This window comes from Odocoileus virginianus, chromosome 15 (genome assembly GCF_023699985.2).
Source record: "Odocoileus virginianus isolate 20LAN1187 ecotype Illinois chromosome 15, Ovbor_1.2, whole genome shotgun sequence".
NCBI lineage: Eukaryota > Metazoa > Chordata > Mammalia > Artiodactyla > Cervidae > Odocoileus > Odocoileus virginianus.
The window spans coordinates 42,753,126-43,329,841 of record NC_069688.1 but is presented as its reverse complement, the minus strand read 5'-3'; the positions used below and the strand labels follow the sequence as shown (position 1 = coordinate 43,329,841).

Sequence of the window (576,716 nt, the reverse complement as noted above, 5' to 3'; positions counted from 1 at the left end):
CAAGTCCTTTTTAGTTATCTATTTTATATATAGTAGTGTGGATGTGTTAATCCCAATCTCCTAATTTATCACTTCCCTCCACATTTCCCCTTTGATAACCATAAATTTGATTTTGAGATCTGTGAGTCTGTTTCTGTTTGGTAAATAAATTCATTTGTATAATTTTTAAATTAGATTCTATAACTTATTAAATCTACTATTATTTTAATTTTTGAGAATCTACTTCCTGTGTACTGATGTTCAGTTCAGTTCAGCTCAGCCATGTCCAACTCTTTGCAACCCCAAGAATTGCAGCACACCAGGCCTCCCTGTCCATCACCAACTCCAGGAGTTCACTCAAACTCATGCCCATCGTGTACTGATGTAGCAACTTTATTTTTTCTTCTATTTTCTCTCATTTACCTTTCAATGCTATAATGATCTTTACCCATGGGAATAGTTTTGAACTATTCTGTATATCAAAGCATTTATATTTATACAAATATATTATTTATACTCAGTGTATTCTACCACTGAAATAAACTCATAATTATAAATTTCTGTTTGGTATGTTACCAAATTTCATTTAAAAATTAAAATTAATGTACAATGTGATCCTAACAAAATTAAACAATGGAGTCCCTCCCATTTGCAAACAAGTCTTATTGTTTCATATAGCATTTTCAGTGTGAGTCTCTAGGTTTTCTACCTGCTATATTCCCAAATCACTGTTGGATTGACAATCCTCAGGACAAAATATAAAATATGGTATCCATTTCTAACATGAAAGTGAATTTCTAGTTTATTTAAATTTTTTTATGTCATTCCTTGAGATTAAGTACAGCTGAGATGATACATGATCATAGCTGGGAGTTGCAGCTTCAGATCTTTCTGTTTGTTGATGCTTGTGGAAGGTGAGATGCAAATTACTAATGCTGTTGAAATTCAGGTACATTGCATTTCTGCTCTTTGTCTGACTGGGCCACCTAGCTACTGGAGGCAAATTTTGTTTTATTTAAGTCTTTGCACATTGATCTTTACAAATCTAGAAGATTCTAAAGTAGGTGCATGCTAAAATAGGTTATATTTGTCCCTGTTCTTGCTTTAAGCATATAAAATCTTATATTCTTAACACTTGAAATTCAAATATAAAGTCAAACATCACCTCAAGACATAGACCAATTAAACCTATTTAAAAGTATCTTTGAATAAATAAAATTATTCTCAGAGGAAAAATATATACAAAGAACTCATACAACTCAATGACAAAGAAGCAAACATTCTGACTTAAAGATGGACAGACAATGAGAATAAGTATTATTCCAAAGAATATATACACATGGCCAACAGTTACATGAAAAGATGCTCAACATCACTATCCCAAACAAAAAAAAAATGGAACCAGAGCCAGGATGATATATCACCTCACATCTGTTGCAGTGGCTATCATCAAGAAGCCAATAGATTACAAGTGTTGACAAGGATGTGGAGAAAAGCTGTGTACTCTTGGTAGGAATGTTAAATGATTCAGCCATTATGGAAAACAGTACAGTGGTTTCTCATAAAGTTAACAATAGGGCTACCATTTAATACAGCAATCCCTCTCCGGGTATACATCAAAGAAATAAAAACAGGATATGGAAAGATGCCTGCACTTCCACGTGTACTGCAGTATTCACAATGACCAAGATATGGAAACCACCTAAGTGTCCATCCATGGATAAATAGATAAAAAAGATAATGAAATATTATTCAGGCATGAGAAAGAAAGAGATCCTGCCATTTGTGCCAACACTGAAGGAACCTGAGGGCATTAGCTAAGTGAGATAAATCAGACAGAGAAAGATTCTTCTTATATCTGGAATCCAAAAAAGTATGAACTGAAACAGAGTAGAATGTGGTTACCAGAGGTTAGGGCATGAGGGAATTGGGAGATGTTGGTTATAGGTTACAAAATTTTAGTTAGAAGATAAATCAGTTCTGAAGACCCAAATGCACATGGCAACAATTATAGACAACAGTACTATATTATTCACTTGAAAATTGCTAAGAGACTAGATATTCAATGATCCCACCAAAGAAGTATGATAATTATGTGTGATTAGCTAATGCTTGGCGGTAATCATATTGTAATATATAAATGTATCAAATTAACATGTGATAGGAAAGCCTTCTTAAGTGTTCAATGCAAAGAAGTAGGCGAAAACAATAGAATGGGAAGGACTAGAGATACTTTCAAGAAAATTGGAGACACTAAGGGAACAGTTCATACAAAGAGTGGCACAATAAAGGACAGGAATGGCAAGGACCTAACAGAAGCAGAAGAGATTAAGAATATGTAGCAATAATATGCAGAACTGTATAAAAAAGGTCTTAATGACCCAGATAACCATGATGGTGTGGTCACTCATCTAGAGCCAGACATCCTGGAACATGAAGTCAAGTGGGCTTTAGGAAGCATTACCGTGAACAAAGCTAGTGGAGGTGATGGAATCCCAGCTGAGCTATTTCAAATTCTAAAAGATGATGCTGCTAAAATGCTGCACTCAATGCTTCAACAAATTTGGAAAACTCAACAGTGGCCACAGGGCTGGAAAAGGTCAGTTTTTATTCCAATCCTAAAGAAAGACAATGCCAAAGAATGTTCAAACTACCACACAATTGCACTCTTCACAACAAGGTAGTACTCAAAATCATTCAAGCTAGGCAGAGAACTTCCAGATATATATGCTCAATTTAGAAAAGGCAGAGGAACCAGAGATCAATTGCCAAGATCTGCTGGATCATAGAAAAAGCAAGGGATTTCCAAAAAATCATCTGCTTCATTGACTCCACTAGAGCCTTTGACTGTGTAGATCACAACAAACTGTGGAAAATTCAAGAGCTGGGAATACCAGACCACCTTACCTGCCTCCTGAGAAATCTATATGCAGGACAAGCAGCAACATTTAGAACCGGACATGGAACAACAGACTCGTTCAAAATTGGGAAAGAAGTATGACAAGGCAAGATGTCATCACCCTGCTTATTTAACATCTATGCAGAGTACATCATGCAAAATGCCTGGCTGGATGAAGCACAAGCTGGAATCAAGACTGCCAGGAGAAATATCAACAACCTCATATATGCAGATGATACCACTCTAATGGCAGAAAGTGAAGGGCAACTAAAGAGCTTGATGAGGATGAAAGAGGAGAGTGAAACAGCTGGCCTCAGACTCAATATTAAAAAACCTAAGATCACGGTTTCTGTTCCCATAACTTCATGGCAAATAGATGGGGAAAAAGTGGAAACCATGACAGATTTTATTTTCTTGGGCAGCTCCAAAATCACTGCAGGCAGTGACTGCAGCCACAAAATTAAAATATGCTTGCTCCTTGGAAGGAAAGCTATGAAAATCCTAGACAGCATATTAAAAAGCAGAGACACCACTTTGCCGACAAAGGTCTGTATAGGCAAAGCTATGGTTTTTTCCCATAGTTATGTATGGATGTGAGAGTTGGACCATAAAGAAGGCTGTGTGCCAAAGAATTGATGCTTTTGATCTGTGGTGTTGGAGAAGACTCTTGAGAGTTCCTTGGACTGCAAGGAGATCAAACCAGTCCATCCTAAAGGAAATCAGTCCTGAGTATTCATTGGAAGGATTGATGCTGAAGCTCCAACACTGGCCACCTGATGTGAAGAGCTGACTCATTGAAAAGACCCTGGTGTTGGGAAAGATTGAGGGCAGGAGGATAAGCGGGAGACAGAGGATGAGATGGTTGGATGGTATCATCGACTCAATAGACATGGGTTTGAGCAAATGCCAGGAGATAATGAAAGACAGGGAAGCCCAGTGTGCTGCAGTTCATGGGGTCACAGAGTCTGACATGACTTAGTGACAGAACAAGAATACCTTACACAATGTTATATGTCAGTTATAACTCAGTAATATGAAAAAAGAGCCTATAGCATTGGGATAAACTGAAAAAGATGTAACTTGGGAGTTACAAAGTCATGAAGTTTTGATTTGTATTCCTTTGTTTTTAAGTGAGGTATTTAATGTTTGGAGGCTAAATATTTTGAGGCTAAATTAAATGCACTAAAATGTTTGGAGGCTAAATGGAAAGATCCAGTGGAAAGAGCGAGCTAAAGTTGGAGGAGAGAGAAGGTAACTTATAAAGTTATAACTGAGTATAAACACAGTCAAGGTCATATATGTAACAGATTTTGACAGAGAAGGGATACTTTTTTTGTGAGTGAAGGTAGGAATTTTGAGAAGAAAGCTCAGAAAGTTCAGTCATGAGTGACTTTTTAGATGTCTATGCTCTTAAATTTTCTCATTAAAACAAATGCTGGCTAGTTGCAGGAAAAAGGATATAAACCCAAGTTCATCTTTAATCTCTTCGAATAGGATTCTTACCAGATTTGGCTCAATTCTGAAGGCTTGGTCCCAAACTGATTAGGAATTTGAATCCTCTACAATGTTTTAAAGAACAGAATACTTTGTTTAAAGAATAAAATAGAATAAAAACAACTGATTTATAAAGATAGGTAGATGTAGTTGCTCTGATGGAACTGTATTTCTGGTCATCTGGTATATGACAGATGGTATCTGGTATGTTGACAATTTGATTAATCTGAATAGAACCTACATTAATATGTTGTTCAGTCAATTATCTTAACATTTTCTTTTTTGTTGTGGAATGCGGGCATACTTTATCTTTCATTAAATCTCCTTTTACTTAGAAATTTGGTATTATTTGGTAATACTGCCTTCAAAAATCCAAACAGTGACATATTTATCAATTTAATCTTAAACTTAGTTTAATAACATTCTCTTTAATCAGTTTGAAAAGCACTATTTTTTTTTTCATTTCTTTTATGTAATTTCAAGACAGTTTAAGCCTGACTATAGTGTTGTGGCTCTGTGGAATAGCCCAGAAAGTGTAGAATGAATCTTCAAAATATTCTGGAAAGTCATTAACAGTTACTGAGAACTACAGGATTCGTTTGATAATTATTTGATCATTTACTACTCAAACTATCTAATTGTAGGGCTCTGGCACTCCTACATTCACTGCCAAGGGAATCTGAGACCATGTTAGTTTCATGACCATTACACTTTGGTGGGAGTGCTGTTTTCATATCTGTTTTATGCCTTCAAGTTGCTGACTCCTCCCTGTCAGCAAACTGTAGCTTTAAATGTATTACCATTTTTACAGAATGTGTTTGAATTTTAGGAATGACTGGGGAATGGTTTTCCAAATTTTGTTTACTGTCTTCAGTAGAAAATATTTCTATAGGCAGTTTCAAAACTTTTACAATAGATTACCTAAGCAAATTCGAATATCTATTGTTAATTTATAACTTGAGTATTAATGAAACTGTAACTTCAGTTTTGCTTAAAATGAAAAGGAAAGCATAAAATTATGATAGAAAGCTACCAAATATTTAGTATGAGGAGAAACCTTAGAATTTATTTAATTAAACCTGCTTTTTTTTTAGATGCTTGTCTTAATTACTTTTATTTTTGAATGTTTTAATTTTTTAAATTTAATCTTATATTCTGTATTAGAATATGGTTGATTTACAATGCTGTGTTAGTTTCAGGTGTACATCAAAGGAATTCAGTTATGCACATGCATTCTTTTCCAGATTCTTTTCCCATACAGATTACTACAGACTACTTAGAGTTCCCTGTGCTATACAGTAGATCCTTGTTGATAATCAGGGCATGGCAACCCACTCCAGTATTCTTGCCTGGAAAATCCCATGGAGCGAGGAGCCTGGCGGGCTACAGTCCATGGAGTTGCAAAGAGTCAGACATGACTGAAGCGACTTAGCATGCATGCATGCAGTATACTTCCCAGGTGGCACTATGGTAAAGAACCTGCCTGCCAATTCAGAAGACATAAGAGATATGAGTTTGATTCCTGGATCTTGAAGATCTTTTGGAGGAAAGCATGATGACCCACTCCTGTATTCTTGCCTGGAGAATTCCATGGACAGAGAAGCCTGGCAGGCTATGGTCCATAGCGTTGCAAAGAGTCCAACACAACTAAAGTGACTTAGCATGCACTCATATGTATGTTATCAGGAGAAAAGATGCATGCATCTCAGTGTTCATTGCAATATTATTTTCAATAGCCAAGACATGGAAGCAACCTACATGCCAACTGACAGGAATGGATAAAGAAGATATAGTACATATATACAATGGAAAATTACTCAGCCGTAAAAAGAATGCGGTGATGCCATTTGCAGCAACATGTATGGACCTAGATAATATCATACTAAGTGAAGTAAGTCAGAGAAAGACAAATATATGATATCATATATGTGTAATCCAAAAAAGAGATACAAATGAATTTATTCACAAAAGAGAGAAAGACTGTATTCAGTGGCTCTACTCTTAGACATAAAAGTGCCATCTCCTCTTGAATGTCTAAGTTTATATGCTTAACTGCCTATTTGGTTCAGTTTGCAGGTTTAAAACTCAAGAGACATTGACATACCAATGATATTTAAGCTGTGGGACCGGGGAGATTTTGTAAGGAGACTGGCCCTATAGGGGAGAGTGGTATTGACGACAGAGCTCTAGGGTACGTTCAATTAAAGGTCCTGTAGAGGAAAAGGAATCCAAAAAATTGATGATGAGAGAGTCAGGGAAGAGCAAATGAGAAGTGTGGCATGGGGCTTAGTAAAAACGGCATTTTATGAAGATAGAAGCAGCAAATGTGGTCAAATGCTGCTAAGAATGCCACTGCTGCTGCTAAGTCATTTCAGTCGTATCCGACTCTGTGCGACCCCGTAGACGGCAGCCCACCAGGCTCCCCCATCCCTGGGATTCTCCAGGCAAGAACACTGGAGCGGGTTGCCATTTCCTTCTTAAGTGCATGAAAGTGAAAAGTGAAAGTGAAGTTGCTCAGTCATGTCCGACTCTTAGCGACCCCATGGACTGCAGCCTACCAGGCTCCTCCGTCCATGGGATTTTCCAGGCAAGAGTACTGGAGTGGGGTGCCATTGCCTTCTCTGTTAAGAATGCTAGTTTTTGCAAAAGTTGGTGTCTGGTAACATTAACCAGTTTTATAGAAGCAATGGGGTAATATATCAGGCTGTTTTTATTTACAACAGTGAATCTAAATTAGTATAACATAGTTTCAAAGCTTAGCCGCTACATGGATAAGATGATAGTTCTTGGTGTAAAGTAATGCTTACTTGGGCAGTGGGGCACAATAACTCATTAAGTGCTGGTGCTTTATCTTACATCTTTTCTTAATCTTTTGGCCTAGAAAAGTTTTACACAGAGGAGTACTATACAGCTCATAAAAGAAGAAAACTTATCTCTAAGTTCTTTTTAACTAACCCTTCATAAGCCTGTATTGAGGCCCTTTAAAAATATCTGTATCTTAGACTTGCAGACACAGTGGGGGAAGGAGAGGGTGGGACAGATTGAGTGAGTAGCATTGAAACATACATATTGCCACATGTAAAATAGAAACACTTGCTATATAACACAGGGAGCTCAGCTTGGTGCTCTGTGACAACTGAGAGGGGTGGGATGAGTCGGAGGTGGTAGGAGGTTCAAGAGAGAGGGAACACATGTATATTTATGGCTAATTCATGTTGCTACATGGCAGGGACTAACACAACATTGTAAAACAATTATCCTCTAATTAAAAATAAAAATATCTGTATCTTGTGAAAAGACCAAAATAAACATGGAATAGTGAGAAAAATAAAGAGAAAACTCTACAGTGGGAAACATTTTGTCAAGAACAAAAAGACTAAGAGAATTTGGTGTAATTTTCTTCAAGCTCATCTGCCTTTTGTGCTTTTAAGAAGAACCTCTCTTTCCTGCATCGCAGGCAGATTCTTTACCATCTGAGTCACCAAGGAAGCCCAGACATATCCCAAGGTCACTCATTTTTGGTATTATTTTTTCATTGCTCCCTTCTCATCTTTTGTGTTTCTGTGTTTTCTTGTCTTGTTCCTTCCCTCTCAGTCAATATCTTTTTCTTACTGTATTACTTTTCTTCCCCTCTCTAACCCCTATTTCCTTTAACTCAACATTAATCAGTAGTGAAGGTGAATTTAGAGTTTGGTGGATAATGGTAGAAGCCTGAATTAAATGTCTCCACATTTTCTTCTCAAAAAATAAGAAAATAGTAACACAAATTGAATCACACATGATCCATGTCTTCAGAATTGCTAGGAGAAAGAATTCTATGAAATTCAAATTTTCTTTACTAGAGAAATACACACCAACTTACAAAAAATGCTGCTGTGTGTTGAGAGTTTTGTATAACACAGGGGTGAAATTCCTCAACAAAATATCAGCAAATTCAACAGTACATTAGAAGAATTATACATGCTAGCAAAGTAGTGCTCAAAATTCTCCAAGTCAGCCTTCAAAAGTATATGAACTGTGAACTTCCAGATGTACAAGCTGGATTTAGAAAAGGCAGAGGAACCAGAGATCAAATTGCCAACATCCTCTGGATCATTGAAAAAGCAAGAGTTCCAGAAAAACATCTACTTCTGCTTTATTGACTATGCCAAAGCTTCTGACTATGTGGATCACAATAAACTGTGGAAAATTCTTAAAGAGATGGGAATTCCAGGCCACATGACCTGCCTCTTGAGAAATCTGCATGCAGGTCAGGAAGCAACAGTTAGAACTGGACATGGAAAAACAGACTGTTTCCAAATAGGGAAAGAGTACGTCAAGGCTATATATTGCCACACTGCTTATTTAACTTATATGCAGAGTACATCATGCGAAATGCCAGGATGGATGAAGCACAAGCTGGAATCGTGATTGCCGGGGGAAATATCAATAACCTCAGATATGCAGATGATACCACCCTTATGGCAGAAAGTGAGGAAGAACTAAAGAGCCTCTTGATGAAAGTGAAAGAGGAGAGTGAAAAAGTTGGCTTAAGCTCAACATTCAGAAAACTAATATCATGGCACCTTCCCATCACTTTATGGCAAATAAATGGGCAAACAGTGACAGACTTTATTTTTCTGGGCTCCAAAATCACTGCAGATATTGACTACAGCCATGAAATTAAAAAACGCTTGCTCCTTGGAAGAAAAGTTATGACCAACCTAGAGAGCATATTAAAAAGCAGAGACATTACTTTACCAACAAAGTTTCATCTAGTCAAAGCTATGGTTTTTCTGGTGGTCATGTATGGATCTGAAAGTTGGACTATAAAGAAAGCTGAGTGCAGAAGAATTGATGCTTTTGAACTGTGGTGTTGGAGAAGACTCTTGAGAGTCCCTTGGACTGAAGGAGATCCAACCAGTCCATCCTAAAGGAGATCAGTCCTGAATATTCATTGGAAGGACTGATGCTGAAGCCGAAACTCCAATACTTTGGCCACCTAATGCTAAGAGCTGACTCATTGGAGAAGACCCTGATGCTGGGAAAGATTGAAGGCAGGAGGAGAAGGGAACGACAGAGGATGAGATGGTTGGATGGCATCACCGACTCAATGGACATGAGTTTGAGTAAACTCTAGAAGTTGGTGATGGACAGGGAGGCCTGGCGTGCTGCAGTTCATGGGGTGCCAAAGAGTCAGACATGACTGAGCGACTGAACTGAACACCATGATTAAGTGGGATTTATTCCAAGGATTCAAGGATGATTCAACATGCATAAAATCAATGTGATACTCCATTAACAAAATAAAAGACAAAAATCATGTGATCATCAACAGATATAGAAAAAGCATGTAACAAAATTCAACCACCATCTGTAATAAAAACTCAACAAAAACTAGGCAAACAGGAAAACTTTCTCAACATAATAAAGGCAATATAGGACAAGCCCACAGCTACCATTATATTCAATGGTAAAAAGCTTAAAGCTTTTTCTCTAGGATCAGGAAAAGGCAACTTTTATTCAATATAGAGTTAGAAGTCATAGCCAACCCAATTAAGCAAGGAAGAAAAGATATCTGTATCAGAAGAATGAATTAAAATTATCCAGTTACAGTTGAAAGGATATATGGAAAATCCCAAAGAGTGCACCAAAACTGCCAGATAAATAAACTCAGTAGATTTGCAATATAAAGTCAATAAACCAAAATTAGTTGAATTTTCATACATTAACAATCTCTAAGAGAAATTCAGAAAAAAAAATTCTATTTCCAATTGCATTAAAAAGATTAAAATATCTGGGAATGAATTTAACCAAGAAGGTAGAAGTCCTGTACACTGAAAATCATTAAGATATTTTGATGAAAGAGGTGGAAGGTGACATAAACAAATAAGAAGGTAGTCCATGTTCATAAACTAGAAATATTTGATAATGTGTGTGTGCTTAGTCACTCAGTCGTGTCTGACTCTCTGCGACTCCATGGACTGTAGCCCGCCAGGCTCCTCTGTCCATGGGGATTCTCCAGGCAAGAATACTGGGGTGGGTTGCCATGCCCTCCTCCAGGGGACCTTCCCAGCCCAGCGACTGAACCCAGGTCTCCCACATTGCAGTCAGATTCTTTACCATCTGAGCCACCAGGAATGCCCATCTTTGATAATAATATTGTGAAAATGTCCACACTATCCAAAACAATCTACAGATTCGATGCAATCTCCATCAAAATTTCATGGCATTTTACACAGAAACAGAACAATCCTAAAATTTATATATAATCATGAAAAATCTCAAATAGCCAAACAATCTTAAGAAAGCAGGTCAAAGCTGAAGACAACCTACAGAATGAGAGAAAGTACTTGCAAACCACGTATCAAATGCAGAGTTAATATTCAAAGTATGTAAAGAATTCATACAAATCAATAAAAATAACAAGAAAAACAAAAAATTTGAATTAAAAATGGGCAGAGGGACTGAAAAGACATTTTTCCAAAGAAGATATCCAGGTGACCAACAAGTACGTGAAAAGATGCTCAACATCACTAGTTACCACAGCAATGAAATATCAAAACAATAATGAGATATAACCTCACACCTGTTAGGACTGCTATCACCAAAATTACCTGATATAAAAAGTGTTAGTGAGGGTATGGAGAAAATGGAACCCTTGTGCATTGTTGGTAGGAAGGTAAATCAGTTCAACCACTGTGGAAAACAGAATTGAGTTTCTTCATGAAATAGAACTACCATATGATCTGTGCTTCCCTGTGGCTCCAAGGTAAAAGAATCCATCTGCAGTGAAGGAGATGCAGGTTCGACCTGATCCCTGGGGAGGGCATGGGTAACCCACTCCAGTATTCTTGCCTGAAAAATTCCATGGACAAAAGAGCCTGGTAGGCTATGATCCATGGGGTGGCAATGAAGCAGACACGACTGAAGTCACTGAGCACCATATGATCCACTTTTGGGAATATATCCAACAGAAATAAACAGTATACTGAAGAAACAGCTTTACTCCCATATTTATTGCAGCATTATTCACAATTGCTGTGATTTAAGACCATTCACAAAATTGGAATCTGGATTACAGATTAAGTAAGAGTACTGTATCAGTATTAACCGCCATAATTAAATTCAGAAAATTTATCTAAGAATATTCTTGTTTATAGGAAACTCACACTGAAGCATTAATGGTTAAGATGGCCTTATATATGCAGCATGCTTTCAAGTGGTTCAGAAAATATAGATAAAAGTGTGTGTGTGTGTAGATACTGAGACAGAATAATCAAAATGTTAGGTCAGGAATTTAACATTAACCAGTAGTACAAGCTGGTGAGTCTGGGTATAGGGTTTCCTTTCATTATTCTTCAAAATTTTAATTTTTCAATTATTTCAACATTTAAAAAGTTCTAAAGGGAGTAGTGTTTCAATGAACTGTTTTACACTCTTTGCTCTTATTCTTTCAATTAGACTTTTTTAAAACAATTTCTTTCTCTCTGCCACCCATGGCTCGATTGCATTTTACTGTGACAACTATAAGAATACTAATTGTCTCATGAGTCATTGGATCATAGCAAAAATCACATTCCCTCTACAGTCCCAGTAAAATACATTTAATTTCATGCAATCTTGCTGTGATTCTAAGAATTTTGATGTAACCAAAACAAAGGAGTATCACGTGGGTATACAGCCAAGTAACTAATGTAATCCTTTATAATACAGGGTATAACTATTTTTACTATTTAACATATGTAAATATGAACAGCAATCAACTTCTCATATAGCTTAATGAAATGCAGGTTAGTTCAGATATAGTGATGTGTAGCACAACTTCAGAATTCAAATAAGTTCAGTTGTAAGAAGTCAAAAGAAGTAAGAGAAAAGAAAAAAAAGGTACTGATTCCAGAGATGGAAAATTCTCAGTAGCTTTCATGTCTTACCTAGGGGTATGTTCACACTGCCCAGTTATATGTATTTCATATTAATATGGACTTATACTTATGTAGACCTACACATATACTTGAAGTAAAAGTCACTTAGTCGTGTCCAACTCTTTGCAACCCCATGGAGTATGCAGTCCATGGAATTCTCCAGGCCAGAATACTGGTGTGAGTAGCTGTTCCCTTCTCCAGGGGATTTTCCCAACCCAGGGATCGAACCCAGGTCTCCCGCATTGCAGACAGATTCTTTACCAGCTGAGCTACCAGGGAAGCTCATATGCAAATACTTACATACACTTATATGGGCTTCCCTGGTGGCTGAGACAGTGAAGAGTCTGCTTGCAGTGCGGGAGACCCAGGTTCATTCCCTGGGTTGGGAAGATTCCCCAGAGAAGGGAATGGCTACTTACCCCAGTATTCTTGCCTAGAGAATTCCATGGAAAAGGAATTCAGTCCCTGGGATCCCAAAGAGTTGGACAAGACTGAGTGACTCACACACACACACACACACAGACACATACATACTTGAATAGAGCTTTGTAAGTTACTAAGTGTATTTAAATACATTGGGCCATTTGAATTTTGAATTTTAAATTAAATGAGTCAAAAATCTTCACTCATTTTACAGGTTAGGAAACCAAGACATAAGTGATGGAGCACTTCGCTTAATGGCTATTAAGTTACAGGAATAGATAGCGATTGAACTCCATTCTTATTTTAAGGTTACTTCCATCTTAAGGTGGAGTCACCTTAAGATCTTTTGTCTATATCCATGACAACAGGAATGAACAAAGAATTTAGAATGTTTTTCAACAATTCAAGTCAAAAACAAAAGGGCCTTAACTGTTAGTAAACATGTAACAAAACAGTTATGCAGAGTACTTGGCATATTCTGATGAAATGCAATTCAATTTACATAGAGATAGCAGACTATGAGAACCCTTTTCATGTTTCTGTGATATCTAATATTATTCTAGTAATTGCATCTATTTAGAGTTGAAGAATTGAAGCATAGTTTAACTTACTCAAAATATAGAAACAAGCCAGGCATCTTTACATGAGCAGCATGGTAAAGAATATTCTTGATTGAAGATTTTGATTGAACCAATCACCTGCATTTGCTCTTTGGGGAGGTACATTTGGAGTGATGGATACTTGGACCACTCAACTGATTGCACTGCTGGATAAAGTGCTGTAGATTTCCTGTGGGTTTTGGAGCTTAAATAGTGAACTTTTCTCCGACCCTTAAAGTACAGACCCCTGCCTTCATCCAATAACATTAGTATATATTTATCTTGTGAAAGGACAATGTACCCTCTAAGCAGTTTCAGATTCCTTCATCTTTAAGTATATATACTTTTTGAGAAGATAAACAAATATAAAAGAAGCAAATTTAGCTGCATGAGAGACTGACAATACTTAAACTTCTTATATTTCCATTGAAATGATGTTAAGGATTAATTCATGGATGCAAATACCAAGTTGAACCTGGTATTCGTTCAAACCCAGTAAAGTGAAGTGGTTATGAGCATGGGATTTAGAAGCAGATTTCTGGATTTGAATCTTTGTCCAATGCTGGGTACCAGGGGCAAGCTAATTAACCTCTCTGAAACTCAGCTTCCTCATCTATAGATTGAGGGTAACGATAAAATCAGTGTCATAAGGTTGTTTTGAAGATTGCATGTGCCCATGTACATGAGAAAACTGATCTATAAAAACGGCGCTCAGCATATTGTGTGCGCTCAGTGGCTCAGTCGTGTCTGACCCTTTGTGACCCCATGGACTATAGCCCGCCAGGGTCCTCTGTCCATGGAATTTTCCAGGCTCGAATACTGAAGTGTGCTGCTATTTCCTACTCCAGGGGATCATCCTGACCCAGGGGTCAAACTGGTGTCATCTGTGTGTCCTGCACTGGCAGGCAGATTCTTTACCAGTATGCCACCTGGAAACCTGAGAAACCCTACTCAGCATATTATGAACAATCAACAAATTACTGTCTCCTAAGAAGAGCCACTGTAGAAAATCCAAATCAATGCTTTTTACATCTTAAATCCTCACGGATTAAGCAAACACTCAAAACTGAGACAAGCCTTTTTGGGGCATGTATGTACACTTCTGATTCCAAGGGCATTCATGTACTCCTACATGCATGTTCAGAACCTGGGCCATCACAAGTAGAGACAGGGCATCAAAGAGAGCCATGAAGAGCACAAAGCTGAAAGCCACAACTCCGACCTGAGTCAAACTGTAGGAATGTCCAAATAGAGGGAATGGAGGCCTAGAACCCAGGCTAACCTCTGCTTGAACAAGGGATGAAAAAGGTATCATTGAAGGCAACTGGCTGGCAAGGCATTGCCTTCCTGCGTTCTAGGCCTCTGTTTTGCAGGACTGATTTATTCCTTTCACTTGATGGACCCCAAGATTCTTGAAGGCAGTACTTATCATCATTCTTTTATTTTTAAAATATCCCAGTGCTTGGTATGTTACCAGATGCTTAATAATTAGGGTAAGCATATGACCCAGTTTACCTTGGGAAAGCCTGATTTATACATTTAATTCCCACATAATTATTAACAGCATTTCCATTTCACTCTCCAAAGTTAACACAGCTTGGATAATCAATTACACATCTTTCCTATTAATAGCAGTAGCTGAATGAACAAATTTTCCCTATCCATATATCTCTGTATTCTACATCTAATTTATGCTCCCTGTCTTTTTAGTATTTTCCTCTACAAATAAGTAAGTGAAGGAAGTATTATATTCTGTTAGGTATAGGCCTTTTGTATTTTTTTTTAAATTTTCCTTTTTATTAAATTGAGACAAAGCAGTGGAAAGTTGCATAATATGTTATTTAATAGAAAACAACATACCTTTAAATATATTTAATCTTCATGAAAGTTAACATAACTATAAAAGAAAAAGCCATTTCAGAGAAAGTATAGGAGAGGCAATTTTCAACTGACTCTAGTAAAGGCATCTACTATCAAAGTAAAAGTGAAAGTCGTTCAATCTTGTCCAACTGTTTGCAACCCCACAGACTATACAATCCATGGAATTCTTCAGGCCAGAATACTAGAGTCAGTAGCCTTTCCATTCTCCAGGGGATCTTCCCAACCCAAGGATTGAACCCAGGTCTCCCACATTGCAGGTAGATTCTTTACCAGCTGAGCCACAAGGGAAGCCCTCCACTAAAAATTAGGCAAAAAATAGTCTGCTTCCTTGATCATATCGCTACATATTTGAGTCATCTGGGGGTAGCTACTGTTTCAGATTATTTTATTAATACAACACTTGAATAATGTACTATTACAACCACCAAATAGATTCAAATATAATAGGAGGCTTCCAAACTTTGTTTTAAAAAGGTCTGTAATAATTCAAATTAGCTCCAAATTGGAAATGTTCACAATCTCATGGAAGGAACTCAGAAACACTGTAAGAATTCTATTTGCTGATACACTCAAACATTACTGCCATCAATCCTATTTCTGTTTTCTCATCCATTCATCTTGCAAGATATAATTTAGCTCAATTCTGCAGGTATTTTATCCTCTTTCACATAATTTATCTCAATTGAATTCCAACCAACCAGAATATCACCTTCCTTTGCTGCAATGACACATTCAATTGCTAGTAACTAAAGGCATTTTTTGGACTGTTTATAACTCTTGGAAGTTTCTGCTAATGCAAGAAAAGTTAGAACCCATTTTAAGGGCTTATTGTTACTATTTATCAGAAAAATCATAAAAACAACAGTGTTAGTAAAGATGTGGCTTCTCCCTCCCCACCAGCTCCCTCTCTATCCTTTAGCTTGGCTCATTCTGTATGGTGCTTCTTATCACATTTATATTATTTAATTGCAAACAAAAATTATATTAGTTTCAGTGGGATTAAGACCAAAAATATTAGTCTGAATTAGTCTTCACCTTCTCTTTATCTTTTTCCTCCAAAAATGTCAAGGGCAGCTCCATTGTTTATCTAATTTGTGGGTAAGTTATGAGGTTGAATGTAATAAATTTTACACTCTAAATTCTTAAATTAGCATAACTACACAAGTATGGTTTCTAAACATCCATATATTTTAGCCATACTAAGTACTCACTGGATAACTGCTAACATTTCAATGGACAAGAAATGTTTTTACATGGCAAGTCCAATTTAAATTTCAAAAAAATCACTGAGGATAAAATTTGGTAGAAATATTTGTATTAATATTTAAAACATATGTTTGCTACATCTTAAAATGGTGTTGGGCTCATCTGCTTTAAATTCCTATTTTAAAATCCTTGGCATCATGGATGTCTGGAAAGTCTGTATGTTTAAACCATCTATTTTCTCATTATTTCTTTATCCTACCAAGTTTAAAAGATAATATGTCACACCACTGCCTTTATAAACTATTCTTGACCACATATTTTGGATGCACTCTTAGAACATATTATACTAGAAGCTGGAAACTGGTGACTGATTTTCACTATAGATATAGAATAACATAATTTAGAGAAACTGATTTACCAGTAGCTGATTACCTCCATGTTGGAAAGGTTTTACTTCATGATATTTTTTAGTAAATCTTTTTTGAAGACAAAACAGCAGCCAATAACTACTTTAAAAGCCTGACCTGCTACAAAAGAGGAATAATGTCCCTGGTATATTTGATTGATCATGCAAATTATGATGAACCTAGTGGATTTAGTTGGCCCAAGTGGTGCTTTAATGTTAACATTCTAAAGTAATCATTTGATTATTCACCCTTTTATTTCTGTTCTTAATTTGATACTGCTTTGCCTGATTGAAAATTTTCTAGTCTAACAGTAGATTCTGCAGATGAGTGATTAGGTTGCTACCCTCATAAGCATAACTAGTGACCAGAGAAATTTTATTGAAAATATCTTAGACCAGCAGAAGTTATTGTCTGAGTTCCAATCTGTTGACCCAACATTATAATATGTGACTATGCATGTGAGCATCTCTGTGGGGAGTGGGTTTTGAACTTTTTTATAACCCTCAACAAAGCTCAAGACCCCAAAATGCTTGAGAACAAGTACACCACACTTCATCACAGAGGCACCCTCCATTCAACTGCATGTGTGCCTCCACCATCTGCCCAAGGCTTCTTTGATTCACCATATATGTATGGAACATCTACAATATGTCAGACCATTGGAGAAAATAATGATTAAGTACAGACTCAGTACTTTTGTAGCTTAGAGACTCTTAAAGGGGACAGAACAGAAATTATTTCAAAATGTGATAAAACCTGTGACTGACGATAGAGGTTATCTTCAAAATCCTGAGGAACTATTCAAATAAGACCAGAGTTGATCATGTGGAAGAGTGGAGGTTTCACAGAGAATACAGCATTGACCTGTATTTGGATAGGTAAAAATGAAGACAAGAAGATTCTGAGCTTCGGGAACAGGAGAGGAAAATGGTAGAAGAATAGATGTGTGAAAAATTTGAGGAACAGCAAAAGTGACTAGAGTGTAGTATAAGAGCCTGTAGTAGATGATTAGGCCAGAAGTAGGAAAGGACTCAGTGTAAAGAGGTTTACATGACAGATTAAGTAACTCATTAAGGAAGATAATAGTTCTCAATATGGCAGTTCATGCATCCTTTCTAGTGACCCTGGAAGAAGTCTAAATACTATCATCAATATTTCAAAAATTCTGTGAAGACAGATATTTGCACAAGATGAAAATAGTTTTGTGCTGAGATTTTATTTCAAAGGCACTGTTAATGAATGTATTTAGGGAATCAAAATGTTTCAAAACATAGGGTTCATGAAAGCAAAGAGTAAAGATATCTTTGGCAAAGTCTAAGAAATGTTGCTACTGAATCATTGAAGTTGATGGATTCTAGATTTAAGGATTTGTGTACACTTGGATGTGGAGATCAAGGGACAGTAGATGAATGAAATCAAACCCATCTTCCTATCCTAATCATAGATATAGATATTCTCCTCTAAACAGATATTCCATTCATTTAGGGAATAAAAGAGGTATTCAACAAACAACATCTATAATTCACTCCTGGTGATTAGGGCTGAGTATATCAATTTAGTGCAATATTGTTATTCTTGTTGTTTAGTCACTAAGCTCTTACGGATTCTTTTGCGACCCCATGGGCTGTAGACTACCAGGCTCCCCTGTCCATGAGATTTCTAGGCAAGAATACTGGAGTGGGTTGCCATTTCCTTTACTGGGAGAGTGTAAAACAAAAAAGGAATCCTTGATGGACACAAATATTTATGGGCTAAATGGACATGATAGCTATAAATACAATATGTGATCCTTAATAGATCCTAAAGTGAGCAGGGTGGGGAGCTACAGAAGACATCATTAGGCAATAGGGTAAATTGAAATACAGATTATGTATTATATAATTGTTGTTGTTTAGTTGCTAAGTCATGTACAACTCTTTTGCGACCCCATGAGCTGTAGCCTGCTAGGCTCCTTTGCCTATGTGAGTTTCCCAGGCAAGAATACTGGAGTGGGTTGCTATTTCCTTCTCCAGGGGACTCTTCCCAACCCAGGCACAAACTCACATCTCCTGTACTGACAGGCAGATTCTTTACTACTGAGTACCCAGGGAAGCCCATATAATAAAATTACACAGTGTTAAATTTCCCAAGAGTAATTATTCTTGGGAAATACAGGTAAGTGTATGGAGGCAGGGTGTGGAAAGAGTTAAATTAGAAAACTGTGAATTATTAATAATTGGTGAATCTAAATGAAAGGTATGCCAGTAGTGATTACTGTGTGCTATTCCTGCAACTTTTCTGCAAGTTTAGTGTTCAAAATCAAAAGGGAACAAAAAGGTAGATATAGAAAAAAAATTAACTGGTAAAAGAGAAAAATTGACATGGAAATCAAGAAAGACAAGCATCGGATTAGAGTATTGGTATGAAGTTAGCCACCATTAGCTTCAACTTTTGGAAGAACATTTGTCTCTGAAAGAAAGAAGAAAGGAATAGTTTAAAGGGAAGGGACCATTTGTAAGATACTATCTGAAGACTGATATGTGATAAGTTAGTAAAGGAAGGAGATTTGGAAAGGAGATCAGTTATATTATTTTAGTTACTAAGCCCAGGAATTCATGCTTAAAAGCAAATATATACTTTGAGGGAGGACTGTACAAAAACTGTCTCTAAGAACTATTTTAACCAAAATGCATTTGATCCTTATGATTACACAGTGGAGCTGACAAATAGATTCAAGGGATTAGGTCTCATAGACAGAGTGCTTGAAAAACTATGGATGGAGGTGTGTAACATTGTACACAGGAGGTGGTGACCAAAACCATTTCCAAGAAAAAGAAATGCAAGGAGGAAAAGTGGTTGAGGAGGTCTTACAAATAGCTGAGAAAAGAGAAGTGAAAGGCAAAGGAGAAAGGGAAAGACATACCTAACTGAATGCAGAGTTCCAGAGAATAGCAAGGAGAGATAACAAAGCCTTCCTAAATGAACAATGAAATAGAGGAAAACAATACAATGGAAAACACTAGAGATACCGTCAAGAAAATTACAGATACCAAGGGAATGTTTCATGCAAAGATGTGCACAATAAAGGACAAAAACAGCAAGGACCTAACAGAAGTAAAAGATATTAAGAAGAAGTGGCAAGAATATACAGAAGAACTGTACAAAAAGGTCTTAATGACCAAGATAACCATGATGGTGTGGTCACTCACCTAGAGCCAGACATCCTGGAGTGTAAAGTCAAGTAGGCTTTAGGAAGCTTTACTATGAACAAAGCTAGTGGAGATGATGGAATTCCAGCTGAGCTATTTCAAAACCTAAAAGATGATGCTATGAAAGTGCTGCATTCAATATGCCAGCAAATTTACAAAATTCATAAGGGCCACAGGACTGGAAAAGGTTAGTTTTCATTTCAATCCCAAAGATAGTCAAAGCCAAAGAATGTTTATACTACCTTAAAACTGCACTCATTTCACATGTTAGCAAGGTAATGCTCAAAATCCTTCAAGCTAGACTTCAAGAGTACATGAACTGATAATGTCCAGATGTTCAAGTTGGATTTAGAAAAGGCAGAGAAACCAGAGATCAAATTGCCAGCATCTGCTGGATGATAGAAAAAGCAAGGCAATTCCAAAAAAGTCTACTTCTGCTTCATCGATTCCACTAAAGCCTTTGATTGTGTGGATTACAACAAACTGTGAGAAATTCTTCAAAAGTTGGGAATACCAGACCACCTTACCTGTCTCCAGAGAAACCTGTATTCTAGACATGAAGCAACAGTTAGAACAGGACATGGAACAATATACTGGTGCAAGAGCGGGAAAGGAGTACATCGAGGCTATATATTGTCACCTTGCTTGTTTAACATCTATGCAGAGTACATCATGCAAAATGCCTGGTTGGATGAAGCACAATCTGGAATCAAGACTGCCAGGAGAAATATCAACAACCTCATATATGCAGAAGATGCCCCTCTAATGGCAGAAAGTGAAGAACAAAAAAGCCTCTTGAGGGTGAAAGAGGGCAGTGAAAAACTGGTTTAAATCTCAACATACAAAAAACTAAGATCATGGCATCTGGTCCCATCACTTCATGGCAAACAGATGGGGAAAAAGTGGAAACAGTGACAGATTTTCTTTTCTTGGGCCCCAAAATCACTACAGATGGTGACTGCAGCCATGAAATTAAGACATTTGCTCCATGGAAGAAAAGCTATGACAAACCTAGACAGTGTACTAAAAAACAGAGATCACTTTGCCAACAAAGGCCAGTAGAGTCAAAGCTATGATTTTTCCAGTAGTCACACATGGATGTGAGAGTTGTGCAATAAAAAAGGCTGAGTGCCAAAGTATTGATGCTTTCAACATGTGGTGCTGGAGAAGACTCTTGAGAGTCCCTTGGAAAGCAAGGAGATCAAACAAGTCAATCTTAATGGAAACCAACCCTGTATATTCATTGGAAGGACTGATGCTGACGCTCCAATACTTTGGCCACCTGATGCATGGCCTACTTACTGGAAAAGACCTTGGTGCTGGAGAAGATTGAGGGCAAGAGGATAAGGGGGCAACAGAGGATGAGATGGTTAGATGGCATCACCAATTCAATGCACAAGAGTTTTTGCAAACTCTGGGAGACAGTGAAGGACAGGGAAGTCTGGCATGCTGCAGTTCATGGGGTCACACAGAGTCAGATATGACTTAGTGACTGAACAACAACAAATAGACCTTATATCTCAATGTAATAGGTTTATAAGTTGCCCTGCCCCCTTCTTTCCTAACTTCAAACATTTTGCAAAATAGATTTTCTATTCATTCATACCCATTTATTTGGGAAATTGTTTTGCCTCTGTATTACCGATTATAACTGATAAGACATGTTGGTGCCACGTCTTGAGGGAGGAGGGAATGAGAGAAATCCACAGATCCTGGCAAATGCCACATCTTGGAATACTGTAGAAAACTTCCCTGTTTCTCCTTCCTTCTCCTACTCCAGAAAACAAAGAGCCACCACTTCCAAAGTCCAACTGGCCTCTCCTCACTCCCACTCTTGTTTATCAAGGGTTCTTTCAAAGAAACACATCTTTAAAAATGAAGCCCTTGTTGTGAAAGCATCATACCATGTCTAAAAAAAAAAAAAAAACACACCACTTGAGAATTCATTCTTCCTACTGAACATGAGTATTCCCAAGAATTCACAGAAAACAAGAGGCTTAGACTAAAACCTTGGCATGATTCTTGGCCAAACCAAATAAAACCAGGAGATGATGTCCAAGTCCAGCAGTTCTGGTAAGGAATGATGAGTTACTTCCTGAGGATACAGCACCTCAGAGTTCTGTTCTTTTATAAGAGACCTAACTCTGATTATAGAAAAGCTTAATTGAAACATGAATAAAAGAACAATCTTTATGTGATCATAGGTAAATATTTTTTCAATGGGAAACAGATTCTAATGGAGTGATACTTTCCATAAATTCAGCAGAAATACATCAAGAGACAACAAATAATTACCAATGAAAAATCAGGGTCAAACACTGTCTGCTGGTTGAACAAACACACATGTTTCAATTTCTTGTATGAAAATAGGCTTTTTCAGTTTCTCGTATGAAGGCTTTTTCAATTTTTGTATGAAAATACTCATGTAAGAATAGTTTCAATTTCTTATATAAACTTCTATACCTGCTCAATTAGGCCTTATTTCAGGCTTTCAGAGATAGTCAGTGATAGGCATTGAGTGGTACAGAATCTGCCTGCAATGCAAGAGACACGTGTTCAATCCCTGATCTGCGAAGATCCCCTGGAGAAGGAAATGTCAACCCATTCCAGTATTCTTACCTAGAAAATTCCATCGACAGAAGAGCCTGATGGGTTACAGTCCATGGGGTCACAAGATGTCAGACATGACTTAGCAACTAAACAACCTCAAAGCACTGAGTGAAATGATAAATCAGCCATAGCTGATGGATGGACCAGAGGAAATAGAATGTCAAAGAAATGGTGGGGTGGGGCAGGGTGAGAGAGTGATGATTTAGAAGCCCTACCCTAGAGAGACCCAGGAGACTACAGTTGTATCCATTTGACAATGCATAACTGACCCAAAAGTGAGTATTTGGTTTAATTAGGTTTCTCACAGTTCAAATGAAACTTACTAAATGTTTGAACAAATACACTGAAAAAACTAATGTAAGTGAGGCAATCATCTTCGAAAACAGCCTTGAGGTACCTCAAAAGATTAAACAGAATCACCATATGATTCAGCAACTTTAATACTTTTAGTTATATACCTAAGAGAAATGAAAATATATGGCCACACAAAAATTGGTACACAGACATTTGTAGCAGCATTTTTCTTAGTAGTCAAAATGTGGAAACAACCCAAATGTTCATCTGGTGAGCAGATAAAATATGGTATATATTATACAGTGAAATTAAAAGGAACCAATTATTGATACACGCTACAATATGGATGAACCTTGAAAACATTATGCCAAGTGAAAGAAGCTTGTCACAAAATGTCACATATTTCATGACTCCATTTACATGAAATATCCAGAAGAGGCAAATCTCTAGAGAGATACTAGTGGTTGTCTAGAACTAGAGAGATAGGACTGGAGGGTGACAGCTAATGGGAATGGGTTTTTTGGGGGGGGATAATGAAAATGTTCTAAAATTAATTGTGATGAAGGTTGTACCAACTCGGAATTACTGGAAAATCATTGAGTTGTACATCTTAAATGAGTGAGTTGTGTAATAGGTAAATTATCTCTTAATAAAACTGTTACCAGGAAAAAAAAAATCCACCTAATTTAGCTAACAGAGGCAAAATAAAATAAAAACAAGAATCATTTCCCTTTTGTCTTCTTTCCTATTATACTGGTGGCTCTTTGTGAGGATGCAGGCATCAGATCCATTTTTTTAAACCAAGTTGATCTCACAGCAGTGGATCTTGGAAAAATAAAAGTTTAGGTGTGTAGCATACAGCATCTATGGTTGGGGAACAGCAAGAAATAAAACAGAAAATATAGGACTTGCAACAAGGTAACCTGCAGTCGAGACTTGACCTTGCCATTAATTATCTGGTTGACCTTGAAAAGGTAAACTAAACTCTGTTAGCCTGTTTTACTGATTTGTACAATTTAATTGCATAACAATGAGAAGAACCTTACATAACTGTAGATCAAAAAAATAGTTTCATTCATTCACTAATCACTATATTAGAGGTTATAACTAGGGACTTGCAGACCGTCAGGGAGGCTGATAGAAGTTAGCTCTGGATCAACTGTGAGCAGATGGGAAAGCACTTGATCCTGATGAAAAATTTAAGGAATGAACCTCTCAGGAAAGGTAGTGCCTTGGCTGATTCATGAACACGGAGGATTTAGGCAAGCAAGAAGGTACAGTGGTGGAGCTGAGGTTTGAAGTAGGAGAAGCTAGACAAATGCTCAGAAGTGCATATAAGCAGTATGTTCAAGGAACTGCATGTAGTCAGACATGATGGACAGTGGTTCTCAAACAATGATGCCCAGACCTTTAACATCAACATCACATAGAAACTTGCTATGGATGCAAATCTCAGTTCACACCACAGACCTGTTGAATCAGAAGATGATTCTTGCGATGGAGCCCAGCAATTTGTGTTTTAATAAGGTGGTTGCGATCCTGGTTAGACTTGAGAGCCACTGAACTAGAGCCTTGGGTTCTAGTAGCAAGAGATGTGTTTGCCTACCCTCGCTGCATATTTGCACAGTTTACAAAGGCAGTTTTAAAGGTCAATTTATAAGCTGTATAAGTTACTTTAGGCTATTTATTAGGAAATACAGAAAAAGCTAAAGAAAAATGTAATCTCATTATCTAGACATACATATTGTTAGTATTTGGTGAATTACATAAATAGAGTTTTTTTTGCAACATTGGGTCGTAATGTACTTTTTTTGTATTCCATTTTTGTTAACTTAATATTTTATGAGTATTTCTCCATGGATTTTGAATTCTATCAGTCCTAAAAAACTCATGGAAAATATTTTTAATGACTGCAAAGTATTTCATCGTGTGAGTAGACCATAATTTAATTTACTACTTATTATTGTTGAAGATTTAGATTGTTTCAATAACTTTTATAAATAATACAATGATGAAAAAAATTTTCCATAAGTATTTTTTCTGCACTTTTACTTCCTATGGTAGATTTTTAGAAGTAGAGTTCTATGCTGAGTACCTGTTCTTTATATCTCTCCCTCTTCTGTTAACAGGCCCACCTTCTCTGGCTACCAGATTGTCAAGTGTCCTTGATTAGGCCAATTATGATGTCCCATACCTCTAACCACACAGACCATTCAGATATGTGACAGGTGGGACCAATCAGCTTAACGACTATTTTCCAGGGAAACCATTCCCCTCCCCTTCTGAAGAGTAGAAAGAAACCAAGTCAGCTACAGAAAGCAATGACATTAATTTGTAGAGAGCAGAGATGAGAGTCTAAGAGCATCCAAATTCTCAATGGGTTTTCTAATTTACTTACTCTTCCAAAACAAAACCACTTAAAAAGTCTAGTTCAAGCCAGATATATTAGTCCTGAGTGATACATAGGGCCTTGAAGGGTCTGAGTACAATTGCATTAAAGCTCTTCCTAAGTTAGAACACTGACCAACTTTATAGTATCTAGCCTTCCTATTTGGAAGCATTTGATGTTTCTCCAATTATTTGGATTTTCTTTTATAATTTGCAGTAAAATTTTGTAACTTCCTTCATTTAGAAGCAACAATTCCTTATAAAGTATATTCTTACACATGTTATTTTGGGTCGCCTTTATAATGAGTTTCTCTCCTGTATAGATTTCTAGAGTTGCTGTAACTAATTACCACAAACTTAAAACAATACAAATTTATCATCTTACTGTTTTGGAGGTCAGAGTCCAAAAGGCATCTCAATGGGCTGAAATTGGCTGTCAGCGGGGATGTCTTCCCTCAAGAGGCCTCTTGTCTTTCCAGCTCCCTCAGTTAGAGCTATTTCTTGGCTACTGGTCCCCTTCAACATCCAAAGCCAGGAATGGCTGTTGAGTCCTCCTCAGGGCATCTTCCCTCTGCTTCTGAGTCTTCTGCTGCCTTCTCCCTTATTTAAAAGTTCGTGTGTTTAATTGGGCCCACCTGGAAATCTCCTTACTTTAAGGTCAGCTGATTAGCAGCCTTATTCCATCTGCAACCTTAATTCTCCCTTGCCACTTAACTTAGCATATTCATAGGTTCTGAAGCCTGGGATGTAGATCTCTTTGGGGGGTTATTACTGTACCTACTGTAGCCTTCATATACATTTCAATTTGCTACAGTTTTTATACACATATGTATGTTTGTATGTGTGTGTATTATATATAATACATATGTAATTTTTCTGCTTTCACAGCAAAACTCCCCATGCAATTGCGTCTCTGTATTTTCTCTTGAATGTATTGCAATTATGGTTTCATTTTCACTATTCTTTGAAAATTTATTCAAGGTTATCAATTACTTACATTCTGCCAAACCCAGGGGTTTATTCATTGTTCTCATCAGGGGGCACTTACTGACATTTATAAAGCCTCCATGTCTTGGCACAATGAAAGCTTGTCTTTTTTGCTCCTAACACAGTGAAATGAAAGTTTTAATATGGGATAACTGGGATCCACACTGTCATTATATGACCCAAATCATTTCCAAATAATAACTGCATCCTCCCCCAGAGCCCCCAGAGTCCTCCCGAGTCCTCTGTATACAGCTGGCAGATGAGGGAAAGAGGTAAGAAAAAGGTGCAGAGTTTCCTTTTTTAAAGGAGCTAGCACAAGAACAGTATACATGATGTTCATGATGTTCATAAAACTTCCACACCCTGTTTGGCATAATTCAGTCTCCTTGCGCCATCTCACTGCCAGACATAGTGGAAACTGGATCTAGCTGTGCCGTCAGGAGGAAAGACAGATGGGGATTAGGGAACACGTGGCATTGTGTCTGATGCTCACCTGTCCTGCACATTTGGCGCAATTGGTAACAGCCTTCCTGGGCCTTCACTGGGCTTCCCTTGTGGCTCAGCTGGTGAAGAATCCACCTGCAACATGGGAGACCAGGCTTTGATCCTGGGCTGGGAAGACCCCCTGGAGAGCGGAACGGCTACCCACTCCATTGGCCTTCGTTGTTTCCCTGAGACCAACTCAGATAGTGTCTGGAAACTTAAGCCAGTTTCAAAACCAATATAATTTGCACCAAATTTAGGGCATGTGAGATGATTTAATTCTGTACTTATTTTTCTCTCCCCAAACCTTTCCTTCTCCTATTTTCCATTTATCTTTAGTAGTGTTCTGGTCTTCCTTACTACTGACTATTTTTTTTACTCTTCCCCCAACTGTGGCAATATTGTATCATTTCCTACACAACCTTTAGAATCCATGTTCCATTGTGAACATGGATTACCCTCACCCTCACACTTTTTATTTCCTCAAATAATTTCCTCTTTTTTTTGATAAAAGAACTTAAATACGGACATTTCTCTGCGAACCTCTCTAGTGGACAATAAACATTTCCCTTAGTTCACATAAAAATGCTGGAAGAGGAAGTTGGCATTTTTAAATAAGAATTCTGCTTGTTTTTTCAAGCTCGATCCTTGGTACTTTTATTCTAAGCTTTGGCCATGTAGACTTTATACTTACCACTACCATTAATAAGAATAACAGTGAAAGACAAATAGTATTTGTTTATATATTTGCCAAGCATTAGAATAAAGATTTACATATATTCATTTAATCTGCAAAAGAACAATTTCTTCTCCCCTTAATTTTGAAGAAAAAGCTCTCTTCCTTTAACATGTCAAGTTTCATCCTGTTCAACTTCACAATTATCTGAAGGTCTTTGCTAATTATTATTTTTTAAACTTTTGTTCAATATTTGATCTGTCACAATCCCTTTTCACAATGATAATAACCACCATGTCTCACACGCCAATTAAGGGCCAAATTTTGAGTGCCTTATGAGAACTGTCATATGTAATACTCCAAGACATGGTACTTTTTACCTACATTTTACAGAGCAGAAAAAAGGCACAGAAATATTTAAGAAGTTGTATTAAGGTCACATAGTTTCACAGGCGGAAGGGAAAGATCCCTAACAGAGACCCAGCCGACAGGTGAACTCCAGCCCCTGTGGTCGTTATTACATTTTTCCAGTTGATGGTGCCTTTCTCATCTGGCACTCGACTCTCCCATATACACCTACTGTTCTACCTAGATTTGTGTTCCTCTTTACAGCATGCATCCTGTCCGTAGCTAATCTTTGTGCTGGATTTCTTTTATCTACTTTATAAAATGATAATACATTAAAAATAGAAACAAGGTGGGGATTTTTGTATGTATTATTTTAAAAATAATCATGCCCACGTATTTTCTTGTTTTAATTCTGCATTTATAGAATTTTGATGGTAAAATTAGAATCAGGTTTATGTGCAATCTAGAGAAATGGTATAGATGGTCCTATTTGCAAAGCAGAAATAAAGACACAGATATAGAGAACAAATGTATGGATACCGGGGCGGGGGTGGTAAGGGAAGGTGGGAGGAATTGGGAGATTGGGGTCGACATATATACACTCTTGATATTATATATAAAATAGATAACTAATGAGAATGTACTCGTAGCACAGAGAACTCTACCTAATTCTCTGTGGTCACCTGTGGGAGGAAAGTCCAAAAGGGAGAGGATATGAGTATATGTACAGCTGATTCATTTTGCTGTATGGTAGAAACTAACACATTGTAAAGCAACTATACTCCAATAAAAATTAATGAAAAAAAGAATTCGGGTTTGATTTTCATGAGGTCATCAATTAGCTACTTTTCAAACACCACACTTTTATGCATTTAGTAAAATTTTTCTAAATAAGATAAATTTAGGCATGTGAGAATGAGGCATGTGAGATACAAATCACAGCAGTTCAGTTCTATAGATGTTTACAACAGGAAGAAATGAGGGTAATTTTTGAAAAAGATTTTAAATTCAAAGTTCAACATTAATAATGGTGTGATAAATAAAAACATGATAAAAACCAACACACCAATGTCCATATCTGGACAAGGTTACTAATCCATGAACTTCTTGAATGGGTTCAAGGAGGCAATGATCACAAAAATTGTTCCATCATCTCTTGACTAAACAAACTGTTAATAGTCACCTCTGTAGTCATGAGATTATACACAAGTCATGGTGAAACAAGTAGAATAAAATAGACTTTGAGGTAACCTGATCCAGAAAATCTCCTGGCTTTTCTCTAAATCCATGTTCAATAAATTCTGGTAACTTTAATTTAGTCAATTCATGTGCCAAGATGAAAACCAATAAAGATATCTTTTCCAGTATCATTTTGGAGAAAAAGTCTTCATGTTTATTGATAGTAGAAGAAAATTCAAAAGATTGAGGTTATGTTGAAATTTTCATTAATGAAATATTCTAAAAATGTTTGTTAGGCTTTAGTTATAAGGAAAGTAGATTACATTCTTATTTGAATACCAATGTTGACCTTAACCCAATGACACTTGTCAACTTTGAAAGTGAAGAGTGTAAAACTGCCTGGATTTCCATGGTGATTTAACTTCGCTGACCCTTTTCATCAGTTCTTATTTTTGAGGATTTGTGGTTCAAAGAAAAGTCTACAGGTTAGCCCATTACAAAGTAGCATATGCTCAAATCTGTGTGAACTGCACCAAACATTAATCTAGCTTTACTGGATCTCTTTTGTTTCCTAAAGAATCTGCAGCTACTTAGCAAATGTTTCCTAAAGTCTGATTTGATTCTTCTCCTAGTTTCCCTGATGTATTATCTACATATCTATAAACTACTTGAATCTTTTCAACAAAAGCTGTTAAGAATACATACAAAATCAAGGGTAGAAAGAGACAGTTACGTAAATAAACATAATCTCAACTTTAGTCCTGCTCCCTGTTAATAAATCAAAAGTTTGCTCTTCCTTTTTTCAAAATATTTTAAAAATCAAGTCAATGTGTTGGTCACCAGACTGTGTTACTGTAACAATATCATCCAAAGCATATAAATGATTCTATGATTTCTATTCTACTCTTCCTACCTCTAGATGTTTTCTGTCTGCATAAGTTTATATTAGGTCACATAACATTCATTCGGTTTTTAAAATGTACATTTTAAAAATCTAACTTTCATTTACACAAGTTGAAAAAGTATCATGAGATCTTAAGTTTTATTCCTTGTAACATTTAAGTCTGTCCTGTGGACCAGAAAAGCAGCAGTGTAATGAAGATATTTCCTAGCATCAGTCATGAAGGTTTGGAATTAGAAGGGAGGTGGGTCATTTGTGCAGCATTCTTCCCTTGAGTCTGATGCTGGTTAATTTAAGGCTTAGAGCTAATGGGTCTTATCACCTCCTATGACACAGAATTGGCCAGAGGCCCAGACCAAGAATGTTTAATTGGATGAATGATTATTGATTCTGAAGACAATATAAATCAAAGGATTTAAAGAATGGGGCTGTTAATGTTCATCACGACTGGCATCTTTGGTAAATTTACTAATTCCCATCTTCCCAGCACTGGCAGACCATGTTAATCTTGGGGAGGGTTTCAAGGCAAGAAAAGGTTCAGACTGATATGATCATCAAGCTGCGCAGCTCAAACTCCAAACAAGGTCGATGTAACATTATCCAGGAGCCACCAGATGTCGTACATACATTGTTCTTATTTGATTCCTCCAAATATATGTAGTAAGCACCAGAAAGAAAAAGTTTCTGCAGTTGTTAAAAGGTTAAGAGGATTCTATCCAGAGCAGTATTGAGTGCACTGATAAAATTTGCTTCCTTTACGTCTGTACATACAGTTTATTAAAAAAAACTTCTGCCTCATTCATGGGAAGCATTTTAAGTTAACATGAAACAGAATAATCATTTTTATGGTGATTCCATTTTCCTGAACACATTTAAAATAGCTTTTCTTTCAAGCTAAGGAAAGGGTTAATCAGTGAGTTGTGTCCCACTCTTTGCGATCCCATGGACTGTAGCCTGCCAGGCTCCTCTGTCCATGGGATTCTCCAGGCAAGAGGATTGGAGTGGTTTGCCAGTTCCTTTTTCAGGGGATCTTCCCAACCCAGGTGTTAACTCAGGTCTCCTGCATGGCAGGCAGATTTCTTACCATCTGAGCCACCAGGGAAGCCCTCAAGCTGACTCCTTACTTATTTTTCATTCATTCAACATACAGCTCCTCATTGAGTGTTTCCTATACGATCACTGAGTGTTTCCTATATAATTATCATCAGGGCTTCTCTGGTAGCTCAAGCGGTAAAGAATCTGCCTGCCATGCAGGAGACCTGGGCTCGAGCCCTGGGTTGGGAAGATCCCCTGGAGGATGGCATGGCAACCCACTCCAGTATTCTTGCCTGGAGAATCCTCATGGACAGACATGTCAGGCGGGCTACAGTCCATGGGGTTGCAAAGAGTCGGACATGACTGAGTGACTAAGTACAGCACATATCTCAGCATCAACATGTAATCATCACTAGCTAAGTGCTGGGGATACAGAGCTAAATAAGACTTCTTTTGTCCTCAAGGATCAGGCAGTCCATCAGGAGGCAAATGAATGGAACACAGCTACTGTGGGGTCTCAGGTGAGGGTGTCTAAAAGCAGGTGCTGATATGGGAGTTTGGGGTGCAAGATGTTTATTATTTGTGATGAACACCTGTGAAAGAATGGGGGGTGGAAACAGGCTTGGGCAGGGGAAAAAGTCAAACTGATGCCCATCTGCCAAAATGTTGACCAACATGGCAGAACATTCTGGAGCAAGTATTAACCACCCATCAGAGCTGTTCCATGCCAGGCTAGGTCTTTAAATCTCTTACTCTGCTCAGTGGCTGGATATAGGGGTGCCCTAGAAAGGGCATGAGAGAAGGTCTTTTCTATCAGCTGAAGACTTTCTGATGGCCACCATCCTTGTAAGCTGGGAAGCAAGTTCTTTCTTCAGGGAAATATAAGTGATACCTCCCTGTGTTGACCACACATGGGATGCTCTGGGTCTTTGGAGGAAAGTTAGTTGGGTGTTAGGGGCTAGTTCATAGAGGTTTAAATGAGGCCATGATGAATCTTAAAAAAAATAATGATAATAACACCTAAGATTTATTGAGCAGTTACTATATGTCAGGTATAATATTAAATTTTCTACAAGGATTGTCTCATTTAAAATTTATCCCACACCTGAGAGATGGATATGTAACTATCAAAAAGTATAGCAGATAAACGATTAAGTAATGTTCCCAAGTTGGATTCACAGTTGAATTCAATTCCTTAATTCAATTCAGTTTGATTCAATACAATTCAATTCAATTCAAGGCTATATGACTTTAAGATCCATTGAGTATAAGCATATACACCAAGGAGTGTGGGCTGGGCTGTTACGTTGGGAAAATAGTGCATAAAGAGGTGAACGACCTATCAAAGTTCCAAATCTAGAATGCGAATTGAATAAGTATTTGTTGAACAAGGTAGGAAAGGAGGGAGGGTGAAAGAGAGGGAGGAAGCAAGGAAAGGAGAAAGTAGACAAGTGTATTTAAAGAACTGTTAAAAGATGGATATGATCAGATAACTGAATCCCAAGTGCTGTTAAGAATCTCCCAAATTTTCCTAAAAGGAATTGAATGAGTATTAGGAATGTTGTCATTTGTGTTCTCTGTATGGGAAGGCACTTCTTCTGAGATTACTTCCTCTGATTCTCCATTTTTAAAGCTATACATGTGATTTCTCAAGGGCATATCAGAAGTACTCTGTGTTGGGATTACTTACAGATGTCTTTACACCTTTCCTGTGACCTTAGGGACCCCATGATTCTTGTCTCAGAAAGATGTTCAGACTGCCTACTGAATTTCACTTCTCAGAATCTGATGTTCATGCTGTTTTGATTTTCAGTTCAGTGTCTTTTCCCAGCTCTCTCCCTTTCTACACATTTTTTATTCAGCCCATCTCATCTACCATCCAGGGGAACTTGTGTCTCTTCCTCAGCTAAAAAGCTTCATGGAAATGTGTTCACACAAGACACAATCCTGATTTCAGTAATATTGGAGAGTTGTATTCTTGGTCATCCAGTCTACCCTAATCATGTAATGTTGTTAAGGATTATTAAAACTACCATGTATGCTACTTATGATAACTGATACTATTATGACACTTTACCTTTTAACCTTATATAAGGGATTCAAAATCTTGTCGATTAACATCTTCTACTTTCTGGCTGTATTTTAACTTATGTGCCTCTATTTTAAAGCCAGTGTGTTATAGTTTCTGCAGTTGAGGACAACACCATGTACAAAAAGAGCCTCATATCTAAGATCCTATAATGAAAAAGAGTAAGAGAAGAGGTGAGTGACAATGTATTTGCTTCTAACATGAGTTTGGAAGAGATAACATGTCAGAAAATCAGTTGCAATGGTGCTGGCAGTAAGCCTCTGGAGCTCAAACAATCAGCAGTGTTTTAAACTTCCAACAGAAGTTCATTTTTTAAAAACATGTAAGAATCTTTATAAAAAGAGAAGCTGAGATCTCTATGAAAAGCTTATACCCCAGGTCCAATCTAGGCCCTGCAGATATCTGATTTTCTGTTGAGTACTGGTGAGCAGAATTGACCCCAGTGTGATGTCCAAGGCCAGAGCAGAAGTTTTACCTGAAATGATACAGAAAGTAGGACCAGAGCAGTGAGAACTGGGAGAAGCATGGGCTTAGTATCAAATCCAAGGCTAAATAAGGGATAGTAAACAAGAAATAGAGGTGATCAAGTACATATTTGAACATCCTGCTGACCAGGACAGGGAAACAGGATGAGAGATTCAGACAACAAAGACTTAATAAAGGCACAGGTTGGGAAAACTTCTTAACTAGTTCAGGGAAGGGTAAGGTTAACTCTTTCCCTGATGGCTCAGATGATAAGGAATCTGCCTGTAATACAGAATCCCTGGGATGGGAAGATCCCCTAAAGAAGGGAATGGCTACCCACTCTGGTCCTCTTGCCTGGAGAATTCCAAGAACAGAGGGGTCTGGTGGACTACAGTCCACTGGGTCACAAAGAATCAGACATGACAAACTAACATTTTCACTTTTCACTTTAGCTTAGCTACATTGAGGTTTGATAGTGGCTATGGGGGTAGTTGTCTTAACATAGGGAGCAGAGAAAGAGGGAGGTGTATGATCTCAGAAGGCACATTCTACTTTATTTTCTGTTTGTTTCTGATCTACTAATATATATAAATGTTTTTCAAAGTACCTTCACTTGACTAGAGGACACAATTCTACTTGGAACCCTAACATAAAAAAGAAATAAAAGCAGAGCTATAGTGGTTGAAAGGGGGTGGTAATTGGAACCAAGACTTCCTTTTCTCCTGAGGGTCCCCTGAGAAGAAACTTTTAGCAGTTTCTACAGGTTAAATAGTATTTAAGAAGAGAAATAAGATTAAATTAAAGAATGTTTTTATAGATATTTTGCATGTACTATTAATATAATGGGGCTTCACAGTGCTAGGGGTAAAGAACCTGCCTGCCAATATGCAGGTTAGACACAGGTTCCATCTCTGGGTCAGGAAAATCCCCTGGAGTAGGAAATGGCAACCTACACCAATATTCTTGCCTGGAAAATCCCAAGGACAGAATCCCATGGACAAGAAGAGCCTAGTGGGCTACAGTCCATAGGGTCACACAGAGTTAGATATGACTGAAGCAACTTAGCAAATTAATATAATGTATAGTTATTTTAATATTTAATATTTAAAATGGAATTTAATCCATTAAATGTAATTGTTGTTATCATTAGGTCACTTATGGCACAATATATACATTGAGAGTAACTCTAAATCCAGACTTCCTGGGATTTTGTTCCAATTTCACCACATGCCTGATATGAATTCCTTGTTCTTACTGTGCCTCAGTTTTCTCATTGAAAAATTGTATCTACTTCATAGGTTCTATAATGAGGATTAAATGAATTAATACATATAAAATACTTAGAATACTTTCTGGCATATAATGTATGTTATATATTTTCTACTATTTTTATCATTATTATTATTTTCTGTACCTTGCATTGGCAAGCAGATTGCAAACTTCCTGGAGTCAGAGGCACTTTTATGTCTGAGTGACTAATGTTTTGTATATAATAGATATTGAAGAAAGTAATTAATTAATTAACCACCTATTAACTGGGCACCTGCTATGATACCAAGGCATTCTTAGGGTGAGGGCATAAATATGAGTAAAAAATGGCTCCCGAGAAACTTACACTCTAATGACCCTAAGTAAAATACAGTTAACTAATGTAATTTAATTTGATGTAAATTAATGTATAAAAAAGGGCGTCCATGGTGGCTCAGTCGGTAAAGAGTCTGCCTGCAATGCAGGAGACCCGGGTTTGATTCCTGGGTCAGGAAGATCCCCTGGAGAAGGAGATGGCAATCCACTCCAGTATCTTTGCCTGGAGAATCCCATGGACAGAGGAGCCTGGCAGGCTACAGTCCATGGGGTCGCAAGAGTCGGACACGACTGAGCAACTAAACCACTAAACTACAATGTGTAAAAAGGAGCTCTAGTAGAGGTATGCAAACAAAGTTTTACAAATGCTTTGGGAAAACGGGTACTTTGTTTAAATTTTTTCCATTGGTAACAGTACCCTGAATTTTGACTTGAATTTTGAAGAATGCATTAGAGTTTTCTAGGTCTAAAAGTGTAAAGACTTTTGCCCAATAGCATGAATGAAAGTAAAGGCACAGGTGCAAAAAAGCAGCATGGTATTGAGAAATAGCAAGTTCTTCAGGCTCTGAAAGGGTGACAAATTATTACTTGCATAGATGTAAAGGTAAGTAGGACCTTGAACATAGAAACGCAGTATGCCATCCTAAGATTTAGGACTAACTCCTGTAGGGATTGAGTAACTATGCAAGCTTCTCTGCATAAAACTTTGTGGATCCTGATGATTTCTATTCTGGATTGAACAACTTCGTCAAGTTCCCTTTGGGGCTTTTGGATCTTTATACATAGATCTTTTACTAAATGAAAAGTAAAAATGAAGAACTTTGCTTTTTGGTGGCTCCAACTAAGTGTCATTAAAGGTCACTACAAATAGCTGAGAGACTGTGTGTTTTGATTATTCAATCTTCCAGGTTTAATTTTGAAATCCAGTTTTTCTGAAGAGAAATTAGATGTTTTTTATAAATATATATATAGTAAAATGTCAGGAACATAATCGTGGGAAGTTTTCACTTGGACAGAAACCACAAGTTCATAGTCTACTGTAATTTTGTAGGAAGAAGAACAAGAGCTAAACTTGGCTGTAACACATTCTTTCTCTACATTTAGAAGAATAAGGACCATCAAAGTGCATGGGGTGGCTTGTGAGATTTTGTTGATTTAGCTGAATTTCAGTCTATCCTTTTGTACTTTGTTTATCTTTAAAACTGATTTATATTTTTACTGCTTTATTAGATATTTTATGCACTTAGGTTTATTTTTTAACATTTACCTTTGAGCAAAAATTCAATAGATAATTGTTATATAAGTGAATAATACCAACTAATAAAGTTCATGGCAAATAATAAAAATTGCTGAATTCATATAGAAGTGGAAAATCTCAGCAAATCTCCATGCTTTAATTTCTATAAGTGAAAAATAAAATATTCCATCTTAAGCTCACCACCAAATGCCTTCCCCTTCCTTCTTACTGCTTTCAATGCTAATGGCCTCCCAATTCCTAGATTTTAATAATGGATCCTGGTGGCTCAGATGGTAAAGCATCTGTCTGCAATGCTGGAGACCTGAGTTCGATCCCTGGGTCAGGAAGATCCCCTGGAGAAGGAAATGGCAACCCACTCCAGTACTCTTGCCTGGGAAAATCCCATGGAAAGAGGAGCCTGGTAGGCTATAGTCCATGGGGTGGCAAAGAGTTGGACACGACTGAGTGACTTTACCTACTTCTCAAAGTTGACCTCTAACAGGTGACATGTCTTTTTTCTTGGAGGAAAGGAAGAGGGAAAGCAAAGCAAATGAAAACTTCTGCTTGCTCTGTGCAAGCACTAACATTCTCCAAATAAGAATATTACCATATGTTGAAAAGCACATGGTTTTCAGAACTGGATCTGGGTTCAAAACTGGGCTCTGATCCTTGTGTGACCGAGCTTGTGACCTAGGTCAATTTACTTTTTCCTATTTTTAACTTTTTTATTGAAGGTTAATTGCTTTACAATGTTATGTTGGTTCTGCCATACAAAATCTGAGTCAATCATATATATATGTATATCCTCCTCCCCTTCCTCTTGAGTCTGCCTCCCCACTCCCATTCCACTCCTCCAGGTCATCACAGAGTGCCAGCCTAGGTACTCTGTGCTATATAGCAGCTTCAATTTACTTTTCCAATAATAAAATGAGGAATAATTACACATACATCATAGAGTTGTTTTGAAGATTAAAGAGAAGGCAGGCGTGGTGACACATAGTGAGCGTCATCTGTTGTAAACAGAAGTCATCCAATACACCCCCCTGGGTACCCATGCTGCTGCCAAATTATGCCTTATGGCTTCTGGAAGCCTCTGTCTTTCTAGAGATCTATACCATAAAACTTTCCTAAAATAGTTACTGAAAACAAGAGTGCAATGAATTCTTTATGATTGCTTACATTGAGCAGTATGGGAGACCTTTCCAGTATAAGAAGCACTCTTTCCCATAGCTGTGTGGTTGAGATAACCCTAGTCACTCCATTCATCTATCAGAGGGGTGGTTCTGGTGGTCATAAACCCCAATCAAAATATTTCTTGCAAGATATTTCTAGCCAAAGAGATTGGTTAAGAAATGGGCATGGGATCTCAGTTACAATTCTTCCCTAACTTTTCACCATAAATAATAGTGAAACTATTTGTTTCCACTGGGCTCAATAAATTGACAGGATATGAGTCAGGGGTTGTCTTCAGCTAACTCAAGTACCACAAAAAGAACTGCCTGAAGAAGGGAAAAAAGAGAGAGAGAATCTTATAGCATCAGCTGAATTCCTGAATACAAATATTCTAGAAGCCATTTTTCTCTCGAGATTTCTTCACTATATTCTTACACTCTTTGAGATGGGTTTCTGTTTTTTGCCATACAAAGAATTCTGAAAATATACAGTTTGGATTCTAGAAGAAGTTACTTTGATATATCAAAAATATCAATCAGCCATTTTACACATTAATAATTTTCTAAGGACAATTTTATATTGGAAATATATATATATATATACATAAATATATAAATACTGAGTATTTCCCCATTTTTAGGTCCTTAGTATTAATAGCTGGACTAAAATTTGTAGAATGGGATCAGACTTCCTTGCATTCAGGTCAGCATATTAATATTGAAGTTAGGTGACTAATTCTCATATTCAAATACACCTCAGAAGCAGAAGAGGCCACTTGGGTTAAGAATCCCAAGAAAGTCAACACTATCACCAAAACCAAAACCACAGACATGCTGAGAATATCCAAAGGTGTTAATCAGGGCAAGTGCTTGACTAAGCTGCTGGATACAAGCCCCTGACAGCGTCCCTAGAATCTCTGCAGTATCAGCAGTGTGGTTCTCTACACATCACCACTCTCCAGTGACAAGGGATTTAGTACAATTGAGATGAGAGAAAAAGTAAAATTAACAACAAAAAAGTAATAGAGAAAAATGACTGCTTACAGTAATATAGAAGACTAAAAATTTGTTCGTGACTAAGAAAGTCACGAAACACAGGAACTCAATCTTTTTTGGAAACTAACCAGAACCTACAGCATGTTAGTAAATCATTCTGTGTTCATTTATTCCTCTCTTCAACAGATAACAAGTTCCCATTAAAAGCTTGCTACTCACAGAATCAAGCTTCTATGTTACTCATAGAATCAATCAGTGGGGATATACCACTGTACAAATGCAGATAAAAACTACAATGAGACATCACTTCACACCAGTCAGAATCACCATCATTAAAAAAGTCAGAATCACCATCATTAAAAAGGTCTACAAATAACAAATGCTGGAGAGGGTGTGGAACCCTCCTATGTTGTTGGTGGGAATGTAAATTGGTCCCACCATTATGGAGAACAGTATGAAGATTCCTCTAAAAACTAAAAATAGAGTTGTCATATGATCCAGCAATTCCACTCCTGAGCATATATTGGGACAAAGCTGTAATTTAAAAAGATATATGCACCCCTATGTTCATAGCAACACTACTCACAATAGCCAAGACACGGCAACAACCTAAATGTTCATTACTGATGGACAGATAAAGAAGATGTGGTACAGATATACAATGGAATACTACTCCACCATAAAAAAAAAGAATGAAATAATGTCATTTGCAGCAATGTGGATGGATCTAGAGGTTTTGATAATAAGCGAAGTAAGTCAGAAAGAGAAAAACAAATACTATATAATAACACTTTTAAGTAGAATCTAAAATATGACAAAAAATGAACTTACCTATGAGACAGAAACAGATTCAGAGACTTTGATAACAAATTTGTGGTTGCCAAGAGAGACAGGAGGGATGGGGGAGGGGCAGATTGGGAGTTGGGATTAGCATATGCAAACTCTCAATATATAGAAGTTCCAACTGTATTGCACAGGGAACTATATCCAATATCCTGGAATAAACTATAATGGAAAAGAAAAAAACAGTAATCAGCTAATACCGAGAAGCAATGCAAATAAGGTATGTGATAAATTTTCTTAGATATTTTTGTTCCTTAGAGTGCCACCCCCTTCTTTCTGCAAATTGTGTTTTAATTGATAGTGAATCTTCCAGGGCTGTCAGTATCCCCACTTACTCAGTAGGAGACAGAATACGTTCCACTCCCACACGTGGTAGACCCACTCTACGTCTACGCTCACAGGTCATGGAGATTCCTCCCTATATGCAAAAGCGGTGGCAAGAAATTGCCACATGCATATGGTACATATCTCCTCTGCTCACACACGCTCCATTGTCCTGTTAGAATTCACTTACAAAATATACTTTCAAATTCTCAAAGATTGAGAATTTCAAGGCAGTAATAGCAGAGCATGAAATGAAGCATGGGATGACCTCACAGGTTGCACACCCATAAGCCTAGACCTATCTATATCTTACATTTCATTAAGCCTCTCTCTTTCAAAATTCAAGATGAAACTGCCAGGATTCTCACATGGAGAAGGAGACTCACTGTATTTCCCAGTTTTCTGCTACTTCACTATGTTCTCTCCCTCTTTCATTTTTGCTTGCCTCACTCTTGGGTTTGCCATGAAAACTTTCAAATCTTTTCAGTCTTTCCTTAAATTGTAGAGTGCTATCCCCATTCCCACATCCCACCCCACCAGAACCCGAGCATCAGTGGAGAATGGACTTTTGTATCCATATCACTCATCAAATGTATCTGCCATTAGGTTTCCCCATTAACTTAATTAACTACCTAAGAGAATTTGCTGTCATTTGTCAAGTTTTCTTCAGCCTATTACCTCATTACCTCTATGCAAACATAGTTTTACTCTTTTAAACATTTTTGAAAATGTGATACAACTTAAAATCAATATCCACCTGTAACAGTGTTTCAGGTATGTTAAAAGGTGAGGGTGGGGGAATGTGTAAAATACAACCGGCTAACTATTTGCAAACATTTGGTGGCCTTTAAAGAACTAATTAAAAGAGAACACATGGCGTTTACCGCATGCTCCTGAGGAGTAGTTTATACATAGCTTTATGACAATACTTATCATTCAGAATTACAAGCATTTATACCATATGTGCTTTGTCTGCTCTACGGCTTGCACTCTGAGGACGCAGACTGTGTCATATGCAGGTGGACACCCCATCACCACCTGCGGGGCCAATTTTGGGCAACTAAGAGAAGGTATCCAGCACTTATATCCTGAAAGAATGAAGGACTATTCCTTATTCCTGGGGTTACAATTTTAATTGAGCTTTCAAAAATGCATTTTAATGTTTACAAGGCATTTTTCATAGACCGCTCCAAAATGTTTGCTTGATTTATGTGGGAAACCACATTTAGGAATCTAAATGGTTTAAGAATACATGGGCCCAGTATCTTAAGCAGTTTATGCCTTGTTTGTACACACACCTCTAATCCCTCGAATCTCTGAGCACCATTTTTTCCAGCATCAATATTAGACAAAAGATCGATGGCTCCAGAGTGAAATTGCTCCCCCAGGCCTACCCTCTGCCTTTTTCTGGACACTGTTCAGTGCACTGTGTCCCCATCTGCAGCAATGTTTTCTCCTAACTTTCAAGGTCCTTGCCAGGGCACCAGTAGACTAAAGCTAAGTTGACACAGAAGAAGCCTCTATCATTCTACCACGCCCACCCTCTTGTATTTATTTTTTGGAATTTTAAGAACCCTTGAATCAGGAGCAGATTTGAAGATCATCTAGCCTGATTCTTTCTTAATGCAAGAATCCAGTGTATATCACCCCTGACAAGTTTATAAAAATTAGTCTTTGAGTTCCAGGCTCTGAATCAAGATTTGAAAGTGTATGCCCTGGAGTAGGAAAGAATGTGTTTCTGTTTTATACTCAGAACGCTTCTTCAGGGGTGGCATTTCTCAGTCATCACTAGAAGCTACGTGCCTTTTGATTTCATAGGGCCTCAGCTTTCAGAATGCATTATATTTTAAATCATAGTTTTCTTTTAAGAATTCAGAGAATTTTTTTTTAAAATTATTTGACCCAAAGTGGCAATAGTTATAGTTCTGACTACAACTATGAATTTCTTTTATAAATGTGCACCTATACCTAAGATCAGGGTATGTGAAATGCAAATCCCCATTCGCTTATTATTTAACAAATATTATTTCACCTGCAAATAAAGTGAGGCTCTATTAGGTACTAGATGCTTTTCCTAGGCCCTGGAAATAAAATGATGGTCTCAGAGCTATGGCTTCTGCCTTCTACCTTTTGAAGGTAGAAAAGTAACTAAATAATCTTGATGGACTTGTAGGTGTTTTCTGATGTGAGGAGAGCTGTAGGAGAATATGTTAGGAATGCCTACCTGGTTAGTTTTCCTGCACAATGAATATTTCTACTGATACCTGGATAAGTAGGAATTATCACGATGAAGAGAACAAAGAACACATATTTGATGGCCCAATAACCAGAGATATCATGGTAAATAAATTAAAGGAACTAAAAAAAAAAAAAAATCAATATGGCTGGGGTATGAATAAAAGAGGGTCATCCAGTGAGACTGGAGAGATAAGCATGGGCCAGACTGTGGAGGGTTTTGTCAGTTCAGTGATGGGTTTGCCACTAAGAGCACAGGGAAATGGGAGCTACTGAAGTTTTTAAGTAAGGAGACGACAGATGATTGTCTGTGTAAGACGTCACAGGAGGCAGTGGTGGGCTTGAGCCAGCTCACACTGACCCAAGAATGCCAGTTGTTAAATGTTCAGGAATTTTGTTAACTGGTTGTTAAATTGTGGGTGGTTTGATATAGAACGTGGTGGAAAAATTTACATGTTGGAAACTGGCGAACACCACAAGTGAGGGTTTTGAGTTTTGTTGTTGTTTTGGAAAGCTGGTTTACCAGCACTCCACCGTATAGACGTAAGCTTGACTAGAGACAAGGAGGAGAATGATGGCCTGAACCAGGGTGGTAGCAATAGGAATGGAAATACGCAGTTAACTCTGAGAGATATTTAGGCATAATCTGTCCTTGTAGAAGTAGATACAAAGATAAAAGAAAGGCATAGCAGGCACCAGGGTCATTTCCAATGTGTCAGTGGACCTCTAAATTGACATCCTTTAAGTAGCTCCAGTTTGAAAGCAAAGGTCAAACTCTTTGGACATTCCATTCTTCATCCAGTCATACCATTTGTTTCTTAAGAAAACGTGTATTTAAAAATATTTCATAGGTTATTCTGAACTAATTAATAACACTGTACTTCAATTTTGACCATACTATCAGTAAAATAAAGCAAAACCTCTTTCTCTCCAGAGGCTTGTTTCGCTCATCTGGCATTTATTGCTGATGTTCTCCAAGCCCTCTCAAGACAACAGGAATGCCAAATGTGGAAGGCAACTTGGACATGAATCTCTAAGTCCTTATGTGATGTTGCAAAGATGACTTTTCTCCAGTGTAATGGTGAAGCAGATGTTACAATTCTGTGAAAGTTTTATTTGTAATTTTATGAGATTAGCCCACCAAAAAAAAATCCACATGGTATCTTCTTTTGGTTTTCAGCAAGAATTACAAATATTATGGAGAGGTAAGAAGTAGAATTATTTATTTTGGCCAATTCAGTTGCTAGGCAGACTCATTATTTATGTCCTGTCTTGAAAGTAGCACATTTTAAATGTGGATCAGAATACTTTTTTTTTTTCCCCTTGTGTCAGATTACAGGGTTGAATCGCTTCACCCAAAGTTACCATTTCTGTTACTGAAAAGCCATATCTTGTCAGTTTTACGCTCCAAAGATGATTCTGTTTAGATAGAGAAAAGTGTCAGGAATGAAGCTTTCTGACAGCAGGGTGAAACTCTCTCACATTGAAAGAATTCTCTCACCAGAAGTGTTTGTAATCTCCCTGCGATTTTCCCTTCCTCCTAAAACCTGTTTGAAGATAAAGCGGAGTGTAACCTGTGCCCTGTCAACTTCCTGCCGAGTGTTAACTCAGAAACCTCCAGGTCACAGAGTACATCATGTAACAAGTTCCTGGTGCTCAGGAATGAGTTCCAGATCACTTTCCTTAGGACTGATCGTCTATCTCCGAGGCCACTGCAACTTCTGAAATCTTCAGAAGGAGATATCTAGCTTCATGATTAAAGAATCTTGAAACAAGGTACAGTGTGATTCCTTGTCAGCAAATTCACCTCACCTCCCCTAGACTAGGAAGATATGAAGTAGCTTATGAAAATGCAATAGATGTTTTAAAAAATAGAGTATGAGAACACTCTTGATATCCAGGGTGTGTTGTTACTGTAGCTATCTATGGTCATTATTTTTAAAATATAAAAATACTACTTTTTTTCTTAAAAATTTTACTTTTAAGATATAAGGATAAGTCCAAATCATTACATAGTTTTTTTTTAGTTCAATTAAAAAAATCCTCTCATTGCACATTACATGTGGATATTGGGGCTGTAGTGACGAACACAACAGATAAATTTCTTGCATTCTAGGAATAAATAATTGATTGAATGAATACATGACAGAAGGCAGGAGGTTGAATCAATTTTTTACTGGAGATTCCTTCCAGCTTTTAAAAGCTATTTTAAAATAATTTTGGCCTCAGTAAGAGTTGCAAAGATGGTCCATAGATTTCCTCATTCCCTTAAGGTTAACATCTTACATTTTGCTGGTAAGATGACCAAACTAGGATATTAACATTGTACAATACTAGTTACCAATCTGTAGATTTTACTTGCATTTCCCCATTTCCCCCAATGACTTTTTGCTGCTCTGTGTCTAAGCCAGGATATCGCGCTGCAGGCAGTTGTCACATCTCCTGAGTCTCCTCCCATCTGTGACAGTCCCTCTGTCTTGCCTTCTGTTTCATGACCTTTTGAACTTTCATGACCTTTCAACACTTGTGAACCGTTTTGGTCACAAGTCTTGTAATGTATCCCTAAGTTTGGGTTTGTCTGTGTTTTCTCATGACTAGACTATGCTTGTGGATTTTGGAGAAGAAAACACAGAGATGTGTTCTCATGATCTGAGAAGGTACATGTTATCAGTGTTTTATTATGACTGACAACCTACAAGAATTTGCTACTGTAAAGTTACTAAATTTCCCTTTCCAAACTCTATTCTTCAGAATTCAACACTAAGTCCAAACCACACTTAAGGGAAGTGGGGATTAATTTCCACCTCCTAGAGAGGAGTATCAAAGAATTTGTGGAAAGAATTTGTTAAAATTCAAAGAATAATAAAAAAAAATACAAAGAATTTGTTAAAACGATGGAACAACTATGTTGAAGGAGGTAATTTGAGGCTATGCAGATTTCCTGTTTCTCTTTAATTTAGCCTTGATCCCTGAATCTTGCCTGCAAAAGTTATTACTGTAGACTTCTTCTTGTGATCTAGGAGTGACCTCCTGCTTCACTCATTCATTCAACATTTATTAACTAGAGTTCTTCAGCTCTCCAGTTCATTTGTTTTTTGTTTGGTCATTTATTTGTATCAGGGTGAACTCATGAATATGTACTTTATTCTTTGGGTTAGAAAACAATCTTACTGTTATTTATTTTGTTGTTCAAATTGTGTAAGCCTTAGCTAGTTCATTTTTGGTTGAACATTCCACTGTTTGCACCTGAGGGTTGGCATGGTTAATTTTTTCTCTGTACAGCACAGTGGAATTTCCTTCTGTAAAAGGCAATTCTATATGAAATATGTGAGCTTTATAAAGAAAACTGAAGCTAAGAAATTATTCTCACTGAATTTGAGAATGATTCATATGTACATTTACAAAAATTAACTGCATTTTGTTGATGGGAAGCAATAACACTAGCATGGAAAAATAATGAAAACATACATCATTTGGGGTTTGTTAATGTACTAGTAAGAATAACCATGCATTTCTTTAAGTGAAATACCATACCATGAAGACAAGTGTCAATCCTTGAAAGTTTTCTCTGAGCCTGCTAAAATGTCACATGAGAAAACCTAGCTAATCATTACTTACTGAACTTTATCTCATCTGAAGTTCATTTTGGTATGGGGAAAATTAGAAATGCGCGTTTGTTGAATAAATAAAGACATAATTCCTCCACTGAAGAATTGTGATGTTCATCAGTGAAATAAAATGAAAAACTTTGAAGCAATTAAATCAGAGCAAAACATTACATATGGGCTTCACAGATAGCTCAGTAGTAAAGAATCTGCCAGACAAATGCAGATTCAGGAGACATGGGTTCAATCCCTTGGTGGGGAGGATCCCTTGGAGGAGGAAATAGCATCTCACTCCAGTATTCTTACCTGGAAAATCCCATGGATAGAGGAGCCTGGCAGGCTTCAGTCTATGGGGTTGCAAAGAGTCAGACACGACTGAGCGACTGAGAATGCATACACAAATTACTTATACATAAATTTACATTTTATGGAATAGATGGTAAGGGATGCTTCTAATTAGAGACTCTGCTTTTTGTTGTTGTGATAATTAAGCTTTAGAGGTTTAAATTGTGGTCTATGTTAAAAACTGAAATGGTTATGAGATTAGGCTGATTAATCTATTACAAGAAGGCAGACAATATGTTGAATGTTATAATCATTTTTTCTTATTAAATGGCACCCTAATTTAAAATGATAACGATAACCCTATATGCAAAACAGAAAAAGAGACTCAGATGTATAGAACAGACTTGTGGACTCTGGGAGAAGGCGAGGGTGGGATGTTTCAAAAGAACAGCATTGAAACATGTATATTATCTAGGGTGAAACAGATAACCAGCTCAGGTTGGGTACATGAGACAAGTGCTCGGGCCTGGTGCACTGGGAAGACCCAGAGGGATTGGGTGGAGAGGGAGGTGGGAGGGGGGACTGGGATGGGGAATACATGTAAATCCATGGCTAATTCATTTCAATGTATAACAAAAACTACTGTAATGATGTAAAGTAATTAGCCTCCAACTAATAAAAAAAAAAAAATTGCTGTGAATTAGATTCCTAGCTTCAATCTAATCTAATCTAATATATTGCATTTAAAGGATCTCTGAATGACTTTGTAATATAAGAATATTGTTGGTAAATACTCAGTCAAGATCAAAGTGTTTCAAAGGAATATTGTTAAGATTCTTCAGTGTATTTCCTTACTCTAAAATGACCTTATGCATCACAGTGTAGAATGGACTATTATTATTCCATAGGGACCTTCTCCAGTGTCCAAATTCAGTGTCCAAATCCACTTCAGTATACAAATACAAAGCCTCATGAAGATGTGTGTGCTAATAGATACTGGGCTTACTCATAACTCACTCATCCACTCTGCATAGCCAGCATACATCCTTTGTAATAAAAGGTTCAGGGTCAGCTAAGATACACAGACATAGACGCCATGTACCTGTGGGGTCACTCAGAAATACTTAACATGACAAATTTAAATGGGAGAATTCCAAGTATGTAATGTTCCTTTAGGCAATATTTAGAATATTTTTCAATATAAAATTTAATTTTGTTATCAGATCGCCAGTCTTTTTTGGTCTTTAGGTTTTGGTATCCTGAAATCCAGTGGTCAGGATTCTGTATCTTTAGGAGCATTTGACCTTGAATGCAGGATTACAAGCCCTTCTTCAGCATGAGAGTAAGATGTCTGTTGAGGCGTAGGACTTCAGCAGAAACAGCTTTTAAAAACAAAGGTTCAGGCAGCTGTCTCTGCATCCATGGGTATGTATGATGGAATCAAGCTTGTGGAGAAATAGAAAGAATGTATGGGAGTTTCCCTACTAGGGCCTTTGAGAATGTACTTCCCCCATATCTAGCAGTATATATTACAGTGTAATATAATGTGGTATAATAAATTTAATTTTATCAACTGTAATGTCTGGGCCAATAATTATTGTATTTTAGAATAGAGCATCATAAAGATAAGCATCAGGATTGCAGAAACCGTAGGTAGGATTAGAAAAACATGACAGGAGGAAACTGATTTCTAGGAGTCATTATTGGAAGGGACTAGAAATCACTTACATGAAATTATATCTTGGTTTTATCATTACAGGTGAGTGGTTTTCCTCTTGTTGTTATATACAGATTTAATCTCCCTCACACTCCTTAGTCAAAGGTAATACTTAGAGTGGGTTGGTGGATTATTTCACTGTTCCTTATCTCCTCAGCTAACTGACAATACTACTTTTTATACACATATGTACACACACACACACACCACCCCATATATATACACACACACACACACCACCCCATACACACACACACACACACACACACACACACACACACACATACATAAGTATATATATATAAACACATTTGTTGTTTAGTTGCTAAGTCATGTCCAACTATTTTGCAACCCCATGGACTGTAGCCAGCCAGGCTCCCCATCCATGGGATTCTCCAGGCAAGAATACTGGAGTGGGTTGCCATTTCCTTCTCCAGGTGATCTTCCTAGCCCAGGGATCAAACCCACATCTCCTGCATTACAGGCAGATTCTTTACCACTGAGCCACCAGGGAAGTTCCATAAATACACATACATTTATATAAATTCTTAAGTTTAGTTATTAGACTATAATTATAATCATCATCATCATGTTATTATTACTGGCTATGATTATCCAGAACAGTAATGGGTGAGAAAATAAATGAAAGGATTTTTTTTTAACTCCCAGGCTTATATATTAGATGACAGACCTTTTAGAGAAGAGAAATTAGAAAATGCTACTTACTTCTTAACTTTTAAAATCCCTTTAAACTCCATTTTAATATAAGAAATATCTTCTGGCTTTGGTGGTCATAAAAAGATCCTCTCAAAATAGAAAAATCAAGACAAATATAAACAGATAATTCTACCACCATCAACAATGAGAGAATTACTATTAACAGTTCTTTTTTCTTTATTGCAAATGCTGGTTTGGGAGGTCTGGCTTCTCAGAAGTCTGCTTATCTAATGAAGTAGCTCTACATAAATTGAGACTTAACATTACCCAGAAATTTGGCTAAGATTCATCACTGACACACATCTTATTACTCTTAGATGAAATTTTAAGGAAGCAGACATTCGCCTGTTTCTGATCATGTAGCCTCAACTCTGTGTAGTCACATTTAGAAAAGTTTAAATTACAAATCTTATTTAGAATGTGAGCGCCACTCTGATAAGAAGCTCATAAATAAAAGCATGAAATACATTTAAAGATTACAAGCCTTACAAAGTAGATTCAGGAACATATCTTTACAGTGTGAGTTACATATGGGAAGTTTCTCTTGATAATAAGAATTATTACTATATTTGAAAATCAATATTATTTCTCTTGTAGTGAAATAAATGGGAACCCACAATTTAACATTGCAAGTCAAACAACCCACTTATTATTCCATCCCCCAAATTCTGCTGCAAAATTATTTAGTTGGCATTTTAGAAGTTTAAAAATAGGATCATATTTTACAAAGTTAAGTATCTGTGACAATGGAAAAATAAGAATAACATGTTCATTAAGTTTTACTTTTAAAGACTGATGATATTATATTTTTCATCAAATTTAATATTGCTACATGACATTTAATTCTAGTGTCCTCCCTCCAAAAAGATCAATTAAGAAAAAGTACCTCTTTCAAGGAAAGGCTTAAAAATAGTTTTCAGTTTGTAATTAGTTCATCATTAGCATAATGCATTATTGCATTGTGTGTTAATGAAATATTCAATTAACATATGTGAAAATTAATTAAAAATAAAACACAGACTAAAACTGCTTATGTTAACTTCATACCCTTAAGAATGGACCATGTGTCTTTACCAAAGTGAATGCTTCTCTGAAACATTTCATGGGTTCTTTAAGCCTTTTGTTAACTGCCTGCTATTACCACTACAACATGTATGTATATATATATATATATATATATATATGATCACCAGCTTTCTAATTTCTCTCACCTTCCTTCAGTTTTCTTTTCCTTCTGTGGTATCTTGCACAGTTAGTCCAGACTAATTTCAATTTTATTCCCATCATGGCATTGTCTTACTCACAGATCTTCAATGGTCCCTCCTCTACTTTATTTTTCTTAATGAATAGTGTACAAACTATTATTAGCTCTTAAAAGCTTTACATATCCAAATGCAACATGATTTTTGAAATTAAATCTTACATTACTCTTCTTTTACATTTTTCTTCAGCTAGTGTGTCTTGTTTGCTGTCTAGTAAAGGAGAAGTACTTATTGCTGATTCTACAACTTTTTTCTCAATCACACTTTTATTAGAATTTATGTCCTCTTCTCAGTCTGCATTACCTTTAAGTACAGTTACCTTTCCAATAACCTTTGCTTCTGGATCCCATTCAACTCCCACCTTGTTTCTGATCATTTCAAACTCCACTAACCTCTCCTCTCAAGCACTTATCATATTATATCCATCTCTTACACTTAATTTCATGATTACTTTTTGGCATATACTATGTCTTTTTTTATGTGCTATAGTAGCTCTTGGGCTATCATTTAACAAATATTTCAGAGTCCAGTAGGATGGAGAATGTGTATTTTAACCTTTGGAATAGTATGCATAAAAGCAGTGTTGATTTTAGAATAGGTGATCCTAAGATTTGAATCTTAACACCACTATTACTAGCTGTGCCAGGGCTATTTATAACTCCTTTCAGTCTCAGTTCGCCCATCTCTAAGCATGAATGAGCCAACTCCTTTATAGGATTGTAGTGATGGTAGTCATACTCAGGTAAGGCACTTGGTGCTCAATAAATGTTCTTCCCCCACCTTGTACCATGTACAATAGCATTGCTCAGTAATTATTTATCAAAAGCATGGAAGAGGCATTCACATGTCTGTTTGACCCTCCCTTTAATTAGTAATTTAAGGGTGTATTAAAAGCCAAGTACAGGAAGAGGTTTGAGAGCTACATGGCCCTCTGTGGAAAATTCTTTGTGGATGGTATCCCTGAAGCATTTTACCAGCATCAGCTACATTCTAGGCTCAGTTTTATTCAGTAGGATTAGGTTGCTGCTGCTGCTGAGTTGCTTCAGTCGTCTCCGACTCCGTACGACCCCATAGACGGCAGCCCACCAGGCTCCTCTGCCCATAGGATTAGGTTACCAAACACAAAATCTTGGAACAAGCCAGTCATCAGGATGCTAACAAAGCTGCCCCAAAGTCAGCTCCATTGAGGTAGTCACGTGCAGGAGACAGATGACAGTGTGAATGTGGCCCAAGAGCTCCTCTAATTTAGTGTACATGAGGTTGACTAGGCAGCAAAGTCAGAGCAATGTCATGTTATCATACCGGGAAAAAACTTCAGAGCACAGTAAGAGAGAGATTTGGAAGGTATGAGCAATGAAGATGGAAGAATTCATATTCAGCTACTTAGACTTAGCTAGTCCTAAGCAATGGGAAGGAGCCCAAATCACATTATATTGTTAACAACAACAAAAGCTGCATGTGATAATAATAATTGTTAATACAGAATGTTATATAGAAAATTGGAGGACTTGTATTGATCTTTAAAATCACACTTATATATGTAAAAGTACTATAATAAATGTATCATGTTCAGGAAAGTGTCTGTGGTGAGGGTGTATAATCTAAAGAACATTTAAATTATTCATTTGTCATAACACTCATGTAAATACATTTGAACTTAATTCTTAATTTGTTCAGCAAAGATTAAAAGGATGTGAGGGCACAGCATGGATACATACATAAATAACACTGAAAAATCTGGTTTGGCCACAGGGATTTCATATCAGAATATAATCCACCACTTGAAAAAAAAGGAGAAGGATGTGAATTTCCAGGGTGCTTCTGTCAAAATGTCATTTCTCTTTACTTTAAAAAATGTTAAATTGTTCCTAATATGTTTTCAAAATATTTATGTACCAGGAGTGACTACTCTTTAGAATGCTTGGGAAATACTTTAGAAGACATTAATCATTACTGTTGATTGAAATCATTACATTATTATTGGTAAATAATGTACCTCATTTATATAAATCTGTAATTCTTTTAAAGGATTGAAAAAACAAGAATACCTTTTTGCTTTCAGAGATTTTGATGATGTGAAATGCATAGTGTTCAAAATTCTGAGTACATTTTTGTCATTTTTTTGAAACCCACATTCCTTCTTTGGTACCTAAGAATATTCAGCAGGGTGCACAGGATCAGACAAGTGATTCCTGCTCTACAAGTCAAGCAAGGATAAACTATATAAACATTTGTTTCTCTTTTTCTTTAGTAAGTTTAAATAATGATTTTCAGACTTCACTTTAGAATCAAAAGCCCGTGGTAAATCAGCTAAATGGCTTGGCCAACTCCCTGAGCAAGAATCAGTTAAATCAGTTTTATGTAGTGCTGAAAACACAACTGATTGAAAAGTGAGTGGTTCTTATTTTCAACTAGCTGTCTGGACCTCACGGGAGATGCAGGCTTAGAGAAGTCCCTGGGAGCCTCTTCTTGACTTCTCACCATTTGCTATTGCAGTGGGACTGCAGGGGAGAGGCTGAGGCTCAATCACACTGACCCATAAAGCAGAGGCAACAACATTTGCACATTTTATATCCTCCTTACTCTGCCCCTATCTACTGTTATAACTCGACCAGGGTAGAGAGATGATCCACCAGTTCTCAGGAAGAACTCACACGGATACGTGTGTTTTGCTTTTTGTTTTATCTGCAACTACAACTTACTGCAATTACTTAGAGGACATAATTTACAATGTCAATCCAGTTGTCTTAAACTGTATCATAGTGAGTGGAAAGTGGACAGGAAGAAGGAAAGGTCAAACCTTCTGTTTAGACAAGACTTGGCCTAAAGAAATTTGTGGGACAGGAAGTTCTATTTAAATTGACTGGGGATCACTCTAGATTGAGGTTTATTGTCATCACTGTGCTACTTCAATTGCTTCTCATTTTGTCTTAAGAAAAAATAGTACTCTATAATGAGCCCTGAGACCTTTGATTACACACATGAACTAATAAATTCCAAAATAAAGAAATGTCTTTAACTATGGGGGTCTATAAACCCGGATCACAGTGAAAGAGATGGCAAGCCTCCCCAGAGGCCCCAGTCACACATGGGAAAGCAATGGGTCCTTAAATTTTATTTTTCTGAAAATGTTTTCTTATCCTAAAATAGATATATGTATATTTATATAGCTACTCATAGAGTATAAGTGTATATTTATACACATATATATATACTTCATTAGAGAACATGAGGTCAATTTCTGTTTGTTCCCTTAAGATACTTAAATACACTCTGTTCATTTCATTAAAGTTAAACCTTAATTACTCAACCCTCCTGTTCTTGAGTTGGATCATGGTTCCTGTATCTTTAAACCCTTCAGAAAAGCCAGGAATCAGGATTGAAGAAGCCAAAGACTTTAGTGAAGGTTAGAGAAATGCTTAAGAGCTGAGTGAAAGATGTAAGTTGTGCTAAGAGCTTAGCATACTATCCAGAAGAAAGGCTCAGCATGTGGCCAGAGCCAAACCTCACTGGTGCTAAGTCAAAGATGTTTAGAAAACACATTTTAAAAGCAAAAGAAAGCAGCTGTTCCAGCAATGTGTGTTGCGTGGCAGCATCGGTGGATGGCAGATGATGCAATGGTGATTAGTAGAAGTTATGTAGGTTGAATAAAACTGAGAAAAGTAACATCAGTGAACAAATCTATAGGCAAATGCCCTAACTTCTCTGAGTCCCAATTTCTTCATTAGTACTAGGAAAATTAGTAATTGGGATAATAAAAATATCTACATCACAGGATTATTACATCAAAAGATATTCATATAACAAAAGAAAACTTGAGTAAACTGAGTTCTTCCTGTTAGCTCTATAACAAACAGTTTTCAAAAATCAGCATCTCTCCTGATATTCCATCCCTGTCCACCTACCTATGGTTTATGTTGACGGTATTACCTTATTGATACATTGGATTGTGTGTTATGTACAGTGACAGACTTTATGTTTTTGGACTCCAAAATCACTGTGGGCAGTGACCACAGCCACGAAATTAAAAGATGCTTGCTTCTTGGAAGAAAAGCTATGACAAACTTGTTATTCAGTTGTCAATCATGTCCAACTCTTTGTGACCTCATGGACTGCAGCACACTAGCTTCCCTGTCCTTCATCATCTCCCGGGCTTGTTCAAACTCATGCCCACTGAGTCAGTGATGTCATCCAACCATCTCAACCTCTGTTGTCCCCTTCTCTTCCTGCCTTCAATCTTTCCCAGCATCAGGGTCTTTTCCAATGAGTTGGCTCTTTGTATCAGGTGGCCAAACTATTGGAGTTTCAGCTTCAGCATCAGTCCTTCCAATGACTATTCAGGACTGATTTCCTTTAGGAATAACTGGTTGGATCTCCTTGCAGTCCAAGGGACTCTCAAGAGTCTTCTCCAATACCACAGTTCAAAAGCATCAATTCTTCGGCACTCAGCTTTCTTTATAGTCCAACTCTCACATCCATACATAGCTATTGGAAAAACCATAGCTTTGACTAGATGGACCTTTGTTGGCAAAGTAATGTCTCTGCTTTTTAATACGCTGTCTAGGTTTGTCATAACTTTTCTTCCAAGGAGCAAGCGTCTTTTAATTTCATAGCTGCAGGCACCATCTACAGTGATTTTGGAGCCCAAGAAAATAAAGTCCGTCATTGTTTCCACTGTTTCCCCATATATTTGCCGTGAAGTGATAGGATTGGATGTCATGATCTTTGGTTTTTGAATGCTGAGTTTTAGACTTAGACATCATATTAAACAGCAGAGACATCACTTTGCCAACAAAGGTCCATATAATCAAAGCTATTGTTTTTCCAGTAGTCATATACAAGTGAGAGAGTTGGACTGTAAAGAAGGCTGAGAGCCAAAGAATTGATGCTTTAGAATTGTGGCACTGGAGAAGACTCTTGAGAGTCTCTTGGACAGCAAGCAGATCAAACCAGTTGATTCTAAAGGAAATCAACCCTGAATATTCATTGGAAGGACTGATGCTGAAGCTCCAATCTTCAGCCTCCTGATATGAAGAGCCAACTCATTAGAAAAGACTCTGATGCTGGGAAGGATTGAGGTTAGGAGGAGAGGGGGACAACCGAGGATGAGATGGTTGGATAGAATCACTGACTTCACTGATTCCGTGGATATGAGTTTGACAAACTCCAGGAGATTGCAAAGGACAGGGAAGCCTGGAGGGCTACAGTTCATGGAGTTGCAGAGTCAGATGCAACTTAGTGACTGAGCAGCAAATAGTGTTAAGGATGCATTAGTGGCCATGGAAGCTAAGATTTTTAAGAATGATAAACTCTCAGTGGAGAAGTGTAGTGAAGTTTAATATAACATATTAACTACTTGGACCAGATACTGACTCAATTTGGAAATAATAGATATAGATGTTCCAAGACAGCATTAGCCTTGTCTATGTGATTCCAAGTTCAGCAGATAAGCTGTGAGGAACTTTCAGAGGGAAGAGTTCTGTGGATGGTGGGACTTCCACAAGTCTCTTTTGATTGTTTAAGGATTTATTGAAGCAATAAAAATAAGTATAATAAAATAAGTAAAAATTGGGCAAATCCTCTTTCTTAATTTAGGTAGTGTATTATTAAATTCTCAAAGGTTACAAAAAGGAAAAGATACCTGCAAGGAAACAAAAGAATGCTTTTATTTTTGAAATCCTGTAAATAATGTATTTATGAAAATTAAGTTCAATTTAAATATAAACAGATTAGTTTTTAAAAATCTTGAAAATAAAAAAATAAAATAAAAAAATAAAAATCTTGAAAAGCCTGTGTGAGAATGACAGAAGAAATTAAGACATTCAAGAAGATGGTGAAAAACTCAGAAGAGCAATGGTTTTTAAGAGATTTGGTCGTTGACCACATTTTGCATTAAACTGCTTCTAAGCAAAGGGGCTTTAGATAAAGTAGATTGAAGTAAATAAATCTAGATCTACTTGATCCAAAAAAAGAGTTGTCATTTCACAGAGATTTTCTGGGTTTGTCAGATCTGCGATCTGCTTCAAACCTCAATCGCTGAATGACTGAATTATGAATGTAGCATGATGAAGTAAAAGAAATGATCCTCTAAGAACACTCATTACCATATCTGGGATGAGCTTCTTGTAAGATAGTTGGTACTTGAGTCTTTTTAAAAGATCCAAGTTTCTACTGGGATTTATCATTTATGTTCATTAATGGAGCATAAATGCTGGGGAAATGGAACTTGAAACATATGGAGTTTTGCTGAAACCACAGAAACTTCAAATATATTAGTCTAGACAGTCTAAGGGCTTCCCAGGTGGCCCTGGGGGTAAAAGAATCTGCCTGCAGGAGATGCAAGAATATGGGTTTGATCCCTGGTTGGGAAGATCTCCTGGACTAGGAAATGATGAACCACTCCAGTATTCTTGCTAGAAAATTCCATGGATAGAGGAGCCTGGCTATAGTCCATGGGGCTGCAGAGGGGACATGACTGAGTGACTGAGCGCAGGGAGTCTGATGTTCCAAGAGGGTAGACACAGGTGCTAATAAATGACCAGGACAAGCTATGTTCTGGAACTCTACTGCCTGGGTAGAAACTTGCTTAGGATTAGCTTAAAACTGATGATAACTGAGCTGTATGTAAATTGAGAATTTCGGCAAGAAAGTCTTAACAATATACTAGAATGTCATCCACATATATTACAGACTAACTTTGATCTTTCCCAAGGTAGGAATTAATAGAGTAAACCCTTCACTGGTTAATGGGACACAACATTACAATGACATGCAGGCATCAGGAAGTTTTAATTGGCTTAGGTGTTTGCTCAGAGGAGTTTGTAGGTACCCTAGAAAGCCAGCTTTTTGTAGACACATGAATCTGTAATACAGGGAACCCAAACTGTATTTTTAACTACAGTGAATTCAAAGAAGACCTATTGTCCCAGAGACGCCTGGGTTTCTTGTTGTTCCTGACAAAAGGCCAATTGCAAAATAACAGTTGTAGTGTGAGACCTGATATTTAACTTCCTAATTGGAAAAGCCTCCTTGGTATGTCACATACTTGGGAACATCTAAAGTATAGGATAGAGGAGATTTGCAATCTCAGAAATGGTCAGAAATGACTGCTTCAGAAATATTATCTCAGAAAGCACACAAGTCCTGGTAGCCCTTGCTTTGCATGGCATTGTGCTAAGTGACCCCCCTGCATTCCAAAACAGTCTCCTTCTTCTACATGGTTTCAGCAAACAGTACTCACATGTATGAGTTTCCATTAACACAATATCAGGCAAAGTGGTAACTACTGGTAGTTACCCCAGGACTTAGTCACAGGTGGGTGACAATATAATTTGTTATTCAAACTGGGATGGATTTGAAAGTGAAAGTGGGCTCTATTAATTATCACATTGTGACAACAGGCATAATTCAGCACTGTCCCAAGCAAAATATATGGCCACTGTGTTCTTAGGTTTCTAACCAGGTGAGACCAAGGATGAATGGGAAAGAATTGGTAGACACCAGTGGTACCAAGAGCTCTGTCCAGACACAAGGCATGGTCTTGAGTGGATTATGGAGAGTGTTAGCCTATTAAGTTGTCAATTCCTTAACTTATATCATGTTGTGGCTCCAAAGGCAGGTCTTGACTGTTCTGTATTGAATCGGTAGCCCAATGCTGCTAGCACTGGCAAGAGTTTCAGGGTTAACAGTAGTCAAGCTTGACTACCTTCCCCAGTACTGTAGGATGTGGTATTCAGCAAAGGCAAGTGGTGATGCAAAATGGATTTGCCTTTCTAGGTACATGGTACTAATCAACCAGTATACTTGGTATATACAAACAATCAATAAATATGCAGAAAATGAAACACAAGATGCTGTCATAAAACTTCCTTGACAAATGGTCATCTAGATTCTGCTAGAGCTTGAATACACATTATCTGTGACAGAAAATAAACTTCATAAGGAATAAATTTCATTGTTAGACAACTTTAGTTGTTTAGTATACTTTCTTAGATGATGTTGATCTGAAACTTGTCTTTCTATATTTACTGTCCTTTTCTGTCTTCTGAATTAATAAAGAACACGTTTCTTTCATTTCTCAGTACTCTCATTTTACCCCTTGAACCCTTATTTTACTCCAGGGGGAAAAAATCCCATTGCTCCCACCATTTATCATATGATTTGTTCTAGCTACTTAGAAGAAAAGTATATTAGAAATATCTTGGAAAGACACATGAAATTCTCTTGCTTTGTGTCAGAATTAACAGATAAGTCACACTATTTGCTTTCTCTATGATATAGAGCATTAACATCTTGATTCATGAGCTGAACTTATTACTGATGATAAATTTTAGTGCCCTGTTCTGTTAGCTATTATCTTTGCTTTTTCCCATTTATCACTTTTTAATCTACTTTGTGAACAGTCAGATCTGTCACTAGAATTTCAAGAAACTATTAAATAAAACTGTTTTCTAAGAAAATATACTGTCTCCGTTATTGTAGAGTCATTTTGCTTAAAAAAGATTTACAATATTCCTACACCATCCTCCTGTCCCTAACCACTGCTGCTTCGGTGTTGTTAAGCTAAGCTTCAGTGGATATATTAATTCTTTTAAATCAGTCATTATTTCCATAGATTTTTTTTAAAAAAATTACATCCTAAATGTGCAAACTTGGCATATATGTTGCCAAGTTTCCAGCAGGGAAATAAAGCTGCTTAAATCTGGATAACTTTTTAAAAAGTGGTGTGTGTAAACCACAAACTTCTCACATGATGAGAAGGAAGCTCATAAAGAACTTAGGTTTGCTAGGCAATAGTAGAACTCGTTTATAAAGGGCCTCAAGGGCTAAGATGTATTTTTGTGGATTTTATCTTCTGTGGTTTGGTTTTAAAAAAACTGTGAAGGTTTTTAAAGAAAGAAAACTCAGAGTGCCATCTACACTATGAAGATGTTTTCTAGAATAGATTCTTGATGTTTGAAAGGCAAAACTGATGTGACAAAATGAAGGGAGGACTACCAGTCCAGTGGTCTGGATTGCCTTAGGACGGCTCCCTGTGGCTGTCTGAATGAGCCATTCTGGGTCATTTCTGCTCTTTACAGTTTATTTTCTTATTCCAGGTCTGAACCAACAAATTTTCATTAAGCATTGTCTAGGTGTTCACAGCAGGACTCTTAGCTCAGCATTTCAGAAAGAAAAAGAATGTGAAGTGGTTCAGTTGTGTCCGACTCTGCGACCCCATGGACTGTAGCCTACCAGGCTCCTCAGACCATGGAATTTTCCAGGCTGGAGTACTGGAGTGGGTTGCCATTTCCTTCAGAAGCAGAGTGTAAAGGAACAACTGTTTTTAGATTTAGGTGATTTGAGAGTTGGATGTAAGTTGTGAACTTGAATCAAATCAGGAAAATGTATTATTCCAGAGGCTGGATTTTTTGAGTATTCTCAAGAAATACTCATCGCATGATATTTCATCATTAACTCTGGATGTTTCTCCCCAAATACCTTAACTATAAATCTATCCATTTTTAAATTACTCTGTTTTTTTAAGATACACATATTTAGCTCTAAGACAGTAAAGAACTTGAATTTGCCCCTAGGTCAGCAGTTGAACTCTAATTGCTGACATTAGGTGAATACCAATCGGCTAAATCACAGTGGCTCCACAATGTTTTAAGGAACCATGTCTGCACAGTATATGGCCTCGAGTGCAAAACAGAAGGCTGCTTAAACAAACAGTAGTGTGCACGTGCAAATTCCTTTATGGGCTGAGAGCTGCTTATTTTGTACAGATAATTACCAGGCCGCATTCCCACTAAATATATTCTGCTGCCTTAAACTGGGGGCTTAATTGTGAAAATTGATCCTTTGAAGACATGAAACTCTTTGAAGGTTTCTTTCCTGACTGCAAAATTTTATGGGTTCTGTCTATAAATTGAGTTGTGCAGGATGACTGGGCTGATGGATTCTATAGATTGAGGTCCAGCGGTGTCACATTACCATTTTCTATCAGAATACCCTCTCTGGCACAAAGACCCATGGGCTGTAGGTGGATGGTGACCTTAACTCTCAAGCAAGTCAGGTCTCTGCTACTGGACCTTCTCCCCATTTGGACAGTTCCTTATTGTCATCAATTGGAAAACGTGTTTCTATCAGGATAAAACATATGGAGATGAAGGCACTACTTAACACTGCGTGCTGTGTGCCAAGTCGCTTCAGTTGTGACCTGTGACCCCATGGACTGTAGCCTGCCAGGCTCTTCTGTCCATGGGATTCTCCAGGCAAGAATACTGGAGTGAGTTGCCATGCCCTCCTCCAGGGGATCTTCCTAATCCAGGGATCGAACCCATGTCCCTTACATCTACCTGCATTGGCAGGTGGGTTCTTTACCACTAGCAGTACTTAACACTAATGAATGATTGTTACCTATGTGAAATGCTCTGAGGACTGGGGAAGAAATGGCGTTACCAAGTCCAAGGCAGATACTTTCTCTGTATATCATTTCTGAGGGAGAAAATGACTGCCAAGATTAATATTAGGTTGCCAGATCTTTCCACAGTCCCAGATTAAAATTTACTTGACATGTAGGTGCCGAGAGCATCTACATCGGCAGGCATACTTTGCAAAGTTATCTTTCAGAATCTAGGTTCAGAGATTCACCGGAGATTTTCTATGTGTGTTTTTATTTATTTCCTTCTCTGTTCTGCTGATTTTGTCCTGCAGAATCAACATGTGATCCTGAAAATGACAGTGCTAACCTGGCTGGGAAAATTTTTTAAAAAATAACAACAAAAAAAACCCCAGCATGTGACTGTGACCAGCAGGCAAGGTAGGCGTGAATACTTGTGGTTTGCACTCTAAATCCAGGCTGTTGCTAGGAGCTACTCTGTAACTTGGCCTCAAACATTTCCACCAAGAGAACCTTCCTCGTTGCCACATACCAAGCCATTCAATCTGCTGTGGTTTGGCCTGGAAGCCCACATCTGTGCCATGTTGTGAAGGTAGGTCACACTGTGGTTTTAAAAGACTGCTTTTAATACATTTTGCCTGTGAATTGATGCAACTCTCCTGAAGGGAAATTCAGCATTATCCATTAGAGGACTTAAAAATGTCTGCACTTCATGACTCAGCAATTTAGCTTCCTGGAAATTATCAGAAGAAAAAAAAAAACAGTGTGTTAAGATTTGTGCTATAGTTCTTCAAAGTGTTAGGTATAATTTAAAAAACGTAAAGTACCACGCTAAAAAATGAAAGACTGTTCATATAACTTCCACAGTATAGTTGTACATCAACTATATCTTAATAAAAACAAATAAATAAGCAAAAATAAAATATATTTCATAGATGAGAATGGTATACAGCCATTAAAAACTAGTATGATTTGGAAATGGATATCTGGAGATGTTTATAATTGTTTAAAAATGGAAAGAATAGTTTTGGAAAGTATGACCACTTTGAAACTACTTTTTGTAAAAAATAAAGGAGATAACTATATAATAACGAGCACTGTCATATTACATAATGTACATGTGATGTTATAAGTTATTATCATCACATATTATCATCATTAACTCCAGATGTTTTGTATTTTATTTTTTGCACTCTTTGGTATTTTCAAAAAACTAATAATCACCTTGTAATAATAGTACTCCCAAGTGGCACTAGTGGTAAAGAACCTGCCTGTCAATTCAGGAGCTGCAGATGCGGGCTCAATCCCCAGGTCAGGAAGATCCCCTGGAGGAGGGCATAGCAACCCTCTCCAGAATTTCTGCCTGGAGAATCCCATGGACAGAGGGGCCTGGTGGGCTATAGTCCACAGGGTTGCAGAGTCTGACATAACCGAGGTGACTTAGGGAGGCATGAATAGTATTATAATTAAGTAAACAATAGCTCTTCTATTTTCATGCCCTCATACAGAATTACCAAGGGCAGCAGTGTTTTATGGAAAAATCTTAGAAGCAGACAAGCAATGAGTGGGTCTTCAGTTAGAAAAAAAACCCTTTATTACAGAAGCTGTCTAGTTAATATGCGCTCATATCTTGTATTCTGCCTTCCTGGGTGCAACGAAAATGCCTACAGTTTCATTCTGAGCTCATTGTCCATTCCTTTCCAAGCATTACTGAATGGCAACACAAAATGCCCACCTCTCCTTCCTGCTGCAGAGCTGGAAATAAACGCGTCCTTGTCTGTACAGCATAGCTAATGCTCAATCAGTGAAGGGGTGTCCTTTTATGAAGCTGTTTCTGTCACACTGGAAGTTGAGGAAGGATTAAAGAAATATTAAATTGGTCGAAAAGAGACTGATGTGTGTGGAGACTGGTTTGACTTTCAGGTTTCTGGTTTGACCTGGTTATAGGAACAGAGATGGATAAGGAAAAAAATACACTGGAATCTAAACACAGCATGAAGAAATTAGCAATGTCACTCGCCAATAAATGTTGCAGGGCTGTAATTGCTATAGTTTGGACACTGAAACAGTTTAATTGAGAGGGCTTTCCTGTAAAAATTTTGCAGAAAACCCCAAAGGGAATCTTTGATCATGGCTTCTTGCCGCTTCCATTGGACTGCAGGTGTCTTCAGACACTATACTCCCAGTACCACTGACCTGCAACACCACAGCCCATCACACAGCAGGGTGTAGGAATATAGAGACGGATCAGGCACTGCTGTTCACCTGTGGCAGCTCTTGATGTAGGAAGTAAGAAACAAATATTACCCTGCAATATACTTAGCGTAATAATTGACATATGTACTCCATACTGCCAACTCAGAAGAAGGAATAATTACTCCATGGACCTTGAAGTTCTGTTTAGGTTTCAAAACCAGGGTGATGCTTGATTTGGATCTTAAAGATTGAGTAGGCATGAAAATTATGAGTTCTTACAAATTTTGAGTACTACAAATTATGAGTGGTGACATGTGGCAATGTAGTCCCATCATTTAGGGTTTTCTTAGGCCAACACAAAGGTCAAATTTGGTTCAGTCAACTGAACCACTGGAAAATGTCATTTTGAATTTTACAAATATAGCCCTCACCCCACAAGCCATCTAAGAAATACCAAAAATTTCATAGCTGTGAGAAATGAGGCAAGTCTTTAACATCAAAGACACAAGACCCACACAGGCGGCAGATTCTGATTGTGAAGCATAAACTTCAGAACAAGAACTGATAAATGTTGTAGAAATGAACTTTCAATAATTTCACCAATTTATCACAAGGCTCAGTTTAGTGTTTCCCAAACTTATTTTCTCCATCACTCCCTTGGCAAAAAGCCTCAGACTTTCCCCCTTAATTCCTTCTTCTCCTCACAAAATTTCAATTTGTTTGTGTACAGTTACAGATCATTGTGACATCTGAGATTATTTCACTTTACAGCAGTCAATTTTTGCCCCACTGGGGTTCATATTGCTCCCCTTTACTATGTGTGGTTTTAGATGAAAATGTTAGTCTCAAATTTTGTCTCCTAGATTGTTTTTGGCCCAAATTATTTTTTTAAGATTTTTTTTTTTAACATGGACCATTTTTAAGTCTTTACTGAATGTGTTACAACATTGTTTCTATTTTATGTTTTGGTTCTCTGGCTGCAAGGCTTGGGCATCTCAGCTCCCCCACTAAGTATGGAACTAACACCCCACCCCACACTGGAAGACAAAGTCCCAATCACTGGACTACCAGGAAAGTCCTCAAACCAAATTCTTTTAAAAAGGGGTCTGTATTTTGTTTTGTTGTCTACATGCCTCAAGCATATAAATCAAAAGACACACATTGACTACTATAAAGTCCTTTAATGTGACCCCAAATAGCCATTCAAAGTGAGAAATCTTGTTCAGATTCTTTATGAAATGACTCTCAATGTTTAAAATGTAGTTCTCCAATGAAGATTGGAGATCTCATTTCTCAGATTTTCTAGCAATACCTCATTTTTGTTGTCACAGTATCATGAGTAATAATTTTAAAGAACAGACATAGATCAAAAATCCTTCAAGTGGACAGTCCTCCTTTTTTTGGCCATAATTTGCCATGGCTAACCTCAACTATACAAAATCACAGCATTAAGCAGTTAGAGCAATTTCAAAGAACACACACATACTCGCAAACTAAAAAAGAGGCATAATTTTGTTTGGCAAACACAGACTGTGGCCAAAATTGTTCTGTAAAGTATAATGCTTCAAAAAATAGTATACCCACAACTATGCATCATGGGAGCTCTTAAGAAAGAAAATAGAGATTGGCTGGGGGAGGGGAGAACCTCTACAAGAAGATAAAAGGGACAGCTTCCAGGTTTGGCAAAGTTAAAGTGGAAGACATTTGGAAAGGAAATGCACTGAGGACTTCAAGTAAATGGGGAGATAACCCCTCTTCCCTGGACATATTTAGGATCTGATGAGCAAAGGGCTTTAGATCCTTTCCCAGGATAACCAGCATGCACATGAGAGGCTTCAACAAAATGCAGATGGAGCCCAAGAACCCCCAAAGATGAATGTCCTGGGGACTAAAGCAAGAACATCAGAAAAGCAAGGAGGACACCCGACAAAGATGTCCTCAGATTCCACCGTCATAGCTTAACTCACATGCACCAGAATTTTACAGCTGCAGGCGGAAGATTTTGCCAGTTTTGTACACCATCACTGAAATGGCACATCATTTAATGACATATCATTAAAATTATTAATTAAAAATATATGAATAAAATAATTTAGATGTGTTGCCCAGGAGCGACAGAAATTGGGATGAAGGGCTGAGGAGGGATGGATCTGTCATCTTGTCCATGAGAGTGTTTACCAGAAAAAAAATCAGGTTGCAATATCCAGAGTTGGGGTCTTCAAGCAAAATGTGCCTCAGTGCTCTCCCCTCCCCTTGGCGTCCTCTGTCATCAGCAGATCCCTCTGCCATCCCCACTAGGTCTACCCTTCAGCCCTCAGGCACCTGCCCTCTTGACTCCTGGATGAAAGAAACGTTACCATCTGAGACCCACTGACATGCCTGATCTATAAACTTTCTGTTGGTCTAGGGCTTAAGGTTTGCAAAGTGCTGTCCTAAATGCATGGTGGATGTGCACAAATAAAAGGCTCCATGAAAAAATAATGTTGAGAAACTAGGATGAATACATTTAAACATATTTGTTATTACTGTTGTTTAGTCGCTCAGTCGCATCTGACTCTTTTGAGACCCATGAACTGTGGCCTGCCAGGCTCCTCTGTCCATGGGACTTCCCAGGCAAGAAGTCTGCAGTGGGTTGACATTTCCCTCTCCAGGGGATCTTCCTGATCCAGGGATCAAACGTGTATCTCCTGCATTGGCAGGTGAATTCTTTACTGGTGAGCCACTAGGGAAGTCCTTAAACATCTTTATCAATATGCTAACAAGTACTTGATTCTTCGAGAGAAGCATATGGTATAGTTTCCTAACACTGGGAGATAATTTGAGAAATGCTAAAATGCAGCATTGTATTTTACCTTCACACTGACTAATAGAAGCTGTTATTTGTTAATATTCGTTTAAAGTTAGGGGTAGAAATAACTTTTGGTAAGCAAAAAACCAACACCAAAACAAACAAAAAAACCCAAAACAACAAAACGCCCTCAGTAGTCACTTGGGCTCTAAATGAGTATTCAATTTATTAAGTCTGACAAATTTGAAAAACTAGGCTATCTTTAAGTTTTTCAATTCAACCTATAGTTCTTGATCTTCTCTCTGTACATCTATGATTAATACCATGAGAATAAGGTCAATTTCACCTGTAGCAAAATACCAATAAATTAATTAAATTTGAAGCAACTAAAATCACCTTAAACCATCAACTATATTTAAAATTTAGTTAAACTCCTCTAAATGTCTTTTCTGTGTTTATAAATTTAATCATTTGATTTTCTTAAGTGACTCAACTATATGACAGGGTACACTTATGAGCTTAACTTTCAAAAACTTTCTAAACCCTTACAGCCAATATTTATATAGTGCTTACTCTATGCCAGATAATATTCTAAGTTTTTCATTTATTTAATTCTCAAATCAATCCCATGAGGTAGCTATCTTAATTTTTAATTGTCTAATTAAAAACTATTTTAATTTCTGTTTTACAGGTTGAGGAAACTGAAGTACTGAAATCTTGAATAACTTGCTGGAAGTCACACTGATAATAAGTGACAAAGCACTCATTAGTTTAATATAATAAGCTTAACAGTAAAATAAATCAAATTATCTTAGTCATGCCAATACTCCTGACTAACTTAAATTCTCTAGCAACTTTCACTTAAAAATGACAAAACTGATATGTCAGATTCTCTCCAACATACAAATACCTTAAATAGCAAACAGATTATTTGGAATTTAAAGTCATCTTTTAAAATTAAGTTTGATTTTTATTTCTAAGTGTTCTTAGAATTTATAAGACCCAAATGAAGAAGAGATTACCATCTCAGTCAATTCACAAATAACCTTAAACAGATTATTTGGAATTTAAAGTCATCTTTTAATACTGTTTGATTTTTTGTCTAAGTGTTCGTAGAGTTTATAAGATCTAAATGAAGAAGAGATTACCATCTCAGTCAATTCACAAACTCAGGATAACAATATATTTACTTCTCAGTCAGAAACCAGAATGAGAACATGGGGCTAGGGAGCAAAAAGCTTCCAGATGACCCTACAAGCATCACAGTCAGAATGTCAGGTCATTTATTTTAGTACTGCCCATGGAGCATTGCGTTCAACTGAAATTGCAACCTACTTCTGAAATTATAACCTACTCTACTGGTGGGTGAGTGCATGTGTGTGTGTCTCTAAGGAATGCTTGGTTGGATTTACATGCTTTTTTTTTTTTAACCATCTCATTGATTTCATTGATTTTCATGTGTTTCCTTTCAGTAACAACTCTACAGTCCTCCTTCTCATCAGCAGTTTGCAGATAAGGAAGCTGAGGAGCTGAGAATTAGTTTGCCCAGGGTCCAGCAGGGGATAAACAGTAGAGCTGAGATTCTAAGCCCAGGTCTTCTACATCCAATCCAGTTGTTGTTGTTGTTCAGTTGCTAAATTGTGTAGAGTGCTAAGTCGACCCTTTGCCACCCCATGGACTGCAGCAGAACAGGCTTCCCTGTCTTCACTGTCTCCTGGAGTTTGCTCAGGTTCATGTCTGCTGAGTCAGTGATGCTCTCTGATCATCTTATCCTCTGCTGCTGCCTTCTCCTTTTGCCTTCAATATTTCCCAGAATCAGGATTTCAATTCAGAGACTTGCTCAGAATTGGTTCATAGTCCACCTGTTGTGCTTGTTCAGGCTGAACTTGGAGCCTGCTGTGCAATAGTTCTGTACCTCATGTTGAAAATATATTCCCCAACTTCTTTCTTCTGGCTGTGCCTTTGAAAATATTCACAGTTACTATTAGGTCATTCATTATGTCATCAGCCAGTCACAATATTTACTGGGCTGCTGTCAAACACTGGGCACTGCTTTTGGCACTTACAATGTTGTGAGACCAAAGTATTAATTTATATTGAGAGAAGGGTTATGCTGTTTTTAAACAGAGCTATCACTACTATACTTGACAGGGTATTTCCCCCCCCCTCCCAAAGTAACAGGAATCCTGCTTAAATTGAGAACAAATGGACTTATCTGTATAAGGGAAAACTCTATGAGCAGGAAGCCAAACATTCAGGCATGGCTGGATCAGAAGCCTAAAGGATGTTACAAAGTCTACTTCCCTTGCTCTTACAATCTGTTTCCACACATTCTCTGTCTCCATGTCTCAATTTGCTACATTTTGAGTTCTGGCCTGATTTTTTCCTGCTGCTGACTTCTACTTAGCAAATGAAAGTGACTACAGATCTCATGTGCCTTTCCCTTTCATCTTGTGATTTTAAAAGAAGCAAGAGCATCTCTTCTAAACGTTCTTGGAGAAGAAATCTTGGAAAGGACATTAGTTGACCCATCTCTTTAAGCCATGTGCCCAATGCTGAATCAGGGGTTTGGAGAGTCTTGGGCCACATGCCCTAGAGTAGAACCATGCCTGCCTAAGCCACTTGGAATGGTAAAGGCAGGATAATGGGCAGAAAGCCTCTCGGACCACATATGTATTCTTATATCTCTGTCTCCCTCCATCCCTCACTTCTTTCCTTCCTTTAATAGTTATTGTTATCTATCATAATAATATAATTATAATACTGTTATCTATTAATATATATTATATAATATATATTAACTATATTTAATATGTAATTAAGACTAAGCTTCAGAAAAAGGAATATGAGAAAACTGTATATTGTCACTCTGTTTATTTACCTTATAGGCAGAGCATACTATGCAAAATATCAGGCTAGACGAGTTACAAGCTGGAATCAAGATTGCTGGGAGAAATACCAGCAACCTCAGATATGCAGATGATACCACTCTAGTGGAAGAAAATGAAGAGGAACTAAAGAGTCTCTTGATGAGGGTAAAAGAGGAAAGTGAAAAAGCCAGCTTAAAACTCAATATTTTAAAAAGTAAGATCATGGCATCCAGCCCTATCACTTCATGGTAAATAGAAGGGGAAAAGGTGGAAGCAGTGACAGATTTCTTCTTCTTGGGCTCTAAAATCACTGTGGATGGCGTCTGCAGCCTTGAAATTAGAAGATGGTTGCTTCTTGGAAGGAAAGCTATGACAAACCTAGACAGTGTATTAAAAAGAAAGACATCACTTTGCCGACAAAGGTCCATATAGTCAAAGCTATGGTTTTTCCGGTAGTCATGTACAGATGGGAGAGTTGGATGATAAAGAAGACAGAGCACTGAAGAATTGATGCTTTTGAACTGTGGTGTTGAAGAAGACTCTTGGGAGTCCCCTGAACAGCAAGGAGATCAAACCAGTCCATCCTAAAGGAAAGAAACCCTGAATATTCATAGGACAGATGGATGCTGAAGCTGAAGCTCCAACACTTTGGCCACCTGATGCGAAGAGCTGACTCATTGGAAAAGACCCTGATGCTGAGAAAAATTGAAGGCAGAAGGATATGAGGGTGACAGAGGATGAGATGGTTGGATGGCATCACCAATTCAATGGACATGAATTTGGGTAAACTCCAAGAGATGGTGAGGGACAGGGAAGCCTGGCATGCTGCAGTCCATGAGGTCACAAAGAGTCGGACGTGACCTGGTGACTGAATAACAAAAACAAAAGCTTCAGAGATGCAAAGTTCTATATATTTTCTTCCTGACTCTATTTGTATTAAGTAGCATAATATATTACTATTATATATTACCTTTATATATTACTATATTACATAATATATTACTATTGTAATCATATAGTTATAATAGATATCATTAATATAATATTATTTACATATAATAATAGATGACTATATTATATAAAATAATTATATGTATATATGTTATGTCTAAATATAACATTTATATTATATTATATTACATGGGAAGGGGGGGAGGAAATGGCAACCCACTCCAGTATTCTTGCCTGGCAAATCCTAGGGATGGAGGAACCTGGTGGGCTGCCATCTCTGGGGTCGCACAGAGTTGGACACGACTGAAGCTGCTTAGTATCAGCAGCAGCAGCAGCACAAGAGAAGGGAGTCTGTGAAGACTCTTGAGGTGAGCAGGGCCATGGTGATTTAGATCATGTAAGAGGCTAGTCTGACTGTGTTGTTCTGAGCATGGAAGAGCAGAGACAAGAGCATGAGCTGGGACTTGGCAGGAGGACATCAGGGGCCAGATCACGCAGGATCTTGAGAAGTCAGGAGGAGCCTCTGTGGCTTTATAGAGACAGTGCCCTACTAGTATTGAGGTTGTGTAATCCAAAGGAATGAAATTAATGGCAGGAATTTCTGGCCATTAGAAATGTGGAATGGGAAGACAACAAGATGTCAGGTTATTTAAGGGCCCCTGGGTCTTCAGCATTCCACAAATCACTCTGTGTAGCTGGCATCTGGCAGGGAAATAGTCATTGCTTAGGTAGGGGTTCTGCCCTCAGTCTTTCTCAGCCTAGAGCACATTCAGTTCAGTTGGTAAAGACGTGTGACTTGGGTTGATATATTTTAAAACTCTTCTGAAGCAGAGTCTGCACTGCTTTTCAATTTTGAAAAAAATGAAAATGCCCAGAACTATCTTTATTGCACCACTTTATCTTCTATCCTCTGCCAAGATAACATCTGTTCATCCTTGGATATAAGCTCGCCCATCACTTCTTTTGAAAGCCTTCCCTGATATCTTGTCTGGATCAAGATCCATCTGCCACATACTCTTTACCATAGTTCTCTTGCAGAACACTTAGAATTACTAAACACATACTTGCGTAATGCTAGATGAGGTTATAATAATAACTCATCACATGAGATTGTAAATTTTATGTGTGCAATAACTATATCCCCCAGTGCTGAGCACATAATAGGTGATCAATAACTATCTGTGACTAAGTGAATAATCTTAACTTTTCTGGTGCATATTTATTTTTTCAGATTTACATTTTAAATCTGGTGACATTCTATGATTGTGGTTGGTCTGCAGTTGAAGACTTTCTCAAAATGGGCTCTCAACAGTATTTGCTGAAAGGAATTAAATAAAGAAAATAAATCAAGGCTGTTTTTAGAATGCCTGAACCATGTAACTTTTTACATATAATTTGATTAAGAGATCAAAAGCACAGAAGAAATATCCGAGTAATCTCCTTTTGAATTCCGCTCTTTGTAGAGTCACACATTCATGACCTTTGTTCCTGTCTCTGAATCCCTCTGTCAGAAAAATGCCTGCTGCTTCAACCCTGGAGGGGGATGAGACATGGGGAAGAAGGGACAGTACCTCTGGGCCAAGTAATAACCTCCTCTCTTCCAGCAAATGCCGTAATATGTTATGGCTCAGCTTTCGTCTGGAAAAATCTTCTTAGACATTTTTATTTACTAACTGTTCAATATTTAAATGATTCTTAATGGAAGAGAATTGAGCGTGAGCGCGCACACACACACGTTTCCCATTTGCTAAAGATGTCTCTCATGTTTAGCTCCTGTGCCTAACCATAACTCTCACAATTTTACATTATCCTTTAACTTTCAGTTTCCTCCTGAATAAACAGGCCCAGACCTCCAGCAGTAGCTGGTTAGGACTGCACTGTGGCTACTAGGAGATGAGATTTCAGTGATGCTAAAATATTCATGGCATTTGGACTCATAATGGTTGTACTATTCTAGAAGGGGACTCTTGAAGATGAGTTGACATAGCTCCATCAGCAAACATCCCACCGGATGTTTTCTTAAGCATTCTGAACAAAGTTCAACTGCCCTTTGAGAAAGAAAGCACATTTCTTTCTCATTTATAATTTTTGGAAAGATACCAACCCCCAAATTCTGAGAGTTCATTAGAGGAAAAACTGCCCAAATATAACAATACTTGTTTATCCTTTAATCCATAGAACCACATAACTTATTTTTTAAGTATCTCGGCAATTAATTACTACCATTTCTTGAGGAAGGCAGGAAATACTAGCCACATTTTATAGCTATTATAACACAAACAGGAAGGATTTACTCTTCTGAGATTAACAGCCTTCCTGGAAGAAGGTTAGCTTCTTGGAGAATGTGTTAATAATTTCAGATCATGGTTAATTTTAGCCCTGTACATGAACAGCAGAATTCAAACTGACCAAGATAGACTCTTATGTTTGCAAATACAGGTTGTCTTGTGAGGTTTGCTTAAAAAGATGAAGGACCTAGTGATTAAGAAAACTTGGAATAGTTATGTGGAAAATATTTATACTTCCCTGAATTACACTTACACATTTATCTTACTTTTCTTTAGGCCACTGCAGCTTATAGTGTACTGCAAATCGCAAACAAAGTCATAGTTTTCAAAGTCCCTTTCCAGCAGTATCAATGAAACCTGAGTAGTCTAAAATATTTTATTCCAGTTGAAGCAGTTTTTGCTTTTTCCCATGCATGCAGGAGTAGCTAAAGGGTTCATCGTTTTCAATTCCGTGGTAATCATCCGTGTTTGTTCTAAATGTTCAGTGATTAGATTCCCTCCCAGCACTTCCAATCTTTGGCAACCACGGATGTTTTCTCCGTTTCCCTAGTTTTGCCTTTCCCAGAATGTCATGTATTTGGTATCATAAAATATGCAAGCTCTTCAAACTGACTTCTTTCACTTAGTAATATGGGTTTAAGGTTCTTCCATGTCTTTTCATGGCTTGATAATTCATTTCTTTTTAATGCTGAATAGTTTTCTATTTTCAGGATATACCACAGTTTATTCATTTACCTCCTAAGGGACATAAACATCTCTGTGTGGGCTCAGTGTATAGAAGGTGAGGTGGCGGGGGTGGGGGGAACTTTTGTGGGTACGTAAGTTTTCAACTCCTTTGGGGTTAATACCAAGGACGGTGATTACTGGATCATATGATAAATATGTGTTTAGTTTTGTAAAGAAACTGTCAAACTCTCTTCCAGTGTGGCTACACCATTTTACATTCCCATCAGCAATGGATAAGAACTCCTGTCACTCCATATGCTCGCTAGCAATCGGTGTTGTCAGGGTTCTGGATTTCGGTCATTCTAATAGGTATTAATTTATATTCACGATTCATTCTCATTGATGTGAGGTTTATTTTTTTTTCCCTTGTCTGTGTAATGTTTTATTGCTGGGTTGCCACTTTAAAAGATGTTTCATCTCTTGATAGACTTGGGTTGTCAATGGTATGTTTTATAATCTGATGGTTCTCTCATGAACATTCATGTTCCGTGTAATTCTCTGTACATAAGTACAAGTGTTTCCCTAGGGTATACGTGTTAGGAGTGAAATAGCTGTTGCAAAGTTACTTTAATATTACTAGGTGAGGCTCAGTTATCTTCCAAAGTTGACCCTATATACATTCACCTATAATGAATGAAAATTCCTTTTGGTGTGTAGTCCTATCAACCCTTAATCTGACATTTATGATTTTTGCAAGTTAGTTTAATGTTATATCATTATTAGAAAACTTGAGTATTCTTTACATTTTTATTGGTCATTTATATTTCCAGTGAAATGTCTCTTCATGTCCTTGCCTTTGTTTTTTTTTTCTTATAAACTTGAAGAAGTAGTTTACAATTTACATGCTTTGCATTTTCTTAAGAAATTCTTCTCAACTGTAAGTTCATAAAATCTCTCCTATATATTTTTCTAAAACTTTTGTCTTTGACATTTAAGTCCTGAATGCACTTGGAATTGTTTTCGTGTATATTTTGAGGTAGAGATCCATTTCCCTTTCTCCCCACATGGATATTTTATTTTCAGTACCATTACTAAGTAGGACTCCCTTCTTTCCCCATTTGTGTGCAATACACCTCTGCCCTGCTTCTATTTCCATGAATTTTGTGTTATTCCCAAGCCCTGTATTTATTTCTTTTTTTTTTTTCATTTATTTTTATTAGTTGGAGGCTAATTACTTTACAACATTGCAGTGGTTTTTGTCATACATTGACATGAATCAGCCATGGATTTACATGTATTCCCCATCCTGATCCCCCCTCCCACCTCCCTCTCTACCCGATCCCTCTGGGTCTTCCCAGTGCACCAGGCCCGAGCACTTGTCTCATGCATCCAACCTGAGCTGGTGATCTGTTTCACTATGGATAATATACATGTTTCGATGCTGTTCTCTCAAAACATCCCACCCTCGCCTTCTCCCACAGAGTCCAAAAGTCTGTTCTGTACATCTGTGTCTCTTTTTCTGTTTTGCATATAGGGTTATCATTACCATCTTTCTAAATTCCATATATATGTGTTAGTATGCTGTAATGTTCTTTATCTGTATTTGATTTCATTAGAAAATTTGTCTATGAGCAGAGCTTCTGCTATCACAGTCTTATTTAATATAACTCTAATTTTTCTGATATCTAGTAAGTCATTTTCCTCTGGCTAACTCTTCAGGAATGGCTTAGCTCTTCTTGGTCCTTTACCTTTCATATAAATTAAACATTTACCAAGAAATCCTATTGAATTTTAATTTGGTCTTATATTAATTTATAGATTAACTTAAATAGAATTGAAATCGATGTCTTTAAGCTTATATTCTATGATCATGCTATATCTTTCCATTATATAGACATTCCTTGAAATATTATTTTAACAGTTTGATAAGTTTCTCCAAAGTAGTTGTGTACATAGTTTACTAGATTTATTCTTAGATGCTTTATATTTTCAGCTGCTATTAGAAATTATTTTTTAAATTTCTTGCCTAACATTTTCTTTCCAATATATAGAAACACAATGGACTCATGTGTGTATCAATTATCAACCTTGTTAAAATCTCCAGTGAATTCTAATAATAGTTTGTCCACTTATAATTTTGGGGATTATTTTGTGTATAATCACAGAATCTGTAAAAATATTATTTATTCCTTTTTGAAATTATACATTTGCTTTTTATATTTTTGTGTAGTCCAAGAGATCATCTCTCTCTGTCAATATAAAGACATGCTTTTGAGATTTGTTTGGTAGTAATGTGAACCAAAATATTAAGTCTATGAAATGGTATTTGGGAGAAAAGTTTAAACGACTGAAAAAAATTGTTGTGGTGTTGTAGGACTCCTCAGATTCTATTTATTATTTATGACAATCTGGTACTTTTAAAATCCAGAAATTTATTTCAGATAAATTTTCAATATTTTTACTCAAAGTTGTTTGTAATTTTATCTTTTATGTCTTTGTATTATCGCTAATCATAATACCTTTATTATCATGAAGTAATAAGTAGTTTTGAGTATTTAAAAATATTCAGTAGTATTATTTAACAAATAAGTACAGATTTTTTAAAGGTTTTTTTCTTGTTTTTAAGTTCTAAAACTGGATAAATAAATGTCTGAATATAAAGATGTTTGAAACTTTTTGAGATGCTATATAGGCTTATGTATGATGAATTTATATATATATGTGTGTGGGTGGGTATATATATACATATATACATGCACATACTTCATTCTGGCAAAGAATATATATTTGCAATGATGGGGTATAATGTTCTACATATGTCCATAAGATCAATCTTGTTAATTGAGTTATTTGTATAAAGTGTTATTCACCCAGTTGTGTCCGACTCTTTGTGACCCCATGGGCTGTAGCCCACCTTGTCCATGGGATTCTCCAGCAAGAATATTGGAGTGGGTTGCCATTCCCTTCTCCAGGGATTATTTGTATAGTCTTATTGATATTGATTATCTGCTTGTATATCAATATTTAGAGAAGCATTAAAATGTTCAATATTCACAGTTGATTTGCCAATTTCTTATGTAGCTATATTTTCTCTTCATATTTTGAAAGTGTCATCATAAATCCATTAAAGTTTAAAATCTCTATATAATCCTTAGAAATTAAAGATTTATAATTATGTGATGAGCCTCTTTACCACTAATATTGTTTTTTGCTCTAAAATGCATTTTCTGTATTATTTTGTTGTTGTTATTCAGTGGCTAAGTCGTGTCCAACACTGCGTCCCCAGTAACTGCAGCAGGTCAGGCTCCCCTGTCCTTCACTATCTCCCTGAGGTTGCTCAAATTCATGTCTACTGAGTCAGTGATGGTCTAACCATTTCATCCTCTGCCTCCCCCATTCTCCTGTTGCCTTCAAGTTTTCCCAGCATCAGGGTCTTTTCCAGTGAGTCTGCTTTTTGCATCAGGTGGCCGAAGTATTGGCGCTTCAACATCACTCCTTCCAATGAGTATTCAGGGTTGATTTCCTTTAGGATTGACTGGTTTGATCTCTTTGCAGTCCAAGGGACTCTCAAGAGTCCTCTCCAGCACCACAATTCAGAAGCATCAGTTCTTTGGCACTCAGCCTTCTTTATGGTCCAGCTCTCACATCTGTAGATGACTTCTGGAAAAACCATAGCTTTGTTGGCAAAATGATGTCTCTGCTTTTTAACATGCTGTCTAGGTTTGCCATAGTTTTCCTTCCAAAGAGCAAGTGCCTTTTACTTTCATAGCTTCAGTCACCATCCACAGTGATTTTGTAACTCAAGAAAATAAAATCTGTCACTGCTTCCACTTTTTTCTCTTCTATTTGTCATGAAGTGACAGGACCAGATGCCATCATCTTCGTTTTTTTGAATGTTGAGTTTCAAGCTACTCCATTTCTTCTAAGGTATTCTTGTCCACTGTGGTAGTTATAATGGTCACCTGAATTAAATTAAATTAAATTCACCCATTCCTGTCCATTTTAGTTCCCTGATTCCTAAGATGTTGATGTTCAATCTTGCCATCTCCTGCTTGACCACAGCCAATTTACCTTGATTCACGGAACTAAAAGTCTAAGTCTTATGCAGTATTGTTTTTTATAGCACTGGACTTTACTTTTACCACCAGACACATTCATAACTGAGCATCATTTCTGCTTTGGCAGGGTGCTTCTTTCTTTCTGAAGCTACTAGTAATTGCTCTCTGCTGTTCCCCAGTAGCTGTATTGAACACCTTCCAATCTGGAGGGCTCATTTTCTGGTGTCATATCTTTTTGCCTTCTCATACTATTCATGGGGTTCTCGCAGCAACAATACTGCAGAGGTTTGTCATTTGCTCCTCCGGTGGACCACGTGTTGTCAGAACTCTTCACTATGACCCGTCCATCTTGCATGGCCCTGCGTGACATGGCTCATAGCTTCATTGAGTGACACTAACCGCTTTGTCACAAGTATGATCCATGAAGGGGTTCTGTGTTACTAATATAACTAGACTTGCTTTGATTTATATCTACATAGCATATGTTTCCAGAGAAGGCAATGGCACCCCACTGCAGTACTCTTGCCTGGAAAATCCCATGGACGGAGGAGCCTGGTAGGCTGCAGTCCATGGGGTCGCTAAGAGTCGGACACGACTGAGCGACTTCACTTTCACTTTTCACTTTCATGTGCTGGAGAAGGAAATGGCAGCTCACTCCAGTGCTCTTGCCTGGAGAATCCCAGGGACGGGGGAGCCTGGTGGGCTGCCATCTATGGGGTCGCACAGAGTCGGACACGACTGAAGTGACTTAGCAGCAGCAGCAGCATATGTTTCATCATTCTTAAATGTAAACTTTTGTTTTCCTATAAATAATATAAAGTTAGATTTCATTATTCAGTCTAACAATCTTTGATTTTCAAGAAGAAATCATTTTATTTACATATAGACCAAATCCAAGTCTCCCACATTGCAGGCAGATTCTTTACCATCTGAGCCACCAGCTAAGTCTGAAGAATACTACAGTGTATATTTGGATTAACCGCTACCATCTTATTTTCTATTTTCTATTTGCCGACTCTATTTTTTTCTCTCTTGCCATTTTAATTGATTGATATTTTCTTCTTCTACCGTTTAATATCTTCTCTGATAGTTTGGTGGAGAAGGAAATGGCAACCCCCTCCAGTATTCTTGCCTGGAGAATTCCATGGACAGAGGAGCTTGGTGGGCTAAGTTCATAGGATTGCAAAGAGTGGGACGCAACTAAAGCAACTGAGCATCTGATAGTTTGGGAGACAAAAACTATTTTTCTATAATTTTATAAAGATTATAGTTTTAATATAAATTATTTTAAAAGTTTTAACACTGCATTTAAAAATACTAGAGTAACCTATTAAATTGTAAAGCTAAATAAATGCTTTTATTCTTCTGAAAACTATAAGTATCTTAAAGTGGCTTAACTCCAGTCATCCAGTCAAGATAGTGATAATGCTTCATTCAATTCAATCTTGAATTTTTATTCCCACAATGATTCATTATTAAAATTTGATACATGTCTATTAAATTATATTTTTTCATATACTTACATTTTCGTAGCTCACTATTCATCTCATATCTCAGATCTTTGTCTTTAAGGACGTCTTTTAGAAGTTAAAAATCATTATTTGTATAATAATCTCTGTTTTCATTTATCTGAAGTTGCCTTTATTTTGACCTTTTTCTTAAAAGATGGTTCTATTGGCTATAGTAACTGGTTTATATTCTAAATTTCATTACTTCTTTTTCCCAGCACTTTGACTGTATTATTTCACATTCTATAACTTTTATAATTTGAATCATGGCCCCAGTTCTATGGACCATTTTAATCTCAAACCAAGGCAGAATTACAATTTGATGACATACATTTTTGTGACATACATTTTTTCCCTTCCTCTAGTCCTACCAACAAACTTCATAGAAATCCAGCTTCTCCTTCAAAGTCTCCATGCTGTTCCTGGGAACTCCCTGGGGATGTCTCATGTGGGCCCACAAGCAAGTCACTTTTCTGATCATCTTGTTCTTCAGTCCTAAGTCGTGTGACGCTTTGCGACCCCATGGAATGCAGCATGCCAGGCTTCCCTGTGCTTCACTGTCTTGCTGATCCTGCTCACAGTGCTAATTGTCTCACTGTATCTCACTGTGTGCACTGTTCTCTGAACTTATGGTAGGCAAGCCAGGAGCTAAGAGGCTGGAAGAAAATGCAAGGAGCGGTAGGAAGTGCAGACGCATTTATCCTCTACTGGAGCAGCAGCCAGTAGCAACAGGCATAACAGAGCATAACCACACACAACGCCTCAGGGCTTTTCCAGCTGAGGCTTATAAAGATACTTACAGACCAAAAGTAGCCCCCTAGCCAAACAAGTACCTCATGATGTGCGTGCGCAGTGCTGTGGATGATCTCAGCTGTTACATAACCATCCAAAGTCATCGTTTACCGAACATGGGGAGAGGGTGTGAGGGTGTGGTGTGAGGGAGCCTGACTGGCGACATCTTGTTAATTTCCCCATGTTCACCATCTCCCAGAGTTTACTCAAACTCATTTCCATTGAGTCGGTGATGCCATCCAACCATCTCATCCTCTGTTGCCCCCTTTTCCTCCTGCCCTCAATCTTTCCCAGCATCAGGGTCTTTTCCAATGAGTTGGCTCTGTATCAGGTGGCCAGGGTATTAGAACTTCAGCTTCAGCATCATTCCTTCAAAGGAATTTTCAGGGTTGGTTTCCTTTAGGAGTCATTGCTTTGATCTTCTGGCTGTTCAAGGGACTCTCAAGAGTCTTCTCCTGCCCCACAATTTGAAAGCATCAATTCTTCAGTGCTCAGAGTTCTTTATGGTTCAACTCTCACATCTGTACATGACTACTGGAAAAACCATAGCTTTGACTATTCATACCTTTGTCACCAAAGTGATTTTTAATACTCTGTCTAGGTTTGTCAGAGTTTTCCTTCCAAGGATCTAGAGTCCTACAACTTCATGGCTGCAGTCACTGTCCACAGTGATTTTGGAGTCCAGGGAAATAAAATCTGCCACTGTTTCCATTTTCCCCCATCTATTTGCATGAAGTGATGGGACCAGATGCCATGATCTTATTTTTTTGAATGTTAAATTTTAAGCCAGCTTTTTCGCTATCCTCTATCACCCTCATCAAAAGACTCTTTAGTTCTTCTTTGTTTTCTGCCATTAGGGTGGTGTCATCTGCCTATCGTATAGCAGGTTCCAGTCTTTGCCAGGTTCTCTGCTTCCTCTAGGCCTCACGTGCCTATAAACCTTCATGAGAGGATGGACTTTTGCTGGGTGTCCTCCCACATGGTTCTGATATTTATGCCATGTCAGGGTTCCATCATCTCCAGGGTCCTGATGGTGTTATTCTTGTGCCAATGACAGGCTGTGTCACATGGAGAGCAAGGGGCAGAGGGCAGGGAGGTGAATGGAGGATGAACTTTACCTGGAGGGCTTTTATGGGAGAACTCCACATATGGCAGATGCAGAGTAAATGACACTGTGCTCTTTGCAGAGAGACCTGCCTCTTGGGTGACTGATGTGTTGTTAACGAGATAATCTCCTGTCTTTTTCTTATTTAGAATGAGCTCTTCCCCATGTACCTCTTTCTTCCATCAGACAAATAGCCTCCTGGTGGACCCATCCCATAAGCTTCCCTAGGTAGCCAAGTATACCTGAATGCCAGACTGAAGAGTGGGTATAAATGAAAGCTGTAGCCCTCCCAACAGCATAAACTGGATGTTTTATAAGCATAGTTATACCTTAATTTTTACCATAACATTGTATCTATTCTTTACTGCATCTCTCTTAATTTGCCTTACATTTAAATACAAAAATTTTTATTTTTAGAAATTTTATTCTTCTAAAATTTCTGTGTTGAGGCATTTGCCATTTATTTAGCTGGTTTCAATCTTTATTTCCGTACTTTAAATATAATTAAGCACCTTTTCCATTTGTTGGAGGTTTCTTCTACATTTAAAAAATTATTTTTCTTATTTTCTTAATTTCCTGTTTTCTATTTGTATTTTTTAGCTGATTGTGTTTCAGGTCTTGAAAGTTGAATTTCTTGATGTATGTTTTTTCTTTCTTTTTTTTTTTTAATCTGCTTTCTTCATTTGAGAATGTTTTCTGCTTTATTTGTATTTCTTATCCTTTTTCCAATGTTGCTAAGACTTAATGTGGTGATTTACTCCTTGGCCTTTTTGATATGTTTTGAAATTAACTGAATAAAGATTTTGCAGAAGAAATTTAGTCTGTCTTATTTTAGATAAATACTTTTTTTCACTTTTTACTTAAGCATAATGTGAAGCTTTCCCTGGAGAAGGAAATGGCAACCCACTCCAGTATTCTTACTTGGAGAATCCCATGGATAGAGAAGTCTAGTGGGCTACAGTCCATGGGGTCGCAAAGGATCAGACATGACTGAGCACACAGCACAATGTGAAGCTTTATAAATATTATTTACTGTGTTCTGCATTCTCAAATGAACACCAGGACCATGTTCATTGTATTGTAATTAAAGCCTCCAAAAATGATATTCAACTCATCTCAAGACATGTTGGCTACCACTAGTGAGAACATCACTGACCCTAGAGAAAAGCAAAGAAGTGGAATTTCTTATATGTATATATATACACATGTGTGTATATGTATGTGTGAATGCATACATATACATAAACTTGGCTTGAACTTGGAGAAATAGAAATGTTTTATTCTTTGTTCTCACTTTAATATCAGAGTCCCTGTTTTCAATTATCACATTTATCATAGGAATTCAAAGCACTATCAGAACAAATATGAAATATGAATAAACTCTGTCTGTGGAATTAGCACTCTTAAAGGCAATGATGTGTGTATAGAATCCTTTTTTGTTTTAATTCTGCCATGCATTGATGTTCTTATATGTACCTGGAATTCTATGTATACCTTTCTATATGTATGTTTGATATTGTGTAAAGTGATTTAGAATTTGTTTTAAACACATGCATATTCTACAAGCAACAATTTAATATATTTATTCCTGAGTGTGCCAGGTTGCATGAGGTGTTTGTTTTTAACTTTTGTAAAAACCTCCTTACTCTGCCCTTACCACTGGATAAGAGGGACAGTACAATCATCAGTGAAAATGCATTACTGCTGGCTCGTCAATAAGAAGCAAGTCATCTACAGGAATGTGCTATACAATCCCTGTCACAAAGCAGTGTTCCCAGCAGTGTCTCACCTGGCAGCCAGTCTGGAGGACTTTTTCCACCCATTTCTGCCAACTGTGCTCTCCAGGGCAGTCTTTCCCTCTCCAGCTTCTATGGAGCCTGTTACGTTTTTTCTGTATATCCCAAACTTAAAATTGTTACTATTTTGCCATAGCTTTTTAATTTTTTAATTGGAGGATAATTGCTTTACAATGTTATGTCAGTTTCTGCCATACAGCAAAGTGAAAGTTACATGTATGCATACATCTCCTCCCTCGTGAGCCTCGCATCCCCCTCTGCATGCCAAGTCATCTCAGAGCAGAGCTGAGCTTCCTGTGCTACAAGGCAGCTTCCTGCTAGCTATCTACTTTACATGTGGTGGTGATACATGTCTCAGTTCATCCTACCCCCCACCCTGTGTCCACACGTGTTCCCTACTTCTGTGTCTCTATTCCTGCACTGTAAATAGGTTCATCTGTACCCTTTTCCTAGATCCATATATATGCGTTAATATACTATATCTGTTTGTTCTCTTTCTGACTTACTTCACTCTGTATGACAGACTCCAAGTCCATCCATATCACTATAAATACCCAATTTCATTCCTTTTTATGGCTGAGTAATATTCCATTGTACTTATGTATCACATCTTCTTTACTCATCTGTTGATAGACATTTAGGTTGCTTCCATGTCCTGGCTATTGTAAATAGTGCTGCAATGGACACTGGAATACATGTGTCTTTTTAAATTATGGTTTTCTCAGGGTGCATGCCCAGGGGTGGGATTACTTGGTCATATGGTAGTTCTATGAAAACAAAAATAAACAAATTGGAACTAATTAAACTTAAAAGCTTTTGTGTAGCAAATGAAACCATAAAAAAGATGAAAAGACAACCCTCAGAATGGGAGAAAACATTTGCAAAAGAAGCAATGGACAAATGGTTAATCTCCAAATTATACAAGCAGCTCATGCAGCTCAGTATCAGAGAAACCCCAAACAACCAATCAAAAAATGGGAGGAAGACCTAAATAGACATACAGATGGCCAGCTAACACGTGAGATGTTCAACATCACTAATTATTAGAGAAATGCAAATCAAAACAACAGTGAGGTATCACCTTATACAAGTTAGAATGGGCATGATGAAAAAGTCTACAAATAACAAGTGCTGGAGAGGATGTGGAGAAAAGGGAATCTTCCTGCATGGCTGGTAGAAATGTAAATTGATACAGTCACTATGGAGAACAGTATGGAAGTTCCCTAAAAAACTAAAAAATGGAGCCTGTTACTCCTGAGGTTCTTGTCTCTCCACTGCTCACCACTGCCTTCTAGGTCCACCTTCACACACCAGCGCCCCCCTCTTCCTACAGCCTACCCCTTCTCTTTCTCTTTTGGGGATACCTGCCATGCAGTCCCAATTATTTTTCTTTTCTTCTGGATGAAACAAGAAAGGCTTCAAATCCAGGGAGGTTTGGGGAAGTTGAGAGAATACAATTAGAAAAATTTGTACTGGTGTGATCTCATTGTCCTTATCTCTACAAAGTCTTGGCCTAGTCAAGGACTATCTCTTACAGGATACCTATGCACTATTTTATCAAAGAGGCCCTCTTTCTCCTATCTTGCTCTCAGGTGCAGTAAAAAGGGGCTCACTTTTGTCATCCATGCTTTCTAAGTGCATGTTCCAGAAGGGTGATGGGTATGTTTTGTGTTCCAGTGTGGGGGCGGGAGGGAGAGAAAACCTCCTACATCTTACAGCTGTTGAAAATGGACTTGAACATATTGAAAAAGCCATCACAGATGGTTCTGGGCAAAACATAATTAGAAAACTGTAACATTTCTTGGTAAATCTTGGTTTGAAATCCATTGGCTTACAGTGAAATAGATCTAGATGGTCAGAGAGGAGTGTTGGGTTCAGCCCATGACATTTTCCCAACCCTTCTTAAAGCAAGTTATGCATGTGTGTGGTTAGTGAGGAGCTTGTGGCTTTCGAAAGAAATCTACACTAGGGGCAAGATTCCAGCTGGTTGAGCAAATAATAGTTCACTTCACACCTGCTTAGTGTAATGGACATTTTCAATGCTTTCTTCGCCCCTGCCCTGGAGTTAGGAACCTGGGCTTGAAGATTGGATTGTTGACGTGTGTGGTCATTTGAATTATTCCTGGACTTGTCTCATCTGGTTTTGGCAGAATGCAGTTATAAATCAAGCTCAAAATTCTGTAGGGAAAGCAATGCAAGTGCCAGCTTTCAATGTTCTTTGGAGATTTTTTTTCAAAAAGACATTTATATGGAATTTTCTGTACTGGTAAAATATACATTTCAAATGTAAATAAGGACATTGCTAAAGTCATCGCCATTTATTGGGATTTAAAATTATTTTCATATGAACTTTAGAACATGCCCTGGGGTAGTATTTAATCCTCCTGACCATGTATTTGACTGTCATTATCTAACTTAAAGGATGACTAAAATAAAAACTACAATATAATTCAATGCACAATGATTAAGTATTTTCTTTAAGGGAGTACACACTAATTCTTTACAGTCTAGTATCATACAGATGATTTTTAAGATGTGTGTGTGCGCGTTCAGTTGCTCAGTCATGTCTTTGTGACACCATAGACCGTAGCCCCCCAGGCTCTTCTGTCCATGGGCTTTTTCAGGCAAGAAAACTGGAGTGGGTTTCAATTTCCTAGTCTAGCAGATCTTTCCAATCCAGGGATCAAACCCAAGTCTCTTATGTCTCCTGCACTGGCAGGTGCCTGGGAAGCCCATCTTCCACCATGAAAAACAGAATAGAAAAAGTAACATATGCGTGCCATACACTGCTCCATAAAATGATCAGGGTAATGTCCTCAAATATCCTTGTTGCTCGGCCTCATTTGAACTTCTGATGTTTAGAATTGTCCAGTGCTCATAAAATTATATGTTTAGGGTTTTAGCCTTGAGTATTTAAAGGATAAATGACCTAAACAATGTAAAAAGTGTTTTCTTAAAATGTGAGCTATAGAATAAGAGTATCCAGGAATTTCATTCATGTTAATCACTCAAGAAAAGTTCAGTTTTTAAATAAATTTGGGAAATTCTGGATTAAGCAAATTTAAACAGGATTCATTATTGAAATTCTGTGTAGTGTGTTACGATGTCACATGCCTCTAGATAGAAATCAGGCAATAAATATTTATCCAGTCCCTACTGTGTGCCAGGAACAGCACCATATTTTGCTCAAACAGACGTCAACAAATCAGATATGGTTTCTGTCCTCACAGGGTTTTTGAAATAATAGGAAGGGAGAGATTAAACAATGATGTAAATATTTAGATTGCATAAACATTTAAATTGTATGGTGCTGTAAAGGGAAAGAATAAAATGCTATAAGAATGAACAAGAGGTACCAATTTAACTGGAGGACGGATTTAGGGAAGAACTCTGGTAAGAAGTGAGAAAAGAAGTAGGAATTAGCCAGATAAAGAGGGGCATTCCATGTAGAAAATGAAGTGAAAGTGTTAGTTGCTCAATTGTGTCTGACTCTTTGCAACCCCATGAACTGCAGCCTGCTAGACTCCTCTGTTCGTGGGATTCTCCAGGTGAGAATACTGGAGTGGGCAGCCATTCTCTTCACAGGATCTCCCTAACCCAGGGATAGAACCCCGTCTCCTGCATTGCAGGCAGGTTCTTCACCATTTGAGCCACCAGGGAAGCCCCAATTCCATGCAGAGTGAACAGCAAAGAGAAAGCCTCGAGGTAGGAGACAGTTTGCTTAATGGGCGGAAGAAAAGAGCAGTGGGACTAGGGTACAGCTGACAAGAGACCACGAAGGAGAATAAATAGTGAAATGTAAATTCATGCAGAATCTGAGAAGCTATATACAAGATTTTTAAGTGCAATGGGTTTTAACAAGGGCACTGGTGTTAAAATATCATTTTCCTGAACTAAAATAAAGTATTACATTTAGCATTCCACAACGGTATTTGACCATGGAAACATTTTGCTGAGAAATTTCCTGGGAGCAGTATCTTTAGAAAACATACTATTTATTCTAACCAAGGATTGTGTCCTCAGATTGTAAGTGACAGAAAAGAGCAAAAGAGACTCTACCAGTTCAAATTCATTTATCAGTATCAGAAACACTCAGAAGGATGGCGGCCAACATGGAGGAGGGTTCAAATGTTATTAGACTCAAGTTTCTCTTCATCTATCAGTCCTTCCTGTCCTTGTTTTAGTTTTATTCTGAGGCTCATTTGTATGTCCCCAGAAGCTCTGGAATTTTCCTACCGCAGGGGCAAGGTGAATGAATCATCTCCTCACATGCTCCCAGACTGCATGTCAGTAGGAAAGAGAAACCTCTTTCACAGCATTTGCAGGAAAGTTACATTGCCTCATGTTACCTCTCACTGAGGTGCCCATCTGGAATCCAATCACCAAAGTAACCGAAGTAACAGGCTATATCACAGGCTATATCGATGGGTTTAGGCCTAGCTTACCTGTAGCCTTGATTATTTGGATTCACAAACATAAATCTAAGGGGAATACTACAAGAAGGAGTAAGACTGGAGAGGCAGAGAGCAAAACTACAGTGTGGGTTTTTTGTTTTCTTTTTTTAGTGTTTTAAATTATGTGAATAAGTTTGAAGTAATCATGTTGTAGACCTTGTGAAAAGTGTATAACAGGGAGAGGCAATAAAGTTTCTAAAAACAGACACAATGTGCTTTTGTTGCTTCTGGGTGGTTACAGAAAGTGGAAAAATTGCGGAACAATGAAGTAGGACACTTCTGCTGTTACTACCACTGATAATTCACCTCCATCCTTGACTTTGCTTTCTTTGTCTTGACTTTTGTCTTTTCCATCTGCATGGAAACTAGCCTACCTAGTGAGTGAATCCAGAGAAGGCAATGGCACCCCACTCCAGTCCTCTTGCCTGGAGAATCCCATGGACGGAGGAGCCTGGTGGGCTGCAGGTCCATGAGGTCGCTAAGAGTCGGACACGACTGAGCGACTTCACTTTCACTTTTCCCTTTCATGCATTGGAGAAGGAAATGGCAACCCACTCCAGTGTTCTTGCCTGGAGAATCCCAGGGACGGGGGAGCCTGGTGGGCTGCCGTCTATGGGGTCGCACAGAGTCAGACACGACTGAAGTGACTTAGCAGCAGCAGCAGCAGCAGTGAGTGAATCAATAAATAAATGGTGTCATGTGCTTCACTGAAATTGTCATCAGCCCTTCCAACACACATGCGCACACACACACAAATATGTATGCACATGCATGTATGTGTGTATATATAATTTACATGCCTTTATAAAAACATAAAATTTCAGGATTATAAAAGATGATTTTACCATTAGAGTTTTTAATCAAAATGTTCTCTAGAGTTCTTTTAAGATAGTAATAGATACTGGAATTTATAAGAGGCAGTAAGTCAAACTCCTGAGCATGTACACACAAATACGTATGCACATGCATGTATGTGTGTATATATAATTTACATGCCTTTATAAAAACATAAAATTTCAGGATTATAAAAGATGATTTTACCATTAGAGTTTTTAATCAAAATGTTCTCTAGAGTTCTTTTAAGATAGTAATAGATACTGGAATTTATAAGAGGCAGTAAGTCAAACTCCTGAGCATGTACAATCAAGTTTAGAAGTATAAGAGTGAAAAAAAAAATGCTCTTCTATGAGAAGATTATATGTTCTGAGTGATCAAAATAGATAAACTATGGAGCCTGCATAAAAATCACAGGTCAAGGAAAAGCTATGACCCTTACAGCATCAACTAGCAACATATTTTTAGTCTTAAAGAGGGTACTTAACACTTCTGGTCATTTATACTTTGTTCCTCATTTTATGACTGTCGTCTAAAAATAGTTGGGGCCATACCAAGGCAGGAATTGTTAGGGAGGAATTTGTGGATGAAATGAGACTTTGGGGAATTCTTTTCAAGGAGGCTGTTGGAAGTGCATTGCAGAGAGTCCTAATAGGATGTCAAACAGACGGGGAAATAGTTTGGCAAATGTAATTTTACCATTTCCACCTCAAAAGCAAGTAAATTTGCTTCAAATCCCAAGAATGGTCCTATAGCAAATTTCTTAAAGATTTCCAGCTTTATAGACAATCAAGGCTAGATGATATTTTCTAATTTCATTCTGGATATATGTGTCCCTCTAAATTCCTCTCTCACCCTAGAGAAATAACAGAATTAGATTTGCTTTTAGAAGTGAAGAGAAAGGCAAGTATATACTTTCTCTTCTTTCTTCTCTTTGGGTTCTTCTGAATTAGGTACATAGGTACAGAAGTTTTAAAGGCAGTGGGTTTAAGCATAAATATTATATAAATGTATTGTTTTGCTTAGTGATCATTGAGTACTAGAACACTTAGTTTATAACTTATACCCACAGTTTCCTTTTGTCATCTTACTGGTTGATGTATTCTTACGAAAATCCAAATTTACATGAGCCTATTCCTGTAACATAAAATTTACAAATGTTTATTCTTAAATAGCTGTATCTTTAGATTTTATAAGAAAAGGGATTAGTAAACAACTAATTGTCATGTGTCTCTGTGAAGTAAAGAGGGCATCATTGGAAATGTTTTTAGAGTTATTAATATAACTACTAAAATTATTTCCTGAATAATATAAAATCCCATGCATAATGTTCTAGATGCTTTTAAATATTACACAGGTTTATTCTTTGTTTTAAAATACAGATTCTTATACTCTGTATAAGAATACTAATATTTGTATATGTTTAGTTAACTAAATTTTGCAAAGATAATGCACTAGAATAAACACATTAAAAAATCTCTTATGCATGTTTTATTATAAATTACTGAATAATGTACTTCAAAAGTTAGTAAGCCAATTAAGGTAAAATGCTGACTATAAGAAACAGCGTAACTGACAGAGGAAAGTGGCAACATGTAATCCCAGTATGGGTTGTAAATCTACAGATAAGAACAGACTGGAGGTAGCAGGTTCCAGGAGCAGTCCAGAAAAACAAAGAGAGTAAGTTCATAAATAAAAAATAATTTAGACAATAACCTTATTATACCAGACTAATGGTTATCAACCATGACTGTCTATCATTTTAGCATAGTCTAGGGAGCTGTAAAATTACACCGGTGGCTGAGGCATCACTACAGAGTTTTGGATTTCATGAGTCTGAGTGTGTAAGTGGTAGATGTGGGAGGTTTTGAAGGGGAGAGTATACTTCAAAGGCAGAGGACTGAGTTCATCATACTACTCATTTCATGACCTTTATTGTCCTTGGCCTTTGCCTGATCAAATTCCTGATTCTTTGATTTCCTTTGATCCCTATGCCACACTTCATTTCTTCTCCTACCATAGGAAACCATTTTGATTTCTTATACAGTGTCTGTATCTGTATGTATAACTATATACATATGTGTGTATCTGTATAACAATGTAAAATGGTTTACATCTGTTGAATTGTGGAAAGGCCATGAGTCATATATCTCCACCCCTACTTTTTCTCCTTGGAATTCCATGTTACAAGGTTATTCTATTTTGTTCTGTGTCCATTTCTGTGGAATGAACAATGGACATGAAGCAACAATGGATAGTTATTTCTCATGATTCAAGGACTGTGCTGTCGGTCGTACATGGTCTTATTTATGTCTTTGCAGTCAGCTGTGAAGTCTTTTAAGGATTCGGACAACTGGAATAGTTTGGACTCTCTCTCTTTGTGGTCTTTTATCTGGGCTTTTTTACATCGTGTTTTCTCATGGTTCCCAGGGAGTAAAGCAGAAGTTTCAACAATTCTTTTAAGACTTCATCTAGGAAGTAGAACAATATCATTTATTTTATATTCCTTTGATTAAAACAACACAAAGTCCAGCCCAGATTCAAGAGGCAGGGAAACAGACTTTGCTTTTTAGTGGGAGAGGTAACTAAATCACATTGTAAAGGTCAAGGAAAAGAGAAACATACTTCATTGGGACTATCACTGTAACCATCAGCCTTACATGTAAAACACACACACAAACACAAAATCAAGGAAAATAAGAAAATGTAAAAAAAAAAGTGTCATGGCAGACCACTACGAGGCACTGAACAATATTTACATAATCATAATAATTTAAATACTATTTATCAATCTGAGTAAAGAAAGGATGATAACTCTAAGGCTAGATGCTCATCTAGCATCATAAAATATTAACAGATAATTTGTAAAATCAATAAATTTTGGAAAAGTAGCATAGTATTTTATTTTTAAAAATTGGAGTAAATACTTAAGGAAATAACTTGAAAAATTAAAAATTGAGCCTTTGAGGAATGGTTTTTTGATTGAAAAAGTCAGGAATTTCTATCTATTTTGTGTGTGTGTTATAGGTATTTTGTCAATTTTTTTAAGTGTGCACTTTAATTTTTTAAAGAGTTATTATCGAGTAATGGGCTTCCCTGATAGCTCAGTTGGTAAAGAATCCACCTGCAATGCAGAAGACCCTGGTTTGATTCCTGGGTTTGGAAGATCCACTGGAGAAGGGAAAGTCTACCTGCTCCAGTATTCTTGGGCTTCCCTTGTGGCTCAGCTGGTAAAGAATCTGCCTGCAGTATGGGAGACCTGGGTTCAATCCCTGGGTTGGGAAGATCCCCTGGAGGAGAGAAAGGCTACTCATTCCAGTATTCTGACCTGGAGAATTCCATGGACTGTATAGTCCATGGGGTCACAAAGAGTTGGAAACGGCTGAGCAACTTTCACTTTCACTAAACCTACCGTAAAAGACACCAGCATGTCAAAATTTTAGTGATGCCATATATTATAATACATAAGATATTATTAAACTGACATTAACATTTTGTTAAGGAGGATTTTTTTTTCATCATGAATCTAGCTGTTTAGAAACATGGCATTTGTTTAAGCTTTATTGAGGTATGATGAACAAATAAGAATTGTGTTAACTTAAGGTTACGACATGATGTTTTGATATACGTATGTTTTGATACATGTATGCTTTGTGAAATTATCAACACAATCAAGCTAATTAATATAGGCCTCACCTCACCTAGTTATCATTTTCTTTCTTTTTCCACCTCTTCCCTTTCTTCTATTTCTCTCTCTCTCCCTCTTTCTTTCACATGTAAAATCTCTTTCTAGAAAGCACCAAGTTTACAATACAGTATTGTTAACTATAGTTACTATGTGGTATCTTATATTAAAAAAAAAAAACCATGGTTTATTTAGTATCACATTTTGCATTGAACATATATCTGAGAATTTTAATCTACCACATTATATTTTTATTTTCTTTTATTAGATTCCACACATAAGTGAGACTACGTAATGCTTGTCTTTCTCCATCTGATTTATTTCACTTATAATAAGCCCCCAAGTTCCACCTCTGTCGTTGCAAGTACCATGTTATTTTTTAAAACAAACACAACAAACAAGGAAGTGACTATGAAAAAATTTGACTGATATGATGGCTAAACTATATTAAAGTAAAACTCAAGAATTCCTATTTTCTTTTTCTCAAATTTATATAATAATCTGAGGAGCCTCAAAAACACAGGCTGTGAGCTAGAACATTCAGTTCAGTTCAGTTCAGTTGCTCAGTCATGTCCAATTCCTTGTGACCCCATGAACTACAGCACGCCAGGCCTCCCTGTCCATTGCCAACTCCTGGAATTTACTCAAATTCATGTCCATTGAGTCGGTGATGCCACCCAAACATCTTATCCTCTGTCGTTCCCTTCTCTTCTGCTTTCAATCTTTCCCAGCATCAGGGTCTTTCCTAATGAGTCTATTTTTCGCATCGAGTGGCCAAAGTATTGGAGTTTCAGCTTCAGCATCATTCCTTCCAATGAATATTCAGGACTGATTTCCTTTAGGATGGACTGGTTGGATCTCCTTGCAGTCCAAGGGACTCTCAAGAGTCTTCTCCAACACCACAGTTCACAAGCATCAATTTTTTGGTGCTCAGCTTTCTTTATAGTCCAACTCTCAGATCCATACATGATTACTGGAAAAGCCATAGCTTTGACTAGACAGACATTTGTTGACAAAGTAATGTCTCTGCTTTTTAATATGCTGAATAGGTTGGTCATAACTTTTCTTCCAAGGAGTAAGCGTCTTTTAATTTCATGGCTGCAGTCACCATCTGCAGTGAGTTTGGGGCCCAAAAAAATAAAGTCATGAAGCGATGGGACTAGATGCCATGATCTTTGTTTTTTGAATGTTGAGTTTTAAGCCAACTTTTTTCACTCTCCTCTTTCACTTTCATCAAGAGGCTGTTTAGTTCTTTACTTTCTGCCATGGGCGGGGGGGTTCATCTGTATATCTGAGGTTATTGATATTTCTCCTGGCAATCCTGATTCCAGCTTGTGCTTTATCCAGCCCAGCATTTCTCCTGATGTACTCTGCATGTAAGTTAAATAAGCAGGGTGACAATATACAGCCTTTATGTACTCCTTTCCCTATTTGGAACCAGTCTGTTGTTCCATGTCCAGTTCTAACTGTTGCTTCCTGACCTGCATACAGATTTCTCAGGAGGCAGGTAAGGTGGTCTGGTATTCCCATCTCTTGAAGAATTTTCCAGAGTTTATTGTGATCCACACAGTCAAAGGCTTTGGCATAGTCAATAAAGCAGGTGTTTTTCTGGAACTCTCTCGCTTTATCAATGATCCAGTAGATGTTGGCGATTTGATCTCTGGTTCCTCTTCCTTTTCTAAATCCAGCTAGAACATCTGGAAGTTCATGGTTTACATACTGTTGAAGTCTGGCTTGGAGAATTTTGAGCATCACTTTGCTAGTGTGTGAGATGAGTGCAATTGTGCGGTTGTTTGAGCATTCTTTGGCATTGCCTTTCTTAGGGATTGGAATGAAAATTGACCTTTTCCAGGCCTGTGGCCACTGCTGAGTCTTCCAAATTTGCTGGCATATTAAGTGCAACACTTTCACAGCATCATTTTTTAGGATTTGAAATAGCTCAACTGGAATTCCATCACCTCCACTAGCTTTGTTCGTAGAGATGCTTCCTAAGACCCACTTGATTTCACATTCCAGGATGTCTGGCTCTAGGTGAGTGATCACACCATTGTGATTATCTGGATTGTGAAGATCTTTTCTGTATAGCTCTTCTGTGTATTCTTGCCACCTCTTCTTAATATCTTCTGCTTCTGTTAGGTCCATACTATTTCTGTCCTTTATTGTGCCCATCTTTGCATGAAATATTCCCTTGGTATCTCTAATTTTCTTGAAGAGATCTCTAGTCTTTCCCATTGTATTGTTATCCTCTATTTCTTTGCATTGATCACTGAGGAAAGCTTTCTTATCTCCCCTTGCTATTCTTTATCCATTCAAATGGGTATATCTTTCCTTTTCTCCATTGCTAGAACATTACTTTTAGCTAATCTTCCTTAGCCTTATCACATGGATAAAACAGAAAAAATATGTCCTTTTTCAGTTTACTTCCCCTACCTTTTAAGATTTTCCATGCCAGGTTCTATCCAGTTCTCACAATTTCTGTGAGCTCCCACTGTCCCAGCCTCAGCTTTGTGTTCTATCTCTAGAGGCCATGATGTTATTAATTCTTCCTTCACTCATTAAACTATCTTCTTTACACACAGGACATGCACATGGAGTTATCTACCTATGATCCAGTTCCCTGAGTTCTATAGCTAGCCGTCTTGGTGCCAAATCAAGGAAACTCAGCAAAGATAAAACAGTAAGCTCTTCTTTCATAATTTTCCCTGCTCCCCAGTCTCCAAATGCACTGAATCATCTATCACCAAAAGCACAAAAATCTGTAAATGTTGTTATTATTTCCAAGTGCTGATGTTTTTCTTCTCCAACATCTGTGCATTCATTGCTTCCTCTCCACCTTCATTAATTAAGTTGTGCTAAATACCATATTGATTACTGTAGTTTACTTTTTAAAAAATTCAAAATTTGGTACCAACCCATTATTATTTATTCTTAGTGTTTTCTCTGCATTTTAGAAAACATGCAATTCTCCACTTTGGGGTTTTGCATTGTTTCCAGTTACACTTTTCAATGAGGTCCATTTTTCTAAAAGTAGGATGGATACAGCAGAGAATGATGATATTAGACATAGATTTATAAAATAAGTTTTTACACAGAATTGGTCAGGATCTTCCCACTGCAAGTGACAGATAAAAGTAATGGAAACTGTCTTAAGCTAAAAAATAAATAAAAATTTATGCATGGTTATTCAAAACCTTAACCAATATCAGTTGAACTCCAGCTTACTCCATCCATCTTTCAGTTTTGCTTCTTTCCGTGTTGGCTTAAGTCTCAACTTTCTTGGTGGTTGCACCAACTTCACTTTATAATTTATCTTCTCAACATTCTATCCAATAATTCTAACAAATGTCTTAAAGTGGAGTCTCATAGCCTCTGATTGGGACACATTGCTTTTTCCTGAATTTATCCCCATAACTAGGTGACTTCAATGACCTAATTGGACATATCTTGGTTACATGACACCTCTTATATCTAAGGGTAGAGACATCGTCTTATAGAACCACATGGACTAGAGTGGAGAAGGGGTGACTTAAAAGATGACAGTACTATTTGGAGAACATAAAACCAGTATATGTAAACTTAAAATGAGAGGAAGAAAATCACATAGATATTATATCAATAGGGAGTATATATGAAAATATAAATAAATAATCATGAAGCTTAGTACATCATGACATAGTCTTGGAAATACTTGACATGGCAGTAATTATAGAGTAATCCTTATTATTGTTTTTTTTAAAGACATAATATTTAAGCTTATTTGGAGAGTCACCAAAAAGTATATGAAAGAATTTTCCAACAGGCCCTCTCTAACAAGGGTTCAATTTTTTTTTCAAGAACCAGAGATCTTTTTCCCTCTAGATACTGGGGAAAAGAGGTAGATTACCTCAAAGGCATAGGCATATTCATAACACGTCTCAGGATGATGTCCAAAAGCTTCATTATTATACATTTTTTTTCTGTACTTACTTTTAAATATCTTTTAAAAGTCTCGTTAATGGAATACTTAGCTTCTTAACATATGTACTAATAACAAGGAACATATGAAAGGAAAACGGATAACAAAGATGAGTATCACAGTCTTTAACTTAAATCCCTTTCAGGTCTACTTTGTTGCCCCTACAGAAAAAGCAAGTAAAATTCACAATCCTGTGCAGAAGCTGCTTTTTCTGAAGTTGGGTGTAATCCACAAAGTTATAATTAGAGTAGGTTGAGAACAGTGCTCCAGACCCAGAAACAATTTCATCTTGTGGAGAAAGTAATTGAACTGTGAATAACGACTGGTTACCAAGAAATACCCAACACAATTTAGGAAAAAGACTAATCTACAAATCAGAGATCTTGCTTCTGGCCCTGATTTATTAATTTTCTGTGTGATATTGGGCTTCCCTAGTGGTTCAGTGTTAAAGGTTGACAATGCAGGACACATGGGTTTGATCCCTGGGTTGGGAAGGTCTCCTGGAGGAGGAAATGACAACCTACTCCATTATTCCTGCCTGGAGTATCCCATGGACAGAGGAGCCTGGTGGGCTACAGTCCATGGGTTCAGAAAAAGTCGGACAAGACTGAAAAACTAAACATTGGCTAAAGACGTCACCATTCTGGGCTTAAGGTTTCTCATCCTTAAAATGTGTGTGCATGTGTGCATGTGATTTCTGTTTTCTAAGTTCCCAAGTACTGAGCTTCTATAATCCAGTGGGATGGGGAGACATAAACACATACGGATCAGGAAAGCACTTTTGTGAGCCTGTACAATTAAAACACAGCAATTGCAGTGCTGCTAAAATAAATACTGCAGAAGGGTTCTAGGCATGGGTGTAGAAGAACATCAAAACACTGGCAGCCAGGATCATCAAGAAATGACTAATGGAGGGGACAGTGCCCTGAGCTCACCTCCTCCCACAGACACATCAAAATTACAATTATTTATACAACAAATTTTATTGATGATTAAAGACCCGAAGACTAGCAGAAAACATCTGCTACATCTTAAGGTATAGACAAGGAGCCACAACAAGATGGCTATGAGGAGAAGGAGACACAGTATAGTCAAGACCCATTTCCCTAGGTAGGTGACCTACAAATGGGAGGATAATTACACCTGCCGAGTTTCTCCTCAAGGAGCAAGGGATCTGAGCCCCACCCTGGGATCCCCAGTGCAGGACACTTGTACCAGGAAGACACACCCCAAAAATGTGTGACTTTGAAGACCAGCAGGACTCAATATCAGGAGAGCTAGAGGGCTCTGGGAAATAAAGTCTCCACTCTTACAGGGTGCGCACAAAATGTCACACATTCCAGGACCCAGGGAAGAAGCAGTGATTTGAAAAAAGCCTGGGTCAGAGCCATCTGCTGATCTTGGAGAACCTCCTAGAGAGGCAGGAGACCACTGGAGCTCATCCTGGGAACATATTAATAGCCACTGGCAGCAGACATTCTGGTGAGCTCATTCCACCATGAGGACACTGGTGCTGCTGAGTGCCACTTTGAATCCTCCTTCTAGCTTATTGGTCCAACGGACCAGGCTCAACCCACAAGTAGTTTGGCTGCCTTAAGACCGTCTGAGCCCTCTGAATTGAACAATGAATTGGCAAAATTGCTTGATACAAAATTAATATAAGATATATTTCATTCTTTTATTCTAAAAACAATCAGAAAGAGAAACTAAGAAAACAATTCTATTTACAAATACATCAAAAATTTAAAAATATCTAGGAGTTAATGTAACTAAGGAGGTAAAACATCTGTACTTGGAGAACTGTAAGACAATGATGAAAGAAACTGAGGATGACACAAACAGATTGAAAAATACACTGCGTTAATGGATTGAAAGAATAGATATTGTTAAAATAACCAAACTGTTCAAGGTAATCTACAAATTCAAAGCAATTTCTATCAAAATGCCAATTCTATTTTTTATAGAACTAGAACAAATAATTCTAAATTTTGTATGGAAACACAGAAGACCCTGAATTGCCAAAACGATCTTGAGAAAGAAGATCAAAGCTGAAATGACCACACTCTCAGATTTCAAACTATCCTGCAAAGCTACATTAGGGGAAACAGTATGGTACTGGTACAAAAACACAGATCAATGGAACAGAATACAGAGCACCCCCCAGAAATGAATCCACACTTATGTGGGCAATTAATCTACAATAAAGGAGGCAACAGTATAGAATGGGGAAAAGACACCCTCTTCAATAAATGGTGCTGGGAAAACTGGACAGCTATATGCAAAAGAATTGAACTGGATTACTCTCTCACAACATGCAAAAAATTAATTAAAAATAAAGATTTAAATGTAAGACTAAGGAAACTTCTAGAAGGAAACATAGGCAATAAGCTCTTTAGCCCTGGTCTTAGTAAACTATTTTTTGCAATATATATTCTCAGGCAAAGGAAACAAAAGCAAAAATAAATAAATGGGACTACAAAAAACTAAAAAGCTTTTGCAGTGTGAATTAAGCTATCAACATGAGAAAACACCACCTACTGGTTGGAAGAAGTTATTTGCAAGTGATATATCTGATAAAGTGTTAGTATCAAAAATACACAAAGAACTCATAAAACTCAAAAACACCAAATAACTTGATTAAAAATAGGCAGAGGATCTGAATAGACGTTTTCTCATAGAAGACATACAGACAACCAACAGAAGCCTGAAAAGATGCTCAGCGACACTGATCATCAGGGAAATGCAAATTTAAAACCATAATGAGAAGCCTCACATATCAGAATCCACCATATCAAAAAGATAAGAAATAACAAGGGTTGGAGAGGAGGTGGGTAAAGGGGACCAAAGTGCAGTGTTATTGGGAATGTAAATTGATGTAGCTGCTATGGAAAGCAATATGGATATTTTTCAAAAATTAAAAATAAAACTACCATATGACCCAGCAATTCCACTCTGGGCATTTAAACAAAGAAAACGGAAACAATAATTAGAAAAGATTTATGCATCCCTATGTTCATGGCACCATTATTTACACTAGCTAAGATACAGAAACGATCTAAGTGTCCATCAATAGATGCACAGAAAAAGAAGATGTGATATATGGGGGCTTCCCTGGTGGCTCAGACAGTAAAGAATCTGCCTGCAATTGGGAGACGTGGGTTTGACCCCTGAGTTGGGAAGATTCTGGGCTTCCCAGGTGGCGCTAGGGGTAAAGAACCCACTTGCCAATGCAGGGGACATAAGAGACGCGGGTTCGATCCCTGGGTGGGAAAGATCGTCTGAAGAAGGGAATGGCAACCCACTCCAGTGTTCTTGCCTGGGAAATCCCAAGGACAGAGGAGCCTGGCAGGCTACAGTTCATAGGGTTGCAAAGAGCTGGACATGACTGAAGTGGCTTAGCACACACACATATACAAACAATGGGATATAGCCACACAAAAAAAGAAAAAGGAATCTTGCTATTTGCAACATGGATGGACCTACAGGGTATTAGGCTAAGTGAAATAAGTCAGGCAGAGAAAGCCAAATATTATATCAGCACATTTATACTTGGAATGTAAAAAATGAAACAAATGAACAAACAAAACAGAAATAAGTTTTAGATGGAAAAATCAAGCAAGTGGTTGCCAGAGGAGTGGGGGATGTGGGTATAAAACATAAGTGACAAAGATACAAACTTACAATCACCAAATATATGAAACATGGGTATGAAGTATAGTGTGAGGAATGTAGTCAATAATTATGTAATATCTTTGTATGGTGACAGCTAGTAACTAGACTTAAAGGTGATCATTTTGAAACATATAGAAATGTCAGATCACTATGTTGTATGACAGGAACTAAGATAGGTTGTAGGTCAGTTATACTTTAAAATCAGAAACTACTAGAAAAAGATTAGATGTGTAAGGGTCATGGCTTCTACCACATGGTCAAGATAACAGAAGAAATGAGAAAGAAGGATCAAGTGAATATTCAGAAATGTGAGAAGCTGTGAGACAGAGAAATTCCTGCTGGTTGTGAAATTCCTCTTCTATTCTTCCTGAGATCCCCAGCAACATTCTTGCCTTGGGGTTCTATGAGATTCCCCAGTGTTATCTTAAATAATTATTAATTCATTATTTATTTCCTAAAGTTAATTTGAATTCATTCTTTTTACCAGCTGGTGGTAGCTGGAGTCAAATATGTATTTGATCATAAGCTAAGCTTTTAATATTTATTATAACTATTGGAGTTTTTGTTGATGAATTATTAAATACTCAGTATTAAACTGAGTATTTAGATTATTTCCTTTAGGGCCCCCATATTTTATGAAGTGGACAATATTTTCCCCTTTCTACAGGTGAATAAACTGACTGATTTGGGTTTTTTGGGTTTTTTTAATGATTTTTTTATTGTGGTAAAAATCACATATTGTAAAACACACTATTTAACCATATTTAACTGTACAGTTCAGTGGCACTAAATGTATTCACATTGTTGGCAACTCTCACCATTAATCCATCTCCTGAATTTTTCACCTTCATAAATTGAAACTCAGCCCCTGTTAAACAGTAACTCCCCATTTCCCCTCCCCACACACCTATCCCCCAGCCCCTGAAATCTGCAAATGTACTTTCTGACTCTATGAATTTGACTATTCTAGGTATCTTGTATAAGTGAAATCAAATGGTATTTGCACCTAATGTATATTGTAATGCATTTTTAAGGTTAACTTAATATATATCCTACAGATTGCATCTTCTTCCTGCCCCTTCATGCTATACAGTAGGTTTTCATTAGTTACCTATTTTATAAATAGTAGTATATGCTAATATATATAACCCCAATCTCCCAGTTTATCCCACCCCACAAAGAAGATGTGGTACATATATACAATGGAATATTACTCAGCTATAAAGAGGAGAGAAATTGTGCCATTTGCAGAGATGTGGATGGATCTAGAGACTGTCATTCAGAGTGAAGTAGGTTAGAAGGAGCAAAACAAATGTGTATTAACACATATATGTGGAATCTAGAAAAATAGTACAGATGAACCTACTTGCAAAAGCAGAAACAGAGACACAGACATAGAGACTGATGTTTGCTTTTGTTACTCATCCTGAATTTAGACAACTATTTAGTGGTGAGGCTACTTTCTAATAGACTTCTCTTAGCTCGATTCTAACTCTACTCTGCTTAATCTCAGGTCCATGCTTTTAGTCACATAAGATTCGGTAAGATGATTTGCCAGAGGTAAATCTGAGATAGAGAACGTGTACAAAATACTGATTTTCCAAACACTTTTCAATTTTCTATAAAATCAGTTTAGTTTGGGGTTAAGAATGGAGATAAGAGGAGAGTATTTAGGGGAGCGTTTATCAAAATGTAGTTTGTTAGGTCAGATCTCTGTAATTCCAAACATTGAAGACTCATGGAGTGGCAAAGGAAAGGAAATTATGTAAGGGCTAGTCATTAAGATGTGAAGTCTGTGCATCATTTGGCTGGTATTTACCAGTGCCAGGGGTCAAAAGCTTCCACTTCAAGCATTAGTGGATTCTCCCTCAGTGAATTTCCCCCAAGCTACAGGGCTGTATAACTCTTCTTAAGTCTAGCAGGGTTGCTTTCACAAGTAGTTTTAATCACAAACATTCAGTTGGCCACAAATACATTCCTGTACAATTCCTTCATGGGTGCCTTCTTAAGAGTGAGCTGAACTGTTAACTTACTTTTAAACAAAACAGAATAGTTGAAATGTCTGACTGCTTCCTATCAGTATTAAAAAAATATGAATTTATACAACAGCTGCAGCTTGTTCGTAGGATTGTTTTACCCAAAGAAGGACAAAACAAAAAGTAACAAGGGAACACTAATGTTCTCAATGGAAAGAAATGAATATACCCACAGCTTTTTAATATTGCTTAACAGAAAAATGGCTTTGAGGATTAGATGAGTAACATCCTATTATGATTCATCTTATTTCCAGATGATTAGCTGTGCTGGGCCACAGTGATTATAAAATAACTAAAGAAAAGGGAACAGTAGGATTCAGAGTACACTACAAAAATTCAACACCAGTAACTACAAAACTGTTGATAAAACTCTGTAAAATGACATAGCTGCTTTAGAAAGAATGGCAAAAATATCCCTTTGAGGTTTTTCCTCATTGACAGTCCTATAATCTCTCACCATGAGTGAACGAATTGGTATATTTTCAACTGACCAAAGTTACATAACAACATTAAATAGATATTAAATATTTTATGAGTACTCGTAACCCACCACTGCCACTTAACAACTCATCCAAGCATGCATGATGCAGTAGCAGTGAGGGGGGGGGCCACTAGCTGGATCTCTTAGTGCTAATATCTTGGCTGAACCACAGATTTTACGGTCAATCCTTGTCTTTAAAATCAGAACTGGGCGTTCTCAGCCTGCCAGAGATAATCAGTTTCTTAGTAACCAACTTGTTCATCACATCATTCAATTAAATGGCACAGAGGATGAGAGAGAAGAGACAGGAGCTGGCTGTCATGTGTGAATCTTACCAGTTCTCCCACTTGGCCATATGGCTTAACCACTATGTAACTCAGTTATAACTAGTCAAATGCAGATAATATTAATTCTAACCTCACAGGATTGTTATGAGAATTAAAAATGTTAGTCATTAGAAAACCTTTAGGACAGCTCTTGACACGGTAGTAAGCACTTTGTAATGGCGGAATACAAAAATGAAAGTCATTGGTTTGTTCCAGCAGTACTTATTATGTGCCTTCCAAAGCTTGGACATGAGTTGCTTAAGATTGACAAAGCACCTGCCCTCATGGAACATACATCCTGGTTGGATAAGGGAGACAATGAAAAAGTAACAAATAGACAAGAATGTGGCTGCCAACATGGTGCTAGAGGTCAAGAATTCACCTGTCAATGCAGGAGACAAGAGAGGCGGGTCAATCCCTGGGTCAGGAAGATTCCCTGGGGAAGGGAATAGAAACCCACTCCAGTACTCCTGCCTGGAAAATTCCATGGACAGAGGAAGCTGGTGGGCTATAGTACATGGGGTTGCAGAGTTGGACATGACTGAGTGGCTCACACACGGCAGATACTGAAAATTTCTGTGAAGAAAATAAACATTTAAATAAATGATGAAATGAGATTTGAGGTGGGGAGATGAGGAGCAGGCACTGGTCAGAAAAGCTCTCTTTAATATTTAATATTTTACAAGAAGGTTCGTCATGTAAGGCCCAGAGAGAAGTGTCAGAGGATGAGGGGGCACAAACTGTGTCAGAATGTGGGGTCAGTCTCATTGGAACAATATGGCAAGAATGGAGACAGGACTTTTCCAAAGGAAAATTTAAGTCCTCCTAGCTGAACAAGAAGTGATGGATTCTGGGCAGGTAAGCCCAAAAGATTTCTATCAGATATTTGAAGGGTTTTAACCGAGTAAATTATATACTCTTGGTTACATATATTAGGTACAATATTTTTGATCCATAATTTGACCATCAAAGAGGAGAGTGAAAAAGTTGGCTTAAAGTTCAACATTCAGAAAACTAAGATCATGGCATGTGGTCCCATCATTTCATGTCAAATAGATGGGGAAACAGTGGAAACAGTGGCTGACTTTATTTTGGGGGGCTCCAAAACCACTGCACATGGTGACTGCAGCCATGAAATTAAAAGATGCTTACTCCTTGGAAGGAAAGTTATGACATAGACAGCATATTAAAAAGCAGAGACATTACTTTGTCAACAAAGGTCTGTCTAGTCAAGGCTATGGCTTTTTGAGTAGTCATGTATGGATGTGAGAGTTGGACTATAAAGAAAGCTGAGCACCGAAGAATTGATGCTTGTGAACCATGGTGTTGGAGAAGACTCTTGAGAGTCCCTTGGACTGCAAGGAGATCCAACCAGTCTATCCTAAAGGAGATCAGTCCTGGGTGTTCATTAGAAGGACTGATGTTGAAGCTGAAACTCTAAAACTTTGGCCACCTGATGCGAAGAACTGACTCATTTGAAAAGACCCTGATGCTGGGAAAGATTGAAGGCAGGATGAGAAGGGGACGGCAGAGGATGAGATGGTTGGATGGCATCACCTACTCAATGGACATGGGTTTGGACCTACTCAATGGACATGGGTTTGGGTGGACTCCAGGAGTTGGTGATGAACAGTGCTGCGGTTCATTGAGTCGCAAAGAGTCGGACATGCCTGAGCGACTGAACTGAACTGAAAAATACAATTTTTTCTTATTTTTCTATAATTTAAAATGGATTCTCTTTGAGCAGCCATTCTCCTTGATCTCAAAAAATGTAATCTCAAAGCCAAGTAAATTCAATCAAATTAGCAATTTTCCTATTCACCTCATTCATCTCTTTTTGGCTGAAATGACCTGCATGCAAGTGGGTTTATCTCACATCCTATCTTTATGAGGTTGTATTAAGAGAACCACCAGAATTGTGGTCCAAGGTCCTCATGTCTCCACTCTGACATCCACTGATATGCATTTCATTTCCATCCTTCTTTGTGTCTTGGGATCCATCTCCACTCGTATCTGTGGAGAAGGCACATTCCCATCTGACAAGCAGGCCCTGGTCCACACACTGTATCCTCTTGAATGCGACCAAAATTGATCCTCTTTGGGGGAACTTCTGCATCCTTCTGAGGACCAGAGAAACTTTCTGACTCTCTCCAAACCATCAGACATTGAGGAGGGAGGGCACACCAGCCCCTCTGTCCTGTGTCTACTCCTCTGTGAGTCACTTTGTGTGTGAAGATCACAAGAAGGTGTCTTGCCTCCCTAGGCTCACTCAGAGGCTGGGCACCTAAAATTTACTCTCTGATCCTGCTACATCTCTTTTGGAATGGGGACCATCTAGAGAAGATGACCTGAGGCAGTCCTTCAGAAACTATCCAACCCCAGTCCCTATTGCCCTCTTCTCAGGCTCTGCTTCTCCTGCCTCAGCCTGAGTTCTGAGAAACAATTTTAGGGTAGAAAAACTGGCTCATCTGTTATATGCATCCTTTTCAACTCTATTGGTTACATATAACAATTTTAATTTTGGTAAGCGAAAGCCAGGCTTTGGGAACTCAAAAATCCTTTATTATATCCTACAGCTTTTGCTTAATATTTAAATCTCTCTCTCTTTTTTTTTTTTTTGAGAATTTACTTTTTTTTTCCCTCTTCAGTGTGACTTCCCTTTTCCAAAGCAGTGAGTCCCATCCATATTAGCTGATGTCTGAACTCTCCTCTTTTGATAAAATTGCTATGTGTCAGTCTTTGTGGGAGAGTGAGGGATGTATGTATATGAACATGGTTAGTTTTTCTAAATCTTGTTTTCCAGGTGACCATTCTCACTTGTGGATATCTTTTTCTAAGGCAGAGCTTCCGAGAGCTCTTCCAATGAATAGTTGTAAAATTCAGTTTTTGATAGTCAGCAACAAAAGTATACTCTATTTTTTAATCAAAAGGTGTCTACTTGGTTCACATCAGATTTCACAGATGGAATGGCATACAGCATGAATTTAGGAGGCTTGTCACCTCTACAATTAATATAACAAACCTTGTCAATCCTAAAAGAAATCAGTCCTGAATATTGATTGGAAAGAACTGATGCTGAAGCTGAAGCTCCAATATTTTGGTCACCTGATACGAAAAACTGACCCATTGGAAAAGACCCTGATGCTGGGAAAGATTGAAGGCAGAAGGAAAAGGGGACAAGAGAGGATGAGATGGTTGGATGGTATCACCAATTCAATAGACATGAGTTTGAACAAGCTCTGGGAATTAGTGATGGACAGGGAAGCCTGGCGTCCAAGGGGTCGCAAAGAGTCGGACACGAGTGAGCGACTTAAGTGACTGTCACCTCTACAGTGTAAGAGAAAAACCTCTGACCATGACTCAGATCCTTGCATCATTTACTCAGGTCCAGGTAGAGAGTGTCTCACTGGCCAAGATTACATTCTACCCACTGCATGCAACGGGCCACAAAGAGGGGTTATCCAGGCCCAATCACTCTGTAATAGGAAACAGAAGCTACTTCCCACCAAGACTTCACACAGTGGGAAAAGGACAACTCCCTGAACAGAAATCAAGATGGGATTAGGAAGGTGAAGAACTCCTGGACAGACAAAATGACTAGGTCTACTGCCACCATTCTATGATTCCGTATTTTATATAAAGTATTGAGATGGCCTGGAGATATCACTAATATGCTGGTGGGGAGTATTACTGTGATTTCTTTCTAAAGATTAACAATTGAAAAAATCCTTTACCAAGAAAGAACTTTTTAGACAGTTTAGACAATTCCTCCTATGCAAGGCTTTAGTTGTGTTATATCACTTACATGGGGAAAGAGAGCACACCATGAATATTCAGTTCCTCTGTGGACCGAGACAGATCATTCCTTTCTATTAAGAAATAGAAAATAATGAAATGTTAGAGCTAACATATGGAACCCAGTTTGGAAAAGAGTCAGGGAATATAATAGGGTAAAAGAAGGGGAATGAGAGGAAGCTGGGAGAAGAAGCAGGAAACAAAAGGCAGGAAAAGAAAGTATCATTTTAATGATACTCCAGGAACAGCTTTACATGGAAGACAACAAATGAATCAGTATCATGAACTGAAGGAACCTCTCTCCCATCCTCCTTTCATGTCTCCTTCCCTCCTCTTCTCTGTCTCTCTCTCCTCCTTTCTCTTCAATTTTATTTTGACACAATATCTATTTCCTGGTATCTGCTAGTAGGCAAAAGATTTCTGAGTTAACATCTGCAGTATTAACTCTACTCCTCACCCAAACAATCACCACAAAATGACAATTCAACAAAAACCTAAAATACAACACAGAGATTTGTAGGATTTCTTTCTCTTTTTCTTAAAACTTCTAGAATCACCTTTAATATGTTCATTGCAGCCAGAATGTAACTATTTCTCATACAAAGCTGACTTACAACTTTGGCTTTTTGTCATGGTAAAGTGGTAAATAATCATAACATGATTTGAAAATGTATAGTTTTGTCTAAATCTAAACTGCAGTTCCATGTAAGCTTGCCCACAAATGTGTTTCCACTAAATCAGGACAGCCTACACCCAATGGTGAGAAACACGTAGAACTCCATTTCCCGGGCTTTAACGATTTCTTCAACGGAGGAGTCCTTTAGATCTTAGTTGGATGTAGATCAAAAAATTCATTCACCCAGATCAACAAAATCATTTACTCACTTGGCTGTAACTATCAGATAGGTGTGTCATTGGACTGGCTGCAAGATTTCATAAGCATTCAAGTTGTATGGCTTTTTGTGATTCAAGTTGTGTGGCTTTCATGAGAATAAAAATAATCACCACTATTATCTTTAATAATTATTGAATACAGTCTATCTTTCAGGAACTATGCTCAGCACTTTAAATGGAGTGTTTCAGTCAATCCTAATGACCCCTGTATGAGGTTATACATTGCTATGTGTTGAGATATGTATTGTGATTATTATTACTATTCCCATTTTACAGGTGTTATAGTTGTTTAGTCATTAAATCATTTCTGACTCTGTAGCCTGCTAGGCTCCTATGTCCATGGGATTTCCCAGGCAAGAATACTGGAGGGGGTTGCTATTTCCTTCTCCAGAGGATATTCTCGACCCGGGGATCAAACCTGTGTCTCCTGCATTGGCAAGCAGATTCTTTACCACCAAGTCACCAAGAAACCCTTTACACAGGTCTTATGAACAGCTGATACATAGTGAGCCAAGCTTTAAATCAAGATATGCTTATTCAAGAGCCCATGAGGCATTGCATCCTGAAAGTTATGGGCTGGAGCATTTGGGCAAGGGTTGCTTTATCAAATTTGGCTTTGTAACAGTAACTTAAACTTATGAGACTGATGATAGCTCTCCAATATGCCTTGAGTGGATTTTCTGGAAGAAGGGCTTTTGCTAAGCTCACCAAGACACTCAGTGTATCATTCGGTTTTACTTTCTTCACAGCACTTCTCCAACTTCAATGGGAGTTGAAGGGAGAAAAGATTTCGCCCATTTTTTTTTTTAACTGCTGTTTCAGGAGCATCTTAAAAGACTGACCCATGGAACACGCTCAATGAATATTCTTTGAATGTTGAAGTTGCATATTGAATTTCAGTCATAAAAATAAATTCTACATCAGATACCCATATGAAATGAAAATCAGACCATGGTCCCGTGGATAATGTAGTCTGTTTTCCCAGTTCTTTCCTTTTCACATTCATCTGTATGTGTGTGGGCATTTGTATATATGTGTCTGTGTGCATATTCGTGTATGGGGGAACATTCAGAGTATTTTCTCCAGCCTTAGTAGCATGGAGTCTGAAAATGTACCATCGACAAATATTTAAAGCCCCAATTGCCTTTGAAAATTATTTGAAAGGACAACATATGAAAGTGATTAAAAATATGAGCTTAATCTGGTGGCTGAAGTTAGATTAGGAACCCTATAAATTCTAAATTACTTACTATATTCCTTTTACATTTCTCATGCAAATATTAGCATTTTCTTTCCCTTGATTACAATGTTAAGATATTTTGTTTCATTTTCTATATTTTCCTGATTAGATCTTCCATTTGAATGTTAAATAGAAGCAGTAATAGTTAGAATCCTCCTTCTGTTCTTGATTGTAAAGTGAATGCTTCAAAATAAATTACAACAGGTGTATATTCTTGTTAGACTTCCATTAGTAATTGTGCCAGTTATCAACTTACTTCCTCTGGCTCCAAGTATATACTTTATTGCCTGCTCTTTGAAAATGCAGATGGGCCCTTTAAATATTTTTCCTCTGACAGCTGGCATGACATTAAACTTGGGCTTCCCAGGTGGCTCAGTGGTAAAGAATCTGCCTGCCAATGCAGGAGATGCAAGAAATGTGGGTTCGATCCCCTGGAAGATCCCCTGGAGTACAAAATGACAACTCACTCCAGTATTCTTGCCTGGAAAACCCCATGGGTAGAAAAACCTGACAGGCTACAGTCCATGGGGTCACAGAGTCAGAAACAACTGAGCATGCATGACAATTAAACTCAGGCAGTAGAGGGCGGCAGGGGGACACTGCAAAAGGAAAGGGTTCTCCTCCCTGGCTGCGGTGTGCTCCCTGGGCACGCTCCTGCAGCTCACAGACATTCCAGGGCCGATCTCCTAGCGCACAGGCAGCTCTTGCAGCATCTGGCTCTGGAAGCACCACAGCTTCTCCAAGGCCAGGCTCCCACGGAATAGGCAACTTCTCCAACATCAGACTCCTGTGGTAAATACAGCTTCCCTGACATCCAGCTCCTACAGCACTAGGCTCCTGCAGTGAACAGAGATTTGTGGCAACTAGAGGCTAGCAGCTTTCCCCAGCATCCCCTTGCACTGTTTCATTGCATAGTTGCTCCAACAAGATACTTTGCCATGGATGACTTTCCCCAAAATCCTAGAGTGGATTTTTGGGCAATTTCCAGAGGGTAGATTTTCTAGCAAATTCTACTAGTATGCCACTAGAGGAACTTCTCTGCCCTCCTTCTCCCTAAAGGAAATCAGGGTGCTAGGAGAAGAGGAAGGGTCCTCCTTGGGCATTGTATCTAAGCTCTAGGGGTAGTGCTGCCTCTTTATTTTTGCCATGTTCTTTAGCATTCTCTTTACTTTTCACTAACCAATCCCTCACTTATTCTAATCACTTGTTACAGTTAAAAATTCTTTAAGCTTTTCCTGTTCACATTGCTGTGTTGTTTCTGTCTCCTGGTTGGACCCTGACTGATTTGCCAGGTTAAGTATATTTTCTTCTATACTTATTTTATTAAATTTTTTTATTATAAACATTCTGAATGGGAACTGAATGTAATTTAAGGCCTTTTTCTGCACTAATTGAGATAATGTCTCTCTTTTAAAAAATTTGTTAATGTCACGATATATATTAATTTTTCAAAAATACAAAATCATCCTTTCACTCCTGGGATAAATCCAATGTGGTAATGATTTCTAATGCCCTATTATTTCTGATTTTCCAGTATTTTCTTAGGACTTTTCTGTGTATGCGTAATACACAGAAGGTTGGGTTACAATTCTCCTTTCTTGTTTGTCCTTACCTGGTATTAGTTTCAACTTTATGCAAACCTTATGAAACATCTCAGAAAGAGACCACATCTATCATCTCAACTACTTTTCTTTCTGGCCTTCTTTTCTTTGTCTTTGAGCAGCTACTATAGAACTTCTTTTCATTCTCTGTTTTTGACTTAGATCTCCGTCGTCTTTAATTTGGGTATTAACAAAGGCTTCCTCCCTTATCCAAATTGCTTCCTCCCTTATCCATGTAGCTAGCCAAGTTATCAGTCTCAAATAGTGCCCTGTTTTCTTGCAGAATAATATTCTTGAAAACTTATCAAAGGCAAATACATGCATGCCATGAAAGGATATAAGAAAAGCTCTCTTTCTGGAAGACTAAAAATTGATCCCAAACTCCTAATTGCAGTTCACATTTTAGACATAGACTTTAAAAATGTAGAACTAATATGTCATACATGTTTTTTGACTTTGTTCTCTTCTCTTCTAATTATTCATGTAGTCAACAGGTTTAGGTCCAATGAGTTAGCTTAATGATTCCCATCTTTATATCAAATTTATTAAGTTCATGGGTTCTTTGCTTGCTATCACTAACGTCAGCACTTTGGGAGAGTGGTAATTATGTTTGCAAAACAATAAGAGTAAAATGCAATGAAACATACTATTTGAAAAAAATTTCTACGTTAAGAAATTGTAAATTGTAAAGTAAGTCCTACCACCAAAAAGGTGATTTAAAGAAGGTATATTTAGACCCTATAATCTAATAGGATGTATATATAAAATAAACCATGTATATTTAGATCCTAAAAGGCAATTTTAGGGTTTTCCATGGTTGAAAGTGGGCATTGTTTGAAAATATTAAAATGGTCATGGCCTCTTTTACAAAAAACTTTGTTTCCTCTTTCCCCTAAAATTCAATCTGAACTTTTGAGCACATCACTCAGTATCATCTGCAATCCCTGCTGACTTTTCAAGCTAGAGATCTCTCTTCTCTCAGCCCCACCTCTCTGTGGGCCGCAAATGTGCTTGGCTTGCGAGCTGGTTTCTATGACTTGCTGTCAGGCTGGCTTTACCATCTCATCCCTCCTTTTTAAACATTCTAATTTTTTTAAGTCTTTGGAAACACTAACTCCAACATGAGCCCTCTTCCTTCTTTAAGCATCTCCAGAACAAATTAATTTTCCTCCTATATTCCTATAATACTTTATTTCTTGAAATTGTATCTTCTAATTAACTGGAGATAACTGTACCAGTTTGAGGTACAGTATAAATCACATCTCCTTTTACTATTCCAATTAAGTAGCTTGAGTTATCATTTAACTTCTTCCAGTAATTTCTTCACATTCCCAGAGTCTACACTGTGGAACAATTCTGAGAACAATAAAAGTTCTAATAACTGTTGGCACTTATGTAGTACATTACATTGTGCATTTTGTGTACATCGATGCATTTGGTTATGACAACCACCATATAAGTAGACCTTACGACAATACCTACTTAATACAGCATGATACTGAGGCAGAGAAAGGTTAAGAAACTTGCTCAAGATCACACAGTTGGCCTCTGTGGCCTGAATCCATCCCTCTGAGTCTTATGGAGAAAGATCCTGCAGGCAATAAGTGAAGAAACTGGTTTTGTGACTCTGAAGACCAGGATGGCACAAGCGGTTTTGAGGACTCAGGTCAAATGATACAGAGTAAGGGCAAAACTCTCTTCTCACTTCTGAGTGAATTGTATCCTGGCTTCGGTGCAGTGGGGATTCAGGGGAAAACAGTGGCCCAGATGCCTTGGAGGATTCTGTCTGAGAATGTTGAGAAAGCCAACATTCTCAGCACAGTGCTGGCCTTCCTGTGAGGGCAGAAACAGCACAGACAGGGGGAAGGATACTGGTTCAGAGGATACTGATGAGGAGAGAATTGGGGGGTTAGATATTGTTGCAGAGATATCCATGGAAATGTCAAGAAGTAACCAGGTGAGACTGGGATAAACTAAATCCTCCCATTACCAGGGACTGGGTGGGAGATGAAATCTACATTGTCACGATTAATGAGACGCCACAGTGCTTATGGTTCTGTGAAATCTAGAACCACTTTAAATACACATATAATCTTATCTATTATCACAATTAGCATTCAAGATATATGTTGTTATTTACACTTTATGTGTTTAAAAAACTGAAACTCAGATAAACAAATAACTTACTGAAGATCAGGACTCTTGTAAATAGAAGCCTGGGGATTCAAACCTAGCGATTGCTGCCTCCAAGGTTCACATTCTCTTCACTGCATACAATGTCTTCCCGTAACAATGAAAAAAGAAAAAACAGACTGTTGTGTCTTCTATTTGACACACACAAGAGAAGCATTCCTTTCTGAGTACTTGGCATTTCTCATGACCTAGAAATTAGAATTCATTGATATTTTCATAAAATGAAGTCCCCAGTGAAGAGTTTTGTCCTCACCCAAGTTAGATAAACCTCGGAATGCTGCTACAATCTGATGAGTCTCAATGTGGTTTTCTTTAGAAAATGTGAGTGCAGATGTAGCTATCACTTTTAATGTGTGGATAAGTGCATATGGAGACCACAGCCCTCACTCTCACCTCATATGGCAGACACATGGGGTAGGACCCTCCATTTCCCACAGTACGCAGTCCGGCCTCGTACAAGTATTTTTTTCATGTTTACAATAAAACGTGTTTCCCAAGACATGATATCCCTCAAAAATCTGCACGTTATCTTTTTAAAAAAATATTTTCCTTTATTTATTTTAATTAGAGGGTGATTGCTTTACAATGTATTGGTGTCTGCTGTATTCTTACGGCTGCTGAATCAGCCATAAGAATACACATATCCCTTCCTTCTTGAGCGTCCCTCCCATCCCCCCATCCCATCCCTCTAGGCCCTCACAGATCACCAGGCTGGGCTCCCTGTGTTATATGTCAAATTCCCACTAGCTACCTATTTTATACATGGTAGTGCATATATGTCAAGGCTGCTCTCTCAATTTATCCCACCCTCCCTTTCTCCAAGGTGTCCACAAGTCTGTTCTCTACATGCACATTATCTTTTTAAGAGAAAATTTAAGAAATTCTCTGAACCTCTTCCTTTACTAAAAAGAAAAGAAAATGAAATTTTGTCTCAAAAGCAGGAAGGAGAAAGGGTGTTATACTATCATCAATTGCAATAGAACCCAATCAGGGGAATCTGCATCAAATTAGGTTCAGTTCCTGTTGGTTCTGATGAGACTGTATATCTGATTTTTGTCATAGCAAATGTGATTATGATACCATAACTCAGAAGCAACTTCATTTCAAAGACAAGGGAAGGCCATTGCTTACTGCCAAAGTTAAAGCTTCACTGAGAGCCTTAGTTCGTTTGTTTGCTGATCACATGTGGCTTGGGAAAGCACATGTGACTCGTGAGGACACCTGGCTGAGCATGTGAGTGTTCCCCCATGGGCTACTTCATCGGTACCTGCTCCGTTTCCCTCTCAGCCTATCTGAATGGATTGGGTCAAGTTGGTGAAGTGATGCCATCCTTCCTTCCTTGTGCCTAATTTTCTGACAAGCTAAAAATCAGCAACATTTCAGAAAATACAGTGTCCTTGGTTAAGGACTTAAATTCCCATGCTACACAAATAGGATTTTTTTCTGGAATGCACAAATGTAACAGGTTTATGTTTATATAAGCATGTATTTTTTAAAGTTGCATGTAGAAGGAGAGGAGAGAAAAAAAATTATGTCTGGGAGTTAGTCCTTTACAATTATGTAGAAGTTCCCAAACTAACTGCCTGAAGGAAAATCAAGAATACATTTTGCCAAGAATGTGTCCCTCTAGTATTAAATATTTTAAAATTCCCCCCAAATTCTGTGTGTTTCAGAAAAATGAATCCATTCTTCTCTAACATCTTTAATTTGCTGGTGTTCATGATTGTCTACAATTTCAATTTGAGTCAAAGTGTGAAATGGGACATCAGCTCCAAAAAAAAAAAAAAAGACACTTTGAATTTTGTATCCAGTTAGAAGCTAAAAAGGCTTTTTTTGAATATTTGAGGTTTTTCTTCGTTTAACAATCATGAATAAACTACTGTTCTTGCACAATGCAGATGATTAAATGATAAAACTTGGCAGTAAATTCAATAATGAAATAACAATAAAAACTCATGAGGGTTGTACTGATGCTATTTTCGAGGTATTCCATTGAAATGATTATTGCTTCTGAACAAACAGTTTCTCACTGCTTTTGAGGCTGGTGTGTGACTGACTGCTGAAAATTTAGCAGATTTTCCTGATGGCTCAGAGAGTAAAGAATCTTCCTGCAATGCAGGAGTAGTGGGTTCAATCCCTGGAGAAGGAAATGGCAACCCACTCCAGCATTCTCGCCTGGAGAATCCCATGGACAGAGGAGCCTGGCAGGCTACAGTCCACGGGGTCGCAGAGTCGGACACAGCTGAGGGACTAAGAGTGACTAATGTTTTAGAGTATCTTAAGAGGGAAACTCTGTTGAAACAAATCTCCAAGGTCAGCAGTAGAATCTGAAAACCTTGCAAAAAAGCCTGCTCTGTCCTCTTAGCTAGGAATGAGATACATCACTCTTCTCCCACCACACCAGGCTCCCCCATCTCCAGATGGTCATACTCTTTATGTGTTTCTAAATTCAGTTCAAATACCGCCTTCTCCAGAAACTTCCCCCATTCCTTTAAAGTCAGTTCTCTTATTTAAATGCCCTACCTGTGTCTTTTTTTGAGGCAGATTTGTTCCTTTTTAGTTACATTCATTTGAATCCCTGCCTTATTTCCCCTACTTGATTCCAAAAGTTCTTACACATCAGGTTCATTATCTGGTTCATCTTTGATTCCTTCAGAGAGCTGAAGTAGTGCTGGAAGCCAGCCAGGCATAATTGTAAAGACAGCTTACATTTATTGAGAGTTCATTATGCCAATCAGTCTGAAAGGTGTTATTTAATTCTTTAAAAAATCATGCAAGGTATGTACTTTTATTGTTTCTATTTTTATGTGTGAAATCAGAGACTTCAAGAGAATGAATAATGAGTAAATGTTCAAACACAGGATTCAGACTCAGACTGTGTGACTTCAGAGATGGTGTTCTTAGGAGAAAAAAAAAAGACACTAAATTAGAAAAAAATGAATTTACCAAGAAATTTTCAGAATCAATGTAAAACAAAGAACAGATTAAAATTATGTGTTCCAACCTTCCACTACAAGAGGAGTCAACTAATCTAATTCCCATCTTTCATGTGCTAACCCTCTCTAAACCATTATAAAAACAGCAGTACACAGTTTCCATCCAAAGAGAGTTTTCTGGTCAAATTTTTTCTAACCTGGCAGAGCCAGGATTTAAATCCAGGAATATCAGAGTCCAAAGCCGTGTGCTATCTGCCGCAACACTAGGGCCGTCTAATCTGTTGAAAGTTTACCCTCAGCTTCTGTTACGATCCTTAGAGCTCGTTTCCACCGTGTTCCTTGGCTGCCCTCTTGACAGGTCACAGAACCTCTCTCTTTACAGCCTGGCTCATATATTCTTAGGCTTCTAATTTCTCCCTAGTTTCCTGTTTCCAAGGTCAAACAAGCCACTTTTTTCATTCTTTCCTGAAGGTCAGATTTGTCAGCCTTGCAACAATTTTGTGCCTCCTCTCTGTCCCCTCATCAAGTTAAGCACACATGATATTAATACTAAATGACTGCTTTGAATTATTCAATTGTTGCTCTAATTGTCATGTGCATTTTTCTCAAAACAATAATTGCAAGATTGCACAGGCTGATTCGGTAACTCTGCTGTCTTGTGCATGAATATAAAATAAACACAAGGGAGTAGATGAGAGGACGGGAAAGTCACTGCCAGCTGGAACTTGAGAAAAGAATGATGTTCTGTAACCTCAGGAGCCACTGAGCACAATTGAACCTTGTCTACTTTTGGCAATATATGAAGGCGACATGAAATACTGTGGCTTCCCGCCCCTGCCCTCTATGCTTTGGGGGTATATGGAACTGATCTAGTGCTTAATGGTAAGCAGCCTAGTAAACCTGGTTGCATGGTACTTCCAGCTAGAATGTGGCTTAGAACAATTTTTGGCATTTTCTTTTTATTGAGATTCGTAATGATACATCAAACCCCGGTTCTTTTCTATATTTTGGTATTTCTGTGTTTACTCTATGGAAGTAACTAATATGATTATTTTTTGTGTACACAGGGCATACAGACTTTATGACATTATCATGTAGAGCTGTAGTGCAGATCTGGCTGCTATTGCTAAGTCGTTTCAGCCATGTCCAACTCTTTGCGACCCCATGGACTATAGCCCACCTGGTTCCTCTGTCCATAGGCTTCTCCAGATAAGAATACTGGAGTGGGCTGCCATTTCTTTCACTTTTTAAAAAAATGAACCTCTGTCAAAATACAGGGCAGTAGAGAAGAATTTCAGTGTTGTCCTGTGCACACGGTAACATACAATGCCATTTCTCCCAATCCTGTTAAGGCTTCTCCCTTTAACTTAAATTTCCCTTACAGCGAAAGCCTATGAAAGCAAGAACTGAGCAACTATACAATGCAAGTCTTACTCATTGTCATAACTACTATTTCTATTATGGCTATTATTTAAGATTTTTCTGATGTGTACCATTTTTTTTAAGTCTTTGCTGAATTTGTTACATACAGCATTGCTTCTATTTTATGTTTTGTTCTTTTGGCCAAGAGGCATGTGGGATCTTAGGTCTGCAACCAAGGATCTAACCTGCACCCCCCTGTCCCGGAAGGTGAAGTCCTAACCACTGGACCACCAGGGAAGTCCCTAGTTATTATTTTTTATTGTTATTATTAGGCAGAGAAATAGTCATCACCAGCACTGTCTTATCACAATGCTTGGGGACTTGAAATTTTGTTTATTACAATGATGAGCTTCCATAACAAGTCTCACCTGATTATGTACTCAAGCCCATCTTGAATAGGTGCTTACTATTTTATCCGTGCATAATTTAAATATGTTCCTGCATTTTTTCTTTTGGTTTTGATTCTAACCTGCTCTTTTAAGATTATGTATGTTTCAGCTCCAGTGTTGCCTACACTGGAACATTTCTTCTCAAACTTCAAACTTCAAGGTGCATACAGATCTCCTGGGGATCTCATTAGTAGCCCCATTTTTAGTAGAGCTGGGTGGGCTGGAGAGCCTAGTTCTAGCAAGCTCTCCGGTGTTGCTAATGCTCCTGGTTCTGTGAACAATTTGGAGGAGGGCTTGACAATCCACTCGAGTATTCTTGCCTAGAGAAGGACAAAGGAGCCTGGAGGGCTATGGTTCGTGGGGATGCAAAGAGTTGGACATGACTGAGCGACTCAGGACATAGCAGTGAACAACACTTTAGAAAACAGCTTTATGTATAATATGTTCTCAACTGAAGCAACGTAAGTGGTACACTGGATTCTTTTCTCTTCCTAAATGTAAAACTAATCAGTCAGTTTTCAACAAATATTATTGAGGTCCACAATGTGCCAGGTAGCAACTATTCTTCATTTTAATACATAGCCACCTCATTTGCATTGCTACTACCACCCAAGTTTATGTGACTACTCTCTTCTGAATTTTTGCAAGAGCTGCTGAATGCATTGCTCTACATACATCCTTTCTCCCTTCTTCAATTCTTTTTTTTTAAATAGAAAATACACAGATTTTTAAAAATGCATTTCTGATCATAGCATTCCAATGTACAAACACATCAAAAGCTTTTCATTGACTTCTAAGATAAAAGTCCCAAATTTTTAACAATCAGCAAGATCCTGCTTACATTAGTACCTTCACCTGCTGTCACTCTCCTGATTATTGATGTTCCAGCCCATTTGCCTCTCTTTTAGTTATTAAATTTGCTAAGCTTCTTCCTATCCAACATCTTTGGCACATGCTTTTGCTTTGCCTGAAATTCTCTTCTTCTTTATCTAATGCTATTCATACTTCAAACTCAGATTAAATATTACTCATTAGAGAACCCTCATTTGACATTCTGGATGAAGTCATGACATCGTGTTACAATTTCTTTTAGTGCCATTAATTTCTTTTAGGGGGCACCTTCATAGGCATAGTTCCATAATTAAATATGCAAATTAGCCTGCTTCCTCTAATAATGAACTGCAGGAGGGTGTGGATTTTGTCTTCTCTTGACTTTTATAAACCTAGTCCTTAGCATACTTCTTGGCATATAGCAGATGTCAACAGATACTTAATAAATGAATGATAAAAAGAAAAAGAAGTAGATTGTATCATTCTGGTCCATTTGTACCTCTCTGTTAAAAACAGATACAGTTTGCCAGTTTTCAAAGAACCAGTCTATAACAAAATACACATCATCAGAATGCAATCCAGTCTCTTAGATGTATTCATAAAGTGTTTCAGTGTCTTCCAGGGCTGCCATGTCACTTCTGTAATTTCCATTTTATTCTAAATTTCATGAGATGACTAACAGAAAACTTAAATTACTTGCATATGAAAAAAGACCCAGCTGTTTATGTATTTGAGAAGTGTTTAATATACTGCCACATACAACCTCCCACTACTTCCTAAATTGTTTCTGATGACCCACAGTCTTTATGTATAGTGAATTATTATACATGCTTAAGTGAAAATGTTAGTTACTCAGTCATGTCTGAGTCTTTCTGACCCCATGGACTGTAGCCCACCAGGCTCCTGTCCATGGAATTCTACAGACAAGAACATTGGAGTGAGTTGCCATTCCCTTCTCCAGGAGATCTTCCCGAGCCAAGGATCAACCCCAAGTCTCCTGTATTGCAGGCATATTCTTTACATTCTGAGCCACCAGGGAAGCCCATATGTGTTTCACCCTTTATCAAAGGGGAAGATGCATCTCTGGGAGTTACATCCCAGAAAATCTTTGTAATTGCACTATTTGGGTATTCTAAAAAGCTGCAGCCTCATCTTTTTCTGATTGACAAATCTCATTTGTAAAAATACATGTTGAATCTATTTCTTGAAATTCTGCCACCACCTTGGAGCACAGGGGAAGAGAATAGAAGGGTTCTTGCTAATTACCCTTAAGCCCTGTATGCCCTGAGATATTCAGGACCACAGATACACTAGTTCTAGGAGACCTCTAGGATCTCCTCAGAAAGCATTATTTTAGACATATTTTTCAAGGTCTGGAAAGTCATCCTCAACTTCCTGAAATCAGCAGAAAAGCAAAAACAATTTTGGAAAATCCCACTATCCGTCTTCTGCATAGAAAATAGGAAGATAATTCAAATTGGTGAACTGAGGTCATATAGTGTGTGGCTTGCTTCACATGTCTTCTGAAGGCCTCTATTCCCGTTCAGCCCAAGAAGATCTCAAGCAATAACCTCAGCCCTCCCCGGGCTGACACATTCTGAAACTCCACAGTGATGATTCAGCGTTATTTTAAGCCCCACATGAAGCAGGGGAGTATGATCCTCCTCAGGTCCACGGTGGGCTCCAGGCCAGCCGCAGCTGTCAGCTCGGCGGGTTTCAGCAAGCTGCTGGATGCAGACTGACATGGAGCCCTTGGCCCGCGCAAGCGAGAGCCCTGTACTTATGGGAAAATGCTTAAGTTGCCTACTCTCTTCTTGCGGCTGTTGTTTTACAGTTCAAGTTCCACTTAATAGACATCAGGAAAAAGCTGCTCTGTCTGCAGTGGCAGTGGAAACATCCTTTCTCCCTTGTACTTTGTGTTAACACAGCTCGGCTGAAGGTCACTGAACTCCTCAATCAACCGACAGGGTGGTGGGGGGTGTTCTGTAACAGAGGGGATCTGAGTACACAGCACCACGGGGGTATCCTCAGCTACATTTTGGCCCTGGCGCTCACTCTTACTCACTTTCTCACATAGACATCTCTAATCTTATCCCATTCCCAAAGGCTTAATAATATGGATACAGTAAGCATTCTTTTTCTTTTTTTACTTTTTTCTTCCTTCTAAGCTCGTTTTAGTTTTTGTTCACCATTTTCATTGATCATTTAGCATCCTTAAGATGTTTAAGCTTTAATCTTCGAGCTGAATTTCCTAATTTGTAAACAGGGTAGATGGTTATGGTAACCAGTCTATGAGTGAATAGAGAGGCTCCTACCGAATATTTGAAGACTTTTGCTTTTGTGGTGTTTGGAATGTGCCCCTCTGATTTTTGCTTTCTTCCTAAGGTCAAGTTCCATAATTACATTCTCAAAGAATCCCAGGATATGCCAGTAGGCACGTTTACCTTGCCACTTAGGTTTGGGGGAAAATAAAGAATTTTAAAATGACCCACAGGAAATATACAAGCTCTCCTCCTAACTCTCCTCTCTCCTTCACTGTGTCCATGTGCTTCTCAATTCCTTTCATCTCTCCATTTCAGCACTTGGAATGTCTCCCCTCTGTTATTTCCAGTCCATACTTCCACCCACAGGGCCAAGCACTTATCTCTACATCAAGACTTATTTACCAGGCATTAGGTCAGGCAGGACAATACAAATTTCTCAGCAAATTCAGCTAAGCTCATCATACTTGGAAACAGACTTAAAGCAACCTCTAAATGCTAACTCCTTTTAGTTTTTCATTCCCATGATTCTTCTCTACATGGATAACTACTGGGTTAGTGCTTTGTATAATATTCCACATCTGTTAGTATTTGACTTTTTTTTTTAAATTCTTAATATGCTTTCATCACTCTCCCTGGTTACATGTTAAAATGTGATCATTTGATTCCTAAAGCCCTTCTTCTATTTCATTTTTGTCAGAGGATTACCATCAATCTGTAACCTCCTAATATTTTGGTAATAGTTTTAGAAACTTAAAATACAAATAGACTCTTTGCATTATTTTCCAACATATTATTTTTTTCAATTCTACTTTAAATGAGCAGTTTAATTGACCCCCTTAGGCTCTTTGAATTACAGGTTGAGCCAAAGGTGAAATGACATCTTATTATTGCATTATTGTATTTCAGAACATGTGAGTAACTCTGTGGAGAACTAGAAGTTACATATATAGGCCCCAGATGGCAGAATATCACATGGTCTATGTCTTAGTATGAGAAACAGCTTAAGCAAGTAAACTATTCCCAGACATTTATTACATAGCCCAGGTCTGGAATAATTGTGCTTCTGGCAAGAGACAAAGGTGGGAAAATGGACATTTAAGTAGAATGAACATTAAAGGAATTATTGCATTCTTTTCTGAACATAATCACCTGTAACTGGAAAAGTAATAGTTCCACATGTCATATTCTTTGTTGATCTGTTAGATATTTGCACTTGTTTAACCCAAGTGTAGGTGTAGAATATTGCCAATAGACTTTCTTGAGAACTCAGTAAATCCAAGTAGCTATTGTTAGTAGAGCAGAATCTAGAGTACATAAGAAGCTAATATTTCCAAAAATGTAAATAACATGCTTTTGTTAAAATATCTAAAAATATGCCCTAACTCTATTACTTATACAGTTTCAAAAAACATTGATATATATTTTGTGCACTCAGGGCAAATTGTGGAACAGTTATTTTTGATCACTTTGTGCACATACTTCTGAAGGTGTATGACAAAGCTCTTTTTCACAGCATTTCTTAACACCAGAGTCAGTTGAGCTGGCATCTCAATATCTCACTGACATTATTTCGTCATTAATAAATGTGTCATTTTTCTTATTGAAATTACCTAGGTTATTTAGATATACTTTTATGGCCAGGAATGAAGATTATATAGTATGAGAGCCTTTTGATTAATAAAGCATCTTTTAAAAAAAATTCAGAAATTAGTAAATGGATCAAGGTATGTTCCAGCAAATAACTGATTTCCGCTGATACCACCAGCTGTTTCCTTTAGCATAAAAACACAGTTACCTAGAAGAAACAGCTACTCAGACTTTCAAAGAGAAAATCACAAATGAATAACTCCAGGCATGAATCTTAGCTCTCCTGGCTTTGATAAGGCAATGTATTATAATGGGAAAGAAATATTTATCCTATGTTTCCTGTATTAATTTTATCAAAGATATCCAAATAGCTTGTGAAGGAGTTTTTTGTATATAGAATAATTTAAGCTAATCAATTCAAGAAACAGAATTTAGAAAATCACCTAAGATATTCTTGAAAAAAAGTAGAACTCAGGCCAAAGTGTCAAGATTTATATCCCATTAATACTTTTAAAACTATGCTGTATGACAGAATTTCAAACATTATAACAAAGTCTCCCCTGCCCACTCCCCCCTTTTTTTTCAGAATAGAAATTCAGACCCAGAAAATTAAAGTGATTTGGTCTAGGTTATGCAGGAAACCCAGTGACTTTATTCATACTGGAATCACAAGCTAAGTCTGTCCTTTTATGATAACAAACGGGTTATTTTGTTACTCTTTCTATGACATTACAAGGAGAACATTCCTTCAGATTCCACTGGGTGACAAGGGCAATGGATGATAAAATGGCTGCTATTTTATTGTTTCTGGGAGAAGGAGCCCCAAACTGAAACAGAGTGAGTGGAGACTCAGGCCTTTCTCCCCAGACCTTTTTAGAGTGGGGTTTACAGAAGTTCTATGTTTTCAGTGTGTGCAGAGGTCAGCATCATGACTGCCCTGACAGTTCAAGCAAAAACTTTGGTTCTTCATAATTAGTGGGTCTGCGGAAAAAAGAGAGTCTTCCCAGGCTTTTCCATAACTTGCCATGGCTTACTGCTGGGAGAGCAGGAAAAGTATGAGGAAAACAAACAGAAACAGGCCTTCTCTGTGCGCAGGCTCTTGGCCTGCCAAATCAGCCGGCTGGACGCAGAGGCAATTTCCTTAGTGTTTGCGGCCTTAAGCTGACTTCTGCATAGGGAAGTTGGGCAATATTTATTGTTGAATGGGGCCCTGGGAGATTATTCTTGGAAGGGACAGCCTCTGTGAACCTTTGTGTGTTGATTGAAAATCTCTTGTAGCCAGGGTTTCACAAACTAGATGTGACTGCCTCCTTCTAACACAAAAATGACTGGAAAACAGAAAAAATCTCTAAGTTTGGAAGCCCAGTCCTAGAGACGTAGTTTTTTCTTACTCAAGGTGATTTATGTCTCTGGAGCGCTGAGTTAGGGAAGTGCGGAAATAGGGTTGTGCTTTAAAATACTGTGAGCTACTTTCTAGGATATTGTGAACCACTGAAATCTAAAAACACCTATTTACTAACTTCTAATTTATAAGTTTTTTTGTTTGTTTTTGAGCTTCTTTGACTTACAGAGTCACGGTCAGGTACTAGGAGAGATGTAAAGGGAAAAAAACATGATCTTTGACATTAAGGTGCCCATTCTATTTACCATCTTTCAAACACACACACACACACACACACACACAACAAAACTTCCAAAAGCAGTAAGAATAAGCCACATGCTATCAATAGTTACTCTTTCCCTAAGTTAGTATCTGAGCATATGGAGAAAGGGGTGCCAAGCACATAGCCTTAAGTTAATGGGAAGGGCCGGGTCCTCAGGCTCCACGCTGTCTGTCTCGCAGGCTCTCGGACAATGCCTCTCACCCAGCTGGTCTGCTGGCCCTCTTGTCGTTTGCAGCTGAAGTGTGCAGCAGGCCAGATTCGTGAGCGGGTCTTTGCCAGCATGGTCAGGGCTCAGCAGGCCTCCCTGGCAAACGAGCCTGCTGTTGGCTCCCGCTTGGGGAGAGGCCTCGCAGGGTCTAACGCAGTCAGCCTTGAGCCTTGCAGGCTGCTCAGTAACCCCTGCGACCAGACCAGTGTGACAAGCCCCCTGCTACAGTCTCAGTGGCTTCACAGCCCTGAGTGCCCCACAGAGTTCGCCTCCGAGGCCTCCCTCTGCCTGGCCACCTAGCCTTGCCAAATTGCCGTGGCCACCTGCCAGCATGGTGATGTTTCCAAGGCGGCATCTTCCTAGAGCGCTCAGTGTAGAGTGGGCAGAGCCCTTCCCTGCCTTCACTCTTGCCCTCACCTCTCCGAAAAGTTCTCCCCTCTTCACTGTGGAGAGGGCCTCAGAAGACGCCTATCCGTCGCCCTCTCTCACTGTTCTCTTCTCCTTTCCATATATTTCCTAGGCCTGAGGAGGCTGGACCTGGCTTTTATTTCCCCCAGATCACGTCTCCTCTTCGCAGTCACTTGACACAGAGGGAGCAGACCCTCCACAGCACAGTGAGTCCCTTGAGCGTATTTTCATAACCTAAAAGGACAGCAAAGGCTCCCTGGAACCTGAAAATTCTAGTCTCAGAACAATAGTCTATCTGTTTGGATTTCAGAGGCCGAGTATTAACTTGTTATTTTTCTTTACAGCATCCAAATATCCCATGAGGCTAACGGATGCTTTGGGGAAACAGGGGCGAATATATTGTATTCAGAAAGGCAAAAGGAAGAGCACATTGATGATATTTAATGCTTATCGTGTGGGCTTGTCTTACCACCAGAATGCCAAAGGACTTGTGCCCTAATCCTCATGTGAGAAGCCTTACAAAAATGAGTGAATAAAACTCAGTTTATTTGTCAGAGTAATCTCCTTGAAACAATGAGACCAGTAACTTTCAACAACTTCTTGCAATGATGAGAAATAGTGCCAGAAGGTTCTACAGTGAGAGAAGCCACGCTTAGGGAGCAGCTGGTGGAGCCCTCAAGGCCTAAGAAATTAACGACCTGAAGACCAATACTACAGGCTGGCACGGGCTTCCCCTGGTGCCCACCGGCCTCTGGCCACCCTGAGCAGGAGCGAGGGTGAGCGAGTACACAGGAGAACTGCTGCTTCAGGGTTCATCAGCCAGAAGGAGGAAACAAGCAGGAAGAAATTAGAGTGGGCTGAGAGTCCTCACCCATGGCCCACATGTAAGATCGTGTGCGTGGGAGTGATGCCACTCTTTTGGAGGAGTTGAGAGGATCCTACATTCCCTAAACACCAGTGGTAGGCTGGAGAACTTGAGGGAAGACAGTTTGGAACATCTTACCTTTCTTCTTCCCCTTTCTTTCTGTTGGTACCTGGGAAAAGTAATAGAAACATGTTAGATCACAGTGGAAATGACTATATCCATGGAATTGTTGTTTAAAGTATCTGAATTTCTCATTTTTCATTGCTGATTTAGTCTCATTCTTTAAGAATTTAAATGTGGCGGTTCTGTTATTTTTTTTTTTAATTTGTAAGCATCAAATCATTCATAGGTCAGTTGGTTCTAAAGCCCATCTAGTTTCAGATGGAAATGAATGCTTCTCCTTCAGAGCTACTATCCCAGTGATGGTAAAATAAAGTATCTTTCTGTTCCCTCAGCCAAGAAATCCCTTTCCTCCTACTCTTTAGACATTTAATGCCTACTGATGCTATTTCCCCACTTCTCAGCTCCAAGTCCCATACTTAAGTCAGATCCCATTATACTGTCTCATTGCATCCTCTTCTTTTCTTATTTAGTGCTTATCTTGATTTGTAATTATATACTTATTTGTGTTATTATTTTTAAATGTCTGAAACAAAAATTCATTCTTCAGTGAGCCAAGGAGGAGAGGGATAAAGAGACTCTTGTCCCAGAGGGCAAGTGGTGCCAGGAACCTGAGAAGTACACAAAGGAAGTGACCCCCATTTCCGAGCAGTTTTGTTTTGGGGGTTCAGACCACATGGGAACCAGCGCCTTCCTTCCCTGACTTGCTGAGAGCCCACATTCATGACCTTCCCACCCAACTCCCAAACGGCTTGTCATCAATTTCTTTCGCTCTCTCTGAAGCATCTTTTGCCTGAGCCCCACCCCCAGAGAACACATTGGTAGGACAACTCTAGCTGGCTGAGAAGGGACAGATTATGGAGGGGTCCTGGAAGGGTGTTATAAACCACCGAAAAGCTAAAGCATTGAAAATGGGCTTCTGGAAGTCCATGTTGGACCACTAGATTCTCTAAATATGTGATTGTGGTAATCTAAAGCAATAATAGAAAAATGAGAGTCGGTGAGCTTAAAAATGTGCCCAGGGTCCCTGGCAGATTTGGAACTGAATGTTGGCCAACCTGAATCCAAGGTACGTGAGCTTCTCTGTTACATCCAGTTACCTGGTGCTCACAGCTCAGTATCAAGATTGATCTAATACAACTGTATTGCTAATAGTGCCTTCTGGAACTATACTGAACCCCTTGATTGATTTATTTTTTTAACGACCAAGAGCCCCTATTTCAGTGATTTTCAGCATTTCATGTTTTTATTTGTTCCAAAACACTTGTAAAATAAGAAGATTTCCTATCAGCGGCAGTGGTTTATTGCAATAGAGTGGAGGGGCGTATATAATTGTTCAATTTGATAATGGCTAGTCCTTACTCTATGCAAGTTCTGACATGGATTGCCAAGGGAGACATACCCCTTCTATTTCTGAGAATCCTTTTAAAGCCCTTTAACTTCAGAAGCAGAGTCACGTGCGCTTTACTGTAGCTTTGTGAGTCTTCCCATTTCTCTGGGCTCTCTGGGCTTCCCAGGAGGCGCCAGTGGTAAAGAACCTACCTGTCAATGCAGGAGACATAAAGAGATATGAGTTTAATCCTTGGGTTGGGAAGATTCCTTGGAGAAGGGCATAGCAACCCACTCTAATATTCTTGCCTGGAGAATCCTATGGACAGAGGACCCTGGCAGGCTATAGTCCATAGGGTTGCAAAGAGTCAGACACGACTGAAGTGACTTAGCATGTGTGCATGCAGTCTCTCTAGAGGCAGGGCCCTTTCAGGTATCAGAGATTTACTCCTGAATACATGTCCCCTGGTACACACTACTTCCCGATTCTGACTTTGTTTTTCTTCCTCAGCTTCTGTGTGTTGCTTGCTGCTTGTTTCTGTTCACCGCCAACCTGTGTTCAGCCAGACCTTTCTTAACCCCAACACCACGCTTTTCTCACTAACTGGAATGTTTGCCAGCTGTTTACCATGAATCTTTGGCACATCTGTGTAGATCGCCTTCTCTTTGTTTATCCTCAAATAAGCCCCCCCCCCCCCCCCAAGGACATCTTTGTGGTCTGTCTGGTCGCCGGGTCTCCATCATTCTAACCCCACCATCCCTCGTCTGGACCTCCCCACCACAGATAGTCACACAATTACCCCTTGTTCTTTATTGCTAGCTTGAACCTTCTTTTAATAGCTTCATCATGGATGAATGAGCTTTTAAAAAGAGAAATGTGTCTTTCTTACATACATTTTTATATGAATTCTTGTTTTATAGTCCCTGAATGGATTGATTTGTTCAGGAAAACACAATAGAGCACAGATGTTTGGGCCAAGTGTGCTGGCTAAAAGGTATCCTCTATAGGATGATGCATATGAGTGTTCACAACAAAAGATGGACATGTTTTCCCTTTAGAGGGTCTTGTTTCTTCTCTGTCTTGTCAAAAGTTGGATTTATAGACTAAACTGGTAGAATAGTTATTTTAAAATATCACTAGCAAAATGAATGATAAATGTATATTAAAAGCTTATGAAATCACTTTCATAAAAAAACATTAGACCCTTTAAAGGTTGAGATTATCAAACATTCTCCACTAGGTTGGTTCATATGAACCTGCTGGTTCATATTCTTGTTCAGAAGAAATTGCTAATTTCTTTTCCCCTTTGAGCAATCAGACTGGCTCTGGCAAGGATGTGTTGGCAGACTGTGGCAGGTTGTACAGCTGCTGGTTGAGACCTTTGACAAAAACATATCTGTGGAATTCACTGAAGGAAAAAACACTGTATTTATTGTAAGTTTGCTTTTGAAGAATTTCTGTTTCCCCTGGTACCTGTGGCCATAGCAATTACCTAAACTAAAATTGGTAATTGACTTTCTTTTCTGCATCTGAAATGGATAAAGGCTAACAGTGTGCTTTCTAGAGATTTTAACATTAGGAAAGCTAACTGTGTGCTTCTAGGGACTTTAACATTAGTTATTATGGCTTTTATTTTTAATCTTCCAGTGTTTTTGCTTATGAACAGAAGACCCACACATGACATGATAATAACAGGTAGAGCATTTTCAATCAGTAATAACAATTATTCATGTTTTTGTAGGAAGAGGCTTTGAATATCTGAAGCTTTGGACTATCATTTCCCCAATAATTACTGATCTATATCTGAATATATATAATAGATACATATCTCTCCATATCTCCATATAGATATGGCTTCAAATTTCAGTAAACTGATGAGGTCAAATACATTCACAGCACAGTTGACTGTGCTATTTCAGAGAAGTTCAGGATAAGGTCACATCTGAAAAGGGAGCCCTCTCTCCATTCTGGAATGCCAGTTTGAAATTTTCATATTTAAGACATCCCCTGCCCCTGCCAATAAAATATAGGTTATATGATTCTAAAGTTTTCAGTTAGAAAGTTTTGCTTTCATGGCAGAGGAAAACTGCAAGTTATTATAGTCCATGATGTGTATTTAGGGAGAATGGGGGGAAAACACATCATTTCAACTTATTTCTGTACTCAATTAATATGATTATATATTATTTCATGCCACAGGAGCAAAACTATTCTCTCATAGAAGTTTATTCTTCTCCCAAATGAACTGGACTGTTAGTTATTTGGATCAATATTTTCTATTACTACCACAACTAGCCAGGTTGTTTTAGGGAAGAATAAAGTCATGTTTGTCACTAGTAATGATAAGAAACAGGTAACTTGCAGAGTAGGTGCCTGATAGTTTTAATTGGGGAGGGGGATGGTAGTAGTCATTGGTGGTTATCTGTCTATATTGCTGTCCTAGAACATAGTCATTAGAACACCTAGGTTCTGTACACCTAGGTTAGAACATCTAACATCTGTTAGAACAGACAGATGACCACTAGAGAGACTAACTCAATATGACTGCCCTCTTGAAGGAAAGAAATGGAGACACATAAGGCAGGCATATGTCTAGATGAGGATTTTATCTAATGAAGACTTAAGAATTAATATCCTTAACTGGTAATAAAGTATGTGTTGTAGAAGCGCTATGGAGGTATCTTCTTACTAAGGAATATTCAGGAGATTCAGTTCAGTTGTTCAGTCATGCCCAACTCTTTGCAACCCCACGGACTGCAGCACACCAGGCTTCTCTGTCTATCACCATCTCCCAGAGCCTGCTCAAACTCAAGTCCATCGAGTCAGTGATGCCATACAACCATCTCATCTTCTGTCATGCCCTTTTCCTGCTGCCTTCAATCTTGCCCAGCATCAGGGTCTTTTCCAGTGAGTCAGTTCTTTTCATCAAGTGGCCAAAGTATCAGAGCTTAAGCTTCAGCATCAGTCCTTCCAATGACTATTCAGGACTGATTTCCTTTAGGATGGACTGGTTTGATCTCCTTGCTGTCCAAGGGACTCTCAAGAGCCTTCTCCAACACCACAGTTCAAAAGCATCAATTCTTGAGTGCTCAGCTTTCTTTATGGTCCAACTCTCACATCCATACATGACTAGTAGAAAAACCATAGCTCTGACTAGATGGACCTTTGTTGGCAAAGTAATGTTTCTGCTTTTTAATATGCTTTCTAGGTTGGTCACAGCTTTGCTTCCAAGGAGCAAGCAACTTTTAATTTCATGATGTAGTCACCTTCTGCAGTGATTTTGAAGCCTAAGAAAATAAGGTCTGTCACTGTTTCCATTGTTTCCCCATCTATTTGCCATGAAGTAATGGGACAGATGCCATGATCTTTGTTTTTTGAATGTTGAGTTTGAAGCCAACTTTTTCACTCTCCTCATTCACTTTCATCAAGAGGCTCTTTAGTTCTTTTTCACTTTCTGCCATAGGGTGGTGTCATCCACATATCTGAGGTTATTGATATTTCTCCCAGCAATCTTGGTTCCAGTTTTTGCTTCATCTAGCCTGGCATTTCGTATGATGTACTCTCCTTATAAGTTAAATAAACAGGGCAACAATATGCAACCTTCACATACTCCTTTCCCTATTTGGAACCAGTCTGTTGTTTCATGTCTAGTTCTAACTGTTGCTTCTTGACCTGCATATAGATTTCTCAGGAGGCAAGTAGGTTGGTCTGGTATTTCCATCTCTTAAAGAATTTTCCATAGTTTGTTGTGATCCATTTAGTCAAGGGTTTTAGCACAGTCAATGAAATAGAAGTAGATGTTTTTCTGGAATTCTCTTGCTTTTCCTAAGATACAACAGATATTGGCAGTTTGATCTCTGGTTCCTACGCCTTTTCTAAATCCAGCTTGAACATTTGGAAATTCTCAGTTTACGTACTATTAAAGCTTAGCTTGGAGAATTTTGAAATTAGAGAATTTCAGATTGGTTTATCATAAACTTACTCAATATGAACTGAGGTGTTGTCATTCAAACAGGTAAATGAGAGAATTAAAATTGAGAAATATGCTTCTGCTCACATTACCTTGCTAGTGTCTCCCAGCTAACCTGTCGACTAAGTTGAAAGATGTCCCTCCTAGATGAAGGAAGACTAAAGTCTATAATATAGAATAACATAGCTCCTAAAGTGTCTGAGTTAAAAAAAAAAAATGCGGAGAGAGTTGACCTGCCCAGTCCACTGGAATTGGAATCTTGAGCATAGCTCCTTGATAGGGAGTTTACCAGAAAAAAGTAGTTTGGTGAGGTGTTCCAGTATGCCAGATCCTTAAGAAGGCATTCCTCACAGAGGAGGCAATGCTCTTGCAACCACTGTGAGGATAGTCACTCCCCAGGAAGTCCCCCATGAACCAAAGGTGACTGACAGTAGTTTTCAGAATTTTGATCTCTAGGATAACTGCTTCTGAGCCTCTTTTTTCTCATCTCGAAAAATTAAGTAGATGATTTCCTTAATAAACTGGACTACATACAGATTGCTAAGATAATAAAAAATGTATTCAACCAAAATAAAACAGTGAAAAGCAAGTTAAGCAAAAGTACTTGTAGCAAATATCAAACACTCTTATCTATATTAGTTTATGTAAAAGGCTCATAAAAATAGTAAGAAAAGCTTCAAGAGTCTCAACTTATGAATAAGTAATTTATATTGAGAGAATGGAAACACTTTCAACATCAGTAACAACATAATTCAAGTGAAAATGATCATATAATTCTATTTCTGGTGAAACAATGAAAGGGATATTCTAGCCCTCAGCACAGAAAAAAAATTTAATAAAAAAATGAATTTCTAGAAATCAAGTTGCTAATTCTTACCAAGAAAATTTAAATATTCATTTCCTTTGGCCTAGTAATTTCACTTCTAGAAATAGATCTTTAAAAAGACACAGCAATAAAGGTAGAAAGAATTCTGCACAATCACATTCATTAAAACCTGACAGATTTGTGATCATCTTGGCTCCATCCCTGACTAGTTTTATGGCATTGAGGATTATATCTTTCTGAGTGAATCTCATTCTTACTATCTGTGAAACATGGGATGGTGGTGAGAGCCTCTATCTCATGCAAGTCTGAGTGTCAAGATGGTATATATAAAATACTGAGCAGTTGTGTGCTCAAGAAATGAAAAAATTATATTACTAATACATCTTTAGAATATTAAAATATTAAGTAATATATAAAATTATCTTAGAAAATTAAGTTAATAAAACATATAAAACTGCCCAGAGAGTCACCTCTCTGAGTGCAAACTGCCAAAAATGTGAGCCATGCTGAGGTGGATTAAGGCCCCAATTCCACCCCTGGCGTAGAGCTCTGTAGACCTGCTTCCCAGCAAAATAACCATAACTGATAAAAATTATTTTTAAAAAAGCAGTCATTTAAAATCTCTGCAAATTTTCCTAGGGACATACGGTTAATCAAAAACACACCCCATGGACTATAGGCTGCCAGTCTCCTCTGTTCATGGGATTCTCCAGGCTAGAATACTGGAGCAGGTTGCCATTCCCTTCTCCAGGGGATCTTCCTGACCCAGGGATCAAACCCACATCTCCCACATTGTGGGCAGATTCTTTACCATCTGAGCCATCAGGGAAGCCCCCCTCCCCCCAACACACATGCACACAAACATTTACTCAAGAGTATCTCTTAAATAACAGTGAGAGCATGACCTGCACCCTCCCCCCTCTCCCCCAGTTCAATGTGATAGAAGCTCTAACTCTGAGTCAATATAACCAAGAACACAAGATGCCTGCTTCCCTTCTTCCCATAACAACAAGCCCAGGGGCAGAGGTGGACATGTTGGGGTTACCATACCCAGAACCATTAAAATATATACTCTAAAATGGCCAGTTTTCAGCAAAAACTATGAAACATGCAAAGAAAGAGGAAAGCATTTCTCATACATAGGGAAAAATAATAGAAGGCAATGTGAGAAGACCTACATGCCAGACTTAACAGAAAAAAAATTATGAAACAGCTACTATAAACATGTTCAAGAACTAAGGGGAATCATGATTAGAGAACTAAAGAAAACAATATGACAATATCTCACAAGACAGAAAATATAAAGAGATTAAAAATTCTTTGAAGAATCAATGGAAATTTTACAGCTGAAATGTATACTATTATAATAGCTGAAGTGAAAAATTCATGAGGGGCTCATAATAAATCTGAACTGGCAAAAAAAGAACTAGTAAGCTTGATGATAAATAGATAGAGATTATGTAATCTGAAGAGAGAAAAAAATGATAAAGGAAAAATCAACAGAACCTCAGAGAAATGTAGGACATCACTAAACTTACCACCATGCATGTAGCAGGTGCATCAAAAGGAGAGGAAAAAAGAAAGTTTTTTTTTTAAATAAAATTATCCAATTTGATGGAAAAAATGTTATCTAGACATTTAAGAATTCTCAATAAGGTAAACAGAAAGAGATCCACCCAGAGACGCATCATAGATAAAACAGTAAAACCCAAAGAGGAGAAAATCTTGAAAGCTAAGATAAAAGGAACTCATCACAAACAAGAGAGCAATAATATTAACAAATGACTTATCATTAAAAATAATGGAGGCCAGAAGAAGTAGGATGACATTAAAATTGTTAAAAAAATAAAGAGCCTGTAAGAATCTTACATCCAGAAAAACTATCTATAAAATGTGAGGGCAAAGTAAAGACATTTCAAGACAAACAAAACCTAGAAAAGTTATTGCTAACAGATCTGTCTTGCAAGAAATACTAAAGGAAGTAGTTCAAGCTAAAAGTAAGTGATGCCAGACAGCAAGTAATTTAATCCACCTGAAAAAAGAAAAACAGTTCCAATAAAGGTGATTATGTAGATAGCTAAAAAATACAGTAAAACTTATGTATTGTCTCTCCTTCTTTTAACTAATCTAAAAAGCAATCACATTAAAAAAATGTATATAGTTATGTCATTGTTCTATAATGATGGAGATGTAATATATTTGACAATAAGAGCATACAGAAAATGGGTTGGAACAAAGCTATATTATAGTAAGGAAACACTGTAATAAAAAAACAACAGGGTATAACTGGAATCCATAGAAAGAAATGCAGAAATCAAGAAATATTAAGAAAATTACTGTGTCAAACTATATGAATATATACTAGCTCTTCTTCTCTCAGTTTCCTTCTTTAGAGTACAGAAAATATCATTAGGTAATAAATATAAAAATATATTGCTGAATTGCAACATACATAGATGTAAGATGCATGGGAATTATAGCACAAAAAGGAGAAGGGGGAAAGCTTTATATAGGAGTTATAAATTCTATATCTAATTTAAATAAAGTTAACATAAATCTGAAGTAGATCTTGATAAGTTTAGATGTATATGATAAATCCTAAAAAAAACCACTGAGATATAACTAAAAATTAGTGAAAATATCAGTAAAGGAATTAAATATGAATAAATGTTTGGTATTTGGACTAGGCAAAGCCATCTTAGATATAACACCAGAACTGTATGCAACACAAGAAAAAATAAATTGGACTTCATCAAAAGTTAAATGTTTTGTTTTTTGAGTACAATCATTATATGAAAAGACAACCCATATGGTGCAAAAAATATTGCACTGGGAGATAATTTGTATTTAGAATACATAAAGAACTCTTTCAACTAAATAATAAATGGCAACCCAATCAAAAATGGGCAAAGAAATTCATAGACATTTCTCCAAAGAAGAAATGTGAATAACCAATAAGCACATAAAAGGATGTTCAACATCATTCATCATCAGGAAAATGTAGGATACAGTACAGTCAAAATCTCAGTGAGACAGTAGTTCATACCCATTAGGATAGATTTAATTAAGTGAAAGTGAAAGTCACTCAGTCATGTCCAACTCTTTGCGACCCCATGGAGAATCCATGGAATTCTCCAGGCTAGAATACTGGAATGGGTAGCCTTACCCTTCTCCAGGGAATCTTCCCAACCCAGGGATCGAACCCAGGTCTCCTGTATTGCGGGCAGGTATCAGCTAAGCCACAAGGGAAGCCCCATAGATTTAATTAAAAAGTCACAAAATAACATATGGTGATGAGGATGTGGAGAAATGAGAATACTCATCCATTGCCTGTGGGCATGTAAGATGATGGAAAATCATCTGTGGTTGTTCTTCAAAAGATTAAACATAGAATTACCATGTGCATGCTAAGTTGCTTCAGCTGTGTCTGACTCTGTGAGGCCCTATAGACTGTAGCCTGCTAGGCTACTCTGTCCATGGGATTCTCCAGGCAAGAATACAGGAGTGGGCTTCCATGCCCTCCTCCAGGATATCTTCCCAACCCAGAGACTGAACCCATGTCTCTTCTGTCTCCTACATTGGCAGGCAGGTTCTTTACCACTAGCACCACTACCCAGCAATTCCACTCCTAGAGAAAAGCTTAAGAGAAATGAAAATATATGTCCTCACAAGTCAGTTCAGTCACTCAGTCGTGTCCAACTCTTTGTAACCCCATGGACTGCAGCACGACAGGCCTCCCTGTCCATTGCCAACTCCTGGAGTTTACTCAAACTCATGTCCATCGAGTCGGCGATGCCATCCAACCATCTCATCCTCTGTCATCCCCTTCTCTTCCTGCCTTCAATCTTTCCCAGCATTTTTCAAATGAGTCAATTCTTTGCATCAGGTGGCCAAAGTATTGGAGTTTCAGCTTCAGCATCAGTCCTTCCAATGAATATTCAGGACTGATTTCCTTCAGGATGGACTGGTTGGATCTCCTTGCAGTCCAAGGGACTCTCAAGAGTCTTCTCCAACACCACAGTTCAAAAGCAACACCATAGTTCAAAAGTCCTCACAAAAACTTCATATTCATAACAGCTCCCAAAGTAGAAACAGCTCAAATAATCCATCTAGTAAATGATAAACAAAATGTGATCTGTGTGCTTTAGTTGTGTCTGACTCTTTGCCACCCTATGGACTGTAGCCTGTCAGGCTCACCTGTCCATGGGATTTTCTAGGCAAGGATATTGTCATGGGTTACCATGCCCTTCTCCAGGGCATCTTCCTGACTCAGGGATCAATCCTGCCATCTCTTATGTCTCCTGCATTGGCAAGCAAGTTCTTTACCACTAGCACCACCTAGAAAACCCTTATGATGTGTATCTATATATGTCTAATATATATGATTCCATTTACATGAAATGTCTCAAATAGGCAAATCTATTGAGACAGAAATTAGATTAACAGTTCCTGGGGTGGTAAAGTTGGGGTAAAGTGGAGAGTGACTGATAAAGACAATTTATAACAAAATGTGCACAAATGCACAAGCATACAATATAACTTTATCTACAGCAATAGGCTAGCTTATTGTGTGTGTTGTGTGTTAGTCACTCAGTTGTGTCTGACTCTTTGCGACCCCATAGACTATAGCCTGCCAGGCTGCTCTGTCCATGGGATTCTCCAGGCAAGAATACTGGAGTGGGTTGCCATTTCCTTCTCCAGGGGACCTTCCCAACCCAGGGATTGAATCCGGGTCTCCTGCATTGCAGGCAGATGCTTTATCATCTAAGCTACTAAGGAAGCCCATTCTAGTTTATAACATTGCTTTAATGTTAAATATCATGATCCTGTAAGAATATTAAATAGAGAAAAATAAAGATCTTTATAATGATAAAAGACATTAATCAGATAGAATGTATGAAGAGACTGTAAGGATGAGGAAGAAGTGGCAAAATTTGGAGGACTATCCTTTGGGAGAAGATAAAACTTGATGGAAGAGGTAACTGGTTAAATAGCAGCTCTCTCATGAATAAACATGTTTTGTTTTAAAAGGGCTCTTTTTTCTTAAGTAGCTGCTATATTGTCAGGGAGTTTTCAAGGAGTTTTACATATATTATCTTTAGTTCTCACACAATAGGTTTTACAAATGAGAGTACTAGAGCTTTTCAAAGAGGTAATTTTCACATAACAGGTATATGGTGGAGTTAAAGACTAAAATTCAGGAATGCTTACCATATGGTTCTATGTTATTATAAAAATGTGTGAACCACAAAACAAATTTTATTAAAACATTTTGCATATTATTTGATTCAAAATGAAGAGGAGAGAATTGAAATTTGTGGTCAAAATCATTAATTTGTGAATAGATTTAAAAGTTCTGAAGGAAAATTCCTGAGACTTCTTAAATATTGAAAGTGAAAGTCACTGAGTCATGTCCAACTCTTTGCAACTCCATGAACTATACAGTCCATGGAATTCTCTAAGCCAGAATACTGGAGTGGGTAGCTTTTCCCTTCTCCAGGGGATCTTCCCAACCCAGGGATTGAATCCAGGTCTCCCGCATGCAGGTGAATTCTTTACCAGCTGAGCCACAAGGGAAACCCAAGAATACTGGAGTGGGTAGCCTATCCCTTCGCCAGTGTATTTTCCCAACCCAGGAATCGAACCAGGGTCTCCTGCATTGCAGGCAGATTCTTTACCAACTGAGCTATCAGGGAAGCCCTCTTAAATATTAAACCTTTAAAAAAAAGCACCTCAGATCACATTAGCAAGTAATTTTTTTTTTAGTCCTTTTTGGATAGGTATCATTAAAGACTTATTTCTCATTTAATTCTTTAAAATTGATTGGATGAGGTCAGTCAATGGAGAATCTTAGTCATATTTATGAAAAATCTTAAGATATTTTTTTCTCTCTCTGGTTGCAAAATGTATCATTCCCTGGTGGCTCAGATGATAAAGAATCTGCCTACAATGGAGGAGACCTGGGTTTGATCCCTGGGTCAGAAAGATCCTCTGGAGAAGGAAATGGCAATCCACTCCAGTATTCCTGCCTGGAGAATTCCATGGACAGAGGAGGCTGAGAGCTATAGTCCATGGGGTCGCAAAGAGTCAGACATGACTAGAGCCATTAACACTACATAAGTATCTTCTCAGCTCAATATAGTGCAGCAATATCCCTCATGTAAATAATGTCTTAAACAATATATACTCAAACACTGCATTCACCCTATGCTTTGGATTAGATATTAAAAGAAGAAAAAGACTAGGCTTAAGAGGATTTTTAAATTATCTAAAGGTTTGCAGTTATTTGTTATCTGTTCATGTTATTATACAGAAAAATGACTGTTTCTCCCTGATGGAGAGATAAACCAGCAATCGGATTTTGACAAGAAGATTTGCATGATGCCAATTAGGACTTAGGTCACGAAGAGTAATAAACATATTGGTTATAATCTCCTGTTTGTGTGAGCCTCTTAGAACATGGAGTCTCTGATGAGATCATATGTTTCATTACACAAGCATCTGGTCCTAGAATACCTAAGTTTGATTCAGATAGGCTGATTCAGACTGGACTATGCTGATTAGAGGGGAGAAAAAGGGTGGGCTCCAATCAGAGTAGTCAAAGCTTAGACCAGAACTTTACCTTTAGGGATTGATTTATTTAATATGTTGCAAATTTACAGAGTTTGATTCATTCACCCCAGAGGAACCTCAAACAATTTCCAGATAAGCAAAATGTCCAACATGTCTTTGAGAATAGACATGTACATTATATGATAGCTGTTTATGTCTTTTAATAGAAGAGGGGGGGATCTTTTTGCTTTCCAGTTTGGCAAAGATATATTCTCTTTGGCCAGCAGAGTAGAGATACTGTGGATTAAGATGAAAAGTACAAAGAGCGAAAGGTAGATCATAGGAAGCAATCACAGAGTGATGAGAAGACAGAGCAGGAAATGCTGATTTAGATAAATGAGGCATATTAAAGGTTAAAATGTCATTTATGAAGATCCTTACCCCAAAAGAATTTATCTTAAACTCTAAAATAGATCGACATAAAAGCAAAGGTTTTTGAAAAATACACAGTCACACAAGTACAGTCTAAAACCTCTTATTTAAAAAAAATATTATGTAAGAAGGACGTTAATTAAAAGCTCTCCCCACACCCACGCCAAAATAAATGCTACAGAGAATAATAATGCTGGAGAAAGACATCCCTGAGTTTCAGCCTCCTTATCTATAAAATATCACAGTAAAAATACTTGCTAGTTTGAACTTGTGGCCTCTGAGATTCTTTCCAAATTATTTTTATGATTCTAGGTAAGATAAACTCATTGTAAGTTCAAGGTGTGACATTTAGCAGAAGGATATGAATTTTAATAAGGAATGAAGAGGCTTCGACGGGATGAGCCTCTAAGGATGAACAATTGTGCAGTCTGACAGGTTTGTGAGGACACATACATATGTGTTGGGAGGGAGAGATTTCCCCTAGCCCTTAAATCACACTACCATTACCAAAGCAAATTCTCACAAGGAATTCTCAACCTTAGCTGTGTATAAGAATCTGGGGAGCTTTAAAAAATCCTGAAGTCCAGGTCATGTCACAGGCCAATTAAATCAGGATCTCTGGGGGTGGGACCTACACATCAATGTTTTTAAAGCTCCTGGGGGGATTCCTTGTGAGCGGTGATGGGTACCACTGCCTCCTGCTTTCATGTCGCAGGTTCTAGTTCAGCCTTGTTCCCCATTCACGTCCATTCTCCCTTCTTAACCACTTGTTTTCTAGACTTTGGCTTCCAGCAAAAGACACAAGTTAATAAACAACAGCTTCAAATAGACTATGTAACCACTCTAACAATTGCATAAAGTCAAATTCTTATAATAAACTATATCTATACCTATATTCCTAGAGGTCAGCTTTTCTGATTGGAACCTTGACCCATTTGTGGGCTACGTCTGGGTAAACAGAATCAACAGGCATTGCTATCTTGGCCACGACTTCCCTTTGTCTAGTGGTAGGGAAATCCAAGATCTGACAACACCAGATCTTCACTGACCTTTTAACAACAACCTGCTAAGTCAGAGTAGGGACTGCCCCTCTCCATTTTCCATTGTGTCTGTCCCTGCCCGTTACCGCTGTGCAGTGCCCTATTCTATACGTTTACCTTCCCCGCTGTCTACTCAAATACAACCAACAAGAATCAGCTTTTCCAGTCACCTTTTTCTGATACCCTTTTTAACTATTTCTCTTATTTTTGTCATGCCTCTAATTTTTATGCCATCTCTTCACATATGTCTGTGTTATTACTACTGTTCTCATTTGTGCCACTTCCTATTCTTTGTTAAAAATCTTAATTCTTGAATTTAGAATGCAACAATTCTTATATCTCTTCCTATCTATATGAGACAAAGTTAGGAATGTAATAGAGGCTCACTGAATAACTGTTGAAACTAATAGACTTTTATTGAAGGTCCATTGTTTATTTATTATTATACCTACTATGTTATAATGGGGCTGGCAATTTGCCAGCTTTAAAGAGCGCCATGGTATTAACCCAGAGAGACTTCTGCCTGTCTGCTTTTAGGACACATTAACATCTACAGACTTGGCTAATAAATTTTTGAATTAGTTGTATAAAGATGACAACTATATGTACACTCTGCAAAATGTTATAGCCTTAGTATTTTGAAAAGGAAAAAAAAATTATACCTAATCACTTAATCATAGAAAATAATTTTCTTCAAACACTTTATTTTAGCTTTCTATTTTTAGAGCAACATTAATAATCTGTTTTCAAAAAAAGCATATTATGATAGTATGTTATATGACATATTTCATTTAGCCTTATTTTGAAGTCTGAAGTGTTTTTAAAAGCTGCAGCTGCAAGTAAGAGGAGTGTGCAAAACTCACAAACTTGACACTTAAAAATCAAAACTTTAGAGGTACAAAATTTCTCAATTCAATAAAACTTATGTACAGTTAGATCTTTATTCCATATGTAAAATTTTATAGTCTGCTCAATTTTAACTTAAAAGAATAAGAATTTTGCAATAAAACCTAATTTTTAAGGCCCACATAACATTTTATCCCATCAATGTAGCCAGTTTACTTAATCAATCTCTTATTGTACAACATTTGAGTATAATTAATGGTTTACTCCTACACTGTTCATGGGAAGGTAAACTGGTATAGCCACTGTAGAGAACAGTATGGACGTTACTTAAAAAACTAAAAATATAGAGCTATGATACGATCTAGCAATCATACTCCTAGACATATATCTGGAGAAAATCATAATTCAGAAAGATACATGCACCTCAATATTCATTGCTGCATTATTTACAATAGCCAGGACATGGATACATCTTAAATATCCATTGACAGAGGAATGGAGAAAGAAGATATGGCATTTACATATATACAATGGGATATTTGATTAAGTCGCTCAGTAAAGTCTGACCCTTTGTGACCCCATGAATCACAGCATGCCAGCCCTCCCTGTCCATCACAAACTCCCGGAGTTTACTCAAACTCATGCCCATTGAGTTGGTGATGCCATCCAGCCATCTCATCCTCTGTCGTCCCCTTCTCCTCCTGCCCCCAATCCCTCCCAGCAGCAGGGTCTTTTCCAATGAGTCAACTCTTTTGCATGAGGTGGCCAAAGCTTCAGCATCAGTCCTTCCAATGAACACCCAGCAATTATCTCCTTCAGGATGGACTGGTTGGATCTCCTTGCAGTCCAAGGGACTCTCAAGAGTCTTCTCCAACACCATACTTCAAAAGCATCAATTTTTTGGCACTCAGCTTTCTTCACAGTCCAACTCTCACATCCATACATGACCACTGGAAAAACCATAGCCTTGACCAGATGGACTTTGTTGGCAAAGTACTGTCTCTGTTTTTTAATATGCTATCTAGGTTGGTCATAACTTTCCTTCCAAGGAGTAAGCATCTTTTAATTTCCTGGCCACAGTCACCATCCACAGTGATTTTGGAGCCCCCCCCCAAAAAAGACTGGCACCGTTTCCACTGTCTCCCTATCTGTTTCCCATGAGGTGATGGGACCAGATGCCATGATCTTAGTTTTCTGAATGTTGAGCTTTAAGCCAACTTTTCACTCTCCTCTTTCACTTTCATCAAGAGGCTTTTTAGTTCCTCTTCACTTTCTGTCCTAAGGGTGGTGTCACTTGCATATCTGAGGTTATTGATATTTCTCCCGGTTCTAAATTCCAGCTTATGATTCTTCCAGCCCAGCATTTCTCATGACATACTCTGCATATAAGTTAAATAAGCAGGGTGACAATATACAGCCTTGACGTACTACTTTTCCTATTTGGAACAAGTCTGTTGTTCCATGTCCAGTTCTAACTGTTGCTTCCTCACCTGCACACAGGTTTCTCAAGAGGCATGTCAGGTGGTCTGGTATTCCCATCTCCTTCAGAATTTTCCACAGTTTATTGTGATCCACACAGTCAAAGGCTTTGGCGTAGTCAATAAAGCAGAAGTAGATGTTTTTCTGGAACTCTCTTGCTTTTTTGATGATCCAGCGGATATTGGCAATTTGATCTCTGGTTCCTCTGCCTTTTCTAAAACCAGCTTAAACATCTGGAAGTTCTCGGTTCACGTATTGCTGAAGCCTGGCTTGGAGAATCCTGAGCATTACTTAACTAGCGTGTGAGATGAGTGCAATTGTGCGGTAGTTTGAGCATTCTTTGGGATTGCCTTTCTTAGGGATTGGAATGAAAATGGACCTTTTCCCGTCCTGTGGCCACTGCTGAGTTTTCCAAATTTGCTGGCATATTGAGTGCAGCACTTTCACAGCATCATCTTCCAGGATTTGAATTACTCAGCCGTAAAAAAATGAATGAAATAACGCCATTGCAACAACATGAATGGACATAGAGATTGTCATATTGAGTGAAGTAAGTCAGAGAAAGACAAATATCATATGATGTTGCTAATATGTGGAATCTAAAAAATGGTAAAGTGAACTTATTTGTGAAAACATAAATTGAGTCACAGTTGTAGAAAACACGCAGGGGGAAAGGAGGGGGAGGAAAAAATTGGGAGATTGGGGTTGACGTACACACTACTATACATAAAATAGATAACTAATAAGGACCTACTGTATAGCACAGGGAACTCTATAATACTCTGTGGTCATGTGTATGAGAAAAGAACCTAAAAAAGAGTGGATATATGTATAACTGAATCAGTTTGCTATACAGCAGAGGCTAATACAAAATTGTAAATCAGCTATACTCCAAAAATAATTTTTTTTAAATAAAAAAGATAAAACAAGTTATGTTTCAGCAATATCTGTTCATCAATCTTTTTGACCATGATTTTAATAATAACCTTAGGATAACAATTTTAAGGCAAAAAAAAATTAATTAAAAAAAATTTTAAGGCAAAGTCACTTAAAACATATGTGCATTTAAAAATGTCTCATACATATTTCCTGCTTTTTCTTAGAAAGATATATATAATTTCTTAGAAATTATATTTTCATCAATAACTTATTCTTTTTATTTTGCCAAGGTGTTAAGCCCAATTATATAAAATTGTTTTAACTTATATTTCCTCTAACCTACAGTTCCAAAGACAATACAAATTTTTATATCTCAAGATAACTTGTGGTTTGATAGGCAGAAGGATGCATTTTTTTCATCAAACTTTTAGTTTACAGAATTCTTTTATGTGCAATAAATAAATAGTGATAGAAAACACTGATTTCACAAAAGAGGGAGAAAGAAGCATAATCTTGAAATGAGAGTAATAAAAGCCAAGGAAGTAGGAAAAATAGCAAAACAATCATTCTTTCCCCATCCCAAAATCAGTGGTGGACAGTGAAGAGAGAGATTTAATCCAGTGGGGATTAAGTTGCTCTGGATATCAAACAGACTATGTGAACACTTTGACTGGGACTCTGCAAGTATTAGATGTTATAATTAACAGGGCATCAAGCCAAGCATTATACATCCAAGACTGATAAAGGAATAGAAATTGGAGAAGTGTCAATAGATAATTTCACAACTTAGTTGAACTCAAAATGAGATCCCTGAAGATAAAGACAATAATTAACATAACCATATTATGACAAATTACTGTCTGGCAAATTACTCAGAATTACACACCAGTCTGTTTGAACCTTATTGGGAGAGAAACTGCACAAGCCTTTTGAGGAGTCCAATAGAGCTCTACTTAGCAAGCCCACGGTTTGAGGCAACGGAGCCCCTTATTCTTATTATTTTGGCTCATTGGAATTTTTTGAGGCTACTATTATAGCAAAAGTGTGAAGTCATTTTCAGAAAAAAGGAATCATATAGCATGTCCTATTTTTGCTTTGTTTTTGCAGGTCTGGAGCTGGGATACTGCCTACTGAAAGGAGACTTCATTTGTAATCATATACAAACTGAATAATCTGGATCCTTCTGAAGTGGTTTGTATGAGGAAATGCTTTTGAAATTTCCAAAATTCTTGTTTAAGAAAAATCTTCTATCAAAGGGGACTGTCCTTCTATAAAGTCTTGAGAACATGGCAGTTTTGAGATGAGTGGATTAGCGTAGCAAATGTGTGAGGTTGCTGGTAGGCAGTCTCAACCTACCAGCTCCCCCAATGTCTCTGGGGACCGCTAAGAAGCAGCACAGCCTGGAGGCTTGATTATTGCCCAAAGTTCAAAGAAGGGGAAAGAAAACACAAGAGGGGAGGATCTAAATGACAGAAGAGAGATAATGTATAACCAATATGTCACACAGGAAGGCTTTGAAGGACATGCCCTTCCACCCTCTCTTCACTCTCATTTTGAGTCTTTCTTATACTGTATCTAAGGTCCCCTGAACCCACAAAACTGGGCAGAAATTTTCTGAGCCCATTATTTGCTTGACAATTCTTTTCTCACATGTGAGGAAATAGAGAACAATCTATCATTTCCTGCTTTAGACACAGCTGGGGGGAAAAAAGAAGCCCAACACAGGCAATTAGCTTTCAAATATACTTTCCAAGGGCATGGGGTAAAGAATTTGCCTGCCAATGCAGAAGATGCAGGTTCAATCTCTGGGCTGGGAAGGTCCCCTGGAGAAGGAAATGGCAACCCACTCCAGTACTCTTGCCTGGAAAATCCCATGGACAGAGGAGCCTGGTTGGCTACAATCCATAGGGTCACAAAGTGTCAGACATGACTAAGCACATATGTTTCAACAGAATAAATATTATGTAAGATTTTTTTTTAAATGTCAGCAATCAATAATCTGCCTGAGACAGTGGTCACACCCTACTGTTCCATGGGTTTCGGCTTGGCCAATCTAGCAACTCTCTAGTAAACAAAGAAAACGAAACAAAAAGACAAAACCTCTTTAAATATTTGAGTCCCTATCCTTATTCTGAAAGCTATTTGGATTGCTTTTAGTATAGACTTTCTGCCCTAGTTTAGAATAATTTCCTGTAATCCAGACGTAGTGGCTGTAAAACTGAATAACCACAGAACATTTACAAGTCCCTTGAATGACCCATCCTGCCTGGAAAAAGGTTTCCTTCCTTTGGCAGCACCTCTGAAGCCACGATCTGAGCATCCTTGGACAGAACATGCTGTCCTGGCTTAATGGGCACAGGGTGAACAAGACTCTCAGTTGCACCTGCATATCCAGATGGTACCCATAGTTTGTATTTATTTTCAGAAACCAAGGACAGTGTTACTCCATTTTATTGAACCACAGCCCTAGTTGTGGGAAATCATGGAGATCAAATATATTGGCCTAAAACAAGCTTTGGCAAACCTCTGGAAAGAACATGTCTTTTCTGTCCTACTTGAGTAGACACATTTCCTCGCTTCAAGTGGGCTCACATACCACAATTCCTTGTGGTAGCTTCCTTTAATAACCAATACCTTTTTCTGGGTATACCTGGCACTGAGTTCCTAGGGTAGATTAAACACTTTAAAGTGGATAAAAGAAAGAAATTACAGTCACTGTGCTCAACTGAGTCTGATGCTACCAAGCACCTTTTGTGATTGTTAAGAGGTGATGCAGAAGGCGAGAAATGGGAGGGCTTCTCAGGATTGCTTTCGCTCCCCATTAAATTAATCATGAAAGACTTCAGGGTCAATTCAAAAGCAGAAAAGCATACTTTAGTCAGTAGAAAAGTTTCTACAATTAGGCAAAGCAAGTAACTGTGCATGTTTAATTACCAGAAATTTTCTTCACCCTGTCAGCATGGAGAATTGGTTTTCCTAACTTGGTACTTTCACATGACATCTCTTTCTATACTGTCTCTTAACTAAACATGTTCTCATAAGATTGCCACAACTTTCTTATGCTACTAATGAGTAATAAGCAATTTAAAGGTGAGTACAAGTTGTCATCAGACCTACAACTGTGCTTAGTAAATGGTAAACTTTCACTGAAAATCTGTTGCTATCTCACTGGTATGTTTTTGGGATATCAAGTGACTCATCCTTCTCTGGTATACATTAGATTTTTCTATCTTTAATACCAGTCATGCCACTTGATTTCCTAAGAATAAAATTTCATTTCTCTAGACTTGGAAGATTCTCAATATTTAACCATGTCTAATTGAAAATGCAAATACAAAGAAGGGGAGTAAACCCAAGGTCTCCTTTTCTGGCAATGTGTTCCTGCTCTCCCAAGGTATTTCTCTTCTTCAGGTCCTTGCTTCCTAGTATCTTCTTTATTATCTGAAGAGGCATGCAGAAGATAATTAGGATATTTTGTTTTCCCTTGCATGGAGATTAAAATACCCGCCAATTTGTTTTAGTGTATTAAGGCAAAGAATTTGCTCTAGCTCTTCTTGAAATTTTTGATTTGCATCTCTGACGCATCTGTGGGTTAAAAACCGAATTCTATTTGTTTTTTGAAAGTCCAGGATAATTTCATATTTGCATAATTAGGTTAAACAGTGAGTCGCTGAGCCTTTCTCTGAAAGCCTTCACCATTTGAACTACCATGGTGTTCCTTTTTGGTATGTAGGGGAAAGAACATTAATTTTTATAAAACCCCAAAAGACAAAAGATCAGTCAAAGCAGTTCTGGTCTATATCCTCCTATTATGCATAGGAATTCAGTGTTAGAAAGAAGGAAAAAATTTCACAATTTTGAAAAATGTATACTCCAACTGCCTTAATCCACAAGGGAAATGTCAGGATTGCAATACAGGAGGAGACCTGTTTCTAATTCACATCCTTGTCTGCGGATTTGATGCCTTTTAAAGTTCGGAGAAATTCATCCCCTTTCTCCCAGCTTCACTGTGAAGTCTTTGAGTGTTCTCCACTCCTCTCTGGCTCTTTCAAGAATAATTAGCACCCTCATCAATTTCCCTGCCGCTGCTCATTTGACAAAAGAGTGCCATTTGAGTGAAATGTTTGTATTCTCTGCTGAGCAGAATCTGGGGGCAGTTTCTAATTCTATAGGTTTCACAGCAGTGATGCTCCCAAGAGAGTCGTAAGTGAATTTGTGGTAACACAAGCAGCTTTTGACAACCAGCAGTGTTTGAATTGGCCTTTCATTTCCGTGATTAACAGGTGTGGTGCCGAAGCCTTTGGCTTCAGCTTCACTTACTTCAACAGCCGGCTTCTGCTTTGCTACCAGCTCTAAGAAACAATAGTATCAGACTTACAAAAGAGTAACTAGCCTTCCACACATTTAGATTATTTCAGAAGTGATTTAGGTAGAAAAATCTAACCCATAGCACTAAATAGGCACAATTTCCCAGCTTCTTACTTTCATAACCTAATAAATAGAATAACTTATTTTAAACTAGGTGTCTTAACTAAACAATCTCTTTTAATATCAGCACTACATAAAAATTATGACCATTAATCAATAAGACCAATCCCGAATCATTAGCGTGAGGATGAGTCATCTTCCTGAATTTCTTCCTTTTTTCTCCACGTGCCTGCATTTGGGCAATATACTTCCAGAAAGTTTCCTCTTGCAAATGATGATCGGAAAGGAGAGCGGGAAGATGTAAACATAATAATTCATGTTACTGTTTGTTTCCAAGTAGCCTAAAAGTTGGTTTGAAGGGTTAACCAAAAAAATAAATAAATAAAATAAATAGAGTTTTTGAAGAGGTAGGATAATGCTATTGAAAGGTTTTCCCAAATTGCACTGATGTCCCTTCACTCATCTGGATTATCTACTGTACACTGGGCATTGCAGCTGGCTCTGGGTGAAATGCCAGGAAAAAAACCACATTGTTTTTGCCTCTTTGAAAATGAGAGGCAGGCCAGTGACACATGAAATAAAGAGTAATACAAATAGCTAAAAGGGTCAGGAAACTGAAAATAAAGGGATTGGCCCCCTGGAGCGGAGATTGTCAGGAAAGTTACAGCACCAAAGGCAGAGGGCACGGAGACAAGAAGAATCCAGTGTGTGCACCAAACGGTGAGGCTGAGTCAGCCGCACAAACCAAGGAGGACGTCACTCAAGTGGTTGTGGAACCGGTTACACTTAGGCTCAGGATAATGGCATTTGTAGCGAGAGAAACTCTAGTCTCTTAACGAGAGAACTGAGGCAGAGAAAGCTTTTGTGTATTTCCTTATTGCAATCTGGATTAGACTGGATGTTCAGCATCAGCTAAAGCTCACTTTTGAAAGAACAGTTGGAAGCAAGCAATCAAACACTGATAATAATATGAACAATCAAGGAAGTGCTCCAAATCAACTAACTTGTGATTGGTTATTCTGCAATATGTACTTGCTCAGTCGGTGTCCAACTCTTTGCAACCCCATGGATTGTAGCCTGACAGGCTCCTCTGTCCATGGAATTTTCCAGGCAAGAATACTGGAGTGGGTTGCCATTTCCTACTCCAGGAGTCTTTCTAGTTATTCTAGGACTGATATTAATCAAAATAGTAGATTGAATCTAATGAATTCACTTGTGCTAAGTCGCTTCTGTCATGTCTGACTCTTTGCGACCCCCATGGACTGTAGCCCGCCAGGCTCCTCTGTCCATGGGATTTTCCAGGCAAGGATCCTGGAGTGTCCTTTTGCCATCTCCTTCTCCAGGGGATCTTCTTGACCCAGGGACTGAACCCACATCTCTTATGTCTCCTGCATTGGCAGGTGGATTCTTTACTGCTGCTGCTGCTGCTAAGTCGCTTCAATCATGTCCAACTCTGCGTGACCCCATAGATGGCAGCCCACCAGGCTCCTCCGTCCCTGGGATTCCGCAGGCAAGAACACTGGAGTGGGTTGCCATCTCCTTTACTACTGGCACCACCATATTAATCAAAATAGTAGATTAAAACTAATGAATTCACTTGAGCTCCAACTAACTTCAAATGTTACTGAGTCACTGTAGCCATCCACATCTCCAAATGATTCACCTTAAATAATTATAAGGCAAAACTATTACCTGAGATGTGATCAAATCCAGACACCTAAGACAGGAAACCTACAGATCCAAGGTTATTGACATATTCCATTCCTTATCATGACACTTAAAATCCTGAAGAAATAAGGACTTCTTATTCACAAGTTTACGGAATTCGCTGGAGCCAAGGGTGACCTTGTAATCCCGGCAGCCAGTCTTCAGAGAGTTCTCACCCACAATATAACTGTTTGAAAGCAGACTTGTCATTATAAGATCTGGACTTAAAGTTGAAATTTATGATCAGCACAATATTCATGATATGCACTGCAGTGTGACTTAAAGCTTTGATATAGCTTGACATTCACTGGAGGATATTTTTTTAAAGGCAAAACTTGGCTTTAGTTTTAGTCATTGGTGCTTTGTTATCTAAAACAGAAGAAAGCATTTATCAATGCATGAATCAAGGTTTCGGGGATCTCAGAATGTAAAATTACTTAAGGGGGCTCAGGGGAGTCATCCCAAACTGTCTACCTAAAATGACTTCAATGTTATTTTTATTTTTTACTGTGAATACTAAAGTTATCTGATTACAGCGACTTTGCCTTACACTTACTCAGGAACAGATTCATGACCCTGCTTTCAAGCTGAATTTAAATCTTAGAGAGATTTCAAAGTATAAATAAAGCATCATAATCAATACCACCCTTTTACAAGACTCTGGGAAATAAATTAGAAATTCCATTCTTCTAAAATGAAACATAAATTAATGATATTTTCAAAACACAGTTTAAATGATGTATTCTGGCTGCATCTTCAGGGTTGTTTCCTAAACTCAGAAATTAAACTGTACTGTATTTTATTGAGAACACTGCATACTTTGGAATCAGTAGGAACACACGCTACAGCTTTTTATGTATCATGTTCACATTAATTTATTCATTCTACAAATATTTATTTAGCACTTATTATGCATCAAAGATCATGAGAGATGCCAGGACACAAAAGGAAATGGGAAGGAAAACTGTTTTTGTCACAATTCATTTTCTTATTATCTCAAGATAGTCTAACATTTTAGACTGTTCAGTCCATGATTCTTTTTTACCCCCACATAATTTAAAGACAATTTCAGTCAGAATCTAAATAAAGACTTCAGCTAAATATAGGGGTGGTTAATCTAGGTTGATTATTAATAACAAGTTGGGAATAATTAACATGCTTCCCAACCATTTTAAGATTGGTGTTTCAAGTGTTGTTCAGTCACTCAGTCATTTCCCACTTTTTGCAGCTCCATAGACTGCAGCACGCCAGGCCTCCCTGTCCATCACCATCCCCCAGAGCTTACTCAAATTCATGTCCGAGTCAGTGATGCCATCTCGTCCTCTGTCATCTCCTCCTACTCCTGCCATCAATCTTTCTCAGCATCATGGTCTTTTCTAATGAGACAGGTCTCATCAGGTGGACAAAGTATTGGAGTTTCAGCTTCAGCATCAGCCCTTCCAATGAATACTCAGGGTTTATTTCCTTTAGGATGGACTGATTTGATCTCCTTGCAGTCCAAGGGACTCTCAAGAGTCTTCTCCAACACCACAGTTCAAAAGCATCAATTCTTTGGTGCTCAACTTTCTTTATAGTCCAATTCTCACATCCATACATGACTACTAGAAAAAACCATAGCTTTGACTAGATGGACCTTTGTTGGCAAAGCAGTGTCTCTGCTTTCTAATATGCTGTCTAGGTTGGTCATAACTTTTCTTCCAAGTAGCAAGCATCTTTTAATTTCATGTCTCCAGTCACCATCTGCAGTGATTTTGGAGCCCCCCAGAATAAAGCCTGTCACTGTTTCCATTGTTTCCCTGTCTATCCGCCATGAAGTGATGGGACAAGATACCATGATCTTAGTTTTCTGAATGTTGAGTTTCAAGCCAACTTTTTCACTCTCCTCTTTCACTTTCATCAAGAAGCTCTTTAGTTCTTTACTTTCTGCCATAAGTGTCATAGCATAGTTTGGAGCAAGCAGGCTACTATGTTCAATTCTTGATCTTTTTTGAAGAAATGATTGCACCAGATTTCAGGATGTCATTAAAGAAAGTGTAGAGGTAATTAAAGAGAATAAAAGGACTGAAGGGAAGCCAGTTTCTATCTTGATTGCAGGAGTCAGGCGGAGGAAGACAGAGAGTGCAAATAAGGAGACATGTGGCATCTTTGAAGACATTCATTTTTTAAGAGCTTGTAATTTTCTGTAGAGAAATGGTGTGTGTCTCTACATGTTAATCATGTTAGAATCTTTGACAACCACATTAGTATGAACTTAAAAATCAGTATAAATTAAGTGGACAAAAGAAAGGGGAGGTGTTATTGCAGTTCCTCCATGTGATTAGGAAAGTATGGATTTCTTCTTTTTTAGTAAGTGTGGACATGTTGTAAATACTATGGACAAAATACAGAAGATGAAAATGAACCAAGAGAAATATTTATGATGATCCTTGCTTTGGCTGCCTGTGAAAATTGCAAAAGTGTGATTGTCTTACTGCCAATGAAGACAAATAAGATAGAAGCACAGCCTAGGGGGCTAAAGCAAGTATTATGTTTGTCTCTATGATGATAGGTTTGCAGACTGTGAAATATGTGGGCAAAAACATCTGAAAGCTTGTAAGTATAGGTCTGGACAGGAGGAGTAGGAAGGTTGGCTTAGAAAGGTAGATCTGGGAATGATCTGTGAGATGCTGCTGTTGTATCTGGAAGCCTGCAAGAGTCTGCCAAGGAGAGGGGGTTCTGGGGGCCATGTCACCCAGGAGTCAAGCCAAGTTGGAGGTGGTCCAGGACATGGGGATAGGAAGGCTGGGGTAAGACTGCAGAGGACACATTTCTGGAGCTTCAAGATTCAGTGTCTATACTAATCCTGCCCCTTCTTATGGCTAGACCCTTGCATTTTAGAGACTAGCAAGTAAACAACAGCAGCAGCTAAACCAAAAACAAAGAGAAGACAGATGCATGTAAGGATAGAGATATGCCCACAGAAAATGAAAATATTACCACAGACCGGTGTGAATGGCAATACACCAGATACATTTAGTTACTTTAATTTATAAAAGTTTTTTGCTCACAGGTTTTTTAATTCAAGAAATACATACATAATACCTTATATGCCTAGGCTTTGTGCTATAAGCTGAAGATATAAAGGGGTCAAAACCCTCTTCCTGCCTTCAAGGTGCTGCCAGACTAGTGGGGTAAATTGAAGTCATTGAAAAACCACAAAGACACATGTGTAACTTCAAACTGTGACAGATGCCAAAAAAGAAAGAAAGGAAAGATGGAGGATGCTATGAGAACATTGAACAGATCTAGTTTGTGGGGGAGCATAGCCCAGGAGACAGTGTGGGTGGGGGAGGAACAGATACCAGGCAGAGGGGACATCAGATGTCTTGCTGGGAAGGAGGAACTTAGAGCATAAGAAATACTGAGATAAAGGTGGTGTAGCTGAAGCCCAGTGAACAAGCTGCTCTATTTTTCATCTTAGATAATTTGATACAATATCTACTGTGCCACTTATAACTTATGTTTGATTCAAATTTTAAGTGCACTTGCTCTGATATCAAAGATTGGTATCATGGATCAGCACTTCAGAACGGGATTTCCCTATCCTTGGCAGAGCACCTCAACCTATTTCCTGGTTAGCACAGGAGATGACTTTGAAGAGCCGGCAGTCTGACTGAGAAACTAAAATTGATGAAGCAGCATTAAGCAGGGACCAGAAATAGGCACAGTAAAGGACTAAATGGTGAATTACATGTCAATTGCGGCTACAGGATTTCATAATGGAAAATACAGGGAGGACTCAAGGAGGAGTCCTCTGAGCTGGGCTTTGAAGGATGGGTAGGATTTGTCTTGAAAGGCAAGGAGAAAAGCTTTACTTGTATGAGAAATGACATGAAGATTAGACTAAAAATGGCATCTGTGAGGTCTGGTAAGATAACCAGGCTCTCACAAATAAATGGGGTACATTCCACAGTTGTGGGAGCTAATACTCTAGATCAAGGGGAACTTGAAAACATGGGGCGAGGAGCTCCTATGCTAAGCTGGGCCCTGGTGAATTGCCTCTACAATTTGAAGGGTGAGGTCTAATAGAGGCGGCTAACCTTCCTGACTTAGAGGACCACGGGAGCCCAGAAGAGGTGGAGGGGGACGGGTGTCCCTTCTCACACAACAGCTGATGAGGGGCCAGCTGTGCCCAAACTCCATCCACTCCAGTGGGGATATTCCACCGCACCAGCAGCCAACAGCCTGTCCCAGCACTGACCACCAGCCTGCAGCTCTTCCTCTCCCTGCAAGGCTATTAGCTGTGATTCTAATACTCAGCCTGATCTATCTTAAGCGGTCTGCTTAAGACACAGCAGTTGTCTAGTTCAAGTACACTTTAAATGAAAGCTAGAAACAGCTCTTACCTCAGAATTCAGCACATGATAAGTGGCAATAAATAGACGGTATGGCCTCTTTTTTTCCCAGCAACCAGCACACCCTAATTTCTCTATCCCAACTTAGATTTTCTTTCTACAATTTAAATGCTATCATGCTTTATTTTTCTAAACTGCTTCTGGCTTTTGAACACCCACAGCAGATGGTCGCAGGGTCATCTGAGCCGCAGCACTGGCCTCACCTGGGAGCCTGTTAAACACGCAGGTTCTCCTGGTGTCCGCCTGCTCCCCCCACCCCCCCACCCCCAAGCAGCCTTGCTTAACCAGAAACCCTGCAAGGGAGAGGGGGGAGGGCCCTGCGTGCTGTGATGTAAAGAGCCATCCAGGTGATTCTCCAGCGTGCTAAAGGGGAGAATGACTCACCTACGGTATGCAACTACGGCTCCTTAGAATATCTTACGAGGTTCTTTACAGTTTGCTCCTAATGCACTTCCCCAGTCGTGTTCAGCCTTTGCTCTGGCCCACAGCCCAAGCCCCACACTGAGGATTATAGACGATGCACAATTTTCAGAGCCCCCTGACCGCACCAAACCCTGTAAGGCACCTGTTCTTTTGTACGGTCATTCCTAGGATCTTGGGTGATGGCGCTGCACTCATTTTGGCAAACTCCATCTTTTCTTTCGAGTCCACCCTCAATATTCCTCAGCGGAGCCCAGCACTCACTCCCTTCTTGGTCCTGAAGCCCTTTGCTCCTGCTGATATAACAATTGTCACAAGGAACTGAAGGTTCTGTTTCTGTGTCTGTCTAGGCTCAGGACAGAAATCTTGTTGCATTCAATGATGAATACTCACCCACATCAGACAGTCATCAGAAGTTAGACTCCAATCCCAGCTCTGCTGACCAGCTGGTACCCTGGGGCACAAGGCTTGGCTCTGACTCCTGCATCCCTATTTCTGCATCTGTAAGACAAAGGGGCAAATTCAATAACTCCCTGGGCCTTCAAACTAGGACTCCACGTTTCTAAGATGCAGCCTGGTGATTCTTAGGCAGTCTGAAGTTTGAGAACCACTGTTTATAGCATCCTTACCTATATAAAATTAAAATGCCTCCAGCTACATCGTATTTAGGAAAATGTCATCTTTAGTTCTTGCCACTTCAAATAACTCAGACTCCTATATTGCTGCCTACTAAGCAAACCATAATAAGGAAGCCAAATTGCTTCTTGGCCTTTTGGCTAAGAACAAGCGTAATAAGGGGTTTCCCTGGTGGCTCAGACAGTAAAGAATAGGCCTGCAATGCCAGAGACCGGAGTTTGATCCCTGGGTCAGGAAGATCCTCTGGAGAAGGGAATGGCAATCCCAAAGACAGAGGAGCCTGGTGACCTGCAGTCCATGTGGTCACAAAGAGTCAGACATGACCGAGTGACTAACCACACAAGCATAATAAGGAGTTTTGTATCTACCATCAGCTGCACTAACTTAAGGAACTTTCTCCTAAATTCACAAGTCTGTGGAGGTCCGGCAGAGAATTACCAGTGACTTGGAGAAGCAGCTGAAGTAAGGTCTGGGAAGGAAGTGAGAAATTTTAAAAAATATATTAATATATACTACAGTCCATAGAATAGCAAAGAATCGGACACGACTGAAGTAAATTAGCAGGCACGCATGTTGGACACATTTGTTTGACCAAACAAACTTAAAAAAAATTTCAACAATTCAGTAATCACATATTCAAATAATCAAATCAGTTCCTAATTAAAGATAAAATGCCATAGCCTCTCCTGCCCCAATTTCTCAGGAGCTGGTTGTTGTAGTTTTTATAAAGTGGTAAGATTCCAGGAATGTGCCTATCTGAATATTCTTTTTCTTATCAGTAGTGGCTGATTCAGGGGCAAAGACAGGCCACCCACAGGACCTCGAAGCCACAGTTTGCTACCAGCAATGATTTGGTTAACCTTTGATTAAACATAGGAATTTAAAGCATGAAAAGGTCTGGAACCCAACACAACCTTTTGACACGATGCTGTCTGTCATTAATGATAATCCACCATTAGATGTTCAGCTTTGAAAATGGAATTAGATGACTCCAGTTTGCAGCCCTAACCCTGCAGTACTGTAAACTGAACCCTGCTGGGTTTGGAGACTTCCTGATTTACTGCTTCGCCTTTTAACTGTTTTCAGGCAAATGGGAGTTGGGGGCAGAGTAAAAGAGACCAGGGATCAAGTGAGTACAAACAAGGCGTCTCAACGACCATCAAGGGAAGCGACTTTTGGCTTCAATAAGTCACCAGGTCAAAAGAGCTTTATTCCCAAGTTGATTTAATCTTCCCTCTTTTCTTTCTTTCTTTTAAACTAGGTGTAAGAATTTCCTTGCTGGGACATCATGCAAGAAATATTTGGTATCCTTTTTCACTTCCTTTTAAAAACAACAGCAATAATGTTCGAGTTCCCTGGGGTCCCTCCTAAGTCTCAAAGATTTTTTTCCTTTTTAGCCACAGTGCATGTTTGTGTCTGAAGGTTCCACATCTCATTTTACACGTAGTGTGATGTTCAGAACAGGGTTCAATATATGTCTAAACAGCTTGTAGAATGAACAAATGACCCAATCTGCCTTCTAGTTCCAGGACTGTGGTTTGCACATAAAAGCAAGTTTTAGACAACAATAATATTACAGGCAGTTTACCCAGACCTCTTCCTGTTAACTCTTGACTTGTTATTCTCAGGTTCACTTTTCTGGCTCTTGATATCCCTGGCCAGCCCTCTCGAATCCCACGTGGTAGATTTGGCTAATTGGAGGTTAGCATCTCTCTCAGCTGTAGCTGGTGAAACAGGGATTTCTATGACAAGGCTCCTTCTTCAGTCTCTATCCTGAGAAACCCTCAGGAAGACTGCTCACCTTTGCTGCCCCCTGAGAGGAGAGATTTGGACATCATTTTTCATCTGTCTAAGTGTGAAGGACTAGAATAAATTGTATTTTCTCTGGGTCTCAGTTGCAGGGATGGTTTGACATAATTTAGTCATTTTATTCTCTTCACTGTAATGACATTGTTTTCACTGCCATACAAAAGCTTGTCAAACTGTGGTAACATCCACAAAATTTGTTTCAAATAAAGGGATGTGACGCAACCACTAAGGCCACGACATCAGCTTTACTTTGGGAATCTGGAGGCTATTTCACATTAAATTAGCCAATCACTGTATGGGGAAATTTTATTTAACACATGTGGCACTTGAGCTTCGCAGGTGGTACTCATGGTGAAGAACCTGCCTGCCAACTGCAGGAGACACAAGAGACTTGGGTTAGATCCCTATGGTGGGGAGGTCCCCTGGAGGAGGCCATAGTAACCCACTCCAGTATTCTTGCCTGGAGGATCCCATGGACAGAGGATAGTCTGTCCCCAGGGACAGGAGCCTGGAGGGTCATAGTCTATAGGGTCGCAAAGAGTAGGACATGACTAAAGCAACTTAGTGCACATAGAACTTACCATAAAATGGCACTGCTTTATGTGCTTTGTAAGTTTTAATTTATCTACTTTCCAAAATGTAAGAGGTAGATACTATTATTAGCTCTATTTCAAAATGAGGAAAATGAGACACAGAGAATTAAGTAACTTACCCAAGATCACTTTAGTAATGAATGGTAGAGTTCAGATTAAATCCAGAGAATTCCAGCTATAAGGTCTGTGCTCATAACCACTTCACTTGACTCCATCTGGTATTTCTCAAAAAAACCTTAAGCTAAAAGCAAATGATAATTTAATGATGGCAAGCAATAGAATAACTGATTTTATTAATAATAATAGATTAGTAATAAGATAAATAGAAGATAATTTCTCCTATTATTTGATAGTATGATCTATGTTCTGGTATATATTATACCATACCCAGTTTAGGTATTCTTTTAAAAATGAGATTATATTTTTTTACTATGATACATAGGTACTATAATATTAGTGTTTGTTTCTTTTTTATTGTGACATATATTTATATATGTAATAAAGTTTGCCATTTTATGTGTACGATTCAGTGGCATTATTTTCACAGTGTGTGAAACCATCATCAAGATTCCAAAATTATTCATTACCTTAAGCAGATACTCTCTACCCATTAAGCAATAATTCCCTATTATTCCTTGCTGCAACCACTAATCTTTCTGTCTCTATGAATGTGCCTATTCTAAATATTCTTATAAGCAGAATTATATAATGTTTATTCTTTTGTGTTTGGCTTATTTCTCTTAGCATATTTTCAGAGTTCATCCATATTGTAGTAGGTTTTAGAACTTTATTCCTTTTTATAAGTGAATAATATTCCACTGTACATATATATCACATTTTGTCTCTCCATTTATCTGCTGATAGAGCCTTAGGCTATTTCCTCTTTTCAACTGTTGTGAATAATGCATGAATAAACATTGACATACACGCTTCTGCTGGAGTTCTGTTTTTTCATCTTTTGTAATTGCAAGATGGAATGGTGCTTCTCTAGTTTGAGCTTTTTGAGGGATGGCCAACAGTTTTCAATAGCAACTGTACTATTTTACATCTCCAACAATAATGTACATGGGTTCTAATTTCTCCATATTTCAGGAACACTTGTTACTTTCTGGATTTTGTTTGATAATAGTCATCCTAGTGAGTATGAAATGATACCTCACTGTGGTTTTGATTTGCACTGCGCTAATGACTAATGTTCAGATCTTTTGGTCATTTACATAGCTTCTTTCAAGAAAAGTCTATTCAAGTCCTCTCTATATCTTTTCAGTTGGGATATTTATCTCTCTATTGTTGAGTTGTATGAGTTTTTTTCTTTAATACATATTCTGTGTATTAAACCTTTGTTAGACTTTAGATTTTCAATTATTTTTTCCATTGTGCGGGTTGTCTTTTTACTCTTTTGATATGATGTACAAAAGCCTTTTTTAAAATTTTAATGAAGTCAAATATATCTAATTTTTGTTGTTGTTGTTGCCTGTGCTTTCAACATTATTTTTAAGGAACAACTGCCAAATTAGAAGTTGTGAAGATTTGCCATGTTTTCACCTAAAAGTTTAACAGTTTTAACTCTTAAATTTAGGTTTTAACCCATTTTGAGGTAGTTTTTCTATCTAATGTAAAGTAAGGGTCTAACTTCATTTTTCTTAAATGTGTTTTTCCAGTTTTCCCAGCACTACTTGTTGAAGAGACTATTCCTTCCCCCCTTGAATGGTTTTGGCAAGTTTTGGGGACAATCATTTGACCAAATGTGCAGGAGTTTGTTTCCGGAGCCCTCTGTTATATTCCCTTGGCTTATATGTTTTATCCTTATGCCAGTTTCACACTTTTTTTTAAAATTACTGTAAAGAGCTAATATTTATATAACTATATTCCAATCAGCCACTGTAAGATCAGAAGTTAAGCAGTTTTGTATGTAGGTAGATTATTTGTGTCCCATAAAACACTGAATTCAGCTGTTGTTCAATCTGTTCAGACTGTTGTTCCGTCATGTCCAGCTCTTTGAGACCCCATGGACTGGAGCATGCAGCCTTCCCTGTCCTTCACCATTTCCCAGAGTTTGTTCAAATCTAATTCAGTTAGCTAGATCTAATTACTCTAAACATGTCATTCCATTCTTAGAGAATTGTGGCTCACTGATAGTCTTCTCATCCTGGGAGGACTGGAAACTTCAGGGGTCATGTGCCTAATTCTGGCCAATAGGCCCTGAGTAGACATGACATGTGTCACTTCTAGGTCAAAGAGGAGAGAGTGGCTTGGGTGCGAGATCTCCAGGGCTCTCCCGCTGCTTTGACAACCACGGATGCGGTGGGCTCCGGTGGTATCTGCACAGATGGAGCCCAGCCTGTATCCTTGAGGGACGGTGGGGCACAGACCTCACCCTGCTCACCTTCATCCCAGCCTGGAAAGACTAGGTGCATGTGTAACAAATGACCCTTTGTTGTGGTAAACCACAGGGATGTGGGTCACAGTGTTAAAATAGCACGTGTTCTCAAGATGTGATGCCTAGACCAAGAGCATCAGCTTCAGCAAAGAATTTATTAGAAATGCAAATTCTAGGGCCCTACCATCACTTCATGGGAAATAGATGGGGAGACACTGGCAACAGTGTCAGACTTTATTTTTGGGGGCTCCAAAATCACTGCAGATGGTGATTCCAGCCACGAAATTAAAAGATGCTTATTCCTTGGAAGGAAAGTTATGACCAACCTAGATAGCATATTAGAAAGCAGAGACATTACTTTACCAACAAAGGTCCATCTAGTCAAGGTTGTGGTTTTTCCAGTAGTCATGTATGGATGTGAGAGTTGGACTGTGAAGAAAGTTGAGCACCGAAAAATTGATGCTTTTGAACTGTGGTGCTGGAGAAGACTCTTGAGAGTCCCTTGGACTGCAAGGAGATCCAACGAGTCCATCCTGAAGGAGATCAGTCCTGGGTGTTCATTGGAAGGACTGATGCTGAAGCTGAAACTCCAATACTTTGGCCACCTCATGCGAAGAGTTGACTCATCAGAAAAGACCTTGACTCTGGGAAGGATTGGGGGCAGGAGGAAAAGGGGACGATAGAGGATGAGATGGCTGGATGGCATCACTGACTCGATGGACATGGGTTTGGGTAGACCCTGGGAGTTGGTGATGGACAGGGAGGCCTGGTGTGCTATGATTCATGGGGTCGCAGAGTTGGACAGGACTGAGCGACTGAACTGAACTGAACTGAAAGCTGGAACACTGCTGCAGAAGACTTAGCCTATCCTAACACTTGGTAATGTTTTGTTTTTTAAAATTGTTTAATAATTAAGTACAATCTGTGTGTAGAAATTGGAAAAAGTAAAACTAACTGCATTTTCATAGTGAGCTTCTTTACTGTTCCTATTATTACCATGTGAGTTTGGGGCAAATTGAGTTTAGCTGTAGTGGCAATGGCACCCCACTCCAGTACTCTTGCCTGGAAAATCCCATGGACGGAGAAGCCTGATAGGCTGCAGTCCATGGGGTCCCTACGAGTCAGACACGACTGAGCGCCTTCACTTTCACTTTTCACTTTCACACATTGGAGAAGGAAATGGCAACCCACTCCAGTGTTCTTACCTTGAGAATCCCAGGGACGGGGGAGCCTGGTGGGCTGCTGTCTATGGGGTTGCACAGAGTCGGACACGACTGAAGCGACTTAGCAGCAGCAGCAGGGTACATGAAGTGGAGTAATGGAGAAAAAGGTTGAGAATGAACAGTTGTGTCATTATCAAGCATGACATGTGTACAATTAATGCTCAGTAAATGAGGATTATCTTCCTCTGTCCTTCAGCTGCTTAGTTCTTCCTGACTGGACTAATGCAGAAGCCCCCTAACTCTCTTCTGTTCAGTTTTTATCTGTTCTAGTGCTCTTACACTGTGCTACCAGTTTGCATTAGCCTTTCAGAAGTTCAATTTTGATTACATCATTTTTAGCAGCTTTAATGGTGACGGAATTCACCTTGGGGAGCTTGGCATTAAGGGAGGGCTTCCATCACTACTAAATGATAAGAATGGCTCACTGTGCCTAAACTCTTTGCACAAAGGCTGTGTTTTGTGCTGAGCTTCTGCTTTCCTTTTGGGATTCTGGAATTTCTACACAAGCTAGGCAGAGTGCCTAGCCTCCAATAAAAACCAGTCTTTAATGAACTGCCCTGCTAGACAGCTTTCAAATGTGTTGCCACAACGTGGGCCTGGAGGACTGATGCTTCCTGTGTGATCCACCAGGAAAGACCCGTGGAAGCCTGGACCTGGGTTCCTCTGCGCCACACCTCGTTCACCTTTGCTGCTTCTTGATTTTGTCACCTTTCCGAGCAATAAATTACAGCCCTGAGTATAACTGTATGCCGAGTCCTCTGATTTGCCCTAGTGAATTGCAAGGCTGAAGGTAGTCTTCAGGATCCTCAATATAACCTCCAACTCCTAGCTCCCACTAATGGCCAACTGATTGCTCTGCTTTTTTGGACAATGCCCTGGGGCACAGATTGCTTCACTGCTCAATCCAATTAATGTCCAACCCTCTGTAGGTGTAGGGGGGTTGCCAGACTTGGAGACTAACTTCATCCTAGCAGGGCTCCTTTTAGCTCTCTTTCCCTGTTGCTGTTTCCCTCTCAGAATTGCTCACTGCCACCAGCATCATGGAGCTATCCGTTTTTTCTCAGCTTCTCAGGACCAAGGTCACCAGTGTTTCCGACACTTTCAGGCATAAACCTCCCCATGTGTGCACGGGCACTCAGTCACATCTGACTCTTTGCAGCCCCATGCACTGTAGCCAGCCAAGCTCCTCTGTCCATGGGATTTTCCAGTCAAGAATACTGCAGTGAATTGCCATTTCCTTCTCCAGGGGATCTCCCAAGTCAGGGATCAAACCCACGTCCCTTGCGTCTCCTGCATTGGCAGGCGGGTTCTTTACCTCTGCATCACCTGGGACGTCCAAACTTCCCCATGCTCTGTTTCAGATGAAATCTGGTTCCTTAGGGAAACAGAGAACTTCAGAGTTCTCCGATCTTATGGTCTGACTGGCTGCCCAACTCAAGGGCCGAGCTTAGATCATACGGCAGTGAAGCTGGGGCCAGGGACCCAGGCCTGCTTCTCCTGCAGAGATATTCTACTATTCAGCAGGGAGTACTAGGTGGGGAAGTGGCCCCTGTTCTTGCAGGTTGCCCCTTCTGGCACGGAGCCTCCTCCCTATGAGTGAACTGATGAAGAGTCAGTTAAGGCCTTGTCTTCTTGGCCCGACATATCTGGGGTTAGGGGCCCTGCCCTAAGAGTGGGGGTTGGGAAGGGGAGGCAAGCACCAGTCCGTTTAGTTTGGAAGGACCTTTGCAACACAGGATGTGGTAATGAGACAGGGCAGCAGCCCCTTCTGGGGTGAAATTGTCACCCTCAACTAGGAGTTGGGGGAAGCGGGAGCCCCATCTCTTGGCCACCCTTGACTAGAGCAGAGCTTCTCTTACACTGATCAAGGGGAAGGGTGAGAGAAGATTGTAACTAAGATGTCACAGGCGCTCACTGTTCTTACAAAGAGTTAGTACTACATTTCCTTGAATATTTCCCTATTTAAAATTTCCAGAGATGAGTGGTTGTTTTCTAAAATTATCATTTATAATTTTCATCAGTCAATCAGTTTCTTTACTGGGCAAAGAGCTCCCTGGGCTCCTCACACCACTATTCTGGAAGTTCTACTTCTGATTGTATCATTATTATACTCAAAATTGTCAAAGACTCACTATTTCCTACTAAAATAAAATCTATGTTCCTTGGCTTGATTTTCAGCGTTCTGTATAATTTGGCTCCATATTTTATCACTGTGTGACAGAATAAGTCTGATGTTCCTTGAACATATCTTGTGTTGTTCACTCTGTCAAAATTTTCATTTCCGTTCATATCATAACACATATTTATGTCCTTCATTACATCAATATAAATAGCCCTTTTTGTGTTCCTGGCTAATTTTCCAGCTCACAGTTGTCTCTCTCTGTAAACTGTTAGTATCTAAAGATATAAATCACATTCTCTTTTTCTAATTTTGTACAAGTATTAATAGATGTTGTCATTCACTGCAATTAGCACACTGCCTGGCACACAGCAGACACTCTTGAAATATTTCTTGCTTTGTGAACAAATGTTTGAATGAGAATAAGTCAGAGCAGCATGTCAAAAGGAAGGTCTTTACCATTTACGGAGGACTTTCTCACGCATGCTTCCCAGTTGCTTGTCCCAGCAAAGATTTTGGTCAAGGTTGTCTTTGTTACTCCTATGAAGAAATTGGAGCTTTTAAGTTTAAGATTGCTACATCAGATCATAAGGATACTGAGTAGCCATTGAAGATCTGAATTCAGAGCCTGTGTTCTGTTAAAAAACACTCTTTCTAGAGTCAAAAGGATCAAGAAAAGTAAATGCCTTCTCCTACTGAGGCTTGCTCATTTTTCAATTAGAAAGGGATAAGGGCAATTAAAAATAAGGACAAAATAGATAAAGAAATTCCTTTCTGAATTTTTTGCTCAGATTATCTAAAATGTAAACTCAAGGCTTTGGTAATGAATGTTGGTTATATAATATATAATAACAAAGTCAGTCTATTCTTCACAAAAATGCTCTGTGCTAACCTAACCACATGGTTGTTCTATTACAGTAACTATGTTGTTTTGAAAAATAACTCATTCCACTGGAGATGAAAGATAAGTGGCTGCAGTATGTGGAGCAAAAAGGAGAACTTTTGTTGTATGTATGAGCAAAGCTATACAAAGAGCGGGTGAGAGTTGACTGAAGAAAAGGATTTGGGAAGGAATTAACTTCTGGGTGAGGGGATGGCTATTTAGAAATATCCCACTCCTTTCTTTTAGTCACTTAGTCACCTGTGTACTCATTCATCCAGGGTTACTTTAGCCTCAGAAAATCCCTGTTTAATTGATACTCAGTAGATTTTGTTCACAACCACACTGGCCTAGTATCTGATTCCTTGACTTAGACACCTAGTTATCAAGAGAGGGGTTTTTTAGTAGGTGTTGGGTTAAGAGTTAAAAAGTAACTCTGTATCCAGCCTCTTGAAGAGGAAGAACCGATATCACAACACTGTATGTATCCAGTATCTTGGACCCTGAACACTGAGCATCATTTTGCCTATCTTTAAAATGGGTGTTTTATTTCTATTTATGTGCTGCCTTGAAGACTAAAAAAATATGTGGCCATGTCTAGGAGAATGCTTGGCATATGACATGTGCTCATTAGGTTCTACTTGCCTACCTTGCCTTTCCATCACTGCCGCTCTCTAGACATGGTCCCAGATCCTCTGATTGACTTTATCAAAGTGGATAAACATATATACAAAAGAGTGTTGATGAGACAATACATTAAGGGGGCTTGAATTTCCCCATCATTCACTTATTTTAACTGAGCCTTTATAGTGGTGGTGCAGAGTGAGTGAAAAGAGAAGGATATTGTGGAAATGTAATTTGCTTAGGATACCACACAAATAATAGATGATTTACTCTGTGTGCTTACCAGTTTGAAAAGCATTTTCATGGACATAATCGCACTTGACTCACCCCAAGCATGATGATGTAGATGGGCTTATCTTCCTTTTTACAAACAGAGAGATGATGGCACCCCAAACATATTAGAACAGAAACATTAAATGGGTGCCCATGTTTTCCATGGAGAGCAAAGAAGTGATCATGTTACCTTGAAGAAAGAAAGTAGGGCTTCCCTGGTGGCTCAGTGATAAAGAGTCCACCTGCAATGCAGGGGACACAGGTTCAGTCCCTGGGTTGGGAAGGTCCCCTGGAGAGGGAAATGAGAACCCACTTCAGCATTGTTACCTGCGAAATCCCATGGTTAGAGAAACCTGGTGGGCTATGGTCCACGGGGTTGGGAGAGTCTGACAACTTAGTTACTAAACAACAACAACAGGAGGAAGAAAGATGGCAACAGACAGGTAATTTTAGATTAGGAATGAAGTGTCATATTTTGCTTAGGGGTGAAGAACAAAATTTATTTTGGGACTGTACTTGCAATTATGTAACTTCTCATTTCTGGTATCAGAAACTTTTTTGAAAGAATTTTCATCCTTTTTCTTGTTCCTATAGAATTTCTGATGCATGCATGTGACATTTTAGAGTAAAAGCATAGAAACTTTCACTTGCATGTTCCTCCAGCAAAAAGCTCTTATTGGATAACAATGAATTTGGAACAGTATAAAAGAATTGTGTTTATCGACCATTTCCTTACTTTTTGTTCATTTGTAATAAATGGGTTGAAGAGTATAATCGATGTGTTGAATGGCATTATTATTTGCCAGTATATTTTTACTCATTTTCTTTTAACTTTAAGACTCTGAATATTTCTGACTTCCTGATGCATTATTTTTAAATCCTAAAGACTTTCATTTCTTCTCTATAATTTTATGGGAATAATATTTATGTGGTTTGTTTCCAATTAAAATAAGTTATTGTTGTTCGATTACTAAGTCAGGTCCAACTCTTTGAGACCTCATGCGCTGTAGCCTGCCAGGCTCCTCTGTCCATGGGGATTTTCCAGGCAAGAATACTGGAGTGAGTTTCCACTTCCTTCTCCAGGGGATCTTCCTGGACCAGGGATCGAACCTGAGTCTCCCACATTGGCAAGGCAGATTCTTTACCATTTACCTACCAGGAAAACCCTAAAATAACAGTCCTGTAATAGTAAATATTTATAGTAACCAGTTCACCCCTATAAATATGAAAATATCTCAATAAAAATACCAATGAACCAAAATAGGTAAGTTTAAGAAAAAAAATGAAAGTAACTTAAGCAAATCTGAGTTTGGGAGAAATAAAATGAAATAATGTGAATATTTTTAGCCTATGTCTTCTATACTAATACTGAATTATTTGGACAAATTATTTTATTCACCTTGTATGTTATTATTATTAATATCATCATTTAATTAATGTAAACAACAGGATTTTAGAATTCTTGGCTAAAGACAAATGAAATTTAACATGAATCTAAGAGAGTTTTACTCCTTCCTGGAAATATATATTAAATTTTATTCTAGGGTCACTTTACAGAAAATTAAACCTTGATTTATTTTTAGTCTGATTTTCACTACAAGTTTGAAACTTCTTTTTAAAAAATTGTTATCTCTGATAACATTACCCAGAACACTTGCTGAAGATAAACACAGTGGAATCAACACAGTAATGTGATATTTCCTCCTGGAATACTAAGCTTATCCCTCCTGGGACAGGAAACCCATAATCAACTGGCAGGGTTGTGAAGGTCTTTCTTACACACTAGATTGATCTGATAATCCATACCATGTTTGGACATATTTTATGTATTACAACTTATATTCTTTTGCTTCTATGGCAACTGATGGCTTTGTAGACTTTTGAAGCACTGGGGAAAGAAACATATTGGCAGGATGCTTAGTTTCATTTTTCCACAAGATAGAAAAAGCAAGATATTCAACAACTAGCTGTGATGATGTGACGAGAGATTATTTAATTATTCTTGACATGCTCCTATATAGCCAAGAAGTAATCTTAACTTTGTTAAAGGCTGGCATGGATTTAAAAACAAACTCAAATACAAAAATTTATTTTTTTATTTTAATGAAATAATAGATTTTTCAGTACAACAACATGCACTGTAGCATATGTACCATTTTTGTAACACAAATGAAACTCTGCAATTTTGAGTGTTCCAACTGAATTTTAGTTTTGAGTCACTGTGTTTAATGACACAAAGTTGATTAGATTTTTTAAAATCTCAAGTTTCTTAAATGTATTTCTACATGAGAAAATTTAAATAAATATTTGCAGTTTTTTATCAAAAGCTTTTAGTTTTCTTGATTACTTCTATTGAGATAGGTCAGGGGTTAGTAAACCATAGACTATGAGCCAAATCTAGCCCAGTGATACGTTTGTACAACTTGCGATCTAAGAATTATATATATACATATATATGGTTGAAAAACATTTTTTAAAGAACAACATTAAAATAACGGTTCATAAGATATGAAAATTATCTGAAATTTAAAATTTAAAGTGTTTATTAATAAAGTTTTATTGAAACATAGCTGTGATCATTCATTTACGTACAGTCTATGGCTGCTTTTGCACAATAATAGGAGATAGAGTAGTTGGGTAGAAAAGGAAATGGCAACCCATTCCAGTATTCTTACCTGGAGAATTCTGTGGACCGAAGAGCCTGGTGGGCTGCTGTCCATAGGGTCACACAGAGTCGGACATGACTGAAGAGACTTAGCATTCATGCATGCATTGGAGAAGGAAATGTCAACCCACCCCAGTGTTCTTGCCTGGAGAATCCCAGGGACAGAGGAGCCTGTGGGCTGTTGTCTATGGGGTCACATGGAGCCGGACATGACTGAAGTGACAGCAGCAGCAGCAGAGTAGCTGGCACAGAGATCCTGTGGCCCACAGAGCTGAAAATATTCATTATCTGACCCTTTACAGAAAAAGTTTCTGACCTCTAAAAAGCCAGTTACCTCTAAATCCTAGATAGCTACTAAAACGCACACATAGACACACCCCCACCACACACACACACTCAATGCATCTGTGTGTGTGTCCTGTGAAAATGTTTCTATTCCAAATATTTTGATTCACAGGAACTATCATTTTACATTTTGAATATATCTTTCCAAGCTTAAAACTTATTAGGAAAACAATTTCCTATAATTACCATCAAGACTATGGCAGCAAAAAGAAACAAACAAACAAAAAAACTAAAGACAACCTATTGTGCAAATATAAATGTCATGGGTTAAGTGTACTTAAGTCCTGGAGTCACAAACTGATTGTATTGATAAGTGACGCATCCATATTCTACTTCCTTATTTCCCACCACTGGACTGGAACATCAGCATTATCATTTTTAAGACATTTGTTGTTAGATGGTTAACACTATTGTTCAGAACGGTATGTTGGACCATTACTGAAAAATTATGGAATCCAGAGTTAACTTAATTTTAATAATTTGTATTATCATGACTAGAAATCCAATTATATGTTACTTGACAGTCTGATGCTTAATTAACATAATATTTCTATGATATGATTAGAAACATCTAACAATTTACACGCTGACCTGTATTTTCCAAAGAAAGGGCTCAATTGAAAATAGCTTTCAAATTGTGTAGAGTTCTGGGGAGGGGATGCCTTGTAGGAAAGATACTTGGAAGAAACCAAAGGGTTTAGGCTTCTTGACGTTTGCCCCTTCCAGCTAAGCAGATTTGTCTTCTGATTGCAGATCCTTCATGAAGATTTTTAATGTTCTACTTTTGCTAAATGCAGTGGTTTTACACTGTGTTGACTTAAGCTAATTAGAGCTACATTTCCAGAAACCCCTTCCCTACATGATTTCAAGTTAGCATTGGTCACAAGGGAAGCTCGCATTACAGTTGGTGGTCAAGTGGAGAGGTGTCACTGTGCTCTGAAGCTCAGTATAGGGCTAGCTCATACCCACTGCCAATGATCTGCCAGATCCCTTAGTTTGCATGAGATAGCACGTGGCCCCCTGGCTCCTTCAGCTTCTCCATGCCCTCAGCCTGTCACAAAGCAACTCTCAGATGGTGCAGGGCGCTAGCTTCTTCTGCAGGTTGCCCATATCATCTCGGTTGGAAGCTGTGAGGAGCAGAGGTAAATTTCAGTTTGACCTCATGGCTTCCTATTGTCCTTGAGAGTTTCAGTATGTGCATGCTCTCTCTGCTTCATGTTTAGGATTTCTTCCCTAAAAGACTGATTCTGCTGACCTACAGCAACTTCAGACCCACTCCCAGACACAGATGTTTTTGCAGATCACATACATGTCTTTGCAGATCACAACTTTGTATACAGTGTAATACCAAAAATAAGTTCCTTATTGCTAATGCAGGAGATATAAGAGATGAAGGTTTGATATCTGGGTTGGGATGATCCTCTGGAAGAGGACATGGCAACCCACTCCAGTACACTTGCCTGGAGAATCCTATGGACAGAGGAGCCTGGTGGGCCACAGTCCATGGGGTCGCAAAGAGGCAGATAGGACTTAAGGCGACTCAGCATGCAGTCAGGCAAGTCCCTTATTCCACATCACTTCAAGAAGTCTACCTCTCTAATGGAATCATAACAGGTATGCTAAAAAGTATTTGAAAGTTATTCATCATCCATACATATTGTTTCATAAATAAGGAAATTACAATTCATAGACAGCAGTAGTCATCGTGATCATAGGAGGACTAGTAGTAAACATTTACCCAGGGCTTACTCAGGAAATCCTTTAACATGTAAAGACACCGAATCCTCATTCTAACCCAATAAGTTAGTGCTATCGTTCCCCCTATTTCAAGGCAAGTAAAATTGAAGCAGAGAGAATGTAAGTTTAAGGTTCGAAGTCATAGCTGTTTAAATGGTGAAATTAGAATTTGAATCAAAGCTTTACAAATCAAAGTAAATCAAAGTTTGATTCACCCCAAGTTCTTAATCATTGCTTATCTTTGATGGCAGAGATAATGTAGAGATGAACTGAAGAAAAAAAAAATTGCTTTCCAGGTCTCTATTTTCCAAGGCAATTGCTTAAACAATTCACAAAAAATTATCGAGTATCTACTAGAGGGTCTGTCCTAGACAAGCAAGACATACATGATTCCTGCCTTCATGGAACCAGCATATATTTTGCTATATTTGCATTTGTGAAATGAGAACTGTGCTCCTGTTTGAAGCAATATCTATCATTCTCACTCTCTCCCTCTATGTAGCTATATTTCATTGCATTCAGAATATAAATATATCAGTGGTGATTTGAAGAAAATCATAGGCATTTAGTACAAATCTAGGAAATAATAAAAACTTTATAGTTTTTAAAATATTTAAAATAGATTTGTATTTTTAAAAATGTAACACCTCACATGAAAATTATGATGCACATAATTGGGAAGACATTTATATAGGTCATTTTCTAATTTGAAAGTGAATAGACAGGTCAAATATGCACTGTGGCTGGCCATATATTATCATCAATAAGCCGCAATAGTAAAAACCCTTTAGATACTTGCACCTTTTAGAGAACCCTTTAGTGATCACTCTGAAGATTCTTGATAACATGTGTAATTGACTAGAAACTAGAATCAATATTAACCTTGGGTATAGTGTGAAACTTCTGTTATCCAAGAGTTGTCTCTCCAGCCAGCTCAAGCTTCTATAACAAGTTCTAGTCTTCAAGTAGCCTTCTAAAATGAGCCTTTCTGTGCTTAGGAAGAAGATGCCTTAAAAGGCAATGAAAATCTTTAGGGCCTGTCATTCGTCAGGTTGTTATGCAGAAAGGATCTTTTTGCTGGCTGGGGGTGTCAGTAAATGTCATTCCTTCATGCATTAATTGGAAGCTTTGCGAGAGAAGTGACAAGAGATGAATGAGACAAGAAGAAAAGAGATTCAGACAAGGTAAGAGAGCAATAAAATGAGATTCCATACAGAGGTAAGTGCAATTAGAAGTGACAAAAGGAGGAGTGAGTAGCAAACTGTGGGGGAGGGGAATGAATACTTGTGCTCGATTAGCCCTTAAATGCATAGACATCAGTGAGGCTTAATTCTGGGTGTGTGGTTTGATGAAGCAACCTCCTTTCCCTCTGCTTTCTCTTTCCATTTGTGTAGCATTGAGTCCTCCCTGTGCTCCCTGACTGACTCTTCCTCTTGCCAGATAGGATGTCTTACATGTGGAATTTTCAAAAAGGACTGCTTCCCTGTAATGTTGTCCTTTCTGCTCCCTTTTCTCTCTGCGAATATCTTGGCTACTGAGAGCTTGTGCTCAGGAATGGAATGAGTTTAGAGGAAAAGATTCTGCCTCTGTTGTAGGGGAGTTCTGAAGTTGTCCAGCACTGCCTATGACTGGGGGTAATCTAGTAGTCTAGTTCTGTAGTTCTGAGGCCCAGCGTTGGGAAGTTGACCCCTCCTAGCCCGGTCACCTTAATGTCAGAGTGTCCTGGAACTCAGATGGAAGTGCAGTCTGTTCTCTTGCTACCAGGTCATGGGATGTGCAGACATACTGAGAAGTGGGAGATGTGTCTTATCTAGGTCATTTGTTCCAGTGTATCTCGCAGGAGGCAGCGGCGGCCCAGTCTGTGATACACCCACTGCCTGACGGCACACACTCCTCCCCCAGGCGTCCCATCGGACTGCAGTGCTGCGGAGTGACGGTGGCATTACCATGTTCATAGAAGGGGCTGCCCGTTCCTCTGTCTAACCCCCATAATGCCCATGACAAGTAAGGCATACAGAGAAACTTGGAGAGCTCTCTTCTGGCTTTAGGGAAATATGCTCATTTTCCTTTGGGTTCATCTTTCCATGACTTTTACCATTTACAGTGATGAGATTACAAGGACTAAGTTTGGATCTGAGACAAAGGTTCTACCAACTCTGCTTGGGTAAGCCTCAAGCAAGAGTGTCCAACGGAAACCATATGTTTCTTACAACAGCCAGCCTGGTACGTGGCAATAAAGACCAAAGAAGGACTCAGGGCTAAGGCTTCTCAAGTAACAAAGAGTATTTTTTTGACTAGAGTGTCAAGTGGTATCCCTCTTAGAACCCGTGATGGGAAAGGCATCTGGTCAAGGATGGGGCACTTTTCTAGTCTAGCCCCATTTCCTTCTTTGTCTCAGAGATAGTTCTGATAAAACTGCTGCCTTTTTCTCACAAATAAATTAGCAGAAGCCCTGACTCAGTGTGTCTAAGGAAAGAGACTGTAGTCAAAATTGCATTAATTTATAGAATTCTGCTAAACCTTTTTTTTGGGGGGGGGGTAATACACAACATTCTCAACTTCTAAAATATCACCATATAGATTAACACTATTGCTTTTCTCGTTGGAACCCTTCATTTTTTGGCCTCATTTACATACTTGCAAAACGTTTTTCAGTCTTCATCCACTTGATTATTTAGATTGTCACCTTGAAATTTTCTGCAAAATGTTGGATTGTGCCAGTTAAGCTCAGATATGTGTTGTGTTTGTTTCCTTGGATCTGTAGCCCACTGTGGCTTTAATGCCCTATACTTTTTGTCTTCTCTTTGCTGGATGTGCTCCATAATGTGGGAGATAGTTATATTCTTCTCCTTAGATGGGAAGGGTTTCTCATTTCTTTACTAGGGTTACTGTTGAAAACCAGACCCCATGTTGTTTAGCACCATGCATAGATTTTGGTGTGGCACCACTGCAGTCAGGTCAGGGGCACTTCTGCTAAGCAACTTCATACCTAGTATCATGTGGGATTTGGGATTTGGGCTTTGGGGGTTATCTATACAACACTACTGTGATTGTTGAAGGCATTAGAAACAATAGGATAAGGCAAAGTATGGTTCACAGTGTATCTATGAGCATACTGGTTGTTCTATAGATAATATTTTCTATAACATGCTATTTTCTTAAGTGCACTCTAGGGAGCATGAATTTTGGATAATGGTTCAATGAGAAGAGCATTTTGATACTGGGAAATGCTGCATATGATAACCACCTCATGGAAAATCACAACTCTACTAGCATATTAAAGGCAAGCCTGGGGTGCTGCAGACCCTGCCAGGGCAAAGAGTCGGGCACAACTGAGTGACTGAACAACAACAAAACATTAAAACAAGGAATTTTGCAATAAATCAACTTTTAATTTTTTTTGGAACAGACTTTTCTTTGTTGTCATCAAATCATTTTTTCATGTGGAAGATGATACTGAATGAAAAGCAAAATGCAGAACCACATTATTGGTTGTGCTCACAGGAAGAAAGAAAGTGGACATTTGTTTATATCCAAAGATGGGAAGGGTCAATGAGGCAGTATAATATAGATTCATGCCCCTTGTTTAGTATCAGGGTTAAGAAGGGGCAGTTATTGAAAGTCTTTGTAAGTCTTGAGTGGAAAAAAACATGATTACATACCTTATTGAGTGATGTGTTAAAACTGTGCTTTGAGGATCCTTCCCAGCCTCTCTGATGAGTGTGGTGGACATTGCTGGGTTTCTTCAATAACTGTTTCTCCTCTTCTGCCAGGCACATGGGAGACTGTCCATCTCAGTCCTTTTACTTTTTGGCTGGGCAATGTGATGAGTACTGGCCAGTGAAATGTGGGCAGAAGTGACACATTTTACTTCCTGGAAAAGGAGAATAGAATGAAGACTCTATGAAATCACTCTGTCCTCATTACTAAGTCCATACGCTTCTGAAAGTAATGAGATGGGGGAGTCTCCTTTAAATTGTATCCTTGAGTGACTGTGGGGAGCTTCATCTACCACCCTTGTTTCCCCCATCCCACTACTCCCACTTACCTATCTTAGACATACAGCACAAGCAAGAAACTCTTGTTGACCAAAGTGATTGAGAATTAGAGATTACTTGTTACTGCAGCATAAGTAAGCCTCCTCTGAGTGTACGTGTGTGTGTGAGTGTTTGGGTGCTATGGGTGGATGCTAGCTCCGGCCTCCATGCTCAAGGTTTCTCCTCTTCAAACCTCCTACCTTCCCTACTACAGTCAGAGATGCTATAATTTGTTTACCAGTTTGGACTTCTAAAATAGATTTTCTCAAATAATTCCATGGTTAAAATTATTGGGAGTTATTGTTAAATATTTCTTTTCTTTTTTTATTCCAACTCAATAAACTTTTTGGCAGCAGTGGAAACAGAAATAGAACTCAAATTCTTGTTGTGTTATATATTATTTTATCTCCTTTTGTTGCACTATAAAGTCAGAAGTTAGTAATTTTTCAAAAAAAAAAAAAATACAGAACAATAGAATGAAAATAGGCTAACCACCCAAAGACAAGCACTCTTTATCTTCTCATGTGTTTATGATCTTTTGAATTAATAATAATGGTAATAATCATTTGTATTTATGGAGTCCTTCCAGATGCAGATACACAGCAGTTAAAGGCAAGGCTTTTGGAGTCTGCCTGATAAGTATCCATATGCCTCCTGTTATCAGCTATGTGACCTTGTTCAACCCTCTGTGCATCAGATTACTCATCTTTAAAACAAGGGTTTTACTATGGTTTCATAAGATTGAATAAATTTTAAAGTATGTGTAAAATATTAACACTTGGAAGAATGCCTGTATTATTGTAAACACAATAAATGTTAGCAATTTTACTTTTCATTTTTTTCCCAGTTAATTCTCATGTCAAGCCTACACAACGGGTATTACTAGCCTTCTTTTATAGATAATGTAAAGAAGGATTAGGGAAGTTAGTGATTTCCCACAGTCACACAGCCAACAGGCAGCCAAGGCTTATTCTAGAACTTGTTCTCTTAATTACCATAATATAAAAATATGCAACTTTTGTGCAACATTTTGTGCAACACACAAATGACAGGTATTTCTGTTTCTGATTTTCTTCACTCTTATAAACAATATCTTCCATGAAGTGAGTGTTACTGTGAATTAAATATCATTTATAAATTTTTTGTGTTTTTATAATTATTCCTTAGGCTGGTTACCTGTAATTAAGGGAGGGGAGTGAGGATGAGAGAAACAAGTGAGGGAGATTATGAAATACAAACTTCCAGTTACAAAACAAATGTCTGTTATCATGGTGATCATTCTGAAATGTATAGCAATATTGAATCACTATGTTGTGCACCTGGAACTAACATAGTGCTGTAGGTCAACTGTACTTCAACAAACAAACAAACTCATAGAAAAAAAGATCAGATTTGTTGTTACCAGAGGAGGAAGGGTGGGAAGTGGGGGAGATAGATGATGGTGGGCAAAAGGTACAAACTTACAGTTATAAAATAAATAAGCACTAGGGATATAATAAATGAGCACTGGGGATATAAAGCAACAGTTAGAACTAGAAACGGAACAATGGACTGGTTCCAAATTAGGAAAGGAATACGTCAAGGCTGTATATTGTCATCCTGCTTATTTAACTTATATGCAGAGTACATCATGCAAAATGCCGGGCTGAATGAAGCACAAGCTGGAATCAAGATTGCCAGGAGAAATATCAACAACCTCAGATATGCAGATGACACTACCCTTATGGCAGAAAATGAAGAAGAACTAAAGAGCCTCTTGATGAAAATGAAAGAGGAGAGTGAAAAAGCTGGTTTAAAACTCAACATTCAAAAAGCAAAGATCATGGCATCTATTTCATGGCAAATAGATGGGGAAACAGCAGAAACAGTGAGAGGCTTTATTTTTTTGGGCCCCAAAATCACTGCAGATGGTGACTTCAGCCATGAAATTAAAAGATGCTTGCTCCTTGGAAGAAAAGCTATGACCAACCTAGACAGCATATTAAAAAGCAGAGGCATTACTGACAAAGGTCCGCCTAGTCAAAGCTATGGTTTTTCCAGTAGTCACATATGGATGTGAGAGTAGGACTACAAAGAAAGCTGAACACTAAAGAATTGATGTCTTTGAATTGTGGTGTTGGAGAAGACTCTTGAGAGTCCCTTAGACTCCAAGGAGATCCAACCAGTCCATCCTAAAGGAAATCAGTCTTAAATATTCACTGGAAGGACTGATGCTGAAGCTGAGGCTCCAATACTTCAGCCACATGATGTGAACATCTGACTCACTGGAAAAGACCCTGATGCTGTGAAAGACTGATGTAGGAGGAGAAAGGGACGACAGAGGACGAGATGGTTGGATGGCATCTCTGACTCAATGGACATGAGTTTGAGCAAGCTCTGGGAGTTGGTGATGGACAGGGAAGCTTGGTGTGCTGCAGTCCATGGGGTCGCAAAGAGTTTGACACGACTGAGCAACTGAACTGAGGGATATAACGTACAGCATGATAAGTGTAACTAACACTGTGGTATGTTGAAAAGAAAGTGAAAGTGAAAGCCACTCAGTTGAGCTCTAGTCTTTGTGGCCCAATGGACTTATACAGTCCATGGAATTCTCTAGGCCAGAATACTGGAGTGGGTAGCCATTCCCTTCTCCAGGAGATCTTCCCAACCCAGGGATCAAATCCAGATCTCCCGCATTGCAGGTGGATTCTTTACCATCTAGGCTGTATGTTATATGTGAAAATTAGAGTAAATCTCAAGTGTTCTCATTACAATGAAACATTTTTTTCTTTTTCTTTTATTTTTTATCTGTGAGATGATGAATGCTCACTAAATTGATTGTGGTAACCATTTTCCTATGCATGTAAGTCAAATGATTATGTTGTACCTTTTAAAATTATACAGTGTGTATGTCGATGATCTATTAACAAAACTGAAGAAAAGAGGAAAAAAAAAACTATTGTATTTTTAGTTTTTTGACTCCTACCCCTAAGATGCTAAGATTGTTTTACCAAACCAACCATTGTAAATAAGGATGTGCTATCAGAGAAAAATATTTGCTATTAAGATTTAAAATGAGAGTTGGTGTGGTTAATCACATAGAGTAAAAAAAAAGATATTTTAATTTGCAGAGCTTCCATATTCATTCTCTAACAAATAACATTTTATTTAATAATATATTTTATATAATAAGGTGCCTAAATTGATGTATTATATGGCCCCAAGCCATTCTTTATTGGAGAAGGAAATGGCAATCCACTCCAGTATTCTTACCTGGAGGATCCCAGGGATGGGGGAGCCTGGTGGGCTGCCGTCTATGGGGTCGCATAGAGTCAGACACGACTGAAGCGACTTAGCAGCAGCATCAGAAGCCATTCTTTAATTTGAAACAGAAATTTAAAGTTTCCGCATAGCTTTATCCTCTGCCATCTTTTCTCCTCACTGCACATTCACTCCTGGGGACAGCATCCTTACCTGAGACTCATTTATCATTGCTATCCTGCCCGTAACCAAAGGTACATATCTCTAATTTTCCAACCCAGATCTTTCTTCTAAGTGCCATCCCAGACATCCACACATCCTCTGAAAAGTACCATCTGGTTATTCCTTGTGTAGTTTGAACACACATCGTCCAATGCCTCATTCATCTTCTTTACCTTCAGACTAGTTCCTCTTATTTTGTTCTGTATGTGGTGACTGGGTGATTAAAAAAAAAAAAAATCTATCAGATTACCCAAATTTGAAATGAGTTTCTTTTCTTGGTTTTTCTCTTTCCCTCACACTTCAAGGCACATGAGTCCTGAGCCCCAGATATCTCTAAAATCCACTTCTTTTCCCTTGTACTCTGCATGCTTCACCCCTCCACTGGAATCAATAAACTCCGGCCTCTCTGCCTCCTATCCAGTTCCCTTTTAATTCAACTTTCACACCACCTCCCAAATGACAGAGGATGACCCTCCTATCATACCACACTCCCATTAAAAACTTCCTATTGAAAAATTCTCTACTTGGCTTATATGACAAGACTTAATTTTCATCTGGAAATCTGATGGGGTGCCTGCCTCTGGCATCGCTTCTGCCATGTCTGTACCGCTTTTCCCTGCTCCCATATGCACTTTGCTGGAGCAACAGTTCTGAAGTCTGACTCTGCATTAGAATCACCTTGGGAGTTTTTAACAAAGACCATGCCAAGACCTCATGCCCAGACCTAAGAGGGTGAGTGAAGCCTAAACACTGGTATTTTAAAAAAGAAACCATCAAGAGATTCTAATGTCCTCCCAGAATGAGACCCACCAAATGAAACTATTGGAATTCCCTCAATTTCTTGTTCCTGTTTTACCTTTCTGCCAGGGGTGATCATGTTCATCATTTTAATCTTGGAAACCTCTATTCATCTTTTAAGTACTCAGTCAAAGTTACTTGAGGGGAGAGAGAGCTGGAGCGAATCTGGCATTCCCTCCAGCACATCGGTCATGTCCCTTCCACATTTTCTTTTAGGAACACCTGACATACACCTGACATTTTATCAACCTATAAAGTGCTATGCAAATACAAGTTCATGCCAGCCACTTGTGACAGACTACTGCCCCTAAGGGAGCAGTTATTCCAAATATGCCAAGTTATGCCCCCAGGCAGTTCTTCAAAATCCACTGGTTCAAAGTGCTACAACCTCAGCAAAATCTTTTCTGTCCCTTGGGTAAGGTGGAGTGTCCCTTCCGCAGGTGTACATGGCATCTTGCATTTTGGCAGCTCTTTGATAACTTTTGTTGCCAAGGTGTTTACTTTTCTATTATCACTGGATGCAACAGAATTCTAAGGTTGGCTGCAGCAGAAGCATCTTAGCCATCTTTGTTTCTCTACAGTCTGGCATAGCATCTGGCTATATAATAGCGATTCAATATGTGTTTATCCAATGAATATCTTTTGTTAATCAACCCAGCTGCTCCCATTGACTTCTACAAGCTCTGAAGCTCTCAAAGGGACTTGGGACTTAGGTAGGTGAGGATTCAGTCATAAGGAAGTGACTCTCTGCCCTCTTGAATCTTGGCTTACCTATCAAGTTCACCTTAGGGTTGTATTGCATTTTTATGATCAACCTTTATTCTGTGTATCTGGAAAAAATCCTTTCCATGTGTTTGGGTTTAAGTGAAATAGTTTCAACCTTGAAAACATTGATTCCTGCTTCTGGAGTATGGACAGTATACTTCCTCCATTCTTTCTGCAGTTCAGGAGTTTGTGATATATAACAAGTTCAGGATGTGCATTCCTCCAGTTTCTTTTACATCTAAATAAATCAAATTAATGAAAAGCCATTATTTACTCTGTTTTTAATAAGCTTTATAGTCTTTAAACTGGGATAGGCAGAGAAGTCCAATTTATTTCTGCTTTTCTTAAAGGAAATTTGTGATCTTTAATCTTAATTAGCTTGTAGGAGTATGTTTCTTTATTCTATAATTTCAACATGACTGAAAATGTCTGTTGGTTGACAACACTTATATTTGACCCTGTGCACTCTGATAAGGCCCTGGTAAGCAGCAATCTTCCTCTGGGGTTGGGGGTTAATAAAAATAAACTAATAGTACTACTAGCAATACAAAGATTGTCTACTATGGACCAGACAGTGAGCTAAGTGCATGTAATGCATTATCTTATTTAATGCTTATTACTGAAGTTCAAGGTAGTGAAGTTATTTTTCAGTGTTACATCTCTTCTAAGCCATGGGGCTGGCATTGCATTATTGAGCTGAACACAAAGCTGAGTTCCCTGAAACCCTGCTAGATCTATGACGAATGCCTAGAAGCACAGTCCTGCACCTCTCACATCTAGGAAAATAAACTGCGGGATACACCCAATAGGTAGCTCCTGAGAAACCTCATGCCCCTCCCCCATCCCATGCAGCAACCATGAGTTACCCAGTGCAAGAAGGTATCTGAGCTTTCTATGCACATATATCTTGAACCAAGATATTTTCTTGTGTTTTTGTATTGATTATTTACAAAGCATGTGATACAACAAGAATGAGAGATTGTTTAAAACATGATAGGAGTCACTGTACCTAGTAAGCTTGACCTTTGTGTCTCTGCATTCTGGGAAGGGTCATCTTTCAGCTAAGAAACACAGATCGAGGGTTTGTGATTGCTAACCAAGGACTGTATTTCTTGAAAGCTGGTCCCTTAAAAACAGGACATACACTTTCGAGACAACTTTGAAAGGAAATTTTAGACTCAGAGCTGGTTGCTCTATAATAGATCACATTTTTTGTTTTTTAAAAAATGTTAATTAACTTGCAATTAGTTATAATAGGCTCAATTGGTACTGTCTTAATTCCACATAGATCATATATGCCTATTCTGTCATTTCTATGTCAGTTTCTATTTTAGGGTATTCAAGAAATATCATTATTTATTGCATTTTTAAGACAAATTAAGCTTATTTCTGCATGCTAGTGATTCTGCAAAATAAGGAATCTCTCTTTGGCGGTCACTTATTTGGTGGTATTTACTTCCTTTAGCATGTAAAATGTCATATATTGTGTTAACACTAGGAAAGTTATATGTGATTAGTGATTTTTTGATGATGGGTTTGGGGAGCAGAATGGAAACACTCTATATGGACCCATAGCATAGGCTCTATTTTAATTAAAAGTGGACTCATTCTCCCAATGGAAATCATTTTATAGCACTCTGTATAAAAGGAGATGAAATTGTTTTTCATTTATCAAAAAGTTTTCCCCCAAGACAGCTTGATTTCTGTATAGAGTGTAATACTTATTCTTTTGCTTAAATTTCATGCTATCAAAGAAACTGAACCACATTCCTCAAGGATGACTAATTGTTTGATAAAGATGTTAGTGAAGGATATTTCTCTCCAATTCCTTTCCCTCTCTCCTTCCCTCTCTCTCTCTCTCTCTCTCTTTTTTTTCTGCTCTAGTTTCTGAAATTCTCATTGAGTGCAAACAGTCCTCTATGAATCCTCTGTGAATGTATGTGAGCTCAATGTGTACCTAAAATCAGGTTTACTGTCTCTCATTCCAAGCTTACAAGTTGAAAGAAAATTTAAATTCAGTCCATACCAACAACAATAAGAGCAACAACAAGAAGTGATTGTATTTCGGCAATACAGTATCCTTTATCTGTGTTATTAAACCACTTCAAGTCATTCGGAGTCTTGTGGTACACCCTCCCTCTAAAATTAAACACACATGAAAGACACCTGGTTCTACATTTTGAAGAGAAATGCAAACCAGATGGATTCTGTGGTCCTAGACTCATGCTGAAATGGGAAGTTGACTTTCGCAAATAACATCTACAAATACACACTTAAAAGGCAGCTCTTGCTGGTCAGATGTTAGGGCCCTTGGGGTTTGGGCCTGTCCTGAGAAGCTGTCCTATAGAGAATTTGGCCTCTGTGTATTGGAAGATAAGAAAATAGAGCTTCTGTTGAGATCTGGTATCTACAATCCCAAAGCTAGTTTTTCTCCTAATTTTGAGGCAGTATCATTGTTTTAGTATACTAGGTCAAGTCACAAAGTGGAAGGGAAATTTTTTTTTTCAAATTAGTGATATGGTCTGTATGTTATAAATCACAATATTTTATTTTTGAGGGCCTACATTGTGCTAAACCCTGAGTATGTGATAGTAAACAACCAGATTTGTACTTATACTCATGCAGCTTAGTCTTGTGAAACTATTTTGTTCACTGCTTAAAAACAAACATACATAATTAGTTGAGAAGAAAAGTGACACATAACAAGAGCTAACTGTGTATTGGAACTGAGCTGGGATTTTCCCCTCTTATTTAAACTTCCCAATAGCCCTGAAAGGCAGTTACCATGATCTACGTGTTAGAGACAGGAAGACTGACGCTCCAAAGAGGTGAAGTAACTTGCTTAAGGTCACACAGCCACAGCTAGTTAATTAGTATAGAGCAGAGTGAGCACTTGGATCCAGGGCTTATTCCACAGAATGGCGGCTCTCCTATGTTTAGTGCCATCTCTGATTCATAGAATTTTGATTCAGCAGTTCAAAGTGCCCTTCCCTCAGCTCCACTAAAGGATCTGAAGAAATAATGTAACATAGAACACAAAATACCTGAATGAAAATATGGAAATCTACACTCCCAAAATTGGCACTGGCCATTAGAGCTTTGATAGTTTTTTTCTTTGACTCTGGTCATAGGACTGAAGAATGTACCTCATTTAAAACTAAAAAAGCCATACTGGAGTGGGTAGCGGGCTATTCCCTCCTGCAGGGGACATTCCAAAAGGATCCAACCCAGGTCTCCCACATTGCAGGCAGATTCTTTACCATCTGAGCCACTAGGGAAGCCCATATAAATAAGAGAGACTCTTTTTTTCTTTTAAGCTTAGGAAAGAGGTCAATATTTTAACAATTAAATGTTGATAGTTTTGGTTATTTGGTGGTATAGGCAGGAAGAAGTCTTTGTTGGTTAAGATGGGATTTTATGAATGTTGGTTCCCAATTCATTTCTATTTTTCACTCCAGAGAATCAACCTCAGGGGATACACAAATCTTTCCAGGTTAACTAATGTAAAACAAAGTTTATTTTCTTCCCACATACTTCCTGAATTCTCTGTATAGCCTACTTGCAGAGAGTGTTCTGGCATTTCTTCTGAACATCTGCACAGATAGGAATCTCACTACTCTTTGGAAGAGTTCATTAGAACATCTTCTGTTTGGTTCTAACAATCAGGCCATCTTTTTTCTCAAAATACGACAATCCACATGTAGTTCCCATGTACAGATTCAGATATCCCATACAGTCTTCTATGTGGTTGCCACTCAAACTGACACTACTTAAAAATAATTATCACGATCTCTGTTTCTTCTGTTAAATATTCCCAATTTCTTAAACTGCTCCTAGAATAACAAAACCTTGAGTTTCTTTAAACAATGATAGTACCAGAGCTAAGCTTGACATTCCCAATGTGATTTTATGCAAATAGTGCACATTCTAAACCCTTTCTCTTTATTCTAATACAGTTCCTATCTTTTTTTATCAATAAGGTCTAAGTTCATATTAGCTTATTTTGGAAGTCACTTCTTAATTTTGACTAAAAGTGAGTTTACGCTCAACTTAAAATCCTGTGCTTTTAAACCTATGCTGTGTTTCAGCATTATTTTCAATGTTGTTCTCTGGATGTTTACTGTCAGTCTAACTTTATTTCCATAATATATTAGCCACTTTTTCTCCCTACTTACTTCTAAATGTTCTTTATTTGGTGTCCTGTAGTTTTATTGGATGAGCCCTAGTTGTAGATTTGTTGTCTTTCCTGAATCTAACCATTTATACCTTGTGCTGGTTCTATAACCTTCTCAGCCATTTTATTTTCGATTTGTATCTCCTATATTCTCTGAATTTTCTTTTTCTGATTCTTGAATATGATATGTTTTTTGATTATTTCATTGTACCCTCTATATCTCATTTCTTCTATTTTATATTTGTGTTGCATTTTTACTATGTTATTCATATCTATATTTGTTTGGAGATTTTTTAGTGAAATTTAAATTTAGATATTTATTGGGATTTTCTAGTAGATCACCTATATTTTTTACCCTTTGATCTAGTAAGTCCACTTTTGAAAATTTATGTCAATGTACAAAGGTTGGTGTATGTTTTAGCATTACATATAAATATACTGACTTTCAATTTACAGGAAATTAAAAAGGCATTACTTAGTAGACTGTTATGCAATTGTTAACAAGAATTAGTGTGTGAATCTATACATATACATACATATATGTATATCTACATATTATACTTATATTCACATAAAAAATGTCCAAAAGAATTGAGCAAGAAGCACTGAAGAGTGATTATATTTAAGTGAGTAGGAGTCCAGAAGGATGGGAAAGAATCCTGTAAGTTTTACTTTACAGCCTTATGTCCTGCTTGATATTTTAAATGTCTTTACAGTGACTATGCCCTTCTATGGGCTTCCCCGGTGACTCAGTGGTAGAGAATTGGTCTGAAGTGCAGGAGACACAGGACACTTGGGTTTGATCCTGGGTCAGGAAGATCCCCTGGAGAAGGGAATGGCAACCCACTCCAGTATTCTTACCTGGAGTTTATCAGAAGGGATTGATTTTTTTCCAGTTAACTACCCTGTGAAGTAATAAAAAATTTTTTATCTGGTTATATATTTGACCCAATGCATATAAACAAAATTATCTTTTGTTTCTTCTAAACTGATAAGTGTGTAAAACTTAATTATACCCACTGAGCTTAAACACTTTGCATGATTTATTTTTTAACCCTTGATATAAACCTAAATTAGAGGAATTAATAGTTTGTTCCATTTTGCAGGTGAGAAACTGAGGTTTAAAAAGATTAACTATCAGGCCCAAGGTCACTCAGTTAATAAGTAGGAAAATCTGTTATTAAAATGGAATCTAGATCCGTGCTGGAACCGAAGCTCAGGACCATTATACAAAATAGCTTTTTGGGACTCTCACCTTTCCCATGTTAGACACATGTGATACAGACTAGTTTGGAAACTTTATACTACGAAAAGCTTCCCTGGTGGCTCAGGTGGTAAAGAATCCGCCTGCAACGTGGGAGACCTGGGTTCGATCCCTGGGTTGGGGAGATCTCCTGGAGGAGGGCATGGCAGCACACTCCAGTAGTCTTGCCTGGAGAATCCCATGGACAGAGGAGCCTGGCGGGCTACAGTCGATAGGGTCGCAAAGAGTCGGAGACAACTGAGCGACTAAGCACACACACATACTAAGGAAGAAGTCAAGTTTGCAATTCAATCCTGATCTACTGATACAGGACAATTTTTTAAAAAGGTAAGTGCTTGGAAAATAGTGGCCCACAGTAGAAATCATGAGAGTGTTACAGGTCAACAGTTACTGAGGAGAATTTCAGAGACGCTTGTATGAGGTCTGGTTCTAATTAGTAGTTCATTGTGAAGAATACTAAACACAGACGGTCATTCAAGATTAAACGAAAAGAAGAAAAGGCTGTTTTATCCAATGGAAACCTTTTAAAGATTGTCCTGAATAAATTGTTGCATACCTAACAATTTTCTCCTGGTGTTTATTACAGGATGTTGCCAAAGTTTGCCTATTTGGTGCACAGCCAAAAGTTTTGCAATTTCCCTCTGATCTGAAAACATTCTTGTCAGATTTTCTTTTGAGTCATCAACTTTTCCAGACATCACACAGTTGAGTCAATTAAAATAAAGTTAATTGGTATTTTTGTCCTTTGTCAAATTAAATCATTCCATATGGGAGAGTTTGTAGATTGCTGGAGATGTCTTTTGGGAAGGTGAGAGTTCAGAGGTGAAGGCCAAGGAATTGCTTTACTCCTTTGAAAAAAAAAAAAAGTGATCTCTTTCAAAAAATAAGAAATGTCATTTTAAAATAATCTAGGTGCTAACCTTCAGAAAAATAATTTCTTGAGTTTTGTAAGATTTTAGTTAAGTGTGTCCACAGAGGAATGTTAAGTAAAACTGAACATCATAAAGAAATTATCCTGAGAGATTGTTCTCTTTCAGAAATATTCAATCTTATTATTTCTTATTCATGTTCTTTAACTCTTAAACCACATATTTGAAAGTTGAGCTATTTTGTGGTGAATTTATCTGAATTTTGGTTAAAAATGTTCACATGTTCATATAACCTTTTGACCTTTCTTATAAGCACTTGTGGGTGGGTCTCTGCATTTCTTTAGGTAGTTCAGGGACCAGAAATTGTTATATGTTCACTATGTTCTTTCTTTTAATCAAAATATGAGGCTACATTGGTAATTGTTATTTTAACCACTTAAATAATAAAAGCTACCATTTAAGCATATTTCCCATGTTTAGGGTATGAGAATGTGAAAAAAGTTTCTATATATTTTCCCCTTAACCCTTATAGTCTTAGGAATAGGAATGCATGTGTGCTTAGTCATGTCTGATTCTTTGTGACCCCATGGACTGACTGTAGTGTGCCAGGCTCCCCTGTCTGTGGGATTATCCTGGCAAGAATACTGGAGTGGGTTTCCATCTCCTCCTTCAGGCATCTTTCTGACCCAGGGATTGAACCTGTGGCTCCTGCATTGTCAGGCAAATTCTTTACCACTGAGCCACTTGGGAAGCCCATCACAGTCTCATTCCCTTGTGGAAACTGAGGTTCAGACAGGTTGGATAATTTGCTCAGCAACACACAACTTTAAGTGGGAGGGATTCAACCTATTCTCTGTATGTGAAAATGTTGTCTTCCAGAGTTTGCTTATCCTGAATATAGTTTTTATTAATAGTATAAGCACATAAATGATCACAAGATTATATTTATTAGTAATGGGAATTGATTAGGTGGCTCAGATGGTAAAGACTCCACCTGCAATGCAGGAGATCTGTGCTTGATCCCTGGGTCAGAAAAATTCCCTGGAGAAGGGAATGGCTACCCACTTCAGCATTCAGTCCATGGGGTTTCAGAGAGTCAGACATGACTGAGTGACTAACACTTTCACTTGGACAAATAGAGACATGGCCAAATTATGACCTGAGTGAAAAGGAAAGAAGCATGTAGGATGGGACCTTTTAAACAAATAATTGTGTCCATCTTGGTGGCAAATAAGTAGTATATCTGGCGGCATTAGGAAATGTACAACAGGATATACGCAGCAGGGAATGTGCAATAGGAAATGCACAACAAGAAATGTACAACAAGAAATGTGCCAAAAAGAAGGCAGCAGTGACTGAGAGAACAGTGAGGAGCCAGCCCGGAATCAGGAAACATTCATCTCTTGCCAGAATTCTGTTCCAGTAGTTAATTTGATTGTGATAATCTTTTAGGAAATTTTAGTACCAGCTTTTTGGTTTTTTTTCCAAGAGAAAAGTATACACCATTGCTACTAAATCTTCTACTATCAGAAGAAATTTACTATCATTGGGAACATTTTATATATTGAAAGTTTTCCTTTCCAGAACTCATCTTTTCTGATTATTTTTATTCATTGTCATCCTAAAATTTTCCACAGTAAAGTCATCTATGAAAAAATGTATTTCTGGAATAATACTTAGGATAATATTTGGCATATGCTCAGTGCCATGGTGACATCACTGATAAGAAAGGGATGTGGGGCATTAGAGATACAGCTGTAGCTCTCATTATCACAAAGCAAAAGAAAAAACTGAGATAATTTTTAAGCACGAAATCAGATCACACTGCTTGCTACTCAAAACCCTCCACTGCTTCCTACAGCACCTGGAACAAAACCCGATTTCTCAAAATAGACTATGAAGACCTACAGGACACAGTTGCTGCCAACCTCTGCAACCCCGTTGACCACTCCCAGACCCATTTCCCTCCACACTGACCTTCTCTCTCCCAAGCACACCCAAGCACATGCCTGCCTCTGCAGCTTTTCATTTGCTGTTTGCTCATCTAGACCACTCTGTCCCCAGAGGTTTTGCCTAGCTCAGTTCTTCACATTAAAGTCCCCTTCAAGTTCTCTTCTCATTATCATCTGACCACTTTCCCTGAAAAGGCCCCACCATCCCTTGCATGTTCATGCTCACATCCTACCCCGCTTTATTTTCTTAATAGCATCTGTCATTATCTGAGATTATATCAGTGAATCATTTTTGCATCACTTAAGTCTCCCTGAGAAAAAATATAACCTCAGCGATGCAGAGAATATGTTAATTGTGTTCCCAGTCTCGCGCTATATGTACATAATATCTGTTAATAAACAGACAAACACAAAACAAATGTTGCAGGAGGTGACTTCTAACTCCCACTGCTCTCTCGCAGTAGTTCTCTAATGTCTCCTTGTTTTAAAATTAGGCAAAAGACAAAGAGAAAGCTTTGCCTCTTATCAACTGAATGCTTGTCTTCCAAGTCACTACTTCCTCTCTGAGTTTTGGACAAGAGAATGTCTTCCACCTCCAGGGGAAACACTGGCCCCTGTTATTCACTGTTTATCTTCCATGACAACTTCCTAAAACTATTTTCCTATTTTGTTACTGGGATCTCCCAGCCTCAACTCCCCTACTACACCCTGGGCTGGCCTTTGCAGTTGTTCTGCCTTGTTTATGGTGAGATTTCCAAATATAGTTTTGGGCAATCTGCTCTTTGCCCCAGCTCCACCAAAATGTTAAGATGAAGGCTCCTTTTGTTAAACCACAGATCAAAATTCCCTCAAACAGGCTCCACATACCTACCCAGATATATACTTAGCCTCCTCGTAACTCTCGTGTAACTAATTCTGTTTTGGAACGTACATCTACTTGGTGCTGGTTTCCTGACAATCTCGTCTTTCTAGACCTGGTCTTCAATGCTCCTGACATGTTTGTTAGTTACAGATCCTGCTCAGTGATGCCCATTGCCCTCCAGTTTTGCTTTCTGGGAACCAATCCCTCATTCCTATTCACTGTTTTAGGAAAGGGAACTAAGAATTTCCAAGCAAATAGAATCTGGGAAACTTGCCTTAAGCATGCCAAAGACATGGTGAACAACCATGTCTAGGATAGAAATGGTGAACAACCTTTGTTAGGATCCTCAAGATGTTGCAATCAGCAGTCAGGGTGTGACAGAATCAGCAATGAGACCTTAAAATCTTAAAAAATAAAAATACTTGAATTAGTTCAGTTATTAATGTTCCATTCAATTATCTATCAGAGTGACTAGCATGATATTGGGGGTCTGACTCTGTGATGTCCCATTCCTTATGTGTTCATTCCTTGTAATAAAGTGGTTACTTTATTTCTTGCTATCCATGGTGCCACTGCAGCATTTTCCACATGGTAGGTGCTCCATAAATATGGGCTGGTTGGACTGAAATACAAAGGATCATAAGAGACTACTACCACATACCTCAACATAATAAAAGCTATATATGACAAACCCACAGCAAGCATCACCCTCAATGGTGAAAAATTGAAAGCATTTCCCCTGAAATCAAGAACAAGACAAGGGTGCCCACTCTCACCACTACTATTCAACATAGTTTTGGAAGTTTTGGCCACAGCAATCAGGGCAGAAAAAGAAGTAAAAGGAATCCAGATAGGAAAAGAAGAAGTGAAACTCTCACTGTTTGCAGATGACACGATCCTATACATAGAAAACCCTAAAGACTCTACCAGAAAATTACTAGAGCTAATCAACAAATATAGTAAAGTTGCAGGATATAAAGTTAACACACAGAAATCCCTTGCATTCCTATACACTAACAATGAGAAAACAGAAAGAGAAATTAAGGAAACAATACCATTCACCATTGCAACAAAAAGAATAAAATACTTAGGAGTATATCTACCTAAAGAAACAAAAGACCTATACATAGAAAACTATAAAACACTGATGAAAGAAATCAAAGAGGACACAAACAGATAGAGAAACATACCGTGTTCATGGATTGGAAGAATCAATATTGTCAAAATGGCTATTCTACCCAAGGCAATCTATAGATTCAATGCAATCCCTATCAAGCTACCAACAGTATTTTTCACAGAACTAGAACAAATAATTTCACAATTTGTATGGAAATACAAAAAACCTCGAATAGCCAAAGTAATCTTGAGAAAGAAGAATGGAACTGGAGGAATCAACTTGCCTGACTTCAGACTCTACTACAAAGCCACAGTCATCAAGACAGTATGGTACTGGCATAAAGACAGAAATATAGATCAATGGAACAGAATAGAAAGGCCAGAGTTAAATCCATGAACCTATGGACACCTTATCTTTGACAAAGGAGGCAAGGATATACAATGGAAAAAAGACAACCTCTTTAACAAGTGGTGCTGGGAAGACTGGTCAACCACTTGTAAAAGAATGAAACTAGAACACTTTCTAACACCATACACAAAAATAAACTCAAAATGGATTAAAGATCTAAATGTAAGACCAGAAACTATAAAACTCCTAGAGGAGAACATAGGCAAAACCCTCTCCGACATAAATCACAGCAGGATCCTCTATGACCCACCTCCATGAATATGGGAAATAAAAGCAGAAATAAACAAATGGGACCTAATGAAACTTAAAAGCTTTTGCACAACAATGGAAACTATAAGTAAGGTGAAAAGACAGCCCTCAGATTGGGAGAAAATAATAGCAAATGAAGCAACAGACAAAGGATTAATCTCAAAAATATACAAGCAACACCTGAAGCTCAATTCCAGAAAAATAAATGACCCAATCAAAAAATGGGCCAAAGAACTAAACAGACATTTCTCCAAAGAAGACATACAGATGGCTAACGAACACATGAAAAGATGCTCAACATCACTCATTATCAGAGAAATGCAAATCAAAACCACAATGAGGTACCATTATACACCAGTCAGGATGACTGCTATCCAAAAGTCTACAAGCAATAAATGCTGGAGAGGGTGTGGAGAAAAGGGAACCCTCTTACACTGTTGGTGGGAATGCAAACTAGTACAGCCACTCTGGAGAACAGTGTGGAGATATCTTAAAAAGCTGGAAATAGAACTGCCATATGACCCAGCAATCCCACTTCTGGGCATACACACCGAGGAAACCAGATCTGAAAGAGACACATGCACCCCAATGTTCATCACAGCACTGTTTATAATAGCCAGGACATGGAAGCAACCTAGATGCCCATCAGCAGACAAATGGATGAGGAAGCTGTGGTACATGTACACCATGGAATATTACTCAGCCATTAAAAAGAATTCATTTGAATCAGTTCTAATGAGATGGATAAAACTGGAGCCCATTGTACAGAGTGAAGTAAGCCAGAAAGATAAAGAACATTACAGCATACTAATACATATATATGGAATTTGGAAAGATGGTAGTGATAACCCTATATGCAAAACAGAAAAAGAGACACAGATGTACAGAACAGACTTTTGGACTCTGTGGGAGAAGGCGAGGGTGGGATGTTTTGAGAGAACAGCATGTATATTATTTATAGTGAAACAGATCACCAGCCCAGGGGAGATGCACGAGACAAGTGCTTGGGCCTGGTGCACTGGGAAGACCCAGAGGAATCGGGTGGAGAGGGAGGTGGGAAGGGGGATCGGGATGGGGAATACATGTAACTCCATGGCTGATTCATGTCAATGTATGACAAAACCCACTGCAATGTTGTGAAGTAATTAGCCTCCAACTAATAAAAATAAATGGAAAAAAAAGAAAAAAAATGGGCTGGTTAGGATGTGGTATTTCAAGTGTCGTAACTTAAGAGTTATGGTCTCCTTATGATTGTAACTGTGAACGACAAATGTAGCTAAAACTGGATCTCTACACTGAATTAATTCCATTCAGCCTCTAGTTTAAGTCACACAGCAAATCCTTAAGGCAGAAACGATCTTTTTATTTAAGGCCAATAAAGAGTGGTTAGTAATGGAGAAGCCTTAAATTTCAGGTATGTTTTTAGAGATTAAATCTAATAATATTATTAAGTGGAAGCAAAAGAATGTTATTTGTTTGGTGGTAGTCTTTAAATATCTAAGAGAAGCACACATATTATGCCTCAGTAATGGTTTTGTGGTTTGACTCTTGCTTCCTTAAATATAGGAAATGACACTGAGAACAGTACAATATATGTATATATATATATATTTAACCTTTTAAATTAGCAGATATTTGTAACATTCTAAATCGGATTTCAGGTACTTAGGGACACATTTTTAAGAACTATGATAAAACGAAATGAGTGTTACTTTTAAACACTGATACATGTATAATCAGTGTCATTCAAAAGTGACTGAAATAAACCTTAGACAGTAAGCTAAGTGAACCAGGCAAAATTTTCTCTTCTGAAAGAGTAAGACTATATATAACTTAATCAATATCAGATATTTCAGTTCTTTTTAGCTCCATAAGCAGCTATTTAGCATGGGCCAAATGCTGAACTTGGATCTAGCTTTACAAATACAATTATAACTTTAGTCTCTAAATGAAGAGTTTGGGGTTTCCCACGTGGCTCAGCAGGTGAACAATCCACCTGCAATGCAAGAGACACAGGTTCAATCACTGGGTGGGGAAGATCCCCTGAAGGAGGGCATGGCAACCCACTCCAGTATTCTTGCCTGGAGAATCCCAAGGACAAAGGAGTCTGACATAGTGTCAGAAAGAGTCGGACACGACTGAAGTGACTGAGCATGCATACACACATAGGAAGAGTTTACAAGAGAGAAGAGGGATTTCAAAGTGGGTTCCCTATACCAGAGGCTTGTAGAACAGAACTTTGATCACAGGGAGAAATACTAAAATGTCTGCTTCTGTTTTGATTTTAAATATTGTTTTAATAATAAAAAATGAATCAGTAAAATACTAAGTCTAAAGATTTTCAGTGGAAAGAATTAAGACTTACTCATTATACACATGGCTCCTCCGTTCAGTTCAGTCGCTCAGTCGTGTCTGACTCTTTGCGACTCCATGAATCGCAGCACGCCAGGCCTCCCTGTCCATCACTAACTCCTGGAGTTTACTCAAACTCATGCCCATGGAGTCGGTGATGCCATCCAGCCATCTCATCCTCTGTCGTCCCCTTCTCCTCCTGCCCCCAATCCCTCCGAGGATAAGGGTCTTTTCCAATGAGTCAACTCTTCTCATGAGGTGGCCAAAGTATTGGAGTTTCAGCTTCAGCATCAGTCCTTCCAATGAACACCCAGGACTGATCTCCTTTAGGATGGACTGGTTGGATCTCCTTGCAGTCCAAGGGACTCTCAAGAGTCTTCTCTAACACCTGGTGACTCTCATATTTAGTATGAGGAATTTGGAGGAAAATATTCAGAATGTCAAAATAAATATCTATACATTTGCATGGGCTTCCCAGGTGGCTCAATGGTAAAGAACCTGCCAGCCAATGCAGGAGATGCAGGTTTGATCCCTGGGTTGGGAAGATCCCCTGGAAAAGGAAATGACAATCCACTCCAATATTTTTGCTTGGAAAATCCCATGGACAGAGGGACCCGATAAGCTACATAGTCCAAGGGGTTGCAAAAGATTTGGATGTGTCTCAGTGACCAAACAACAATAAACCTTTGTACAACATAGACAATAGTAAGAAACACAATTAGACTTTACACAATTTTAGTAATTAAAATAATCAATGTTTAAAAGATGTTTTGAGGTTTGTTGCTTGATGATGAAAAACAGAAAGCCAGATATTTTTGGGGATATGTTTATTCTTGTCACAACAAAAAGCTAAAGGAATACACAGAAAATAATATAAAAATATAGTTATCTATTTAAATGCATGCCTTTGGCATAAAATCACTGAAAAATGCCCAAGTTGATACAGATGAATGGACATGAGTTAGAAAGAAGACACCCACCTAGGGATTTGGCAATGCAGATGGAGGAAGGCCCAAATGTTACTAACATGTCTCAGCTGATGGCATTTTCTCAATTTGACTTCAATATGAATTACATAAAGAACTATTTATTTTTTTTATAAACCACCAAAGGAAAAATGTAGCAGAGATGACGCATTCTCAGCAAAAAATCATTTTCTTAATAAAAACAATGTTTTCTGGAAATAACTGTGAATTGTAACCACTGAGGAAGCAGCTGCTTTTCACTGAAATTCTGCAAAGGGATTCCAGGGGTACATTGGAGAGAACATTTTTTCCTGATTTCTTCATAGGTAGGTAAGCTATTTAGACAAAGGAGTACATAAATACAGAAATTCTCAGAGTGCATAAACTCTTAAAGAATATCTTCTATATAAAAACAAGGCATCTAAGATGCAGCAGGCTCTTTAAAATACTTTGTATTGAGATAGGCAGTAGTCATAAAAATCTTCTGTGTAAATATGTTACAACTGGAAATGCAAACTACTTTAAAGGAAATTGTAAGTGTTGGCTTTAAAGTTAATCTACACACTTCATTTTATTGAAGTATAATTTATTTATAATATTATTTATTGCTTTCAAGTGTAGGAAATAGGGATTTAATATTTTTATAGATTATACTCAATTTAAAGTTATTATAAATTATTGGCTGTATTCCCTGTGCTATAAAATGTATCTTTGTAGCTTATTTTCTACATGGTAGTGTGTACCTTTTACTCCTTTACTCTATCTCATCCCACTATCATTCCCTCTCCCCATGGGTAACCACTAGTTTGTTCTTTACATCAGTGAGTCCATTTTTATTTTGTTATATTCATTCTTATGTTTTCTTTTTTAGATTCCACATATAAATGATAACACACTGTATTTGTCTTTCTATGTCTGACTTTATTTCTCTAAGCATAATACTCTTCAGGTCCATCCACCTTATTACAAATGGCAAAATTTTTAATATTTTTTATGGCTGAGTAATATTCCATTATATATAATATATATACTGTCCCATTATGTACATAATATATATAAATTAATATTATATTCATGTATGTTATATGTATATATATATATCCATTTGGCTATTGATGACACTTAAGTTGCTTTCATATCTTGGCTATTGTAAATAAAGGCTGCTATGAACATGGACTGTATGTGTCTTTTCAAATGTGTTTCATTTTATTCAGATATATACCCAGGAGAATTGCTGGATCATATAGTAGTTCTACTCTTAATTTCCTAAGGAATCTCCATAGTGTTTTCCATAGTGGCTGCATCAATTTATTGGGTTGGCCAAAAGGAGCTCATTCAGTTTTTTTTTTTTTTAATAGTAAGATGGTTCTAGTAGTGCATATTTGTTTTTAACTTCACTCAAAGCAATTTTTTTTTATTCAAAGCAATTTTCTTAGACTGTATTATGAGAGTTATCATATCAGTGTGCATTTAAAGAAACATCTGAGTTGGTGAATTTTTTTTAATATTGAAGATGGAAGAAAAAAATCTTCAGCATAATATGCTTTATTATTTCAAGAAAGGTAAAAATCCAACTGAAAGGCACAAAAAATGTTGTGCAGTGTATGGAGACGGTGCTGTAACTGATTGAATGTGTCAAAAGTGGTTTTTGAAGTTTCATGCTGAAGATTTCTCTCTGGACAATGCTCCACAGTTGAGTAGACCAGCTGAAACTGATAGTGATCAAATCCAGACTTTAATTGAGAACAATCAATGTTATACCATGTGGGAGATAGCACACATACTCAAAATATCCAAATCAAGCATTGAAAAACATTTGCGCCAGCTTGGTTATGTTAGTCACTTTGATGTTTGGGTTCCACATAAGCTAAGTGAAGAAAACTTTCTTGACTGTATTTCCACATGTGATTTTCTACTTAAACATAATGAAAACGTTCCATTTTTAAAACAAATTGTGGCAGGTGATGAAAAATGAATACTGTACAATAATGTGGAAAGAAGAGATTGTGGGGCAAGTGAAAGAGCCACCACCAACCACACCAAAGGCCTGGCTTCATCCAAAGATGGTGATACTGTGTACATAGTGAGATTGGAAGGGAGTCCTCCATTGTGAACTCCTTCCAGAAAACCAAATGATTGATTTCAACAAATACTGCTCCCAATTAGATCAACTGAAAGCAGCACTCCACAAAAAGTGTCCAGAAGCAGTCAACAGAAAATGTACAATCTTCAATCAGGATAGTACAAGACTCAGTGTTTCTTTGATGACTGGGCAAAAACTGCTACAGATTGACTAGGAAGTTCTGATGCATCCGCCACATTCATCAGCCATTGCATCTTCAGATTTTCATTTAGTTTGGTCTTTACAAAATTCTCATAGTGGAAAAAGCTTCATTTCCACAGAAGACTGTAAAAGATACCTGGAACAGTTTTTTGCTCAAAAATATAACAGGTTTTGGGAAGATGGAATTAAGAAGTCGCCTGAAAAATGGCAGAAGATAGTGAAACAAGACTGTGAATATATTATTCAATAAAGTTCTCAGTGAAAATGAAAAATGTGTCTTTTATTTTTACTTAAACACTGATGGAAATTTTTGGTCAATCCAATACATTCCCACCAACAGTGGACTAGGGCTCCCTTTTCTCCATACCCTCAACAATATTTATTATTTGTGGTATTTTTGATGATAGCCATTCTGACAGGTATGATATGATATCTCACTGTGGTTTTTATTTGCATTTCTCTGATGATTAGTGATGTTGAGCATCTTTTCATGTGTCTGTTGGCCATCTGTATGTCTTCTGTGGAAAAATGTTAGTATCCTCTGCCCATTTTTTAATTTCTGTAAACTGATAGTTACATGTAGAGTTTTATAGGATTCAGGTTTGGTTTTGGGCAAGAATGCTTCATAAACAATGTGGGATTCAAATAGGAGTTATATGGTGTTTAGTTCATTATTTTTATTAATGTCAATAGCCATTGCTTAGATCCACTAGCTCATAAGGGAACATAAAATAATGGCATTGTGATTCTGTCATTCTAGAAAAACAAATATTCCCATCAACTCTGAGGTATTATTTGTCCAGAATAGGCAGAAAAAACACTATTCTTTCCCTTCATTTATCACTTTTCAACATCATGATTTCACTTCCTAGTATTGCCTGCAATATCATATACATAATGCATATGTATAATGTATATGATATATCAGATGCATAATATGAGACATAATATACAAAGGCATGGGAAGGAAAGGACCAGATCAATAGAATACTCTTAAAGTTCAATAAAACTGGAATACAGAGTGTAAAAAAGGGAGAGAAAATGGTGACATTCTTTCATCAAATATTTATTTTGATGTACCACATTCTACAAGGTTGAATTTTGTGCTAAATTTAAAGCATACAACAGTTAATTACCAGTCAAATTAACAGAGTCTTTCTCTTGGGGAACTCATGATCTAGTAAGAAAGAAAGGCCATCACTAACAAGGAACTCTAATACTTTGTATTAGGTGCTCCTGTAGATTTTAAGATGGTATGGACTCACAGGCATGGGGATGTAGTAATGTGATCAAGGAAGATATAGCAGTGTTTGAGCAAAATCTTAAAGAGTATTTTCAGAGATATTCAATAGCCCTGGATACAGGGTAGAAAACAGAAGGCATTCCTGACAGTGGGACCCAAATGCACAAAGATACAGAACTTGGGTCGGGAAGACTGTTGCATTTGAGGATTGTGATTTACAACAGTCAGGCTCCAATATATTGTGGGCCCAGCTTCCAACCCTTTAGCATTCCAGGGCTGATGAAGAAGACTTCTCTCAGAACAATGGGTGCCTCAGGGGTCACTGACGTGGAATATGACTGGAGATGTGGTCTCCATGACCTTGCCTCTCCATTACACTCTAGAACCTCCACACTGTGCTGGAATAGGGAAGCCCCAAGTAACTGAAGGGATTTCCTTGCTGATTTGATGGGGAGTTAAAATTAAGCTGATTAAACCATATACTGTATTATATAATTATATTATCACAGTATAAATTATTGTGGTATTTCTTGCTTGTCTGAGCTTGTGAAATTGAGATTTATACTCACAACAGTACTTAAATACCTCATTGATTCTGACAATGATACTGCAAGGAAAAAAAAAATGCAAGCAAAGATTGTTATAAATATCCATGTTTAAAATCTGAGGAAATAATATCAGAGAGGGTAAGAGAATTTCCTAGGGTAAATATCAGTGCTAGGCTGTTGGCGTACATCATCTGACAAACATTCACCTGAGATGTTTATCTGTGGGCTTCCCAGGTGGTGCTAGTGGTAAAGAACACACCTGCCAATTCAGGAGATGTAAGGGATATGGGTTGGATCCCTGGGTTGGGAAGATCCCCTGGAGAAGGGCATAGCAACCACTTTAGCATTCTTCCCTGGAGAATCCCATGGACAGAGGCCTAGCTGGCTATAATCCATAGGGTCACAAAGAGTCAGACACGGTTGAAATGACTTAGCATACATGCATGAGATGTTTATCTGCAGAGATACATCCTCTGTTGAAGACTGTTTCTTGAAACATTAACTACATACGTATATACATGACAACGTCTTCTTGAATATGCACCATTTCCAAAGCATAGATCTATTTCCTGATAAGCAGAGTATTATTATATACTTTATTTCTCATCTATGTTTTTGTTGATGTTGTTGTTGTTGTTGTTGCTAGGATGTATCTGACTCTGTGACCCCATGGATTGTAGCCTGCCAGGCTCCTCTGTCCACAGGATGTTCTGGGCAAGAATGCTGGAGTGGGTTGCCATTTTCTTCTCCTCTCCAAGGGTTCTTCCCACTTCAGGGATCGAATCTGCATCTCCTACACTGGTGGGCAGATTATTTACCATTGAGCCACCCAGTAAGCCCCTTCTCATCTATGGGAGGTAGAAGTCTTTGCTGGCCTCCAAGATTCTTTACCTCATATTGTACTTGCCCAGTATAATCTCCAGGACTGTGAAGGTAATGGATTTCACTCCTGGCTCTAATGTGTAGACCCCAATTTACTGGGTTCATATGGGTCAAGCCCATACAACCAAACTGTGGTGTTAGAGAAGACTCTTAAGAGTCACTTGGACTGCAAGGAGATCAAACCAGTCAATCCAAAAGGAAATCAACCCCAAATATTCATTGGAAGGACTGATGCTGTAGTTGAAACTCCAATACTTTGGCCACCTGATGCCAAGAGCCAGCTCATTGGAAAAGACTCTTACGCTGGGAAGACCCTTATGCTCTTATTGAGGGCAGGAGGAGAAGGGGCAACAGAGGATGAGATGATTGCATGGCACCACTGACTCAATGGACATGAGTTTGAGCAAACTCTGGGAGATAGTGAAGGACAGGGAAGCCTGGTGTGCTGCAGTCTATAGGGCTGCAAAGAGTTGGACACGACTGAGTGAGTGGACAACAACAACAACAACACACACAGTCTTCCCCGAGAGTGGCCGAGAGCCAGGCATGGCCACCAGCTCGCCTCCAGCAGGAAGGAGGCTCCAGTTCTACACCCTCAAGAGCTTCCTTCTGCCAACAGAGTGCGTAGATGGAACCTAAGCTCCAGATGAGTGTGCAGCTTGCTGAGGCCTTGATCGCGACCTTGTGAGACACTCAGCAGAAAGCTCAGTGCAATACTACAAAAGGACCTGACAGTTTGAAATAAATATTTTGGTAAAATGTTTCTTGTAGAAAATAAATAAGGTTTTCATGTTGGAAAACAATGAAACATATTGAAATGTTTTAAGCCAAATATGTTTCTCACTGAAATAATAATACAGAAAATGAGATTGTATTTAATCAGTTTTATAAACATGGGAGACTGAGTTATAAGGTTTATAGCACTAACAATGCTCTGGGTCTATATAATCAGGGAGGAATGAAGTTGGAGCAGTAGAAAGGTAGCAGGGAAAGGAAACTGGGGCAGGGAGAGGCATGCCGATAGAGAAGAGGTGAAGAACAGTATAAAAGGGAGAAGTAGGCCATTGGCTTGGTTCTCAGTGAGTGTAACCAGTACATGTAGGATGCATTTAACTCAGGGACCGCCCTAAAGAAGTCTGATGATTTCCTTAATCTGGAATAGTCCACGTTACTGTGGCAGAAACATCTTCTCATGAGGAAACCCGTATGGCTTAACTGCTCAAAACCACATCACTCCAGGTTCACCTCCCCCTTGGAGACTTCCCAGTCTCCAGGGCCACCCCTAAAAGCGCCTTGGGGATGGTCACTTCTAACTTTTCTACTCTAGCACAGAGTGGGCACAAATCCTTCTCTCAAGTATCCATGGTATGTTTTATTCTAGTCTGGCATATTTAGCAAAACTTTATAAAGGGAAGTACAGTGGTAACAGATACAATACAACTTATAACTGGTTATTTAGGTGAATGCTTTCAGAGGCCACCAGCTCCATCTGTCCTTATAAAGGCTCCTCTGTGACTGTTCTCACTCTCAACTGGTCTTTATATTATTGAAGGCATCTCTGTTTCTCAGTAATTAACCATGCACCTGATACACATAGACTTCTCTTGATTTGGGTTCTGCCCGAAGTAGAGCATGAGAAAAAGATTTGAGGGCAAGTGATTCATCTGAGAGGTGATTCCAGGGACATGGGGAAAGGATTGGAGATAAGACATGTAGGAAAATAAGACAACAAAATAGTGTGCTATCAAGTTAGTTGCCAGTGTGAGCAATGGGAACTCATTTCTGCTGAGGGATATGGGAAACAATGTAGAATTCATCTCAGAGTTGCCTTGATCAAGGGGAAAAGAAGGGCTATAGACATTTGTCATCTGTTAAAAATTGTTTACTGAGATATTCAGCACTTCTAGGTCACCTTGTGTGGGAGCTGGGCACACTCTCCTGGTCAGAAAAACCAAACCCAAACCAAAACAAGTGAACAAACAAAAAACCCAAAGGCAACCTAAAAAACCCTGTAACTCTTGATAGAGAATTGCAGGTTGCAAGATTTCTCAGGTAACAGCCTTTCCTATGGAGGCAAAGTGCCACAGGGCACCAATAATGTTAGACTTCTCAGTTTTGAGGTCCAGAGACTGTCACTGAACACACTTTTACTGATCTCTGTCTGCATACCAGGCACCCTTTCAAAGTGGCTCATCCTCACTCTTAATCTACAAACTCACAAAAACAATAATATTGTAAGCTGATAGTCCAGAAGATACTATTGTTGTTGAGTCACTAAGTTGTGTCTGACTCTTTTGCAACTCCATGGACTGTAGCCTGCCAGGCTCCTCTGTCCCAGGAATTTCCCAGGCAAGAATACTAATGTGAAAGTGTTAGCTGCTCAGTCATATCTGACTCTTTGTGAACCCATGGACTAGCCCACCAGGCTCCTCTATCCACGGAATTCTCCAGGCAAGAACACTGGAGTGGGTAGCCATTCCTTTCTCCAGGTGTCTATCTGACCCAGGGATTGAACCCAGGTCTCCTGCACTGAAGCCAGATTCTTTATTGTCTGAACCACCAGGGACACCTACAATACTAGAGACGGTTGCCATTTCCTTCTCCAGGGGATTTTCCCAACCCAGTGTTTAAATCTGTCTCTTGCACATTGTCAGGAGGATTCTTTACTGCTGAGCCATTACAGCAGAGGCTTTTGTGGGTTTTTGGTACAATGATGGAAATTCCCACATCTCCTTTTCCCTGTTCCATTGCCCCCAGAAATGATGTCATCTGTGCTTTGGCTGTCCCCTCCTTGGCTGGGATTCAGATCAGTGTTGTCGCTCTCTGAGTACTAGACTCATTGTGCTTCTTACTAGTTTGGACATAGGCAGCTCAAATATTGTCAGATGTTTTTGATATGCTAGGATCCAGGGCTTGTTTCTTGTTGTTCCTTATACTCTAAACAAAATATCTCTAATTCAAAGAGAAATGTAACCCACATGATTCTCATTAGTATACAAATAATCTGATGTTCTTTGATGTTTGGAAAAATTGTCTTTGTAATCTTTTTGTTGAAAGCAGAAAGGCATTTTTCTTACAGTATAACCTCTCAAGAAAAAAAAAAATATAGATCATTTTGAATTCCTGCAGTTTTCATTCACGTGTCATGGGTCTATCCATTCCTCTACCTACTCACTCCCAGTTAACCCAATTTACTTACCATCTAAGCTGTCTTCACATTATACTGGTTCCTGGAAACACAATGTAAAATGAGACACGGAATAAGAACTCTGGTTATAATCTGGAACAGAAAAAATGTAAATCATCTGACACTTAATTGAGATTCAAGAATGTTCTAGACACAATGTTAGGTTCTGGTAATGACAACAAAAACTAATTAAATTTGATCCCTGACCCCAAATGCTCATTATCTGGACACAGAACAAGTATATTCATAGCTGACTGGAGCACAAGTCAAACTGAAAATTCTTTAACATAAGTAGAAATAAAATGCCATGGGAACACAGAAGAAGGGTGAGAAATTTAGTCTAGGGGAATTTGGGTGGGCTTTAAAGAGGAGACAGTGAGCTTTAGGTAAGGTTTTTTATTTCATTATTTTCACACATATGAAATCACTGGGAAAATTAGATTAGTCTGTTCACACTCATGATTTCCAATCTCAATCAAATCTTTAAAAAGTGAAAGCATTAGTTGTTCAATCATATCGGACTTTTGTGACACCATGTACTGTAGCCCGCCAGGCTCCTCTGCCCATGGGATTCTCCAGGCATGAATACTGGAGTGGGTTGCCGTTTCCCTTCTCCAGGGGATCTTCCCAACCCAGGGATCGAACCCAGCTCTCCTGCATTGCAGGAGCTGCCATTTGAGCCAGCAGAAGTACTTGATAAAGGTGTGACTCCTTTTGATGTTTCTTACTTCACCCATTACGTTAAGTGGTCATGTTGAACCTATTTTCAAACACTGTTTAATTGAACAGCCCACACTCTTACAAATATGTTTCCTTCCTTCCACTTCCTCTATGAAACAGAGACCATTAATTGGCTGTGCCTCCTACAGCATTTCATTCTATCCTTGTCTCTTCAGAGAGACATTTCTCCTCCTATTAAAAGTGAACCTCCTCCCCCTCCCAACACTCCGTCCATGCTCTCAGCCACCTCAGAACACTTGTTCCATCTAAGGAACTTTCTGTCCTCCTTTCAGACTCAGTTCCTTGAAAGGCTCATCTTCCCTAGTCTGCGAGTACATTCACACACTTGTCATCCTAAAAAAGAATCCTAAAAGCCACTCCTGTCCCTTTAGTTCCCTCCCTAGCTCCTTTCATTTTCAGCCTTCTTTTTGAAAGTCTAATATAAACCAATGGCTTTTTCAGGTGGCTCAGTGGTAAAGAATCAGTCTGCCAAGCAGGAGACCTTGGTTCAATCCCCGGGTTGAGAAGATCACCTGGAGAAGGGAATGGCAACCCACTCTAGTACTCTTGCCTGGGAAATCCCATGGACAGAGGAGTTGGGAGGCCTAAAGTCAACGGGGTCGCAAATGAGTCAGACACGACTTAGTGACCCAATGACAACAACAACAATCTAAACCAAACTTCTCAAACTTTTAATGTCCATGATGAGTCACTTGACTATCTTATTAAAATGAAGATTCTAATTCAGTAGTGGGATGGGGTCTGAGATTCTGCATTTCTAAAAAGCTTCTAACATATAACACTAGCCTAGAAGTAATTCTATTGTAAATAGGAAGAGTCTGAACTCTAATTATCCTCTTGTCCTTTCCTTTCATTTATTCATAACCCTTTTGCTGCCTGGTGTCTTACCCCTACACCTCTAATTCTGGCCTAACAAAAATCACCAGTGGCCCCCTGTATGCCAAGTTCAGTGGGCACTTTTTAATCATAATGCCCCCACCATCTATGGTGAGTTAGGCATCTTCACTTATTGATGCAATCTACTCACCTGACTTCTATAACTCCATTCCCTCACGATGATTTTTCTCTAGTTTATCCAGTTGTAATTTCTCCTTTTTGAATTCTTGTTGTTTATCTGCTCCTTAAAATTTCTTGATCAAGTGTTTAAGTGAGATCTATTTCACTACATATGCTTTTGAAATAATCTTGTCTAATAATTTTAATTTCTGCCTAAATAATCTAGAGTCTAATATCATCCACACTGGTCCTGTTTGAGCTCAGACTCATTATATTCCTTTGCCAAGCTTAAATCACTAGCATCTCTAATTTAACATGTAAAATTGAACTCATTATCCACTCCCCTAAACCTGTGTTCCTTATTTTGGATATTTGCACCATCTTCTCTCTAATTAGCCAAGACAAAAATCTGGAATGACCTTGACCCTTCCCACCTTCCATCTAATCATGGAATTATTTGAATTTTTTCCCTTAAATACTCTCAAAATTTAGCTTATTCAGTCCATTCATGTTATGCTGCAGTATATATCAGGTCCTCATTCTAACAGATTGTATCATTTGTCCTCAATGATCCAAACTTTTCCAGTTTTACCTCCTTCCAACGCATTCACTAATTGTAGCAAGTATAGTCCTTCTAAAGTGTACAAAGAACAAAGCTCAGACACCATCTTATATAAAATGTATTGTGTAAATTGAGGGAGGCCTGTGTGTTTCCTTAAATTTTAAAAACACGTACATATAAATTTACTATTGAGTAGTAGTTACTCACTTGTTTTCTTTGTACATTATTATTATTATTATACTCTATACAGAACATAACTTTCAGCACATTATCCCAGTATTCTTGTTGCAGTTTAAACAAACATTAATTTTATTAATACAAACTTCCTTGTATTGCTCATTAATGTAACTTGCCTTATTTTTCTCACTGATTGTAAATTTCCTTATGCTTTAATCACCTGTACCCTTAATACCTTCTTAATGCTTCATTTGGATGCTAGGTAGCTGCTCACTGTATTTGTTAAAAATATTTTACATTCTGCTCATTAAGCCTATAAAATGATTTCCTAAAGGGAGTGCTATGTAATTATAATCCAAAAACTCATTATGAATATTTTTGTTATACCTTTCTCCTAATGGAAATATTCAAGTTAATTTAGAGCCTTAATAATTTTCTTCTCTAAACTTTTTTTTTCATTTATTTTTATTAGTTGGAGGCTAATTACTTTACAATATTGTAGTGGTTTTTGTCATACATTGACATGAATCAGCCATGGATTTACATGTATTCCCCATCCCGATGCCCCCTCCCACCTCCCTCTCCACCCGATCCCTTTGGGTCTTCCCAGTGCACCAGCCCCCAGTACTTGTCTCATGCATCCCCCCTGACCCTAGATAATATACATGTTTTGATGCTGTTCTCTTGAAACATCCCACCCTCACCTTCTCCCACAGGGTCCAAAAGTCTGCTCTGTACATCTGTATCTCTTTTTCTGCTTTGCATATAGGGTTATCGTTACCATCTTTCTAAATTCCATATATATGTGTTAGTATACTGTATTGGTCTTTATCTTTCTGGCTTACTTCACTCTGTATAATGGGCTCCAGTTTCATCCATCTCATTAGAACTGATTCAAATGAATTCTTTTTAATGGCTGAGTAATATTCCATGGTGTATATATCACTGTTTTGATGTTTAGATACTGTATTAAAGTGCTCACATATTCTTATTTTCTTTTAAGTCCATTTTTAACTTACAATGTTTTAGCACCTTTTTACTGTCAATTCTGATTCCTTATAGCATACGTAGGAAACATACATTTATTTTCAAGTTTAACTTATATAAGAGGAACTTAGGTAAGGTAGTCCTAGTTTTGTGGCAAAAATAGCTGATAATGGTACCCACCTTTATGCCCTTTTCCCTTTTCTCCAAACTCAGATATTCAAAATGCCTCCTATTATTCCACACCAAGTTCCCAGAATTTATTGTCAATTGTCATATAATAATTCAGCATTTAACAATTGACAGGACATCCTAAAGCAGAGAAAGTAAAAAAAAAACAAATGGGACCTAATTAAACCTAAACGTTTAAGTTAATTAAACTTGCTTGCACTGCATAGCAAACCATCAACAAAACAAAAAGACAACCTACTAAATGGGAGAAAATATTTGCAAATGATTTGACCCATGAGGGGTTAATATCCAACATATATAAACAGCTTGTACAACTCAACATCAAAAAACAAATGAGCGTCCCAGTCAAAAAAGGCAGAACTGAATAGACATTCTTCCAATCAGGAAAGGCAAATGACCAACAGGCACATGAAAAAATGATCAGCACTGCTAACCATCAGGGAAACGCAAACCAAAACCACAATGAGGTATCACCTCACACCTGTCAGAATGGCTGTCATCAAAATGAACACACGTAATAAATGTTGGCCAGGATGTGGAGAAAAGAGAACCCTTCTACACTCGGTGGGAATGTAAATTGGTACAGTGGAGACTTCTCGGAAAACTACAATTACAACTACCACCTGGCCTAGAAATTCTGCCCCTGGGTATATATTCAAAAAGAAAAAAAAACCCACTAATTTGAAAAGATACACCCCAATGTTCATAGCATTATTTATAATTGTCAAGGTATGGAGACAGCCTAAGTGTCCATCAACAGATGAATGGATAAAGAAGATGGGCCATATGTGTGTGTGTATATATATATATACACACACACATACACCACAGAGTGTTGTTGTTGTTTAATTGCTAAGTCATGTCTGACTCTTAGTTGCTAAGTCACATTTGACCCCATGGATTGTAGGACACCAGGCTCCTCTGTCCATGGGATTTCCCAGGCAAGAATACTGGAGTGGGTTGCCATTTCCTTCTCTAGGGCATCTTCCCAAACCTAGGGATTGAACCCACATCTACTGCATTGGCAGGTAGATTGTTTACCACTTAGCCACCTGGGAAGCCCATACAGTGGAATACTACTCAGCTGGAAAAAAGAAGGAAATTTTGCCATTTGCAACAACATGGATAGACATAGGGCAATATGCTAAGTAGAGTAAGTCAGAGAAAGACAAATACTGTATGCTATCACTTACATGTAGAATCTAAAAAATACAGCAAATTAGTGAATAACATAAAAAAGAAGCAGACTCATAGATACAGAGAAAAAACTACTGGTTACCACTGTGGAGAGGAAAAGAGGGAGGGGCAATATAGAAGTAGGGTTAAAAAAAAAGGTTGTTATGGGATTGTATTAAATCATGTGTGTAAAACTTTTGCAAATATAGAACACTATAGAATTTAAAGAATCTAGTCAATTAAAAAAACACAAGAAATTAAAAAAAAAAATATTGACAGGACATAACAATCACAGTAGAGATGTGGGACTCAGACCCATTGTTTTGATCTAACATTCTAATGGAGCTAAGCTTTCTTATCATATCCAAGACTGAAAGATTTTCAAAGACTGAGACTTTCATTCATTTGGTAATTTTTTTCATAGAACCCATACTTCCATATATCTCTAATTTTAAAACTTGTAAAATATTTAAAATGAGGAGTTGCACAAATGTGTTACTTTCAATTTTATTTAAATCAAATAAAGCTGCCATTGATGTGCATAAATTGGCATAGAAACTACATGAGTTTAATTCATATAAAAATTGAAAGACAAAATCCTATTACCTAATTGTCTTATCCTGAATAATTAAATGCAAAGGATATACATGTTAAAATGGTGACAGTGCACATAATGGAGTCATAAAACATTTTATACTGCTTTATTATAAATAATTGGAAATATTTCATTTTTTAAACCCAGATAACAAAACAGTAAATATCATGCTTTTCCCCATTATTTCCTTTTATTTTTTGTATTATAAGTTGGAAAATAGTATTACTTTTCAAAAGAATGGTAAGTAAAAAATCTTTAGGAACACAAAAAACAAAACACTCACTTTCATTCACTTAAATGAAAACATCAAGGAGGTTTTCAGAGGAAGCAGCTAACCAGTGTTATGAAAGAGTCGACAAGAATAGAAAAACTGTGGAATACCTGCAAACAATTTTAAGGCAGAGCAGGTTTGAATATACATGTAAAAGTATAAACATTTGATGGTAAACTTTGAAAAAGTAATTTCTGAAAAATGTGAGTAGCTTTATTCTCTCAAATGGAGGAAACCCACAAAGGCACAAGGGATCAAGTCACCAGGCCTAAAACTGGTCTCAGTGCCCAATAAAAACTTTTTCTTTTTTTAAGAAAGGAAACTCAAAGTGGATTTCAATTTTCTTATATCAGAGTATACCTTATGTTTTGATAAAAACTGTTCACACTTGTAATCTTGAGCACTTAGAGGCAGAAAGCACTTCTTGACAAAATACTATAGTAACTTCAAATTGCCACAAATATCTGTGTCCAAAACTGACTTAAAATCAGTTAAGCCATAGAAATATTTTCATTGTGATTTACAGTAACTAGTAATTAGAATTTTCTTAGTCAAGTGACTATGATTAAGTTTCTCTTTTGTTCATGTGTTTTCTTTAACATATAATACAAAGTTTGCCAAAATTTTTCCTGTAATGGTAATGTATTAAAATCAGAAATTGCCTAAGAAAACAGAGCCCAAGATAGAAAAATATGAAGATATAGTACATTTCATAAAGTGGTATAGTAGTTTTTTTGAAAATGTGCTTATTTGCATCAATTGAGGGCAATGTTGCATATTCCAGATTAAACAGCTATTAGGTTTACTGTAGATATAAACATGCTATGTACAATTTTTCATAGACTTCAAAGTGTATCTTTTATAGAAACTGGAACAGAGTGAATCTGGAAAGCAAGTTTCAATTAATTAGTAAAAATTAAATTAGCATGAAATAACAGGGTGAAGAATTGAAGATAATTATTTTAAAAATAATAAAGTTACACTTAAGTGGACACATGCAAGAAGATACTGTAAAATGACCTGTTCCAGTTTACTTGGTTTTATTTCAACTTATTACACTCTAAAATACTGCTTTCATGTATAATATCAAAGGAAATATTAAATGCATGTATATTATTTTAAGGGCTTGATGATATATTTCACATTCTTTAAACTTTACTCAGGCTATAAATATATTTATATATCAGTCAGTTTTTAAAATGAATGAAAACTGTAGCACGGGGGAAGGATAAATTTTCATCTCATATGTCCAATAGTTGATTATGTCCATTTTTTCTGAAAACTGTATCAAAAAGTCAAAGAATAACGGAGTGTGTTTCTACTTCACACTGCTATTCTTCATGCACTACAGTCTTTATAGTTTACCAAAATGGAATTTACATTTGAAGATGGGTTAACTGACATCAACTAGCAAGTATGATTTAGGAATTAGAATTCTGAAATTCATTTCACTAACTCAGAGGGCAAGGCTGTTCCTCCTGAACTTTTATTTAAATTGTGCAACAGTACAAACTTATTAGGTTTGCATAGAAATAACACCATTTCACTGGTGTAATACATCTTTTCCAAAGGTTTATGGCAAGCCAGTTTTTATTCTTCATGTATACTCTTTTTGTTCTTGTTGTTCGTTTTCTTCTTCTCTCTCTCTTTTTTCTTTTTCTTTTTTTGGTTTTACATGAAATAAACCATATTTATCATCTGGCTACCATAGTTCCAAAATAAGATCCAGTAGTAGTTTGAAGCACAGTGAGCTTAACAGTTTCTTCCCTTTTAAAAGCTTGACAGTGAATGGCAGTCTATAGTCAAGCCATATGAACACAATCATCCCAAGTAGAGACTCTGTGAACTCAAAAGGTTCTAAATTCATAGTCAAGGACCTGGGTGACTTCACATAACTGCTACTTGTTGCCAGAAGGGAGACCATACTGTTTGCTTCGGAAGTTTTCAAGCAGTTTCTCATCTGGTGGCTTCTCCAGATTTCTTGGTGGCTTTTAAAATTGCTCTGGACTGACATTATGCCTTCAAAAGTCCAAAGGTCGAATCATCATAGTTGTGGAACGTAAGGAGTAACTGGGCCCTTTGAAATAATGCCATTTTATTCCATTCAGTTTTCCATGGTTCTGTCCCGCTGTATAAAACATTCCATTTAGATTGGATGGGCCACAGGCATCAAACCACCAGCCTGAAAAATTAGTTAATAATGAAAGAGAAGGAGAAGAAACAATTACATAAGTAAATTGAACATTTGGAAATTCATGCCACTTACTGAGGGGAAACATTCATACTTATGATTATTTGCAAATCAGAGGTATTCAAAAAATATCTTCCTGGTAGTGAAATTGTTTTAAATAGCATCCCAAAGACAGTGTACAATCAGAAAGAGGAATGCTCTCATGAAAATCAGGTTTCAGTGCCACTCCATTGGGACTCATTTCCCAATGTAATGATGGGAAGCATTTAGGTTTCAAGATACGATCTAGTCGGGCTTGGATTTGTACAAAGGGTAAGTAAAACGAAATCCTTCAGAGGCATTCCACCTGAAACCTGTTATTGGAAATAGAACAATTAATTATTAGCAATGAAGCTCAGAAGTTTGGACAGCTAACATCCAAACAGAAAGAAATGTCCTCCATGTAGTTCATAGTTTTGCCTACTGGCCCTTAGCTGCTTCTGAAATTAACTGGATACCAGAAAATGACTATGAATTTGGATGGCTATAACTTCTCTGCAGTTTATAGCAATATGGGAAGCATTCATTGAGAGTAACCACATAGTTCCTATATAGCAGCATGTTTTCCTGTGATTGTCAAAGTTCTTTCTAAACTTAGTAAAAAGAAAAATGATGAGTAACATATAGATCCTGTGCTCACAAAGCTCTCTGCAAGGATAACTCAGTATTTTATTTTTTAAATGAGTTAAGTTCTTAGCTTTTGGATAGAACATAGTACTTTTCCCCCTCTCTCCTGAAGTAATACTACTAAAATCTTTAGGGAGAGATTTATGCCAGAGACATTCTGGCATATTTGTATTTGGATACAGTTGACCTCCCTTTGATTACAGAGTTATACCTAAGGGACTAATAGCTAAAGAAAGAGAAAGCTATACAGCCGATGTTTAACTGTAACATGAGCATCATCTTGCAGAAACTTTAGAAAAAGTTAAATGGAGAAAAACTAGTTCTCATTTTTCAATTTTGGAGGGTGAATACAGCTGGGCTGTGTTTATAAAGTCATACTAGAGGCCTAACAAGCTATATTAATCACTAACTCATACTAGGAAAAAGTAAGGTATGTCAATGAATTTGGAAAGACACTGTATTTAATGTTTTAGCAACTGTATGCAAACAACATAGACGTTAATGTAGTCAAAACACGGGGGGACAAGAAAGTTCTTATTTGGCAAGCAAGGAGGAAACTGTAAAATTCCACCTTTTTCTTCTTAAGATTAATTCCTTTAAAATTTTTTGGTAAGTACAGCTAGTAAAAATATGCTATTTATATTAAAAAAAAAAGGCGTTCTAATATTAGGGAATTTATTTACCCATAATACTCTTAAAGGACAAAATGAAAGTCAAGTTGATTGCTTCAGTATTTTAACTTTCTCCTCCTTTTCTAGGACCTTCTTGAAGCATTCTTCCATCATGTTAATGAGCCTTTCATAGTCTTTCAAACATCCACCATGGTCTCTAAAGCAAGCACAGTTATTCTATTGTTGAGGACTACTACAAATCATAGAAGGATCCTCCAAGTTACACTAAGATACTCAGGGTAGAAGTGTGTGGATTTGTTTGGTTTACAGAAAGTCTTAAGAGTTCTGGAAGAGTGTGGGAAGGCAGACGTCTGTTGGAACACAGCCTGGAATGAAGGGCACAGACTGAAGAATATATTCATTGGGAAACTACAGTGAACTTCGGAAAGAGACAAGAAAGTAGGGGCACATGAGGGAATAGGATAAACTGATCTTATGTATCTTTCCTAACAAGTAAAGTGGGGAAATGTTCTGAGTAAGAAGAAAGGCATTTTGGAGACACTGAAAGGAGACCAGTATGAATAGGTCAAAGTCAACAAAAGCAACAGTAGCCTGAATCTGAGAGGATCTGAAGATCAAATCACATAGTCTTTTCTTCATTATCCCTGGTTGCTCAGTGGTAAAGAATCGGCCTGCAATGCAGGAGACGTGGGTTTGATGCCTGGTTAGGGAAGATCCTCTGGAGAAGGAAATGGCGATCTACTCCAGTATTCTTGCCTAGGAAATCCCCTGGACAGAGGAGTCTGGCAGGCTACAGTCCATGGGGTTGCAAAAGAGTCAGACATGACTTAGCAATTAAACAACAGCAACAACAAATGAAAAGGCATGGTTTATATTCCATATTTTTAGTGCCACACCTAACAGAGTTGGCTTAGCAGATGACTCGCAAGGGCCTACAGACTTATTGACAGATTGTTTCTTCTTTTAAAGCCTCTATAGTCTGAATTAGTCTAGTTTATTTTTTTAAAAAAGCTATATTTGATAGATACCTGTATATATAACATCCGAGTTTATTGCATTCATTTTTTCTTTCTTTATTCATTCAATTTGTAATCCTCATGAAGTGTTGTCATACAACACTCAACAAGACAGAGAACTCTTATGGAGCTTACTCCTAATGTGACAAACAGGCAAAAAAAAAGTAGCAAATAAAATACCTACAAATCATTAGGAAATGATGATTGGAAAAGGAAGAAGAAGAGGATGAGGGGAGGAGGTAACAGAGAAGAGGAGGGGAGAGTTAGAATCAGGGTGCAATGAAGGAGAATAATAGGAGCCCTATTTGCCTTTTCATGTTCATGGAAGAAGTTGATATTTAATGAAACTTGACAGATGAGAAGACTGCAATGTGAAGATGGGGAAAGACTCTACTAAGCAAAGCACAGCACATGCCAATGCCATGAAGCTGAAAGAGAGTTTGGTGTTTAGGGACTAAAAGAACATCAGTGTAGTTGGTATACAGTGGCCAAGGGAAAGACTTGTAGGAAATGAAGGTGGAAAAATGGCAATCTTGGTGGAAATTCAAACAATGTGGAAACTCTTATAGTTTATCCAGTCTACTTGTCTATCAGGTGCACAAGTGGAACATTCTCTAGGAATGGGAACCAATATTTTACCAGGGGAACCAGATCTGCCAGGTTAAATGTTTAATTAAATATTATTTAGAGCCCTTGTTCTATAACTGTGGTCTACCAAAGCCACCCTGAGCACATGTGGCAGTATGATGAAGGGGAGGAAATTGAATTTAGAATCAGTCCAACAAATACTAACCAATGGACAGACATAGGGGTCAGAGTTGAGTAAAACAAAATTCCTGACTTCAAGGAGTATACAATTTTGTGTAGGAGAGAAACAAACTGTTAAATGACAAGACAGCTATTTAACAGAGATGAAGAAAATCTTGGGAACAGAGGCAGAATGTCCTGTTAGTGGATCTGTAAGGTTCACTCATCACTTGATCTGGATCCTGAAGGACGGGAGGGAGTTCACAGGATAGAAAGAGATTATCTAAAGACAGTACGTACTCTGGCAGAGCAGAAGAGAGTGCCTGCCAGCAGCTTGGCTTGGCTAAAATGCCAGTGGGTAAGGGGTTGGAGAACACAGGGCTGGCAAAATAAGCAGGAGCAAGAACATGGAGGTTTTTATTATATGTTTAAAAATGCTCTGGTGGGCAATGGGGAACCTAGAGCACCAGACCAGAAATTAGAAGATCCTGACTTTGATGCTGACTTCACCAGTTAATAGCTAAGGGACCTTAGGCAATAGTATATGTATCAATTGATATTTACTGAACAGTTAATATGTATTGGGACTCTGCTAAAATATTTATATGCATTTTCTCAGTTTATCCCACACACAACCCTATGTGGTGTGGCAAGTACTAAAATGAAGACTCTGATGCTCAGACAATTTAAGGAACTTTTCCAATGTCACACAGTCACTTACGTCCTCATTCCTAAGATGTGGATCATAGATATCTAATCAACCATTTTCACAGCACAGGGTGCAGAGATCATATAAGATGGCACACTATTAAAGCTTCTAAAAGCCTACCTAAATGTTCTTGTGTAAGTTATCTAGGAAGCAGGCAGCAACTTTAGAGCAGGAATAAAAAGAATCAGATCTTATGGGATCATCACAATCATTTAATAATGAAGACCAAGTCAACAGTGCCACCATATTTACTTATTTGCTTGGTAGGGTTAATTAGAGAAATATGAAAATAATTTGGATTCAAATGAGTACAGTTCAGTGTTCGTGTTGTAAAGACATGGCACTTAAGTACCTAATATGGGTTTTATGGGCTTACCTAGGGTTTAGGAGGTAAAGAATCTGCATGCAATGGAGAGGCAGACATAGAGGAGAGACGTGTGGACACAGTGGGGGAAGGAGAATTTAGAGAATAGTTTGGAAACATATACAGTACCATATGTAAAATAGATAGCAAATGGGAATTTGCTCTGTGACAAAGGGAGCTCAACCCAGTGCTCTGGGACCACCTAGAGGGGTGGGGTGAGATGGAGCGGGAGACGGAAGCCGGGTTCAGGAGGGAGGGGACATTTGTATACCCAGGCTGATTCATGTTGTTGTATGGCAGAAACCAACACAGTACTGTAAGGCAATTATCCTCAAATTAAAGAAAAAAGAGATGGCAGAAAATAAAATGGAAGGGCAATTATTACTCGTGACAATTTCAGTTGTAGTGTCCTTTATAAAATACTCTGAACTTCAAGTTAGCAAAAATAGTTATCTCTATGCAAGTATTTTCTGTTTTTTCTGACAAGGAACAACAAGGAATTTCTTTGTATCAAGTATTTAAGTTTGTCCACTTTCTACCTCTCTTTGAAAAAATTAAGCATGACCCAGTCATTAAACATAAATCCTGAAAAGAAGTGGCTTTAAAGCATATTCATAGAAAACAGGCAAAAAGTACAGCAGGCTCCTGGTTACTTCTGGTTAATCTCCTTTGGCATTCATAGATAACCATATGTACTCAAAGGGTCCTCAGAAACAATGTAAGTTTGCATAACTTGAAGGTATCCTTGTGAACATATAAAGGAGTATGCCTGGGTTTGCAGTTCTCCAATTAGATATCAAATAGCTGAATTAACTATCTTCTAAAATTCTGGGGCAATATCAACTTTGTACTTTGTTCTATAAGTGCCTGGGGAAAATAGATGAGCTATATGTTAAAGAAGTTAATTAGAAGAGGCACTTTAAGCTTTAAAGAACTTAGCAATGAAAGCAAAGGATGGAAGGCAGCGGCAGTTTCCATCTGCTGTTGGGACAACTGATAAAATGTCTTAAATGTTTTAAGATTGGCAATTGCTGAGATGAACTTTGCCAAGCATTTTTCTTCATAACCTGTAACCTTATGTATATTTTAATAAGAAATCTGAGAAGCATGTTTCTAATTCATTTACACTTAACTCATTAAAATTTAGTTTTGGAATAACTATCTTGGGCTTCTCAGGCCTTGAAAAATCATTTGAGTCTTTTATCTTTGAAGCAGAAAATTCACATTTTATCACCAATACATGAAACTTTGCCCAGAAAACAGGAACTTGATTCTAAACTTTGTACTCAGGAAGTTCAAATTTATTTGAAAGTCAGGAAACCTAACTCTCAAATTCTTCTGATCCTAAACAAAATGTCTCTCAACACTTCTTTTCTAAGGTAAAAAGTACAGCAAAATAAAAAGATCTATCTGTGGTTATGGATTTCTTTCTAATCAGCAACATGCAAAAGAACTGGCGAAGAGAATAAGAATCTTCCTCTTTTATCACTAACTAAGGATGAGGTTGAAATAAACTGACTGATGCCATAGTTATCATCGGGATCATCATGAGAATCACTCACTGATTTCATGGGTACAAATCCGGCTCCTACCCAGAACTAGCCTCAAGGAGCAGCTGCAAGCTCTTGTGTGCTGAGCCGAAGGATCCTTCCAGAACTCTGCATTCCTTCTGTCATTTCATCCCATACCCCCTTCAAGTCAAGGACTTGGCTTTTTTCCCCTTTCTCTTCTTTTTGTTCCATAGATAGAAAGTTGTTTATCCTGGCTGGTAATCTTGAATTCATTTTAATCCTTTAGGTATTCTCTTACTGCTTCTTTCCTCCCTTGGACTTCATTTTACTTTTAACCACAGTTAAGTGAGGAAATCCTCATGAAAATGGGCCACAAACAGTAAAACAGAACTAAATTCTTGTCTTTGAGCACTGTTTCTTTTAAGAATGGCAGTAGAAGGAGTGGATAAGGTAATGGCTTCTCTGGCGGTCATATTCAAATCCTCTGACATTAATTCTGCGACCTTAAGCAACTTAGCTAAGTCTTCCATATCTTAGGTCTCACCAAAGATCTCTATGTAGAATGGTCTGTGGAAGTGTCCTTTTCAACTATTAAGTATGTCATTTATGATAATGCAGAAATGACTGTTATACACTAAGAGTGCAATGGATATTTATTATATTACTTATTATTATAGTAAAATATAAACAAAATTGTTTGGCTATTATCATCAACTATTAAGCTTTGGTGGCAGCCTTGTGTCATAGGCCTATCAGTTCTTATTCACTTTTTTCCAAATTGATCTTTTAAGAGACATTTTCTGATATTATTTGTTCTTTTTCCAATAAATATAAACTTCCTCCCAGAGAACAGAAATATAATCCTAAATTCTGCACTTAGAATGTTCAAATTTATTCAGAAGTTATAAACCTAACACTCAAAAGTCTTCCAATACGGAATTTAGTCTTCTGGGGCTAGGTTATTCTTAAAATTTGGCTCTAGTCTTTAATATTCATCCTTTTGTTCCATGTGTGTGCATGCAAATTAATATACACATGTGAAAGTGAAAGTGTTGGTTGCTCAGTAGACTGCGACCCCATGGACTATAGCCTGCCAGGCTCCTCTGTCCATGGAATTCTCCAGGCAAGAATACTGGAGTAAATAGCCATCAGGGAAGAATACTGTAGTAAGTAGCCATTCTCTTCTTCAAAAGATCTTCCTGACCCAGGGACTGAACCTGGGTTTCCTGCACTGTAGGCAGATCTTTACCATTTGAGCCACCAGGAAAGACATATACATAGTTTGGCATTTTAAATCTAAGTTCATGAAAAAGTCACATTCATATTCACATTGATTTATTTTTGTCTTTTCACAAAGATCATTTGTGATTTCACAATGTCCTTTCAGAGTCTGATAGCCTACTCATGCATTTAACCAAAATTTATTAAGCATAGCCTGTGAGACAAGCACTACACTAGGCCCTGAAGACACAATGGTGGAGAGCACGATGCTCCTGCCTTCAAGAAATGTACCTTTTTTGTAGAACAGCCTTGTGTACTAAATAAGAAATTGCTTTGAAATAGAGTAATGCAATGTAGATATCTGTGGCCAATCTTAAATTATCCATATGGATCTTTTCTCTCAACATGTTTGCCTAAAACCTAGAGAATGCCAGTTATCTGACAATGGTTAGCACATCCTTCCTGGGTTATCAAAACCCTAAGATGATTACATTTTCCCAAAGATCTTGTCACTTTAACAGTTAGAGAGCCTGTTAATTTCTTCCATTTTGTCTTCTTCAAGGTTATATAGCAGGCAAGGCAAGCATTTATCAACTCTCTATAGCTAGCATCTGGTAAGTTCGAGGGTGTACTAAGAATTTATGTGTATGACTTTATCCCATCTTTTAGAATTGAACTGAGAATATCCTTTGTTAGCTTTAGCAAAGTCTTGTCTGTCGACTGACATAGTTTATGCGTGGGAAACAGATTGGAGTTTCTACCACAACAGATTCTTTCTGCAGAGGGTTAGGTCACATTTTTACATAGCTTTTATATTAGATACCAAATAAGAAAATTGTGTTGAAAGAAAAGGTAAGAAAAAGAATGTAAAACAATACCATATTTTGTTAGGGGTCATTTTCTTTACTTTTGGTCAGCAACCTTTAGTAATTATAGTTTCTAGCAGAATTTTAGAAAAATATATTTTGAAGAATACTGATTTGGTACCAAAGCCCATGTTTTATTTGCATGTAAAAATCTAATGAGAAAAGGTTTTCATTTTCATAATTTGAGTCATAGTTTTTTGCATATTTATGTTTAATACAATAAATCCATATAAACAAAAGCATGTGGTGACTGATATTACATTTTCATTTTGTAAATATTACATAACAGGAAAAACATTAAGTTCATAATGAAACTGATTCTTTCCTTGGGCTCATGAGGGTACAAGAAGGGCTCTCCTATGAGACTAAGAAAATATTTCCTATAATCACCTCTTAAATTTATCCCTCCCACTACTGAAATATATACATTTGTTGTAATATACTATATAAACGGGGAACTTAAGGAGAAAACTTACACATTTTCCTAAGGTCAGTGAATCACAGAGCATAGATATTTCTGGTTTATAATAAATGCACACTAACAAATCATCTCTAGTGATTAATTAAGAGGTCAGTTTCATAGAAAATGTGTGTGGAAATTTTAATTTAGAAATATACGGTATGGTCCCATAACAACAGTGTAATAAAACATAAAAATTACTCAGTTTTTAAATTGGACCGAAGAATTTCTGGTAAGGTAGAAATAAGTACATATATGTCTGGAAAAGGAGGTATAAAACACTGTGGCATCTATTTCTACTGATGCAAATATGCTTTTTTAGTCAGCTATACTTCTTTTCCACTAACAATGAACTACAGCCAAACTGAAAAATAATATTACTTGTTTTTCTCTACTGCAGCCACTAAGAGTACACAGAACCAGAAGGAAACGTAGGAGACAGTCTTATGTAGACTGGCAACTATAGGAACGTGCATATGTAAACTCTCTCATATAACTACCTTTATATTTTCTTGAAGGTGTCCATAACTAGACATCCACAATCTTTTCTGGCAACTCATTCCAGCCTTTGATTCCTGGACACTCCATCAAAAGTCACTTCCTCCTTCCTCCAATAACTATCACGTGCTATATTTTGTCCCCAGAACTTGCTATAATGTGAAATCGTGTATTTATTGTTTACTTTTTGTTGATGGTCTTCTTCAAAAAATACAAGCTCTATTCTGTCTTGCTCACTTTTCTAATTGTAGTTGACTCTTAACAGTTACTCATTAAAATTACGTTAAGTAAATAGAGGGAAGTTAAGATGTTAGGAAGAAGGAAGAACAAAATGTTCTACTTTCTGTCTAGCTGAAATACCTTCTATTTTTAATTAAGCCTATCTCTTGTTTTTCAGTCGTTGATAGATAGGGTAACAACAATATCACCTCCTCCAACAAAAATCCCTCCATGTACTTGAAGAAAACTATTTAGGACGGTTAAGCAGGCAATAAATCTGACTTTATCCTTAACTTCTTTTAGAGTAAACAATGGAAAATATATAAACAAACAAGATAAAACAAAGCTTTAACTGATGATGGCAGAGAACTAAGTATTATTAGTTTCAAGAAGTATGAAATCTATCTGCTTAGGGGATGATTTTAAATATGTAAGAAGTCAAAATACAAATTTTTTAAAAGGAGAGGAAAAATCATTAGATGGAGAAAATGGTTCTAAGGTGAACCATGACAGAGAATATAGAGTGGTGGTGGTGTGGGGGTAGCTAAGTAGAACATAAGTTTCAGATAATACTCAAGTTACCTGGACTGTCACTGACATTCACCCTTATGTACCCCAGTTCTTAGCTATCTAAATTCCACATATTTGTTTTGCAGAATGCATCACTTTGCAAGACCTGGATTCTTTTAAAAGGATATTTGATAGGGTAGTGGTGTTTATTACAAAAACATATTTACTTAGACTATTCCAGCCCAAGCAATAAGTAGAAATTTCTTCTCCTCAATATATGTGTTTATTGACGGGTAAGAAGTAGGTCCAAGAGTGATTATGGATGAAAGAACATGATAAAGTTCAATCATCTGAAGCAGAAATAAAATCACAATCCTGACCAATGTAGTTTTCTCATCATTAACCAAGAGATGCATTCTCCTCTTTGCTTTGCTCTATATTTTCATTATTATGACAGTAATATGAACATATTGGAATACTATTCTAAGTAAACATTTGAACGATTTTACTGTTGGTCTTTCATGTGTTGTATTTATTTGATAAAAAAAAATCTGTAAAAACAGACATGGAGAAAATGAAGTGCACTTCTATATTAAAGTGGGCAAAAAAAGTACAATCAAAATCCATCTGTCCTTGTATAAAGTTGCTGATAATTTCACTTATAGGATCACAGAGGTAAAAAAAAAGGGGGGGTATTTTCTTTTAGGAAAAAAAAAAAAGTTCAAAACCTAACCTGTGGGTAACATTTTCAAAATACTCTAAATTTGTAACAGCTAAAATTGCATATAAAAGGCTTTTGAATGTGCTGTCAAAATGGCATTTTTAAAGCTTAAGGAGGAGGATATGGCAGAGGCAGAATCATAACAAGATGGCTTTGGTAATGCTAAGGCCAGTCTCATGTTGAAAAGATGCTACTATAAGTGGAGTGGATGGGAATCCAAATGGGATGTGATTTGGCAGTGGTAGTAATGAAAGGCCTGGGTATGGTGATGAAATTGGAAAGATTTTTCTAAAATGTTCCCTCTATACACTTTCATGCTTTGTTAACTAATGAGAAAAAATTAATTTCATTGGTTTCAAAATCTGAAAGTGACTTCAAGGGTTCCAAGATGGTTATTCATTCATTCAGGCAACACATATTTTATTGAGTTCCTATGTGCCACAATCTACCGAGCTAGATGTTAAGGATAAAATGATGAACATTTAATAACTTTTGTTTTCCTTATGTACAAAATGTACATTCGAGTTTCTCTCTCTGTGTCTCTCATAGAGTTGGTTTGGGATTCAAGGAAGATAGTACAACACATATGTAACAGGTAATAATATATAATAATATTGATAGTAGTACTATATTTGGAGAAGTAAAATGTTAGATTTAGAGAGGTTTTTTTCTACTAACATGAGTTTGTCATAGGATAACAAACAGAAGATAAGAATAGTTAAAGGCAGGAGTGATTACTCTTCCATTAAGAGAGGGAAACAACACTAAAACTGTGAGGAGAGACACTGGGAAAAAGCTTCCTTTACAGTTTCGCTTGGTGCCAACTCCTTTTATGCCAGAGCCTGGAACAATTTTGAGCAACATCATTTGCCATAAGGTTTTAATTCAGTGTTTCTTAGACTTCACTCAGTCATTTATCAACTTCACTAGCAGTTTTTGCCAGGGCCATTTATAACTTTTATTAATATTTAATGAATATTTTTCTTGAGATCAATGAATTGTTAAATATCAAATATTGTGAATCCTTTTTAAAAGGCAAAGTTTACATCATTCCTTTAAAGAGGAAATCAGCACCACTTTCTATAATAAAAGGGAGACATAAAACCCAGTAAAATTAAAACAAAAACATTTTAATTAATTTGAGGTAGATGCTATTGCCTTACCAGGGTCTTGAGACCGAGGCTGAAGAGTTTGCTCCTTCTTTGCTAAGAAGAGTAATTATTAAGTGCTGAAAAAGTATAGATAAGCTAGTACTAAACTGAGAATTTCTCTTTGACACACAAGGCGAGAAAAAATATTTAAATAGTGAAAGAGGATAAACTCTCTTACTCAGTGATATATATTATTTAGTGGTATCTCCTATGCCAGCTAAATTGGGCTCCAAAATTACTGCAGATTGTGACTGCAGCCATGAAATTAAAAGATGCTTGCTCCTTGGAAGAAAACTTATGACTAACCTAGACGCCACATTAAAAAGCAGAGACATTATCTTGCCAACAAAGGTCCATTTACTCAAGGCTATGGTTTTTCCAGTAGTCATGTATGGATGTGAGAGTTGGATTATAAAGAAAGCTGAGTGCTGAAGAATTGATGCTTTTGAACTGTGGCATTGGAGAAGACTCTTGAGAGTCCCTTGGACAGCAAGGAGGTCCAACCAGCCCATCCTAAAGGAGATCAGTCCTGAATATTCATTGGAAGGACTGATGCTAAAGCTGAAACTCCAGTACTTTGGCCACCTGATGCAAAGAACTGACTCATTGGAAAAAACCCCGATGCTGGGAAAGATTGAAGGCTGTTCATTCCACCACAGGGATCATTATGAGTATTTAGAAAGTAGGATAAGGGGGATTTTAAGAGGTTTAAGAATTTATTCAGAACCAAGCTTAGCACACCCCCACCATACATACTGGGGGAGGAGGGAAACTTCTAAATATGCTAGCAATGTCTTGCACAAGAACATGTGGTAAATTAGTGGGCAGAGCAAAATGATCTCTAGGGACTTGCTCTTAAGTTTCCTGACCAGAAGATCATAGTCTTTTCTCACAGATAAGAAACCTCAAGCCTCAAACCAATGAAACATAACTTAGAGAATGGCCCCATAGGACTTACCTCCTGTTAGCATGAGGGCACATTTGCACATGCAGTTGTCATTATCAGCATCTTTAGTGCTGAAATCAGCACCGTGCAAGATCAGGCTGCTCTGTTTTCCTGCTGTCCCAGTGTGACCCTTCAAATACAACCTGAAGTTAAAAAAAAAAAAAAAAAAAAAGATAAGTCATTCAATAGAACCCAGAAGACTGGTTTGTTGAATGCTTGGCTTTTTCATCATGTTCTCCCTTCTCTGAACTCAGCCCTCCAACAAACTGTTTTATAAGACCAAAGCTCTCTGAACAAAAGAGAGAGAAGGGGGTAGGAGGAAAAAAGAAGGAAGGGAGGGAAGCAAGACTCCACTTTACAGACAAGTAAAATTCTCTACCTGTGGGTAGAGAAGTCAAGTGGGCCTTAGGAAGCACCACTATGAACAAAACTAGAGGAGGCAATGGAATTCCAGTTGAGCTATTTCAAACCCTGAAAGATGATGCTGTTAAAGTGCTGCACTCAACATGTCACCAAGTCTGGAAAACTCAGCAGTGGCCGCAGGACTGGAAAAGGTCAGTTTTCATTCCAATCCCAAAGAAAGGCAATGCCAAAGAATGTTCAAACTACCACACAATCGAACTCATCTCGCATGCTAGCAAAGTAATACTCAAAATTTTCCAAGCCAGGATTCAATAGTACATGAACTGTGAACTTCTGGATGGTCAACCTGGATTTAGAAAAGGCAGAGGAACTAGAGATCAATTTGCCAACATCTGTTGGATCTTTGAAAAAGCAAGAGAGTTCCAGAAAAACATTTACTTCTGCCTATTGACTACATGAAAGCCTTTGACTATGTGAATCACCACAAACTGTGGAAAATTCTAAAAGAGATGGGAATACCAGACTCTCTTATCTGCCTCCTGAGAAATCTGTATGTGGATCAAGAAGCAACAGTTAGAACTAGACATGGAACAACGGACAGTTTCCAAATTGGGAAAGGAGTATGTCAAAGCTGCATATTGTCACCCAGCTTATTTAACTTATATGCAGAGTACATTATGTGAAATGCCAGGCTGGATGAAACACAAGCTGGAATCAAGATTTCTGGGAGAAATATGAATAAACTCAGACACGCAGATAACACCACCCTTATGGCAGAAGCAAAGAAGAACTAAAGAGACTCTTGATGAAAGTAAAAGAGCAGAGTGGAAAAGTTGGCTTAAAGTTCAACATTCAGAAAACTAAGATCATGGCACCCAGTCCCATCACTTCATGGCAAATAGATGGGGAAAAAATGGAAACAGTGACAGACTTTATTGTTTTGGGCTCCAAAATCAGATGGTGACTACAGCCATGAAATTAAAAGACACTTGCTCTTTGGAAGAAAAGCTATGACCAACCTAGACAGCATATTAAAAAGCAGAGACATTACTTTGCCAGCAAAGGTCCATCTAGTCAAAGCTATGGCTTTTCTAGTAGTCATGTATGGATGTGAGAGTTGGATTATAAAGAAAGCTGAGTGCTGAAGAATTGATGCTTTTGAACAGTGGTATTGGAGAAGACTCTTGAGAGTCCCTTGGATAGCAAGGAGATCCAACTTGTCTATCCTAAAGGAAATCAGTCCTGGATATTCATTTGAAGGACTGATGCTAAAGCTGAAACTCTAATACCTTGGCCACCTGATGCAAAGTACTGATTCATTGTAAAAGACCCTGATGCTGGGAAAGATTGAAGGCAGGAGGAAAAGGGGACAACAGAGGATGAGATGGTTGGAGGGCATCACCAACTCGATGGACATGAGTTTGAGCAAGCTCCAGGAGTTAGTGATGGACAGGGAAGCCTGGCTTGCTGCAGTCCATGGGGTCAGAAAAAGTTGGACATGACTGAGCAACTGAACTGAACTGAAAATTCTCTACAGCTTGCGTGCTTGATGTTTGTTTTACCATTTATACTCAAACTTCTATGGTTCTGATAATGCAAGATCTACCAAAGGAAAATGGGTTTATTTTTATTACTGTAAGTATTACTCTCCAAACAAAATATATAGAGTGTTGCTATAGCTTATATCATTTTGTTAATATTGAATATTGATGATGTGCTAAAGGGTACTTACTCTGTGACAAGCACTCTGCTAAATGCTTTCCTGGTGTTATTTAATTTTTATAGTAAATCTGTGATTCAGGTATCAACATCCCAATTTTTCATTCTAAGCTCAAAGAGGCTTTTGGCAATTGTTGACTGTAAATCCAAGTTCTTATTAATCATTATGTATCCACTAAACAAATATTTGTTGAGCACATACTATGTATCAATAATTGCTCTTAGCATTTAAGATATATCAGCAAATAAATGGAATGTCACCATGTCCTGAGGGACCTACATTCTGGTGGTATACCTAAAATTAATTTCAAAACCCCAACTGTTTAACCTCAAATGGCATTCTTCAAAACCCTGCTTTACTCTCTAGGAACATTTCTCATATAAAATTTACATTAACCTAGATCATGGGCTCTCCAACAGTTGCCCATACATCAAATCATCTGGTCATCCGTGAAAAAGACCTACTCACTAGACTAAGGAATGTATGATTTAAACTTACACCTCAGATTACTCTTGCACACTGTCCAAGGAGAACATTTTGAAGAATATTTTTCTAGAATTCAAAAACTAGTGAGCAAAACACAATAGTTGCCTAACGTAGTTCCCTCACATCTGCTCATTTCCTATGGACCCAACCTGCTGCTTTCATATCCATCTGGGTACTTTGAACTAATGCAAACTTGCTCAGCTCCTTCACTGGCTCCTCACAACTCAAAATAGTTAAGGTTGTCAGTAGCCTCTGTTTGATATTCAAAGTCTTCTCTGATTGAGACCTTCCCCTCTCTCTAACTCTACCTAACATCCCTCTGTTCTCGTTCATCAAAGTCATCTAGCAATACTCTCTTCAATTCCATGTGTTACCACTTTTGTGCCTAAGTGTCGTTTATGACTCTTCTCCATCCACAGTACAGATAATGGGTGATTAAACCTCTGTATGAATGAGACGCTACTAGGTTGAGTTCAGTTCCGAACAAAATTTTACATTATTAAACAGATAATAAATATCAGTTAATAATTTGAAGATACATATGTAAATATATTTTCCATATAAATATGATGTGTTTGCACCTAAGGACATGTACTGTCCCGTTATTATTTTGTATGGGTGATATATTTTTAGCAAAAAACAGTACTGCTGTATGACTGTACCAAAATAGTTTACAAATACATTCTGCAGAGACTTTTCAGCAAGAGTGAAACATACAACTAAACCCTCCTCAAGTTTCAGTTGCTTCAATAATTAATAGAACTTGTAGCTAACAGAATATTGAAGGAAGCATCTAATGTTGAATTATCACATAAAAGCTTACATTTTAAAACTCTAGAGACAGTCAAGCTAAAAGTCACTCATAACACAAAACTGTAGAATTTCCAACTGGGAATTTGCATTTTACATTGTAGGCAGCCCATGTGGAGGTGAGTTTCACAAGGGGAAAGCAAGGTGAGAGGTTACCAAGGGGAGTCCTAGGAACATGTTACCTGAGTGAATTCACCAGACCTTCAAGATATGGTCTGAAGTTTTAAATTGATCGCTTTCTTAGCCTCTCAGAGGCAGACACACAACTTGAAAAACAGAGAGACTTATGTCAGGTCTCCATTTACAGTCAAAATAGGGGGCCCAGTCTCATGTTCTCCTTAGAGGGAGTTTCACACAGAAAGCCAAATTATAATCAGAAAGTTACTTGGTTGGTGAACACAGAATCGGAGTCTGGGGAGAAGGATGAATGACTTCAAAATTAAGTAGCTATGATTCTGCTGGCCTGAAATCTCCCTCTCCACTGGGAGTGGGTAAATTTAGCCCACAGGCACTCTTGGATGAGCGATGCTAATTCCCACTCTGATTCTTGGATTCTCTATAATTTGTGATGACTTTCCTTCTTATTGGTTTAAGGTAAGTCAATACCATTTTCCCTGCAGTAGCTTTAAGCTCACTAATGGGGATAGACTTTCCAGGACACAATGATTTTCTACATTGTATTTTGTGGCTAAGTGAGCACAAAGGTTAAGTTGATAGTAACTGAGTGACTGGATGCACTGGACATAATTTATACTTTTATGTGTGCCTGTACTAAGTTGTTTCAGTTCAGTTGAGTTCAGTCGCTCAGTCCTGTCCAACTCTTTGTGACCCCATGAACCGCAGCACGCCAGGACTCCCTGTCCATCACCAACTCCCGGAGTCCACCCAAACCCATGTCCATTGAGTTGGTGATGCCATCCAACCATCTCACCCTCTGTCGTCCCCTTCTCCTCCTGCCCTCAATCTTTCCGAGCATTAGGGTCTTTTCAAATGAGTCAGCTCTTCACATCAGGTGGCCAAATTATTGGAGTTTCAGCTTCAGCATCAGTCCTTCCAATGAACACCCAGGACTGATCTCCTTTAGGATGGACTGGTTGGATCTCCTTGTGGTCCAAGGGACTCTCAAGAGTCTTCACCAACACCACAGTTCAAAAGCATCAATTCTTTGGAGCTCAGCTTTCTTTATAGTCCAACTCTCACATCCATACATGACTACTGGAAAAACCATAGCCTTGACTAGATGGACCTTTGTTGGCAAAGTAATGTCTCTGCTTTTTAATATTGCTTTTAAGTTGCTTCAATAGCGTCCAACCCTTTGTGACCACATGGACTGTAGCCCACAAGGCTCCTCTCTCCATGAGATTCTCCAGGTGAGAATACGAGAGTGGGTTGCCATGTCCTTCTCCAGGGGATCTTCCAGACCAAGGGATCGAACCCGTGTCTCTTAGATCTCCTGCATTGGCAGGTGGATTCTTTATCACTAGCACCACTTGGGAAGCCCTAATACTTTTATATGAAGGTTGTAATTTAAGCCTCATCATTTGCAAGGGTTTCTTTGTGTTACCAAGGCAATGGGAATGCATAATTCGAAATTTGGGAAGTAGAAAAAAGCAAAGAGAATTACTCTTAACATTAACCATAAGTGTATGGTTTACATACACTTAGTCTTTTCTTTGTTTTTTTCCTCTCCAAATAGAAAATATAATTTATATCTAATGAAGGAGACACAGGTTCCATCTCCAGGTTTGGAAGATTTCCCGGAGGATGGTATGGCAACCCACTCAAGTATTCTTGCCTGGAGAATCCCATTCTCAGAGGTGCCTGGCAGGCTACAGTCCACAGAGTTGCAAAATGTTGGACAGGACTGAAGTGAATGAGCACGCATGCATACATGTAATACCTGATTATATTCTATAAGCATTTTTGAACAATGGGAGTAAAGTTTCTGCCCACAGGCTCATCTCAGCTACACTCCAAAAGTAATCACTTATGTCAGTTTTGTACCCTTTAAATTTTCTTTTCATGAAAACACAAATGAAAAGAATGTTTTTTTACAACACATTTTTCATATATGATTTTATGACTATGTTTCCATACCACCACATACTCTTCTTCAACATCATTTGGAAGCTATCCTATGAGTATATCATCAATTGTCACAAGTTTAAGAGTGTCTTTATATATCTCTAAACATATATGCAAGTATAAATGTTAAGGTTAGAATAAATTGTAGAATAAATGTCTACAATGTTGTTTTGTTATGACTTGCACCAGCATGGAGCTCATCAACAATGGATGTTAGGATCTGTGGGTAAAAGGAGACATTTTTCTAGATCCACTTAATCAAGACTTGAAGGTCAGTCTTACAGTCCTGTTAGCTCTTCTTTGTATTACTGATAAAAATCTTACAACTGGTCTCAATGTCTTGAGCCCTTATCCTTTCCCTTCTCCTTAAAATCATTCTCCATATGGCTCATGAAAAACATGCCTCTCATTGTAATTCTTCTTCCCTGGTTAAAATTCCTCAGTTGTTCTTCCAACACATGAAAGATACAGTCCAAGTCTCTCATTGTGGTTTATAAGGACGTTGAAGATCTAGCCCTCCTCTACTTTCTCTAACACCAACCCCACACCTCCCATCTCTTATTTCATGCACACATACATAATGCTCCAGGCTTACCAAACACTCTGTCCTCTCTTCCTGGAAGGCCTAGAATTTCTAGCTGCTGAACCCCTACTCATCTTTGAAGATTTATTTCAAGTATAATCTCAAAGAACATCAGATGGATACCTATATGATGAAACTTAACTGTGTTATATTTTAGTTGCCTTTTCTTAACTTGTCTTCTCTCATAATAAATTGTAAGCTCCTTGAGGCATAAGATGTGTCTGATGTGTCTTACACAACTGAATCACCAGAATCTAGAATAAATAGCATCTGATATTGAAGGAAATCTCAATATTTACTGAATAAAGAAATTATGAATGTGAACTAATGATTTGTATAATTAATTCTCAGTAGGCTGAAGGTAGCAAGTAAAATCAAATCCAAATAAAAACAGTTCTAATAACTAAAATATGCCTGGCCCATATTTTCAGAAAGACAGCTTTTGCGTCTTATTTAGCCACATACTCAAAATCCCATTTCCTTGTCAACCAACTGAATAATTTAAAAATACACACACACATACACTTCTCTTGATCTTTCCAATTCTGTTTTTGTTCTCATTTTCTCAGAGACTCCAGGATATGAAAACATGTCTGATATATTATGCAGGTAGAATAAAGGAAGAGAACTTATGTCTCAAGTCTCATTAGTTCTTATATGTTACTGAACAACTCATTTGTATTGTGTGCATAGCCAACTGATATCAGAGAACATTCAAAATATAAAAATGCTTATGGTAAATTCTTTAGCTAAAATTATTTGAAACACAAAAAGCCAAATAAGGTGCAAAATATTTTCTTAAGGGCCTGCCCAGTCTAGGGACCTTGAAAACAAGAAGCAGAAGCACAGGAAGTCCCAAGATGGTGCAACGCAAATCCTGGGACATCCATGGCTGCGACGATTTAAAGGAGAAGTGAGGGGCTGGCAACAGAGGGGTGGATAGTCAAAAAGTAGGAGCTTCCAGTTCAAAATAACAAATCTTGGGGATGAAATGTATGGCATGGTGATTATAGTTAATAATACTGTATTGTATATAAGCAAGTTGCTAGGAGACTATATCCTAAAAGTTTTCATCTCAAGAGAACAAAATTTAACTATGTATGGTGATGGGTGTTAACTAGGCTTATTGTGGTGATTATTTTGCAATATATACATATAGGCATACAATAAATCATTTTCCTTACATCTGAAACCCAATATAATGTTATATGCCAATTATCTCTCAGTAAAACATAATAGAAGAGACCAATATTTTTAGGAATGGTGGATTTTTCACCATGCAAGTCTGAGCAGAACTTGTAATTTAGATACAGGAGTATTCATCCCCTCTATGTTTATATCCTTAATGTGTTGCAGGGGGCTGCTTATATGCTTCTAAGCAAGAGTTGTTTTCTTGCACTGGGAAATAGAGATGGTATTTCTTAAAAATAATTTTTTCAACACTCTTTTAAGCTATTTACAAATGAGGACAAGTGTGCTTCTGCAGAATCCCACAAGGATTCTAGGAGTAACGGCATAATCAAGGATAGGTTTCTTCAGAGTAAAGGGGCTCATTCGTTCTTAGCGGCTGTTTAGCTAGCACAGAATAGCAATTATTAACCCAAAGCTAACAATCATAGTTGGTTATTTGATAGGGCCAGACTAAGTGCTGGCCATTCACTAATGCCAAGTATTTTTTCTAGCTAGATAAGAAAACTTATTTGAATTGAGCCTCAAACAGAATATTTATGTGGTTCTTTTTATTAGGGGTTCTGGTTAATTTCTAAAAGCTTTATGTATAATTAACTATCCATGACTTTCTCTATTCTGCTAATGGAATGTCACTTTACAAAAGAAAAGTCAATATACAGAAGGGCCAAAGTCAGCCTTGCCTCTGACTCTGCTGAAAAGGACTTAAAGTGTGAGCCACTGGAGAGAATGCTTCCCCCAAAATAACACTATGAGAATCTTGGACATTTATTTCTTGTGTTCAGCCAGTGTAGATGTGGCTTACATGAAGGATGATGTGTTAGGAGATAAAAAGCAAATGTTATTTCAGAGCAAAGAATTTGGCTTAGGAACTGAAATATGAAGGATGCTAAAACAACAACAATCAACAAAAAATAACAATAGCACAAAACCCCCAAAGAACACCATTAGTTGGGACCAAAAAGGCAGCCACAAAATAAAATCATGGCGTTTATCCTTTGAAACACACTTTCCCTAACTAAGAAAAAAAATATAAGTACCAATTGGTCAGTGACTGTAAAGAATGTCAGTATTTTTATTTTTTCAATTAGCATATGAAGGGAAAATGAAACATTCATACTGATATAAGTCATGATTTTCTAGTCATTCTTGATGAAAATATAGTTATACTTTTTCTTTTACTTACAGAAGTTTCAATAACTAGAAAGACTAAATCATATTTCCTAATGAATGTAGGACAACAGTGTGTTCTATTATGGAGAAGTAGGTTTCAAAATACACAGCTGTATCATATAAGTGATTCTATAATTTTCTTTTTTTTCAAAATAAGCAGCCCAATACCATGCATCCAGTTTCTCACTAATTTTGTCTACTTAAGGGACTGTTATACCTCTCATGTTTTTACATCTTCACTGTACTGGGGGTGGGACGAGGGGAGGGTCTCTTTCATTATCCAAGGCAGTGGGAGTTGTATGTATGACAAATTGAAGTTTGGCCTCAGCTCCTTTAAACAGTAGACAGACTCTTAGATATCTGAACTTTAAGGTCTTACGTACTGACAAGCTGAGCAGATTTTTATTTTGGCTCTGAGTTCTCTCCCTGCCACCATATGGAACTAGTTTGTCTTTTTCATAATCACTTGAAGAAAATGCAAAATAACCCCCACAGTTCTCTTTCAGAGCCTGGTAGCAATGACTCAATTTGACAGAGTTTCCCAACACTGTTATGTCTTCTGGTTGCTGCTCCAGGGCTGTCTCTGCTTTAACCACCCTCCTTTCCCTGCCCCCCACCCTACTGAAAGGGCTGGGCACCAGCAAAGAGTGATACCAGAACATGTCTTTTAGCACTGAGTTTAAATGATATAGGTACGTCTTTTGCTGAAAGTAAAGAAAATATTTCTCTTGTCAATCTATATAGAGAGAAACCAGTGTTTGCCTTAGTGTAGACTTCTAGCAAGATTAGGCATTTATTTGATGTCATGAAGAAGTCATAGAGAGGTATACAATGATAAGTATTGTATGAAAGAAGGTAAGGGGAAAAAATCAAAAGATGCTAAAGTGTTAAAAAAGTTTAGTGGACAAAATTAGCTTTGGAAGCTATGGAGGACATGGACTTTGCAGGAGGGATGAGGAGGATATTTTTAATAAAAGGGGTATGAAATTCATAGCATAATTAAATTGAAGTAATTTAAGATCAAAAAAGGTAAGATATAAAGGGGACTCATCAGTCCTTTGAATGTGTTGGGAATGTCAAGTAAAAAGGCAGGCAATGAACTTATTTAGATACTAAGCACTTAAGATAGAGTTTTATTCCTTTTTTTCATTTCTATTGGTACTTGATGCTGAAAATTACTTGTTTTGTTTTCATAAAATGGTCTTTTTAAGTATAGAGTTCTACAGTGGGAATTACTAAGGCTGGAAGTCTTGAGATAAAAACAAGAATATAAATTTTATCTTAGCACAAAGAAGACTTGAGCTCTATATTAGCCATTCCTAATATAGTAAAATTATCTCTAGTTAATCAATGTTTTCTATTTCTTTTCAAAATAGCATCCTCAAGATAAACATTTTATTCTCTTTAAATAAAGAGATTGTGCAGGATTGTGCAAGCACATCTGGGGCTTATAAATGACCAGAACTTTACTGAACTGATTCTTTGCTCCCAAGTCTAAAATCAAGCATCTTTCAAGACAAAGTATTACGCGGGAAGCCTTTTCTCTTCTTTCTCCTATAAGTTGCCATCGCACAGATAAGTTGCTTCTCCTGTGGCATATCTCATTTTGCCTATTGTAGTATCTCTCTTTATGTATGTGTCTTTTCTTCCTCATCAGACTGTTAAACATTTGATGAGAAGTCTTCCTGTCTTAGCCATCTTTGTAAACTTTATATATATTTACATGATAGGTATTAACAAATATTTATTGAGTCAATATGAATTAAGAATTCAAACTGTTAAGATTTACTTATCACAAGAGATTGTTTATATGTAGTAATATTTTAACTCCAATAATACAATTATGCTTTACAATTCAAATGCCATGGGTTTTTTTTTTTCCTAATTTGAAATTTGTCCAATATTAATGATCTAATGGTCTGCTCAAATATTATTGGGACAATGTTTTAAAAAGGATAGAATTAGTTTGTGGCTGCCACCAGAAATTTGAAGAAACAGCTCATGGAATAAACTATTAAAGGAAATACAAGAAATGAGAACATCAAGTCGGACCAAAGGATCTATAGCTATACATGAGTTCCATTCTGTTGCAAAATTCCCTCTGGAACAAAGATATTCATTTTAAAGATGTGTTTCAAAAACTTCATCTTCTTTGTTAGAGGACAGAGGTCTTTCCAACGCTGAATCCTAGGACTGCAATCTCTGTTGGAGCAGGCAGTATGTGTCATTATGTGCAGCACTATTTTTCCCATGCTAGAGACATATTATGTTACTCTACTGTCCATAGGTGAATGGATTATGTACTTATTTGCAACAGCCTGTAAATGAATATGTGAGAAGATAGGAAAATACATGAAGTAAAGTTGGTGCACCTATGAAAAAAAGAGTGAACATAAGCCTATGACAGAGAGTTGTATGACAATGATCTACGATCATAGTTACAAATGTGTAAGTAGAAGGAAAAATTCATATGAAGTTTCAAAAGAAAAGAGAATGTGGGTAGGAAGATTAAAAGATCTAATAACATATGGTTGGCAAATTAAAAATTAAGGACAAAACAGAGACTGAGAGATACTTAAAGATACAAAGATCAAAAAGATACAGGTGGTTGGGTACAGAATAAGTATGAATGAAGAAAATAATTGAAATAAAGTCGTTAACTAAAATTTTTCCTTCTTTCATCTCCCCACTGCCCACAAAAAATGAACATATAAAACGTTAGCTTCTGATGAGTAGGACTGTTATGTACATTTGCACATGAGTGTCTATAGACCTCAAGAGATAACAAAATAGGGTTGGGAGCTTTATTGTCTGGGTATGCAGTGCAGTGCTTATCCTTTCTTGATCCTCAGTTGCCTCCTCTATAAAATGACTCTATTATTATTAAATATTAAATTTATTATTATTAAATATTAAAAATTATTAAATAGTAGTGTCCTTCTAATACTGTTGTGACAAATAGATGAAGTAATGCATATAAAGGGGCTTCCCCAGTGGCAAAGTGGAAAAGAATCTGCCTGCTAATGCAGGAGATACAAGAGATGCAGGTTTGATCCCTGGGTTGGACAGATTCCCTGGAGAAGGAAATGGCAACCCACTCTGGTAATCTTGCTTATAAAATTCCATGAACAAAGGAGCCTGGCAGGCTATAGTCCATGGGGTTGTGAAGAGTCAGATGCAACTGGGAAACTGAGCTCAATATATATAACTCAATATATTTAAAAGTCTTGAAAAGATTGTTGCATGTGGAGTACTTATCAATATTAATAAAAAATTAAACAAAGAAATCAAACTTCCCTAACCAATAATTATAAACAACAGAGAAGCACAGTAAACATTAGTAAACAAAAAAAGTCTAAATTAAACAAGCACAATGTATATGACACTGATACATATGCATAAGCATACTGAGAGTGACAAAAATAGTGAGATAGACATGTGGCTAAATAAGACACATATGCAGGCAATAAGTTGGAGAACTAAAAGATGAGAAAAGACCAGTTTTCTCAAATTAATAGGCCCCATTTCCTTTGAAAGTTTTTCTCATTTTTATATAGAGCAAGCAGAATACTAAGCACAAAGAACAAGAAACCAGAGTCGCTTTGATGACCACCTAAGTTAAGGTCTACGTTATTTTGAACCCAGAGGCCTGAATAATAATCCTTTAATTCAAAGGTCCGTCCAGTCAAGGCTATGGTTTTTCCAGTAGTCATGTATGGATGTGAGAGTTGGACTATAAAGAAAGCTGAGCGCCGAAGAATTGATGCTTTTGAACTGTGGTGTTGGAGAAGACTCTAGAGTGTCCCTTGGACTGCAAGGAGATTCAACCAGTCCATCCTAAAGGAGAATCAGTCCTGGGTGTTCACTGGAAGGATTGATGTTGAAGCTGAAACTCCAATGCTTTGGCCACCTGATACAAAAAGCTGACTCATTTGAAAAGACCCTGATGCTGGGAAAGATTGAAGCAGGAGGAGAAGTGAACGACAGAGAATGAGATGGTTGGATGGCATCACCGACTCAATGGACATGAGTTTTGGTGAACTCCAGGAGTTGGTGATGGACAGGGAGGCCTGGCGTGCTGCAGTTAGTGGGGTTGCAAAGAGTCGGACACGACTGAGCGACTGAACTGAACTGAATTCAAATGTCTATGCTTTAGTAAATTAAAATTATAATATTTTGAGAATCCTATGTTTTTCTTGCAAGTGTGCTTTATTGGCTGAATCCAGTATATACATTTTTTCCTTTCTTTACTTATAATTGATACTTGGAAAAATCCCTGAAAATATCACCCATTCCAACCTATACTTTAATTCTCATTTCTACTTTCTGAAGTTTCCTTCATGACACTGTCTTTTTTAAATTGGCATTATCTGTTTTCAAATGGAACGGTATCATTGGTAAATCACCAGAATTTGTGTCGAGTATTAGTACAGTTCAGTTTATTCACTCAGTCGTGTCCGACTATTTGCAACCCCATGGTGTATTGTAATGGCATTAGTGTATTACTCTAACCATTAATCAAGAAGGAGTATCTTATCTTATCTGCTTCTTAAGCCTCAGATGTCCTGATGCAGATGTGTAATTCAATACATATCTTTAACATGTTCAGTGGAAGATGTGCAAGTGTGAAAAATGCCTGAGATAGCACAGGTCATGGGAATCTGTGCTGTGATTAAGAAATATTTCCAGAATTACAGGAAACTTCAGTCCCAGATAATGAGAAACTTCAGAAAGCCATTTTCATTTATTCTCTCTGATTGTTAAATATGGTATTAGTTTTCAATACATATATTTAAACTGTACACTCATTTTTCATCTAAGTTTTGACAATATATATATATATTTTTTCATTTATTTTTATTAGTTGGAGGCTAATTACTTTACAATATTGTAGTGGTTTTTGTCATACATTGACATGAATCAGCCATTGATTTACATGTATTCCCCATCCCAATCCCCACTCCCACCTCCCTCTCTACCCTATCCCTCTGGGTCTTCCCAGTACACCAGGCCCGAGCACTTGTCTCATGCATCCCCCCTGGGCTGGCGATCTGTTTCACCCTAGATAATATACATGTTTCGATGCTGTTCTCTCAAAACATCCCACCCTCACCTTCTCCCACAGAGTCCAAAAGTCTTCTGTACATCTGTGTCTCTTTTTCTGTTTTGCATATAGGGTTATAATTACCATCTTTCTAAATTCCATATATATGTGTTAGTATACTGTAATGGTCTTTATCTTTCTGGCTTACTTCACTCTGTATAATGGGCTCCAGTTTCATCCATCTCATTAGAACTGGTTCAAATGAATTCTTTTTAATGGCTGAGTAATATTCCATGGTCTACATGTACCACAGCTTCCTTACCCATTCTTCTGCTAATAGCCAGGACATGGAAAATATATATTTTTAATGTCCCTTTCTTGACTTCAGTTCAGTTCAGTCGTTCAGTCGTGTCTGACTCTTTGCAACCCCATGGACTACAGCACTCCGGGCTTTGCTGTCCATCACCAAATCCAGAGCTTGCTCAAACTCATGTCTATCGAGTTGGTGATGTCATCCAACCATCTCATCCTCTGTCATCCCATTCTCCTCCTGTCTTCTATCTTTCCAGCATCAGGGTCATTTCCAATGAGTCAGTTCTTCGCATCACGTGGCCAAAGTACTGGAGCTTCAGCTTCAACATCAGTTCTTACAATGAATACCCAGGACTGATTCTCCTTTAGGATGGACTGGTTGAATCTCCTTGCTGTCCAAGGGACTGTCAATAGTTTTCTCCAACACCACAGTTCAAAAGCATCAGTTCTTTGGCCCTCAGCTTTCTTTATAGTCCAACTCTCATATCCATACATGACTATTGGAAAAATCACAGCTTTGACTAGATGGGCCTTTGTTGGCAAACTAATGTCTCTGCTTTTTAATATGCTGTCTAGGTGGGTCATAACTTTTCTTCCAAGGAGCAAGCATCTTTTAATTTCATGGCTGCAGTTGCCATCTGCAGTTATTTTGGAACCCAAGAAGATAAAGTCTGTCACTGTTTCCATTGTTTCTCCATCTATTTGCCATGAAGTGAAGGGACCGGATGCCATGATCTTAGTTTTCTGAATGTTGAGCTTTAAGTCAACTTTTTTTACTCTCCTCTTTCACTTTCATCAAGAGGCTCTTTAGTTCCTCTCACTTTCTGCCATAAAGATGGTGTCATCTGCATATCTGAGGTTATTGATATTTCTCCCGGCAATCTTGATTCCAGCTTGTGCTTCATCCAGCCCCACATTTCTCATGATGTACTCTGCATAGAAGTTAAATAAGCAGGGTGACAATACACAGCCTGTCATACTCCTTTCCCAATTTGGAACCAGTCCATTGTTCCATGTTCGGTTCTAACTGTTGCTTCTTGACCAGCATACAGATTTCTCAAGAAGCAGGTAAGGTGGTCTGGCATTACCATCATTTTAAGAATTTTCCACAGTTTGTTGTGATCCACAAGATCAAAGGCTTTAGCATAGTCAGTGAAGCAGAATTAGATGTTCTTCTGGAATTTTCTTGCTTTTTCTATAGTGCAATGGATATTGGCAATTTGATGTCTGGTTCCTCTGCCTTTTCTAAATCCAGCTTGAACATCTGAAAGTTCTTGGTTCATGTATTGTTGAAGCCTCGCTGGAGAATTCTGGACTTACAAATGTTAATATAATGTAGAACTTTGATTAAAATGAGTCGATCAATTTTTCTCAGTTAGATGATTGCATTTGTTGAAAATTCATAATAAATTCTTTCTCCATTAAAAAAAAAATGGTAAACTCACACTCCGTTATCTCTGAGTGCTTTTGCACAGTGCTGAAAGAGTACACTCTATTCTGTACATGTACAAAACTGTATTTTCCTGGAAGCTGTAACAATGAAATCACATTTCTCATAGTTCAGAAATACATACTATAGCGATCCTCTGTTTTTAGTTCTAAAGAAAAATAATGTTCTTCTAATATTCCTCCCTTTTCTAAGGATACATTAAAAAAATGAGTGCCAAGTGAATTACATGGCACTGAGACCCCTGTAAAGAACATAAACAGTCCCTTAAACTTACTTCAATTTGGCATCATGTGTGGCTGACAGAGTTAGTTCTGAGTGAGTGGCTCACTGACCAGACCTCTTCTGGTGCCTAGAAGACCAGGCCAACAGCCATCTCAGAGAGTTTATAGTATTGCTTTTTTACCAAATATTAAGCCAGGAACTTGTAAAACTTATGATTGAAACTGATCTTTTTTTTTTTTTTTTAGTATAAACAAGTTCAAGGGAGGTAGTTTTGTTCTCATTTTTATTTCTGTCTTAAAAGCAGCAAGACACTTTCTTTTCAGCATTCCCTAGGGGGATACAGAGGAGAAGGAAAGGGTGAGTATAATGCTGAAAACCACTGAGAGACACTGTCTGAGGATTTTTGCAAAGAGAAAATATGTTCTCTTGTACTTGGACAATGTGTTGCTATAAGTTCTGCAAATAAGGCTTCAGCATATATAAGTAGACTGTTCTGTTGATCAACATCATCAGTATAATTATTTCTCTCCACAATCAATGTAATATAGAGTCCATTTCTTTATCATGTAATGTGGCCTTGATTTTCTGTAGCACAGCAAACCTCAACATATAAGATACTCGCTTTTGTCTAACTAAGGCAGGCTCTCTCCCACCTCTGGGTCTTTGCCCATATTGCTCCTTCTGGCTACAATCTCAGGACCTCACTCTTTCTGCCACCATCCTCCATACAAGCTTTGTGGACACTCGTTCTTCACAAATAACCAAAAATTTCCTCTAGGAAGTTTTCCTGGTCCCCTTCAATCTCCTCCAATATACCCCATCCATCCTCAACCTCAGCCAAGTTGACCTCTTTTCTTTATTGCCCAACTTAGCTTAATTCCAAGGGTTCTCACTATTAAGCTGAATCAGACATAAATGCAAGCAAAATCTGTGCTTGTTCATTTATTCTGGGGAGAAGATGCATAGCTCCAGCAAAAATTTTAAAAGATCTATAATTCCTTGATCAAAAGCCAAAACAGTACAAAACAAAGAAACCAAATGGGCATGTTAAAATATACTGCAGCTGAAACTTTTAAGTCAATTAACCCATACTTTCTTCCATCTCTTCATCTATTAATTCCACAAGACCAGCAGGGATGATGTTTCTTTTCAGTGTCATTAAAATATTGATTCTGCCAGCATCACCTGGGTATACTTGGTAGGCTTGAGATATGTTAAGTTCTATCCCAAGATCAGAATCTCTGGATGTGAGATTCAGAAATCTACACTTCAGATGAACATCTTAGTTGACTATATGCATACTCAAATTTTGCTAATAAATGAGTAGTACCAGTACCAAGAAACAATAGCAACATGGTAAATGTTTGGGGTGACCAGCTGACTGAATAAATGAATGAATGCAGATTCTGATTTCAAAAGAATTGTAACAACTATTAAGAGAGTAATTTTAGTGAACTTATGGAAATTAAAGCAAAACCATATTTACTTAAGAGAAAAAACAAAATAATTATGAATATTGGATCACTAAGTATATTATAATTATTTAACAAGCCAAGAAAATATTGACTTAATATCTCTAATTGTCAGCATATGCTTTAGGTTAGGAGACATTAAAGAAGCATATCATATTCAAATGTAATTCTTCTCCTAAGAAAGAATACTAGGTATATTTTAAAAATCAGATTATAAATAGGTACAAACTGTTCATTTGCTCTTTAATACATCCATTATTTTTAAGGCACAGTTAATTAAATTAATTATTTTATAATATTGTGACACTATTGTTTGTATAATGACTTCTGATCTTCAGATCTGGAAAATTCTCTCTAGAATTGATCATAAGCACACATGAGGAGAATGAAGTGTTTTTCACTTGCAGTCTAAAAATGAATAAGACTAAAATTATTCTTTCTCCAGGTGTTTAGTTGAGTTTCTGGGGCAAGTAATAAAACAGCACTTTTGATTCTTTAGGGCTTCCCTGGTGGCTCAGAGGGTAAAGCGTCTGCCCGCAATATGGGAAACCTCGGTTCGATCCCTGGGTCGGGAAGATCCCCTGGAGAAGGAAATGGCAACCCACTCCAGAATTCTTGCCTGGAGAATCCCATGGATGGAGGAGCCTGGAAGGCTACAGTTCATGGGGTTGCAACGAGTCAGACATGACTGAGCGACTTCACTTTCTTTTTCTTTCTTTCTTTTGATTCTTTCAATAGAGAATGAGCAGAATAGTTTAAGCATTTGTATGTTAGTATCAAAAGAGACATATCTAAGCATTCTGCAAATATTTGGCATGAAGTAAATGCTCAAGTAAAGAGCTTCCCTGCTGGCTCAGATGGTAAAGAATGTTCAGGAGACCTGGGTTGGGAATATCCCCTGGAGAAGGGAATGGCTACCCACTCCAGTATTCTTGCCTGGAGAATTCCATGGACAGAGGAGCCTGGTGGGCTACAGTCCACCGGGTAGCAAGAGTTGGACACAACTGAGCCACTAACACTTTCACTTTGGGCTTCCCCTGTGGCTCAGTGGGAAAAGAATCTGCCGGCAATGAAGGAGACACAGCGCAAGCCATGAATTCGATCCCTGGGCTGGGAAGATCCCCCAGAAAAGGGATGGCTAAGCATTCCACTAACACTGCAGTATTCTTGCCTGGAAAATCCCATGGACAGAGGAGCCTGGGGAGCCCATTCTCTGGGGCTGCATAGTTGGACACGACTTAAAAACTAAACACACACAAATGTTCAATTAATATTAGTTAGAGTTAATTGTTGTGATTATACTATCAGCACAGAATTTATAGTTGAACATTTAATCTTCATATATACTTGTTTAGTTGCTAAGTTGCGTCCGACTCTTTTGAGACCCCATGGACTATATCCCCCCCAGGCTCCTCTGTCCATGGGAATTACAAGGAAAGGATACTGGAGTTAAGTTGCTATTTCCTTCTCCAGAAGATCTTCCCACCAGGGAGCAAACCCAGGTCTCCTGCACTGGCAGGTGGATTATTTACCACTGAACCATCAGGGAAGCTTCATGGGTAACTACTTATGGTTGAAATGAGTAAAGGTTCTCAAAAATAAATGAATCATCTACAGAGAAAAAGCACTATATTAGTTACAGGGTAGTCAATATTTTATATTGTCATTTTCATCAGTTAAAAGTTTTTTACTAAAAAAATAACGAAATCTCATACTTTCTGATAAGTTCACAGTTATTTACCTGTGATTTCTTAAAAAAAAAAATCCATTTACTCACCTAGTGCAGCTATCAAAATTGTAGGCAGAGTACTTGGTCCTTGTAACCCACAAACTACTTATTTATGACAGCAATAAAGCATCCTTTTCCAGGATTAATTGGCCGAGGGGATAAGATATGCCTTACATTTATTTCACTAACATTTTATTTCATTTGCTTGGCATCATGCAAAATATAAATTCTTGCATAACTTTTGGAGTTATAAAAAAATAATAAACAGAAAGCCTGCAGTTGAATAGATCAAAGAAATGAATCTCATCCAAGTAACAATCCAAGAAATTAAAAAATACTACTTTATTAAAAACCTTACATGGAAACTGTCATATGTTGCCATTCTTTACCATAAACCTCTGGATATTGACTTGATCTCTGAATTTCTAGTAACTGGTTCAATAATGGCCATATATTAATCAGCTGTGTTTGCTGAATTCACAAACGATATCTTTGTTGATATGTCTCTCATATACTTATTAGAAAGTGCTTCCTTTCCAGACATATGCCAAGCATTGTAGAGAGGTCCCTGCCCTCCTAGAAATGGCAGTCTAATAAGAGGGAATAGTCCATTACAACCCGGCGGGATAAGAACTCTGACAAAGGTATGCACAGGGCACAGGGACAGCACACGGAAGCGGCTCATTACCCAACCTAAAAAACAGAGCTCTACCGTCTGAGCCAAGACTTACAGGATAAAGAAAATCAAGTCAGGAAAGAGGTTAAGCTCTTGAAGGACAAACGTTAAGTTGCTTGTATTTGCCTCACCCACCATGTTTTGCACACTGCTGTTGCTCATATTTATTGAACAGGGTAATAAAAATATTGAGTGAAAAAACAATTGATTGAATATGAGAAAAGATCATGAAAACAGGCTGCACTTGGGGGCTAAGTCCTAAGTCTCTCACATATCACTAGTTGTCTGGCTCTCCTCTTTGTTCTTAGCATCGTACGCCATCATTACCTTCTTATACTCTATAAAGTACAATACCTTACTACTTGCAGTTCGCCTAATAAGACATACTGGGTCTCACAAGTTTTCACATATGCTATTCACTCTTCTACCTTCAACTTGACCTATTTCTCCAGCTAAATCTAATTTGCCATTTTAATATCAACTTAGGTCACCCCTTGGAGGCCTCCTCAGTCCCCTAAAATTGGTTAGGTTCCCCTATTAATGCCATATTTGTCTTTATCCCTGAACTCACTATGTTCATGGCACTGTAAGTGCCTGTTTGTCTGTCTGCTATCTACCCCTAGCCCCACTGTACATGAGTATAGACATGTGTGAACACACACATACATGACTGTACTGAAATATCTCTGGAATTCATACCCTAGGACAGCAAATAATAGAAAATAACAAATGTTTTCTTCATTGAAGATAGAACCTCCATCATTTCAGTGGTGGCCGATATTTAGGAGGACCCCAGCAGTGGGATCATAGGACATTTCCACAGATTACTTCCTGGAGACAGCATTAGCTGGTTCTAATAATCTTTGCCAATCTACACATTTCCAGGACAGTAGTTCTCTGAGCCCCAGCATTACTCACTCTGGAGCAGGAATCCTGGGCATTCTTAGACCTAGCAGTACCAGGGTGTTTGTCGTCTTGAAAAAACCTAAGACTCTGGAGATTGACATTAATCTGCATTAAAGTCAAGAGATTTCTTGACCTTTATAAGACCTGAAGAAGGCACAGAGTGACTTTATAAGATCATGTCTTTTTCTTCTTGAAATACTTCATCTCAGTTTAAGGATTATAAAATACAAATTTTGTTAAATAAAACAATTCCTTCTCTGTTTTAGAAAGCATAACCACAACAAATATCATAGTCTAAATAAAAGTAATACAACTCCCAAGTTGGAGAAATTATTTGAAAACACAAATAAAACTACTTAAAGCCTTAGGTTTTATATATAGGTTAAAAATTTAAAAGGCTAGAATCTGCCAAGAGATTTCCTATGTGTTTACTTTCTACCTTGATCAGTCCAGAACTATTGTAAGAAATAAATTTCCCCTTACTATTTCAACACATATGCTACTGGTTCTATCTAGGACCATGCAGCCCAGAGGATCAGAGAAATCAAAAACATTTCACTAAGAATTGAAACAAGTTTTGAAATATCTATAAAAAATGCAGGACTTAAATTTACGTGGGAGACTCAGGGGAATTCTTTTCAATCCACACTAATTTGTTTTGTCCTTGAAATACATACATGGTTTGGGAATACTTCAATGACTAAAAAAAGGGATTTTGGAATTGGAAAGATTTCATCCTTTTTATCCCTCCTTTTTACTCCTTTTCTTCTCATTTTACTTCTGAGTACCTGAAAATTGGGAAAGTAAGGTAACTTGGTCCAAGGTCACTCAGAAAAGTAACTATAGATCCAAGTCTAGAGTTCATGTCTTTTGATTCCCAATGCAATGTTTTACCCAATACATAAAACTGCTTCCCAATAAAGATCTTTACCAAAATAAACTTTGTGCCAAAAGATGCTTAATGGCCAAATTATTTTCAATTATTATGTTTTTTTTGGTAAATTTGTTTAAACATCTTATTCATCTCCTCCATGTGGAATCTCTTTCAGAGCAAGGCTCTACCATAGCCATTGACAGTTATACCCTGAAAGCATCACTCATCCCCAACAAATAATAGGGGAATGATAAAATGAGAAGAATATTCCCAAACTATAAATATAAAGTATATTTATAAATATAATGGCAAGATTACAATTGTAATAGAAAATGTAAATTAAATAGTTAAACATTATCATTCAGATTTCATGAATACAAACTTTCTATTGGCTTAAAGAAGAGCTATCTTTAAGCCTGTCATTATACTATCTGTGATTGAGAATTTATTGAGTTAATATAAAAAGATCAAAGGAATAAACTCCAGAGAACAAACTGCAACCAAGAATGGAAATTAACATGCAAAGTCACTTGACAAAATCATATGCAAAATTTATCTCCAGTTGGTAAATCACTATTTTTCCAGGTATACTAACATAGTACAGTGTACTACAAATGTCCGAGGCACTAGAAGGGGAAGACCAAAGGGATATTGTAGTAATAAAGTCCCCACGACCACTTCAACCAACACAAATCAGCTTTATGTGACATATCTTGTGAGAACTTTCTTTATAACTATACATTCTGTTGCCAAGAAAGCCCACAAAACTTAAAGTGATTAAAGTCGGCCCAACCAGTAATGGTACAAAATGATTTTTTGTGTCTTTGAATATGATAAAATGGGAACTACACAGTATCATTTATCTAGCATTCTTGTCTAAAAGATGTAACTTGAATCTCATCAGAAAGAAATAATCAGATAAATTAATAAAGAGACATTTCTGAGGAAAACTGACCAGGATTTTTTTTTTAATACTAATGATGAGTGTGTGATAGACTACCAATCATTAAAAGACATTCTGGGGACAGTGGTGGTGGAGAGTTGAATTTTAATAGAGGAATATACTAAATTTTTAATTGAATAAATAATAAACATCCTGAATATTATAAAAATTGAATTAAACAATAAAACATATCTTTCATAGTTGTATCACACTTAAGCTTGCCCAATACAAAAATATGCTTACAAACTCTTTCTGATTGGATTCATAGAACAAAATGGTGAGAACTCAGAAGAGAGGACGTTATTCCCACCTAACGATGAAAAAACTGAGATATAAAAGTATTACGTGATTTGTCCAAGTTTTCTAGATTATGCTACTGTCAACTTGGTTAATCTGAGAACTATGTTTCTTAGAATCTCCTTCTTTATACTGTTTCAAGTTAGAGTTGGCCCAGAGAGGACTTTGCATGAGACTTGGTGGAAGTAAAGCGTGGTCCGGCTCTCAGATGAGCATTAGACACGGCAATGCTCAGGGTCAGAGGTGCCCAGCAACTCAGCTTGTCCTCTTTCCACTCTGAATCCGGCTTGCCTCCCCCCATGCTAGGAATGTGTCCAGACTCACCACTAGATGCTTGACTGCACAGCCCCAGGTGACATCCTTACAGCTCTCTGAGATCTCTTCTACTGTGGTCCACTTTGGATGTGCCTGATTTCCCGAATTTCCCTGCTGGCTCCAGCTTCTCCACCACCACACTGGGGTTCAAGTATATATGTTACTGACCCTTCCTCTGATTATTCAGCTCCATCTTCCAGACCTTCACTTCTCTAACTCATTTCATATTTGTATAAGGTGTAATATGTATAAACAAATCCCTATTCCCATAATACTCACCAAGCTTTTGTTTCCCTGACTGAATACTGACTGATAGAACCAAGTTGGCTTTATGGATATTGAAGCCAGATTTCACTATTTAAGTTTCCACCTCTTCTGTTCTGGGCTTCCCTTGTGGCTCAGCTGGTAAAGAATCTGCCTTCAATGCAGGAGACCCGGCTTTGATCCCTGGGTTGGGAAGATCCCCTGGAGAAGGGAAAGGCTACCCACTCCAGTATTCTGGCCTGGAGAATTCCATGAACTGTATTGTCCATGGGGTCACAAAGAATCGGACACGACTCCAGAGCTCTTTCTGGTAGACCATAGTATATCCCTAAACCCACAATTAAACTTTTATTTCTTTTCAGCATTCAATGTGGTAGTGGCTATGTATTTTCTTTTTTAACTCTAAATATCTGTTGTTGTTGTTCAGTCTCCCAGCCATGTCTGACTGTTTGTGACCCCATGGACTGCAGCAGCCCAGGTTTCCCTCTCCTTCACCATCTCCTGGAGCTTGCTCAAACTCATGTGCATTGAGTTGGTGATACCATCCAACCATCTTGTCCTCTGTCGTCCTCCCCTTCTCCTCCTGCCTCAACCTTTCCCAACATCAGGGTCTTTTCCAATAAGTTGGCTCTTCTTATCAGGTGGCCAAAGTATTGGAGCTTCAACCTCAGCATGGGTTCCTCCATTGAATATTCATACCAGCAAAAATCAGCAAAGTTTTAATGAGAAGAAAAAGGTTATTGTAAGCCCTAAGCTGATAAAAAATCCTACTGAAGTATTTTTTTAGTGAGATCAAAATGTAACCATTTATCAAAGAATTAAAGGGGAGAAAAAGTAAAAAATAAATGCACACATAAAGTTGATTTTATTTGAGTGAATAAGTTCTGAGCTGCAAGGAGCTTTATAAATAATTTATAGGATGGAAAATTGAGCAATGAGATAATGTGTCCACAACATTCAGATTACTGAAGACAGAAATGGGGTTAGAAAAAACATATTTTATCTCTTAGAATATGTTATTTGAGTGTATTTAATTCCATAAATTAACTGATGCATTTCTCTTTATTAAGGGATGGCCATATGGTGGTTAGTTATAAGATCAAAGCTCAAATTGTGACTTTTATTAGTACCTGTGACCTTGTGTGAAGTATCATACTTCAATTTCTTATGTAAAACAAGGTGTCTGGTGCATAATACATTATGCATGTGAACATTATACATTATGAATATAAATTATATTCAGCAAATAACAACTATTAATTGTCAGCAATAATTTGGCTGGCTTAGGTATACATCTTCAATATTGATAAAAATGGTTTCTATAGGCTAGAAACTTAGAAATTAGTGGGAAAGATCATAGACATGGTTATATGGTTATCTTAACATGTGTATGATCTTTCCCACTAATTTCTAAGTTTCTAGCCTATAGAAACCATTTTTTAAAAATGTGCATTGTTTGTTATTTAGTTGTTAAGTTGTGTCCAGGTCTTTTGCAATGCCATGAACTGGAGCCCTTCAGGCTCCTTTGTTCATGGAATTTTCCAGGCAAGAATACTAGAGTGGGTAGCCATTTCCCTCTCTAGGGATCTTCTAAACCCAAGAATCGAACCCACATCTCCTGTACTGGCAGGTTGGCAGTCAGATTTGTGGATATTTACAGACTGTTATGAAACTTTGTTTGGGACCACAAAGCATCCAAATTGACCTGAGAATGAGGGTGATGGTGCATTTCTCTGGGAAACCAGTGTAGGGAGATTTATAGGAATGATTTTAGGACTGATTCCTGCAGCACACTGAAGAAAGCAGTACTAAGCAGAAGGAGAAGTTGGGCTCACATGCAGTCACAGTGACCATTTCAGCTAATTTCAAGTGAAAGCCCTGGATAGTACCTCAGAACTGTCCTGAATTGGGGCAAGTAGTGTTTAATACATTCCTGTACTGACTCACTGGATGCACTCTGTCTGTAGGAAGGAGCAGTGACCTTGAATGATATGACTTTCTTCAGCCACACACAGGCATACTCAGGGGACCTTGCCTACAAGCTGTTAGGGTGCAACATTCCCAGCAGGTGGGAGAAGGAGTGCTTCTGAGGGGAGCCACAGGTGAGCACATCACAGATTACACTATAGCGGGTGTCATGGAAGACGTCCTGGAATAAAGGAAAGTCTTAAAGGTTTAGAAGATGCACCCAAAGTTGGATTCATGTAAGGATATAGAATATAGGGTAAGGATATAGAATTACTTTTAATCAGTATGTGTCTAGAGCATGAGGAAGATCTATTTAAAATTCTTTTTTGGTTTATACAGTGTGGCCACAACTATTACAAGAATTTTCAAAATTAAATTTCTACTAAGATAAATATTTTTAAAAAGAAAACTGAAGAACAGGCATGGATGGTTAAGAGAAAGCGCAAGTAGTTTCTGGACCATATTCACAATGAGGGGGTATCTGGTTGTGCAGGGCAGCATGGTAATAATAGCTGAATAAGTAGCTAGGATCAAGTCATGACGAGTTTTAGGTGGTAGATTTCACCTGTAGATATCTGAACACTGTTGAAATATGTGAAGGATGGCAGAGACCAAGTTAGATTATCTTTCAGAAAAAATCTTAATAGCTTGGAAAATATATTTGAGAGAATCAAGACTGGAGGCAGGAAGGCTTTATAATAGTCTGGGTGTTAGATGACAAGACCTGCATAATACTACCTCTCCAGAGGAAGTATTTAATAAGTATTTAATAATTTCATGTTGATTGTGTGTTATTTCACATGATGTGTCTATCACAACACTCTCACATTATTGTTTTTTCTTATTTATATTCTCCTGGGCTCTATAGATTTTATTTTCTATCTGAGATTGAATTTTCCTTGGAGGATAAAAGAAAAATACATGTATTACATGTACATTTGTAAGCTCATCAATCTATTCACAACATTTACTTTTAATCTAGAGTAAATGTCTAGAGTATGAGAAAGATATTTAACCTTTTTTTTTTTTTTGGTTTATACAGTGTGACCACAACTATTATAAGAATTTTCCAAATACAATTACTATTAAAATAGTTTAAAAAAGAAAACTAAAAAATTTCTGAATTTAATTTCAAAGAGGAAAAAATATAGAAAATGCAAAAATAGAAAATGAAAACCTATCATGAATTTCATAGTTTTGATTTTAGTTGAAATTTAGTTGAATTTGAGCAGGTCAATTTTCCAAAGCCTCATCCAAGTCTCTTCATCTTTGTATGTATCTAATAGTACCTGGCTCAAAAGTCATTGTAAGGATTAAATGATTATAGTACTAAAAATAATTTAATAAATTGTAAAATACTTATATATAAGTGCATTAATTCCTTTAAGAATTTATCACAGCGAGGCATCCTAATTCAGAGAGAAGATGCATCCTAATTCAGAGAGAAGGTGCACAGAAGATGCACCGTAAGCAAAGCTGGACATCTGGAGTCCCGACTTGAGGCCACCCATGGTGTTACTGGACTTGGAGAATCAGTGCGGGGCATGAGTGAGGAGATAGGTGGACAGGTTCTCTTTTCAAGCTTCTGTTTGATTTTCTTTAAAAGAGTGAATAATAACGCCAGTTTATAGTGTGCTTATTTCAACTAAGCTTTCACCAGAACAGGCACTATGTTTTAATGAACTTTAATTTCTCAATTGATGCCAATGTGAATCTTAATATTTAACTGCATAAGAAGGTGATGATTACAGATCTGTTTTCTGCTCGGTCTTGGCAGGAAAGAGGGCCAGAGCCACCAGCTTTATTACAGTAGCATTACAGAGTGGAAATTACACGGAACCAGCAGGAGTCAAACATCCCATGTTTAAGTCTTGCTCCTTCCTTGGGCAAAAATACTGTAGATTTCTGAACCTCAGCTTTGTTTTCTTTAAAACCAAAGGTTTGGAATTAAATGATTAAGTTCCTTCTGGATCTGTAATTCTGATTCTCAAGGTTCACAATTCTCTCAAGGGACAAAAATGGAGATTTCAGAGTGTATGCCTCACTTTAACTTTCTGATCACAGATCTGCATCATTTGGGTCAAAATCAGAATTACAAAGATGCTCAAGGACCGAGAAACGCTCAGTGAAGGCAGTGGGCCTGGGAGAGGAGAAAGCATGCCTTCCTCAAGCAGACACCAGAATGACAATCATACTACACACCCTGAAGCCTACTGCAGAGGCCTCCAACACCCCTAAACCTGTACCCTTAATACCACCCCACACTCATAAGCATGCTCACACACACACACACACACACACACACACACACACACACACTGAGAGACGTTTTGGAAAAGAACCAAAGCAAATTCTTCAGGAGCCTAGAAAAAGACTAGACTAATTATTTGCTAGTCCTATTGTCAGTCTGTCTGACATTAGCCAAGTTTCATATAGTTTCAAGTTTCAACTCAAAACATTTACACAAGAGTATCCCTGATGTTTTACAGTGGTTTTTCTTGTTATAAAACTCTCAAAATATTGACCTCTTTGGAAACATTTCTTCTCACACTCCATTGGATTTTATAAATGTCTTTTCTTTTGTTTCTTAAGTTGCCATATGCACACCCTCAGTCCCCACCATGAGACTATCAACTCCTTGGATCAATTTCACATCTTCTGTTGTAGTGATATCATCACTGTTTGTTAAGAAAATGATTATTACGTCTCCAAGGATTAATCCCATACATAATCTATTAAAATAAAATGAGATGCATTTATAAAAGAGTTATAGATTTAAACTCCTGAAGGATGGTATGTCTCAGAAATATAAACAAGCAGCAGAAACAGTTGAACTATGAGGAGATGGCCACACAGGTTGGAATACAAGCATCAGGCCTTGGTTGCTGTCACTGCATTTTGCTTGAAGCAGTGTGCCAACTCTTTTATGTATACACTCATGTTTCCAAGACCAGGGTAGAATAGCCACAATATCAAGAGTTTAAAATCACTGCAACTCTAATTTACTATTTATCTAATTTACAGAACTGAGTCACACATAATTATTAAGGACCTGCTATGTGCCAAGTATTGCCTTTATGGGTAGTGATATAAAAGTAACTGAAATATACTTCCTGGTCTCAAGGAAGGCCAACCAGTTATTTAGTGACCTAAATTGTAACAAGATAAACTGTGAGGTCTGGGAGACTAGTGCTCTCATCACTGACTGCAAATTTTCCAGTGCCTAGTAGAGTTCCTAGAAGATAGAAGCAATGCAGTGTTTGTGAAATAAATTTATTGCCCTGCATTACTTGCTTAGCCATTTTTTTTCTAGTGTACAAGCTGTTCCTTGAAAAAAAAAATCTGAGATATTAACAATTAAGGATATAGTCTATCTTTATATCTGTAATGATATAAAAAAACACAACATGTTGTGTATATTGATGTTATTAATTGGAGTTACTTTTGTCTTTCACATTTTGACCAAAAAATTCTAAATTATGCCTCACCTTATTTTTCATGTAAATCACTCAAACATAAAATTTTACCCCTCTTTTGTCACCTTCAAGATAATGTAAAAAATAATTTAAGAAAGGTAAATAAAGAAAGTTCAAGGAAAAAATCTGGTAGAAAATAGTATTTATTTCAAGCCCCTGAGTTTGAGTCAATTCTCTGTCATCAGTTTTATATGAATGAATTCACTGTACCTTCATAACAATGATAGCAATAATGAAAATAAAAATAATAATATCAGACTTGAATTAATTCCCTATCTCTAGAATTTGAGCCAACATCAAAATAATCGGCCTGTGAAAACTGAAATTTGAAGTTTTGAACAAGACTTTACAGGGCTTTTTGTATCTCTCTGTCATAGGCCAAAACAGACTGATTTTCATTTTGAAGGATCATTTCTTTATTTTCCACACTTTTCTATTAAAATTCTTAAATGACTAGGCATGAGGCAGTTGAACACCACACCCAAGAAGGATTTACCTGTAGTTCTGCTTCTCATTTCCTATGTGGAATCTGTCGTATTGTGAATAGGCTCGGTTTCCTTCCCAGTCCAATAACTCAATTCTTAGAGTGTACTGCCTCTGACTGGTTATGGCAAAAATAAACTCATTCCCCAACCAATATTCACCAGAGGGATTTCCAAAACCCTGCAAAAGAAGACAGAGATGCAGCTGTTAATTCACAGAGAAGATCTTTTCAAGTTTAATATTATATTCTAAACAATAATAAAACATTCTTTAAAAGATGGTTCTTTCATATTTTTATACATTTTCTTCAGTTACTCACTCAGTATTTTTCTGCTATGTTCCTCTCCAAGGTTCATTAGAGTAATTCTTAATACAGTAAAAATATGATATTCAAATCTGTGTAGATGAGATTTTTTGAATTAAATGAATCTGGTTAATAGGTTTAACCAGTAAATACTTCTCAATCACAACCTGCTTTTGAAAATAGTTCTTACATATGAGTTAATGGAATATTTTCAACATAGTTTAAACATTTTTCAATGAGTATCATCAGAAGTTATTTATCAATACTATTACTGTTTTATGTTATTTTATTCACAGTCAAATTATGTTAGATAGTAACAAACAGATTACTAGACCCTTAACTTCTATAGCTCTTAACATTTTCATTTTTAAGTAATAATAAGCAAATTTGTAAATCCAGGACTTCAGTCACTTAAATACATCACACCCATAGATTAGGATTTGGAGGTAGAAGGGTGACACTTAAGAGCTAGTGAGGGAATCTAGCTGGAGGCTCCAAACCTGAATCTCAACAAGGTTCCACTGTTCTCTTAAGGCAATCCCAGTCATTGCTTCTAAGTGTTCAAAACAGTTTTGCTTCTGGGATAAAAGTAGTAGTACATAAAAGAAAGCTAACTTTTAATGCTGGTTATGTTAATGATAGGAAAATTAAAAACCCTAGGAGTTTACTGGTGCTCTAGATTTTGGGTATTTACAACTGCCTCAGAAAGTATGCCTTGGTAAAACTTGAAGTTCAGTATAATTCCTGATCTACATGTTTTACCGACCAGACTATGAGCTCCTTGAGGACAGAAGTTGTGTTGTATTTGTGAATCCTCAAAGACTAGTAGAATGCTGGCATACACTGGGCACTCCATAAACTTTACTGAAGTTCAAAGAAAATGGAAGAAAGGCAGGAAGGAAGAAAACAAAAGATTATAGTAGTCTGCAGTTGAATTCAGAAAAATAACCTTTAAACTTAATTCTTGTAGGTAATTTGGTTGAATCTCAAGGGTGTTTCTTAAAGTGACCAACTGAATCATAATCGCTGGAGCACTAGTTGAAAACAAATATTCCTGGCTGGCTCCAACCTGAATCAAAGTATATGAGACCAGTCCATCAATCTGAATCTGAAGAAACTTTGCATTTATCTTGTGCACTTTGATACTTGGAAAACTTGGAGGTGCCTAGTAATCACATGATATACTTTGATGTTGCAGAAAGAAACATTCTGGTTCACCTAGGTATTCACTAATAAAGGGTCTTATTCTATCTGTATGAATAATAACGAGGGAAGTACTGAAAAATCACAGCAATTCTTTTTTTAAATTATTTCTTTTAAATGGAGGCTAATTACTTTACAATACTGTGGTGGTTTTTGGCATACATGGACATGAATCAGCCAAGGGTGTACATGTGTCCCACCATCCTGAACCCTCCTCCCATCTCCCTCCCCACACCATCCCCCTGAGCTGTCCCAGAGCATCAGCTTTGGGCGCCCTATTTCATGCAGCAATTCTTATTTCCTCAATACAGAGGGCAGAATTTGAAAAATATTTCTTTCTTTTAAAATTTAATGTATATCAACATTACAGAACGACAACTATAGTAGAAATGTTCTTGAATGATTTCTCCTTTAACCAGCTCACATGAAGCAGTATTTTCCGTTTCTTCTTTAAAATATATTAATACCCAGAGTACACTAAAAGTATTAAATACAGTTGTGCACTCCCATCTGCCAACTGAGTCACTTACCAAAGACCAATTGTGTTTGGTCTCACACTCATTTATGCCAGTTCTCTTATGGCAATGATGAGATTTATAACGCCATGTAAATAAGTTAAATATTAGTCAGGAAAGAGGAATTTTGTTTTGTTTTTGGTAAAAACTAATTTAGATGTTTAGATTTGCTTCTATGAAAGCAAATCACTAAAAATTCTTTTGAACTATAAGTTGTTGCAACAATCTTAAAAGACTGAGGAAAATAATAAAACTTTAGAGGACTTTTAACATACATTGCTTTTCATATGTCTTACTTGCTCTAGTTAAAACAAAAACAAAAACAGAAGCTAAATATTTGATGCATTTGATTATGGGAAAGTTTTATGAAAGAATCTTTAATTCAGAATTCTAAGCTTTGAGCCTCGATTTTAAAAATGTGGGCAAATGAATGTATTTTCAATGAAATGTATTAGCATATACATATGTATGTATACTTTTAACTTAGTTGCATATATGTATCTCAATTTAAATTAGTTTTTGATTAACTAAACACATTTTGTCCAAATTGCAGTGGGTACATGCATCCCCTAAGATCATCTCCCTGTAGCCCAGAGTACCGATGTAGGATCTATTGAAGTCCATACTCTAGGGTCTCCTTTCTTCTCTGTTCTTAAGATGCTCAAGTCACAGGTTGCAAGAGTTCCACAGTGGCAGGAAATCTTAATTTAAAATGTGCTAAGAATTTTACACATTCTCAGGGCAACTGGTGCTATATACCATGGAGAAGAGTGAAGCTTACCTTCTCCAATGAGTAAGCAAAGCAGAAAGTTACAGGGGACTGAAAATTAGCACATTCTCAGTTGCAGAAGCCACTGGGAAGAAAAAGAAGGTGCTGGGATTCTCCTTGTATTTCCTTTCAGCTCAGACATGCCAAAACTCTATATACACCCTCTTTTGTGTGGTCAGTTAGAAGAGATTCAGTAATTATACTAAATGTGAATAAGGAAGGTGGGGATGATGAAGTGTGAAGTTTTAGGTCAAATACTTCCATGCTGTTGAAACAATTGCAAGGATATAAAAGCTCTCCAGCCTTCCTAGGGAAAAGCACACTGATCCGAAAAGGAAGAACATTTGTGTAATTCCTCCATGAGCCTCCGTTCCCAGCTTGGCATGCAAGCTTGTACCCCCTCTAAGTGGAGGCTAATAACCATTCCTAAACAGTTTGCTCTTTGTGACTGAAGATAGAGGAAGAAACAACTGAAGAGAAAGCACTGAAATTTGCTTTGATAAAACAAAATTTTATTTATCCACTTTTCCAGAAAACTTTCTAAATATATGCTCTATTGGCTGCAAGGAATCAATGTGTTAGGAATCAATCTAACACAATCAATCAATCTCTCTGTTAGAGAGAGAATGTAGGAGGAAACCTTCTAATAGCTAAGTGAAATGATGCAGAAATAACCATTTCATCATAAAGATGAAAAAATTCAAGAAAGAAGGGAAAATGGGTTCCTAATTTACTAAACTGTCTATTGGATAGTCTATTAGGCCACCATGAATCCCATGAATCTGACACCTAGTCACAAAGACAGCTTTGATTAAACAACTTCTACTCCCTACCTCTGGCTCCAATTGGAAGTCTTGCTCAGCCATAATTGCTCTTACTTTTGAGTCTTAGTTTCTTTATATGCAAAATAAGGATTTAAAATATTTCCATATATAATGTTGTGAGAAAGAAATGAGATAATATACTCAAAACATTTATCTCAGTGTTGATGCATGAGGAGTACTTAACAAAAATCTAGTTTCTATTATAATTAGAGGATATATCACAATATATAGTAGTTTTCTGATTATCTGTCTCTGTCCCAAGAGACTATAAGCTATAGAGCGTTAGGCAGGTTCTTTTGCACTCTGTATGAGAAATCCTAGGTCTTGTCTTAGCCTGAAATTTATTTTATTTTATTTTTTAGCCTGAAGTTTAATAAGGAGATATTGAATCAATGCTTTAAATGGTTTTCAGATGCTAGGAGCTAATGTATTCTTAAGATAAGTTGAGTATTGGTTTATGCAAATGAGTACTTTCATTTTAACCCAAGAAGTTAATTATTAAATAAGAAGTTTAAACCAACTGGTTGCAACAGGGGCTAAGCTATGACACAAACAATAGTTTCCGTCTACAGATTATCCTCTTACACTTGTTTCTGCTTTCCTATTGCTAAAGAGAGGTTGCCTTTTTTAACTCTACCTTGGTTCTGTTTTTTTTTAATTCCTTTCTCACTATATCTCATAAGTTTTAGGATCTAAAAAAGAAATTTTTGAGATCTTAAACCCATGCTAATAACTTTATAGTTCTGACACTTGCTTTCAACTGGCAGTGCATATCAGAAACAGCTGTGGAGCTTTTTCAAACTATAGATGACTTGGTTGGTTCCCATATGGAGGTTCTGACTTAGTATGTCTGGGGTGGTCTTAGAGATCTATACATTTGAAAGCTCCTCAGGTAAGTATGCTGTGCACCAAAGGTGGAGAACCATAGGATTATAATGTAGAATAGCTATTCTGAATGCAAATGAGAAATAATAAATTCACCAGATCAAATTCTCTAATAGGTACATGGGAAAAAAAAGGCAGGCATAAAACTAAACTTCATCTTCATATTGAAGGTATTAGGAGTTAAGGGTTGATTGTATATTATGGGAGTGTCCTTGAAAAAAATTCATATTTTTTCTGGAAATAGAGAGATGAACAATGCACAAACAAGCAAAGAAATAATTTACATATTATTGTATACCTAACAGCTTACCACAGGTTTTATATTTTACTCCAAATAGCTTGCAACAGTCATAAAAATGAAAGTAAAGTCTTATACAAAATTCAGTGTTGACACTGAAAAAGCAGTAAGTCCTTTGAACAAGCAATAGTAATAAAAACAGAACTTGTTCTTTTTTATAAATAAAATCCAAGGGTGCTATACCATACCCTGCCAATCATAATCACATAATTAAAAAAATCACATATCATGATTCTGATATCATAATTCAGATAGATTGTTTATCAATTTTATTTCTCCTTTAGCTCTTTAATAAAAGGCAAAAGACCCTGAAATTTAGCTTAAACTAATGCTGACTTAAAATTGGCCTTAGAAACTACATTTTGCTTTTTAAAAAAAAGCACACAGAGAATGGACTAATATTCATTAGTTTTTGCCAAAATTTGCAAAAATGTTCAGTTTTGATTCGTATTTTTCCAAGTTAATAAAATAATTGTCTCTGATACTTTGTTTTGTCTGATAATATTCATAGGAAGTCTTGACTTTTTATGGCTTAAACACAATTGAAACCAGACACAGTCTATGTACCCTGTAGGTTTCATCTCTTTTCATAAAATGATCAAAGAAAACAGATAAGAAGTCAGGGTTACTGAGTTGTGGCTTTCCAAAGGTGCTTAATATACAATTCAATTGTGCATCTATCTCCTCTAACTACTGAGATAGCCCAAAAAAGATCAAAAGATGAATATTTCAGCATTTTAAATTTCTGATATATATTTTTCTCCTTTTAATGTGAATATGATAAAATGAAGTTGAAAATGTGCTCTTAATTCCTTTCCAGAAACAAAGAACTCCCAGAAGGTATAGTGCTTAGAATGAAATATTTGTGTAAATAGGAAGCACTGTTTATGGAGCTAAATGTTTTCAATACAAAGACAGGTTGTCTCCAGGGCATTAGTCACTACCTTCTATAAAGTTAGGCCACTGGGGTACTGTTTGTTGGAACCCTAGCTTGATTGGGCTGTATATGCAAAAGTACTGCTGATAAGTGTTATTGCCATAGGCTGCTAAATGGTATTCTCAAGGCTTGAAGGAGTTAATGTTGTTCCCTAAGTGCCTCATTAAAAAAGCCCACTCCAGACTTCCCCCTTGGCAAACATCTTTACAAATCCATAAACCAGATTTTGCTGAATCTCCTCATAAGGAAGTTTTAAGCGAAAACAAAGCTTAGGTAAAAGATTTTGTAGTCTTAAAGCCAACGTTAAGAATCAAATAAACTGCAAGTCTTCCATGGTGAGAGAGGTTTAAAAATAATAATTATATATTTGTATTTCATGTGTTGATAATTTTAACATATTGTTCTGGAGACCTTATGAAGCAAGAGAAAGCCCACAGGTATCAACCAGTATAAAGGGAAGGAGAGAGGAAAGGCAGAAAGGAAGGAGGGGTGAAATTTTAGCTCTACACTCAGTGCTTGAGAAAGAAGTGAATCATCTTATTGTATATAATAGAACAGTGAAGATTAAGGAGTAAGTTCTTTTTCCCAAAGGATGTACATCCAGTGGCCAGTTCTGATTCAGGGAACAGAAATGGCTGTGACTGATAAGAATTGGCATAAGGAGTCTATGCCCATTCTTCATGGAGTCATGTTGCTTTGTCTGCAGCTGAAAGATAAGCTCTGGAGGAAACAACCAAAACACTATACCACGTGATTTGGTGATAGTGAACCAAATTATAACATATGATAAATTCTTTTTAATTTATTTATTTTTAATTTATTTATTTTAATTGGAGACTAATTGCTTTACAATATTGTAATGGTTTGTGCCATACATTGACATGAATAAGCCATGGGTGTACATGTGTCCCCCATCCTGAACCCCCCTCCCACCTCCCTCCCCATCCCATCCCTCTGGGTCATCCCAGCGCACCAACCCTGAGCACCTTGTCTCATGCATTGAACCTGGACTGGTGATCTGTTTCACATTTGATAATATACATGTTTCAATGCTCTTCTCTCAAATCATCCCACCCTTGCCATCTCCCACAGAGTCCCAAAGACTGTTCTACACATCTGTGTCTCTTTTGCTGTCTCAAATATAGTGTTATCATTACCATCTTTCTAAATTCCATATATATGCATTAATATACTATATTGGTGTTTTTCTTTCTGACTTACTTCACTCTGTATAATAGGCTCCAGTTTCATCCACCTCATTAGAATTGATTCAAAAGTATCCTTTTTAATGGCTAAGTAATATTCCATTGTGTATATGTACCACAGCTTTTTTTTTAAATTAAAACAAAACAAAAAAAGTCATCAGACTCATTTTTGCCAAAACGTTTCAAAATTTTAGAGTTTATCTCACTTCTGACTGTGTAGAATTGACACTAAGCTGATAAATTGTTCTAGTTTGAATAAAAGATAGTCTTTCTATCTCCCCTGAAGAAGGGAGAGGAGAAAACTTCACAAAAGCTATGATTAAAGAATAATTCAGCCCCATTCCAACAATGAAAAAACCTGCTTAAATGTATACATTTGACAAATGCTTATAAGACATTAATCAATGACATTCTTCGTAGGTCAATCTTTCTTACTTAATATACCTAGTTTGCCACGGCAACAGATGATTACAGCTTGTACGTCACCATTTTGGAAAGTCACTGTGATGACAACTTTATGTTAAATTTTATTTTATCGTTAGTAATAATAATAATGTATTTCAGACTTGCTAGAATCTATAGCTATAGTCTAATTCTCAGATAACTTCTTCAAAACTTATTTTAGTAGTGAAAATAATCATGACTTAAGATGATCTTCAAAATAATATTTTTGCCAGAGTTAAGAAAACATTTGCAGTGTTTGATGTTTTAATCTCAGATAATAATAATACCTATAGTTTACAGACAATTCAATGTGCCAAGTGCTTTACTTATAGCTAATCTTCACAATATCCCTGGCAAGGCAAATGAGGTACTATTAGCAATGTCCCCTCCTAAAAAGTGAGAAAGTTAAGGTATGGGTTAAATGATTTGCTAAAAATCACTCCACTCTTAAGTGGCAGAGTGATGACTAGAACTGTGCACCTGCAGACAGGAAGTCATCTCCAGGGTGACTCCAGAGCTAAGAACATTCAATCTACAGAACCAAAGGATTGAACTGTTGCCTCTGGAGGACTTTACAAAACAAGAAATCTTTTAATAAATAAAACCTGGGTTCTGCAGCTTGTATGGACTGATTCAAGACTAGCCAATCAGTCTGTAAGTATGACATTTCCCTAGTCCTTTAAATTTCACCCTGATCTCTGGATTGTGGAGATTTGAGAGCCTTGCCTCCTGTCTCCTTTCCAGTTGACCTCAAAATAAAAGCTCTTTCTTTTCTCAAAAGTCTGTGCCATAGTATTGGCTTCTTGGGCACTGAGCCCTTGATCGGTAACATCATCTTTATTCTAAATTCTCACAGTTAGTCTTGTATATTTTTGGTCTAGGTTGAAAGACTTCACATTTATCTTTGTAGAACTCTATCTTGTTGGCTTTAGCCTACCTTTCTATCTTGAGTTTATGGATTATTGAAGATATCAAGATTCCAACTTTGTGTAACTCCAAACTTATTAACTTACTTTCAGAGTTATACCTGACAAAAAAATACTGTAGATAAAGAGACACCAGTAGACACTTTCCTTCATTTCTTAAAACCCTTTGTCTACTGATGTTTGGTCAATTACTAACCTACTAATGGGTAAACAGCAATGTTGATGAGCAAACCACAGTTTTTATACATTTTCAACATGAATATCAAGGCAGAACTTAGGTTAGTAAAATATTTCTCTTTATCTCTTTCTTTACCTTCTGAGAGGAGAATTTGTCAAAAATTTGTCAAGACAAGAATTACCTGGAACATTTATCTGTAAAAGATGAGATTAGTCTGCAAAAGGAAATCCTCTTCCATTACTATTTCTTGATAATTTGTCAGCAGATTTTACAGTTAATATTGTAGGCACTATGTGATTATTCAGAGAAGGCAATGGCACCCCAGTCCTGTACTCTTGCCTGGAGAATCCCATGGATGGAGGAGCCTGGTGGGCTGCGGTCCATGGGGTTGCTAAGAGTCGGATATGACTGAGCGACTTCACTTTCACTTTTCACTTTCATGCATTGGAGAAGGAAATGGCAACCCACTCCAGTGTTCTTGCCTGGAGAATCCCAGGGACGGGGAAGCCTGGTGGGCTGCCGTCTATGGGGTCACACAGAGTCAGACATGACTGAAGTCACTTAGCATGTGATTATTGGATTATGGATTATTTCAACCATTTACTGTATCTCATCTTGGAAAAACTGATCTCCCAACGTGCTCAGTTTCCTCTTAAAATGGGGACAGTATTAACTAATACATTTGATATAAAAATTAGATAAGAATTTATGTATGAGACTTGTTCATAAAAATACTGAAAGGGTAGCTATGATGATGGTGATGATGGTAATGATGATATCTACTGTTATTCTGGAGACCTCAATCACATCTCACAGTTCATACCCTTGTTTACTTGTCTTACTTTGAATCTGGACTGGCCCTGTCATCAACTTTAACTAAAAGAATACGGTAGAAGTGACATGCCATTTCTGGGTTTAATAAATCTTAAAAGACCTGGAAGCTTCTATTTTTGTGCTTGAAGGATGTCAACTGCCACGCAATAAATCTGATGACCCTGGATCACTATACTGGGGGAAGCCACCCTAGCCACATGGAGGAGTTTTCAGTCCATAGCCAGCAACAGCTTGCCAGCCACTTGAGTAAAGTCATTGATGGTGCCCACCAGTTCTGCTCCACAGCCCACAGCTCTATACACTTCTCTTGTCCTGGCTCACGTATCCCAGACTGGGTCCAAATTCTAGCTTCCTCCACCCTCACTCAATCAGGAACAAATTCAGACAATATATAATAGTTTGCTAAATGATTTCAGTAATATATTTTTCTTTCTAATGTACACATGAAAATCATTTATTGAAAAAGATTTATGCGTGCTTTGTGTTTAATGAGAATAATGTCAGGAATGTGCCATTTTATTTTTAAAATGTATCATTCAATTTTTTAAAAGACATCTAAAAATACAAGGGCTTATCACACAGTGTAGTGAAGAAAATCTCACTATAAAATGTCAAAAACTATGTAAATTCTTCCAACTTACCATTTTATATTCTTTCCAACCTCTTTGGAAATCTAGACTTCCATCTTCACGATGCTGTATTACAGTCCAACCTCCCCCATTGAGATCCATATTGCAAAATACCTGACAAAGAAAAATAAAGCCAAGTGAAAATTATGTCTAATGTAAAGAAACAGGTATCAGATATGTTTCAAAACAGAAATAGGATGGATAGCCTTTAGAAAAAAATGATAAAAATTGCCATGTTGAAATATTAATTTAGACATTATATTGGCTATTTCTTCCTATATCCAAGTTGTTTCTGATTAAATTCCATCAAATGTGCATAAATTACTTGTAAAGTTTGGAATCAGTCAGCTGAAAACTGTCTCTCTCAGTCACAGACTATAAAAATTATTTTTAAAAATTTGTCTGTTAAGGCAAATAGGCAATAGGCACGGTGTATAATCAATTTTTAAAAATGCTACTAAAGTTTCCAAAATTACATACCATTTTAGTGCTAAAACATAAGATTTGAAATTTTTATCTTTAATTTATTAAATTACAATATACCAATAATAAAGGTTTTGGAAAAATAGTATTTAAAAAATCATATATATTTAGCTATTACACATTTCATTGCATATTTACTCCTATACACTTATATACTACAATAATTATTCTTGACGGTTCAGTAAAACATTAGAGGCGAAATTTGGTCCCCAGCATATGGAGAACACATTATTTGCTTGAATTTTCATCATGAACAATATGAGGAGAACATGACATACTATATTCCTTCTGACTGTGAGAAGCTTTTCTTTTGCATGTGGAAAAGTTATCCAAATCTTTCAAAGACTTAAGCTTATTTCAATTATTCTAAATATAATGGTATTTATTTAGAAATGGATTCATTTCCCCCAGAGCCCACCAAGGAGAGAAACATATCTGTAATAGGATTATCTTTAGAGAGCAATCACTGTAATTGATGAAGCATGAATGTGGCAGCTTGATTATTGAAGGGCTTAGCAATGGGGAGCATCATTCCCCTGGCAATCATTCCTACTAATGCAGTTTGGAAGCTGGCTCAAGGTGTAGATATGAGGCAACAGCAGCAGGCAGACTGTGTGGGCATAGAGCCTGATTAAAGGAAAAAACCTCAAGTGTTTTCCCTGAGGCATTAAATTTTGAGCACACATGGCGAAAGGGTATGAAAACATTGGCAAGAACTGTCATTCAAAGGGCAAATTGTCCTTGTATTTCCTCGGAGTAACGGGAGCTCTGAGACACATACTTAACTGTAAGCTATGGAAGCAGGCAGAATGCTCTCCTGTGGACTCTTCCCCTAACTCGACAACAGCCGCCCATCAGTATACACTCGTCATCACGAGGCTCTGACTCCCCTCCAAGATTACAAATGTGAAATTCCCCTTCCTACCTTAAAGTTCTTCCTCTACTAACTCCTTAGCTTCTATGCACCTGCCCTTTGTCCTCAGCATGACCTCTATCTAGTCTTTTGTCTTCCTTAATTCTAATTCAATTTTTCCACCCCATAAGCATTTTGGGGCACTGATACAACTGGTGATATTTTGATGAACAAAATATGGATCATAGCATCAAAACACCTAAAAGTTTAAATAGTGATTGTGCCCATAGAAATAAGGAGAAGTAAGAATTCACAATTTTCAACACCAGTGTCCTGAAGAAAAATAGAGTCAGCAAACTAAATGAGAAATTTAAGGAATAGAGCTAACGTGAGAAAAGACATGACCATGGTTTTTGGAAAACTAATGTTTAGGAGAGCACAGCCATCCAAAAGGGGGAGTTCATTGATTAGAGATGATACAATTATAGGCAGATCAAGAATGAATAAGGATAAGAGAATGAGGGACTAAGAAAGGAATAGTCATAACAATAGAATGCCTTTTAAGTGCTAAATAATTTAAACACTTTACTGCATTTTCCAATTTATCTCACAACAGCCCTACAATGTAGGTGTGATTATTATGTCCATTCTGCAAATGAAAAACCTTAAACTTCAAGTGTTTCAAGAACTTATCAATGGTTATTATTAATAAAACAAGTACTGAATTTAGGATTTGAATCTCTTGTTCAAAATTATACTGGCGGTAATCTTCTTAAAAGTAGCAGTTGATAGCATAAAGACAGATTTCTAAAGAAGTTAAAAAAAAAATAGTGGAAACATAATGGGGAGGGGTGATGGCCCAAGAATGGGCTTTGATGGAGAAAAATACAGACATCAATAATCTTTAGGTAGGCAGGAAGTTCATTTTATTTGCTACTGTCCCTAGATTCTAGAGCAGTGCCTAGCTTATAGTAGGCACTAAAAAAATATTTGTTGAATACCTAGAGATGCAGTAAGGAAAGATAAAACAGGAAAACTTGATTAATGTAATGCAATGAAAGTTGGGGATGGATTTCAAGTTGGGGAGTGATCAACTTAGTCAAATATTCCAGAGAAGTCAAGATAAATAAAGATTAAGAAAATACACATTTAAATTTAAAATGAAGGAGCCATTAGTGACCTTGAAGAGAGAGTCTGCAGGATTCCTATAAGAATAAAATCCAGATGGCTCATTTTACAGAGGACATTGTTGGTGATTCGACACAGCGGCCGAAGTGGAACTCTACTGGTAAAACAGATAAGAGTAAGTGAAAATGTCAAGGAGATATTTTCTTAGAGGAAACTAATGTCACTTGTATTTTAATTAAATTTTACCCTGTCTTAACTGGCTAATTTAGATTTTTTTCCCCAGATTTTGATTTCCTAATGGATACTGATCCCCTGAAAGTTTGCCAAAATGTGCTTGCAAACCTATGCAGTCCATTTACACACTCAGGGAAAGGAATAACCACAACTATAAATATACTGTGTAGAGAAAACTGTTCTTTACAGTTTTTTTTTTTTTTTTTGGTTACTATTGCCTATGTTAATAAAATTCTATGCACTTAAAAAGTTTTGAAAAAGGTGATTTTTTAAAAAATCACTCGCTAATTTTAGAAAAGACAACTTTCCTTTTAAACAAAGGTATCCAGTAACTTGCAAATGTTAAGATGTGCTGGGAGCAATTCTGAGTAAAGACCCAAAGAAAGTTAACCCAGAGGAGAGAGAAGTTACCCAGGCTGATTACTGCCTTGGAAGCTAAAGTGCAGGGAAGTTAAAAAGTTAGATTTACACTCCACAATTCTTGCTGGGACTCAGTAATAACAGCAAAGGTAACAGCTGCTTTTTGGTGAATATGGACACAATAGAAGGGAATGATATATTGGTTAGGGGCATGGACTTGGGAGCTACATTACCTGTGTTCAAGTCCTATCTCAGCCCTAACTACGTTGTAGATCTTTTGCAAGGATTAAATTAATTAATGCATATAGTTTTCAGAACAGTGTTTGGCATATAACAAGCTTTGTCATTAATCTCTTAGATGTATTTTACATATGTGATGTGTATCTATATTTTGCATATATACTTTATGTATATAATATCTCATATATCATAACAGATTACTATTATACATTTCATACAATTTATTATTTATTATGATAATATAAAACATATAAAGCCAAAATACATAGAAATTCAATAAACTGTCCTTATGATTACAATTACCAGATTCTTGTTAATAATACTGGCATCAATTTCTAAGAATGCTTTCTATTGTATACATAGATATCTATGTAATATATATACCTATATGTATATGTTCATATATACATATGAAGTTGGGCTTCTCAGGTGGTTCAGTGGTAAAGAATGCCAATGCAGGAGCTGCAGGGTTTGATCCCTGGGTTGGAAAAATCCCCTGGAGGAGGAAATGGCAACCCATTCCAGTATTCTTGTCTAGGTAATCCCACGGACAGAGGAGCCTGGTGGGTTACAGTCCATGGGGTCACAGAGTCAGACACGACTGAGCTACCAACCTCATATGAAGTTGGATTAGTGCTAGCAATCTGCCACACACAAAAGACCATGATTTTTAGTCAGAAGAAAAACAAAAAGCCTATGCTTATGAGATGAAAGAAGTTCAAAAAGATAGGTGGTTGGTTTTGAAAGAATTGAGACATGAAAAGACTTGAAAAGTTCCTTTGCCAATATAGTGTGGTCTGTGCTATCCGGCGGCATCCTTCCTGTAGACGCAGGCACCCTGCTACATTTACTATGACTGCTGCATTTATTGATCATATGACTTGGGCTTAACTCTATCCAAGAACAGATTGAACTGGCTCCTATCCCAGGCAAGGTCAAAGCTTTCAAGCATTAAAAATTTTTTAACATAATAATGATTTAAACCCAAACAAAAAGGGGAAATTTGATTCACATAATTTTTATGCTTTTATGCTGCATATAAGTTGGAATGATTAACCTTGTGAGTGTTAATTATTTTTCCATAAACTTAAATAAAAAAGGCTCAACACATTTGTTACAGTCTTTTTCCAAGAATTAGGGAAATTATAAATTCAGAAAAAAATTTTTAAATATTTTATAGTAATTAGAGCTATTATTTAATGGTTTGTTTTATTGTATGAAACTAAGCAGATTACAGTGCATTTGGTTTTAGAAACTTATGAAATCAAAGGAAAAATCCTGCTTCCTACTACCATGTACTGAAGGAAACTCAGAGTGGAAAATATCCACAAGCCATTAATAGTGAAAAAAAGTAAAAAATAAATACATAAATGATCTAATTCTCATTTTCTATCTGCTTGAAAATTTTAATAGTCCTAGAAAACTGCCTTTGGCTTCCACGTCACATTTGAAAAGATAATACTTTTCTAACTTTTGCAGACATTCTTTCTTGGCAGGGAATGATTTCAGTCAAAACAACTATATGACAACTGTGTATACTTGCAAATTTCACTCTGCCTAAAATTAATAATTCATACTAATAGTTTTTGTTAATTGCCTAAATAGGTCAATTTAATTGATTAATCCATATATTGTACATAGCTAGACATTTTGTTTTGTTTTTACATAGACTTGCCTTGAGTTTCTTATCCTTGCTAGAATTTCTGGAAGTATTAAAATGAGCAAAATTTTTGCTAAGCATATCACTATTAGCACCAAACTTTATAGCCACAAAGCAAAATATATGTGGAAGGGTGCTGGTCCTAAGGATGCCTTTTCCAAGCACATTTATAGAACTTTTTTTACAGAACTGAGAGGATACCAGTGATCTATAAAAAAATAAGAGAAGGCAATGAGATTACAGGGTGGGAGGAAGGAGGGTGGCTTACAATCAGACCTGACAATGAACTCTTAGCTGTGTCACTCAAATAGGTTCCTATAAAAAATTATGAATGGTGTAGCTTCAGTCATTACTAATATAAATAATTATCTCACTTAGCTCCTTATTAGGATGGTATAGTCTAGAGTTGATTTCTTTGTTACAAAACCTGTATTCAGTATTTGCTATGTGATTTGGACAAGTTATTTTTCTAAAATAAGGATAATGAAAGCACCTATATATATCATAGAGTTATTGAAAGGGATAAACAAGTGACTATATGTAACTAAAGTGCTCAAAATAGAAACTGACAAATTGTAAATGCACAGTACATTTGAACTGTTATATTAATCAGTTACTGAATAACATTTGGAAGTTCACACAATGTTTGTTCTTACTAATTCTAAGGTATGTGACTATAACAAGGGATGTAAAACAAAATTTGCTACCTACTAGTAAGTGCAGGTATATCATCCTAAAATGTCCATCTCCATAACAGAACATTCTTACTACTTGAGAAAGGATCATAATCTCAAAAGGGAAAGAATAAAACAAGGGAACGAACACTTAAGTCAAGAAGTCCAAAGTCTTTCCTTCCTTATGGTCAGTTATCTCTCCCTCTCACCACGCTCTGCTGCTATATCCAATTAAACTAAACCTAATGACAGTACAAATGACATGTGAATTTCTCCTTCTTCCTCTGAAGAAATATAAGTGACATTTCTATAGTGATAAAATTTGCTCTTACATGCCTGTATGGATATTATCACTAATCTGTCTGGACTACTATTTTTCTCTAGGCCCAAATCTAACAAGTCTAATCCAGCATATATTTAGCATTTGTGGCTTCAGTATATTAGATTTTTTTTTAAATTTAAGAACAATACTGAAGCTCTCTAATATGCAAAATTCATCATTTTGCAGAGGCATAAATTTAAATCATGCTGTTTCTGAAACCCAACATAGAAGTCACTGAACTAGTAAACTGGATCCTCTAACCCACTCTTTTACGTAAATCTTAAAAAAGGCAAATTCATTTAGGTTTATAAATTGTTATTCAAGTTTATAACTTCCCTAGTGGCTCAGTTGGTAAAGAATCTGCCTACAGTGCGGGAGACCCAGGTTCAATCCCTGGGTAGGGAAGATCCTCTAGAAAAAGAAATGGCAACCCACTTCAGTATTCTTGCCTGGAGAATTCCACGGACAGAAGAGCCTGGTGGGCTACAGTCCAAGGGATTGCAAAGAGATGGACATGACTGAGCAACTAACTTTCACTTTCATTCAAGTTTATGAGTTAAGATAAGATACTTTTCTTCCACCCTAACAGTAGCAGCGGTTCTGCAAATAGTCTGAGAATTATTTGTTTCTCAAAACATTCTGAACTAGAATAGAGTTATGATTATTGCATAACTTAAATTTAATGGAATGATCAAACTTTACTTGTAATGCCCTAAGGACCATGTGTTAGTGTTGATGGACTGAAAAAAAATTCTTAAAGTGTGAAAGTTAATCTAAAAACTTTAAAAAACATTTTATTTTTATATTCATACATAATAATTATTAAGAGTCTAAAAGGAGGGTCACTTAACATTTTTAGTTAACTTTATAGTCACTATGTCACGGGGAAGTGATAATCGTTTAGGGGTTTCTATCAGGTCTTGGGAAGAACTACAGGCAAATCGCATGAAGCATTTACGTTAGCGCGGGTTCTCTCCTCCAGGGCAGTCGCTGACACACTTCACTCGCTCTCTGTGTGATGTGTCAGTGTGGGCATGGATGGCATGCCTGTGCACATGTCTGAACTGAATTTAAGTCTGATTTTAAGATATCAGCAAGCGGAATAGGAAGGTTTCATGTCATATGATCCAAAGGATTCAAAAGGCTGCTTTTTATAATAAATTACTGTTTCCTCGCTTCCCTGGTGGTTCAGGTGGTAAAGAATCCGCCTGAAATGCAGGAGACTCGGGTTCGATCCCTGGGTCAGGAAGATCCCCCGGAAAAGAAAATGGCAATCCACTGCAGCATGCTTGCCTGGAGAATTCCATGGACAGAGGAACCTGGCAGGCTACAGTCTATGGGATCGCAGAGGTGGACACAACTGAGCAACTAACCCTTTCACTTTACTCCTAAACTTGCTATAATACCTTCACAGTTTTTGTTTTTTTTAAAGACATGGTACACCTGATTCAGTGAAATTTCTCACAGAAGCTCAGAAAGAAATACAGTGAAGTCAAACTTCTCTGGTAGGTAACCCAGGAAGCAATGTACGTAACTGTCTGCCACCTCTTTTACCCGCTGTACTGTCTTTATTTCTGCTCGCTTTGACAGCACAGTATAGGTTTTTTGTTTTTGTTTTTTTTCAGAAAAAAATTTTTGTCCCAGCAGAGGGAAAAACTATTGAGCTAACTTAACCCACTAATCCTCATTGGAATCAGCTGGGCTGGTAGAGTCCAGACTTTGCCTCTTGACAACTGTGTGACAACTGGCAAGCCAAGATGTATTTCCCTCACCTATCAAAGAGAATGAACAGTCGGAATGACTAAGTTAGGCTTACTTACTATATACTACACAGAAGTGTTGACATTATCATCAGCAGGTCATCTATTCATTCATTCATTTCAGTGCATATTTACTGAGGACTACTATGCTCCAGAAACTATTCTGGGTCCCGGGAAGTAAAAGATAAAAGTAAAATCCTCCCCTTGTAGAACTCTGATAGTGAGCAAGTCATGCAAAGTTGTTTGAGGGAATCAGGGAAAACCTCTGAGAGTGTGTGCATAGTAGCTAGAAAAAAAGGGAACACAGAACTGGTAATTTAGGTGAGGTTGCTGCTGCTAAATCACTTCAGTCGTGTCAGACTCTGTGAGACCCCATAGACGGCAGCCCACCAGACTACCCCATCCCAGGCAAGAATACTGGAGTGGGTTGCCATTTTCTTCTCCAATGCATGAAAGTGAAAAGTGAAAGTGAAGTCGCTCAGTCATGTCCAACTCTTAGCGATCTCATGGACTGCAGCCTACCAGGCTCCTCTGTCCATGGGATTTTCCAGGCAAGAGTACTGGAGTAGGGTGCCATTGCCTTCTCCGTTAGGTGGGGCAATGAGAGGAAAAAGACTGTTCCATCCTTTGAGGATAAAGCACTGCAAGGATAGGTGGTCCTCTCGGGGTCTTGAGCATCTGGTTAAAGCTTTTGACATGTTGAAGAACAGAGTTCTCCTCAAGACTCTCCATAAACCCTGCTGCAGTCTCTATCATTGCACTTCTACAGTACATTACAATTTCTGTGTATTAGTCTGTTTTCACCACTACATTGGGAACTGTTTTATGTTATGTCTCTAGTCATTTACTGACAAATAAATGACATATACTTATGTATTGAATGAAGGAATGGATGAACGATTTAATGAAGAAATAGGAAGAAAGAGTATATATAGAAGAGATATAACAGCAAGAAGACAGTGTTTTCTTACTTCAAAGTATACTTTGGATCCTGTTCAATACACTGATAAAAAATATCCTCCAACAAAGTCCTTTAGGTAAATATGTAAAGCAAGCCCTTTCAGGATTATGAGTTAAGATAGAGTATTGTTCTCTACCTAATAAGAGCAGAGGTTCTGGAAATATGTCCCTAGCTCTCTCTCCACAGTATTTGAACATAGATGATGTGTACCATCTGTGTCCTTGGGACTTTGGAAGGTGGTTCCTAAGTTATTCCCATGAGCTTGAAGTATGTGCCTTCAACATGTAATCTGTACAAGGCAAGCATTTATGAACAAATGGGATATCCTAGGAATGAGCAGAGGGTAAATGGAAAACTGCGTGTGAAATAGGGATAGGACACATGAGGGTTGGAGGCGGTCTGTACAACCGGGTTTTCATCTTTTATGGACCTGGGAAACAGAGTATCTTTGGGAGGAAAGGGCTTAGGCATATATATTTTCGGTTTAACAAGCTCACAAATCAATCTGATTATTCAGCAATTCAACTAGGATCTGCTTTACATCTCATAAACAAACACTTCTGGTTTTACCTTTTTGGGTTCTGGCATATTATTAATATAAATAGTGTAGATTCCACTTTTATTAAAACCAGCTTGATATACATCTGCACAGTCTCTAAATGGCTTTTCTTCCTCTTTTTTTCCTCCCTTTAGTAAAACTGCAAAAAAAAAAAAGATCACAATATGTGAATATCAGTACCATTAGTTCCCAAATGGACTTCAAGTATAGCCAAGCAAGTCTTCATTTCCTCCAAACAAATGTCAATGTTGCATTTATTGAAAAATCAATCATAGGAACAATGTTAGATTCTGAAGTGACAAAATTACAAAACTAAAAGAAAAACATGATTAATTTATGACAGTATTTTTTCATATTTTGGCTTAATTTCTTAAATCTTGTCTTTCTCTATCACTTTCATAACATCAACTCAATAGACAAATAATCTGATCATAAAATACTAACAATTGGTAACAATAATGTCAATGTTTCTGCAGTATTTCTAAAACCTTCTTAGCTACATTTTACAGGAGAGTTTGAAAAATGCTACCATTTTTGGAGCAGGAAGAGTTGAAGATAAATTCAAATATAAAGATACAATATAAAGGCTTAATATGCAAAAGGAAGGATTTGCTATTTTTCTGGGGATTTGAAGTTTTTCTAGAAATTTTTAGTTTTAGAAAACTCTCAAAATAAAAATTAGAAGTCTCTGATCCAATTCATGTATCTAGAGTGAAAGGGAAGTGATCTTTGATTTTTATTTAATGGCCTGAAGTTAAGCTATCAGGTAGATGACATAAAAATAGAAGAACAAAAATCAGTAAGATTTGAAATTAAGTTATATAGGTGGAATTGCTAAATAGGGGCTAGAAGTCTAATAGAAAAAGAAATTTAATTAGAGATTACTGGGAGGAACTTTATTTTATTCATTGATCTTCATCCATTATTAAGTTCTTATTAATGAGATCAAAATACAAAGATGATTCATTTAATAATTCTTACCTAAAAATACATGCAACATATATATAAATTATGTCTCTAGTTGTTTAATCATTATCTGCTTTAAATCACTCTGAGTCACAATGATATTTTAAAATAATAACATCAAAGGTAAACTATGAATCAATGCTTTTAAATTGATTTTAAATGTTCTAACAATCTAAAATACTAACCTGAGTTCAATTTGACACACAATGTTACTACTTTGTATGTAATTAAAAGTGAACAGTCTAATCTTTATAGAAAGAATGACTATCTCGATATAAATTTTTCAAATTTTCAAAAATAACTATGGTTCAAGTAAATGAAATATCCATGTCAGATATGTTGCCATAACAAAAATACAGAATTATAACATTTAATAGCATTATAGTTCTCTACATAGCTCACGTTTACACTAATGATTTTGCTTACTTATACTAAAACGTACCTTTAAATATCATCATCACAATTGCAATATCAACACAAAATAAGTAATCAGAGGACTAACAGTCCACATGCTAGTAAAGAAGCATTGCACAGAATGCATGCAGATAGCAATTAAAAATCAGTATTTATGTACTCGAAAGCCATCTTTAATGTCATTGGGCATGTCAATGGATTAAATAAAGGTCTTTTTTCAAAACATCAGTGCATTTCACTTGTGCTTTACTTACTTTAAGCTAACTGGACTATTATTTTTCTAAAATAAACTTTCCTAAATTGTAAATGCTTGTTCTTCTGTTGAAAAGTTAAAAATAACCAAACCAGATGCAAAAAAAAAAAGGGATGTAAAGAAATATTAACTAAAATTTATAATCCCGTGAGAGGATGCACAACACAGGAAGATGTGGTCAAGAGGAATTTAATGGTAAACCCATTTTTCTTTTTTGGGTTAGAGATGGAGAAAATCTTTTCTCTAAAGAAAGAGAAAATTCTTCCTTGTGAAATGTACCACTTCCTGCCCTCCCTTATTTAGTTATATAAGGCAAATACACTCCTTTCCCACTTCTATGCCACTTCCCTTCCCTTTTCTTTACCTCTTCAGGATGATGCAGGTGAAGGTTGTTGTATGGGAAGAGGGAAGTTATTTCACACACATTTTCAATAACAAGGAAAAAAGAAAAACTTAGATATTGTCATATTTTCTGGAAACTAATTTATAAAATGATGTTCAAGCTCTGAATGTAAGTCTTATAACTAGAAAGATGGTTTGAGAAGTCTACCATAAACACAAGTAGTACCTTGAAAAAAGTACAAAGATTTGAGATACACTTTTCAAGAAATGTAATAGAAAAAAAGCCTATTTGAAATGACCAAGGTTTTGATTCAGTAGCATAGAGAACACAGCTGAAGTTAGAAGGCATGCATTTGAATGGCATTAAATAGCTTCACTTTAGTGTCTGCACTCTAGAAGTGGGGGTGAGAACTTGAATAAACATCCTCCCTTGGGTCAGGATTTACCCGTACAAGGGACTACTGGATGAAAGGATGGTGGAAGGAAGGCACTAGCAATTCCACCTGAACCGTTCCTTCATGTCTCACTCTCAGACTGAAGATAGGAAGAAAGAAAAAGGAGATGAGGAGGAGGCAGACAGTAACGGTTGGGTACAATACTATGGACATGTTGTAGTTATGGCACCATATCTGATAGAGATATTTCATTTTCTTGAAATAAAGTCTGGTGTTTTTGAAAAATCAAAACATGTTATTTCTAGAAAGATTAGACTACTTATTTTTACTTACTTACTTATTAGTAACAGAATCCTTGAAATTTTGATCCAGACTACACTTAGAATACTACAGCATTTAAAAACAATTTAAAAGTTTCATTCAGAGCTTACCTTTACATCTGTATAATATTCTATGGTCTGATGACCCCTTCTATAGGAGTAGATCAGTGTTTTGCTTTCCTTTTAATGTATAAAGTGGGGTACTTATGAGGCAAGTATGTGAATTATATAACAGAGTGACTGAATTATAGTAAGTACCAAGAAATGGTAGTGTTATGGTAATAATATCATTGATGGCAACACTATGTTATTTTCTTTTTTATGGAAAAGACAGGCTGTGGAAGACTAGCCAATCTACCACACATGTGGGTGAAGGCTATTGTGTGGGAAGAGGGAAGCTGTTTCACACATATTTTCAATAACACAGAAAAAAAGGAAAAGTTGAGTATGATGGATGTTCAGTGGAGTGGTGGTTGCTACTGTCTTCCATTCTCAAATCCAAATACTGCAGCTGACTAAACGCAGGGAATTTATATTTGACTGGTTACATTTAGGACTATATCGAGTTGGCCCCTCCCTGTCAGAGTTGGGTAACTGGATTATTTCATTGATTGACTACATCAGGTTCTATCACTACTAAGTCAAAGAAACCAGTAATCTAATCTTGCTGTATGTGCACAATCACTCAGTCATGTCTGACTCTTTGCAACCACATGGACTGTAGCCCACTAGGCTCCTCTGTCCATGTGGATTCTCCAGGCAAGAATCCTGGAGTGATTGCCATGCCCTCCTCCAGGGGATCTTCCCAGCCCAAGGACTGAACCCAGGTCTCCTGCATTGCAGGCAGATTCTTTACGGTCTAAGCCACCAGGGAAGCCCAATCTTGCTGTACAATGTAAGCTTTATCTATTAAGAATTAAAAATTATTTCAGATGAAATGATATATGATATGTATACCAATATGCTGCTTGTAGAGACTTTAGTATTATAAATCCATTTTTCATGACTATTTTCTTTGTTAAACATTGGAGAATACAAAATTTAGTGTTATTATTAGATACTGTAAAACTAGAGTAGTAAGCATTTTAAAACATAGAAAGACCATAACAAAGATGAATTAACTGAACAGGATAAATGATCAGAAACAAAGATAAATTTTTGTAGAAGGTCTTGAGATTCAATAGGATGGAAGATAATGCCTGGAGGAATATAAGATAAATGGCAAGAGACAAACATGAAAAACCTGATGGAAGAAGATAAAAGAAGCATCACCTGGACAGAGAAGGGAGGGGTGATCTGGACATATGATATGGTGTTATAGTTTCTGAAAATGCAGTTTAACTTGTTGTAATAATACACTGGTTTAAAGCGTAAATTTTTTAAAAATGATCTATATCTCTAAAAGTTCCTTCTTTGACCACATACTCTTGTATTTCTTCTCCATTCTTTAATTCTTAATGAGTTTGTCTTTCTTTTCAGAGTCTAGATCCCCAGCGTTACTATCTGCCTCCTCCTAATCTCCTTTTTCTTTCTTCTTATCTTTATTCTGAGAGTGAGACATGAAGGAACGGTTCAGGTGGAATTGCTAGTGCCTTCCTTCCACCATCCTTTCATCCAGTAGTCCCTTGTATGGGTAAATCCTGACCTAAGGGAGGATGTTTATTCAAGTTCTCACCCCTACTTCTAGAGTGCAGACACTAAAGTGAAGCTATTTAATACCATTCAAATGATGCTTTCTAACCTCAGCTGTGTTCTCTATGCTGCTAAGCCAAAAACCTTGGTTATTTCTAACAGACTTTTCTTCTATTACATTTCTTGAAAAGTGTATTTCAAATCTTTGTACTTTTTTCAAGACTAAATCTTACTTCTGTCTTCTCTCACTATTTATATGTGACCTTTTCTTAATGCTTTGCTATGAAGATCAAAGGCATTTGAAATAAGTCTCCTTTGCCTATCTTTCCCCTTGCCTTTTTTGTTGACCTCTCTAAGTCCCTTTTCTATTTCTCTACTTGTCCATTCTCCTTCCTCTTCATTGGCCTCTGTTCCTCTCTTCACCTACCAATAGATGTTCCCCCCAACATTCTATTCTTGGATCTCTGTTCCTTTTTAATTTGCTCTTTTTGCAAACTATCTTCTGTGGCTTCAAACTTTTACACAGATTTGTAAGATACAAGCATTTCTGACACCGTGTGTTTGCTGCCCTCATGACTTCCAGATTCACATTTCTACTGTTGAGCAGTTCCTGATACTACTCCAACTTCATTTGTTTAATGTTACCTAATATTTTCTTCAAAACCGATGTTCTCTTCTTCTCTTATTGATCCCACTATATTCCCTCTGTTGTCATCATTAAAAATTAGTAAAAGCCTAAACATAAAATGGGCTTCCCAAGTGGCTCAGTGGTAAAGAATCTGCCTGCCAGTTCAGTAGACACATGTTTGATCCCTGGGTATTTGTGCCTGGGAAATCCCAGGCCTGGCAAGCTACAGTTAATGGTATTGCAAAAGACTAGGACATGACTTAGCAACTAAACAACAAATACAAGACAAGTAGACTGAAGTTTTTAAACTGGTTTCTCAAATAAAAAGACTGCTTCTTACTCCTTCTTAGTTTAACCCATCGTATATTGACAATTTCAGTAAATACTGATTAATCTGCTATTTGCATGACTTTTTCTAGACAATGGAGATACATAGACATAACAAAACCACAATCTGCCCTTAATGTGATCATTGTCTAATGAGAGGAAGGCCCATTTGTAGGTCTTCCATGATATCTCAAAATAGCTATAACCATGGTAGTATCCTCCACGATAGGGAAAACCCAACTCAAGCTTGCTTAAGTAAAAAGATAATTTACTGAATCATGTAACTGAACAATCTAGGATAGAGCTTTAGGGAAAGCATGATCCGGTTTCAGTGTGATCAAGAATTGGTTTCCTTATCTTTTTCTTGACTCACTTGTTGTTGGCTCTCTACCTGGTTACAAGATGGCTAGAAACAGTTTCTCAGTCTAATGTTACCAGTTTAAATATAATACCAAACGCAGATAATGCAGACAATTACTGTTTTGCAGGTAAGCATCAAGTGCATTGACAGTAGGCGCAGAGACTACATGCTATTTCTGACAAGTAGACTTGGGGAACGCTGTTCAGAAGAGGTAACATCTGAATGAATAAAACATGTAAAAAAGCTATCTGAACTAAAATTTAAGAGCTTTACCCATACCAATATCAGTAAATAAATCTAGAAAAGCCTTACAAAGGAATCATTATTCACTCCTTATCTATACAACCAAATCTCTGTGATCTAACAGAGACACAAGCAGGTGCATGTCTGTCTTTCACCAGTCAATATTGAGTCAATAAGCAATATGAGACACTGACTCTAGCAGCTGTTAACTTTATCTGGTCCTTCCCTTTCATTTGCTCAATCAATTTCAATCCAGATGGCATGTCTGCCACCAGGCCAATTTCAAGGAAGAACTGTGAAAGCTAAGGCAGAGGGTCACTTCAATTCAGATGAACCCTCAAGAGAAAACTTCCTGGAATGTGGAACTGGTAATTCTGAATCTCAAAAAACCTAGCAGAGAACACAGAAGACAATTAGCCTTGCTACCAGAGACAATATAAAAAACAGGAGTCCTTGATCCTACTTATTTTCTAAGTTGTTATAAAGGGATCAATTCTTCAATATTTCTTTAAAAATCTTACATGTGGCTAGTTATTCATATTTCTCCAGTATTTAGAAAACATCAGAATGTATGTAGATCACATTATTGGTTTAAGGATATTCCTTGTGGTACATTTTTGGCTATTGGCATTAAAGAGATGGTAGTACTAGGAACTTACTTTAGCCTGTGATTTTCAACATAACAGGTCATTGAAGGTAACTGAACATACAATGAGCAAAACTGCATCTTTGGCAAGGTGCAAACAAGCAAGACTGATGAGATTCTTTACTCCTCAGGTGTGGGGGCATTTTGTGGAAAAGCCATCTGGCCATCTGAAGAAATTCCCTGATATCCTAATTAATTTGAAAGGACTTTTAGAAGTGGGAGAAGGCAATACTTTAAATTTAAAGGGTATAGAAAATTTTTAAAGGTTTGTAGGCAATATTCAATATTTCAATATTTTGTGGGTTAAAAAAAATATTTTGTGGGTGGGTGAGGATGACTTCCCAACGATTTCATAAATATACATCACATATGTATAGCTATATAAACACATAAGATTGTTAAGGTTATAAATTAAAAACTTCAAAATTGGTATCTTATTTCATAAAAGATATATGCATATGAACCTAATATTTGTGGGTTGATATCAGCATGATTGTTTTCAAGCTACAAAAATGCAATTACCTATGGTTAGTCTAATACATATATAATATAAATTGCTATGTCACAAAATAACAAGCATATATTTATAAATACTTTGAAGTCTTCAGTTAAGTAGCTAAAGGCTTCCTTTTAGAGAATCTACTACTCCTTTTACTCACAGTCTGTCTGTTAACTGTGGTATATGGGAACATTTGAATATTTTTTACTTGCTGCATTATACTTTTAATTAAATTTTGTAAAAACACTGTTTTTACTCTCACTTCTTTATATGTAAATATTTTGTAGATGGATAAAATCTTAACTATCATCTTGGTGGAACTTTAATAATTGCGATCAAAGCAATCAGCTTTAATTGAATACTATGTGCTCAACTCTGAATTTCTTGCACTAAGTATGCTTTACATGTTTCATTTCACACTCATAAACATCTTATGAGATGGATTTATTAACATGTCATTTTGTTTGTTTATTTGTTTGTTTTTCCAATTTTTTTAAATTAGTTGGAGGCTAATTACTTTACAACATTGCAGTGGGTTTTGTCATACATTGACATGAATCAGCCATGGATTTACATGTATTCCCCATCCCGGTCCCCCCTCCCACCTCCCTCTCCACCCGATCCCTCTGGGTCTTCCCAGTGCACCAGGCCCGAGCACTTGTCTCATGCATCCAACCTGGGCTGGTGATCTGTTTCACCCTAGATAATATACATGTTTCAATGCTGTTCTCTTGAAACATCCCACCCTCACCTTCTCCCACAGAGTCCACAAGTCTGTTCTATACATCTGTGTCTCTTTTTCTGTTTTGCATATAGGGTTATCGTTACCATCTTTCTAAATTCCATATATATGTGTTAGTATATGTAATGGTCTTTATCTTTCTGGCTTACTTCACTCTGTATAATGGGCTCCAGTTTCATCCATCTCATTAGAACTGATTCAAATGAATTCTTTTTAATGGCTGAGTAATATTCCATGGTGTATATGTACCACAGCTTCCTCATCCATTCATCTGCTGATGGGCATCTAGGTTGCTTCCATGTCCTGGCTATTATAAACAGTGCTGCGATGAACATTGGGGTGCACGTATCTCTATCAGATCTGGTTTCCTCGGTGTGTATGCCCAGAAGTGGGATTGCTGGGTCATATGGCAGTTCTATTTCCAGCTTTTTAAGAAATCTCCACACTGTTTTCCATAGTGGCTGTACTAATTTGCATTCCCACCAACAGTGTAAGAGGGTTCCCTTTTCTCCACACCCTCTCCAGCATTTATTGCTTGTAAAACATGTCATTTTATATATGAGAAAACTGAGGTTTTGAGATGCTAACTTCACCAAAACTACTAAGTAGTAGAAGTCTTCAACTGTAAAACCAAAAATCTTAACTACTTCTTACTGACTTCTAAAGTAATCTCAGACTCAGATAGAACTCTAACACATCATTTGTCACAGGGTGCTCTCCCAGCAGTACTTAACTTCAAGGGTCCCACCTAGGGTCTTAGGTGGGTTATGAATAAGCACATGCCTTAATTATGAATGGGTACAAGTTTGTCTCATGGAAGCAGGAAATATGAAAAGAATGACAGGATGCAGAAATGACAAGAAAGAAGATGAAGATATGTTAAGATAAAGAAAGAAGAGAGGTATAGGTAGCAGAATTTTCCGTGAGATGGGAGCTCTCAGCAGAAATGTGAAGCAGTGATGGCCCTCAACTTCAAAAGCAGTGGGTTAGGAAGTAAGAGGTCCCTGAGTAGTCACACTGAACTTAATAATGTCCATACCCTAAAAGTCATGCTGATCAGGATTTTTTCCCATTCGTTTAATATATTATAAAGCCTAATTACTTGATCCTCCAGCCTACAGACCATTTGCTAGAAGCTACAAGTTTAGAGGAAGGCTGGTTGGGAAGGCTGAGAATGGGCATGTGTGTATTTTTGTGCTCATCTTGAATTAGCCCAAGGAACAATGAGAAAATTGATAATTCAAAGCTCTTTTTGTTCTTATGAGGAAACAATATCAGTTTTTTAAAGTAGGCAAAAATAAGAAATGATAATAGTTTAGGCAGTATATAATATAAGGGATAAATTATATACATTTAAAAAGGCATCATAGTAAAATGGTGCAAATTAATTCATGCTGATGATAATTAACTAAATTATTAGTTAATTATTTAATATTATTTAATATTTAATTTTATTTAATATTCTTACAGGAAAAACAGAGGATGAAAATATTGCACAAAATTTGCCATCATAATATGTTAAAATTTTCTTAAATTTTACTACGTAAAAAGACACATTATTTAAGAATATATTGCTGCTGCTGCTAAATCGCTTCAGTCGTGTCCAACTCTGTGCGACCCCATAGACAGCAGCCCACCAGGCTCCTCTGTCCCTGTGGTTCTCCAGGCAAGAATACTGGAGTGGGTTGCAGGTCCTTCTCCAATGCATGAATGCATGCTAAGTCACTTCAGTCGTATCCGACTCTGTGTGACCCCATGGACAGCAGCCCACCAGGCTCCTCTGTCCACGGGATTCTCTAGGCAAGAATACTGGAGTGGGTTGCCATTTTCTTCTCCATTTAAGAATATATTACTCATTACCTATAATTGTAGGTAAATATATACATTTTAATAATATTGAGACATGCATAATGTACAGAAAAGATTAAATCCATGTGGACATGCATAGTATCCTATGTCATGGGTAGATTGGTAATTTTATGATGTTTTTTCAGTATAGAATAATGAAATGTGAAGTAATTCTATATAATACTATTTTAATTTGATTAGTGTGTTTAAATAAATTTTTGAACACTCTGCTAATATGAGGTGACTCAATGTATATCCAATGCATATTACACTTAGAGCAACTAAGAATAAAAAAATTACTAAAAGTTGAAAATGGATTTACACACAATCTTTGTTTAATCAAATGAGCATTCACTTTTTATAAAATTCATTCCTGTGTTTTCCCTGTAGGCACCCTGATGGGCAGTTACGAGTGCTACATGATCCTTGTTATTTGTTCAGAAGGTCATTTCATTAACAAATATATCTCAGGTGTTTCATGTGTGTTAATTTCCCATGTAATGTTTTCAGTCTGGCTGGAATATACTGATTTTGAACAAAACATTCCTCACGCATGTGGGAAGACTTAAAAGGGTATTTTCTGTGCTCTGAGTAGACAAATAATCAATTTCAGCAAAAGTCATTAGAAATGGACTGAGAGTCCTTGGGCGATGCTATAAACATGGAGAGTAGTTGCCACATGCTTATGAAAATTGACAACAACAACAAACTCCAAAGCCTGTCACTTTGAAGTTTTAAATAAACAAAGGCTGACACCATAGTTGTGTCACTTTGACTCTTGTGGTGAGATACACTTGAACACTACTTTACCAGCCATGATATACATGGGTTTATGCTCTGACTTTGGTTTCCTCAGTCATTACAAGTGACACACCACCAAGAGAAGATGTGGAACAATTGACAGGAGTCATAAACGCACGACTTCGGTGTGTGGTGTTTTCATGGTGAGCAACCTGGCAGCAGCACTGGAACTAGAACTTGGTCGTACTTATTCTCCTCCTTCTAGACCAACATGCCTTGCCCTTTTGACGGCATTTGTCATAGCTGCTCCAAGACACTGGTGAGGAGTCCACCTCAATCTAAGTCCTGGTTCTAGGGACATGGGCTGGATTTATTATGGTTGAGATTTGGTTTACTTGTCCACTTTTCAGTGTGTATGTGAGGCCAAAGCAACTGGCGAAAACTGTCTTTAGGATAAAATCTCCATTTAAAATTAAATCCACAGTTCAGATTCATTGTTTTAAAGGAACTCACATTGGTTATGAAAACAGAAGATTCACACCTAAAAATAATTATGAGTACTTAAAAAGGCACGATAAAATTAGAAGAGGTTTAACTTAAATGGTATTAAATTTACTGATTTATCATAAATGCATGAAAAATGTTCTGATTTATTTATCTATTCTCAGTAGGTCACATAGTATGATTGGTAGTGTGATTCCTTGCCAGAGACAGTCCCACTTAGAATGTGAATACTCAAGCCAGAAGTAGGTTAAGATTGCAATGTACTTAGAAGCAGTCATATTGTTGGTATTCTTTGAAAGAAAGTGAAAGTGAAAGTCGCTCAGTTGTGTCTGACTCTTTGCGACCCCGTGGACTATAGGGAATTCTCCAGGACAGAATACTGGAGTGGGTAGCCTTTCCCTTCTCCAGGGGATCTTCCCAACCCAGGGGTCAAACCCAGGTCTCCCACATTGCAGGCGGATTCTTTACCAGCTGAGCCTCAAGGGAAGCCCAAAGGGTATTCTTTAGTTGAAAATAACTGATGAGCTCCCATAGGAAGCTGAAAATGTTTCATGCAAAGATGGGCACAATAAACAACAGAAATGGTATGGATCTAACAGAGGTAGAAGATATTAAGAAGAGATGGCAAAAATACCCAAGAAGATGGCAAGAAGAACTATACAAAAGAGATCTCAATGACCCAGATAACCACCATAGTGTGAACACTCATCTAGAGTCAGACAGCCTTGAATGTGAAGTCAAACGGGTCTTAGAAAGCATCGCTATGAACAAAGCTAGTAGAGGTGATGGAATTCCAGCTGAGCTATTTCAAATCCTAATAGATGATGCTGTGAAAGTGCTGCACTCAACATGCCAGCAAATTTGGAAAACTCAGCAGTGGCCACAGGACTGGAAAGGTCAGTTTTCACTTCAATCCCAAAGAAAGGCAATGCTAAAGAATGTTCAAACTATCACACAATTGCATTCATTTCACAAGCAGCAAAGTAATGCTTAAAATTCTCCAAGCTATGCTTCAATAGTTTGTGAACCGAGAACCTCCAGATGTTCATGCTAGACTTAGAGAAGGCAGAGGAACCAGAACTCAAATTGAAAACATATGTTAGATCTTAGAAAAAGCAAGAGAATTTCCAGAAAAACATCTGTTTCATTGACTAAGCTAAAGCCTTTGACAGTGTGGATCATAATAAACTGTGAAAAATTATTAAAGAGATGAAAATACCATACTACCTGACTTGCCTCTTGAGAAATCTGTATGCAGGTCAAGAAGCAACAGTTAGAACTGGACATGGAACAACTGACTGGTTCCAAATTGGGAAAAGAGTATGTCAAGGCTGTATATTGCCACTCTCCTTATTTAACTTATATGCAGAGTACATCATGTGAAACACCAGGCTGGTTGAAGAACAAGTCAGAATCAAGATTGCCAGGAGAAATACCAATAATCTCAGATATGCAGATGACATCACCCTACAGCAGAAAGTGAAGAGGAACTACAGAGGATCTTGATGAAAGTGAAAGAAGAGAGTGGAAAAGTTGGCTTAAAACTCAACATTCAGAAAACTAAGATCATGGCATCCAGTCCCATCACTTCATGGGAAATAGATGGTGAAACAATGAAACAGTGAGAGACTTAGTATTTGGGGGCTCCAAAATCACTGCAGATGGCAACTGCAGCCATGAAATTAAAAGATGCTTGCTCCTTGGAAGAAACCTAGATGCTTTATTATAAAGCAGAGACATTACTTTGCCAACAAAGGTCCGTCTAGTCAAACCTATGTTTTTTCCAGTAGCCATGTATGTATGTGAGAGTTGGACCATAGAGAAGGCCGAGGACCAAAGAATCGATACTTTCTAACTGTGGTGTTGGAGAAGACTCTTGAGAGTCCCTTGGACTGCAAGGAGATCCAATCAGGCAATCCTAAAGGAAATCAGTCCTGAATATTCATTGGAAGGGCTGATGCTGAAGCTGAAGTTCCAGTACTTTGGCCACCTGATACAAAGAGCAGACTCATTAGAAAAAAACCCTGATCCTGGGAGATTGGAGGCAAGAAGCGAAGGGGATGACAGAGGATGAGACAGTTGGATGGCATTACCGACTCAGTGCACATGGGTTTGAGTAGGCTCTGAGAGATGGTGAAGGACAGGGAAGCTGGGCATGCCACAGCCCATGGCGTCACAGAGTCAGACACGACTGAGTGACTGAACAACAACAACAACATTAAAGACTCTTTGCATTTGACTTTTAGAAAAATCTTCTGCTAAAAAAATCAATATTTTGTTTATAGATAGTTAAACCTAACTGTTTAATTGCAACATTTTTCAGGGTTTATTTTGTCCCCCTTAAAGCTTAAGTGGCTTTCCAGGTGGCGCTAGTGGTAAAGAACCTGCCTACCAATTCAGGAGATGTAGGAACCGCCAAGGGTTTGATCCCTGGGTTGGAAAGATCCCCGGGAGTAGGGAACAGGAACACACTCCAGTATTCTTGCCTGGACCATCCCATGGACAGAGGAGACTGACAGACTATAGTCCAAGTTTTGAAAAGAGACAGACATGACTGAAGTGACTCAGCACCTAAACAAAGTATATGAGATTTTTTGACAAAGGTTTCACTCTATGGTTGCTGTGATGCATGAATACTGAATGATGTTAACAGAATATTTTTCCTTACTTTCTGAGTTATTATAGGTGCTATTTGGCTTAGTATAAAGTATCACAGCTTATTTGTAACTGGTATCCACTGACCCATTTTGTCCCTGGACTTGAGGGAAAAAACTTGAATTTGACACGAGTATGGATGAATCCAGGAAATGATTTAGTTAAAATTCTATTAAAAATATTTTGTGCTTCTTTGTTTTAGCCAACCAGGCCATTAAAGCACAAGAGAAGAAGGAATGGAGTTTGTTCATAGCAATGTTAGAACATCAAGGCAACACTTCTTTCATGGCCTTTCACCCTTGTAACTTCCAGGCCCAGCTGGAGTTGAGGGATACCCCTTTGCACTTGAGAGTTTGTTTTCTGAAACTGAAACTCTAATTCCAAAAGAGAATTAACCACAAAATTTCAAATTTCCCCCAAAAGATGTGATTTAGTAATAGTTCATGGGAGAGGTCAAGGACTGTATTATTTCTTATTCTGTTATCATTATTTTGGCTATCTTCTATTCACACAATTTTTTTAACAGAAATTATGACTTTTCAAAAGGCTGATAACATGCTCCACCAAAAAGGAGAAACATACCATTTCCAAAAATAAATAGTCACTTTCCCCTTAAGCCATTAGGTTTTGTGAAAGGAAGTGCTAGAAGTGTGGTTCATTTTAAGGAAATTGTAAATGTTTGACATGTAATTTTCTGTCAAGATAAAGCATTCCCCTCGTTAAATGGAAACAAGTGCTCACTGTAGTGTTCAGCAGATGACTTCCTGTATTTTTCTTTCTCTTTCTACCTAATGTTAAATTGTGCATTACAAGTAGTTAACGAGAAACCAAATAGTTTACTAAGTCAATAAAAATGATATTTTCTATTTTTATCAATGTTTATATGAGTGACATTCAAAAAGTTTTAATTTCCTCCCATCGCTTGTGATGTTTTTAAGAGTCATTCTTAACTCAAGGGACTTGCAGGAGTTCAAGCTGTCTCATCCCTTGACTGAATGATTTACTTCACAAACTCAATAGACACTGCACGGGAGGTAAATTCCTTTCAGATGGTAGAATTATTCTGAGAACAGAGCCAACCAAATGTCCCCTCAGCACTGCAAAGGAAGCAAATGCCTCATTTCCCCTTTTCAGAAGACCAGAAGCCTGAAAATAATGATCAAACGTTCCGTACCATTGCAATCAGCCCCTGGGAAAGACACATTAAACCAAATAATTGAGATCACTTAAAAATTTGTAGTATCAGTCATTATCTCTTTCAGATGATATGAAAGAAACTTTTAAAATGAACTCCAAGAGAAACTTCTAATGATTTGAAATTTTTATACTTCATATTAAAGAGCTAAGCATATAAATATGCTCCTGTCTCTTGGTATTTATTTTTAAGTTTCTTTTTATTCCTCTCTAGCCTGTGTGCCTATCGACCTGAAGCTGCGATCCACCCTTTCACATTCAACACTTCGGATGGGGCTGGACAACATTTTGAGGCTTCCCTCATGGCTCAGTGGTAAAGAGTCTGCCTGCAATGCAGGAGCCGCAGGAGATGTGGGTTCTATCCCCAGGTGGGGAAGATCCCCTGGAGGAGGAAATGGCAGACCACTGCAATAAGCATTCTCACCCGGAGAATCCCATGGACAGAGGAACCTGGCGAGCTACAGTCCACAGGGTCACTAAGAGTGGGACCTGACTGAAGCGACAGCATGAGCATGAGACAACATTTTCTGCTTTTACTTCATCTTACTCATTTTAGTCTTCAGTCTGTGCGATTGAGCTCTACAGTTCATTCAAACTCTCCCTACGGAAGGTGACATCCCAGTTCCAAAGTTCACTTCAGTCTGTTTTTTGTTTGAACTTTCTGCTTTTTTGTCACTAAAATAGACCCTACATAACAGTCTTTTCTCTCTGCTTACAACCACTATTTTGGTCTCCTTCTAATCTGTCCCTTAGAGAACTCCCAATTTTCTGTATTTGATTTACATTCTTATTATTTTAAAAGGAGTTCTAATATATTATGTAATTTCTGTATTTTATGGATTTCTGTAATTTACTCTGTAAATCCTCTGAAATTGCACACAGATTTGTGCCAAAGTATTTGCACTAAGTAAAGGTAGGCTAGTTTTTTTTTAATCAGATTCTTGAATGGATTTATAATCCCCAAATTGTTTTGTCACTGCTTTATACACACGTTCAATGATTCCATTGAACAGCATGGCTTTACCAACTGTCTCCTCTGAGGACACACCAATCTATATGGTCATCAGGATTTTACTACTGAACTCCAGATTCATACCCCTACCTTCAATAGTCACTTCAGTCCATATGCTCAAACTAAATCTTGCCTTCTAAGCCTGTTTCTTTTCTCATGTTGTTGATTTGAAGAAATATCGTCAAAATTAGTCAACACAGAATTTCTAATATATTTGAGTTTACTTCTAAATAAGTGGTTATCTCTTGTTGATTCTAACTCTTTGTTCACAAAATTTCCCTCTAGTTGCCTTTCCATTTTCCCTGGTTTGATCCTGACCTCATTATTTCTCTCCTAGAAGATCCTTTCAAGAACCTGATGAAAACCATCAATATACCTTTTCTCTCAATCATAGTATAGTGGATAATGTTCTGAATCAAGAACTAGACTGTGGGTTCAAATCTCAGCCTTCTCACTTGCTAGCAGTGTAATATTTAAAAATTATTTACCTTTATATGCTTAATTTCATCAGATAAGGCTAATAAGAGCACTTAGTTTACAGAGTTGTTGTCAGAATTAAATGAATTAATATATGCAAGGGGCTAAGAAGATTGGCTCATACTCTCTAAGTATTTGTTAATATTTTAATAAATGGCAAAACATCCATCTGGTCCCTCCATTTCCAGACTTGTCAACTTAACAATGTGTTGTTCCTATACTGTGACTTGGGGTGATTTTTCTAAAATGATAATATCATTATTATTCTTATATACTGACAATGACTTCTTATTGTTTTCAAAGGAAAAAAAAAACCACACAGCTTCTTTGATCTCCTTCTGTTTATCTTTCTAACTTCATCTTTCATTGTTCTCCTGCCTTCAATTCTGAGAAATAGGTTGTGCATTTAGGTGTACACCCACCACCCATTTTGATGACTCCTGGTAAATATACATATTGTTTATGCTCTCTGGATACCCTCTGTTTTCTTCAATTTGAAGACTTAGTCACTGTCTCCTCATTAGAACCATCCTGCCTATGTTTTAATCCTGGATCGACACAATAACAGTATGAGGGAACTACTGATAGTTTGTGGAATTTATAAAATGGGGCTAACCACAGTAGTTCCCTCACACTGTTATTGTGAGGACTAAGTTAATACACATAAAGCTTAATCAATGCCTAAATCATAATAAGGATTCAACAAAAGCCTTAAGAAGACTCTACAGATGCTGGATTCTGCCCTCATTCCTCTGTCTCTATCATGATTCTAGTATTCTTCCCATGAGTTTCACTAGTCCCCTGGCACCCTGGCCTCATGTCTAGCAGATATTTATGAAATATAACTGTCTGTTTACCTATCTCTTTCCCCACCAAATTCTAGTTTTCTTGAAGCCACAGACAGTATATTTTCTCTCTCCCTAGTGGTCTGAACAGTACCTGGCATGTTACAGGAACTCAGCAAATATTTGTTAAATAAAAATAGATGGATATCTTTATCCTCAGAAGAGAATTTGAAGCAAAAGAGTTGCTGTATAACTATTTAATGAATGAATGACAAGTTTATAAATCATATCTTGGTATCACAGGAGTACATTCTAAACTGATTTGGACAGTAAGAAAATCAGTCAGTGTAATTTTACGATGGAGCCTAAATACTATTTTCTGTATTTTTTCTTTCTTATTTTTTATGATTTGTTAATAATTAGATTCTTGGTCACATAATATCATGTTTGTCTGGTGTGTTCAAGGTACATGATGATATTTCAATCATCTCTGAACAGAGGTGACTGCTGGATGTTGATAGTCACAGTACCTGATTATCCTCCCCCAAAGAATTCTAAACGTTGCTTCCATGCTATTATCAATGTAAACTATTTAATTCCCAGAATAACTTGAATTGCCAAAAACCTGAAGCAATCAACTAAGCTTTGACACTATGATAACATTGAGAGCAATATTTATTTCTTCAGTGGTAATGTTTCTAAGAATAAATGCAACCAAGTGTTTGCAGACAAAGATTAAACAAAAATAAATGTGTTACTCAGAAATCTTACAAAATAGACACAATTCAGTTTGCAATGACTATTTGCCTAAGATACTACTATTGCCTGTTAAGACAACAAGAGAAAGGTTTGCTGAACGATTTTAGATGAGTTTAAGTGTTTTAGTAAAAAAAATGAAAGTAAAAAAAAATACTACATACATTTGATGCTATGAGTTTTATACAAACCTCTCTTAATTCTTACTCACTAGGAATTGAATATCATGATTCCATTTTAGTGATTTGGAAACTGAAGTTAAAAAGAAGGGACTTGGATGACTGTTAACAGTCAGACACACTAGAGCGCTGTATTCAGACATTTTCTGTGAAAGAAATTTACTTATAACTAGCACTTAATAAATTTTCATTTAGTTGAATTTTTCACTTGGAAGAAAAGGAAGGAACTAATGTTTAATGAATCAAATATGTCACATACTTTTATCTTAAAATGAAGTATCTAATTTAATGCTCTATTATTGTGAAGTAGATATAATTATCCTACACAGGAAATGATTAGCATGCTCAGTCCTATCTGACTCTTTGTCACCCGATTACTGTAGCCCACTAGACCCTCTGTTATGGGATTTTCCTGGCAAGAATACTGAAGTGTGCTGCCATTTCCTCCTCCAGGGGATATTCCCTACCTGGGGATCGAACCTGTGTCTCCTGCTTCTCCTGCATTGCAGATGAATTCTTTACCACTGTGCCACTAGGGAAACCCCTAAATAATTAAACAGCTTCATAAAGATTAAATTTGTTGCCAATGACAGGAAAAAACTCAGTAGAAATTTTTTCTTTTGCTTTGTAGTACTATATTCAGGCTGTATCCATAAATGACTGACTTAGTCAAGTTAGAGTGAGAAGACCCTTAGGTCAATTAAAATTTTTGGCTTTTTGGATTATGACACAGATTTTTTGAAACTCAGAAGACTACTCTTTGCACATTTTTTTTTGAAATACACATTTTAGAAAAGTGGTGCATTTATTGTAATGAATGGATTTAAGCTTATTTACATATATTTATTTTTAAAGATAGAATATTTGTGTATAATCTTTGATAAATAACAAATTTACTTGATAAATGAATTTCTGGTCTTAAGAAGGAAAATATTTTACTCATATGTTTTAAAATTAGAATGAAATAAGTTTGTTTCAGTAACCGATATTTAATCTAGTGGACTTCCCTGGTGGTTCAGATGGTAAGGTATCCACCTGCAATGCAGGAGACATTGGTTTGATCCCTGGGGTAGGAAGATCCCCTGGAGGATGGTATGGCAACCCCCTCCAATGTCCAGAGAATCCCATGGACAGAGGAGCCTGGCGGGCTACAGCCCATGGAGTTGTAAAGAGTCGGACACGACTAAAGCAATTTAGCACACATGCATTTAATCTACTATTATGCAAAGTTATTTATTTAAAGTTTTAAATTCACTGTAACTAAATGCTATGGTGCCAGTGAAAATGAAGTAAAATCTTTGTAGAAAACTTAGAGACACATTCCATTTTTGTGTCTCATGAATTCTTAAATCACCAAATATTTAGTAAAATACTTAACTGTGGGACTAGAGAAGAAAAAAAAAATAACAGGAAGCAAATAAAATCTATGGTTATGAGAGCATGGGCTTCCCTGATAGCTCAGCTGGTAAAGAATCCACCTGCAATGCAGGAAACCCTGGTTTGATTCCTGGGTCAGGAAGATCCCCTGGAGAAGCGATAGGCTACCCACTCCAGTATTCTTGTGCTTCCCTGTTGCTCAGCTGGTAAAGAGTCTGCCTGCAATGCAGGAGACCTGGGTTCGATCCCTGGGTTGGGAAGATACCCTGGAGAAGGGAAAGGCTACCCACTCCAGTATTCTGGCCTGGAGAATTCCATGGACTATACAGTCCATGGGATCACAAAGAGTCAGACACAACCGAGTGACTTTCACTATTTGGGCTTCCCTTGTGGCTCAGCTGGTAAAGAATATGCCCGCAATGATCCCTGGGTTGACAAGATCCCCTGGAGAAGGGAAAGGCTACCCATTCCAGTATTCTGGCCTAGAGAATTCCATAGACAGTCCAGGGGGTTGCAAAGAGTCAAACACGATTGAGCGACTTTCACACACTATAAGAGCATAGAATCCATCGGATAATAGCTCAATATGCTTACATTGTGTGTGTGTGTGAAAGTCGGATTACAAAATATAGTTAAATAGGCTTTGTTTTACAATTTAATCATTAAAAATAAAATAAATGTCTACAGGTATGAAGTATTAGACAATTTCTGTCTCCCTTTGTAGTGTCACTTAGTTGTGTCCGACTTTGAAATCTCACAATCTGTAACCCACCAGACTCCTCTGTCCATGGGATTTCCCAGGCAAGAATATTGGAGTGGGTTACCACTTAATTCTCCAGTTATTTTTTGGATATGCTCTATAATAGAATAGGCATAGTTACTTTTCTCATATGCTGAGTGATGCTGTGGGTAGCATCTATCAGGAGTGCCATTGTAATTGTTCAATAAATTACATTTCTTGAACAGATGTTTGATTCCTGATGTTGCACCCAAAGACCAAAGCGAGCCAGGAATTTTAATTTTGAAGTCACCCTCCTGCCTGCGAAAGTTTAAAGACATATTTATTGGACAAGTACTTAGAAAAGAAGTGAAACTATGATAAGTAGGCAGACATATGAGCTTTGTGGGAATCACCAGGGCTTGATATTTCTAACATCATAAAAAAAAAAAGAACTACTCAACTCCATGTGCATTACGTTTCAGGGTGATAAGAAAAATATGTTTTCAATTTTTCCCCTAATGTATTCAGTTCAATATGAGAATAGCTATGTCTCATATTAATACTTAATTTCTAAATACTCATGAGCTCTATTAAAATTCTCTGGCAAAATTCTATCATGTTTTCCTTCCAGTGGACTCTAACTCAAGGTTTTGGCAGGCTCTGACTGATTAGCAGGTTTTTTCCTTCTCAATCACATTTCTGAGCACACACAAATGGAGCCCTGGGAACTCACTGTTTAAAAAATATTCTTCACAAAGTATATTAAGGACTTGTTTAGACTATCTAAAGGAGATAGAACTGAAGGTAATGGAGTGTAATAGAGAAATGCTAAATGTCTTTAAAACAAGATCACTTAAAATGGAGTTATCCTCTGTATTCATATCTATACATGAGACTATGGAACTGAGCTATTTTTAATATAGCTCAAGTCCACTGTTAAAGGAGCTTCCAATTATGTACGTTGCATATGAGCACTGAATCATTACATGAAAGGTCACATAAACTACAGCTTAATGACAACCATGACCTTCAGATGCAAGTGGTGTTTTCTTTCATTCTTCACCATTTACACGTCCATGTTCACTCACAGAAAGGCCAATTAGTGAGCAGAACTATAGAAGCTCCAAACTTTGAAGAGTTCTCCTGAGGCTCAGGTGAGGTTCTGCTTGAAGTGAACAAGTATACACAGAAGCATTTATTCAATAATTGATGGGTGGGAAGGTGGACAGATGGATGGATGTCTTCTAAAGAGACACAGGCCTACAATATTTCCAGTGACTAAATGGCTCCAGATATTCCGGTGGGTATTAAAATTTTGTACTTTCACTATCATGAAGACAGCCCAGAATAAGTTTGTTCATATGCCCTGGTTAGGTCTTCTCCATACAGGACCACATAAATCATCCTAAAACAGACTTTTAATAACAAATATTTCTTCTTCTTCATAATAGTTATTAGGAACTTCTGTACCTCTTTCCCTCTGCAGGTAACTCTTCCCTCTCCTCCACTGCAAAAGAAATAGTTTTAAAATGGGAATGCTCCTGAAACTCTTCTAAGTAATCTGAACTAATCTTTAATAGTGTCTAAATTCTGTCCTGTATAGTTCAGTGTCTAACACTACAGTGCTAAATATTTATCCATGAGAACATAATAGATTTTATTTAAAGTCAAAAAGGCCAATAAAAAATGAGAAATTAGAAAGATATGGTGAATTCAAGAATTCAAGCTTATGAAAAATTTCTCTGAAGTTAAGAACGTGGGAAAATTGTCAGTGCAAACTTCATTAAATGCTTCTAAGAATAAAGTTCTTTTGCTGCTTCTATACTAGCCATCAATGCAACTTAGAAAGTTATATTGGATATTTACTTGCTCTATATTAAACAAAATATTTACTATAGCCAAAGTAAGGAAGAATTCTCACTACCTTCTTTAGTGCAGAGGTGGACAAGGTTATGCACTGTGTCCATCAGCTCCAGCTGCTGCTTCTGAAGCACACTGTTATTGGTGGTGGCTCTGTTCAATTGCTTCTCCAGTTCCTGGATTATATATGTTTGACGAGTAACCAAGCCTTGAAGATTCTCTTTCTCTTCCTTTAAGGTGTCCAATTCTTCCTTGTGCTTTCCCTCCATTTCAAAGATTTTGTGTTCTAATAAACTATGAAGAAGTGAAGATAAGATTTAGTTTTAAAATGCCATAACAAACATGATTCAACTAGTTCCTGAGTTTATTTACTATAAGAAATTTCAGTTAGGTATTTCACCATGGAAATATTTATTAAGTGATTGACTCAGAAAAAGTATATACATATAAATGCATTTACACATAAATATATATTTAATAGGAGTGACATTATATAGCATTTGAAATGAAGAATTATTAGATCAGTTATTGTTAGAGTGATGTTTGTTTCCTAAATGTAATTTATTTCTTGGGATGTATCTTATATCCAGGGTAGCTAACTTGGACCCTGCCTGGAGAAATTATAGCATAATTTTCATTAAAGAAATGGATCTAATAAGAAATAGAAGGAGTAGTTCAGAAAAAACTTTGAACAAACTATAGAAACTATTTTTTATTTACTTTGGTTCATTCATTTGGGATTTTCAAAACATTAACAGGGATTACATTTCACGAGGAATAGCATATTGATGCAGAAACCAGAGGACCAGAAACTAAGCTATGTAAAGTCACAGTGAATTACATTTCTTGGGATTTTTGATACCCGGTCCTGTATTGTAACCACTAGCTTACTTTATCTTTCAGTCAAAGCTTCAAGATAAGGGCTAAAAGCATAACAAATTTCCAAATCACTGAATAATTGGTTCCAAAAAGGAAGATAATGTTGCTGATGGGATGGTCTTACAAAAGGACTTGGGAAGCTTTGCTTGGAGTGATGCAGTCCTCAACCAAGAACGTTCCTTCTTTCAGAACTCTTCACAGGATACTCCCTTTGCATATTGCACATTAAAAATAATAGAAAATGCAGAAGCACTGTTGGATGCTAGCAACTGACTGGAAATAAGAAGCACTTACATTTTATAGAGTGTATAAGGTACTAGTATTCCTCAGAGAAGAGCCTCATTCACTTTTCTCAGTTTCATTCACAGAAGGTTCAACCAGTCCTTCGTTTACAAGGTGTTATTCAAATGTAACATACCAGACTGGGTATTTAATTTACCTTGGAGAAATGTAGCACTGAATCATTCCTATACGTTTTCAAAAAGGGGACACTAGGGAGTGTTCTAAACTTAATACTTAAGTCATAAAATAGAGATTGTTTGAAGAGCCAAATTTTCCAACTCCCTGTAGTAAGGGATGAGCTGGAATATTTGACTGTCCATAACACAGATTAAGAAGTGTGGAGAGACCTGCACATGGTAATTCCAGATCTTTGCTGACAAACTTATCCTTCAAGAAAATGTGGAACATGAAAGGAAAGCTGAGCATTGAACTAAGCCTGAAAAACACTGCAATGCTCCTTACTAATTTACAACACCTTTGGTAGCATGCCCCGAAAACTTCACATTGAGACCCATTGACACAGCTCTGTGACTTTTGCAAGCTAAGAAGATCCACTTGTCTATTTTGAGTTGCTTTACATTCTGTAGGACCGTGAAAGGATCTCTGTCCTGACCAGCCATTAAGCAGACTCAGTTGAATAGACCTTGGGTATAATGATTTGGGAAAATGTGAAGGTCATTTTTATTTATTAAAGCATTTAGGTATGATTTGTTGCATTTTAGTCTTTTCTTCTGTGTCAGTAACTTGCTGCTGGAAAAGTTAGTAGCTAAAAAGCAAACAAAATCAAATAATACCAAATACCTTTTTTATTGGTTAAAATGTTTATCCCATCCACTGCTAAGTGATTTGTATGCTTGCTATGCATGTCAGAGGAGGTTTTCTCTGTGACTGGTAATTTTTGGCCTTTTGATCTGAGAATTAACCACAATAGATGCCTTAGCTCATTCTCACTTTACTTTTTAATTATTTTTGTTTCTCTTCCTAGGGTAATGATCAGATGTTAAATGCCTATAAAATCAACTCCATGAACTTATGCAAAATTTTTGTTCAAATTCACAAGAGTTACAGTATACTACCAAGAAACCTTAACTGTAATGAAAAGAGCAACATTTGGAAGTATAGTCATGAAATACTAGATAAAAATTCTGAATTATCATTTTGTCCCTGAAATAAGATGATCACTGGCTTTTAAGTTTTCTTAATTAGTAGGTAACATTCTGATTTGGACAATACTATGCTATAGTTGCAAAGAGTTGACTCATTGGAAAAGACCCTGATGCTGGGAGAGATTGGGGGCAGGAGGAGAAGGGGACGACAGAGGATGAGATGGCTGGATGGCGTCACCGACTCGATGGACATGAGTTTGAGTAAGCTCTGGGAGTTGGTGATGGTCAGGAAGGCCTGGCGTGCTGCAATTAATGGGGTCGCAGAGAGTCAGACATGACTGAGCAACTGAACTGAACTGAACTGAACTGATGTTATAGTTATAATTTGCGTTTATTAATTGCTGAGTGCCAATGTAAAATATAAAATGACACTATTCCCACTATAACCATTTATTTTCAGAGAGAAATGGAGGAAAAAAACTCAAATGAAAGAAAAAAGCAGCTACAAGAAACTTCTGTTTCCGACATAATACATTTTTTGCATCCATGTTTTCCCACTTTCTACTTTTGAAGCGTTCTTTTTTCCAGAAGACATATACTAAAAGGTGGCTATTAACTGAAATGTCAAGATGTCAGTAAAGGAGTTTTTGTTCTATTTTGATTTTCAGAATGTTTTGGAAGGAGCTGAGAATGGAAAGTTGATCAAAGAAATCCCAGTGCCAAAGGAAAAAATTCTGAACTCTGGCTTGTGTAAGAAAAAGTCTGTACTTCCCAAGTAAGGAGTACACACTTAGCATGTTGGAACAAAATGTTAATTTTCATAATTCACCAAACAATCTTAATGCACCATGTCTACCAGGTATTAAAAGACATCAACATAGCCTATCATTTTAAAATACAAATTCATGTAAAGTAAAGAAGGGATGCTCAGGGAAGAAATTTGCTTTGCATCACAGACATCTCACAGGATTGAGAATGAAATATGTGCATTAAAAATCATGTGCATAAAAACTATAAGCAAATTTGGAACACGTCACATTGTTTCACAAATGGCATGTCTTAGCACCTAACTATCTCTTCAAGTCATTTTCTTATCTCATTTCTTCACTTGGATTCTCTTTAATAGCTTTTATTCTATAGTATTTCTCTATTAACTTTATCTACTAAAGATACCCTTTACATTAATGACAATTTTTAGACTTCTTCAGGCAAAATTGTTATCTTTTTGATACCATTCATCCCCTCCCTTCCACCTCTTCATATTTGGCTTCCAAAAATACCATCTTCTTTTCTTCAATAATTCTCATCCATTAGTTATTATCTACTTGGGAAGTTAGCCCTTCCTCACTATTTCCAAACTGGCTTGAATCCAAAACTTTTCTGCCAGAAAATATTCATATACTATCTCTACTTACTAATTATATTGTTGTAATACACCATTTTTGTTGTAGAGCATTAAAATATCCCATATCTTTTTATTCTTAAAGTGAAATAGTGATACAGAGTGAGAAGATGTTACAAGGCCCAGTTTTAGGTAAAACTCTATAAATACCTTGTGTAAAATTGTGCAAACACTGTATCAGAACCAAAATAAAAAGCCAACTCTTCTAACTGGTCAGACTAGAAAGCTGCCCATGACAACCCACTGTTATGAAAACTAGCTTTAGAGTCCCATCTCTTTGATTTAGTATAACATAATCTCTATCTACTTCCACATACTTACATTATAACAGTCAAGAATTAAGGCATCAACTTAATATCCCTTTACTATTTGCTGCTCTCTATCTGGTTATTTTTGGGAGCTTGTCTTTCACAATATTTCAACCCATTCATCTTTTCCATGTATATTAAAAAGAATACATTTGAATCAGTTCTAATGAGATGGATGAAACTGGAGCCCACTATACAGAGTGAAATAAGCCAAAAAGATAAATATCAATACAGTATACTAATGCATATATATGGAATTTAAAAAGATGGTAACGATAACCCTATATGCAGGACAGAAAAAGAGACACAGAAAAAAGTCTGTATAGAACAGACTTTTGGACTCTGTGGGAGAAGGAGAGGGTGGGATGATCTGAGAGAAGAGCATTGAAACATGTATGTTATCAAGTATGAAACAGATCACCAGCCCAGGTTGGATGCATGAGACAAGTGTTCAGGGCTGGTGCACTGGGAAGACCCAAAGGGATGGGATGGGGAGGGAGGTGGGAGGGGGGATCCGGATGGGGAACACATGTAAATCCATGGCTCATTCTTGTCAATGTATGGCAAAAACCACTACAATATTGTAAAGTAATTAGCGTCCAACTAATAAAAATAAATGGAAAAAAAAAGCTATGTATAAAAACAAAATTTCTTTGCCAAGCGAGCCATTAAAAAAATCTTCAGTGAGATTTTCTTTCTGCCTTAAACCCCCTGCCATTAAATTTAATTTTCTTACTCAATATATTGATTACATCCCATTTTGTCATGAGGTCTTTTATTGGTCCTCTTACATTTTCCCTATCTGGTTAAGTTGGGAGAGGCCAACTCAGTTGGGCACGGACACTTTTATATATAAAAGTTGATCTGAAGAACATGATAGTTTCACTGTCCTAAATTCAATAGGCAAAGTAGTCATATTTTCCCAGATGATGGCCTTTAGCAACAAATTTAGTTTAGGTTTAAATGCATAATTTGAAACCTGGATGTTAATTCCAAAGTCCAGTGCACTGTTTTTTAGAGTACATGCAGTATATTTTTATCCAGCTCTGTTCAGTTGCTCAGTTGTGTCTAACTCTTTGCAACCCCATGGGCTGCAGCAAGCAGCAAGGCAGTCTTTCCTGTCCATCACCAACTCCCGGAGCTTGCTCAAACTCATGTCCATCAAGTCTATGATGCCATCCAATGATTTCATTCTCTGTTGTCCCCTTCTCCTCCTGCCTTCAATCTTTCCCAGCATCAGGGTCTTTTCCAATGAGTCAGTTCTTAGCATCAGGTGGCCAAAGTATTAGAGCTTCAGCTTCAGCATCAGTCTTTCCAATGAATATTTAGGACTGATTTCCTTTAGGACTGATGGGTTGGATCTCCTTGTAGTCCAAGGGACTCTCAAGAGTCTTCTCTAAAATCACAGTTCAAAAGCATCAATTCTTCAGCACTCAGTTTTCTTTATAGTCCAACTCTCACATCCACGTATGATTACTGGAAAAACCATAGCTTTGACTAGAGGGACCTTTGTTGGCAAAGTTATGTCTGCTTTTTAATATGCTATCTAAGTTGGTCATAACTTTTCTTCCAAGGAGCAAGTGTCTTTTAATTTCATGGCTGCAGTCACCATCTGCAGTGATTTTGGGGCCCCAAAAAATAGTCTGTCACTGTTTCCATTGTTTCCCCATCTATTTGCCATGAAGTGATGGGACCAGATGCCATGATCTTAGTTTTCTGAATGTTGAGTTTTAAGCCAACTTTTTCACTCTCCTTTTTCACTTTTATCAAGAGGCTCTTTAGTTCTTCTTTGCTTTCTGCCATAAGGGTGGTGTAATCTGCATATCTGAGGTTATTCATATTTCTTCCGGCAGTCATGATTCTGGCTTGTGCTTCATCCAGCCCGGCATTTCTCATGATGTACTCTGCATATAAGTTAAATAAGCAGGGTGACAATATACAGCCTTGACATACTCCTTTCCCTATTTGGAACCAGTCTGTTATTCCATGTCTAGTTGTAACTGTTGCTTCCTGACCTGCACACATATTTCTCAAGAGGCAGGTAAGGTGGTGTGGTATTCCCATCTCTTGAAGAATTTTCCAGAGTTTGTTGTGATCCACACAGTGAAAGTCTTTGACGTACTCAATAAAACAGAAGTAGATGTTTTTCTGGAACTCTCTTGCTTTTTCAATGATCCAGCGACTATTGGCAATTTGATCTCTGGCTCCTCTGCCTTTTCTAAATCCAGCTTGAACATCTGGAAGTTCATGGTTCATGTACTTCTGAAGCCTGCTTGAAGAACTTTGAGCATTACTTTGCTAGTGTGTGAGATGAGTCCATTTATGCGGTAGTTTGAACATTCTTTGGCATTGCCTTTCTTTGGGATTGGGATGAAAACTGACCTTTTCCAGTCCTGTGGCCACTGCTGACAATATTTTTATTTTTATTAGGCATTCTATAGTTAAGAGCTCTATGTCAAGTTTTGGGGAAGTCTAAATTAAATAAATAGTTTATTATGATGCATCCCTTAGAATTGGTATTCCATGGAACTACAATGTATGGAAAGTGAGAGCTGCTCAGTCGTGTCCAACTCTTTGCGACCCCATAGACTATATAGTCCATAGAATTCTCCAGGCCAGAATACTGGAGTGGGTAGCCTTTCCCTTCTCCAGGGGATCTTCCCAACCCAGGGACTGAATCCAGGACTTCTGCATTGCAGGTAGACTCTTTACCAGTTGAGCCACAAGGAAAACTGTGTGCTTATATCTATTCAAATTGAACTTGAAATTCAAAGACTTTCCTCATAGGATTTTTAGTACTTCCTGTTTCTCTCCTTTCTAGAAACACTTTGAGAAGAGACATACAAAAAATTTTGGCATTCAAGTTCTAGTTTGAGGCAGAGGTACACTTCAATGAAGAATAAAATAAACTAAATACTCTAGATCTTTAACTTCAGTAAAAGGTTCTAATTGAGTGTGTACAAAGCCCTATTTGACATTTTTGGTTGACTTTTCCTCCTAATTTTCACAGTCTGCCTCCTCCAACATATCTCATGGAAAACATTGGCATTTCAAATCATTGAACATATCTTGAAACTTTCACAGAAAAAGTTTGCCCTTTCAAACTGTTTCCTACAATAGAGTTCTTAACACAGCAGCAACTGAATTCACAGTATTGACAGTTACTTAAGTTCTGTGTGTAAATATAGCCCTCAAACAAGGAGGTAGATGTCAGTAATAAAGAAACCTTCTCAGTTTCATCTGCCTGAATCTCCTCAGAGTTGTTTCAATTTTTAAATCATTTTTAATCTGTATGTTGCTTACATGTGTTGCAAATATGGTTTTTAAAGAATGGTCTTTCCACCCCCATATTCAAACAAGGGCATACTAAGTTCAGGTTAAATTTATATTGAATTTTCTAACTTGAATGTAGTAAATTGTTTCTTAAAATACAAAGTTAAATATTTATGTAATTCAAATGTGGAACAGAAGCACAGAACACAGGGAAACATCAGCAAATAACCTTTTTAAAGTTTGAGACAGATAAGAATAAGCTAAATATTCAGTGGAAGCCAGAAGCTGAGAAGAAAAAAAAATACATATACAACCTCATAACACTAAAAGTTCTTCCTAAAAAATAGGTTGAAAAATAAACAAATTAGAGAAAATATTTGTGATATATACTACAAAATTTTAATATCCATTAAGGAACTTACATAAGGAGTTAATGATATTAAAGGCACAATCCAATAAAAAATGAGAAACATACATGAATAGTCTAGTCCCAGAAGAAGAATCCAAATGGTCAATAACCAGGAAAGATGTACAATATAAGCTCTTAGGTAAACAAGGTTAATAAAATGGATAGCAAAGTTTGAGGAAATTAGAAAGCCCATGAATACTTGGGGAGAATGTAAAATTTGCTGATAATTATCAATATCTTTGAATATGTAAAATAATACATAAAGTTCTACTGAGTTGTAAATTTTAGTGCCTAGCAATGAATGAGATATTGATATAGTTAAATATATATCCATGATAAATTATTATACAGTAGAAATAAACTCAGCATTTTTAAAATAGTTACAATCTATACACATATGCATATTTGATATAAATATATACTTGTGCATATGTGTAATTTCATATGGGTGTGTATCTCTGTAAGCACACAGATAAATACGTACTCTCTATCTACATGTGTATATTTTAATATATTCATTAAAAAGTCTGGAAGAATAGGTACCAAACTGCAAATCTGTTAATGATAATTCACTGCAGGGGATGGGGGAATATGGAATTAGGGACTTTGAACCTCAATTTATACACTGCTGTACAATTTAACACTTAGATCAGTTAGGCTTGTGTTGATTTTTTTTATTAATCAGGAAAATGCAAACAGTCATGAGTCTAGAATGATTTGAGGAGATACTGCCTAGAGATGAAAAAATTGGGCTGAATTAGTGAACCTCAGAATGTGGACTGATAATCTTGGCTGCCATGCAGTGGGCTTTTAGGGATGCAGAACAGTGGTATAAAAGCCATCTGTATTTTGTTTATGTTAAGAACAATGAAAATGTTTACAATATTTAAGGTAAACTATGTGATCTGTGTTTTCCATTAAAATATTTGTAAGTTGTGTGCGTATGTTTGTGTGCACATAGACAAATGACATTTGTTGGGATATTTGCCAGTTCACTTGCCAGTTCATTAGTCAACATTCAAAAAGCATTTAAAACTATATATACTATATGTAGAGAACTGTGCTTGGGAGCATGAGCACAGAAATAAATAAAGCACAGTTTCTATGTTCCAGAAGGTCACAGTCCAGTGGTTCAGAGATAGATACACACACACACACACACACACACACACACACACACACCAATGTGATGGGATAAGTGAAGTAACAGGAGGAAAAATCAAGGTAGATTGTAATCCCATAAGTTGTAATAAGCAAATATATTTGGCAGAATCAGAAAAAAAAGTTTCTTGGAAGGGGTAATATCTACATTGAGTTTTGAAGGGACAGAAGTGTGTGAGCTCTATAGGGCATTCCGGACAAAAGAAAGTGAGTCAGTCGAGTCCAACTCTTTGCGACCCCATGCACTATACAGTCTATGGAATTCTCCAGGCCAGAATACTGGAGTGGGTAGCCTTTCCCTTCTCCAGGGGATCTTCCCAACCCAGGGATCGAACACGGTTCTCTCTCACTGCATACAGACTCTACCAGCTGAGCATCAGGGAAGCCCAACAAGGCAAGCATTAATCATGTCTGAACAAACATCAAGTCTTCAATGTGATACTAATAACTAGTGTGATTAAACACTTTGTGTTTCAAGCACTATATTCAGTGTTTTATAAGCAATAACTCAATCCTCATATCAACTCCATGCACTATTATCATCACCCCTGTGTTACAAATGAGAACAACCAAAGCACAGAAGGTTCATACAACTTGCTCAAAATCACACAAATAATAAGTGGCTGAGTAGGATACAGCAGAATCAAGGCCAACCCAGGCAGTCTGACCTCAGAGCTCCTGCTCTTAGTTATTAGACCACACTTCTAAAACATAAGAAGACTTCTGAAGTAAGGCTATAAAATTAGGATATTAATGATCATGGACCATGTTTCATACTAAAGTACTTGAGAAGTACTTGAGAACTTTCCTCAGTCCATTTCAGAGAATCAGACTAGGGTTGGGCATATGCTATCTAGAGATTTAAAGGTTGAGCTGAACTAGTACATGTGGAGATCTAAAAAAAAAAAAGGGAAAAATAATGTGACTTGAATTTTAGAAAGAAGACTTTGGCAGACTTTTGGATGACAGGTTTGAAAAGTTTAAGGCATTAAGCCATGCAAAGAGGTCATTGCAATGGCTGAGACAAAAATTAATGGGATTTTGGCCTAAAAAACAGAGTGAGAGTAAATAGAAAGAAGATGACCAATTGGAAAAATATTTAGGAGATGGAATTGACAGTATCAACAGTGACTGATGAGTTGTGATTTTACTTCTGTATTTTATAAAGAACTTATCAGATGGAGAATAACTTTAATTAGAAACACTGATTTAACTTTTCATTTATTTAGACATTAAGTATTAAAAATCAATACTTCACTATTCAATTACAGTAATCTGTTAGAAAGTTATAATTTAGTATCATGAAATTAGGCAGATTTCAATCACTTAAAATTAACTCAATAACTTTCCATAAGCTCTATCTAGAAGACAGATGAAGCTTGTCAAATAGGTTCAGTGACTTCCCAAGGTAAAATAGTTATACTGTCTACTCTATTATTCCTATTCTTCAAATTCGTATTTTCTTATGCTAAGAGGATAACTTGACAACCACATCAATTAATCTTGAGGCTGCATCACATTGGGAACACATTTTTATAATAATTAAAACAGAGAATTATCATGGACTTGAACCCTACTTTTGCCATATATCAGCTGTTTGGTCACAGGCAAGTTACCTGACCTCTTGGAACATTCAATGCAGTTCAGTTCAGTCGCTCAGTCGTGTCCGACTCTTTGCAATCCCAGCAAAGAACCGCAGCACGCCAGGCCTCCCTGTCCATCACCAACTCCCAGAGTCCACCCAAACCCACGTCCATTGAGTCGGTGATGCCATCCAACCATCTCATCCTCTGTCATCCCCTTCTCCTTCTGCCCTCAATCTTTCCCAGCATCAGGGTATTTTCAAATGAGTCAGCTCTTGCATCAGGTGGCCAAAGTATTGGAGTTTCAGATTCAGCATCAGTCCTTCCACTGAACACCAAGGCCTGATCTCCTTTAGGATGGACTGGTTGGATCTCCTTGCAGTCCAAGGGACTCTCAAGAGTCTTCTCCAATACCACAGTTCAAAAGCATCAGTTCTTTGGTGCTTAGCTTTCTTTATAGTCCAACTCACTTAATATAAAATAAAAATGATGATAAACACTTTGGAGGATTAGTTGGAGTATTAGCAGTAGTGTATGTAAAGCACCTAGCTCATATGTTCACCTGCCTGATATTAGATAGGTAGGCAGTAAATAATTTTTCTGAAACTGTCAGAATGACCACCACTTGAATAGTTTTACTTTACTCTAAATAGTCTTATTGAAGAGTTCCCTTCATTCTGCATATTTGATACAAGTTTGAACAAGAAAGCTCAAGTGTTCCATCTTCATACACATGCAGTACATAGCTGATTTCTCTTTCTGTGTACCCAGATAAGGCAAAAGAATTTCTTCTAAATTTTTTTTTCTTTTTTCTTGGCTATGTTCCAACCTTGGAAACAACTGGGGCTATGTCAGAGATCAATAAGTGCCTTAAAATCTGGTCAGCTGACCAAATCTTTACCCTAGAAGATACAGTTACCTATTTGATTCAGCTGAAGGAATTTCCATTATGACATCTTTCCCAGTCTAACTCTTTTTATTTTTTGAGCAGAAGTGGCAGGAAACATACTGGAGGAATCCAATAAAAAAAAAGTTGACAATTATATCTTTCAGTTTGTCAATACCAACCTTGTGTTTGTGGTAAATATTAATGCTTCCCATTTCTTGAGTTCTTGGTTGTTTAATTTCAATTATATGAGCCAGCTACTGATCTCTTACTTCTAAGTGCTATCTCCTTGAGGTAAGGAACAAAACCAAGTATTGAGATTAGGACAGCATCTGATCAAAAAAAAAAAAAAATCTAAAAATTGCAAACTGGAAGCTTCCTGGAGTCACCCCCCACTAGACTGTTAGGTAAGCAAACACTAGAGCAAGTGTTGTTAATCCTATTCCTGCTTTGTGCCTTTCACCATTTAGGAGATAAAGAAGTGAATCTAATGAGGCCAACATTCTATTTTAGATCCTACAAGTGATGCAGTCAGTTTGTCAGGATGCAGATCAGCAGGACCTTTCAGCATGACTGTGCAGTATAATCCTGTCTATAAAATATTCCTCCATGTTCTGCCAAAGAAGTGGTGGGCTTTCTGAAGGGCTCAGTTACTTGGCAGCTGAAGCCCCATCATACTCAAAACTAGCAAGTCACACACCCAGACACAACTTCTGACATTGCTTGGGGAGGAAGCAAAGCTTAATTTAGATAATCCCCTTTGCAAAGTGTATTAGCTGATCCAAACCAGACCTAGCCAACTAATGGCATGTTGTTCTTAACATTTCAGAGATGCTTCAATGTAGAAATTGCTTCTTGTTGCATTTGGAAGATTAAGATTCATTTAAGGAATAGGAGGAATGATCAATAAACTATTTTAAAATACATAAACAGCTTTGTGCTTGACCTTGACCTTTGATCCACTTAAATGGTGTTGGAGGGGCACGTTTCTTTGTTGTTCTAGAAAGAGCTTGGCAGAGTTTCTCCAATTCCATTTCACATACAAAAATAAACAATAACAATAAACATAATAGGGAAAGTATGCTATGTATCACAAATACGTACTTCTGGCTTGTATAAAGAAAAACACTTTTTTTCAAAGTGGTTTGTGGAAGAATATACTTGGTTTAAGAATAGATGTCCCACCAACACACCACTGCACACATGATTCCATCAACAGAAGACACAGATAATTATAGAGATATGGAAATGCTAGAAGATTCAGCACTTTGATAGAAAAATACCCTCAGGAGCCACATGTGCAGCAATGTCACACTTGAGGGTCAATGCATGTAAATTTTTTACAATGTGCACAGAAATGAATTTAAAGTTAAAACCTAAATACTTGAAAACATTTTGAAATGCTTGTATTGCTAGAAAATGGAACTGCTATAATCTTGAAAAAAGAAGAAAAAAAAAAGAGAGAAAGTATGACTCTGAGCAGGAGGGAGGGGAAGAGGAGAGGGAGACAAGGAGAGACGGGAAGAGTTGCGTGCAAGTAACACTTAAGAGAAGCATTTGTTTTTGTAGTTAAGGGTGAGCCCTTTCAGGCTCCCCATTTCTTTAAGGTATCCTGACAGCTACAGTGCTACATACAAAGAGATAACATACATATCAGCAGGTGGAGAATTGAATAATGTAAATTCATGTTGATGACTTTCTTTTTAAACCAAGAAACCATATGTGGTAACACTTAATGAGAGATGAGTCAAAACCACTCTAGGTTACATCCATAAAATGAAATAATATGTTGTTTTTAAGAAGTATACTAGAGGGATCTTTACTGATTTAAAAAGTTATCTATCTCCAAAGAAGGAAGGCTGCAAAACAATGTGTACAGCATGGCACAACTTTTTGAGAAAATATATTTATGCTTTTATAACAGCGACATATGAAGCTCTCTCAATGTGATGGGGTCATGGTTTTTAATTTCCTTCTGAAATTTCTCATTTTCTACAGTTAATGTGTGTTATTTGTAGAATTCTAAAAGCAACCTAAAATAAGGCAAAATTGTCATTATTTTACTTCTTCATTCAAAGACAAATCTTTCACAATAGCATCTTGAAACATGATTATAAATGGGGTGTCCTTTCAGTAACAAATTTAAAGCATGGTGGGACCCTAAATTAAGAGATAGTTGCAGTAAAGTATACCTGTCACATGTAGGTCTCTAGTTACTGCGAATCTGCAGTGAGATTTTGGTACTTTTAAACAGGATTTTCAATTCCAGAACATTTTGTCATGCAACTAGTTCAGAGTCAAGTCCTATCAAATTAATTTATAGTTACACAGTTTACCGCATAACACAGTACAAAGATAAATAAATGTAGAACTTAGAAATACAAATCACAGAAAAAGAAGTGACCCCATTCAGACTCTATACCAAAGTCAGGTTTATCTTCTTCATGTAAAAGCTTAATTATAATCATTGCCATTTATGTCTACACTTGGCATAAATTTGGGAATTCCTTCCAAGTTGCAGACAGTATTGTAAGAACGTGCCATAGTGGAAAGAACAGGACTAGGAACAAAGAACGTGGATTACATTCCCAGTTGTGCCACCAGCAAGCTGTGTGATCTTGGATAAATCATTCACTTCCACTGAGTCTGTTTCCTCATCTATAAGGTGAAGAGGGGAACTAGCAGTTCATTGTAGGTGTCTTTTTGGTTTGGAATATGGTGGAAACTCCTGTTCCACCAAGACAATGGTATTGAACTAAATATCATTGAAACACAATGATATTTAAATCAAATAATGCATAAGAACTGAAACTTCTTCAAGCTGTCCAAATATTCAGAAGAAAATAGAGCTAATATAAACTATATTTGTTCTACAGAGGTCAGCATTTTGATGAATTGTCCATCATGAATGTTAGCAATATCAAAATAATGAGTTTATAAATCATCCTGGTTGTAAGATCTATAAGACCCATTTCACTTACCTGAGATGATTCACTGTTTATAAAATATATCTATCAGTTCAGTCAATTCAGTAGCTTAGTTGTGTCCGACTCTTTGCGATCTCATGGACTGCAGCATGCTAGGCTTCCCTGTCCATCACCAACTCCCGGAGCCTACTCAAACTCATGTGCATCACGTCAGTGATGCCATCCAATCATCTCATCCTCTGTCATCCACTTCTCCTCCTGCCTTCAATCTTTCCCAGCATCAGGGTCTTTCCCAATGACTTAGTTCTTGGCATCAGGTGGCCAAAGTATTGGAGCTTCAGCTTCAGCATCAGTTCTTCCAATGAATATTCAGGACTGATCTCCTTTAGGATGGACTGGTTGGATCTCCTTGCAGTCCAAAGAAATCTCAAGAGTCTTCTCTAACACCACAGTTCAAAAGCATCAATTCTCTGGCACTCAGCTTTCTTTAAAGTCCAACTCTCACATCCATACATGACTACTGGAAAAATCAGAGCTTTGACTAGATGGACCTCTGTTGGCAAAGTACTGTCTCTGCTTTTTAAAATGCTGTCTGCAGTTGCTAAGTCACTTCAGTTGTGTCCCACTCTGTGCAACCCCATAGACGGCAGACCACCAGGCTCCTCCGTTCCTGGGCCTCTCCAGTCAAGAACAATGGAGTGGGTTGCCATTTCCTTCTCCAATTCATGAAAGTGAAAAGTGAAAGTGAAGTCGCTCAGTTGTGTCCGATTCTTTGCGACCCCATGGACTGCAGCCTACCAGGCTTCTCCATCAATTGGATTTTCCAGGCAAGAGTACTGGAGTCGGATGCCATTGCCTTCTCCAATATACTGTCTAAGTTTGTCATAAGTTGTCTTACAAAGAGCAAGTGTCTTTTAATTTCATGGCTGCAGTCACCATCTGTAGTGATTTCGGAGCCCCAAAAAATAATCTGTCACTGTTTCCATTGTTTCCCCATCTAGTTGCCATGAAGTGATGGGACCAGATGCCATGATCTTAGTTTTCTGAATGTTGAGTTTCAAGTCAACCTTTTCACTCTCCTCTTTCACTTTCATCAAGAGACTCTTTAGTTCTTCTTTGCTTCTGCCATAAGAGTGGTATCATCTGCATATCTGAAGTTATTGATATTTTCTCCAGCAATCTTGATTCCAGCTTGTGCTTCATCCAGCCTGGCACTTTGCATGATGTACTCTGCATATAAGTTAAATAAGCAGGGTGACAATATACAGCATTGACGTACTGCTTTCCCTATTTGGAACCAGTCTGTTTTTCCATGTCCAGTTATAACTGTTGCTTCCTGACTTGTATACAGGTTTCTCAAGAGGCAGGTCAGGTGGTCTGGTATGCCCATCTCTTTCAGAATTTTCCAGTTTATTGTGATCCATACAGTCAAAGGCTTTGGCATAGTCAATAAAGCAGAAGTATATATTTTTCTAGAACTCTCTTGCTTTATTGATAATCCAACAGATGCTGGCAATTTGATCTCTGGTTCCTCTGCCTTTTCTAAATCCAGCTTGAACATCTGGAAGTTCACGGTTCATGTACTGGTGAAGCCTGGCTTGGAGAATTTTGAGCATTACTTTGCTATCATGTGAGATAAGTGCATTTTTGCAGTAGTTTGAGCATTCTTTGGCATTGCTTTCTTTGGGGTTGGGATGAAAACTGAACTTTTTCAGTCCTGTGGCCACTGCTGAGTTTTCCAAATTTGCTGGCAGCACTTTCATAGCATCATCTTTTAGGATTTGAAATAGCTCAACTGGAATTCCATCACCTCCACTAGCTTTGTTCGTAGTGATGCTTCCAAAGGCCCACTTGACTTCGCATTCCAGGATGTCTGGCTCTAGGTGAGTGATCACACCATCATGATTATCTCGGTCATGAAGATCTTTTTTGCATAGTTTTTCTGCATATTCTTGCCACCTCTTCTTAATATCTTCTGCTTCTGTTAGGTCTACACCATTTCTGTCTTTTATTGTGCTCATCTTTGCATGAAATATCCCCTTGGTATCTCTCATTTTCTGGAAGAGAGTCTTTCCCATTGTATTGTTTTCCTCTATTTCTTTGCATTGATCACTGAGGAAGGCTTTCTTATGTCTCCTTGCTATTCTTTGGAACTCTGCATTCAAATGGGTATATCTTTCCTTTTCCCCTTTACCTTTAGCTTCTCTTCTTTTCTCAACTATTTGTAAAGCCTCCTCAGACAACCATTTTGCCTTTTTGCATTTCTTTTTCTTGGGGATGGTCTTGATTACTTCCTCCCGTACGATGTCACAAACCTCCGTCCAAAGCTCTTCAGGCACTGTATCAGATCTAATCCTTTGAATCAATTTGTCTCTAGAGCTAACCAAAGAAGTTTACTATGTTCAGAGTTAATGACTTTAAATGGGGTGTGGGGGGACAGCTTTTGAACCAGCTTGATAGGGAAAATATTTTCTGAAAAGAAAATGTGTTTCTTTCTAGTGCAATAACTCTAAATTCAACCATCTTGTAGGTCTGTAAATGGTTGAGGGCAGATAAAGTGATAATTCAGTTTAGAGTTTCAGAGGCTCTATTTTCTTCACTATCACTATAGATTTAGGTTCTACTGAAACTTAATATTTTGTTACCAAATTTGGTCATAGAATTAATTTTTGTGGATATAGTAAGATCTGAACAACAGACTATTAGATAAATTAGTGTTGAAAGTTATAAAAAACAAACATTTCAAGAGTGTAAGCAATAGTATTAATCTTATTGTTGCCATATTTGCTATGTCCACCTTAGACTCTCATTTCTTTTTATATTAAAAATTAATTTGCTTCTGTATTTTTCTTTCAAATTGCTTCCATCTTTTTTTTTAATGAATTGACAGAAGGTGGAGGATATAAGTACATATGTACATATTTTTGCAATACAACAACCCTCACCTGTTTTTCTCATGAATCTTTAAGATTTCATTTGTCTGTTGAAGAAGTTGTTTCTCTAGCTTGTATGTTGATAATGAATTCTCCAGCAGTTGTATTTCAAGTCGAGAAGTTTGATTTAGCACCTTAAGATAAAAGATAAAAACATTTAAATCTTCACAGAGTCAAAATAATTATTTTTTGTTTTTTATTTAGCTGTGTTTTCTTTTAAAATAATATTTCTCTAGGATAATAAAATGGTCTACATCCTACTAAAAAATGCTTTACATGTCTCAAACTTTATATTTGTTCAAGATTGAACTATAGTTGAATGAGAAAACTGAGTTGTTAAATCCATTTTCATATTTAAATTTTCATGTCCTCAATCCCTACATGACTTAGCAACTAAAATACCACCACCACAATCCCTAGGATAGCCCACTGTGCTAGCTGCCTTATATGTGTGTGTATATATATCTCCAATATTTATAAGTACAAGATAATTGTTAGTACAAGGTCTTAGATACTGTATATAACTAAGAATAACTAATAGGCATGTAAAACATATCTTCCTTGTCCCATCACCTAGCAAAAACTGATTAGAAATGTACAAAAAACTCATGATACAGTTTAGGCAGATTCATGAGCACAATTTACTGAACACCTATCATGTTAGTTCATGTCAGTCCTTCTAGATACCATCATTTCATAGATATGGGTACCCAGTGAATTAGTAAGAGGAATTATTATCAGTTTATAAATGAAGAAACTGAGATTCAAAGAGAAGCCAGAATCCACACAGAAACCAAGGGAAGAACTGGGTTTCAAACCCAGATACTGTGACTAATTCTAATGCTGTACACAGAAAACCAAGAGGGAGAAACAAACCATCTCAGGTCTGCATCTGAGGAAATGGAGTAATCAGGAACCCAGACTGCACTGAAGACAGACTGTTAGTTATTTTTCAACTGTATACACGGGGTTCTCCAGAAACTCTAAATGTTCACCTCATCTTGAATCACAAAGACGCATGCTGCTAGTCAGGCTTTAATACAACATGCCTCTGAGCCAAGAATGCAAACCTACCCATACTCTAAGCAAACAACATACATTCCTGTTCTAGAAGATGCCTTCAAGCTGTGCCAGTGCCCTGGTCCTGTCCCTTTCTCCTCCTTCTTTAACAGAGGTAAAAAGGACAAGGAAGAAAGTACAATTAGTTTTAAAACTCCTTATGTTGTTTGAGAACTTTTATAACCACTGTACCTTTTTTAGAACACTTGTTGAAAAGGACCTGGGAAAACTTCTGGAGGGTCAATATCAATCTAAAGGGTCCTCCTCTAAAAATGACACCAGTAAAACTTTCCTCTTTTTCTGTAGCAGGTTTAAACCTGTAATTATATAAGACTCACAAAGAAAAAGCCTTTTCAGAATATCCTGACATGATCAGGGCTGGGGCTTGGGCTAATGGAGAGATTGTAGGTGAAGAGGATGTATTGGCAGGGAAGCAGAATAGGGACTAGGGTGAAATGAGAGAGGCAACTGCCTCAGTGTAAGATTTAAGGATGAGCCAAAACTCAATAATCAAGTAATATTTGAATGCAACACTTTGAAAGATAAAAATTAACGTAAAAAAATATCCACATGGAACAGAATATCATTTTTAAACTAAAGATAGGATATGCCCCTACAAATGTATGATTCAGTCTTGCATAACTTGATCTCATTGCTTTCACCCCAGTCCCAGCCCTGCTGAAGGGGTTAGAGAAGAGAACACTAAGATGGGGCATTTGAACTTTAAAAAAGTTTTAAGTAACTATAATTCATTTATGCAATTATCATATTGATTACAGATCTGAAAGCTAGTCTAAAAATTACTACTACTAATTGAAATTCATATTTTTGTTTAAAAAAGTATTTCCCATCCTAAATTGTTTAATCTGAGGGAAAACAGGAGCAAGAGAACCTATGCTTTGAAGACTGAGCTAAAAGCAGCCCAGAGGAAAAAATTGTAGAGAATATAAAGATTAGGGACACACAAGATATAATTTTCAACTATTAAACATATCTTTAGGTGAGTTTTCTGTTTGTTTATTAACAAGAATAACAATTTAGGTAATATTTAACTAGGGGAAGAAACAGCTATATTTTTTGGTGAGATTTAGAACAGTGCTTGGCATAGAGAAGATGCTCAATATTTATTGAACAAATGCATTCATTGTCTCATTGAATCAAGCATATCATATGCCCTTAAAATCTATTTTCTCCTTTATTCTCTGTAGTCTCTGATCATACTTCCTGATATTCTCAAATACCAAAATTTTCACTTTACAGAGGACAGAAATTGGTCTTCAGGTCTGAGAAGAACATGAAAAAACATGGAGAACAAAATGGAACCATCAAAGATTGAAAATTAAGTTGCCTATATCTATGTCTGGAGACACTATAGCCCCTAATTTTTCTCTACGTTGTCCTACCTCCAGTCCCTGTGCTACACAGTAACCACAGTGCTCTTCTAAAAAACATAAATCATATGTCATGTCCTCTGTTAAATATGCTATGACTTCCCTTTAAAATTAGAACAAATTCCAAAGCTCTCAGCCTAACTTTCAAGGTCCTATGTGATCAGAACCCTGACTATTTCTCAAATTTCACTTCCTTTCCACTCTCTCCCTGCTCACTATGCCCCAATCACACTGGCCTTCTTACTGCTACCCCAACATGCCAAATTAATCTCCACCTCAGGGTCTTTGCAGTTTCCCCATCCATTCCCAGATGCATGGATGATTTATTCTTATAACTCAAGTCTTGTCTAAGGAGGCCCATCCTGGCCAGTCTCTGTAAAGGAGCTCCCTTATCATCTTCCATCAGGTGGCCCTGTTTTACTTTTGAAATGAAATCATCCTGTCAGTTCACTCATATACTATCATTTTGCCCTGTGAAGATGTCAGCTGCACAAAGGGAGGACTAGTTAACCTGAGGCCCTTGAAACTTCCAGAGCCCAGCATGAGGCTAGAATCCTGGACATTCAGAGCTACTTGTTAGATGCTAACCAAAGGATAGTGAGTCAGTTTTCAAGTTGGGTAATGCTCAGAGACAGAATAACAGGCCAGGTGAGCATCAAGCTGGACTTCCGTGATAACAGTCCCAATCTAAAGCCGTGTCTGAATGTGGGAGAAACAGAGGGACAAATCTCAAATGTCCAGGCTAAGCCTTAGGTCATATCAAGCCAATTTTAAATACAAAAGGCAATCACTTTTCTTCTCTCTCCATCACTGTAATTCAAGAGCTGCTGTACTTCAACTCTCTCCCTTGATGCATTAAAATAAGCCTGAAGTTCAAAAGCAGGCAACTGAAGAGAATTGTACAGGAAACTATGATAAATTGACCACTTTCTTTCCATGTGTCTATGGAACTTGCTGCTTAGCAATAATCTAAGTGTTCCATTAAAATGACAAAAGACATTTCCTTCTTTAGCCTAAACATATTCCAAAAGCACATATCAGAAAGAAAGAAAGAAAAAGAGAAAGGAGGGGGAGAAAAAGGGTAACGAAAGGAAAGGAGAGGAGAGGAAAGGAAAGGAAAGGGGAAAGTGAAGAAAGAGTATGTAACACAAGCCCCCAAGAAACACTTGCAAAGCATAAAGTTTTCACAATGTACCATAGAGTAAGGAAGATATGGACTTCCTAGGTGGCTCAGTGGTGAAGAATCCACCTGCAGTGCAGGAGAAATGAGTTCAATTCTTGGGTCGGGAAGACCCCCTGAGGAAGGAAATGGTAACCCACTCCAGTATTTCTGCCTGGTAAATCCCATGAACAGAGACGCCTGGTGGGCTACAGTCCATGGGGTCACAAAGAGTTAGATATGACTTAGCGACTAAAACAACAAGAAAAAATGATCTAGGACTTGGAACTGAGAATTTATGGACTATAAAATTTCAGTTCTTTCTTTAAAAAATAAGCAAAATTTTAACAATAAAAAGTACTATTTTCTTAAAGAAAGTGAGCTAGATAATTTCATCCAGCTTCCCTTTAATACTTAAGTGCCTCTAACCTTTCTTAAAAGGAAAATATTCCACAAAAGAAAATTCCTTTGACTGGCATATTAACTTTAAAATCTGTCTTGCTGTAGGTTTCTGTTTAACTACGTTTTTCAAATTAAAAAAAAAAAAATAGAACACAAGGTATGATGCCTCAGCAATTAGACTTTTACAGAAGAATGAAGGCTAATGTAAGCACATGAAAGGAGAGTTAGAAGTTAGTTAGATATTCACCATTTTACAAAACCAAGGAAATAATTTATGTGGTCAGTGATGGGCAGTGTGACAATGTATCAATCTACATTTGTTAATTTCCAAGGGGAAAATGGACAATTAGAAAGGAGAGCTATAGGGTCTTTTACCCCAACCAAATTAAAATTAGTGTTACCGAGAGGGTGGCAAGCTGGCATTTATGTCTCCTGATGAGATGAAATAAGCAGTGACTAGTAATTCTACAAAGCACATGCACCACCATGTCCAACTTAACCCAATTAAGCCTGTAGACTTAACTTTCAGTTAAAAAAAATACAGGGGATGGAAAAGTAAATTAAAAACACATCATAAAGAAATATTCAGACAAATTAAGAATATGAGACACTATACAGAACAACTGACCAAGTCTCTTTAAAATCTCAAGAAAAACAAAAAGTTAAACAGAAAGACAAATAGTGTATGTTATCACTTATACGAAGAATATAAAAAAACAAACTAGTGAATATAACAAAAAAGAAACAGGCTCACAGTTATAGAGAACAATTTAGTGGTTACCAGTGGGGAGAAGGAAGTGAGGAAGGGTCAAGACAGAGGTAGGGGACTATGGGGTACACACTATTATGTATAAAATAAATGGATCTTCCCTGGTGGTGCAGCGGTAAAGAGTGCCTGCAATGCAGGAGATGCAGCTTCAATCCCTGGGTCAGGAAGAGCCCCTGGAGAAGAGCAGGACAACCCACTCCAGTATTCTTAGCGGAGAATCCCATGGATAGAGCCTGGTGGACTACAGTCCATAGGGTCACAAAGAGTCACACAATGACTGAAGCGACTGAGTGTGTATGCATACATAAAATAAATGTTACAATGATATATTGTACAACACAGGGAATATAGTTGATAATTTATAACTTCAAATGAAGTATAATTTTTAAAAATTGTGAATCATTATGCTGTACACCTGAAACTTATATACTACTGTAAATCAACTATACTTCAATGTAAAAAAAAATGTAAAATTGCTCCAAATTAAAAGGGACTATTAAGTCTTAAAAAATAAAATGCCAGTAAAATTTCTGTTAAAAAGTTGAGGAAATCTGTGAAATTAGATAATCTTAGAGAATTATTATTAATAATATATCAATAACCTCAGATATGTAGATGACACCACCCCTATGGCAGAAATCAAAGAGGAACTAAAGAGACTCTTGATGAGGGTGAAAAAGGAAAGTGAAAAAGTTGGCTTAAAACTAAACATTCAAAAAATTAAGATCACGGCATCTGGTCCCATCATTTCATGGCAAACAGATGAGGAAACAATGGAAACAGAGACAGACTTTATTTTCTTGGGCTCCAAAATCACTGAGGATGTGACTACAGCCATGAAATTAAAACTAGTTTGCTCCTTGGATGAAAAGCTAGACCAACCTAGACAGCACATTAAAAAGCAGAGACACTACTTTGCCAACAAAGATCCATATAGTCAAAGCAATGGTTTTTTCAGTAGTCATGTATGGATATGAGAGTTGGACAAGAAAGAAGGTTGAGTAGTGAAGAATTGATGCTTTTGAACTGTGGTGTTGGAGAAGACTCTTGAGAGTCCCTTGGACTGCAAGATCAAACAAGTCAATCCTAAAGAAAATCAATGCTGAATATGCATTTGAAGGATTGATGGTAGAGCTGAAGCTCCACTACTTTGGCCACCTGATACAAAGAGCCGATACATTGGAAAAGACCCTGATGCTGTGAACAATAGAAAGCAGGAGGAGAAGGGGACAACAGAGGACAAGATGTTTGAATGGCATCACCGACTCAATGGACATGAGTTTGAGCAAGTTCTGGGAGTCGGTGATGGACAGCAAAACCTGGCATACTGCAGTCCATGGGGTCACAGAGTCAGACATGACTGAGCGGCTGAATAACAACGTGACTATTACTAGTGAATTTAATCATTCAACATGAATTTAATGACAGCCTGTTGTGTAAGTACTATTTTAAATCCTAAGAATAGAGTAGTGACCAAGACAGACAAAATCCATGCTCTATGAGTTGGAATCTTGGTGCAGGAGTTAATCAGCTATTGCTGTAGAAAGCCAGATAGTAAATATCTTAGTCTTAGCAGGCCCTGGTGCAACTACTCAGTTCTGCTCTCTTATTGAGGAAGAGAAGCTATGACAAACCTAGACAGCATATTCAAAAGCAGAGACATTACTTTGCCAACAAAGGTCCATCTAGTCTAAACTATGGTTTTCCAATAGTCATGTATGGATGTGAGAGCTGAACTATAAAGAAAGCTGAACACTGAAGAATGGATGCTTTTGAAGTGTGGTGTTGAAGACTCTTCAGAGTCCCTTGGACTGCAAGGAGATCCAACCAGTCCATCCTAAAAGAAATCAGTCCTGAATATTCATTGGAAGGACTGATTCTGAAGCTGAAGCTCCAATAGTTTAGCCACCTGATGCAAAAAGCTAACTCATAAGACCCTGAGGCTGGGAAAGATTGAAGGCAGGAGGAGAAGGGGACGACAGAGGATGAGATGGTTGGATGGCATCACTGACTCAATGGACGTGGGCTTGACCAAGCTCTGGGAGATGGTGATGAACAGGGAAGTCTGGTGTGCTGCAGTCCATGGGGTTACAGAATCGGATAGGACTGAATGACTGGACAACAACACTGAGAAACCACCCATATGCAACATATAAAACTTTATTTTACAAAAATAAAATGGCATTTCAAATTTGACTGAGCCCTCTTCTAATGGGTTATCAAACCCTTTTCCAGACCTTGTGAGAAAATTATTTATCAGGGTATTTTCCTTGGATGACTCATTAGCAAATTTATTTTACTGCCGTTTCAATTCAGTCAAAAAGTTAAATATTTACTCAGCTATCCTCTCATCAAGGTAAAGAGATAGTGGTTCAACTTTGAGAGCTGACCTTTCTGTTCTTTCAAACTTAATTTTGCTTAGACATACAAGCTTGTTGTTTAAATTGTTCCTTAACTACTTTAAGTTTACAATTGTATGAGTCAAGTCCAAATAACAGGTGTGATCATTTGTGACCTCTAAGGAGCAGATAGCAGACTGCAGGAAATTAATTAGGGGAAATGCCTGTGAGAGAAAATTGGGGAAAAGCCAGAGCTGACTAGGGTCACCTTCTGACTGGGATGTAGATCTAACCACAATGGCGAGGGAAAAGAGTAAGGCTAACTGGACGTCTTAGTATGCAGGGAATTGTACTAAAGTTTGGCAAGGCTGATGATGGACAGCCCTTAGTCAAGTCATGTGTTAGTGACTTGACAGCTACCAGGAGGGGGTCTAAACATCACTGCCACAGTACGACCTTGGCTGGAAGGGGCCACTGAGAATTATGGTCTCTGTACTAACACAATGATGGGTTTCAGAGCCCAGTAGCTGGGGCCATTGATCTATTACACCTCTCCACTAGTAGGAGATTGAAAAGATGCTTTTTATGACTGTGAGGGGTAGCTCCATAGCTAATTAATGGAAAGTCAAGAAAGAAATGGTTTAGCAAATTTTTGTCACATTAACCCAAGCTCACTGAGTATAAAGACTGCTTTACTTATTGCTGTATTCTATTTGGTACCTATTAAAATATCTTGCATCAGGAGGTATTCAAAATATATCTTTAAAATTTTTATAAATTACATTTCTGAAACTATGGCTCTATATAAATGACTGGAAGTTGGAGGAGAATTACACTCAGTCTCTACAGAACTTCTTTATATTAATAGTTACACAGCCAGAAAGTGACAAGGGCAGCAGTGGGTTACATGAGATGATGTGCAGGCACAAGGTAAAAACCACCAATAGCTACAGCAGCAGCTTCATCATTTATTGAAAATGTTCTGTTGCCACTATTAGGTCCACATTAATCTGCTTTATCTGAAGTTCATTTTGTCCTCTGCTAGAACCCAAGTTGCATCTGTAGCCTCTGAAAAAGAAAGGAATCACAAGACAGAGAGAGTATAGGCAGAAATGTAAATTTGGTAAAGCATGTAGACTCTGATGCAAGACTGTCTTGGGTTCAAATCTTCCCTCTAGTATTCATAAGTTTTTTCACCTGGAGCCAATTGCTTTACCTCTCTGAGTTTCAGCTTCCACATCTTTAACAAGGGATGGTAATAATACCTACCCCAATAATTTTTTTTAACTATTAAAAACTAATACAGATTGATTATATTCTTTGCAGACAAAGATGGAGAAGTTCTACATAGTTAGCAAAAACAAGACCAGGAGCTGACTGTGGCACAGACCATGAACTCCTTATTGCCAAATTCAGAATTAAATTGAAGAAGGTAGGGAAAACCATTAGATCATTCAGGTATTACCTGAATCAAATCCCTTACTTTATACAGTGGAAGTGGCAATTAGATTCAAGGGATTAGATCTGATAGACAGAGTGCCTGAAGACCTATGGACAGAGGTTCGTGATATTGTACATGAAGGATCAAGACCACCCCCAACGAAAAGAAATGCAAAAAAGCAAAATGGTTGTCCAAGGAGGCCTTACAAATAGCTGTGAATAGAAGAGAAGCAAAAGGCAAAGGAGAAAAGGAAAGATACACTAATTTGAATAAAGAGTTCCAAAGAAGAGCAAGGAGACATAAGAAAGCCTTCCTCAGTGATCAATGCAAAGAAATAGAGGAAAACAATACAATGGGAAAGACGAGAGATCTCTTCAAGAAAATTAGAGATACCAAGGGAACATTTCATGTAAAGATGGGCTCAATAAAGGACAGAAATGGTATGGACCTAACAGAAGCAGAAGATATTAAGAAGAGGTGGCAAGAATACACAGAAAAACTATGCAAAAAAGATCTTCATGACCGAGATAATCATGATGGTGTGATCACTCACCTAGAGCCAGACATCCTGGAATGTGAAGTCAAGTGGGCCTTCGGAAGCATCACTACGAACAAAGCTAGTGGAGGTGATGGAATTCCAGTTGAGCTATTTCAAATCCTAAAAGATGATGCTGTGAAAATGCTGCACTCAATATGCCAACAAATTTGGAAAACTCAGCAGTGGCCACAGGACTGAAAAAGGTCAGTTTTCATCCCAATCCCAAAGAAAGGCAATGCCAAAGAATGGTCAACCTACTGCAAAATTGCACTTATCTCACACGATAGCAAAGTAATACTCAAAATTCTCCAAGCCAGGCTTCAACAGCACGTGAACCGTGAACTTCCAGATGTTCAAGCAGGATTTAGAAAAGGCAGAGAAACCAGAGATCAAATCACCAACATCTATTGGATTATTGAAAAAGCAAGTGAGTTGCAGAAAAACATCTATTTTTGCTTTATTGACTATGCCAAAACCTTCAACTGTGTGAACCACAAGAAACTCTGGAAAATTCTTAGAGAGATAGGAAGACATGGCTCTTGAGAAATCTATATGCAGGTCAGGAAGCAACAGTTAGAAGTAGACATGGAACAACATAGATTTCAACTAGGGAAAGGAGTATGTCAAGGCTTTATACTGTCACCCTGCTTATTTAACTTGTATGCAGAGTACATCATGAGAAACTCTGAGCTGGATGAAGCACAAGTTGGAATCAAGATTGCCGGGAGAAATATCAATAACTTCAGAAATGCAGATGACACCACCCTTACGGCAGAAAGTGAAGAACTAAAGAGCCTCTTGATGAAAGTGAAAGAGGGGAGTGAAAAAGTTGGCTTAAAACTCAATGTTCAGAAAACGAAATTCATGGCATCTGGTCCCATCACTTCATGGCAAATAGAAACAGTAAGAGTCTTTTTTCTCTGGGCTCCAAAATCACTGCAGACGGTGACTGCAGCCATGAAATTCAAAGACACTTACTCCTTGGAAGGAAAGTTACAACCAACCTAGACAGCATATTAAAAAGCAGAGACATTACTTTGCCAACAAAGGTCCATCTAGTCAAGGCTATGGTTTTTCCAGGGGTCATGTATGGATATGAGATTTGGACTATAAAGAAATCTGAGCACTGAAGAATTGATACTTTTGAACCGTGGTGTTGGAGAAGACTCTTGAGAGTCTCTTGGACTGCAAGGAGATCCAACCAGTCCATCCTAAAGGAGATCAGTCCTGGGTATTCTTTGGAAGGATTGATGCTGAAGCTGAAACTCCAGTACTTTGGCCACCTGATGTGAAGAACTGACTCACTGGAAAATGAGATTAAGGAATAATTTAGGACTTACTTTGTAAACCTGGCCTTGCATTTCCTGATGCTGGGAAAGATTGAGGGCAGGAGGAGAAGGGGACGACAGAGGATGAGATGGTTGAATAGCATCACTGACTCAATGGACATGTGCTTGGGTGGACTCCAGGAGTTGGTGATGGATAGGGAGTCCTGGCGTGCTGCAGTTCATGGGGTCGCAAAGAGTCGGTCATGACCAAGCAACTGAACTGAGCTACACTGAAAATTGATTTAAAAAGAGGTAAGCGCAGATTGTTAGATGTGAATTTTAATATATTTTTTAATCTACTAGTGTACATTGATTCAAAATTGTTGGCCTGAGGAAGAAGTCAGAAATAGATGCACACTACAGGAAGAGGCATGAATAATATCTGAAATTAATCCCTTCACACTGCATGCTAGGAAAGAGGAACTAGAAAGAGGAGATATTGGTATGAACTGGTAACAGAGTAAAGAAAATACTGCAAGCTAAACTAAGGAGGAAGGGACAGGCCCAGCACTGGTTCCTGGTCTCACCACCATGACCAGTAGGGTTATGTTATAGCACTCATTCTCTCTCTTTTCTGATTATGATGCTTTTTGAGCACAAGAATACTTTTAAATGCCACTGCAATAAATCCAAGATTTTGCCTACTTTTATTAAGTTCAAGTCTAGAAGGTTGTGGAAGACTAAAAAGCAGTAAGTTACTTATCTTTATAACAACATCATGTGAAAGCTAAGGCATTAAAATACACTGCAAAACTAATGGCATGAGTTCCTAAAATAACTGAAGACCTGAAATGAGTTTAGGAATAGCAAGACTTACCAAAGTGAAACAAAGCAGACTGAATAAGGGAGGAAAAACCTGGGAGCACACCTGGATAGCACTAAAGGTTTATAAATGCTTATGACAAAAGAATAGAGTGTACAGAGATTAAGGAATAATTTAGGACTCACTTTGTAAACTTGGCCTTGCATTAGAAGTTTAATAATTAGGTTTTAGGACTTCTCTGATAGCTCAGCTGGTAAAGAATCCACCTGCAATACAGGAGACCCCGGTTCAATTCCTGGGTCAGGAAGATCCTCTGGAGAAGGGATAGGCTCCCCACTCCAGTATTCTTGGGATTCCCTTGTGGCTCAGCTGGTAAAGAATCCACCTGCAATGTGGGAGACCTGGGTTCAATCCCTGGGTTGGGAAGATCCCCTGGAGATGGGAAAGGCTACCCACTCCAGTATTCTGGCCTACAGAATTCCATGGATTGTATAGTCCGTGGGGTTGCAAAGAGTCAGACACGACTGAGCAACTTTTACTTTCAATTAGGTTTAAGTAGAACATGTATGGTGCTTCTCAGGTGGTGCTAGTGGTAAAGAACCCACCTGCCAATGCAGGTATTATTACTGAGCAAGGAGGCCAGAGAAGGAAAGAAATGTATATGTCTCAGTTGGAATATCAAACTCAATTCACTAGCTGTATCAACAGAGGATGAGATGGTTGGGTGGCATAATTGATACAATGGACTTGAGTTTTAGAAAACTCCAGGAGATAGTGAAGGACAGGAAATCCAGGCTTGCTGCAGTCCACGGGGTCACAGAGTTGGACACAACTTAGCTACTGAACAACAACAAGCTGTATCAATGTGAGAAAACCACTCAAGCTTTCTCTTCTAAATAGTCTTCATGAGTATCATTTGTCCAAGAGAAAGTGGTTTGTATAATATAAAATGCCCTGTCCAAATAAATTATTATTGCTATTTATCTTTAAATATCAACATTTGACCTGTGATGCCATTAACACAAATGACATAAAACAGAAACAAGGCCGCATATTGGAGGACAGGGAAGCCTGTCATGCTGCCGTCCACGGGGTTGCAAAGAGTTAGACACGACTTAGCAGCTGAATAACACAAAGATGACATATTATTTTTGAATTTATATTGTTAAAAGTTAAACATTAGAGGCCATTAGACTGAGATGACTCTAATGCCTTGGTAACCTACATAAGCAAACCCAAATCTAAGCCAGAGTCAATGGGCTTAAATCCATGAAAATGAAACTTAAGAACAACCAATCACAAACAGCCAACTAGGCTTTCCTAAATAAGGCAAATGCCTAAGCTATGGCCAATCAAATAATTTCCTTGCTTCTCTTCTACATTTTCCATATTAGAACCTTTCCCTTTGCTCCTGTAGTAGAGCTACTTTTGGGCTGCACAATTTAAATCAATGTTTGCTTAAGTAAACTCTTGAAAAGTTTAATGAGCCTCAGTTTATCTTTTCACAATATAGTTCACCTTCAATTCCAGAAATCAGCTTCATTGAGACAGAATCATCCTCTGGATTTCAGGATGGTAACTGGAATAACCATTTCCATGTTTAAAGGGGACACAGAGGTTATCTTCCAGTCATCAAAAATAATATTTTCATTGAACTGTACTGGTAGACTTGTGGCAGTGATAGTTAAAAGACATTTTACTGACTTGAACATAAGTATGTCATTGTCCACAGTAGGGTAATATATAATATATAATACATATACATATGTGTACATATGGGCCTTCCCAGGTGGTACACTGGTAAAAGAATCCAGCTGCCAATGCAGGAGATTCATGAGATGTGGGTTCGATCCCTGGGTCAGGAAGGTCTCCTGGAGGAGGAAATGGCAACCTGCCTGGAATATTCCATGGGCAGAGGAGCCTGGCAGGCTACAGTCCATGGGATTGCAAAGAGTCGGACACCACTGAACAACTGAGCACATACACATATGTGAGCACACCTATGAAGACAGAGTTTTAATTTACTTTTCATTATAAAATCATGCTGACAATAAAATCTACACATTCCAGACCAGTTCATTTGGGGTCTTCCTTCCTATCCGCTGACTGCACAAAACCTCTGCAGGTGCCACTATGGTAGAGTCCTACCAGAGACAAAACAGCGTAGGTCAAAACGTACATCAAAGGCACTGATTTGACACAAGCGCTTATTCTGTTTGACATAGGTCGTATCGCAGTTGGTAGTTGCAATGAATTTATTTGAAATTTAAATGCTGATTAAGTGCTTTGCCAGTCCTGTTTTTGCAAACTTACAAAGCTAAATATATCAACTCTCATGAAATCAAGAGAAGCATGCCTAGCATGTCAGGCAGTCACTGTTGTTATTAAACCAATAAACAAAAATGTATATGTTTCCCCAATCTCAGTGCTGAAATGTGCTCTGTGTTTATGGAGTAAGCTAAAGGAAAAAAAAGAAATCTTTCCAGTTGAGAGTTTGTCATCTCTGGGTCTGCGACGTACCTGGGTCTCAACATCTGTCAGCTTTCTGGTCTGCTCTGCGGTCTGAGAGAGGAGGCTGGTCCCTATCTCGAGCATGGTGGCCGTATGGTTCTGAACTGCATTCTGCTGTATCTGAGCCATCTCCGACTTCATATTTTCCACAATGTAATTCTCAATCTGCAAGAGATGAAGGGCAAGGCATACTACATTATAAGCAAAGCCTTTCGGTTGGAGCATGTAATATTTACAATGACAAAACAAGATACAGCTGGCAAATCAGCCATCTGGCAGGAATCCTCTGCAGCTCTGAGAGGCTGTGGAAATGGGACAGAGCACACAGGAGTTGCTAACAAACTCCTAATATACTGATGCACATATCTAATCAACACAATCAACATGGAAATTCATACTTGGCTAGCAAAGGTGTAAGAGTCACACATGGATGAACTCACTGTTCTTTTCATTTTATAGGTGAGGAAACAGAATTAAAGAAGGTCAATGATGAGCCTAAGGTCATCCAGCAAAAACTCAACAGAGTTACCACAATAATTTAAATCTACATCTTGGTTCTCTGGTCTTTTCATTATTATCATGATGACCACTCAACATTGAGAATAATTCTTCCTCCTCTGTAATGAAAAATAAAAGATAATGCTGGGTTAGAGAAATAGGACAACTAGTAGGAGGGGGACAGTTTTCCAAAACACAAGGCTTTTAAAGGAATATTAAAGTATAGGCAAGAGCATATGAAATGAGTGGCAGAGCCTCAGAGCTTCTGTGTTCTTTCACACACACACACACACACACACACACACACAAACTCACTGAAAGTATGGTCCATAAAGCAGAATGTGCCGTTCCTGCCTTGGGCAACATTTAGTCCTTTATGGTGCCATCTTAGAAAATACTACAGTTGTAAAATAAATAGTACCATAGAGTCCAAGAAGAATTACTAAGTGACGTAATATAAGGGAGCCCGTTTGGCACCTGGGAGAATAAGGCTGAGCATATGCACTGCTTGAAAAATACAGAGAGAAGCCTGCACTTCCCTCTTAGTGCACTTAATTCTCCCCCAGCACTGTGTGGTGACTACATTTTATTACCCAATTACACATACAGGGAAAAAGTGCATCCGAGAGAAGTCAGGTCCAAGGCCACACACCGCAAAATCAGTCAGACTTGGAATTGAGTACTGAAGTCCTTAACTCTCATACCAACACTGTTAACCACTGGATAGCTCTGCCAAGTCCTGCTTCACAAGCTGGGTTCCAAATCATTAACAGCTACGTGATTTTTACTGATTTGGTGAACCAAAATACATCCCCTATTTTATAATCTATAGTAACACTATTGTCATGTAATAAATATAGCCTAAAACTAAATTCTTCTTTGTAAACTTTGGCAGTTCACTTTCTAACAACATCTCTTATTTCTATTTCTCAAATGTGAGTCTGCCCCAAGCTAAAGAAAGTGAAAGGTCAGAATCAAACTCGTGTTATTAGTAATAAGTTCTGACCTTGTTTGTGGTCAGTATAAGGTAACTCCTCTTCATCCTTTATTCCCAAATTAGAAGTAGGAGGAAACAAATTTTTTTTTAATAAAACAAATACAAAATAGATTAGGATACATATCTGGAAATTATCTTAACAAAATTTATGTCTCTGGGCTAAATTCATTCTTGGCTTTATTCCAATTGAACTAACATATTTAAACAACAATGGAAGAGTAGGAGAACAGAGGGTAGGTTGGAGTATCAGACATCTATTGTTTTGGATTCTGCTCATATGTTCCTTTTTTTCCTAGTAACACCCCTTAACTTTCTTTTGGAAAAGTTTCTTTTCCTCCTTCAGAACAAATGCTTTGAGTAGAGTAGTCCTACCCTAGCTTCAGGGGTAGGTATACGTTTGAGCTCGACAAACCACAATATTCTGCTCTTGCTTGGAGAGAATGAATGGTTCAAGAATGAAAAGATACCATAAGCAAAGCCATTAAGTCTCAGTTACACAATTCTGCCCAACATTTACAAAAGAACTTCTTTTTCCTCTGTGGTAAGTTGGTAACATATATGCTTGACAGTTGATGTCCCATTTTGCCATCACAAAACCAGTGCCAGCCTAAGTATGAGGCTAAGTCAGAAAGACAGGTAGGTATGGAGACAGATAGCCAGGTAATACAGATAGAAGGGTACTTTTAGAGTACCTCAATCTTGTCATGTTTTTAGCCAGATTCATCCTTGGACATGAAGTTGTAAACTGTGTGATGTTCCTTGAGCAGCCCACTTTTTTTTTTCTTTTGCTTCAATCACATTAAGTTTCTAACAACGAATGCTTAGCAAAGGAAGCCTCAAGCACGTATTAGCAGTATGCTTCATGCTTATCCAGAAATATGGAGCAGTATATAAATGTGTATATTCTCAAAAAAAAGCAGATAAATCTCCATCATGGAGATGATATCTGGCATTTATAGCTGATATTAAGCCATTGTCTACTATGCTGCAGGCACTGAGCTAAGTGCTTTTCCTTTTATGATACCACTTAAACCTTATAAAGATTATATATGGTAGGTATTGTTATAGCCATTTTATAGGTGAGACTACTAAGGCTTAGAAAATCCATAGCTTGCTCAAGAACAAATAAGAATTCAACCCCCAGTGCTAAAATCCATGTTTTTAACCTTTATTCTAGTCATCTTAGTAAAGTAAGTAGTAAGTAAAGTCGCTCAGTCGTGTCCGACTCTTTGCGACCCCATGGACTATAGCCTACCAGGCTCCTCTGTCCATGGGATTTTCCAGGCAAGAGTACTGGAGTGGGTTGCCATTTCCTTCTCTAGAGGATCTTCCTGACCCAGGGACTCTTAAGCACTACTTAATTACTCTATGAGTTTCCCAGCTGGCTCCAAGAATCCTCCTGCAATGCAGGAGACACAGGAGATGTGGATTCCATCCCTGGGTCAGGAAGATCCCCTGGAGAAGGAAATGGCAGTGCACTCCAGTATTATTGCCTGGGAAATACCACGGACAGAGGGGCCTGGCAGCCTATGGTCCATGGATAGGGTTGCAAAGAGATGGACTCGACCTAGGGACTAAAGAACAACTAGCCTTTTACCTTGTTCACAAAATGGCAATTTCCTTGAGTAAAAGTGATTTAGACCATCAAAATTATTTTATGCCACGCTTACCAAGAAATTTCAACTAAAAACTTGTTTTCCCTATGTAGATTTCTTTCCTGAGAGGAAATTCACTAACCAGTGAGCTCCAGTATAGATCTGCTGATACAATTACATTAACGTCTTATGTGGTTGGATAGTGGGAGTCAGTTCCCAGAGTCTGACTTATTCTGGGTGTAGTAATAATCATGTGCCCCGATCTCCACAGAGGAGGACTCCCTCTAACATAGAGTGACTACATCAAGGTTTAGCTGCTTTGTGGTTTATCAGTATTAGATACTATCCATTCACCTATTCTGCCTTACTGTGCCTTTAACTGTAAAAATCAACACCAGCAAATCAAGTATCTGCCTTGTGCCAGTATTCATCACAAAGAGCCTCCCACTTCTATTGCTGACCCTGTTGTAGAAATAAAGCAGGTCTCCAACCTATCCTAAAATTCTTCTTTGGGTTGCCATGATGAGTAACGATTTTTTACAATCTAATGCTAGCTAATTATTTTTTAATCAAATGGGGCTGCTCTCTCTAACTGCTTTTTAATGTAAAAGGTAATGGCACACTTAAGTAGCAAAAACCAGACGTAGTTGATTTAAAGGCTGAGGAGAGAGGCAGAAGTCAAATATACAATGTGTGATTAATAAGGAGGACAACTTCCATCTTATCTCTAAACATTCCTCTGTAGATGTATATTTGTGAAATCCATCTTCGAGTGCTACATTAGCCAGGTTCTGAAAATATATGCAGCAAATTTGATTGTCTTCATGTATTCTGTACTGGTTTCAAAATATATTTACAGAACATGATGGCTACTTCAAGGTTCCATGTTTTATAAACACCTAAGATGTGCATCTTAAGTGTAGAATTTGGTGGCCACAAGAGCTAATGGATTATAAAGTAGGAGACTCCCAATCTGACTCATAAAATTATTTGACTACAATGCCACATTCAGTGTCTGACTCCAGAGCTTTTATAAAGTATGGGCCAAAAAGCTAGTAAGAGGATATAGGATGTGATTCAAAACGACACAATAAACAATCAGTGATGATTTTTAAGCAAGGCCTTAATGTTACATTTGTAAAGTGATTTTGTGTTTACAAAGAACTTTCATACACTGTCTGACCTGATTCTTACACCAACCTTAAAAGGAAAGTATTGACTCCATTTTATGATTTAAAAATCTGAGGCTCAGAGATCTTAGGTGTCTTGTTAGAAATGAAAGAATGGACTCAAATCTACCTTCTGCTGTTTCACTAACATCAGAATTGTGGGAACTGTTCTTCTGTGGACTGGTTGACTGGTTGACTGGTTGATTGACTGATTTCATTTTTAGCCAGCTCATTGAGAATTCACTTACTTTTTTCTTTGATAAAAATATGCAACATTAGAGAGTGATTACTTCATTCTGATTTACTATATTAAGGGGCAAGGTAATCTGAGATGAAGTGACAGATCTCAGGCCAGGTAGTTGGCAAGTTTACTTTGCCAGCACTTTTAATACAATGGGTCATTAAAAATACTCTCATCAGCACCTACCTTTTTTGTCTTAGTATGCAGTTTTTAATAATGTTTTCTTCCACTGATTTTATTTCTTACAAACTACTGTTTAATATAACAAAAGTAATAACAACAATGACAACACACTAAGCCTCTACTAAAGCTAAGTATGTGTGAGGTTTTACAAATATATAGCTCATTGACTACTTATAACAATCCAGCCACTCTATTATTTTTCTCATTTCACTGATAAGGAAACAGACTCTGGAAGTTAGGCAAATTGTCTATGATCACATAGTAAGTTGGGATAGAACGGTGATGTTGCTTTGAAAGAAGCTAGATGGACTCCCTCAGGATGTGCTCCTTCTAAAGAATGATCACCCATCAAGGACAAGCACGCTATAATGAATGTCACAGACAAATTCTGGTAACAATATTCATGCAGGGAATAAAAAAATGAAGGCTACAGAATGAACGAGGTGCAACGGTTCAAGGATAGATAATTTTTCATTTTTTTATTTAATCATTTTCATAGTGATTGATGCCTGTAAATTGACACCTGTAATATCCTGTGAAATGTTATAGGTGGTGAGAAAGAAAATATAGAGTCCAGTGTAGCATTCTTAAGTAGAGAAAAAATATTTTTAAGAAGTGAAGATTATCAGACATTTGTAGTTCATTCATAAATTGCATGCCCAAGTCTTTTGCCCAGTGACTAGCAGAGAATTAATGCTGTAATTTTCTACCACAAAAGAGAGTTTGGGGAGAGATTTTTTTACTGGGCTTTCAAAACTCTTGCCACTTCATGTTCATAAGAACCACAATCTGTGTGAGATTATGACATGTCTTGCATATGAAATGCATTCTCTATCATTTTACTTCAAGAGATCACTTCAAGGAACCTCTTAAACAAGAGCATATCCTAAAGCACAAAGAATAGAATTTCCCCATATAATTCTTAGGAAAATAACATTTTAAGCCCTATAAAAATTGACAAAGGCATTGTTCACTTAAAATATGTTGTAGATTAAATGGACTCTCATTGAATGTTGGTGCATATGGTATTACTCAGTTATGGCAAAACAACCATGAAATAAAGTAAAAGGGCAAATATGGGAAAGTAATAAAAAGGTAAAGCAATGCAAAAAGATGCCTTAAATGTTGATACCTTTATCTAATATTGTTGTTTCATAAATCAGTGGCAATACTGAACATGCAACCAAATCTTGGTTTATGGTTTTATAAAAAAAGATGGCTGAGGCAAAATATATTATTTTCAAGAATTTCTATTATTAGAATTTCCAGTATACTGCTTCTATTACAAAATGGAGAAGCATTATTGTCTTTATAGACAATAGATCCATCAAACTGACATTTGAAATAGTTTCTGTAGTGATATGCATGACATGAATCTCATTTCTTATTTCGGTATCTGAAAAAATAGTATTCACAGAAGAAAGAAAACCATTAGAATAAGTGAGCTGGAAGAGACATTAAATATTATGAGCTCCAAGAACCTCGTTTTATCGATGTGGTGACTGAGGTTCAGAGAGGTTATAGAAAGCAAGGTGAAACAACTAATTGATGTCAGATGCTGGGCTGTGGCCACTTGGTGTGTGGGAAACTCAGCCTTGTATCAGCAGGCTGAGCCAACGGCAATGGCTGCTGGTGCCGTTGGCTCACCCCACATTTCTTTTCTAGCCTCTGGCTTCTTCCTACTTGCTTTACTTCTAGTGGCTCCTAATTTGAGGCTACCCCATCACAATACTAATTCATGCTTATCAGTTTGGGGGGCGGGGGTTAACTTTGTTTTCTGGACTCTACTCTCGCTTTCCAGCACTAATGCCCACTAGCTGTTCCTTAGCCCAGGAGTCTCAGCATCTCCCTGACTTTTATTCTCCCTACGCATCACCCTTCAAATGGAAAAACACTGACACTAGACCCTTTATTAGTTCAGGCTTATTAATCCTGCACCAGTTCATGTTAGTCCTAGCAATATGTGTTGAGTGTATCCTATGCACTAAGCCTGGTGCCAGATGTTACCAGTACAAACAGTTGAATCTTCCCAGAAATAGATGCTTATAGTTTGGTCATTTCAATAGATTAGGTGAATATTCTGATGGAGTTTACTTCCAACTGTATTTGTTCCTGTAAATATTCTTTTTTTTTTTTTTTTAAGAAGAAGCTCTCAGCTACTGTAATTAATAATGTTCAAGGGACATTTGTTACATCTCTCCAACAGAGTAATGGCAAGACCCCTATTGAGACATATGGAGAAGCTAAGCTTCAAGGATACCCCAGAAAAATCCCATAAGAATACATTTTTCAGTTATTTTTCTTAGTTATGACTCTTAAGACCACATTTTTATAGATGCTGAAAGTTGCCATTTCACATAATTGGGTCTGTACCCAGGAAAATCATTCTCTCGTCACATAAACAAATGAGATGTTTCCTGTACCAAAACACATTTCACTAGCCTGGAACATTTCTTTTGCATCCCACCTTTTCATATGTAGAAAAAGTCAGTCATGAAACTTTAAAAATGTTTATAAACAGCTGCTTAACTTTTCTCTTTACATTTTTAAAAGGGAGATGAAATGTGAAAAATACACTCAACTAGGAGTTGTGTTATCTGGGTTTTAATTCAAGGTACTATTGATTTACTTTGTGAACTTGGACAAGTCACTTAAGCAAACTGGGTTTCAGAGATTCATCTAGAAAGGAAGGGCTGGTTTAAATTATTTTTAATGTCATTTGAAGCTCTCCAATTACTTGATTTAAAACATCCTTTACAAAGTATAGGAGTCTGCAATATTTTAATTTTTATTTATTACAGAAAAATCAAACTATGGATGTATATATCTATGTCTATAAAATATATAATATACATCCTTAATGGCAGTTTTGAAACAATGATATAGGAACAGAACAGAAAAGCCCTGACTCAAATCCCTGTTTTGAGGTAAACAGGCAGAATCTCTTATTCCCTTAATCCCCAGGAACCATTCTGTCCAAAATATATTCCCTGTTTTCCTCCCAACACAACCAAGCTATCTCCCTATGTTACTTACGTCACTGAATGACATCACCACTACTTTCCCATTCATCCAAGCCATGGAAGTTATCTTTGACTATTCCTATCTTCATTTTCTACATTCATTCAGCATCAGACTGCTTTGCTTCTGATTCCTGAGGGGTGCTTAGGTCCATTTCTCTCTCTCTTTCCCTCTCTCCCTACTATATCTCTTTATCCTCATTGGTACTGACTTAGGTCAGATTCTTGCCATTTTTCTTCCAGATTTGTTAATGACCCCATAACTGATTTTCTGACTATAGGCTTGCTTCCTTCAATCCATCATCCAGTCTTAATAAAAAGGATAGACTGATCTAAAACACAAATTTGGCTTTGCCACACCACTTCTTAAACTCTTTCATAGCTTCTACCATCTGCACATAAAGTCACAACTCCTTAATCAGCACTGAAGAATACTTATGATCTGGACTTGGCTTCCTTCTCCCTACATGTACCTTATGCTCCAGGTATACCAAATTATTTGTCTTTTTCTAAACATTATTTTATTTTGCTTCCATGCCTTGGCATATAGTTTACTGTAACTAGAATGTTTCTTTTCTATCTCTTTCTCCCGTTTCCTGGGCGAAGTCCTGATTTTCAGTATCGGTTCAAATATTATCTCCTCAAGGAAACTTTTCATGAATCTCCTCTCCTGGGTACTTAGCGAGTATCCTGAGACTCCTTTTTTCAAAACAGCATTGCCCACAGCCCAGTACATCATTAGCTCCTTGACGGAAGCACTATCTTGTTGAGCTTGGTATCCCTTAGTGGCTGGCACAGAGTGAGTCCTCAATAAAATATAGATAAATAAATGAATGAATGAATGAACATCTAATGAAAATACTAACAGCTTCCAGTTGTGAACTTAGTTACTTGTTCCTGACAGTATGAAACATCACAGTACCAATTCTTAGTAAAGTCTTTTTGTTTATCAATGGGACCAATGTAAATGATGCAAAAGTAAAAAGGTCTGAAGATGATATTCTCACTCGCTGAATCATATAATCCTACCTTATTTTCTTGTTATCTTCTCTACTTTTCTCAATCGTCTATTATAGGTAATTATTTAAATTAGGTAAAATACAGTAAACACATTGAAAATGAACCATGTGTTAATCACTGGGCTATACAATCAAAGCAAAAGAACAACTAAACCCTGACTCTGATGACCAAGGCTGTTTATACTGCAAGTGTGTTACAAGTGCTGGCATGAAGGTACAAATATCCTGCCTGCCTGTTGGGGTAGGATGAAGGAAGGAATGCCTTTTCTAAAAGGGAGTCAAGAACATCTTCCCAGAGGCAATCCCATATGAATATGGCAGGAGGGCACACATTTCTTATGTTTGCCTTAATTCACAAAAATATGACTTGGAAAACCTGGAGGATGGGAGGATAAAGAAGGAAGCCAGGAAGACTATGACAGTATGAAAACCGCTTGTTCGGGTAAGGTGACTTTCCTGACTATCTCTTGGAATGTGCTGTTCAGGAAATCAAGAGATAAATCAGTTAGAAGCATGGACATGCCACAAAGGCCACACACACAGGGCAAGGGCATGCTATCAGATTTTTAAAATGAGATTCATTAGAAGACTCAGGAAGATAATTTCTTCGCCCTTAACTAAATTTCCAAACATACTGAGCATAAAATTCACCCTTTTTAATAAAACATAAAAGTGTATCTCATGTATGTGTGTGTGTGTGTGTGTGTGTGTGTATTTGCTTGCACATATATGCTCTCACACACATTTATTTTTATTCTCTCAACCTACATGTTGTCAGGTTTTACATTCAAACTCTGTGGTTCCGTTCATTTCATTGTAGTTTGTTTCATTAAAAATCCATTTAAAATAACTAATGGATCACTTTCCTTTAGATGAGGTATGTTTCATGTCAGATTTAATCAGTATAGATAATGCTTATTAAACAGTCACGGACAGCTTCAGTATTCTGCCCAACAACTGAGAAACCTTTCTCCCAAATTCTGAATTTATACTTAGATGACAGAAAAAAGGGAAGAACCACAAAGCAACTTTGTATACATGGTTTTATATCAGTAAAAGTGATGGTTTTTCATTAAAGAACATATTGTTTCAAACAGAAAACTGCAAACAAGTTCCTTTAAGTTAATGCTTTTTAGTTTCTCATCTGGAATGAAATTTAACCCCCTGCAAGTTCAGTTGGTAAAGAATCTGCCTTCAGTGCTGGAGACCCAGGTTCAATCCCTAGATCAGGAAGATCCCCTGGGACAGAAATAGCAAACCACTCCAGTATCCTTGCCTAGAAAATCACATGGACAGAGGAGCCTGGTGGGCTGCAGTCCATGGGATGCAAAGAGTCAGGCATGACTGAGTGCCTAACACTTTCAACAAGCTACATCAATGCATCTGGTTCACTTAAAAAAAAGAAAGCTTTGACATCTGAACTAAAGACCACCCCAACAGACGGTAGGTTGTGGGGAGCTGATAGGGTAAAAGAGACTCTCCATGGAATAATTCTAAGAAACATCTTCTGCAAACTACATTTTTCCTTCTATGACAAATGGCTGTGATGCAAACAAGTAGCTTATGATGTTCGTTTTCTAAAGGAAACCTTCTGTGTTATATGAAAACATGGCAAGACAGATCATGCAATCTAAATCCTTAGCAGATGATAAAAGATACACAGTAACAAAAATGGAAAAGCCTTAATAATTAAGGAATTTATAGATTTTAAGAAATGCCACTAGTAGGTAGAAAAATGCCATCATTTTACTCTGGTATTTCATACAAAATTGCAAGGTATTAGCACATAAAATCTAACCTTATTCCAATAAAAACCCCTCTCAATAAAATCCCTCTGTTCAACACTCTGATGTTTTAGGCTATTACTTTCCCATATGTGCTGTTTCTTATTTCAAAATACAGTTGCTCTATCTGCTTTTCTTATTTTCTATAAATCTCATAAGTTTATAATTGCCTTTTAAAATTAACTTTTATCTGTTTAATTGTGGCAAAATTAATGGTAAGAGCATGTGTGCATGTATATATGTATGTATTTCTCCTATATATGGAATTCCTCAATGGAATGTACAATAAGTTTGCACAGGCATAAAACTGTCAAAGTCATTGTATAATACACATTCCAAAGCATTCCATGTGAGGTCTACCTAATTTTTCCTGAATAATATTTGTTGAGTAGTTTTTATTTAAACTATTTTTGGTCCATGTACTAGAAAGATTAGTAGGCTGGAAATAGTCATTCAAAGCATAAGAAAGGGATAATGATTGCTGACATCTTATAAATGAAATAAAATCCCCATTTTTCCTCACTTTGATCAAAGGATGACAGACACTGGACATTGTTTCTTCTTTCACAAAGACCATTCTGGTGCCCTAGTGATGCTTGTTACATCTCAAGTGTTATTGGAAGCGAGCCCAAATTACCATTACAATGAGTTAGTCTCAGAATTAACCTCTTAACACAAGAGAGAAGGACACTGAGCATGAGTAACTGTTTAAAATACCTGCTCCCATTACCGCAGGCAGTGCCAGAGGAATTCTGTGAACGTTTGTTTTAAACACTCACTAATCTAGTTTTGGGAGCTACAGATCACCTCAAAATGTTCCTTTTGATTTCATTCCACCCCCAACAAGCAATGACCACTCAAAATTGTTTTTCACTAGCTGAAAGAAGGCTGCTCTAACTTGCTGCTGCTGCTGCTGCTGCTGCTGCGTCGCTTCAGCCGTTAGAAAGATTCAATCTTGGAAACAAACTTAAAAATATTTTAAAAATCATGACATATTATTAATAAACACAATAAAGATACCATTAAAACCTAGCAGATGTCATATTTTGACACATTTGCTTTGAATTTTTTTCAGTAAGAAATAAAATGTTATCTAGAAAAAACACTCCCTCCAAACACCAAAATTAACCATTATCCTGAAGCTGATATGAATTTATACTACATAGATATATAACAAAATAATAAGTTATACTGTCAACTATAATTTCTAGACTTACAAAAACATTACCTTATTGTGAAAGTGAAAGTGAAGTCGTGTCCGACTCTTTGCGACCCCATGTGCTGCAGTCTACCAGGCTTCTCTGTCCATGGGATTTTTCAGGCAAGAATACTGGAGTGGGTTGCCATTTCCTTCTCTAAGAGATTTTCCTGACCCAGGGATTGAACCCACGTCTCCTGCATTATAGGCAGACGCTTTACCGTCTGAGCCACCAGGGAAGTCCCTCATTGTATGGCTTCTTAAATTCTTATTTTTTAATCAACATTATGTTTTTGAGACTTAGCCATATTAGTAGCGTACTTTTTATTATGCATTGTAAGACTGAGTTAGATTTAGTAATTTCAACTGCTAATAAAACAGTCTTCTGCTGCTGCTGCTGCTAAGTCGCTTCACTCGTGTCGGACTCTTTGACCCCACAGACGGAAGCCCACCAGGCTCCCCCGTGCCTGGGATTCTCCAGGCAAGAACACTGGAGTGGGTTGCCATTTCCTTCTCCAATGCGGGAAAGTGAAGTCGCTCAGTTGTGCCCGACTCGTAGCTACCCCATGGACCACAGCCCACTAGGTTCCTCCGTCCATGGGATTTTCCAGGCAAGAGTACTGGAATGGGTTGCCATTGCCTTCTCAGAAAACAGTCTTATATCTCAAGGCTTATCTTACCCAGAAAAGAGGAGTTCAAACACTAATCAGATCCATTACCCTGAGATCTAGCTCTGTCACAATAAAGAACAAAGTGTTTCTCAGCATCTCACAAAGCCCCTAGGATTTCTTCTTTAAGGAGCAGAAAGAAAGCTGCATGATGAATCTTCTCCTATTTATAGACTGTATCTCAAGGATCCATACCAATAATTTTTATCTTTGGCAAATTGTTATTTCCCAGAGAGGGCAATTATGGGATTGAGGAAAAGGGAGAAAAGGAAACAAGTTACCAAAACTAAAAATTCACTCTATAGTCCTACTCAAGCATAAATTACTACATTAAGATATTAAAATAACCACGGCATAAATTATAATGACAGTTCTCCCAACTTCTTAGGGAGCTTTTCACTGAATGGACTGTGTAGTCTAGATTTTAAAGAATAAAGTGATGAAAAAGTACCAGCTCTCCATGGCAGAGCCATCCTTTATTGAGCATTTCCTATGTCAATGGGGCTTCCCTGGTGGCTCAGCTGGTAAAGAATCTGCCTGCAATGCGGGAGACCTGGGTGCAATCCCTGGGTTGGGAAGATCCCCTGGAGAAGGGAAAGGCCACCCACTCCAGTATCTGGCCTGGAGAATTCCATGGACTGTATAGCCCATAGGGCTGCAAAGGGTCGAACACAACTGAGTGACTTTCACTTCACTGCGAGTCAGTGAGCTTTAATTATTCCTCACAGGAGTCCTTTTGAATAGGTATTGTTACCATCTTATATTGGTGAAATGGTAAAACTGAGAAATTAAGGGATGTGATCAGGGTCAAAGAGCCCAAATGCTGGAAGTAGCAGTCTGTCTGATACTTGTTCATTTTCTTTCCACTTCAGTTAGCCTCAGGTCCTTGGTTAGTGCAAGGATCACAAACATGCCATTTGCTGCCCAAATTCATTCAGGTAAAGTGTTCTTGGCTAGCATTTTATTCTTTAAGTATAGTTTCAAGACCTTTCTCCAGAACTCATAATCTCCAATTAACCCACCTCTCTTTGACTTTAAGTTACTAAGGGAAGCTGTCCTGACCCTAAAGCCATTAGAGCTGCCACTCGTGTGGGGGGATGGGGAAAATAAGAGTACTTAACAATCATCACCCTCCAATGGTAAAACACAGCAACTCTTCATTCACTGTTCTCCCTTTTTAAATAACATGAAAAATCCCCTTCACCACTATCATGCTGAGGAATACCGAAAGAATGATTGGGCTGATAGGCAGTAGGCCTCGCTAAACCCACCTAAACTTTGAAGGCTTTCTAAACTGAACATGAAGTAGTAATTTTATATGATTAGGTGACTCTTTCCTCAGCTCCATGATGATATGCTTTTTATTGCCTCATTAATTATCCTTACTGAAAAGTATTAGCATTTTCTTTCATTTACTCAACCAAAAGAGAGATATCAACTTCCTATAGCATATGGATTAGTATCATGCCTATTCTCGTGTTCATTATACCATTACCCCTTCAAAACAACACAAATGCCAAGTGAAATATTTATTCTAATGTTTACATACTCATTGAAAGCTTATTATCATAGAATATACTCTAATATTGTGATTTAAAATAAGCTTACCAAGAAATTTTCATCAAAACTCTTCAAACAAGCCTCTTTTTAGGTTGTTTTTGAGGTTATTAAAACTGGTTGAACTATATATAAATTAAAATTGCTGAACTAAATTTTTGCTCAAAAATTTTCAGTTGCTAAAACTAAAGGTATATTTACAACTAAATACGCTTACTGTATCTTGCAGATGTATATATTTGTAGAATAATGAATTAGAATATACATACTATATAGTAGTAGACTAATTGTTTCCCTTTAAAAATGTTATGTCTTATCAAGTAGGTGTAAGATTATAGATAGTAGATTATATATCAACAAAGACATAAAGAACACACACAGATGTGGGTGTGTAATTATGTATGTTTACATAATATATATGTATGTATAGACTCTATTATGTGAGACAAACCCAGTTAGGTAAACATCTCTTGAGTAACTTTTATATGTTTTCTGTTAAGAAGTCTTGTATCATGAATATAAGATGCAAAATATATAGTTCTTGACTAGTCCCTGTCTGGTGATAAAGACAGTATATAAGCAGACATCATTATAATGTGGTAAGGATTAGAATATAAATTGCCTATACAGGATTGTGAAATATATACCCCATGTTTATGAAATCCATTACAGTTTTATTCCATATACTCATACAGAAGAAATAGTTTGGTAGTCTTCTCAGTTAGTACAACGTGACTGAGCACAAATATAATTTGCAAAATGCACATGTTTAATCAGACTCTCTTCTGTTCTGATGTGAATTCCTACCCAGGATTGATTGCTGTAAGCATTCACAGTTTTATCATGCCTTTTTTATATTAAAATTATATCAACATCATTATTTCCAGGAAACCATGAAACTCCAAAATTACATATCCTAGGATGTCACTGAGGTCTTTTACATTCTTGACTTCTTAAAGCCAAGCATTTTCATGCCACAGCATGAGATATGCTACATTAAAAATTTAAGGAGTTTGCCAGAAAATCATCATCATAGCAGGAGATCATACATTTGTTTTCTCACAATATTTTCATCTGTAAAAATTGAGAATCAAAAAAATAGACTAACTTCCAGCAAAGAAACAGTGAGTTAGAGCTCATAGCAGAAACAGAATTCTTGCTGTGCCTTTTCTAAATCCAGAGTCCATAGTCTATACTAATACACATCACACATGATGTCTATTAGCCCAGATTTAAGAATCTCTCCTATCAAAAGTTAAGATTCATTATGGCCTATCTGACTTCTTCCAAAGAGGAAGAAAGCTCTTGGTAAACCTGCATAAGCAGGTGGAACCTTATGGTGGGGTGCTGGGCAATCTTTATGATGTTACGGGCTTACCTAGTGGCTTAGAGGGTAAAGCGTCTGTCTGAAGTGCAGGAGACATGGGTTCGATACCTGGATCGGGAAGATCGCCTGGAGAAGGGAAAGGCAACCCACTCTGGTACCCTTGCTTGGAAAATCCCATGGACGGAGAAGCCTGGTAGGCTACAGTCCATAGGGTCTCAAAGAGTTGGACATGACTGAGCGACTTCACTTTCACTTTCACGGAGAGCTCCCAGGATGTATCATCAGGAGATCTGGGTGATTTTTTTTTCACTTATCAGCCATATGAACTGTATAGCCTTTTACTCCTCTGAGATAAATATTTCTCATCAGGAAAAGCATCCTGTTAATTATACCTGTCCTAAGTATCTCATAAGTTTGTTGTCATGATCAATGAAATAAGTATGTGAAAACACGTGGTCAGCTCTAAGATGCTATACAAATGACAGATACTTTGGTCGAGAGTCAAGTTAGGAGAAGCAGTTTGAAAATCTATTAGAAGTTAAAATTCTCCTATATATATATATATGTATCAATGAGAAGATAATTGATGGTTCAAACTAGCCATTGCATTACTTCCCTTACTGAATTCAGATTTATAGCCACCAGTATGTGAGAAGAAGCAGTGTATGAGATAAAAGAGCAAGTTTTGGATTCTGATAGCTTTATACTTGTAATAGATTAACTGTGTAAGGTTAAGCAAACTGCCTTCCCTCTCTGTGCCTCAGCTTCTGCATCTAGAAAATAGGAATAGTAATGTACCTACAACATAGTATTGTTCAAGGATTAAAAAGCAAATATTATGAAAAGACCTACATTGAAAAATAAAATAATAAGTTTCTAATGGAAAGGAATGGGTTTGAACTTTCTCAGCAGATATGGACGCAAGAGATGGTAAAAAGTGAAAATGAAAGTGTTAGTTGCTCAGTTGTGTCCAACTCTTTGTGACCCCATGAACTATAGCCTGCAGGCTCCTCTGTCCACGGGATTTCCCAACCAAGAATACTGGAATGGGTAGCCATTCCCTATTCCAGGTAATCTTCCCAACCCAGGGATCAAACCTGGATCTTCTGCATTGCAGGGAGATTCTTTACCATCTGAGCCACCAGGGAAACCTGACTAAGAGATGGTATGGTAGAGTTAAAAAGAAAAAAGTAATGAGGAATTTGTCCTTAGAGACATACTGAGGACATAACATTGTTAGTTACAATGCTAACACTGAGCATTGTAACTATGAAGAAGCTGCTTCACTATTCTGAGCCTTGATTTCCTCAACTATACACAAAATGTCCATCAAAACAGTTTCATAAAGCTAAAGTAAAAATATTTTGTAAACCACAGACATACAAAGATAAAAGATTCATTACAGCATGTTGTCAAACCCTGATACTACTGCTTGCCTAATGCTAAAGGGTTTTGCAAATCTTCATTCTTAAAGAATTGTAAGTATCTTTCCTATTTACACTGTCTCAGAAATCCATGTACTGTGGGGTGGCCAAGATGTCTGGGAACAGATAATAATATTTTATTGTATTTTAATGTAATGTCAGAAAGTCATTTATTACATATATTCAGTAATTCTTCCAGACGTTATGGCCACAGGGTGTAAAGAAACCTCTTGTACAACATGTGCTAGTTGTTTCAAACCTTCAGAGGAAACTTTCTCCTTGAGCAATTTTAACCCCAAAATATCTACAATTATGATTTTGATGATGATTAGGCTCTGAATTGCTAGACCAGCAAGGAATAAAGTGTAAGACTGCAGTGAATAAAGTTCCCAGATGTCTTTCATAAAAATACTGGGGCCAGGGAGGAGAGGGTGGAATTGGGGGAAGGTTATAAAAGAGAAAAAAAAAGTCTTTCTCTTTAAAATTTTAAACAGTATAGCTAGTTCAACTAGCTGAACATCTGACTTAAAAGCAGATAAAGCATAAAATTATTCACATTATAAAAGTATTCATCACTTTACTTAGGGATCTGAAAGCAACAGTATTTCAATTGTTCAGGTTTTGTTTTGTTTTCAGATAAATTGACTGATAAATTGAAGATGAAGCACTACAAGCCACCAATGATAACTATTAATAAAAATTTAAGGCAAAGAAAATATATGAAAACAATATAAACAACATTTACTTGCATGGTTCACTACTGGACATTTGGCAAACTTGAGAATGTAAGGCCTCAAGTGTAGTTTCTTCCATGAAAAGCATGCTTCCTTTGAGGCAGATTAATGTTTAGAATTTCATAAACCTTGGGGGCTTAGCACGTCTTTATTTAACCATATGACTAAAAAAGTCCCTGTGGAAACTTGCTACATAAAAGATTCCAAACAAGTAAGGCTTTTGAGATTTCTGAGCTTCCTGTGACACCTATCATTAATGCATCTACAATGACCATGCTATTGGGTACAGAGAAATGAGTCACATACTGGTCTGGGGCACATTCTATAATACAGGAAGATCATGGTTCTGTGTGTACTGGAACTTCATCTTTAGATGCAATTCTAAAGAAGAGGCTCTCCAGCAAAGAGGTATTAAATAGTCCAATTTCCAAAATATTCAGAGAGATGAACTCACTAGAACAGAATAAGGTTGATTATACTCAAAAGATGCAGAGAGGGCAATGGAACCCCACTCCAGTACTCTTGCCTGGAAAAATCCCATGGACGGAGGAGCCTGGTGGGCTGCAGTCCATGGGGGTGCTAAGAGTCGGACATGACTGAGCGACTTCACTTTCACTTTTCACTTTCATGCATTGGAGAAGGAAATGGCAACCCACTCCAGCGTTGTTGCCTGGAGAATCCCAGGGACGGGGGAGCCTGGTGGGCTGCTGTCTATGGGGTCACACAGAAACGGACATAACTGAAGCGACTTAGCAGCAGCATTCTCAAAAGAAAACACAAATGTAACAAAGTATGGCTAAAGTAGTGGCTTTCTCATTTTTTGAGTGTTGTTGTTCAGCCGCAAAGTTATGTTCAACTCTTTGCAACACCATAGACTGCAGCACTCCAGGCTTCCCTGTCCTTCACTATCTTCTGGAGTTTGCTCAAATTCATGTCCTTTGAGTCAGTGATGCCATCCAACCACCTCATCCTCTGCTGCCCTCATCTCCTCCTGCCCTCATTCTTTCCCAGCATCAGGGTCTTTTCCAATGAGTTTGTGCTTCTCATCAGGTGGCCAGAGTATGGGAGCCTCAGCTTCAGCATCAGTCCTTCCAGTGAATATTCGGGGTTGATTTCCTTTAGGATTGACTGGTTTGAATTCTTTGCTGTCTCAAGAGTCTTCTCTAGCACCACAATTCAAAAGCATCAATTATTTGGCATGCAGCCTTCCTTATGGTCTCAGCCCTCACATCCATTCAGGACTACTGGAAAAACCATTGTTTTGACTATACGGATCTCTGTCGGCAGAGTGATGTCTCTGCTTTGTTTGTCTAGGTTCATCATAGCTCTTCTCCCAAGGACCCATAGTAAAAGGTATCGTTTTAATCAGGATGAGGAATAAATATCACACACACAAACATACAGACACACACAAGCTTGCATGTGGACACAAATAAGAAACAAGTTTAATGAAACAATATTTACTTCAGTGACACAGAGAAGAATTATAACTCAGGTTTCTGATCCTCTGAGATTTTGATATTTTCTGTATTGTTCAATTTTATTTCATTTTTCCAAAAAGAGATGACTGAACCAACTATTTTAGTTTCACAACCTATTAATGGTCATGATGTTCAAAAAAAGACTGGACTGGAAACTGATGTTCATGGCTACTATTTATCAGGCCCTCACTATGCGAGAGGAAATGTGCTGAATAGTTTGTTCACATCATAGCCTTTAGACCTCAAAACAACCATTAGAGATGAGTGCTATTACATCTATTTCATAGATGAAGCATTCAAAACTTGGCTCTGACTGTGCAGCCAGGAAATGGAAAAATCAGGGTTTAAAAGTCAATCTTTTCTAACTCTCACTCAAAATCACACTCCGTATACCACCAAAAAGCCTAAAGTTGATATTCAGGGCAGACTAGGCAGGCTTCTGACTTAAGGAGCACAAAAACTGTTTCTATACAATAAAGAAACTAGCAGAATCTAATGTATTTTTTTATAATGACCATTGTGCATATTTTCTACAAATTCAATGAAGTTCTTTTTAGAACACTTTTTTCCCCCAATAAAACTTGCTATCATTATTTTAAGTGGCCAGTTACAGAGCTTATTTGCATGTTGTTACATTCAGAAATTGCAATAGGAAGGATTCTGGCTGGTTATTATATTGAAAGGCAACATCAGCATGGTAATCAGCCTATAAGATGATCCAGTGATCCCCTCTTCCTGTTCTTAGTATTCATGTTTAGTCTTCTGCATTCTACTAGAGTTGTCTGTGTGACGAAGAGAACAGGGCAGAAGAGATGATGGGGCGCTCCAGATAAGACACTACGGCTGCTCTGCTCCCCCACTACTACTCACTCTGGGTAAGTCCTGTCATAAGTAGCCCCATAGAGAGGTCCACATAGTGAGAAACTGGAGCCTCTCACCAGCAGCCAGGTGCATGAGCTCAGAATGGGTCCTCTCTCTTGGTCAGGTCTTCAGAGACCGCAGCCCCAGTTAACAGGCTTGACTGTAAGCTCACAAAGGACCTGGAGCCAGAAACACCCAGTTAAATTGCCTGCAGACCCAGATCCGTGATTCTCAGAAGCTATGTGAGATGATGAATGTTTGCTGTTTTAAACTACTAAATTTTGGCACAATTTGTTAGACAACAAGAGACAATATAAGTAGATCATAAACTCTGTAGGATGCTAGCTCAATAGGGTTTTTGTCTGTATGTGCTACACAGCACCTTTAATAGCAATAACAGAAAGGTAACAGAAAACTCAGATTGGGAAACACTAAAGAAAAAAGAGAAGAAAACGAAACCATGAATGGCATAGGAAATCTAATAGTTTTAAATTAGATTTTGAAGTAAAACTATATAGTCTAGATAAGAAGCTGTCCTAAACTCAAGCAGTTAATATAACAACTTGTCAACCAATCTATAATTCATCAGCATCTCCTTTACTCTTATTCTCCTCAATTAATTATTGGCTATTTTAAAAATCACTGACATCCCACTTGAGGTTTAATTAGAAAAGTGAACTGAAACTTACATATGTGAGTTCTGCTATTTTTTGTAGCTTATGGTGGAGCTAGCCTTTGAAATTTGAAAAGGAGGCAAACTGGGCACCATCATCCTTCCAGAATCTCTCTTCCCCTAAGGAGTGCTTAAGACTCTCATACTGTCATCCAGCTGCCTAAACTCTTCTACCACGGCATCCACCCAGGTCTGTCTTTCCCTCCAATAACTTCTCGTTGCATTAATTCACACAAAGTCATGAATGAGTGATTTCTAATTTACAACTCTTCTGGCTATTTTAATTTCTAAAAGACACTTGTTTACTCAATTAAATACTGACTTTTGGGATCTTGTGCAGCATTATAAGCTGAAGTAAATGTTTTATAATTGAAAATACATGTATCATACTTGTGTCATATGAACTCAAACTGTAACTTCTGGAAAAAAAAGTAACTTGTTTTATGATGTTAAGATTATTGTTCAATTATCTATAAATTTAAATAGTGTTTCTCAATTTCAGCATACTGACATTAGTCAGGACAGTGTCTTTTGTGTGTGTTTGTGAATACGTTGCAGTGTGTCTTACGCACTAGAATGTTTAGCAGTGTTACTGGCCTCCAACCACTAGACACCAATGGCAATCCCACTGTGACAATCAAAAATGTTTCCAGACATTGCCAAATGTTTACTGGAAGTCCAGATTATGCCTAGTTAAGAACCACTGATATAAAAAATTGTTACAATTTTTGAACAAGTGTGTGTGTATAGTTAGTAAGAGGATGTAAAAAAAATGACTTTAGGAAATGCTGTGGGGTTATTTAAGATGTGGCCACTTTCCCGGTGCTTCTAAAATTACAATTATAGTGTAAAGCCGAATTGATTTATCTAACTTTTATCCAGAATTCTAATAAAAGGCAGAGACTGAAATTGCTAACTTTATTTTGACTTGACTATTTACCAGATAGCTTCAATTTGGCTATATTTACAAAGCACAAACAGACATTTTCATAAAGTACACCCTGGAAAGGATCATGGCTACCATTTTCCTGAAATGCCTCTTCTTTAAAGACCATTGCCCAGAGAAAAGAAGGTCTCATAGAGATTCAATCACCTATTAAAGACTAGAATCCAAGTCTCTGACTCTCATTTGCTCCCCTGTAAGGTAGAAACAACAAAATGTACTTTCCTCTTGGTTACTAGCTCACCAGCACTACATGTGATACGTATTTTCCCTGGATCTGTGTTTTATATTTGCTATACATGCACCTAGAAGCGCCAAGCAGAAGTCACGAGCCTGATTACCAGACACAGCCAGGTATCATCGTGAAGGCTTTGTAAACTATCATATGCAATTAAAATGTGAATTAGTTTACTGTGAAGCTGAACTGTTTGAGACAGTTATATAAATGATGAACACAGACAAAAGTTTATCTCAGATAGAAAAATGTGATAATTCCAATGCTGTCAAAACTAAATTTACAAAGAGCTCATGTTATTGCTGTGATAAGGTGCTAAAAATGGCCTCTTTGACAAAGTGTAAATCCTTTTCCATTTCCTAACTGTTCTTTTCAGTATCTCAATTCCCTACTCTCTTAAGTGGGAATTAACTTTAAGGCTATTTTTAGTCAAGTACAAAATAGATCAAGCTTTGTGGAAAGAAGAATTCATTTTAAGCAATTGGAAGAAAATTCATAAAGTTTTAAGGGAACACTATCTTTCTGCCATTGTATATGTAAGTCATAACATCATATTTAAGATAGAAGTTGAATTCTGAAATACGCTGAAATGTGAAAAACAGACAATTGACCACAGAGGGAATTGGATCACAGATGCACTGATGGGGCATCAGAGTACAATCATGTTTGTCATGTTGGAAGATGAAATGTAGATTTAAGGAGTGAAATGATGTCCATGAGAGAGCATTCCTAGAAGCATTTCTTCTCCAAAAAGATGCTACTTGCCGTTTGAGCCTGGGAAAACACACGTTTGGTACGGTCTACCCTGATTTGCTTTCTGAGGCTCTCCTGAATGTCCTCTTTAGTGCATCATTCATTCTGCTGAACTGAAGACTTCCCGTGCTTAGTTACTTAGTCATGTCCAACTCTTTGCAACCCCTTGGACTGTAGCCCACCAGGCTCCTCTGTCCATGGGGATTCTGCAGGCAAGAATACTGGAGTGCGTTGCCATGCCCTCCTCCAGGGGATCTTCCCAACCCAGGGATCGAACCCAGGTCTCTCGCATTGCAGGCAGATTATTTACCATCTGAGCCACCAGCAAGAATACTGGAATGGGTAGCCTATCCCTTCTCCAGGGGATCTTCCCAACCCAGGGATCAAATCAGGGTCTCCCACATTGCAAATGGATTCTTTACCAGCTGAACTACCAGGGAAGCCCAAAGACTTACTAGTTTTTTCTAAGTGCCTTACTTTCCCCTAAGGGACAATTTAGGCTTTTGGGAAAAAATCTGACTTACTTTATCTTACAATAGAGTATAAATAAAGAATTAAATAGATGAGGGTTGTGATAATTCTTTTTTTTTGGGTCTCTCATTATTCTCTTAAGAGACAGGTGACCTATTTAAAGACTTGGAAAGATATTACCAGTGTTTAACACCCAACTCTTGAAATGGCTTTTTCTCTAGTGAAAGTCAGCTGTTTGGTTCCATTTCCACAGAGTGTCTGAACTCAGCACCACTTCAGTTGGCTGCTCTAAGAATGCTGACCTTAATTCCCTTTTAAGAGACTGAAGGGTTAGGATTTATGTTTCTTTTTTACATATGCTGCCTTGCAAAACCCTTTCCATTTACTCATAAAAGAAGTTTGCCAACCTCTTTATTCAAAAGATTAAGATCAGGTTATTTCTATCCTAAAAATGATCAAATAGAGTTGTGGTAAATAAATCGGAGGCCAGGAGAGCCAACTGCAATAGACTGTAATATAATCTACAGACTATTTTATCAAGTATATTTATCAGGAAATTATTATAAGATTAGAAAGTATAATATTTATATTTAATTATACTTTACACAATGGCAGTTCTCATGAGGAAAAATACTTTTTAAAAAAGACAAAAAATTAAACCAACATATTCACTTGCTCTGTATATTCTCATTCAAGGTCACCTCAGTAGTTATGCGGGTTCTATTCTGCCCAAGAGCACCCCACCATGGGTATAAGTGGACACTGAAATCAGTCCACTTCCAGCTCCCTAAACCTTAGTGCTTTGGGCAAGACCAGGGTGTTTCTAATTCTCTCAAAACTCTGATATGGATTAGTGGTGGTCACTTCTGGACAATCAGAGGTCCCAAACTGCCTTTCATCTAATAGTCCAGAGGCAATCCTTCTCTTTAACAATGCTCTGTCAGAGGAAAGGGGAGCATGTGGCTAAAGGCCAGATAGTTGACTTACATTTCCCAACCTGACGTGTTCCCACACTCATTCCCCAAAAGTGCCTAGGGATACCTATTCTTCACTGTTACATGTCCTGGAAATTGGGGGAAGTATCAGATGTAGTCAGCTAGGGGAATAGAAATGCTTAAATCTTTATCTTGTCCAGTCATAACCCTGTCCCCTTGAGTTATCCTAGGAAAATATAACCCAAGAAACAGTGTAAAAAAGAAACCCATTTCACATTTTAAATATTTGTACTTTGTGACAAATTCCAATACAGAGCTCTCAGATAAACTGTAGTGAAGCACAAAACCGAGCACTGATGTGCAGGAAGTCTCCACTGAAACTAAAACTCAAATTGCATATGCCAAATAGTCTGAAGAGGTGTAGCACCACACTGTGATGCCCCCTCCTTCCATATCTAACATTCTGTGCCTACATTTCTCATACCACCATGGTGAGCATACTGAAAAAAGTCAAATCCATACTACTTATCCCAAGCTGCATGCCATGTGGTTGGAATGATAGAATTTATGTATGTGGTAAAGTTTAGCAAAGTTTTAAAAAATAATTTCAATATACATTATGTGAACTCCATGGGTTTATTTTGCAGGAAAGAATGCTGCAATTTAGACGGGAGATAAAATTTTTCCCGGGAAAGGTAAAAGTTAAACTCAGACTTAATGAATGTCTGGGGAGAAACAGAGGGGGATTGTTAGTAGGAAGAACAGCCCCTACAAAGACATAGAAGCCATAAAGACACATACTTCATTTTGGTAGAGGTGGGAGGGAGCAATACAGATCCCACCCCAGCCAGAGTGGAGGTTTGATAAAGGAAAGCAGTACGAAGGAAGGGGTGTGTGTGTGTGTGTGTGTGTTTGCATATGTGTGTGTGCGTGCACACACACATGCATGTGTGTGCATGTGTGTGCAGCATGTTACTCATTCCGTTGTGTCCGACTCTTTGTGACCCCATGGACTGTAGCCCTCTAGGCTCAGGCCCAGACAAATTGTGGTGGGTATTTAGCACTAAGCTAAAGGGAATTTGAATTTTATCCCACTGAAAAGGGAGAAAATCCAAGAACAAAGGCCTTCAAATTTGACTTCCAGTTCTTCCTAAATTCCAAAATTTTTAAAAAATCTGTTTTAACAACTGGAAATGCTATTTCCAAGCTAACAACATGTGATCTGTGGGTCAGTACACTGGGGAAATAGAGTATTCCTAAGATTTTTGAACTTGGAGTTGAGGAAATTCCCTATTTTGAAGTAATTATTCTCTGATATTCCAAAAGATCAAGTACAATTTTCCTTTTTTTTTTTCTTTTATTCTACTGCTTAATCTGCAGCACTCCATTTCAAAGCACAGCTCATCACTGATTATACAAATGCTTACAAGCAGGGCTCATTTTTAGTAGGTAATGAAGTGTAAGGATGAAGCTTAAATGATGCAATATACCCAATGTCTAGCCTTACATAAATAAATAAAGAACCATTTGTTTTATTTCATTTCAGTACACACTCTTGCAAGGGAATGTTCTATTTCTTTTGGCATACATAAAAAATTCTGAGTATACATCAACATCTTTTTAATGTTGAAATATAGCTTTTGTTTGTCCTTTATTCCAAAATAACTATATAATAAAAACACTGGAAATATTTTGGTGCCTTGTTCAAAAATGAACAGGCTGAATTTCCTTCCCAGATGCCTCATGACACTGACATAAGCATAGCCAGAAATTTACAGACTCCCAGTTATAATCTCATCTGTATGAATCTGCTATGTGTGCTAGTCAGGCCAGACTTCACCTGCAGATACTGAAATTGAATCCATCTCCAAATCTTATTTAGGGTCTTTCTAAAGACAGAAACCCACTGGAGAAGAAATTTAAAGACTGCTGCTCAATGGGACTATTTTAAGGTATTTTCATCTTTGGAGAAGTGGAATAAAGTAGGAAGATTTGAAGGAACGGAGCAATATTTTTGAGCACCGTTGATATAAGCAAGGACATACCCTGCATTGTAAATGTTGTTCCACCTGTTTCCACAGTTAAAAAAAGAACTGATGCTCATAGAGAAAGCCAATGTTACACAACAAGTAATGGTGGAGGTGAGATTTGTCTGTTTTTGTTGTTGTTTTTATTATGATTATATTAAGAGCCATAAATTATAAACCACAACTTCATCGGAAAATTTCTATTCACATGTTCTTAAAAGGAAGTGTGCAGTGAGGAAACTACCGATGAAAATTTTACTAAATGGTCTAATCTCCAGTGAACATCATGTGTATAGTATAAAGGCAAAATGCAGATGTCACTAATACATTAATTATCATAAGAGAGAAAGGTGTGTATCTATGCATACATATATGTATGCATATATGTGCATGTGTATGTGTGTGTATATATACATATACTATGTACACATTAACTATACTGTATATTATTAATACTATTACATACATATTACATGTACTAACTCATTCAAGACTATCTGTAGTCCTAGAATCTATTTAGATTTTTGCTAAATTTCCAAACTTTTATAAGTGCCTATAGTTTTATTTTTCTTACTTTAATTAAAAATCTACTGTTATAAATAAAGAGGGAAATGAGTATTTAGAAATGGAGGATGAAAGTGATCCATCCTGAGGGGAATAATATCTCATAGGTTGTTTAGAACTGCTATTGCCTGATAATAACAAAATGTAGACCAACTTTTAGTTGGTTTTATTATTAACTTAAATTTAATAATAAATTTATTAATTTATTCAATAATAAATTATTGATATTAATTTAATTTGGGATTTCCCTGGTGGCTCAGATGGTAAAGCATCTGTCTGCAATTCAGGAGACCTGGGTTCGATCCCTGGGTTGGGAAGATCCCCTGAGAAGGAAATGGCAACCCACTCCAGTATTCTTGCCTGGAAAATCCCATGGATGGAGGAGCCTGGTACGCTAAAGTCCGGGGGTCACAAAGAGTCGGACATGACTGAACGACTTCACTTTCACTTTCATTATTAATTTAATTTAATTAAGTCAATCCTAAAGGAGATCATCCCTGATTATTTGTTGAAGGGCTGATCCTGAAGCTGAAGCTCCAGTACTTTGGCCACCTGATATAAAGAGCCAACTCATTAGAAAAGACCTTGATGCTGGGAAAGATTGAAGGCAGGAGGAGAAGGGGATAACAGAGGATGAGATGGTTGGATGGCATCATCGACTCAATGAACATGAATTTGAGCAAGCTCTGAGAGATGGTGAAGCACAGTGAAGCCTGGCATGCTGCCATCCATGGGGTTGCAAAGAGTCGGACAATGACTGAGCAATTGAACAACAACATTATTAATTTTATTTTATTTTTTATATATTTTTTAACATTATTAATTTTAAATTATCTCCTAATAGGAACCTGGAATGGCCTACCTCAATTGACCTACCTTGATATGCCACTGACTGAGGGTTTCTAGGTGAAAAAATAACCATGCTTAAATGTCTCCATCTCTTTTTCATTAAAGAGGACCTGGATAGCATATTAAAAAGCAGAGACATTACTTTGCCAATAAAGGTCCGTCTGGTCAAGGCTATGGTTTTTCCAGTGGTCATGTATGGATGTGAGAGTTGGACTGTGAAGAAAGCTGAGTGCTGAAAAATTGATGCTTTTGAAGTGTGGTGTTGGAGAAGACTCTTGAGAGTCCCTTGGACTGCAAGGAGATCCAACCAGTCCATCCTAAAGGATATCAGTCCTGGGTGTTCACTGGAAGGACTGATGATGAAGCTGAAACTCCAGTGCTTTGGCCACCTCATGCGAAGAGTTGACTCATTGGAAAAGACCCTGATGCTGGGAGGGATTGAGGGCAGGAGGAGAAGGGGACGACAGAGGATGAGATGGCTGGATGGCATCACCGACTCGATGGGCATGAGTTTGGGTAAACTCCGGGAGTTGGTGATGGACAGGGTGGCCTGGCGTGCTGCGATTCATGGGGTCGCAAAGAGTTGGACACGACTGAGCAACTGAACTGAACTAAACTGAACTGAAAAGTGCTTACTCCAAATGTGTGCCATGAAAATTAAATAGATCATATTTGAAAAGTTCTCAGAAGAGTGCCGGGTAAAGAGTAAGCATTAAAGCATTGTTTAAAAAATAGTATTTATGAAAAGTCCAAGGTATGAGCCTACCAGTTTTACAGATTAGAAAACTGAGTGTCAGAGGGATTTAAAAAAAAAAAATGTATCCAATGTGAAAGTGATAAAATCAAGGCTTAAATTCAAGTTTATCAATATTAAACCTGTACCTCTTCCATACACAACGAATGTTTTATGCTATCCATGCTTCTACTACCAAATCATTTCTTCAGCTTTCATTATTTCAACATTTTCACATTTTGTTATTAATTTGCCAAATTTTCATTTGCATACATATTTTAAGCTAAAATTTCATGCTATTTCAGAACAGGTGCACTGATATATGATAAAATAAAATCTGACATTAAGGAAAAGTGAATTTTATACAATCTTTTAAGCTACTAAACATGAGAATTAAGTTGTTATTGTTATTTTAAGTAAAAGAACATTTTGTATTGAAAAAGTGTGTCTTTTCAAGAAACCACTAACCAGATGTTGGGGTCTTGAGATATCCCAAAGGGATACAAATGATGAAAGAACTTTTTCCACACAAAAATATCTAAAAAAATATGTACAAATTTTATAACTATGAGTATTGTTTGTGAAAAATTTAGTGAATGTGCTTTATCATCAGATACCGGAGCCCTGGGATATCCTACTTTTGAATGTGGTTTAAGAGAAAAGGAAAGCACAAACAGCTAAGAAAAATTACTAGGAAAATGTTAACACAATAATTAAATGGAATAGAGAGAAGGAATGCCAAATATCTATAAAGTTTATTGCATGTATCACAGACTAAAATGTGATGTTTGAAAATGAACTGAAAATGAACTGTTCAGTCTTTGATTATATTCACAAAGGCAGCATTTAAAGGCTACATGATATATTCATCAGCAAATTATTTGTCATCAAATTTCTACCAAGAGTTTATTACACAGAGAGCACTTGATTATATTACTTTTACATACATGTGAAAGGGTTAGTCGCTCAGTCGTGTCTGACTCTTTGTGACCTCATGGACTGTAGCCTGCCAACTCCTCTGTCCATGTAATTCTCCAGGCAAGAATACTGGAGTGGGTTGCTGTGCCCTCTTCCAGGGGATCTTACCAACCCAGGGATCGAATCTGTGTCTCCTGCATTGCAGGCAGATTCTTTACAGTCTGAGTCTCCAGGGAAGCCATATAAATGTATACAGAGACTACACATACAAATACACACTGGAAACAAGATGTGACTTTTAACTGTTTTAATTATATTTTCACTCGTTACCTTTTTCTCATTTCTTAAGGTGATTTTTAAAATTTGTTTTGCTTGCTGCACAGTAGATCTCCAGAACTCATTCAGTGTGTGGGTTTTTAAAATAGGTTGTAGAAATAAAACCAGTGTGAGTTCATTCTCTAGTACTGTAGCTTTCTTTATTAAGACTACTTTTTTTAATCACTCATCTGGTGCCATGCTGAACCTTTCTCATTTTATCAAAAATGAAATGTATTTCAAAAATAGGGATATCATTATTCTGACATAATAAGTCCTTCTACCCCATATTACACCCATCTTATCTCTGTATCTCTTCTCCAAATGTGGAACAGAGCCACAGAGTGCAAAAATGGAGTTTTACTCACTTTGGTGATCACTGTGTGAGAAAGAGTGGCTTACAGGACCCAATTATTTACTCCTTTGTGTTTTTTATGGGGTTTGGTTTGTTGTATATGTATTTGCTTAATACTCCATTATTGGCAAAATACAAGCATGTTCCCCTCTGATGGGAAGTGTACTGAGTACTCTTCCAGATGGATTTTGCTAACCCTTGGGAAGGTCTGAATTTTAGATAAGTGGAAACTGTAGAAAGTTGGATTATTCCTATCCCTGATTTCCTTAGTGTTTTAATTTCATCTCCTAGTGGGTAGCTTTTTGTTTTATGTCACTGGGCAGATGGCCATTGGCTTTCTTTCTGGTTTTGTTGGAAGTTTCTTCAAATGGCTGTGGTAAATTTCAATGAACTTTTTTTTTATCAAGCTCATTTCACTTAATTTGGTGTTTGGGGAGTTCCAAGTCAAACAGAAATTTCAGGCAAAATGCTAAAAGGGAAAAACTGAATCCAAATCAGCAGGACTTAAAAGCAACACTGTGCATGTCCAGAGATCAACCCTGTTGAATAGTGATAGGCAGTTGTGACATGACCTGTCAATGTCTGCTTCTCTAGAGGTTCCCAAGAACCACCATGCTTACTGAAGCCCTACTTCATAGCTTGGAGCCTGAGTAACTGGATATCTTTGAAAGAGAAGACTAGGTGACCTCATGAAAGGACCGTGCTGGGTCTTGGCAGACGTGTGAGGGCAGCCCTGAAGAGGAATTATACTCATGAAGCCCCTGAATTCTCTCTTTGTGAAACCCCATCCATTCTATTGCTTGCTTCTGGCAAACTGAGAGCATCCTGAGAATGGGTCAAGGATCTTTCAAAGGAATCCCTGCCAGCGAGACTGAATCACATTTCCAAAGGCAAACTGGAACATTTTTTCCATGTCAGACTGGGACGTTATGACAACTGGGTATGGAGACGGTGAGCATGACAGGAATGGGATATGAGACGGTATTTTTCCAAATGACAAAATAGTTCTACAGGACATTGAGTTTTAAAACTAGCTAAAGCTTCTTATTCGATTGGGAAATGTTTCTTCTCTGCCTGCCTTCTCTCCATCATTTTTCTCCTATTCTTTCTCAAGTATTCCTCTACTCTGGGTGGTCAAAAAATTTTTTTTAAGACACAGAGGATAGATTGTCATTTAGGAGTCTTGTTAAGAGAAACAGACCAGTTATGTTAAGGATTGTTACTTTAAGTTATTGACTCCATTATTTATTTCTGCATCTAGATTCTGAATTGAAACAGTAGGTTAGTTATTATTTCAGACAGACCAGAGGAACTTAACTTTTAAGTTTTAAATGGAAGAAGTGTATCAATAGGTCATAAATCTGAAGAAATAAATGAAAAATTTTAAAGGAATTTTGACATATGTTTAGAAAACTTTCACTTTCCTATTACTTTTTATTTTTTCTCTCGACAAAGTATAGGGACACAGAGTAGTTTAGCTAAACTGCATATGCTAATTAAGAAAGAACATCCAAGTCAAACTGAAGAGTGTGTGAATCCCATACCGTCACAAGATCAGCTGAGATTTTCTATGAGTTGAGCACCACAGCAAGTTTCCAGTTATTACATATGTGTTCCATAGCACAAGGGAATTAAATAGATAGACTGTGCTGTACTTGTAAATTGGGTTGTTTTTTGTTTAGTTTCTATTTATAGCATTTGCCATTTTCTATGGTGCAAATGTTCCCATAATAGCAGATTTCAAGCTAATGTCACTAAACGCAGAGTAGGGAGAAAATGTGTATAACTGACGCTCATGAATCTGTTCTAGCCAGCACATTACATATAGATATACTTGGAACTAGGAGGCAAATAAGAAATCCTCTACCTCAGACTTCTAATTGTTTAAAGTAGGAAATGAGACTTGGAAGTGGTATGATTCACAGCAAGCCAAGCAAGAGTGGCTAAGTTGGAAATCGGTGCTGTACATTATGGCTGGTCCAGGGCCCCGTCTGCTTCACTAAATATAATGATGAATCTGCCCGTGCACCTCCCTATCTCAAACTGAGGAATGATAAAAGAAAAACAATGATGGTTTTTTTTCTCATTTTTCAAAATACACATAAATAATAGAAGTGAATATACAGAGGGAGGCACTGGTACCTACTGAAAGGCTATTCTTACTTCTCATTGTATGTCTCCCTCCCAACAGCTCCTGTCCAGGTCTTTTGAAAATTCTTGGCTTCAATCCATACCATGAAGGAACTGTTCCACCCTGTCTGTCTAACAACAGAGCCCTGCTAAGACTTTTTGATGTAGCTTCCTGCATATCAGTATATGGAAGCTCTATTTTAGTGACGATAGAGGTATGGCTTCTTCAGATATGAACTAGATCAGTAGTTCTCAAAACACAGTATTCTGGTTCCTAAGGATTCCCTGAGACATTTTCAGGGGGTCTACAAGGTCAAATTATTTTTATAATAATCTCAGGATATTACTAGTCTTCTCATTGCATGGACGTTTGCCTTTGTGCAAATGCAATTGGAACAAACAGCAGTTTGTGTCTCACTGCAAATCAAGGCAATGTTAACCATCAAAATTAGTCATCATGGCATTCTTGGATTTAAAGAGCCAGTTTCCCTTAACAGTGCATTGAATGAAGCAGTAAAGATTACTAATTTTATTAAGCTTTAACTCTTGAGTACACATTTTAAATATTCTGTGAACATACAGGGGATTTTGTATAAAGTACTTACGCTGCATACTCGATTTCATTGGTTATCTGCAGAAGAAGTACTCATAAACTGTGAATTGTGTGATTTTCAGTCAATCTGACTTTCTATCCATCAAGAACTAACTGAATGACAGGACAAGATATTCAGATGTGGATATTTGACAGCTGTTTTCCCAAAATGAATGAACTCTATCAGTGAAAGGAAAGAAACTTGACAATACTTGTTGTGAAATTCAAGATTTCAAGAGAAAATTAGAAAACTGAAAACCCTGTGTCCACCCCTTTAAGCCAGATAACTTTCTAATATTTAAAGACTCTTCTAATTCAATAGTTGTTGATATTTACAAAGGTGATTTTTAAATATTGTATAACAAAATATGTTTGAACGATCTAATTCAGTAAGCCATTATCTTTAAAACAACCAATGTTTAATGCTACAAAATCACACACTGATGAAAGATCTATTCACAGTGCAAAAGACACCAATGAATTGTGTTGACATAGATTCAGTTTCCACATTTGAATGAAAACTAAAGAAATTTCTACACGTCTGGTCTATCAAAAAGTTATTAAATAAGAATGTTCATAATTATCTGAAGAGGTTATTTAAACATGCCTCCCTTTTTCAACATACCTCTTCAAGGTGATATTTTCTTCAAACACTTAAACCAAAACAAGATATTACAGAAGGAGATACAGAAAGTCAGGTATCTTTAATTAAAAAGACTTGCAAAAATTTAAAACAATGCCACTCCTCTCACTAAAAGTTTTTGTTTTACAAAATATATATTTCATTGGAATATGTTATTTATGTTAGCAAGTAATAGGTTTATCATTGCTATTTTTAAATAAACTAATAAATGCCTTAAATGTCTCCATTTTAATTTCCAACATAATAAAATCAATAGACTGAACTCATACAGATAAAAGGGTCTCAATAATTTTAAGACTGTGATGAAGGGGCTCTGATATTAAAAAGTTCCAGCACCACTGGCCTAGACTACCATTCTAAAGAGAAATGATGTGATTAAAAAAAGGATACAGTGAGTGGGTGACAGACATTTATTGATGGTTTCCATTAACCCCTTCTCTCCCTTTAGGTGCATGACACTCCTAACATCAAGAGGTGAAGTCTGTTCCCTTTATTCTTTCATCTGGACGGCCCTTTGACCTGGCTTTACTGGTACAATGCAGCAGAAATGACATTTGGGGATTTCCAAATCAGACTTTGAGAACTCATGCAGCTTCTACCTGGCTATCTTGGAACTTTGCTTCTTGGGACATGGGGAAGCTAGTCACATGGAGAAGTCACATGTAGTCTCTTTGGTCATTAGTACATGTAAGTGCCAGGTCAAAGACCAGCATCAACTGCCAGTCATTTGAGGAGGCCCTCTTGGATGTCTGGCCCGTCTGATGACTCCAGTCTCATGTTTCATCTGATTGTATTATGCATATGAGAAGCACAAGCAGGACCCTCTAAGCTGAGCCCAGTTTATCTCCTAGAACACTAAGATACTTTAAGCACAAAGTTTAAGGGTAGTTTATTATGCACCAGTAGATAACCTGAACCAGGAGGAAAACTGTAAGACTATTAGCTGTAGAGTTTGGCTATGAAAGTGGCTGCAGCTGCCGCTGCTGCTGCGTCGCTTCAGTCATGTCCGACTCTGTGCGACCCCACAGATGGCAGCCCACCAGGCTCCCCCGTCCCTGGGATTCTCCAGGCAAGAACACTGGAGTGGGTAATCACGTGGTAATCTAGTTTACGTTTAAGATCCTAACCAGAACCTGAGGGAAGCCACTTAGGGAGTAAGTAGGCCAGTTTGAGAAGTACACAGGAAGTATTAGACTGGCTGTGAAAGTTCAGAAAGGAAAGAGTGATCCTAAGCAAGAGTGCCGAGAAAGGGGTGAGTGTACAGCTGACACTGCAAGATAAGGAGAGAACTGGCATACCAATCATAGCCAAAGCTAAAATCTAGCTTTAGGAACAGAGCAAATACAGCTATAGCAGAGGATAACTTCAGCTGAGCTTATCCATATCCAGGACTCACTCTTGTCGGACCCAATTCTAAATTTCCCACAGCCTAATACTAGCAGCAGCAGGTCATACTTCAAGTCCCATTGGCTGCTGAGTGTGGCGGTGCTATTATGACACCTGTCACATTTAGAATTATTCAGCCTGAAAAGATGCCTAAAATAGACATTCTAACATCAAAACCTCAAGAGAAAGTGTTAGACTATGAGACAAAACTCCAGAATTTTATATGTGAGGGGTTATAAGTCTATTAACTTTTGGAGAGAAGGGCTAGAACTCTCTTTAAGGGACATTTACCCAGTAAGCATACTGTTTTACTCTAGACTATTTTCTTGGGAAGTTCTGGGAGCTGATGAGGTCTCTAGACACTTCATCTTTCACAATTTTTTAAATGAGATTTTCAGAAGAACTTGAGGCCATCAGTATTTGGTATCATTCATCCAAACCTACAATTGTGGATGAAAAAAGAAATATTCTACTGCACATGAGGCCATGTATTAAGGGTGTCAGTAATCCCTAGGAAAAGAAACACAAAGCTGTGTGTGTTTGACGAGGTGAACATGGCCTACCACAGCCTGCACAGTCAGAAGTCCAGGATTTAAGGTTCAGCTTGTGAATCAGGTGACTCATTTAACCTAGTGGTTCTCAGTCTGACTGCACATTAGAATCACTAGACGAGTGCTTACACAATCTTATTGTCATGGTCCAGTTCAGAGATTCTAATTAATTTGTCATGAGTAGAGTTCAGGTGTCAGCATGGTTTTTTCGTTTGTTTGAAGACAGACAGGTGATTCTAATATGTACCTGTGGTTGAGAATCTCTAAACAACCTCTCTGAATCTTTATAACCTTCTGTGTTAAATAGGAAGAGTAACATCTAACTCTCAGGAATGCAGGGCAGATCTTCTCAGATATGAAAGCTATTCATAATAAGGAAGGCTATACATATATATAATCTCCCTGAGTGGGGAAGTTCCCCCAGAGAAAGAAATGAGAACCCACTCCAGCATTCTTGCTTGGAGAATCCCATGGACAGAGCAGCCTGGCAGGCTACAGTGCGCAGGGTTGCGTAGCATCAGACACGACTGAAGCTACTTAGCACGAAGATATCCATCTCTGCTTTATTGAAATGACTTGGGAGTTGCTAACTTCTTACCATGAATTCCATCTCTATTGACCATATTATTAGGGCATTACTGACATATAATACTGGTTCCAAATGCTAGCAAGCATTTCTGTCTGTGCACTGCAAAATCACAGGGGCAAAAGAACTTTCAGACAGATAGTTCTTATGCTCAAATGACTTTTATATTTGATGATCATTTGGGGGAATTATAACATTATCAGTAATTAATTATACACAATCTTGGGCAAGATTAAATTTTGGAAAAAAAAAAACACTGAGATAGAAAAAAAATTGTAGAAAAAGTTGAAAATATTCCAGATCCTGGTGGTGGGTGTTATTTAAAGACTTGTTTCCCAAAATACTTTAATCTCTACATAGACTATTTTTTAATATTAAACTTTGTATTACATGAGGAACTATTGAAACTACTTTTTTCCATTACTTAAAAATAAATTTTTTTCAAATAAATTATTAAAATGCCCAGATCCCAACTCCTTTCTAAATTTTGGGAATCAGTTAGGTATTTCTTGATTTGGGTCTACTATTTAAGAGAATAAATAACTTGGACAATATTTACTAGTGATATATACTAATTATTTCTAAAAAGGTTTATTCAACTTTAGTGACAAATTGAAGGTTTTCTATGACATATTCAATTTATATTTTTTTACCTGGTTTCTAATAACTGTTGACTGAATGAAAATCATAATTGCGAAGAACACATGATAACTTCAATAACTTGGGCAAAGGTTCTTGAAAGACAGTGTGTGTGTGTTAGTCACTCATTCATGTTTGACTCTTTGTGACCCCATGGACTGCAGCCCGCCAGGCTCCTCTGTCCATGGAACTCTCCAGGCAAGAATACTGGAGTGTGTGACACTCCCTTTTCCAGGGAATCTTCCCGATTCAGGGATAAAACCTGGATCTCTTGCATTGCAAGCAGATTCTTTACCAACTGAGCCACCGGGAAAACCCCTGAAAGATAGTCTCATATACAAAATATCTTGATCAATGACCAATATAATCAAAAGGAGTCAGGTTCCATTTAGTAAATAGAAATTTTTTTTGTGCTTTCCTTCCCAAAATATCCTAGTCCACTGTTACTTGAATAAACAAAATTGCCTGACTATACCATCTAGAATACCATACTGAATAAACTTTATAAATCACATATTTAGAATAAATCTCCTTTACTGCAGAATTTTCAATGAATCTATAAAGAAACTGAAGCAGTAACTTTCTACATCTTTGCAGAAGTTGACGATGTACCTGAATTGACTGGCTAAGTGTCAAGCATTTCCTGCTGCCAAGAACCCTCTCTGCATTGTATGGATTATATTCATACTAGAAAGTACTACTTAAGAGTACTAGAAAGGAAGTACAGAGTTCCTACACAATTTAATAAAGAAATAATATGAAAAGTGATAAATAGTTCTTCCTTAAGTCACTGGAATCCAGTAAATCCTTAAAGTGGTATACAAAATGAGAGCATTTTTATGAGAAAGAGGAGGAGAGAAAAATGAAAAGTTGAAAATTTTGATGTGTATCCTATGTATCCTAAAAAGTAGGATACACAAGAACAAAGAGGAAGAGGATCTGTTTTTAGCACTTACAATTATTCTGTTTATAAGCACAGCTTTACGAAGTAGGTACTGTTATTATTTCTATTTTATAGAGAAAGAATCTAAAATAATGAACTAATTTGTGGTAGACATGGTATAAATTTCAAGTAAAATTTAAAAATCTCCTTTAATTTCTGTGAAGTGAAACAGTGAAGCACTACCAGGTAGAGCATTTTCAAAGTTTAGTACAGACTTTGGTTCAGAGCAGGCTGTAAAATTCTGTTGTTTAATTTGCATATAAATGACCAGACAACTGTATATACAGTGGGAATATATTCACTCGCACAATTAAAGTAGTCTTTGGGATTCAAATAGGCCAAATGGACCTAATATTTAAATTTCATATAGTTTATAGTTATGATGACCCACTATTAATATGATTTTCTAGAACAAAACTGTGGTGATACAAAATTGAGAATTATTGAGCCTGGGAATCTGAGTTCAAATCATGACTTTCCCAATAGTACTGTGACTTTGGAACCTTTAGTTTTCTCATGTATAAAATGGGGAAAATATGTCTTCTACTTATCTCACAGGTTTGTCTGAACAAGGCAAGGGCTATATATGCTGTGTCTGAATGCCCAGCATCCACTCCTTGGTTTTTGGGAATATCTAAATCAACATTACATAACATGTTGGAGTTTAGTTATCCAAAGTCAAATTAGCCTGGGAAGTGAAGAAAAGGATAATTCTGCAGGGGTCTGAGAGAGGTAAATTTGATATGTAAAGCATTTACACTTCATGGTAATGGATGTGGCAGAAACTTGACAGGACAGCAAATTAAAGATGATCCTCAGTCTCTGTTAGTTCCATTGCAAATCCTCCTGGGGACTCTTCCACATCCAGATTTGAAAACTGGCTTAATTTTCCTGGACATCTTCTGTCTGTTTTAGCTTACAGTAAGGCCAAACAGAGGATAACATATAATAAAAACAATTACATACTGCCAAAGTAAACTTCTGTGCAAAACATGGATTTTGTAGTTCTTCAGAAACATTTGAAATATAATTAGGAATATATATAATACACAGAGTAAATTCAAACAACAGAACTGTAGAAAATGACTGTGGCTACTCCCTCCATCTAAAAATAATTTCAACCCAGGCAATGTGGTAAGGGTGCCATAGTATCCTTCTGCACATTCTTACATGCCAGAAATACTGAAACATAGGGTTTTTCCCTTAAAAAGTCAAGTTGCAGCAAGCACTTTGAGAGTACAAAATCAGCATCTCATGGTTCGTACTTCATTTCCAAAATGTGTTATAAATTACAAATTTCAAAGGCTTTAATCCTAAACTCAATAACTGCATTCTCTTTAAGGCCAACAGGCCAAACACACCATAAGGTAAACTACCCATAATAATTTTACCACATCATCTACTCTTCAGTACTTTTAAGTGTTCCTTAAATTTTATGCTCAGAAAATATTTTCCTTATCAACCCACCCATATAATAAGTATATGGCTATTGGAGAGAAGCCTGCAAGTACAGACTTAAGTTTTATGAAACTGAGTGCACTGGAACCTAATGCTGACCCCAGAGTTAAACAAGGATGTACACTTGCATATGATTAAAAAGCAGGAGTTAATTCACTGTGACCAGGAGAGCTTGACTATGCAGTTCAGTTTGGTTTGTGACACTGAACTGAATGCTCTGCAGTTGTCCTATCCTTAACCCAGATATACTTAGGTTAGTGATAACATTTCCTTGCCCCAAGCAAGCTCACAAAATGGTTTATATTAGTTTATTGTCTAAAGGGTCTATGTGGAATCACGATGTGAAATTGTATCATTAGGGAATCTGTAGTTTGAAGATCCTGAAGAGAATACAGAATAAATTCCTAAAAGACTGTTTAGAAAATGGTACACAATGGTCATTTATTAATTATTTATTCATTTAATAAACACATGTACAGCATTTTCTGTCACTTTTAAGTGCTTTAACAGGTAATAACTCACATAATTCTTAAAACAACTCACTGAGGTAGGCACGATTATTATACCTATTCTGCAGATAGAGGTACTGAAGCACAGAGAAGTTCAGCAACTTGCCCAAGATCACAGACCTAGAAGAGACTAAGTTCGGTTCTGAATCCAGGAAGCTGGCTCCTGAAACAATTCTCTGATGTCTCTGCTATTTATTTCCTCTGCTGTTAAAACAGATGGGCATAACAAAAATCCCAGAGCGCCAATGTTTAATATTTGTTAGTCTCAAGATTTTCATTATAAAGCCTGCATTTTAAAATTTGCATATCAGTTACCATGGCAATGGATTTTTTTAAATTAAAGTAACTACTAATCAAGAACAAATTTAACTCTCAAATATAGATGCCCAAGTTCCAGCCTAAATTCTGTCTGTGACTGTGGCTTCAATTATATGTGCCTCCACATCTCTGGCTCCCATCATAAGCAAGGCTTGGTTTCCTGAGAACAGAGTAATACGTTTCTCAGTATATGTGACAGTCTATTTATTGTATCTGGCCCAAGTTCACCTGGAAGCCTGGCTCAATCTTTTTATTTTCCCATTTGTTTCTTTATCAATTGCAAAATATATGTATGTTCATTATAATAATGCAATAATCTAAAAACATATTTTCTAAAAATAATAATCTCCTCCACTCTGATGTTCTTGGGTTAATAGCCTCACATTTTGATGTGTATAACAATTTTCTTTATGTTCATATATACAAATATATGAATATGTATTTGTTCTAAAACATGACACTGTTTTACAAAACTGGGATCACAGTATATACATTAATGTTCAATGTGTCTTCTCAAAAAAAAAACAAAAACAAAAACCAGATACCCACTTGAGTCAATCAATAAATATAAATTTGTTTCAAAATGCAGATGTGTCATAATTTATTCAACTATTTTACTCTTGAAAGAACTTCAGCTTTTTTCTTGCTCCTTAGACAATAATTCAATAAATATCTATGAATATAGTCTTGTGGAGGTGGTGGTGAAGTAGGAAGACCCTGAACTTGCTTCTTTCCACAGACACATAAAAATCACAACTCTCTCAGAGCAACTAAGAGAACAACCTGAAGACTAGAGGGAAAGATTTTCCACAACCAAAGATGTAAAGAAGGAACCACAATGAGATGAGTAGAAGAGTAGGAGAAAAAGCATAGTTAAGACTAATACCCCACTCCCCAGATGAGCAAGCTACAAAAGGGAGAAATATCATAATTGTAGAGGTGCACCCCAAGGAGTCAACGGTTCAAGTTCCACATTGGGTTCCTCAGCCCAGGGGTCCTGAACCAGGAGTAAGCCCTCAGATTATCTGGTTTGAGAACTAGAGGGGCTTGAGACAGCCTGAGGGCTATAAGAAACAGACATTCTGTTCTTAAAGGGCCACAAGCAAAATCACACATGTTTTGAGTTCCAGTGCAGAGACAAGTCTCCTTTGAAAGCAGCCTTGGTCAGACACACCTGCTGATCTTAGAGAACCTCCTTGTGAGAAGGAAGGCAACTGGGACTCCCCCTGAGGGCAGCGATGCTGGCAGCAGCCATTTGTAGTAGCTTATTCTCCTTGACCATAACAGCACTGTGTGTGCTGTGGGCCCAGTCATGTCCGACTCTTTGTGATCCTGTGGACCATAGCCCACCAGGCTCCCCTAACCATGAAATTCTCCAGGCAAGAATACTGGAGTGGGTTGCCATTTCCTTCTCCTTAACAGCACTAGTAAGTGCAATTTTGGAATCCTCCTTTTAGCCTATTAGCTCCTGGGACTCAGGTAAACCCACCAATGGGCCTGTATCCGCCCAGAGCTGCTTCCCCAGGCTGCACAGACAACCAAGTGAGAACCTAGCCCTACCCTCCAACAGGCCAACACCAACCCTGTGCTCATCCCCAGCCCCAGCCCTCCAGGTCATGTAGCCAGTCACATGAGATGTCCAGCCCCTCCAGCAGGCCCACAGGTCTGCACAAGGCACAGCTTCACAGCCAGCCAAGTCAGGGGCTGACTACCTATCGGCATGCCCACAGTAGTCAGCCCTGCCACAATAAAAGAGCACATGCAGCTCACATGGGGGCCCCCTAGAATACACAACTGTAGCAAACTCAGGGGGAATGTGCTTCTGGGCCCCACAGGACATCCCCATATAAAGCTGCTTCTCAAAGGCTGAGAAACATAACTAACCTATCCAACACACAGAAATAAAGAAAATTGGGCAAAATAATGGGACTGAAGAATGTGTTCTCAATGACAGAACAAAACAAAACTTCAGAAAAAGAACTAAATGAAGTAGAGATAAGCAATTTGCCCAATAAAGAGTTCAAGGTATAATCATAAATATGCTCAGCAAACTTGGAAGAGGAATGAATGAACACAGTGAGAAATTAAACAAAGAGTTAGAAAATATAAAGAAAAAACAAACAGAACTGAAGAATACAATAACCAAAATAAAAAATACACCCAAAATAATCAACAGTAGATTAGATCAGGTAATTCAGAGGAATGGATCAATGAACTGGAAGATATAGTAGTGGAAATCACCCAAACTGAACAGAATAAAGAAAAGAAGAATTTTAAGAAGTGAAGATAGTTTGAAATCTCTGGGACAGTAGCAAGTACACCGACAATCACATTTTAGGGACAGCAGAAGAAAAAAAGAGAAAGGAAGAGAGAACTTATTTGAAGAAGTAACAGCTAAAGATTTCCCTAACTTGGAAATGGAAACAGAGATCCAAGTTCAGGAAGCACAAAGTCCCAAACAAGATGAATTCAAAGAGGTCCATATCAAAACTCATTACAATTAAAATGGAAAAATTTACATACAAAGGAAGAATCTTAAAAGTGCAAGAGAAAAGCAACTGGTTATATACAAGGGAAGGAAACTTCTATAAAACAATAAGCTGACTTTTCAGCTGAAACTCCACAAGCTAGATGAGAGTGGCACAGTATAATAAAAGTGATGAAAGGGAAAAACCTACAACCAAAAATACTTCACAGAGCAAGGTCACATTCAGATTCAAAGGAGTGGTAAACAGTTTCACAGACAAGCAAAAAATAAAAGAGTTCAGAACCCTAAACTGGCTTATAAGAAATATTAAACAGACTTTTCTAAGTGGAAAGGAAAAAGGAGTAACTAGAAATGTGACAACTATGGAATTTAAAAAATCTCACAGGTAAAGGAAAACATACGGTAAAGTTTCATTTACAAAGCTAGTATAAGAGACAAAAATAGTAAAATCATTCATAGCTATAATAAGAGTTAATGGATACACAAATCAAAGATTCATATAAAATACAACACCAAAAAAATTAAACTTGCCAGGATGGAGGAGAAAAATATAGAGTGGTTACAATGAGTTCATTAAGAGATCTCAACTTAAAATAATCACATGTATGAGTATATATAAAGAGCTGGTTCTTTGAAAAGATAAACAAAATTAATAAACTTTTGGCCAGACCCATCAAAAAAAAAAGAGAGAGGGTGCAAATAAATTAAGAAGTGAAAGAGAAGTTACAACTTCTTCTCTCTCTCGCTACCACAGAAATGTAAAGGATAATAAGATTATCATGAACAATTATATACCAATAAAATGGACAACTTAGAAAATATGGATAAATTTCTAGAAATGTACAATCTCCTAACCCTAACTCAGGAAGAAATAGAAAAATAAACAAATCAATAATCAGTAATAACACTGAAATGGTAACAAAAGATCTTCTAACAAACAAAAGTCCAGTATCAGACTGCTTCACAGGTGAATTCTATAAAACACTTAAAGAAGAGTTAATCAACATTATTTTAAAAGGATTATACATCATGATCAAGTGGGATTTATCTGCAAATCAATCAACATGACACAGTACATTAACAAACTGAAGAATAAGAATCATATGATCATCTCAATAGATGCTAAAAAACCTTTGACAAAATACAGCATCCATATATGATAAAAACTCTCAACAAAGTGAGTATAGAAGGAATATATCTCAACATAATAAAGGTTATATATGACAAACCCACAGCCAATATCATGTTCAATGGTGAAAAGCTGAAAGTATTCATTCCAAGATCAAAAACAAGACAAGGATGTCCACTCTCATCACTTATAGCCAACATAGTTTTAGAAATCTTAGTCATAGCAATCAGACAAGCACAAGAAATTAGAGAAATCCTAACTGGATAGGGAGAATTAAAACTATTACTGTTTGCAGATTAAAAAACTTTATACAGAAAATTCTAAAGATACTATAACAAGATTACCAGAACTAATAACTGAATTCACTGATGTTACAACATTGATATACAGAAATCTACTGCATTTCTACACACTAATAACAATCACAAAGAGAAATTAAGAAAAAATCCCATTTACAATTTCATCAAAAAGAATAAAATACCTAGGCAAAAATCAAACCAAGGTGGTAAAAAAAATTGTACTCTAAAAACTGTGAGACACTGATGAAAGTAAGCTTACACAAATGGAAAGGTATACTCTGCTCATGGATTTGAAGAATTAATGCTAAAATGACCGTATTACTCAAGGCAATGTAGAGATTCAATGCAATCTCTATCAAAATAACAAAGGCATTGGCCACAGAAGTAGAATAAATAATTCTAATTTTGTATGGAACCACAAAAGACACTGTCTGGCCAAAGAAATCTCAAGAAAAGAGAACAAAGGAGGAGATATCACATACCTTGATTTCAAACCACCCTACAAAGCTACAGTAACCAAAACAGTATAGCACTTGCACAAAAACAGATACACAGATCAACAAACAGAATAGAGAGCCCATAAATAAACCCACACTTGAAAGATAGTTAATCTACCTATGAAAAAGCAGGCAACAATATACAATGGGGAAAAGACAGCCCCTTCATAAATAGTGTTGTGAAAACTTGATGGCTCCATGCAATAGAATCACACCAGATTACTTTTTCACACCATATACAAAACTAAACTCAAAATGGATTAAATACCTAAATTTAAGACCTGACACCATACATCTCAGGCAATAAATTCTTTGACATTAGTCTTAGTAATATTTTTTGGACTTGTCTCCTCAGGAAAAGGCTTCCCTGATATCTCAGTTGGTAAAGAAATCCACCTGCAATGCAGGAGACCCCAGTTTGATTCCTGGGTTGGGAAGATCCTTCGGAGAAGGGAGGGACTACCCACTCCAGTATTCTTGAACTTTCCTTGTGGCTCAGCTGGTAAAGAATACACCTGCAATGAGGGAGACCTGGGTTTGATCTTGAGTTGGGAAGATCCCCTGGAGAAGGGAAAGGCTACCCACTCCAGTATTGTAGCCTGGAGAATTCCTTGGACTGTATAGTCCATGGGGTTGCAAAGAGTTGGATATGACTGACTGACTTGCCTCAGGCAATGGCAACAAAGTAAAAATAAAGAAATGGGATTATATCAAGCTAAAAAGCATTTTCACAGTAAAAGAAACTACCAACAAAATGAAAAGGCACCCTACTAAGTGGGAGAAGATATTTGTAAGTGGCATATGATGAGGGGTTAATATCTAACATATATAAAGAACTCAAACAACTCTACATGAAAAAAACCCAATGAGCTCCATTAAAAACAATGGAGAGAGGACTGAATAACATTTTTCCAAAGAAATACAGATTAGCAGAAGGCAGGTGAAAAGATGCTCAATGTCATCAGTTATCAGGGAAATGCAAATAAAAACCATAATGAGCTATTACCTCACACTTAGCAGGATGGCTATCATCAGAAAAGACAACAAATAACAAGTGTTGGCAAGGGTGTGGAGAAAAGGGAACTCTGGTGCACTGTGGGTGAGACTAAACTGGTGCAGACAATATGGAAACTATATGGAGGTTCCTCAGAAAGTTAAATATAGCACTTCCATATGATCCAGTAAATTTCACTATGGGGTATTTACAAGTGAAAAAAATAAAAACAATAATATAAAAGATATATGCACAACAATGTTCACTGCAGCATTATTTATAATAGCCAAGATATGAAAGCAACCTGTGTCCATCAACAGAAGAACAGATGAAGATGTGGTGTGTAATATGTATACATGTGCATATATATGTGTATATACACACAGTGGAACATTACTCAGCCATTTAAAAAAATCTTACCATTTGCAACAATATGGATGAATCTAGGTCTTATGCTAAGTGAAATATATCAGATAGAAAGAGATAAATACTGTATGATTTTACTTATTTGTGGAATCAAAAAAAAAAAAAAATAAACCAAACTGAAAACAGACTCATAGATAAAGAACATTTGAGTGACTGCTGAGGGTGTTAAGAGCCACAAAATAAGGGATGGGAATTAAGGGGTAAAACCTTCAGTATTAAAATAAGTAAGACATGGGAATGTAATACACAGCATAAGTAATATTGTTAAAATATTATAATAACTTGCTATAGAGATAGATGATTAGTAGAACTATCAGCATGATTATTTCATAATGTACCCAAATGTCAAATCACTATGCAGTATACAGAAAAGTAACATTGTATGCCAACTATTATTTTAATAAAATATTTAAAGAAAATAGTTTTGCATACACTTTTATGAGTACTAGTACTTTTTTTTCATTTATTTTTATTAGTTGGAGGCTAATTACTTTACAATATTGTAGTGATTTTTGCCATACATTGACATGAATCAGCCATAGGACAGAATCTCAAAATTTCAATCTTGCCATTTCTCTTCAGAATGATAGAAATAATTTGTTCCCACCCCAATATTTTGAATATCTATTTCCCTATATGCTCAAAAGTATTGGGTATTACTCTGCCTTAAAATTTTGTCAATTATATTTTGTCATTTTAATTTTTATTTTGACTAGTAATGAGGATGAACATCTTATTTATCGAGTTATAAATTTACTGAAATAATGTTATTCTTACCTGTTTATTTTTTCTTGTCAATTTTCAGACAATTTTTATATATGAAAGATATTAACTCATTGTCATAAATTACTCTTTATTTTTTTACCTACTTTAAATCATCTTTTGCCATGCAACTATGCCTGTTTGATGTGTGTGGTTTTTAAGTATCTACTTTTCCCAGGAATATCTCCTCTACTCCAATTCTTCTCCTAAGTTATTTTCTAATATTTTAGTAGCATTGCTTACATTAAAATTTTTCAATCTATTTGGAATTATCTTCATGTGGAATTATCTTCAGTTTGAGTTCAAATCAGAAACTATGAACTGAAAATTTCACACCTATCAAGTTACTTTTTAATTATTTCTTCCATCAGGGCTGGCTGATGTCTTAACTTTTTACCCCTAAGTATTTATTATTTGTATTATTTTCTTTTTTTAGTCTGAGTATCAACATTCTGTAAAAGGCACAATTATGTTGTTGTTGTTTAGTCATTAAGTCGTGTCAGACTCTTTGTAACCCCATGGACTGTAGCCTGGCAGGCTCCTCTGTCCATGGGGTTCTTCAGGCAAGAATACTGGAGTAAGTTGGCATTTCCTTCTCCAGGGGATCCTCCCGGACCAGGGATTGAACCTGTGTCTCCTGAATTGGCAGGCAGATTCTTTAACATTGAGCCACCAGGGAAGTCCAAGAGGCAAAACTATAGGGACTAGCTAAGAAATAGATCAGAAGTTCCCAGGGTTTCGGATGGGGAGAGGGAATTGACTGAAAATGGGTAGTTCTTCAGGCTTGAGAATGTTTTATATCTTGACTGTGGTGGTGGTTTAATGACCACCAAATACACATTTGTTGGAACTTATCAAATAGTACACTTAGAAAGTATGAATTTCATTATATGCCAGATATATCTCAATAAATTTGACTCAAACTATATGTGTTGAATATGTCATTTTCTGTATTTTGGGGATAAAACCTGTCTACTTCCTTCAATACACAGAGCTGGAATCCAAGCTTACCTTTGTTTTAACCCCTGAAACAAAACAAAATCAGAATTTCAGGGGGGAAATGTGGGCATTTCTGTCACTGCTGCATTTTGACTTTCTGTCATACAAAGAGATCATGCTAGGGAAGCAATTCACTCTCTTACACAGATTTTATTACAAGTCCCAACAAGCATTCTACAAACTGTTAAAGATACCGACATTTTCCTAAAGCTAGGGATTAGAGCTGGAGGTCTGGTCCTCAGTAGCATCTAAGCACTAATTTTCCATTTAAGGAAACTGAGGCTGAATGAGGTTTAAAACTGACAGAGCTGTGGGCCTATAGCGTTCTTGTTTCCACTTTATTTTTGTCAGTGCATTTAGGGTAAAACTGTTCTCCTTGTTGACTCAACTAGAATACACAAGCAAGAAACTGTACTATCTCTCAAAAACCAGAGCCAAAAAGCCAGGGAAGATTGATGAGCACTTCTGCAGAGAGCCAGCCCCAGTCTCAGTCCCAGACACAGGGACAGAAGCTTCTTCCTGGTAACCTACTGAAACAGCCCTGATGGCAGCTCCAGATTTAATGCTATCAGGGTTTATCTTAGAGGAGTTAGTTTCCAGAGTCAGAACAAGAAGGAGGGGAGGGGGTGAGACTAGGTTTAAGAGATATCATGACAATGTGCCTGCTCTTTCTCACTTGTGAAAATGTAGACTATCTGAAAGTAAACTGATAGGAGCCATGCTGAATTAACAGATTATCACTAATACCTTTTAGCCACTTACCTTGAACTGCAGAACAAATTTATAGACTTCTATTTCCAATGTCATTCTATTCTTCTGATGCTGCTGTTAAGCTTTCCCTATACCTATATTACATTACATTAATTTTATATTTATTATTTGGACAAGATAATAGCATAGTAAAACAACATGGCATATTAATAACCCATTGCAAATAAAGTGGCTTTTCCCAGAGCTTCTTTTTTTTTTTCCTAGAGCTTCTTTATGGATAACTTTTCCCTTGAAAAATCTCAAGCATGATAAAATTTCTCATAGTGGCCCTCATATTTCTTTCAAGGGGCTATCTCTTTCTATAGATTGAAGACTATCAATTTATTAACAACAATAATAAAGTAATAATAAATGCCATCAAGTAGTTTAGAAAAGAACACTCTAAAGTGTTGAAACTGTTCAAAATAGACAGGGCTGCCTTCAGAATGTTCAAGATGACCTAGTGCTTTCTTTCTTTTGTTCATTCACCATTCCTTTATTGGTCACCTGAAGATTCTTGCCAGCCATATGGCTAAAGGATTTCATGCTGGGGGATGACTCTGGACTCAATGGCCTTTCAAGTTTCTTACATTTCTACACTTCTTGACTCTATGTTTCCACATTTTTATTCAGAGTTTTCAATGGAAGACAATAGGCCATGTGTAGTTCACTGGTCTCATGATTTCATCTTCTATGGCTGAATAATTTCCCACCTTATCTTTGTCACATAAAGATGACAATAAACACCTTTAAAAGTTTATATTGATTTAAGAAAATCATAACAAAAATGGCACATACCTCTTATAATATTTTACTTTGGCCTGAATGATAAATCAGGATATTTAATAATAACTACACCAAAAATATACTGTCACTTCCATACATTAGGAAATAGGTTTAAAAAATATATATGGGTAATTACGTATGTATTGGGCTTCCCTGAGTGACTGAACTGAACTGAACTGGGTTTCTCTGATGGTTCAGCGGTAAACAATCTGCCTGCCAATGCAGGAGTTTTGGGTTTGATCCCTGGGTTGGGAAGACCCCCTGGAGTAGGAAAGGCAACCCACACTAGTATTCTTGACTGGAAAATCGCATGGACAGAGGAGCCGGGCAGGCTACAGTTCACGGAGTCTCAGAGTCGAACATGACTGAGCAATTGAGCACATATCACTGACTAACTGTGAGTCAGTGTATACCATTAAAAGGCATTTGGAATCAACACTTAGCAGTAGCAGAAAAACTGTTAAAGTAGCAAGAAAAAAAAACAAACAGGTGTGTTCCTTAATCACTGTGCATACATGGCTAGAAACTGGTGATGAAATAAATAATTGATCTCAAGGAGGATATTACAGCATTTTCCCTCCTCATTCTTAGTGAACAATCTTTCTCCGGTAATACAAGATAAATTTATGCATAGTATGTTATGCTATTAAGAAAAGTATTTGGTTATTGGGATAGATAGCACTTTGGAATCTGAATAATAAAGAGAAAAGCTTATCTCTGCAGTTACTTTTGGGAAGAAAGACAGTGATCTATTTATACCTGAGGCAGTGATAGAATGAACGTATAATGGTAACTTGATCACAACATCAGTTAATAGCTAAGGCTCTTGTACACTTTAGCAAATTGCTAAACCAGAGATTGACCAAGTACCATGCTGGGAAATTCACAACAGGAATTTGTTTACCTTCTCTATGCTTGTTCATCCTATCCAGTTAGCTGAATTATTTTTCATTCATCTCTGCATTTTGCTCTTAAAATTAAATCCTAAAAGACACTTAAGTCTAGGTTTTCAACCACAGAAACTAATACAATTATTATACTATGCAAGCCACTATTATCTCTAGAAAAGGGAGATAATGGAGATATGAGAGAAAATTAAATTTAAACATAACTAAAAATAGCCCTTTTTAGATTTTTTCAAACACTGACTAAAAACAGTTCTCACAGTTTCAATTCCTTCTAAGTATTTTGAGATGAACTCAAAGGAGGCAGAAGTGGGTGACTGGCAATTCAGCAAATGCCCCTTTTACTCTGTAGTGAGGGCTGTTTTTAAGGGAAGTGGGCAAATGCTAATAATGGAAAGAAGTAAGGGACACTGGGCAGGAAACTGCAGACTTGTCCTTTGGAACGACAAGGTAGAGACCTTATAAGGGATACTTAAAAGCTGGATTACATAATTTTCATCACTTGCTTTCAACCTCTTTAAAAAAGACATTACTTTCTTGTAGAAGGAATGTGTAGGTTTTGTTTTGCTTGTTTTTTTAGCAGAAGACTACTACAAAGGTATCCTTCCTAAATACTAGATACAAATGTACATATATTTGGCTCTCACCTCCTCCTCTTTCTGAAAATGCCCATTATGGCAATGGGCCAGGGACATCTGCAAGGCCTATGGCAAGCAATGTGAAAAGAATGCCAAATGGAAAATTTTAGGCTCAAATGAAATAAAGCCAGATGCTTCTGATCCACACAAATATTAATATTTCCTTTTTCTTATGGTAACTTGAGGGTTCCCCTCTCCTTTTAAAAATAGTTTCTTTATTTCCCTCTTTATACACATCAAGGTCTGTGATAACTCACGGAATACCAGGTGTTTCATGAACATAACTTTGTCATTGAAATGGTTTCCAAAGACCACTTCTTTTACAGCTTCCAGATCATGGATGCTGTGCTTCAGAGTCAGGCAGCATTACCTTTTGCTAACCTAAAGTTGGGTCTGGGAATACTGAGAAAGGTGATCAAAGAACTAGTCAGGTCTCAGTACCAACCACTCACATTGGAAGCATTTTCTCATTTGTCCCCATTTCCCTTACCCCTCTAAGTCCCATTATTTTGTTTCAGGTTCTGTTGAGTTCAGTCCTCAAGGGCCACATGGAAATACAGTTAGCAGAGTTATATTTACACAGTGAAAACAATTTCATTCTGTTCAACAAACCCACCAAACTCCCCCAAAGACGAACTTGTCCATGCATGGAAGGTCTTTGGTTTCCTATGATTCAAATACCAAAGTTGGAATTAAACTAACACAAATTATTATCAGATTATCAGGATTTGGCTGACTCCCTGCCCTTTAACATGTGGCAGATGAATTCTTCTGAACTGGCTTGCTCCCAAGTGCTGACACTGTCTTTAAGGGTATTATGGAAGGGATTGAAGTGTTAAGTATCCCTGAAGAAGAATTTGTATGTTTTTTTAAGCATGTAGCTACCTGAATATTTATAGTCTATCAATTGGCCCCAAAGAATAGAAATAGTTTTCATATATTTAATTTTTATTTTATGTCATGGCTTTTATTCCACCAAAGATCTTAAGTTATACAATTGTTAACTGCCCATAAGACATGTAGACCATAACGTGACATGTAGAAGACAGCCTCACATAGTAGTAAATGTGAAAATTCTAACAATCTATTTTATTTTCTTGTGAACTTTCTGAATTTAAGATAGTAGTGGAATATTCTTATTTTACCTAAGTAAATAATTTCATTGCCTATTCGTAGTGACACAAAGGGTTCCTATTTAAGTGTAATTTAGTTTATGAGCTAAAATGTGGTTTAACTCATTTTAAAAGTTGGGCAGCTGATATATGAAGAGCCATTAAGCCATGTGTTCTCATTTTGTATATGCTTGAGAATTTCCAGCAAGTAAACCTGAAAAATATAATGCAAACTTAAATTGTCCAAAGTTACTTTTAAGCTCAATTATTTCAAGGGGAATATCAGGACTTTACTCAAAGATCTCCTTGGTTGCAAAGACAAATTGTCTATATGCTTTAAAATTCTTTACAAGTTTCAAATTTCCTACCAAGTGTGAAAATGCCTTATGACTCAAAGAGTCAACAATTTTTTATTTTTTGCAGTATGCACAAGCATGAAAGGTTAACTGATGGTTCATATAATTCATTTTCTGGGCTCATAGCAGACTTAAAACTGGTCTGGACAGAGTGGTACCTAGATTTATTTTATTTTATTTTGCACAGAAAACTACATACAACTTGTGTATTATTATAAATACAAATATTTCTTATTCTGTTTTTGCAAATCTGCTTCCATAGGGGTGGGATGAGACAAGGACAGGAGGAGAGAAGATTACCATTAGGAGGAAGAGAAATCTTTACTTCACTATGAAATAACCTGAGAAGACACTGACTGGGACATTTTCATTATTTCCATAATTCTACCTGTTTTGGTAAACTCAGGAGAATGATCCTTTCAGAGTTCTTTCTGTAGCTGTAGTATTTAACCAATTCGGAAGCTACAAGATCAGATAAAATGTAAAGGAAATTAAATATGTATTTAAAACACAAATGAATTAAAAACATACACTTTCCAAAGCCTCCGTTGTTGTTCCAAAATTCCAGGTCAGTTTCAGTTTGGATTAAATTAATTTAAATATTTTGACAAATATATAACAATATGTAAATATTACACTCAGTGGCTGTAAGTAAGGACCAACATTTGCACGGAACAGTAATAAAAGGAGAGAGACAAAGTAGAAAACCTTCATAGGTGAAGCTCTTATTCCTTCTTATATTCCAGAAGGGGCTTTCTTCATGTTCTCTGACTTTCTGAACTATATAGTCTCTATCAGCAATATCAGCCTTTTAGGTGGTTGGTGAGGATAACTCAAGGACTACAATAGGCTTGAGGGAAAGAGTTAAAAAGAGGATGCTGCGTGTGTGCCCAATCAGTCATGTCCAACTTTTTATAACCCCATGGGTGGTAGCCCACCAGGCTCCTCTGTCCAAGGAATTCTCCAGGCAAGAATACTGAAGTAGGTAGCCATTCCTTTCTTCAGAGATCTTCCTGACTCAAGGATCAAACCCAGGCTTCCTGCATAGAAGGAGGATTCTTTTTTTTTTTTTCAATTTTTAAAAATATTTTATTTTACATTTTAAATTAGAGGATAGTTACTTCACAATATTGTGATGGTTTCTGCCCCACATCACCATGAAGCAGCATTAGGGAACATACGTCCCCTCCCTCTTGAAGCCCCCTCCTACCTTCCTCCCCATTCCGCCCTTCTAGGTTGTCACAGAGCACTGGTTTTAGGTTCCCTGTGTCATAATCGAACTCCCACTGGCTGTTTTACATATGGTAGTGTAAATGTTTCAATGCTATTCTCTCATATCATCCTACTCTCTCCTTTCTCCACTGTACCATCTGAGTGATCAGGGAAGCCCCCAAAGAGGATAATAGCTGGCATTATTTTTTTTCCCCTGAAAACAGGATTGATTACAATGGTTTTTATTTTTTTTACAATGGTTTTATAACATGTTAAGCAAAGATGCTATCAAAACAAGTGACTGTAATTTTTACTGTACTGTCAAAAATTATGTGCTGCTTTGGATATTAATTCAAAAGGAGAAGTATGTACTAACATCCCAAAATTGTTTGTTTCTCAAACTGTTAATTTTTTCCCATTAAAAACTTCACCATTACAAATATAGGCGATTCATAAATTCACAGCAATGAAACAGTAAAGACCCTTCAAGATCCTTTTAGACAAGAAGGTTATGGCTGGCCCGTAGGTCTCTTTCAAGTTCATGGTTGACCCAGACTCCAACTTCACAGCGTTTCTCTCCTCAGAGTTCCAATATCAGACTGTTTCCATTGCACTGTCATAAGAATGTCAATCCTGACAACCCACATGCAAAGTGACATTATTTGCAAGAGGTGACACAGTGGTTAGACATACCAGTAAAAACAACACCATTGCTTTGAGAGGCAATCTCACGGATAACTTAAGAAGCCAGGTGCCATAGTTGTGGCGACAGACACGACTTAGAAAATGTTCAGTCCAATTCAGTTCAGTTGCTCAGTCGTGTCTGACTCTTTGCAACCCCATGAATTGCAGCACGCCAGGCTTCCCTGTCCATCATCAACTCCCAGAGTTTACTCAAACTCAAGTTCATCGAATCGGTGATGCCATCCAGCCATCTCATCCTCTGTCGTCCCCTTCTCCACCTGCCCCCAATCCCTCCCAGCATCAGGGTCTTTTCCAATGAGTCAACTCTTCACATGAGGTGGCCAAAGTATTGGAGTTTCAGCTTCAACATCTGTCCTTCCAATGAATACCCAGGACTGATCTCCTTTAGGATGGACTGGTTGGATCTCCTTGCAGTCCAAGGGACTCTCAAGAGTCTTCTCCAACATAACAGTTCAAAAGCATCAATTCTTCGGTGCTCAGCTTTCTTCACAGTCCAACTCTCACATCCTTATATGACCACTGGAAAAACCATAGCCTTGACCAGATGGACCTTTGTTGGCAAAGTAATGTCTCTGCTTTTTAATATGCTATCTATGTTGGTCATAACTTTCCTTCCAAGGAGTGTCTTAATTTCATGGCTGCAATCACCATCTGCAGTGATTTTGGAGCCCCCAAAAATAAAGTCTGACACTGTTTCCACTGTTTCCCCATCTATTTGCCATGAAGTGATGGGACCGGATGCTGGGATCCTAGTTTTCTGAATGTTGAGCTTTAAGCCAACTTTTTCACTCTCCTCTTTCACTTTCATCAAGAGGCTCTTTAGTTCCTCTTCACTTTCTGCCATAACGGTGGTGTCATCTGCATATCTGAGGTTATTGATATTTCTCCCGACAATCTAGGGTACCTGAAATGCTGCCACAACAATACTGGCCCTCATCACAGGAGAGTCCAGCATCAGAAATTCAAGAAGGTTTTCCTTCTCCTTCCAGACTCCAACTCTGACAGAAACACAGTACAGCCACCTGCACACCATTAGAAGGATGGAAACTTTTTCTAAAACATGTAAATATTTATTAAACACATACTTGTATTATTCATCTACTGCTCATAGTTTATCTACTTTATTCAGGCCCTTTTCTAAGATGGCACATTCATTTTCTAACCTTGTTTGTGGGATATCAGATCAGGAAAGAGGAGAGTTTGTTCCTTTCAAATTATTTCTAATATATTTCAAATACATTACATAATTTAAGTCCTCATCCCAAAGGGATGCTGCATGGCTATTACTGAACACATCCTGATCCCTCAGCCAAATGGGTGAATTCAACAGTACGTTTTTGGTAATGTTCCATAAGAGCATGATGTTTTGTCTAGTTTGCTCCCTGCTATATTTTAAATGCCTACAACAATGCCTTGGAGAAGGAAATGGCAATCCACTGCAGTATTCTTGCCATGAGAATCCAATGAATAGAGGAGACGGGCAAACTACAGTCCATGATGTCACAAAGAGTCAGACATGACTGAGTGACTCACTCACTCACTCACAACAGTACCTAGTATATAGTATGTCCTCAACAAACCGTTAGTGAATAAAAGAATAAATTTTTTTTTTAATTTTACAGTACTAGACATCAGGGACTATACCTGTCTAGAAAACACTATCAACTATAAAACTCAGCAAAAATAAGACCGGGAGCTGACACAGACCATGAACTCCTTATTGCCAAATTCAGACTTAAATTGAAGAAAGTAAGGAAAACCACTAGACCATTCAGGTATGACCTAAATCAAAACCTTTATGATTATACAGTGGAAGTGACAAATAGATTCTAGGGATTAGATCTGATAGACAGAGTGCCTGAAGAACTATGGACAAAAGTTCCTGACATTGTACAGGAGACAGGGATCAAGACCATTCCCAAGGAAAAGAAATGCAAAAAGGCAAAATGGTTGTCTGAGGAGGGCTTACAAATAGCTGAGAAAAGAAGGGAAGTGAAAGGCAAAAGAGAAAAGGAAAGATATACCTATTTGAAAGCAGAGTTCCAAAGAATAGCAAGGAGAGATAAGAAAGCCTTCCTCAGTGAGAAATGCAAAGAAATAGAGGATAACAATAGAATGGGACAGTCTAGAGATCTCTTCAAGAAAATTAGAGATACCAAGGGAACACTTCATGCAAAAATGGGCACAATAAAGGACATAAATGGTATGGACCTAGGAGAAGCAGAAGATATTAAAAAGAGGTGGCAAGAATACACATAAGAACTATACAAAAATGATCTTCACTACCCAGATAATCAAGATGGTGTGATCACTCACCTAGAGTCAGATATCCTGGAATGAGAAGTTAAGTGGGCCTTAGGAAGCATCACTATGAACATAGCTAGTGGAGATGATGGAAAGTCAATTGAGCTATTTCAAATTTAAAATATGATGCCATGAAAGTGCTGCACTCAATATGTCAGCAAATTTGGAAAACTCATCAGTGGCCACAGGACTGGAAAAGGTCAGTTTTCATTCCAATCCCAAATTTTTTGGCAATGCCAAAGAATGCTCAAACTATGGCAAAATTGTACTCATTTCACACACTAGTAAAGTAATGTTCAAAATTCTCCAAGCCAGACTTCAACAGTATGTGAACCGTGAACTTCCAGATATTCAAGCTGGATTTAGAAAAGGCAGAGGAACCAGAGTTCAAATTGCCAACATCTGTTGGATCATTGAAAAAGCAAGAGAGTTCCAGAAAAAAAATATACTTCTGCTTTATTGACTATGCCAAAGCCTTTGACTGTGTGGACCACAACAAACTGTGGAAAATTCTTAAAGAAATGGGAATACCAGACCACCTGACCTACCTCGTGAGAAATCTGTATACAGATCAGGAAGCAACAGATAGAACAACAAACTGGTTCCAAGCAGGGAAAGGAATATGTCAAGGCTGTCTATTGTTACCCTGCTTATTTAACTTATATGCAAATTACATCATGCAAAATGTCAGGTGCATGAAGCACAAGCTGGAATCAAGATTGCCGGGACAAATATCAATAACCTCAGATATGCAGATGACACCACCCTTATGGCAGAAAGTGAAGAAGAACTAAAGAGCCGCTTGATGAAAGTGAAAGAGGAGAGTGAAAGTTGCCTCAAAACTCAACATTCAGAAAACTAAGATCATGGCATCTGGTCCCATCACTTCACGGCAAATAGATGGGGAAACAATGGAAACAGTGACAGATTTTTAGTTTGGGGGGGGGGGGGGTCCAAAATCACTGCAGATGGTGACTGCAACCATGAAATTAAAAGATGTTTGCACATTGGAAGAAAAGTTATGACCAACCTAGACAGCACATTAAAAAGTAGAGACATCACTTTGTCAACAAAGGTCCATCTAGTCAAGGCTATGGTTTTTCCAGAAGTCATGTATGGATGTGAGAGTTGGACTATAAAGAAAGCTGAGCTCTGAAGAATTGATGCTTTTGAACCATGGTGTTGGAGAAGACCCTTGAGAGTCCCTTGGATAGCAAGGAGATCCAACGAGTCCATCTAAAAGGAAATCATTCCTGAATATTCATTGGAAGGATTGATGCTGAAGGTGAAACTCCAATACTTTGGCCACCTGATTGGAAGAACTGACTCATTTGAGAAGACCCTGATGCTGGGAAAGATTGAAGACAGAAGGAGAATGGGACTACAGAGGATGAGATGGTTGGATGGCACCACTGACTCGATGGACATGATTTTGAGTAAAATCTGGGAGTTGGCGATGGACAGGGAGGCCTGGCATGCTGCAATCCATGGGACTGCAAAGAGGGGAACACAACTGAGCTACTGAACTGACTGATAAAACACAGGAAACGAAAGAGTCACATCAGAGCTTTTTAAGCTGGGAACAGTATTAATATTCCCTCCTCACTTGAAAATTCTTTTTAAAGTAACTTGAAAGTGTACAAATTTACACGAGACCATGCTAGCAAATGCCTGATCTTTTTTTCAGAAACATGAAAGCACACTCCTTACCCCCAAACACACCAATGACTGATTTTAACAAAAATGCCAAATTCTAAATTTTGATTCTGCTATAAAATGTGACTTTTTGAAATGTTTCTGGTACTCCAGAAAACTGCTCTATAGTTTGCTCGCTAGCTTTTGAGTTCATAAACTTTGTTGAGATGGCACCAAGACCCAGGTAGTATACCCAGAACAGTCTTTATTTTAAGCCCTGTGGTTTTTGTGCAGTTTTTTTTCCTACTCTCCATTCTGGATTATTCATTAACATTAACCAACCATCTGTTATTAGTGTAAATGTGCAACATGCATTTCTTTCCTTTTTCTGTCATTAATTATATTTTTTAAAGCTTAATAGTTAGATGAAATTTTTCTCTTCCCTTTTTTTCCTTTTTCCAAATAAAGCTACTCTCACAGAATCACTAAAATACAAGAGTTCTCAAAAAACCACTATAATATTCTTGACTATTTCTACAGGTTGGAATAGTCACTTCATTTCGGTAGCCTCATACACTGCTGAGTAGATTAGAGAGATGAGATAATGCACTAAAGATCTGAAGTGACCTGCTTTTAAATCCTCAAAAGGATAATACATAACTGAGGGCAATGAGTGGGTTGATTGATAGTCATTAGCCAAAGGGTAAGATAGTTGAACTTCACATAAAACTTCCATTAAGTTCAACACTCCTTTGATGCAGGATTATTCTATTTGCACTTAGTAATACAGTGAAATTCACTGTAGAATTCAGATTTGTCTGTATACATTCACTGTAACAAACATATATGTTTATATGTGTATAAAATATGTCATGTTTTATATGCTCTCATTGTTCATTTTATAGATTGTTTTACTTTGGAAAATAAATGTTGAAAAATCTGAAAAAAAAAGGAAACTATGATAGATGTTTAAAGTTATAATATCTAGAAATGTAATGTCCTTGTTTTGTTTTAATGACTATATTGGGTAAAACAACATTCTATCAGTGATATTCTAATTTTGCTTCTCTTCCAGGACTTTAAAATAACAAAAAGAGGAAAGATTCAGTCAGAATTTGGATGGTTATCTATCTGTGATGCAAAGGAGGAAATGGCTTCACTGACAATAGATGGGACTACGCTGACTATAAAAACCCTTTTATCTTTTGAAGATACTTCAAAATGTTGATTTTTAAAGAGCAAGTTGGTATTTGTGTGAAACAAACTCATTTTTCACAATCCAGTGTGCCCATCCTAAGAATGTTTCATCTAACTGTAATACTATCAGCCAGCTCAATGTAGCAACCAGAAAAAAAGGCAAATAACAGAGGCAAAAGCAAACAGAGTGGATTCTAGACACCCACAGATATGAGAAAATAGTAGTCCAGGTAATAGTTGCAGATTTATTATTCTTACCTTCACTAATTTGATAAATATTTACTAAGCAACTAACATATATCAATTACTGGGATAGGAAGTGAGGCCACACAGAGGAACAAATATTTACACTGAACAAACAGTTTTAATTTACACTGAACAAACAGGTATTACCTACCTAATCCTCACACACGAAAAAACAATAAAGTGGGTACTTTTTAATCCTCATTTTACAGATGAGCAAACTGAGGGAGAAACAAATTAAGAAATATGGCCCAAAGTCAACCTGTAGTAAGCAATGCAGGCAGGAACCCAATCAGTGTCATGTATCTCCTCAGTCCATGATCTTACTACCACAATTAGGATATAAATGGATACAGGACAGAGTAATAAATTATGGATTAAATGACCTTAAAATTATTATATATTTATATTTAAAGTAGCTTAGCCATTCAGAAATTCCTGAATTTCACTATGAAGAATTTACCTCAAAAAAACACTTGGACAGATTTACAAAATTATATATTTAACAATGAACATTTCATCTTTGTCTGAGATAATGAAGAACTGGAAATAATCCTCTATTGGTTGATTTGCTTTTAGCTGCAAGTAATAGAATTATTGACTAATATGACTTAAACAATAGGAATTTTCTCAGCTTATAAGAATGACTGGGGGGAAAAAAGGTTCTACAGTTAGTTCGGAAGCTCAGGAATGTCAAGGATCTTAATCTTCATACCCTATTATCCTTGGCATAATTTTGTTCTTAGGCTTCATTCCTCATGGTCACAAGAAAGCTTCTGCAACTCCAGGCATCACACCTCACACAATCACATCCGAAGTCAGAAGAGGGCAGTTTCTCCAAGCATGTCAATTTCTTACCTAGTAGGAAAACCAGGTTTGGGTTTCACGCCCTATGCTTTAGCTGTAAGGAATACCAAAAAAGTGAGTAACTGGCATTGCAGCCCCTATTAAGGGAAGCATGAAGGAAGAAAGGGGGAAGCTGTTGTATTGGAAATCAATTGGGCCTACCAGAACTTTCAGTGTCTAAAAACAGAATGTCCATATAGCATAATCTTGTGCTGCTACTATAACTATAAATGACAATATAGGTAAGGAGTCGATTACATGAAGAAAAAAATTAAGGTTTAAGAAATCTGATATACAAAAGATATACACCAAAATCCTAGCAATAGTTCTTTCTTTGTGATAAGAGAGGTATTTTTACTTTTTTTGTATTTTTACAAAATATTAACTTAAATTGCTTTCATAATAAAAAACTCCAGTTTTGAAAGGCAATATAATTCAAAGAGAAAAAATATTTCCTATCATAATATTAATGTTCTTTGGCTCAGCTTGGAAGCAAAGAGTTGAACAGTTGAAAAATGAACAAGACATTTGAATCAAATTTTGTTTTGCATTACTGTCATGAATAAATGAAAGAAAGACAAAAGAGAAATCAAGCAAATCGTCACTGGAGAATTTTAAATCTGGAAAAATAAAATGTTTTGCTAAGAGATGATGATACAACTAAAAGATTTAAAGAAAGAACTGTTGCAACTAATATATTAGAAGCATTGCTCTATGGATTTCTTCTCTCATGAGAATGTCTTTTACTCTTGCCAAGATAAGCTTTTATGCAAAAATTAAAATAGTTTAAGAGAAGAAGGAAAATACTCTTATTTGGGGGAAAGTAATTCACAGTTTTAACAGCATGATGATATAGGCCAATATTTTAGTGTTTAGTTAAAACAAATGGCTAACAGTTTTCTTGGTTTTTCATTGAACATTTTAAATCATTTTAATTACATAACTTCTGCATAAATACTTCCCACTGCACAAACTTCAAATACCACTGAAGAATAAAAGTAGATAATAAAATTCTTATTTCATTGCCCCAACAATACTTGGCTTGTCTCCCTTCAAAGAAACAACCACTGTTAAATTTAGGATTTCTCTCTTCATATATTTTCTATATATTCAGAGTTTTTTTTTAATCTTAATTAAATCATACTGTACACACTGTTATACCATGTGCTTTTTATAACATAAAACTATGTCTCATATATCCCTATATGTCATTATATAGAGATCTCTCTCATTTTTTCAGGAGCTATCAAATCTATTTAAACATTCTTCCTTTGATGGATATTTAGATTATCCTCAGTATTTTGCTTGTATAAAAAATGCTGCAATGAACATCTTACATATCAAGTTTTGTTCACATCAAAGGATAGTTTAGTAGTGCAAGGTTTTAGAAGTGAAATTACTAACTTTAAATATACTTTTAACATTTTGATAGAAGTGACACAACGCCTTCCAAAACTGTTTTACCGATTTCACACTCCATCCACCAGAGTTTGAATATGCTCGTTGTTTCCATCTTCAGCAGCACTGAACATCAACAGATGTGGGTAATATCACTGTATTTAATTCATATTGTGAGTACTAATGCTGCTGCTGCTAAGTTGCTTCAGTTGTGTCCAACCCTGTGCGACCCCATAGACAGCAGCCCACCAGGCTCCTCTGTCCATGGGATTCTCCAGGCAAGAATACTAGAGTGGGTTGCCATTTCCTTCTCCAATGCATGAGAATGAAAAGTGAAAGTGAAGTCGCTCAGTCAAGTCTGACTCTTCATGACCCCATGGACTATAGCCTACTAGGCTCCTCCGTCCAGGGGATTTTCCAGGCAAGAGACTGGAGTGGGTTGCCATTTCCTTCTCCAGTGAGTACTAATAGTGAGGTTTAACTTTCTATCATGTGTTTACCCAAATAAACATTTATACTAATAGCAGCGGCCTAGATTTAAATTGGGCTATTATTTCATGAGAACATGATGGGTTGATCACATGATGTATTAGCCATAATCATCTTTATAGAGATATGTACTCTATATGTACTCTCAAGTACTTCATATTTTTATAATTATAAAATTTATATATATATAATATATAAAATGTTGCACATATATGTATATATATGAATCAGACATGACTTAGCAACTAAACAACAAATATATATATATATACACACACACGTTAATTGTAGTAGATTTTTATAAGCAGAAACATACAAAGAATGAAGCATGCATAATCTATAATTTTAACACCTTTAGATACTCAGTAACCTTTTAATATTCTTCTATATACAATTATATATGTATATAGTATGTATGTGTGTTAGTTGCTCAGTAGAGTCCAACTCTTTGCGACCCCATGGACTGTAACCTGCCAGGCTCCTCTGTCCATGGAATTCTCCAGGCAAGAACACTGGAGTGGGTAGCCATTCCCTTTTCCAGGGGATTATCCTGACCCAGAGATAGAATCGGGGTTTCCTGCATTGCAGGCAGACTCTTTATCATCTGAACCACCAGAGAAGTCCATATGGTATGCATATGTAATATATAATATAGCTTCATTATACATATATCTATTAGAAGATATTTCTTTTTATGTGTGTTTGTTTCTTTTTTTTATTTTGGCTGTGTCACAGGGTATATGGGATCTTAGATCCCCTACTAGGGATTGAATTCATGATCCCTGCAGTGTGAGCATGGGATTTTAATGACTGGACTGCCAGAAAAGTCTCAAGACATTTGTTGTTAAAACTGAGATTTATAAAAAACAAAAAACTGAGATCATACTGTACACATTATTTCATATCCTTTGTCTCATAACAGTATTTTAAAAATACTATATTATGCTTTTACACTAATTGGTCTTCAAATTATGGCTGCCATATTGCTATGTCACAAACTTATTAGCCAGACTTTATTTTGCATTGAACTTACAAGCTATTCAATTTTTTTTTTTTAATGAGATTTCTCTAAAAATTCTTGCAGGTAAAATTTTATATATCTCTCTCTTTGCTTCATATAAATTATTATAAGTAAAATTATCGGCTGAAAGAATATAAATATATTTAAATCTTGGGATTTCTACTTATATTTTAAACTATGCATATGTGTGTGTAAATTTTAATAATTTATACTCCCACTAGTGATCTTTGAGGTTGCTCACATTTCTATAAGCTTCCAACAATAGGTATGAAATAGTTTTTAATTTTTCACACTTTAATAGATTAAAATATTACATTGCTTAATTAGAATTCCTATAATCACAACTTATATTGAGCATTTTAGCATATGTGTTTGAGTTTAACTATTTATATTTATTCTTCATTGAGTTTCCTAGATATATTTTCTGTTTTTCAGTTCAGTTGTTTACTTTTTCATATTGAATCTTAAAAACTCTTTATAAAGTTATTAACATTCATTTCTGGATTTTTTTTTAATCATTTACTTCTTTAATACATCTGCCATATAAATAAGGTATAGAGTCTATTTAAGCAAAACTATGTGACAATATAAATGGAAAACAAATATTGAAAACAATTGCCCTAAGTTTAGAAATCTTGAAATATACATGGGCAATGTTCATGCTTCTAATATGCATTCTTATTGTGATATTTTCAAATAACCATCAATAGCCAAAATTATATGAAATTCCTTTTTGAGTGTTCTAGAATCAAACTGTATTAGTAGCCTCTTCAAGAAACTGTTCAGTATCTTAATGAAATACACAATACTTTCAACACTAATGCTTAAGTTTTGAAGTAAGATAAAGGAAATTCAAATTATGCTTTGTGAACTTTAGTAAGATATTTCTTTGTGCTTCCTTTTCATCACTTCTAGTAATACAGATGAATAATACTAGCTATCTTACAGGGTTTTTAAAAAATAATTGAACTGCATAATTTAATTGTGTAAAGCACTCAGAATTATGCTAAGTTGGAACAAAATTGTTATTCTATACATCATAATAATAATTATTCTAGAGTTATTTTTATTACTTAACAAAGAAAATCCTGTGCCATTAAATTGACAGTAAACAAAAAGTAATTTTATATAAAGTCTATCTCTTTTGGTCAGTTTATGTCTGATGAAAGCCTGAAATATACTGGTCTTTTGAGAAAGCATGAGTATCTTTGAAGTACTGATGACTCAGATTGATGTGTTCCTTCCTCTTTGGTGTTCATTCTTACCCCTTGAACAATTCAAACAGAAAAGACATGGCCTAAGGGCATTCTTTTCCACAATGTCGCTTCCACAGATTTGACCCAGACCATGCATATGGCTCCCAATAGGCGGATTTTATTTAAATGAATAAGACTGTTCAATGTTTAATTCATGACACAAGAATCTAAATGCACACTTGATATAGAGGGTAGATGAAAATGCAACTCAACGGGGATCATAGTTTTATAAACTGCAGGCTGCTCCTTATAAAGTAGATATATAAAATATGAAAATGCATAATTCAGTAAACATTCTTATATTTAGAACTATATGCAAATACCAAAGAGAGATGGACTGCCTCTAAATTTCTATCACTGCTTTGTGACCTTCATTTCTGCTCATTACTGACAAGGTTTCACGCACAATTTAAAAGCCTGTTTTTACAGAAAAAGAGGATAGATGGAAACACTGTGTTCGAACATCCCAAGAATCTGCCAGCCTACCTGGACCTTATTCAAGTGCTCTGCTCCCCCAGTCCCTTGCATGGTAAAAGGTGGTTAGCTCTAAGAGAGGAAAGAAAACATAACATGAAAGTCTTCTCAAAAAAACACATCTGAGAAAGCTCAAAAGAGGGAATAATAGAAAACAGCCAACACTTGGCCTCTTGGGGTTGATAATGCTGTTTTTCTTTCCTCTCCCTCCTACTGCCTGCCTGTTGGTCTCTTCACTACTTCTTGGCACATCGAGGAGAGGGGGAATGTGTGTAGGGTCAGACGGGGAAAGGAAAAGATCATCAGTCAATTTTGCCTCTTGTTAGTGGTTCTAGAGAATGGTTGGGTTGAAGCAGAAGCAGGCAATGAGGATTAAGGGTTATCTGTGACTTTCAAAGACCTTTGTTCCTTTAATTTTATGGATACTCAGCAGTGGGCTGCAGGTTCACGCCCCCCTTACTCATGCATATGAAGAAAATGAATTTAGTAAGCATTTCCATACAGTCCAGTACTCACAGCTCTGAATGTTAAGAGTAATGTATAGAAATGCTATTGCCTCTTAAAAAAAATAAAAAAGAAGAAGAAAAGAAAAAGAGCAATTTAGGTCAGACAAAATTAAAGGAAGCCAAAATCCAGCTGTTTTTAGGATTTATCCAATATTAGTAACATTGTGGTTTTTCAGTAACAATATAAAACTGTACTTTCAGAGGTGTTTTTCCATTTAATTCCCTAACTCCTAAATGTTTGCTATTTTTTCCATATGTTTCTAGTTGTATACATTGAATATTTTTAAAACATCATTTTGCAAAACTTATTTGATGTTCAATAAGACTTTTTTGGTTATTATTAGAAAGCAGAAATTATGATTTGTAAAGGGAAATTTTACAAGTTTAAAAAGATTGCTTTTGAGGTTTTGCTTCACTTCATTTCCTTTGATGTCTTTTAGAAAGAAAAATGTATTTCTCCATCAGATACTAAAAAGAGCCTTCATGCTGAAAATATAACAACGGAACAGGAGACAAGGTTGGGAGGTGAGGGCTCTGCAGTCTTTATGAACTGCTACTGTTCAAAATCAACCCACCCAGCTCCAGTGCAAGTACAGCTTCTGCAATGAAAGATGTTTAAATAGTGATAATGGATTGCAAATAAAGGGACTCTTATCTTTGGAATTTTGAAGTAGACACCAGGAAGCAGTCCAAATTTAGTTTAAGGCTTACCCCTAAAGCTGAACTTTCATCTTTTATATGTCAGTCTGTGCTTATGTGCTTTGGGACTACATAATGTAGCTTTAGAAGCCTGGCTAATGACATTAAAAAAAAATAAAACTTACAGCAATTTACATAAAATCCAGAAATTTGAGATAAGATTATTTTTTTGTACTTTTCCCAGGAGCACAGTGTCAAATGAATGAGGGAAAGATGTGACAATAGCACAAGAGTGTGTCACAGACAGCAGAATAATAAATCTTACTCCCATTATTCATTCCTTCATCTTATTCGACATTCATTCATTTATTCATTTGTTCACCTATTATTCTACTACCAGTAGTTGCTCGTCAAATTGGGAAAGATAAAGTAATTATGATCACAGATAAGGCTCATTTTAAAGTATTTCATGTACTTCCTCTCTCTAATTAATCCAAAGGCAGCTGATAAAGAGAAGATTAAATGGCTTCAGAAATGGTAAGTGAGATTCTAACCTGGAGCAAAAGAACAGCTTCTTTCAATAGGCTCAGGTTTTTCTCTCAACTCAACTTAACTGGTGGCCCCTGAACCAATTCTTTGATTTCTAATATACTGGGTCACCTCTCCATCAAAAAAGCACCTTCTTATGCACCACTTTTCACATTCAGATATTGATAGTGCGGCTCAACTATCAGCTTGGAATCCCAGGATGCATCATCCCAGTGAGACTCTGGCCAGTTGGTTCTGGACACCCTCCTCCAGGTTTCTAGAGGCTCTGTCCTGGTCTGCTAAGGCCCTCTCTGTTCCAGGCTCCACTCAGCTCAACCTGGGGACTCGGCTTCCCTTCCTCAAAACAGTTTCCCTGTATCAAGTGTTCCTGATGCCCTCGGTGCTCCGCTCTCACTCCTTCATGGGCAAAACTTCCCAAGCACCTAAACAGCGGCAAGGACGTACAACACTCCTTCCTGCCAATACCTTCACCTTTCAAACAGCGTTATTTTTTATATCTGAAATGCCTTCTCATGTCCATTTCCCTTAGCACCATGTTTATTTCCTTCTAAATTTTCTGAACCCTCACTTAAAATTGTACTTATTTTGTTCTTTTCGTCTAACTAGACTTTGAGTCTTGTGAAAAATAGAAACATACTGATCATGCTTATTGTCAGATATTCTGGGTTTTGTGTAATACCTGGCATACAGTAACTACTAATATATATGTGCTGAATAAATTCACTCATTCATCCATCTATTCATCCATCCATCCATTTATCCATACATCCATCCAATATTTTTTGAGCCAGAGCTCTGTGAGGAAATGGGGACGCTATGACAGACCCAGGGGAAAAGAATTAGGGCCAAGAGGACCTTTCGATGCCCTTCAAATCACACTTCGCTGGCAGCTGCTTACAGCACTTGTGCAGGCCAGCCCTGGACAAAGGTTAGAGGGGTGAAGCATGAGTAAGGACAGAGCTCACAAATCATTGGTTCCTGACACTTCCAACAACTCTGAAAGTATCTGGAAATGTTACCTTCAACTTCAAGGCTCCAGGACTCACCCTGCCAGGAAGTCTTTTGACATTCTAACCCCATACCTTCCTCCCCCACCACTGACTCGAGGCAATTGGCAGATCTCAGGATTGATGGTCTAGGAATTGAAGAGAAAGTCCCTAGGTCAGGGTCCTAAGGCTCTGGAATTCCCTCCCTCCCATGCTCTGCTTTCTTCTACACAAGGCATCGTGCCAAAAGAACCCTTTTTATCCCTAGAGTCTGCAAGTGACATATAAATATCCAAAACTTCTGAACCTCTCTTTCTCTCATTTAGCAACAGGGCCTTAATTGTTTTGATAGTGAATCTGTCTTATCTAAAAAAGTTAGGTGCCTATTTGAATCTGAGAATTATATAGAAAAAAGGAAACTGTGAAAAACGAGGTTAAATTAACTAAAATCTTCTAATGCTATGTTAATTACACATCCCAGTAGCTTTCAGATTATGTACCAGACTAGCAAGAGATTTGACAAAACGAACAAAGAAGAAATGTGGTAGTTTCTCCTGATGGTACAAATATATTTTTGTTGTTTAGTTGCTAAGTCATGTCTGACTCTTTGCGACCCCATGGACTGTAGCCTGTCAGGCTCCTCTGTCCATGGAATTTTACAGGCAAGAATACTGGAGCGGGTTGCCATTTTCTTCTCCAGGGCATATTCTTGGCCCAGGGGTTGAAACTGCATCTGCTTTTCAGCTTTATAAAATATTATATAGTTGTTTGTGACAACTAATTTTCATATTACATTTTTGTAGGTCTCTATGTTAAAGAACCTGCCTGCAATGTGGGAGAGCTGGGTTTGGGTTGCAAAGAGTTGGACACGACTGAGTGACTAACATTTTCACTTCATAATTCTTATTTTAGAGATATAGTGGGAGAAACAAATCTGTTTCAAAGAATCTGAAGGAAATTTGTGAATATAAAATTGGTAAATGAAGGTTAAGAGCTCAAAAATCCTGAAGGGCTGGTTCAACTATTCTGTAAATATTTTAAGATCTATTTTACAACATTCATGATATAAGAGAACTGACATAACTCCACATTTGTTTTTGCCTAAAAAGAGAATGGTTAGACATACCTTTTGCAGGAAAAAAAAAAAAGGAGGTTAATCGATAGATTTCAATCCCTTGCTCTTTTAAGTCACTTCAGTCATGTTTGACTCTGCGATACTATGGACTGTAGCCTGCCAGGCTCCCCTGTCCATGGGATTCTCCAGGCAAGAATACTAGCGTGAGTAGTCTATCCCTTCTCCAGGGGATCTTCTCAACCCAGGGATTGAACACGTATCTCTTATGCCCCCTGCATTAGCAGGCTGGTTCTTTACCATTAGCACCACTTGGGAAGCCCCTCAATCTCTTAAACCAGTGCTTACAGATGGAGTTTTGACTCCCATGTTGTTTCCAAGTTATTTCAAGTACTGCTATACAATTTTCAAAGATCATAAAAAACAACTAAATATATAATATAAAAATTGAAAAAAAATTGGTATACAATTATTCAAAATTCAACATGTATCTCTTTAGTCCTTTTTTATGTATTATCTCAAGATGTTGTTTTTGCTCTCCAAGAGTCTCTGTTTCCCCCAGTCCTGTGGGAGTTCTATAATAAAATCCCGCTGTTCTTCAAAGTCAGATTCCCTGGGGATTCCCAGTCCCTTTGCTGGATCCCCAGGTTGGGATGACTGATGTGGGGCCTAGAATCTTTGCAACAGTGTGAGAACTTGTTTGGTATTATTGTTCATCAGTTTGTGGGTCGCCACAGAAAAGCTATGACAAACCAAGATAATGTATTAAAAAGCAGAGACATCACTTTGCTGACAAAGGTCTATATAGTCAAAGCTATGGTTATTCCAGTAGTCATGTACAGATATGAGAGCTGGACCATAAAGAAGGCTGAATGACAAAGAATTGATGCTTTTGAATTGTGGTGCTGGAGAAAACACTTGAGAGTCCCTTGGACAGCAAAGAAATCAAACCAGGCAATCCTAAAGGAAATCAACACTGATTATTCATCAGAAGGACTGATGCTGAAGCTGAACCTCAAATACTCTGGCCACCTGATGTGAAGAGCTGATTCACTGGAATAGATTGTGATTCTGGGAAAGATTGAGGGCAGGAAGAAAAGGCGGTGGCAGAGGATGAGATGGTTAGATGCTTAGCATCACCAACTCAATGGACTTGAGTTTAAGCAAACTCTGGATGATAGTGAAGGACAGGGAAGCCTGGCATGTTATAGTCCATGGGGCTGAAAATAGTTGGACATGACATAGTGACCAAACAGCAACAATAATATATTATCTAACCTATATACTTCAATAAAATTTACACTTTAAAAAATGTGTACTACACATATTCAGTATAAAATATATGAATCAAACTAAAATAAAAGACTATATAGAAAGTTCAGGTAAAAGAAAATCCTATGGCTATTAAACTTAAAACAATCTTTTGATTGAAAACCAAAGCAAAATGAAATCAGCAACTGAATTACCACTGCCTAATAACAAAGACTCTACACATGGACATCACCAGATGGTCAACACTGAAATCAGATTGATTATATTCTTTGCAGCCAAAGATGGAGAAGCTCTATACAGCCAGCAAAAACAAGACCAGGAGCTGATTGTGGCTCAGACCATGAACTCCTTATTGCCAAATTCAGACTTAAATTGAAGAAAGTAGGGAAAACCACTAGACCATTCAGGTATGACCTAAATCAAATCCTTTATGATTATACAGTGGAAGTGAGAAATAGATTTAAGGGACTAGATCTGATAGACAGAGTGCCTGAAGAACTATGAACAGTGGTTTGTGACAATGTACAGGAGACAGGGATCGATACCATCCCCAAGAAAAAGAAATGCAAAAAATCAAAATGGTTGTCTGAGGAGGCCTTACAAATAGCTGTGAAAACAAGAGAAGCTAAAAGCACAGGAGAAAAGGAAAGATGTTCCCATTTGAATGCAGAGCTCCAAAGAATAGCAAGGAGAGATAAGAAGGCCTTCCTCAGCGATCAATGCAAAGAAATAGAGGAGAACAACAGAATGGGAAAGACTAGAGATCCCTTCAGGAAAATGAGAGATACCAAGGGAACATTTCACGCAAAACTGGGCTCAATAAAGGACAGAAATGGTATGGACCTAACAGAAGCAGAAGATATAAGAAGAGGTGGCAAGAATACACAGAACTGTACCAAAAAGATCTTCACGACCCAGATAGTCACAATGGTATGATCACTCACCTAGAGCCAGACATCCTGGAATGCAAAGTCAAGTGGGCCTTAGAAAACATCACTACGAACAAAGCTAGTGGAGGTAATGGAATTCCAGTTGAGCTATTTCAAATCCTGGAAGATGATGCTGTGAAAGTACTGCACTCTATATGCAAGCAAATTTGGAAAACTCAGCAGTGGCCACAGGACTGGAAAATGTCAGTTTTCATCCCAATCCCTAAGAAAGGCAATCCCAAAGAATGCTCAAACTACTGCACCATTGCACTCATCTCACACACTAGTAAAGTAATACTCAAAATTCTCCAAGCCAGGCTTCAGCAATACATAAACCATGAACTTCCAGATATTCAAGCTGGTTTTAGAAGAGGCAGAGGAACCAGAGATCAAATTGCCAACATCTGCTGGATCACCCAAAAAGCAAAAGTTCCAGAAAAGCATCTATTTCTCCTTTATTGACTACGACAAAGCCTTTGACTGTGTGGATCACACTGAACTGTGGAAAATTCTGAAAGAGATGGGAATACCAGACCACCTGACCTGCCCCTTGAAAAACATATATGCAGGTCAGGGTACAACAGTTAGAACTGGACATGGACAACAGACTGGTTCCAAATAGGAAAAGGAGTATGTCAAGTCTGTATATTGTTACCCTACTTACTTAACTTTTATGCAGAGCACATCATGAAAAACGCTGGGTTGGAAGAAGCACAAGCTGAAATCAAGATTGCCTGGAGAAATATCAATAACCTCAGATATGCAGATGACACCACCCTTACGGCAGAAAGTGAAGATGAACTAAAGAGACTCTTGATGAAAGTGAAAGAGGAGAGTGAAAAAGTTGGCTTAAAGCTCAACATTCAGAAAACTAAGATCATGGCATCTGGTCCCATCACTTCATGGAAAATAGATGGGGAAACAGTGGAAACAGTGTCAGACTTTATTCTGGGGGGCTCCAAAATCACTGCAGATGGTGACTTCAGTCATGAAATTAAAAGACGCTTACTCCTTGGAAGGAAAGTTATGACCAACCTAGACAGCATATTAAAAAGCAGAGACATTACTTTGCCAGCAAAGGTCCATCTGGTCAAGGCTATGGTTTTTCCAGTAGTCATGTATGGATGTGAGAGTTGGACTGTGAAGAAAGTTGAGTGCTGAAGAACTGCACTGAACTATGGTGTTGGAGAAGGCTCTTGAGAGTCCCTTGGACTGCAAGGAGATCCAACCAGTCCATCCTAAAGGAAATCAGTCCTGGGTGTTCATTGGAAGGACTGATGCTGAGGCTGAAACTCTAATATTTGGCCACCTGATGAGAAGAGCTGACTCACTGGAAAAGACCCTGATGCTGGGAGGGTTTGGGGGCAGGAGGAGAAGGGGATAACAGAGGATGAGATGGCTGGATGGCATCACCGACTCGATGGACATGAATTTGAGTAAACTCTAGCAGTTGGTGATGGACAGGGAGGCCTGGAGTGCTGCAATTCATGGGGTCGCAAAGAGTCAGACATGACTGAGTGACTGAACTGAACTGAATACAGAAGTATGTACTAGCTTAAACAGGCTAGAAAGTTTTTTAATGGCTATGAAAAAATGATCTAGCTCAAATTGGCAGAAGCAATTAGGGTATATATTGGCTCAGACAACTGACAGTCCAAAGCCAAGATTAGCTTTAATATCAGTTGATACAACTACTTGGAGATGTAATCAAGAACCCATGATCCTTCTCTTCTTTCTAACACCTATGGTATTGGGCTTCATCCTAAAGCTAGTCTTCCATGGCTGTCTGGTAGTAGGAAATCATCAGGCTACATGCTTCCCTGTGTGTTTTGGTCAGGATTTCTCCACCTCGATACATTAACTCCTATGACATTTGGACCACATCTTTCTTTATTATGCTCTACTGAGCCGTGTAGGATGCTGACCTTCATCCTTGACCTCTACCCACTAGGTGCCAATAGCATTCCCCAAGTTGTGACAAACAAAATTGTCTCCAGACATTGCCAAATGTCCCCTGGGAGGTCAACTGCCAACAGTTTAGAATCACTGATAAGGTTTTCAATACAGGAAAAATTTTCCAAAAGCCCTTGGAAAACATCTCAGAAGAAATCGACCTAAATTGCATGGTTATACCAAAACCATCCATAGCCAACAAGATTAGAAATACTTTCATTAGCATTATATCCCAATCAAATTGGGGGTGGGGGGATGAGGGATATACACTTTCATTAGAACTAATCAGGTCAAATTCCTGGTAATAGGAGTTTCTCTTCATAAGGGAAGGTGGATTCCTGAACAAAATCAGAATTGTATTAAAAAGAAACAAAGATGTTACTGGATTCAGAACAAAATTCACAAAACTGTTCCTCAGAACACACAAGATAGACTCTGATGTGCATTTATAAAGAAATTACACAAGTAAATCTTCATAGAGAAACACTGAGAATTTTGGTTGACTCATTTATTTAAATCTTTATTGCACACACAGGAATGCTTCTCTGTCGTTTGCCTGCTTTGATCACTCTCTGTTCCTAGCAGATGGAAATATAGATAGCTCATAGTAGATTTTTATAAAAATTTATTGAATAAATGAATAAGCGAATGCCAAATATCAAGCTCCTACCATGCATTGGGCAGGCTTCCCATGTGGCACAGTGGTAAAGAAGCTGCCTGCCAATGCAGGAGACTTAAGAAATGTGGGTTCAATCCCTGGGTTGGGAATATCTCCTGGAGGTGTACGTGGCAACCCACTCCCGTATTCTTGCCTGGAGAATCCCACAGACAGAAGAATCTGGCAGGCTACAATCCATAGCATCACACAGAGTCGGACACGACTGAACCAAGTTAGCACGCATGCACTGGGCACCATTCTAGATTTTAAAAGTGAACCTTATTAATGAGGAGATATAGCAATCAAATAAATTTACATGGTCAATATGTAAAGCAAGCCTGGCTTGTGACATAACTAGGAACATCAGAATTTTTCTGTTTTGATCTTTCCCCTTATTTAGTTGAAGGAGGAAAGTTCACTCAGCCCTAGATGAAACAGTAGTGGGCATAATGCCATTCCACTGTGCTGTGCTCAGTCATGTCTGACTCTTTGCGACCTTATGGACAATAGCCTGCCAAGTTCCTCTGTCCATGGGAATTCTCCAGGCAAGAATACTGGAGTGGGCAGCCTATCCCTTCTCCAGGGGATCTTCCTGACCTAGGAATCAAACTGGGGTGTCCTGCATTGCAAGCAGAGTCTTTACCAGCTGAGCTACCAGGGAAGCCCACTATTCCATTACCTCTCAGGTAATTCAGCCTGCAGTTACTTTAAATTGCAGATATGATCTTAATCAGAAGTTGAGTGATCAGCCCAAGGTAATTACTAACAATTTAGATTTGACTTGGTATGACGTCTTCCTCTCACCTCCCTTGTAACAGCTTTAGACTAGAAGGCAAAGTCTTGATCCCTCTGCTCCCCCTGCCTCCCATCCTCTAATCCTTTGCACATATTTTGTTCCCCTGGTGGCTCAGATGGTAAAGCATCTGCCTACAGTGAGGGAGACCCGGGTTTGATCCCTGGGTCAGGAAGATCCTCTGGAGAAGGAAATGGCAACCCACTCCAGTACTCTTGCCTGGAAAATCCCATGGACGAAGGAGTGTGGGAGGCTACAGTCCATGGGGTCGCAAAGAGTCGGACACGACTGAGCGACTACACATACGTACAGGTGAAAAAGAAAACTAGGGAAGCCAAGAAATAGGGGATCCGGGAAACACTGTTGGGACTAAAGTGAGTGAGGTACTTGCCTCAGGCACAAAATTTAACCCCAAACTCCAAAACCAAGATAAATAACACATAATAATATATTTAAAGTTTCTATAAAATTGATATTAAAATATTAATTAGTGTCAATATTAATGCTAAAATGTTTTAACAAAATATTTTTAAACCAAAAATAATTTTTAAAAATTCATTATGAACAAAATTTCAAGTGTTAAATAAACAGCATCAGTGACAGTGCCTTGGTGAGCCATAGTGGAGCTTGGGGCAAAAAGAAAATTATCAGTAATACTAAGTTAGGGCAGTGAGGCTTGTGAAAGGTGGATGGATTTTAGAGATAGCTCATAGATGGAATGGTAAAGATTAGTGATTGACTGATGTGGCAAATTGTATAGTTACTCTAATTACTGGGAAAGGGAACACAGGAAGATAAGCAGGTTTAGTAGTTAAAGTAAATTCAGGAATAACAGTGACTGTGTTGAGATTATGGCACCTGAAACTCTTTCATCTGATCATGATGTCCAAAAGGTTCTTGATACATCAGTGTAAGATTTATTTAACCTTTGACAGCATTAATTGTGACATGAAAGAACCCTCAACAGACCTTGAAGGGAGAATGCTCAATGGAGACAGTTCTTTGGGATCTGGTGGGAAGATATAAGTGAGGTCCCCAAAACAATGGAATCTAAGTAAACAGCTTTTGGAAATCCATTTTGATTCAGACTAAAAAGCAGATTAAAATTCAGGTTAAAAAGGAGACTGGCTAAAGGAATAAATAAACTATGCGTCCAAACAACTATTTCCCTTTCACACTGTTTCATTCAGTCCACTTTTTGATAAAAATCAAACAGTAGACAAGTTGAAGTTACCACCTTTGGAATGGACTGAGAGTTCAGTCATTTGTGTTGCAGATTAACAGCAGATAAAAACTAACTGACTAGACAACAATTCTTTAATATTATAGAAATTTAACTAAACTTTTTCTGCTTATGATTAGATAGTAAGAAGGCCAGGGTTGTGATACAGTTTGCTGTAAATTTTTAAAACATGATTTCTCTCTCACAACTACAGAAATCTCTCAATACTCTAGCAACAAAATACCTGATTATAAACAATACTGATGGACGCACAACCTTCAGGAGAGTTAGCTGCCGTATGTAGTAAGGTACTAAATAAACCTACCTAATATATGAACAAGAGAGAGAATGCATTAAATTAAATTTATGGAAATAATGAACAAAACCTATTTTAGAGAAATTGGTCTTAAACCATTCTATCTGACAACTGTTATGTAACAGAAATTCTCACTGCTGCCACTACTAATAAAGCAACTTTTTAAATTCATGAAAAAAATCATGTATTAGAGTATTCAGAGAAAGGGATACAAATTCTAAACTGTGATAAAATAAACATTTTAAAACCTCAGGAGTCAGTTTTAGAAATTATTTGTGATTTTATTTTCTACTTTGCATTTTTTATGGATTATATAAATTAATCTATAAATGAGAACAACATTAATTTGAGGTATAATGTGCCAAAAATATATACATAATTGGTAACTATATTAATAGATAATCTTGATCATGGTTTCTTTAAATTCTCAAAATTGGAAAGGAAGCTGTGACTAACAACCCAGACCTCTCTGCTCTATATCGCTAGAGATATTAACTAGCAATATGATTAAAATAAGCAAACAAATCCTTTTTAAATATTTCAATTGGTCTTATTAACATCTTGTAACAAACCACTGCATTAATTATATGAATTTGCCATAATTAATATTCACTAATCATATACATTAGTAAACATACCATAGACATGATTTCACTGAAAAATTATTTCTTTGGAAAGTTACTACTTTACTTGGATTTCTTGTATTTGCATCAAAGGCAATTTTCCAAGAGAACCATCATCTTCTTTAAACAATTTTCTTTGTTAATCTCTGTGCTAAAATGTTTTTTTAAAAAAAATGTTTTTTTAAAAAAAATGTTTTTTAAATTGTCTTCTCTATTTGAAGATTTTTCAGGCTATGAATAATAAATATGAGTCAGAACTGATTGTTATTGACTGAAGAACAATTTGCTTCCCAAAATATATAAAGTATATTTGCGGGGGGGTGGGTGCTTCCCAGGTGGTGCTAGTGGTAAAGAACCCGCCTGCCACTGCAGGAAACATAAGAAGATATGGGTTTGAGCCCTGAGTTGGGAAGATCCCCTAGGGAAGGACATGGCACCGACTCCAGTATTCTTGCCTAGAGAATCCCATGAACAGAGGAGCCTTGGGGACTACAGTACAAAGGGTCTCAAAAAGTCGGACACAACTGAAGCAACTTAGCACACATGCATGTGTACATGGGCAGGGGGTGATCTGTAAGAATGGAAAAATTTCAGTTTAGAAATAGATATAACTAAGATGAAGAATTGATCATCATAGGATTTTAGGAAGCCTTTGAACTTAAAAAATCGGATACAATCTTGTAAAATTACAGAAAAACAGCATCCAGGAAACATTCAGCTCAAGCACCAACACTCTCCTCAAAAGGTGACTATACTAGAAATCCATTTTTTAAACAGAAAAGTGAAAACCAAAATCCACACTGTCTTAGATACTCTGGCCAGTGACATAAGACATGAAATAGAAATAAGAAATAGAACTCTCGAATGAGGGGGAGAAAAAAAAATCTTGTTCGCAGACTATTCAGAAATGTATTCATTCAATATCTTTACACCTGATTGCTCCAGACACTGTTTCTAGGTGCTGGGACTACAATGACAAACCAGACAAACTCTAACGCCCTTTTAAGTATCATTATTCTATGATTCATTAGTAATTCTTTAAGTGCCATCCTGTTCTGTGGGACCTCAATATGACTAGAACAGAAATAAAAAATAATAGGGACATAACCAACACAGAAAGTTATTTCTCTTGCAAATAAAAGTCTAGATACAGCTGTTTAGATCTGTAAAGAAAGCTCTGCTCATCAAAGTCTTAAGAATCCAGATTGTATCCAGTTTTCTTCCTGGTCACACCAGGAAATAAATTGTTTTTCAAGGTCCTAACTAGAATTCTGGCTACCACATAAAAATTCCAAGAATAAGACAGAGCAAGAAGACAAGAAGAAATAGAAAGCACATGTCTTTAAAGGAAATTCCTAGAAGCTGCTACTTTACATTTCTGCCAGCATCCCTTTCAACAGAATTCTGCTGGCTTCACTTGTCTGGAAAAGAGACTGGAAAATGTATTTTTTGTTTTGTTTTGTATATTTTCTTATGAGGCAGCTATAGGTGGCTCAGATGGTAAAGATTCCACCTGGAATGCATGAGACCCTGGGTTCAGTCCCTGGTTTGGGAAGATCCCCTGAAAAAGGGAATGGCCACCCACTCCAGTATTCTTGCCTAGAGAATTCCATGGACAGAGAAGCCTGGTTGGCTACAGTCCATGGGGTCTCAAAGAGTTGGACACCACTGAGGGAGTAACACTTTCACTTTCACAGACCCAGCCCCCACTCTCCACAAAAAGTGAGAGTTCTAACTTAGATAAAGCAGGTATTAGGGTAGAAAACTAGTAGCTTCATCCAAGCTTGACAACCATAACATTATTTTAACATCATCTTCTGAGATCTAGTATGCTTCTTACCTTCAACCGTCTACCTAAGCACTAAATTCCAAGTAAAGCAAAATTCAGCTACAAATATGAACTTAAGTCTTTAAATTTTTTGGCTATCCCTCTTGCCTACTAAAGAAGTTCAGTTCAGTTCAGTTGCTCAGTCATGTCTGACTCTTTGTGACCCCATGAACCACAGCACTCCAGGCCTCCCTGTCCACCACCAACTCCTGGAGTCCACCCAAACCTATGTCCATTGAGTTGATGATGCCATCCAACCATCTCATCCTCTGTTGTCCCCTTCTCCTCCTGCTCTCAATCTTTCCCAGCATCAGGGTCTTTTCCAATGAGTTAGCTCTTCGCATCAGGTGGCCAAAGTATTGGAGTTTCAGCTTCAACATCAGTCCTTCCGATGAACACCTGGACTGATTTTCTTTAGGATAGACTGGTTGGATCTTCTTTCAGTCCAAGGGACTCTCAAGAGTATTCTCCAACACTACAGTTCAAAAGCATCAATTTTTCGGCACTCAGCTTTCTTTATAGTCCAACTCTCACATCCACACATGACCACTGGAAAAACCATAGCCTTGACTAGATGGACCTTTGTTGGCAAAGTAATGTCTCTGCTTTTTAATATGCTGTTTAGGTTGGTCATAACTTTCTTTCCAAGGAGTAAGCGTCTTCTAATTTCATGGCTGCCATCACCATCTGCAGTGATTTTGGAGCCCAGAAAAATAAAGTCTGACACTGTCTCCACTGTTTCCCAACCTATGAATGGCCACTGGATATGAGAGGAGGCATAAAGAAAGAAGAGTACAACAGGCATCTTGCACAGAGCTGCCTCTCTTTAAATTTTGTCAAACTGGTTACAATATTAGTATTATGAATAGCTCTGAACATACTAAGCAGATAATCATAGGATATACCAGGGTGTAGGACTAAAATATATTGCTTGCTATAACTGTAACAGAGTCACTGCTGAACTAGGTGGTAGTCAAATCCAGTTTTCACTGCCCTGATAAGGACCATGGGTTGTTGCATCATTCTAAATCAGCATAATGAAAATTAAAAAAAATCTTGTACAGAAGCAGTAATGCTAAAATTTGTTGCTCATCCATGATTCTGTTCTCCATGATCATATGGTAAAAATATGTTCTACAGAAGAGGTCATGTCCAAGTGGAAGAGCTTTCTCAGAGTAAGACTTTAGTACAAGACTATTCATTTCGAACAGTATAGAATGAAAGAGCCCAATAACCTCTAATGTCATCTAGGTTTGTGTTTAGAGTTAACTAAGATTTCTTTTAGTGACATTCCAGTCTAAGTGAAAACCATTGATAATTTTACAAAATGGATCTGAAACCTTTCAAAGACCATACTCAAGTTTCCCATCATAGAGCTCTGCATGTCGAACCAAGTGTGTGAGTTTATTAAGGTATTTCCCATTGCAAGAAAAGGTTTACTTTACCCATTAAAACCTCACTCAAATGGATATCAAGTATCTCTTGTGTCCTGTTACATGATGTAATTTAAGTCTGAAAATGTCCATGCTTTGCTTTAACGGAAAGTTAAAATCTTGCTCAGTGGAAGCAATAGTATATGCCACTGATAAGGTGAAGGTGATCCAGTAAAGGGTCATGACTTAGTGCTTTTTGGACAAACAATAGAAAGAAACTCGTCTGCTCCCATGTTATGTTACATCAACAATTCAGCCTATTTTAACACATCAAAAATCCTTTGCATGCTTTAAAGCCAACCCTTCTATAAACACAGTACTAGATGGCCATGGCAGGCTCCCCCTTATAATGGAATCATAATAGAGCTATTGAACAATTGTGTGTAACTGTGTACTAACCAATGAGATAAATAAATAAATAAATGAGATACAATCTCAAAGTTTAAAGAGCTAAATATTTCAGGAGGAAAAGGAATGTGACTAGAAAATATGAAAATCTGACTCAAGATTCCTTTGACCAATGTCATGAAAGAAATAAAAAGCTAAATGAAAGATGTCCTTGGTCTGAGGGAGTCAGAAAATATATAAGGTGAAGACGGCATCTGAAAAACATCTTGAACAGTATGTAGACACAGAAAAGAGGACTTTTGACGTACTGTGAGAGGGGAAGTGAGGACGATATTTAAGACATAGTAAGGACTCAATTTCTTGGTACACCCAGTTAGAACAGAAACAAAGTAAAGAAAGAATGGACAGGTGAGTGGTAACCATATTACCAGGGCACTGATGAAGGAGTGAGGAATATTGCTTAACTTATAATCATGCCATAATCTTTATAGATGTTCTTGAACAGAAAGTCATAAAAGAGTTGTACTTTTAGTAGAATAATACACAACATTAGGATGTCAGGTAGAACGGATGGAAAGGCTAGTTAAAGGCCAACACCACTGTCATTATATGATACCACACCAGAAATATCATATATTCATGAAGACCTCTAGAAAGAGCAGTATTAGCATTTGCCAACTCTCTTTTTTTTGGAAGGGCAGCTTCCAAGCACAAGACTCTAATTCAAGTTTCTTCAATCAAGAAAACTCTCTAGATCAGTCTCCATCGCTCATTATTTTCATTCCTGGGAAGAGAACTTGGTAACTGTCCACATTTAAATGTTGCATTTCCCTCAACTAGATCATGAACATCCTAGAAGCAGCTAAGATAATAGGAGGCTGCTGGCAGCAAGAGTAAATCTTAGCTCATTAAATAAAGCTGCAAATTCATCTGGAGGAATCAAATCTGACGAGGACACATCTGAAAGGTATGCTATTTTCTCTCTTCAACAGAAAGAAGAAAGTTACAAGACAGGGCAGAAATATTTTGTGACTATGAATTTATCAGTTGGTCTCAATCCCAAACTACTTAAACACAAGCTATTTAAAACAGCAGCAGCAGCAATTTTAAATTATGTAATTCTACAGTGGGAAAGGAGTGCCTCTGAGGACAGGATTATCTCTAGAGTCCTGTAAAAATAATGAATACATTAAACTAAGAATTGTTTTGTCTCTATAAACTGGCACGTAAATGTTTACCTTCTGTAACGTGCTATGGCCTCAGATCATTGACTAAAAATTACAGCTATGCAGTGTCTTCAAAGGACTGAAGTACTGTAATACAATTTTTTCCTCTTTATGTGAGATGTGTATAAAGCAGATATTTGCTTTTCATGTAAGAAAGAAGGTTTAGACTTCTTTTTTTTTAAAATCAGAGAACTTCAGACAAACTATGCAGCAAAGATTATTAAATCAAATCTGATGTAAGACAGTGATTTACTTTATCTTCTCTAGACAACGCCCTTCCTGCAATTTTATCACTTTCCATGACAATTTATTTAGCTGAGCATAATATAATCTTTTCAAGCCAAAACCTTTAAACTGCTTTTCTTTAGACAACATCAAAAAATATTTGATGAGAAAAGTTTAGAAAAAGTGGGCACATGGGTATTTCTGCTCTTTTGTTTGTGATGATACCAAATTGCTTAGTAATTACGTGACATTCAGTTGAGCTTAGTATTGGTATGGGACGAACCAACAGATTTGATGGGACACTTGTTAATCTGGATTGACAATTTTCATGCTTCTCTATTTAGCTATTTGAAGAAACCTGTAAGAATGTACTGCCATATTTGTTGATATATGCAATACTACTTGAAAAATCCAGTAAGACAGTGAAATTAAAAGGGCTAATGACTTTTGAAGGTGTAAGTAAAGTAGCCATTCATATGTAAGTAACAAAGGAGAAAAAGGTGAAACAACATCTGGGTCACACAAAGTAGGAATTTTGGATCCAATCTGAAAGCTTGTATTTTGTTCACATAATGAGAGCCAGCTGAAACCAGACAAGGATAAAATACTGGCCTGTCACCAGGCATAAAGCCCTTCCTTCAGAGTTCTAGCTTTTATTTTAGAGCTCCTGAATTAATAGAGATTTTTTTTTTTTTTCTATTCAGGCAAAGTTGTAAAACTGCCTGAAGATAACCATCCTCTCAAATGAAGGGAAGAAGATCTTGCCTATGGAATTACTTGATGGAGTCAGTTATTTGTACAAAACGCAAATAAGTATCTTTTACTTCTCTTCTGACATAGAAAGTTAATAAGTATCCTAAGCCAAGAATGAATTCATAAATTTATCAATAATATATTTTCTAGGTCAGATTCCCTGGTGGCTCAGACAGTAAAGCGTCTGCCTGCAATGCGGGAGACCGGGGTTCAATCCCTGGGTCAGGAAAATCCCCTGGAGAAGGACATGGCAACCCACTCCAGTACTCTTGCCTAGAAAATTCCATGGATGGAGAAGCCTGGTGGGCTACAGTCCGTGGGGTCACAAAGAGTCGGACACGACTTCACTTTCACTTTCACTTTCGAGGTCTAAAATCAGTCATGACCCCTCTTCATCCTATCATGTACACAAGTAGAGAAAGGGAAAAAGACATGAACATTGACCAAGGAGGATAAACTTCAATCCAGTCAAAGCTTTGGGCTATTCCAAAGCTTTTGAGTGGAAAAGATCAGGTATCTAGGTTTAACTAATTTCAAAGGATCTCACAAGATAATGTTTCTTAGTAGCCATTATAAATATGTCATGTATTGCACCTCTATTCTATGTCAACCACTATTAAGCACTTTATATTCATGACTTCATTTATTCTCCGCAATAACTCCAGGAGTTAATATATACCCATTTTATAGATAAAGAAGAATTTTAAACTTAAAGAGGATAAGGACAGGAGCCAAGATTTTAATTTGGGTTTATCTGACTCAGAATCCAAGAGACATTAACCATGAAGCTTTTACAGAATGCCTATCAGCATATCACAAGTGGATCAATTGCACTGATCACTGTTCATAGCTCCTAGTAGTTTGTTTGATAAGCAATTACTTAAGTATTCATCTAACTTGCTCTCTGAAACGGTCTATGTCTATAATTATTTACAGGTAAAAAAAGAAGGATTTGCTAGTGTGACTGCTAACATTAGACGTGATACCTCTGTTCAACAAGGAAACACACTTGGGCTCAGCTGCAGTTCAAATATTAAAAAAAAAAAAAGGTTTTAAGGCCTGACTGTATTAATCATGAACTATAAATGAAATAGCCCCTGAGTTCTTTAAAAAAAGATGCCATGATTTAATTCTGAGAAGGAATCACCAGGATTTAAAACTATGATTTCCAGTATCCAAGCAAACATCACAGGTTTGCTTTGAGTCTTTACTGTTTCCTTTATTTAACTGACTTTTCCATTCCTAAACTTGGTAGACTATATTGTTAAAGATGCATATAATTCCCAACCAGGTGAGGAGGGACAGCCTCAGGTTTCGCATCCTTTCAGTTACATAATATTCTTCTTGTCGACCCTGGAGGAATTGGGAATTGCCCCCAAACTTTTGTTATCAATCTGTCACTTAGATCATCATTTATATATGGTCTATGGAGAAAGAATCTCTAGATATTTGGTTTAGAAATTTCCTTTAATTACATAAGAACACACAAGTAGTTTAAAAATTTTAAATAAAAGTTTTTATTGTCCAAATACTTTTTAGTTCTGAAAACATGCCCATCAATGTAAAAACAAATAGATATGTAACAAGTCCCCACAGTACTAATCATTAAAAGAACTGATCTCATGTGGAAATTACTTTTATTCGTAACTATTTCTTCTAACACTAGTACTTGTTGATTAATACATAAATTAGAACATGTGTGAAAAAATAATCCTTGGATGTTTAATTCTTTAAATTCCATCAGAATATGTCTTCCAGTTGGAATTTTTCTAAAGATAGTCATAAATTCTGACACTTTTATATTATTGATTCTTATAAAAATAGCAAGACAATATTTTGCTTTATTTTGACAGGGACAACATGGTACTAGATATTATGGATACAATTTTAAAAAATTTTCTATTATATATAAAGAATCTCAGAAAGCAAAAAGGTAAAGGGTATATCCTTATCTAGTAGCTGTCAGCATTTTTTCATTGTGAGTGAAAAATTCTCTTTTATTCTTTTGTTAAATAACAATGGAAACAGTATTAGTCACACTCTGCATGAAAACATGCCAACATAAAAAAGTTAAGTAACATTTCTCTCCAAGCCTATTAAAAATGGCCCACAGCCTTTGTGAGGACATAAAATATGACTATGACACAAGTCAAAACAAAGTAAAACTGGAAAGAAAAGAAGACAGTAAAGTCTACTTTTTCTGTACCACTTATAAGTATCCAAAAGCCATGCTGAAGAGTAAGAGAAATGAGACTTCGGTGTCTCTGTCAGTCCTCCCCTAAGCTACAAAAGGAAAGAAAACCTCCTTCCCCATCCCAAGTGTACAAAAGAGGAGTCTTGCTGGTAAGGTTAGCATCTGTCAGTATAAGGCCTGGCACAAAAGCAAGGCCGCTCTTTGAATTGTTTGCTTAATGAGTTCTCCCAGTGAATGGAGTCTATCTGCAGCTCAGGGTTTCACAAGAAACACAATATTACGTGTGGATTACTTTAGATAGGAAGGAGGTTAGTTTCAGGAAAGCAAGTGAGAAATGGTTAAGCTTGCCATTTCATGACAATTTGAGCGTTTGCTGTGATACCAATTAAAATAGCTTTCTTACATGTTGTTCATAAGCATGATAATTCATATATCTTATCTCAGTCATCTTATTTTTTTTCTGGGACACTTCTTATTTGTACTGGCTTCCATTCATCGTTTGTGTTCCATTTGTGGGCCGCTGAATAGAATTTTAATGAGTTTCACGTTAAATACCTATTAGAATTCATTCTTTCAGAGTTATCTATAGGGAGCAAGTACATACATACTCCTTGAGTTTATTGATATCTTCTACTCACAAATGAAAATAATTTATTCTAAGTTTTAAGGAAAATTCCAATAAACATCAAACAATTGTTTTTGTCTGCTGATAACTCAGTTCCAAATGCTCAGCTTCTGACATTAATTACATCAGCTATAATTTATTATGGCTTGAGCAATCAGATGCCCCATTTAAACTTGTCAACAACCTGCAAGAGAGGTATTATTGATACATTCTCTTATACAGATGAGAAAACTGGGGATCAGAGAAATTGAACGTTTGCCCAAGGACGTGCAGTTATAACTCCAACTCAAATCTCTCCTTCTATACAATGCAGGCTCTTTATATTACATTGTAGTTGCTCCACATGTTCATAAAACATAACCTTAGCTTTGATTTCTTGAAAGATTTTATGTAGAATAGAACACTTTCAGATTCATAGAAAAAATGAGAGGAAGGTAAAAAGGTTTCTCACATGTTCCCTACCCACTCCCCACATGCATGACTCCTCCATCATCAATATCCATGATCAGAGCAGTAAATTTACTACAATTGATGAACCTGCATTAGCACATCATTATCACCCAAGTCCATAGTTTTATGTTTAGGTTCACTCTTTCAGTTGTATATTTTGTGAGCTTAGACAAATGTATAACTACATCTATCATTATAGTATCATAAGAGTATTTTCGTTGCCCTAAAAACTCATTTTAGCTTCTTAAAAATAATGCCATACCAAAGAATGAACATGTTTCTAGGATCCATTAAACTTATTATAGTTAAATTCCAAACACAGCTGATACTAATCTTGTTTTCTCAGCCAGACTGAAAATCTTGATTCACTTTTCCAGATGTCTCCAGTAGCTTCTTACAAAAGATTTAATACACAGTCACCTGCATTTGTTACTTTGCCTTTAGTCTCAAATATTCAGAAATCTCTACATATCACACTTGGAATACAAAAAGGCCTGGACTTTATGATATACATTTTACATTTAGAGTTTCCTTAGCACTTGGTCTAATTTAAACTTTTTACTTAACCTAAAAGAAATCAGTATAGTAACTCACCAAAACAGTATTTAGATATTATTTTTTGGGTAATTTTTAAAACATAGTTTTACTCAAATACATATACATAAGAAACTGAATATATATAGATAGGCATGTTTAAATGCAACTGTGGAAAACTACAGTTAGTATTTATTTTGCAAGGAAATCTGCAAGTTGAATACATAGAAGAATTAAGCAATGTGTTTCTTTTTTTTTCCTTTCATAATATATTTTATTTTTTTGGGTAACATATTGTCATTCTAAAATTCAGATGGTAAAGAGGAAGTGAACGTAATCCTATAATGCCATATCCTTCAGAATCACTACTATTAACCTGTTGAGTAATGTGTTTCTTATGTGCTCTTCCATTTCACAAATGCAATTAATACTATTTTTTATCAAAGAGTTGATGATTAAGAGATGTTCTGGAGCCTGTTCATATTTCTAGTAGCTGATTGTGGACTGATTGTGCCCCCTTTTTAACTCTGTTCACTATCAAGTTGTTAACTTGAAATTGGCCATGGGTGGGAGCATTCACACCGTGGAAATTGACAAAGACAATCAATCGAGGCTGCCCTTGTCCGCTCCCTATTCTGAGCCTGCTGGTAAACAGTTTTCACGTAACACTGATGACGTAAGATAATATGTAAGATAATACGTCATTATAGTGGATAAGAAGGGTGCCTCCACACCTCCAGGTGCAGGCAGTGTTGGCTGTTGATGACCCTCAGCTGCACCCTTCTGTAAACCGTCAGCTGAAGGGTGCTGTCCCGCGAAGATTATGCCCCTTGCTTTGGATAGTCTGGTTGAAATACAATGACCAGGGCCCTCAAGAAAGAAATTCCAGCTCCAGAGCTTCTTGTGGCATCAGATGAAATCTCTGTCTCAATGACTTCATAGTTTAACGTCTCCCTTTGCTCAGTTCAGCTCCCTTCTCTCCTTTACAGGCATTGCTCCTGAGAGCAGCGCTCCCCTACCCCACAAATTACACAGAAATCTCTCAGAGTTTGTTTCCTAGGAAAACTAAGCCAAGACATATAGGAAACATTGCTTAATAAATGTGAGTTGTTAGCAATATATTTGTAATAATTCTTTCACTGTACATTACTACTCTAAGTGCAGTTGTTAAAATAGAGAGGAAAAATGGTTTTAAGTACCTTTTCCTCTTCTCATGTTAAAAATAATTAGATTCTACTATGGAAAATATAACAATAACAAAATAACTCTTTGAAATGTTGGAACTGAATGAAGTACACATTTAGGCCAAGAGAACACCTATAACTTTTTTTATATGATAAAAGTCCCTTTAAGAGTCAAGAAATGATGATAAAACTTGATTAAATAATACTTTCAAGAATTTGTCAAATTATTATTGCTGAATCTTAGGCATGTGTAATTTCCAAGACACTACACTCAGGAGTCTCTCCCTGGGCTTCCTTGGTGGCTCAGATGGTAAAGAATCTGCCTGCAATGTGGGAGACCTGGGTTCAATCCCTGGTTGGAAAGATCCCCTGGAGAGGTGTATGGTGATGCACTCCTGTATTCTTGCCTGGAGAATCCCATGGACAGAGGAGCTTGGTGGCACAGGGTGGCAAAGAGGCAGACACAACTAAGTGACTAACACACACACACACACATTCAGGAGTCTTTAGCTGTAATATTAACAAATATCTGAAAACATTGCAGTTCCAAGAAGGATAATTAAGAGGTTAACTCATCAGTAATATGACTAGCTAATAAAAACTGTCTTTGGGCAATTGCAGGGAAAAAAAAAAAATGAATGTAATGGCCACATTATTCCCTGCCTAAGACTGCATAGGACCTGAGCATAATGTACCCCTAGGGAGGATTCAATGCTAAACATAACTGAAAAACACTGGGCAGCCATCACAGCTATTGAGTAAAATAATATTCTGTGTACGCTCTTGATTATGTATTAGCATAATGATGACTACTAAGGGTTTAGGCATTTTATTTGGAATAATAGTGTTTCTTAGAACCCTGTGTGGAAATCAACAAAATTAAAACAACAATTTGCATATTGGTCATATATTGAAATAAAATATTTCTGACACATTAGAAAGACCATTTATGTATTTTTCATGTATTGGAAAAATCACATTAAGGGAATATGAATATTGTTTGGTATCTGATTTCTAGTATAAAATTCAGGTTCTGTTAACAATATAATGGCTATATTCTATTACAGGAGGATGCTACATTGATTTTTTTCTCTTCATTTCCTGATTTATTAGTTTAGCCAGACCACTCTGCTCAAGACATTATAGAAGATACTGAAGATAATGAGATAAATGAAAAATGTTATGCCTTTTACAAAATCTATATTTTTATGGACAAGACATACATGTAAAGAAACTCAATTAAAGTAGAGATAATTTAGTAAATATCTTCCCAACATGTTTTACTTGCCTCCATAGATGACATCACATTGCTTCTCCACACCCAGTATCTCCGTTATCCTTTCCATTGGCTCTGCTGGGGGCTTCCTGTCACAGAAATTAAAACCCTGGACACATCAGTCTCAAGCTGAGTCCATCAGAGGCCTATCCTGGGATTGTCCCAACCAAAGTTTCCTCCCTTTCGGATCTGGAAGTTTATGAATGGGAGACTATAGTTATTTTCCCATTATATGAATAATAAAGCCAAGGCCAAAGGAGTTGAAATGGGTCCCAAGCTTTCATCCAGAACACACCAAGAGCTGGTGTCCATTGTTGTTCCTGGAAGCAATCTGGGTGTCCCTTCCAAACAAGTGTAGGCCAAGTTTCTTCAATTTTCAGTAGAACAATCAGGAGAGCTCCAGATTTTGTGATGGCTGAAGCTTATACTATTTGGGAATCCCCTTAGAAAAAGAATTAAAGATTATGAATGCACAACCAGGTAAAAATGTGATCATTTTGAAGAGGGGAAAATACAAGTTATGGGACCCTTGCAGGATTGTATCTTTGGTAATTTACAATACTTTGCTTACATAAGGCTGCTTCTGAAATGCAACTGACCTCCCTTCCCACACAGAACTCTCTACAACAATTCTGAGGATGCTAAGAGGCATGTACAGATGAGAGGGCCTGAAGCTCAGGTCCCCATTAGCTTTGAGGTAAATCTGCCTTCACTGACACATCTGTCCAAAGTGCAGTGGGCAATGGGACAACTGGGTCCTGGAAAAGCTTTCAGAGGATGAGCACTCCCTAGATGATTAACAAGTGTTCTTAAGTGATAGAAGTGGGTGGGGCCCAAGACTGTGTGAGTTTTCAGCGCTATGTTGCAGTTTCAAGAAATAGCTGCATGTTAGAGAAAACTTATTCAAATGTAAAGAAAAGGTGACTTGAGGCGCCAGGTCTGAGAATCCCCTCTCCATATAATCCTACAATATGCCTGTTAAGTCTGTGGTTTTCCTCCCCTTATGCGGTACTCCTCCCTCTTTTCACTTTCTTGGACTTTGGGCTTCTAGGAAGAAGGATACTTCAAAGGCTTGTTTTTATGCATATGCTTTCCATTTTGGGGGATTTTTGTCCTTGTCCTTACAATAAACACAGCACTCAAAAAGGAGAGGGGAAAACAAGTAGAAAATAACAAATGACGAGGCTTTTCTCTTTTATACCAAGACCCTTATAGCATTAAGAAGCTTAACAAGAAAAACAAACACTATCCTTTCCATATAGGAACTGTGTCAATGAAAGTTCATGGAGTAGAGAAAAATGACACCCCATATTTAAGAAAATTTAAAAATTAAAATCAAGTAAGTTCAACTTCTTACAGAATACAAGAATTCCAATATGGAAAAAGAATGTGAGTCCAAACTCTGCTATCCATACACTCCCTTTTTCCTAATCTAGATAAAAACCCTGAATAGGGGTTTCCCTGATGGCTCAGTTGATAAAGAGTCTGACTGCACTGCAGGAGACCCCGGTTCGATTCCTGGGTCAGGAAGATGCGCTGGAGAAGGGAGAGGCTACCCACTCCAGTTTCTGACCTGGAGAATTCCTTGGACTGTATAGTCCATAGGGTAGCAGAGAGTTGGACATGACTGAGCAACTTTCATTTCACTTCACATAGTGAACTTTGTGAGTTCTTTAACGGAGTGAGCTCTGCTTTAGTCAATAACACAGTTAAAACCAAACAGAACATGCTGTTCTCTGGTTCCTAGAACTGTGAAGGATACTTCTGTGTGTGTTCTGGAGGAATGGGAATTTGAGAGGCAGTTGTCTAAGGCCAAGGGCTGAATTTTGTTTTAAACTTTCTACAGCAGAATGTATGATCCTGTAAGGATTCCAGTACTATGACATTGTTAGACTCTAAATACCCTACCAGACATTCTGCCCAGTCAGACTATAATCTAAACTTGAGCATCAGAGAACCAGCTGTGAGCCATTTGTGAAGCAGATCCTAATGTCTGCAAAACCTCCTCATCTGTACTGACTATGTGTTGGGGTACTTCTTTCTCCCTTCACTTGCACACATCATCCTAAAGATGTTCCTATCTATGCAGAACATGTGATCACACCAGGCCTGTCCTTCAAGTCAATATTCAGTGTTCTGTATCTTTTTGGATCCCCTGGTCCATTAAGTTTCTCTATTTCTTTCTTCCTTTGCGCAGGTAAGATTTTCTAAAACATCTGTAATCACTAAGGAAAGATCTCTCTGCTACTGTATGTTTGAAACTGTATGAAAGTTTACTTATTGTAGACTGTCTTTCAGTATGGCACCCAGGTGTGGTCTATAGAAAGGGAACATTCCTATGGGTACGCACGCATGTCTGACTCTTTGCGAGCCTATGAACTGCAGACCTCCAGGCTTCTCTGTCCATGGGGATTCTCAAGGCAAGAATACTGGAGTGGGTTGCCATGCTATCCTCCAGGGGAATCTTCTTGAACCAGGGATCAAACCTGTGTCTCTTAAGTTTCCCGCATTGGCAGGCAGGTTCTTTACCACTTGTGCCACCTGGTAAGCCCATTCCTATGGGGAGGTGTCAGTATCTACTCCCAACAAGAAGGGAAAAGGAAATGTATTATTATCTCCAAGGTCATTTATGAAGAAGATGCAGCTCCAAAGATAGGACACTGGAATTTGGAAAACAGAGACCAAGCAAGGCATAACAGAACTTGGAGGATACTAGGCTGCTTGAAGGGGTATAACCAGCAAGCAAATAAAAGAAAAGGGATCCAAACATTTCAGATTGAAGAATCTATATTTTGAAAGCCAATTTGTTAAGTAGGTGAATTTTCAAGGGTCAGGCAGAACTACACTTTACATTTGCCCCTTCACATGGCTTTTCTCCATTTATTCAGTTCAGTTCAATAGCTCAGTCATAACAGACTCTTTGCAATCTCATGGACTTGCAACACACCAGGCTTCCCTGTCCATCACCAACTCCCAGAGTTTACTCAAACTCAAGTCCATTGAGTTGGTGATGTCATCCAACCACCTCATCCTCTGTCATCCCCTTCTCCTCCCACCCTCAATCTTTCCCAGCACCAGAGTCTTTTCCAATGAGTCAGCTCTTCGCATCAGGTGGCCAAAGTATTGGAGTTTCAGCTCTAGCATCAGCCCTTCCAATGAATATTCAGGACTGATTTCCTTTAGGACGGACTGGTTGGGTCTCCTTGCAGTCCAAGGGACTCTCAAGAGGCTTCTCCAACACCACAGTTCAAAAGCATCAATTCTTCAACACTCAGCTTTCTTTATAGTTCAACTCCTACATCCATACATGACCACTGGAAAAACCATAGCCTTGACCAGATGGACTTTTGTTGGCAAAGTAATGTCTCTGCTTTTTAATATACTGTCTATGTTGGTCATAACTTTTCTTTCAAGGAGCGAACATCTTTGAATTTCATGGCTGCAGTTACCATCTGCAGTGATTTTGAAGCCCCCCAAAATAAATTTTTTCACTGTTTCCATTGTTTTCCCATCTATTTGCCATTAAGTAACTGGACCAGATGCCATGATCTTAGTTTTCTGAATGTTGGGTTTTAAGCCAACTTTTTCAGTCTCCTCGTTCACTTTCAAGAGGCTCTTCAGTTCTTTTCTTTCTGCCATAAGGGTGGTGTCATCTGCATATCTGAGGTTATTGATATTTCTCCTGGCAGTCTTGATTTCAGCTTGTGCTTCATCCAACCCACTGTTTCTCATGATGTACTCTGCATATAAGTTACATAGGTAGGGTGACAATATACAACCTTGACATACCACTTTCCTTATTTGGCACCAGTCTGTTGTTCCTTGTTCAGTTCTAACTGCTGCTTCCTGACCTGCATACAGATTTCTCAAGAGGCAGGTCGGGTGGTCTGGTATTCCCATCTCTTTAAGAGCTTTCCAGAGATTGTCAATAAAGTAGAAGTCGATGGTTTTCTGCAACTCTCTTCCTTTTTTGATCTCTAATTGGATGATGGCAATGGATGGATGTTGGCAATTTGATCTCTAATTCCTCTGCCTTTTCTAAAACCAGCTTGAACATCTGGAAGTTCACGGTTCACATATTGCTGAAACCTGGCTTGGACAATTTTGAGCATTACTTTACTAGCGTGTGAGATGAGTGCAATGGTGCAGTAGTTTGATCATTCTTTGGCACTGCCCTTCCTTTGGGATTGGAATGAAAACTGACCTTTTCCAGTTCTGTGGCCACTGCTGAGTTTTCCAAGTTTGCTGGCATATTGAGTGCAGCATTTTCACAGCATCATCTTTTAGGATTTGAAGTAGTTCAACTGGAATTCCATCACCTCCACTAGCTTTGTTCATAGTGATGCTTCCTAAGGCCCACTTGACTTCACATTCCAGGATGTCTGACTCTAGGTGAGTTATCACACCATCATGATTATCTGGGTCATGAAGATCTTTTTTGTATAGTTCTTTTGCATATTCTTGCCACCTCTTCTTAATATCTTCTACTTCTGTTAGGTCCACACCATTTCTGTCCTTTATTGAGTCCATCTTTGCATGAAATGTTCCCTTGGTAGCTCTCATTTTCTGGAAGAGATCTCTAGCCTTTCCCATTGTATTGCTTTCCTCTATTTCTTTGCATTGACCATTGAGGAAGGCTTTCTTATCTCTCCTTGCTATTCTTTCAAACTCTGCATTCAAATGGGTATGTCTTTCCTTTTCTCTTTTGCCTTTCACTTCTCTTCTTTTCACAGCTATTTGTAACGCCTCTTCAGACAACCATTTTGCCTTTTTGTATTTCTTTTCCTTGAGGGTGGTCTTGATCTCTGTCTCCTGTACAACATCACAAACCACTGTCCATAGTTCTTCAGGCACTCTGTCTATCAGATCTAATCCCTTGAATCTATTTGCCACTTCTGCTATATTTCTAAGGGATTTGATTTAGGTCATACCTGAACAGTCTAGTGGTTTTCCCTACTTTCTTCAATTTAGTCTGAACTTGGCAATAAGGAGTTCATGGTCTGAGCCACCATCAGCTCCTAGTCTTGTTTTTGCTGACTGTATAGAGCTTCTCCATTTTTGGCTGCAAAAAATATAATCAGTCTGATTTCAGTATTGACCATCTGGTGATGTCCATGTGTATAGTCTTCTCTTGTGTTGTTGGAAGAGGGTGTTCGTTATGACCAGTGCGTTCTCTTGGCAAAATTCTATTAGCCTTTGCCCTGCTTCATTCTGTATTCCTAAGCCAAATTTGCCCATTACTCCAGGTATCTCTTGACTTTCTACTTTTGCATTCCAGTCCCCTATAATGAAAAGGATGTCTTTTGAGGGTATTAGTTCTAGAAGGTCTTGTAGGTCTTCATAGTACTATTCAACTTTGACTTCTTCAGTATTACTAGTTAGGGCATAGACTTAGATTACTGTGATATTGAATGGTTTGCCTTGGAAACAAACAGAGATCATTCTGTTGTTTTTGAGATTGCATCCAAGTACTGCATTTTGGACTCTTTTGTTGACTATGATGGCTACTCAATTTCTTCTAAGGAATTCTTGCCCACAGTAGTAGATATAAAGGTCATATGAGTTAAATTCACCCATTCCAGTCCATTTTAGTTCGCTGATTCCTAAAATGTAGACGTTCACTCTTGCTATCTCCTGTTTGACCGCTTCCAATTTCCCTTAATTCATGGACCTAACATTCCAGGTTCTTATCCAAAATTGCTCTTTACAGCATCGGACTTTACTTCCATCACTAGTCACATCCAGAACTGGGTGTTGTTTTTACTCTGACTCCATCTCTTCATTCTTTCTAGAGTTATTTCTCCACTGATCTCCAGAATCATTTTGGGCACCTACTGACCTGCGGAGTTCATCTTTCAGTGTCCTATTTTTTGGCTTTTCATGCTGTTCATGGGGTTCTCAAGACTAGAATACTTAAGTGGTTTGCCATTCACTTCTCCAGTAGACCACGTTTTGTCAGAACTCTTCACCATGACCCATCTATCTTGGGTGGCCCTACACGGCATAGTTCATAGTTTCATTGAGTTAAGACAGGCTATGGTCCATGTGATTCAATTGGTTAGTTTCCTGTGACTGTGGTTTTCAGTCTGTCTGCCCTCTGATGGAGGATAAGAGGCTTATGGAAGCTTTCTGATAGGAGAGACTGACTGAGGGGAAACTGGGTCTTGTTCTGATGGGCAGGGCCATGCCCTGTAAACCTTTAATCCAATTTTGTGTGGATTAAAGAAATGGGTGGGTGGGGCTGTGTTCCCTCCCTGGTATTTACCTGGGGCCAAACTATGATAAAAAAAATAGGTAGTCATTCCCTTCTCCAGGGGATCTTCCCAACCCAGTGATCAAACCCAGGTCTCCCGCATTGCAGACAGATTCTTTACCAGCTGAACCACCAAGGAAGCCCTCTCCACTTATTACCATCATCTTTTTTGTAGCCATCTACTAACTGTAACTCAGTATACATAAATTCAATTAGTGTGTGTCTAACCCATGCTAGGGTACTTTGAGAGATTATAAAGGATATAGGTGGTCTGAGGTCTGCCATATGAGGAATAGGACTAAATCCCATGAGACTTTTTAATGAACACTAGGCTATGCAAAGTAAAATATATGATATTAAAAGATCAACCCAAACAAAAACAGACAGAACATTATTATCATGTGTTTCAAAGAAAATGCATGTTTTCCCCAGGTTCCACCTTCAGTCCCTCTTTTCTGGTCACCCCATACACTTGTGAATGTCCTAGTTTCTAGTTCAGATCTCTCTTGGTCTTTTTGTTGTGGTGATGATTGGTATTATTTTGTTTTCCTTTCCTTGTGCTGAGATTAAACAAGAACAATCATAGACACCTGTCAGGTACTTTTATGAGCAAGGACACACATTTTGACAGTGACTGGTGATAGCCATGGAACAAGCAGTAACTAAGCCTTATACGGATCACACTGGTTATTTTGACCTCTTAGCTCACCCTCTAATCAAGTTGGTAAAATTCCCAGCCTACAGAAAGATATTTTAAAAAGCATTCTTCGTATTACTGTCTTCCTCTAAACCCTCAGGTAACATAAAGGAAAAGCTATTCATTCAATAACTGCCTTTCATGCACTTTGAAAATTTGCATTCATTTTTGAATATGTTAAAAAAATTCTGATACAATAGAATTTTGAAATTTTAAATCATAAGCATCATGTCTTATCATATGGTCTGAGACTTATTTAAAAAACAAAACAAAGCTGTTTAAGAGAATGAATAAGCAGGTTAGTCAAGGATAAATGGGTACACAGTCCTTTAATTCAAAGATGCTTGTATGTTACAACTTCAAGCTTGAGATGATATGACACTGCTTGTAGGACCATGAGAGAAGTGGGGGAGGAGTCACTTAAAGCAAGGAGGACGTGTAGTAAGCAGCACATGAGGCATGACCAGTTACCATGCTGAGGGAAACCAGGACTTCCCAGGGAGGCTTTCTAATCAGCATCTCATCACTTAACAGTTCGGTTAACTAATGTGTACAAAAAAGCAACTGAAAACTTCGTCTCTAATTCTCAAACCCTCTAGAATCTTAAGTTCCTCAAAGCTTTGCTAAGAGAATGGGTGTCACTAATTGATAATAACACCGAGTGAGACACTCCCAAGAAGCTCTCTTTCTTAGCTGTTTGTTAACCCAGCAGGAAGAGTCCACAGTGAAATGCTTCTTAATTCGGGGTTAATTGTCTTTTCTCCCCAAAGCCAATGGGAGCTTGAAAAAATTGTGAAACCCTATTGCCAAATTCCAGGAGGGCAAAAAGAATAAACTTTGTTGGTTAGTTCTGGGATTGCTTTTATCTTGTTGAGGGAGAATTTTCAGGAGCTTGGTCAAAGGATAGTCCTTGTTTCATGGTATAAAGAAGTATTTTTATAAACTAATATTATTTTCGAAATGCAAGCCTTCACAAATCTTTTGTTTTAGGCCACTCTGACATTGTGGTGGCTTGATATGATTTACATGAAAGCAAAAGCAATACAGAGGTAACTTTAAAAAGTTCTTAGGTCAATAACTGGGATATATTTCATTTCTGAGGGAAAAAATCCATTTGTCATATAGGTTATTTTTCATCAAGAGTAATAGTCGCATACATATGAACCAGTGTCTTAGTATCTTCTAGAATGTGTCTAGAAAGTGCTGAAAGGATTTCTGTTCCTTTTTCTAGAATTAAATTTTTTAAATTATTTTAATTGGAGGATAATTACTTTACCACATTGTGATGGTTTCTGCCATACATCATCATGAATCAGCCATAGGTATTACATGTGTCCCCCCTATCCTGAACCCCTCTCCCACCACCTTCCCCACTCTATCCTGCTAGGTTGTCCCAGAACAGCAGCTTTGGGTGCCCTGCTTCACGTATCAAGCTAGCACTAGTCACCTATTTTACATATAGTAATGTATAAGTTTCAATGCTATTCTCTCAAATCGTCCTACCCTCTCCTCCCGCTGAGTCCAAAAGTCTGTTCTTTACATCTGTTTCTTCTTTACTGCCCTGCACAAAGGATTGTCAGTACCATCTTTCTAAATTCCACATATATATGTTAATATACAGTAGCTGTCTTTCTCTTTCTGACTTATTTCACTCTGTATAATAGGCTCTAAGTTCATCCACCTCATTAGAACTGACTCAAATGTGTTCGTTTTTATAACAGTAATATTTCATTGCATATATGATCCATTCATCTGCCAATGGACATCTAGGTTGCTTCCATATCCAAGCTATTGTAAACAGTGCTCCAATGAATACTGAGGTACATATGTCACTTACAGTATAATTAAAACTTCTAACTTCAGAATATACAGGGAAAAAAAATCCTTGAAAGAAATTTTAATTTCTAAGGTAACACTTAATGTTTTAGGTATTTCACAAAAGTCATAAAAATAATAAGTTAAACTTAAGTTTACTATTTTCTCAACGGTAAATTAATTTCAGACAACAGTCTTTATAGAGTGCTGATAACATTTCAAACACAGGAGAATGCTATGTGCATTTCTCTGTATCATCATTAGATCAGGCTAACCATTAAGTACTTATTCTGTACCCTCTAGTACTTTGTTTTATTCATTTTTAACTTGAAGCCCCTTAAGGTCAGAATTCATGCCTGTTTACTCTTCGTTACCTAAAGTGTTAGTCCTCCAGTCATATCTGACTCTTTGCTAAACCATGGATTGCAGCCTGCCAGGCTCCTCTGTCCACGGAAGTTTCCAGGCAACAATAGTGGGGTGAACTGCCATTCCCTTCTCCAGGGGAATCTTGACCCAGGGACTGAATCTGGAGTCCTTACCTAGAACTTACACAAATAATTTTTCCTAGATTGTATCAGTCTTTGTGACTTGGCCTCCCCAAAGATGCCCACATTCTAAACTTCAGAATCTATGAATATTTTAACTTACAGAGCAAAGCGTACTTTGCAAATGTGATTCAATTAAGGATCTTGGGATGGAGTCGTTACCCTGTATTATAAGAATTGGTCCAACATAATCAAAGGAGTCTTAGAAGAAGAGGCAGGAGCTTCTACATCAGTAGCAAAAGATGCTACCATGGAAGTAAGAGGTTAGAGTTTATGAGAGAAGTGATCAGTAAGTCAAGGATCACAGATGGCCTCTAGAAGCTGAAAAAGGCAAGAAAATGGATTCTCCCCCTGGGCCTCCAGAAAGGAATCAGACTGCCTATATCCTGACTATGTTTGACATAATTTGCAACAGCAGCAACATGAAACTAATACAGTTTGTTACTATATGGTGTACTAAAATCACTTATTCTCCTTGAGTTTCCCTCTGATAAATCTCATGGTGTCATGTCTTCTTAGATGAGGGAGTATGTGAAAGGTGAAAACCTGGGCTTTTAAGTCAAATTTCCTTAGTTCAAATCCTAGCTCCATACTAATTACCTGTCTGACCTCAGTGTTCTTTAATCTCTCACAATCTTAGTTTCCATGTTGGTAAAATGGAGATAATAGTTCATAAATCACAGGCCTTTTTTTTTTACTCTGAGAAATGAGATAAAGTGTGTGTGTATGTATTCACATTGCAGGCAGAATCTTTACCATCTGAGCTGCCAGGGAAGCCTACTTATTAGTACATTAGTGTATGGTATTTAGTCAGTGATTTTGTTTCTTAATAGAAAATATAACTATAATACTATTGATTTTATTTGTTGTGTCTAAATAATTTATTATTCACTGTGTCTAAATAAATCACCTTGGAAAAACACAGATTCTAGTTATAAGTCATAAGTTGCTTTGCCCATTACATATGTCTCACACTCAGGTTGTCACAAGGCATTTATGAGGAAGAATTTTCCAGGTATTCAATTTTCTGACACATTTGGTAACTGAGGACAGATTGAGGAAAAACCAGGAATTAGGCCAAGATGAATCAGCTTTATTCTGGCTATGTTAGAGTACATGTAGCTTTCCTCACAATGAATGTTCTCCTAGGCCTCTGAGCCTTGCACCAGCAAGAATGTCCTCCTCCATCTCACAACTACCAACCCCTTTCTCCTTAGCAAGAATCTGCAGTCTCTATGAAGTCTTCCCTGTCTTCTTAAGCTCCCAGTTACCAACTCTTCAATTCTGTTTAATTTCCAATAAGGGCTTCTCAGGTGGCTCTAGGGGTAAAGAACCCACCTGCTAATGCAGGAGACACAAGAGACGCAGGTTTGATCCCTAAATTAGGAAGATCCCCTAAAAGACAGCATGGCAACCCACTCCAGTATTCTAGCCTGGTGAATCCCATAGACGGAGAAGCCTGGTGGGCTACAGTCTACAAGGCTGCAAAGAGTCAGACACGACTGAGGTGACTTAACACATAGTGCACACATACATATTTTAAATAATTTAAAGAGTATGGCCATTCTAAAATAATGCTATAACGGAAGTCAGGTGAGAGAAGCAGATTTACTTTCCCACTAAATTTTCTGAAATACAGCTTTCTAAGGAAGGCAAGGAGAAGGCAATGGCACCCCACTCCAGTACTCTTGCCTGGAAAATCCCATGGATGGAGGAACCTGGTAGGCTGTGGTCCATGGGGTCGCGAAGAGTCGGACATGACTGAGTGACTTCACTTTCACTTTTCACTTTCATGCATTGGAGAAGGAAATGGCAACCCACTCCAGTATTCTTGCCTGGAGAATCCCAGGGACGGGAGCCTGGTGGGCTGCCGTCTATGGGGTCACACAGAGTTGGACACGACTGATGTGACTTAGCAGCATCAGCAGCAAGGAAGGCAAGGGAAATCTGCAGGAGTGTTTAACTCACCTGTCAGATTTTAAATAAAGTGTTTAATATATATTAGATATTTCATAATACTATTAGTGGTATTTATTTCAAGGGAGATATATACAGTTTATGCCTTGGTCTATTTGAACAACTGAGGTCATTATGACAATATAAGAGAACTGCTCTTCATAGAATCTCCAGCTTTAACTGTACTTTTTTCTTAGGTATTTATTTCTGGATGCATTCCTTCCAATTTGCAATTTATAATTCTTGCCTTATAAAGAAAGATTTCATTAAAATAATCAATTCTATTTCTTCAAAAACAACTCAATAATCATTCATATTTTACATTGATATGAAAAGTTTTTTCTTCATTTTTTCCTTAATATACTTTTTAAGCATTGTACTTTCTTAAATAGTGGTTGAGATTACTGCTCAATTGGGAGGGGTATAAGTGAAATTGCATTTCTTTTTAATGATTTCCCAAATACAAAATTGATAAATGGGGGGGGGGGGGGGATAGACACAAGTGAATTTCAAACTTTTAATTTGGTACCACATAAATTCATTTTCATTCCTGGAGAAGGGAAAGGCTACCCACTCCAGCATTCACACAGTACCTAATGTCTACCAAGTGGCAAATAATGTTCAGAAAGGAACATTCTATTGCAAGTGATTAGAGTGGTGAGTTCTGCCCCAGGAAACCAATCCTTCCTTATGAAATAGTTTTGTTGCTTTCAAAATTCTGTGCAGAGAAAGGACATTTCCAGGCAGAGCATGCAATTAAGTTATTAATAAAGAAATATGTATGCTTATAACTGATAAACATTGTGTTATGGCAGAAACCAACATAATATTGTGAAGCAATTATCCTTCAATTAAAAATAAATTTAAACAGAGAAATATTGAATAAAGGATTGAAAACACAATCTAAATCTCAACCATGTGAGATGAAAAAGAAAACTGTACAAATAAAGACACTGAACAATATTTCCCTTATCTGGAAAATTAATGGCCTAAAAAAAATGATCTTTCAATTCCTTTCGAGTCTGTGATTTTAAATGGATGAAACAGGATATTAACTTCCATCATAAACCAGGGATCTAGGACCAATTCTACTAAAATCCCATCTTGTTAATGCTTTCCCTTATCTCAAACAGGAAATTTAAAAGATACTTTTGTACCAAAGGGACATTCACAAAAAGGCACAAAGTACTCTCAATTGAGAAGTTGGAAGTGTATGTCTCATTCAGAGGTCATAACTAGTCCAGGTCCAACAATCTTCAAAGGCAAGATTTCAAAGATTCCTCAACCATTCATTAATTCATATATTCCTTATTAAGCTCCTATTATATTCCAGATACTATGAAATGTGGTGGAATACATAATTAACTATGGCATAGTGTCCACCATTCTATATAATAAATTAGAGTTAAAATACAATAATAAGTCAATACAAGGGAAAGAGGAAATTCTGATTGAGTAAATGAGTGAATATTTTAAAATGGGTTACAGAAGTATTTGTTGTTGTCTAAATATGGGGTCACAGAGTCAGACACAACTTAGTGACTGAACAACAACAAAATAATATGATTCCAATGCCTAAGAATGGAGAAAAAGGGATAACATTCAACAGGAGGGAACCGCCTTAGCAAAGATAAAGAGGATGTGTGATGTGCTTGGCAAGTTTTGAGAACAGAGAGAAGTGTAGCATGCTTAATAAGCCTATGGGAATGTGAGTGTGGCAAGCAATGAGACAGGAAAATAAGGCTGGACGAAATGTGTGAGAGAGAGTTTGGACTTCATTTTGTGGATAGTTTTGAATCGTGAAAGTTTTTTAAGCAGAACTTGAAATACCTCCTCTTGGAGTTGGGAGGACAGAATATAGGAGATAAGTACAAAGTATTTGGGGCCAATGAGATCATTTACTGGTCTGCTCAAAAGTCCATGGGAAAGAACTTAAGGACCTGAATTCAGTAGAGGGCATGAATGAGTAAAGAGACTTTTCCAAAGAAGGTCAGTCTCAGCTAACACAAATTTCTAAAGAAATGCAAAACATCAAATAGAAACTTAAGTTAAAGCTTGTAAACTGGCCTAGGACTGACTGACCCTGATTGGATAGCAATGATTTGTAATTAGCGTATTAAAGAAGACTAAAATCTTTCAGCTTCTGTTTTTGTTAGACTGATAATGTTTGCTTGTAAATGTGCGCTCAATAAGTTTAGGGGAAAAAAATTATTTGAAAATGTTTTGTTCCCTGAAAGTGGTAAACATCTGTCTTGAACCACATTTGAATTCTTAGTTGTTTATCAATTCCATTTAGATGTGGTTAATGGCAAGTTAAATCACAGTGAAACTCATTCAAGAATCATTCTTATTTACTGAAGTATGAATGGAAGAGATTTATTTATTCTCCCTTTAGTTACTCTCTATCTAAAATAGAAAATGGGTGGGTGGATATTAAAACAATATTATTTAATAGTTGGTTTTGGGATTGAGGTTGGAAATAGGGAATGACTGCAGATGGGAACTTTTTTTTAAGAATCATGAAAATTTCCTGAAATTAGATTGTAGGACTGGTTGCACGACTCTGTAAATTTACTAAAAGTCATTGGATTTATATTTTAAATGGGTGAATTTTATGGTATGTAAATTATACCTCATTGAAGCTGTTAAGAACATTATGTGTACATGCAGTAAGAATTTTAAATCTGCTAAATGTAAATTTTATACATGCTAAATCTAATATATAATTTGCAGTCATTTGTCCAGTAACAGTCTATAGGAAAAATACTAGGGACAGGATAAACCAATGCTTCTTGAATTTAATGTGTTTAAGAATTATCAATGGATAGTAAATGCAGATTCTAATTCAGCAGGTCTCAATCTAGGTCCATAATTCTACCATTTCAACAAACTTCCAGGTAATCCATGCACTGGCTGGAAAACTACATTTGAATGCCAAAGTTCTAGACACTGGGAATATAGCAAGGAATAAGAAAGCAATTTTCTTGCTTGCATGGAGCTGGCATCCTAGGAAGGGAGGCAGTTAAGTAATCAAGTAAATAAATAAAAGCTCAAGATAGTTTCTCATATATATTACCAAACCTTCAAAACAACACTGTGATTCAATGAAGTGAAGTGAAGTGAACTGAAGCCACTCAGCCATGTCCAACTCTTTGCGACCACATGGACTGTAGCCTACCAGGCAAGAGTACTGGAGTGGGTTGCCATTTCCTTCTCCAGGGGATCTTCCCAACCCAGGGATTGAACCCTGGTCTCCAGCATTGTAGGTAGACGCTTTACCATCTGAGCTACAAGGGAAGCCCTTGTGATTCACTATTATATCTCAAAATACTTGTGTTCATTGCCCATCACATGTCAGGCATCACAAAAGATGATGGAGACGCAATTGTGAGCAAACCACCAGCACTACGGATCTCATGAAATTTACAATCTCATGCCACACTCATTTTACCATCAAAACAACCCTGCAAAGTATGTAATATAATTCTCTTTATTTTACAGAAGCAGAAGGCCACACAGCTCATATCAGTGCTGTCTCAAACCTAAGACCTTCTTAACACTATGCTAGACTATAATCTCCTCAATTTCATAATTACATTTGTGTGCTAGTTGCTCATTCGTGTCCGACTCTTCGTGTTGCAACTCCATGAACTATAGCCTGCTAGGCTCCTCTGTTCATGGAATTCTCCAGGCAAGAATACTGGAGTGGGTTGCCATTTCCTTCTCCAGGGAATTTTCCCAACCTAGGAATTGAACCTGAGTCCCTGAACAGCAGGCAGATTCTTTACCAACTGAGCTACAAGGGAAATATTGATACATTTAAAAAGTGAGAAAGGTAGATTGCATTTAACATTAGAGAATGCATACTATGTTCTTTTGGGCTCCTGCCCCTTTGGCAAGTTGTACTATTTGTACTATCTATCAGCTTGGCTCTTTCCTCTTTCTGGGTCTCACATTATCAAAATGTTCATGTGCTTATATGGAAGATTGTTATTTAGGTCTACATTTCTTTCTTTGCTACCAATTTCAGAACTTGCTGAGAATCTATTTATATTCTCCTCTCCTGGGAATTTGAAGTTCATCTTCATTTATCATCTGCAGATATGTTTCTCATGCTACTTACTTCCTTTTCTCAGTTCACTAATGATATAGTTAAACAAAATAGAACTCAACACTGACCCATGAGGACAGCTCCTCAGATTCTGTGCTCACTTTATGATGGCATCCGCTCCTTCAGGGGAATGTCTTAGCTCAAAGTGTTCGCACTGGAGCAAGAACAAGCCACTACAGTTAACAGATGAATATAAATTCCTAGATAAATATATGGGAGAAATATTTGAAAATCAACAACTTACTTGCATGAATATGAACAATGATGGAAATACAAAATTGGAATTATATTCTAATATATTTGAACACTATAATAGCTAACATTTATTGAACATAAATATGTGAATAACTTAATTATATTATTATCTTTAATTTTAAAAATCACCTTACAACATAGCTCCATTTCTCACCATTGCCATTATTTCCCAGGCCAGAAACTGAGAGCCAGTGAGGTAAGATTACATCTCCAAAGCAGACTTTCTTCAAAATTTATATATTTACCTAATACTGCTTATATTGCTACATTTAATACTGATATTTTTTGGTTGTCATTTCAACTGTGCTTTTAAGAAACTAACCATACTACCCTTCTAATTTGGGATTTGAAACTTCTCAGTACTCTCCCAAAGAACACTGGTTTGGAGAATCTGAACAACAGTGAGTCTCCCCCAGTGATTAGTTGACTCTACTAGGACCAGTAATTTGATCTGCCTTGTTCTAGAGAGAGTTGTTACTATCTACCTTGAAATAAGTTTTGTGAAACAAATTCCAGTTTTTATTTTAAAACTGAAGGAGTAAAGAGAATAAAAAAGGTTCAAGTATGTAAATGGCCTATAGTATTTAAACAGCTATGGTTTCAAGACAATTACATTAAGTACACAAATCTGGTTTTAATGACTGTGCTTAGAAGATGGGCAGAGCACTAAATATGTGAGTAATTGTGAACTTGGCACAGTAGCTCTGTTTATTTTAAGATCTCTTGCTGCTTTGGTTGAGGATGTTTACTTAACCAAACTCTATTAAACATGCTAGAAACATTATTGCAGATTTTGTCTTTGTAAGCACTTTTAATTGACAAGCTATGGATGTGATAAATCACCAAGCATAGTAGATGACGGCAGATGGACTAGAGCAGACACTAAGAGGACAGGCAGGTATCATTTTATCTAGGACTAAAAAAAAAATGTAGTTGAATTAAGTGTTTCTGAAAAGCAAAGGACTGATAGTACTGGAGACTAAAGTTTACTTACCAGACATCAGGCTCTATGGGGGGGAATTGTTGGAGGGCATTTCTCTCCAGCATGCTTTGACCTGATGGAACTAGATAATTATTTCTCTCTGGTGTCAGGAAAATCCTGCACTGGTAACTACTGTATGATGCTTAGTCTTCAAGCCTTACCTAACTCAGTTACTCATAAGAACTTGATAGGTACAGAAAACCTTAACCATCCATAATGCTATCCAAGCCTAAGAAAGAAGGAAACTCATGTGTGTTTCACAATGCAGGGACAGACAAGGAATCACACAAACTTCTGTCAATAATGATCCATGTGGAAACTCATATTTTAGCTTCATTATTATTTTTCCTTTCCCTTCCTTTTCCTCCTCCTTCTTCCTCATTCATTTCTTCTTTGTCACCATCTTAATCTTTATTATCTCTACCTTTATTCATCTTTGGAGGGAGTTTGTCTCATTTTAAATAATTGTGGAGGTTTTGCCTGATAAAGATTGTTTAGCTTTATACAAATATTTAAAATACTTATCAGAAATGATTTGTTAATTTCTATGTAGAATTTTTAAATGTCATGTTCTCACAAAATATGTTTGCAGTAGAAAGGCAGTGCTTTTACTGTAAACAAGGGAACTGAAGAACTTTTATCATACACTGTAGTTATTTATTAAAGTAATCTTGAAAGGCAGTGAATCTGCAGGCAGGAAAAAAACACATGTTTATCGCTACTATTTACCTCTCAACCTGATAGAGATTTTGAGCCATGGCTATCACAGAAATTATCTGATGTTCTTTTGATGACTGTTGACAAAAATCACTCCAGATACAAATCTATTTTATGTGGTGTGTGGTCTTGGAGGGAAACAATAGCCTTATTTGGTTTAATAATGGGCATCCTAAGAAAGCCCTACCAAGGTTTATAGAAGGACAGAATTAACAAAATAATTCATCTGAGAGAATAGCTATATGCTACATCTATTTTTTTAAAGGTAGCATATGATATATAATTAAGTAACAAATGTACATTTTTAAATGAATTTTAAAAATTAAATAAAATTTTTTGAGATCTAAATATAATACCATATTACTGTATAGTTTCTAATATACATAGGTCTTCTGTGTTCCATGGAATACTGTTTACAATAGTGTTTATGACCTAAATAATAAGCTTGTTTATGTCAGTAACCACAGCACCACTTATTTATGAGAAAAAAACCAAAAGTCTAGATGCATATTAATTACTTAAACTTGCAGGCAACCATTTGGAAAACAGTTAGGCTGTTATAATACCAGAATTAATGCCATTAATTTAGGAACTATTAAATATAGATTCCAGTACAGGCCAGGCCAGTGGAAGAAATGGGGTTTCACAGTCAATAAACCTTTTTTGTTGTTTAGTTGCTAAGTTATGTCCAATTCTTTGTGACCCCAGGGACTGGAGCCCACCAGGCTCCTCGGTCCATGGGATTTTCCAGGCAAGAATACTGGAATGGTTTGCCATTTCCTTCTCCAGGGGATCTTCCAGATCCAGGAATCAAGTCCATGTCTCCTGCCTTAGCAGGCAGATTCTTTACCTCTGAGCCACCGGGGAAGCTGCAACAAACCTAGAGGTGATTTGACCTCTTCTAACCTTGTCTTCATCTATAAAGTGGGAATAATAATTTATTGTACAAAGTTTTAAGAAGAGTATAGTTAACAAATCCATTTACTATGTATTTGAAAGTTGTTAAAAGAGTAGATCTTAAAAATTCTCACCACACCAAAAAAAAAAAAAAAAAAACAAACTATGTGAGGTGATGGATATGTTAACTAACCTTATTGAGATAGTCATTTTGCAATATATCAAATCATTATGTTGTACACCTTAAACTTACACAATGTTACATATCAATTATATATAAATAAAGCTGGAAGAAAGTTTTCAAGAAGACTTAAATAAGATAATTTATGCCTTGACCTAAACCCAGCAACATAAATGTACTCAATAAATTTTAGTTTCCTTTACTTTATGAAGTGGGAATTCTCTTCCTAAGGATAAAAGTCATGTTTCATCCATATTTGTATCTGCCAAAGTGGTTGGTAGAATGTCTAACACAAGTGGCTATTCGATAAAATCTATAGGGAAAAAAAGGGAGAAGAGAGGAAAGCACCCAGTTCTAATCTTAAACAAACTCCTAATTTAGTATGAAAGATAGAACTTACATAAGTAAACATTTATGCTTGGAATTTATATATAAAAATAAGTACCACCCTAAAGCCACATACCAGCTGCTAAATTATTAGAGTCAGGAATGAAGTTTGTCTTGCTGCTCAAAAGGCATTTCAACTTTTCATAGAATCCATGAAAATAAGAAAAGAATACAGACAGGTAGGTTTGCTTGGAAGCCCCTAAAATAAGTCTGGAAGTACAAGGCATGGACAAGGATGAGACCGTGAAAATGCAAATGTACAGAAATGAAAAAACATTGAGTAGGAATCAGAAGAACTAGCTTGGCTAACCTCCAGTTGTGAATGACTGGGACTGGGCAGGGGAAACCCAGGGTCTCTGCCTGAAAATGAAGACACAGGAAAAGCAGGATAGATAGGCTAAAGGGACACCATGAATTCCTTTTTTTTTTTTATGTTTAGATTTAGGTGATGGCAGAACATCTAAGTAAAGATGTTTCATAAACAGGATGAAATCTGTGACTGGAGAGAATATAAAGGTCAGGGCAGAAGAGGAAGATCTGGAAATTGTCTGCATAGAGGTGGGTGGCTCATGAAAACTGGGGCTCAAGCATCCTGATTTGCAGAGAGGACAAGAGCTGCAAACCACAGATGATTATGGAAAACATTTCCTATTTTAATCACACTTGTTTTTTAAGTATTTCTGGATTCTCTCTGGGAGTTGATACATTACCAAATTTACAAACTACCCATTTACACTAGAAAAACACCTGAAATATTTCAGATTCAATTCCTTCCTTTTGTAGACAGGCAGAAGCTCAGAGGTGTGAAGTGAAATGCTCAAGGTTATTGAGAAGAAAGTTTCCTTTTGTTCATTCATTTAATAGGTTCAAATACGCAGATACAGATGAGTGCAAATATGGGATGCTTTAATATTCTATATTGACATGCATTTCGATTTATAAATTGTCAATCTTTTTATGACTGTAATTTAGTCATATTTGTGCTAAGCCAAGGTATATATACTTAAATGACTCGCCCAAAGCCATACATGATACAATAACTAGGAAATCAAAGGTTTTCTACAAACTTAATATGTCTTTTAAAACCAATAGGCTGATGGTACCAAAACATTCACATTCAGAAACACTTCCTCATTTTAGCTGAAGTCAGAATAATCTATATACCTATATATGTAGGATGTATTATAAACTTCTGTTTGACATATGAGTTTACTTAAGTTGATTTCAGCCATGTTATATGCTTAACTTGTCATGTAAAATATGAATACTCAAAACTAGAAAAAAGAGGTATGCTTTCCAAGTCACCTTTTATACACTCAAGTAAAACCAAAGGAAAAAAAAATATCTAGCAGAAACCCCAGCATGGCTATAACCTAGGCTATCAGCTTTCAGTTGTTTATTTGGAAAAACACTCAATCACTTTCTTTGGTATTTAACCAAACTGCATAGTTTATTCAACTGACAGCAGTCAGAATTTTTTAAAAGGCAACTTCATCAAACTGCAAAATTTACATTTGATTGTTTTTGGTAATAGACTATGAAATGGTTACACACCATATGACTGAATGTGTCTACTGACAGAAAACTGATTAACTTCGAAGCAACCGCGGTCTATCATTATCTCTTTGGAAAATTCTTTCACACAATGACGTTTCCCTGCAACTTACACATAAATATGGGTTCATAGTCTACCCTTAGGGATTATATAAATCAATCATATTAGGTCCTTCGGCCCGATAATCCTTTCATTGTTTAAAGAAAGCCACCAGGTTCCCTCTGTGTTTCTTTGCACCCTGAGCACTCCTATGAATTGGCATAAGCAACTTGCTCTCTTGGTTTGGTTTATCCTCCACAGAAGTTTCTCCCATTCACTTCAGACCTTCTGTAATGTGACAGAGCATAGTAGAACGGACATTTAACTCAAGAACTGGACAGATCTTTATTTGAATCTCGGCTTGGTCACTAAATTGTATACAGTTTAACCTTCCTGAGCATTGGTTTTCTTATCTGTCAAATCTGAAATAAGAGCCATGACCTCAGAGTCAAGTAGTGATGACAAAATGAAATCTTGCATGGTCCAGTGCTTGGTTCAGCTCTCATCAAACCCACAACCCTAACAAAAGTCAGATCTTTGCTCCTGTTAAAAGAGGACTTCCATTGCTTTTTAGAATTAGCTATCATGTTCTATTTAGAAACCAAGGAGAATTAAAAATATACTTCAATATTTGCATGCTTCACGTGTGTACACACAGACATACACACATCTTTAAAAGAGACACTGATGCAACTTCACAAAATGTAATCACATGCTTAGTATCTTTGGCAATATAAATGAGCCAAAATGTAAAAGGAAAAGAAAAAGAATACATTTTGGCAAAAATAGTATAGACCAACAAAAGCCAACTGGTAGTGCACTTTTTTTTTTTTAAACGTTACCATCTAACCCACTTTCAGGTTGTACTTTTCTTCCTTTTCTATAGATACCATACCTGTTACTATATCTCATTACCAGGTAACATATTTGTCAAGAAAGTATAAGAACAAACAAAGCAAATCCTTTAAAATATTGTCAAGCAATGTGAGTTGCTTCTCTTCTGAAAAACATCCCTCTATAAGAAAATGGTAACTAACTCTTGGGAAAACTTTACATATTTTAAATGATTACTCTCACTCCTTATCTAGTTTGCTTTTAAACTGTGGTGTTGGAGAAGACTCTTGAGAGTGCCTTGGACTGCGAGAAGATCCAACCAGTCCATCCTAAAGATCAGTCCTGGGTGTTCATTAGAAGAACTGATGTTGCAGCTGAAACTCCAATACTTTGGCCACCTGATGAGAAGAGTTGACTCATTGGAAAAGACCCTAATGCTGGGAAGGATTGGGGGCAGGAGGAGAAGGGGACGACAGAGGATGAAATGGCTGGATGGCATCACCGACTCGATGGACATGGGTTTGAGTAGACTCTGGGGGTTGATGATGGACAGGGAGGCCTGGCGTGCTGTGATTCACAGGGTCGCAAAGAGTCAGACATGACTGAGAGACTGAACTGAACTGAACTGAACTTATCTAGTTTATTTAGTTCTCTATCCCCAAATTGGAGAAGGCAATGGCACCCCACTCCAGTACTCTTGCCTGGAAAATCCTATGGACGGAGGAGCCTGGTAGGCTGCAGTCCACGGGGTCGCGAAGAGTCAGACATGACTGAGACACTTCACTTTCACTTTTCACTTTTATGCATTGGAGAAGGAAATGGCAACCCACTCCAGTGTTCTTGCCTGAAGAATCCCAGGGATGGGGTTGCAGTCGCGCAGAGTCGGACATGACTGAAGTGACTTAGCAGTAGCATCCCCAAATATAACTGTTTCAGCCTACTGCTTTGAAAGCTGGCAATAATTGCATTTCAACACACACATGTGCAGTATAGAAGTACTGCTGAAACTTTGCCTAAACACCCCTATGTCCCATGAGTATTAGTAATTGAGCCTGTTAAGCATCTGTAAGAAGGTGCCACGTTTTTTCCGTATAGGGCATATAAGAAAACATTCTTTCAGCTATACTCATATTTCTGGTAACAACTGCACAATGTCTACATGTCAGAAACTAGAATTAAATATTCTTCCCCTAATGTGGAATGCATAGCCCAGTCTTTCTTGCAAAATCCTCGAATCATTCTCTATTAAGCATGTTCCAATCATCTACCAGCATAATAGACTATTTTTTATCCTTTTTTCTACTGTATATACTTCTATCAGAATACAAAATAAAGCAATTGCTCTAACTTATTTACTTAGCTTTCTTCTTCCGTAGACCATAAGCTTTCTGAGGGCAGGGGAAATGCCCTGGTCATCCTGAAGGTCTGGAACAGTACTTAGCTCAACATCTTTTCCCCATTCCAGTGAATCTCTTTGGCTCAAATTTTTAAGACAAAATTATACAGAGGAAAGACAGGGACTATAATTTAGGAGACCTGGGTTTCAGTCCCGGTTCTAGCTCTGTTATTGATTGATCTTGAAGTTAATTAACTTCTAGGGGCACCTAAAATAAGATGGTTGAACTAAACTATCTTGAACATTTTCCTTGGATTATAAATTCTGATTCCTGGATTAAAATTTCCTTGAAACTAAAAATTCTCAGTACTTAGTCAGTTCAGTCAGTTCAGTCGCTCAGTCATGTCCGACTCTTTGAGACCCCATGAATTGCAGCACACCAGGCCTCCCTGTCCATCACCAACTCTTGGAGTTTACTCAAACTCATGTCCATCGAGTCAGTGATGCCATCCAACCATCTCATCCTCTGTAGTCCCCTTCTCCTCCTGCCCCCAATCCCTCCAAGCATCAGGGTCTTTTCCCTGAGTCAACTCTTCACATGACGTAGTCAAAGTATTGGAGTTTCAGCTTCAGCATCAGTCCTTCCAATGAACACCCAGGACTGATCTCCTTTAGGATGGACTGGTTGGATCTCCTTGCAGTCCAAGGGACTCTCAACAGTCTTCTCCAGTACCACAGTTCAAAAGTATCAATTTTTCGGTGCTCAGCTTTCTTCACAGTCCAACTCTCACATCCATACATGACTACTGGAAAAACCATGGCCTCGACTAGATGGACCTTTGTTGGCAAAGTAATGTCTCTGCTTTTTAATATGCTATCTAGGTTGGTCATACTTTCCTTCCAAGGAGTAAGCGTCTTTTAATTTCATGGCTGCAGTCACCATCTGCAGTGATTTTGGAGCCCAGAAAAATAAAGTCTGTCACTGTTTCCACTGTTTCCCCCTCTATTTCTCATGAAGTGATGGGACCAGATGCCAGGATCTTAGTTTTCTGAATGTTGAGATTTAAGCCAACTTTTTCACTCTCCTCTTTCACTTTCATCAAGAGGCTTTTTAGTTCCTCTTCACTTTCCGCCATATGGTTGGTGTCATCTGCATATCTGAGGTTATTGATATTTCTCCCGGCAATCTTAATTCCAATTCTTAAGCCATCATATACTTTATAATGCAGTTGAGCAGTGAGATTTTTTTTCTTTTTTCTTTTTTTTAAGTGAAGGATAATTGCTTCACAGAATTTTGTTGCTTCCTTTCAAACCTAAACATGAGTCAGTCACAGGTACATATAGATCCCCTCCTTTTAAACCTCCCTCCCATCTCCCTCCCAATCCCACCCCTCTAGGTTGATACAGAGCCCCTGTTTGAGTTTCCTGAGCCATACAGCAAATTCCTGTTGTTATCTATTTTACATATGGTAATGTAAGTTTCCATGTTACTCTTTCCATACATCTCACCCTCTCCTCCCCTCTCCTTACGTCCATAAGTCTATTCTCTATGTCTGTTTCTCCAATGCTGCACTGTAAATAAATTCTTCAGTACCATTTTTCTAGATTACATATATGTGCATTAGAATACGCTATTTATCTTTCTCTTTCTGACTCACTTCACTTTCTATAAAAGGTTCTAGGTTCATCCACCTCATCAGAACAGACTCAAACACATTCCTTTTTATGGCTGAGTAATATTCCATTATGTATATGTACCACAACTTCTTTATCCATTCATCTGTCAATGGGCATCTACAGGGTTGCCTTCAGGTTCTAGCTATTGTAAATAGTGCTGCAATGAACAATGGGATACATGTGTCTCTTTCAATTTTTGTTTCCTCAGGGTATATACCTAGGAGTGGGATTGCTGGGTCATATTGTGGTTTTATTCCTAATTTTTTAAAGAATCTCCATAACATCTTCCATAGTGATTGTATCAATTTACATTCCCACAACAGTGAAGAGCATTCCCCTTTCTCTACACCCTCTCCATCATTTATTGTTTGTAGACTTTTTGAGGATGGCCATTATGACTGGTGTGAAGTGATATCTCATTGTCATTTTGATTTGCATTTCTCTAATAATGAGTAATGTTGAGCATCTTTTCATGTGTTTGTTAGCCATCTGTATGTCTTCTTTGGAGAAATGTCTGTTTAGGTCTTTTTCCCACTTTTTGATTGCATTGTTTGTTTTTCTAGCATTGAGTTGTATGACCTCCTTGTATATTTTGGAAGTTAATCCTTCGTCAATTGTTTTATTTGCTATTATTTTCTCCCATTCTGAGGGTTGACTTTTCACCTAGCTTATAGTTTCCTTTGCTGTGTAAAAGCTTTTAAGTTTAATCAGGTCCCACTTGTTTACTTTTGTTTTTATTTCCACTACTGTAGGAGGTGGGTCATAGAGAATTTTGCTTTGATTTATGTCATCAAGTGTTCTATGTTTTCCTCTAAAGTTTTATAGTTTCTGGTCTTACATTTAGGTCTTTAATCCATTTTGAGTTCATCTTTGTGCATGGTGTTAGAAAGTGTTCTAATTTCATTCTTTTACATGTAGCTATCCAGTTTTCCCAGCACCATTTATTGAAGAGGCTAGATTTTTGAAAGTAGATTGGCACACTATTCTAATCAAAAAGACAAAATGAGACTGGGTCATCAATATTATTGTTAAAAATGCAAGTTATCATACAGATGAATATAAAATAATCTGTGGTTAAAGTCTTCAAAACTTTAAATACAGATTCAGACTATTTGGGCATGATTTAGTACACTTGATGGCAAATGAATTAATAGTTCCCACAATGGCAAATGCATTAATAGTTCCAATAGAGAGTCAACATGCTTCCAAAATTTTCTAAATTGCTCTCAGAAAATCTCCATGAAAAGAGAATCTGGCTCAACATGTCGGTAGGTTACACAGGGGTTTATCATGTGTGAATCACTGGCACTGGTACCTAATGCCAAACAAAAAACTCCCAAACCTCCCACCTCAAACTATTAAGTGTTGGGCAAGATATTTAGCAACACTGAAAGTTCTGAAAGTATATCTTACTTTGGCTTAGGATACCTATGGAAAATGAACTTGAAGCTCTAATACTTTGGCCACCTGATGCAAAGAGCTGACTCATTAGAAAAGACCCTGATGCTGGGAAAGATTGAAGGCCAGGAGGAGAAGAGGACGACAGAGGATGAGATGATGGGATGGCATCACTGACTCAATGGACATGAGTTTGAGCAAGCTCTGGGAGTTGTTGATGAACAGGGAAGCCTGGCATGCTGCAGTCCATGGCATTGCAAAGAGTCGGACACGACTGAGTAACAACAACCACCTATGGAAAAGGGAAGATTCTTAGGATCAAACTGAACCTTAGGTATCTTTAGCTTTCACAATTTCACACAGTTAATCAGGACACAGCAAATTACTCACTGTTCAAGCATACAAGGCAACAGGCCAACCTTCTTCTGTTTCTGTCACTTAATTCAAGTGTTAAACAATATTACTGAGCATCCAAGTGAGGTCAACACTCTGGCATGAGGTGTTTTTCCTCAGTGAAATGAAATAGCTCTTTATGTGTGTGTTTACAAACACACACACACACACACACACACACACAGACATATATGAAAATTTTGCATATATAGGTAAAATTTTATGACACTAATATCAATAATGCTTAGAAGACTCCTTCCAATTTGATTAAGTCAACCTGATAGGGAACAGAGAGACACATATAGACCAAAGACTATGCTTACATAGAGTTTCCTAAATATTTGAGTTTTAGCAGAGACTCTCTTGAGTCTCAGACTCAGGCATCAGTTTTATCACTTTACAACAATTATGAGAGAGAAAAATTATTTACCCTGTGAAAACACACAAGATAATGATTTGTAGTTCAGAGAATGGTTATTAATTTATCTTGGAAGATAAATTAGGCTTCCACTCCTTTTCTGAAGGGCAGAGTACTCCTGTGACCAAATAACAAATGAAAACCCTGTTGAGTAAACCATAAAGAGAACATTCAGCATGACAAAGAGAGATTTACATCAAATTAACATATCTTGAGACGTTATTCTTCTTCCCTGCAGGGGTATTTCTGTCTAGACATCTAGAACTGGTCATTAAAATCAATGCACTTCGCCCTGAACAGGACCCAGAGGAAACATCTACACTCTAATTTGCACCCTCTTAACTCTGCTTTTTCTACAAGTGTTTTCTCTATGTGAGTTACATCACATCCCCTAGCATATCAGAGCACAGAACTTCAGGAAGCATTTTACTGTTTTATTCACTGGATTATTCATTTTGGTGTATCCTGATCTCATCAGAATCTCATTGCTCAGTGTATGATTCATTTTAATATCATTTCCAAAATCAGAATAGATATATTTGTATACAATGGGGAGTGAGAAAGAATAAAAGCAAAGAGAAGAGACTTATTTACCCTTACTTTTATCCCTTGGAAATGTTCTTGGATCCTGAGAACTCATTAAAAATTTACAATTGTCAGTTTACATAAAGTTATATATTATTAAGGGCTTTCCCAGTGGCTCAGCAGTAAAGAATCCACCTGCAATGAAGAAAATCTGGGTTTGATCCCTGGATCAGAAAGATCCCCTGGAGAAGGGAATGGGTACCCACTCCAGTATTCTTGCCTGGAGAGTCTCACAGACAGAGCAGTCTGGTGGGCTACAGTCCATGGTGTCACAAAGAGTCGGACAGGACTGAAGTGACTGAGCATGCATGCATGCACATATATTATTATATTCTATTTATTTCACAGTAGAGTAAAAGGAACAATAGAATATGATTCTTTTAATACATATTTTAAAATAAAATTCATTATAAGATTTTACTTACAAAAGTAGAAGTCAGAAAGAAACTTGTCTTTGGAAAAAATCAAAGAATTTCACTCTAAATGTATGTAAAATTATTAATCTTTACCAAAACAATACAATATTTTAATTTGTAACTTGATCCTAAATGCACTCCTTTTAGGAAACAGGTTGAACTAGTAACACAAATATGTGATTAGCTAAAATTGTGAGTGACTTTGCCAAAGTACTTCAGTTCCCTAAATGTATACTGTGGACCTCCTATGCTGATTTATTTTAAAATTCTGTTTATGTTTATGCTACAGGCAATCTGTCTATAGACAAGTGTCTGAGGACAAGCAACAATCAGAAACTTTTAGCTAACTTTTAAGCATCTAGTCATAATCCTACTGGAGAAGGCAATGGCAATCCACTCCAGTGCTCTTGCCTGGAGAATGCCATCGATGGGGGAGCCTGGTAGGTTGCTGTCTATGGGGTCGCACAGAGTCGAACACGACTGAAGCGACTTATAGCAGCAGCAGCAGCAGCATAATCCTACTGGGTCTTAGAAATCAAATATAACTTCTCTTTTAAAAAACTCAGCTTTCAGAAGAACAAAAAAATGATGTGATTAACAGAGATCTAATCACAGAAATGTAATGCTCTAAGGTAGAATTCTCCAATAGAAATCAATTGCAAGTCACAAATGAGAAGCCACAGATGCAGTTTTAAAGATTTTAGCAGCTCACATTTAAAAAGCAAAAATTAAACAAGTAAAATTAATTTTAATACATAATTTAAACTAACATCCTGAATATTACCATTTCACAAGCATATAAATCATAGATAGTATATTTTATATATTGTACTAAGTCTTTCAATGAGATGTGAATTTCACATTTGCAGCACATCTCTATTTGTACCAGACACATTTCAAGTGTACAATAGTTACACACAACTAGTGGCTATCATACTGAATGATGCCGAGAGAAGTATACAAAGAGTTCTGAGGGAATGCAAAGGAAAAAGAGATTGATGCTCCCTGGACCATCAGGAAAACGGAACAAAAGTGTTGACTTTTGAGTCTGACCTCTAAAGATAAACAGGAGTTTATAGGTAAAATAAAAACAGATTGTGGCCAGATAGTGAAGCTTTATATTAAAGTTTGGATTTTGTCTTTTAAGCTATGACTAGGTTTTTAAGGCAAGGAGTAACAGGATCAGCATTTTTCTTTCAAGTCAATGTATGGTAAAACCAATACAATGTTGTAAAGTAAAATAAATAAATTAATTAATTTTTAAAAAATGCTGCAGAAAGGAAGATGAATTGGAAAATTGGAAGAGTAGAACCAAGTAGACTAGTTAGTTATATGGCTATTGCAAAGAATATGGGACATGGATTTAAATATCATCAATATGATGATATATTGATGAAGGTTCCCAAATATAGCTCTTCAACCAGATCTCGCTCCTAAACTTCAGACCTGACAATTTCATACCTAACCAGTCCAGCTGGATACTCAGTATGCAGTGCTGACATAAAATAATAAAAATTTAGCTCCTAATCTTTCACTACACAGGCATCACCATCTCAGTTGAGACCCCTTTATTCTTATAATCTAGCTGTTAAACTTAAAATATTAAAATTATTGTTCATTCCTCTTTTTCTTTCTATGTCCCATTACAACCCCCATAGGAAATCCTATTGATTGTTCCTTTGACAGATATCCACAATCTGACCTCTTCTCTGTATTCCTATAGCTACCACCCTGCTCTGAATAACCAGTGTCCCTCACTGAATTGCTGTGATAATTCCTATATATTTTCCTTGCTCTTTCCTTGTCCTCTAGGGCATATTTTCAGTACAGAAATCAGACTGGCACTTTTGAAGTTTAAACCAGCTTATCTTCTGAAATCCCCATTTCATTCACAGGCAAAGTAACTATGTGGCAGATCACACTATTCCCAACTCATCATTTCCTCTCTGTAATAGAATTATGCACTCATGTCCTTAGCTTTTAGTATTAAAATGTGAATTTCTAACATTTCTCCCAAGAGTAGGCAGAATACACATCTTTGTTGCATTGACTTTCGGCCTGGTAAATGTCTTTCTTTGGCCAATGAAATAGGTCAAAAAGACTTCATTTCTTTGGAAGAAATGAAGAAATGTGACTTCATTTCTGAGTCACAGCTTCAAGAGACATCTTATGTTTTCACTCATTCCTTTTGCACTATACCATCCCCTCTGAGAAGGATAGATCCCAGATAGCTACTAGATCCAGAATGAGAAGACATATGGGGCAGACTTGATCCCAATTTGCAACCTGGACCCAAGCCCAGCCAATCCAAGCCAAGCTTAATAGAGTCACAACTTCCCTGCTGACTCCTGAATGCGAAATAAATGCTTGTTGCTGGAGATGAGGTTGCTTGTTACAAATCACTATTATAGCAACAGCTGCCTAATATACCCTACAGTGGTCAATCAGACCCCTTACATTCCTTCCTTCCATCTCTCTTCCCTTTCTACCTACTTTTCTCTGTTTCATTTATTCCACTTCCACCACTACAGACTCTTTATTATTTCTCAAATATACCAAGCATGTTCCTTCTTAAGGGTCTTTGCACTGACTGATCACTCTGCCTAAACCATTTCTCTTCTAGATACTTATATGACTCACACCCTTATTTCCTCCAAGTTAACTGTCAACTTCTCAACCAGACCTACCTTGTCAGTCTATTTAAATTGCATGCCCATAGAGATGGCCTTGGCACCCCACTCCAGTACTCTTGCCTGGAAAATCCCATGGATGGAGGAGCCTGGTAGGCTGTGGTCCATGGAGTCGCTAAGAGTCGGACACGACTGAGCGACTTCATTTTGACTTTTCACTTTCATGCATTGAAGAAGGAAATGGCAACCCACTCCAGTGTTCTTGCCTGGAGAATCCCAGGGACAGGGGAGCCTGGTGGGCTGCCATCTATGGGGTCGCACAGAGTCAAACATGACTGAAGTGACTCAGCAGCAGCAGCAAAGATGGCCAACAGGCACATGAAAAAGTAGTCAACATCATTAATAGAAAAATGTGCATCAAAACTACCATGACATATCACCTCACACTGATCAGGATGGCCATCATCAAAAAGTCTACAAATGATAAACACTGGAGGGGATGTGGAGAAAAAGAAACCCTCCTGCACTGTTGACTGTCAGTGAGAATGTAAATAGATCAGTCACTACGGAGAACTGTATGGAGGTTTCCCAGAAAACTGAAAGTTACCATATGATCCACTGATCCCACATTGGGCATATATCTGGAGAAAATTCTAATTCAGAGAGATAGATGCATCCCAATTCTCACTGAAGCACTATTTAGAATAGTCAAGATATGGAAGCAACCTAAATGTCCATCACCAAATGAATGGATAAAGAAGATGTAGGATATATACATAATGAAATATTATTCAGCCATAAAAAAGAATAAAATAATGCCATTTGCAGCAACATGGATGGACCTAGAGATCATCATACTAACTGAAGTAAGCTAGGCAGATAAAGGCAAATATTTTATGATATCACTTATATGTGGAACCTAAAACATGATACAAATGAACTTATTTACAAAACAGATATAGACTCACACATATAGAAAACAAACTTAGAGCTAACAAAGGGGAAAGCGGGGGAGGTACAAATTAGGAATTTGGGATTAACATATACACACTATTATGTATAAAACAGATAACCAATAAGGACCTACTGTATATTACATAGCATAAGGAACTACTCAGTATCCTGTAATAACCTATAAGGAAAATAATCTGAAAAAAGAACATACACACACACACACATTAAAAAAGAGGAAAAAATAAAACAATAAAACTGCACAATAAAAAACCAAGTTTTATTATTAACTTTATTTTATGAGGCTTCTCTGATGATTCAGAAGGTAAAGAATCTGTCTGCAATGTAGGAGACACAGGAGATGCAGGTTCAATCCCTGGGTCAGGAAAGTCCCCTGAAGTAGGAAATGTCAACCCACCCCAGTATCCTTGCCTGGATAATCCCATGGAGAGAGGAGCCTGGTAGATGACAGCACTGAATGTAAATTATGTCTCAATGAACCTAAACTTTAAAAATATAAATAAATAAATAAACTGCATGTCAATCCTCCAGCCCAAGGATGATGAAGGGGCATAAGGGGAATTTCTGAGGTTATACAAATGTGTCATATAGGGTTATATGTTATATGAGTGTGCATACGTGACAAAATTTTCAATTTGTACATTTAAGATATGTGACTATCACTACATATATTTATTGCAAAAAGAAAAACTTTAAACAAATATTGAACTCTTAGTGTGTTTACATTTTACACTGGTATCAGTATTCAATTCTGAAACTTTTTTATGAGTCATGCAATTAAGTAAATATATTATAGATAATGAAAATCAAATTTCTTCCTTTGGAGAACATACTTACATGTATGGGAGAAGGAAGATTATACAGTAAATACAGTCTAATATTATAAAGGAATTGGAGACAGAAATGTGAACTAATGGCTTACATACATACAAACATGCATGCATTCATCATGCTTCATAGATAGATTCAGATGAACATGTAGAAATAAAGATATGAGATAGATATAGATATCTATCTTAACTGTTCTCTAAGAGGGCCTAGAAGCAATGTTATATCAGTAAGAATAAGTACATCCAGTGTCTAGGTCTTGATTTCCATATACCATTTTCTACTAAAAGAAAACAAAGTTCTTTGGATAAATGGCTAACTCCCTGGTAGGGGCAGGAAAATATAAGATCAACTGGAATATTTTGGTATATCAGAAGGTAAGGAAGCGCTCAAGCAATCATGGAGATGTCTCAAAAGGTCACAGTAGCCAGCTTGAAGGGAATCCTACTGACCAAATCTGGGACCATGTGTGAATCCAAATATTACAAAAAATAGATCATAATCTATTGAGCTCAGTAAAAAGCCATGAGTCCATCTAGTCTGAATTAACAAATGAAAAAATAAAGAAAGAAATTGAAGAAGGGAATTGCCTTCCGTGTAGAATAAAGTGAAGTGAAAGTGAAGTTGCTCAGTAGTGTCCGACTCTTTGCAACCCCATGGACTGTAGCCTACGAGGCTCCTCCATCCATGGGATTGGTCCTGAATCTATAACATATTCAGTTCAGTTGAGTCACTCAGTTGTGTCTGACTCCTTGCGAACCCATGGACTGCAGCATGCCAGACCTCCCTGTCCATCACCAACTCCCAGAGCCTATTCAAACTCAAGTCCATCACATTGGTGATGCCATCCAACCATCTCATCCTCTTTCATCCCCTTCTCCTCCTGCCTTCAATCCTTCCCAGCATCAGGGTCTTTTTCAAATGAGTCGGCTCTTAGCATCAGGTGGCCAAAGTATTGGAGCTTCAGCTTCAGCATCAGTCCTTCCAATAATATTCAAGATTGATTTTCTTTAGGATGGACTGGTTGGATCTCCTTGCCATCCAAGGGACTCTCAAGAGTCTTCTCCAACACCACAGTTCAAAAGCATCAATTCTTCAGCACTCAGCTTTATTTATAACCCAACTCTCACATCCATACATGACTACTGGAAAAACCATAGCTTTGACTAGATGAACCTTTGTTGGTAAAGTAATATCTCTGCTTTTTAATACGCTATCTAGGTTGGTCATAATTTTTCTTCCAAGGAGTAAGAATGTTTTAATTTCATGGCTGCAGTCACCATCTGCAGTGATTTTGGAGCCCAAGAAAATAAAGTCTGTCACTGGTTCCATTGTTTCCCCATCTATTTGTCATGAAGTGATGGAACCGGACGCCATGATCTTAGGTTTCTGAATGTTGAGTTTTAAGTCAACTTTTTCACTCTCCGCTTTCACCTTCATCAGGAGGCTCTTTAGGTCTTCTTCGCTTTCTGCCATAAGGGTCATTTTGAGATAGTAATTTAGTTATTCTGTTATCAAGTTTTCTAATTTCAAAAGATGAACATGACATCTACTAGAAAGTGCCTGGAAAAATCATATTCAATCATTATTAGACTTACCCTCCTTCAAGTGAGTGACTATTGCTGTGGTGGTTGTTTTTTTAGGTTGGCTTACTAGGTGGTGATATTACTGAATAAGCTAGAGAACAATGCAAATCATGGTCAATTTCTATATCACTCACTGTTTGGTCTCTAGCATTAGTAAACACATTTTCTCTGCTCATGGCTTGACCCAGTTCTCTATGTACATCATACTTTATGGTATAGGCAAATTAACCATTTGAGGATAGTCTACACTGGAAACGAAATATCCAAGTGCAGCATAAGTTAAGTTTGAATAGGATTGCTCTCGGTCTGTTCTTGAAATGAGAGTGATCTGGGGACTTCCAAATGAGGGCGGAATGAAAACAAAGTAATATTTCTTTCATGAAGAGAGTTGTAAATGGAAAAGAGTTGGAGAAGTGGATATGTCTAAAAGCTACATGACTATATCACGCCCTTTGGACTGCTGTGATTTTATGAATTATTAACATATAATGTTAGTCCTACTCAGTATAACAATTAAAATGTCAATAATGATTATTGTTTTACTTAGGTCACCACAGACTCACTCTACATTGAATTTTTAGGTCCATTCTTTGCATATATGACATTAAGTAGTTACTAGTTAGTGAACTACATATCATAATCTAGAATATAGGTAGAGTTTTTGCTGCCTTTATCAATCTCTTATTAATAAAGCAAAAGAAAAAAAATGCTGATGTTCTTGAGAGAAAAAATACATCAGAAAAACAAGATCCCAAATCAACAATTTCACTTGAGACTCCGGGACTCAAAGATGACAGAACAGGTAAGGATCAGTGTTTAGAGACTGCTAGCTGAACAATATTTACTCATATGGGGAATGTTCTTTACCTATTATATAATACAAATGAGATTTTTTTTTTTTACCTCTGCATCAAATAATGTAACCAGCTGTACCTTAGCTTGGAATCAACATGTTTTTAAGTCTTGTGTGACTTCTTGCATTAGGCAAAAAGTGTTTTGAATTGAGGTCATGTTGTAATATTTAATATCTTAGTTTGTACAAAGCACTATCCTTAATCATTTATACATATTAGCTCACATAAGTCTAGTGACATTAGGTATATCTCTTTGTATATGTATCATGAATAATAAGTAGAGATTACATGAAATTTACCCTGAAATAATTTGTGTTATGCTTCCTTTCTTTCAATTTGTTATAATGTAGATACACTTACAAAGCTTAAAAGTAGCTAAATATATCTGATTTTTAAATTCAGGTTTTAAGAGTAAACTCAATGATCAATCATTGTTAGAATGTTTAAAATATGAAAATGTATTAGTATTTCGGTTAAAAGCCCAACAGAGTTTGGGAAAAGTACTGTATCTAAATCCACATAAAATTGATATAGAAATAAAAATCACTTGAGTTCTCAGAAGAACTGTATGGTATATTATGGCATATTGTATATGTTTAAAAGATTTCAGTTTTTCAAAAGTGATTTTAAATCCACTGCACTAGATAAACTATCTGTAACTGCTTGTTAGTATCCATATTATATGGCCTCTACAACTAGTTACACATTCTAAGCATCTGCTAAAGTTCAAATTCTGCTCTCGCTTCCTGTAGAGGAGTTAAGGATTATTTGCTTTTATATGGTTCATTTATGTCTGTGGTATGTGATAAAGGTGGTGATTTCTTGACACAGCAGTATAGATGAGTTTTTCCCCATTAAAAGCTCTGTGGAGGAGGAACCCTTATAAATCACTGTGTGGTCTCATAAATTGGGCAGTGTTGTGGGATATTTTCCTCACAGGTTTGGATCAGAATAATAAGCACACATGAAATTGCCAAGAACATCCGAAAAGAAAGTGAAAGCACCCAAAACAAGCAAAACGAAGTCTAATATTATTTTAAGAAAAAATCTTGAAAAATTACTCGAGACAACTGAAGTATTTCCAAGAATGTTGCCAAGAATATGAATATAAGAATAGGTTATATATGTGCTCCTATTTAAAATCAGAAAATTATAGAAAGATATTACAGCTATAGTAATACCAGTAATAGCAAAACAAATCATATTTGTGATACTCCATTAATTTCTTTTCCTTCATTTACTTTGTTTAAATCACCACAATCACAGTATGCAGTTAATATCATGTTACAGATGAGTAAATTAATGACCTCTTTTATGTATTTGCTAGAATATTGCACAAATGCACTATGATATTTTATTTCAAACAATGCCTCATTTAGGTAAAAAATATATGACAAGATATAATTGTTGTCCTCACTTTTTATGGTTCTACCTCTAGTTAGGGCAAATGAAGGTGTCCTCATAGGTATATTTCTTAAAAAAAGAAAAGAAAAAGAAAAAACAATACCTCTAGGGTTTGCATTAACTCTTTCCTACCATCTCTTTCCAAAATAATAATTGCCAACAGTAGATATCAGTTGGGTACTGATTATACACAAAGTACAGGTGTATTAAAACCATTAAAAATGAGAAAGTGCTCTCCCAACACTTAACAGTGAAAATACACACACACTTTTTTTAACCTTATGATATTAGACACAGTACCTTTCAAAGAATACCGTAGCCTTACAAGAGTTGAGTTTTAACAGATATTGAGCTTTATTTATAATGAGAAGAGAGCTTTTATCAAAAGAAAATTCTGGTTCATTGTTAACAACACTGTAAATACCTACAGAAGCAGATCTATATATGGTAACATTTATTCTTTTCACATTTTCTCAAAGTGACTAAAATGGGTGATTCCTTTAAATATGGAACTTGCTATTTTGTCAGTCATTTGAACAACAACTTGTGAGAACTTCTGATTAGGGTATTCTAACCAGGAAATCCCTTTCACGGATCACAGCCTTGTCATGGCAAAGGGGCTTGCATAACTCAATGAAGCTATGAGCCATGCCGTGCAGGGCCACAAATGACAGATGGGTGATGGTGAAGAATTCTGTCAAAATGTGGTCCACTGGAGGAGCAAATGGCAAACCATGGCAGTATTCTAGCCGTGAGAACCCATGAACATGAACAATGTGAAAAGGCAAAAAGATATGACACCAGAAGATGAGTCTCCCAGGTGGGAAAGTGTCCAATATGCTACTGGGGAAGAGTAGAGGGCAATTACTAATAGCTTCCGAAAACTGAAGTGGCTGGGCCAAAACGGAAATGACACTCAGCTATGCATGTGTCTGGTGGTGAAAGTTAAGTCTGATGCTATAAAGAACAATATTGCATAGGAACCTGGAATGTTAGGTATAGTGAATCAAGGTAAATCAGATGTGGTCAAGCAGGAGATGACAAGAGTGAACATTGACATTTTAGGAATCAGTGAACTAAAACGGACGGGAATGGGTGAATATAATTCAGAAGACCATTATATCTACTACTGTGGGCAAAGAATCCCTTTGAAGAAACTAATTAGGCCTCAAGGTCAACAAAAGAGTTTGAAATGCAGTACTTAGGTGCAATCTCAAAAATGACAGAATGATCTTGGTTCATTTCCAAGGCAAACCATTCAACATCACAGTAACTCAAGTCTATGCCTCAACCACTGATGCTGAAGCTGACTGGTTCTATGAAGATCTATAAGACGTTTAGAACTAAACCAAAGAAAGATGTGCCTTTCATCATAGGGGACTGGAATTAAAATGTAGGAAGTCAAGAGATACCTGGAGTGACAGGCAAGTTTGGCCTTGTAGTACAAAATGAACCAGGGCAAAGGCTAACAGAGTTTTGTCAAGAGAACACACTGGTCATAGCAAACACCCTTTTACAACAACACAAGAGATGACTCTACACATGGACATAACCAGATGGTCAATACTGAAATCAGATTGATTATATTCTTTTCAGCCAAAGGTAGAGAAGCCCTATACAGTCAGCAAAAACAAGACTGGGAGCTGAATGTGGCTCCGATCATCAGCGCCCCACTGCGAAATTCAGGCTTAATTTGAAGAAAGTCCAGTAGGTCTTTCAGGTATGACCTAAATCAAATCTCTTATGATTATAAAATGAAGGTAATAAAATCACAGGATTAAATCTGGTAGACATTGTGACTGAAGAACTATGGACAGAGGTTGGTAACATTGTATAGGAGTCAGTGACCAAAACCATCCCAAAGGAAGAGAAATGCAAGAAGGCAAAGTGGTTGCCTGAGGAGAGTTTACACATAGTTGAGGAAAGAAGAGAAGCAAAAAGCAAGGGAGAAAGGGAAAGACATACCAGCTGAATGCAGAGTTCCAGAGAGTAGCAAGAAGATATCAATAAGAAAGCCTTCTTCAATGAACAATGCAAAGAAGTAGGGGATAACAACAGAAGGAGAAAGACTAGAGATCTTGTCAAGAAAGTTGGAGACATCAAGGGAACATGTCACACAAGGATGGGCACAATAAAGGACAAAAACAGTAAGGATCTACAGAGGCAGAAGAGATTAAGAATACACAGAAGAACTATACTAAAAAAGTCTTATTAACAGGGATAACCACGAGGGTGTGGTCACTCACCTAGAGCCAGACATCCTGGAGTGTGAGGTCAAGTGGGCCTTAGGAAGCATTATCACAAATAAAGCCAGTGGAGCAGACGGAATTCCAGTTGAACTATTTAAAATCCTGAAGGTGATGCTGTTAAAGTGCTGCACTCAACATGTCAGCAAATGTGGAAAACTCAGCAGTGGCCCCAGGATTGGAAAAGGTCAGTTTTCATTCCAATCGCAAAGCAGGGCAGTGCAATTGCACTCATTCTCCATGCTAGCAAGGTTATGCTCAAAATCCTTCAAGTTACTCTTCAGCAGTGTGTGAACCAAGAACTTCCAGATATACAAGTTGAGTTTAGAAAAGGCAGAGGACCAAGAGATCAAATTGTGAACATTCACTGGATCATAGAGAAAGCAAGGGAATTCCAGAAAAACTTCTGCTTCATCGACTATGTGAAAGCCTTAGACTGTGTGGATCACAACAAACTGAAAAATTCTTAGAGATGGGAATACTGGATCACCTTACCTGTCTCCTGAGAAATCTGTATGTGGGTCAAGAAGCAGTAGTTAGAACCTTACATGGAACAATTGACTAGTTCCAAATTGGGAAAGGAGTATGACCAGGCTATATATTGTCACCCTGCTTATTTAACTTATATGCAGAGTACATCATGTGAAATGCTGGGCTGGATGAATCACAAACTGAAATCAACACTGTCAGGAGAAATATCAACAACCTCAGATACACAGATGATACCACCCTAATGGCAGAAAGTGAAGAGGAACTAAACACCCTCTTGATGAGAGTGAAAGAGGAGAGTGAAAAAGCTGGTTTAAAACTCAGCATTCAAAAAACTAAGATCATGGCATTCAGTCCCATCACTTCATGGCAAATAGAAAGGGAAAAAGAGGAAGCAGTGACAAAATCCCCTGTGGGAGGTGATTGCAGTCATGATATTAAAAGATGCTTTCTCCTTGGAAGGAAAGCTATGACAAACCTAGACAGTGTATCAGAAAGCAAAGATATAACTTTGCTGACAAAGGTCCAAACAATCAAAACTATGGTTTTTCCAGTAGTCATGTACAGATGTGAAAGTTGGATCATAAAGAAAGCTGAGCATTGAAGAATCGGTGCTTTCGAACTTTGTTGCTAGAGATCTTTTAAGAGTCACCTGGACAGAAAGGAGATCAAACCAGTCAATCCTAAATGAAATCAACTCTGAATATTCATTGAAAGGACTGTTGCTGAAGCAGAAGCTCCAATACTTTGGCCACCTGATATGAAGGGCCAACTCATTGGAAAACACCCTGATGCTGGGAAAGACTGAAGCAACTTAGCACACATGCATGCAATAAGCAATAAAATTTGTTTCTATCCTTAACAATTAAGGTATGTGGATAGATTATGGACAATCAAGCTAGAGAGATTTTGATTCCTATTCCTTCTTAGCTCAGGCTAACTCTGTGAGCTTGCACAAACTTCCCAACCTCCAAGAGTTCTAGCTTTCTATCTCAAAAATGGAGAGAATATTTTTTATTTGTCAAATGTCTGTTAGAATTAAATGGGATTAAATAAATTTGGCACATAGTACAGACTCAGACTTAGTAAATACTGGTCCTGTTTTTAGCCTTTTTTTGCGGAAATCGCCACTCACCAAAATCTTCCCTAAACACATACTAGACATTCTGAAAATGTTTAATAAGTGAACTATGATAAGGAATTATGAGCCTATTTTTCATTACTGGAATTGGCTGCATAGGGAGAAACTGACTATAGCTTTACATCCTGGAAGGGAAAATGCTTGATGCATTTTTTAAATAATGGTGTCCAATGCTTGGAAGTACATTTCTTGATATGAAAATATGTACATATTATATACTGTTGTGACAAAAAGCATCTTGAAATGCCATATATAGAATCATCCTATTTTTTGAATAAATTCATATTTTTCTAAAGACAAAAAATCTGAGGGAGTTTAATTAAACAATGTGAAGAATGACTATGGTTGTCTCTACTGCAAGGCAGGTGATTTGCATTTATTTTAGTCTATGTGTATATTTTCTAATTTTCCAGTGAAGAACTCTGAGTCATTAACAGGAAAAAAAAAAAAAACAACAAGCCTAAAGTTCAACTCCTCCTCATCTCCCTTCTGCTTTTTGCATCATTGGTGGTATATTTCAATGAACTGAGCACAACACGTTATTTATACAGTGTGGTCTACAATCACATCCTTTACTTTTTTTTTTTTTTAATAGATGTGACCTTGAATAGCCTAAATAACAAAATAGTTGAGAATAAGTTTTGTAAGGAGAGTGACTAGATTTGTGGGATTTTATCAGCACCATTTAGATTCTCTTTTCTAGCTCAAGACATGTCTCTTTTGTAGTGGACAAGACTGAATATTCTGTTTACTTGTTACAATAGAATTCAATTTCAAGGCAAGTCATTTAGAGCAAGTTTGGGGCCAATTTTCCTTCACTTTTGAGTATCTGTTAGTATTATAGATACTTTGATATAATGTTTCAACTACTTTTTGTCATTAGAGTAAACTGATATCTATGCATGTCTTTCTACATGTATAGGAATATATAGAGAAGTATACACCAAGTAGAAAGTAGTGCATTTCTACTCAAAAGTACTACATACATTGTTAACAAATCTAAGTGACATGCTAATGAGGTATAGTGTACAACCCTAAGTATCTAATTTAATATTCTGGAGAGGCTTGGATTCAGGATGGAAATTTCAGGTTTCTCTGATAAATCTCATGTACCTAACATTGTTCCTGGCTCTTTAATTCAACGAAACATTTATTTTTCTGCCTTTAAAACAAACAAATACATCTATGCTACTGTTACGGTGGCCTGTAAAATACATTTGTGTGTTTTTGTTGAGAAGGCAAAGAACATAGAATAGGAGCCCTATCTAAGAGGTGTAAATGTCTAAGTGTACTTTCCCAAAACATTGTCTGTGCTTGTAAAATGAAGTGGTTTGTAAATAGGTTCTACTAGCCTCTACTGACCTTTGGCTCCCATATGTCCTCCTCTCTACCCACCTTCTCAAAATACTCTCTGGGAAGCTTTTACTCAACCTAAAAATAGCTTCCAGATGTCTTGCTACCTCACTGTGTAGCCTCTCTTCCCTTTACTAAGGTTGTATGGTTAGGAAGGATAGCAGAATGGGTTTAACAACAGGTCCTTTCTTTGTCTCTATATGAACAGTTCAGAAATACAGAAAACTGTTTCCTGTAACTTTATGTATAAATAAACAAAATTTTGAAGTTTTAGCATACTTCCATGGTCTATATTTGTTTTTTTTTTTTTTAATACTTTTACAAGGAGCTGTCCCATATATCCAACTAATAAGTGACAAACTCTAACATACTGAGTCACTTGCTAAAGGTCCAAATTGAATTCTCTGCTCACATTTCCAGGAAGTATCTCCTGTTTTCCCACATCCTATGATTAATAACTATTACCAAATTCCCAATGTAGGTAAGTGGCTTACCTCTGGTCTTCCATTCTAGGAATGAAAGTCAAATTAATACAAAAGTGTTTGCATCATGCACCTTGGTGAACCAGTTTATGTTTTGAATGGTGCACAATATTTCAAAAGGAGAGTTCATTAATAATAAAATAGACATTTATGGCAATTCCTGACCTGTCTTCATGAATCATTGTAGGTAAACTTTCCTATTTGATACGGTTGTTGTTAAATATCCCTTACCTGTGGCCAAAACTGCAATAAAATATCTCCAATAAGACAGGCAGTGGGTCCTGACTAAACTCTCAATCAAGGCTTTTATCTTTAAGAAAGAACCAGTTTGAAGAACATCCCTCCTCATTAGTCTCTTCTGTCAACATTTTCAAACATAGAAATAGTCTTAGAAAGATCCAAAGTATAAGACTTTGAGATTGGAATGAAGCCTTAAAAAGCATTTTTTATAAGAACAAGAAGTTAGAAAGTTGATCTTCACTGGTTTTCTACCATGCGGAAAGTATTCCTGAGACCTGAGGCCTCAGCACATCAACTGATGGGAGAGCACTGTCATTATATTAAAATGGGGTTCATTATGCTTTTCCTTCAAAAGGACAAATGCAAAAAATCTTAGGTTCAGAAATGTTCTTTGTGCTATTATAAGCAGGTCAATCAAACATCATTTGATCAACATTAAAACTGAAAGCTGGGTAGCAATTGAAGTTACAAATAGTTTTCTGTGAACTTGGATATCTTGAGCAAAGTTGAGATGTTTGCATAATCTTCTCTGTAGCAACAACATTCCACATGCATATTTCTCTTTAAAAAGAAACTCCATGCTCAATGGTATTCGGGGTTCAAGGCCTGAATAAAAAGCTTCTCAAGTCAAATGGCCTGATCCAAAAACTGAGCTGTAGAGAGGGTCATAGTGTTTTGACTTCTCTTTTAAATCATTTACGGATGACTAAAGTCATATATTGACTCAAAATACAAATTTACTTAAATCTGTAAACTTGAACTTTTAGCTATCTAGCCCAATATCTTCCCCAAATGTTTACAATGTCTATAAACAAGATAAACCAACATACACAATACTGAGCAGAGAAGAAAGTGAAATGCACAGCAAACCTGTTTGTATAACTTTTCTTAAGGCCTGGAAATAAAAAGTTTCCTCAAATCCTGGAACTAAAAGAATGTTAAATGCGGCCTACCATTCTCATGTCACCCTGCTTATTTAACTTATATGCAGAGTACATCATGAGAAGTGCTGGGCTGGATGAAGCACAAGCTGGAATCAAGATTTCCAGGAGAAATATCAATAACCTCAGATATGCAGATGACACCACCCTTATGGCAGAAAGTGAAGAAGAATTAAAGAGCCTCTTGATGAAAGTGAAAGAGGAGAGTGAAAAAGTTGGCTTAAAGCTCAACATTCAGAAAACTAGGATCATGGCATCCAGTCCCATCACTTCATGGTAAATAGATGGGGAAACAGTGGAAACAGTGGCAGACTTTATTTTGGGCTCCAAAATCACTGCAGATGGTGACTGCAGCCATGAAATTAAAAGATTCTTACTCCTTGGAAGGAAAGTTACGACCATATTAAAAAGTGGAGACATTACTTTGTCAACAAAGGTCCATCTAGTCAAGGCTATGGTTTTTCCAGTAGTCATGTATGGATGTGAGAGTTAGACTATAAAGAAAGCTGAGCACTGAAGAATTGATGTTTCTTAACTGTGGTGTTGGAGAAGACTCTTGAGAGTCCCTTGGACTGCAAGGAGATCCAACCAGTCCATCCTAAAGGAGATCAGTCCTGGGTGTTCATTGGAAGGACTAATGTTGAAGCTGAAACTCCAATACTTTGGCCACCTGATTCAAAGAGCTGACTCATTTGAAAAGACCCTGATGCTGGGAAAGATTGACAGCAGGAGGAGAAGGGGACGATAGAGGATGAGATGGTTGGATGGCATCACCAACTCAATGGATATGAGTTTAGGTAGGCTCCGGGAGTTGGTGATGGACAGGGAGGCCTAGCATGCTGCAGTTCATGGGGTCACAATGAGTTGGATATGACTGAGTGACTGAACTGAACTGAACCATTTTCATCACATTTTTCCAAACCAGAAATCTCAGTGTATTAAGATATAACATTTAATTTTTAAAAATGGAAATATAAAACCTAGAGACCCAACTGTAAAAAATAAAAAGCAAATCTCTGAATTATACTTATTTTGAACATCTTACTTTCTCAGAAATATGGTCAAGACAGAATTTAATAGAGCAATATTTTTATGTTGAAAATTATTTTGGTTTGTAGTCAGTGGGAGGCATGCCTCAAATTATAATTTCTCTTCAATATAGTTGAGTTGTATCATATGATACTTGATTTTTATGAATCCAACTATGTGGCTGGTATCATAACTTTACTACTGTGACAAATAACAGAGCCTACTCAATAATATCACATCTATTCTATATTAGGTATTAGGTTGTACATTTACTAAATTATTATACAGTAATACATATATACATAGTGTGAAATGAAATATTTCGTGCTGTTTCAGTAAACAAGAATGTCATAGTCATCAGGGATTCCAGCCTTCCAAATATATGTTTCTGAGCCCAGGTAGAATAATACTGGCTATGAAACAGCCATGAGCTACTTACCCCAGTAAGTGAGAAAGGAAAGTGCAAGAGTCAGCCATCTACCACATCCACCACCCTTTATGGTGAAGGAAGAATTAAGGATGTGAACAATCAAGAAGCAGGATGCTGGTCCCAGATAGCTGAGATGCATATGAATGTAACAAATTCAATGATGCCAGACACTTGCATCTCCCCATACATAGAAGAGTGCTAAACCCCTTATGTGAGGTATCTGGTTTTCCTAAATTAATAATTATTTTTTATATTCAGATTACCTGTCCCTTGTTGAAAACTTACAGCCTGGCTCCTCCCCCACCTCCTTAGAAGCAGTTCTCTCAGGGTGACCTGGGATGCTGTTTCCCGGACTTGAAGTCCTCATAATTCCCACCAAATAAACCTAGCTCTCAACTTTTAAGTATTAGTTTGTTTTTTTTTTTCAATTTCACAACAGCAGTCCATAAAGTTGCATTCACAAGTCTGAAATCCCTGGGTAAGATGCTCCCAAAAGTCTAATGTAGAGATGGCAGAAGAATATAACTGTCACATGCAAAATGTGTCTTACACTTTTACTTGCATATAATGATAACAACATACTACTACTACTACTAATAATAATACTATAATAGTAATAAAGAAGTAATAAACAGTAATAAAGAAGGCTGAGCGCCGAAGAATTGATGCTTTCAAACTGTGGTGCTAGAAAAGACTCTTGAGTCCCTTGGACTGCGAGGAGATCAAACCAATCAATCCTAAAGGACATCAATCCTGAATATTGATTGCAAAGACTGATGCTGTAGCTGAAGCTCCAATACTTTAGCCACCTGATACAAAGAGCTGACTCATTAGAAGAGACCCTGATGCTGGGAAAAATTGAAGATGGGAGGAGAAGGGGACGACAGAGAATGAGATAGTTGAATGGCATCATCGACTCAATGGACGTGAGTTTGAGCAACCTCTGGGAGATAGTGAAGGACAAGGAAGCCTGGTATGCTGCAGTCCATGGGATCACAAAGAGTCGGACACAACTGAGTGACTGAACAACAACAATAACAACTATAATAGTAATAGCAAATTTATGCTAATGTGTGAAGTAGTTAACCAACTAACCAAATGGACACTTTATGGAGAATTAAACATCCCTGGAATACACTGTAATATGATTATCAATTAACTCAGATTTCCACATGAGATTGTTTTGTGGTTGCTAAGGTGAAAATTGAGCCTACTTGCTCCAAATTAGTTCCAGTAAACAAAATTTAAAATAATAAATATATTTTTGCTAACCCCAATCTCTCTTTTCCAAGAGGTAAGTTGCCATGTATAACTGCCAGAACTACCACTAAACCTAAAAGCAGCCAGCTGAGTTGTTTATATCTCACAGTCTTAGTCAACTGAAACTATTAATATGTGGATAAGTCTCTTTACCAGAAGAAAGTTATTTATGTCATTGTCTGAAGTTTAAACCATTCAGTATGCCTCCCACCAAGTTTGACTTAGGAAATTACATACACACATACACAAAGACACACACACCCAAAAGAGGTGAAAATATACCTAAGGGAATTTTTTTAGGACAATAACTGTAGGTGGAAGTGAACTAGTTATTAAAACTATTTCAGTTCTTTCTCTACCTATAAAAGCTATTTTTTAACAGAAAGTTATGTTCATACTGAACATGAAAACAAAAATAAAATAGAGAATCAATACTACATTCTGTTGTATCCAATAATTACTTGCAAGTTTCTGCAAGTGAAGGCCAAGATTAAGACAGATCTTGTTCATTTATAGCTGAAATTCCAGTATGCACTGATAAACAAGATTTGACTGATGTCTGACATTAATTACATTGGTCTGCTAACTGGCCTTTGTGACTGGAGTATTTTATGTTGAATTCTAACATGCAGGATGTAAACAAGAATAAACAATGAGTTTATTTTTGAGATTCCATTAACTTCCATTGTCTGTTTCAATGTGTTACAGAAAAACTGCTAATAAAAAATCTGACTTGTGAATTTGCATTATAATTTTAATAAACTCATCAAATGCTCTTAGAACTGTCCATATTAAAAGAAAGTCTGAGTTCTCTGACCCAGTTATAGGTTGGAAATGCCTCTAATAAAAAAGTAGAAGTATCATGAAGTATAAGTTTTGTAAACTAAAAGAATGGAAAAACTAATTTTAAAACATTTTGAACAAGTCTTTGCAACTATATCTAGCAGATAATCTGGTGAGTGAAAATGAGTAATTGTATATAAGGAGTGAGAAAGTATTAAAATAAAAATCAAAATGTTATGTTTCATGCAATAATATATTCCTTATTTCAAATATTAAAAAAGGGGAGCTATTTTTTTTTATAAAATTTCAATTTCTCTCTTTTCTCACTAATTAAATATTGAACATATTGCACATGGGTCCAAGAGGTCAAATATTATGCTAATTGCCTCACATATATTATCTCATTTAATCTTCCCAACAATCCTATCAAATAAATTCCATTATCCTCTTTTTATGTATGACACATGACAAAACTAAGGCCCCAAAGGTTAAGTAACTAGCAGAAAGTCACATAGTTAGCAGTTCAAACTCGGGATAGTCAAACTTTAAAGCTATTTCTCATAACTCCAAGAAAATCTGCCCTCTGGTCAGGAAAAAATGTTTCTATTTTTTTGAATGCTCAGAGCATTCATTCTAAGCATTTATTGTTAGTACTAATTCTAAGAGCTCTAGATATGTATACTTTTGTGTCCTGGTTTTTCAAACTCTCTCTCTCTTTTTTTTTTTTTACATCTCACATGAAGTAAACTTTGGCTTCATTTCATATTCAAAGAGCAAACCTGTCCACATATCCAGCAACTACATGGGAATACACAAAAACCATTTTAATTAAGTAAAGCATTTTAAGCCAGTAGAACAAAATGAAAAGTTGATTAGGATTCAACTCGTAGTATGTGGGAACTGGGCATGAATAAGAAAATCCACTGTGCCCTACTACCAATGATTACAACAGCCTCAGCAGTCAAAACTCAGGGATGTTATTTTTGCTAACACAAGCTTCATGCTATTTGGATGCATGGTCAAACCAGTTCACATAACATAAATTATTTCTAGTATATAGTCTTACAGAGTCTTAGACCTTTTAAAACATGCTCAACTGCTTTTCCAGAATGCCACTGTATTGGGGGGGGGGGGGAGGAAGCACCGAATAAACTGTACAACTGAATCGAAGTGCAAATTTACTCTAAAACTCATTTTCAACTTTCTGCCCTTTGCTTTAGAAATAGATGAGCTAAGAACAAATGACTGTTTGTTGGGTTAATGCTAAAAATGTCTATCATAAATTTCATGGAATCCAAGTAATTTTTAGCAGATTCGACCTGCCCTATGAAAACATGCAGAAAGAATCATCATAATTTCACTACTTCATTTTGGACACTCAAGTCTCCGTGTTAGGCTTCCATTCAAGGGGCAAGGACACATGTGAGTCTTTCACAATATGAGTCTGATAAAACACACCAGGGATGCTATAAGTAGACTTGTTCAACAATTCCAACATGTGGTGGAGTATAAAGGGGTTATTTTAAATTCTGTATCTAGAAGCACATTCTGCAGCTTGTAGAGATTTCCAAACTTGTTTTTTTTTTTTTTTTGGGGGGGGGGGGCTGTGAAGGTTGAGGAGCAGGAATCAGGTTGGGGATAGGATCAGAGTTGAAAAAATTTAAGTAGGACATGTATGTACAGAACATGTCTTTGGATGCATATAAAAGGATTAGCGCTTGCCTACTTGGATGTTGCGAATAAAACTAAAAATGAAACAGGATTAAATTTTGCAAAATAGACTGAACCAGGAAATTATGACTCAAACACTTGTGCATGATGAGTGAACACTTCTCTGCTGTTGGACACATGAACAACTGCAGATCTTTATGTAACTATGCCACTGTTTTTACCTAGTGTCAGTTTATATCCTTGCTAGAAAATGAAAGCCTTTCTAAAGAAGGATTTCTGCAGCACACATACAAAAGATAAACAGAGAACACTATGTGCTAGTCAACTTGCTGCAAGATTAATGCACATGGGGGTGGAAAACTAACAATTCAATTATAAATTTTATGATCGAGCAAAGCAATTCTAGCTTTCTCTCATTTCGATATAATTTTCAGTTAAATCCTAATAGGCATTAACTCTTCACAGGAAGGCATTGCCTGGATCGGGTCTAATGCAGAAAAGTTATGCTAATACTCTATAATAAGATTCAGTAATTTATGTTTGGCCTTCTGTCAGATTTGGCGGGGGGGTGGGGGGGTGATAATAAAAAATGATGAAAATCCTTTGCTAGATCTATATATTGCCTCAGGTTGCCTGAGTCTCCCAGGATATTTTGGACTTGAGAGGCATATTGGAGCAAGTCTAGAACACTCAAAGCATTGTTAGGGGAAGCACACTGATTGAAACCTTCCACCCTGGTCAGCACATGTGTCTCCTCAGAAAATTCATTTCCAAGTGTTAGACAAGAGCCCGGTTTCGGGCCCTGGAAGCCTGCAATAAATGGCGACTCTGGTGGGAACTCTTCTTCACTGAGACAGACATCCTGACCACTCGGGGTACTCAGGGGCCAGCTTGCCTGCCAATGGACCGGACCTAGCAGCTGCAACTGGGACCCTTTTGTCCCTGGTCTCCTCCTGATGCGGACAACTGGCCAGAGTGCCCCGACCTGTAAGGAACAAGAGACTTTACTGACCTCTCTCCCCTTCCCTCTCTCTTTCCTCTCCTTAACCCTTCCTATCCTTCCCCTTTTTTCTAGTCCCCCGGTCCTGGACGCAGGAATCTGGTCAAAGGGCTTCAGCCTGAGCTGAGGATTGGAGACTGATCACCTCCTCTTGGCAGAGAACTCGAATTCTGGTTCTCATTTCTGGTAGGGCCGAGTTTCACTCCTCCCTTCTCTGGAGGCCCAGGGAAAAGTCCCATAACGCCTGGGTATCTGCAGGTGGCAGGAGACGTCTGTAAGGCCACCCCTTTTGCCCCCCTCTCCTGCCTCCTCCCCCTTCTTCTTTCAACCTGGCTTCCTTTCCTCCCTTTGAAATCTTTGAAGACCTGAGATATTTTCCTTTACTCTGTTAGTACTTGGATCTGAAGTTCTGTGTCTCTATAGGAGGTTTTCTGAGAGACTGTATTCTTGTATTTAAGGGAGTGTCTGATGAGGACTGCCAGGTTTATATGTGTGTGTTTTAACTCTGTGTTCTATGTTGTGATTTTTGATGGCCATTTTGCTTTGTCTGGCCACCATTTGGTTTAGACCTGCCGCCATTTTGTTAGAACTTGATTTTCTTTCCCTGTGCTTTGAGACCAGGGCCCTCAGGAACACTTCTAGACCATCTCTAACTCCTGAGACTGAGGGAAAGGGGGGAAAAGCCTTTAAAAATTTTATTTATTTCAACTGTTTTTTAATAAACTGGTAAATTTTATGTTGTAATATCTAATTCATGACTAAACTTAGAAAATGAAGCTAGATCTTGCACTGTGTCTGTCTAAATATGTCTTGGTATGTCTTTGTCTCTGGGTAATACTTTCGAGGTTAATTTGTAAATGAACTCTATTTAATTGGCTTAAAGAAAGGTAAGCACTTACAAATCAAATAATTCTAAATTAAACAATAAATTCCAGGTTCACGTGAACTGGGAAATATTCAGTATTAAATACTGGATATTAATGTTTGTTGACCTATCTAATATAGACATGTCTTAGAGTAATTAACATTAAGTAGAATATTTTCATTGTACCTAGGTTTAATATAAGTTAAATATTATATCTGTTATAAGTTTGTCAACAAGGAAGTTACCTCAAGTGAAGAAACTTCTAAAAAAAATGTAAAAGAGATATGAGTTTTCATATAAACTCTGTTAAGAATAGCTATTCTTTAGGAATATCTGTCTAAAATAGTCTCTCCAGATTGGCATAACTTGAATTTCTAAGGGTTGTGGTAAGTGTGCTAAGTGTTGGAAGTCTATTGAATAGTTAGGTCATTTCCAAATAAAATAAGATTTTGAAACATTTACTACTAAACACCAATTTGCTTTTACAGAGAAACTAAAGAGATTTGGGACTATAAATGAATAATATTTGGTGCCATCCTAAAATGTCCTAAGAAATCAAGGGTTTTAGAAATTATCACTGGTATTTATGCTCACCAATCTATAAAATGCTAATATAAAAGTTAGTTCTTGGTTGCTAAGGGAAAGTAGAAAGTGTGTTTTCTGTAAAAAAAAAAAAAAAAAAAAAAGGTATGAAAAAATACTAAAAAGAGTTATGCATGATCAGGATTTTCTAAAATTGGATTACAGTTAGTTAGATAAATGGATTTTGTTGGGAATGACAGCCATAAGAAAACTGGTTAGAGCCAACTAGGTCCAAGATGGTGAAGCTGACTTTCACTAGACCTTGAGCTTTGGTGTTTATGCCCATTGTGACATATCAACAAGCTAAATGATACACCCATCAACATTGACTAAATCTGACCAAATATTCTAAATGCTTTTAATTGATCTTTTTGATAAAACTTCCTAAATCAAATTCTTAAGTTCCTTTGACCTCTAGCTAACTTTGGGATGCTTCAGAGGTCCCCTGAAACATCCCAAAGAGAGATATTAAACTGTGTTTATTTGGTTGGTTAAATTACATGAAAAAGATTATCAAATGAGTAATAAATCTGCTCATGTTATAATGTACGATAAAATTACTAATATAGATATCCTAGAAATTATATGGAGTTCTTGACATTTTGATATGTCCTAGTATTCTAATGAAAAACCTAATGACTTCACAAAAGTTAACAAAGGACTGAATGAACCAGCGAATATGCTTATAACTTTTATGGTTTCTATCTGAAAAATTAAAGGCTTGAATCTTGTGTTTTCTGGGACTAGAAAAAACCTTCCTCTCAAACTAATTATGAAAATAATTTGGTAAAATTATATGTTATAAACAAAACAGTTATATTTTCTCTCTATCTGACTCCTCCAGAAATTTGAAACTCTTAGGTTTCCAGTAAGGTTATCTCACTAACAGGTACAAAAATCTCAAGGAATTTTTGAGACCTTAAAAAGGGAAGAATTCACCTAGATTTGTTAGGCAAAATCTGTGATAAGCCTTTGGTGTGAGTTTCCCAGCCCTGTTTTATTTTAAAAGTTCATTTTGAGATTCTATAAATGTTTCAGCAAAATTAAAAGTCAATCAATTATGGTTATATAAATCATCAAACCAAAATTAGTGAGAACAGACCTATTTTGCAAACAAGCTAGCCTGAATTTGGTTATATTTGATAAAAATGAGGGTAATTTTAGGGGGGGAAAGATGTTTCAATAAATGTTGAATCCCAGTTTGCTAATGGAGGTCTACCAATGGAGGTAGTAAGACTCATTTCTTGGATAGTTCTTTGCTGTTATGTGATATTTATGTAAAATTTAATTGAAACCTTAAAGAACATCCTAAGTTTGTTTCTGAAGCTTATCTCAGTAATCTATCTTTGGATGAAGATCAGATGCCTCATGACCTGCACCCAGGACTGGAAAAAGACATAATTTAAGGGACTGTCTCCAACCTGGATGAAAGGACTTTTTAATCAGGAGAAACTACACTACACCAGGATGAGAAGACGACAACATCAGAGGTAGACAGCTTGCCCAAGATGCTGGACCTGATTCGTATGACCATTAATAATGTTTTCTTCACTTTTTGGACCTTTGCATATAAATCAAATGCTTTTCTATCATAGGACTGATCCTATGCTAGTTTTAGAAATCAATCCAATTGTTGGGTTTGTGGTCAATTACCTGTGTCTAGTTCTGGGTTACCTTGGTAAATTTCTCTACTATAAGACTAACTGATCAGCCCCAGGAAAATTTACTTAAAAAAAAAATTATAGTCATATTCAGGTCACTGTGATATTACCAGATGAGATCCCCTCACTGGGCCAATTAATAATGCCTGCTCTGACTCTGGCCATAAATTTGAGCCTTTTTCTATTACTTAAGTTCAATCAGAGCAACAAGAAAAGTTTCAGCAAAGGAGGAAAAAAATCTCCCACAATTATGGGATGGATTAATATAGATAACACCAGTCTATGGTAATTTAGGTTTAAAGTCTCCTCTGTGTTGGAAACAATTAAATCATACTAAGGATAATCAGTCTAGTAACACTAGACTTATAGATGGTGATGCCAATAAATAATTTCCCTGGAAGATAAAGATTCTACAGAGTAGACTAAGTCAGATGACCTGAGATATACTGGGCTACATCTAATAGAAGCTCTTAAGTCTTACTTGTGACTTTACTAATACTGCTGGCTATCTTATTTGTATTTCACCTGTCTTACAAAATTGCTGTTTCTTCCACTGCCAAATGAATGTCTGAGGCCTCTAATAGAGATCAATGATGGTAACAGTGTAACTCTAGATATGGGAAGAAGCAACAAAAGGGAATATTTTCCGGGATCAAGAGGCTAATAAGACAGGTGGTCCAGAGAATTTTGGCTACTGTTTTATGGCCTAGTCCAGTAACAGCACTTTGAGTGGCTTATCAACAAAATCTTTGCCAAACCTGAGAATAGACATTCTCAGCACCATGGGATAAAATGGTCATGAATTGCCCCCCTCAAAATCATGGTCAAGTTTATGAGTAAAAAGGGGCTCTGCCAACTGAAGACTGACACTTGCCATCTACATCTACAGAGATTAAATCATGGCCACTGCAACTGCCGACTTTCAATGCCCCTGATAGGAGTTCAGGATGGAGATCAGGAACGAGGCACTCTGTGCTCTGGGAAAAACTGGCAGAACAGACCTTCAGATAGTTAGATCTTTTCAGGAGAAGATTTTACGAGTTTCAATTCTTGCATCTTCTCATACCTAGAAAAACAATGACGTCATTAATGGTGACATCTGCTTTGGCTATTAAGGAAAATTTTACAACTAAAAGTCAAAATAGAGTAGCTATGGTTCAGACATCCTGGGAAATAACCAGGTGATACTATGGGTGTAATTTCAGATCAGACATCGTATTGCTAAACACTTGAGCTTTCTGAGTCGTGTCAGGCTTAGATGCCACCATTCTCAAAACAATATCTGCTGGAAGCTAGTAACTTCTACTTTACTTTTTATAAAACTAGGCAACTGGCTACCTGGCTACAAGTCTCCCCGAAGTGCCAGGTCCAGACTGGGTTTCAGGCCTATTCTTCTAAAAAGAAATGAGATTTATTTTGTCTATTAAAATTCCAGTTATCCCTCCTCCAGCTACTTCTAATTGGGTCTGTTACAACAAAGTGGCAGACCAAGGGATTGAGATTTCAATCGTACAAGGCTCAGATCTAGGACTTGGAACTCAGGAATGCTTCCAATTTAGTGTCTCTTCTCCAAGCTGAGGCAGTCCGATGCCCCATTTTGACAGGAAGTTACCTGTCAAGTTGCCCTCAAGTCATAGTTGCCCTCTTCCTTAAATTAAAACTGAGCAGGACTCTGGGGCTCTGGAATACAGATCTAATGTGTGTTCTCCATTTCTTATCTGTAGGATATAGGCTTCATTCAGCTTCCTTGACCTTCCCTGAGTTCCAAAGGGTGGATTCAAACAATTGCTAATCAGGGAAGGGAGGGGATACAGGAACAGGAGAATCAAATGGTGGTACAGCCTTGAGACTGGGTCCTGGTTCCTACTCAAAGAAATATGCATAACAATGTCTTTGAGTTCTTCTACAGAACTGGAGCCCCCACCCAGTGGAGGATGGTAACTTCAGACTAAACACAAGACTCCTGGAGCACGGCTCTGTTGCCTCACCACCACCAACCAAAAAAAAAAAAAAAGTCACAGACCCTGCAGCCCTCACCCCAAATGTTGGCTCCTGTTTCTGGGGACCAGTGATGACCATTCTGTTAGGTCTCCTGTTTGGCCCCTGTCTAGTTCATCTCTGAGAGGAGCCAACAGTTTCAAACTAAATTGCTGCTGTTACAAGGGTGAATGCTGGCTTCAGACAAAAAATACATTGACTTAGATCAGATAGAGAGACAGACTTCTGCTCTGCTAGGCAGGCCTACACCCATGCACAGCAGGAAGAAGTTAACAGAAGAAAGAGACCTCTGCCCCAATTCCCAAGAAGTATCTTGAGTATGAAGTCTCTCAGGGAGGAGTTGTTAGGGGAAGCACACTGATTGAAACTTTCCACCCTGGCCAGGCATCATAGTAACCATTTGCACAAGTTGTTTTATGACAGGAGGTCCTGGTAAGGAACACGGAACTAGTAAGCCTCCACCACCCGGAAGAGTTCGGGAAAGGTCAAAAGGAGACACCACAGGTCCGACCACCTCCCAGCATCCTCCCTAGCATCCATCTTGGCTAAACAAGGCGTGCACCACCATGAAGGACTCTGAGCCAGAATTATTGGCTAAAGACAACCCATCACCATAAACTAATCCCATCATCATAAAACAGAGCAGTTCTCCTGGGTCCCCTTACCCTACTGCTCTCCACCCGGGTGCCCTTTCCCAATAAAATCTCTTGCTTTGTCAGCACATGTGTCTTCTCTGACAATTCATTTTCGAGTGTTAGACAAGAGCCCAGTTTCGGGCCCTGGAAGGGATCCCCCTTCCTGCAACAGCATCAGGAAGAATACGGAACCTCTTTTTGAAAATGAATTTTATTTAAAAATATGTAAATAAAAGCATGATTGACTAATTAGTTTGTTTCAGCTACACAAAAAAACATTGGGTCATACTATTAGTATCAAAAATAAACATGCAGAGATGACAGCCTTTGGAGCAGATAGCAAAGGGGACTTTAGAAATTGAAGGGTTAAATGCATAAGATTTTTACACCTGAAGTTGCCGGCTCACATGGCCCATCTCATAGGTGATCATCAGACTATTACACCTGGGGATCCACAGATAAAGGAATAAAATGTGACTCCTGGGTTTGTAGGTTCATTTAGTAGTAAAAGCTTATGAATCACAAGTCAAGACCAACAAAAATGTATCGTTGTTCAACTATACATTTAATACAACACCAGTAAAAAGCACAAAACTTCTAAAGGAATTTTTATTTTTTACAATCTGTATACTAATTGCAAGCATAACACAAGCAACTAATCAAACAACTAATCCTACCCCTAAAATAAAAACTAAAGAGTAATAAAGCCATATATTGAGTACAGAAAAATAAACATTAAAATTAAGCTATACTTATCTCTCAATTCCTTAGCAGTCCTCTAAGATGGCTCCCAATCTTCCCTGCATTCTAAAATTGTAATACCTATGTGTATACACACACACACACACACACACACACACACACACACATTTCAAATTCTATGCACAACCACTGACAATTTCAGGGTACTCATAAATGACCTTTTTTAAAAGGTTGAAAGTTCTCTAGGATAAATTAAAGGATTGCTTTAAAAGCTACATAAGTATTTTGGACACGTAACATTTTGGACATGTAAAATCTATTCTAAAGATCAAGATGCTCAAATAAAATAAAACATACTAAGTGCATTATAAAAATTTAGACAAAGATTGAGAATAAGTTAAAATAAGTGTATTTTTTGAACTATATGGACAGGATATGGATACAGTGTACTTTGGAAATTAGCATTCACTTGGGACTAGATTTGGCAATGATTAGATATCTGAGAGTCAATTTAGTATAGTAGGCAAAAACATGAATCCTGAAGCCAGTTAACTGAATTCATAGATTCACCACTTAACAACTATGAGACACTGGACAACCTCTTTATGCCTGTTTCCTCATCTCTAAAATGGAGATAATAAGAATATTTACTCAGATGAGGATTAGATAGAATTATACATGTAAGGAATCTGAAGTAGTTTCCAGGATATGGTAAAAGGTTAAAAAAAGTCAACTAAACTATGTAAGTGATCTTATAGGTAGAACTTACCCCTATGAATCATGGCTTTACCAGCTACAAAATAAGAGATTGAATAAGACAAGCTTTTATAGTCCTTTGATGATTTTTGTCTTCTATCACTCAAAATACTTAAGTAGAAAATGTTCATTTATTCATTCAATTAATAATATTTATCACGTCCCTACTATGTTCTAGACAGTGTACCAGATGTTAACGACACTAAGATAAAAGCCTGCCCCTGACTTCCAGGAGCTGATCTGGAGAAGCAGTACAGGGTAACAGTTAGGAGCCCAAGCCTTAGAGTCAGACTTTCTGGGACTTAAGCCTTTATGATTCTGGACAATTTTCTTAACTCTCAGTGCACTAGTTTCCTCTCCTTTGAAAGGGGAATGATAACAGTTTCAAACTCATAAGTTTGTTTTGAGGATCAACATAGCTAATACAGGTAAACCTTGTAGACAGAACTCAGAACATCATAAGTACTCAGTAAATGCCAGTATTATCAGGAGGAGAGAACAGGAAAACAAACACAATGTTATAAGTATGACAATGGGGGTGGCAAAACACAATGCACAGTGAGCTAGAACAGTAAATAAGTGAAGTGAAAGTCGTTCAGTTGTGTCCAACTCTTTGCGATCCTATGGACTGGCCATGGAATTCTCCAGGCCAGAATACCAGAGTGGGTTGCCTTTCCCTTCTCCAGGGGATCTTCCGAACCCAAGGATCAAGCCCAGGTCTCCCGCATGGCAGGCGGGTTCTTTACCAGCTGAGCCACAAGGGAAGGCCAAGAACAGCTTATCCCTTCTCCAGGGGATCTTCCTGACCCAGAAATCGAACCAGGGTCTTCCATATTGCTGGGGGGATTCTTTACCAATGAATGAAAGATTCTTTCATTCTTTATCAGTGAAGCTAAATAAACAAGGATGCAAAACAGTATAGAGACCTCAAGAAAAGTTCCCAGAGGAGTTAATATTTGATCTCATATTAAAGAACTGAGAGAAGCTGTTGAAGAAAGTATAGCACAGTTAAATATTTCAATGTGAAATATTTTTTAAGTATAACAATATTTCATCAAAAAATAAGTAAATAAGATTTACTCCACTTCAGTACACATCAACTGAGGGGTCTTGGTTCACACTCTGTCCATTCACATACATATTCATTTCTAAATAAATGCAATATAGCATTCACTGAGGTCGCCAACAGATGTCATATGCCAGGAAAAGCAATTCAGATAACCATATTATTCCTTTAGGGGAACATGATCCTAAACGCAAATGCCTCTCCAACTGGTAGCATTTTAAAAGGAATTTGGGGCAAGAGTCTGCTGTGGTATTCATGCCATCACATCACTCATCTAACTTTTCCCACATGATAACTGTCATCATATAGCTGGGAAGCTACAAGTGAAAAGTGAAAGTGAAAGTCGCTCAGTAGTGTCCGCCTCTCTGTGACCCCAAGGACTATACAGTCCAAGGAATTCGCCAGGCCAGAACACTTGAGTGGGTTGCCTTTTCCTTCTCCAGGGGATCTTCCCAGCCCAGGGATAAAACCCGGGTCTCCTGCACTGAAGGCGATTCTTTACCAGCTGAGCCACAAGGGAAACCTAACAATACTGGAGTGGGTAGCCTATCCCTTCTCCAGTGGATCTTCCCGAGCCAGGAATCAAACCGGGGTCTCTTGCATTGCAGGTGGATGCTTTACCAGCTGAGCTACCAGGGAAGCCCTCTAAAGGTTTGTCCCACTTTAATTTAAGGTTCCAATTCTCACATAATTCAGTGAATACATCCCATTCACTAGCTAATGAGCAATAAGGTAATCTTCCCATCTGGGAATAAAAACTTCATCAACCTTAATCTCTTTTTTTCTTAAAGAGTGGCATTTTGTCTCACAAATCCTGCTCACAGTGCCAATTAATGTTTTGCTGAAAGTTTTCACTTTCATCTCAGGTTCAAAGGATTTGTTAACAAAATAAGCCACTCATTATAGACAAATAAATAGTACAGATATTTATTAGAGAATGATCTAGCTTACTTTCAATATACTAACATTAAAAGAAAAGAGAAATAGAGCATCACCAATAGTACATCACCAAATTGGGTTTTGACCAACATCCAGACTTAAAACAGTTCAGGGAAGTCCCGTGTGACAGCACATCTGGAGTCCCATTAGCGAAAGGGTCCCAGGCAATGTGCCCACTCCATGGGTGAGAGTTCAGCTACAGAGCGCACACCAATTTAACTTACATATTGCTAGGAGGTGAATTACTAAGAACAAGTCCCGGGAAGGGCTTCTATCTAGGAGAACGACCTAATGCTAAGAACTGCTGATTCTCTGAGAGCTTTAATGCTACCCCTCTAGCTCCTTAGTGCCATTCCAGGCTCCAGGAGCATTCACTTCAGCAAAAAAAAAACAAAACCAAAAAACCCATCAGTTCAGGGGTGTAATAACACATATTTGAGAGGTCAGCCTGAGACAGGTTTTGTATGGAGAGAGAGGATAAACAAAATGACTTATAAATTTCCACTCAATCCTAAAGTGCAATTCCATTACTTGAATATCCATTTTATTGGGAAAAAATGTGAGTTGGGAAAATGAGGAATTCCTTTACAGTCCTGTTTATGTGTATTGACTTGGTGAAATATCAACAGACCACCCCTGAATTTCAAAAATGTCCATTGTCACGAGAGACTATTAAGTCATTTTTAAAGTGATATGCCTCCAAGAGTCTGTCAACCAGTCCCACGGAGATTGACAAGCTGGATTCTATGTCTGAAAAGAATAATCTATTTTTCTTACTAGAGTTTTACTACACTAAATGCTAGTGACATCTATTGTTCCTCTCAGCTACAACCCTAAGTGTACCAGGCCTGATGTGTCATACACATTCTATGTAGGCGAGAGTGAGAAAAAAAATTAGGAAAAGAAAATCATGCCTAAAATCAAGGAAGACCAAAGGATTTAAGCATTTACCTGAACACTGGATGTTAAAAATTAAAATTGAGGAATCATACCCAAATTCAATCCCTTATTTTCCAGCCCCACCATTATCACCATAAATAGGACTTCATTTCTTCTGCAGGATTATAAATACAATGTTGAAATACTAATCCTCATCATGTCTTAGTTAACAATCATGGCATGTCTGAAGATTTAGAACACAGATTTGTCAGATGTGCAGATGACCAAAGTTATGATTAAAGCATAATTTGTTGGATAAGAGGCTAAAAATTCTTAAAGTTCTTAATGGGCTAAAACAAAAAGCCCACTTGAAGAAAAATACAGTTTAATGTAGATAAATGGAAAGTTCTATGTTTAGCTTAAAATGAAGCAAAAGAAAAAAAATATGAAGGACTGATACAAAACTGTTTGCATAACAAAAATCTGAAGAATTATTTGATAGCATGACCAATGGTGTAATAAAGATACTAAGAATGAGTGATCTTTAGGTTGAAAAAAAGCAAGTGTCCAGACAAATGAACAAACAGTCCTAAGGTTTCCATAACTTTTGGTCATCTGCACATCTGACAAGTCTGTTCTAAATCTTCAGACAAGCCATGATTGTTAAGTAAGACATGGTGAGGATTAGTATTTCAACATTGTTATTTATAATCCTACAGAGGAAATGAAGTCCTATTTATGGTGGCAATGGTGGGCTTCCCTTGTAGCTCAATTGGTAAAAAGTCTGCCTGCAATGCAGGAGACCTGGGTTCGATCCCAGGGTCAGGAAGATCCCCTGGAGAAGGAAATGGCAACACACTCCAGTATTCTTGCCTGGAGAATCCCATGGACAAAGGAACATGGCAGGCTACAGTCTATGAGGTCACAAAAGTTGGACACAACTGAGTGACTAAGCATACACAGCACATGGTTTTCTGTATGTTAGGACCATGTGTGGCACTGTGTTCAGCCTATATTTGAAGGTAAAATAGACAGAAGACTATTATGAACAAAGGAGAAGGGAAAGAATGCTTAGCTTCACAAAAAGTTAGGGAGGCAAAATAACAGTCTAACAACACTACTATAACAACTGCAACACTGATAAAGTAATGCTTTCAATGTGCTGGAGAACACTTAAAACAAGTCTGCTTTGACTCCTGCATAAATCCTAATAGGTAATGTTATTAGCTTCCTTTTTCAGGTGAGGAATGTGATGTTCAGAAAAAGTAAGATGTCTAAGATTACTTTCAGGTTAACTATTTGAAGACATTTGTGTAGAAGTGAGAAACACTTGTTTTTTCCAAAGGGAAATGAATGGAAGCTACAACCTGATACAAAAGAAAAAGTCCAGGTAGTTATAACTACATTAGAATGGAATTGTCTGCCTGCCTACTAGCAAGTTCTCCTTTGTTACATGTGATCAAGCTGAGGGGAAATGTAAGAAACAGAATTAGTATTAAAAAAAAAATTTTGTATGTTGGTTGGAAGGTGGGGTTAGGTAACCTTCAGGTTTCCCTCCTTCAGATTTCATGAATCTGATTCTAAGAAATGGGGTACTTCTTTTGTCTTGGTATTATATACTATGTAGGTCAAAACAAATTAAATAGAAAAAGTCATTCAAACCAATTTTATGCTGAACTGACAGGTCTCTTCAATCAAATAGCTGTTCTAGTTTATCTATAAAGACATATCCATTTATCTGTTTATTTAATTGATCACATTTCATTTGGGTTTTCTGTCTTTAAAAGCAAGTTTACAAATATCACCTATACATTGTATTAATAGCAAGACTAGTAACAAGGTCCTTATTTACAAGGTTATAGAATATAGTTACTTCAAAATCTCTCAGTCCCCTCTCTAGATATATGCAGAAGATTGATGATGCTGGATGGAATGAGCATCTAACAAAGCTATTTCTGAATATATATTGGTGTCATAACAGAGAAACTCTCAGCTCTGGTTTGACACTGGAAAATAAGAGTCTTATTCCATTTCTTGAGCCTGCATCTTCCATGAATGTAAACTCCTCAGATCCTACCAGAGTGCCCTGGTAAGTGGAGGGAAACCTTCCAACTGAGATCAAATCACAAGGTTTTCAGGAGAGAAAGTTAGCCCATGTAGCTCTGCATACACAGCTAGTTTCCTTCCTTCCTTCTTCTCCCCCTATTTTTGTCAGTTGTTTCAGAGTCAAATTCAGGTGGTAAAAATTTAAAAAAAGTAATCATGGGTTGTATGCATGGAGCAACAATAGAGAGACTGGGAGAACCCAGAGCAAATACTTGCTACTTCAGGAAGTAGAACCACAAAACTCTAGGGTTTCCCTGATATAAATACAGAGATAGTCAGAGAATATAGACAAATTGGGTTCATTCATTTAGTTCCTTTTTAAAAAAATTTTTTTAGGGCACACCATATGGTATGTGGGATCTTAGTTCCCCAACCAGATCAAACCTGTGCCCCATGCACTGGGAGTACAATGTCTTAACCACTGGACCACAAGGGAAATCCCTATTTTTTTAAGGTAAATGTTTATAATGTCTATAGTGCATCAGTAGCTGAACAGGTCAAATCCTGACCAAGTCAAATTCTTTATTTTATATTCTCACTGTCTTTGTCTCTTTTGTATCCCTTCTTTATTGTGTTAGCTTAAAACTATTTCATTAACTTGATTAATATCCATGTCCTCCTAGACTGTACATCCTATGAAGTTAGATATGATGTCTATTTTTGCTCACTTTTGTCCCCAGAGTTTCAGGACAAAGTTGCTACAAATGATATCAGTCAATAAATATTTAGTGAATGAACGAATTAATAAATGCAACTGTGGAGAACAAATTTTGATTAATCTCAGGCTCTATAAACCATCTGCACAGACTCCAGGACAGACTTTATTACATACAAAGAATGCATCTGCAGAAAAGTTTAAGACAAAAGCCATTTTTACACTGTTGAAGAACACTACTATTAATTGTGTCATCTCTAAAGAATAAAAAGGGCAATAAACACAGTCCACAAATCAGCCTTAAATTGGCTAAGCTCTAGAATGTTTTTCCATCCCTAATTTATGAGATTTTATCACGGCAATCTTTATTTTGGAAAACCAAGTCAGATTTCTGACTTTTCAAATTATACTTCATAAGCTTCTAGCTAACACACAACAGATTTGTCTTGAGTGACCAAGCAATGAGATCCGACATCAGGCAAATAGATAACACGGTACCACATCTTAAAAATACCTTTTCATGAGGCATACAAAAGAATAACATGATGCAGATTTTGTTGGCTTGCTTGAGTGGTGCCCTTAACCATTTTCTGTAAGCTAAAATGAGCAGGGAATATTTCATCATTCATCTGTATGCAATCTATAATTACAAGCATCTGTGATGCTCATTACAAATGTTACAAAATAGAGGAGTTAAAACCATATCCATATTTACAAACTAGAATAGTTTCAGATCTGAATTAATATAATAAAATTTTCTGGATATTTTTACAGGAAGTATTTCAATAAAATGATATAGCTCTGATTTCTTGTTCTGTAACAACTTGTGGCCTTAATAATGATAGAAAAAAGGAAATTAATAACACTTTTGGAAGAAAAATTATATCCCAGATTTTCATACTAAAGGTATAAGCCTCAACAGCATGGAAGAAAGACATTCATAGAGACTGTAATGTTTTGTCAAGTATGCACTTATAGCAAATTTACTAATTTTTTTCATTTGCATTTTTGTAGGAGGGTAATAAAATACATCAGATTGCACTTAATGCATCCTTGGTGGCCTGGCAAATTCATTTTTATATGTTCATACAGGACTTTATTTTTCAAAAGTATAATATTTTCTGTACATAACTATCATATTACCCATAAACATTAGCATGTGTCATAGGTTTCTATGCCAGGTAGGGAAAGCCTTATCTCTCTTACCTTAGGAAGCTTTTAAAAGATTCTTGAGATCTGAGAAGTTGAAATATATTATTTCACAGGTTTTTGCTTTTCAAGTAACTGTAAAGAGTCACTGTGTGCCAAAACTGTTCTCAGATTCTTGCTGAGAAAATTATTCATAGTACTACAGAATTATCTGATATATCTTCTTAAAGTCTAGAGAAATCCATCTCATGGTATAATCACAAAAGTCTATCAAATCCAAAACAGTACACATTTTTTCCTAGCATATGTTTCTGCTTGCTTGTCTCTCTCTCTCTCTGTTTTTTTTTTTTTTTTTGTTAAACTAAACTCCACATTTCGTTCAGATTTCCTTAGTTTGGTCCAGGATCCCATTCAGGATATCACATGACATTGATTCATCATGTCTCCTTGGGCTCCTGCTACTTTGATAGCTTTGACATTCTTGAAGAGTGCCTGTCATATATTTTGTTGACCATCCCTAAAGTGAGAGTTTCTGGTGCTTCTGTCATGATTAGACTGAGGTTGTAGGGTTTAAGGAAGAGACCACAGAGGACAGTGCCATTCTGTGTTATTTTCATGGCACTGATAAGCAGACACACTGCCAACATGACTTACCACTGTTGATACTGATTTTCATCACCTGGCTGAGATAGCATTTGTCAGGTTTCTCCGCTGTGAAGTTACTCTCTTTTCCCCTTGCATACCATACTCTTTAGAAAAAAGACACTGTGCACAGCCCACACTTGAGAAGTGGAGAGTTATGTCTTACCTCCTTGAGGGAGAAGCATCTATAAATTATTTTAAATTCTTCTTCACAAGAGAATTAGTCACTGGGATCAGAACATAGCAATCTTAAAGTAGTCATCATCTGATTATTATTAAGCCATGTAGCCCTAAGAAATTCATTTAGCTTTGGCTGGGTACAATTTGTAAAGAAAATATTTAAAAAAATGTTTTTTAAAAGTTGTAGTCTGTCAAACATAATGCTATGTGCCAGGTTTTGTTATTAGGTGTTGGTAAATCTTGTCTCATAATCACCATAACAACATTATGAGGAAAGCATTATTATTCTTATTTCATAGATGTGGAAATTTGAAGCTCAAGAGGGCTAAAGTAGCCTGCCAAATTCACACATGCAATCCATCACAAGCTGAAAAATAAACTATATATATATATATATGCACAGGTGCACAAACATATATATGGTTATTATATTGTATTTATGAAATAGCAGAAAACACATCAAAGGCTCTGCTTTGCCTTTTTTTTAAGAAGAGAAGACTTGGCTAATTGTAGATATCTAATTTTGTCCCTTTCATTTACCATTATAAAGAACATAAATAGCTTCCCTTTCATCACAACCACTAGAACTGGTTGAAACCTGGTTTGAGGTGTCCAGTTCTCTAAGAGTTGTAGTCATTTGCATGAATAAGACTCCTTGATATAAAGTTATGAGACTATAAGAGGAGTGTGCATTTTAAGATGCGAATTTCCCAGTGAGCATATTTTATTTCTAGGTATAAAAATGTGTTTGTTTAAATATCCATATGTTCCATGTTACAAGACCATTATTCTTGCTCAGCAAACATAGAATGTCTCTGTTTTTACAGAACCAGATTTCCACTTAAACATTTTATCTAAAACTGGCATGACAATCAGGATGCACATATTTCTAATGCTAACCAGGAATCTCTCTGTGCTGTAGTCACAAAATTGAGTCATAAGGCAGGACCTACCTTGTAAGTGCTGAAGAGTATTTCACATTTCTTATCACAAAATGAACATGTTTACAAATGTATAACGAGCCAATTGAGGACAAAAGGTCAGACTCAGGTAGCTTAAAAGAAAAAAAGCATGCCACATGAGTATATATGTCAAATGACATTTAATATACCTAATGCCTGTCTGAACAGAGATACCTCTGGTACCTAACTGATTCCTCAAGGAAATGATTAGTGTCTTTATTTTCAAAGTGGAACCATGGAGCTTAATTTTTTTCACTAGGATTCATTTAATTTGAAATAATCAAACACACTTAAAAAATGAAATCATTCCTTTAAGCAGTATATATACATCATACAAGTAGAATAACCCAGTATACATCTTGCCTGAAAGTGCAAGTGTATATTTTTAAGTGGCTAGAAGCTAAGGTTTATTAACCTTAGACTTGGTAAGTAATTTGACTCAATTCTCTAACACATTTTATACTGTAAATGTGTGGTATATACCAATGACTGGAAGACAGAATGGGGCTCTTTAACTCTAACTGAATTAAGAGATTTTAAAGCAGCTTAGGAGGTCCTTTCCTCCTCTCATTTGTAATATGGAGAATTACTCTAAAAGTCAACTGAAGTTAACAGCTCATATGTCACAAATACAGAAATATTTTCAGCTATAAGTATGTGTTTTTTCAATGAATACATATTACCTGAATAAAGCACCCTTCTAATGTCCCCCATTCTAAAATATCAGTTTTGTCCTTGATGTTAATAAATATTTCTGCTTTATTTTTATTTGCCTGAGTGCTATTAGGATTTTTCCCTTAGGATTTCTTCTGTTACCTAATTCTCTAGCTGCTTTCCTCATCCTCTAACCTGTTTACCTTACTAACCTTCTAACTTTAGCCAAGTGTCAGAGTCATGAGCGGAGAAGGCAATGGCACCCCACTCCAGTACTCTTGCCTGGGAAATCCCATGAACGGAGGAGCCTGGTAGGCTGCAGTCCATGGGGTCACGAAGCATCAGACATGACTGAGCGACTTCACTTTCACTTTTCACTTTCATGCACTGGAGAAGGAAATGGCAACCCACTCCAGTGTTCTTGCCTGGAGAATCCCAGGGAGGGGAGCCTGGTGGGCTGCGGTCTATGGGGTCACACAGAGTCGGACACGACTGAAGTGACTTAGCAGCAGCAGCAGAATCATGAGGGCCACTCTCTCCACCACCCCAGGTTTGGTTATTCATCTTTTTATAATGAAACTAACTACAGAAAACAAAACCACTTTCTCATCATTACTACTATTTTCTCTGTGTCCTTCAAAATTGGAAGTCCATTTCTGTCATTTTGTTTGTCACCTTTCCTGTCAAATTCCACTGCCTAGTGAGTAGCAGGACCTGTATCACACATACTTATAAATCATCCATCTCTCCATCCATTTATTCAAGAGAGATGCAAGGAACCTGCTGCAGCATAGAATGAACAAAGTTCAGGAAGAGGAATAGATCATGATATTATAATAGAACTATTAGGATTTTAGGTATGGCTAGAAAATGGAAAACCATGGAGAAAATTTTGAGAGATGAAACTACAGCAATGTGCAACACCTACCTTTAGTAAAATATGGCATCTGAACTTCATTCTGAGGGTACTTTAGGGCCATTGATGCCTTTTAACCAGAAGAATGCATGATCAGGTTTTGGCTTTTGAAAAGTTCTTATTGCCTGATGTAAGTGCATTGGGATAGATATTAAGATGTTTCAAACTTCATTTGTATTGTGATATAATCATAACTTCCTTAATCTCTCCACCATATGTCTTTCTGCTCTCTTTCTTATATCAAATCCTGAAGCATTTAATCCTAGTTTTATATTTTAAAAACCAAGCTCACCCATTCATCTTCTGTTTTATAACTTATCTTTCTATAATTATTAAGTAAAAATGTCTAGTGTATTTCTTCCTTTCAATAAAAAGAATAAAATCAACAGAGGATCATGGACTACCTCAACTTAATATCTGTCTGTAATCCACCAATCAGAGCTTTTAACATAAATTTATCCACAAAAATAGAGAAGGAAGTAAGAAATAAAAATTGGTGTGAAATAAGTAAATGACCACCACGTGATAAAATGGTTTCAGAACTGGTCAAGGTACTGTTTGGGAGTTAAAATGTGGCTACAGAAGAAAAAAACTCTAGTCCAAATTGTTTCTCCTAGGTTTCCTTTACTGACATATTCCACCACCATTTCTAAACAGTAATTCCATTACTATAAGTCCATTACTCTTTCTTCCATATTTATCTTGCCCTAAGAAACTTTACTTTGAAAAGTGATGGAAATTTTAACATGCTCAAGTCCCCTTCATGTCCATTTCACTCCTGCTTATTTGTGTTTGGCCTTAGTATAGATATACCTATTTTTCTTAGGAAAAAAAAAAGCATACATTACTTTGATTATAAAAATGGCACACACATTACACAATAAATATAAGTGTGCTATAGTCCATGGGGTCACAAAGAGTCCTACACAACTTAGCAACTAAACAACTACAATATGATAGGCATAAGAGAAAATGAAAAAAACATCAATTCCAACCTTCCATTCATTAAAAATTAATCACTGTGAATGTTTGGATGTGCTCCTGTCAGTGGTTTTATGCATATAGTTACAAACACACAAATCATCTTCTACCATCCACTTTCCCTAAAGTGAAGATAATGACAGTATCTATGTACAGAGTTCAGAGGATAAAATAAAATAACATCTTTTACAGTCTCTGTTCTAGGCTTCACTTCAGTTCAGTTCAGTTCAGTCGCTCAGTCGTGTCTGACTCTTTGAGACCCCATGAGTCGCAGCACACCAGGCCTCCCTGTCCATCACCAACTCCCGGAGTTTACTCAAACTCATGTCCATCGAGTCGGTGATGCCATCCAGCCATCTCATCCTCTGTCGTCCCCTTCTCCTCCTGCCCCCAATCCCTCCCAGCATCAGGGTCTTTTCCAATGAGTCAACTCTTCGTGTGAGGTGGCCAAAGTATTGGAGTCTCAGCTTCAGCATCAATCCTTCCAATGAACACCCAGGACTGATCTCCTTCAGGATGGACTGGTTGGATCTCCTTGCTGTCCAAGGGACTCTCAAGAGCCTTCCCCAACACCACAGTTCAAAAGCATCAATTTTTTGGTGCTCAGCTTTCTTCATAGTCCAACTCTCACATCCATACATGACCACTGGAAAAACCATAGCCTTGACCAGACGGACCTTTGTTGGCAAAGTAATGTCTCTGCTTTTTAATATGCTATCTACGTTGGTCATAACTTTCCTTCCAAGGAGTAAGAATCTTTTAATTTCATGGCTGCAATCACCATCTGCAATGATTTTGGAGCACAAAAAAATAAAAAGTCTGACACTGTTTCCACTGTCTCCCCATCTATTTCCCATGAGGTGATGGGACCAGATGCCATGATCTTAGTTTTCTGAATGTTGAGCTTAAGCCAACTTTTTCACTCTCCTCTTTCACTTTCATCAAGAGGCTTTTTAGTTCCTCTTCACTTTCTGCCATAAGGGTGGTATCATCTGCATATCTGAGGTTATTGATATTTCTCCCGGCAATCTTGATTCCAGCTTGTGCTTCTTCCAGACCAGTGTTTCTCATGAGGTACTCTGCACAGAAGTTAAATAAGCAGGGTGACAATATACAGCCTTGACGTACCTATTTGGAACCAGTCTGTTGTCCCATGTCCAGTTCTAACTGTTGCTTCCTGACCTGCATACAGGTTTCTCAAGAGGCAGGTCAGGTGGTCTGGTACATATTAAATGCTCAAAAGTATCAGATATTATTTTCTATTACTACAATTATTCAGGTATATAAACTTGTTCACTCAACATTTTGTAGGAATTTTCTCTTGTAAAAATATGATTTTTCATAACTTCAATAGTGATGTCACTGATGACATGGTCTTTCATCGTACGATCCTGTGTTGGAGTATCTTACTTTTTCTGCCATTGATTGCCAGTAGGAGCTTGTGTGGTTTCCTCATTCAAAGCTGTGGATAACACTGTTTACTTTTCAGATTTTTAAAAAAATATTAGAGATAATGTGTGTAAGGTATCATAGTAAATATAAAATAAATAATAATATCTATTGTTTCCAAACTCCTGTTAGAGTACCATCAATGAATGTTCATATATATTGCTTTTTCCTTCTTTTCAATTATCTCCTTGAAAACAATCCCCAAAAGTAGTATTACAGAGTCAAAGGATTTAAAAAAATAGTTATGTTCTTTGTATTTACTGTTATGCTCTTTTCCACTAGTTTGAACCATTATATAATGTAACAAGCACCTCATATATTTAAAGAATGTTCCTATACTTATTTCACTCAGGTCCAGATCCTAGGATCATCAGTTAAGAAGGGGAGAATCTGGGGTGGATTTTATTGCAGGAATTCTAAACTGCTGGGAATTGAACAGATGCTGCTCACTCATTTTACATTTGGGAGGCCACCAGTCAGCCATGCTTAATAACAGCTTTCAGAAACATCTGGATTTAAACTTACAGCCTAAACATGACAGGTTAAGCAGCATATAGCTATAAAATAGCTTCATGCCTTGATTCTCAAAAATCTGAATTCACTGAGATATTTACAATTTTTAAATGATCAGAAAATCTTCAAACAATGTACACATTACAAATCACATAAACTATACAATACATTGTTTTGGTATTATGGACTTCTGGCTGACTTGAATTAATAGTTTAGGAAGCCTCAGAGGATTTTTACAAATACTACCTTGAAGTTGGAAAAATCCGTACTAATAAATATTTTACTCAAAGGAGTACAAAAGATACACGCAGTCTTCAAGTTACGTTTATTGAATCTTAATTTATGTAAAAGTGAAATATTTATCCTCAAGAGTAGAGAAAAATAGTAAAAATAATGGCTTAAAAACCAACACTTATGACGTTCTATCCATATCATAAGCCTTACTGGAAGACGAGCTTTGGGAAGGCAAAGCTCATGTCTAATGTATAACTCTCCAATGATTATCATAATCATGGGTACCACAGTAAGCCCTGCACAGATATCTAAGTTTCTTTAATATATAACTCACAAATTTGGTGGCTTAGAACAACCATTCAGTTATCCTCATTAGGCTTGTAGACTCTAGTGGGTCAGGATTTCAGACAAGGTACAGCGGGGATGAGTTGTTCCTATTCCATAATGCTAGGACTTGAACTCCACATAGGGAAGTAATAGAGTGATTTAGGGGCTGGAATCATCTGAAGGCTCATTCACTCACATGGCTAGAGCTTGGGTTGGATTAACTGAAAAATGGGGACTTGTTAACCAGAGAACCTAAACACTGCCTTCCCATGTGGTTTGACTGCCTTACAACATGGTGGCTTTAAGCAGTCAGAGTTCTAACAAGGCAACTCAGGGTTTCAAGTATGAATATTGTAGTGAACAGACTGGAAACTGAATTGCCTCTTATGACTCAGATTCAAAGGGAAGAGAATTCTTTATGGGATGATGTAAAACTATTGATGACATAATACTACAAACATACACTCATATACATACATACAGTAATATTGTATTATAACCATCTTTGGACTATATAACTAATTTACCCTCTGGCACTGTTTTCTGACTATTAAACTTATACTTTTCCCACCTTGTTAAATTAAAAAGTTGCATTTATTTGTATAGTTTTTTGGTTCTAAATTTTAAAGCTACATAAAATATTTTAAGCTACACCTTTCTCAAAGATTCTGAGTGTCCATCAAATGAACATGTAGGACTGGTATTTCTTTCCAGTAGAAATTCACCTCTATGCCATTGATTTCTCAATTGCCTAGTAATCAGAGAAAGACTAAGCACATGTTAATCTCATTTTCTACAGGAGATATTTTGTATTTGAACAGAAGGGAAATCTTCAAAATATGTGGTAAATTATTTGAAACATAAACAATTTTAAAATATGGTTACAGAGTTTATTTGAAGTTTTTAATTGCCTTGATACCTTTTTAGGTCAGGACTTTCAATACTAGATACAATGGACAACATTCTTAAAAACTAGAATAATATATAGGAATATTTTACGCTCAGTATAATTAATTTCCATAGTGATCTTTTCCCTCGAAAACTTCACATATTTGATTTGTGAACTCAAGGTATGTAAGCTTTAGTCCCTTATGAAACATAAAAGACACAAGATAATTTCCCTTTCTCTCTGGCATGGAGACTTCTTAGCTTCAATATGTACTCAATTCTAAGTTAAGAGCTTTGTTGAGGGATAAGTGTAGGATTTCCACATCTATTGTCAACTTTAATCATCTATTTGAACCAAAGTCTCTTTAGTCCATTAGTTTATCTTGACTGTCAGTAAGAGATGACAGTTTCACCTTCACCAGTGTCCATTAATTTTTTGTTCTTTTTTTCTAAGCACAAATAAATCTGAGATCAATTTTTAGTTTTATATACTTAAGAACTAAAATTAAAAATACATATATAGTCATTTTCCCAAAAATACTACAAACAGATCCTAATTCATTACTGCTGAAATATTAAGCAATATCCTCTACTGACTGTATTTTATCCTTATTTGGTCTTTACCTGAAATAAACACAATCTAACACTTTAAGATTGTGTTTATAAGGAAAATGTAGATAAACTAACTAGCTTAAAATATTATCTTTATTTGTACATTTTTATTTGTCATATCACAGCAACCTCAATTAGGCAGTTTGTGTAAGCAATTCACTTATTTGTAAAAATGTAAAAACAGGAATCAGTTTTTTGGCTCTGACATATTTTTAAATAAAAACTTTTATCCAGTTAAGAGTAGTTCCAGAAAATAGTTCTCTTAAGAACAGTAGCTTTCTTATAGTAATTTTTATATATACATGGTAAGTTATTCTACTCTCCAAAGAAGGTTATTTATTCTAGACATACACTATAAAAACTTAGAGGAAAGTATCATTCATTAAATCTCTTCCCAATGCTCCATCATGCAAAACTGGTTTTAATTTGTGAAGGAGAAATGCAAAAGACATGAACAATGAAGAACTTTCGAGTTAACCGCTCAGAACATCAGTTCAAAGTAAATATGTAACCTTTTAAAAATTACTTGATTTCATTGTTCCTCAGTCTGCTTATCTGTAAACTAGATATGGTAATACCTACTATTTATAAAAATATATGTGTTTATCTGTTTGGATGTTGATATTGCTTAACGAAAGTAGACATTAACATCCTATTTGCTACTAAACACCTTTCTTAATAGAATGTCATTTTCATACTTCCTTTTGGGACAGAACACCCGATATCCATTGCCCTCTTTTCAGATAGCTTGATTTATTCCATACACAAAGCAATAGCAATTTCAATGGCAGGAAATGTGGTTGCTATATGGATGAGGTAAAGCACACCATAATCATGTGTCAAGATAAAGAGCAAACAATATAGACTTCCCTGGTGGCTCAGACGGTAGAGCGTCTATCTACAATGCGGGAGACCCGAGTTCAATCCCTGGGTTGGAAAGATCTCCTGGAGAAGGAAATGACAACCCACTCCACTATTCTTGCCTGGAAAATCCCATGGATGGAGGAACCTGGTAGGTTATACCCCATGGGGGTCTCAGAGAGTCAGATACGACTGAGTGACTTCACTTTTTCACTTTCATATAACTAAATATGGGAGGTCACATCCCAACTTCTATTAATTTGTATTTGCTATTTTGTCAGTTAACTCTCAAGGGTTTCGCAGGTGGTGCAGTGCTAAAGAATCCACCTACCAATTCAGGAAATGCAGGAGATGTGGGTTCAATCCCAGAGTTGGGAAGATCTCCGGGAGGAGGAAATGACAACCCATTCCAGTATTCTTGCCTGGGAAATCCCATGGACAGAGGAGACTGGAGGGCTACAGTCCATGGGGTAGCAAAGACTTGGACATGACTGAGCGACTAAGCACAGGTACACAACACTTGAGAGGAGATGAATAGTATCAGACACAACAGATGCAAGTTGAAAAATATGGAGAGGATGAAGAAAGAAAATCTTAAACTTGAGAAAGTTAAAATAGTCACTGTTAGCACCAGAATTCTTCAGACCACTTCACTGACCAAAGAGTCATCCCTAAATAGTTTGATCACTACAGCATGAATTTATTCATATTTCAATATATATCCTATCACTATCTTTGGGGTCCCTACAATCTGATTCTTAGCACTCCTTGGAGAACTCGGGTCAACCAAGGGGATATGCAGTGAGTTTTGTTTCCTTTTCTTAATGTTTTTTAATCTGTCCCACTATGCAAGGGTGGAGGGTGAAAAGGTACAACTGAGTTCTATTTTGCCCCACCCCATTCTGTCCTCTCTTCTCTTCTGCATTCTGTGAAGAACAACGGACAGAGGGAAGTTAGGGTAACTTGGAGCCTTTCCACCTCAAGCAATTGGTATTTATCAGCCATGAAGGCAGCTAATCTCAAGGCCCAGGCATCTGAGTAATCAGGCCTCTGAGACCAGGAAGAAGAGTCATTACAATTGCTTGCAAGTAGCAGTGTTTTGTTCTTGAACCAAAATAGCAGAAATATTTTAATTAATAGGGACAATGATAAATAAAATAGGAAGTGAGATAAGAGGTCATTGACTGAGAAAACAAGGCTTTTCTTCTCATTTTTACAACTCTTCAAATGACCCACAAAGGGAAGCTGCATACAAATAATATTTTAAGTTCCAGGATGTGCTTTGCTTTTCCAAGAAGGATTCTCCACAGAAAAATCCACAAGCGAGGTCATTAAATTAAACAGAAGATATTTAGAATAGGCAGCCTCACCCCATATAAAGCAACTGTAAGCCTTTCTCTGTGTTTCAGAAGTTTTTAGATAAATAGATTCATTTAAGCTCTATAACTTCAAGAGATGGTGCTTCTAAGGATATGACAGGAGGGACTGCAGACATGGGATTCCTCAGTCTATTAACAGATCTGTGGGAGGGTAGAGAGAATTGGACTATTGTGCTTCAATCAGCAGCATAACCTACGTGTCACAGTCAATTTAACCACCAAGCTTTAGAGGTGGGATAAGGACAAATGGCTGTCTGAAGCAAAACTTGAGAAAGGGGCAACTCATTTGGTGTGAAAGAATTATAGGTTTAGATGCAAAGACTATCACAGAAAAACAGTTTAAATAGACTTAAGCTTTGAAGATTGACAAGAAGAGATATCATAAAGTTGCTGTATCTAACTGCATAGTTGGTTAAGAGCACGGGTCATAGAGCCAGGCTGCTTGGAATTGGGTACACTGTCACTGAGCCATTGGGCAATGCTGGGCAAGTTTATCCCCTCTCTGTGCCTCAGCTTCCTCATTTGCTATGTCCAAAAATTATAATATTATCTAATGAAAATATTGAATGAATTAATACATGTAAAGTTCTTCCAAAGGGACTGATACTTGGTAAAAGGTCTCAACACTGAACTAATACTATAACCCAGAACTGCCCCCAAGGAATTACTAATATTTGCTCAACATTTACTATGTAATAGGACTTATTAAAAGTAATTTATGTGACTTATGCTTACTCTTAACAATCATCCTATAATGTAAGTGCTATTACCTTACTTCACTAGTAATGAAAATGAGGCATAGAGAAACTTGCCCTAGGTCACACAGCAAGAAGCAGTACTGTCAAGATTCACCCAGGTGGTCCGGCTCTAGGTACAACACATTTCATCACTGTGTGGTATTGTCTCTAGACTTGACACAGGAAACAGTGGACACAAACAATGCATTTGGTTTCATTATCTATTTCAGTGGGTTTAGACTTCTCAGCAAAAAGGGGCTACAGTGGATTCATCACCTCTCTTTTCTGGTTTTCAAGCCTCATAAATCTCCAAAATGAAAAATGGGCCAACTAGTGTTTAAGAACAAGCAGGCCACTGTGAAGCCAAAAAGGAAATTAGAACTTTTACTTCTGATATAATAAGCAAGTTAATAATAAATTTGTATAAGGTCTATTTTGGAGCCTTCATCCCATTAGTACATCAAACAGCTCTGCATTATTCATCTTCTAAAGAAAGAGAAAAAGCTCCACAGAGTTAATGGAATTGAAGGCATTGCCTTTATATGATTGTCCTCTTCCAGTATACTGTGATATGTGGTACTTTAGGTGTATTTGGGAAAGTTGTTTCAAGAATGATTTTTACCCATTCTTAACTGAATTAATCTTCAGAACCCAGGCAATGTCTTTAAAAATCCTAAAGAGCCAGCACATGTGAACAAGAAAATGGCAATTCTGGTGTCATGTATTAAAAACAAAGATTAGCTTAGTATATTTAACAAGAATCTTTGCAAATTTTGAAAATACCAAAATGCCTACTTAAAATTCATATCCCTTTTCACTACCTTTAACAATGAATTCTGTTCTAAGTAAATAGTGCAGCTTGAGATATTAAGTCATCAATGTAATTAATATTCCTAAATTTAAAAAAGCATAAACTATCATGAAAATAGATGTTATACAATTTGTCACTAGTTATTCAAGAATTGCCTACTGTCAACATATTTAGGTCATCTTAAATATGGGTGGGCCTCAACACTTTTGAGTCTACATATTTTTGGTAACTTACACATTAATATTCTCAAACTGATTTGCATACGGCAAATTTGGATATCCTTACATCAGCTTGCAAAAACATTCAAATTTCAAGTGTTATGTTTCTTCCTGCCAGTAGATTGGTTTTGGCAAATTTATCTCCTTACTATTTGATTATTTGAAAGCTTTGTTGCAGTTATTTTTAATCTGTCTTCTTTTGTGCAGATAGAGTCTCCTGAAGGATGCCTCTGGGAGAGGGGCTGAGCAAGATGATCATGATGGGGTCTCACTCCATTTCTCCTTGGGCCCCTTGCTTTGCATCTAGATTACATTTTAAGTTTCTGCCTAATAATTTGCTTGGAAATAAGGCTCCACTGCTAAGAAATATGTACAATTCATTAACTAATTTGTTAAAAATATCAAACCTTCACTTTATTATTCACATTTAAAAGTCATTAAATACTCAATTTAATCAATAAATTTTTCTTTAATACTATAAGTATTACACTTACTGCTTATTATAGCTCTGTTCTTGACATTCAAAAACTGAGTAAAACTGGACAGTAAATACTGGTGATATTAGTAATAAAGATACAACTCTTGCCTCATGTCTGTGCAATTGAGATAAGGTAGATGTAAGGGCTGCTGGGTACATACACCAAATCAAACCTTCCAGTTCAGTTCAGTTCACTTCAGTTGCTCAGTCATGTCTGACTCTTTGCGACCCCATGAATCACAGCACACCAGGCCTCCCTGTCCATCACCAACTCCCGGAGTTTACTAAACTCATGTCCATCGAGTCGGTGATGCCATCCAGCCATCTCATCCTCTGTTGTCCTCTTCTCCTCCTGCCCCCAATCCCTCCAAGCATCAGGGTCTTTTCCAATGAGTCAACTCTTTGTGTGAGGTGGCCAAAGTACTGGAGTTTCAGCTTCAGCATCAGTCCTTCCAATGAACACCCAGGACTGATCTCCTTTAGGATGGACTGGTTGGATCTCCTTGCAGTCCAAGGGACTCTCAAGAGCCTTCTCCAAACCACAGTTCAAAAGCATCAATTTTTCGGCACTCAACTTTCTTACAGTCCAACTCTCACATCCATACATGACCACTGGAAAAACCATAGCCTTGACTAGACAGATCTTTGTTGGCAAAGTAATGTCTCTGCTTTTTAATATGCTATCAAGGTTGGTCATAACTTTCCTTCCAAGGAGTAAGCGTCTTTTAATTTCATGGATGCTTTAGCCACAATAAATTCCCACTGGATTATAATCTAGTCAACTATATATTAATAATGAAGACAAGAACAGGGTTAAAATGCTTTATAAAATCTTGGAATTATCTCTAAATGTTTAGAAATAAATTTGGGATTTTATTTGTTTTCTGAGAACGGAAATTCTCCAGTAATCTTTTCTTTTTATTGAATAAAAGAAACGATTTAGAATGTTGTGCTAATTTCTGCTGTATAGCAAGTGACTTAGTTGTATACATGTGTACATTATTTTTATATTCTTTTACCCCAGGAAATTGTACATAGTCCCCTGTGCTATGCAGTAGGGCCTTGCTGTTTATCTGTTCTGAATGTAATAATTTCCATCTACCAACCTCAAACTCCCAGCCTATCCCTCTCCCCAAACCTTGGCAATCATGGGTCTGTTCTCTATGTCTATGTATCTGTTTCTGTTCTATATGTAGGTTCATTTGTGCCATATTTTAGATACTACATGTAAGTGACATCATATGGTATTTGTCTTTCTCATTTTGACTTATTTCAGTTAGTGTGATCATTTCTAGTTGCATTCATGCTGCTACAAGTGGCATTACACTGTCCTTCTTTATGGCTGAGTAGTATTCCCTTGTATACATGCAGCACATCTTTATCCATTCATCTGTCTACGGACGTTTATGTTATTTCCATGTCTCGACTATTGTGAATAGTGCTGCTATGGATACAGGGGTGCATGTATCTTTTTAATTATAATTTTTTCCAGGCATATGCCCAGGAGTAGGATTGCTGGATCATATGATAGCTCTATTTTTAGTTTTCTGAGGAACCTCCATACTGTTTTCCATAGTTGCTGCACCAACTTACATTCCCACTAACAGTGTAGAAGAGAAATTCTCCAATAATCTTTTGGGTCTAGTATTATAATTCAACTCATTTAGCTTTCACAAACAGAACAGTGACTATCTATACAGTATATAACTTATTAATGAATTAAACTAAACATAAAATGAAACTTTAAAATACACCACCCTCCAAAATTATTCACCTATTTTGTAGAAATATGTAGTAAGTTTACCTATTTGATGCCACTGAGGTTGATGGCTTACATGTATATGTTATTAACAATTCAAGATATTCACATTTCACTTGCATTTTATTAATATTTAAGCTACTTTTTACTTTAGACACAGCTTGATGCTAATTTTCATGCACATTTGGTAGGTCAACACAAACTTCAATACATGACAATGTGGACCTGGAGTAAGTGAGCTGATAGTCATACAGTGTATATAATTTATTACATTATTTTTTCTCTATATTCTCCAATACTTACTGCCAAAAGAAAACATCTGTGTATGTCCAAATACATTACTGATGAAATTATTGGCTACCAGTAGTGTCGTGTCTGGCTTTATGTGTTTCTTCACTTTCTCAGTTAAGTATTACCATTTTATTTGTTTGAAGGAAGAAGTCATATCATTTGCACAGGCAAAAAAAGATTAAACAAGCCTGAAAACCTCCCACTTATAATATTTCTATGTAAGAATTAGAGAAGAACATTTAGGTATAAAGCCTCCAAATATAAAAAAAGATAATCCATGGAGTGCTTCATTCTTTAGAAACCTCTGTGGTAAGGGAGGGGGCATATCTTTTGTACATTTTGTAAAGAGATTTAAACGCTAAGAGGCCCTCCTTCTCTCAGACCGTGGGCTAGAACCAAAGGGGGTTTGGAACTTCCCAACTTCACAGCAAACGATAATCTTGTATTGGAACAAAATGCAAGGATGACTCAGAATGTAATTAGGGTTTTGCATGTAAGCAAATGACACAATATAACTTGTGGTATTAAAAAAGAAGACAAGGCCCAGGAAAAGGCTGCTGATGTTCCCACACAGACACAAGGCATGCAGAATGAGAAGAAAAAGAAAAAAAAAAAACCTCCTTAATTAATAAAATACAGCAAAGAGGATGATAAACCTCTGAATTCTGTAGCTGAGCATCCTACTTGTCGCTCCTCCCCATCTCATCATTTATAGAGTGGGAACGCTTGTAACATTTATATCTGTAACAAATGACAGAGGAGAAAAAGTTTCTAAATAGACTGAACGTAAAAGACAGAGCTGAGGAGTCCCATTTCTATGAAAATAGAATGCCTCTGATATTTTGTCAACATTCTTGTTAATGTCACAACAAGATGAAACAGGCACAGAGCCCCCTGGCACCCAGACTTGTTCATTGTTTAACCAGAGGCTGCTGATTTGTTATTCAGGTGCTTTTTATTTTTTAACATGTATTTGTTTTTGAAACATTTCTCTATTCACATGAAGAAGGGCAGGGGCAAAAAAGACATGCAATTTATCTACCTGTACTCTAAAATGTCATCTCACAGCATGTTCCAACACCAAGCCAAGAACTGGCTTAGACAGGATCCCTGCCAACTGGCAAGGACCTGAAGATTACTTGGCTTCCTGCAGTGCCATCCTTTTCTCACACAGCAAACCTCACAATTTACTTTGCAGTGGTCCCAATGTTAATACTACATTCCTTTTGTGATATAGAACAGGGCTCAGCAAACTTTTTTTTTTTTGGTAAAGGCCTGGATATCAGATTTAAAGCTCTGTGGGCCTTCTGGACTCTATTGCAACCACTCAACTCTGCTTTTACACAAAGAAAGCAGCCTTAGAGAATACATTAGCAAGTGGGTATGGCTCTGTTCCAATAAAACTTTATTTAAAAATAGATGGACAGTTAAGGAATGAATGCAGATGTATTTTAATAAAGTCTATTTACAAACATAGGTAGCAGGCAGAATTCAGGCCAAGGGCCAAAGTTTGCTGACTCATGTAATAGATTATAGAAACTCAGGACTAATTAAAATTTCTCCCATTAACATAGTTAGTAGGGAAATGTATAGAACATAGTTAAGTCTTATTTTCATACATATGTTTAATTTGAGTTGAAATTTGCCCATGGAATTCATTCATTTCTCTAGTCATTAAAAAGAAATGATTCTTTCCAACTATGTTCCAGTCATTGTGCAAAAAAAGTAGATCTGCTATCAGAATAATATATAAAATAATAAAAAAAAAAGAACTAGTGAACAAAACAGGCACAGTCCCTACCTCACAGCATAGAGTCTGAGAGAATATATATGCAAATATTTACTGAGGTCTACTATGTATCACGCACTCTTCTACCAGTAAAGGTATACTGTATGCAACAAGCTAGACAAGGACCTCTGGGGGTGTTACATTCTTAGTAGAGGTAGAGAGAATAAATTTTGTGACAAACAGTAAACAACAAGATCACAGTGGTAAATGCCATGAAGAAATTATATATACAATGATAGAAAATCACTTAGCAGAGTGCAGAAAAGTGGTAGGTAATGGTGCTCAAAGAAGACTTTCAGAGAATATTTCTGAGCAAAGAGCTGAATGAAGAGAAAGAGCCATTTACGCCAAGATGTGGGGCAAGCTTTTCTAGCTAGGTAAACAGCATGTAGCGTCCCTGAGACAGGAATGAGCTGGTCTGAGGGAGTTATAACAAGAAGGCTAACGTCATCTGAGTGTCTGGAATGAGAGAAAGGTTTAATCAGTGAGAAATCCAGAGAGGAGGGTGGGGCATATCATATAGGACCTCATGGTAAAGAATCTGGATTCTTTTCTCACATAATGGAAAACTGTAAGAGGATATTAAGGAAAAGAATAATACATTCTTCTACACTTCACACTAAATCGAGAACTACACATGGGATGAGCGCTACTAAAAGCTCAGTGTGAAATGGAAGTCAGGAGGAAGGAAGGGCTGCAGTTACCCATAGGAAAAAACCTGAGATCCATCAGTGGAGACAGTTTGGGGGAAGGCTTGCTCCTTCTTGCAGAGACACTCAAAAGGTTGTAGTATAGCTCCGAATACCCAACTTCTGGGGCCCAGAAAGTCTGCATGCCTTCTTGGATCTTTCAGTTTTAAATATAGCAATCAAAATCTAAGTATTCATTGAAAAGCTAATACAGAGCTCTATTTAGCTTGAAAATCAAGCGTTATTCTCAAATGAAGTTAGTGGAGAAATTTCTACATGTGAGTTTAAAAGACAATTGTTATTCCTATTAACATTTCTCAGCAATTGACTTTTTTTTCTATCTCTATGTATAAATAATGGCTTCCCAGATGGCTCAACAGGTAAAGAATCCACCTGCAATACAAGAGACACAGAAGACACAGGTTCGATCCCTGGGTCAGGAAGATCCCCTAGAGAAGGAAATGGCAACTCATCCAGTATTCTAACCTGAAAAATCTCACGGACAGAGGAGCCTGGTGGGCTACAGCCAAAGGGTCACAAAGAGTCGGACACAACCGAGTGACTAAGCACCTGCATAAATCATATATGCGTATTTTATTCAAGTTTAACAATGAATTTTTAAAAACATACTTGTTGACTGTCTGCTCATTTTACCCATTCTAGAAATCCCTTCACATGTGCAAATAAGAAAGCACCCTCTCTGGTTTAGTATTGCACAGTTACCAGTCACTAAAATAATCCACTGATAAGAAGTCAGTTCTTGTTACTTAGATTCACATGTGCACATATTATCCTGTATGCAATAAATGTTTGCCTATTAGTCTGGAAGTATAAAGTTATTTTTCATCCCACAGGAAGATCTAGCTGACCCTCAAGTAACTTAGAAGCCAATTTTGGCATCTGAAAGCAATTGCAAGGTCCCTTAACTTGCTTTATTTTATACCTAGCACCACCCACACACTTTAGCACTTGCTATTTTTTATTTTTACATTATGATGATCACAGTACTATTGTTCAGACATTTAATAGACACCTTGGAAAATATAAAGGTGGATAAGGAGACATTCACTACACTCTGGGGACTCAAAGTCTAAGTAGGCAAACAGCCCTCAAGACAAATAATGAAAATAACAATAGCTACACAACATGGAAATGAAGTACTAACATGATATGTACAATGTGATAATACTGGAGAACTCGGCCTTTGAAGGTAAGTAGAGAATGGATACATTTCATGGAGAAACTGGCAATGAAGCTGACTCTTAAAAAATAATTAGGAAGACAAAGGGAGTCATAGAAGTTTTTAAGATCCTAGACCATTTGGCTAAATACAATTAGGATAATTAATACCATATAGCCTAGATTCAATATCTTTTAATGTAATATTAGGACAAAAATGTTGCATGATGTAGTTGAAGGGGAGCAGAATTTGTCACGCCAAAATATGCCTTTTTGGCATAAGGATTATTTCAGGCAGTTTTTTTTTTTTTTTTTTTTGATGCAGGCTGATTATTTTTAAGAAGCAGCAGACATAGGAAAAGCTCCAAAAACCAAGTAGAAAGTAGCCTTCTAATTTACATTTACAGAGGAATTTACATTTACAGAAGAGAACTCCATTTGTAAGGGTGTGGGCTTCCCAGGTGTCCTGGTAAAGAGCCCATGCTGCCAATGCAGGAGACGTAAGAGACCTGGGTTTAATCCCTGGGTTGGGAAGATCCCCTGGAGAAGGGAATGGCTACTCACTCCAGTATTCTTGCCCAGAGAGTCCCACGGACAGAGAAGCCTGGCAGGCTACACAGTTCACAGGTCACAAAGAGTCAGATATGACTGAAGCAACTTAGCAGACATGCACACATACTCACTCTGTATCACAAGAAGAAGATGACTAAACCTCTAGCAACTCTATCAACAGAGAAGGCATGGATTTAAATCTTCATAACAGCCCTACTCTTGTTTACTATGCTTGCCCTGAAAACCTGGCTTACCTGAGACAACATCTTTTGTGTTTAGCTGGAGACAGTATTTGAGGTCATTTTGGGGGGTTACTCAGTTTTCCTGGGTGCAGGTATACATATTATTAAACTTGTTTGTTTTTCTCTTGTTAACATGTTTTGTATTATAGAGAGGTCTCAGTCATGAACCTGGAACGGTAGAGAAAGTATTCTTTTTCCTCCTCCACATGGTCCTTGCTTAAGAGATAACTTAAAATATAGTTGAGAAAGTGAAGTATATACCCAAAATGTTAATAGCACATAGTAAGTGCAGACTGCAATACAAAGACAATGCATTCATTTATTCAATCAACAAACATTTATTATCCATATTCTATGGATATCCTGGAGGAGGACATGGCAACCACTCCAGTATCTTGCCAGGAGAATCCCCATAGACAGAGGAGCCTGGCGGGCTACAGTCCATGGGGTCGCAAAGACTCAGACCTGACTGAGTGACTAAGCACACACACACGGATGATATACTACTCTAAGTATGGCACTGGGAAATGACACTGGACAAACACGCAAGGAAGTCACACCCTAGTAGATATTAATATGAGTTGATAGGTGTAATACAAGGGTTTTTTAAAAAAAGATTATCACTATCATTGCTGTGCTGTGCTTAGTCATTCAGTCATGTCCAACTCTTTCCAATCCCATGGACTGTAGCCTTCCAGGTTCCTCTGTCCAAGGGGATTCTCCAGGCAAGAATACTGAAATGGGTTGCCATGCCCTCCTCCAGGAGATCTTTCCAACCCAGGGGTTGAACTAAGGTCTCCTGCATTGCAGACAGATTTTTTACCATCGGAGGCACCAGGGAGCCCTTGCTATCATTAATATGTTTCAGATAACTGTATGCTAAATCCTAATTCTCTGAAGCAAAGAATGTAATATTCAAATAGAGAATGTTGTTAGCCAAAAAGTGCTGTCAAAAAAAATTATCCAAGAACTTCATTAAAAAGGTTTCATTTATTAATATTCTGATGACAATTCATAACTGCATTTTATACTAACAATCAATTCATTAATTTTAGCTAGTGTGAAATAGTATAGTAGATAGATCTTTGCTCTCTGCTACAAGGCATGTTTTTAACTCAATTTATTTATACTTTCTACTAGAAAAAAAGAAAAGACACCATTTGGCAAAGGCAAACAGACTTTCTAAGCATTCTCCCAAAATATTTTAAATACCCGTATTTGTGAACTTGGGGTATATGAGAGAAAGAAAACAACAGTTCAAGAAGCACAGGATGTGGAATAGACATTCAACAATAGACATTTCTGTGTCATTGAAAAGTAAAAAGGAATCACAAAAACAGCGGCAAAGATACAAAGGCCTTTTGTACTTATCTTTACTATCCTAATATCTGGTCACTCTCAGATATTAGTATGGTTTGTTAACAATTCTGAAAAGAGCTATATGGCAGAAGAAAGTCAAACCTAGACAGACAACCCAGGTGTTTCATCCAATAAAAATGTGACTTTTGAACATTTATGTATATTGCTTTTCCTGATTGAAAAGTAAGGATGATGCTACAAACCTATCTCCTGTTGGTGTTAATCAACAAGTTATCATGGAAAGCTGATCTCCAAGAACTAAATCCGTCACATCAAGAGACCAGTAATGTAACAGTTCCAGCACTTATGATGATCAATACATTCTATGCCCCACTGCCCACCTTGCTTCTCATCTTCTTCAGTTACAAGACCAGAAGAGTTGAGGAATGAGATTGGAAATGTAAGTCTCATATACTGACTTATAGTGACAGCCAGTCTCTTGTGAAGAATATTTAAAAGAATCCAGTTTACCAAACATCAAGCAAGGTAATAGATTAACATAAATTATCATCAAGTTGCTGCTAGCATTGATAACATACATTCTGCATAAAAAAAAAAATTCCCAATAGTGATGACATGAGCTGCATAGTAAGCACGTTTGATTAATTATTCTGTGGAATAAATGGATGAATTACTCACACTGATGGCCTCAGTTTCTGCAGTGCATTACTTCTGATCCTAATACAACTACTAAGACTCAAAATAGAAGTAGTACAAATTACAGTATTAAGTATACCAAATGGTTACAATAAAAAAGATCTCCATTTTAATTATCAAAACAAATACATTGCATGAAACTTAGAACTTGAAGGACAGAAAATTTCTAATTAAGGGAAACTTATGAGAGCCTTTAGCAAGTTCTTTGCTGAGTGCATTTATTTGGTTTCTTGATCCTCCAACCAATCGCATTAACAATGACAAAAGATATGCAAATTCAAACGGACAATAGTCAAGCCAAACTGCTCTGACTCAAACCAACAGAGACATTGTCAGCATATATTCAGCTTGATTCATGCTGCTGCTGCTGCTGCTGCTGCTAAGTCGCTTCAGTCATGTCCAACTCTATGTTAATTTAACCAAAAAACATGTTCATAGTTATGCTTGGCTATAATCTGAAAATTATGCCATAATCTTGACCAAAAATAATACAAACAAAAATCAAATGTATTTCAAACATTAACATATGAAGCATGTGCATGATTTAAACCTAGTAGAATCATGTCTTTATCCTGCTACAGTTGAATAACTGTATAACAACAACAAAAATATGCATTTTCATGCTTAAATCATCATTTAGATTGTATATTTTAAGCAAACAAAATATTACATTTTTGGTAGAACAACTCATTGAAGACAATTTGGAGTTAAATTTCCCTCTCTACTTTCCTCAATGAATCCAGACTAATTTATAATGATTAAATTCTCATTTAAAACTATATGAACAGTATATTGAGAATAGTAATAAGCTATTCAACCAAATTCATTTGTTTGATGGAAATAAGTTTTGTGAAAGGAAAAAAAAATCCTATTATAAGCTGCTGCTGTAATTAGTGCCTGAAATTTAAGCTACATTTAATTAGTGCCTGAAATTTAAGCCATGTTATCAAAAGACTTCAGAATTGTTTGTTTTCTATTATTTTGCCTATCGATGTATTTTTTTCACCTGTAATCTACAATAGGAAGATTAACTAAAATTCCAAGCTTGGAAACTCTAAAACTGCTAAGTTTTAGTTAACTTGTCAAATAAAATAACAGTGATCTTAGTTCAGTCCCTAGTGGACAAAAGTAAAATAACTATTACTTGGCATGATTCAGCAGGAGGTGATCTAAGTGAGTGTGACCACACAGGAACAAAAAAGAGCGTTTGTCCTTTCCCTATCTTTTATCTTCTTAAAGGGTTTGTTCTGTTAACAGACTAACATAAAGAAGACTAGACTGCTTGTGTTCCTACCCATACACATCAAGTGAATTTTTAGCAAAGATCCCTGGAGGAGAAGCTTTCCACAAATGGGACACTGACATTGTCACCCTTCCAGTGACACATTTGAATACACTTGTTATCTGCTGCTTACTTGTTACACAATTAAACAGAGAGCAAAGAGGGAAGGAATTGAAGAAAGTGTGTTATTTTTCACTGGCTATTTTCAACAAAAACTTTTAAATGGTTTATAGAGAAATAACTAAATACAGTGCTTGATTTTTATAAATTGGGATTAAATGCATACTCAACATTAACATTTTTCTGGATCCCCACATTGCACTGTGTGTGACTATAATGACTTGAGGAAAGAGGCACTTTAGGGACATAGCAAAATCTACATGTCGTGTTCAGCCCAAATCTGCAGGTGCATGTCTTTTCACAGTGGGCAAACAACCTCTTCCTGATGAATTCACATTCAAATATATCTTCCTGATTTTTTTCCCAAGGACAGAAGAAATATATGACAGAAATCAGTCCTTTACTATTCTACTACTTGCTGAAACTGTTTCCTTTACATACGTATTCAATTTCTTCAATCAAATATCATACTTTGTATTTATCTGCATTTTATATTAACTTTACTAGAGGTTGAAAAATAAGTATCTGGTGATGACTTTCTGTCCTAGCTGCATAAAATGTCAGGGTGTAAAATTGATTTGATCCTAATAGTACTGTTGTTATTATTTAATTTTTTCACCAACTTACTCAAGACATACATGATTTTTCTTTTTTAAGTTGGGCTTTGACAGTCAGAAAAACTCAAGCTAAATTTTAAATAAGAGAAAACCAAAAATGTCACAAAATATGCCAGTGTTAGGCACACAAATGGGGTGCCACCATACCTTCGGAGGCACAAGCCTACAAAACATTGGCTCGCCCCCTTAAGTCACCGGGAGAGAGCCGTCTTGCATTTGCAAACACTGCCCCCCTGGAGCAAAAGGTAAACACATGAATGGCCCCCTAAGGAACTCTAAGTTAGTTGCAGCAGGAGAACAGAAAGACTCCGTTCAATTAGAAACTGAAAGCGTTCACTTACTTTTTGCAGCCACTGAGTGTAATTTTCCATCACATGCTCCAGATGTTGAAGTTTCTGGGAAGAGAAATCCTGTTCCACGTGTGGAGCATCTCTCTGCAGAGCGTTTGTATTGTACTGGTCTGTCGTACTCTCACGACAGTTACCGTCGTGTTCTGGAAGAATGAAAGTGTAGGCACATTGCCCATGTTGAATCCGGTTATATCTTCTCCCACCGTTTTCTGGACTTCGGCGCTGGTTGCTGCACCCTATGTGAGTCAGAATAGCAGCGAGGAAAGCAAAGGAAAGGAAAACTGTCATTGTACTGCCGGCACTCTCTTTCCGTGCCTCTCGCAAAACTCGCTCCTTTCTTCTGACCTTTAAACTAGTTCTTTATTTCAGGTAAAACTGCTTGTTTGTTTGACTTTTCCCTTTCAAAGAAAGTTTTGTAGAAGAATCACAGAAAACTAGCCATTTTTAGCTTTGTTCTAAAATGGTATTTTTTTTTAATTTCACCGTAATGATAGTTTCCTTAGTTAAAAACTTGAGATATTTATTGCATAGTAGCTGAGATTTACTGTTTCCTCTCGGTGTAACCGTTCAGCGTGGAGCCTGCCTGAGTCAGCTGCGTGTACATACTCTAGACCCTTTCCTCTACCCTATCTGCTGCAGATCTGCTATTTTCTCCCAGACCTCAGTGAGTTTTATTAAGGTTGCACATCCAAGCCAAGCTGGAAGCAGGCAGCCTTTCACAAGATGACTTGACAAGAATGCATGAGTGTGCCCCTATGCTAAGGATTGCTGATGGCTTGAAGCGGCTGGATCGTCTTACAAATTGGCTAGATGCGCATGACCTCGATCGTGTATGGCCCTCCCGCCCCTTCCGCAGACAATTGCCTTGAGCATTTAGCAGATTCACTGCAAATCAATAAATAGAGCAGTCCACCTTAATACACTTTTGGTGTGTATGCTGACCTACTAAAATCCAGCAAACTGGAAGTATGTCTTTAAAGTTTTACTTAATTGGGGAACCTGAAGAAGAAAACTGGCATAGTTTCCAAGAAAATTATTTTTTATAGTGGATGATAAATCTGTACAATTATTAATTTTTTTAAAAAAATAATTCTTTACTCTGGGGGAAAAGACATTAAAACCATTTTTAGAGATGGCATTTATTCACTTAGAATTTCAGGAAATTATCAGGAAGGGTCAAATTAGCAAACATTTCATAATGTCACTCAAAGGAATATAGCATGTGCATATTAAGTAGAATAATTTTAGTATTTTCTGAGATATAAATTTTAAATAAAACTGGCTCCCCAGTCAGAATGCAGCCCTGTGTGTTCTGTGTACATAAATTGAGCAACTTCCTTACAAAAACACTGTGGTTACCATTTAAGACAGTGGCCTGAGAATTATTAATTCCTGTGGTACATCCCAATCATATATTTCACAAGGGCCTCTTTGGTACTGCTATGGCTATCTTTAACGCTGGTATGGAAGTTCTACATAAATTCTCCCCTGGCTGCACGGGAAAACTATCTGAGAACAAACAGATCAGGTGTGTTAACGAGACAGCATAGGGCTGTATGGGAGAAATCTCTGCTTCTATTAAGTAATAAAAAGTATCAGAAGATGATTTCTTAAATGTAGGGTGTAAACATTTGAACAAACATTTGAACATAAAGAACAGGTGATAATTACAGAATTAATTTTACAGCACTGAGATCTTTACTAGCTCTGTGTGGAAAACATAAATTATAAGCAGAGGCTTTCACCAAGAACTGGGAGGGATTTTTGGGAATGGAGTTTCCCAACCGCAATCATGGTGTGAAAACAGAAGCCACAGATGTTGACTCTCATGTCCTGGAATTGAGGCAGAAGGCAGTGGATGATGAGCGCTAAGGGTTAGAGACTAATGTGTGGAGAGAAGTTAAAGGAGAGTGCAAAACAAATTTCAGAAATAATGTGATTTACTTGGGGGGAAACTGTGCCAAGATTTATCAGTCCTTTCCACACAAAATAACAAATTTCTGAACTGACAGATACGGGAGCAAGTAATACCAAACATAGCAATAGTCTCTGAACCGCCTTTGTGGCCTCTTCCTGATATTGCCCTGTCTCCTTGTTGGCTATGTTACTTATAGGCCGTAACAAGAATGACACTTGCTAAGAACTTACTATATTCCAGGCCAGGCTAAGCACTCCTTACACACAATCTTATTTAACTATCCCAACAAACCTAAGACATGAATATTACCTTTGACTCTATTTTTATCAATAGGAAAACTGAATCAAAGAAAGGTTAATCAGTCACAAGTCACACAACCAGCAAACAACGGTGCCAACATGTGAACTCTGGCCAACTGATTCCAACCCTATGCTTCTAACCACACACCAGCCAAGGGATTTCCGAAAGGGCTCCAGCTGCACTGATTCACAGTTATAAAGCAGGTTAAGTGATCACACTTAGAAGAAAAAAAACTGATTAAAAGCCATTTTATACTACTAAGGTGGTTTAATCCTTTTGTGTACCCCCAAAAAACAAACATACAAAGTGACAGGTAACCTATGAATTTGAGTTTTTAAGGGCCCACAGGGACAAAGTGCACCAGCAGAGCACAGATTTTCTGAGAACATTTTCCAACAATACAGGCTTCAAAAATTATCCCTGGAAGGAAAAGAGTCCAAAACCAACACCTATACGTGCTTCATTAAGAACTAAATACAGTCGAAAACCGGCAGAAGATACACAAAGGAGTAGTGAGGTCTCTATTAAAGTGCTTCTATGTTTTGTATCAGCCAGAATTGTTAAAACTGTTCTTCCATGTGAGTGTGTGTGTCTGTCTGAGTGTATCTACATGTGTTTGTTCACTTAAACTTTTACAATCTGAACAAATGAAAAGAAGGAATGTACAACTTCCTGAGGGAAAAGTAGACAACTAAGAAAAAAAAAAAAAAAAAATTTTTTAATGGAAGAGATAGAGAACTAGTAAGAGAGTGATTTATTTTACAGAAAAATAAGCAAACAAACAAACCAAAAACCCATAACACTGGAAGTACTGATGTCAATCCAGAAAAAAAAGCTTAGGATCAATTTCAAGCAACCTGAAAACACAGGAACATGCAGAATTGGACTTGCATTTTGGGACTTTAGGTGAGCAGACCCTGCGAGCATTAGAAGATCCTAATGACATGCCATAAAGACCACAGGTTTCGGGGACTTAATCTAACTGGTAGTAATACTATTTTTTGTTGCTGAACATATTCAGAAATGATGCAATTTACAAGACTTTAGAATTTAAGAGGTAACATGAAATCCAGCCCCATTTTTTCACTTCCACTCAAAAAAGTTTAAAGTGTTCTAAAGAATAGTTATATTAAATTGAATACTGAAGCGGTTTAATCTTCAGTTCAGTTCAGTTCAGTTCAGTTCAGTCTCAGTCGTGTCCGATTCTTTGCGACCCCAGGAATCACAGCACACCAGGCCTCCCTGTCCATCACCAACTCCTGGAGTTTACTCAAACTCATGTCCATTGAGTCGGTGATGCCATCCAGCCATCTCATCCTCTATCGTCCCCTTCTCCTCCTGCCCCCAGTCCCTCCCAGCATCAGGGTCTTTTCCAATGAGTCAACTCTTTGCATGAGGTGGCCAAAGTATTGGAGTTTCAGCTTCAGCATCAGTCCTTCCAATGAACACCCAGGACTGATCTCCTTCAGGATGGACTGGTTGGATCTCCTTGCAGTCCAAGGGACTCACAAGAGTCTTCTCCAACACCACAGTTCAAAAGCATCAATTTTTTGGTGCTCAGCTTTCTTCCCAGTCCAACTCTCACATCCATACATGACCACTGGAAAAACCATAGCCTTGACTAGACAGATCTTTGTTGGCAAAGTAATGTCTCTGCTTTTTAATATGCTATCTAGGTGATAACTTTCCTTCCAAGGAGTAAGAATCTTTTAATTTCATGGCTGCAATCACCATCTGCAATGATTTTGGAGCCCAAAAAAATAAAGTCTGACACTGTTTCCACTGTCTCCCCATCTATTTCCCATGAGGTGATGGGACCAGATGCCATGATCTTAGTTTTCTGAATGCTGAGCTTTAAGCCAACTTTTTCACTCTCCTCTTTCACTTTCATCAAGAGGCTTTTTAGTTCCTCTTCACTTTCTGCCATAAGGGTGGTGTCATCTGCATATCTGAGGTTAATGATATTTCTCCCGGCAATCTTGATTCCAGCTTGTGCTTCTTCCAGCCCAGCGTTTCTCATGATGTACTCTGCATATAAGTTAAATAAGCAGGGTGACAATAAACAGCCTTGATGTACTCCTTTTCCTATTTGGAACCAGTCTGTTGGTCCATGTCCAGTTCTAACTGTTGCTTCCTGACCTGCATACAGGTTTCTCAAGAGGCAGGTCAGGTGGTCTGGTATTCCCATTTTTAAGCTTAATCTTAAAAGTCGTGTATCTTTTATTTGCATGACTGGAACTCTGGAATAGGGAGGTATATGCTTTAAGATTCAATCTCATATTTACAGTAGTCCCGGGAAATGTTAGCTCATCTGGAACTTCCCAGTGGGACAGGGAACATCACTTACATGGGAAATCGATGGCCCTAAATCTGTCCTAAGGACAAGTCTTTACTACTTCTTTTGTGACTCTTGCTTAATTTCTCCAGGCATAATAATTGGCTTTCTTCAAAGTATTTCAGTAACCTTTTCTTCTTATTTCCATGGCATTTCTCACACTGCTTTCTAATTATTTCTTTTTTGGTCTGTATCCCCTCTAGCTGTGAGCTCATAAAGTCATCTCCTCATTGCCATAATGGATTCTCCAGTGCTTACCATCCCCTTTAGTTGAAGGAATGAAAAAATTAAAGAAATGAGTGAATGAACTGATTAATTATTTAGCATCTAACTACTACATGGCTGACCACATCTGCTTTATTTACTGCATGAGTTTGCCTACAGTCAGGATGAAACCAAAGTTATTTTAAAGTATGAGTTAGGCACAAGAACATGATATAATAATAATGTGTAACATTTGTAATCCTTAAAAATTAATTTCCTCTTTTAATATCTATAGCACTCCCATAATCACACATTTTATTCCCATTTTGCAGACGAGAAAATTACAGCATATAGAGGTTAACTGCCCAGGATCTATGATCTCCCTTGTGGCAGAACAGGGATTTGATCCTCAGTCCATCTAACACCAGACCCCATACTCCCATTCCTCTGAACTGTAATGTCTCCAACAATATCTGAGTACTGGGAAATGGAGAGGAAAAATTTCTTAAATTTAGGGGCAGAAGTAACATGGCTTCTATAGTTAAGAGAGGACTCTTCCTCTTCCTACCCACAGCCTTCATGAATTCATGTTATGGTTTTCCAAAACAGAGCTAATTTTAACCTAGGGTACACCAGTATAGTTGTGTCATCTGCTAACAAATACCCAGTCTGATTGTTCCGGCTGTATTTTGAGTTCATTCTTAATGATCAGTTCTGTTATATATCATGATTGTCATGCTCTAAAACAAAATTATTTCTCAAAAACACCATTAAATACTCCTTTAGTATTCATAGGAATCCTGTGACAGCAAAAATAATGGGAAAGCATTATTCCTCCTTGCATACTAAACACAATGTCATTCAGCACATGTTCTATGACTATATTCTATATCATGTATTCTCAGTTGCTAAAGTCATGTCCGACACTTTGCAAACGCATGGACTGTAGCCTACCAGATTCCATGGGATTTTCATGGAATTTTCCAGGCAAGAATACTAGAGTGGGTTGCTATTTCTTCCTCCAGGGGATCTTCCCAAGCCAGGGATAGAACCAGCATCTCCTGCTTTGGCAGGTGGATTCTTTACCACTGAGCCTCCTGGGAAGAACATTCTATATCCTAATGGTACCATACTCTGTGGCTCTGATATTGAACTTTTAGGGCTCAAGAATATCAGCAGGGCTATGATACTGGCAGCTATGTCTACAAGGAGAGCACTTGGCTGAAAATCTTGAAGTCAAGAGCTAAGATCACTTCAGGTGACTGTGTCGACATCAGGCCTATTCACAACAGATGGAAAAACCACAAGGGGCTAAACAGAAAAAACAAAAAGATGGAGAATATCACCTGAGGATTGACAGCACTTTGTAAGAACATGTGAAATATCAGTTGGGAACTTTCAAATCAATAGAAAAGTCTTTGCAAAGAGGTGAAAACACTGCAGTGGGTGGGGGTGAGGAAGACACTGCAGTGGTGGAAACCTGTAGATAGATGAAGAAATAAAAATTATTACATAAGTATTCCTTGCCTTCTACTATGGAAAATACTATGGAGATTCCTTAAAAACTATGACTAAATCTACCATATGACCCAACCATCCTACTACTGGGCATACACTCTGAGAAAACCCAAAACTGAAAAGATACATGCATCCCAATGTTCACTGCAGCACTATTTACAATAGCTAGGACATGGAAGCAACCTAGATCTCCATCAACAGATGAATGGATAAAGAAGTTGTGGTACATATATACAATGGAATATTATTCAGCCATAAAAAGGAAGGCATTTAAGTCAGTGCAAATGATGTGGATCAACCTAGAATGCATCATACAGAGTGAAGTAAGTCAGAAAGAGAAAACCAAACATCACATATTAATGTATATATATGGAATCTAGAAAGGTGGTACTGATGAACCTATTCGCAGGGCAGCGATGGAGATGAAGACTTAGAGAACAGGCTTACGGACATGGCAGGGTGGGTAGGAAGGAAAGGGTGGGACTAACAGAAAGAGTAGCATGGAAACATATATACTGACATATGTAAAAGAGATAACTAGTGGGAATTTTCTGTATGACTCGGGGAACTCACACCCTGGCTCTGTGACAACCGAGAGGGGTGAGGAATGGGGTGGGATGGGGAAGGGGAGCTCCAAAGGGAGTGGGACCTATGTATACTTATAACTGATCCATGTTGATGTATGACAGAAACCAAGACAATATTGTAATTTTCCTTCAATTAAAAAAAATAAATTAAGGAAAAAATATCCCCTGCCTTCTAATGAGAAAGTTCCTGATAACTGGTGGGTATGCTTCTTGCTAAATCGGTTTTTAATTGCAGCTATGAAACAGAATTAATTTTTTCTACCAAGGAAAGGAGAGAAAGGACTCAAGGAAAGATTTGGAAATGGAGGACTGGAGCTAAAGAGGTTTAGAGAAGAGTCAAAAGAAAGAGGATATTTCTCTTTAAAAGAAAGAGATAACAAGTAGGGAGATTTGGAGGGAAACAGTGTTTTCCTGTGAGGGGGAAAAAAAAAAAAAACCTCTTATCATTTTCAGTAAAATACATGCTTTGGGGCAAGTGACTTCTTTAGGGTGAGTGAGAAGAATCACTGGTCCTTGCTGCAGATACAGAAATAACTAATCTCTGGGTTTCTTAGACTGTTAATGTTGACCCAAGGACTTATTTCCTATTGGTCTTTGACACTAGGTTAGAGCCTCCCTAGATCTATATCTGTCTTTTTGATCACTCTATACCTTTTTCCTGGCACACAGAAAGCAATTGACAAATACCTGTGATACAGCTGACTGTCTCACTGACTCATTCACTTTCATTCATGATGATGAGATCTAAATACACAGAAGAATCACCCTTCCCTGGAGGTTTTCATGCACTGATCTTGCCTAGCACTCCCTCCGCCCCACCCAAACTTCACTTTCTGGAGAGCCACATAAGAGACTCAGAGTCTATAGATTTCAAAGCAAATCCCAGAAGTGGCAGTGGAACAGTATCTAACAATCCTGGCCACTCATGGGCATTGCCCATGGTGAAGGAACCATTCAAGAAACACTGCAGAAATAGTTTCCAGTGTGAGGTTACTTGTTAACTCTACAACAGAGATAACTTCTACAAGGACCCAAGTCAGAAAAGTAAACAAACAGCTGGAGACTGTACCAAGTAAAAATACAGATGCCAACATTCCCCTCATACCAGAATCGAGAAAGATTTCCATAGAAGACCCAGTGAAATGAGATTTTATTACAGGAAAAAGCATATAAACCACTTTCGTTTACTGTCTCCTTCCTTCTTTTTTTACTCTATAGAAGTCTTGATTCCTACATGAGAGAAAAACACAAAGGTCTTTCTGTCTTATCTTTTCCAAACTCAGCAACAAATATGTGTTTCATATGTTCTCAGAAATTAAGAAATAGTGTGTATTTGAGATGAATGGCTGAAATCACCATTTGAAGACTCCTACATCCAAGGGCTGTTGGACTATGGCTGGCTAATCCATGCAGCCAAGGCTGATAAATTCCATCCACAGAGAAGTGACTTGAGGATACAGGACTTTTTGTGATTTTGTATTTGCCGTTAGAGAGTTGCGACAACCTCTACTCATCACAGGTAGAGAAAAAAAAAAGGTTAAATCATTTATTTCAGGTAAATAAGATCCCTGAACTTTTCTGTAATCTATCATTCTTTGATTTTTAGTCTTCCATTCATACTTTGTGTCAATCTAATCATTTCTTTTTTCTCCTGCCAAATTGGATGAACTGTTCCATAGAAGTTAAGGTAGGAGACAGATTATTTTTGGTTTTGTATATTTCTTATTTATGCTGTCAAACAAGATTGGATTACATTGGACAAGATTTTTAATTAGCCTAAGCTCAATGTCCTCATCCATAAAATAAGGATGATAATATAGTACCACTTATATAAGGTAGATGTGAAGGCTTCCTAGGTGGCGCTAGTGGTAAAGAATCCACCTGCCAATGCAGGAGATACAAGAGACAGGGTTTGATCCCTGTTGAAAAGAAACACTGGAGGAGGAAATAGCAACCCACTTCAGTATTCTTGCCTGGGAAATCCCATGGATAGAGAAGCCTGACAGGCTACAGCCCACAAGGTCACAAAGAGTCAGACATGAGTGAGCACATGTATGCATGTGGAAAATTAAATAAGATAATGGACACAAAGTACTGAGCAAAGTGTCTAGAGCATATCTAGTACTCTAAATAGTTCTTGTTGTTTTTAAGTGTGAGTTCTCTTTCTTGCATTCAAAAATATTCCCGTTTTTAAACTTGCTTAATTAAATCCTACAACATAACTTCATCCCCTATCATTTCATCTTAATTCTTTAAAATCACTTCTGTGTTGGTTTAGTCACTAAGTTGCATTCAGCTCTTGTAACCCCATGGACTGTAGCCTGCCAGACTCCCCTGTCCATGGGATTCTTCAGCCAAGAATACTGGAGTGGGTTGCCATTTCCTTCTCCAGGCAATCTTCCCGATCCAGGAATTGAACCCAGGTCTCCTGCATTACAGGCAGATTCTTTACCAACTGAGCTACAAAGGAAGCCCAATTAACTTCATCCCCTATCATTTCAACTTAATTGTTTAAAGTCACCTCTGAACATCTTAAAACTCAGGATATTTAAGCAGTACACTTTAATACAGGTCGGTGGCCATGTTTACAATGACAGGTCATATAAGCAGTCGGTTTCCCTGAGGGCAGTGACTTCAATGTTCCTCCTCACTGCCACATGACATGCACCTGAAACAGTCAAGCAATGGACACAAAACAAGTACTCAATGAATATTTGTTGAATGAATGAAACAAGTTGGAAACAACTTAGTAAGAATATACTACTTCATAGAGACACTAGTAGGGCAGAATTATAAACCAGTCACATTTAGTAGTAGGATAAGAATTTTATTCCCTGGAAACCATGGTAGCAATGAGGACGCCATTTATGGCTTCATCACCATGACTTGTTATCCGAGTCATTTTTGGCCAATTCAACTAAATGACTTCATTTTCAAGAGCTTCTTTTATTACTAGACTTGTGGCATATATCACCCCATTCTGTTTCCTGGGATGGGGAGATAAAGTAGCAAGTGTTTGCCTCTGATAAAATGAAACATTCCACTGTTAATCTTACATGAAATATACATGACTTGCACAACAGTAAAGAAAATCTTATCTTGCCTATTTTTTTCTCCAACACTAATTTGCTTCTCTTCAGGATCTAATCAGATAAGGATTATATTTGGCAATTAAATTAGAAAATAAATTCCAGTGGTATATAAAACACGTGAAAATATAATGGCTTTAACCACAAGCTGATAAGCAAAGACTGGTCATTTTAAATGAAGCACCCATCAAATCTGAAAAATTTATAGTTTATTTTTCACTGAATATGTGTGTGGGTTCTTCTTTATCTTTCTCTTATAATTAGCAAAAATATTTAAAGGGGGAGAATTGTGGCAAAGAAAGGCTACAGTAGAAGACAAGCATACAATGAATGCTGGAGAAGAAAATGACAACCCATTCCAGTATTTTTGCCTGGGAAATCTCATGAACAGAGGAGCCTGGAAGGCTACAGTCCCTGGGGTCACAAAACAGTCAGACACAACTTAGTGACTAAACAACAATACATGAATGAAAGACTGGAGAAGACTGCCATAGCCATTTCACTCTCTATAGCTAAATGTATAGATGGATATACAGAAACAATATACAGATGGATCACCATTAGCTTCTGAGGCACCAAACAGCCTGCATATTTTGCAAAAAATTTCCCAAACCTATCATATTCACCTTCATTGTATTTATCAAAACTGCTTACATTTTCTTTCTACTATTGTTTACCTAATAGTTCCCTTTACCTCATATTTTAAGCTTTCTATGCATTTTAGATTTACCTTAAACAAGAGTATCTGAGAAAATAAGCATGTGTGTTTTTTCCTGATGTATATTAAAAGAAACACTGAATATTAAAGTAAGCATCTGTCCATTCATACACATCAAGTAATTCATATCCCCAGTGGAATTTGTACCACACACTTTGGGAAAACAGACTAAGTGTTACAACAGCAGAGTCATCCCCTGCAAAATGAATGAAACGATACCTCCTGTCACTGTATCTATGCAAAAGACTATTGCAGCAATTTACCTTACAATATCTATCTGCAACTATCTATGCTGCAGCCTGTCAAGATCAGTTTGCATCATGTCCAGAGTATTTGGGGGACTGTTTCCATTTTGCTGTACAATAAAAAATACAAAAATAAATGCTTCTTCTTTTTTTTTTTTTTTTTTTTGAAATAGAGGTTTCTGCACGTACATGGCCAGAGAGCAGGTAAAGGATTTCTAGTCAGGAAGTCACAGCAGGGAACTGGCAACAGCCCTATCTGTAAGGCGGTCCATCGACAGAAATGCCCAACTGAAGGTCTGAAATAGAAACTAATGATTGACCAGGAGTTTCAACAGCTCTTCTCTTGATTCTGGCAATGGAAATAAAAGAGAAGTTATCCAGTGTTTGAAGAGTAAATCTTCACTCCTTCTCAGTCTTGTATTCAGAAGAGTGTTGAGGAAATAGTAAACAAATTTCTTCTCAATAGTTGCATTCCCCTTGGAGAATTTACATTCCTTCCTGACATACCTCAAAGAGCTATAAAAAAACATGTCAGTTCAAAAGACGAAAAGGAGAGTTAATATTTAAAGGAGAAGTTAGCAATCAATTACCCTCAGTTTAATAATAGTTAACATTTATTGAGTACCTATGATATGTCCAGGATTGTGCTAATCATTGTACTTGAATTATCTGTTTTATTACAAGCACAACAACCCAATATGTAGGGAACTTTTATCGCCATCATTTTTCAAAGGAAAACAAATGGAGAAGTCTCCGACAGGACTCAAACCCAGGGTTCTCTGACTCCAGAGATGAAGCTTTTGAACCATTACATATGTATACACCCTCATTCAGTTCTTGAAAGCCTCAGGTGAATTCCCCAATTAATTATCTTCTTGATTTTTAACATATATTTCTTTATTTGTTAAACCACTAAGAAGCACAGAACTTGATAGCCAGTTAGACCAAAGGACAGCTATAATAGTGGAAAATGAAAGTTATCAAGAAAACTTAAAAAGTATATTTATTGCATGTCAATCACTTCACATATATTATCAAATTTAACCCTCAAAACAAATATATAATATCCATTTCACAGATAAAGAAACTGGATATTTAAAAAATAAGGAACTTAACCAAAGTTATATAGAAGGAGTATTTTAACCAGACATTCTGACTATACAGTCCATTATCTTAACATGCTGAAGGACTTCCTCTAATGTAAGTGAAAACAATCATTTTCAGGGTATTTATATGGAGTAATTCGACCAGTCCTCATCTTCACCGAGTAAAAAGGACAAGATTAACCCATCATATTCAAAATTGAATCCTGAGCTGGCAGCATCAGCACCATCTGCAATCTTACTCATAATGCAAAATGTCAGGTCCTACCTAGAACTATTGAATCAGAAACCTGAGTGTGGCACCCAGCTTCTTTTTATCAAGACTTGTAGGTAACTCTGATACTCATCAACTTTGAGAACCAGTAGTTCAAATTATTATTCCCTTACCCTGGCAACACCTTAGGATCACTTGAGAACTTTACATAAATAAGATGTTTGGCTTGTTCCTAGAAAGTCTGATTCAGTTGAGCTGGGTGGCAGCATAGAAAATGGTATTTTAGAAAATGTATCAGATAGTTCTAATGTGCAGGATGGTTGAGGACCAATGGTTTAAAACTGAAAAAAACTAACTAAGAAGAAAGGCCATGAAAGAGCTGGATTTGTTCTGTACAAAGAAAGAGTAAACTTACTTGGATATGCCTAAAAACCTTTCTGGAGAACTCTTTAATTATAGGATTATAAAACAAGGACCTTTCTGCCTTTAAAGTGTTATATATTTAATTTCTGAAGCATTTAAGGACACAAGGATGACCACATATTAAATAAATTGGGCCCAAGAGATTAAGCACATCCATGATTCATATTATTTTGTTGTTGTTAAAGTACTTTATCTCCTAAATTTATGTTTTCAAAGCTTTTAAAGAATAAAATATTTATCTTGATCACCCATAAGCAGTATGTTGACTCTCATCTAATAATTTACAATTACTCTTAGGATGACATTTTATCTCCAACCTCACAAAGCGTTCTTATTTTTCCTCCCAAAATAAGCAGTCAGTGCCTGTGTTGTCATCTCTAACTGTTTCAATATCGGATTCACCTGGGATGAATGAACAACCGGGCAAACTGCAGTGACACATCATCTTCCTCAAATAAATTACAAAAGCTTTAGAGTTAATGGTTGCAACCAATGATACATAGCCTGCAGGGATTCTATGCCTTCCACAAGGAAACGATGAACTTTGGAAAAAACTGTTTCATTGCATCAAATTGCCACATCTATAACAACACTATGCACAGTAGCCAAAATGTGGAAATAAGCTAACTGCCATTAACAGATAAACTATGGTACATCCTTACAATAGAATATTACTCAGCTACAAAAAGGAATGAAGTATTAACACATACAATAGGAATGAACCTTGAAAATATTATGCTAAGAAGCCAGACACAAAAGGTCACATATTGTATGATTTCACTTATACGAAATATCGAGAATAAGTAAATCCTTAGTAGACACAGTAAGTAGATAATGGTTTTCCAGGGACTGACAGTAAGGGGGAGTAGGGAGTGACTGCTCAATGAGTACAAGGTCTTCTTTCAGGTTGATAAAGTGTTTTTGACCTAGAAAGTGGTGATGATTGCATGGCATTTTGAAAGTACTAAAAGCCACTGAATTGTATGCTTCAAATGGTTAATTTTAATGTTGTGTGATTTCACCTCAATAAAAGGTAATTTTAAAAATAACTGGCACTACTTCTCCACATTTGACATCTGTGTCTTCTTTAGATTACCATGAAATGCATCAAAATAAAATGTGCATTTTTTTCACTTTTATTTTGAAATAATTATAAACAGGACACTGCAAAGATAGTATAAGGAGGACCCATGTACTCTTCACTCAGGTTCCCTACTGGTCATATCTTATGTAATTATGTCGAATTGGATATTAGTACAATGAGCATGTATAGTTCTTTTTTAAGTTTTTCAACTTTTATTTTATATACAAAGATCTAGTATTGTTTCTGCATAACGCAGATGTGCTGGATGATCCATTCAAAAAAATTCACTTAGTAACTTAACTTCATTTAACAAAATCCATGTTTTTTGTGTACTGGAAGAAGCACTGACGGCACATATTGAGGCCATATTTCCAAATTAGACTCTGCCGGTTTGAGTAGACCCGGCAAAAATGAGAACCATGGACAAATTTTCTCAGATGTCTCCAGTAGAGCTGCTGGTGACCCATGTTGGTCTTTTGACTGCAAATAGCAAAAGAAACAAGGGTGTGCACACATGTGCTGTTCAAAATTTGGGGACACAGTTTACCAGAAGGCAGTGCTAGTTCTATATCATTTTTTTTTAATTGGGATATTCACTTTATTGTGGTAGTCTGGGATCAAAACTGCAATATAACCAGATTATACTTGTATTTCTTTTCTCCAGATGGGACAAATTCTATGGTTCAATTTACACCATCACCTCAGAGCTAAACTTATCTGAAAGCAAATCTTTGCTGGGCTTTTTCTGTTTTATTATGTGTATAGACTCATATAGGGCTTCCCTGGTGGCTCAGATGCTAAAGAATCCGCCAGCAATGCAGGAGAGAGGGGTTCAATCCCTGGGTCGGGAACATAGAACTTCTATAGTTTTACATTTTACATTTGAATGTACTAACATTTTATGTTAATTTTTGTGTAATGTGTAAGGTTTAAGTTGAAGCAGTTCTTCTTTGTGGATAGCCAGCTGCTCCAGCACCATTTATTGGGAAGATTATTCATCTTTCACTGAATCACCTTTAGGAAAAAAATCAACTGGCTATATATGTCTGGGCTTATTTCTAAGTTCTTTCTTCTATCCAACTGATCTCTGTGCCTCTCCTTTAACCAGTTCCACTACAGTCTTGGTTTCTATCATATATCATTCTTGAACTCAGGTGGAGTGATTCTTACCAATTTATTATTCTTTTTAAAAATTGTTTAAGCTCTTCTAGTTCCTTTGCTTTTCCATACAATTTTAGAATAACACTGCCTAGCTACATCTATAAAAAATCTTGCTGAGATATTTAGACGTTCTGCATGTTAATCTGGGGAGAACTGCCTTGTTTACTATGCTTTACTATATTGAGACTTTAAATCCATGGACATGGTTTGTCTTTCCATTTTAGATCTTTGATTTCTTTCATCAGTATTTTATAGTTTCCAGCATACAAGTACTGCATGTTTTATTAAATTTATGTCTATTTAAGTTTTTGAGTGGCTATAAATGGCATTTTTATTTAATTTGGGTTTCTATACTTTCACTGTTGGAATATAGAAATTTTTTTTCTTTTTTTTTGGCTGCACCATGCAGCGTGTGGAACTTCCCTGACCAGGGACCTAACCCATGCCCCCTGCAGTGGAAGTGCTGAGTTTTAACCACTGGACCACCAGGGAAGTCTGAAACATAACTGATTTTTGAATGTTTATTTTATATCCTGTTAACATCCTGAACTCACTTATTACTTCTAGAAGTTTTCAGTAGATTTCTTAGAATTTTTTTTTAACATAGACCATCATGTCATCTGCAAATAGAGAAAGTTTGTTTCTTCCTAGTTTATATGTCTTTTATTTCCCTTTTTTACCTTATTTCTCTAGCCAGAATTTCTCCACAAGCTCTTCTAGAAAATAGAAGAGGAAGGACACTTCTCAACTTATTCCATGAAACCCCTATTACCCTGATACTGAAACAAGACAAAGACAGTACAAAAATGAAAACTACAGGGAGTTTCCCTCATGAATATATGAGCAAAAAATTCTTAACAAAACATTAAAAAATAAAATCTAGGAACATATAAAAACAATTACACTCTGAACAAATAGAGTTTATTTCAAAGATACAAGACTGGTTCAACATCTGAAAATCAATCAATATGATCCACTATATTAACAGGGTAATGAAAAATCACCCGATCACAAGAACTGATACCAAAAAAAGCACTTCACAAAACGTGAAACCCATTTATGGTTTAAAAAAAAAGAAGAAAAGAAAAAACCACTTAGAAAACTAGGATTAGAAGGAATCATCCTTAATTTGATAGTTATGAAATCAATACATTATAGATCAAATTAGACCAAATGAGGTGTGTTATCTATTTCCTTTATGAATAAGGCACTGTTAAAGGGCTGAAGATCCACTACGTCACTATACATATGCTAAAATCAAGTAAATTCAATTACTTAATACCTAGTGAACAAAGTCCATCAGAAAAAAAGGAAATGTTAAATAATGATGAGTCCATGAGGATAGTGGCTCAAAATATATTTCATCCCTTGATTTGGAAAGTCTGTCTTAGAAACAAGGTGAGATTCTTGTGTTTTAATCCCCACTTTCTTTTATTAATTCATTCAGTAAGTATCTATTGAAGGTATTACTGTATGACAGGCACTGCTCTAGATATTGTAGGTAGAGAATGAAACAAACAGATCAACTTTCATAACTTTCATACCATACTGCTTATATTCTGATGACGTGAGAGAGAAAAATCAAGCTAAATTATTAACATATACCACACAGAATATTACTTGGGGACCAGTGTTTATTACAAACTAAACAGGAAAATAAGAGAGGGAATACTGTGATGAAGGTGGATTTAAATAGGATAGTCAGGACAAACTCACTGAAAAGGTAAAATATGAGCTAGTATTTAAGGAGATAAGTATGCTAGGCAAAATAATGCCTCTCCCCAAAGATATCCTAAGCCCTGGAATTTTAAATGTGTTATCTTACATGGCAAAAGGGACTTTTCAGATATTAATAAGGTTACCAACCCTGAGATGAAGAGATTATCCAAGTGGGCCCAATCTAATTACATTGAGCCCTTAAAAATCAAAGCACTTTTCCCAGCCTGGGTCATAAGGATATATGACAATGGAAGAAGGATCAGAGAGATACAATCTCTTTTGCTTTGAAGATGAAGAAAAAGTACCACAAGCCAATGAATGTGGGTGACCTCTAGAAGGTGGAAAAGGAAAGGAAATAAATTTACTTCTACAGCCTCAAGAAGAGAACACAGACCTCCTAACATCTGGGTTTTAGGCAAGTGAGACCTGTGTCTGACTTGTGACCTACAAAACTATAAAAAAATAAATCTGTGTAACTTTAAACTATTAAGTTTGTGGTAACCTATTACAGTAGCAATAGAAAACTAATAGAGTGAGTTTATGAATCAAGGAGCAATGGAAAGGTCAGTGAGTCTGGAGAAGTACAGAATTAGAAGATGATGTCAGAGTGGAACAGAGGAGATAAAGATTATAAAGGGCCTTGGTGGCCAGTTTAACAACATTGGTGTTTATTCTGAGATGAGAAGCCACTTTGAATTCTTAAAACAGAGGAGTATGATCTATCTTACATCTTAAAGGGATAGTTACTCTGTGGAAGAGCAAGGACAACAACCTAGAGCTCACTGGGGAGGCTCTTTGAATGACCCAGATGATGGTGGCTTCAATAAGGGCAATAGTTATGGAGATAAGTGCTCAGGTAAATATTTTGAAGCTGAGGCCAAAAGATTTCCTGGTAGCTTGAATGATGGATGTGAGAGATGTCTCAAGTTTCTGACCTAAGGAGATGCAAAGCTAAGTTTTGTTAACTGAGATGGAGAAGACTATGTACAGACTTAGGAAAGAGAGAATAGAAGCTTAGTTTCAGATATGTTAAACTTGAGGTACATATTGAAGAGACAGCTGGTACGTAGTTGGATATATGACTTCTGGAGTTAGGGGAGTGATCCACAATGGAAACATTAATCAATATGGTCAGCGGGAGTTAGGTGGTATTGGAAGATGTGAGAGCAGGGGCAATCACCAACGGAACGAGGGTGGGCAGAAAGAAAAGAGAACTAAGACTGGACCTTGAAAACCCTAAAGTCAAGAGATTAGGAATGAGCAAAACATCCTGAAGAGAGGTAGCCAGTGAAGTAGGAAAACAAAACAAAACAGGAAAGTACGTATCTTGGAAACCAAGTGAAGTATGTTTCAAGGTGGGTGTGTGCATGCGAGCTCAGTTGTATCTGACTCTTTGAGACCCCATGGACTTTATCTCACCAGCCTACTCTTTCCATGGGATTTTTTTCAAGCAAGAATACTGCAGGGGGTTGCCATTTCCTTCTCCAGGGGATCTTCCCAACCCGGGGACTGAACCTGCATCTCCTGTGTATCCTGAATTGGCTGATGGATTCTTTACCATTGAGCTACCACCTGGGAAGCCAAGAAGATGGGTGATCAGTGACAAATGTAGTTTTTAGATCAAGTAATATGAGGACTAAGAGTTGACCAGTGTTTTAAGCCACAAGAAAGTAACAGATACCCTTTAAAAAAAAAATGGCAGATTCAAAATAGTGGGAATATGGAAATGTGGAGTGCTGATGATCCGGAAACACAGTTGGTTTAAGAAAGCCTGGAAAGCAAGAAACTGGCATTAGTAAACGATGAGAAACATCTCAAGGAGATTTGCTGCTAATAGCTACATCAGTCTTGAAGAAGGAAGAACCTATAAAAAGAATTTAAAAACGTTGTGCACTGCATTTTCCACTAATGTTATGGGAAAATGAGGACGCAAGATTCAGACCTCCACCAGTGCTGGTGTGAAGTATGCTAACCTGGACACACTGAGCTTATAGATATTGGCTTTGGTCTTATTTTTATATCTTGTTATGCCAGTAGAGTTACTGAAACAATATCTTTGTACTTGCCAATAAACTATCCTAAATTCTCTGCACAAATAAGCAAGATTTACTCTAAAAAGTACTGCTGCCAGAAAACTAAGTCTAACTATATACATATGAATGCAACATAACCCCCTTACTTGGTTTGATAAGGTTTTTGTTAAGTGAATTACTTTTCTCTTTTATGTAGTTTCCTATTAAAAGGGGCAGCGGGAAATGTATGCTTGGAGAGGGATATGTTTTTTGTTTCATTTTTTCTCCTTAAGTATTGTGGGTTTTTCCCTCTTTGACCACTTGTAGAAGAAGACCTCCTGAGTAGTATGGAATGACTTGGCAACATCTTTAGAAATAAAATGCAAAATCCTGTTGTTTGGGGATTTTCTAGCAATATTATCTGGAGAATTATTTTTCTTCTGGGCTTATACATGACTTTCCTCAAATTATTTTCTTATATGGGTAATAATCACACCTCCCTCTTGATTCTTTCATCAAATATGGCAGAAAACGTTACTGATGAGTAGCTAAAAGGTTATTTTATCTGAAGAAGTATGATGAAAGGGGAACATAATTGACCTTGGCACTTCAGAAAGTATGGTTTCAAAAAATATTCTCAAATAGTTACACAAATTTAGTATATGAGCAAGGTGACATCTCAACTCAGTAGGCAAAGAATTTTTTAAAGTAAATGGTGTTAGAACAATTGTGTGTCCATCCAGAAAGAAAATAAGTTTGTTTCATACTTCTTACTATACACAAAGGTAAATTCCATATCAAAAATTTACATTAAAAATAAATAAATTATTAAGAGAAAATATATCCTTAGGTTTAAAAAGGCCTTTCTAATTTACAATCTAGAATCATTTTAAAAATTGCTAAAATAAATCATTTTGACTACCAAAATATAAAAAAGTCTGAATACCAAATTGAAAAAAAAGGACACAAAATCAAAAGGCAAATGACAGAGAAAAAGTTATTTGTAATTTGTAACTTAAAAGACAAATGCCAAAACAATCTTGAGAAAGAAGAACAGAGCTAAGAGTATCATGCGCCTAGACTTCAGACTACACTACAAAGCTATAGTAATTAAAACAGTATGGTTCAGGCACAAAACTAGACACAAAAAAATATGGAGCAGAATAGAGAGCCTACAAATTAACTCACACACTTATGGTCATTTAATCTATAACAAAGGAGGCAAAAGTATACAATGGGGAAGAGACAATCTCTTCAAGAGGTGGTGCTTGGTAAACTGGACAGCTCCATGTAAAAGAATGAAATTAGAACATTTTCTCACACCTTGAACAAAAATAAACTCAAAATGAACTAAAGACTATTAACTATAAAACTTCTAAAGAAAACATAGGCAGAACACTTTCCATAAATCATAGCAATATTTTTCTTTTTGTATCTGTCTCCTCAGGCAAAGGAAATAAAAGCAAAAATAAACAAATGACACCTAATAAAATTAAAAACTTCTGCAGAACACAGAAAACCATCAACAAAATGATATGACAACCTCCTGAATGACTGAAAATATTTTCAAATGATATGACAGATAAGGGATTAATATCCAAAATATATAAACAGCTCAAATAACCCAAGGCCAAAAAGAATCCAATTAAAACATGGGCAGAAAACTTAAACAGACATTATTTCCAAAGAAGACACACAGATGCCCAATAGGCCCATGAAATGATGTTCAACTTCACTAATCATCAGAGAAATGCAAAATCAAAACAGTGGTATCACCTTACACCTGTCACAATTGCTATCATCAAAAAGACAACAAATAACTGATGTTGGTGAGGATGTGGACAAAAATGAACACGTGTATACTATTCATGGTAATTCAAATTGATGCAACTACTATGGAAAATATGAGATTTCCTCAAAAAATTAAAAATAGAACTATCATCTGATCCAGAAATTCTACTTCTAGGTATATATGTAATGAAAAGAAAAACACTAATTTGAAAAGATATATGCACACCAATGTCCATAGCAACATTATTTACATTAGCCAAGACGTGAAAGCAACTAAATGTCTATCAATAGATTAAACAGATAAGCATACACCAACACACACACACACACACACACACACACAGAGGAATACTAGTCGGTCATAAAAAATAAATTTTTCCAATTGCAACAACATGGATGGACCTGGAAGGTATTATGCTTAGAGAAATAAGTCAGACCAAGAAGGACAAATATTGTACCTTATCATAATGTCAAAGCTAAACAAAGAATTAAGGGAATTAAGAGGTACAAACTACAATGTATAAAATATGATATGAAGATATATTGTATAGCACAGGAAATATAGCCAATACATTATAATAACTTTAGATGAGATAGAAACCACAAAATTTTTGAAGCACTATGTTGTATACCTGAAACTAATATAACATTATAAATCAACTACACTTCAATAAAAAGTTAAAATAAAGGAATTTCCCAAAAAAAGAAAAATGCAAACTAGGGCTACATAAAGCGATCAGTCTAAACAATCATAATGGCATAAATTCAAAAGTTAGACAATACCAATTTGTGGGCAAGTTTATAAGGAAACTGACAATCTTATACATTACAAATGAAAGTGAAAAACAGTACAATTACTCTGAGGAGAAATATGGCAATTTTTATTTAATTATAAATTCATTTATTCTTTCACCCAAGATTTTGCTTTGGGGAATTATCTTATGAAAATATTAGTATAAAATGATGTATGTTCAACTATTCCCTAAAACCTTGTTTGTAATAGAAAAAAACCTAAATGTTATCAAACTCAAACTTACATACTGCAAAACCCAAGGGAATACTATACAGTTATAAAAATCAAGGATGAAGCTCTCTCTGTATGGACAAGAAAATAGCTCTAGGATATATTACCAACTGCATTTTTTAAAAATTCATGTAACAGGGCATACAGTACGGTATCTTTTGTTTATAAAAGTGGGAAGGCTACAGTGGACATGGACAGGGGTTGGAGAGAAACTTCTTAATGATGTTACAGTTGGATTTTTTAATCATATAAACACACAAACAATCCAAACTAAAGAGAAATAAAATAAAAACAAAGCAGAACTGGAGACAAATCCTGACTCACTCATAAACTATGTAACCTTGTATAGTAACTTAACTATCATCCTGAGCATGGTTTCTTAATCCATAAAATTGGAAAAACACGCCTTGTTTATTTATTTTTCTTTTTAATAGATGATGGAAAACATAGAAAACACTTTTGAACCATGAAGTGATAAGAAAGGAAGACCTATTATCTTTTATTTTCAGTTTTCTTAAAACGAGTTGCAGGCCTACATACAAAACAAGGCACAATCTAATCAAGCAAGTTTATGGACACAGAAACCTCTAATACTCATTATATGTTCTTTATGCATTCTTCTCATTCTCTATTAATTCTTCATTCATTTTTCTAAAAAATTCTGTTTTATTCATAAAAGCTTTTCTCCAGGCCTAGATCCAGTTACAGAACAGTAAGCAGGGACAAAAGAGCTGAGTCACTGGACCACCAGTCCCTCCAAATTCTTCCCTCTGGGCTGTCACTCAGCTGCCTCTCTTCTCCTGGCGGTTAGCTGGTTTCAAGGACCCCTCTGGCCTCCTGTCCAGCTGCTATTCAGAGAATCCATTGCTATCCATGATAGCTCCATACTCTCATCTTTGTCTACTACTTTTGCCATCTCTGCTGTCCCCTCCTCCACCAAATTTGCTACTTCCGGGCTCCACCTCTGAAGAAGGCAGCCAAGTTCAAGGGCCAGGAATGAGTCATGGGAACAGCTCCTCAAACGGGCCTCCCACATGCCATGGCTTCTCCTGGTTCCACTGGTCTGCCTTGTGCAGAGTGGGTAAAACTCCTCCAAAGAAGCCAGGGAGAGGCCAAATTTGCAGGGCCCAGGCACCCTATGACTATAGCTTGCCATAACCTGAAGTGTGATTTTTTTTTTCTTCAGGTGTCAGGCACCTGTTCCCACAAGGGAGCTGCGCTTCACATAAGGAAGTAACTTCCAACGTTCCCATCCCTTATCTTTGATTAGCAGTGAGGGGGCTTGGTGTCCCCTTATCATCTCTGCCCCCATCCCCGCCCAGTCTCACTCCCTCTCTGCCCCTCCACTTGTGGGCAGTCTAATTTTCCAGTGGATGGACCCAAGCTTCCAGGTTTTCCTCTCCCAAGTATCACCAGTCTATGGGGGTTTTCTCTACAGCCATATCTTGATTCTGACCAATTTTTCATTTAAAAAGAATGATTTGGGGGGCAGTTACAAACACTGTAAAACATTTCTGAGATCATTGTTAAGAAAAATTACAATTTCAGAACAGTAATTCCCCAGCCTTGGTTGATGAGTATCAGATTTTCCAAAAGACAACAACCCCAAATTTACCAAAATTTCCTCTAAAAATATTTTTGAAAGTTAAATCATTTTACGTATGACTGTCATATGATACTCTAAGCCCTACCATGAGCAAAGGGCAAAGTCCCTCAAATCTCACACATAAACTATTAAGTATCTTTTCCAGTTATGGGGTTAGTCAGAAAGGAGAAAGAATGTTAATACAATTTTTAAAAAATAAAGAAAATAAAGTTTTTAAAATCAAAATTATTCAAGCTAACTTTTAAAAGGACAGATCATAAAATCATAGGATAAACACATTTCTAAACAGCAGAATTAATATATATATACATATATATTATTTTGGTGAATCTTGTGTGAAAAGGAAGGAAAGCATAAATATATATCTTACCAGATTGTTATACACTATGGAAAGAAAGAGCATGCATCACTAATACCAGTGGAACACACTATATATAAATACAAGGCTGACATGTTCGGTAATACTTGGGAATTCAAAAATGCATAGCCATCTGCTGAATTACTTATCTGGAGTTCAATTTGGTAAAAATGTCTGTTTCTTATGCATACCCAAAGTCCCCACTAAGAACTGAGACCAGAGAATTACTGTGGTTTCATTACAAAGTTTCAATGGGTTTCATAGAAACATTTCTAGATTACACTGGAAATTGTTATAAATATTTCCGTATGCCTCTGTCTTCCACTCAGCTGAAAAGAATCTCTTTTCTTTCTGATCTTCAATCATTGCTGAAGTGTTACCTATCTGTCCTTGTAATGGCTCCTGGATGCCATGTCCTGTAACCTTGTGCTGTGACCTCAGCATGACAGCTGTTGCAATGATCTTGGCTGAGGCTGTTGCATTTACTCACCCAAAGAAGCAGAATGTTGGCTCCATGCACTTACTGTATGCCTGCTACCCATGGCTGTCAGTCTCTGACAGGTCGCTCTGCCAATTTTCCCAGGTAAATGTCCTAAGGGAGGCTTTTCCACGAAGATGGGCTGCATGATGTGACCAACATCTCCTTAGCAACAGAGCAAGCATTACTGCCCTGAACCTTGAAAGCTCATGCTTACAAACCCCAATGGATCTACAGTTAGCTAGAGTGAGAATAGTGAGAACAATTATATCCATGCAATTCTAGGTGAATTTTGAACACAAAGTACAGGTTAGGGACTCCTTGACAATTAGTCTAAGATTCAGATAGTTACTAAATAAGAAAATAGAGTATTCTAAAATAATATTTAGAATTCTATTCGAGTCATTTTTAGAGGCTCAAAAAACACATAGCTTTAAACAAGGGAAATTTTAAAACATCATAAATTCTGGCATTGAATGATTTAAGATAAACTCCCTTTATTTTGCAGATAAGGAAACTATAACTCAAGGATTTTCCCCAGGTCACCACAGCTTTCAACTAGAAGCCATACTTCCCCATACTTTTATAATACATATCTTGAAAGACAGGCTCCAAATTAGGATTTCAGTACCTAAGTACTAAAAGCAAATTTTATTTCTCACTTTTAATCTTTATTTCTGATGTCCACTTAATAGAAACCTTTCTCTCTTCCCTATCTTCACAGTCTTACCTGATTTTCATAAAAAGTACCTTCCTATCCAATGGTGGGGTTATTTGACACCTTAAGGGATTGGGAGACCTTCAGGATAAGTTCCTACATGCCAAAGCATATAAAACATGACTATAAATAACCATGGCTATAAAAACCAGACTACTTGCCCACGGCCTAAGAAGAATCAGACCAGGAAAAAGAAATTAGGCAGAAGACCCATATGATTTTAGGCAAGCAAGGAAGGTAACATGACTTGTTACTCTAGTTATGTCCCTCTATATCCAATGTGTGTTTGTGTGTGTGTGTGTCTGTGTATGTGTGAGTGATATGGTGAGAATGATAACTCTTTTCAGCCATCAGTATTATACTTGTAATTTCTCATCTGAACAATCTGACACTTGTTAAAGGAGATAAAGAATTCATAAACTCAGAATGCGGTCCCAAAGACCTGGGTTCAAATCCCTGTTCTGACACTTAGCTTCTGTGTGCTTTGGGGAAGGCTCCTAATTCCTTCAAACTTGGGTTTCTTCCTTTGTGACAGGGAAGTAATCATGTCTCCCTCTCAGGGATCATGGTAAGGTTGAAATTACATAGCACAGGCAAAGGGTCTGTATTCACAGAGGCCCAATTAGTGCAATTTTCATTTGTTTTTATAAAGTAAGACTACATTAATAAATAGGAGGAAAAATGCAAACAGTACAGAGCAAATCAGATTGTTGTTTTTATTTCTTTGCAGACCAGTGATGTTTAAAAACCCTTTCCAAGAATACTATAAATTCTCCCCAAACTCCAAGTGGAATTCTTCCTAATGTCATTTGAAAGTTCACTGGGTTTAAGAAACTCTATCTGGGGATGCCATATCTGATAGAAGCACTGGGCAAAATTTTTGGCCTGGCTCATTTTTGACCCCCTGAGATTTATTCTTTTCCTCTCCTCCTCCCTTCTCTCCCACTCTGTTTTTCTTCTTCCTGGCACTGCCCCTAATAACTTCTTGGGCAAAAGGAGATTTTTTTTCCTTTGCAATAGTTTGTGCCCTTCTGCAACAGGTCTGGTAAGAACTAAAGGGGATGAGGCATAAATGGATGAGAGGGCGTCATCTACGCACCCCCACTCCTCTCAGCCCCAAAGAGTGCTCTTCAGTAACCTCTATCTTGATCCTCCTTTCCTTTCTGATTCAGCTTTTTCATCTGTTCCAGGCAAGGGTGAAAGGTCACTGGGCGGAGCCACGCTAATTGCACTAGGAAGTCTCCCAGTAATGCAAGGACATCAGGGAAAAAACCAAGAAAGAAAAAATAGAAGCATGGAGGAGAAACTGCTGCCAAAAATTGTTATTGAATCCCTTTGGATTTATTTAGAGCATACTGCTCTGCATATAAATATGAAACCAAACAAATCTCTAAGCCAGTCTATTTAGACCAATCTGATATTTCAATGGAAACTAAAGCTATGTCTTTGTGATGCCAAAATATCTGGATTAAAAGTGAAAAACTATGTCAATAAAGAAATATCTGTTAAGCCTATTACCCAAAACAAGCCCTGTGCTTGGGCACTGATGAGAGGATAAGAGAAGTAGAATAGAGTGCTTCTCTTTAAGGAACTTAACAATTATGGCAGTAATAATAACTTCCTGGCTATCAGCATGCCACCACATACATGCTGATCATTCTCTTATCATTTTGTCTCCTATTTTTTTCCTTATGGTATTTATCAACTATATCTCTACCCATCTGTCCTTTCATCCATCCATCCACTTACAGCTCTCTCTCTCTCTCTTTTTATCTACCTATTAAGAGATTATTTTCTTAGTCAAGTAAGTTCATGTAAATTCCTTGAGAAAGGGAGCTTGGTTTTGTTTACTGCTATTAACTCTGGTCAAAGAATGGAGCCCTGACACATAACTGACACTAAATAAATATTTCTGAATGAACTAATGATACAGAACTAATGAGATACTCACAAGAGAAGATAAGAAAATCTTAATAGAGAAAATATATCTTCATGGAGAAAAGACACCTCCAGCTAAACATAAAGATAGAATATGGATGGATAAGAGGATGGACACAGCATGCTGCCCTTATATGCCACGGCTGGAATGGCACAGCATAGACAGTGCGGAAGAAATATTCCCAACTTCTCAATATGAATGTACAGGACACCGATGTATGGCTGCCTGGATTTAGGTAAAGTAATAGAACAATTTCTTTAATTCGCAGATGTTAATATCACTCAAATAGGTTTTCAAGTATGTGTCCTATCTTTTCAGAAGCTTGCAACCCAGGATCTTCATTTAAGGAATGAATCCTCATCATTTATCCAAATAATTGAAACTCAAACTTTAGGGAATTCAGAGAATGAGTAGCTACTACTGATGCCTAGCTAACCTCTGATTTCCTTTCAGATTTATTTGTCCTCCCTGCTTTATAGCCTCTTGCAGTGTAACGCAATAGACTCCTTTCCCTCCTTTTCTCTGAAACCAATCTAATGTATGGTTGTATTTGACAACATGACCAACCTGTGAAGACATGTTGTTAAATAAAATAAACTGGTAATGGAAGAACAAAATGCTGCATGAGTTCACTTTTACATGAAACGTAAAACAGCCTCATAGAATGAGATTAAAATGCTGGTTGCCAGGGACTGAAAGGAAGAGAAAGTGGGAAGTTTCTAATCAAAAGGCAAAAAGTCTCAATTATGAAGATAAATAAGTTAGAGAGATTTGCTAGACAACATTGGCCCTATAATTAACAATACTGTACACTTAAAATTTTCTTACAAAGGTAGATTTCATGTTATGATCTTTGTTCTTACCACAATAAAATAACATTAAATAAAAATAAAGATAATTTAATAAACAAACTTTGCAACTAGAAACTCTGTCTTCTGTTTGTTCTACAGGTCACAAAGTCCCCACACACAAGGCCACACACTTATTCTTTGGTGATAACCCAAGATCCAAGGCACAGAATTAGCCCCACAGAAGCTATATAAGAGAGTTAATTTTGAAGATAACTAATTATTGAGAAAGAAACCTATGAGTTTACTCATACAACTTTCATAGTTGTTGAAAGTTACTCAAAACTTTCATAGTTCTGAAAGAGTACAAAACTAGAATCTAAGAATCATTATCATTTCTTATTTAAGAAAGAAGTCTCAAAAATAAAAGTTATATTCCACCTTGAAACATGTTGGCCACTATTATATGCATGTAATGAACTGAACTGAACTGAATGTGTCTAGCTATATACACCTACTATTAAAGGCAGTTAGATTTAGTTATAGTTTGAGCTATGTTAAAAATACATGATATAAATGGGTGACCTGGGTTAACAGTGGACTCCTGATAGAAACAAAGAAGTTCAATTATCCTGACCTTGGACCCTTTTTTAAAGCACATTATAGAATAAGCACAACTCCCCAGCTATTTTGCAACTTAAACAGTTGGTATTAATTCTTCTGTTGAGGCAATCATTTTTATGTAAATAAATATTTGCTTGGCAGTACAAATTATCATTCTGGTAAAAAATATGGTGGCATTCCATCATTTCTCTTTTATGGGCTTCTTTTTTCCCTGCTGTCTCTTAATGCAAAGGTTCATTTTTGTCCTAAAGTCTTCTCATGCCCTCGTTTTCCTGGTGGCTCTAAGTCAATTTGCCTATAACAGTTTGCCAATGTACAATTAGGCAAAATGCAATTTTCTAAATGTCTAATTCTATGAAAGCAATTCCATGAAAAAGACAGATTTTTGCAAATTGTTTTTTGGTAAAATAATTCATGTTCCTCCCTGGATGAGTAACCTTATCCACTCACAAGGACTGAACTACAACTCTATACTCATGTCTCCCACATCCACTTAAATATTCAACTTGTTCCCTAGATACATTAAAATTTATATGTCTAAAGGTCTCCTTCCCATTATTCTTAGTTCTAAGTTGCCCTTCTAGTTTTTCAGACCTCAGCGAAAGTACCACTTGTCACCAACTTTCCCAAATCAGGAACCTCAGTCATCATAGAGTCATTCATCCACTCCTCACCCTTCACATGCAATTAATTGCCTAATCCTGCTGATTTTAACCCCCTAATTAAATAGGAGAAGACAACCATCAGATCTCTGTTCTCCATAGATGCCTAAGTACCTCTCAATCAATCACCTTCTCTTCACTATTGTTGTCTACTGATGAAGGTTCGGCCTGTCCTGTCTCTCTCTAGTCCACCCCAGGACTATGACAGAGAGATCATAATTAGACGCCTAGAGATCCTTCCTCTACTTTGCTACCAGAATGACCTATACTCCAATATTTTATCATATTTTCAGACTCCCTATTGTCTATAGCAATGGTGCCAAAAGTATATTCCATGAAACACAAATCTTGCAAGATGAAACACAAAAACTGCAAGATGATCTGTTCAAGTAAGTTTAGAAAATGCTGCATACTATATCCTCATTTTCAACATCATAAAGGCCACTGACATAATAAAGGTCCTGAAAAGATGTGAAGTAAAGAAACACATTCATTTTACAACCCAGTATATCCCACAAGCATTTGACTCGTGAGCTCTTTTTTTCCCCTGAAGTAACAGCTACTTCATTAAATAAAGTAAAGTGAATGGATTGACCCTGTCCACGATGCCAGTCTTATTTTTTGCTCTCTCCACCCTACAGTTCACATCCTGAGAACCCTGTATAACTTGCATTCCTCATAAGCACCATGTTCCTTCCCATGTGTCTCTGGCTCCCATTACCTATTCTAAACCTATAAACCACTTGCACCTTCTGACTAACTCCTACTCATCTTTCAAAACACATCTCAAGTTTCATCTCCTCTAGGAAATATTTTTTGACTTTTCTAAACTATGTTTGGTTTTTCTCACAATGTCCCCCTACTCATCACAGCATTTACCATCTTTAACTAAAACTAGCTTTTTCCCTATTTGTGCAATCTCCTCAGGGACCAAATCATTAGTACAGAGTAAGTACTCAAAAAACAGTCGCTGGAAAAAAAAAAAAAAAAAACAGTCGCTGAACTGAAATAAATCAACCCATAATGAAAGTAATAGATGATAATATAAAGCTGTTAAGAATTTGTAAAATATCACAGTCCCTCAATATTTCAAAAATACATTTGAAAAACCATTTTCTTTTAAAAATGTTTATAGTATACATCTTATTCCTTTAAATAATGTCATTGTTTAGTAATGTTATTGATGATCTTCAATAAAATTTTTCTTCTCATCTGCATTTGCTTTCTTCAATAATTCATGAGAGATACTGAATTTTTTTTTTCCTTGTTAAGAATGAGGAAGAAAAAGAAACTGCTTGAAAATATTCACCATGGCAAGTTTTTACTATGGAAATTAGCCAACACCACCTTGGATTTGAAATATAAACACTAACTAAAATCAGTGCAAAGACACTGAATCCATGTCTTTGCATGACCTTATATGAACAACAGCTGTTCTTGATTTTATTTGCTTCAAACCTACCAAACCTGTTTGGGCCATGAAGCAGGTCTGAGCCAAGCCTCCTATATTTAGCTGTACATAAAAGGTGACAGCTTTTCTTCTGGGTGAATTGACCTCATGCCATGTTTCTCCCTAAACCTCAACTTCCTTGTATTCAAGATCTAGATTTCCAAGAGCGAGCAGAGATTATTGACCAACTTTGACAACCTTATTATAACTTACTTATGAATACTTGTGGTGCCCACAAGTGTAACATATAACAAACATTTGGGCTGACTATTTACTAATGCTAAGTGACTTACCTCATAGAAACGAAGATGTCTCTTTCATTTATTTCATTCACCACTTGATAAATATATGCTGAACACAATTATATGGCAGGTGCTATGCTGTCACAAAGAACACAGTATGATAGTAACAGTCTTTGTGACCCCTTGGACAGTATGGTGTGATAGTAACATCTCTGCAACCCCATGGACTGTAGCCCGCCAGGCTCCTCTGTCTATGGGGATTCTCCAGGCAAGAATACTGGAGTGGGTTGCCATGCCCTCCTCCAGGGTATCTTTCCAACCCAGGGATCGAATCCAGGTCATCCCACATTGCAGGCTGATTCTTTACCATCTGAGCCACCAGGGAAGTCTGATAGTAACAGCCATGATGCCATAAATAAGAGCTGCATGAATGAAGTACATACAGAGAGTAAAGTGCTAGGCTAACTCATGTATGTGCATTATTGCATTTGACCTTTAAAACAAGATTGTGAGGTCAGTGCATTGCCATCCCTTTGATATATTAGGACACTGAGACTCTGAGACACTGGCACAGCATTGGAAATCACAGAGCTAGCAAACATCAGAACCACACTAAATCCAGACAGCCTGTCTACTGAGAAGTCCCTTTGCTTGGTTATCTGGCAAAACAGCCTATCAGTGGTCACAGAGTATCACTCTACCATTGAACTTTTCACAGACATGTTCCTTGCCTGACCATTAATGTGCTGCATCAAACAGAACTGACCAGGAACTATTTCAGGGGTTTTAAAGTGACAACAAAAGCAGAGGAAATAAAATTAAAATGTCTATTTTTTAATTAAACAACTTTGGAGCATAGGTACTAGCAAGTATTTGATGAATATTAACTGATTGTGGTTAATGGTAAACAGTAGTTAATGTGGTTGTACTGTGTGACCTTTGAGGTACCTTCCAAACAGGAGATTCTATGATTAAAGAGGTGGCTTAAACTAGTTGTTTCTAGATTCCATCTTAAGACTGTCTCTTGAAAATCATATTTAACTCAGGCTATTTTCAAAGAAATAACTTGGACTAAGCAAGACACTCAGTCATATTTATAACAAACTAAAGAGGTCATCTGCAAAGGAATGGCCAGTTAGGACATAGTCTGTCTCAGTTTGTATCCTGTGAGAAAATGGAGCTTAAGATAAAAAATAGAACTAATCTATTGTATGGAATCATGGAAGGGTGGTCAGGAAGACATACTAATTCATCCAGTTGCATAACAAATGACTTTTCTAGGTAGTAAGCTATTCTAAAATGGTAATGTCTTCTATAGATCCAACATACTATAATTTGTTTTATAGGAATTTGATCAGTGCAGTAAGTTATGGTAGATCTTGAATGCACAAAGAATGCAATTCTCCAACATTCATCTTGTAAATATCCTGCCCTGCCCTACCCCTTTGGCTCACTTAGCCATATATATCCTCCCCACAGGCCAAAAAATAAGATTGTTCGAACTATGTATTTCCTGACTAATTTATTATGATGGTTTTGGGGGTTATACAATATTCCCAGCCCAAGAGCCACTCACTGGCAAGAGAAAATAATCCCTTTTTCAATTAACAAGAAAAAAAATATCAGGCCAAATTCCTAGCTATTTGACCATTTTGACCTTGGTCTTAGACCTTCTTCACGTTTCCACGAACTCAGAGGTGAACTCCAAATCCCACTGTGGAGTTAAGTTTTGTTTAAAAATACTATTTAGTGGGAAAACACAGCAATTTTTCTAGCTCTCCTGGAATTTAAATGTCAGTGAGGTAATAACCAGGTGCCAAGGTGATAGGTTGCTATAACATAACATGATCCAAAGTCCATTTACACAGAAGTTCTGGGCTTTGTGTCAAGAATTAAAATGTTGTACACCAATTCCTATATCTTGAATGTATCTTTTACCCGTGGGAAGCAACATTTTCACAGGAATTTTTGGAGATGGGTCAACCAGTGACCTGAAATTACATTTAAGTCCAGTGTCCCTATGTTCCTTAAAGAGGCATTTATAGAAAACCAAATAAAATGTCTTACACAAGCCAGTAAAACTTGTAGCAACAATATGATCATACTATAATCAGTGCCATTGAAAAAAAATAAAGTTTCTGTGAACAGAACTAGAGAGTACACCAACAATTTAGCCTCTGATGAAAATGTTACAACTTTGGTCTGCCTAAAGGACTCAAATTTAGTTATTAAAAAAGCACCACGTTGGGCAACAGATCCTGCTTCAAATCCTGCCTTCCTCACTCACTGGGTGACCTTGAATACGTAACAGAAGTCTCAGTTTCTGCAACTATATCCCACAGATATATATAAATGTGATAATGTAGTTAGAAGTTTTCACTATACTGTTTTGGCTCACAGAAAGGACTCAGTAAATATTGGCTGCTAGTCTTTGCCCATCAAACCAACAAGTATGGAAAGCCTATGGTTATGAGAGCCTAAGCTAAGGGGAACAAATAAAAAAGAACTTAACTAAAATAGTGCTTTTAAGTTTTATTTTTTTTAAATATTTGCAATCTTGGGTATTTTTCCACTGGCCTTATTTCCTCTAATGGCTTGTACAGTACTCTCTATGCCACATCTGCAATTTCTTCTGATTAGCTCTAGCATACAATAGTTACTTTCTGGTTGACTAATTTTTCTCTGCCACAGGCAAGTTCTGAAAGTTTATGAGGTATATACTCAACCAATAACATGGTTAAGGCTCAGTCAGACTCCCTTACACTTGATCACTGCTGAGATCGTATCATGGACATCTGTACATATTGACAGGATTTGAGGACCTTAATGAAAGCAAAATCTCTGAAAACTAACTTGTCTTCCCAATGAAGTGCCTTCACCCCAGAACAGACTTTTCTTTTTCAGAACTATTCAAGACATCAGGGGTCACGATCTCATCAGGATTTAGCTGCTGTCCAGTCTTCACTTACCAAATTTGCCACTGTGACTTTAAGCACATGGCAAAAGTGTCATGTACTGCTTTAAAAAAAGTGTGTTTGTATGTGTGCATGTGTGCTCTGTATGTGCTTTGACACTTACCTGTGGAAACAGTCTATCTGCAAATGACAGAAGAAAGCCACAAAAAATTGTATGTAATGCTGAATTAAAATGTACAATATACATATATAGCTCAAATTAGTGGTTTACTATAACAAACCAATGATGTAATTGCATTGCCTTCTGAACTTGATACTTTAATATTCATATATATATCTTATCCAAATAAAAAGTTCTGTAAATTTTAGTATCTTTGGTCATTACTTTGATCTTAAAAGAATTTTAACACTAATTTTATTAAATTTTAAACTATGAACCAATTTTCTTTTTAAACCCTGGATAAAACGTACCTTAATTTTTATTTTCACACCATGAGTACAATCCAGAACTGCCTTTGTAAATAGACTTTAACTTTCTAAACTCAACATTAGGTTACGAACCAGGGTAAGACCTGAGGATTAGATCTGTTTCTAATACAATTCATCTTAAATTCTTTTTTGAAACAAAGTAGGGAGATGGTACTTTCCTAGGCTAGAATGCTAGTCCTGCGTTGTCACTGACTAATGACAGGAAACCACTTAAGTCACAATTTCTCTGGGTCTCAGCTTTCTCACTAATAAACTAAGAGAATCACACTAGATGAGTACTAAGGCCCATTGTAGTTTTTAAACTCCATGATTCTTTGGCTCAATTTACAGTTAATGTTTAGATTATCTGACAAATGCAAAAAAACACATGTTTTTATTTACAACTTAATATAAGCATTTATAGGGTTTCACTGGTGGCTCAGATGGTAAAGAATCCACCTGTAATGCAGGAGACCTGGGTTCAATCCCTGGGTCAGGAAGATCCCCCGGAGAAGTGAATGGCAACCCACTCCAGTATTGTAGCCTGAAGAATTCCATGGACAGAAGAGCCTGGTGAGCAACAGTTCATGGGGTTGCAAAGAGTCAGACATGACTGAACAACTAATAAGCACACACAGATAAGCATATATACTTTTTTTTTTCCCCAAAAACTTGTGTGAATGAAAATTTGAGTTAGAAATTTTCCTTAAAAATACTTCTTACTGTTTCAGTTCAGTCATTAAGTCATGTCCAACTCTTTGCGACCCCATGGACCTCAGCATACTAGGCCTCCCTGTCCATCACTAACTCCCAGAGTATGAAATAACTCCAAATAGTACTTGAGAAACCTTTTTTAAGGAACAACATGAAAGAAATAATTGTTTAAGTAGAAGCAGGATGACAACGAAGATTTTTAAAATCAGAAGAATCTAGGTTCAAATTCAAGGTTCATAATATCATCCTGGGTATATAATATAATCTTTTGGGCCTCCATTTTTTCACCTGTAAGATTGGGGATAATATGTACCTCCTAAGACTGCTGTAAAGATTAAACAAGACATATAAGGCATCTAGCACAACAACTGGTTCATGATAAACACTCAAATATTATCCACTATCTATTTCTCTTTCTAAAACTCTTTGCACTAAGGACAAGAAATTCTTGTTTCAACAAAAACAAGAGTTAATTTGATAGACTGTGAATCTCTTCTGTCTAGGAAGGCAATATTTTATAGTGGTTACCAGTGTGTACTTTAGGGTATTATAGACTTGCATTCAAACACAAGCTTTGTTATTTATAACCTTTAGGACCATAGGCAATTTATTTAAGTTCCCTGAGGTGTAGTTTTTCATCTGTAAATTAGTTATTGTAAGGCTTAGAAGAGAGAATGCAGTGCAGTATCCATATCATCCTAACAACACAATAAATGATAGCTATCTTTATTAGGCTTATGTTCTCTAAACTTGAAACAGTAACTAGAATAAAGAAAAAAAATCAATTAATATTTTTGAAGGAATGATTGGGCAAATAATCGTTCCTTGGTTGATGAACAACACCCAGAATCTCTGTGTGTCTTCTGGGAGCAAGGAAGGCCCTGGAATCCCACAGCTTCCTATGGAAGGCATGTCATTTTCAAAGACGTCTTTCTTGACATGAAAACAATGCCGTGTAAACCACTTGTATTCTTTTTATGGAACCAGCTAGGGATTCCTCAAGTTTTTTGTTCTCAGTTAAAAAAACTGTTCCATGACATTTTTCATGGATGTGCCCTTGTTGTCTATAGTCAAGTATTTTTGGGGGGGTGTGTGTGAATGGAATGGTGGGTATGGCTAAAAACTTTGAGAAATCTGAAATAAAGGTTAGATCTGTCCCACAGGGTAATCATGAATTGGCTGCATAAAACATATCTAAAAATTGTTTGCTTACATAAATATATTGAAAGTTAAGAAACACTGGCAGTTAATTAGATTTAAAAAGCAACAGTAACAAAATAACACTAGAGTATCCATACTTTGCAGGGTAGATATCCTAGAATTCAAAAGTACCAAGAGCTCTACTACTAGAACATTTTAAAACTGTATCATCATTTTAGACTAACATTTAAAAAACAACAATAATGTGTGAGCTCCCTCTGCTGGATCTTTGGACTGTGAAAGCCAGAAGGAGGTTTTAGTACTTTATATTTACCTAATCAATTGGATTATTCATAGTGATGACATTAACACAAAGAAGTGATGATGATCCATTTCAAAATTCACAATAAAACAATTTACCAAATAAACTGAAATTGGTTGGGGATAACTTTTTCTATTAGTTTTTTTTTAAAGGGACTTTATTTGGTCTTAAGTAGAAGACAACAGATTTGTTTCATTTTATGTTTTAAAAAAGAGGCACTGATTTTCTTTGGAGAGGGGTCACATGTGGTACATGGTACCTGTTGTCAGGGTAACCATGTCCTCTGTCTATACATGTCAAGGCCAGTTGCCTCATTTAGAGACAATCAGACTGTCAGGTCAAAGGAAACAGAAAATGCAAATTATGACATTCAGGCTGTTTCAGATAAACTAAAATGTGATTTATCCTGCAACTCAACTCAGAAAGTTTTCATTTTAATAACGTATTTCTTTAAATGTTACAAATATTACCATCTTCTTAAAACAATTATGTTCCGGTGAATAGGTAGGCATGTCATGTCTTTGCATTGGGGGCTTTCTATATTTATTGAACTTGGAAAGGAGATGTGAGGACGAAATGTTCTTTAATAAAATTAGAACTTTTCTCTTCCAAGAGTCATAAAACATTTACCCAGAACTCTATAAAAATATTACTCCACTTAGCTATGGACCAGTTCTGAATAAGGTTCTTTTCTTTTTTAGTGCTCAATGATCCTGAATTTAGATGCTGTGTTTAAAAATTACTTGCTGAAGGAAGACTATAATTAATATAAGGAATACTAAATTCCACTTTGAGAATGGCAAGTTATTGGCTGGCTTTCTGTGTTAATATGAAGAACAGAAATAGAATTTGTTGCAGAAGACTGGATTTTGATCTGTTCCTTAGTTCAGCGTAGATTTTTACAGTGAGATGCACAAAATATAAATAAAAAGTGAGTGCTCATGTATTCATTAAAAAGAAAAATTTGTTTTACTGTTTCATGAACTCTACATTCTTATTGTTTACATCTTATTATAAAATTCTAAATTCATTAAATTTTTTAAACCATACATTCTAGGTATTGATAGTGGCCTCCATATCAAATACAGCCACAAATACATTAATATATTTTAAATTAACTCTTCTATAATATCTCTGGAAAAGTAACCAAAACAATTACCTAAGTTGACAAGTTTCACTAAATTAGTATCTTCAGGGATGAGATAGTTCCTTACTTTGCTTGAAAATGCTAACACATATTTCCTCAGTGTTTTCATTTTTAATTTCCCCTTTTAAAGTACATTATGAAATTTAGAGGAATTTCAAAAGATATTCCTCTGAAAGGAATGCACAACTATTATTACTTCTTTTCATACAGGGTTTCCCCTTGAATTTACCTCCCAAGGGAACTGGAGAAACTAAGAGGAAAATGTATTTGGGGAGAGATATCAATGTAAAATGAACTATAAATACAGTGACCACATGTTCCAATTTACTGGGGACAATCTTGGTTAATGCCTCTTTTCCTGGCATAATTTTTAACCATGACATTTTATTCTTAAACATGTCTGTTTTAAAAGATAAATTATAAGACCATCCTATTTATAGTTTAAACACTTCTGAAAACATTACCATTTGTTTTTTAGAATATCATTTCCAAATGTGCATTTACCTGAATTCTAATTCCTCCATATTTCAAGATTTCTATGGTTAATATGCAGCAGCCTTCTTGGAGAGTTACATTCACATATTTAAGGCTGCTCAACCTTCCATGCTCCCAAAACTCAAAAAATTTTGTACTAATTACCAGCCCACCAGTTTTTTTTGCTGTTGTTGACATGGAGGTAAAACTATCCATAGTTCCATAAGTGCTCACTTCCAATTATCATAGGATCCATAACCTCACTTATACACTTCTTTAGCTATATCCCACCTAAAGGAGGGGCTTCCCAGGTGGCTCAGTGGAAAAGAATCTTCCTGCCAATGCAGGAGATACAGGAGATATTGGTTCAGTCCCTGGGTTGGGAAGATGCCCTAGAGCAGGAAATGGCAACCAACTCTAGTATTCTTGCCTGGGAAATTCCATGGACAGAGGACCCTGGTGGGCTGCAGTCCATGGGGTCACAAAGAGTCAGACAAGACTGAATGACTGAGCATGCATGTATGCACCTCAAGGACTAAAATTGTGAGGAAACAAAGGTACCTGTTAAAATGCCAGGTCCAATAACTCTGCTAGAGAATATCAAAGGGGCTCCAATTTAAAATAAAAAGTGCTCATAAAGCACAGATATAAACTGTTTAGCTGGAATAATAGATCTCATTTCCCCATCCATTCTAATTAATTCTAAATTCCCCATAATTTTCTAATTAATTATGTTTACTCTGGTTTTCTGTCTTTCCAAGTAAATTACTTAAGTGCAAATATTTTGTCTATTTTATTCAGTAATTTGGCTGTGCTTTATTCAGTAATTCATTCAAGCATCTAAAAAGAAGTTACCACCAAGTTTATGTTTAATCAATTTGTCTTGAATGAACAAATAAATGAACTGCTTAAAGAAAGTTTTAGTCATGGGGCCTGACTCACAGTGGCTATGCTCTTTGAAGAACAAAGGCATGAAGGCATAGATTTATAAGAGTGCAAGTATGTGGCTGGATCTCAGAGCAGGACACAAGACTGGAAAGGTATTTCGGAACAGTTTATGGAAAAACTTAAATGTCATGTTAATGGCCTAGTTACCATTTATTAGGCTATTACTATGGGTCACATGGGCTTCCCAAGTGGTGCTAGGGGTAAAGAACCGGCCTGCCAATGCAGGAGATGCAGGAGACGTAGGTTTGATCCCTGGGTCGGGAAGATTCCCCTGGAGGAGGGCATGGCAACCCACTCTAGTATTCTTGCCTGGAGTATCCCCATGGACAGAGGTGCCTGGTAGGCTACCGTTTATAGAGTCACGAAGAGTCAGACACGACTGAAGCAACTAAGCGTGCATGCACACATGCATCATACACTATGTGAGGAATAACAACATTTTTGTAAAACAAACCCAGAAGGAAGTATCATTTTCCTCACGTTAGATGGGAAAACAGACTTTCATGAAGTTTAAGTAACTTGTCCCAAATTACACGCAAGTTAGCCATGAAGCTTGGATTCAAATCTAATTTTCTGGGACTTCAAAATTTATGCTTATCATGCTGCCTTTCATTAGGCAAATAGAAAGTGATAAAGAGATATGAGGAGTGGAGTAAAATCTTTGTCTTGTGTTTTCACAGGTAACTGTCACCATTATGAGTGATAGATTACACAAGAGGATGAATGTTAGATCTTAGTAGCAGCTGGATTCCAGATCTGGAACTCGGGACAGGTTTGTAGATTTCTTGGGCTTCCCTGGTGGCTAAGATCGTGAAGAATTTGCTTGGGATGCAGGAGACCTGGATTCCATCTCTGGGTCAGGAAGATCCCCTGGAAAAGGGAGTAGCTACCCACTGTAGATTCCAGACTTGGAATGTCCAAGGCAGTGGCTATTAGCCTCATGAGACTATTGAGTGCCTAAAATGGGACTGGAATCAAGATTGCCGGGAGAAATATCAATAACCTCAGATTTGCAGATGACATCACTCTTATGGCAGAAAGCGAGGAAGAACTAAAGAGCCTCTTGATGAAAATGAAAGAGGAGAGTGAAAAAGTTGGCTTAAAACTCAACATTCAGAAACCTAAGATCATGGCATCTGGTCCCATCACTTCATGGCAAATAGATGGGGAAACAGTGGAAACAATGACAAACTTTTTTTTTTTTTTATTCGTTGGAGGCTAATTACTTTACATCATTACAGTAGTTTTTGTTATACATTGAAATGAATTAGCCATGGATTTACATGTATTCCCCATCCCGATCTCCCCTCCCACCTCCCTCTCCACCCGATCCCTCTGGGTCTTCTCAGTGCACTAGGCCCCAGCACTTGTCTCATGTACCCAACCTGGGCTGGTGATCTGTTTCACCCTAGATAATATACATGTTTCAATGCTGTTCTCTTGAAACATCCCACCCTCGCCTTCTCCCAGAGTCCACAAGTCTGTTCTATACATCTGAGTCTCTTTTTCTGTTTTGCAAATAGGGTTATCGTTACCATCTTTCTAAAGTCCATATATATGTGTTAGTATACTGTAATGGTCTTTATCTTTCTGGCTTACTTCGCTCTGTATAATGGGCTCCAGTTTCATCCATCTCATTAGAACTGATTCAAATGAATTCTTTTTAATGGCTGAGTAATATTCCATGGTGTATATGTACCACAGCTTCCTCATCCATTCGCAATGACAGACTTTTTTTTTTTTTTGGTTCCAAAATCACTGCAGATGGTGACTGCAGGCATAAAATTAAAAGATGCTTGTCTCTGGGCTTTCTATTCTGTTCCATTGATCTACATTTCTGTCTTTGTGCCAGTACCATACTGTCTTGATGACTGTGGCTTTGTAGTGTAGTCTGAAGTCAGGCAGGTTGATTCCTCCAGTTCCATTCTTCTTTCTCAAGGTTACTTTGGCTATTCGAGATTTTTTGTATTTCCATACAAATTGTGAAATTATTTATTCTAGTTCTGTGAAAAATACCGTTGGTAGCTTGATAGGGATTGCATTGAATCTATAGATTGCTTTGGGTAGTACAGCCATTTTCACAATATTGATTCTTCCAATCCATGAACATGGTATGTTTCTCCATCTGTTTGTGTCCTCTTTGATTTCTTTCATCGGTGTTTTATAGTTTTCTATGTATAGGTCTTTTGTTTCTTTAGGTAGATATACTCCTAAGTATTTTATTCTTTTTGTTGCAATGGTGAATGGTATTGTTTCCTTAATTTCTCTTTCTGTTTTCTCATTGTTAGTGTATAGGAATGCAAGGGATTTCTGTGTGTTAATTTTGTATCCTGCCACTTTACTATATTTGTTGATTAGCTCTAGTAATTTTCTGGTAGAGTCTTTAGGGTTTTCTATGTAAAGGATCATGTCATCTGCAAACAGAGAGAGTTTCACTTCTTCTTTTCCTATCTGGATTCCTTTTACTTCTTTTTCTGCTCTGATTGCTGTGGCCAACACTTCCAAAACTATGTTGAATAGTAGTGGTGAGAGTGGGCACCCTTGTCTTGTTCGCCCAGATCCACGAACCTATGGACACCTTATCTTCAACAAAGGAGGCAAGGATATACAATGGAAAAAAGACAACCTCTTTAACAACTGGTGCTGGGAAAACTGGTCAACCACCTGTAAAAGAATGAAACTAGAACACTTTCTAACACCATACACAAAAATAAACTCAAAATGGATTAAAGATCTAAATGTAAGACCAGAAACTATAAAACTCCTAGAGGAGAAAATAGGCAAAACACTTTCCGACATAAATCACAGCAGGATCCATGACCCACCTCCCAGAATATTGGAAATAAAAACAAAAATAAACAAATGGGACCTAATGAAACTTAAAAGCTTTTGCACAACAAAGGAAACTATAAGCAAGGTGAAAAGACAGCCCTCAGATTGGGAGAAAATAATAGCAAACGAAGCAACAGACAAAGGATTAATCTCAAAAATATACAAGCAACTCCTGCACCTCAATTCCAGAAAAATAAATGACCCAATCAAAAAATGGGCCAAAGAACTAAACAGACATTTCTCCAGAGAAGACATACAGATGGCTAACAAACACATGAAAAGATGCTCAACATCACTCATTATCAGAGAAATGCAAATCAAAACCACAATGAGGTACCATTACATGCCAGTCCAGATGGCTGCCATCCAAAAGTCTACAAGCAATAAATGCTGCAGAGGGTGTGGAGAAAAGGGAACCCTCTTACACTGTTGGTGGGAATGCAAAGTAGTACAGCCTCTATGGAAAACAGTGTGGAGATTTCTTAAAAAACTGGAAATAGAACTGCCATATGACCCAGCAATCCCACTTCTGCCATACACACCGAGGAAACCAGATCTGAAAGAGATACGTGCACCCCAATGTTCATCGCAGCACTGTTTATAATAGCCAGGACATGGAAGCAACCTAGATGCCCATCAGCAGATGAATGGATAAGGAAGCTGTGGTACATATACACCATGGAATATTACTCAGCCATTAAAAAGAATTCATTTGAATCAGTTCTAATGAGATGGATGAAACTGGAGCCCATTATACAGAGTGAAGTAAGCCAGAAAGATACAGAACATTACAGCATACTAACACATATATATGGAATTTAGAAAGATGGTAATGATAACCCTATATGCAAAACAGAAAAAGAGACTCAGATGTATAGAACAGACTTTTGGACTCTGTGTGAGAAGGCAAGGGTGTGATATTTCGAGAGAACAGCATCGAAACATGTATATTATCTAGGATGAAACAGATCACCAGCCCAGGTTGGATGCATAAGACAAGTGCTCGGACCTGGTGCACTGGGAAGACCCAGGGGGACTGGGTAGAGAGGGAGGTGGTAGGGGGGATCGGGATGGGGAATACATGTAAATCCATGGCTGATTCATGTCAATGTATGACAAAAACCACTACAATATTGTAAAGTAATTGGCCTCCAACTAATAAAAATAAATGAAAAAAAAAAAAAAAGATGCTTGTTCCTTGGAAGAAAAGTCAAGACCAACCTAGACAGCATATTAAAAAGCAGAGACATTACTTTGCCAACTAAGGTCCGTCTGGTCAAGGCTATGGTTTTTCCAATAGTCATGTATGGATGTGAGAGTTGGACTATAAAGAAAGCTGAGTGATCAAGAATTGATGCTTGTGAACTGTGGTGCTGGAGAAGACTCTGGAGAGTCCCATGGACTGCAAGGAGATCCAACCAGTCCATCCTAAAGGAAATCAGTCCTGAATATTCATTGGAAAGATTGATGCTAAAGCTCAAACTTCAATACCTTGGCCACATGATATGGAGAGCTGACTCATTTGAAAAGACCCTGATTCTGGGAAAGATTGAAGGCAGGAGGAGAAGGGGATGACAGAAGATGAGATGGTTGGATGGCATCACCAACTCAATGGACATGAGTTTGAGTAAACTCTGGGAGTTGGTGATGGATAGGGAGGCCTGGTGTGCTGCAGTACATGGGGTTGCAGAGTCAGACAGGACTAAGTGACTGAACTGAACTGAAAATGGGACTAGTCCAAATTAAGATGTGGTTGAAGTGTAAAGTATACACTGGATATTGAAAGACATGGTACATATAAAGGATGTAAACTATTTCAATAATAACTAATTAATTACATGTTAAAGTGTTCATTATGGCTATTCTGAATTAAAGTATGTTAATGTTTATTTTTTGTATACTGGCTACTAGGAAAATTAAAATCACATACGTGACATGCATTTATCTCTCTTGGACATTGGTATTCTTATTATTCTCATAAAGGAGCCCCATGAAATATGTAAAGGATCACAGAAGGCACAGCCAAGAGAAAGCAGTCAAGGGAAAAATCTTGTGACTCTAGAGAGAAGCCTATGTTTAGGTGCCAGGTAAAGAAAGAGGAGATGGCAAAGGAGACTAGACAGTGATCCAGGATTACAATATTAAGATGGAAACTTGTCACAGGTTGCAGAAAAGCCAGGGATAATAACAGAAAGAGCCTGTTAGATTTGCCAATTAGGAGGTAACTTGCTTTTAAGACTTTTCATAGTGTATTTCTGATGGAAGCTAGATTGAAAAAGGGAATTGGGTGGGACTCAAGATACAGTTTTAAGGAAAAAGATGATGTGAACATGTTTTAATTTTAGAGGAGGGGAAGAGATTAAAGGGGCTTCCCAGGTAGCACTAGTGGTAAAGAACCTGCCTGTCAATGCAGGAGATCTAAGAGATAGGTCAGGAAGATTCCCTGGAGGAGGGAATGGCAACCGACTCCAGTTTTCTTGCCTGGAGAATCCCATAGACAGAGGAGTCCAGTGGGCTACAGTCCATAGGGTTGCAAAGAGTTGGACACAACTGAGAGAGACTTAGCACACATGCACAAAAGATTAAAGATTCAAAAGGAAGAGGAGATTGTTGACATAGTAAGGGTTTCCCAGATGGTACCAGTAGTAAAGAACCTGCCTGTCAATGCAGGAGAAGTAAGAGATGGGTAAGGATGATCCCCTGGAGGAGGGCATGGCAACTGACTCCAGTATTCTTGCTTGGAGAATCCCATGGACAGAGGAGCCTGGTGGGCTGAAATCCATAGAGTCACAAAGAGTGGGACAGGACTGAAACAACTTAGCACACATGCACCTGTTTTATAAAACCAACTTGCAAAAGAAAGAATTCAGGATAATTTTTCTCTGATGCCACAGGGAAGGAAAGGAAATTCAGAGATATCACATGATTTTATTTCCTATATTCTCTGAAATGAATGAGATGAGGCTATAGTCTAAAGAGTTAGAATACTGAGGGTGAATTTGAGAGCTTGAAAAGGCCTGGAAAAGACACAGTAGCATGTCTTCACTGTGGAATAATAAAAGCTCAGAAAATGAACAGTGAAGAGCCAGTGGAATTTTGATAGGATAAATACTCAGGGGCATGGCTGACACAATGACATTGTTTTCGCCTACAGAGCTAAGTTTTCTGAGGCTTACACAAGATTCGAAATTGACCAAGTAAGTGTGATTAAAGGATAAGGGGCCTCTTCTCTTCCTTGTGTGAAAATGATGAAAATTATAGAACAGGATGCCCAGGTTGGATTTTAAAAAAAAAGCTTTCAAAGCCAAGAGGGAAGATTTAGGAGGAGGAAGGGGAGCAGTAGCCATTGTGTAACATATACACTTTGCCAGTCTGGGGACTCATCTCATTGGTATAAAGCAGTGCCAGGATCAGTTCAGTTCAGTTCAGTCACTCAGTCATGGCTGAGTCTTTGTGACCCCATGGACTGCAGCACACCAGGCTTCCCTGTCCATCACCAACTTCCAAAGTTTACTCAAACTCATGTCCATTGAGTCAGTGACGCCATCCAACCATCTCATCTTCTGTCATCCCCTTCTCCTCCTGCCTTCAATCTTTCTCAGCATTGCGGTCTTTTCAAATGAGTCAGTTCTTTGCTTCAGGTGGCCAAGGTATTGAATTTCAGCTTCAGCATCAGTCCTAATGAATATTTAGGACAGATTTCCTTTAGGATGGACTGGTTGGATCTCCTTGCAGTTAAAGGGACTCTCAAGAGTCTTCTCCAACACCACAGTTCACAAGCATCAATTCTTTATCACTCAGCTTTCTTTATAATCCAACTCTCACATCCATACATGACTACTGGAAAAAACATAGCCTTGACCAGATGGACCTTTGCTGGCAAAATAATGTCTCTGTTTTTTAATATGATGTCTAGGTTGGTCATGACTTTTCTTTCAACGGAATAAGCATCTTTTAATTTCATGGCTGCAGTCACCATCTGCAGTGATTTTGGAACAAAAAAAAAAAAAAAAAAATAAAGTCTGTCATTGTTTCCACTGTTTCCCCATCTATTTGCCATGAAGTGATGGGACCAGATGCCATGATCTTAGGTTTCTGAATGTTGAGTTTTAAGCCAACTTTTTCACTCTCCTCTTTCATTTTCATCAAGAGGCTCTTTAGTTCTTCTTTGCCTTCTGCCATAAGGGTGATGTCACCTGCATATTTGAGGTTATTGATATTTCTCCCAGCAATCTTGATTCCAGCTTGTGCTTCATCCAAGACAGCATTTCTCATAAAGTACTTTGCATAAAAGTTAAATAAGCAGGGTGACAATATACAGGCTTGACGTACTCCTTTCCCTATTTGGAACCAGTCTGTTGTTCTATGTCCAGTTCTAACTGTTGCTTCCTGACCTGCATACAGGTTTCTCAAGAGGCAGGTCAGGTGGTCTGGTATCCCCATCTCTTTAAAAATTTTCCAGAGTTTGTTGTGGACCACATAGTCAAAGGATTTGGCATAGTCAGTAAAGCAGAAGTAGATGTTTTTCTGGAACTCTCTTGCTTTTTCGATGATTCAACAGATGTTGGCAATTTGATCTCTGGTTCTTCTGCCTTTTCTAAAACCAGCTTGAACATCTGGAAGTTCATGGTTCATGCATTGCTGAAGCCTGGCTTGGAGAATTTTGAGCATTACTTTACTAGTGTGTGAGATGAGTGCAATTGTGCGGTAGTTTGAGCATTCTTTGGCACTGCCTTTCTTTGGGATTGGAATGAAAAAGGACCTTTTCCAGTCCTGTGGCCACTGCTGAGTTTTCCAAAGTTGCTGGCATATTGAGTGCAGCACTTTCACAGCATCATCTTTCAGGATTTCAAATGGCTCAACTGGAATTCCATCACCTCCACTAGCTTTGTTCGTAGTGATGCTTTCTAAGGTCCACCTGACTTCACATTCCAGGATGTCTGGCTCTAGGTGAGTGGTCACACCATCATGATTTTCTGGGTCGTGAAGATCTTTTTTTGTACAGTTCTTCTGTGTATTCTTGCCACCTCTTCTTAGTATCTTCTGCTTCTGTTAGGTCCCTACCATTTCTGTCCTTTATTGAGCCCATCTTTGCATGAAATGTTCCCTTGGTATCTCTAATTTTCTTGAAGAGATCTCTAGCTTTCCCATTCTATTGTTTTCCTCTATTTCTTTGCAGTGATCACTAGAAGGCTTTCTTATCTCTCCTTGCTATTCTTTGGAACTCTGCATTCAAATGGGAATATCTTTCCTTTTTTCCTTTGCTTTTCACTTCCCTTATTTTCACAGCTATTTGTAAGGCCTCCTCAGGCAGCCATTTTGCTTTTTTGCATTTCTTTTTCTTGGGGATGGTCTTGATTCCTGTTTCCTGTACAATGTCACGTATCTCCATCCATAGTTCATCAGGCACTCTGTCTATCTGATTTAGTCCCTTAAATCTATTTCTCATTTCCACTGTATAGGGATAGGGGATATAGTATAGTCATAAGGGATTTGATTTAGGTCATACCTGAATAATCTAGTGGTTTTCTCCACTTCTCTGATTTGTAATATAAATATATAAACTATATTCCTACTATTTCTTCTCTAGTTGAATTCTGACTAAATCAGAATTAAATGTCTAGAAAAGATGGTAAACCCTGTAGTTTATTTGTTCATTATTTTAAATTGAAGTATAAATGACTTAATAATACTATATAAGCTTGAGTGTTCAAAGTTATTTGATATTTTTATACATCATGGAATGATCACCACAGTAAGTCTAGTTCCCATCTGTTACCACACAAATTTATTACAATACTACTGACTATACACCCCATCCTGTACATTACATCCTGTTGACTTATTTTATAACTGGAAATGTGGACCATTTAATCCCCTTCACCTATTTCACTCACCCAGCACGTATCCTCCAGCAAACACCATTTTTTTTCTCTATTATCGATGAATGTGTTTGTTTTGCTATGTCTGTTCGTTTATTTTTAGATTTCACATATGAGTGAAATCATAGGTATTTGTCTTTCTCTGACTTATTTCACTTAGCATAATACCCTTCCATTCTATTTCAAATGGAAAGATTTCATTCTTTTGATAGCTGAGGAATTACTCCGTTGTATATTTATATACCACATCTTTTTCACTTATCTATGCATGAGGATTAAGATTGCTTCCCTATGTTTGCTCTTATAAATAATGCTGCAATGAACAATTAAGTGGATATATTTTCTCAAGTTAGTGTTTCCATTCTTCCTGATGAATATCGAGAAGTGGAATTGCTGAATTGTACAGTGGTTTGATTTTTAATTTTTTGAGGAACCTCCATACTAGTTTACATAGGGTCTATACTAATTTATTTTCCCACTAACAGTGCACAAGGGTTCCCTCTTCTCTACATCCTCACCAACACCTGCTATATTTTGTCTTTTTTTACTATAGCCATTCTTTTAAGTATAAGGTGGTATCTCACTGTTATTTTGATTTGCATTTCTCTGATAATTAGTGATACTGAACATGTTTTCATGTGCCTACTGGCCATCAGCATGCCTTCTTTGGAAAATGTCTATTTAGGTCTTCTGCCCAGTTTTTAAATCAGTCTATTTGTTGTTTGATATTGAGTTATATGAATTCTTTATATATTTCGAATATCAACCTCTTGTCCTTTGTAAATATCTTCTCCAATTCAGGAGGTTGCCCTTTCATTTTGTTGATGACTTCATTTGCTTGGTAAAAGTGTTTAGTTTGATGTAATTCCATTTTTTAAATTGTTTCTTTTGTTGCCTTTGCCTAGGGAGACGCATCCAAAAATTTATTACTAAGACCAATGTCAGAGAGCATGCTGCCTGTTTCCTTCTAGAAATTTAAGACTTCAAGTCTTACATTTAAGTCTATACTCTGTATTGAATTTATTTTTGTATATGGTGTAAGAAATTGGTCTAGCATGGGCCAGGAGAGCCCACGGTATGCAGTGCCAGGGCTGCCCTGGGGGGATGGCTACAGCTGGTGTGGGCCAGAGCAATGTGGCACTCTGGGGCAGCCCTGACAAGTTGGCTACACTGCCTTGACTGTGTTCCCACTGGCACTATCAAGGCAGAGGAGGACTGCAAAAAAAGTATTCCCCAGCATCTCCAACCCTGGAGAGAATTCCAGCAGTTCCCTGCCCATTTGGCATCCATTACTAACGTTAATAAATGGATTTACTGCACATGCAGTTTAGAAGCCCTTCAAACCACTGTTTTTCACTGTTTCCCAGGGTGGCTGAGTCTGCACACAGGTCCTTCAATGATATCTCTTCTTCCTGCAGGCTGCAGTCTGAAGGATAGAGTTCCCATTGATATCATATCTCTGAGTCTCCTACCCATCTCTATATGTTTTGTCTATCTTTTCTTGTGCAAAAGTTGCTCAATAAGCCCTCAGCTATTTTTCAGGAGCAACTGCTCTTTACATAGATGTAGATTTAGTGTATCTCTGGGAGGAGATGAGTTCAACACCTTCCTACACTGCCACCTTGGACAAAAACCCAATTTATTATTCATTCATTTCTCCATTTATTCCAAGTGACAAAATCATATTTCAAAAAAGAAAATGGTCTTGACAACTTTTCATTAAAACAATAAGTGAAATATAACTGTCTGAATGGTGCAGAGTGGGGGCTCAAGGCAGGGATGGTCATTCTGCCTGGTTTGGATTTCAAAGGAAAGCTGAATTGAAATTGTTGTCTGTTGTTTAGAAGGTACATTTGAGAAAACCAATCACTTCATTGGACCCCAAGATATTAAATAAGCAAAAGGAAAGACTGATGCTTGGAAGAGATTTTTTAGAAAATGACGTAGGCACCCAAGTTTTAGAACTGTAATTCCACTTCGAACATCACTTACTCATGATCCATTATTTCAAATCCACTCATTCTCCCATATTTCATGAGCAATAATTTCCTAAAATCCTCAAATACAAATCTCTTTAGTATTCTCTACTCTTTTCCCCCCTGATTTCTCTCAGCATCATTAGGCATCCTGTCTTCTGCCACTGCCTCCCCACTTGGCCACCAAATTTTGCTAAATCTGCTTCCAGACTGTCTCTTGCATGAAGTTTCTCCTTTGAAACTCTGCTGCTGTCACTGTCATAAATAAGACTACCACTGCTTCTCAATTACACATTTTCATGAGCTTTCTAATGGATATTTCTGCTCCCAGAGTTCCTACAAAACAAATCATATCCGGTCACTCTTCTGCATAACCATCACTGAATTCCTTCTAGAAACATTTCAGTCTCTATCATAGTAACTTTTCAATCAAGGCTCTGACAAGCATTTTCTACATCTCTCATCATTTCTCATTATCTATCTCTACCGGATTTCTTCCAGTCCTTCCTAAACAACATGCCTTTCAGAACTCGGTGGCTTCTGCATGCAACAATTCTCTGGCTTAGAATGTCCTCTATACCCTTCCACTTATGATAAGTTCTTTATAATTCTTCAAGACAGGTTCAAGTTCTCCATTATGCAGTCTCCTTCTTTTGTGTTCCAGAGCACTGCATGCTAACTTCCTCTCTAACACAAGTTCTACATTAAATAACAATTATCAGTTTACACAGATGCTTCTCACTGCTACAAGGTCATCTGCTTAGGGCTATGACAACCACATACTGATAATGTTCTGGCTGAACATGGAAAAGTCTTCAGAAAAGTTATTTATAAATTAATTAATTAAAGTCACAGAGAATTATATTTCAGATGAAGGTTTACAATTATTTACTATTCAGGCCCTCAGGCTAGTCTACAGAAATCTATTTAATCCATACTGTAGTGGTATATACAGTGGTATAAATAAATTGGCCACATATTGCTTTCTAGAACTTTGAATGCAAAAGAAAAAAATAGTATTTCAGCCATTTAATGAGTTAGACCTATATTATAGGCTAACCCAGGAAGCCAGTCAAAATGTATACCATTATTTCTATTGGGAAGTATATTCTTCAGTTCATAGGAATAAGGGAACATAACCACTCCAGAAATAAGGGTACTCCAGCTGTAGCCATGCAATCTGCTAGGTAAATGGAAAGACCTGGAGAACAGAGTGCAGAGACAGTTTTTATTTTCCCTTCACAAGGCAAGGCTGCTGAACCTTGGCATACAATGAGAAATTAAGCATGTGGTTTCAGGAGTATGACTTCCTTACCACCATACAGATCATCTTCAGCTACATGAGAGGAGGAGACTTGGTATTCACAGAACAGCTTGTGCTCTTTTGAATATCCCTTTCTTCCCATGCATTCTAATGCTGTTTGTGAAATTTCTTTACATGTGGATATTTGTAACCCTGGTTACTGATATTTTAGGGAGTTCCTCTGAATGTTAAGCTAATGGTGAAATTCATTTCACTGAGTAAAATTCTCTTCACTGAGTAAAATTCTCCTGAACTATCTCAATAACAACATTTTCAACTTTGGTTGAATGTCTACCATGTATTAGCCAATGTACTAAGCACTAGGGATAGAGATAAATGATTAATATTATCAGGAACAAATCATCAGTCAACAAAAATTTACATGAAGTAATATACAGAAGTGACAAAGATAGAGTGTTTTTTCCCTCATAGAGTTTATATGCTAGCAGGAAAAAAACTGCAATATATATATATATATATATATATATATATATATATATAATTCGATGAGTTTATAGCACAGGAAGGTAGTTCCTAATTAATATGTGGGAGAAACACAGCCAGGAAGCATAGTTGTGACAGACAAGTTAAATTATTCTTGCCTTTGATATTAATGTCTTTGGTATAAGTAACTTTCTTTGCAGGCACATTGCCTTGATAGGTTACTCAAATTCTGGAGAATATTAACTCTCTCATTATGGCCAAGTGTTAAGAATATGACTGTGAAAATAACTTGTAAGATAAAGTACCCACATTCCAAGTATTTCTTCATAGTATAACTTCTACCTAATAGCCATTGACAACTTGGCAAAAATTAGTTGGAACAAGTGTTAGAAATAATGAATTCCTGAGAAGGGTTGGTCCTGCAGTCCCCCAAACCTCATTTGCGGGGTCACTGTTCCTTTCTCCTGGATTCTGGTACACACAAGGTTTTGTTTGTGCCCTCCAAGAGTCTGTTTCCCTGGGGATTCTCAGTCCTTTAGCCAGATCCTCATACTGGGAAATATGTACACATGGGCATCACCAATCACCAATACCAAAATCAAATTGATTATAATCTTTGCAGTTGAAGATGGAGAAGCTCTATACAGTCAGTAAAAATAAGACTGGGAGTTGACTGTGTCTCAGATCATGAACACCTTATGGCAAAATTCAGACTTAAATTGAAGAAAGTAGGGAAAACCACTAGGGTATTCAGAAAGTGAAAGTGAAAGTCACTCAATCATGTCTGACTCTTTGCAAACCCATGGACTGTACAGTTCATGGACTTCTCCAGGCCAGAACATTGGAGTGAGTAGTCTTTCCCTTTCTCCAGGGGGTCTTCCCAACCCAGGGATCAAATCCAGGTCTCCCGCATTGCAGGCAGATTCCTTACCAGCTGAGCCACAGGGGAAGCTCAATTTAGGTATGACCTAAATCCCTTACAATTATACACTGGAAGTGACAAATAGATTCAAGGGATTAGATCTGGTAGACAGAGTTCCTGAAGAACCATAGACAGAAATTCGTTACATTGTACAGGAGGCAATGATCAAAATCATCCCCAAGAAAGAGAAATGCAAAAAGGTAAAATGGTTGGCTGAGGAAGCTTTACAAATAGCTTAGAAAAAAAGAGAAGCAAAAGGCAAGGGAGAAAAGGAAAAATAAACCCATATGAATGGAAAGTTCCAAAGAATAGAAAGGAGAGGTAAGAAAGCCTTCCCAAGTGAACAATGCAAAGAAACAGAGGAAAACAACAGAATAGGCAAGACTAGAGATCTCTGCAAGAAAATTAGAGATACCAAGGGACTATTTCATGCAAAGATGGACACAATAAAGAACAGAAATGGTATGGACCTAACAGAAGCAGAAGATATTAAGAAGAGATGGCAAGGATACACAGAAGAACTATACAAAAAAGATCTTCACGACCCAGATGATCACAATGGTGTGATCACTCACCTAGAGCCAGACATCCTAGAGTGTGAAGTCAAGTGGGCCTTAGGAAGCATCACTATGAACAAAGCTAGTGGAGGTGATGGAATTCCAGTTGAGCTATTTCAAATCCTAAAAGATGATACTGTTAAAGTAATACATTCAATATGCCAGCAAATTTGGAAAATCGCAGCAGTGACTACAGGACTGGAAAAGATCAGATTTCATTCCAATCCCAAAGAAGGGCAACACCAAAGAATGTTCAAACTACAACACAATTGCATTAATTTCACATTCTAGCAAAGTAACGCTCCAAATCCTTCAAGCTAGGCTTCAACAGTATGTGAACCGAGAACTTCCAGATTTATAAGCTGGGTTTAGAAAAGTCAGAGGAACCAGTGATCAATTTGCCAACAGCTGTTGGATCACAGAAAAAGCAAGAGAATTTCAGAAAAACATCTGTTTCATTGACTATGCTAAAGCATTGACTGTGTGGATCACAATAAACTGGAAAATTCTTAAAGAGATGGGAATACCAGGCTTCCTTATCTGCTTCCTGCAAACCTGTATGCAGGTCAAGAAGCAACAGTTAGAACTGGACATGGAACAGACTGGTTCCAAGTTGGGAAAGGAGTACATCAAGTCTGTATATTGTCATCTTGCTTATTTAACTTATATGCAGAGTATATCATGCAAAATGCCGGGCTGGATGAAGTACAGGCTGGAATCAAGATTGCAGGGAGAAACATCAATAACCTCAGATATGCAGGTGACACCACCCTTATGGCAGAGAGTGAAGAACTAAGGAGCTTCTTGATGAGTGAAAGAGAAGGGTGAAAAAGCTAACTTAAAACTCAAAATTCAAAAAACTAAGATTATGGCATCCAGTCCCATCACTTCATGGCAAAGAGATGGGAAACAATGGAAACAGTGACAGACTTTATTTTCTTGGGCTCCAAAATCACTGAAGATGGTGACTGCAGCCATGAAATTAAAAGATGATTGCTCACTGGAAGAAAAGCTATGACAAACCTAGACAGCATATTAAAACACAGAGGCATTACTTTGCTAACAAAGGTCCATCTAGTCAAAGCTATCATTTTTCCAATAGTCATGTACAGATGTGAGAGTTGGACCATAAAGAAGGCTGAGTGCTGAAGAACTGATGCTTTTAAACTGTGGTGTTGGAGAAGATTCTTGAGAGTCCCTTAAACAGCAAGGAGATCAACGGGTTAATCCTAAGGGAGATCAATCCTGAATATTCACTGGAAGGACTGATGCTGAAGCTGAAGCTCCAATTCTTTGGCCACCTGATGTGAAGAGCCGACTCCTTAGAAAAGATCGAGATGCTGGGAAAGATTGAAGGCAGGAGGACAAGGGGATGACAGAGGACGAGATGGTTGGGTGGCATTACTGACTCAATGGACATGAGTATGAGCAAGCTTCAGGAACTGGTGATGGACAGGGAAGCCTGCCATTTGCAGCCCATGGAGTCACAAAGAGTAAGACACAACTGGGCAACTGAACAACAACAAAACCTTGTTTGTATCTGGATTCATCTGGGCTTTCAGGGTGGTTTATACAATAAAGAATCTGACTGCCATGTGGGAGACCTAAGTTTGACCCTTGAGTTGGGAAGATCCCCTGGAGGAGGGCATGGCCACTCACTCCAATATTCTTCCCTAGAGAATCACCATGGACAGAGTAGCCTGGTGGGCTACAGTACATGGGGTCGCAAAGAGTCGGACACAGCTGAGTGACTAAGCACAGCACAGTTCTAATGCCATATTAGTAATCTTTGCTAAATTGAACTTTGACATTATACCATCACCTCACTTTGACAGCATTAATAAGACACTGCCTTATAAAGCTTATTATTAAGCTTATAATTACACCTATAAAGCTTATTATGATACCTATTATTATGTGAATGTAGTTGAAGCTGTAGTTCAAGACACCACTATTGTCCCCTTTAGAAGAATACGCAAGTAAAATTTCTCACTAACAGAAATAGTTGAACTTCTCTGGAGCAACTGTCTTTATTTTGACACCCCGAATCACATAGCTGGTTTTGGTTTCCTCTTTGCTATGTCTGCTAAAAGTCAAATTTGTTGCCTAATGTTGGCAACTGAGAGAACATGACTTGAGTGTTGACCTCATGCTACAGTTTAACTCATTTTTAATAACACTGTTTTTCTTTTTTAAACAATTCATTTCTTTTATTTAGCTGTTCATATTGTTTGTTCTTTGAAATCTGCCTGAAATCTTTTTTACTGAAAAAAGGTAAGGAGTAAATGATTAAATAAAAATAAATATCAAATAATTGTTCATTAAGTATTTACTAAATTTTACAAAAAATTTACAAGTGGGATGCCGTCTTACTAGTCCTTCAGACACATGTTTTACAGCTATGGGAAACATGTGGTTAAATGGGTGATCTCAGCTAAGTCTAATCAGATCTTGGATGAGCTCTGTTATCTAAACTGAGTAACTAGAAGAATAATTCAGGATGTTAGCAGTTGGGATTAAGAATTCTCAGGTCTACATAATAACCATGGTTGGTGAGAAAGGAATGATATTCCCAGGAGAAAATTTTACCCAGAATGAAATTTGGCTTAAGCATTTGCTAATGTTTAAAATGATCAATCTAAAATAAGCATAAACAGAAAATGTTTTAGTTCCTTAGATATGTATATTGTAATTGTCATTTTGGGGGCTCAAGTATCTTATAACTAAAGTATTTTCAGATTAAAGCAGCTGTTCTCAATGAAGAGTAATACCTGCAGACACTTTTGGTTGTCATAGCTGGAGGGCATGGCAGTACTGATATCTAACTGGTAGAGGTGACAAATGCTGCTAAAAATGTTATAATGGACAGGACAGCCTTTCCCCCACAACAAAGAATTAACTGCTCCAAATGTCATTAGTGCTGAGATTGAGGAAACTTGGGTTAAAGTTACATGCTGCAATGTAAACATTTCAGTTCTTAACCAATAAATAGTGTGCTTAAAACAATGTAAAACTTTTTGAAAACAAAAATGAAAACAAAAACTACTGCTGACTTTCCTTAATATCAGAGGCTCTTTGTAATTATGTCATATTTATTTCTCTACACCCAACATCCAGCATAAGGCCTGACCCACAAATGCTTGTTGAAAGAAGGAGTGAAAGGATAATCAACTCCTATTACAAAGCATGCTGCTGATTTCTACCCTGAAGGGAGCTGACCTTTATTCTGTGCAGGATGTAACGGTCTTAACTGTTCAACTTCCCACACCGAAGGCCTTTTTTGCATGATTCTCAAATGGGGACATAGAAAACAAAGGTGAATGTTGTACAAGACTGTAAAAGTTTAGACCTCAAGTGCCAATGAAAGAAAATACTATGCTTACCACATATAAACATTACTTTCAGTTTAGAGTTAGATCAGAAGGAAATGAGAACATGCCCTTAACATCTGCCAGAAAACTTACTTAAGAACCATTTTCACTGCGGTGTTACAGACTCTGACACTAGAATAAAAATTTTTGCACTGTACATAATGGATGCAAAGAAAAGTAGATCAGAAATCCTTTCCTCAAGGATTTTATAGGCCAATGTTTATGAGGAATTCCAAGTCTAACTACTGGGTATTTCTTAGGTGCTTTTCTGTAATTAAGTGATAGACACACAGTGCTGGACATGTTCTCATTCTCTATGGATTTGCTAGTTTCAGTTTAGAAACACTTTTATTTGAATGTAAGATAGTATAAATCCTATCTGAATTTTACCTCTTCAATGGAGTCATATCAGTGACCACCAAAATAAATCAATGGAATTTCTGTGGTACAAAGAAAAAGCTCATTACCTCACAGTTACACATTACACACTCTTAGAAATCTGACTTTTGAATTGAATTGTACAAAATAATATAGTTTTTCAAAAGCCATTCTTCTGTAATTATCCAGATAACACATAAATTATATCTTTCCAAGTGTTAAAAATAAAGTTTTTGATTATGTTATACATATGGCTAAGAAGTTAAGTGATGTTTAATTTGTCTTAAAGCTAAAAACAAATCTCCCCTGGTACCTGTCACACCCAATAACTTAGTTTCAGGCTTATTTGCACAGGTGACTCCCTACCTAGTGGAAACGACATGGTTAGTAGGTGATGATGGTAAAGCCACTTGAAAAGATTACACTCCTAAGGTTAGTTCTCAAAACAGTTTCACATTTGATGGAACCCATGTAGACAACAGGACAGACACTCAGCTCTGTGGTAAGAAAGCACAGCAGAAATCTAAAAGATTCCACTAATGTCTTTCTAATACTCTGTAATGTTATAAAACTTGATTACTCACTATGCTGTACTACCATGCCCATGTCACAAATAAATTTCATATTTTTTCTCATCTCTCGTTTGTGATCATTTCACAAAATTAAAGGGTTAAAACAGAAGTTGATTTTCCACCATTCAACTTGACTCTGCTACCCAACTATGATGTGATTTTTAAGAACAATTCCAAAGTGTTACACCCATCATCAGGCAGCATTAGATATTAATATTTAATGCTTAAAAAATTTACAAGGTTTGCATTTTCTTAACATGTAATGAGAATAACAGATAGCCCATGTGAATGTTTTTTACTTAATTGGTGGAAAGTTGCTTTACAATTTCATGTTGGTTTCTGCCACACAAAAACACAAATCAGTTATAGCTTTCATTTCTTGCTCCCTTAGATGATTAAGATAAAAGTATTCCTCCTTCTCCACTCTTTTTTGGGGGTGCTTTTTGGCTCTTCTTTAAAGAATCTGAAAATCGCTTTAGTTAAATGATAGGATGAAGGAGGAGTGCAGGGGTTTTTATTAAGATCTGACTGAGTGTCAGGCACAGTGCTAGGCTTTTTGTCATGTACTATGTCATCTATGCTTCCCAGGTGGCTCAGTGGTAAAGAATCCAATTGCCAGTGCAGGAGACGCTGGTTCAATCCCTGGATCAAGAAGATCACCTGGAGTAGAAAAATGGCAACCCAGTCCAATATTCTTGCTGGGATAATTTCATGGACAGAGGAGTTTGGTGAACTACAGCTATGAGGTTGCAAAGAGTCAGACATAACTGAGCAACTGAGCACAGCACACAGGCATATGTCATCTAATGTCTAAAACACCTGTGGTTTGTATTATTATCTCTATTTTACAGAGGGCTCAGAAAAGTTAAATTCAAAGTCATGCAGCTAACAAGTGGCATAAGCAGGCTTTTCTGTCAAACCTAGGTCAGTCTTCCAACTCTATGTCTAGTGCTTTTCCAATGACAACCCACACGGAGAAACAAGTCATCAGGATACCCTCATTCTGACCTATACACTGATAATCTAGAACATATCACCAAGGGAATGGTCAGAATCACTCTAATATGGTCATCATGCATAATTCCATTTATTGCTGTTGTTGTTCAGTCACTAAGTCATATCTACAACCAGAACAGATAGGCAGAAACCTGTATGCAGGTCAAGAAGCAAAAGTTAGAACCCCATATGTGAACAAATAATTGGTTCAAAATCAATCAAGAAAGGAGTATATCAGGGCTGTCTGCTGTCACTCTGTTTAACCTATATGCTGAGCACATCATGAGAAATGCCAGGCTGGATGAGTTACAAGCTGGAATCAAGATAGGTGGGGGAATCATCAACAACCTCATATACACAGATGATATCACTCTAATGGCAGAAAACGAGGAGGAACTAAAGAGCCTCTTGATGAGTGTTAAGGAGGAGAGTGAAAAGAGTCGGCTTAAAACTAAATATTAAAAAAACTAAGATCATGACATCTGGCCCCATTACTGTATGGCAAATAGAAGGGGAAAAGGTGGAAGTAGTGAGAGTTTTCCTCTTCCTAAGCTCCAAAATCACGGAGGATGGTGACTGCAGCCATGAAATCAGAAGACGATTGCTTCTTGGCAGGAAAGCGATGACAACCTAGACAGTGTGTTGAAAAGCAAAGACATTAATCTGCCGACAAAGGTCTGTATAGTCAAGGCTACAGTCTTCCCAGGGATACTACTGTGAGAACTGGATCATAAAGAAGGTAGAACACCAAAGAACTGATGTCTTCGAACTGTGGTGCTGGAGAAGACTCCTGAAAGTCCCTTGGACTGCAAGGAGATCAAACCAGTCAATCTTAAGGGAGATTAACCCTGAATAGTCACCAGAAGGACTGATGCTAAAGCTGAAGCTCCAGTATTTTGGTCATCTGATGTGAACAGACAACTCACTGGAAAAGTCTCTGATGCTGGGAAAGATTGAGAGCAGGAGGAAAAGAGGGTGTCAGAGGATGAGACGGCTGGACAGTATAACCGATGCAATGAACATGAACTTGAGAAAACTCTGGGAGATGGTGAGGGACAGGGAGGCCTGGCATGCTACAGTCCATGGGGTCACAAAGAGTCAAACATGACTGGGTGACTGAATGACAACAATATCTCTGCACATAAGTTAAATAAGCAAGATGACAAGATACAGCCTTCTCATACCCCTTCCCCAAATTTGAACCAGTTAGTTGTTCCATGTCCAGTTCTAACCATTGCTTCTTGATTGCATACAGATTTCTCAGGAGGCAGGTAAGTGGTCTGAAATTCCCATCTCTTTAAGAATGTTCCACAGTTTGTTGTGATCCACACAGTTAAAGGCTTTAGCATAGTCAATGAAGCAGAAACAAAAGTTTTTCTGGAATTCTCTTGCTTTCTCTATGACCCAACCAATGTTGGCAATTTGGCCTCTGGGTCCTCTGCCTTTTCTAAACCTAACTTGTACATCTGGAAGTTCTCAGTTCATGTACTCTTGAAGCCTAGCTTGAAGGATTTTGAGCATTGTCTTGTTACCATGTGACATGAGCGCACCTATATGGTATTTTGAACATTCTTTGGCATTGTCCTTCTCTGGGATTAGAATGAAAACTGACCTTTTCCAGTCCTGAAGCCACTGCTGAGTTTTCCAAATATGCTGAAATATTGAGTGTAGCATTTAACAGTATTATCTTTTATGATTTTAAATAGTTCAGCTAGAAGTAAGTCACTTTCACTAGCTTTGTTCATAGCAATGCTTCCTAAGACCCACTTGACTTCACACTCCAGGATGTCTGACTCTAGGTAAGTGACTACACCATTGTGGTTATCATGGTCTTTAAGACCTTTTTTGCATAGTTCTGTGTATAATTGCCACCTTTTTAAAATCACTTCTGCTTCTGTTAGGTCGATAATACTTTCTGTCCTGTATCATCCCCATCCTTCCAAGAAATACTCCTATGGTATCTTCAATTTTCTTGAAAAGACCTCTAGTCTTTCCCATTCTATTGTTTTCCTCTATTTCTCTGCATTGGTCATTGAAGAAAGTCTTTTTATTTTCTCTACTTGCTCTTCTCTGGAACTATATTAATTAGGTATATCTTTCCCTTTCTTTCTTGCCTTTTGCTTCTCTTCTTTACTCACCTATTTGCAAAGCCTCCTAGACAACCACTCTGCCTTATTGCATTTCTTTCTTGGGGATGGTTTTGGTCACTGCCTACTGTACAGTGTTATGGACCTCCATCCACAGTTCTTCAGGCACACTGTCTACCAGATCTAATTCTTTGACTTTGTTCATCATCTCCATTGCATAATCATAAGGGATTTGATTTAGGTCATGCATGAAAGGCCCAGTGATTTCCCCTACTTTCTTCAATTTAACAGAATTGAATTTTTCAACAAGGAGCTCATCATCCAAGCCTCAGTCAGCTCCAAGTCTTATTTTTGCTGACTGTATAGAGCTTCTCCATCTCCACCTGCAAAGAATATAATCAATCTGATTTCAGCATTGAGTATCTGCTGATGAAACAGCATGTTTGCTATGACCAGTGTGTTCTCTTGACAAAACTCTGTTAGTCTTTGCCTTGTCTCATTTTGTCCTCCAAGGCCAAACTTGTCTGTTACTCCAGGTATCTCTTGACTTTTTACTTTTGCATTCCAATCCCCTATGATGAAAAGCACATCTTTTTTTGGTGTTAGTTCTAGAATGCCTTATAGGTCTTCATAGAACCAGTCAACTTCAGCTTCTTCAGTATTAGTGGTTGGGGAAAAGACTTGAATTATCATAATGTTGAATGGTTTGCACTGGAAATGAACTGAGATCATTCTGTCATTTTTGAGATTGCACCCAAGTACTGCATTGTGGACTTTTTTGTTGACTATGAGGGCTACTCCACTTCTCCTAAGAGATTCTTGTTCACTGTAGTAGCCAATTCACCCCTTCCCATCCATTTCATTCACTGATTCCTAAGATGTTAATGTTCACTACTGCCATCTTCTGCTTGACACTTCCAGTTTACTTTGATTCATTGATATAAGGCTCCAGGTTCCTGGGCAATATTGTTCTTTACCACATCTAAATTTACTTTCACCACCAGGCACATCCACAACTGAATGTTGTTTCTGTCAGCCCAGATGCTTCATTCTTTCTGGAGCTATTAGTAACTGCCCTCCACTCTTTCCCATTAGCATATTGGACACCTTCTGACCTGGGGGGCTTCCAGTGTCATATCTTTTTGCCTTTTCATACTGTTCATGAAGTTCTCTCAGCAAGAATACTTGAGTGGTTTGCCATTCCCTCCTCCAGTGAACCACATTTTTTCAGAACCCTTCATTATGACCCATCTGTCTTGGGTGACCATCTGCAAAATATGGGCTCATAGCTTCACTGAATTCCACAAGCCCCTTCACCAAGACAAGGCTGTGATCCTTAAAAGCATTCCAGGTAGAATACAGAAGTTCATATAGGAAAACTGTTGCCAGAAAAGAGAAGGCCTATGGAAAATGATTATGTATAAAAATTCTCTGATTGAGATCTACAATTAAAAAAGAAACGCAGTAGCACCTCTTAACTAAGGATAGAACCCAGAATTCACGATCTTATTGAAATTCTTGTCTCAAGGTTCAACTTGATCTATATGCAGAGTCACTATTTAATTTAATCTTTCTGAAAGTGGTACTATGATTATCTGTGGTTTTAAGATTATCACACAAAAAAGCAATATTTAAAATTAAGTCACTTTTCCAAGGTCACACAGCTAAACCTCTATCACACCATCAAAACCCTCCCCCTCAACTTCTAACGCTTTTCTGGAGTTCCCAAAACATTTCTTTCTATTAGATCATTTTCATACTGTCACTCTATGGTCCTCCACTGTAATTTGCTTCATGGCAGCAAGCCTCCTCATCAACTCCACTTCCTTAAATTCTCCCTCCTGCTCTTAGATTTCAGTCTGTTCAATGATCCCACAGACTGATTCCTTGAGCAGTACTGTCTAATTAAAAAGCTCTTCAAATCCTTCTCTTCCATAAGCATTTCCCATCAACTTGTAATAAACACTGATATTTCACTTATTATAATGTATACATTTTGATTCATAGACATTCTCATACTAATAGAGACAAAATGACACTTATATCCTTATGTATTAATGTAATAAATCTCTTTAACATGTGAACACTGCATTCACTTTGTTATTTTTGAGGTCACAGTTTCTAGAGGCCAGTAATTATGTCTGATAAGGAAATTTGGTACGAAGCCCATTAGGCTCCTCATTTGATGATGATAATAAATATGTCAAATGGCAAATGAGAGCACATTCATCTGATAGGTGGCATCCCAGTGACATTGATCTATTCATTAAACATTTATTTGGCCCCTATTATGTTTAAAATCCTGTGCTAAGTGCTCATGTGCTCTGAAGTAAAGCACTAATTAAAACCACCTAACTTACTCGGTTCGGTTCTTCCCCAAGTTGAGTGTGATTACAGGTATGGCTTCCTAGGGGGCTGAATAGTAATGAATCCACCTGCCAGTGCAGGAGACACAGTTTATCCCTCAGTCGGGAAGATCCTCTGAAGGAGGAAATGGCAACCCACTCTAGCATTCTTGCCTGGAAAATTCCATGGACAGAGGAGCCTGGCGGACTACAGTCCATGGGGTCTCAAAGAGTCAGACACGACTGAGAGACTGAGCACACACACATATGATAAATACGTCAAATGGCAAACTGGAGCACATTCATCTGATAGGTGGAGTCCCAGTGACAGTGATCTATTCACTAAATATTTAGTTGGCATTTATTGTGTTTAAAACTCTGTGCTAAGTGCTCATGTGCTCTAAAGTAAAACATTAATTAAAACCACCTAAATTATTTGGTTCGGTTCTTCCCTAAGTTGAGTGTGATTATAGGCATGTCAGGTGATTCCTCTGCTTCTCAGTTTCTTCTTTTATCATAAGGTTATTAGATGATGTCCAAAGTCCTTTCTAGTGGTGTAAGTTCAATGTGGTTGTGTCACTCCCTAAATTGAGAAGCCATATCTCTTCAGTTCAGTTCAGTTCTGTTGCTCAGTCGTGTCCGACTCTTTGCGACCCCATGAACCGCAGCACGCCAGGCCTCCCTGTCCATTACCAACTCCCGAGTTCACCCAAACCCATGTCCATCAAGTTGGTGATGCCATCCATATCTCTTAACTTTTCAAATTAGATATGGTTTAATCTTTACAGTTATAAATCTATAATCTATACAGAAATAAAACTTCTCTTAAAAAGATTCGTGAATGGTAAGAACTATCTTGGATGTATTATAGGTTTCTCTTAACAATATTTTAAGTGTAAATGAATCATAAACACAAGGATTGTATTTCTCCTAAAATAAATGTGCCTAATATCCCAGATGATGCTTTCTTGGCAAAGTATACTTAGGCTTTAAATTCAAGACATTTAAGAATCAGATGATATACTAACAACAGAGTATTAATGCAAGATCTATACCTATGAAATGAAGTAAATTCAGGCAATATGTTGATTTTTACAGGCTAAGGAGCTCTAGTGCTTTTATCCCCCTGATATTAAAGTAAAAGTAAATTTGGGACTTAATAGTCTAGTTCAAGATCCAAACCACAAAGATCTTACTATTCCTCACATTCATTATATGGACTTCTTTGACTATTAGTTAGACAAATCCCTCTATAACACTGTTTCTCTATTAATCTTTCAGATTGACTTAACTGGACACTAACTATTTCTATATATTCTCCCTGTTTTCCAAAGTGTAGAATCTCTTTTTCCAACACACTACATATTTCAGGGTTTCCAAACAACTTTCAGTTCAGGAGTCCCTCATGTTTATATAAACAAGCAAGTAAATAAATACATCTGTTTTCTTGAAGCTTTTGCTAGTTGACTATATATTTGGGGGGGGAGAGTGTTACTTTTTGATCATGCCACACAGCATGTGGGATCTGAGTTCCCCAACCAGGGATCAAATCCATGCCCCCTAGAGTGGAAGTGCAAGGTTCTAACCACTGAACCACAGAGTATTCCCCCCTATTGACTATACAGTCTTTAATCATTTTTTTTCCCATTTTTTTCCATTTATTTTTATTAGTTGGAGGTTAATTACTTTACAATATTGTAGTGGTTTTTGCCATACATTGACATGATCTTCTATTATTCTCTTGGTCAGTTCCCTTGATTTTATAAAATCTTTGGCACCTGTTGAAACCATTTTTTTCTTGGTATTCTGAGAAATGTCATCATCTACTGGATGACTTATCCAAACCTAAACAAAATAATCTTTGAACTTATCTTCTTTACTCTACTTGTTATCCTTCTAATTGGACATACCCAGAAATGTTCCACTTCTGAAACTGGAAATGCCTTTCTCTCTACTCTTAAAACCACAGTTTTCTGACTTTCCCATAGATCTTTTCAATTTCATTAGATTCTACTCACAAATCTTTCTACTTTCTTGCCTATTAGCCACTGCTTCCTTCTTTATCCTCTACATCTCTGATTCATTACTTCTAAACTTCTCCTTCCTTGACACTATTCTTGCAAATGTCTCTACCCAGAAAAGTCAACGAGGTTGTGAATGTTGTTCAGGAAGTCACATGAGTGGGCTCTGAACCAATAGTCGAGTTTTCTCTTTCCTTTCCTTACTAATAAGAGGAGAGAAGCAATTGTGTCCCATGGCAATGGTAACTATTACTTCTTCAAGTCATTCCTCCCTCATACCTCAACTCCTAATCCATTTGCTCAAGAACGAAAATACAGCTCATCGGAAAGACGGTCCCTCAGTTTTTAAAGAGAGGATACAGACAAAGACCAGATGATCTTTCTAAACTTTCCATCCTGGGGATGGAGTTGAAGTCCCCTCTTCACTACAGATGCTGCCAAAGATTGAAGGCAAAAGGAGAAGGGGAAGGCAGAGGGTGAGATGGTTAGACAGCATCACCAACTCAATGACATGAATTTGAGCAAACTCTGGGCAATAGTGAAGGACAGGGGAGTCTGGTGTGTTGCAGTCCATGGGGTCACAAAGAATCAGACACGATATAGCGACTAAACAACATCAGCAACAACTCCACTGCAGAAAGTTGAGGAGTGGCATTCATTATTACCCATTAATTTCCTTAAGAACCTATAAGCCCCAATGGGTGAAAGGCAAGACTCTTGTTCTCCTTTGTAAACTTAGAACCGAGCACAATGACTAACACATAGTAGGAATTAAAAAAAATAAATTCACTTAACGCATGAATAAATGACTGGTAATGGGCTTCCCCCGTGGCTCAGCAGGTAAAGAATCCGCCTGCAATGCAGGAGTCACAGGAGATGTGAATTCAATCCCTGGGTCGGGAAGGTACCCTGGGGGAGGGGATGGCAACCCACTCTAGTATACTTGACTAGAGAATCCCATGGACAGAGAAACCTGAGGTGGGTGGGGTGCTACAGTCCATGGGGTTCCAAAGAATCAGACATGACTGAAGTGACTGAGTATAATAGTCAGGGAATTTCTGACAAATATATTTGTATCTTCAAACCGTCAGCTAATTATTTCAGCTGCTTGCTTGTTATATGGGGAGACCCAGATTTTGTTTCAGCAAACTATCTCAAACAATTTTCATGAGTCTTTGGTTTTAACAAAACTCAAAATATACCCTGCCAAGTATACCTCTCCACAGATTTTAAACAAGATATTTTTAGAGGAAATCTAATCCTAATGTTTATGATTCATTTACACTTAACTCATCAAAACATTACTTAACAATCCCATTCGGCTGTCTAATTTTGTGTTTCCCTAACTGCATAATTGTTTGTACATATAAGAAAAAATTATTATATGCTCTTAATTATTTAGATAATTGTGTCAATCATATACTATGTATCTTGCATGTAGACAAGTCATAATCAAATTAAAATGCACTCTGATTTCAAGATACTTCAGTCATTATATTTGAGGATATAGCTTTTACATAAGAGATTTAAAACAAGAAATAAGAAGTTTAAAAGTACTCTTTTAAGTAAAGGCCCATTTAGCAATTAATGCATAATCCATTAAATTATTTTTAATACAGAAAAATATTTTGAACTGTTTACCATTTTTCACTCCTCTTTTTTATGTTTTAAATTATGGAAGCATGATAAGACATTTGCAGGAAACTTGGAAAATACAGAACAAAGTTACATATAGTTCCACTATATATTACAATTTTTTAAGTAGGTAAGATTTTTAGTTGGAGTTTCAATATCAAACTCTCAAAAATTAAGAGAATGAATACACAGAGAAGTAGAAGGATATAGTAGACCTGAAAAGCACCTTGAATCAATTCAACATAATTAAGATTTATACAATTTTCACACAACAGTTAAGATACAAATTCTATTCAAGTTCCCATAGACTATAAAGTGGGAGACACTGGAACATATCCAGGGACATAAAACTAGGTGCAAAAATGTCATTGTCTAAAGATACTGAAATCATAGAGAGTCTGTTCTCTTATCACTGTGTAATTATGTTAGAAACCAATATCAAAAGATATTTGAAAATAACCCACATATTTTGAAGTGCAATGTGATATTTACCAAGAGATATCTTTGACTTAGCCACTGAAAACCTAAATAAATTTAGAAGACTCGAAAAAGCACAGAAGGTGATGGCAGAATAAAGCACTTAAATAAGAAATTAATATCAAAATGGGAAATTAATATCAAAAATATTTTAAAGTCCCCATGTATTTGGAAATTAAACGTCCACTTTTAACTGATGGATGTATCTAAGGATCCATAAAAAGGGAAATTAGAAAATATTTGTAACAGAATAAAAATGAAAAGAGAATTTACCAGAATTTGTGGCATGGAGCTGAAGCTGTTCTGGTCATTTTAAAATAAATTGTCAGTCTCAAGAAGAAAGGAGTCTACTATTACAAACAAATCAAGCTGGGATGTTAAAGTTGTTAAGATCTTAAATAGATGGAGAACTAAAGGAAGAAATTAAAATTTCCACTGGAATTCAGGGGCCTTTTGTCTTTATTATTTTTCCATGCTACTTCTTTAAAAAATATATTTATTTATTTGACTGTGCCGGGTCTTAGTTGTGGCACAAGGGAGCTTTTTCATTTGTGGTATGCAGGATCTTTAGTTGCAGCATGCAGACTCTCAATTTCAGCATGTGGGGTCTAATTCCCTGACTAGGGATTGAACCTGGGCCTCCTGCACTGGGAGCATGGAGTCTTAGCTACTGGAGACCAGGGAAGCCCCTTCCATGCCACATCTTCCCTTTCTTCTCACTCACAATGTTCTAGCTATACTGGCTTATACAATTGAAATTCATTCTTTTTCAGGACCTTTTTCTTCTCCATTTCCTGGAAGCTCTTCCCCCCAGATATTCACATATCTCGTTTCAATTAAGTATCTATTCCAAAGTCACCTCTTAAAAGACTTCTTCCCCTTGACAAGGTAGCCATTTCCTCCCACTTGTTCATTTTCTACTTTCCCTGCTTTACCTTTACCTTAGTGTGCATGTGCGCTAATTCGCTTCAGTCATGTTCAACTCTTTGCGACCCAGTGGACTACAGTCTGCCAGGAGTCTCTGTCCATGGGATTCTCCAGGCAAGAATACTGGAGTGGATTGCCACGCCCTCCTCCAGGGGATCTTCCCGACCCAGGGATGGCACTCTCGTCTCATATCTCCTGCATTAGCAGGGGGGTTCTTAACCACTAGTGCTACCTGGGAAGCTAACTTTTACCCTAGTACTTATTACTAATGTCACTACCTGGATTTGTAAAATATAATTATTAATTTATCTCTCTATATCAGATTACCTCAAAAAGGCAAGTACTATGGTTTCTTCACTACCATGTTACCAATATTTGTTGCATCAATTAATTAGTCTTCAGAATTAGCATTTAAATAGCTTTTTTACCATTTCATCTTATTGAGATCTGTAATATACCAAGGGGGAAGCATAAAGTTTGCAAATATTACAAACAAAAAAAGGAAAAGATAATGCTATCTATAGCATTTATTCTGGTTCAAAGGAAGAGCTAATGTTTTTCAATTCTGCTTCATATATGATTTTAAAATATTCAAAGGCTGAGAATTCAACAAAGTAAATAAAATTCCTTTTTGCTGTTTTGATAGAGAAACAAGAAAAGATAAATATTAGGACTCCTGACTCTGTAGATAATGGAATGCTCTAATCTGGATATACACTAAATATAAAGGAAAACCAACTTATTGTTAATTACATTCAACAATATAAATTTTGGTTTCACCAAAACAGTATATTTTCTCATTTTGAAGTACAAAAAATATATATTATTAACTTCTAAAAACTACTATCTTATCTGTCTAAATACTATGAAGATGATGCTAGAAACTGACTTGGAGGTGTCATGAGGAAGGGACAGAGGCTATTTTAACTATCTTTCCTCAAAATTCTTATCCAATTCTTTATATTGCCAATTTTTGATTAGCATCTAAGTAAAAAGATAAAATAATACCCATCACTCTTAAATATTTACTACTAGGTTCCATAGACTTTGTGTGTTAAGTGCTTTATGTATGTTTCCCATTTAGTCCTCACATCAAACAAGAAAACTAAGACCCAGACCCAGAAAGTTTAACTAACTTTCTCAAAGTTATCCTGATTTGTTCTGAGGAAGACTGGCTTCCTGACCATTCTGCAGTAACGAACAATTTACCCAGCATGAGTACTCCCTTAGGCATCAACACTCCATCTCAACATACATAGCATGGTGTGAATACTTTCAGATAATGCGGTTCAATCTCTTAACTGCAAAAAAACCTTTTAAATGAAAGTGCCTATTTTATTAGTGAATATAAGTAACTTAGAAAACCTTAAAAAATGTATTTCTGACAGGGAAGAGAGTATTGCTATAATGACCAAAAAGATAAATAGATGTTAAGGTCAAATCTTCAATCCCACAGCTGAGGTAGAGCAGGAAGCATGAGGGAATAGGTGGGACCAATACTGAAGCCAGCTGCACTAAGATCTTTAACCTCATGTTCAGACTACAGTCTACCTTCTAACTGGATGTGGGGGTTTCTGTAGAGATCTCTAAGTCACTTACAGTGATTATCACATACATGCACACTAAGGCTTGACATTTGTTACTTTAAAATTGTAGATGGACATGCTTAGCCTTTGCCTGGGTGCAGTAAGTAGGCCTAGTTTCCAGGGATATGACCCTGATTCCCAGCCACAGAGATGATGTGTCATGTATCTCAAGACAACAATAAAGAACTGAGATATATTATTCTCCTCTGTCTGCTAAGTAGCTCAGTGGTGACTGATTTTTTGTGAACCATGAACTTTAGCCCACCAGGCTCCTCTGTCCATGGGGATTCTCCAGGCAAGAATACTGGAGTGAGTTGCCATAACTTTCTCCAGGGGATCTTTCTACCCCAGGGATCAAACTGCATTGAAGGCAGATTCTTTACTGTTTTAGCCACCAGAGAAGCCCCCTCTATCTTCTATTCCTTGGATAATTTCTGTGATCTGAACTTCAGAGGGCAAACTGCAGTATCTCACATGCTAGCGTGTTATGACAACCAAGGTTGCAACGGAAGAAGTCATACCAAGACTTTGCCTGATAAGTGCCATTAAGCCAACAGTTGAACTTCGAATCCCCTCCTTGGTTGCTAAGAAGAGAAGCAGTTATGTATATGGTCATATTAACTAAGGGATAAGTGACCAGGAGGCACTGTGAATAACAGCAAGCCCAGTCCTGCCTATAAACTGACCCACAGAAAGAAGTCAGTGGTGTCAAGACAACACAATTATATGTATCAATCGCCTCTGTTAGTTCATTTTTGGCTATGACACAGAGAGATCCAGACAACCTCAAAAAAGAAACTGAGACCTTACCTTATACTATTTTTCTCATGATCATCCTTCATTTAAAAGTCATGCACTTCTTGTTTAATTAAGAGGCAGTTAACAATATTGCTTTTTATTTCAGAACATGCACAAGGAAGAAACAGCCAGTCCACATGGCGCTGAGGAGACAAAGATGAGATTGAACATTACCACCAATCCCTTAACATCAGGCTGTATTCAAAAGAGACCTGCATTTGTAATACACCACTTTTTCCTGCTTGGGTAAATCAGTCATGCTGGGGGAATCTGAGACTCACAAAGAGGCTTAAATTCTCAAGCCCAGGGGGCTAGTTTTCTTGGAAAAAGAATTTTTGTATGTCTGATTCATAGAAAAACTAACCTTCTCCCTTCATCAAAGATGAGTCAGTTAATTTAGTACAGTGCCACTACATCAAAGGTAAGAGGCACTGTTTTCAAGGATCATTTATACGTCAGTAAAGCATTACTGAAATTGAATCTTTAAAAACAGAACTTTGCTGGTTATGATTTCATAATTCATCCCTTTCCTCCATTGCTCATTTAGCTGAAATAGCATAATTTGCCCCAAAAAAACTAGCATCAATAGGGTTATCAGTTTATAAAAACTATATAACTACACAGGTATTCCTATGTTAGCAATCTAGAGATTTCACAATTTCATTTTCAAACTTTTTATGTTAATTAATAACTTCTAAATATGCACTTTTTTTGCTTTAAAGCTCATTTATTACTTTCCAGATGTTCTGACTCAGACCTATGTTAGGTATCTAGCTAACATGCTTACCTGAATTCTAAACAATCATTTTGATTTGTATATCAATATTGACAATCTGCATAAATGAGTATAGGACCTGAATAATTTTATAACATTTTTATACATGACTATATTTCCAGCTTAACCAAACTGCTAATATCTTTCTCCACAAAAACAACAATTTCCTAGTTCTGACATTATTTAAGGCTCTCTTCTTCTTTCCTCTGCTGCTAGATGTCCTCTTACCTGATATTGCTTATCAGAATGGAGACCAAAGAAGATTTCATTATTGAGGGGACAAAGAATAAACCAACATTCTCTCAGGGAAAGCTCTAGGGTAAAAGAAGAGCTAGGAAATTATGGATGTATTGTGTCTTTGCCTTTAATATCATGACTCTCTCGACCACTCTAATACAGGAATTCCATAAACTCAGCAGTCACCACAGGACTAAAAAAGGTCAGTTTTCATTCCAATCCCAAAGAAGGGAAGTGCCAAAAAATATTCAAACTGCCCCACAATTGTGCTCATTTCTCATGCTAGTAATGTTATACTCAAAATCCTTCAAGCTAGGTTTCAGAGGTATGTAAACCAAGAACTTCCAAATGTACAAGATGGATTTAGAAAGGGCAGAGAAACAAGCGATCAAATTGACAGCATTTGTTGGATAATGGAGAAAGTAAGGGAATTTGAGAAAAAAAACATACTTGTGCTTCATTGACTGTGGTAAACCCTTTGACTCTATGGATCACAACAAACTGGAACATTCTTAAAGAAATGAGAATAGCAGACCACCTTATCTGTCTCTTGAGAAACCTGTATGTGTGTCAAGAAGTAACACTTAGAACCTTACAAGGAACAATGGACTGGCTCAAAATTGGGAAAGGAGTACAACAAGGCTGTATATGTCACCCTATTAAACTTAAATGCAGAGTACATTAAGCAAAATGCCAGGCTGGATGAATCACAAGCTGGAATCAAGACTGCTAAAAGAAATATAAACAACCTCATATATGATACCACTTTAACGGCACAAAGTGAAAAGGAACTAAAAAGTCTCTTGATGAAGGTGAAAGAGAAGAGTGAAAAAGCTGGCTTAAAACTCAACATTCATTAAACTAAGATCATGGCATCTGGTCCTATCACTTCATGGCAAATACATAGGGAAAAGTGGAAGCAGTGACATATTCTTCTTTCTTTGGATCCAAAATTACTGCAGATTGTGACTACAGCCTTGAAACTAAAAGACAATTGCCTCTTGGAAGAAAAGTTATGAACAAACCCAGACAGCATATTAAAAAGCAGAGACATCACTTGGCCAACAAAGGTCTATATAGTCAAAACTGTGGTTTTTCTAGTAGTCAAGTATGGATATGAGAGGTGGACCATAAAGAAGGCTGAGGGCCAAAGAACTGATGCTTTTGAATTGTGGTGCTGGAGAGGACTCTTGAGAGTCCCTTAGACAACAAGGAGATAAAACCAGTGAATCCTAAAGGGAATCAACCCTGAATACTCATTGGAAGGACTGATGCTGAAGCTAAAGCTTCAATACTTTGGCTACCTGATGGGAAGTGCTGACTCATTGGAGAAGACCATGCTGCTGGGAAAGAAGGCAAAAGGAAAAGAGGGCATCAGAGGATGAGATGGTTAGATAGCATAACTGACTCAATGGACATGAATTTGAGCAAACTGCATGAGACACTGAAAGACAAGAAACCCTGGCATGCTGCAGTCCGTGGGATAGCAAAGAGTCAGACACAACTTAGTGACTAAACAATAATAGCAACAAGGAATGCCAGGCAATGGGGAGGCAGGCAGGCTATCTGGCTCTCTTCCAATCAAATATAGGCAGCTCTATTTTGTCTATAGATAAGAGTTCATTCCAATTCAGATTGATGATAACCACCAGAAGGCCATTTTGAATCTGAGCAAAGGACTGTTTTCTTTCTTTTTCTGCATCTTTAGCTCCTAATATTAGTTTTTTTCCTTAATCTTGCCAAAATAATATACCTCAAAATGTGAGTATAGAACTTACAGCAATAGAAAAATGTATCTGTCTTGGAGGAACCTCTTAAAAATTTTCCTCCAAATTCTGCTTGCTGATTGAAGGGTTTAGACAAAGGATGGTACACATGCTATCAATATCTCTTGAATCAAACAGAATTCCTAAGTTAGCTCAATCATTTTTCCTTTTATCTGATCTACACTTCTACTTAGATTAGTTCAATTTAGTTGAGTCTGATTCTTTGAAACCCCATGGACTGCAGCTTTCCAGGCTTGCTTGTCCATCACCAACTCCTGGAGCTTGCTCAAACTCATGTCCATTGAGTTGGTGATGCCATCCAATCATCTTGGCCTCTGTCATCCCCTTCTCCTCCTGCCTTCAATCTTTCCCAGCATCACAATCTTCTCTAATGAGTCAGCTCTTTGCATCACGTGGCCAAAGTATTGGAGTTTCAGCTTCAGCATCAGTTATTTCCAATGAATATTCAGGACAGATTTCCTTTAGGATGGACTGGTTAGATTTCGTTGCAGTCCAAGGGACTCTCAAGAGTCTTCTCCAATATCACAGTTCAAAAGTATCAACTCTTTGATGATCAGCTTTCTTTATGGTCCAATTCTCACATCCATCCATGACTACTGGAAAAACCATAGGTTTGACTAGAAGGACCTTTGTTGGTAATGTCTCTGCTTTTTAATATGCTGTCTAGGTTGGTTACAGTTAGAACTGGACATGGAATAACAGATTGGTTCCAAATAGGAAAAGGAGTACATCAAGGCTGTATACTGTCACCCTGCTTATTTAACTTATATGAAAAGTACAACATGAGAAACACTGGGCTGGATGAAGCACAAGCTGGAATCAAGATTGCCAGGAGAAATATCAATAACCTCAGATATGCAGATGACACCACCCTTATGGCAGAAAGTGAAGAAAAACTAAAGAGCCTCTTGATGAAAATGAAAGAGGAGAGTGAAAAAGTTGGCTTAAAGCTCGACATTCAGAAAACTAAGATCATGGCATCCAGTCCCATCACTTCATGGCAAATAGATGGAGAAACAGTGGAAACAGTGGCAGACTTTATTTTTTTGAGCTCCAAAATCACTGCAGATGGTGATTGCAGCCATGAAATTAAGATGCTTGCTCCTTGGAAGAAAAGTTATGACCAACCTAGACAGCATATTAAAAAGTAGAGACATTAGTTTGTCCACAAAGGTCTGTCTAGTCAAGGCTATGGTTTTTCCAGTAGTCATATATGGATGTGAGAGTTGAACTATAAAGAAAGCTGAGTGCCAAAGAATTGATGCTTTTGAACTGTGGTGTTGGAGAAGACTCTTGAGAGTCCCTTTAACTGCAAGGAGATCCAACCAGTCCATCCTAAAGGAGATCAGTCCTGGGTGTTCACTGAAAGGACTGATGCTGAAGCTGAAACTCCAATACTTTGGCCACCTGATGCTAAGAACTGACTCATTTGAAAAGACCCTGATGCTGGGAAAGATTGAAGGCGAGAGGAGAAGGGGACGACAGAGGATGAGATGGTTGGATGGCATCACCGACTCAATGGACATGAGTTTGAGTAAACTCCAGGAGTTGGTGATAGACAGGGAGGCCTGGCATGCTGCAGTCCATTGGGTCACAAAGAGTCATACCACGACTGAGCGACTGAACTGAACTGAACAGTGGTTGGTCATAGCTTTTCCTCCAAGAAGCAAGGATCTTTTAATTTCATGGCTGCAGTCACCATCTGCAGTGATTTTGAAACCCAAGAAAAGTCACTGTTTCCAACATTTCCCCATCTGATTGCCATGAAGTGATGGGACCGTATACCATTATCTTTGTTTTTTGAGTGTTGAGTTTTAAGTCAGTGTTTTCACTCTCTCTTTCACTTTCCTCAAGAGGCTCTTTAGTTCCTGTTCACTTTCTGACATAAGGGTCATCTGCATATCTGGGGTTATTAATATTTCTCTGGCAATCTTGATTCCAGCTTGGGCTTCATCCAGTCTGGCATTTTGCATGATGTACTCTGTATATAAGTAAAATAAGCAGGGTGACAATATACAGCCTTGACATACTCCTTTCCCAATTTGGGACCAGTCTGTTGTTCCATATCCACTGCTAACTGTTGCTTCTTGACCTGCAGATTTCTCAGGAGGCAGATAAGGTGGTCTGGTATTCCCATCTCTTTAAGAAATTTTCCATAGTTTGTTTTGATCCACACAGTCACTATTTCCCTTTAAATAGATAAAACAATCAACCTTTCTCTCTTTCCTTCTCTCTCTTTGCAGGGTTCTTCTGTGCAAGGCTCAAAAGCCCTGTAGAAGAAATCTGTCCAGGAGACTGGCAATAAACAACAGTAATAAAAATGTCTAGTAGGGATTATGTCATCTTGGACAAGTCATTTAACTGTTGATGCCTCTACTACCTTACCTGTATATTCAACAAAACAAATCAATGTCTTCTAAAACCTTATGTATTTTTCAAAGGGTTTTTAAGAAAATTGATATGTCTTTTTTTAATTTTTAAGACTGAAATATAATTCACATACAGTGAAGAAGTGAAGTGAAGTGAAGTTTGCTCAGTCATGTCCAACTCTTTGCCACCCCATGGACTATCCAATCCATGGAATTCTCTAGGCCAGAATATTGGAGAGGATAGCCTTTCCCTTCTCCAGGGGATCTTCCCAACCCAGGACTGAACCCAGGTCTCCCACAGTGCGAGCGGATTCTTCACCAGCTGAGCCACAGGGAAGCCCACATACAGTGAAACACACAGATAGTACATTTTGGATAAATTTTGACAAATGCATACACTCATGTGATCCGTATCCATACCAAACTCAAACACAGATCATTTTCATCATACCAAAATGCTTCTTCATACCCCTTTCTATTCAGTCCTGCCACATAACCACCTCCCAACCACCAACTCCAGAAGACAATATTATTCTATTTTCTTTCACCAGAGATAGACTTAGCTTCTCTTAGAACTATATATAAATAGATTCACAGAAGATATTCTGCTGAGTCTGGTTTCTTTATTTTGCTGGGACTTCCCTGGTGGCTCAGATGGTAAGCCACCTGCAATGCAAAAAACTACCTGCAATGCAGGAGACCTAGGTTTGATCCCTAAGTCAGGAAGATCCCCTAGAGAATGAAATGGCAATCCACTCCAGTATTCTTGCCTAGGAAAGATCCCCTGGAGAAGGAAACAGCAATACACTCCAGTATTCTTGCCTGAGAAATTCCATGGACAGAGGAGCCTGGCAGACTATAGTCCAGGACACTATCATTCCAATTTCTTTCATCAGAGATAGACTTAGCTTGTCTTAGAACTATATATACATACATTCAAAGAAGATACTCTTTTCCATATGATTTCTTTCTTTTGCTAAGAATGTTCTTGAGATGTATCCATGCTGTTGCATGTATCAGCAGCTTGCTCCTCTTTATTTCTCCTTAATATTTCAGTTCTTATTACCTTAATTCTAATTTCTCATTTCTTTCCTGTTGTTCCTTAATATCCCCTTGTATGAAATATCACAATTCTTTTACTTATGTTCCTGCTGGGTTTTAGCTTTTGCCATTTAAATATAAGGTTGCTATATATATTGTTGTAAAGCCTGTTTTGAAAAAAATTATTTTAACTTGAGAAAATTAGGACAGTTGCTCAATTAGAGCATCAACATATATCTGACTTAAAAAGAAAATGATGGTATTCCAAACCATCTAGGCCATTTTACATTTCCAACAATAATATATGAGATCTCTGACTCCTCCCCACTCTTGTCAAAATTTAGTGTTAGGATTTTTAATTTTAGTAATTCCAGTGTATATGAATTACAATCTCATTATGATACTAATTTTCACTTTTCTAATGAGGTTGAGGACTTTTTAATAAGATGATTGGCTGCTTATGTATTTTTCTTTGTGAAATGTCATTTTTCCATTGTTTTACTGGATTGCTTTTATTTCTATTTTTGATTTATAGGAGCTCTTTATACAATCTTAATACAAGTCCTATATATTCAAAATATAAATACTGTTATGCATTACATTTTTCTCTGCCTGGGGCATATCTCTGCACTTAATAGCATCTTTTGATGAGTAGAAGTTTTAGCTACTGATGAAATCCAACTTAAAATTCTTTATGTATAGATTTTCTGAAAAAAATCTTTGCCTATCCCAAGGTTACAATGATATTATCCTTTGTTTTCTTCTAGAAGCTTGTATATCTAAATCCATCTCAAAATTCTTTCTCTTTCTACTCATCCCTTCCCTGCGATTTAAAGAGAACATATATTTTACAAATGCCACAGCTTTACAAATCAAAATTTAGGATTATTAAAGATTATTTACACCATTGTTGTTGTTGTTGTTGTTCAGTCACCCAGTCCTATCTGACTCTTTGTGACTGCAGCACGCCAGGGCTCCCTGTCCCTCTCCATCTCCCAGAGTTTTCTAAAAATAAATGTACCACTTTATTTTTCAGTGAAACTTGTGGTAGGTGTAGAACAAGAAATCTATTTTCCTGTTTAAGGATTTTACTGTGAAAAGAACATTAGGATACACTGTTTTTTGTGTGTGCGATTCTGGTTCATTTTAAGCATTAGTTTCTCTGGCTTTATAAGAAAACATTCTTACACACTTTCATACTCAACTGTCAATAAATATTTATTTATCACTTACTGCATACCAGGAAAAACCATGGTAGAATCTATAGTTAAAAACACCTTTGTTCAAGTTTAATATATGAGAATAGAATCTGAAATAATTCTTGGAAGATTTTATTACATGTGTAAGAAAGTTTAATCTCAGAGGAAAATAAATGCAGAATTTAATAAGGCATGTTTTAGGATTAAATAGTGATCTTTAAAAATGTATATCCTAATACACTGAAATTCCTAAGATACAACAATTATCATGGGAGGTAGTTTTGGGTTTACTATGCATTCAGGACAGGAGATGGTGGTGGTGGTGGTGGTGATTTAGTCTTGTCTGACTCTTGTGACCCCATAGACTGTAACCCACTAGGCTCCCCTGTCCTTGGGATTTTCCAGGCAAGAATACTGGAGTGGATTGCCATTCCCTTCTTCAAGCTATCTTCTTGACCCAGGGGTCCAGCCAGCTTCTCGTGCATTGCAGGTAAATTCTTTACCTTACCGCTGAGTCACCAGGGAAGCCCTCAGAGAAGGGACCACAAAATGGTACATATTTTGTTTGCGTGAATACATAGAATCCATGGAATTTGATAAATTTAAGACAAAAAGGTCAATATAGCCAAATAAAAGATTTCAATAGTGATAATGCCCATAAGATATATACAGAAAAAAAATACATCCAATGTAAAATAACAAGGAAAATGGTATGACAAAAGAATGTGATAATAGCAAACAAATAGATGAAAATAAGTCCTATCTGATGCAAATAATAAGAATAGGAAATGGAATAAGTTTATGTGATCAAGACACAGATATCTAGATTGAATTAAAAACAATACAGTAACAAGTAATAAAGATAAAAAAGGTTGAAAGGAGAGTGAAGTGAAGTCACTCAGTCGTGTCTGACTCTTTGCAACCCCATGGACTGTAGCCTACTGGGCTCCCCCATCCACGGAATTTTCTGGGCAAGGGTACTGGAGTGGGTTGCCATTTCCTTCTCCAGAGGATTTTCCCAACCCAGGGACTGAACCCAGGTCTCCCACATTGCAGGCAGATGCTTTACCCTCTGAGCCATAGGTCTCTCAACTGCTCCCTCTGTCCAGTGAGGCTGTAAGAAAGACAAAACCCCATTTTTTGTCTGAGAAACAAAACTGTAAACCCCCACTCTGGCTTCATCTACTATCCACAATAAGCCCAAGCTTCCAGCGTCCTTTCTTATTTCACTCCCAATTAAATCTGCAGTAATTCTCTTTTGAGAATCCTTTTGCTGCTTACTACATAAGTAATAACCTTTATAGTCTATCTCATTGGTGGCATTCCTCTCATTATCATCAATGCTTGAGAGGAGAGGGTATGGATGGCAGCTGCCCAGCATTCAACAGGGAACTCTGGGTACCTGAATAAAATGAGGCCTTTCCTGATAGCACAATCTAAATTTCAAGCTACTCCCAACAATTCTGTTTCTCCTCCACTGCTTTATTTTTCAGTAGCACTTATCACCACCTGACATTTAATGTTTTCACTTCTAGTTTTTCATCATATCTTCTAGGAGACTATATAATAAGACAGAAATATAGCAGCTAATGTACTAAGACATAGTAAAAGAGAAGCAGAAGATATTAAGAAGAGGTGGCAAGAATACACATAAGAACTATACAAAAAAGATCTTCATGACCCAGATAACCATGATGGTGTGATCACTCACTTAGAGCCAGACATCCTGGAAGGCGAAGTCAAGTGGAACTTAGGAAGCATCACTATGAACAAAGCTAGTGGAGGTGATGGAATTTCAGCTGAGCTATTTCAAATCCTAAAAGATGATGCTGTGAAAGTGCTGCACAAACATGCCAGCAAATTTGGAAAACTCAGCATTCAGTAGTGGCCATAGGACTGGAAAAGGTCAGTTTTCATTTCAATCCCAAAGAAAGGCAATGCCAAAGAATATTTGAACTACTGCACAATTGCACTCATCTCACACGTTAGTAAAGTAATTCTTAAAATTCTCCAAGCCAGGCTTCAGCAATATGTGAGCCATGAACTTCCAGATGTTCAAGCTGGTTTTAGAAAAGGTAGAGAAACCAGACATCAAAATGCCAACATCTGTTGGATCACAGAAAAAGCAAGAGAATTCCAGAAAAACACCTACTTCTGCTGCAGTGACTACACTAAAGGCTTTGACTGTAGATTGCAACAAACTGCAGAAAATTCCTAAAGAGATGGGAACACCAGACCACTTTACCTGCCTCCTAAGAAATCTGTATGCAGGTCAAGAAGCAACAGTTAGAATCAGACATTGAACAATGGACTGGTTCCAAATTGGGAAAAGAGTATGTCAAGGCTGTATATTATCATCCTGCTTATTTAACTTATATGCAGAGTACATCATGCAAAATGCTGGACTGGATGAAGCACAAACTGGAATCAAGATTGCTGGGAGAAATATCAGTAACCTCAGACATGCAGATGATAACCTTCTAATGTCAGAAAGTGAAAAAGAATCAAAGAGCCTCTTGATGAGGTGAAAGAGGAGAATGAAAAAGCTGGTTTAAAACTCAACACTCAAAAAATGAAGATCATGGCATCCGGTCCCACCGCTTCATGGCAAATAGATGGGGAAACAATGGAAACAGCAATAGATTTTATTTTCTTGGGCTCCAAAATCACTCCAGTTGGTGACTCCAGCCATGAAATTAAAAGATGCTTGCTCTGTGGAGGAAAAGCTATGACCAACCTAGTCAGCATACTAAAAAGCAGAGACATTACTGACAAAGGTCCATCTAGTCAAAGCTATGGTTTTTCCAGGAGTCATGTGTAGATGTGAGAGTTGGACCATAAAGAAAGCTGAGTACCAAAGAACTGATGCTTCTGGATTGTGGTATTGGAGAAGACTCTTGAGAGTCCCTTGGACTGCAAGGAGATCAAAACAGTCCATCCTAAAGGAATTCAGTCCAAATATTCATTGGAAGGACTGATGCTGAAGCTCCAATACTTTGGCCATGTGATGCAAAGAGCTGACTCATTAGAGCAGACCATGATGCTGGGAAAGATTGAAGTAAACAACTTACAAATACAGACTACCAATTAAAACTTAAGATAGTTATTTGAAAGTGCTGATCAGTTAGACAGAAATAACTGGTATTACTGCTGAAAATAAAAGAGGAAATCACAATAAATACAGTACAATATAAAAGAGGAAATAACCATGAAAAATAAAGAAACGTAAATAGCATTAATCTAGTTCCATACATCTATACAGTTCTTATCCTATAATGTGGTTTTTAACTCTCAAAACCATTTCCTTCTTTATAAAGCATGCAATTTTAAAATATTCTCAGATATTTTTAAAGATACATATATACAATAAGTAAGTGCATCCAACTAATAAATCTCTGTTTTCAACCACAACAAACTCTTCCCTGAATAAGATTCCCTCCTATTTGAGAGTACAACACATGATGCTCTAGCCTTGTAGTCTGAGTTCTCCACCCATCATTTGAAGTGTCACAGGATAAAAAGAAAGATCCTTGGTTTGGCAAACAAAGCTCCTTATCACAGGATGCCTGCCTACTTCTCTCTCCTCATCTTTTCACTCCATGAATTCAACTTAATGTCACAGATAGAAACATGATACTGTTGATAGTTTCTGAATCTCTTCTGTAAAATGAAAGGGTTTTACTATTTTGTCTCACAGATTCAAGTTTCTATAACTATATTTCATAACTGTACGTGGACAGCATATGAAAATCACAAGACTAAGAGTTACTTGGGGCTTCCCTGGCAGCTCAGAATCCACCAGAAATGCAAGACACCCCAGTTCTATTCCTGGGTTGGGAAGATCCGCTGGAGAAGGGATAGGCTAAGATTTACTTATGATCTCCACACCATGATTTTTAGCTATATTTACAATAATGGAAAAATTGTAAATAAAAACCTTTTATTATGACTATAAATTTGTATCTGCTAACTCTCCCTCTTCCTGTTTTGTCTACCATACAAACTAATTTCAAAACCTTTTTGCAGTACTTTTGTTATAAGACCAGAACATCAAAATGTACGAACTGTGTAGTGAACAGCTAGGTAACTTAGCACATCATTAACTTATAAACACACTCAGCATGTAATACATATTTTAACAGCTTAGTATAGCTTATAAACTTTCAACTTAGGTTTATGTGAAAGATTTCCATTTTTCTTTAACAGTATCACACCAGTGAACCAGTGAAGTTACTCAGTCGTGTCCGACTCTTTGCAACCCCATGGACTGTAGCCTACCAGGCTCCTCCATCCACGGAATTTTCCAGGCAAGAGTATTGGAGTGGGTTTTCATTTCCTTCTCCAGAAAGATTTTCCCGACCCAGGGATCAAACCCAGGTGTCCCGCATCGCAGGCAGACGCTTTACCATCTGAGCCACCAGGGAAGCCACAGAACCACACGGGCATCCTTAATTCAAATTGTTATCATATCTTATTGTTCTCTTAAAGCAAATTTCCATTTAACGACTTAGTGTTTATAGACAGACTCAATTATGTATCCACAGCTGCTCTAGGGATACAATTTTTGCTTAGTTTTATTCTTAAAACTTTTTGGCATTTAAATTTTGGAAAAATAGTTTTTGATAATCTACTAGGCGTAACTAAATAAAGAGAACTTTTTAAAGAGGGAAATAAGCAGAACATCTCTTGCAGTTATAGCAGTTCCCAAGTCCACAGGAATTTTCATTTAAAATATATCTCTACTAAAATGAGAACTGAGATCATCCACTCATCCACTGTATTTTAGAAGATGACTGCACATCACCACAGAAGAAAAATGTGCAACCTCTTTAAATCTTCCATAGCATATAATTTAATTGATAATTGTATAAAGAAACAAATGCTAAATTTAAAATAAGCAATTCAGAGAAACAAGGAAAAGCAACATGGACTGATGTTTAAATTGTGCCTTCAGAGAAATAAGCAAAAGCAACATGAGCTGCTATTTAAATTTTGCCTTTGCTAGTTATTAAATCCATAGTTTTTGTATTGTCAATAAAATTTCAAAATGCATATGATCTTTAATTGCTAGTTACTATTAACTTAGTTTTCCTTGGTAGTCCTGTGCTAATTTATAGGTATAGCTTTCAAAACTTAAAATGACTTAGATATTTGGGATTTTTTATAGCTATTTTCCTATCGCCATGTGCTTTGAATTAGACAAGCTCTGTGTTTTGTACTTTTTAAAATAATAGTCGCTTCAATAATTCTATCAAGTTCTCAAATATAATCTAAGTGATTTATTTATTGGTAAGTGTTCCAATTTATTCAATGACTGCATAAAACATGATATTTCTTCTTTCCTGTTCTTCCTAACAATCACTATTTTCTTAAAGGAAAATAAAAATTGAAGATAAAAAGCTATTCTAATGGTTGACAAAAGAGAAATTAATGAGAAGGAATGACAACCAAAAATTATTTGATTTCTTCTCTACCTACCATGTTAAATCTGTATGCCTTTATTTCCTTTAATGTATCAGAATAGCATCAAAGATTTTCCATCCACTAATTCTCAAAACATTTCTAAAGAGCAAAATTGAAAATTTTAAATCAATGCTGTCATATTAGCCTTATACCCTCCGGAATAAGAAAATGAAAATTCTATGTCTATTTCATAATATTTTATTCCTCTCTCTTTTCCCTTCTCAAGCCTTGATGTACTTTTATGGCTAATTTTTAACTAGTCATTTTTGTGGTTTTGAAGTGTTTATGCATTTTACTGTATTTTCATTTTGATGCATATTTACAAACAGGAATAAATTATAATATGAAAGGATATTAATGCAACCCACTTTGAAGAAACTTATGCAAAATTAGTTTTCTATAATAAAACTGTTAGTGTATAAAAACACAATTAAATTTCGGTTTCACCATGAAATATGTAAAACTCTTAAATACAATTTTTAAGATAAAAATACAAAAAATATGTCATGAGTTGAGACGAAAAGACATTTTTCAGTGAAGAAAGGAGAGCAGGGCAGTTCACATAAATAAATCATACTTTTTTAAAAGAATAAGGCTCAGAGTAACAATATAAATAGAATTCTTTGTGCTAATGGTCCTTTTCTGTTCATACATTTGACCTTATTAATTTTAAATACTTCAACAATATAACATGATATAATTCTTAATGATGTAATTCTTTTCCAATCTACATAAATAACAAAGATGTTGAAAGGGTTCCTATTTTTTTGGAAGAAAATTTGTTTAAAGATAATTGAAAAATCTAGTTTTCAAAATTTCTAGTCCTTAGGATGTTTATAGCTGATTGAGATAACCCTAACAATTAGTCTCCAAACACCTGAAAAAGAAGCTATTTATTCAATTGATAAGTATCTACATAATAGTTAACATTTAGAATGTTTGCAATATGTATATATTTTAGACTTTTAAGTAACAAAGACATATACAAAAACAACCAAAAGTCAAAATCTTAATTAATTTACTTCCTTACACCATAGCCATGCATATAAATTCTTATATTCACTATAAGTAGCTTATAGGGCTTCCCTGGTAGCTCAAAGAATCTGCTTGCAATGCAGCAGACCTGGATATGATTCCTGGGTCAGGAAGATCTCCTGGAGAATTCCATGGACAGAAGAGCCTGACAGGCTACAGTCGGTACGGTCGCAAAGAGTTGGACATGATTGAACAACTAACACTTTCCCTATGAAAAATATTGTATGTATTTCAAATACATATATTTGAAAAATATTGTATGTATTTCAAAAAAATCACAGAATAAAGTAAATTTTGGAAGTAAAATGGAAGTAAAACTTTGTTTAAAGATAGGAATGAGAAAATAAAAAAAACAGGAATAAGCAAGAAATATGCAGGGGGTATATAAAAATATTTTTCAATATGTAT

At 37.3% G+C, this 576,716-nt stretch overlaps 2 protein-coding genes and 1 non-coding gene across 3 annotated transcripts; 1 reads left to right on the top strand and 2 right to left on the bottom strand.

The window, feature by feature from the left end:
• Positions 1 to 202,998: 202,998 nt before the first annotated feature.
• On the bottom strand, positions 202,999 to 493,628 carry ANGPT1 (angiopoietin 1). Its single transcript, XM_020879554.2, has 9 exons — positions 492,847 to 493,628; positions 318,561 to 318,716; positions 304,864 to 304,985; positions 287,767 to 287,996; positions 265,837 to 265,964; positions 256,604 to 256,705; positions 246,654 to 246,820; positions 217,814 to 217,944; positions 202,999 to 205,555 (listed from the first exon to the last, which is right to left on the bottom strand). The coding sequence occupies exons 1-9, from the start codon at positions 493,141 to 493,143 to the stop codon at positions 205,395 to 205,397; spliced, it is 1,494 nt and encodes a 497-aa protein (XP_020735213.1). The 5' UTR covers positions 493,144 to 493,628; the 3' UTR covers positions 202,999 to 205,394.
• Positions 262,879 to 262,950, top strand: TRNAC-ACA (transfer RNA cysteine (anticodon ACA)). The gene has a single exon. It is a non-coding gene; the product is annotated as a tRNA-Cys (tRNA).
• A 13,267-nt stretch (positions 493,629 to 506,895) lies between the features above and the next one.
• LOC110128673 (small ribosomal subunit protein uS14-like) lies at positions 506,896 to 507,060 on the bottom strand. The gene has a single exon (XM_020879567.2). It carries the CDS (start codon positions 507,058 to 507,060, stop codon positions 506,896 to 506,898), a length of 165 nt encoding a protein of 54 aa, XP_020735226.2.
• Positions 507,061 to 576,716: the final 69,656 nt, after the last annotated feature.

Excerpts from the sequence above, each read along its gene's own strand:
- ANGPT1 (XM_020879554.2), bottom strand. The coding sequence starts at position 493,143 with ATGACAGTTTTCCTTTCCTTTGCTTTCCTCGCTGCTATTCTGACTCAC. Across the intron at positions 256,706-265,836 it reads ATATGCCAGAACCCAAAAAG|GTATTTTGCAATATGGATCT; the intron begins GTAAAACCAGAA and ends TTTCTTTGTCAG. Across the intron at positions 205,556-217,813 it reads TGCCCTCATGCTAACAGGAG|GCTGGTGGTTTGATGCCTGT; the intron begins GTAAGTCCTATG and ends CTAATTTTTCAG.
- LOC110128673 (XM_020879567.2), bottom strand. The coding sequence starts at position 507,060 with ATGGGTCACCAGCAGCTCTACTGGAGACATCTGAGAAAATTTGTCCAT.